At 41.6% G+C, this 565341-nt stretch overlaps 7 protein-coding genes and 2 long non-coding RNA genes across 25 annotated transcripts; 5 read left to right on the top strand and 4 right to left on the bottom strand.

Moving 5' to 3' along the window:
- Window positions 1-89489: 89489 nt before the first annotated feature.
- Window positions 89490-94554, bottom strand: LOC148684380 (uncharacterized). 2 transcript variants are annotated; one of them, XR_015945991.1, is made up of 3 exons: window positions 94482-94554; window positions 92820-92914; window positions 89490-89625 (listed from the first exon to the last, which is right to left on the bottom strand). It is a non-coding gene; the product is annotated as an uncharacterized LOC148684380 (long non-coding RNA). The 2 variants fall into 2 exon arrangements; XR_015945992.1 differs by lacking the exon at window positions 94482-94554 and adding an exon at window positions 93381-93498.
- Window positions 94163-124263, top strand: SNX2 (sorting nexin 2). Of its 2 annotated transcripts, XM_035099883.3 has the most exons (15): window positions 94163-94289; window positions 100988-101105; window positions 103800-103963; window positions 105501-105567; window positions 105720-105763; window positions 105857-105998; window positions 107667-107745; window positions 110991-111066; window positions 112517-112630; window positions 112889-112982; window positions 115689-115894; window positions 116630-116773; window positions 122787-122867; window positions 122974-123045; window positions 123793-124263. In XM_035099883.3, exons 1-15 carry the CDS (start codon window positions 94182-94184, stop codon window positions 123841-123843), a joined length of 1560 nt encoding a protein of 519 aa, XP_034955774.1. In that variant the 5' UTR covers window positions 94163-94181; the 3' UTR covers window positions 123844-124263. The 2 variants fall into 2 exon arrangements, with proteins under 2 accessions (XP_034955774.1, XP_088508837.1); XM_088652711.1 differs by lacking the exon at window positions 123793-124263 and having other exon boundaries at window positions 122974-123123.
- A 3352-nt stretch (window positions 124264-127615) lies between these two features.
- Window positions 127616-128142, top strand: LOC148684379 (uncharacterized). Its single transcript, XM_088652713.1, has one exon. The coding sequence runs from the start codon at window positions 127754-127756 to the stop codon at window positions 128018-128020; it is 267 nt and encodes an 88-aa protein (XP_088508839.1). The 5' UTR covers window positions 127616-127753; the 3' UTR covers window positions 128021-128142.
- Window positions 128143-128871: 729 nt separating this feature from the next.
- On the top strand, window positions 128872-204342 carry SNX24 (sorting nexin 24). Of its 3 annotated transcripts, none has more exons than XM_035099535.3 (7): window positions 128872-129175; window positions 168948-169031; window positions 172441-172545; window positions 197894-197988; window positions 198751-198783; window positions 199459-199523; window positions 203962-204342. In XM_035099535.3, exons 1-7 carry the CDS (start codon window positions 129116-129118, stop codon window positions 204030-204032), a joined length of 513 nt encoding a protein of 170 aa, XP_034955426.1. In that variant the 5' UTR covers window positions 128872-129115; the 3' UTR covers window positions 204033-204342. The 3 variants fall into 3 exon arrangements, with proteins under 3 accessions (XP_034955426.1, XP_060136121.1, XP_088508838.1); XM_060280138.2 differs by lacking the exon at window positions 128872-129175 and adding an exon at window positions 129233-129472; XM_088652712.1 differs by lacking the exon at window positions 128872-129175 and adding an exon at window positions 129237-129451.
- Window positions 204343-205238: 896 nt separating this feature from the next.
- Window positions 205239-215411, bottom strand: PPIC (peptidylprolyl isomerase C). The gene is made up of 5 exons (XM_035099534.3): window positions 215233-215411; window positions 211174-211287; window positions 209453-209546; window positions 207281-207465; window positions 205239-206048 (listed from the first exon to the last, which is right to left on the bottom strand). The coding sequence occupies exons 1-5, from the start codon at window positions 215347-215349 to the stop codon at window positions 205914-205916; spliced, it is 645 nt and encodes a 214-aa protein (XP_034955425.3). The 5' UTR covers window positions 215350-215411; the 3' UTR covers window positions 205239-205913.
- A 31332-nt stretch (window positions 215412-246743) lies between these two features.
- Window positions 246744-347117, top strand: PRDM6 (PR/SET domain 6). 3 transcript variants are annotated; one of them, XM_035099522.3, is made up of 9 exons: window positions 246744-247019; window positions 247613-248175; window positions 270632-270939; window positions 312741-312868; window positions 319331-319455; window positions 324592-324934; window positions 329095-329133; window positions 339783-339959; window positions 345620-347117. In XM_035099522.3, exons 2-9 carry the CDS (start codon window positions 247623-247625, stop codon window positions 345732-345734), a joined length of 1788 nt encoding a protein of 595 aa, XP_034955413.3. In that variant the 5' UTR covers window positions 246744-247019; window positions 247613-247622; the 3' UTR covers window positions 345735-347117. The 3 variants fall into 3 exon arrangements, with proteins under 3 accessions (XP_034955413.3, XP_034955414.3, XP_060136118.2); XM_035099523.3 differs by lacking the exon at window positions 329095-329133 and having other exon boundaries at window positions 246884-247019; XM_060280135.2 differs by lacking the exons at window positions 329095-329133; window positions 339783-339959 and having other exon boundaries at window positions 246884-247019; window positions 345620-346289.
- On the bottom strand, window positions 313768-407431 carry LOC148684378 (uncharacterized). 2 transcript variants are annotated; one of them, XR_015945989.1, is made up of 3 exons: window positions 407352-407431; window positions 322510-322567; window positions 313768-313893 (listed from the first exon to the last, which is right to left on the bottom strand). It is a non-coding gene; the product is annotated as an uncharacterized LOC148684378 (long non-coding RNA). The 2 variants fall into 2 exon arrangements; XR_015945990.1 differs by lacking the exon at window positions 313768-313893 and adding an exon at window positions 318011-318135 and having other exon boundaries at window positions 407352-407430.
- Window positions 407432-409706: 2275 nt separating this feature from the next.
- CEP120 (centrosomal protein 120) lies at window positions 409707-484455 on the bottom strand. Of its 2 annotated transcripts, XM_088652707.1 has the most exons (21): window positions 484311-484455; window positions 462152-462221; window positions 442387-442543; window positions 441775-441889; window positions 439689-439830; window positions 437662-437810; window positions 437063-437260; window positions 435715-435942; window positions 435350-435548; window positions 433839-434007; window positions 432037-432186; window positions 430583-430765; window positions 428732-428828; window positions 428501-428653; window positions 427102-427191; window positions 426496-426588; window positions 424682-424843; window positions 423154-423276; window positions 420918-421016; window positions 411114-411259; window positions 409707-410479 (listed from the first exon to the last, which is right to left on the bottom strand). In XM_088652707.1, the coding sequence occupies exons 3-21, from the start codon at window positions 442512-442514 to the stop codon at window positions 410221-410223; spliced, it is 2883 nt and encodes a 960-aa protein (XP_088508833.1). In that variant the 5' UTR covers window positions 442515-442543; window positions 462152-462221; window positions 484311-484455; the 3' UTR covers window positions 409707-410220. The 2 variants fall into 2 exon arrangements, with proteins under 2 accessions (XP_088508833.1, XP_034955411.1); XM_035099520.3 differs by lacking the exons at window positions 462152-462221; window positions 484311-484455 and adding an exon at window positions 445098-445434.
- On the top strand, window positions 484432-535903 carry CSNK1G3 (casein kinase 1 gamma 3). Of its 9 annotated transcripts, XM_035099621.3 has the most exons (16): window positions 484432-484705; window positions 485443-485559; window positions 490220-490292; window positions 493425-493856; window positions 500555-500595; window positions 502752-502821; window positions 508513-508661; window positions 510283-510517; window positions 512484-512569; window positions 512663-512747; window positions 513578-513726; window positions 515198-515293; window positions 517330-517425; window positions 523573-523679; window positions 524632-524655; window positions 533615-535903. In XM_035099621.3, exons 4-16 carry the CDS (start codon window positions 493679-493681, stop codon window positions 533667-533669), a joined length of 1371 nt encoding a protein of 456 aa, XP_034955512.1. In that variant the 5' UTR covers window positions 484432-484705; window positions 485443-485559; window positions 490220-490292; window positions 493425-493678; the 3' UTR covers window positions 533670-535903. The 9 variants fall into 9 exon arrangements, with proteins under 9 accessions (XP_034955512.1, XP_088508835.1, XP_034955511.1 ...); XM_088652709.1 differs by lacking the exon at window positions 485443-485559 and having other exon boundaries at window positions 517330-517419; XM_035099620.3 differs by lacking the exon at window positions 485443-485559.
- The last annotated feature ends 29438 nt before the right edge of the window (window positions 535904-565341 follow it).

Below are 565341 nucleotides of genomic sequence, written 5' to 3'. Positions count from 1 at the left end.
CCATTTTTAAGTTTGGAATAGAGTAGTTGCTTTGGAAGATGGTAATCAGGCCACAACATGACCAGTCCAACCAAGTTGATGTTGAAGAATCATTGCTTCGACACAGGTGATCTTTGCTTCTTCCAGTACATTGGCATTACTTTGCCTGTCTTCCCAAGTGATGTGTAAAAAAAATTGGAGACACCATTGATGGAATCTTCCTAGGAGTTGGAGATGGAGTTTATAAGTTTATAAGTTTGCGGGTTCAGACCCAGAGACCTCCCCCCTAAATGAATTCACACTTGACTCAAATTTTAGTTTTGGTTTTTGGCAGAGTTTAGGCCACAGCTTTATTGATTACAGAAAGTGAGTGGTTGCATAGGCTCTGCTTTGACCTTGCAGGTAGCGCTGACCCAGGGCACCACCATAGGTCAGCCAAGGGTGAACACCTGGATAGGCAAAAGCCGGGAACAGACTATGTCTGCCACCCAGATGTCCCCCTGGACTCAGGCACGGGCACAACCACCTCTCAGGGGTTGACCAAACCATTTGAGTCCCTGGATTCCAGGTCTCACTGCAACACGTGCCCTCTTTTAGGGAAGACACGATTTATAAGCATAAAGTAAGAACTAAGCTTTCAGCTTTCAAACTTGAAAGCACGTCAAAATGCAAGTAGATAAATAGGAACCGCTACAGCGGGAAGGTAAACGGCGTTTCCGTGTGCTGCTCTGGTTTGCCAGAAGCGGCTTTGTGATGCTGGCCACATGACCTGGAAGCTATACGCCGGCTCCCTTGGCCAATAATGCGAGGTGAGCGCGCAACCCCAGAGTCGGTCACGACTGGACCTAATGGTCAGGGGTGCCTTTACCTTTACCTTTTTAAGCTTTCAGCATGGCAGGCTCTGCATATGAAACTCCCTGCTTGTAGAGGTTTGTCCTGAACGATCCCTGTAGATGTCTTCTGAAAACTATACTCTTTAGTTTTTATTTTAACCAACCAGAATTTACTTTTTTTAAAAAATGTTTATCATTATGTTGTATAGATATACACAGACTGCATTTTATATGCTGTAAACTGCCTTGAAATATTTTGTGAAAATGTGGATTATAAAATATTCAATTAAATAAACACTCGCCCTTTCTCTGGCCAGTACTCAAGTACTGCTCCGAATTCTCCTAAAGCTGATGTGTGGGTAGTGGGGGCAGCCGATCGATCCCATTTTCTGAAACCTCAGAACAGTCTCCTCTAGTCTCCCCCTCTCATTCTCTTCTCCCCATATGGGCTATTAATAGAGAGGTTGGCTTTGTTGATGTAACAGATGGCAAGACCTAGATTCAGACACACAAACATAGCCTGGCACTTATTGGAAAAGGAGAACTCTTTTTATATTACCGACAGTGGTTAGTTGCATCATATTTTAGAACAGTTGCCTACGCTGGTGAAAGAGAGGCAAATATTGGGCAGGTGATGTCAAAGAAATGGCTAGATATGTAACAGAATCATAGAATTGTAGAGTTGGAAGGGATCCCAATGGTCATCTAGTCCAGACCCCTGCAATGCAGGAATCTCAGCTAAAGCATCCACCCAACCTCTGCTTGAAAACCTCCAATGAAGGAGAGGCCACCACCTTCCAAGAAAGTGTGTTCCACTCTTGAACAGCTCTTACCATCAGAAAGCTATTCCCGATGTTTAGTCAAAATCTCCTTCCTTGTAACTTGAAGCCATTGGTTCGAGTCCTGCCCTCCAGAGCAGGAGTAAACAAGCTCGCTCCAATAGAATCACAAAATGTGTGCTTCAAAATCAATTGCTTCAGATCAGTTAGAAGCAATGAGAAACTTTCTATGTTTAACAGGAGGACATTCTTTGTTGTTGTTGTTGTTTAGTTGTGTCTGACTCTTCATGACCCCATGGACCAGAGCACGCCAGGCACTCCTGTCTTCCACTGCCTCCTGCAGTTTGGTCAGACTCATGTTGGTGGCTTCGAGAACACTGTCCAACCATCTCGTCCTCTGTCGTCCCCTTCTCCTTGTGCCCTCCATCTTTCCCAACATCAGGGTCATTTCTAGGGAGACTTCTCTTCTCATGAAGTGGCCAAAGTATTGGGAGCTTCAGCTTCACAATCTGTCCTTCCAGTGAGCACTCGGCGCTGATTTCCTTAACAATGGAAAGGTTTGATCTTCTTGCAGTCCATGGGACTCTCAGAGGACAAAGGCCACCAAGAAGCTGCATCTTCCAGGAAGAACATCATGGCAAGAGGAAGACCAACCTGGACCCATCTGTCAGCAGAAAGAGAGATGCTGCAGAGTGTTTGCTTCTCCCAGAGCTGCCAGAAAGAACACCCAGCTCTACCTGCAAGGGAAAGAACCCTTTGACTCCATCCCTCCACTAACGTAGGGTGAGGAGCGGCCTCCAGATATTGTTGGATTCCAGCTTCCATCAACCTCATCCAACATGGCCAAGTGGTTAGGGACCATGGAAGTTGGAGTGCAATATCTGGAGGGTAACATGTTGACTACTCCTAGTGAAGAAACAAGAGCCACTGCTTGCTACCAAAGCAAAAACCCAGGCAGGGCGGAAATCAGGTCATCTCCAAATGGAAATGACAGGTTGTTTTGGATCTCCCTTTGAATAGCAAAAAACAAAAACAAATAAAATATATATTTTAAAGAAATTGATGTGAACTGCTTCAGGAGAGAATATAGGAAATAACTAATAGAATCGATGCTCTAAAAGGGTCTCTCCAACAAAGCTGAGGATAGGTAGGGTTTCAAACACCGTCGCCCATTATTCAGCCCGGACACTGAGGTCCTCCTCCAAGGGTCTTCTGCTGGTTCGCTCACTGCGAGAAGCAAGGTTACAAGGAACCAGGCAGAGGGCCTTCTTGGTAGTGGCGCCCTCCCTGTGAAATGCCCTCCCTTCAGATGTCAAGGAGATAAAGAATTGACCAACTTTTAGAAGACACATGAAGGCAGCCCTGTATTGGGAAGTTTTAATGTTTGATGTTTTAGTATGTTATGTTATATGCAGTGAGCCGCACAGAGTGGCTGGGGAAACCCAGCCAGATGGGTGGGGGTATAAAAATTATTATTATTATTACGTCGGAGGGTATGAGATAGGCTGGGGTGGGGAATCCCGCAAGGAACTTTACAGGGGAGTCGAGTCAATGGGGAAAGTGTGAAGAGCGATGGATGTGATCCTTACCTTTGTAAAACAGGCTACATTCTAATCCCACAAATATTAGTAAAATCCAAAGCTTGCATGAATCTGTTTGTAGGTTGTGGTGGCTCCTAACTCCCAGCTGCACTTTCTGGTTGGGTGGGAAGAAGAACACTCTCTGGTTTAGTAAGGCCATCCTCAGTATAGCTTGAACAGACTTGCTATTGAGGTTTCCATTTTAATGGTGCTATAAAAGCCTCCCCCCCCCCCAAAAAAAAGTGACCCTGCTAATACACCTAGGCAAACACCTGCCACTCAGGCTGTTTTTTCTGGCCCTTAGCAAAGAGAATGAAAACAGTTCCCATCACTTCCTAAAATCAGGATGGGTTTTCATCCACAAAGTCCTGCCACCTTTAGCATTTGCATATTTGTACTACCCAAGCATAGTGGCTATGAGTGAGTGGAGCTAAACAGACTGTTCCAAAATAAACATGAATAGACCACATGAGTGTTTCCTGAAGTTACCACATTCTCGGAAACTTCGCCCAGTCCAAAAAGGAACAGCAGCCAGATTTCTGGCTGGGGTTCCGTATAGAAATCAGGTTACCTCTGTTTTAAAACAGCAATATTCTTTGCCAGTTGATTCCTGGGCGCTCACCTTAGCATTCAAAACTCTGAGCAACCTAGACCCCAAATATCCAAAAGACTGCCTCCTTCACTGAAGACCCTTTCGGGTGTTATGTTAAGATCAGCAGAAGGAGCCATCCAGGTAGTTCCATCACCCTCAAAAGTTTTGGGTATAGAAGCCCAGGAGAGGGCATTCCCTGCAACAACACCCAAGTTGTGGCATTCCTTCCCCAAAGAGTTGCACCTGGCACCTTCCTTCAATAGTTTCTATCATATGCTGAAGATTCACTTCTCATATCTTCCAAGTGCCCCTATTCTCCAGGGACCCCCCAAAGCCATCCCAGCTTCTGATTTGATCCCGGAATGTCCCTTTCCCCCCTGCCAGGGCTGCTTCTGCCGAGCTCCAGGAGGATGAGCCGGCACCTGTCCTGAGCGGCGGCAGCAATAGTGGTGGGGAGGAAAAATCCCGTGGCCTCTCCATGGCCGCCACTGCAGCCTACTCCCTTGGGCAGCTTGTAGCGGCTGCTGGAAGGCAGGCAAGGAGGAGGAGGAGAACCTGCTGCCACGCCAGCTCTGAGGTGCAGGCAGAGGGCAGGCCCACCCTGGGTGGGAAGAAAGAGGGAGCGGAGCAGAGTGCAAGGAGTCTTAATTTTTTTATTTTTAAAAAAATGATTTGTGTGTCTGCGCCTAATCTTGCCCCTTTCTAAAATGTATTTATTGGTGCGCGTTTTCCTTTTTGTAAATCTATCGAAGAATAAAATGAAATTGGGATGAAGGGTTTTTCTCAGGATGGTGTTGTGTCTCGTTGGCATCGTGGTGGCGGCACCCGCCCTTTTTCTGACAGGAAATGCTCTGCAGGGCGGGGAGAGAAAATGGAGGGGGGGCCAAGGAGGGTCAGTTGGAGAGGAGTGAGAAATGTCCAGCTGAGGAATGTTGGAGGGTATGATCTCTTTACCCTGACCTCTCTCTCTCTCTCTCTCTCTCTCGCTCTCTCTCTCTCTCTCTCTCTCTCTCTCTGTGTGTGTGTGTGTCACATAAGTGCATTAAAAAAAACTTGCTTTAATATTGGAGTTTTAAATTGCGGTAACCCTCTGGTACCTTGTGAAGGAAGGGTAAAAACCACCACCAACAACAACAACAACAACAACATTATTATTATTATTATTATTATTATTATTATTATTATTATTATTATTCAGATTCTGTGTGTATGAAGGAGAATGCAAGAAAGAAGGAACTGTGGCTCTCCAAGTGTTGCTGAACTACAACACCCATCATTCCTAGCTGTTGACCATGCATGCTTTAGCAGACGGGCACTGGAGTCCCTCAAAACATCTGCAGCAGGGTCACAGATAAGAGATTGCTCAGTGTTTATTGTGTCCACAGCGTTTAGCAATAAAAGAACTTGGTATGAAGAGGAAAATGTGTCTGGAGCACCTTTGGCTTGTGGTCTTTCGTCAGGATGTGGGAAAAGGCAACGTGCTGTTAACTGAAAGTGGCTCCCCAACACAAATGTGTTCCTGCCCCTATTTTATGGCATCCTAGTTTGGTTGTAGACCAGTAAAAATGCTCATCACTCACTGCTCCATGCACCAAAGGTTTATGAACCATTTGTTTTACATGACTCTCTATAAATTCTTTCCCTCTACAGTAATACTTATTTTCCTGCCAACAACATGATATATCAAGGCTTCCCCCCCCCTCCCCGCTTCTCCTTTGCTTCAAAAAAGAGAACCTGAGGCCATACAGAAAGGCTTTGTGTTACAAAATCAGTTCAAACCTAAAAAGCAAATTAAACAAATGTTTATTACGGCTGAGATATTTGGTGAATGCCGTGGTGTGGGGTTTTTTTAAAAAAATGAATGGTCAGTAATTTATAGCAAAATCAAAACAGATGCTTTGTTGGCTAATAAACAGTAGCAGCTGTGGCTGCAAGGAAGAGATGTGGGGAATGCACTGCCTTTTGTCCTCGGCTGCTTCCCCTTCATTCCTTGCCTTCTCTCCACCGTTATGTCCTGTATTGTCCCTGGACTGATATATACATTCAGTGGGCCTTCACTGGGAAGGAGTGTGTGTGTGTGTGTGTGTGTGTGTGTGTGTGTGTGTGTGTGTGTTGCGTGAAACTTTCTTTCAGCTCCCTCCTCACAGAAGCATCTGCAAGGACCTAACATCGTGTGGCACTGCTGTGTTTCTACCAGTGCCACACAATCAGGACATTTATTTTTATTCTTATTTTTTAAAAAGTTAAGTACCAGGTACAGAAAGGCCAAAGTCACTGGCCCCACAGCACATGGGAAGGTTTAATGCTTCCAGCCAAGGCCTCAGTAAAAACCCTCCCATTCCCACCATGTGCCAATTAGCATTGGGAAAGCCGTCCCATTGGCATTCACTATTCTCCTAATGCTAATTGCGGCACGAGATGGTTTTTAACTGAGATCGCAGCTGGGGAGAGAAGGCTTAACCCCCTACCCCGCTGCCAGCATTTAATCTTTGCTAATCACGTCGTTTGTAATTTGTGCAGTTAAGTTCTTATACATAACCTTGGAGTAAATTACGGTTCAGTCCTCCAGCTTTGTGTTCTTTTAAATATGTTAAATTAAAACCCTTTCATGCCAAAACGTACAATCCCACTGTTGTTTTGAATGCATTGAATCTCAGTACGGTCGTATCTTGGATCCTGAACGCTTTGAGTGTCGAACATTTTGTCTCCCGAACGCTGCAAATCCGGAAGTGAGTGTTACGGTTTGTGAGTGTTCTTTGAAACCCACTTCCTGCAGCCAATCAAAAGCCGCACCTTGGTTTCTGCACGTTTTGGAAGTCAAATGGATTTCCAAAACAGATTCCATTTGACTTCCAAGGTACCACTGTATTTTGGTGAAAACCCAGGGCATATTTGCCCTGAAATGCGGGGCAAATTGTTTTACTTATGTATCACTCCCTCTAATCGGTACTGCAGGTGGTGAGTGCCAACAAAATGGAGCATAAATAGAGTCATCAATACTATGTACACACCATATCTTTATGGCCCTCCCAAGAATCCTGGGATGTAATTTGTTAGGGGTGCTGGGAATTGTAGCTCCCTGGGGAGTCAATTACAGCTCTCAGGGTTCTTTGGGGTGGTGATATAATTTAAAGGTATGGAGCAGTATTAAACTTGGCCATCTGTTCAAAGATTACTGGTGCAACAAGATTTATTATTATTATTATTATTATTATTATTATTATTATTATTATTATTATACCCCGCCCATCTGGCTGGGTTTTCCCAGCCACTCTGGGTGGCTTCCAACAAAATATTAAAATACAATAGTCCGTCAAACATTAAAAGCTTCCCTAAACAGGGCTGCCTTCAGATGTCTTCTAAAAGTCTGGTAGTTGTTTTTCTCTTTGACATCTGGTGGGAGGGCGTTCCACAGGGCGGCTGCCACTGATGAGAAGGCCCTCTGCCTGGTTCCCTGCAACTTGGCTTCTTGCAATGAGGGGACTGCAAGAAGGCCCTCGAAGCTGGACCTCAGTGTCCGGGCAGAACGATGGGGGTGGAGAAAAACGGAAACGTACTGGGAGCCAATGTAGGTCTTTTAGGACAGGTGTTATATAGTCTCGGCGGCCGCTCCTAGTCACCAGTCCAGCTGCCGCATTCTGGATTAGTTGTAGTTTCTCGGTCACCTTCAAAGGTAGCCTCATCTCCACGCATGCCTTGTCACCCTTCCCATATCTGCTCCAGAGGATTGTGGGAACCCCTAAGACAGATTTAGGGGATGCAACAGGGTGACAGAGGGAAGTTCCATTGCTGGGTACAATGGGCATAGCCATTGGGGCTGATCCCCCCAAAAAAAATCAAGTAAATAAAAATATTTAACTAAAAGTAGAATTAATTAGAGTATTTGAAATTGAAATGCTCACTGAGATCACTCAGATGATGCTGTGAAAGGTTTTCAGCAAATCCAAGGAAACTTGTTTTAGTTTAGATTTTTTTAAAAAAAAGACGAAGAAAAGTGTGTTCTTTGTAATTTTGCAAAACATAATCATTAAAAGCATGGAAGGTACTCCCTGATTTATTATTATTATTATTATTATTATTATTATTATTATTAAACTTTCTAGTTTTCAAATGACTGAAGATTTTGACAGATTTTACTGAGCACATGCGGTCCAAAAAAGAATGCGAGAAGGGGAGTGAATTGGTGGTTCGAAGAAAGGGGAAAGGGAGATTATGAAACATAAATAATACCAATTAGTACTGATTTTTGTAAGCTGCTCTAGAGCCTTTTTAGGTAAAGGGTAGAGTATAAATGCCTCCCATTTGAACAACAGCCTCCCTCCCACTCCTAATTCGTATAGTAAAAGCAAACGGGAGGAACTGAAAAAGGAGTTGAGATATGGTGGCACAGGGAGAGGGAAAAGTAAGAAGGGGAATTCCAGGCAAAAGGAGAGTAATGTCTCAAGTCTGTCTGCACAGTCTTCATGGCAAGACACAGCATCTAGTCCCATCTTCAGAAGAAATCACTATTGTGTAACTGCAGATCACTGTTTACCTGGGTGCCGTCATAGTGAAGCTAATATTGTCAGGAAATCCTTGGCCAATGTTGTATCACAGAAGAACCTTGTGTAGCCCAAATGTTAAAAACAAAAGATTGCTGGGGATATAAACTTAGGCGGTTTGTTGCTGTTGTTTGTCTCTTGCCTTCAGATGTGTTTCTAAATGCACCCACCTCTTTTGGGTGATATGGGGATATCAGATCTTCCACTGAAATATTTCCTTCTCTCTTGCATCATGTCTGAGAGTATGTTCCTTGCTGGGGAACTAGATGAATTTTACAAGAAATGTACAAGGGTGGCCTCCTTCCCATGGTGGTAGAATAGGAGATCCATGAGACCTTTGGAAGTTTAATTCATAATCAGGAAGTAAATCAAAAATTTCATGCAATTAAGAAGACAACAAAAGTTGTGGGGTACCCATGTTCTCAGCTCTCTGATAGCCCAACCATTTGTATATTGTTTTGGCAAGAGTGTTTCTCCAAGTCTGAGGGTTTTTCACGCAGAACCATGTTATCAACCTGCAGGACTCATTAAGCATTTGTGTTGGAATCATCTACCTTTACTCTTGTGCCAGCCTCACTGCAACTTCTCCCAGATGGTGGTTTATCATATCCACCATATTCTTCAATGCATTCGCTTTTTTTTTAATCTTCTGACATTGGGGTGCATTAAATGTAAGTACTCCTTTGAGTTAGACGCATTGAAATGAATTCCTCTTTTTCTTCTTTGGTGATCACTCATAGCCAAGTGAGATTGTCTTCCATAAACACAGTTTTAACAGTGAGTCCGTAAGTGACTGTGGAGGCCAATTCTGGATCCACACATCCTTCCACAGTGGGGACATAGGTTTCCAGGCAGGAGTTGATCACGAAGAGGGTTTGCCAAACATGCCTTCCTCTTAGCATGTTTCTTTCTTTCATCCTGAGTTTGAGCATCTTCAAAGTCCATGACACCTTTGCTAAAGGCTGTTCTCCAATTGGAGCGCTCGCAGGCCAGTGTTTCCCAGTTGTTGGTGTTTATACATTTTTTAAGATTTGCCTTGAGTCTTTAAACCTTTTTTTGTTGACCACCAGGATTACGCTTTCCATTTTTAAGTTCGGAAGAGAGTAGTTGCTTTGGAAGACAGTAATCAGGCATCTGAACAAAATGACCAGTACAACGATGTTGAAGAATAGGGATGACTTACTTAGAACCCTTAATTTCAGCCGGTCTGTTCTGAGTAAAATTTAGTTCAATGCAACCCATTGCTTTTAATAGTGGAAGTATAATTCTCCTCAGCTGCATCTGAGGACAAATCACACTGCAGGTTGCTTGGTCCTGGCGTGGAGGAGGCCTCAGGCCCTTGAGGAGCTGCAGAATTCCAACTCATTAGCACAATTAATGAGGGAGCTGGAAATGGCAACCCTCTGCCTTCCATTGGTGTCAAACAGATTCCTGAGAGGTTCTTTTTACCCTTAGGCACTCTGAAGCACAGCTTGAAATGTGGAAGCTCATCAAAACATGCTTGGTCCCTCAGCTGTCTTATCACGGAAATCAGCCAATTAGGACTTTAAAGTTTTTCTTAAGTACAGCCATATTAAACTGCCTGGTGGGAGGCCTTGCTCTCTGGCCCATCTCTAGAGATTTTTTTGGTAATTCCACATCCAAGACCTTATTTGCGGTATAGAATACTTCCTCCAGGGAGATCAGACCAGTTCTTCGTGTTTAGATGGATGTCGAAACTCATTTTAAAATATTCCAGAATGCGCTTAATCCTTGATTTCTGCTGTTTTAAAGGTTTCCCCTGCTTTCACTGGTTTTAATGCTGCTATGTTTTCATATTTGAAAACAAGCTTTGTTTAGAAGCGCCTTGCTATGCCTTACAATGTGCAATTTTTCTTGTATGTTTGTAGCTGATTTTTATGTGTAATGTTTACTTTAGTAGTACATCTTTTATTTAAGATGTATTAACCTATGATGTAAACCACATACAGTAAATATGTGTTTAAATATATAAGTGGTATCTAAATTGTCCAAATAAAATCATTAATAAAGTCAAACTGTGTGGGGTTTTTTAACTGTCACATTATTATTATTATTATTATTATTATTATTATTATTATTATTATTGAAAATGCTTCTAGACTGGGACCATGACATACAGGAAGGAATTTCCAGTAAAATACACTTTCAGGAAAATTAGAAACTGTGGTGAGGGGTGACTTTTGGTAGGAGACAATGTGGCCAGTACAAAGCATGATTTTAGAATACAGTAGTAATGTGCTTAGTATAATGTGGAATTTGAGCCTGAATGTGATTCAAGTGCTAATTCTGAGAAAAGAGGAGGAATTCAATGTAGCACTAAGCAGATAATTCCATCAGCTCCAGCATTTCTGCCTGCCTAATGGAACAATCTGCCCTCTTCTGCCCCTGCACATTGTTCTGGGGAGTCTTCCAATTCCCTTGTACCAATTTGGGGTTGTGCAGGGGGAGGGGGAGGAAAGCCCTTTGCACATCTGTAAGTGCCTCAGCTGGTGGGTTTCCATAGCTGAACCCCACCCATAATGATCATGTTTATTATTATACCCTGCCCATCTGAATGGGTTGCCCCAGCCATTCTGGGCGGCTTCTAACATATATAAAAACATAATAAAACATTAAACATTAAAAAAAAACTCCCCTATACAGTGGTACCTCTACTTATGAATAACTCTACTTACGAATGGCCGAAGAATTGATGCTTTTGAATTATGGTGCTGGGGGAGACTCTTGAGAGTCCCATGGACTGCAAGAAGATCAAACCTATCCATTCTTAAGGAAATCAGCCCTGAGTGCTCACTGGAAGGACAGATCGTGAAGCTGAGGCTCCAATACTTTGGCCACCTCATGAGAAGAGAAGACTCCCTGGGAAAAACTCTGATGTTGGGAAAGATTGAGGGCACAAGGATAAGGGGATGACAGAGGACGAGATGGTTGGACAGTGTTCTCGAAGCTACGAACATGAGTTTGACCAAACTGCGGGAGGCAGTGGAAGACAGGAGTGCCTGGCGTGCTCTGGTCCATGGGGTCACGAAGAGTCGGACACGACTAAACGACTAAACAACAACTTACAAATGGAGCTCCGTCCGCCATCTTGGATGCGGTTTAGATAGGATTTTTTCTACTTACGAATTTTTAGATAGGGTTGCTTCGACTTACGAATTTTTTCTCCCAATGCATTCCTATGGGATTCGACTTACAATTTTTTTCGACTTACGAATGTGCGTTCGGAACGCATTAAATTCGTAAGTAGAGGTACCACTGTACAGGGCTGCCTTTAGATGGCTCGGCAGGAGGGTCAGAGAACTCCATACCCTCCAACATTTCTCCGATGAAAATAGGGACACCCTAAGGGACATTCTTCAGATACATTTGGGGGAGTAATATCTTCTCTCCAACTTCCTCAGGATGTTGGCTGGACTCAAAGAAAGAGTGCAAGTGAAATATTTAATTTGTCCACATTTTACTGAACAACTGAGCTCTGACAAAGACATGACTTCACCCTCTAACCCGCCTGCATTACAGGTCCGGAGAATCCTGGTGGGTTTGGTGCATTCTGCTCATAGTTCTCATGAGATTCCTTTAATGATTAGGGGAGGTAACTTAAAAATAAAATAAAAAATCTCCATGCAGAATCAAGCATATGGTATATTTATTGGCAAACGCACAGCCCCTCAGGAGAAAGCTCTGTCGTAACAAATGATGAATTATGTGGCTTCATAAGCACACATGTCATCAAACGCACCATTGACCTTTTTACATTTTCAGGGGGATTTTCTGCTTTGTGCAGTTTCTCTGGCTTGGAAGTGAAGCAGTTTAACAATGTGTCCCGGAGGAAACAGGTAATCAATAATTTCAGTTTTTGTTTCTGTAAAAGGTAAATGAGGCCTTTATATATCTCAAGCAAGTAAGCAAGCAAGCAAGCCGGTGTTTAGTGAAGCTTTAATAAGAGGCTAATAAAGCACGCAAATGCTTCCTCACTACCGCGAGAGGGGGAATAAGAGTCACTCAAACAGATGGGACGGTGCCAAGGAAGAAATTGTTTGTAATTAAAATGTGTGCTTGTCTTGCAAGTATCAAACATTCTGGAAAATGTCAGACTCCCCTGAGCAAATCCCTTGTGACTTGTAATAAAAGACATGCCCGCAACTTGTCTCCAGGAGGTTTGTATCTAGTTTAATAAGCCACTGAGAGGCGATGGGAACCCATATTGAGAGTTCCCTGCAGATTTAAGAGGGTTTCTCAGTGAATCATACGGTCTGACTGAGCTTTCGCTGCAGCGGGGAAGGTACTAGTTCATTTTGCACCAGTGTTGCGCCTAGCAAAGCATCCAAGTCATAGCACAGATAGTGCAAAGTTAATTACAAGGACTGCGTCTCTCCAAATGAACCTAACTGGACCCCGAGGTCATCCTCTGAGGCCCTTCTTCATGTGTTTCCTCCACAAGAGGTCCGGAGGTTGGCAACATGAGAATGGGCCTTTTCTACAGTGGCTCCCCATTTGTGGAATGCTCTCCTCAGGGAGACCCACCTGGTGCCTTCATTATACATGTTTAGGCGCCAGGCCAAAACATTCCTCTTCAACCAGGTCTTCTAGCTGATTGATATCCTGGCGCTGTGGCCTAAGCCATTGAGCCTCTTGGGCTTCCTATCAGAAGGTCAGCGGTTTGAATCCCCACAATGGGGTGAGCTCCCGTTGCTCTGTCCCAGCTCCTGCCAACCTAGCAGTTCAAAAACACGCCAGGGCAAGTAAATAAATAGGTATCGCTGCGGCGGGAAGGTAAACAGCATTTCCATGCACTCTGGTTTCCGTCACGGTGTTCCATTGTGCCAGAAGCGGTTTAGTCATGAGCTGGCCACATGACCCGGAAAGCTGTTTGTGGACAAATGTCGGCTCTCTTGGCCTGAAAGCAAGAAGAGTGTTGCAACCCCATAGTCACCTTTGACTGGACTTAACTGTCTAGGAGTCCTTTACCTTTTATCTTTAGTCATAGTGTGCAGGTTATTCTTTTTTCATTTCATTTCCAAACCACTTTATTATTATTATTTGATTTTTTTTGGGGGGGGGGGTCCTCAAAGCGGCTTGCAACCAACATTAAAACATCAAGTATACAATTACTGAAGAAAGTTAAGTAGACATTCAATGCAACATAATTAACAGGGACAGCTTCCAACAGAATATTAAAATTCAATAGTCCTTCAAACATTAAAAGCTTCCCTAAACAGGCCTGCCTTCAGATGTCTTCTAAAGGTCTGGTAGTTGTTTTTCTCTTTGACATCTGGTGGGAGGGTGTTCCACAGGGCGGGCGCCACTACTGATAAGGCCCTCTGCCTGGTTTCCTGTAACTTGGCTTCTCACAGTGAGGGAACTGCCAGAAGGCCCTCAGAGCTGGACCTCAGTATCCGGGCAGAACGATGGGGATGGAAACGCTCCTTCAGGTATACTGGACCGAGGCCGTTTAGGGCTTTAAAGGTCAGCAGCAACACTTTGAATTGTGCTCAGAAATGTACTGGGAGCCAATGAAGGTCTTTCAAGACTGTTGTTATGTGGTCTCAGCAGCCACTCCCAGTCTAGCTGCTGCATTCTGGATTAGTTGTCGTTTCCGGGTCACCTTCAAAGGTAGCCCCACATACAGCGCATTGCAGTAGTCCAAGCGACAGATAACTAGAGCGTGCACCACTCTGGCAAGACAGTCCACGCGCAGATAGGGTCTCAGCCTGCGTACCAGATGGAGCTGGTAAACAGTTGCCTTGGACACATAATAATAATAATAATAATGTAGCTCATTCGTTTGACATGGCGTACTGTCCCCTGGTGCAACATATCATCTACAGAACAAAAATAATATGTAGCTATGCGTTGGTAAGAAAGGGCTACCAGCAACCCTCTCCCTGATCTGTCTCCATCCCATAGAAGCAGATTTCCAGGGGCAACCCATGGATATGGGCCACTCCATTAGTACAGATGCCAGTATCTCACTGCCCACCATTGGTGCCAACTCCCTGGGGCCTTGGGTGCCCGAGCACCCACAAAATTCCCCATGAAGTGGCAGGGCACCCACAAATTTCGGTGCCAGGGCCATGCATGCTGCATGGCACCCACAGCCCTGGGAATTCACAGTCGCGGGACCAAGCTGGCTCTCCTGCTGCCCACTCCTCTAAAGTGCTGCTGCATCAAAGGCCCCATGGGGTCATTAGCTGGATTCCAGACTGCTAGCATCCCTTATTTATAAAGGACCAGTCAACACATACAGTGCCTTGTAAAACAAATAGCAAGGGTTTGCATCGTGAGCGAGGATAGGCACGGTTGATCTTCTCCCATAATATGAACATGAATAATGCAATGTGTCATCTAACATCTAGTAACCAGCAAAATGTTAGAATAGACAGGGTGTGTGGCTCCAGTGATTGCAGTCACTGAAGCTCAGGCTGGCTTTTATTTGCTTCTGTTTTCCAGACTATGATTTTAGACTACGATGGGAAATTGGCCATTGCTTCTGTATCTAGATAGACAGGTGTCAGATAGACAGATGTTAATAACACTCTGATGGGGTGAGGAAGCATTCCGGTTGTTCTTTGCATTAGTAAACACTACAAGAGAACATGCTCAGTCTTTTCAGGAAACAGGCTAAATATGATTAAATGACAAAACCAATTCCATCCAATCCATTTAATCTAATCAGGAGATGGGCTAAATATCAGGGCAACAAATGACCCTTAAACTGCAATGCTACGGTGGAGAATCTCAGGGAAAATTGCCAGATCCAGACCCGGAGAGGATTTCTCTAAGTGTTGCACAGAAGATAAAATTCCTCCTGTGAAGGGATACATCTTTCCTCATCACAGCGTTGCCGTGACACCAGAAGATACATGTGGTGGGGTTTTGCTTTCTTGGTATTTTTTACAGATATAAGAAAGAGACTTGCTGCCACTTGCACAAATAAGGAATTCAATATGGCACACGCTTTTGTGGCTTAGTGTGAGATATGGGCAACCCCGTGGAAGTTCTTCTTGATGCTGTAGTTCTCTCAGGGTCTGGACCAGCTCTCCCTAAATATCAGCACTACCAGGGTCCTCCATACAGCCTGGGTTCAATCCCCAATTTCTCCAGGTAGGGTTGAGAGAGAGATCCTGTCTGGAAGCCTGGAGAGCAGCAATGAGTCAGTAGGGATGGCGCTGAGCATATATGTAATGACTCATAAACTGAGGTGGGCTGAGGTCTATCTATCCCAGTGTTGTCACCACTGGTTGGCAGCTACCTTCCAGGGTCTTCCCACAATTTTTCAAAAGTGGGGGAATTGAGGGCATTGTGCATGTTGCTACATGCATGTTGCCGAGTTTATTTATCTGGGCTTTCAGTGCCATATGCTGGAACTTCTGAGAAAGAGCTGCTCTTCCCCACCCCATCTTTGTCTTTGGAGACTCCAGCAAATCTCTCCATCCCCTTTTCCTCAAAACCTGCAGCCATGGATCTGTTAGCAATGCCTAGTTCGGCTAGCAATGCCCAGTGCAATGAGCAGTTCGGTGTACAAATATCCCAACAGGATCACTGTTCTTGAACAGGCAGCTCGGCAGCTCCTAGCGATAGGGATTAAACAGGGGCAGCCCTACCATTGGGCAGTGTGAGGTGACCGCCTCAGGCATCACACACTGGGGAGTAAGGGAGAAGTTCCAAGATGTGAGAGGAACATGGGGCTCTGCCTTGTACTGAAGCAGATGGATAGTCCATCTGGCTTGATATTGTCTATTCTACGCTCTCTCCCAGCCCTAATGGGAAATGTCAGGGATTGAATATGGGACCTTCTGAAGATGTTCTGCTGCAGAGCTATGGAGCTGTGTGTGTCATGTCCTCTACCCTGTCCCCACAAATCTAGCCTGCTTCCTTTAAGTATGACAGGAGACACTGCTCCATCACCAGCAATTGCCAATACAATTTGTACTCCACCCTTCCTCCTGAAATAAGGCAAGGATAGCCAATATGGTGCCCTCCAGGTGCTTTGGACTGCAACTCCCATCAGCCCCAGCCACCATTGTCATTGGCCATGGATCGTGGGAGTTGTAGTACATAACATCTGGAAGGCACCATGGCGGCTATCCCTGCCTTAAGGGGTTACAACTGCATTACGAGGTGTTGTTTATCAAAACGGCAACCCATAATTCAAGCCTCCTAGCAGAAGATACCATGCTTGAAGGAAGGGGGGGAAGCACTTCCATATAAACAGCTGGTTTCCCCTTTCAGAATTGGTGTTATGTGCTCTCCCAAGCACTCACAAACTCATTTGTATATAAAGTCCCTATAAAAAGGTAAAGGGACCCCTGACCATTAGGACAAGTCGTGACTGACTCTGGGGTTGCGCGCTCATCTCGCATTATTGGCCGAGGGAGCCGGCGTATAGCTTCCAGGTCATGGGGCCAGCATGACAAAGCTGCTTCTGGCAAACCAGAGCAGCACATGGAAACGCCGTTTACCTTCCCGCTGTAGCGGTTCCTATTTATCTACTTGCATTTTGACGTGCTTTCGAACTGCTAGGTTGGCAGGAGCTGGGACCAAGCAACGGGAGCTCACCCCATCACAGGGATTCGAACCGCTGACCTTCTGATCATCAAGCCCTAGGCTCAGTGGTTTAACCACAGCGCCACCTGGGTCCCATAAAGTCCCTATATACGATGGCAAAGAAACAGAGACTGGCTTGGTTAGAGTGCCTTCCTCTGTCTGTCTCTCCCCTTTGCATCTTGGAGTACAGAACTGGCTTCACGCTGTACAACAGCAGCGGGGTATATCCACTCTGACCAAACCATCTTACAATCTAGAAAGAAAATCTTATTAATAATACCAATGCCTGGGTGAGGTTGACAGCCAGCAACCTGTTTCTGAAAGGCAATCCCTTAATTTCTATTTCTTTCCATTTCCCCAGAGGATATGATAAATGGTTCCACTTGTTTACATCTAAGTTAACTAAAATCAGACCGGGTTTTCCTTACAATAGTACTCTCCATTTGGAAGGAGATCTTTTCAGGACTGCAGCTGAGCTCTGAGGCAGTCCACTTGCTTGATGGAGAAGACCAAACAAATTACAACTGTGTTCCACAAACGGCATTGTTTCCCCATCTCTCTTCAGAAGCAATCAATGTGTTGGCTCTAATACGTGCTATTTAACACCTGGCTACCTTGGGGACTAGTTTCTTGGTCTCCAACCTCTGACTACAATCAGCTAATTAGCTGGAGCGTTGCAATATGTAATACCAGAGCAATGAGCAACTCAAAGATTAGCTTAATAACAAGAGAAGACTGTCACATCCTGTTTTCACAGCAAAGGAAATTCAAGAATAATAGTTCTGACTGGAATTTGGCCATTAGATTACTTGGGAACAGTGTAGAAAAAAAAAACACAAATGTTTCTATACACCAAGTCATTTTAAGTTGCTTCATGACATCCAGAATCTGGCAACTCTTACGGCACAATACATTGCAAGTACTGTGGTAAAAATTGATTTGGAAATAAGAGGCATTCACAAAAATCATTTAGTATGGATTAGTTACTTCTTCCAACAAGCTGAGCCCTTTATTGTTCTCTTAAGTGGACGCTCTGTTTAATGCTAAAGAATAATAAAAGGAGGGGTCCATAATTACAATAGTCGTGGATTGCTTAATCTAGAATAAAATTTATTATAATAAATCAGTAGAATACACACAGAGACAGACATTGCAGAGGATGGATAACAACAACAACAACAACAACAACAACAACAACAACAACAACAACAACAACAATTTATTATTTATACCCCACCCATCTGGCTGGGTTTCCCCAGCCACTCTGGGAGGCTTCCAACAGAAAAATAAAACACAATAATCTATTAAACATTAAAAGCCTCCCTGAACAGGGCTGCCTTCAGATGTCTTCTAAAAGTCTGGTAGTTGTTTTCCTCTTTGACATCTGTTGGGAGGGCATTCCACAGGGCAGGCGCCACCACCGAGAAGGCCCTCTGCCTAGTTCCCTGCAACTTGGCTTCTCGCAACGAGGGAACCATGCTAGCCATGGAAGAATTTCTGGGGATAAAACTGGGAGGAGAAGGAAAAAGTTACACCACCTTGAGCTCCTTAGAGGGAAGGTGCAGATATAAATGTGATACTGAATGAATGAATATAAAATAGCATACCTTCCAACATTTCTCTGATGAAAATAGGGATGTCCTAAGAATCAGAAACCAGGACATCTTCTCTAAATCCGGGGCTGTTCCTTGAAAATAGGGACACTTGGAAGGTCTGAAATGAGGCATGTTTAAATGCGAGTCTGTCAAGACGATGAGTTACATTTTGTTATCTTTACATAGTGTGGAGGCAAAAGATCAGGAGAAGTTGGGCATCTCTCGCCACGCATTTGAAGCACATCCGATTCACATTTAAAGTGTATGACTGTCCTCAAAGAATGATGGGAACTGTAGTTTTCCCCTCACAGAAGAGGGAAGCACATTTATCTAGTGTGATCGGGGTTTACATCAGACCACAGCGGCCATCATTATAATAGTACTGAAATGTTAGCATCCAGGATATCCATCCTATAATAACATTGCTGAAATGAAGCTTTGGAGCCCAAGGCTTCAAAATGGCCGAACGTGGATTCTCGGGGGTCTTTCGTAAAGCATCCTGCACAACTGCAACTACAACCGTTTTAAAATAAAACCCACAACAGAGCTTACTGAGGAGAATGGGAAGTCTGCATTGTACAAAACATCCACACAGTCCCTTCCCACATGAAGCAAAGCACGCCCCATTGACTCATGCAGACAGTTTTGAAAACCAGAATAATGTGAGTGGATGAAAAAAGACTTACAACTCAGTCTGCCAAGAGAAATTTCTGGACCCTGAGGAGATTTGTAACCCCCAGACACTGTTTTCTTCCTTCTATGCAGTCATGACTAATATTTCTAATTGTTAGGAACTGCCAAGGACTGGTTGCCAAAGAGAATATATAATTTATACAGAAAACCTGTTCATATTTATATGCTGGCAAAAATAATGCTCATTGTCCAAAACGGAGGACTCAGAATGCCAAAAAAGGAAAGAGTTTGGCAAATAAGGGTTTCTGCATTTCACAAACATCAGCATTTCCCTACATATAAATTACAAATAATCATCTTGAATTACTACTGGGATAATTACTAATTTGTACTCATTAAGCAAGAGGAGGCATACAATTCTCTTGACAAAAATCCCATTGAAATTGATGGGAATATACATCACTTTGGGCATCTGTGCCCCTTTCAATATTTGGGGTGCTTTTCTCCTCCTCCTCCAGCCTTCAAAGCACTAACGTTATGTTCTGAAGCATGCATATAAAGCAATATACGCATGATCTGTCTTCCAATACACACCGGCAAGGAGACTCACAAAGGACCCTTTCTCTTGCTCTCTCTTTCCTTTTCCTGTCAGCACTCAAGCCAGATAAACTAAGGGCTCATCCACACTTTCCCCTGGGAAAACTGGCTCTTTACCGCTCAATCAGAGCATACGTCCACCAGGTTTTCTGCAGATGGAAGTTTGCTCCAATTCCATGGTAAAGAGCAGGTTTTCCCAGGGCAAATGGAAAACCGCTCAGACCTGTGCTTAAGACAAGTGAAGGGTGGACAAGCCCACAGGTGGTGGTTGTTGTTGTTGTTAATTAATTAATTGCCCACCCACCTCAACTCTAAGCTACCAGGGTTACAACAATTAAAACACCATGTTCAAAACAGTTTTAAACAACTTACAGTCACAGAAATAGGGTGCTCCTTGAAATATACATCTCAGTTGTCAAAAGCCACAATGGGAGGCCTACATACACCTCAGACCAGGTGTTGCACAATCTGAAATCCCTACCCTGGCTTCCTGTCTGCTCCCTGATCCTGCACAAGCTTCTTTTCCTTACCACCAAAACCCTTCCTGCCCTTTTCTCTCTGATCTTACATCTGTGACTTTCATTCTTTCTGCTGTAGCACCTTTCACTGTCTAAAGCAGGCATAGCCAAACTCCAGCCCTCCAGATGTTTGGGACTACAATTCCCATCATCCCTGACCACTGGTCCTGTTAGCTAGGGATGATGGGAATTGTAGTCCCAAACATCTGGAAGGCCAGTTTGCCTATGCCTGGTCTAAAGGTCTTCTGCTGCCTTGAAACAGCTCTATCCTTTCCCTCTTGTTGCTACTTAGGAATGGAGCTGCTTCCCAGAATATCTGTGTCTCCTGCTTGCTTTAAATCCCTCCTCAAAGCCCACAATTTCCATGACGCCATTGCAACCTTCATGGCCTACTGCAGGTACAGGGAATCTGTAGCCCTCCAGATGTTGTTGGACTACAACTCGGAGGCCACAGGTTCCCCAACCCTGCTCTAGCATCTAAACACACAGAATTGCAACAAAAAGATATTCTTCCGTTCCCTATACCTCTATTTCTCACCCTTTCTTCTTTTGGCTCTCTTTAGTCTATTTTCTATATTGAAGATCACTTGGGGGCAGGTGGGCATTCTTTGTAAACTGCCATATACGCTGTTGGTGGTGCTGCTGCTGTTGATAATGGTCTGAAGGTTCATGGGGCCACCACTAAGCAGGTCGTTCCTGGATGAGTAACTGCTTAGGAGCCACATGCACACTACCTTGGGCAGTGGGTGCGCCGCCAGGGTACAAAGATCCGCCCAGCACCCCCAGATTTAGTTTAGCCCCCAAATTAACTTTAAGTATGATGTAAGAGTTAATTTCACGTGCATGGCACCGTTGAGAATGACAAGCACCATCATTGAGTCAAGCACCGCCATTGTAAATGGCAAGCGCCGCTGCTGGCGTGGCATGTCTTTGGTAAATGAGCGCACAAAGTCGAAAGTCCTTTAGTAAAACAGTAGGTATACATTTCGGTAATACCTATGTATTTTGTTTTTCTAGCTTGATCAAAATTATTTATTATTTCATAACAGGTAGATAGTTAAGAGCTTAGGCGGGTTTAGCGGCGGGCGCCTGGCGCCCCCCAGAATTCAGCACCCAGGTGCACCGCACCCCTTGCACCCCCAGGTAAGGGCAGCCCTGACCTTGGGTTTCCTAATGGAAGAAATAAGGGATATAAATATAAGAAAGCTAATAATAGTAATTAGTGCTTTTCTTCGGGGGGGGGAGGTGTCAGTACTGTGTACCTTGAATACCCCCGGGGGGGGGAGAGGAAGCACTGATAGTAATTTAAACTGCTGTACCTCTCCAAATCCAGAAATACAGGTGACAAATTCTATTTTCTCTCTCTGAACCTGCACATATTAGAGTTATGCAATCTAGAAACAGGAGCCTAACAGGATTCCTAATGCAGGAATCTCATCAAATTGGGCTTACACCTTGCAGCCTATGATAATGAACTTCTTGGTTCCATGATGATGATGGAGGTAACATGCACAGTCCTCTTTGCAAACAACACCGAGGCTACAGTCTATGTACTTTCTGGTTCTCTACAAATGCATAGAAATGCATGGATAGTTCTGTTGCTGGTCAATGTCAGTTTTGCACTTGTTCCTTCATAACTCTGCTCTTTCCCATTTCTATATCAATTTGCTATTTAAACAACAACAACTGCCTGAAAATTCACAGGTTTTGTATACCTTTCTTCACAAAACAGACACATTTTTAATATACATTTTTGTTCAATCAAGACAAAGTTTGGGGAGAGATTTAATTCAGTCTGCATTTTGAAGTGACGATGACCTGACCCGATTTCTATTTCCTAAAATAACATGCCAGACAGAGGGCCTTCTCAGTAGTGGCACCCGCCCTGTGGAACACCCTCCCATCAGATGTCAAGGAAATAAACAACTATCTGACTTTTAGAAGACATCTGAAGGTAGACCTATTTAGGGAAGTTTTTAATGTCTGATGTTTTATTGTATTTTTTATATTTTGTTGGAAGCCGCCCAGAGTGCAGATAGGTGGGGTATAAATAAGTTGTTGTTGTTGTTGATGATGATGATGATGATGATGATGATGATAAGGCAGATTTGGTCTTGATTCTAATCTATTTCAGCTCCCTGTTGCATATTCCCTTTTTGCATACAGAACACTACCCCTGTCAGGCACTGAAGTGTCTTATCATCCAGACTCAGCTTAGTTGGAGGTCAACAGACTTCTTTGGCTATCATTCGTAGCCAAGTATGATTGTTTTCCATGAAAGGTCAACAGTAATGGAACCAGCAGAGAACTCCATTGTTCTGGGAAGGAAATCCCTTGCAGCAAGATTCTTTTTGATTGGGGTAGCGTAGCATTTTCCTTTAATCAGATCTTGTAGGACTAGCTTGCAAAGGGTAAAAAGCAATGTTCATGGGCCTAAATGAACAAGTCTTAAGGAATTAAGTTAATCCAAGCATTTGTTTACTTATCCATTCAATCACATAGTTCAAGTTTCAAATGAGGGACTCTCCGACCATCCCAAATGCCTTGGCTTTTTTTGCACAATGAAAAACCCTTGTACTGTATGAACTTACCCTAGAAAAAGCAGTAGAGGGAGCTGTTGTCATGCATTCAGAAAAGGTTTTGTCTTTAATTCCCCATCTGAAGCGGAATTAGCAAAAGCCTCTCTCTTTTTTGCAGTGATAAACTAGTCTTAGAAATCCTTTAGTTCCAACACCTGGAATCATCATCACTGCGACAATTTAGATTTCTATTTTTCTATGGCATTCGTGATTTCAGTTGAGACTTACTGTTCTGTATGAGAAATAATCTATAAAAGTGAAACTGTTGCATATTACTACTTCTGCTACTACTATTAAAACAGAGAACAGAGGAAGAAACAAACTTTACTATTCAGCTGATTTAAAATATTTCAGCTAGCACAGTGGACCATCATTCATGGCTCACTGGGGGGGGGAATGTTAACCCATTAAAAAAAACTTAACCCATTAAAAAAAATTAACCCATTAAAAATTAATATTCTAAATTGTTTTAGCAAGCTATTTTTTAAAAAAATCACCTTACCCCAAACACATGAAAAGCTACGGTTAGGTTTGTAATATTAAACATTTGAAATGGTGATGAGTAATCTATGCTCCTCCAGCAGGAGTGCGAGCTTGTCCCTGTGACCGTGACTGTGGGCACCCAATTCTAGCAGCCAATTCTAGCAGCCAATTCGCAGGGATTCCGGACAGGCCATGTGGCAAGAGAAAGAAGGCAGAAGGTGGGGAGCTCAGGAGAAAGAGTGCTGGTGCTGTGCTACCTGATACCTGCTGCTGGAAGGAACCAGGGTAATGGGATTTCGTTGGGAGGGGAGGGTTAAAAGCCTTTCTCCTGGAAAGGATTCCCCTTCTTCCAGTTAGGAAGGCAGGACGGTATTCAGCTAAACTTTACTCAGAGTAGGTTCATTGAAATTAATAGGCCTTAGTCGTGGTCATTCATTTCAATAGGTCAGCTCTGAGTAAAGTTTAGTTGACACTCCTGAGCCAAATCATTGGCCCATCTAACTTACCGTGTTTCCCCCTTTTTAAGACACCGTCTTATTCTTTTTTTACTCAAAAAACACACGGTGTCTTATTTTCAGGGGATGTCTTGTACCTTAAGGCCTCCTCAGAGGGGCCAGGCAGCTGGCTGGGGTGCTGCTGGGCGCTCTGTGTGGTGCTGCAGCAGCAGCTGGTTCCAGGCACCAAGGCAGCAGGCCGCTGGCTCAGTGCTTCGTCCGGCGCTGCGGAGCGCTCCTCTCTGCAGCTGCCGGTTCTGGTGGCGGGGCGGCAGGCAAAAAAGAAAAAAAAGAGGCCAGGCCGCTGCGCTCCGCCTGGCGCTGCGGAGCGCTCCGCTCTGCAGCCACCAGTTCCGGTGGCGGGGCGGCAGGCCGCCTCGGGCAGGCAATAAAAGAGAGGCCAGGCTGCTGGCTTGGGCGCGCGGAGCACCCCGAGCCTCTGAGAGCCAGCAGGACGAGGAGGAGGCTTGCCGGGTAGTCGCCCAGCAGCGCGCGCGGAGCGCCCCGAGCCTCCACCAGCCAGCAGCAGCAACAACAATCCCAGAGGCTCAGGGCGCTCCGCGCGCGCTGCTGGACGATGACCCGGCAAGCCGCCTCCTCATCCTGCTGGCTCTCAGAGGCTCGGGGTGCTCCGCGCGCACTGCTGGATGCCGACCTGGCAAGCCGCCTCCTTCTCTTGCCGTCTCCCAGAGGCTCGGGGCACTGCACCATGCCTCAGCCCCCACAGCACTGAGCGCACCTCCTTCGCCTCCTCTTCCCCAGCCTGCGCTCGAGGCCACGGTGCGTGCAGCCGCCTGCTGCCCAGACTTTTTGTTCTCCGCCCCTCCGTCTCGCCCACCTCGAGCCTCACATTGTTCGCCTCTTCGCCCGCAACTCCCTCCCAAGACGCGGAAAGCTGCTTCGCGCGGCAGCATCTGCTGAAAAGCAGTCGACTCTCACACCCCCTCGCCTCCCCCCCCCTCAGGAGTCCAGCGCAAGGTCCGGCACTGAGCTCTGCCTGTGGGGCCCCGAGGATCCGCGCACACCCTTGCCTCCCCCTCGGCGGCCCTGCTCGGCGGCAGCCCACGCCGCTTGCCGGACACCCCTCTTCGCTGTGACTTCTTTCTCTGCTCTACTTCTTATTTCTATACTCTTGCCGCGGCCAGCGTGCTGGGTCCCTCTGGCTGGCTGGGGCACTCAGCAGTCTCGCTCCTCGGAGGTATGGCTTATTTTCGGGGTATGGCTTATATTTCCTAAATGCTTAAAATCCTGCTATGGCTTATATAATGACTACGTCTTAAAATAGGGGAAACACGGTAGTATGGGCTACAATGATGGGCAGCAGCTCTCCAGAATTTCAAGTGGGGTTCTCTTCCAACCCTACCTGGAGAAGCTGGGGACTGAACATGAGATTTTTGAGGTGCAAAGCAGTTGCATTGTCATTGAGCTTTGACCCTTCTTAGTCGTTTCAGAACAAATTGTTAGGAGATGTACTGGCCTGTTGTATATTTATTTGAGAGTAACCCCATCAAATGCAGTGGAACGTACTTTTGAGTAGGATTTTAGTCTGAGGTAGTCATGATGAAAACTGAAATGGGGCAGTCTTTATTCTGGGTTATTTAATCCATAACTTTTCTTTTCTCTCTGGCTCTGCCCATCATCAATCCTGGCTCCGCTCGCTTCTGGTATAGGATCGCAGACATATGATCCACTATGGAACGCAGGCCTTGACAGAAGAAATGTTGTTAACCCCTGTTTAAAAGAGCACTGTAATGAGCATCTTGAGTGTTTGCAGGAGCCAGGCCCTGAGTGCTGTGAGGATTTGCAGGGACCAGGCCCTGGTCATGCTTGCCTTGGGGGAAGTAGGTGCAGGCCGGCAGGCGTGGTCAGATGAGGTGATGTTGTGCTGGAGGCAACTCAGGTAGACTATATAAGGCCCATAGGTGCCAACTCCCAGATTGAAAAATCCGGGATCGGTACTGGAAGTCACGCTGTGGCCATTTTGGAACTGGGCAGAGCAGCACTGGAAGTCGCTTCTACGCGTGCTCTGCCCATTTCCAAAATGGCCACAGAGCCAGAAATCGCTTCGGCGCATGTCCAGAGACTCCAGACATGCGCAGAAGGAGCTTCCCCGGGCCCCATAAATCTGGGGGATTTATGGGGTTTTTTTAAATCCGGGCTGCCAGCAGGAAACAGCTGGAAAAACGGGGGTTTCCCGGGGAATACGGGAGACTTGGCAGCTATGATAAGGCCTATGTTTCAGCCTTTGTCTTTGCCACAGCAACATGGTTTCATCCTGTTCCTGCTTTGCTTCCTGTGTTCCAGTTATCCTGCATCTGGCCTCCTCTGGCCCCTGACCTTCACTGGACTATGGATCCACCATTTGAACTGTTACCAGTACAACCACCTATGCCCCAGTCCCAGTGTGTCATTTCTGGACTCTTGGCACCCATGCTCCAGATCATGACAAACACTAGCTGAGTGAGGTAGAATCAACAGGCCTAGCATTTTATATTTGTGAAAGAGTCAACAGTTAAAAAGAAAGAAAAAGAATGCCATGTGTTGGCATTCCTAGTCAATATAAACCAAAGTCTTCCTTCTAATCCTTTAGTAATCCTTACTTCTCTGTTCTTCGGAAACAAAGATACAGGCCCAATGCAGATGTTCCAATTTAGCAGAGTTGTGTCATTTTCAAGAGCAAACCTATTCAAAGCACCAGTAATGGTCAAAATATGTTTTGGTTTTCATCTTCCCTTTTCAGTTGTTAAGCAACAGACCCAAAATATACATCCTTCTACATTACACGAAGTTCTTCCCCATTTGAAGTTAATTAACGGGTGTTTTGAGATTGCGAAGCTGGCTGACTTTCTCCAGTTTAAATATTTTTATTTTATATTTTGTATCAAACTCCTCAAAGCAGCAGGAATTCTGGATAGCCCTTCACAGGGTCAGTTTCCTCAGAAAGGAGAAGGGAGCAAGGGAGACTTCTTGTGCTTTTGTAATAATCTGCTTATTTACAAATGTACAGAATGAGCAGGTATTTTGGAGACATACGAGCCGAGAACACCCGGGCAGGCCGTGTTAGATAACAACAGCAATTCCAAAGCAACAGCAGGGATCCTGATACCCACAAACTCTTTCTCAGCCAGGAATCCTTTAGCCTAAACACAAACTGGCCCCACACTGAGACTTGGCAAAATAACCATCGTGTACTATATAGAGTGGAAGCTGCCCATCCAAATTGCCAGAATGATCGGCTTCACCATTTGATTGAAAGTGGACAATTTTAATAAAATTGTGGCTAGCATTATATTCACTATCTGAACATACTGCACATGTACATACGCAGAGAGGATAGAAAACACAAACAAGCAATGCCACAAGCACATGAATATGCAGGTAAAGTAAAAGGTAAAGGACCCCTGGACGGTTAAGTCCAGTCAAAGGCGGCTATGGGGTTGCGGCGCTCATATTGCTTTCAGGCCAAGGGAACCGGCGTTTGTCCACAGACAGCTTTCCGCGTCATGTGGCCAGATTGACTAAACCACTTCTGGCGCAATGGAACACCGTGACAGAAACCAGAGCGCACAGAAATGCCGTTTACCTTCCCGCCACCTATTTATCTACTGCCACTGGCATGCTTTCGAACTGCTAGGTTGGCAGGAGCTGGGACAGAGCAACGGGAGCTCACTCCGTTGCAGGGATTCGAACCGCCAACCTTCCGATCGGCAAGCCCAAGAGGCTCAGTGGCATGGTTCCGCTTTCGTTTTTTCAATACCTACTTGACTGGAACATCCTACTAAGGTGGGATCCGCTTCAGCGAAAAGAGAACCTTTCAGAACTGATGGAAACTTTCTTGAACTGAGTCATGTTCATCATTTTTAGGGTCTGCATTATACAAGGGGTGGGTGGGTGTTTGTGGGTGTGTTTGTTCTTCCAGAATAAACCCTTCTAGAAACATTTGGTTTACATACTTTTGCTCTGAATATAAACCAAAGACCTCTTTTCACCTTAGCCTGTGCTGCATCATTCAAAATTTAGAATACCAAGGCATATTTGAATGGCTATACATATTAGAAGGATTAGCATGTCATCAACCAAGTATCTGTGAAGTTAATATTGCTATATTCGTCAGAAACCCAGGCTACTGTGAGTTACAAGGCATTTATCTGTGGACTAGGGTAGAGAAAAGCTAAAGGCCTGTTGTTTTCTTAAACTGCTTAAACCTGGGCTAAATAGCAAAAAGCATGTTTAATATAACTAATTTCCAGATGAATGTGGTGCCAAGCACGAATACATTAACAAGGTAAGGCTGTAAGGTCTATAGGTAAGATAATGTATTGCTTTCATTAAAAAGCAATCTGCATGGACCATATCCACTAACAATGGACAGTCTGCAGCTGTCACCTTTATCAGGGGAACAAGACCAAGCCACTACATTTTAATCACTGGAGTTTGTCAGGAACGAAAAACAGCCAGCTTCCCACAAATCAACAGACATGTATCCTGATAAGGAGAGTGAATTGGAAGAGGACAGCTGAACCCTATGCAGTACACCACCTATTCTGGTGTGATCAAAGCGCAGTAATTGTAGACGATAAATCTATTCAAATAGGCCCCAGGACAAAACCACGTATCTTTCGGAAGACCGGCTCATGCTTACAGGAGGCATCTGTCGTGCTGTAATAACCTTGTACGAAATTTTGGAGTTTCCCAACAGTTTCTTAAAACCACAAGGGAGAAAGGAGGAGGTAGCTGCTAGGGTCAACCTCTTGTCTTCCTGATATTCTTTGACTTGCCTCAGCTTATCAGGATTCTGAGAAGCCCAAGCAGACCTAGAAGACATGGTGAACTCCGTCCGCATTGTACTTACCATTACATTTTCCTTTGCCATTTCGTTCCTAACAGGTCTGAAATTAATGGGCTCGTGCATTAGATTTCTCGCCTGCCGCATCACAAGTTGAGCTCTGTGCGTGCGGCTAAGAATGCTAAATAAAAGCATCCAAACAAAATGACCTTTAAAATATAAAATACTTCACATGAAAACATGTGAATTGTTTTAAGTCTGGCTGGTGAAGCGAAAACGGTTTGTGGTGCTTTTAGAAGATAAGACACATTTTTCTGGAAAGGAAGCTCCCTAGCTGTGGTAAGACACTGAGCATATTTGCATGACACACACATATTCGAGATCACTCTACCGATCAGTGTCCTCTGCTTGCACGGCAACACCTCTGGCACCCTCTATGGGCATCTACTTCTCCATGGGAACAGGTAGGTCCCTTGGTCATCATCCATTTCCTAAGCAAGAGCTGTTAGGGTGGGAGGAAGGGATGTAGGAAGACATGAGTGGGGGAAATGTAGGGCACTTTTAGAATCCCCAGTACACAGCACTCAGGTGCCCACTACCCTGGTTCCCTGCCCCATTCCAGAGGGCCCCTTTTCAGGGAGTCTGTGCCAGTGCCACACACAACCTCCTGGAACATGATCAGGGTGGGCACCTTTCATCCAGTATGATGGCCTTGCCCAATGCCTCCTCAAAGGGCATAACTTTGTGGAACAACAAGGGATGCCAACAAGATTTCCTGGGCATGGTATATGGACTGGGCCAGTACCAAAAGGTGGCAGAATTCCCAATGGATCTGTCAGTGGATCTCGCCCAGCTCACAATCAATTGGCAAGAACTGCTGTTTATGTACACATAAAACCTAGCCTACCTCCTAGGGCTGCTGAAAATATTAAAGGGGCGGAGAGGATAACATATACAACTTTATGATCCTGGGTAGAAGTGCAAAGTACAAATATATTCATTTTTAAAATATATTCATTTTTAAAATGAAAACTACGAGTCTAGGGCTCCTGCTAGCCACCCCAGGAATTATTATAGAAGGGTTTCCCCAGCTACTTTGTGCAGTTTCCAACGAATTTAGACATTAAGCACAGTAAAACATCGAACACTAAAAACCCCTACACATGGCTCCCTATACAAATCCCATGCATGCTTGTGGATGGGTCAACACGCATCCCCATATCTGAGCCCCCTTCCACCCATTGTCCTCCACCCTCCTGGTGTAAGACTCTCACCAGTTTGCTTGTTTGGGCCCTGAGAGGGGAATGGAGAGGCCAAACCCTGGTGATATTCCATTCTCATAAGCCCCCTTGGAAAAGGTAGGTGGACATGGCATATTTATGGGAAATGGTTCACAATGTGAAAAATTGCCCCATGAACACTTAAGGGACAGTCCGCAGCAATCAAACACATGCTCTGCTCCATCTAATGTGGGGAAAATATTTCAGTTGCCAGTCATCAGACAGATTTGAACAGTCTAAACTCTGCAGATGGTTATGTCAAATGTATCAGTCTCACTGTTTACATATTTTCATAGCCTGCCAGAAGAAAATCTTTAAGAAAATAGTTCATTAGTATCCATATTTGCTTTTGAGCTGAACAAATGCTGTGGGAATAAGTAACATAATCATTCTGCTGCATAAATGGAAGAACATGAGCAGAAAAGAGCGTAAACCAATTTAACATTATTGTCACCAGGCAGCCATAGGTAGATAATATCTGGGACAGATGATGTTTACATTGATGTTTCCAAAATTGATTAATCAAATAAAAATCATTTTAAAGGTTAGTGAAATAAAAATTTTCACAGCAGCTTAATTTGCTACTAGAATAAGCATGTGACAAAGCATGACTGTGTACAAATTGGGATCTCTCCCGTGTAATTATCTGGGAGCAGCTTTTAGCATCACAGGAAACTAGGGTTGCCATATTTCAAGTAAAAACCAGGACACCATAAAAGCTGTTGAGCTTTTTTTAAAACAAAAACAAAAAAAAATGGGATTTTTCAATTGACTTGCCTAAGATCAAGGACAATGCATTGCCTTTCGGAAATTCCCCCTGGGCATATGAAATCCTGGTAATGTCCAGGAAAATGACTCCCCTAAGGAAACATTCTGACATTATTCAGATGAGGAAGAGGTCGCTACAATATATAACAGAAGATAGACTGGCATCCACTGGTAGATCTCTGGGTGAACTGCGGTAGATCAGCCACAGTTTGTGATTCCTGATTGTTTAACAATAGCAAACAACCAAATGACCCCCCTCCCCGGTAACTTAGATAGCTGAAATAAGGAATGCTAACCAGGAATGGACTTTTGCATGGAACTGCAAACAAATCCCTAGGCTCAAGTGTGCTCAGAGGTACCATGTTCTATCATTCTAACTAAATGACTTTTGTACCTGGCTCTGGCTGGTAGATCCTGGGTTACAGTAAAAGATACAAATCGAGTACACAAAGTGGTTCAAAACAAGTCTGATGTTTCCCCACCCTCTAGTATAGCATCTTTCCAAACTGCTGAGAAACCGCAGAAGTGCATAGAACAATTCTGGTCCCCTGCTCATACTGGCCTTCCCCAAACTGGTACAATACTCCACCTCTCGTGGAGCCTAAACCTTCTGCTCTGTGGTCTCCATAACCACTCAGTTGACATCAAAATAGGTCTTCAGAGTCCTTATGAACAGAACATGATAGTTCCCTTAATTACCCAAGAAGACATCAGTAGGTAGCAGATAACAAGTCTCTGTGAAGGGAGTGTCTCCTAATCTTGTCAGGCTTCTTTGAAATTCCCCAGAACCCAGGAGAGGGCAGCTATTCCTGTAGCCCACACCCAAGAACACTGTATCACAGTAAACACAGGCGAGGTGTCTAACAAAAAGCCCCACCTTTTACCCAGGGGAGATCCAGTGAGATCCCAACCTTAGCTCCAAACAGAAGACATGCTATAACCAGGCACTTTGGAAAGCTCATCACCCCACAGTGGAAAGAGATCGCCCACTCAAGAAAGCCAAGAAAGGGCTCTTCATCTTCACAGGCACACCATTCCTGGTTGACTCTAGGCAGCAGAACACCACAAGAAGCAAGATAGAGAAAACCGCCCCATTTAAAGTCCTCATTAAAGGATATTTATTCATTTTTTAAACTGGTATACCGCCATAGATCTCAGGGTGGTTCACAACGAAAAGTTACAATATAAAAAACACACAAAATGCACGATAAAAACAAAAACAAAGACAACCCAATTATCCCCTCTTCCACAATACATTGGAAAGGGCATTAGATGTCAATCAGCCAAATGCCTGGTTATCGAGCAACATTTTTGCTTGGTGCCTCTAGGTGTTCAATGAAGGAGCCAGGCGAGCCTCTCCGGGGAGAGCATTCCACAAGCAGGGAGCCACTACAGAAAAGGCCTGTCTCATGTTGCCACCTTCTGGACATCTCCGGATGTACGGTTGACTTCATCAACTTTGTAGATAGTTTGGACTACAGCTCCCATCAGCCAGCACAACAACTTGCACACAACGAAAGCTGTTTCAAGGCTTTTCTGAGCCCAAATGCAGCATGGTGTGGGGTTGAGTTTTCATTGTGATTGTGACAGTGAGTGGCATTGGAAAGGTTAGCCCTCAACTATTGCTTCAATGTGTTCCCAGCTAAAATTTCCTCTATAACTGAATTTCAAAGACCACGACGTGATTGGGAGCAATGCAATTAGTATCATGTGCCAAATTACAAAATTCCTTCCAGTAGCACCTTAAAGGTAAAGGTAAAGGTAAAGGGACCCTTGACCATTAGGTCCAGTCGTGACCGACTCTGGGGTTGCGGCGCTCATCTCGCGTTATTGGCCAAGGGAGCCAGCGTACAGCTTCCAGGTCATGTGGCCAGCATGACAAAGCTGCTTCTGGCGAACCAGAGCAGCACATGGAAACGCCGTTTACCTTCCCACTGTAGCAGTACTTCAGATGTGTATCTGAAGAAGTGTGCATGCACACGAAAGCTCATACCAATGACCAACGTAGTTGGTCTCTAAGGTGCTACTGGAAGGAATTTTTTTATTTTGTTTCGACTATGGCAGACCAACACGGCTACTTACCTGTAACAAGTATCGTGTGTGTGTGTGTGTGTGTGTAGATATAGATATAGATATAGATATAGATATAGATATAGATATAGATATAGATATAGATATATGCTGTAACTGTTTGTTTTATTGTGTTTATGCTTTGGATGTTAATTTTTGTAAGCCTCCTTGATAACCATTTTCAGCAAAAGGCAGGATATACACTTCCTGAATAAACAGATATTCTTGAGACCACAGAATAAATGCCATCATCAGGAGTGCAAATGGATTTTGTCTTGGAACAGTGCTCAAAATTAAAACAATTTAATACTGGCATGCAACGATCACTCTTACAACTGATTCTTTTCCTGAGCTCTTTCTGTTGCACACCACTAATTTTAATTGTTAATTTTTTGTAGGTTTTCAAATAGTTTTCTTTTGTGCAGGAGGGATGTTTGCTGCAGTAGAAAATCAAATGTTAGAACCAACTGATTATTATGTATTACAGAATCTATATATTTATATCTTCTGTGTTTAAACAGCTATTTTAATAATATTACAGTATTCTGAATCGGAAAGTACATGGAACTCATCCACTTGGCTATCATTCTCCCTTGGAATAAAAATTCATATAATCCATCTTCCAGAAAACTACTTAAACAAAATCACCAATACTTTGTCAGCGCAGCTAAGAAAGCCCAGGCCGTTGTTTGGCTTGTCTCTGTTTTCCAGGAAAGGATCTGAGTATTTCATGTTGATTGCTTGATTGGCTGCAGTGGGACTCTTTAAAAATACTTTAAAAAATCAGGAATCCAGTAGAAATCAAACATAAGCTGCTATCAATCATGCGCTTGGGGTATTTGGTGAGGTTTTTACTCAGGAAGATGTCGTTAAAAGTTGCAGAAATTAATTGGTGCCATTGAACATAATGGCCTTTCCTGACACAGTTCTTCAAATGTAAAGAAAAATTATGGATAAGGCAAATTCCTCGTGGGATTTTTATGGATGTCTGCTTTGTTCTGTTATTGTTTATTGTAAATGTTATTACTGTGATCTATTGTCCTATCATGCTTTGTCTATAGCAGTGATGCCATTTTGCTCCTTCTAACAATGGAGGGTTTCCATCACTGGCCAAAATAGCATTTATTTTTAATTTCCTTGTCTCTTATATATATATTCCTGAAACAATGTCCAGGCATGATTGTTATGTGTTTAAAATTTCATACCTGAAGACATTTCGCTTTGAAGGGGTGAATTTTATCTCACACATTTTCAAACAATTCGGAACACTAAGCCCTGCTGTGATAGAACAACTTGAGGTAATTTTAGTGGGGCTTCTGCACCAAACCCTACACAAGTCCCAATGAAAGGCGTGAAGGGGGCATACTATCAGCTCAAAGGATTACAACCGTTGTATATTTATCAAGTTTATTTTTTAACTTGGTTATTCTTATGCACTCAGCATGCAGCCCCACTAAAACTGCAACCCTATAAAGCCTGCATGTGAGTACGTTGGAACTTACTTCTGAGTAGACATCTATAAGATTGCACTGTTAAACTGGAACCTCTATTTCGTTACCTGGAAGGAAGTCCAACTGAAGTTTATTGCTAAGCAGACAAGTGTAGAATTCTGCTGTTAGGCTGCAGTCCTAAACACACATGCTCGAGAGCAATCCCATTCATATTAGTGAGACTTCCTTCCAAGCCGAAATGCCTAGGTGTGTAGTATTCAATTGCAAATGCATGTAACGAAGCCCCAGGTGAACTTGTTGCCATTTCTATTTTCAGAAAAAGAGTTATAGGAAAAGGTACAGAAGCAAAAAAGAGAGGGTGCTTAAACTTTTCCCTAGCCTCCATTTCTCTGCTTCAAAAATGGCAGGTCTAGCCATTAGCAGGGGCAAGTTTGCTCCACCCCCTTTTACCTGGAAGAGACTTGGATTGGAATCTCCAAAAGGAGGGCGAGAGGAGGTCATCAGGTGGGAGATAACTGCAAGGTTCACACATGCGCTTCCCCAATAAATATATATTTGAAATGTTGTAGAGAGGAAACCACTGGAGGAAATGATTTGGTGGGTTGGGAGAAGGTTAAGCATATCCTCCCCTCGCTGCTTCTCCACCCTAAATTCCACCCCACCCCTGAAGTTACTTTTCTTTAAAAATGTAGCAACAGTCCCAGGCTATGTTTTTTGGTGTTTAAGGTTGAATGAGCCCCTTTCTCCCAGGTAAGTAAACATAGAATTGCAGTTACAGGTAGGTAACCGTGTTGGTCTGACGTAGTTGAAACAAAATTTAAAAAATCCTTCCAGTAGCACCTTAAAAGGTAAAGGTAAAGGGGCCCCTGACCATTAGGTCCAGTCGTGACCGACTCTGGGGTTGCGCGCTCATCTCGCATTATTGGCCGAGGGAGCCGGCGTATAGCTTCCAGGTCATGTGGCCAGCATGACAAAGCCGCTTCTGGCAAACCAGAGCAGCACATGGAAACGCCGTTTACCTTCCCGCTGTAGCGGTTCCTATTTATCTACTTGCATTTTGACGTGCTTTCGAACTGCTACGGTAGGTTGGCAGGAGCTGGGACCAAGCAACGGGAGCTCACCCCGTCACAGGGATTCGAACCGCCGACCTTCTGATCAGCAAGCCCTAGGCTCAGTGGTTTAACCACAGCGCCACCACCTTAGAGACCAACTAAGTTTGTCATTGGTATGAGCTTTCGTGTACCAATGATAAACTTAGTTGGTCTCTAAGGAGCAGCCGGAAGGAATTTTTCTTATTTTGATAGAATTGCAGTGTCCATGCATCTGTCTATGCAGCTAAAGAGATGGTTTGCGTAAGCCATTCTCGTTACTTATTATTATGATGATTTCTTACCTGCCAATTGCCATAAGGTCCCAGGGCAGGAATACAGTACTGAAATCAGCCAAAACAAATACGAATGAACTGCATAATGTATACAAATTAACTTACACTTTGAATTAAGCTTTCGGAAATCCATGAATCTTTTTTTCTTTAAAGATTATGTTCCAAATGACAATAGAAGCAATATATCCTTCTTCCGCCTTTACGATGCATAAGAAAATTCTGCTACAATTAGCTTGCCACAGTGTTGGATTAATTTGCCACACCCTTAAGGTTAAAATAAAACTAAAATTAAAGGAAAAAATATTATGGAAAATGCTGAAGAAAAAGCAAATAGGGTTTTTTTAAATTTAAAAAAGAGCTAGGCATCTTCAGATGGTCTTTATACAATTCATATATACTAGGAAAATTTCAATAGAATGTAAGAAAAAAGATTTCATTCATTCATTCATTCCACCCAGATATAAGACTGGGTAGAATCTTCAATATGTAAAAAACAATGTTCTATAAGCAGGCTCAACCTTAATGATAAACTTGTTAGGTGCTTCCCGCATCTTTATCTCTTTTGTAGTATTTAAATTGAGTTAAGAAAGCTTTTTCGCAGCTTGTTGTATACCACTAAATCCAGTGATTTAGACGACTTCCAGTTAGTAGCAATGACAAGCCTAACTGCTGATATTAGTTCCAGCTTTTCATCATTAATTATTTTGGAAATCTAAGCATCTTTAATAAAAGAAATGTTTTACAATGTATTTGTTACAATGTGTGGGTGTCACAATTGTGGCAATAATGGAATTACAGAAATTAGGTTTCCTTCTCAAGGATGGTTCGGCTTGAAATTTTTATTAATACAGCCCTGCTCGCCTGGTAATCCTTTTACACTTCTTTGCATCCTCCTTTCTGGGTCATGAGAAATCCATTTAGAGGCTTTGGGGAGCAGAAGTCTTGCTTTGAAAAATGGCAGTGAATTAAACTTTAAAGCATACTTTTCTTCATTAAGCCTCTTCTGGCCAGGATCTGTGCAGTTTATTGAGGTTTTACATTAAACTGCTCAAGATGTTTTCTGTGAGAAGCAATAGACTGGGGATGGTGTTCTCTTGGCAGTGTAAGTAAAAAAAGAAAGGAAAGGAAAATCTATTACCATAATACAATAACTGAGGCTGAGCTTGAAACACAGCTGGGTTGTTCTTATTCTGAGTTTGGATCAGAGCTGTTTTGCGGGCAGATGCATCGAATCACAGCATTTCACAGGAAATGGCAAGACAGATACAGGAAAGGATATGGATTTTAGCTAATGTTGCATCTACATTGCTTCCCAAACCAACATTAGGAGCACACTGGATGCAGATTAAACAAGAGTTTGGATGTCTTTTTTTGTTTGGGTTTGTTTTGGGCCTCATGGTTGCCTCATTGTTTCATACAGATATGTGTGGGGGGGGGAATCAGGGCATTTAAACATTGTTTGTTTGTTTGTTTGTTTGTTTGTTTGTTTGTTTGTTTGTTACAATTTGTGTACTGCCCTATATCCGTAGATCTCAGGCTGGTTCACAACATAAAATTACAATAAAAATAAAAATAAAATTAAGAACAAAGACAACCTAATAATCCCCCATCTATCTATGGTTAATGAGATAAAGCAATGCAATTTAATGCATACTGGGTTTTGTTTTAATTTGTTTCCTCTGCCATAAAATGTCTAGTGGATTCAAAGCTGCAGGTTTGCAGTTTCAGTTCACTAGCATCCAACCGACTTCACCTGTCTTCAAATGACTGCGGCTGGCTAATTTGATTTTATTATTTACATGGATTTTCCTTGGCAAAAATTGTACAGGCTTCAGATGACTGGAAATAAACACAAAGTTTAGTAGGTTTTTGTGATGTCATGGTCTTTAATGATAGACATTTCACTTTATACTATCCACATGTTTTATAATGAGATCTTTTTTAAATGGCCAGATGTACTCTTTCCCTCCAAACCCGCACCGTATTGTAAGAGTTACCATTCACATAGCCTGGTCTTGTCCATGGGAGCATAGAAATCTGCCTCATACTGGGTCCATCGAATGGCCAGTGGCTCCTCCTCTGCCGCCTCCTGGCACTGCCACCGGAGGGAGACTGCTTCAACCCTCCTTCCCCTCCACGGGAGGAAGAAGAGGAAAATGAGTCCACCGCTGGAGCCACAGCACGGTCGGGTCCGTGCTTCGCCTCTGTGCTTTCTGGACATGGGGGAGGGGGGACTCAGCCCCCACCCCCAAAATAAGGAGGGGGCCAAAAGGGTTCGACACCCTGGAACTGGCACCCCTGCCTGCGTTTATTTCTCCTAGGACTCAGCCACACAGCCGCAAATATAATGCTTTAAGTGTGTTTTAAGTGTATTATACAAATGTGACACTAGGTGGCGATGGTGAGCTTGTGGAAAATTCAATTTATTTTTAAAAAGTTTTTTGTTTTGTTTTTAAAAAGCATTTTCACAGCATTTTTATATGTGTCTAGATTCCACCCTAGTCTCTTACAAAGCATCTTGCCTCTCCCAAAATTAGGAATGTGTCCTTCCCTACAGTGTCCTTGTGCTTTCCGAATGTGTCCATTAACTTGACTCATTTTAGTCTTATATTGATATGCACCAATGCAAAAGCAAAATGAGATTGTGTTGAATCCAAATTAATTTCCAAGTAGTAGATACCCCAAGGATGAACCGTGTGCCTGGAAGTTGCGCACTGTTCTTCAAGCCTTTTCATTTCAACGAGAGAAGGGGGGCACCTATTGCTCTCCCCATGTTGCTGGAATTGAGGTCCCCTCAGTTGCAGCCAGCATGACTAATGGTCATGGATAACTGGATTTGTAGTCCATCAGCACCTGAGAGACACAGGTCCCCCACACCTGCTTTAACCAAATATACATGTGGACTCAAATATAAAGGGAATGCACTCTGCGCACAATCATGGCAATTGGCTTCTTTGAAGAAGATTGGTTTCAGAGGCTGTGAAAATGAAGCGTTTGTCACGCCCTTAAGATTGGCAAAGGACACCCCAAGTGCTGCCATTTTCAGTTTGCAGTGAACCCAGAAAGAGCGCCTTGCTCAAAGCACATCAGAATTGTGGAGTTAAATGTTCTAGGCTTAAGCTCTGGCACTGATGATCAGAATGAAACGTGGTGAGTTTTGCATTCGACTTCTAAGACTTCTGAAATCAATGGGGAGCAATGCAGTTTGTTAAGGGTGCCGGGAATGCATAGTTAAGGGGTAAACTACAGTTCCCATGACTGTGTGCAGGAACATCACATGCTTTAAATGTGTGTTGCATGTCCTTCAAATGTATGGTGTGGATCTGACCCTGGTTCCTTTCCACATTCTGCTGCTGTCTTTAATTTGTACCATTTTAATCATGCGCAGGACAACCGAAGGAGCATTTGTTGGATTCTGAAACCTTTTGAAAGGTCAGCCACAAAGTCATTCCTTCTGAGAGGTCTTGCGGCCATTGGTTCCTTTTGATGTTTGAGCCATCATGCAGGCCTGATAAGTAGATGAATGACCGTGATAGATGTGCATAATGAGCAAGTGATAAGAATTCCGGCACCTGGCGTGAGTTATGTGCCTGTCGTTCAGGAGTGGGGATGCTCAGACTTTTATCTCCCCTCTCTAATTTCTTAATTACAAAGAAAGCATATTTTCTGCTCTCTGCATATGCATTTGGCAAAGAGCTCGTCTAATTGTCATCCAAGAACTGAGCTTATGTTACAATCTTACAATGACTGCAAGTCACTGTTAGAAGTGTGCTTTTTTTTTTTCAAGAAAGGGGAAGCAGCCACCGGCTGAAAAAGGTTCATGGTAGGTGGAGGGCAGGAGGAAAATAGTACCTTCAAATCCTCAATGGCAATTACACATCAGAAACGTGGTATAGCAGCATCTGTTTAATGCACGCAGATCTTTACTGAGAAATAATTTCCACTGAGTTTAACGGAGCCCACTGCCTGACAAATCTGTGCACAAGACGCAGCCTTAAGTATGTCTTTCTCTGGAATGCTCTCTGTGCTCTATAAATTTCCATTAGACGGTGGGAAGGGCATCCAGCCCAACTCCCTTTATCCTTCGTTCTATATTCTCTGAAAGAAGTAGTCCACCAAGAACTTCTATTCTGCAACATTCAAAGCCCTATTGAAGTGAACAGAAGTTGGGCACCATTACTAGATAGCCCAGACAATAATATTATACATTATTGAGATGGAAGGAAGAAATAACCCCAACCAGAGAAACATGGCAAACTTGGCCCTCCAGATGTTGTTGGCCTACAACTCCCATCATCCCTAGCTAACAGGACCAATGGTCAGGGATGGTGAGAATCGTAGTCCCAAAACATCTGGAGGGCCGAGTTTGGCCATGCCTGACATTGCTGAAATGGCAAAAATAAATGGGAAGCTTAGAAATCAAGAGGACAAGAACTTAAAATATTAAAAAAAAGAATGGGGAAAGTTTACAATCTATTTACGAGAACATTGTAAGCAGGTTAAAACATTAGCAGGATTTCTAACCACACTTGTAAATTAATGGAAAGTATGGAAAATTTGGAAGGATAAAACTTGGATAGTATTGATATGCAGTTGTAAATATTACCATTAGAACCCATGGAAGGGATGAGGGGAAGTCAGGTGATTTAGAGCAATCACAATTCAGTATCTGGATTTTGAATTTGTCGTTTGTTGTATGTTTACGCTTTTTAAAATCAAATAAAAAACTATTTTAAAAAATAATATTATATATTATTATAACCCATTTTACTTGGGACTAATCCCCACTGAATTCAATAGGACTTATTTGCAAGTACACATAGGGTTGAATCCAATGCTGCTGTTTTGCTATTCTGCTCACACAGCAGACTTCTACTTGTGCACGTGAAACGGACTTTTCCTCTCCTCCCCCCTGCAGCCCCCAGACCCACAGCTTCTGGGTCAGATTTTGAGGGTGCTTGGGAATGAGAAGTCCCATCGTGTGAGTGGACTTCTGCACATGCAGCACTGAATACAACCCCTCTTTCGGATTGTGCCATTAATCTATAGTATTTAACTGTTCTTAACCAGAATGAATACGATGCTCTCGTTCTGCAAGTGATATAACACGGCATGCTACTCTCCTGGAACATCAAATTGTTGTATCATTACAGCGAGAAAATTTAGTGCAAAATTCACTTTCTTAATAAAAAAATTTTTTAAAGTGCCCCGCAATAGAGGGCAAAACATTTTGTATCTTTCCCCCTCCCTTCATTTAGATTTTCTCAGTCCTTTTCAAGCTACGATTTGTTTACTAGAGGCATTACAATTTAGTGAGACAAATTAGGCTAAACTTTTTATCTCTGGTGGTTTGCACATGCACTGATTGAACTAGTATTTCTTCTAAAGATTGCCTAGGAAGATAAATGAACAGGAGGAGCAATTAGAGTAAGGAAAAACTAAAGATTGGCTGACATGATTTAAGTTTACTGCAAAGGCAGTTTGTCATTTTGTCTCTATAATCTCTATCAGAATTGACTAAAACCGTAAACATAAATCATTATACTAATTTATTTCTCCACACTATGGACTGGGAGACAAAGATTTCATTTTTCCCCCTTCCCTAAAGGCATTGGAGATTAAAGCATTCACTTTGAATTTTTTTTTAATACATAAAAACACAAAACGCAATGAGCCATTGATTGGTATTTCAGCTCTCTCAGATAAGACTTTTGCTAGTTAGCCTACAAATATTCCCCATTCTCTTTCTCATTTAGACGTTGTATACAAAAGATAGAATGCATAAATTTCATTCATTTTTTAAAAAGAAATGAAAGTGTGTAGTGCTATCACAATAACTAAATTAAGATCCCATAGGTTAGCTCTTCATGCAGAACCATTTAGCAAAAAATCCCTCATAAGGAAAACCTCTGGGACTTGGGAGATATTATGATGAAAAACCCAGCAGAATGCGTAAGAACATTTCAAGCATAAATATCCATATAGACCCTCAGAAGCACTGGTGTTTTGTGTGCAAGCTATAGGAACTGGACAACATTAGTAAAAAGCATCTGCAGAATCTGCAGTTGGGAAATGATTACAAAAAAACTCTCTTTTGCAATTAAAACATTCCTGGCATTTACTCCCTCCTGATCTGTGTTCAATGCATACAGTAGTTCAGCTCCATTATAGGTGATCATTCTTATATTTACTGAGATATGTTGGGGCCTGAAATAAATGCTGCAATTTGTGATTTTCTACGAAGCTTAGCAGAGGATTCAGTGAAGGGCAAATTAAAATGTGTGATTCATTCCCAGGGCTTCCTCTTAGGTAAGTGGGTATAGGATTACAGCACAACACTGCAATCCAAACCCCCCCCCAAAAAACACAACATTTTGTGCTAGCCTGGAGGGGGGTTTGCCAACTTTTGTCATTGCCAACTGTCAGAGGTTATTGTGACTACTCCTGAGTAACGACCTTCCACATGCTTGTCTTTCAGAAGTCTTTATTAGTGCACATTACTTACAGTATAGCGAGCAGTCAGTTTCATGTCTCCTCATTCCGAATCAGAATCCGGCACTGGCCCCTTCCACGATTTGGACCAACATAAAAGCCTCGGGACAGTGAATCTCCTCCCCTTTCTCCTCCTCCTCAATTCCGGAGTCGGGGGGGAAGGGTCTGCGTTCTGCCTGATTCCTCTCCTCTTTTTCCCTCTCCCTCTCTTCCTGCCTGTGGAGCAGGGTCTCTTGGATGTTGCCAGAGGTCTGGCACTCCCTTTCCGTCTCCTGACTTTCCTCATCCGTCCCTTCGCTTTCATGACTGCTTGGAGATGGGCTGCTTCTGATGAGGGGGGGCTGTTCTCTATAAGCCCTTCCCCTTACACCAACTTTTGCCTATGGAGTGAATCTGGTGGCACTTTGCTGGCATGGACCTCCCTATTCTGCCTCATGAAACCTCTGGTGGAAGGCAATCTGGAGGACACAGAAGTTCTCAGTTAGCCCAGAATTTGCTGCATTAGAAGCCAGCCCCACTGCCTTCACATGATGGGATAGGGCCCAATCTGGGCCTGACCATTGTGGTAGCTCTAGGCTGGGACAGCATGTCGTCGTCCCCATCTTCTGCCCCAACTAACATAAATGGCAGGACTGCAGGTACCATACCCCTCCAACATTTCTCCAATGAAATAGGCATGTCCTATTCCATTCTGCAGCTGATGATGATGTTGATTTTATACCCCACCCATCTGACTGGGTTGCCCCAGTTATTCTAAGCAGTTTCCAACATATTAGTATATAAAAACATAATGAAACGTTAAACATTTTTTAAAAAAACCCCTTCCCTATTCAGCGCTGCCTTCAGTTGTCTTCTAAAGGTTGTATAGTTGCTTATCCCCTTGGCTCGGGGATCGCATAACCCCCTACCCTACAATATTTCTCCAATGAAAATGGGGACGTCCTAAGGGAAAGTGGGACATTCCGGGATCAAATCAGAAACTGGGACAGCTTCTGTAAATCCAGGACTGTCCCTGGAAAATAGGGACACTTGGAAGGTCTGAGATACAGCAATGGTCCCACCACTCCACGAAGCCCTAGCTAGGATTTGAACTACACGCTACACAAAGTAACAAATGCAGCAGGACTTTTTTACCCTTGGGAAGAGTAACAATTCAAAGATTCCCTGTTTTAGTATAGGAAGAACCTTACAGACCTCTGGTTCTATGATCATAGATTTAAAAGGCTCTTATGGAGCAGAAAACCACCCAGCCTGACCCCTTCTCAAAATAATACCTTTCACTTAGTAGCATCCTCTCTTGACTAACTTACTGATCACAGTCAACACAAACAAGGCGGGACTGAGAAGAAGGAGCACTACTCAAATTCCTTTGGCCTAATTTGCACATAATGCTAAGCCGTGGTTTACTAACTTATGGATAATTAAACTATAGTTTAGCAAACCGGGAACATGCACCAGGCCTGTACTTTCGCCATTGTCTCCTCCATTCACATGCCAGCTTCTGTGCACCAATCCTGGTAAACTTAAACTGCAGTTTCCTTTTGTATATGAAAACAGGGAACTGTGGTTTAATGCTGGTTCACCTACCAGGGCCGTAAGATATAGTCTGAATGTGATTTAAGATTCTGGTCAATAAACTAGTTTAACAAGTCAGCTATGGGTTTGCTAGCCAGTAATATTACAGTATATCTGAACTGCCTAATAATTATGAGTTTTTTGCAAAATTGCATATTTGCAAATATTCTCACATATACAGTTTGTTTTACAAGTATATGGCCTGTTTATTTAGCCAACAGCATCCCATGCTTTACATTGTATTGAGAGTTTAGAGCTACTATTTTTGAGGCAGAATCTCTCTGCAAATGCTTAAATCCCAAATAAACAGTAAATCTCTCAGCTCTGGGAGCCTTATACCCATTTGTTGTATCTACAGTCTGTGTCTAAGCATTTGAATCAATTTACTCTTTGATTGGACTTTGCCAGCAGCACTGAAGGATCATTGCCGGTGGATTGTGATTTTTACCAATTAGGACGCTGCCATAAGTTTGATTTTCCCCTCTTTATACTTCCATCATATTGATGTATTGTGTTTTGACTGTCCTGTGACATTTTTGTGCTGTTATATTTTGTATGGGTGTGCTACATACAATAAAAGGTATTGGATTTAATGGTCTTGTCACATAGTCATTTTTCTGCTTTTCCAGTTGGGGTGATTCTTTAATGTCACAACTATTTGTCTATCTCATAACATTGTTGAACAAGTAAAAAAAAACATGGTTCTACTTTAGGACCAGTTTATACTTAAGACAAAATGAAGTTTATCTGGATCTCAGACATTTCCTGGGATTAAGCAGCTGGTTGAAAGGAATAAGTTACACTCCGAGATTAAAGAAGGAAAGCAAGGAAATGGCATCAGATGCAAGTTACTTGCTTCCCATCAGCCTAATTCCCAACTCTGGCACCTTATTTCTGCACATTGCTATTTTTTTTAATTAAAAAAATGTTTTCAATGAAGATTTTCTTGTGTTATGAAATGAACAAATAAACAAGGATCTCCACTTTCTTTTTTTCCTTCTTTAAAAATATTTTTATTTTCCTTTTTTTTAAAAAAATAACAACAGTTTTACATTCAATTATACACCAAATTCATCTTGTTTGACTTCCTCCCCTTCCCCCTGGCTTCCAGATTCAATCATTCATCATCTTGCATGTCATTATTTTTCCTCTGTAATTTTCAAATCTTTATTATAAATATGTTGTCCAACATCATGAATGTTACAACAACCCTGTTCATGAAGGCTCTCCACTTTCAATTCATAGAGTTTTTCTCAGAGTTTGTGAAACGTCCCGGACATCTTGCAGTTGGAGGGAAAGAAAGAGGGGCAGGTGGGGGTATTGCATAGTGTTAGTGTGGGGATTTGTGCGAGCATCATATGGGTGGGTTCTTTATATATTTATCTTTATTAACATTGCAAGGGGTTAGAGGCTTCAAAGCTTGGTTGATTGTGCTCAGTTGGTTGCAGTGTGTGTGTGTGTGCGCGCGCCAAAGTTCAGTGCTTTTGGATATCAAGCTGGAGTGTGTGCAAAGGAGGGCAACCAAGACGATCAGGGGTCTAGAAACTGAGTCTTATAAGGACCGGTTGAAGGAGCTGGGTATGTTTAGCCTAGAAAAGAGGAGACTGAGAGGAGATATGACAGCCATCTTCAAATATCTCAAGGGCTGTTACATGGAAGATGGTTGATAGATGGATCCAGGTTGGTCTTCCTCTTGCCATGATGTTCTTCCTGGTCTTTGCCCTCTGGTAAGAATGTCCTCCTATTAAACATAGAAAGTCTCTCATTGCTTCTAACTGATCTGAAATAAACAGTAAATTGCAAGAACTCGGGCCAGGAGGAAGATGAATTTCAAGTAAGTCTTCAAAAGGTTTTATTTATGTAATGATAGGATGAATTCAAATAGGAATCAATTCCAGTATGATAGCGAGGCAAATAAAAATTAATTCCAGTGAAAAAAATCCCAGGACAAGGCCCTGTTTCGCTAATTCTTCATCAGCAATGTTTTAATGGTCAGAGTGTACCAAGTATGTTTGCCTCCTAACTGATCTGAAGCAATTGATCTTGAAACACACATTTTGTGATTCTAGTAGAGTGAGCTAGTTTTCTCCTGCTCTGGAGGGCAGGACTTCAAACCAATGGCTTCAAGTTACAAAGAAGGAGATTCCGACTAAACAGCAGGAAAAACTTTCTAACAGTAAGAGCTGTTCAACAGTGGAACAATCTCCCTCGGGAGGTGGTGGACTCTCCTTCCTTGGAGGTTTTTAAGCAGATGTTGGATGGCCATCTTTCATGAATGGTTTAGCTGAGATTCATGTACTGCGGGGGGTTGGACTAGATTGCCCTTGGGGTCCCTTGCAACTCTATGATTCGATTATTCTATGACATGCATCTTTTGCTCCATAGCATCTGAATCTGGAGTGACTGTACAATCTACGGTCAAGGCTACATTGACATAACAAAGCCCTGAACAACTTGGGCCCACCAGAGTCTATATATTCCAGCCCAATCACTGTAACCCCATGTTACAGAGGCCTGAACAGCCCCCACTAAAAGTTGGGCATTTATTGTTGCCGGTCACGTGGTGTAGAGCATTCTTCCAGCAGAGCAGAGAGGTATCCTCACTGCTAATTTTCAGGCATCTGTTATAGACTTTCCCCCCCAACAGACCTATTCAGCTACTTAAACATTTTTAGATGCACCAGTCATTTTTATGATTATTCCATATTGCTTTAATGATGTTTTATGCTTTCTGTGTTTGTGGAGCATGTGGTATACCACCCTGGCATTTGGTATGCAGAACAGTCTATAAATCTTAATAAAAAATAAATAGAGGAATCCCTTTAATATGCATTTATATAAGCTTATCCCATTTGGAGTGCGTTCTATCAGGAAAAAATGACTGACCACTTGTGCCTTTTCCTAAATAATAAAAGACCATTATTTATTCCATGGCTTGTGCTATTTCCTAAACCAGAGACAGTCATTATCCTCATGCAAATTAAATTCTTCTGTTTTGTATTGCTGGAGTGTTTTTCTGGTGTGTTGGATTACGCATTCCACTCATGTATTCTGCTTTATTTCACCTTGTTCTGTTGTGATGTTTTTAACTTGACATGTCGCCCCCCCCCCCAGCTTTCGCTTTATGCTAAATGCATGCCTCCATAGTCTTTATTTCTTTATCTTTTTTTTCATTTACTCACTAATGCCTACTGCAGAAATATTTTGTACCTGCAGTTCCTCACTTGAATTGGAAGAACAATTAATAGAAGAATGTGGGAATGAGAAAGCACTGATGCCCATAAGTGCTAATGACTTCTCGGAGTATTTGAAATAGTCCTAAGGTCAAGATAAGCATTAGCAGAGTAATGGACTGAGATTAGCTCCATTTCTGGCTCAGTCCCAGTGCAGAAATTGCTGTGTTAGACTTAAAGGACTCCAGTGTTTGTTCTATAGAGGGCTAAAGAAGGGCAATCTATGTTGAAGGGGGGGTGGGAATCCCTGCTCATTTATAGGATCAAAGTAGGTGGAGAAAGGGTTGGAAGAGCGCCAAGAGCCCTGGTTTTCTCTGCAAGCAGAAAAGTACGCTCAAATTCAGAGGAAGGAAATGAGCTTTGCTTTTGAATAAGCAAGCTTGTCTCGGGGCTCTAGAGGGCAGTAGCCCACAACAGGACAAAGGGCCCAAAAGGTTTTGTGAAAAATTACCGGTATCTACTGTTTCTTTCCAGTGGTATTTTAAGATGCATGTGCACACATTAAGAGGGACTTTGGAATCCCAGCACATCCCAGCACTGGCAGATGGGTAAGAAGTGTGTTCTTCAAAAAATTTAAATAGAGTGTAAATAGAGAGGATCAGATGTAGGCCAAAGGGAAAGCACGAATGCAGCTGGATTGGTTTAGTTATTGAAGGTAATTATTAATTGTTAAAGTTATTTTCCAATTGAAAGGAGAGGGGAATGCAGCCAAGAATTAAAGGTCTTAAAGCCCAGGAAAGGAGAGGAAGGATTGTAGAAGGTGGGGGGAAATCAAAGGCAGGTCAAGTAAAAAAAAAATGTTTTAAGAACAAGGAAGAGTAGAGAGAACAGAAAAGCAGGTGAAGGAAAAAAATAGGAAGGGGGGAGAAATTTGATGCAGGTCACTTTTTAATGCAAACCTACTTAATTTGCAATTTCTGAGAAAACATCAGCTAAGACACAGGTTTCTTGTGAAACTCACACTTCTCTGAATTTTGCAATGCAGTTCTTTCCAATCAATAAATCTATACTAAATTTTTATATTAGGTGAAAGTGTGCATGAAAATTCATAGGTTAGTGAAAATAATTTATGCAAATGCATATTGGATAACATTGTTTGCTACATATATATGTATACACACACACACACACACACACACACACACACACACACACATTCTGGCAAATTTTCAGGGACGCTTTTTACAAAATTGTAAACTGATTCAGAAATGTGGTGAACTGAATCTTTTTTGGGGGGAGGGGGAATAGAAACTGAAAGTAGCCAAAATCAAAAGATTTGGCCATCTCTCATAATGGTTGAACTATGTGAGATGGTGACAATTGTACTGTGCTGAACTTCTCATTTTGTTATTACATCCAGTTATGTGTATCACTTGTACTGCTGAACCATGAAGTGTAAACAGAGTTCTTGTAAACTCTTGTTATCATATTGTTGATCAGACAAGTCTTTTCATCAATGTGATAAGAGTTGTAAATATTGCACTATGTGAACCACCCTGAGCTCCATGGGTAAAGAGTGGTATACAAATTCATGTGACGATGATGATGATGATGATGATGATGAAATTAATATTCATCTGTAGACTTTTCCTCCTGTCCCACCAACCACCACCACTTGGAATTCAGTATTATTTATTCAATCTCCAGCATATCCAGGTAGGGCTGGAGCAAAAAAACTCTTACCTGAAATAATGGAGAGTCATTGCCCATCAGTATAGATGATGGTGAGCAAGATGGTCCAATGATCTAACTCCACATAAGGAATCTTCCTATGATCTGTGTTTTATTTGGCTTCAACAAAGAGGAGAAAAGCACACATCAGAAAACACTCTGGCAGCAGCATTGTACACCAGTTTGCTGCTCAAGGGCAGCCACACAGAGAGTGTGTAGTCTAAATGATAAGGCATGGCTTATAGTGGTCAGATCTGCCTTCTCGAGGAAGTGGTGTAGCAGGTACAATAGTCCAAGCTGGGCAAAAGCATTCCTGGCCACGCTTGGCCCTCCAGGACCAATGCTGGGTCCAAAAGCATTGCCATGCTATTAGCCTGGTTCCTCTCCAGAACAGGCTATACTCTCAATCCGAGTTTAGTTTGTCTGATGACCACCAGACTGTTTGTCTTGTCTGAATCAAGCACCCGCTCATTAGGCTGCATCTGGTCTTTCATTGCAGCCAGGCAAAAGTTCAGGACTTCCACAATTTTATTAAGCATATACAATGCATGGACTGATGGCACTGATAACCATAGCTGCCAAGTTCTTCCTTTTTTAAAGGGAAATTCCATTATGCTGAATAAGCTTCCTCGCGAGAAAAGGGAAAACTTGGCAGCTATGCTGATAACAGAGTTTAGGCTATATCTCGATGCAAATATCCACACACAAACAAACACTGCTCGAGCCCAGTGCCATTAAAATCATGTGTTCCAAAGACAGCACAAGCCTGCAGTAATTCACATTTGTTTTTTATTTATCCGCTTTCTGCCTGAAGGCTTCTGTAGGACCCAATGATGTATAACTATGAGCTGCATGAGTATATTTTATTCAGATCCATCGTTCAACAAGAGGAGAAAAGGCGTGACAGACCAAAAAAATGTATCACTGTTAACAAGAGCTTCTTCTAACTTTCAAAACACGCCATGGCAGGCATCCCTTCACTTTCTGGGCAAATAGCACATGGTACCGTGAGACATTAGGTTTTTAAAAGTGAAGTTAAACTGATAAATTAGACCTCATTTATTGAACAGCAGTTACAGCCAATTGCCCAGGGAGTCGTTTGACACCTCTGAAGACCCTGCTAACTTAATTGGTGATAGTTTGGGGGCTGAAGGAAACATTTAAGCCCATAGCAGCAGGACACCGTGCAGCATGAAAATGGAGAAGACAAGCATTCGCGCTGACAAGGGGAGTCATATATAGATTTTTGTGTCCATTGTTTTCGCTTATTTGTGTGTGTGCTTTACTCAGTCAATCAAATATAATTGACACCACTGGGTTCTGTTGTTTTGTGGATGACAGGAGCTAATGCAAGGCGAAAAATCTGGAACTAAACTTCCCCCTGAAAGGCTGCGGAAAGGTTTTTCCACCGGGCCTGTGACATTTTTTGCTCAATTGTATTAATTGATGTAGTGACAAGACAGTTGGAAAGATGATGGATACTGATCACTACACCCTTTTTTATATAAAAAATATAAGACTGGGGGATGATAGCTCAGTATTAACATAAACTCTGGTTATGTGGAAGTATGGGAAATGTATTCAGGGAGAACCGAGGCCAGGGAAGAATGAAGACAGAATTTTTAAACACATATCTGAGGAAGTAAGGCCCACGGAGTTGCATAGAGCTTTTACTCCCCTGTAAGTGACCACAGGATTGCAATGTAAAACAGCACTCCCAAACACATGGGAGTCCCACTGAATTCAAAGGTTGGAATCAGAGCTTGCTCATGCTCATAGGAGCATCCCTTGTCAGGGACCGTGCTGAGGAGGGCTGCACTGAGGAAGAATGGTGGGAGCCACCCCCACCCCCACCCCCTGATCCTGATCCTGAATCTTCCCAGGAGCGGGAGGACAGTATAGATTTGGAACAGTGGTTTGCAGAGGGACATAGTTCAGAAGGCAGAAGCTGGGAAACACTGGGTGGGGAACAGCTAGCAGAAAAAACACTAGAAGAGGGAGAGTTAATAGATTCACAGTCTCTGGACAGTATTCACCCCCCTTCTCCAAAGACATAGAGAGCTCAGAAAGTGTTAGAACAGAAAGCTCAGAGCGTACAAAGCTCAGATTACAAGATGTAGGAGTGACATAGATTAACAGGGACGGAAGGGGGGGAGTGAGCCTTAACTGGGAGCACCGCCATTTCTAGGGAGACGTGTTCTGTGATTATTAAAGAATCTAACTGGTAAGACATTCCTTTCGTTTGATCTTATTATTTACTGCCATGGGGAGGAAGCTGATTCCCCAAAGCCTGACATCCCTTGAGCAGAATTGTGCTTGGGGGTGGAGGAGGATGCTTTTGCCAAGGGCTCCAGCATCAGCTCCTACACCATTCCAAAGTGTTGAGGAATGTCACGGCCCCCCTCCCACAGAGTGGAAGGTGACACTAGGGTCTGCAGTGTCAGGGACTAGCTAGATTAGGAGGAGTGGTGGAAGCCACCTGACCAAGATCCCCCCCCCCCAGGTAAAGTGTAGAGGAAGAAGATTTGGAGCTGGGCTCTTGGTGGTAGACAACCAGACACACCTCAGAGGAAAGGAAGAGCTGGGAGGTACTGGAGACTGGGAACTTGGAGGGTGAGGAAAACAGAGAAACTAGCATTTGCCCCACCATGGAGCAAACACAGGAGTCAGACTTAGCAGCTTCACCACAAGCCCTGCCTAGACAGTGTGTCTGTCGAAAGCCTGCCAGCTCCTCCTGCCACCCCCAGAACAAGGTATTCACTCCACATAACAGAACAGAGAGCAAAGCAGAGACGGAGAGGGTCTCTTGGGACTCGCTGTAGACAGAGGGAGGGGCCTGACAAAGAGGGAATAGAATGAAGTAGGAGGTGCAAAACAAGTCTGGGCAATGGCTTGCTATAAGGGAACATACCTCATGAGTCGCCGTATGTTTCCTGTTTTGATTCCTTAATAAAACTACTAACTGCAAGTAAGCTGCTGTGTCTTTTTCCAAATCTGTGCTGAACTGTGCTACATGTCAGTGCTCTGTGACATGCAATGGGAGGGGGAAACTGACACAAGTCCCACTCTTGATCAGCAGGATCCCTCTACAGCAGAGGTTTGAGTCCATGGCTCCCTTGGCCAACTACCGTGTTTCTCCTAAAATAAGACGTGCCTATAAAATAAGCCATGGCACGATTTTCTCGAGGCAATAAAATATAAGACATACCCCGAAAATAAGCCATACTGATAGGCGCAGTTTTGGAGGGCGCCAAGGAAGAGGCTAGGCTGGACGCGGCACCTCCCTTAAGACGGCCCTGGCTAGAGCTCCTGAGGGTCCCCCCCCCGCCACCATTGCCACCCCGCAAGCTCTTCGTCCCTCTGTTTAGTTACCGGCAGTTTAGTTTTTGCGCGCCTGCCGCGTTCGAAGAGCACAAGAGTTTTTATCTCCACCGAAGCAGGACCTCCCGCCCCCGCTCCCTCTTCCAAAACCTCCGAGCTGGGTCCGCAGCATGGTGGTAGCGGCGGAGACAGTGAGTGAACCACCGCCATCGCCCTCCGCCCCCTTGTCAGGAGGCTGCAAAGGGAGGGTGCAAAGGCAGAGGGAACCGGAAGCCCCCAGTGCCGCCCCCAGTCCCGCTGCCGGGCCGGGCATTTGCGGCGCCCCAGGAACATGGCGGAGGCGGCGTGAATGAATCCAAGCAATGGGGGCAGCAGCCGTGCAGCTGACAGGCACGCAAGCCACGTTGCCAGCGCGCCGAGGGGGCGCGGGTCCTTTCCCTTTGGTGAGTGCCGGCCGGCGGCTCCTGAGCCCGAGGTTCTGCCTCATGCCCAGGCTTCCGAGGAGCCTTGCAAAGGGAGGAGGCCATCGCCTCCTCCTCCTCTTCCCCCTTTGCTGCCACTGCCTCCTCTCCTCGCTGCGGCGTCTACCGGGTCCCGCACGCTGAAGCGCAGACAGTGCAAGAGGAAGTGGCGGCCATGGCGTAGCAGTTGCCGCCCGCCTTTCGGAGAGCGCGTATGTGCAGACAGGGACGTGGTTGGCTGTCCGGTGGGTGCCGGCAGCTTGCTCGACCAGAAACCCGCTCTGTTCTGCAAGCCGGGTTTGGCTCAGGAGGGAAGCAGCTCTCCCATCCTGCTGGCTCCAGTTGTGTCCCTCCCACCGCACCGCACCGTCCCTCTTCGTGCAGTTTGGTGATGAGCGCGCTCGCGCTCCGTCCCCCCTGTTATTTTCGTTTTTGCGCGCCTGCCACATTCAGAGAGTGTGAGAGAGTTTTTATCTCCACCGAAGCAAGACCCCCCTCCCTCTTCCGAAACCTTTCATGTCCACGTTCCTTGCGATCAACGGGCCGAGGGAAGGGGGAAATGCTTCTGGTGACAAGAATTGAGATGGATCCTATGAATGTTTACTGTGAGCTTGAAGTAAGTAAGGTATGTTTAGGACTGCTACCAATTAGGGAATAAACAAACACACAATTATAATTGAATAAATGTAGATCGCTGTACCATACTTAATTTTTTAAAAAATAAGACATCCCCTGAAAATAAGCCGTGGTGTGTTTTTTTGGAGGAAAAATAAATATAAGACGTGTCTTATTTTAGGAGAAACACGGTACGTTCTTTCTGTGGCATCCCTGTGGGGCTCAGGAGCCCAGTTATATCACCCCTTGCCTGCAGAGCTGGCAGCTCTTTTGGAGTGTTCCCCACAGGGGCCTGGGAAGCACCCCTGGCCAGCCCCAGAGGCACTATTCACCTGGGGAACTTTTAGCCAGGGCTGCTGCAACAAATAGCTGTGCAAGCCTTTGGGAGGCAGAGGTGCAAGAGGTCATCAGAAGAGGGAGGGAAGGAAAGAGTGACAGATGCCAGTGTTGCCCACGGCATCCCTGACCATCATTCAAGGTGCCCCAGAGTGCTACAGCACACTGGTTGAAACACTGCTCTACAGGATCAAAAGTCTCTGAATCGAAGTCTGGATCCAGCCTATGAATACTAACTTATGAATACAAAGCTTTAAGACTGTACTACACACTACTGAAGGTAGAGTCTAGAAAATGTATTAGTGGTGATCTTGACCTCAGATCTTCCTCTTTCAACTCTTCCCCTAACATTATCCACCCATTGCTTCTCTGGCATATTTCCATGAACACTTAGTTGGTGGCTGAATTATATCCAATGAGATGTCTCTGCCTCATTTATAGAAGACTGGAGAACCATAAAACTTGGAGGGCCTTCTATTGGGGCGCTGGATGAGGGTGAGCAAATGAGGAAGGGATAGAGAGTGCAAGCACAGCTCTGGTCAGGAAGAAGAGCTTATGATAGTCCCAAGTGTCCTAATATGAAGGATGGACTGAATTAAGTCCCACCCTGGTTTCTGAAACCATGAGGTCTTGCTACTTTGGGGGCTATCCTGTGAATCATCCTTCAGGTGAATCAGGCAATTTTGGTCGCTCACATTCCTTGGACTTGTTCAAGGGAAGGAAGGAAGTAAAATGGTGCCCTGCGATAAAAGAATTTCCAGAACAATCATGCAATGCAAGGATGAAGAAGCTTGGCCTTCCAGATGTTGCTGCATTTCCTGTTTTGTTTTCATTTTGTGTGTTCACAAGAGCATTTCCAAATCGCCTTTTGGTCCTTAAAAAGGGCTCCAAAATGTTTTACAATGCTCGGAAACAGATGGGAAGCCTGTGACCCTCTAGATGTTCCCAGACTGCCAGTCACACCATCCCTAATTACTCCCATTGTTGACTTGGACTGATGGGAGCTGGAGTCCAAGAACATCTGGAAGGCCAGAGGGCCTCCATCCCTATTCTAATGTGTTAACTTAGCAAGAATAGCAGAGAAAAATATGGCGCATATGTGCCCCACAGTTGTGGAATTCTGTGCCTCTGGGGACCTTGCAGGACTCATCCATTGTAATGTCTATGAGAACTTTGAAGATCAAACATTCCTTTTTAACCAGGCCTCTGTTAAGTTTCCTCCTAATGAGTAATTTAGTTAGCTCATTAGGGGCTTTGCCAAACATCACAACAGTCCATTGATTTGATAGACATCCTATGCCCTTTTAAACTGTAAGGGGGGGGGGGTTATTGGGTTGTTTTTATTTTGATTATATATTCTGTGGCGTTATATTTTGATTTTGTTCTGTGAACCGCCCTGAGACCTCCGGGTATAGCACGGTATATAAATTCAATAAATAATAACAATCTCTTTTCTGTAGCTTTTAGTGGGTAGTGAGTGCACAGTGAGGATTTTATGCTGTGGGTCCTTGGATTTGAGAAGCTGCCCTGCTCTTTTTATTCATTGGATTAATTTATGGAATGTGTTGCTTTTTCTTATTTTATATATTGCAATGTTTGTAAAACAATGGATGCCTCTCTGTGAACAATATTTCTCAAAAAGCAGGGTATAAATTAATAAATAATAATAAAATTTAAAACATTGGTTAAGTTGTGCTGTTATATTTTTAGTGGTCGTTTCCATGATATTGGCAAGTGATTAACTGCACATTCATGGTGATCCTTCATCTCACCTGACCACAGCTACATTGAACCAAATTTTATGATCCCTTAACCGGTGAAACCACTAAAAATGAGGTAAAATAATATTGCCATCCTTACGAACATCCTTACAGATTCTGATCCCATGAAAATCATGTTTCCTTTTCTAACTAAACACTAACTACGTTTTAGAATGAACATTTGTTATGATTTCTTTTAGATGGGTAATGGAGAATGTAATGTGGAAAAAAATGTGTTTTAATGGCTGATTAGGTTTATATTAAGAATTAGATTGGTACATCTGATATCTTATGGAGCTTTTATTATATTAGTCAAGTTATCCCAGAGTGTATATTCAAAAGTAGTAACTTGAAAATATCCCACAAGGGTATTAATATAAATAATCTGGTGTCACACTCGCCCCACACGCGGAATGTGTTATCTCATTTCTGATTGATTATCTACTATTAACACAATACTGTCTGCAGACCTAGCTCCACCGGAACCCTCTGAGAGTAATTCACAAACTTGATACTGTACTTGCCTAACAAAATCTTATTAGGTACGATGCTGGAGCCCTAATCATGAGTCGTTTTATGCTATAATAAACGCAAAGCCTGTAAAACACTTTGTACTGTGTAAAGTATTATAAAAACAAGAACAATCTAGAAGTAGCTTACAATACCTTATACTGAATCCATCTTCATCGTCCAGTTACAGGCAAAATACTTTCCTAGTACAGTGGTACCTCTACTTACGAATTTAATGCGTTCCGAACGCACATTCGTAAGTCGAAAAAATTTGTAAGTCGAATCCCATAGGAATACATTGGGAGAAAAAATTCGTAAGTAGATGCAACCCTATCTAAAAATTCGTAAGTAGAAAAAATCTAAATCGCATCCAAGATGGCGGACGGAGCTCCATTCGTAAGTAGAAACATTCGTAAGTAAGAGTTATTCGTAAGTAGAGGTACCACTGTAGTTGCAGCCACCTTCTGTAACACTCTCTCTCTGGATGTCAAAGAGATAACCAATTACAATATGACTTTTTTTTATAGGCAAACGAAGGCAGCCCCGTTTTGCGAAGCATTTGACATACTGCTGTGCTCCTTTATATTTTGTTGGAACCTTCCCAGAGCTGCCCAGGGAATAAACTTCCCTAACCGCCCCACAGCTGGGGGTGCTTCTTTTTGCCACTGAAAAATTCATCTGGTCGAGGGCGGTAGTAAAAAATGCTTTGAGGGGCAGGCTGGTGGGTTAGCATCCCCAGCTTACTGCATTCAACACTTTAGAGCATTCTATGGGAGGAAATTGCTTTAATTTTTATCTTGCTTGCCTCCCTTCAACACGTTCAAGGCAGATAACAAGGCTTCTGGCAATGAGTGGTCCAGCTGCCCTAGAATTAAGAATGTGAAAATATTCGTTGGAGGAGATAGCATGTGAGGGTTCTTTCATGTCATTGGGGGGGGGGGGAATGGCATCCCATTACATCTTAACTGCCTCTACAAAGAATCCAAAGGACAGGACCTGTCTCATTCAGCAGGGATCCCAGACTTGGGGGGAGCACTTTGTTGGAAGCATCCATCTCCCGACAGGCCAGGTCAGGGTAACCAGTAGCAACCTGCAGGCAACGTTGGGCCCATCAAAAGTTGGAGGAGCTTGTTTCTACCATTCCCCTTTGCATGTGTCCAGTAGAAAAGCTTTGTTGGGCAGTTCCTGCTGGTTTTATATCAGAGATCTTGAAGCTAGCACAGCCTTCCTCAGTCCAGATGTTTTAGACTACAGTTCCCCTCATCCCCCACCAGCATCACCAATGATCAGTGATGATGGGAGTTGTAGCCCAAAATATCTCTAGGCTACCAGGTTGGGAAAGCTCGGCTAGCCTAAAGTGCTCTAATATAGGCATAGGCAAACTCGGCCCTCCGGATGTTTTGGGACTACAACTCCCATCATCCCTAGATAACAGGACCAGTGGTGGGAATTGTAGTCTCAAAACATCTGGAGGGCCGAGTTTGCCTATGCCTGCTCTAATACACCACCAGTAGGAACTGACCCAACAAAGCCTTTCTACTAGACACACAGCTTTTTAAGGGTGCTGATCACATTGCCGCCTTAGAGGGCAGTGAAGTTGTTTCCTCCCCATTGTATTTCACAGCTCTCCCTCCCAGCTGTTCACACCAGCACGGCTTCCATTAGTTTCTGTTTGTGTGTACGTTCTCAGAGCCATTGACAGGCAGGAATGTCTTTGCCAAGGTGCACATGTTGGCTGAAGGCAAACTAGGAATGGCTCCGAGAATCTGATTGTTGTGAAGCTGGTTTGAGAAACGGAGCATCAGACAGCAGCATCTTATAATAAAATACAGGGTGAATATGCATTTTGGATTAGGTCGTGGAAATATGGATTAGAGACCAGCACTGGTAAAATGTGGCGAATGCACAATAAATGGGAATGTGAACACAGCTCAAGGAAGGGAAATGTATCTGTTTTCCTTCAAATACCCATATTTGTGCACATGATGACACTACAGTATTTCCTTCTGCACACAGATGATCTTTGTATAGAAGAAATATCATAAGTGCCTTCATTTTCATACATCCCCATTGGTGAATGGAACGGAACACAACTTACAGAACAATGCACTCTTTGAGGTCATTTAGTGCACAGCTCAGCTGGCTTCATAAATATTATGGGCACGCCAGTGTTCACGTGATGCCCTGCAACAACAGCTCTTGACACTTTGCCTTCTCAGATCAAGCTTGATTGTGATTACATGTTTGTGTGAGACTGACAGCACACTCCCAGGTTCTCTTGGGGCCAGTGGTTTTACTTTGCATAGTAATAGATGGACAAAACGAGCTCCGAACACGAGGTCTGATGCTGCGGTTATTTAGACTTAGGAAGGGGTATAGCCATACAATTGCTACTTTAACCACTCTATTGAGCTGAAGTGGGTGTTTGTGGCTAGGTTTTGGTCACTGTCCGAAGGGACTCAAATAAACAACCTTAGCCAAGGGATTGGGGTGGGGGGTGGGGGAAGCCCTGCAGATTGAGAAGCTTGTCTGGGCCTCTAGTGGATTCGTTCTTACACCAGAGCATCATTTATGTCTATGTTCTTCCATCTACCTTGTTTGCAGTAAATAGCTGCCCATTATGTCAGGTCAGGCAAGCAACTGTGGCGTCACAGCTCAGCAACCGTGATCAGCTTGCCAAGCATGGAGGTGAGGGCCTCTGGGGAGCAGCCGTGTGTCAAGCTCTTGTCTGTCAAGGTTCTAAGCGACAGTTTATCTTGAGGGTTTAAAACATCCCTTGCAAACCTTTCCCTCCTCCCCTCTCCTTGTTGACAATCCACTTGAAACAAGACAGATGTTGGGCCAGTTTTCTTTACGGTTGCTCTAATTCCACAAGGTGCAATACACAAAATACAATTCTGCCCTTCTTTAAAGGTTGAAATCAAGTCGGAGACAACTCTCTCTCTCTCTCTCTCTCCCCCCCCCCCACATACCACCTCACCCCAAACTCTGATGCTGTCAATTTACTATCCTTATGTACAAGTCTTAAAGGAAAGCCTGATCAGGATGGACTTTTTTAGTGAAGTGATAATGAAATAAGGCTTGCCTCCAATTGTGTGCTGCTTTCATACCGTATGATAATTCCCAACCCACTTTTGCATATCTGAGACTGATAGGAAGGGGCAGGAGTACAGAATATATTGCTCAGAGGCAGGTTGTGGGCTATGTCTTTTCTCTTAGAAATTATACATCACCTTCCATTGACTCTCACTAAGCAATCTACGCCACAGTCCTTAAAAAAAGAAAAAGAATCGTGATTGAGGTAATGTCTTTCACGTACAGTCATACCTTGGTTGCCGAAGGCCTTTGAGCTCGTACATTTAGGCTCCCGGACAATCGAAAACCGGAATTGAGTGTTCCAGTTTTCAAACGATTTTCTGAAGCCGAATGTCCAGCGTGGCTTCCACAGCTTCCGATTGGCTGGAGGATGCTCCTGCAGCCAATCTGAAGCCGCAACTTGGTTTCTGAACAGTTCCGGAAGTCGAACGGACTCCCAGAACGCATTCTGTTCAAGAAACAAGCTACAGCTGTATTTGCTATGGCACATCTGATGTCATACGGTGAGAGGAGGCCCTCTGCACCCTCTGAAAGGCCTGACAGGGGCCCAATTGGGCCCTCCCAGAATATTGAGGGGGTCTGTTCCCCTCAGTGAAAAATGGGGGGGGGAGCTTGGCCCCCACAGCCCCGCACAGACGGTGCACCTGTTGGTGACTGTAAGATTACTTTTCGTTACAGTGGTACCTCAAGTTACAAACACCTCGGGTTACAAACACTTCGGGTTACAGACTCCGCTAACCCAAAAGTAGTACCTCGGGTTAAGAACTTTACCTCAGGATGAGAACAGAAATCGCGCGCCGGCGGTGGGAGGCCCCATTAGCTAAAGTGGTACCTCAGGTTAAGAACGGTTTCAGGTTAAGAATTAAGTTCGTAACCAGAGGTGCCATTGTACTTCAGGTCTGGTGTTGCAGCAAGTGTGCAGAGACTTACTGAAGTGTAGGGCCTGGAACAAGTGGTAGGTGGGACCAAAGATAAAAGTGAGGGGAACACTCCTTTCTCTCATTCCCCTCCACTTTGCACATACTCACCCACATCCACCCATACACAGGTGCACAGTTTGCGCACATCAATTCATCATGCTATCCTGCAGCCCGCAAATTTTAGAATTCACAGGTTGTGGCACAAAGATTGCCATTGCTGTCCTAGTTCTTACATGCCAGTCTGTGTACTTATTAGCCCTTCCTTTAGGATTCCAAGCCCTTATCCATTTTGGAGACAGAGTTATAACAAGGGAGCACTTCAGCCCATAAAAAACAGCAGTAAGAAAGAAAAAGGAAATTTATCACAATGAAATCCTTTCATTACCTTTCGAAGGTACCATAAAAGATGGATGCGGATATATGACAGAACCGGCTCATAGGCATTTAAAGAAATTTCCATCAAGTAATTAGGAAATGCCATTATATCTAAACCGATTGACTAAAAATAATAATAATTTGTTCTTAAAATCATTCTTTGCTCTGGTAAAATGTGTTGACCTAACGGATATTCCTCAAAGGTAAGTCAAAGTATTATGTGATGTTCTTTTATTGATTGTTGATTCTAGGTTTGCCTCTGGGAACAAGAACAGCAAAGAATTGTTCTGAAAGAAAAAATGAGTGACCTTTTCCGCAGAGGCATTTTAAACCTGTGTGATGCTCTTGTAGCCAACCAAGAATATAATAAAGAGAAAAAAGATAGTGTAACTGTAAGTAAACCAGGGAGAGATGGGTATTTGTAAAGTAATTTTTACAGGAAGAATGTAGAATTAGCATGCTACTTGGTAGCAATAATGAAGAAACAGTTTCCTCATGCAAAGCAATAGTCTTTCATTTTCAGTTAACTTTATGTACATTATCTTTTTTTTTACAGCCACTGGTAGCAGGTGCACTAATCTGTGGAAAATGTCTTGTAATGGCAGGAACATAAAAACATTATCCGCTCATTAATGGTGGTGATGGAGATGATAAGACTTATCCCCCACTCCCCTTTGTTTTACTTAGAAGTATAAATTTCAATCAAAAATTATTATGGCTTTTCCACTACAGTAATGTGTTTTGTACAAAACTCTATTTTCTCATTCCCTGAAACAAGGAGATATTTATACCCTACTTTTCTCCTGTCATGCAACCCAAGGCACTGTACGTGTGGTGCCCAAGTTTTCTAATTGACAATTATAAAAGTCTAAAACCACTTTTATAATGTGCAGGAAATATGCTCTGTTCTATTTTCTTACAGGTTTCTAAATGATCTTTTATATCATTTCAAATATATCTATGGCCCTGAAATTGGAAATATTGAATAAAACATATTTTTACACCTTAAAAGGGTATCTTGGTTAATAAAAGGAGAAAGGGGAAAGAAAAGGTATCAATTTTATGCAGTAATAGTAATCATTCCATAATTTTAGGAAGGGCTTATAACAGTGCACAAATGAAACATGTGGGCTGAGCCCTCACCTAGCTGCTTCTTGTAAATTTATTTGCTCCTTTCCCTAAGCCATCACATATTGAGCAGGCAGGATTTATTTGTAACTTTAAAGAGACTCAAACAACGCATCTTTAATATGGTTTATTAAAAACCACCCTTATATTCTGTAGAGAATGCCCTTGTATTGCAAAGAGAATGCAGTATACCAGTATGTAGCTGACATTTTCTTAAACGTTGCAACCTTACATAGACATTTATTATTATTATTATTATTATTATTATTATTATTATTATTATTTAAAATTTTAATATTAATAATCCTATGTAACATGGCAAAAATTTGAGAACATTTCAGTTATGTGCACTGCATTCTCTTTGGAATGGATCTGCAATTGAATCCTAGGCCTTGACATAACCACAAGAGCATAAGCAGATGCAACCGAGACAAAGGGGGGAAATGAATGACCAAAGCAAGTTCTTGCTCATCTTTGAATTGTGACCTCTAGCTTGTTCAGCACTAAGGCCAGGCTTGAGGAAACCATGGTCTTTCCAGAGGTTGTTGGCCTACAACTGCCAAGATCATTGACCTTGCTTGCTGGAGCTGAAATCCAACCATATATTTATGGCCATACCTTGCTTAGGCTAACAGGGCTGTTGTATTATACTGCTGTAGCAGCTGCTGCCCTTCCCTTTTATTTCAGTGGCCGTTGTGCCCACCAGCATGAAAAGCCTGTTGTTTAAACGAGAGGTACAATATGTTTCTGATGCTCTAGGACAGTGGTTCCCAACAGGTGGTCCGCGGACCCCCAGGGGTCCGCGAGCTATGCCAGAGGGGTCCGCAAGATGCTATTAGAATAAAAAATATATTAAATATATTTCGTATGATAACAGATTTTTTTGTTTTGGCCGCTTCCTGCATGAGCAGAGTCTAGCGCAAAACTAGAATTAGATAGAGGCAGTAGTTCTGCTGTATGCCGTTAGGTGGCACTTTACAAACACTACTGTTTTGCAAAGAGGCAGCGTGCACATTCTACTAACGCTCACCTCCCTAAGATGCTTTGCGCGCGTCGGCTTCATTTGTGCGGTACTGCGCAGGTACCCTGTCTTCTCCATTCCCAAATTAAGACTCTTGATTTGGCTCTCGCTTTTTAATTTTAGGATTAGGAATTAATGGGGGTCCTTGTCACAATAGCGGCTCGATGAGGGGTCCTCGAGAAAATTTTGTTGGGAACCCCTGCTCTAGGAACGACCCCACTGTTATAACAGGTAGAGCTCAGCTCCGTAACAGAAACAGTGGGACTGGTAAGGACAATGAAACATACACTCTACCTCTTGAAAGATAAGCACAGTTTAGTGCTGCTTTATGGCTTTAAAAAAAGAAAAGAAAAGAAAGAGCCATGTAACTAATGTTTGTGTCCATCTCCTGCCTGATAACATCTCTGCTATGTAGGCTTCTGATTGAACAAGATCAGAGCATTTTTCAGAGTCACATTTTACTTTGCCTTACAACAAAATGCTGATAAAATCGAGTCTGGTTAGATTACAAGAGATCACAATTTTTAAAAGTCGAGGTACATATTAATACAATAAATCTAGTACCTGCAATATCAAATAACAGGCTGGATAAAATCTTATTTTCTTTTTATTTGGTTGCAAAAATTGCAGGACAATTTTCAGAAGTTTGTTCAGCTCTATTGTTGTAGATACAGCTACTGAACGTGTGTGGAATAAAATTAACAGAAAAGAAATGTTCCTTTCTAGAAACATTTCTGTCATGATGGAGGGTCTTAAATGCAATATGAGTCACTTTGACTTACGATGAACCTGAAATTGTCCTGAAATTTTCAGGTAGCTCAAGTAGATATATACATTTAGGAACAAATGTTATCTTTGGGCACAAAAAATATCTTTGTCTCATAGCTAAAATTAAGTGCTTACACATGGATAACTTGGGGGGGGAATCTCTTTTTGTGTACAGGTGCAGATCTAATATATATTTGATGGTGATCTGTTTGTGCCACATCACTTTCAAAGCAATCAAAGTGCCTTTTCTATTGAAAGTGATATGTTGTTGTTGTTTAGTCGTTTAGTCATGTCCGACTCTTTGTGACCCCATGGACCAGAGCACGCCAGGCACTCCTGTCTTGCACTGCCTCCCGCAGTTTGGTCAAACTCATGTTCGTAGCTTCGAGAACACTGTCCAACCATCTCATCCTCTGTCGTCCCCTTCTCCTAGTGCCCTCAATCTTTCCCAACATCAAGGTCTTTTCCAGGGAGACTTCTCTTCTCATGAGGTGGCCAAAGTATTGGCACCTCAGCTTCACGATCTGTCCTTCCAGTGAGCACTCAGGGCTGATTTCCTTCAGAATGGATAGGTTTGATCTTCTTGCAGTCCATGGGACTCTCAAGAGTCTCCTCCAGCACCATAATTCAAAAGCATCAATTCTTCGGCGATCAGCCTTCTTTATGGTCCAGCTCTCAATTCCATACATCGCTACTGGGAAAAACATAGCTTTAACTATATGGACCTTTGTTGGCAAGGTGATTCTCTGCTTTTTAAGATGCTGTCTAGGTTTGTCATTGCTTTTCTCCCAAGAAGCAGGCGTCTTTTAATTTCGTGACTGCTGTCACCATCTGCAGTGAGCATGGAACCCAAGAAAGTAAAATCTCTCACTTCCTCCATTTCTTCCCCTTCAGCTCTCTATATTGGACAAACAGGCCAAACCCTACACCAAAGGATAAATGGACATAAATCTGACATCAGGAATCACAAGACAGAGTAACCAGTAGGAGAACACTTCAATCTCCCAGGACATTCTATACAAGATCTCAAAGTAGCTGTTTTATTACAGAAAAAATTCAGAAACAGACTGGAAAGAGAAGTTGCTGAATTGCAACTCATTACCAAGTTTAAAACCATGGAGAGACCTGTTCTGAATAAGGACACTGGATTCTTATCTCATGATACATGATCAAGCTTTCTTTAGCACCTCAGCCCTTGCTTTTTCCTGTAAGACCAGTTGCAGTCGTTAACAGTCACCAACAGGTTTACCACTCCTATCAGCCAATCACCCATTCCCACCACCCTTCTGAGTAATACCCCTCCCCACCCTCTGACTATACATAAGGGTCTGGTGACTTCTGTTTCAGTGTATCTGAAGAAGTGTGCATGGCACACGAAAGCTCGTGCCTATGACAAACTTAGTTCTTCCCCTGCAGTCAATTCAGCTACGTCCCTGACAGGTGGAGCCCTCTCTGTTGGTGGAGGGAAACTTCTGTCAAATCCTAACCTCCAGCAGCAACCTGGATCGGCAGTTGGAATTGTTCTGCCCAGTGGTTTTAAAATATTGGACAAATTCATGGCTACATGGAATCTCCACTGAATACCAGTCACTGAAGAGCAATGGCATGGGAGAGCCATTGGCCTGATTGCCTCCTTGTGGACTTGTCTGAGACACCACTGTTGGATGCTGAACTTGGTAGAACATTGACCTTATCCAGCAAGACTTTCCTTATGTTCAGATGATTGTGATGCCAACATCACAGCTGCCCCTTCTCATGCAGAGCACCACCAAGAAGCAGCGCCTGTCACCAGCTCATATGCTTGCACCATTATCTTCATGGCTGCATCCAGGGGACTACAGTAATATTTTTAGACCATATGAGCCAGCACTGTGTGCAACCCATTTGCAATATGAGGATCTCTTCAGGACTCTGTGAAATGCACGAGATAGGTAGGAATGAATGCAATGAATAATGCAAATAGTTGTGTATCTCTAAAGATCACACAAGCGGAAAATCCCATTTGCACATATTCTGCAAACAACTACTGAAGAAATAACTCCTGCCCTATAACATATAATGAGATTTAACTATTGCATATACTGCAGTTTGCAACTGTTCTTGGGGTACGCAAACCAAGCTGTGTTCATTTGCTTTGCAAACGTTCCTGCTGAGGTTCATATTTTAAAACTTTATTTTATTCCACATATTAACAATGATGCCACAAAGAGTAAACATTCTGCTATTGCATCCTGATTGCCAGGAGAAAGAAAGTACTGTAGAACAATTTCATTCCTCCTAAGCCGGTGTATACTGATTGATTCAAATAAAGGACCCTTTGGGGAAAACAAGAACATTCTCAACTAATTACACAGTTTTGCATGTTTTGTTAATTTGTGAAATTCAGGATACACCTTACTGGCTTACAGATATTGTTTTGACAAACCAAAGACTATGCTGATGAGCAAACTGTTGCAGAAGACTAAAGTAAGCATACCTAACATCTGGTGTTACAAATATAAAGATATGTTATCTGGAAATTGCAGAGCTAAACGATTCAAAATTTGCTAATAACCTAGATTCAAGTGTAACAGCATTGCGCTTGTCAAGTCTGGATGTTAAAGTATTTCTGTTCTTGAGTAGCTTAAATCCCATCCATGCCTATATTTCTGTACTTCATTTGTATGTAAAATTCAGTGAGATTTGATATGAAAAGCCCAGTTCCCTTTCTTGCCTCAACGGCTGCCTATTATCAGCATAGAAGTCAATGGAAAGTTAACTAGCTACATAAGGAATCCATGACTCCCCTGAAGATGAAAGTGACAAGCATAGTGTAAATCTATTTCATAACAGCAATCATTCACTTCACTTCCTATAACATATACAAGTATAATTAATAACACAAAGCCCTTAGAAAATCAGGCTCAGAGAAAAATCAGGACTAATGCAAACATTCTAATGGTCATTTCAAAGCTTCCCATGGCCAATGAGAGCCGCTGTCTGTTGTCATCAGAACATGGCAGCTGTTTATGAAGGCCTCGTTCTGTGATCCCAGCTAGTATGCATAAATATCTAGAATAGTTCCTGGATTTGGGCACACAGGGAAATAATCAGCACCATTAGTTTTCCTGGTGAGTGGTAAGATGAAATTTAACTTTATGTTTTAATATGTAAAGCAGTGCTGCTGGCAGGGGCTGATGGGAGTTGTAGTTCAAAACATCTAGAGGACACCAGATGGGTGAGGGCTGATGTAAAGACGTAACCTCCTTGGCAGCAGAACACATCCTTGAATTTCCACTGAAAGCAACAGGACTTATTTTGTACATCTTCATGTTAATCTTTCATTCATCCCACACATTACAGTGCATTCAGTGCATTTTCCTGTTACATTGCTAACAGCAAACGGTCCATATGTGTGTTTTTAAATAGTGGATTTGGCGCGCTAGGGCTACTGTGGTTTACTTTGATCTGCTTTCATTTCCAGTATGTGCTGGAAATTCCATTTGTAAAATATGGACAATCTTTTCGAATCATGATATGGGTCTCTAATTTCCAAGATTCTCTACACATCGCTAGAGAAGGCAGATGCACCCCCATCCTCATGTTTAAATGTAGATAAATGTTAGCCAACCTAAAAGTTAATGTGGTGTTAGCATTTATGAAGTATCTTGAAACGATTTCGAACCTTATTCTGCTGGAGAGCAGAGGCAAACTTGTCCTCACGCATTTTCTTCCTCTGCTGCGAATGCTCGTACTTCTCCATAAGCTACCTGACTTCTGTATAATGCACCTAATTAATGATATTGGCAACGGTGAATTTTGAAATCAAAATGAATGATTAGCAAGCCTTCCCTGGGTTGTCTCTCAGAAAGATAGAACTTCCTCCAGGCCCGAAGGAAAACGATAACTCTTGCCATGTCGCTCTTTTCGGGAATGTAATTCATGATCTGCTTGGAAAGATTAACACACCGTATGGATGAAACAGCTTTTTCTTTTTGTCTTGATTCCTGATCTGAGGCTGTTTTAAGTTAACTACCAATGCAGTTAATAAGTACAGTGGCAGCTGCTGAGCAGAGGACATGAGCCAGCCTAGCAGTCAGAGGAGGATGCTTTGACAGAAAACGGACAGGTACAGATCATGTTTTGTAAAGCATCTTATATGGAGGCTCTGCCATGGCATGGACTCGGTGGCCATCAATCCCTGTAATAGCTTGCATCCAACTAAGTTACCTTCAGAATAGACCCATTTAAGTTAATGGACCTAACTTAGTCACGTCCATTAATTTCACTGAGTCTGCTCCAAGTATAGCTAACATTAGTGCAGCCCATCACCTGCAACTTCACATTGTCTGTTCATTACATTGGTAATGCCAGGATTGGCAGAGTAGATATAATTAACCAGCATGAATGAATAAGGTGGTACTTGCTGAATGATATGTTTTAGCCCCATTCTCAGCAATCTCATTACAGTCAACTTGCGATGGGGCGTTAGGGTAGTGCCACTGCATTCCTGCTCGGGTCTCCATGTGTTTGCCTTACTCTGTATCTGTGTAGACCAGTGGTCACCAAGGCTTACCTTGCCTGGGCCGGTTCACTGCTGTGGAGCCCCCTCCGTGGGCTGGATCATGAGTGCTCATGACCGTGCGCACCCGCGATTTCCGGCGTCTCTGTCTGCGCAGACACGATTTCCAGTGCCGCAAAAGCAATTACCTGCCCCGCGCTGCACAGGTTTAGCACAGCGTGCAGGGACTTGCTGAGCGGGCGGCTCGGTTCAGGGGTGGCTCGTGGGCCAGTAAAACAAACCCCGTGAGCTGCTTGTGGCTCATGGGCTTTAGGTTGCTGACCCCTGGTGTAGACACTGTGCATGTGAAATGCCTCCTCCTGTGACAGGGACTGGCAGGGCTCCAAAAGTGTGTGGAGGAAGCAGGGGACCAGGGGAATGACCCAGAAGAGGGGGCCAGTAATTTTTGAGGTGTCACACCATCCTCAAGGCAGGAGCCAGGGGAGGTATGTAACAAAAAAAAATGGTAAAGGACCCCTGGACAGTTAAGTCCAGTCAAAGGTGACTATGGGGTTGCAGCGCTCATCTCGCTTCAGGCTGAGGGAGACGGTGTTTGTCCACAGACAGCTTTCCGGGTCACGTGCCCAGCTAGACTAAACTGCTTCTGGCGCAACGGAACACCGTGATGGAAGCCAGAGTGCATGGAAATGCCGTTTACCTTCCTATTCATCTACTCACACTGGGATGCTTTCGAACTGCTAGGCTGGCAGGAGCTGGGGCAGAGCAACGGGAGCTCACCCCATCTCACGGATTTGAACCGCTGACCTTCCAATCGGCAAGCCCAAGAGACTCAGTGGTTTAGACCACAGCGCCACTCGCTCCAGAGCAGGAGGGAGAGTCAGGGCAGTCCAAGGCAGAGGAAGGCGAGCAGAATATGGCGGAAGGTGAAGGGATGGGTCAGGTGAGGGACAGGCCAGTAGATTCCATACCTTCCCCCAGACTACTGTCTCCTAGAACCAGGAGGGGCTATGGAAGCTGCTGTGATTCTCATGCCATCATGTGTTAATTATCAGACACGTGCCTTCCTTCTCTGGGATGGGCCACAACACCCTGCTTTTTATGAGTAAAGATCAGACTTTCGATCCGATGTGTAGAGGTTACAGCAAACATTTGGAAATCAGGGCAGGATGGGCACAGGATGGGCAAATGTGATCCTGATCTGCACTTACTGTACCCATGTGTAATCATCTCACTGCATCTCTGCTCCTTTGGGACTGGAATGGCGTTATGGCCAAAAGCATATGGGAATGTTCAAAAGAGGACTGGCATCGTACATGCATAGTGCTGGCAACACCAACATGCATAGCGCTGCTGCTTAATTATGTCTCAGTTACTGCCAACAAACCACAATAAGCCATGGTTTGTGAACGTTGGTTTGTTTCAGCTATGGCCTAGTGCTTTGGGCAAACCCAGCATCCTTCCTTAACCATGGTTTGTTTGGCCACATTCACACCAGATCCTTGTTAAGCTACAAAGGCCGCAAGGCAATAACAGCTGCACAGAGCCAGCTCAAGAAATTCTGCTGCCTTGGGCAATGGACAAGATGGCATCCTCCCTTAAGGCACACACAGAAGCCAATTGGATTGGTGGTCGAATCTTGCTCCAATACTGGCGAAAGCACAGTCTCTTCCACTGCCTTTGAAGGCAGCAAGCTAGGGTGGGGGTACAGAGTAGGTCACATGGCACTTGCAGCTCCGGCCATTCCCCACAACCTCAGCATTTGCTGCCTCCCTCTGCCTCATCATGGCTGGTCCTGTAGCTGGAAAACAAGCAAAGCTTTCTAAAAATAAGGTACAACCTGTGCATAATATGCACATAATGTGGGCCGGTACAATGTCTTTGAAAATGTTAGGAATACGGAAAGCAAGAACTGTGTCTTGCAAAGAGTGGCCTTAGGCAGATTGGAACTAGCAATGGTCCCTAGGAACCAGCCTGCTCTGTCAGTGTCCCAGGTCTCACAATAGTCTCTCTTTCAAAGCTTCAGTCCTGCGAACTGTCAGCGAGAGGATTCTGAGCTAGATGCGCCGTCGCTTCTGTGTTCTTATTAATCTCAGCGCAGTAGTAATGAAAAACGTCCGAGGCTCATTCTCATTCATGGTGGGCAGCTGTACAACAATTTGTTTCACAACCAAAAGTTGACAGAACAAATCCAAAACAACTCTGTGTACATGTTTACATGAGAGGCTATTGGCATCGACAGAGCATTTGAAGGTGTGCTGGAAGTCCCTTATGCTTTTTGTAACATTTTCAAATTCATTGCTGTCTTCAGGATGACAGGAAATTCAGGTCTGCCTCCCTCCTGGGAGATCTTTATTCACAGACAAGTCAAAAACCCTTGACAAAAGGCAACCAAGGGGACTTGTTGACCTTTTAGCTGCCTGTCTAACATCAGTGCAAGTATTGCTCTCTGATAAAATGAGAAATTCAATTTAAGGGGAAATTTAGCAGGCATTTGAGTAGGCTCTCATATTATTTTGCTTCTCTGCCTGTCTTTCAAAACAGAAAATAAATGTAAATAAATAGGACTGTGTGTCATCCATTCTCGGCCCTGGAGAGCAAAACAAGCAGAGCTACACTGAGTGGTAATTCCTTTGCTACAACTTCTCACACCTATTTATCTTCTATTCCATCCTACTCCAGACTACCATTTTATTTAAACAAGTTGCATGTTCTTTTCTCACCAACGTTACTTCTTTAATTTGTGTTAGTGCCTTACAGCTGATTACAAAACCCACAAATTTAACTTGCAGAACACATTGTGGTGAAGGTATGTTTATTGCAGACCATTTTCTCATGCATACATAGTAAGTTACACACCTTGAATGCATTCTAGCCCATTTGCTTTCAGCATAGCTGCCAAGTTTTCCCTTTTCTCGCGAGGAAGCCTATTCAGCATAAGGGAAAATCCCTTAAAAAAAGGGATAACTAGGCAGCTATGGCTTTCAGGCTCTCTAGCTCGAGAGAACCTTTTCCAAATCAACATCTGTCAAAGAAGTCCTGCATGACTGCAAATAAGAAACCTATGCATTGCAGAAGTTTCTAGAGAATGTTCATGCTGGGTGTTGTTCTCCTCACAAACTGGGAGTCACATTTAGGTCACATCCAGGATGGGCCCAAAAATTTTTGCTGCCTGAGGCAGAGAGAAATGTCACCATCTCATGCCCAGTTGAGATGCATAATATAGAAGGCCACACACGTTCTTTTAAGTCTGAGAAAGAAAATCCCACAAATGCCTCTCTCCCTGCATGTAATGAAACTACAAATGAATAAATACAAATTTGCTGACCTTTCATGACACCTCAAATCAGCCGCCTCACTGTGCCCAACTGATTACATCCAACACTTCCCTCATTGGGAGTAGGGAAGTTATCAGAGAAACTTGTCCACCATTACTTTTCGTTTCACTGAAGAAACCCATGATCAATTTCCATGAAATCCCAGTGTTCACCAGGCCAAGGTCTGAAACCCACATTGGATTGTCGCCACCATCCTTTCCCGCCGGGTTAGGGATATCACAGAAGTTCATTCCAGTCCCGTTTTTGCTGAGAACCCTCATTTGCCTCATTGAACCAGTCCTTGGAACAAACCATCGATCTGCCATTTAGCCTGCGGAGCTACAAAACTTTTTGAGGGATATCAGATATTGATTTTAGCGTAGTGCCTAAATTTTTAATCATAATCTTAAACTTTTCTTTTTGAATTGTTAATATTTGTCCTTGTGAGCTGTGAATATTGTTATATTATTTGTGGCTTGTACGAGTCTGCTGTTTTATTTGATTTATTTTGTTGTGTTGTGTTTTATGATGGGCGTCAAGCCAAATAAACATCTTTTGTTTGTTTGTTTTCGAGGGGTGGTTCAGTCATTGCATTTTTAGAATACTTGATCGTGCTGGTTTCGGATTTTTCCCGTCAGCATCGCCAGTTCTGCAAAGTCCACCATCTTCACTAGCCACTCTTCTTTCGTTGGTACTTCTTGTTGTTTCCATTTTTGGGCTAAAAGGATTATTGTCGCTAAACAGTCTTTTATCTGTTTTTGGAATCTCTTCGCCTACTATACCCAGTAAAAAGGCTTCTGGGTTTTTTTAACAAAAGTGTTTTTAAACATTTTCTTTAACTCATTAATTCCATAAATCGCTGCTCAGTCTCCGGCCCCCATGCCTCAGACACACACTCATCAGATTCCTGTCAGTCCTGACACAAAGTGAACTGAAGGCTTGTTTTCTCTGCTTTCTTTATTTTTCTTGTTTTAACAGCATCTCTACCATGCAGGGTATAAACGCTCTTAAAATGGCTCAGGACCGCACATTGCGTTCTGTGTAGTTTTATGCACAAATGGCCATGTACAACAAAATGGCTGCCCCTTACAATATCACAGTCCTCACAAAACATGCATCCGTGTGAGGTGATAAATTTACAGTATAATGGTGCAGTAAATGCCTATAGATGGTGCTCATAAATGCCTATAGGGTGAACACACAATATTGCCAAGTTTAAATTCTAGCGTCTTACGCCAAATGACATCAGTTACTTACAATCTCCTCCTTCATTCTCCTTGGGAACGGTTAGGCTTATCTGCTTCCCTGGCAAACTTGAAAGAAATCTATCTATTTGGATTAAAAGGGAAAGTTCCTGAGGTAAATGTAAATGATTGCTGCTATCAGTGTTATATTTATTGATTTCTCTGGAACTTATAACGAAGAGAGACAGCTCTCATCAAAACAGGTGCATCTTATGATATTTCTCTGGCTTTGGAATGATTCATTGGGTGAATGAGCTACCAAAAGGAAAATCAACGTAAATAATTCTACATGGAAGAGAAAAATAGCAAATAGGGTGGAGCTTGGAAAGATACACTGGGCTGAAGCCATATCCTTTCACTGCCTTGTACAAAGGAAACTTTTGGTGGGGGGGGGGGTCCCCCACTCGAAAACATTGACATCATACTGAAACATGAGGGAGGGATTTAAAATAATGATTTAGCTTTTTTCTTCCCAACTGCATTGTAGTATTTTTATTTCAGAAACCCCAAAGAGATTGGCAATGGGATATAAGAGGATTGTAAATATTCTCAGTGTCGTGCTCTGTTAGAATCTTCTGCCAGCTAGAGCCATGAACCTGGAGCAGATCAGTGGCAATCATTCTATTCTATAAATCCTATACTGTTTGGCAGTGAAATCTATATAAGTGCTTCAACTGATAGTGGGGGGGGGGTGGGATTGTGCACAAACACTTGGAACCAGCCAGGCACTTTGCATAAAATTCTGTGAAAGAAAAATCAAAATTATACAGCCAAGATCTGTTTGTTACAGGAGTATTAGGCAAATAATAATAATAATCTTAATTTATGCAGTCATGGTTGTCGATATTTCATTATTGGAAGGAGTACATTGGTAGAGTATAGTTTATCGTTTGCTTTAGCTGCCATACACACAAAATCAAACTCCATTCATGTTCTCCATATTATGCTTTAGGCTACAGCTTTATAATCTATAATCTACTACAGTAGGCAATCATTCTGAAAGGTGAGACATAGCTTAATCCTCCCTACAGCTCATCCTTTCACTCTTTATACGGTTCAGTAATTTTAGATGTTACAGATAATGTCCAAAATCTGGTGAATATTGACCATCTTCCCAACTGAATTTCACAAGGACCTGAGAGCTCAGCAATACACTAGTGAATGTTGACAGTCATCCAAATGGGATTGTCAGCATTCATTGGTGTAAGACGCCCCAAACAGGAAATATATGTATTTGGACATCCCTGAAAATTCATCTGTTTTTATTGTGAATGCAGGTTTGTAGGTTAGTAGTGATCCACATGTTTTGCATGGGAAAAACTATCTCCCTGCCCCCATATCACCCCAAAATCTCGTGAGCTGCTGCCAGTCAGTGTAGACTAGGGCTCGGCAATATATCAATATATTGTCCAAAACCGGTTTGATGTGTATATCGTGATATTGGTTTCATAGTTTTTGACCTGGCAATGTATCACAAATCATGATGTATGTTAGGGCTGGGAGATATATTGTCCAAAACTGGCTTCAAGTCTATATCATTATATTGGTTTCATCATTTTTGACTTGGCAATACAGTATATTGTGAATCATAATATATGGGGGGGGGGCTATGCAAAAAATCACAATGTGGGGAAAAACCATGAAGCCAGTCAATGCCTACCAGCAGGGACAGATTGTATGGATCTCTGGGATAATAATAATAATAATAATAATAATAATAATAATAATAATAATAATAATTTATTTATTTATACCCCACCCATCTGGCCGGGTTCCCCCAGCCACTCTGGGCGGCTTCCAACAAAACATTAAAATCCAGAAATCAAACATTAAAAGCTTCCCTAAACAGGGCTGCCTTGGGAAGAGCAATCACTTCCAGAACACCTTTGAGATGCTCTCAGATGCTCACCCCAGTGTCTGCAATACTGGGCTAGATGTACCAATGGCCTGATTAGGTATAAGGCAGCTTCCTGTGTTCTTAAATATGTGCACATTCCACTTGAAATATTTAATTAACTGTGACTTCAATGTACTAAATATGTGGCTTGGAGGAAGATTGCTTTGTTTAGTGAACTGCAGAGAGCTGTGTCTAGGAATACACACACACACACACACACACACACACACACACCTCAACACACAAACATTCTCTCTCTCTTTTGCTCTTTCTCCTTTACATGAAAACCTCTCTCTTTGAGATGAAATCATTGGAAAGTTCCCTGAGCTGAAGTGAGCATCCTCAGGAGACCATGCAAGAGACCTAGACTTGCAGCGCGCTATTGATCAGAGAGATGAACAAGCTCCAGTAACAAATCCTACGGAAAGCTCACCACTTTTTCTGAAGACCTTTTCAAACCCCACTCTAATCACTGGGTAGAAAGCAGTAAATTAAAGCAGCAGGTTCAAGCTTTGGAAAGCTTTAACAGGCAGGGTGCAGCAGGAAAACACACAGGAGGTTGAGTTATTGTATTTTGTAACCTTCCACGTTTCCCTGCAAGCAATAAATTATGGAGGTGAACGTAAATAAGAATTAAATATCAGAAGTGTCTTTCTTCTTCTGTCCTTTTGATTATACCACTATTTTATTTATGGCTCCCATAAGAAAACCAAACTTCCATTATGTGCTATTTCTTCTGTAAATTGTTAAAAGAATCACAAAAATGAAATACTTCACAGCAGGTTTTTCCTCTATTGCTGTTTTGCCCACAATACTGCTTCTCCCTCCCCTTTTTGGAAGCTTGTAATTCCCCCCCTCTGATGATAGAGAAGACAATATCTTATTATGGTTTACCTTGCTGTCAAAAAGCTTGCCGTTGTCCTCTTAAAAATCAAAAGTCAAAGCTGCAATCTCTTGACTGAGGCATTTGACTGTGGCGGAAACATAATAAAATGTTCTTGTTCCTCCAGGAACTCAAAGAAACATTTTCAGAGCCTCAGTATATAGAACATTACCTTTTAAAAGAGGAGGGTTTTTTTGGGGGGGTGACACTGACTGCTTTCAGTTGACCAGAGGAACAATAAAGTCTACCATCATTTGTATAATGCTTATACGCCTGAATTTATTCTGATGAAATTGCTATAAGGGTCCATCCGGACTTCAGTCACTTTAGAAAAGGAAACAAGGATGCTGGCTCCCCACTCTGATTTTACTGCGAATTGGAGAGCCTCAATGGAGGCTGGCAAGGGATTTGATCGGCTTCCATTGGGGAGGCTGAATAGGCAGTGGCAGTGACGGGAAAGCAGCCTGAGCAGGAGGGTGCAGTTTTGTTCCCTGGAACCAGGCGTCACCATCACAGATGGAAGAAGACCCAGCCTCCCCAACAAAGCATGTGTTTGCAATGTTGATACAGTATTCTCACACAAGGTGAGAGAATCTCTTGAGTAAACATGGTGGTGCATTGTCTTTAAAAACATGGCTGGATGGTGGGATAACTTGTTGGGACATGTTCATGTCTTCTGCCCAGTTCTGAACCTCATGCCCTGCTCCTGAACTCCTGAATTGTGACCCCTGAGCATTATGTTTGCTGCTGAGCCTGTACTATTACTTGTCTGAATAAAGATCTTTCTTGCTTCCAAGCAAGAACCTCTATCTGTGTGTGATGGGTGGAAGACTATACAGTCGTACCTTGGTTGTCGAACGCCTTGCGACTCAAACATTTTGGCTCCCAAACGCCACAAAGCTGGAAGTCAATGTTCTAGTTTGCAAACATTTTTTGGAACCCGAATGTCTGACGCTTCTTCTGCGGCTTCCAACTAAGTGCAGGAAGCTCCTGCAGCCAATCAGAAGCTGTGTCTTGGTTTTCAAATGTTTTCAGAAGTCGAATGGACTTCTGGAATGGATTCTGTTCAAGAACCAAGGCATAATTGATGGGTACAGCCACACTAAAGGATCACTTTCTTGCAAGTTCAGAAAAAACATTAAGTAGCACTTGTAAATGATTACTGTATTTATTTCATTTGTGAATTGCTTCCTATGAAGCATCTCAGAGTGATTTCATAATATAGTACCAAAAAATTAAGCACAATTCCCAACAAATTCTTTCCTCTTCTGATATTATCAAATACTGTAATTGTGTCTGCCCTTGAAGCATATAGACTCTGCCTTTCTACTTTTTGCAGTTGTTCCGGGCTTCTCTTTCTAATTACCAAATCCCTGCCTCCACCTGATTCCCAACACCAGGCATCCCCAAACTGCAGCCCTCCAGATGTTTTGGCCTACAACTCCCATGATCCCTAGCTAACAGGACCACTGGTCAGGGAAGATGGGAATTGTAGTCCAAAACATCTGGAGGGCTGAAGTTTGGGGATGCTTGGTGTAGTGGTTAAGAGCGGTAGTCTCATAATCTGGTGACCCGGGTTCGAGTCTCCACTCCTCCACATGCAGCTGCTGGGTGATCTTGGGCTAGTCACAGTTCTCTGAAGCCTCTCAGCCCCACTCACCTCACAGAGTGTTTGTTGTGGGGGAGGAAGGGAAAGGAGAATGTTAGCTGCTTTGAGACTCCTGCGGGTAGGGATAAAGCAGGATATCAAATCCAAACTCTTCTTAAATCTGTAGGTGCAATATGTTACTATTAAATCTGTAGGTGCAACATGTTGGGGGCAGAAGGTGAGAATGAAAAGGAAAAAGCAAAAATTCTGTTCTCTGGTCAAAAATTTCAAATAATATTATCTCTTGGCATCTAAGTCAAGCAGAGCACGTCGACATACTTTTTCCAAGAGTGAACTGCGATCAGAAAGTGAGTGTTAAGTAATGCCCGTGTTTTCATTTTTGCCATCACTTTGAGTTTGGTCTTAAATATTACTTGTTCAGATGTCACATATTGATACAGAGTATATATGTCAGCATTTGGACAGGAACTAATTGGATTCATATCTCTGATATGTTTTCAAATTGCTGGGTCACATCTGGGTCTCCTGCTATAAATTCTTCACCACTGGTCTAAGTAAAAGGAATGTGACAGATTTAATACCTGGAATAAGTTATTAACTGCAAGAATGCATAAAACAGCATCCTGTTGAAAACGGAGAAGTCTGTGTTGCCTCATTTTTAATTTTAGGAAGAATTTCTTTGAGGATATTAGTGCTTGGATCAAGCTATGGTGGATTTAAAGCCAAGAATGGTGAATTATATGAACTCACAGCATTTTGTATTGGGTTATATACAGTACTTTTACCATTTAAGCACAACACTAAGGTGGAGGGCACTCGCACAGTGTTCAGAGGAGAATAAAGATCAGGAACAATCCACTTATATATTCCATTAGGCAAAGAGAAGAAATATCTATTGGAGGTTTAAACATTCTAGAAACATGTGAACTTCACATGAGCACCCGTGACCTCAACAGAATTTAAATCACGCTTAAATCCCATTTGATTCTGGGTTGGACTGTTTTTCCTGTGTTCTGTATAGATTTTGTGTTGACTGTATTTATGGCCTTGTTTCCTTTCTGGTGAAATTTATGGGGGTGCTTCTCATCTATAAAGCACTCAATGACTCAGGTGCTGGAGGTGCAATTTAAGGATGCCCTCCCTACAATTAGAATCACGTAAGATTGTTCTTGAGGGGAACCTTAATTTCCGGCCAGTTCATTGTTTGTAAGCACTGAACAACTATTGTTTAAAAACGCTTGAAGCTGAAATACTAAGTGCACACTTATCTGGGAAGAAGTAGATATACCTAGGATTAAAGCTGGTGTCAAGATTGGATGGCCAGGCATCTGCTGAGGTCTCAGACTCATTGTGGGATAGTATCTTGTCCCCAAACGGAAGGTGATAAAAAACAAAAGAACTTTAAAAATATTGTAAACCATTCCAATACAGATGCAGACTGGGAAAGATCTCAACTTAAAAGGCTTGTTGAATGAAAATGATGTAGGGGGATTGATGCACCAACAATATCACTAAAACGTGTCTATGCATGTGTGAGTATGACAGTTGCGACCGCGCCGTCCACCAGTTCGCAGTTGGCGTTTGACAAGAGTAGGTGTGTTTTTAGCGCAGCCAACAACAAAAAATTACACGAAATGTAAAAGTGTTCCAACGCTGTTTTATGTCGTTTAGTTAAGATTTTAAAAGACCAAAGGATTACATGAAATTTTTAAATAAGTTCAGTGGTTTTATTAGTTTTCTGAAAATGTCAGTTGGGGTACTTTGATACACTAAGACACATTGATACGTATGAAAGTGCCCCGCTAGTGTACAATAGTGCCCCAATATACATGTTTGCATGAAATCTCTAAACTGATTTCCTACTCATGGAATTTGAAAAGAAAAAAACTGTTGATTACTACGTGGCCAAAGTCATTTCTAAATATAATATGACCGCTTATCAAGTGTCATATCTCAGGGAAAAAACCAGGATCTTGAATGTTTGTCTTCCCCATTGTAGAAGAATGATACAAAAAAACCCTTTTTTTTTACTTAAGTCATTATATTCTCATTATCCTCTAACTTTAATGGTTCTTTTGATTGCTATTATAATATTGATTAGTTGTGCCATGCATAAAGCATATATATATATATATATATTGACTCATTTTGGTACATAAAAAATGAGATTGAATTTTTCTGCATCAATCTGTCCCACGTCCCCCTATAAGAACAGGTACAAATATCTGTTGGAAATGTAAAGAAAAAGAAGGCACCTTTTATCATATGTGGTGGACATGTAAGGTAATAAAAGCATTCTGGGAAATGATATATAATGAACTGAAAAAAATGTTTGAAATAACTTTTAAAAAACCCTAGAGACTTTTTTATTAGGAATTGTAGGTGCTGATATTCCAAGGGAGCAGAAAAGACTTTTTATGTATATGAGGACAGCTGTACAGATGTTGTTAGCCCAGAGATGGATGGCAAATTAAGTTGATGGACTATGCCGAAATGGCAAAATTGATCGGAAAGATCAGGAACGAGGAAGACCAAAACTTTAATAAGTAATGGGGGAAATTTATAATTTACCTTGAAGACCACTGTAAGCAGTTGAAAACATTGGCAGGATTGCAATAACACTTGTAATGTAACGAGAACTATGTATACAATGGAGTTATAAAAACTTGGATTAATAAAACAAAGTTGCAGTAGAAAGGGTTTAACAACAGAACCCACAGAGAGAGGGTGGGAAGTCCAGAGATTCATGGGAATCTTGTAAATTCAGATGTGTTGTGGTATGATTTATAAATTCAAATATGTAAAACCAAATAATTTTTAAAAATAAAAATAAAAGACTTGTTGAAGGTCTTCAGACAGCACTGAACTATATAACGTCATCAATACAAGAAGCTAATTTGGCTGAAGCTCAGAGTAGAGCATATGTTGTTGTGGTTGTGGTTGTGGTTGTGGTTGTTGTGGTTGTGATTCTATGGCACCATTTCGTAGCTAAGCACTATCTAAAGCCAAGCTATTTTTATAGCTGATAAACCTATGGTGCTTTTCAACAGTGATGTTCTCTCTGACACTTAACAGAAACAACTGTTAAGCCAAAGATAAAAAAAGGTCAGAACAAGAGCACAGTAATTATATTTCCAGTGAAAACAGTTATTTGCAGTCATAGACCCAAAGCAGCAACTTTTTTTAAAAAAAAAAAGTTGAAATTTGTTGGCCCACAAAATGCATATCCTATATAATAATGTCCATGTTGTCCCTGCGTCCAGTTGTCCCGTGTGTCCCTGGGGTACTGCGCATGTACCCCAGAGACACGGGGATTGGACGGAGGGACAACGGCCAACCGCCGCTCCGCCAACCGCCGCTCCGAAGCCCAGTCTCATGCTGGAGGTGCGCGGCGAGGCGGCGGGGGAAAGAAGCGCTCCCCCCGGCAGCCTTGCCGCGCACCTCCGGCATGGGACGGCGCTTCCTCGGCCGAAGCGGCAGCGGGCGCCGAGGGAAGCCGGCTTTGGCTTGGCGGCGGCGGGAAGAAGAGGAGGAATTCCTCCTCTTTTTCCCGCCGCCGCCAAGCCAGTCCCCAAGCCGAAGTGCGGCGCGGCGGGGGCTTTTCGCCGTTTGACTTCCCGGAGTGAAGGGGGAGGCAAACGGCGAAAAGCACCCGCCGCGCCGCACTTCGGCCCCTTCTTCCCGCCACCGCCAAGCCAGTCCCGGAGCCGAAGTATGGCGTGGCGGGGTTTTTCGCCGTTTGCCTCCCCCTGGGAGAAAGGGCTGCTTTCTCTCCGTTCGTTCCTCTCCCCTCACCACCAACAGAAAGGGCTGGCGGCGGCGGAGGGAGAGGAAGGAAGGAGGAGAAAGGGCTGCTTTCTCCTCCTTTGTTCCTGTCCCTCTGCCGCCGACAGCAAGGACAGGTCCGCGGCGAGGCGGGGGGGGGGTGAGAAGCGGGGGGGTGCTTTGGAGACCTCCGAAGCTCCGGCGCTGCACGAGAGCAGCGTTCTAGCGCCCGTTTCTAAACGGGCTGAATTCCACTAGTTGTTAATAAACAGGTAAATGTTCCTGTTAGAGAAGTTTTAGAGCAACTTTGAAATGGACCCAGAATGATGATACAGAATGTGCGAGTAAGGCATACATTCCCTTGCTTTGCTTCTTGCAAGAAAAGGCAAACAATTTCAAGCAAAAATTCTTATTTTTGCCCTACAATGGAAGAATGCATATTTGGCCCTTAGAGAGAGGTCACCTGACTTCCTGCTTCACATGAAACCAGAAGATGGACATAATAATGGTGAAATTCTCTGTCACCATTAAATGGAAACACACCAGGGTCACCCAAAATAATTAAGACCCAGCTTCCTCCAAACAAAAAGATCTATGTTAGGCTATAAAAGGGTTGGTTTAACACTTAATATTGTCTAGACTACCACCTTTGGTTTGTGTTTGGGAGGCTGAATTTGAAAGGTTGTGTTTTTCAAAACTGTAGGGAATAAGGTATTACTAGCAAACAAAAAGCAGAGTAGAAAATGTATACTAAGCTAACTAACTATGAATGGAAAGCCTAAATTTTAATCTTTAAAATAGCATAGCTTTGAGGCAGATGGAATCTGGATTTCTTTTCATATCCATTTGATGTATTGGAGGTGATTTTCATGATGTCATTCTGAAAGCTAAATAAACTGTGTAGAAAGTTAACAAGCTGTGGTGGCAAGCAGTCTGTGTGGGATTATAGACGAGCTAATTTGATCAATTACTTTTCTTACCAGAAGTCTGTGGATGAGACAGAAGCCAGGGTATCCACTTTGGCAGATGAAGAATCAGCAGAGTCAACACATACCAAGAAGGTAATGAACGGTCTTTCAAACTTCATTTTTCACCCAGGGAGGAGAAGACAAGTCATCCAAGTTATGGTTGCTCAGAACAGCCGGAAAGATAACTATAAATAAATAAATAGACGAGTGCTAATTGTTTAAAAACCAAGAGAAATCATCAAGTTTATCCCCAATCTCCTCTCTTCATACTGTGCTGAAATTTCATTATGGTGTCAAATACGCTCAAAATTTTAAAATCCCAAACAACTTCTTCCTTTGTAATTTACAGTAAATTTAAAAAAATGCCATTTTAATTGCCACCAATGCCTCCTCAACAGCAGCCTCTTGGCCAGGCAACCCCAAACTCGGCCCTCCAGATGTTTTGGGACTACAGTTCCCATCATCCCTGACCACTGGTCCTGTTAGCTAGGGATGATGGGAGTTGTAGTCCCAAAACATCTGGAGGGCCGGGTTTGGGGGTGCCTGCTCTTGGCAAATAAGAGGCATTGCTTGTCTCCCCCACCCCATCCTTGTTTCCTATGATCACTAATCCCTTCTTCCCTGGCCAGGGGTGTCGCCATTTTATAGTTCGACTCTGGGACCAAAATGTCCTGATCCCAGAGACTGACATTCAGAGGTAAGCTGCCTCTGATCCTGAGAGTAGCATACAGTACAGTCATCCTGACTCATGGCCATTCCTTTGGATTTGGGCTGGTTAGGATGCTCTCTAGGCTGGGTCAAATAGTGGGATTGGGTGGATTTTGGTACCTTTATATTACCCTGGATCTAGCAAAATGTTAGCTTGGCCTGGCCCAAAGTCCTTTCGGGGCTGGCATATGTGGTTGTGGTTGTGATTCTGTGGCACCATTTCGTAGCTAAGCACTATCTAAAGCCGAGCTATTTTTATAGCTGATAAACCTGTGGTTTATCAAATTCCCATTTTCAAATTCCCATGTGACTGGACGCCCACATGAGAGAATACTTCATGTAAAAACACGATGTCCAAGCAGTTTAAGACTAATGTCCCCCTTTTATGTGTGATGCACTTCGTGAAGCATTAGTCATAGAATCATAGAGTTGGAAGGAACTCTGGAATCATCTAGTTCAACCCCCTGGAATGCGGGAATATGCAGCTGTCCCTTACAGGGATCAATCCTGCAACCTTGGCGTCATCAATCAGCACCACACTCTAACCAATTGACCTATCAATGTACGTTCAAAGCAGAGAGACTCTTAAATGAGCCAACCATTCTAACATTCAAAGTTCGGGCCAATCTCGTACCCAAATTCTTTAGCCAGAGATTTTTTGGGGGGGGCAGTTCTTGAATTAACATCACGCCCACATGGTGTCCTGGAAGAATTTTAACTTCAACAAAAGCAGGCCTCGGTTGCATCATGCAGCTTTCATAGTGTTTTGCGCCCAGTTGCCATCACATCATGCCGTTTCTGAAGGGAGTTTTGTTCTGTACAGCAAATCCTTCAGTTCAGCAACCACATTGATTGGTGTTGTATAGGTTTTAATCTGCATTTGAGAAATAAAGGTGGTCTTGTTAGACACCCTATTATTCTTCCCTTCTTCGTTCACATCACCTGCTGTTGCTTTGGCTAGGTGAAATGTAGCTCAAATAAGTGCCTTTTCATGCCTTCAGCCTTCAGCAAGTAGGCTGCCACATGGAATTCCTCACAATAGGTGGCCATCAGGTACGCAGCAGAGCTTATTAAGATACTGCTGAGTTTATCCCCTGTTGTCAGAACAAGGAACAGCTCAGCATCAGAATCAGCCCCTCAGTAATGAGCCATTTCTGGGTTGTCACAGACTTTGAAGCATTGAATTCTAACTTGAAGCTATTCACCATAGGCACGCAGGCAGGCAGGCAGGCAGGAGCTTTCTGCCAGTACTCTCATATCATCCATCGTGTGGATTCTTTCATAAAAAGGTTTTAATTGTATCAGCACCATCTACCTGCATGGAAAAGGGGTGATAATGGTGTCAGCTTCTCCTTGACAGGGAAGAGAAAATTCAATAAATACAGATACCATTCTCAGAATTCACTGAACGGTGCTACTGTGGATAGCTTTGGGGGGGGGGGGTTCCTCCTGAATATAAGAACTGAAAAAATGCTAATAGTCAGCTGTAGCTGAGGGTGATACTTATCATAATTATAATCATTACTATTATTTAAAAGGATAAGCATCAGAGTGGTGAAGTTCCTACTACTGCATGCTTTGCCATGCCCATAGTAAAGGTAAAGGGACCCTTGACCATTAGGTCCAGTCACAGACGACTCTGGGGTTGCGGCGCTCATCTTGCTTTACTGGCTGAGGGAGCCGGCGTACAGCTTCGGGTCATGTGGCCAGCATGACTAAGCCGCTTCTGGCGAACCAGAGCAGCGCATGGAAACGCCGTTTACCTTCCCGCCGGAGCGCTACCTATTTATCTATTTGCACTTTGACGTGCTTTCGAACTGCTAGATTGGCAGGAGCTGGGACCGAACAACGGGAGCTCACCCCGTCGCGGGGATTTGAACTGCCAACCTTCTGATCAGCAAGCCCAAGAGGCTCAGTGGTTTAACCCACAGCGCCACCCATGTCCCTTTTTCTTTTAAGTTGTGTTGCTACAAAATTTGGGGTGTGTTTATCTGTTCAGGGTAGTCCAGCAGTAAGCCAGCATCAATCCTTTCTAATAAGAGTAGTTCAGTAACAGGTGAGAAAATATAAATTTGGTCTTCCATTTGTTCCAGCCATAAAAGAAAATTTTAATAGTCATGATAGGGTTTCTAAGGAGGCAAGAGGTAACTGAAAAGGATAACTTTGGGTAATAATGAGGAGTTCCACTGAGTTCCACTCCCATTTCCAGCTGCCTCCTCACCTCTCCAAAGCATCTATAGAAAGGGCATTGCGGGGAGAAACTGGGAACAACCATCTCCTCTGCTTCTAGTGGAACATCATGGAACTTCCCCAAGAGCAAATAAGCAACCAACCCACGGTCATCACCCCATTGTAAAATCAAAAGCAAATAAAGGATGTGAAAACCAAGAGATTGTTGGTGCCCAATATCCATTTATTTTATTTTATATTCCTTACTGAAAAATAAAAAGTACAAAATTACAAGTGCACAGAGTAAGATAACAAGAAATAGTACCCATGTACAACAACAACAACAGATATTGTGAACATTACAAAAAATGGGGTTGTTATTGTAGTTAACCAGACCTTAACCTAACCTAATATGGTATTTTAAAAAATGAATTCGAATTTGCCCATGACAAGTCTACGTAATCTCCCATGTTTTCAGTGGGACTTGGGATCCCATCCCTCTTGAAGAAAATGGAGGTTGCCCAGGAGCAATGCTTGCCAGTCGGCATTCAGCATTGCTTGTTGATTCTCACGCCTGCTTTTTCTGTCCAGAAAAGATGGCAACATGAGGTCCTCATGCAAATTAAATGATGCAACTAGCTGCTGCTACCTCTCACATAATTACTGTGCTGTGACAAGATACATTCCGGACATGGCTACTTTCAACCAGGTTTATTCTGTTCCCAGTGCATAGAAAACAAGAGAATGCCTTACTTGGCTCAAAGCCATTGCACTCATGTTCAGAAGAGAAAGGGGTGTGTGGGCAGGGGCAGAGATCCTGCTTGCCAACACCAACCCCCGAAATTCTAACTGCTTACTATAATCACACATCATTTATTGCATATGAAGGCAGACCAAAACAGGCAGGAGGCAATGACCTGGCAATTTATTTCACTCTGCCGTGACTCCAGGTACTTGAGGTCAGAAAGCTCAAGTTCTTATCTGCATTCAGACTAGCATAGACTTATTTCTATGGATTTTATAAAGACTAATTAGGGGAAATTCCTCAACTGAATAAGGGGTCTATGTACTGCATAAGGAATTGTAATGGTACCATTTAGAGGCTGTAGTTTGAATCTGGAGTGGACCCCAGAAAGATTTATTTATCTATTTCATTATCTACTCCTTTGTCAATCACTCATAGCCAAGTAAGATTGTCTTCCATAAACACGGTCTTAACAGTGAGTCCACAAGTGACTGTGGAGGCCAATTCTGGATCCACACGTCCTTCCACAGTGGGGACATAGGTTTCCGGGTGGAAGTTGATCACAGTGAGGATTTGCCAAATGTGCCTTCCTCTTAGCTCGTTTCTCCTTTTCATCCTGAGTTTGAGTGTCTTCAAGGCCCATGACACCTTTGGTAAAGGCTGTTCTCCAATTGGAGTGCTTGCAGGCAAGGGTTTCCCTGTTGTTGGTGTTTATACTACATTTTTTTAGATTTTAGGAGTGTTGGCACTCCTTCTGGTCACTCAGTCACTCATTGCTCAGAAGTCTATAAACTAACAATATAAGACGGTGTCTTATTTTTGGAGAAACACGTAACTTCTCATAAAAATATTCCCTATTGGCATTTGTTCGAAGCCCACAATAATGTGTGAAAAGGTTCCTGCTTACTTCTGTCTGATGTAAAATGCATTACGGTGGCTACTGCAGGCCAGATGTTTAAGCAGCAAATGTCTCTTGCAGGTTGTCCAGTGTTTCCCTATTTCAGCTTTCCCCAACCTGGTGCCCTTGGGATGTAACTCCCATCAGCCCAAGTCGGCTCTGCTGGCGTGAACTTCTGGGATCTGTAGTCTGGAATGTGCCAAGTTGCTGGTGCCTGCTCTTCTTGTTCTTTAAAGGTCGTTGAGAGATGCAGCCAGAAATATTTAGCCACGATACGATGAAATATTTTGACTTTTTCAATTCACAAAGGGTGAGATGTTAAATCCTGCAAGTTCCTGAGCACCATTAAAAACAAAAATAAAAAAGGAGTTGCAACGATGCAGTCGTCCTCCCTCAGACAGGCAAGCTAAAAAATAATTCCATCCCCACTAATTGCTAACATGTAATCAAATACGTGAAGGGTGCTGTTGAGAGCATGGAGGGGAGTAAAGGGAGGCTGCTGCTTCTAATAATCCCTCCTCGCTTTTTCTGTAAGATGTAGATGAACACTCCTAAGGAGCCTTGCTGATTAAGAATGATGAAGGTCCATCTGCTTTAGGGCATAACCAGATAGGAAATATAAGCACAGGAGAACACAGATATGTAACTGACACATACTCACTCCCACCCACCCCTACACAATATTTGCCGATCCTTTCCATGAAAAAAGTCCCTAGCCCATTTCCCCTTGAATGTTGGGGTGCATGGTCATTGTCAAACTACTGAATACTACAACACTGAGACTGAGGGGGGAGCTGACAGACAATGCACTGGGCTGGATGTAAGTAATAAGGAAAGCAGGAGCAGGGCGAACTAAGATTGGTGGGACATTGGTATATTAATATTTACACAAAAGGAACAACCTTCACTGATCCCTACATTGAAGCTGGGTGTGGTTATATATAGCTGGGAATGGAGGAGATTTTCTTTTTCTTTTTGGAATTAATATACATATATATATATAGTTTTTATTAAGTTTTCAATTTTACATCTCAAAAGAAACATCTTTCATTACGCCATACATCCAGTGACTTCGCTCCTTCCCCTTCCATGGTTCATTTACACTAGCAGCCAAAATTGTGGAAACCTTTTGGGGAAAGTGTATTTTCGAGGTTTGATGGCTCATAACACCTGGCTGGTTCTCTAAACGCTCATGCTCACTGGTTATATGCAAATGAAGGAAAGCTACTGCATAGCAACCTAAGCAAGTTGTGCTTCCTTTTTCTGGTTATTTGGCTATAACTTTTGACAGAATATAGATAATTGAACAAACTTTGTTGCATTACATTCTTTATTAAATGATCCTTCCATTGATATATAATTTTATGGCATTACTCCAAGAAAGTGATGTTAGGAGCCATCAAACGTCAGAAATACACTTTTTCCCCCAAAAGGTTTACACAATGTTGGCCACTAGTGTAGTTTATCCACCATTCCTGCATATTTTGCTATAAGAATCTAATTCAGTTCTCCTAGCTTACATCACTCAAATATTTATTATACTGTTGATTTACGTTAATGCTGCCAGCATTTTCAGCTGTGATTTACCATATACTCAGCGAAAGTTTTCCACTCCTCTTTAAATACCTGTTCTTGTTGCTCTCTTATTCTATTCATTAGACTAGCTAGTTCTGCATAGTTTATCATCTTAAATTGTCAATCTTCCTTTCTTGGGACTTCTCTCACTTTCCATTTTTGAGCTAACCAAAGCTGAGCCACTTTCTTGCGAACATAAATAAGTTTTTCTGGCACCTGGGGACCTCTGTCTGAACAATTACTAAGAGAAATACCTCTGGTCTTTTTTTTAAACATTTTTTCATCTCATTATAAATCATTCCCAATATTATTTAACCTTTTTACATGCCCACCACATGTGAAAAAAAGTTCTTTCCATTTCTTTACATTTCCAACACTTTATACATTTTAGCCAATCTACTCGGGGTTGAATACCATCTATGAATCATTTTCATTTAATTCTCTTTCAGTGTGTGGCAGGCAGTGAATTTCAAGCCATTCTTCCAAAGTTTCTCCCAAAGGTTTTGTTCTATATTGTGCCCTTTGTCCATTGCCTAGTGTATCATTGAAGCTTTAACCAGCTCATCCTTTCCCATTTTTCTTATCTAGTTTAAATATATGTAGTTGGTGATACTGTAACCAATCCGTAAGTTGGCTCCTTAATTCTTCCATTGCTTTCAATCTAGGTTTACTCCCCGAAAAGTTCAACAGATCTCTATAAGTTGCCCACTGGGAAATGGGGGAGATTTTCAGCTCAGTGCTCATTTAAAGGTAAACCTACCAAATCCACATTTTCCAAAACAATCAAAGTGAAACACAGGTATGCTCCAAAATTTGTACATCTCTGAATTTTGCAATGCAGTTCTTTGGTAAAATAATGTGTATTGAAATCAAATACAAGGTAAGATTCATATACTAGGATAAAGTGTGGAAATGTGTGTGTGTGTAACTGAGTGAGATCCCTAATTATGAGTTTGCCGTAAGAGCACTCTTACACATATGGTCCTTTCCCCTAGGCTGTGTACACACATTTTATTCTATAATCAGTGAAGACTGAATATTTGCTTTTCCCTATGTAGTCTACACACATTCTAGAGCAGAGGTCTGCAAACCTTTTCAGCAGGGTCCACTGTCCCTCAAACCTTGTGGGGGGGCGTACTATATTTTGGGGAGGGGGGGGAATGAACGAATTCCTATGCTCCACAAATAACCCAGAGATGCATTTTAAATAAAAGGCGCACATTCTACTCATGTAAAAACATGCTGATTCCCGGACCGTCTGCGGGCCAGATTTAGAAGGCGATTGGGCTGGATCAAGCCCCCGGGCCTTAGTTGCCTGCCCATGATCTAGATCTACCACATTTTGGGGGGAGCCTTGAAAAGTGCTTCTTGAAAAACTGGTTTGCTTCCAAAAAAAGAAAAGCTCATTACAGACTGATTACATTTGAAAGCAGATTAAAACAGATGCAGGAAGTCCTGGTAAAGAGGGTGTGTATCCTAATGGCATTGTGGGTGTGCATTTACCAAGATTGCAATTAGCACTTCCTTCTTCATTCACCTGGGGATGTGTGCAGGGAGGAAAATGGGTGGGTAATTTAATCACAGGGAGGGGTTTTCAAATGGTATCAAGTAGCCACACCCATCTTTGTAGGGGGCAGGGTCTAGAATAAATCTAATTTGAAAGCAGCATGTTGGTGGGTGAACATGAATGATTCCAGGTTGAGAAAAACAACATTTTTTTTGGCTCCAATGGGTTAGTGTGTACACAGCCCAAGACAGAACTCAGAGGAAAACCTGCTCTGTTTTTTTTAGCAGAAAGTAGATTTACTTGGCTACTACTACTGGAAACTGGCCTGTGTACTGATTGAAAGACACTTGGGTGGAAAATACACACATATAAAAAAAACCTGTTCTGAACAAAAAAATGCACTGAATTTTCCATAAGGCTCACCACCGCCATCTAGTGTCACATTGTATATTGCACTTAAAACACACTAAAAACGTTTTATTTGCAGCTGTATAGCTGAGGCCATATATCACTCTAGAAGCCACCTCCCCTCCACACAACCTTTTTGGAGGAAAGTGGCTGTTAAAGTGTGAAACAAGGTGTACAATTCCTAAAAGCGCAAAGCAGACATTTTAGCAGGGGGGGGGGAACATGCAGGATTCTTGGGAAAGAAAATAATGAAGAAGGAAGCGTGACTGAATGATGGTATGAGAGGAGTGGAAAGGGAAAGGAAAGTATTGGAATAACAGGCTGGAACAAAGGAAGCAGAGGTATCTGAAATGGCTCTTTTTGTTATCATTATCTAAAGTCAAATAAACCTATTACATACATTCAAAGCATCCGACAGAACAGGGACCAAACTTACAACTGCAGGGAGTTTACAAAGTTGAAGCAAATATTTTATTGGCATTAACAAAAGCTGCTGTGAAAGCTTGACATAGATATTATTAAAATACAGCAAATGTTGAAAAAAATCTAGATTTTAGAGCTCTTTTATAGAGTTGTTGCCAAGAGTCTCAGGTTGTGTGATACATCTTCTTTCCTGGTTTTTTTACATTGGTTATTCCGATTCTTTTGTTATGTAAAGAAAAAAAATTGGATCAATAAATACATTTTTTAAAAAAAGAAATAACATTTTTGGCTGCACTTGCTTATTGATATTTTGATGTTATTCCAAGATAGAAATTGATCCTAATAGCACAAGATTCCTGTAGCTGGAACGTCTAGAGGAAGTACCAGTCCACAGGGTATTGTGCTGCCTAAAACAAAGCACAAATAGTACCTCCTCTCGCCCATCCAGTACTTTATGAAAATGTATTTTATTTTTCTTTGGGTTTTTTCCCTTGCTTGCTTTAAAGCAGGCATCCCCAAACTTCAGCCCTCCAGATGTTTTGGACTACAATTCCCATCATTCCTAACCACTGGTCCTCTTAGCTAGGGATCATGGGAGTTGTAGGCCAAAACATCTGGAAGGCCTCAGTTTGGGGGTGCCTGCTTTAAAGTCTTTTTGCACCATTTGGACACTGATCCACCTCTTCCCCACCTGAAGTTAGCCACTTCACCTACTTCATGAAAGGACTAGCCTTGACTGGGGAAGGCACATTGTTTACATTTTTAAAAAATAAAATAAAATCTAATCTGTTGGATTAGAGCAGCATACAATTAGCAATGTGGTAACAAATTTTTAGAGGTACTGAAAGGAGACCAGTTTTGAAGGTATGGTAATGGAAAAAGAATTCCTCCTGCATATTTCTCTTCTTCAATCCATGTTTTTGAGAAGGGCTGATTCACAGGAAAACCAAATTGGGGACCACAGAAATTGGTGGGTAGTGCTGGAACCATGGATAGATGGAACCAGTGCTTTTTTTCTATAAAAAAAATGTTTGGGGTACTCTCTTTTTGACTCAAGAAAAACCACCATTCAATAGTTCAAATGGGGAAAAATAAATACAATAAATGGACAAAAGAACACAGAACATGCATTGCTCATATTTAAATATTGCCCCTCAATGAGGCCAAACTTTCATCAGTAAGACACCCCACATCCACATTCCACACTGCTTCAAACATTAAGTGCTCGCTTCCATCTCAGACTCAGGAAACACCGGGAATAGGAAATGAGGCCACCATCGGTGGTAGCAACTGAACTGACGATTCACCATGCTATTCAACAGAACTGGTGATTCACCGTGCTAGAGAAGAAACTATTTTTTTTTTAGTTTCTTCTCCTGTTAGATTCCCAAAATGTTTAGGGGTATGCATACCCCTGCGTACCCCCAGAAAATAACACTGGATGCAACCACCTCTTTTCTTACTCGTCTACCTGTGCAACACCTTCTTTCTCCACCTGCTTCCTTTCCTCCTCTCCCCACCCCTCAAAGCTGGTGCCTGGGTGGGGTGGACAATGGCATGGAAGCACTTGCTCTGAGCCAGGTTTTGGAAGATGGGAGGATGTGTGGTCAACGGTGCATTTATCTCCAATCGTTACCACTCTTTCCTCTTCAGGTACAGAGTCCTAATTCTGGTGGGGTGACTTCTTGCAAATAAACCTTCCCTGACGGGGCAGTAGAACAAAGATGCTGCCCTCTTCTCCCCTGAAACTTCCCAAACCACCACACAGCCCCCCTTTTATGAACAAGTCCAGATTTCCTTTCATTGCATCTGAATGCAGCAAAAAAGCTTGGCTGTTTGATTTCCAGCTGATACACAAGGAGCAGGTCCTGTTCCATTAAAAAAAGTCGAGGACACATATATTCTAATTTTGAGGCAGTTTTAGCCTGAGCCAAGTCGCAGTGGTTTCAAGATACAAAAAAGACATAGCAATACTATGAGATACACCTATCCCTCGCTTTCTGAGGTTTTACCGCCTAAACATTTCCCATGAAAAGGATTGGCCTTAGTGGCTAATAAAAGGCATTTTTATTAATTGGACTGCAGCCCAATAAGGAGCCTGAGGTCTGCAAGCAAAAAATTCCAGCTTCAATCCCTGTAAACATGGTGCTAGTGAAAAACCCTGCCTGAAACCTCAGAGAGCTGCTGCCAGTCAGTGGAGACCAGTGTTTCCTAAACTTGGGTCTCTGGCTGTTTTCGAACTACAGTCCCATCATCATCATTATTATTATTTATTGAATTAGTAGTACAGTTATCCCAAGTATTACTATTATTATTATTTATTGAATTTATATACCGCCCTATAACCACAGGTCTCAGGGCAGTTCACAGAATAAAATCAGAATATAAAACCACAAAATACATAAACAAAATAAAAACAACAACCCAATAACACACACACACACCCAAAAATCCACCACAGTTTAAAAGAGCATAGGATGTCAAACAAATAAACCAAAGGCCTGGTTAAAAAGGAACGTTTTTGCCCGGTGCCTAAAAGAGTATAATGAAGGCGCCAGGAAAACTTTCCTGGGGAGAGCATTCCACAGACGAGGAGCCACTGCATAGAAGGCCCCGTTCTCATGTTGCCACATTCAGACCTATCAAGGAGGAGGCACACGAAGGAGGGACTCAGAAGATAATCTCAGGGTTCAGGTAGGTTCATATAACACAGGGGGGAGACACTATGTAAAAATCGCTTAGAACATTTCTTTGCTCTCTGGCACCATCTGGTGTTGCATGTTTATAACAAATTCAAAACGTTGTTTTTTGACTAACGTAGCTGAGTCCAGAGTCTTATCTGCCTTTGCATCCTAGCAGGAAGCATAAGTTCAGAATCAGTTTCCTTTCTGGTCCTGCCTCACTGCTCCCAATTTTTCCTGGACTTCTAATCACAGTCAAGGGAAGAGGTCATGACTCAGGGTTTTGTGGGCAATTGGTCTGAATACTGCAGAAAGGAGAGTGGTGCCCCTGAATAAGAAGCCGATCAAATTGCAGATAAACAGGTCCAGGGATGTTTGCACCAGGCACCTTTAAAGCTGCTTTGGGGGTGGGAAGAACTAAAAGGGATCGGGTTTTTTTACTGTCTGGATTACCAACTGGACTGCACTTCCTGTCTTCGCAGTAAATGGCTTTGCTATCCCTTCAGTTGAAAGAAACGAGCTATATAGAATCTGTTGTGAAATGTTAAAATGCAACAAACTGTGACAGCACAAATTTTGAGACCACCGCAGAACCTGTAAATCTTTACCTAGACAGACCATTTTTACGATCTGCAGTAATTTAATTCAGCATTTTAACAAGCAAGAAAGTAGCGAAAACAAATGTGTGATTCATTGACGTACTGTCAAAAAAAAAATCTTCTAACAACTCACCCCTCTCTCATAAAGCATGTGGTACAATTGATTAAGAAATTACTATAGCCCTTCGCACTTCCACTGGGACCAGCCTGAGGCCTGGTATACTTCATCTGAAATGAGCAAGATCGGATAGAAGAGATTTTAGAAAGAAAAGAAACACTTCGCCAGACCTGAAAGTGTCACACATGTCCTGCACTAAAGTTTGTTAATTAGCACCCTGCTGTCTGTTAGAATCCTGTGCATTGTTTAGCCTTGGCCCTCAATAGCAATTTCTGAAAATATACTGTATAACGCTCCTGTTTTGTGAGCATGGTGTTGCAGGAAGCACGGGTGATATCTTTGATTCTTTCTTGTGAGAGATTTTGGGGTGACCTGGGCCCTGTTTGAAAGCCAGGGTGGACTCCTCGGCAAGAGCTAGGAAGCTGAGTATTAAAATGAGAAGTACAATATCATTAGTGCTGTATTGATGATTTTATTGTATCTTCATGTTTTTAGTCTGCTGTACACTGCTTGGATAAATTTTATATACAAAACAGTATGGATATGGTCATAAATAAATAAAAAGATGCACTTAACCTTATTAGATGGCTATAGTTTTCCTGCCTTTTAAACAAAAGTCTCTCCACAGCTTCCTGCTGGCAACACTTCCCAGTGAGAAACGGAAATCACCTCCTGAAAATTTCAGAGAAGTTCATCTCCCCCTATCCATAAAGCAGCAGAAAATCACACAGCGCCTTTTTTTTTTTACAAAGGAAAAATATTTCGGGGAAATGGAGTATTTGTCACAGAACCTCCCAACTCCTGTTATAACAGTTCACAATGGGTCTCATTGCCTTTCAGAGAGAAGTTGGAGGGAGGGAGGGACAACACATAACTATGTATAAGATTTATCACATTGCCATCCTAAACATACTCCTATTATTTATTATTTCATAATAAGCATACACCATTTTAATTGTGAAAAGAAAATAAGAACCTCAATGCGGTTTATAAAGAGAATGAAGCAATGAAATCAACAATAACAGCAACTACTTGAAACATTAAAAAAAAGAGCAATAAAGTAAAAACAGATCAACACTTCTCTCTCCCGTCCTCCCTCCTCTCCTCTCTCCCCCTCCCTCCCCCTCCCCGCCGCTCCTCCGCCTGTCTCCCCGCCCACCAGCCCCTGACTCCGCCCACGGAGGAGGGGAGACTGACGGAAGGACCGCCTGGTTTCTCTGCCGTCACGTGACACCGGGCGGGGAGAATGAGGGAAGGGAGGCCAGGATAAAAGGGGCGGGGCAGGCAGGCAGGCCGTCACGTGACCGTCGGCAGCTGCCGGAAATCTCGCGCCTCTGCTCGCACAGGGCGGCGGGGACAGGAGGGGGGTGGGCAAAGATGGCGGCGGAAAGGGAGCCCCCTCCTCTCGGGGACGGCCGGCAGACCGAGTTCGAGGAGCTGGAGGACGGCGAGGACCTCTTCACCAGCACCGTCTCCACCCTGGAGGTAAGGCGCGCCCTTCGGAGGGAGCTGGCGGCCGCCGCTTCCTCGCCCTCGGCCAGCCCGGTAGGCATTGCTGTTGCTGCCCAGCCCCTCTGCGCCTTCCTCGCCCTCCCGCTCCGTCCCCTCAGGACAGGTGCAGCGGCCCCCCAAGGCCACCTTGACCCGGGTCCTCGCGAGCGAGGCGCTTCCGCCCACCTGCCTCCCCAAGCGCCAGGATGCTTCCTTCCACCTGCGCTTGACGTTGCGCGGGCCGCTCCCCTTCCCCATCTGGCCCTGCGCTCCTGCCCCTCCAGAGTCATCCGCACCTTCCTCTTTCTCTGCCCAGTGAAGTCTTGTCACGTCAGCTCTGAAGGCTGCGTCCCCCCCCCCCCTTGCATTTTCTGCTCTATAAAGACCAGGGTTTCCCAAAACTTGGGTTTCCAGCTGCTTTTGGGGCTGCAACTCCCATCATTCCCCAGCTTTGCAGGACCCCCAAGGGTCAGGGATGATGGGAATGGTAGTCCCAAATACAAACCCAAGTTTGGAAAACCCTGTTAGACTGAAACCACTCACTTTAAATATGGTCATAACTCTTCCTCCCAAGAAGCTTTCATTTCACTGGTTAATAGTCAATAGTGTTGTTGGGTGGTATATATGGGCAAGGCTCCCCCCCCCCCCAAGCCAGAACTCGCAGCAACTTCCGGCACCTCTCAGGTGGGCACCATTGCCATTCTAAGAGAATGAGGGAGGCGTTCATGGTGAGTTCTAGAACCTCTTTTTCTAGAAAAAAAAGCACTGTGAATGGACTTTGCAAAGTGTGAATGCCTGAGGCTGCAATCCTGCCCACACTTAACTGGGGTCCCACTGGCTTAAATGGCGCTTACTTCTGAGTAGACATTTATAGAACTGTACTGAAAGACCATGTTGGTACACAATAGCTAGTAGGTGGTGAGTACCATATATGCTTATAAGCCTGTAGCCTTGTGCAGCACACTTGACTTCTGTCTTCAGAGCACCTTTATTTTGATAACTAGCCTATGAAGTCTGTATCTAATATTCCTCGGGAGTTGAAACCTCTGCATAGGTACAGTTCAGCTTGTTAATGTTTGTAAAGCAACGTGCTTCCTTTGATTTGTCAGCAGTAAGGGATTTCTCATTCCAGTCCTGGCCCTGTTTCCACTGTGCACTTGGTGAAAAACATACGGGGAACAATCTGTCACAAAATGAAGTGTTGCTGTTTTGTTGGACAATGCTTCCTGTCCCTGAACTTTAAGAAGGCCAGGGACAGTAAGTTTGTTTCCAGCTTATCGTGCTGTGTCAGTGATATACTGTGAGGTTGTTTTTAAAATAGCAGAGAGGCTGCTTTTGGAGAGCAGCCGAATGCTTTTAAATGTAGTATGAAAGAAATAGTTTTCAAAACTAATTATTTGTGAACCGTTTTAATCTGCACCTCAGTTACTAAGTGCTTCTCACAGCAGTTAAAGAGAGTTCTCTGTAGCATAAAACCCAACCATAAACCACAGCAGTTCAGGCACTGGTAACTTCAGTATTGGATTATTCCCATGAACTCTCTGTGGGACTTCCCTTGCTTTTGTCCTGGAAATGGAAATGGCAGATAGTGAGAGATGCCACAGTATGGCTGCTGACATGAGTAAGTCACTTTCAACATATCACACCTTCAGAGATCTGCACCGGTTTCTAATTTGTTACCAGGCCAAGTTCAATTAGTATGGGAATATACTGTAAAGCTTTTAATAGCTTGGGGCCAGTTTACTTGTTGGATCACCTTATCCCACATGTGCCCACTTGACCACTTTTATCTGCAGAACTGGCACTCTTACAGGTGTCACATAATACTCATTTTGTAGTTGGAAGAAATTGATCTTTTAATATGGTGGCACCTTGCCTGTACTGTTTCGCTTAAAACATTTTTGTTTAGGCAAGCCTATCCAAACTTGCAATTCTTGTAAACCATTTAGAGATTTTACTAGAACTAAGTGGTGTATAAATTTAGTTAAATAAACACTGAAATATGAAAGGCAGCAAAAACCAGAAACCATTTTGATAGCTAGTGCTAGTTGTCTAGAAGAGTAAATGTGCACATTTCCACATGTGTGGAAGTTCTGCCTTTGGAACCTACTCTCTTGTTCTAGATGAATCATCTAGAAGTAGCTTTTTATTGGAGCAACGCTACAAACTGAGAGTGAAACAGCTGGAATTGAGGCTAATGTCGATCTCTGCAATGGAATATAATCAATGCACTCCTGGTGCTGATAAAAGGCTCTGACTTAGAGGGCATTAAGATGAAAGTACTATTAATATGTGGTCGATTTCATATCTGGCAGTCTTGATTTTGGAACTAACTTATGCCCTGATGCTTATTGCTGGGAGAGGTGATGTTGTTGTTGCTAAGATATATAGCTGAGAGGGGACCAGGTCACTTACACTGTACAAGATAGATAATTTATTATGGTCGGAGACCAGCATATAAAACACACTTGGGGGTACAGTCCCAAAAGGAACACAAACATTTAAAACATTGAACAACAGTAAATTTAAAATTTATAAATGCGATAAGCGTATAGACACTAAAAACTTTGAGATAAGCTACTGCAGAGACGTGACCCAGAATCACCCGAGGGACCGAGTTTGGGGAATTTCTTGATGAACTAGTTTGGATCGGGGGATGGTCTGCGCCTACAGATCTGTACACAGAATCTGGGTTGTCTTTTGATCTTTGCCTAACAGGAGAAGATCGAATTTTTGCTTTTCCGGGAGGTCGGCAAGCCTCACCAGCAGGGGGTCAATGGTCTCACTATGTGCCTCTTCATAAAAAGGACATCTAAAAAATCAGTGCTTTGGACTTCCTGTCTCCCCCAATGAACAGGCACAAATTCTCTGAGGATATGGGACTTTTTTAAAGGATCCTTCCAGGACGGTGAGGGCAAAGCCAAGGTTCTGGCGAGAGTAAAAGCCCTCCTTGCATTTTTGGATACTAGAAAGAAGAGATATGCTGCCAGTGCGGCTATCTCTCTCTCGATTTCTCCAGTTTTATAGTTGGGCACCTTGAGCAATCCTGTTGTCTCTCTGTGTCTATGATTCTTTGCCTAACCATAGCTTTTGCTTGGTCAACCCCAGACTTAGAAGGGCTTGAGGGGCAAAACCCAGTTTCTGAAGGGTGTTCAGGACTGCTGTCTGCCAGCCTGACTGGAACTGGTCGCAGAGGATCCATGGGGCTGTTCCTCGGGGGAGCAGATTCAATAACAGCCATTTGTAGATTGATGTTAGGCAGATACAAGCCTCCACTCTCATCATCCCTGTTTCTAGTCTGACCCATGCGTTTGAAACACATCTGGGGGCTTTTAGGAGAGCTCTAAGAAGTTTGGATTGAACTCTCTCAAGGGGGGAGAAAGCAGAGGAAAGCGGGCCCAGAAAGGATACATAGGGGAGTTGTGCCAATGTTTTGGCTTTGTATAATTTTAGGGCCGCGGGGACGAAGAAGCCCCCTTGGGCTCTAAAGAATTTAAGAATACAGTTTGCGGGGTTTTCCGCAGAGCTCCCAATGGAGTTTATGTGAAGTGTGTTGGTTCCTGAAGCCTGTACCACCATTCCTTGGTACTTATAATTTGTGACTTGTTCTAATTTATGGCCTTGAAGTTCCCAGCTTCTAAGCCAGGCGTCCCCAAACTGCGGCCCTCCAGATGTTTTGGCCTACAACTCCCATGATCCCTAGCTAACAGGACCAGTGGTCGGGGAAGATGGGAATTGTAGTCCAAAACATCTGGAGGGCCGAAGTTTGGGGATGCCTGTTCTAAGCTTTGGTTTTCCCCAAAAGCGAGTATCTTAGTTTTTTGATAATTAATTTTGAGACATTCAATTTCACAGTATGCTGTGAGCTTTCTTAATGCTCTTTTGAGTCCAATAGGGGTTCGAGATAGGATTGCCGCGTCATCGGCATATAACAGAACCGAAATATGCCGATTTGTGAGCTTCAGGGGGTGGAATTCTAAGTCACTGAGTGTAGATACTAAGTTATTTAAATAAAAATTGAATAGTAGAGAGGCCAAAAGGCACCCTTGCCTGGCTCCCTTGAAGGTTTTAATGGGTTCTGTTAGGTGTCCTAGGCTCTGAGAGTCCTGTTTGCATGCAGAGCCTGAATTAAGAACAGAAGCCTTCTATCTATAGTAGTACCCTGTAGTCTGTCCCAGAGTCTGGTTCTGGAGACTGTTTCGAAGGCTGCTTTTAGATCTACAAAGTTGGCGTATAGTGAGGCCTGCCCTCCTCACCTATACAGTTACTGCCCCCATCTCACATACTAGGCCTTGGAATTCTGCTGTGCGAAAGACTAAATAGCGCTGTGACAGTGTTGACTTGGTCGGGCAGGTACTTCCTTAGGATTACTGAAATAATGGAAATTTAAAAAAAATTGAATGATAAATGTCAGTTTCTCTTTTGCTTTGTATAAAAAGTTGGCACTTTGTTATGAGAGGCTCGATCCCTGATAAAGTTTCTGTGAGGAGTTCATCAGGAGTAGCTGTGCTTTGCAGTTTTACATGTTTGTGTGCAAAAAGGCATTGCTTGTGATGTTACATAGAGTTCTGTCTTTCTTGTCTACAAAGCCACTTTAGGATTTCTTTCAAAGTACCTTACTGGTACAAAGTAACTTACTGGTACTGACCAATTTCTTCATGAAGAGTTTACAGACACAACACTGCCTACTACAGTGACTAAGCACTGTGCAAATATTTTCTACAAAGAAAAAGAACCTCCCAGGAACAGTTCATTCATCATGCTGGTGGTGTGATTTTTCTCCCTGGGAGGCTGAATTGTGCGGGCACCAAGATGCACACTTAACTACTTATATGAAGTGCCTTTTATATGACTTGGGTCAACAGTAGCTACTCCAAAGAAATGGCACAGTAATGTGTTGCTTCTGTTACTTGTTTACAGTTGTCTTAAGTCCTGTGGTGGCCTTTTAATGCAAATGCTAATTGTGAATCTGGTACCCACATGCCTTGCCTTCCTGAATAAATTATACACTTCTACTTAACTCATCTTTTGTCCTGCACACTTAACTTACTAACTGCTCCACGTGTCCATTGCCTCTTCTGGGTGCTAGGTGCTTCTGGGTGACTGCTATTTAAGAGTTAGCAATGAAACATTTTTTGTTCTTGTGCAGCTTACCTGGAGGTGAATGATGGGGCCTCTCTTTAGCTTGGCAAGTGTGCAAAATGTCCTACACGCTAGCTAGAAGAATGTGCTGCTTCCTGCTGCACCCCGTGCATTCTGTCTTGTTCATTCTGTGCTGGGCCTCTTGAAATCTGATGTACACTCTCGTGGTCCCTTCCAAATCTGTGATTCTATTGAGTACATGTAGCATCTCTCAACATGGCCAGAAAGATCCCATCTAAGTGCTAGAACTTGGAGTAACCCAATAAAACGGAGGGACAGATTGGAATACTACTTCAGGCAGTGCATACTGATAGTTTGTTTCCTTTCCACAATAGATTATTATGATCGCTAGTTTTAGTAGCTTGAAAATGGGATTAGTCATTGATAGGCAAAGTCATTGCAGATGGGTCTATTCATGTAGCCAAGGGGGGCAGCTCCTCCTCCTAACTAAATAACAATCAATACAAATCTGAGGTTCTGGTCCCTCTAACAAAAGCCTCCCCCCTCTAACAAAAATCCTGGCTACGCCCATTGTCTATTGCCACCGACCTGTCTGACTAGCCTGTTCCTCCTTAGTCTCTAGCAACAGCCAACCACTCCAAATGGGAATGAATAAGGAGAAGCCCTTCCACTTCTCTGTTTTGACCTATTTCTGCTCCATATTAATTTGTTAGCAGTTTTGAAAAATTGGACTATAAATAAATGATAGATATATGGAACCTCTGTTTTCAGATGTAGCATGACAAGTTTTTGGAGGGTGGGTCAGATGTAATATGTCAGGTGTTATGCATTGCTTTTGTAGGTATCAGGCTAGCCACTGTTGGAAATAGGATGCTGAACTTAATGGAACTGGGTCTTGATCCATTTGAGACAACTTAAAATGTTAGACTACAAAGTAGCAGTAGTAATAGTAGTGGCATCTGTAAATGAGACATTAGCCATACAGCGGGGTCCTCACATTTGTAAAATGGTTTGAAAACCTGTAGGGTCACTTTGAACCTTGCTTTGGAATATTTTTGTACCGCAAGCTTTTTGTACCATAATTAGCAGTAGCTTAATAGATGGACAGTTTGCAGCCAGATATGTGCTGATATACTTGAAGGTTGTACTCTTTCGATGATGCTTTTTCCAAATAAGTCTTCATATAATTACAGCCTTGGAAGGCTTTATGCCAGGACATGCTAGTTCTAAAGTTCGGGTATTTTGCCCCTTGGGAATTGGGCCCAAGGAGGAGCTTTCAGAAAACAGTCATTTTATAAATATTAGTAAACTTAAGTTATATTCAAAACAGTAAGTGAATATTTATGTTCCAGGCGTATTTAACATGGGGTTATCGTGAAGAGGAAACAGTTGTTGAGAGATCCCCTGAAAGGTTAATGTTTCCTTAGTACATTGTTATCCTATAACTGCTAGGAAATGGAAATTGCTGGCATGGTTGCTTCTACATGCTGGTTTTTTTTCATGTTATGTGCTTGCAAATGATAGCATGTGCTGTGATTGCTTCATAAGTACTGATGCTGTTCTTCTCAACTGTTTGCTTCTTTCAACAGTCAAGCCCTTCATCTCCAGAGCCAGCCAGTCTTCCTGCAGAAGACATCAGTACAAATTCTAATGGCCCAAAGCCTGCAGAAATCATACTAGATGATGACAGGGAAGACCTTTTTGCTGGTAATGTTCTCCCTCATATTTTTTTTAAATTTTAAAATGATATTTCAGATAGCTTTTAATGAAAAACATAATTTTGGAAGTCATTACAATGTACAATTTCTAGAGAACTGGGATTTGGAGCTTTGTCATAGGAAAGAAATTGAATTACATTTTTAGAACTGCTTTGAATCAAAGACTCAGGCTTGTGAACAGTTTCATACTTGCCTTCGAGCAAAAGAAGGGATTGAAACACTTGAAATCAGTTTGATCTCAATATATATTCTAACATGATGGACATCAGCTAACAAGCAGATAACATTCAGGAGAGAGTTGTATAGCCTTGAAGGGTAACAGTAAACTTTGGCAGGCTTGGTTCATACTCAACAACAAATCACGGTTCTTCGCTGCAAGATTGAGCCTGCTTGAGCCTCAGGCTTGTTTGCTTTAAGAAGTCCTTTATGTGTACAAAGTGGGTATTGAAAGCATTTGCTTACCTCTTTGAACTATCCACTGTTTTGTCCAAACCTTGGGAACCACAGTTGAATCTTGGTTTGTTCTCTGAGTTCAGACATGCTTTCAGAAATGAAAATCGAAGCTTCTGATATCTTGTCATGACTGAAGAAGTGGTGAGAGGATGTGCATGAGCATAGTTCTCCTCATGCAAACTGTTCTTCAAAATGGCAAACCATGGTTTATTGTGTCTTGCTCATAGTTTTACTCTATAAATATTTCAATCTGAAATGTCCTGTGCTGGCCTACCTGAAACTGTAGGTTAATTAAACTGAGTTAGTCAGTTAAATGAGCTTTACTTGCACATAGTCAATGATACAAATTACACTTTATGGGATTATCACCTGCTTTAGACATTCCTTTCACCCCACTTAAAGCTTGAAGGCATAGAGAAAGAGAGAGCAGACCTGCTTCTCCAAAGCTATGATGCTAATTTTCATTTTTCTCTCTATGCTAAACTAATAGAGGGAGAAAATGCAGCCAAATGCCCAAGAGTATTGCATTATGAGTGCTCCAGGAACAGCTATAGCCAGGAACAAATGCTCTACTATGCGCCTGCCTCTCTAGATTTACTTCTGCCTTAAAGTCTGGAGCCCTTAAAGCCAAGATGCAGCCCATCATAATAGATGTGCTTGGCCAATAACAAATACACCTTGAGTAATTTCCTCTTCAGTTGCTTGCTGGGGGAGTTTGTCATTCATCTTGGTCAAGGCAAAACACAAGAAATCACACTGCTTAATACATGTGTGTACACACACACACACACACACACACACACAATCAAAATCACATATTTAGCTAAACTTTGTTTCTAGAACAAGCCTAAGTAAAACTTTAAAAGCTCAGGTACTCAGATGTATGAAAAAGTTATGTTTGTTTTGAAGTAGTTTCTTGCTATCCCTGTTTACTTGATCTTTGTGCTATTCTGCATAACTCCCTGTCATTTTTGTGTTCGAAATCTTTTGGGTAAGTGGTTATTTGACTGAATTGCCAGTAATCCAGCTTGGTAGAACTAGTGTTTCAGATACACTATAACACGAGAAAACTGTTGTTATTCCTAAAGGAGTTAAAATTCAAAATTGTATTTTAATCGGGAATAAGTGGTCTTTTCCCACAATCCCCATGAAACATAATGTTCAGTCACTTAGCTTAACAGCCGGAAGAAGCTGCATGGTACGTAAAAGTACTTGGTACATTTGCCCACTACAGTGCATCACATTGAGAAGTGAGCTAACCCTTGCTTGATGGCTGTTACCTCCTTGATGTTAATGGTATCCAAAGTACAGGTTGTAACTGGCCAGAATTAGCACTAGTGGGAAACTTGTAACTTTCTTTTAACTAATGGAAACATTTAATGGAGTTCCTAGTCAAGCATTTGCCTGAATATGTGTTGGCTAAAAGGAGGGAGGGGGCAGAGCTGTGCAGCCACTGCAGTCAGGCTAGGATTGGTGTTGTATTCTCAAACCATCTTGCCCCGGTGAGCAACCCGACCGCTTCACCAGCTGATGTTTCCAAACCATCTTCAGAGACAGCCCCACACATAATGCACCGCAGTAATCTGACCTAGAGCATAGACAACAGAAGTTAGGCCATCCCTGTCCAGATGGGAATGCAGCCGGGCCACCAGCCGAAGCTGATGGAAGGCACTCTGTGCCACTGAGACCACCTGAGCCCAAGCAACAGCAGTTAATCCAGACGCACCCGCTCGGTCTTATCCGGGTTGAGCTTTGGTTTGCTGGCTGTCATCCAGTCAGTTACTTAGGCGACACAACGGTCCAGCACATCTGCTGTCCCACCTGCAGATGTAAAGCAGAAGTGGAGCTGTGTGTCATCAACTTACTCCAAAACTTCTTAGAATTCCTCTTCAACATCTAAAGGCCTAAAGCAGAGCTAGCAGTTGTGGGGGCACTGTGGATGGGGCTTATGCGCAGCAACCTCCTGTGCCCTACTTCTATCCCAAACACATTCAGGCAAATTCCTAAAGGCGCTTTGACACTAACTACAACCCTGATGTTCTCTGGAAAATGTATTTTTTGCCTAATACTGCCTTGAGATCAGGTGTTACACAGCATAGCATAAATGAGAGAGATGGCACAATCAATAAAGGGGATTGTGAATCTCTCTTGCTGACCACAATAGTCTCAAAACTCTCTGGGGTGTGTGCTCCTGAGATGCATGAACATTTCTCATTCTTTTTTTATCTAGAAGCAACAGAGGAAGTTTCTCTGGACAGCCCGGAAAGAGAACCGATACTTTCATCCGATTCTACTCCAGCTGTTACACCTGTTACACCAACCACACTAATAACACCCAGAATGGAGTCAAAAATAGTGGTGGCTCCAGTGGACTTTGACAGATCCAGGGAAGAGGTAATGAATAACTTAGTGAAACACTTCTATTAAGCTGATGAACATTCTGTGTCCTTTAAAACATGGGGTGGGGGAAGGGCGTTGTTGATTTGCTTTTGTTCCTGTTTAATATTTTATTTTCAGTTTTTATTATGTATTTTTATGTTGCAAACTGCCCTGAGATCTTTGGGTGAAGGGCAGTACACACCTCTATGTGTGTGTGTGTGTGTGTGTGTGTGTGTGTGTGTGTGTGTGTGTGTAGTCTCCTATGTGTGTATTATATAAAATATAATTTGTAACTGGCTTAACTGATATTGGTAACTACTGTTACAAATAGAAATAGTTCTTGCCGATTAAGGCAGCTCCAGCAGCTGTCAAAATGATTCTTGCATTTAACAAGCCTTGTGCTCATGCACTCTATTCTTACATCATTCCTTCTCTCCGCCTTCACATTGTGTGCACTAGAGTTAGCGTTAATTGAAACTCTGTTTCTTCTGAAGACTATCCGCTAACTATGGTCTGCTAATGAGACAAAGGATGGTGGCTTATTAAATCATGTGCATCCAAACCCAGGCCTCAAGGGAAAATGAACAGCCGCATCATGGTCACAGGACAAGTCTGGGACCGAGAAGCATTGGAAGTTGGAAAGGATTGCATTGCTGTGTAATAGTCAGAATAGTTCAGTCCAAATTGTTTGCAATTTTAGCAATATTTATTTGCTTGAACAATGAAAGCAGGCACCCCTTAAACTCTCACAATGGTGCTTCGGTGTAGAAGGGGTTGCTGCAATGTTTATATCAAAATCAAAGTCTCCTCAACTCCCCCCCCCCCCCGAAGTGTTTTTGAACTGAGTGACCTAATTACAACACTTAAAGGTAAAGGGACCCCTAACCATTAGGTCCAGTCTCTGGGATACCAACAACGACTCTGGGGTTCCGCCTCTGGGATACCAACAACGACTCTGGGGTTTACTGGCCGAGGGAGCACCGTACAGCTTCCGAGTCATGTGGCCAGCATGACTAAGCCGCTTCTGGTGAACCAGAGCAGCACACAGAAAAGCCCTTTCCCTTCCCACCAGAGCGGTACCTATTTATCTACTTGCACTTCATGCTTTCGAACTGCTAGGTTGGCAGTAGCTGGGACAGAGCAACGGGATCTCACCCCATCGTGGGGATTCAAACCACCGACCTTCTAATCAGCAAGCCCTAGGCTCTGTGGTTTAACCCACAGCACCATCTATCCCTTTAATTACACTTGCTTAGGTTCATATGAGCAATAACTGTGTTGAGCAATTATAACTGTTCAGATGAATCTTCCAAATCTCCTGATTTCGTCTTCTTTTTTCCTTCTTTTATGTTGGAATATGTGGCAATACGCTTAATTTTGTTCTATAGTATCGACTGTTCTAATAACTTTCTTATGGCATATTAACTAGCTACGGTTACTAGCTAGCATTGGGTTATTGGCTCAACCATGAATTCGAAAATTAGTGTTTAGGCTTCCAGAGTTTGTGACTAGACAGTAGTTTGATCAAAACCTTGTTTTTCTTTCTTTCTAGATTGAGGAAGAAGCTAATGGCGACTTGTTTGATATTGAAATCAATGTGTCAGATCCAGAGAAAGTTGGTGAGTGAAAACACTATACATTGCAGAAAAACGGAATCAACTTTTTGTGGATCCTCTTTTTATATAGCCCATCTTAGAATAAATGTTCATCGCATAAAGAGTGAAATGCTGAAAGAGATACTGAAGGGCTGATTTGTGTGTTTGTTTTACAGGCGATGGTATGAATGCATATATGGCATACAGAGTAACAACAAAGGTAACCTGTTGTAATGGCAACAGTGCAGAATTTTGGCTGTCATGGAATACATAAATGCCGAATGTTTTAAAATGACCTCTTCTGTGTTTTTAGACATCTCTGTCCATGTTTCACAAAAACGAATTCGCTGTTAAAAGAAGATTCAGTGACTTTCTTGGCTTACATGCCAAATTAACATCCAAATATCTGCATGTTGGGTATATTGTGCCTCCAGCTCCAGAAAAAAGTATTGTAGGTAAGTATAGGCGTGGTTATTTTGCAGGCAGCACAGGGAATGTGTTACTTATACTTGAATGAGTCTTGGGGGGTTATATACTGCTCTGATGGTTGAATTAGATTTTGAGCTTGCAGAAAACCTACCCATTTTTTGTGCACAGGAATTGTTAGCCCAGTGTTCTCCAAACAGCCCCTGCCATTTAAACTTGATGAATAAAGTAAATCAAGGGCATTGTTCCATCTAATAGTGAACTTACCGTGTTTCTCATATTATAAGACACGTCTTATATTTATTTTTTCCTCAAAAAAACACACTATGGCTTATTTTCAAGGGATGTCTTATTTTTTTCCTCCTCCTCCTGCCGCGGCCGGCATTGCTGCTGCTCCTATCACTATGTCTTATTTTCGGGGTATGGCTTATATTCCTTGAATGCTTAAAAATCCTGCTATGGCTTATTTTATGGGGATGCCTTAAAATATGAGAAACAGGTAGTGCCTATGAGTCAACAGCAGTGGTTTGCAAACGGAATCGTAGAATTGAAAACGACCACAAGGGTCATTGAGTCCAAACCCCTGCAATGCAGGAATATTTTGCCCAACATCTTGAACCCATGACCCTGAGATTAAGAGTCTTATGCGCTACTGGGCTCTGAACAAGGCCACTAAGGGAAAAAAAGAGGGGTACTAGGGGAATCTCAAGATTGTGTTTGTATCCGGCATAAATTGGTGTGCGTCCTGTTGGCTACATTTCTAAATTTCTTTAAGACGTCCTTCCAGTCCCTAAGAGTTCTTCTTAAGCACCTCTTGTCATCAACATAGTCTTTTCTTTATGTAGGAATCTAATTCTGGTGTGTGTATTTATTTGTTTAGTATATTATGTTCTCTCTTTCTGTATGTTTATGTTGTGAACCACCCTGTGATCTTTGGGTGAAGGGGGTGGTATACAAATAAATAATAAAGTAATAACAAAATTGAAAGCAATAACCCTTCCCAACACAGCCCAGTGACTGAGCATGCTCATTCTTCACCAAGAGTTACTGGTGTCAGTAGGAAAAGAAAAGCAGTGGAGGGAGAATAGATTGGCTTGTTTGAGCCTCTTACGGTATCTGAGAGGAAAGGAAAGGCTGGCACTCTTAACAGGAGTGCTCCTGCTAAAGTGTTAGATTTATCTCAGCATTTTGTTTCAGGACCTACTTCTTGCCTACAATAGAAAAGCACCTTTTAGTGATGTTATGAATGGCCCTGGACTTTTCCAAACTCAAACAAATATTCACTACGTCTTATAACCTCAGTTATAAGTCATAATCCCCTCCATTTTTTTAATGCAATAAAGATTAATCTGGAAGGTGATCTGAAGAAGAGCTGCCCCAGTGAAGTCTATATGCCACGTTCTTTAGGAAATGTAAAACCGCATATATTTGCTAAGCAGAGTGGCATCCAATACTTGCTGTCTGTCAGCAGAATGGACTTGGGCAAAACTGTAAAGGTTTTAACATGAGATAGATAAATGGTAAACCGTGGACTGGGTTTTACAGATGTGATGCCAAACTCACAGCAGCTTTTCAAATGTATTTTTGGGGGGTAACTTTTAATAGTTTCATTTACCTTTTGTGACTGAGAAATAAGTCATGAAGTTCAGTTAATGAGCTACATCAAAGTGTAAAGTCTTTTGTCGCTTTCTTCAAAGGCATGACTAAGGTAAAAGTAGGCAAGGAAGATTCGTCATCTACAGAATTTGTAGAAAAAAGAAGAGCATCACTAGAAAGGTAATTTATACTTTCAGCTAAATTAAGTGGGAATCTATGTAAATTTTAAGAGACACATGCTAAAATTAAAACTTCTAAATGCTGCTGTGAACATGTAGAAATATAATATTCTTCAGGTGATAAATACTGCAGCCAGAGATATCTTGATATAGATTTTATTGGATAGACTTCAAGTACGCTATCTACTTTTCACAGGAGTGCTCCAAGTATAGGCCATGGGTACATGCAATAACTTTTTTTAAAAGCTTGGTACATCATCCCCTCATGCTAGTAGACCATTTTTTCACTGCAGTGAATGAAAAATTGCAATATGTAAACATTTTCTTGTGTATCCATTGTTTAATGGTGGCTTCTTGCCTTCCAAGGTTTATCTAGCATTCTGGGACTGTCCTTTTTCTGTATGGGGAGATCACCAATGTTTTACTCCTAAGGAAGACGTGTCCATTCAGCTTTTCAGTCGTTTCAAGTCTAATCCTCCATAGCAGGCAATTCTATTGGGATTCTCAATTAAAAGTTATTCTTTAATGTTGCTGTGATGATGCATCTTATGGAATTTGTTTTTGGAACCCATAAGGTCATAAAGTTTGACGTTTTCCTGCGAAGGAAGAAGCGGGTCGGCACTCTTCTGTATCTGAAGAATTTTCACATACCTGGTCCTGTTGTAGACAAAAGCTATTAATGTTCAGTGGCACTGTACCTCCCTCCCCCCCCAAAAAAAACCCAACCTAAGGTGCAATTTTCCTGCTATTTGGAAAACCAGGCTATCTCTATGGGACTCTTTTTTGGACACTTGCTGTAACTATTTGAAACCTCGCACTCATTTTGCAGTTAATATAACTGTGACACAATGGCTGGAGTCTTCCTGCGTATGTATTCTGCTATGTGATGAGCTGCAATGTTTATCCATTGATCAAAATTTGCCCCTTTTTGCTTTCCGTAAATGGTTTTTAAAATTACTGTTCTTACCATTCTCACAGGCAAACTGCACTTCTAAGCTAGAGTATGTAAATTAACCATGTCATATCATGTATGTATGTATGTATGTATGTATTATTATTTATATATTTATGTATATCCTACCCTTTCCCCTTAGAGGACTCAAGGTGGCTTACATATAACAATAAGAACCACATTTTGATGACAGAAATTGATTCCCCCCCCCATATGTTACATTTTATGGTCCCCTGATTTAGTTGCCATTGAGGAATCAACTCATAGTTGGGATGGTAATCTGAATAATTTTCAGCACCTTCCAATCGTACAGTTCTGTAATCACAGAGATCTACTTGACTGGACTGTTCTGCCGCAGGAAGCATCCTTTATGTCCTAAACAGTCATTTAGAAGGATGGTGAAATGCAAATTGTCCATGGGGCGGGATTGAACAAATGTTCCATTTCCCTCCTTTGATGATATAAAATTCCCCTGTGCCCTGTTGAGAATCTTGATCATCTTAGTAGGAAAAGTATGCAGAGCTGTTGTGGAAGCTATTAAAGCCAAACAGGCTACTAGATATCAAAGCAGCAATGGCATAGGACTCTTATGTATAAATAATATGCAGCTGTGCCTGCCCTATCATAAAAAGGATGTAATAGCCTGGTTAGCACAACACTGTGCAGAAGCCCAATGTGTGGGCTTCTGGAGAGGACCCCACAGCTCATTTGATCTTCCCTAGTCATTTTGTCCCATGCTAAGCCAAGGTTTGGTGTGACATGGTGGCTGTCCCCAGGCTTGACATTTAAGCTCTCTCCTTGCTACCCACAAGCTGCTGCCAAAGATTGGTTAATGCTTTCTTGGAAATGAAAATATAATTTGGTGGATAGGACAAGCATAGATTCACTAAGGGAGATGGGGAGCCAAACTCCTGCATCTTGCTCCTTGTTGAGGACCGCTTAAGGAGGTGGGCTTAAGTGTAGCAGGAGACAGTATAGGCTTCCTGGAGAGAACAGGCTAGACTGGCTGTCCTTGGCTTTCATGCAAGCAGAGAAGGTGGCTTTGGTTTGTGCTAGTGAGAAGAGTTTTAATTCAATTGACAAGAATGTGTGACCCTTCATTCCCCCAAACCAGGCTTCCTCAACCTCGCCCCTCCAGATGTTTAGAGACTACAGTTCCCATAATCCCTGACCACGGGTCCTGCTAGCTAGGGATCATGGGAGTTGTAGGCCAAAAACATCTGGAGGGCCGAGGTTGAGGAAGCCTGCCCCAAACCAACCTAAATTGCCCCCGAGCTCTTGAGAGTCCTGAGCAGTACAATGTACAAATCAGGTTAGTGCTGGTGAGCGGAATACCCTCTCATAGAACTCACTGAAAGTCTACAGCCCATTTTGGTGTTTGGCTTTGAAGTTAGCTGCCCTCACTGTTGGTTAAATGAAATGGGGTCAGAACTAATGCCCTCACTGTTGGGGTATCCTCTGATTTCAGAGACTGGGGATCTATATTTTTTCGCCAAAAAATAGATGTTCTTTCCTAAGAAAGCCTTTTTTCTGACCACCCTGTCTTATTTATTTATAAAAGCATTTTACATTGCTGCTTCATATTCCTACAAATGAACCAGAAGAAAGGCAAATAGATGCACCAAGAATAATCTACCCTAACATTTAGGGTGTGCTTTATGAAGAATGGCATGGAGAGGGTATTCTGAAGCTTCTGGAACTGACTTCTGTGGAAGGCTATCTGAATCACTTTTAACTCTGAAAAGCAGAATTCTTCCTGTTGCAGCTCCTTTCATATCATTTCCAGGAACACTGGATGCCTTAAGAGTTGATATTCAAAGATAATGTTACTTAGAGGAAGAAAGCTATTTTGCATGCTCCTGTTGTGCATTCTGTGTTGCGCAAACCTGGCTTACAGTGTTAGTTTTTAAGTCATATAGATACACAATACTATGAACATGACATTGCTTAAATCATCCTTCTCTTTTCTGTTTAGTGCTCTGACCTTTTGTTGGGGGGCAGATGGGTGGGAAGCAGGCAGGCTATTTGCGTCTATTAATTGCTTGCTGGCAAACTTGATATTTTAGGCAAATGCTCATCCTTAATTGGTAGTCTCCGCAGAGAGGCAAAGGATTGAAGGGGCATTGAGACTGAACTATCCTCTAAACATTAGAGGTAACCATCTTAATGCACACTTAAAGCACATTGTCTGCCTGCTAAAGAATGGCACTGCTGCCGGCATGCTTTCTGTGCATGGCAAACATTTTTCAGTATTGTCAGGAACATTAAATGTTATCTAATTTTTAAAACCATAGGTATCTACAACGAACAGTAAAACACCCAACCTTGTTACAGGATCCTGATTTAAGGCAGTTCTTGGAAAGTTCTGAGGTATTTAAATTATCCTATTTTTCTTTCAACCTACAAAGATGCTTTGCACAAAGGAAACATTCTCATCATATATGGAAATCTGGTCCTCCTATTCATAAATTTCAGTTGTGCCCTCAAAATAGGAATTGAATGACTTCAAGCTACAAAAAAAATAAGTTGCCAGACATTTGATCTAGTGCAAGGCAAGCGAGAGCATCAATTCTCTCTGGCTTTTATGAGATTTAACTTGACTGATCTCTCTGTAAAATAGGGGCATTATCTCAAAACTCACTAGTTTGAGACATGGAAGCTAAATAGACTGGATCCTTCTACCACAACCATATAAATATTTTGCAGTCCGCTATGTACGGTAATAATTAGTTCATGGATAGAGGACTTCAGTCACCAGTGCTGTCAATCTGGCACCTTTCATGTGCAAATGGAAATCTCTCTTAAAATCCACCCAACTCTATGAGAATGTTACACTGTACCGGATACTTCAGTAACCTTTTTTTTTTTTGCATACCAGTTTGTTTATATTGGTAATAAGTTAGAATTTTGCAACTACTTTTAAAAACTACACTTTGAGCGTGTCCTGGGGAGATGCCATGCATTAGGGCTAACAAGTTTAAATTTCACCTATTTAAAAAGCTGCAGCTTTCGCTTCCTACAGGTAGGACCATGTTAATTCCTGTGTCCCTGGTGCATCAATCACTTGTAGCTTTCCAAAACTTACCTATCGACCACCACATCCGCAACAAGCAGATAATTGGCAGAAGAGCATAGCTAAACCCTTAAATCTCAATGTGTGGCAAAGGTTTTTGTAAGGTTGCCAGTAGTAGGCATAAGTCCTTGAATTGGTACTCACTCGATAATGCAGCTATAGGCAGAGGATCTTTGTAATCCTGTAGCGACATTGGCGGGGTGGGATTTGAAAGAAGTCCATCGTGCACAGAAATCTGCTTTACCATATTTCTGGGCTACAACGGCTAGTGAAAAGAATGTTATGGCTAATATTTGTGTGTGTTTTCAGGAAAGTATAGATAACAGTTCATTATCTTTGAGGAACTTTTATATTTGTATAGCAAGATAGACACAGTGTTTATTTTGACACAGATTGTTGCTGCACCTGTAACTTGGAAACAGCAGCAGAGGACCCCTTAAAAGCCGCTGCTGCGGTTGGTATACAGGTGACTAGTTAAGGCACTTGGCGGCATTGTAACAACTTTTGACAAATGGTCTCTGTGTTCCATCTAAATGTAAAGGTGCAGGAGAAAAGCAAATTGAAAGTCTATTTTTTTAAGTTTTCCTCTGAGAATGTAAAAGTAGTAAATTTAAGAAATTAGGTTCCACTATATTGAAATGTACGAGGGGGAAGAAAACACTACATCCTTTTCAGTCCCTTTGGTGCCCAGTTAAACCTCCAGCCTTTTAACCGGTTTGTTTGCCCTTATTTGTCATTCAATTCCAGCTGCCGAGAGCAGTTAACACTCAGGCTCTGAGTGGAGCAGGAATATTGAGGATGGTGAACAAGGCTGCCGACGCTGTCAACAAAATGACGATCAAGATGAATGAATCGGATGCAGTAAGAGCTGATTTTTCGACTTGAATAATGAGATGAATTAATGAGCCTCAACAGTTGCATTTTAAGACTGTAGGAGTAGAAAATGGGATATTAATTTACTTATTGGCTTGGGTTCTCAACTGAATCAGTTGGCTACCATGTTTGGACCCAGTTAATTTGTTTCCTGCTTTGGGGGGATGTTGTGTGGGGGTTTTTTTGGGGGGGTGTATTTTGCAATGGTAACGTAAATTGTAATGGCTGAATTTCACTTCTTGCCAGTGGTTTGAAGAAAAACAGCAACAATTTGAAAATTTGGATCAGCAGCTCCGGAAACTTCACGGTAGCGTAGAAGCCTTGGTCTGTCATAGAAAAGGTAGATGTTTTATTCAGGTTTTCACAAAGTGAGCCCTTGCTGAATCAGTTTCTTGTCAAACATTTCCTGATTAATAATAAATATTTTCAGCACCAGAAGCTAAATACAAAGTCATACAAAGTGTATAATACCTCTCATACAAAACATAATAGGGTCTTTCAGCAATAATCCTAACAGCACATATATTTTTAAAATAGGAAGGAACTTAGCAGGTGCTTACACCCCCACTCAACAGTTTAAGCAGAAAGATGTAAATTGGGGATTGGACAACATGGCAATTGTACGCCTTGCATCACATCAGATGTTCCAAGTTTTCTTACTTCAGACTAGATTACTGTTTTGTATCTGCATGTACTGTAGTATGAATTCATTATAACACATACATTGTTTTCTTCCTCCCCAGATATAATAAGTATCTCATCCAACTCCTGTACGTTTTGCACAGCAACACAAGGCTTTCCAATGAAATTTGTTGACAGATTAGTATACCTAGATGCGTAGTCAATGAGGCACTTCTGCACGATATCTGGTTACAGCTGATTTGCCTGAGATTTTAGGAACACCTACCCCTTCTTAGTGCACATATACCCGGAGGTCTCAGGGCAGTTCACAGAACAAAATCAGAATATAAAACCACAAAATATACAATCAAAATAAAAACAACAACCCAATAACCTCCCCCACCTCAAAAAAAACAACCCACATTTTAAAAGGGCATAGGACAGGCATGGCCAGACTTGGCCCTCCAGATGTTTTGGGACCACAACTCCCATCATCCCTAGCTAACAGGACCAGTGGTCAGGGGTGGTGGGAATTGTAGTCCCAAAACATCTGGAGGGCCAAGTTTAGCCATACCTGGCATAGGATGTCCATCAAATCAACCCAAGGCCTGGTTAAAAAGGAGCGTTTTTTTCCTTTACTTGTGACTTATTTATCAGCTTATGCTGCACAATAAGCAAAGTATTTAGGTAATATACATAAAACATTAATAAACCTGTATAAACATATAGTTCAACATATAGAATAAGCAAAAGTTGAACTGATGGTCTCTGTAAGCTGAAGAGTTTTAAGCAGACATCTGGAACAAAACCCCAACGGTTCTTGCTTAATAGTTCCACAACCGAGGCACAGACACACAAAATGCCCCCTCTGACTGAATTTAAAGATCAGGAAGGTATATATGAGGGAAGGCGGTTTCTCACATAAACTGGTCCCATGCTGTTCTGGGGTTTATATACTAACCGTAGGACCATAAACTGGCACAATCTATTCTAGTGTGCTGAAACTGAACTCTCTTGTAATGGTTGAAGCAGTAGGTGGAGAAACAAGGTTGTTGACTATATGAGACTGCTGTGATGTGGCAAGAGGGAACTGAATTATAGGGACTAGATGGGAAAGGGATTATAGGTCGGGGTGGCACTATTCTGACTAGTTACTTTAGGAAGTATAATGGTTACTTGCTTCTGGATTCACTTATGCATTGGTATCATCTCGTTCAACTTGTTTCACTCAAGACTCCTTTTCCTACTGCAGCCCACCCATTTTCTTATCTAGAATTTAGGGAAGCTTACACACCATAATTTAGGGGGTTTGGGGAAGCTTACACACTGGAGTCCATTTAACTAACAAAATAACTTATTTGTGTCATCAATTTATGCTTTTTTCATTGCCTAATTCACATTTCCTGAACAATGCATGCTCATTTATGGGCGATACGTTACTCACAATCAGAGTAGATGCATTGAATCATACATACATACATTTCAGTGGGTCAAATACATTTCAGTGGGTCAAATCTGAGTATAACTTGGTTGGATATAAACCCTATATAGGTTTATAAAACACAAACATTCCAGTTTGCAACTAAATGGATTTCTATCAGAGTTAAGCATTGGGCTAACTTAAAGTCGGGAGACTTAATTGCATAGCACAAGTTGGATTGTGCACTAAATGTGCATGGTGTCTGGCAGGTATAACTTGTCTTTACATGCTGCAATATAAATGACACAATAGGTCACCTCTCAAGTGTTTGATTTCTAGCAAGATATCTCTCGCCGCTTTCTTCTTGCAAATGAGAAATGGGTTAACCTGGGTTTTTTTAAGGCAAAGTGTTAACTTTAAATTTTTGTATTAGTCAGATATCGTTTTAAGCATGCTTATTCTTAAAGACTATGAAATTTTACACAATGCCAATTATATGAGGTCACAAACTTGCAGAAAGAGGCAGGTTTTTTTTTTAAAAGGACTTCTTTAACAACTGTTGGCAACAGAATTCCTTTATCTTGTCAAAACTATCTTCTAGTTTACAGCAAAGTTAATGAATGTTACAGTGGTACCTCAGTTTACAAACACAATTGGTTCCAGAAGTGTGTACTTAACCTGAAGCGTACTTAACCTGAAGCGAACTTTCCCACTGAAAGTAATGGAAAGTGGATTAATCCATTCCAGACAGGTCCGTGGAGTACTTAAACTGAAAATATTCAAACCGAGGCGTACTTAAACCGAGGTATGACTGTAATTTCTATTAAGCTGAATTACTTTGAAGCAAGCTTTCTCTTTGCTCTGTTGAGCTTTCCCCCCTCAAGCCAATTGTTCTATCTCTGTACACCAAAATGCCATTGTATGCAAAGTAGCATTTAAAGGACTTGCATTTTGTGACTCACATTGCGACAGCTGACATCAACTCTAGACGGATTCTTGTTTCAGAACTTTCAGCCAACACAGCTGCCTTTGCTAAAAGTGCTGCCATGCTAGGGAACTCAGAAGACCACACTGCTTTATCAAGAGCCTTGTCTCAGCTTGCTGAAGTTGAAGAAAAAATTGATCAGCTGCATCAAGAACAAGCTTTTGCTGACTTCTATGTGTTCTCTGAGTTGCTGAGTGACTATGTTCGCCTTATTGGTGCAGTAAAAGTAAGCCCGATTTAAAAACTACTTAATGACCTTGCAAGACAATATTTGCATTGAAGGTTATAGTGCTTACAGTATAAACGTGTGCAGGATGGCATGCTGTAACAGAAAGTAATGTCTGTAGCTGGAATGGGTAACCTATGGCCCTCTGCTGTAGATCAGGCTTTCTCAACCTCAGCCCTCCAGATGTTTTTGACCTACAACTCCCATGATCCCTAGCTAGCAGGGATGGTGGGAATTGCAGTCTCTAAACATCTGGAGGGCCGAGGTTGAGGAAGCCTGCTCTAGATTATGCAGGACTGCAACTCTTATCATCCTTTATCGTCGGGCACACTGGCTGAGACTGATGAGAACTATGGTCCAGCAACATCTGGAAGGTCAAAAGTTTCCCACCTGTAGTTAGAAATGTTCTGTGGATTTGACTAGCTTGTGCTCATTCTCAGCCAGTGTTTCCCATACTTGGGTCTCCAGCTGTTTTTGGACTACAGTTCCCATCATTTCTGACCACTGGTCTCATACTGTTTAAATGGTCTCATACTGTTTAAAAACTAATGTGGCATGTGGTCAGAATCAAACTTTTACCCGTTGAGATTCTTGAGATTTTTGCCATAGTGATGGCTTTAATACGAGAGGTAGATGGCCAAAGCACAGTTTAATATTGACAGGGTGTTTACCTGTTTAAGTCTTAGATTTTACGTGGACTCATCACTTTTTAATTGTTAACTCTATTGCTTACAGGGAGTGTTTGATCATCGAATGAAATGCTGGCAGAAATGGCAGGATGCTCAGGTCATGTTACAGAAAAAACGGGAGGCTGAAGCTAAACTTCAGCTCGCCAACAAGCCTGACAAATTGCAGCAAGCGAAAGATGAAATCAAAGAGGTAAATTTTGGAATGCAGTGCTTTTCCTATGTAAGGCTGCGGTTCTCCCCTCCATTCATTGGCTTTAAGTGCATTATTATTTTATTAATTTTAATCATTGCTTGTGTGTTCCATTATAAGAGCAGCAAATGGTTCAGTAGTTTCATGCTTCAGTTAGGCCTCTATGGATTCTGAAACATGCCTTCATTCTGATGTTTTACAAAGTAAGTGGGAGACTTCCATTTATTTGAAATAAATATATATATTGAGACAAAGGTCAGTTGCTTCTCTGCTATGCAGTCAAGTACGTACTTCCAAAACAAATTGCACATAAATCTGCAAAATGACGGTGAATAGTGAATGTTTCTACTTACTGATGGAACACTTCCTTCCATATATATACCTTTTATATATGTATGGTATAACTTCAGTAAAACTGTCAAAGCATTTTGAAGTTATCATAATCTCTGCACTTTTTCTGTTATGCTTCACTAAGGAAATCGAAGAGGTAGGATAACTTATTTCCATGCTGCTTTTTTCCTGTTCTGGCTGCTTCATAAATTGCATAAGGAATGCAACTTAAATCACAGTATAAGAATATGCAAGTTCTCCATTTATGAAACAGCAAAATAGTTCATTCTCTTCAGCTGAGAGCCCTGTGGGTCAGAATGGTATCTTTCCCAACTGTGCAGTAGTGCTGTATAGACAAGGATAGTTACAGCATTCCTGATTGTTTACCAATGGCTACATAATTGAGAATGGGCTCTTTGATCATGCCTGCTTTCTGCTATCTTAATTGCAACTAAGTATAACGTTGATACAAAGTTTGGCAGTTAACACTTGTCTCCCTTCCCACTGAAGGGAGAGTTTGAAACAGTTTGCGAATTATGGTTAATCAGGGGCAATGGTTTAACAGAGTTTGATGTTAATACTAATATAGATTTAAAAGTATTTACGTGTTTCTATAGTAGCTTTCGTTTGAAATAGCAAGGTGATAAACAGTAAGGAATATAAATATAAAATAAAATATGCAGTACAAGATAAAACAGCAGCTAGTAGATCAGAACACTCTTACAAGCAATGAAAACAACACACTGGTACTCTTGCCTTAGACCAAAAGGGAGGCATTTCCATAGAAAGGAGCCACAACTGAAAAGGTCCTTCCCTCATTGCCATGACACAAATCTCTGAAGGTTGTGGCATTGCCAGGAGGGCCTCATCAGACATTCCTACTTATTGGTCAGGGTAGTGTGGTTGGTGCTCCTGTGGATAGCTGGGCTCAAGTTATTTAGGGCTTTGACTAAAACCTTAAATCTTAAACCTGGTCAGGTAACCAGGGCAGCTCTTTAAGAGTCGTGTAATGTTTGTGTAATAGTGTGCCCTAGTTAGCAACATAGCAGTTGCTATATTCTGTACTATCTGCAGCTTTCTGACCAGCCCCACATAAATAACACTACAGCAGCCCATTCTTGAGGTTAGTAGTGCATAAGTTGCAGTGGCAGAGCTATCTGGGTCAAGGAATGGTTGTAGCTGATGTATAAGCAGAAGCTGGCACAAGGCAGTCCAAGCCACTGGGGTTACTGGGGCCTCCGATGACAAAGAGGACCATTTCTAGACTATGTCCTTGCTCCTTTCAGGATAGTGCAACTCAGTGTAGAACAGCCACAGTTCCCAGTTCTAGGAAACACTCACAGGACTTCTGCCTTACATGGATTCAAGCACGGCTTATTGGCCCCAGAGGTGGTTTTATGGGAGTGTGACCAGTTTGGCTGCCCTAGGCGCAGTGCTTCAGGGGGTGCCATAAAAATGCTCTAGAATGCAGTGCAAGAGGTATTGGGGTGGGGGTGGGGAAGAGATTTTAATGTTCCATAGAGCACCACTGAAATTTGAGAGCCCAAATTCTGCCCCTTCCATTAGCTGTATTTAAGCTAGGGATGAGGAAGGGAGCACAAACTCCTGATTGTTTAGTAGGGCGAATGCCCACAAAATCCCCCTATATATATATATTTAGACTCTGTTCCCATAAAAGGAGATTTGGGATATAAGCACCCTCTAGCCACATAGGGTGAAAATCAAATACGAGCATGGCTTTGAACTCTTGGTAAGCACTCTTATACTGGCTGCGGTTTGCACTAGCAGTTTGTTGCATGCCATTGCAATCCTACATAACAGATTATGTACATGGCTGCTGCTTGGAGCACTAGGAGCTTAAACCTGAAGTGAACTTGACATGCTAATGACTTGTGAATTGGTGCCTAATCTCCCTTTTAATGCTAAAGATTATTTCTAATTGTGCAGAACCAAAATGCTAAGTCTGATCACAGTTAAGTTCTCTTCTAAAGGTCTTGGTGGTAAAAGTTGCATTCATGTTGTGAGTTCCTTGTATAAAGTTGCTATCACACTGCTGTTGCCTGCATGTGTTTGGAAAGCCTTCCATTATGGCTTTTGTGATGGAAGCTTTGTATGGCCAGTTTGACATGCTCATTGCAATATCCACATAGCTCAGTCCATCTTTATTCTTCTGGTGGAATTCTCTCTGTTGAAAATGACTCTTTGTAGGGTGGACGATGACCCCTTCTGCATGTAACACTAAACAATGCCATGTCTTAATGCACATGGACTAAGAAACATGGCTTAGTGAATGAATGAATTTATTAATACGGTCGCAGACGAGCATCAACACGCACAATATCAGATCATAAAACATATCAAAAATACAAAGGACAGTGTGAATATAACAAGGATTTAAATATAAAAATTAAAAATAATTATTAGCGTACCCCCTGTAGTTAGCATTTAGGGGTTTGATCATTATGGGATACCACTTGCTTCCTGTGATTGATTGCAGACACACAGAATTTGGCTACATTTAATGTAGTCTTGGGATTCTTGCCCTCTAGCAGTAGTTTTAAACTATGGTGTTCGGATTAACATGGCTTAGTGGGAATGTGTGGGCTCCCAGAGAGGAATTCATGGCTGCTTTGCTCCTCAAGTTGTTCTGCTTTGCTTAGCTATGGTTTGGCTTAGTGTGCCATCTGAACCAAGGCTTATGGTTTAGCTCTGAAAACCATGGTTACAGCTTTAAGTTTGCTTCTGTCTAGAGAACTAAACCATGGACCCAAGTTTGGACAGCATGCAAGTAGAACCATGGGTTAGTGCAGTGCAGTGCAGTGCAGTGCAGCAGCCAGTGTTAGAAACTGAGATATGAAAGCTAGGAGCTAAATGGCACCTTAAACCTAGGTTATGGGCACAACAACAGAATGTCTAGGCATACTTTTTTGTAACAAGACTACAGAGCTGAAAATGAATGAACTGCAGCTAAAATATTATGTATACTTTTCACATGATCTAGTAGTCCTTCCCCTGCCCACCCCCTAATATTCTTAAGACGGTCTCTTCTGCCGCCTTCAGAGAAGAGCTGGAAGTGAGGAGGCAGGAAAAGGTCCTCTTTTTCTTTCACTCTGCAGTTCTAATCAGAAATCTTAGGCGCAGTACTGTGCCCAGAGCTCAGAAACTGCTCATGCTAATGAAATTTCCTGTCGCAAAATACGCATAGAACAATGGGAGTTATGAACACTGGCAGCAGCAAAATGTCAGCAGGAGAAGCAAAGCAGCCCACAGTCTTTTCTCCAGTAGCCCACACGCTTGCTGGTGTGCACTAAACCATAGTTTCCCTTACCGTTACATGCAAAGTGGCCCACTGCCAAATATATTTGTGTGTAAAGTGAAAAAAATGGAAGTATTAAATATGGGTGTTTAATATTAAAAGGCAGCTTCATGGAACCACTAATACATCATAAACCTTAAGCTAGCTGTGTCCAGTCTGAACTGCAATTCAGAACATCTGAAGGGCACCAGGTTGTGGGAGACCAACATCTTAGGACAGCATCCCGCAACCTGGTGCCTTTTTGCAGTTCTGAATGGCAATTCACATCAGACTCAGCCAGCATGGCCAATGCTCAGAGTATATGAGCTGTAGGCAGCAGGTTGAGGATTGCAGGTTCCAGGACAGGGTTTCCCAAACTTGGGTCTTTTGGACTACAACTCCCATCACTCCTAGCTAGGAGGACCAGTGGTCAGGGATGATGGGAATTGTAGTCCAGAAGCAACTGGAGACAGGAGTGCCAACTTGAATAAAATATTGGGGGGGGCACATAATTGATCACATGGAGTGGTGCATGAACACTATTTGAATGGCCATGCCCATCAACTTGGGGGGGGGGGCAGTCGCCTCAAATATTTTATGGGGGGGAGATCCCTTGGCCCATAGAAGCTGGCTTCTATGGCTGGAGACCCAAGTTTGGGAAACCCTGGCCTAGGGTGTCTGCCACCAGATTAATTCTATTTCTGTGACTCTACACATTTGTGCTTGGTGTAACTTAGATCTTACAGGGGTAAAGAGTTTTGAAAGTTAAATCTTCTTACATTTTGGGGTTATGCCCACCCAAGTTACTATTGGTTGCTTCACAATTAATCCTTTTTAATTTCCATTAGTAATTTACCGCTCAGCATATTTTGTGCTGTAACCTTATTTCTGCTCATTGGTGCCTTTTCTAAGGACCTTTGAAGAAAGGCACAGTTTTCCTTTGCTCCTCACACCGTAATAGATATTTCTGAACTGATGCTGTGTACTCTTGGCTTGTTTTCATAGGGAAGCAATTGGATCTGACAGCTGATTCCTGGGCTTCAGTTAGTGTCTTAAAATAAAACCTGTTACAGTTCACTTTTAAGTGTTCTTAAGACCCAAAGCTTCTAACAATAGCCAACAGCATTATGAGAGAAGCATTATAAAGGCGGCCAACTTTCTCCAGCCTATAGACACTACAGTTCAGTACATACACACGCCTCCTTCAATTAGTATTGTCATGTGTACAGCTTATCCTGAACTTCAAGGATTGGGACCAAATGGTACTATTAGTCTTGAGCTTAGGATACGTGGTGAATAAGCAGTAGCAGTGTATTGTCTGTTAGTCTACAGACTCAAATGAACAATAGTGGATTTATCATTAGAGGGCATATCTGTTGGCAATCCTCGCAGTAGACTCTTGTGGCATTTATTAAATGTTTAATTGTGAACAAAATTGCTTCATGTGTAATCCTTAAACAACCCTGTAAAGCAGGGGTAGGCAAACTAAGGCTCGGTTGCCGGATCTGGCCTAATCACCTTCTAAATCCGGCCCACGGACGGTCCGGGAATCAGCATGTTTTTACATGAGTAGAATGTGTCCTTCTATTTAAAATGCATCTCTGGGTTATTTGTGGGGCCTGCCTGGTGTTTTTACATGAGTAGAAATTGTGTTTTATTTTAAATGCATCTCTGGGTTATTTGTGGGATGTAGGAATTCGTTCATTAACCCCCCCCCCAAACTAGATAGATAGATAGATATAGATATAGATAGTTTGGCCCCCCACAAGGTCTGAGGGAGAGTGGACCGGCCCCCTGCTGAAAAAGTTTGCTGCAAAGGATGGGTGGCTAACACACAGCCTGCATCTGACCCGCCAAACCACAGGAAGTGGCCTGCCAGTGCTTAAGAGATTTTGTTGTTGTTGTTAATCTCCTGGTTGGTCCTACCTGCTCCTTAGAGAGCCTCTGATCCTTTATCCTGATATTAGTGCTAAGAACCACAGGGCCATAATAAAGCCCTCTGCCTGCTTTTTAGAGTAAAAGGCTGCATTTTCACCCAGCCCACCCCAACATTGGAGTGGTGATGGGGAGAAATGCTACCTCTTGCTTTGCACAGAACACAGTGGATCTTGAGCACAAAGGAAAATGCAGCATTTCCGAATGCATCCAGCGCTGGTATCAGGAGAGGTGGAAATATTGTGAGTGTGAGAGAGAGAGACAGATTGCCATGTGCCTGCATGTTTGCTGAGTGTGTATAATGCATATATTGGGCACACCCATTGATGGCATGTGACCCTTGGGCAGAAGAAAGTTAGCCACCCCTGCTGTAAAAGGCTGGGCCAATGTTCTCACGCAGGGAGGTTTTGGATGCTTCGTATTTAAGCTTTGTTTGTGCGTGTTCTCTTTCAGTGGGAAACGAAAGTTCTACAAGGAGAAAGGGATTTTGAACAAATCTCCAAGACAATACGCAAAGAAGTAGGAAGATTTGAGGCACGTATATGTTTTCAGTAAACAATGTAAACATTCAGAAAATCACGACGGAGCGAAATTTTTGGCTAACTTGTGCTATATGTAATTTTGTTTTGTGTGCTAACAGAAAGAACGCGTGAGAGACTTCAAAACTGTTATAATCAAGTATTTGGAATCATTAGTGCAAACACAACAACAGGTAAACTTGATATCGGTGTTTGTAATTCATTTGGTGGGGTTTTCATTCCTAACTCTGGATTAGTAAATTAAAAGAACTTCACACACACACACACACACACACACACCCTGCTGCTCAGGAGCTTCTCTTTAAGTCTGTCTCTTCTAGTCTTTCTTACTTGGTTGATTAAACATTACTAATTCAGCAGGGAGCTGGCAGAGAAATTCAATGTGTTCTGTGTGACTTACTTTGTAGAGGCAAATATCACATTGCACTTGTTTCTTTAATAAGTTTACATAATGTAAATATTCTACAACTCTGAACAATAAAGCTGGTCATAGCATTTCTATTTTAGAGGGAAAGACATTTTCTAAAAAAAACAAACAAACCATCTTTCCTAATGTCAGTGGAGCACAGCACAGTTGGATAAAAAGTAGGCTTGGATCATACGAGTAATGCATAAATTGCATATCTCTTAAAATGAAAGTCAGTGTGTACATTTTTCAAGCAAACTTAGTTTCAGATTTGTTTGTACCATAACCCTTAAGAACTCGTTTTTCTATAGGTGTAGAAGGGAGCAGCCTAGTTCAGACTTTTATTTACATAATAGTTGCATGAAAAGAAAAGAGTCTAAGCTTCCGAAAGTGATACTGTAGTATTGAAGGGCTTTCTTGCCACTTGAGATGCAGAAAAGCATCTGGTGATGATAGGAAGATATCTGAATTGTAAGTAATTGAAATGTTTACTCCTTTCTCCTCTTTTCCCAAGCTGATAAAATACTGGGAGGCATTCCTACCTGAAGCCAAAGCCATTGCCTAAGAAGAAGACTCTTCCAAAATATGAAGACTCTTTGGATGTTTGTCCCAACTGAGCTAAATTCCATAGTGAAAATCACTTTAAAATTATCCAAATAAACCACTATATATTTTGAATTTAACATGTGGCTTTTTATATACTACAGCATTTTATTAACAGCTGCATGTCCTGACCCTCCTTGAAGTGGACTGTGGGCATGACATTCTGCAATACTTGCTGAATTGAACACTATTGTGTCTTAATACTTGCACTAAAATGTGCGATGCAAGGCCAGAAAGTTATTTTTGTTCTTTACTATATGTTCTGTCTACCTGATCTTTATGAAACAAATTGCATTTATTAATGTTCACATAACACATTCCTGTACATAATCAAGATTTTGTGATTTCAGTAATAAAAGGGATGTACCTTGTGAAACATTAATCCTTAACTTTGTTCTTCATTTCCTAGCTCATTTAAGTGTGTTTGGCACTCAGTAGTTGTAGCAGCTATACAGATTTAGGCTGAGAGGAATTTGGGTTGGTTTTGCTAACAAGGAACACTTTTTTACATGGTCTAACTCTAGCTTCTTTAAAAAGTGGATTTCTTAAACAACTGCACTTGAATAGAAGCTTTTTGTTTTTAGAAAAGTGGTCATACCAAAGACTCATTAAATCTTATTGCTAACCCATGGACTTGTCATATTAGAAATGTATGCAAAGTAGCGGTACTCCATTAGTCTTTAGTAAATTGCTATATAATTTACTAATGATAAACTGCTATATAGAATGGGAAGGATGTAGGAATTCAAGATCTTGTGTTTCATTCCTCACAGAAATCAGCTTAGAGTTTGACTTTCCGTAAGCAAACTCTTCTTACAAGGATGTGTCTTCTAGTGGGAGGTAGGAAGAGGCATCTTTTACCATTTCTCCTGTGCACTCAGAAAACCAGCTGCAGGGGACTGTGGGATCCACCAGAACAGATACTGCTTTGGGGAATTGATAAAAAAATATACCTTCCAACAACTCATTCCAAGTAATCACAGTTAGCAATGGGAAAATCCACCGGGGGGAGAGGGATGTAAACTGCTTTAAAATAAATAAATAAAATAACTTCATATTTCCAACAGGGCATGGCACATCTTTGAAAAAATCCAGTAGCTGTGATGCAGATGGGCATAGTTGCTGGGGTGTTTTTCAGGGCCAGCTCTAGGGGTAGGCTGGGTGGCGCGGAAACCACGCTGCGCCCGCCCACCAGCCGCGGGAAGAAACGGGGCGGGGCGGGGGCGCCGGAGCGATCCAGGCGCCAGGGCGCCCAACCCGCTTAAGACGGCCCTGGGTGTTTTTTTTAAAACAACCTCTGCCTCATTCCACAAGTCATGACATGAATGCACAATGTTAGTGTGAAACATACCTTGCATGTGAACGATTGCGGTCCTGTGGCTACATAGGGAATGTAGCGTGATTTGTGTATTGGGGGCAATACTGCTGAGTTCTGTCGAGCTAATCTACACCAAGCTGATCCTTTTTTGAATAGCATTTCCCAAAGATCTGCCATGGTGCCAAGGACACAAGCTTGCAGGCTCTCAATAGGACTCCACTGTAGCAGTGGGGATCAGTACAATAGTTGTGTTTAAACTGCAGTTTTTACCAGATCAGATCCCTAGCAGTTCTTTTCGTTATCTAGTAGGGTACATATTTGGAGGGGAGTGTTATTGGTGAATTTTATAAGCTGATTGATTAAGAGGCATGGCCCAACTTGGCCCTCCAGATGTTTTGGGACTACAATTCCCATCATCCATGACCACTGGTCCTGTTAGCTAGGGATGATGGGAGTTGTAGTCCCAAGACATTTGGAGGGCCAAGTTTGGCCATGCCTGATTTACAAGAACACCACACCTATAATTTTTTTTACAGTAAATGGAGAAAAAATGCTTGAGTGTACTATTCTGGCTCGTGAGGAAAGTATAGACTTTAGGTATACTTTGTGATGAGTGAACAGTACTAAATCTACTGGCTTTGACTTAAATGTAACAAATGTTTCACTCTTAAAATGGAACCTGCAAACCAACATCTAGTAACAGAGTTTCCGTTCTGGTTGAATTGTGTGCTTGCAAAAGAACCTACCGTAAGAACATAGTTACACTAACAAATTGTTGGTAAAGTAACATTTGAGGATGTTAAGATTTTTCTACTCAGCAGGAAGTGGTGTTTCCTTTTGGGGGGGGGGATGCTGGGTTTTATCCAACTGAGTTCTTGTTGGAGTAGATCTATTGAAATCCATGCACCTAACTTTAAGTCATGCCCATTAATTTAATGGATCTGTTGTGGGGTATGGTCAGCTTTGCATACAACCCTTTGTATGTTACTTTCCAGTTTGCAGAGATCACAATTATCTATATCCTAACAACACCAGAAAACAACAACAACAAATACACTTCAATTGGGCTTAGTTTCTTAACAAAACCAGGAACTGAAATTATAACAATTCTATTTTATTTTATTAAAACACGTAAAGTATTCATAGCATTATATTGGCGGGGGGGGGGTAATGCTGAATTTCTGCAGCTCTTTTAAATTGCTTGTTTAAAAACTGGATGATTTCAAATCTTCCCCACCCCACCCTGCACACAACTCTCATGAAGCTATGTCAATAATATGCATATATGTATTTGATACCCATCTACTCGATTTTGGACACTGAATGTGCAGTGCAACATCTGAAACAGATTCCTGAACTAATTTAGTTTTGAGCTGAATTTTTTTGAAGAGCAGCAACTTCCAAACCGCCATCCACACAGTACTGCTCAGTACTTACTACTATAATTTCCCCTGTGATTTTGCCCTCCACTTCTGATTTTCCACTGTACCGAAAATGTTTGCTTTTTGGAAGGCCTTTGTGGGGTTTTTTTATGGCTTTCTTTTGCTCTTGCAGGATACAAAATAGTAAGTTCTGCTCAATCCCGTCCTTCAATATACTGAGGGCATATAGCAAGACATGCATCTAGTTTCCAAGAACAAAGCACTGTCTACTATGGTTCCTTGGAGTCCAAGCAGGGAAAAAGTAACAGGAACACATGTACACCTTTTCAACAGCATCACAGTTATGTGATTATGAACAAGAGCAACTTGTACTATCGGGTGGTAGTCAATTGCAGCACCTCTGTCTGAGCTGTCCATTAATGAGACTTTCCTCATACAGGTCAAAGTACAGGAGAATGAGGAAGATGAATGGTGGAGAAAATAATCTGCAAGTTGTGAGCCCACATATCATAGATATAGGTGGAAATGTTGGCCTACGGGGGAGGGGGATCCACAGCAAGGCCATTTTTTTTAGTTTGCAGTTTTAAAGGTGTGTTACCTAGAATTGCCCTTCAAGGTGAAAGTTAACCCAAGTGGAGAGGGAATGAGAGAAAAGTAGGGCACATTTCAAAAAGCCAAGCAGTTTGAAAGTATTAAGGAGGAATGCAAATTAAAATGTGTTTACGTCTAGCATTCCACTTGGCATGCTGCCACCACCTAACTTGTATCTTATCTGCAAACTGCTCAGCTTTACTATGTTCCCAGCTTCCCCTGACTCCTCGCTTCTCTGCTTTAGCTGCCCCCTTTCTCATTTTGCTTAAAATTCACCCAGAAGAAGAATTGGGGACAATTCAGGAACACTACTTGTGGGACATCTACAGTGGTACCTCGACTTACGAATGACTCTACTTACGAAATATTCAACTTATGAAAGAATGTGCTAGGGGCTTTTTTCTAGGCTCCGGGACGAATTAATCCGTTTCCAATGCATTCCTATGAGAAACCGCAATTCGACTTACAAATTTTTCTACATACGAATGTGCATTCGGAATGGATTAAATTCGTAAGTCGAGGTACCACTGTATAGGCAACACCAATAAAGGCTCGTTCCACTTATAACTTCAGGCTTATACATGAATGAACCCTCCACAAATGCCACTAGCACAGTACTCTTTATTGGTAAGGTTGGTCTGAAGACGAAGGTCATCTTATCCAGAACTCTGCAGTGCAGCAATCTTTTCCCCAACATGGGGCTTGAACCCAGGGTTGCTGTGTGTCTGCCTCTTAACCCAAAGCCCTTCCTAAATGGGCTGACTGGGAAGCCAGTGATGGTGAAGCTGAAGCGGGGAATGGAATACAAAGGCTACCTCGTCTCCGTCAATGGCTACATGAACATGTAGTTTGTAAATACAGAATAATATATTGATGGGCATCATTGATTTTCTTTGGTGATCACTTGTAGCAGAGAGTAAGATTGTCTTCCATAAACATGGTTTTAACAGTGAGTCCGAAAGTGACTGTGGATTCCAATTCAGGATCCACACGTCCTTCCACAGTGGGGACATAGGTTTCCTGGTGAGAGTTGATCAAAGTGAGGGTTTGCCAAGCGTGCCTTCCTCTTAGCATGTTTCCTCCTGAGTTTGAGCGTCTTCAAAGCCCATGACACCTTTTGTAAAGGCTGTTCTCCAATTGGAGCACTCCCAGGTCAGCGTTTCCCAATTGTCAGTGTTCATACTACATTTTATAAGGTTTGCCTTAAGAGTCTTTGAACCTCTCTTGTTGACCACCAGGATTATGCTTTCCATTTTTAAGTTCAGAATAGAGTAGTTGCTTTGGAAGACAATCATCAGGCATCCGCACAACATGACCAGTCCAACGAAGCTGATGTTGAATAATAAATCTCTGTATATGGCATTTATTGACCTAAGGATGTCGACACTAAATCGTAATGCCTGTGGACTGTCCTCCTGAAAGCTGGCTGCCCAGACAAACTTGTGAACATCATTCGGCTCCTCCATGGTAATATGACAGCAACAGTCGCAGATAACAATAGCTCTCAAATTGAACCATTCACAGTGGGATCAGTTGTGTTATGCCCCAACTCTATTATTTTCGTTCCCATGATCCTACACTTTGTTGAAGGGAAACTCCCCTCGGGTGTAGAAATCATCACTGTATATCACCCTCCGTGGCCCCCTCCCCTTTCCCGGGCCATCTTGCACCAGGAATCACGTGGGGAGCATCGGCGGTTCCCATAGAAATAGGAAAAGGCTGTCCCTGCCAGTCACATGATTGGCGCTGGCCGACGGCGCCTTCCGCCAGGCTTTGCGCTACTCGGGGCCGTAGAGGGTCTCCTGCTCCCCCGCCGCCCCGCCCCTTTTCCAGGGCCGCTCTCTCTCCCGCGCACGCCCCGCCCCTTTTCCCATGCCCCCGCCCCCGTCCCGGAGGCGCTTCCATAACCGGAGCCTGCGCTCTTGCGCACCACCGATCGCACCATGGAGGTTTTCATCCCGTCGTTCCGCTATGAGGAGAGCGAGTTGGAGAGGGGCTATACGGTGAGTGGTGGGCGGGGAAAGGCGAGGTTAAACTCTCTCTCCTCTTCCTTTACCCCCCCCCCCTTTTAAGGAGCGGCTTGGTACAGCTCGGGCCACGATGAGGCTTTCATGGCGCGTTCCATTCGCCCTAGGGGGTTGGTGCGGGAAAAGCTGTGAGACGCACCTCTAAACACCAGCGAAATTCCCTCAGTTTTGCGTCCTGCGCTACAGGGCGGTACAAAGCCCCGCAATAGTAAGGCGAGAGCTCTTCGTGACGAGGTTCCCCCTGTGCCGTTGGTAAGAGAGAAAACAAGTCAGGTGCGTTGGCTACCGTTTCATCCAGGGTTTCCCAAACTTGAGTCGCTGGCTGTTTTGGAACTACAATTCCCATCATCCCTGAGCACTGGTCCTGCTAGCTGGGGGATGATGGGAGCTGTAGTCCAAAACAACTACAACTGGAGACCCAAGTTTGGGGAAACCTGGTTTAATGGAGTTTGCTCGCAGGGAACTGGACATTTAATGGACGGGCCAATTCTGTAGACTGGTAGAATTGGCATCAACCAGGGCAGAAGCAAAGCACCTGGGACCATTTCCTAGGCTTGGTTGCGTTGCCACTTTTTCTTTGCCAAATCTCTGGCCCCTAGGGCTGACCTCTGAGAAACAATAGTGTCCCCTTGAGCATACACAGAGGGCTTATGTGAAGTTGAGGGCTTCTGCCCAGGTATGCTAAACTAAAATGCTTAGTGGCTCTGTGTTTGGGAAGAATACATCTCTGTGACTTGGGATGGTTTTTCAACTTACGTTTAAGTTCTTTTAAGTGAGGCGAGATCAAAACCCGCTGTGACACAACAGTTTGTGAGTACCAGATTCTCCACTTGCGAAAAGTGTCAGAGCTCTCCCAACTGCTTTCACATTCGGAGTTTTCAAAGAAGGATGGCATCAACTAAGTTGCACAGAGATCATTGTCAATTGTAGGTGAAGCTGCTGGGGTGGGGTGGCAATTGCATGCTAATTTTTTTTTAAAGCTGGTTTGACTGTCTGACCTTCTGCTATTTTATCTCAAGAAAATAAACCTGATATTATTTGCTTATTGGTTTAGCTGGAATAATATTCAAAAATGATACTGGCTACTGCAGTGAGCAAGAAAGAAACTGTCTTAAGGAAGAGCTAGCATATTTCCCAAAAGTGCTGCCTAAGATATAGCAGAGAAAACAAAACCACATCTGACACTTGTAAAGCCAGGATAAGCATTTTTCATAGTCAGTTCCTTGAGTTCCCAGTGACCGTTGACCTTACTACAAGTGTCATGCTCAAGTCCCATTTCACACATTATAGCAGGAAGCAAGAGTTTCTTGTGCTTAACTGTATTCCATATTGCTTCATATAATCTGTGATCTTGACACTGGGGTCTAGTTACCAATGGGTGTAAACCAATGGTTCTTGTCTGGAGGGGGTAGGGCTATCTACAAATCTGGGGTGATCCAGAGCTTTGGGGAAGGCAAAGGTGAGCATTAGGTATTTTTTGACAGATCCTTCACTGCCATTTGAAATTCAGCAGAAGAAAGTTTTGACCTACTACTCACCCCCTGCCCTGAGGATAACATGCCAGACACCTCTCTATCCCCCATATACATAAAGTGGCACTTGACAATGGGGGTTAAATGCTAAATACTCTACTCAAGCAAACGTACATGCACAGAATCTGCTTCTGCCATTCCCCTCATTATATTTAGTCAAATGTGCCTTCAGCACAGTCATAGAATCATAGAATCGTAGAGTTGGAAGGGACCTTGAGGATCATCTAGTCCAGTGTTTCCCAAACTTGGGTCTCCAGCTGTTTTTGAACTACAATTCCTATCATCTCTGGCCACTGTTCCTGCCAGCTAGGGATGATGGGACTTGTAGACCCAAATTTGGCAAACACTGATCAAGTCTAACCACCTGCAATGCAGGCATATGCAGCTGTCCCATATAGGGATCAAACCGACAACCTTGGCATTACAAGCACCACATTCTGATCAGCTGAGCTATCCGCTCATCTACTTGGCAAGAAATGGCTGCTTGAATACTGCAGGTCTACTAATACCAAACTTAATATCGGCCACAAGGGTCTCGGGCTCAGCGGACATTTGATGCTAATGTTGTATACTTGGTGGACAGTAGTGGATTTAATGTTAAGAACCATTGGGTTAGAACTGCTCTTCAGTGGGGACTCACATGAGTGAATGTTTCTCCATAAGGAAAGAAAAATCCCTCCGAATGCAAAACTGGCATGTTGGGGAGAAAGTAAAATTTAGGGATGTAGCTCAGTGGCAGACTTGTATGCAAATAGTGCTAGTTCCAATTTCCAGTTTCTCCGTGTAGGGCCAAAAAAGACTGCTGCTGAAATTCTGGAAAAGCTGCAGCCTATCAATGTAGATTGTGCTAAGTTAAATGGACCAATGGCAGCTTCCCATGTTCCTAAGCTGGACCTATCCTTCTTGGTGCCCAGTTATACAGCACCAATTTTGACCTTCTCTCATTGGTTATGTTGGGAGCCAGCAACATGACTTCCATAGCTTACCATTTGACAGTGGGAACGTCTTGTACGTTTTTGCTTTTATGCAAGTCAAATTGAGACTGTGCTTGACAAGATGTTGGTGATATTGGTTTTCCTCAGTTAATACCAGTCAACAGTTAAACTTTTTATTGCCACTTTAAATTGATGAGTGGGTCTCCAAACTATTGAACCTCTACTTAAAAATGCAACAGTTGTTCATAATTTGGCAGTGAATGACCTTTAAATGTAGACGTTTTGTAAAGATATCCTTGGGGAACAATTTAACTTCAAAATGACACCCATGAGCACTTGTTATCATTTAAATATGCCTCCTTTGTCAATAACAGAATAGCAAGTACTAGTTAGATTTCTAATGTTGATTCAGATACTTGGACACACTGGCCGAATAAATTAGTGTGTACTTGATTTATATTGACCAAAAATGTTGCATTGGTGTGTTGCAGGTCAAGGTGACATGTGTTTAAGTGGACCGAGGTGCAAAGGGCACACTTGACTGACATGCTTGCAGTGTTTTTAATTAACTTTTTTAATGCTATCCCTTAATTGCTTTTTTGAGGTATAGTAGTTGAATTATGGAGCTGGGATATGATGTCAGATATTCTCATTTTTAAGTTATTAATCTCTCTCTTGCCTATAAAATCATTAAAGATTTATTCTTTATTTTAGTTTATATAGTTTCCCACTTCCTTTTAAATCTGCTCTAGCTGTGGATTGTGCACCATAGCAGTGAAAGGAATCTCCTATTGCAAGTCAGGAAGAAACACTGTAACTTCCTGATGCTAATATTCCAAATCTGTTGATCCCATGATAAGCAGATGACGTCAAACTAGCTAGTTCTCCCCAGCTTTACCACAAAATGACTTTAAATACAGTACAAGTACAGAGCTACGTCAGTTTTGCTTCTGGGCTTTACCTTACCCTTACGCTTGGTTTTCCTGTGCAGCAACGCTATGCAGTGTCCTGAGGTAGAAAGCAGTGCCGCCCTGAAAACATGATTTGTGTCCTTCCTCCATTTCTAAGGCTCTTATTCCAAGTCCTTTAATGCTGCTCTGTCAATTCAGTTCAGCAGTATGTAGGAGCATGGTTTAAAATAGTCTGACAGCTGGATGGGAAGTTGAACAGGAGAATATAAGGAGAAGGTAAAGGTACCCCTGATCATCAGGTCCAGTCGTGGATGACTCTGGGGTTGAGCTCATCTTGCTCTATATGCCGAGGGAGCCGGCGTTTGTCCGCAGCTTCCGGGTCATGTGGCCAGCATGACTAAGCCGCTTCTGGCAAAACCAGAGCAGCGCACGGAAATGCCGTTTACCTTCCCGCCAGAGCGGTACCTATTTATCTACTTGCACTTGACGTGCTTTCGAACTGCCAGGTGGGCAGGAGCTGGGACCGAGCAACGGGAGCTCACCCTGTCGCGGAGATTCGAACCACCGACCTTCTGATCGGCAAGCCCTAAGCTCTGTGGTTTAGACCACAGCGCCACCCGCGTGGGTGAAGGTAATTCTTTACAAATTGGAATACCAGTCACATCTCACTTTCTTGAATGGAAACTTGCTCTTGAAGTCTTAGGTTTCAGTCATTAAAAAGACTGCTAATAATCCCTGCTTCATTTTTTAAGCATATCAATAATAGATTCTTTAGTGATGCTTTATCCTACTCCTGGCTTTTGCAGCCAGACTTTTTTCGATCCTTGTCCTTCTGGGCATCAACCTTTGGTAATACTTCAGTTCCAAAACCAAGATCCTTGGTTTAATATGGACCTCTGTCCTTTTCAACTGCTTGGTCCACTTTAAACAACTATGTGGTCCACTTTAAACAACTATGTGCCCTTTTCTTTTAAAAAATCCTCACTTGGCCGTCTCTACTCAACCGTGTTGGTTCCTCCTTGCTGTCTGTGCTGTTCCCTGTCAGTGATAGGGAATCAGAATGCTTTGCATCAACAGGGGCAATTTCTGATAGTTCTGTGAAAGCTATAACTTTTAAAGAATTTCTGCAGCATGTTGATAATAGAACTTTAATACAATTCTATTAAAACGTATTGAGGATGGAGATGTGTGATTGTGTACTAAGTCCAGTATTAGGCTGGAATTCTACAATGAATACGCATGCTGTAAGGATGTTTTTAAAAAGTTACACATTCCTAAAGTAGAGTTGAGATAAATAATATATTGAAATATGCAGCTGTTGCATGTATATCTTGGTCTCCTCTCCTTCAGTTAGACCACACTAGATATTCGTGCTAAAGTCCGGTTTCACTTATTATTAGTGCCATATAAGCAGACATGTCTATCCTGCTTTGAACTGGGGTAGGTGGGAATAATGAAATGTTGTAGTACAAAATGTCATGATTCTGGAATCTTGGAAGCTCTTCCCTTAATGTGCCATGAAAATTCTAACATAAAAATTTAATGAAACACATTTCATTTTTGTTTGAAATAAGTTTAGTTTTTTTAAACCGAAGTGAATCATACACAGCAGTGTCTTCATACAAGAGAATAATGGAATCCAACATCACCTCATAATCCCTTACATAAACACAAATTAAGAATCTTGATTGTGTGGTGAAACAATCGATAGGGTAGCAGTGAGTATGTATTGATTAGGAAAATTGCTTTTATAAAAAGTAATCAGATTCATTTCAGCTGACTTGCCTTCTCTCATGGCCCGATCCTATGAACTGCAGTACTGAGATGACAGTTCATATGATCTAGAATAGCACACATAATAGAATGCACTAAGATCAATGGAATTTGCTTTTAACAATGTCTAGCACCAGATGTGTAACACTACATCTTTACACAGTGCTCAAGCATCTCACATATGACATTCTTAGCTGTGGCACCGTCTTTGTGTCTGTACTCTGTATCATATAACCATACCTCAAAGGACAGCCATTCATTTATTTTTGTTCCACTCTATGCAATGCACTCAGAATGGTTTGCAGGACTATTCTATCTCCACTCTTAAGACACATTTCACATACCTTTGTAAGACAATTAACACTGCATTAAATGTGTGTGTGTTCTCTTTCTCCTCTCCCCCCCCCAAAAAAAAGTATGGATAGAAATTGTAACATACCGTAACCCCTTCTTCCAGAGGACTCATAACTAAACTTACTCATACAGCATTAGTTACAGGTGAGTAACTTTAAGTATCAATAGCCAGAGTGCTGATTGAAAGACAATTATTCTTCCTTGTAAAATGCTGTACTACTATTTATAGGTTATTTGTAAATGTCTGCACTGTCCTTTAATGTAAATATTCTTAGGGTAAGGTAAAGGTAAAGGGACTCCTGACCATTAGGTCTAGTCATGACCGACTCTGGGGTTGCGGTGCTTATCTCACATTATTGGCTGAGGGAGCCAGCGTACAGCTTCCAGGTCATGTGGCCAGCATGACAAAGCCGCTTCTGGCGAACCAGAGCAGTGCACAGAAATGCCGTTTACCTTCCCGCCGGAGCGGTACCTATTTATCTACTTGCACAGTGACGTGCTTTTGAACTGCTAGGTTGGCAGGAGCAGGGACTGAGCAACGGGAGCTCACCCCATCACGGGGATTCAAACCACCGACCTTCTGATCGGCAAGCCCTAGGCTCTGTGGTTTAACCCACAGCGCCACCCGCGTCCCTAAAAATAGGAAGTGGCTATGACATGGTATGACAAGGGACGCGGGTGGCGCTGTGATCTAAACCACTGAGCCTAGGGCTTGCCAGTCAGGAGATCGGCAGTTCAAATCTCCACAACAGGGTGAGCTCCCGTTGCTTGGTCCCAGCTCCTGCCCACCTAGCAGTTCGAAAGCACATCAAAGTGCAAGTAGATAAATAGGTACTGCTCTGGCGGGAAGGTAAATGGCGTTTGCGTGTGCTGCTCTGGTTCACCCAGAAGCAGCTTAGTCATGCTGGCCACATGACCTGGAAGCTGTCTGTGGACAAACGCCGGATCCCTCAGCCTATAGAGTGAGATGAGTGCTGCAACCCCAGAGTCGTTCGCAACTGGACCTAATGGTCAGGGGTACCTTTACCTATGACATGGTATGTTTGCAGACAAATCCGAAAGGGCAGGGGGATATTTCATTACTTATTTTATTAACAATCCCAACTTCTACTCCATTGGTTTTCCCTAACCTGTACCACTGTCAACATTTGATGTCACTTAAGGAAGTTAGCACACTTAATTTACCAATAACTCGGGTAACTGGGATATTCCATATTCCAAACTGCCTCTTCCTACTACTACTCAACTCTGTAGGCAGGATTTTCCCTAAGCCAAGTGGTTTGACTACCCCATCAAGTACTTGGCCACCAAACTACTCTGGCTTCTTTTCAAGTCTCCTTGCTTCCTGCTTCCTGGTCCTCTTCCTTTACTGACTTCATCTTCTAGCTGCCCATGACCACCAAGCACCAGCCAACACTCCAAGCAGCAGCTCACAACTAACTAACTAATTACTGCTTCTCAGGGTTTAATGGCAAAACAATGCCAATGAAAGTCCCTATTACTGCCTCCTACTGGCAAAAGTGTGGTCACATTTCTGTGTATACACAGCAAAATTTTAAATTACATTTTGTTTGAAATATGTGGCCAACTGTTGCCATTCTGTAGTTAATACAGGTTCCAAACCTGCATTTTATCCAGATGAAAATGTGTGCATGTGCCTTGCAAGTGTGGGCCAGGGTCTAGACAGCAAGGGTCTTTGGTTCTTTATAAGCATGGATCTCCATGTCACATGACAAATGGCTTAGGAACTCATCCATTTTGGAAGTGGTTTGCTATGGTAGCTGCTGCTTGAGATGCATAGCTATGCAAAGTCGTTTTAACTCGGCACAAACCACTAGTCCTGATTCATTTTGTAATCTAAAACACTTCTGTTCAAAATGACACGATGGAAAGAATACATTGTTTGTTTTAGATTCATTCAAATACAGTGGTACCTCGGGTTACAAACACCTCAGGTTACAAACACTTTGGGTTACAAACTGAGCTAACCTGGAAGTAGTACCTCGGGTTAAGAACTTTGCCCCAGGATGAGAACGGAAATCACGCGCCGGCAGCACAGTGGCAGTGGGAGGCCCCATTAGCAAAAGTGCGCCTCAGGTTAAGAACAATTTTGGGTTAAAAACAGACTTCCAAAACGAATTAGGTTCGTAACCCGAGGTACCACTGTAGATACTTATTGATCTAATACTTACATCCATTCCATTCATACAGAAAATGAAACTAAAGCATCCCATAATGATACATGTGCACCAATCTTTAAAAAGAGTTATGTGCATTAGTATTTTTATCAATGTCTGTAGGCTTACATATTAGTTGATAACATTTTCCTTTATTTGTTTTGAGTAAAGACTTGGATTTAATAATATACACTGGTCTTTAAAAATATTGATTTTGGTTTAAAAGAGAACAAAAATAATCCTCTTCCTGCGGAGCCAACAAATTTTAAATAAATATGGCACACGAAGGATAAGTCAGAATACATTATGTGGATCCAAAATAAGCAATGCTTCAAAAACAATTACCAGGAAACAGAATGTGATAGGGTGAGGAAATATTTTATATAAGATTTCCCATGAAATGAGAGGCTGATTTCATATTCATATACAATGGGTTGTATCCAACTCTGACGTTCCAATTCCACAGCAGACTTGCACTTATGCAGCAGGATTTCCCCCTCCTCTTCTCTGCAGCCTCTTGTGCACCCTTAAAATCTGCTCCAGAGGGTTGGGAGACCCTTTGAAGCAGATTTTGGGAGCATGTGGGGAGTAGAAAGGAAGGGGAAGAAAGTTCTGTTGCATGAGTGGGATACTATTCCTACAGTGGTGGATACAAAAATCTAACACTGTAGGAATACAGTATATGTATTCCTATATACAGTGGTACCTCAAGTTACAAACGCCTCAGGTTACAAACTCCGCTAACCTGGAAGAGTTACCTCAAGTTGAGAACTTTACCTCAGGATGAGAACAGAAATTGTGTGCTGGCAGCGCAGTGGCAGCAAGAAGCCCCATTAGTTAAATGACGCCTCCAGTGAAGAACAGTTTCAGGTTAAGAACAGACTTCCAGAACGAATTAAGTTCATAACTAGAGGTACCACTACACACACACACACACACACACACACACACACACACACACACACACATTCCCCCCCTCTCTCTCTCTGTGTGTGTGTGTGTGTGTGTGTGTGTGTGTGTGTGTATATATCCATCTATCTATATCTATCTATATCGGTGTAGGCAACCTAAGGCCCATGGGCTGGATGCGGCCCAACTGCCTTCTCAATCCAGCCCACGGACGGTCTGGGAATCAGCGTGTTTTTACATTAGTAGAATGTGTCCTTTTATTTAAAATGCATCTCTGGGTTATTTGTGGGGCATAAGAATTCGTTCATTTTTTTTTCTCAAAATATAGTCCGGCCCACCACATTGTCTGAGGGATGGTGGACCGACCCACGGCTGAAAAAGTTTGCTGACTCCTGATCTATCTCTGTCTCTGTCTCTGTCTCTGTCTCTGTCTCTGTCTCTGTCTCTATCTCTATCTCTATCTCTATCTCTATCATCTCTATCTCTATCTCTATCTCTATCTCTATCTCTATCATCTCTATCTCTCTATCTATCTATACTGAAGGATAACGGAGAAAAAGAGCAGTTTAGGTAGGCTGATTTTGTGAGAGAATATAGGAGCAATGAGATTCTCATCACACTTGTTTAAGCTGTTCCTATCAGTTGGAGCTGGAACAAATTTTATTTTAGAACCTGCTGTATTATTAATTTCAGTGTAGTGTATGCAAACTGAGCTGGGTTGTTTTTTTTTTTTACTATTGTTTATTCGTATTTTTCCTTGTATAGACTGGAGGGAAGACAAGAGACGAAACAATAAAGGCATTGATTCAAAACCACAGATCCATCTTCCTGTTAACAGGCTCTTTGTTCATTTTCTTTCTTTTCCTTTTGAAATGAGCCAATCGTATATAATAGGATTACATGTTCATGACACACTTTCTCTATGAATTATGAGAAATTTAAGTTTCACAATGCCCAGTGGACATATTCCTTATTTCTTGAAAGAAACTAGCAAGAAGAAGAGGTTTCAACCTTTTTTCTTTCTTTCTGCTAGTTGTAGACTAAATTGTCAAAACTCTCTCATTTGAAAGGAGAGAGGGCTCTTCTAAAAGAATCCACAGATAACTTTATCTGTCAGGGTCTACGAACTTAATGCCCTGTTTCTAAAATCACTCTTCTTCTCTGTTAACTTGATAACTACATAACCCTCTTAAGAGCTCATGAACCTGCTTCTGTTGGTATTTCTAACCCAACTCTTCTAATGAGCTCAACAGGAAAGTTGTTTTTGCTTATAAAAGTAGAAAATAGATTTGATAAAATGGTTAGTCCCTTGGTCCTTGTTTTATTTATCATATCAGAAAAGAACAATGTTTTGCTGTGTTGTGGTCAAAATAAGAGGCGACCTTGCTTGTTCACAAGTGTTCAAAGTCTAGAGATAAGAGGGGCAAAATAATAGAGTACAATGGAAAGAGTGCAGTGTAATTATTTGTGACTTGTCAAGTGACGCCCTTTCAGGCCCCTAGTGATTCAAATCTGGGAACTCTGCACAATTCTCTAAGCTAAGCATGGCCAGCATCAGAGAAATCTCGCCCAGCTTCTCCGACAGTGCTGAAATTGCATCAGTTTGTCATGCACTGAGAATGCCAGCTCTACACAATATCATTTGCTTGCAAATGGGCCTGGCCCCAAAGCCCTGATACACATTCTTTGGTATCTGACTCTTGGCCTGTGATTTGTCATGTCTCTGGTGCTATCAGTTTAAGGTAATTTTAATAGATTCTGATGGTTTGCTTGTGGGAGCAAAGAATGCACTGTAGCCTGTGTCATATCGTGCTTCTTTCTGTAGTGTGTAACATGGGAGAGGACCTCGTGCTGGTGAAACCCAGCCAGAAGGACTACAGAGGAAGCGAGGCTGTCTTGTGTGGTTTTTGCTAAAAGCTTGCATTGACAAATCTTCAAAGGAAATTGCAAAATTTGCTTAATCATTATCCCCGTTTTTAAAGCACAGCATTTCTTTTCTTATAAATCATTTTGTCATCTTCGGTTAAAATGCAGATATGAATGTGTGAGGTTCCTTAGACTTCCCCAGCAGTGAACCTAATGCTATACTTCATACATTTTTTAAAAAATACTGAAGTTGTAAATGTTGATGCTTTAAATCCTATAACACTTTCCTGAGTTTAGATCCCACTGAACACGACGGAGTTCTAAGTAGAGATGTATAGGGTTGCACCAATAGTATTATTAACTGAGGGGGGAAATACCAAACATTTTGGGCTAAAGTACATACCCTTTAATAACTGGGTTTTAATATTTGAGTTCCTCTTATTAGTGTAACTGATGTATATCATTGTCATTTTTTTTCATCTTCTGATCTGTGCTGCACGGAGCAGGTGCTTCTAACTTTCTGAACTACTGAGAAGATGAAATCAATAATTGAATAGTTAGAAAATTAGGACATTGGGAAATTGTTCAGGAAAGTGAGTGTTTAGTTGTCTGAGAGTGTTATGAAACAAATGGCATATTTTATTCTGATTTTGACACTACTGGATGAGATTATTTTACCATTGACAACTCTGATCTTTACATCATTTTTTTAACTGACTCTTTTAATTGATCGCTTCTGTGATATCAGAGCATAGCTCTCTAGATGTCTGTTGACACTCATCGATTACCGTAAAGGTGTTAATGTTGGTGGTTTCATCCAAGAAACGTTGAAAGCTCTGTAGCTAAAAGCTAGCAAACTTCTTGTTTTGAGCTACTGTTGAATAACATGGACATGTCTAGAGAAGTATGAGTTGAGTTCTTGAAAAATAGCTAGTTGTTATTTTGTATTAAGTGTGGAATACAAACGCATTAATGTTTAGATTCCACTGTTTTAAAAAAGGTATCTATTAACATTCATTATTTTCTCTCCATGGAATTCACGCAAGATGTGTTCAGACACAGACCATTTCTTTTGACTTTTCCTTTGGGAATGTCTGACAGCAGAGTAACTTGGAGCATCCCTGAAGCTAGTCTGAGCTCTTGTCAGTTTCTTTTCCCTACACACACATGCACACATTGGTTTAGCTTTCTTGCTTTCTTTTTTTATGCAGAGAAGAATTTTTCAGCCATTATTTGCAGTATTTACAATCTATGTGAGTCTGTGAGAATATGCTGATTAACATCGTTGAGAGGGCAGTTCAGCATCCTATTTCATTCTCTCCCCACCCACTCCTGAACATGTTTCTCTGTGGACAGGAGTAGGGGCTGGAGCTCTGTGGATAGGGTGGAGGCTAGAGCTTAGTGGTTAGAGCAACAAGCCAAAGGTTCCACCTCAAATCTTCAGTATCTCCAGGTCAGGTTGGAGAAAGACTCCTGAAACCTTAGAGCAGGCATACCCAAACTTCGGCCCTCCAGATGTTTTGGACTACAATTCCCATCTTCCCCGACCACTGGTCTTGTTAGCAAGGGATCATGGGAGTTTTAGGCCAAAACATCTGGAGGGCCACAGGAGACATTGCAGATGTTGTGGACTACAGCTGCAATCGGTTTATAATTTTGAAGGAACATTCACGTGTGCAGATATTAATTTGTACAGATTAGAATTCCAGGGTGCTTTCCCATCTATGTCCTCTATACAAATATTTCAATCATTTCCCCTTGTCCTGATTAATGGCATAGAATCATAAAATCGTAGAACTGTAGAGATGAAAGGGACCCTGAATGTCATATAGTTCAACCAGCTGATACAAGGCCTCTACTTCTATGTTCTATATTGATTTTGGACAGTTCATTAGAAATTGGTTAGAAGTCCAGTACAGTCATACCTTGGAAGTCGAACGGAATCCGTTCTAGAAGTCCATTCGACTTCCAAAATGTTCGGAAACCAAACGCAGCTTCTGATTGGCTGCAGGAAGCTCCAGCAGCCAATCAGAAGCTGTGGAAGCCCCATCAGACGTTCGGGTTCCAAAGAATGATCGCAAACCAGAACACTCACTTCTGGGTTTGTGGCATTCGGGAGCCAAAATGTCCGAGTACCAAGGCGTTCAGGATCTAAGGTGCGACTGTAGTATGTGTTGGCCGACTTTGATCTGTCAGTAAATGTTTAAATTAATGAACCTGTAGCCAGTTAATTCCAGGGTCCCTCACCTTCCAAGGTAAGTTGTTCTATAGATATAGGATTATGATTCATGCAAAAATATCAAAACCTGAAAATATTTGTCTTTCTTTCTAGTGCTTTATAAGGCTTCATAGTGTTGCTCTACGAGGCTAAGCATAGATACCGTATTTTGAAACCTTTTAAAAATACTTTTTACGGATGACTCAAGTCACCTGTTTCTGTAAATTATGAGCTGCCATTTTTCCCCGTCACTGTCTGTGTAATGGAGGCTAATTTATTCTTCAAAGCAGGTAATAGCAACCCAAGCAGTTAGTCATTTAGGCGTATTAGAGGGGGCAGAATCCAAACAGATTAATATCTTCATTGGGACCTATGAAAGCATACTGAGCAAGCTTTCCACCAAAACTGTTCTTTAAGCTGGATGTTAAGCAGAAAAAGAAAAGGGGGAGGTAGTGGTGGAAGAATGTTGCAGGAAATAATCAAAAGCCTAAGCCAGAAGCTTGCCCCAGCTTAAGATGGAATGGAGGAAATGTTAAGTAGAGCTAATTGGGTTAGATTTTTCCTGTGTGCACAGATTTCCAGTCGGCAGCAAGGTAAGCAGAGCTTGAAGAAGTAGTGCTTGTTCTCTCTCTCTCTTTAAAATGCTGGTAAGTTCAGAGAACCAGCAACATCTCTCTACCTCACCCCACCAAGAGTTCTTGCTCACTAGTTTTAAAGCACCAACAACCAAATCACAAATGTATTATGCTACATATGCTATTTAGTCTATTCTTGTCCTTCCACCAAAATTAATCCAGGGATGTCAAGTCAGTGGAGTATAATAAATCTTTTGCTGATCCTGAACTTCTTGTCACATTAAGATGCTGAACGTACACCCTGCTCACCTTAAGTCATGTTGGCCTATCTGATCTCTGGGAGAATTTAGCAACAGCTGTTAAGGGTATGGGAAAAATTATTAGATGAAAGCAGTGAGCAGTGAGCATACACAGGAACTTTTCTTCTGGGCATGTGTTCATGGACAGTTACTTTATTTTATCATTGTTTTTATTGTTATGGTTGCTTACATGAATAATCTCTAAGCAACTTACTGATTTTTTTTAAGGATTAAAAAGGATAAGTTAAATAATTATATTTTTGTCCTTATTCTTTTTTAAAAAAATTATTTAGAAACTTGTATAAGCTGCTTAATCAGTATTTTCAGTATTTATTATTATTTATTTCATAAACTTTATATACCACTTGATTGTTGTTGGGTTTTTTTAAAAAAAAAATTCCTTACCCTCAAGGTGGTTCACCTGTTCCTTAGCATTGAGAATATACTTCTTACTTTGATGTTTGCTCATTCCAACCTTGGGCAGATTGTATGAGTGGGTTGTAGAACATGAGGGAAACTATCATGAAACATGTGTCCTGGTTCCTTCCCAACACACACACACACACACACAGGCTCTTACTTGGAAGTAAGCAAGAAATCTTTAGTCAGGCAAAGAACAGGACATATTGGCAGCAGACACCATGCGCAGGAATCACAGTTTGGGAGTTTGGGAGCAAAGCAAAGAAGTTCAGAACTGATGAACATGTCTCCCAACAACTTTTCCCCAACAAGCTTTTAAAGATGAGGTATGGCACATTCGCAAGCTGCTCTTGCCTTGTAGGAAAGTTGGGTTTGCAAGCGCAATGGCCATCGGGTGAGTGGGTCTACTCCCATCCGTGAAGCTGGCACCTATTTCTAGGTGACAAGACTGCACCCTGCTTTTCAGGCTCCTGTTCAGCCACTACCGCCTTGTGTTCAGCCTCTCCCCTTAGCAGTTCAAAGCACTCCACAGCCTTCACAGAGGTGTCCCACCTTACAGGAAGGTTGGAGGGGAGAGCCAGCACCCCTGCTCCCTCTTCCAAAGGGAAAGAATTTGGAGTGGAAATGGGAGATTCCCTCCATCACCAACCCAGGTTCCCACACAACTACCCCTTCCCCCATTTCATGACAGCATGTATCAACCATCTCTTTTGGCAACATGCCCATAAGAATTAAGCCCCGTGTAGCCAAGCATCCTGTTCTCATATGGCCAGCCATATGCCTATAGGAAACCCATAAACTGAGCAATCCATGGGTGCTTTTTCCCACACACTGGGCATGCCTCTTTGAAAAGTTATCTCTGCTTGTCATCACTACATCATAAACCTTTCAGTTTCTAGGGGGTGGGAATTCACTCTCTATATGTTTTTGAGTAAATGAGCTACTACTGGAAACTGCTGACCACTCCAGTGCGTTGGAAATAGAAGAGAGATCCTTGGTTTTGGATTTGTTTGTCGTCAAGTTGCTTTCTGTTTTGTTTATAATAAACATTTAATTTCTGCCTTTCCATGAACCATGCCTAAGGTGGCTAACAAAAGTAGTTCTGATCCATTGGAGATTCATGCTAGAAGAGATCAGGGGGATCGTTTTTGTTTATTCTTCCTTGCTCCCCCCCCCCCTTGCAAGTCCAGTGTCACCTGCCACACTCTTATGGAGAGTTATTTCACAGTGTACAGGAGCAGCTCTGGAGAAAGGTGTATAGGGGAATCATAAAGAATCGCCTTTCCTCTCCTTTAACCAGAGGCAGCCTCTGCAAGTTTAGACCCAACCAAAAATACAAGAATAATAAGAAAATTAAATAATTTGAAACAGCAAAATATCAAATTAAAAAGTTATTTGTCTAGAACTCTTTATTTTCTAGGGTCCATGCATCTACCTTTCCCATGAATTAACAAAGTGCATTCTAAAAAGTGTTGTATTGATGATTTTGTATCTTGTACAGATATCAGAGTCCTTCCAGTAGCACCTTAGAGACGAACTAAGTTTGTCATAGGTATGAGCTTTTGTGTGCATGCACACTTGAAAGCTCATACCTATGACAAACTTAGTTCGTCTCTAAGGTGCTCCTGGAAGGATTTTTTAAATTTTGTTTTGACTGTGTCAGACCAACATGGCTACATACCTGTAACTAGATATCAGAGTGAAGATCTTGAAATAAAGTTTTAGAATTGAAATGAGCAAACTGTTAAAGTTTTGTATAATAATATATATCCAAAGGTTTATCTTCACTGGCAAAAACATTACATAGTCGAAGAGCTGAGTAATTACTGATCTGTTCTATGGACTAGAAATAAGGATGATACGTGAACTGTATCATCAGTTCACACTAAAGGAAAGACAATTAGTTATATTTTAACAAAGACTTAAGAAACATTGTTGGGAAATGACTGTACCCATAAGCTTTGCACGACAATGAATCATTTACCAGGTTGGGTTGTCATTGCTTTTCCTTGGATATCCAACTTGAGTAACAGTAGGGGTCACTGTGTACATTGAATTTGACATGACATCTGAAAATTATCTTAAAAGACTTGCATGCTCAAGCAAAGTTTAAGGGAGGAGACACATAAACTTGCCCCCTAACAACCCTCTCTTTTGAAAAGAAGAAAATTAGATGTGCACACGCTGTTCTGAAATGAATAAAAGTTGTTTTAAGTGTGTTTCTCATGTGACCTTGTTAACATTTGAGCCCTGTGTCTGATTCCATGAATAATGAGTGACTTACTAGATCGAGAATTTCTAAAGAAATGTGGATTGCCATTGAATACGTTAAGTACGCAGAGATACCAGTCTGAGGATACATTGAATGAATGAAAAAGGCCAAATTCTACAATACAGGAAGCTGTATTTCCCCACCCCCTTAACTAAATGCTAAAGATATGACGAAGCAGTCGATGCTTCATGCAATGCTGACAGTGTCTTTTAGCTCTGGAAATATTTTTATGTGCACTTGGTAATATTTGTTTTCAGTGTGGTGATTGCTCCCTTCATGCTTTGCTTCCTAATTTTGTTTTCCTTCAAATGGCAAGTGGTGATTTTTTGACAGGAACACAATTGTAACTCTGACATGTCTAACCAGATGTTCTCATTTTACAAATGATCTTGACATTAGTTAACAAGTATCTTAAAGTGTCGCACTAGTATCTCTTGATGCTCTGCGTGGCGTCTGCATCTATTGTGGATTCTCAGTAGTTTAGCTGAATCATAGTTTTTTTCCACTTTCTTTTTTCCTCAGGGTCTTCTGGCTTCTTTTGTTACTGTCTGTTGAAAAATTTAAATCTTCCCTTTTCTTGACACTGTTGCATTAATCTCCTTGACAGCCTACTTCAAAATGAAAAAAGTGTTCATATCTTTTACCATGATGCTTGTAAACTCAAGTCTCTGTAAATGCCGCAATACATACAGCTAGTAGTAAGTACCGTATGAGGGTAGATACTATTGATATAGGCAAAAATCTGCCTTTATTCCCTTATTGGGTTCTCCATCGGTTGGAGAATATAACAGAGGCCAACCAGAGAAGTTTGAGAAGCAAAGCCTTTATTTTCGCTGTTGCAACAGGGTCCTTCCCCTCACGCAGGAGAACAAGGAAGGAACCCCAAACAAAGGTGTCTTGCCCTTAAAAAGAAATTTGAAATTGGTTTCAGCCCACCCCCCAGAAGCATCATCCATATGTCACAGAAGGGGTGTAGCCCAAGACCCCCCTCCCTAGATTCATCATAGGTACATCATGAAAGGGGAGGTCTGGTGGCAGTAATCTGAGCATCCTGGACCCTGCCCCCTGCCCCCCAAACCTAATCAACAAAAGAGAGAGATATTTACATTTCCCTGTTTCCCAGCCAAGTTAATCACACCCTTTTGTCTGGCACCCAGGTATCAGGATGCCAGGGATTATCACTTTAATTCCTGAGACAATGAGAAGGTCCCCCCCCCTTCTTCCTTGCAGAGGAACGCCAGGTCTGAGAGAGTCAAAATGGTGTCAGCCAGGCCCGTCCTCCTGTGCTGCCCCAGACATGCTCCTGTACATTCATGTACATGCTCCATGAACAATTATTATATATATATATATATATATATATATATATATATATATATATATATGACCTCAAAATTCTTATAACACTATATTTAATGTCTGTTTATTGGTAAACTAATACCTCTCACTAGCACAACTAAATGGCATGTTTCCCACCTGCCTCTTTTGTTGTTGTTGTTGTTTGTTTGTTTGTTTGTTTTGCTGGCTTGGGCCATTTGTATGATGTAATCTTATCATGAAATATCAAGACAGGATACAACAAAAGGAGGCAAGGAGAGCCCTTCCAGATCAAACCATCTGGTCTTGCATTTCTCACCAGGTGCTTATTTGAATAATCTATCTCTATGGTGCTGGAGGAGACTCTTGAGAGTCCCATGGACTGCAAGAAGATCAAACCTATCCATTCTGAAGGAAATCAGCCCTGAGTGCTCACTGGAAGGACAGGTCGTGAAGCTGAGGCTCCAATACTTTGGCCACCTCATGAGAAGAGAAGACTCCCTGGAAAAGACCCTGATGTTGGGAAAGATTGAGGGCACAAGGAGAAGGGGACGAGATGGTTGGACAGTGTTCTCAAAGCTACGAACATGAGTTTGACCAAACTGCGGGAGGCAGTGCAAGACAGGAGTGCCTGGCGTGCTATGGTCCATGGGGTCACGAAGAGTCGGGCACGACTAAACGACTAAACAACAACAACAACAACAACAATCTCTCTGACTTCTCAGGAACAGATAATTCTAATTCCAGAAATAGTGTGTGGGGCACGGGAGCTTGGAAAATCCAAAATGAGTGGAACCCATGGATCAAGCATTGCTTTCTAGGGGATTGGGAACATGATACGCAAGCTTGGAAACTTCTTCCATGAAGCATTATCTGAACAGGGTCCCAGTGGCTTTCTTAGACTCAGTGATGGGTAACTCTGGCTATGGAATGATTATGAAACCTTCATATGGAACTGTTCAATAGCCTGCCTGAAGCATAGTGGGAGTGACAAAATCAGTATAGTGTACACCTGCCCTTTAAATAGTGAAACCGGGCTTACATCAAAGCTAGATAATTTTCTGTGAGCTCTATTTTCATAATGTGTGTGTTGACATCTGATTTTTTGGGACTGGGTGTGGGAATTGGTCTCTAGTTGGTTTTGCTTCTAGAAGAGGCATTAAAGCAATGCACGGTGCCTCTGAAAAATGCAAAGATGCAAATCAGACCTGTAAGTAAATCATACCACCAACTAGTCAATGGGTTGGATACGGAGCTGCCATTCGTATGAAAGGAAGAGCTCAATCTCTTTGTGGAACTGAAATCTTGTGCAGGAACTTCTTCCGGCCAGCTCTTAGGTTCTTAGGATGCACTATTTAGAAACAAAACAATTTAAAAACAGAATGTCACACTGTTTAGGAAGTGCATGTTTCCAAACAGTACATCATTTTTAAAAGTGTTGTTCGCTTTAAGAAAATATTGTTTTGATTCCTTTGAGTTTAACTAAAAAAACAGTAAAAGTCATTGCTCCAGTTACGTTGCTTTTTTTGAAAATAAGTAAGGATACCGCTGCAGGCATGCTTAGAGCAGTGGCGCAGGTATTTACCCAGTTCACATATCCCTGTCACAAAGAGTCAGTTTATGCCCTTTTGAAGTCTTAGGCAGTGATGTGAGCATCTTGCAAACCTCTGTACAGTAGAATTCTTTCTCACCAACAAAACGAATATTGTTTATTAGTGCTATAAAACTAGTCAGGGGTGGCGCTAAACGCAAGCAACTCATTTGGGTCACCTTTCAATGATGTTTATTTCGGTAGAATTACAAATTCATTGAAGAGAACACAATAAGGCACCTAAGCATGCAGCAGCAAATCTTTCTTTTCTATTGCAGAAAGACGTTAGGTAAAGGCACGATTTTAAAGTGTCTGAAAGTGGCTGGAAATTAAAGGCATTGTTTCTCAGTTTGAGGCAGGTCCTAGTTGTGCATAGTTTAGTGCCTTACACATTGGATGCATAGTTTTACTATGGAGGAACAACTAATTCATTTTCTAGCTTATTTCCCCTTTTTTACTTAACAAGGCCATATGAGAAGCCACTGCCCTTCATCATCCTTATCTGTTTTCATTATGAGTGTCAAAGTTGCTAAGTTATAAACATATAGAATGGCTGAGAATTTCTTGTTTTCTCTATAAATACTGAGTACAGGGGGAAGTGGCTTAATATTTTTCCATTAAGTCAAACGTCATTTATAAAGCAAACAAGCTGGTGAAAGGTTTGGTTGCGAAATGTTTCTAGATATCTATTTATATTTTACTAGAAGAAGATTTTCAATAGAGGTTGAAAAAGAAGAAGAGGAGTTTGGATTTGATATCCCGCTTTATCACTACCCGAAGGAGTCTCAAAGCGGCTAACATTCTCCTTTCCTTTCCTCCCCCACAACAAACACTCTGTGAGGTGAGTGAGGCTGAGAGACTTCAAAGAAGTGTGACTAGCCCAAGGTCACCCAGCAGCTGCATGTGGAGGAGCGGGGAAGCGAACCCGGTTCACCAGATTACGAGTCCACCGCTCTTAACCACTACACCACACTGGCTATTCACTCCTCATCATGTGTAGTGAGGTCCTTTTGTAGTCACATAAATTCCAGGTGGGTGTGCAGGGGGGTGCTTCTCTGTCTCTGTCTGTCTGTCTCTCTCTGCCTCTCTCACAAACTTCCCATTTTTATTTCACTGTTAGCATTTGGGGTAATTGGGACTACAGTGGAACCTCGGTTTTTGAGCGTCTTGGAAGCCGAACATTTCGGTTTTTGAACGCCGAAAATCCGGAAGTGAATGCTTCTGTTTTTGAATGTGCCTCGGAAGTCGAACGGCTTCCAAGGCACGTTTCTCCATTTTCTCAACGGAATTTGCCGACCACCCATTACGCCCTTGTTGTCAAATGTTTTGGAAGTTGAACCATCTTCTGGAACAGATTACATTCGGCAACCAAGGTACCACTGTATATAGAGAGTGCCAGGTATAATTCCCGCATAATGTGCTGCTTAAGAGTACTTGGGAAAAGAACCAGTGGCTATAGAGGCTTGTATTAATAATTTGATAAATAATAATACTTCATAGGTGAGGCTCTGGCAGAAGTCACATCTGGTCATTTAAAATTTTGTATATGTTAGTTGTGGGAATGGAAGTTTATATACAGTAAATACCATAAAATATTTCCCTAGTTTGTGGAGCATTTTATGAAATGTTCTCCAGAGGGCATGGGAAATCAACTGGGCAGTAGTCAATGTCAGTCATACTCTGAGTAGACATATTCAGTTCAATGGAATTAAGTACACTGATTTTAGTGGGTCTAATCTAACTACCCTATTTGGGTTACTCAATATCACATTAGAAAGAACATTTGGAAATCAAAGTTTTTTTCCTGACAGTTTACTTTTTCAAGTGTGCATTTTTTACCATGTGTATTTTTTTACGCATTTTTCCCCTCATTGTAATTTTCTCCATTGGACAGTTCCACCATTTCCCAGCTGTAAACTAGTCTAAGCTTTTCATCCATTTGTGCTTGGGAAATCTTGCAAGAGCTAAACACGTTCTTTTTTTCCATTTTTCATCTCTGCAATCTCTTCCAGCTCTGTGTATTGTAAAATAAGTCTGTGTAAACACACACTCAGAACTTTTTTAAAAACTTGCCATTAAAATGTTGACACTGGCAAATATTATATCTCAAGATACAACCACTATTATTAAGAACTGTTATTTCCTGTTATTTGTAATTGCGTATAGCTTTGCCAGCTTTCATCTATTGGGAATTTTCATACCAGGTCTTTGCCTCAGGCTGATTCCCCCCCCCCACCAAACCCCCCAAAAATCCCTCAAGGTTTCAGTAAAAACAATTCCTCTGTTTGTTTTTTAAAAATAAGGTCAGGCAAAAATATGTGCATTTGACAATACTGTAGGCATTTCAAGCAAGGGATCTGAATTTTAGTGATGGAAGGCAGTGTTGCAAATTTAGCAGTGTTAATAAAAGTATGGTGGGATATTGATTTCATTTTGTTAAAATTTGTTAAATTTTTGTTAAAAGCATGTTTATACTGCCTTTTGTTATAAATTGCCTTTCATTATAAAAAATCTCAGGGTGGTGTACAGGATATTTCAAAACAACAAATTGGAACCCAAAATTATGTAGCATTTTAAAAAAAAGTAGACCATTGTTCCTGCCTCCTCTCCTTTTTACTTCCTTTTTTATTGTGTTGTGGCTTTTATATTGCAGTGTGTTGCTTTAAATTTTTAACCATCTGGCTGAACCCAACGATAGTACTTAGGTGCCTGTATCCTATGAACAAATTCTACTTTCAGAACAGGATATGGACTGTTATTTAAAAATATGGGGGGAGTGGAGAGCCTGTAATATGGCTGTATTCACTAGACAGGGGAGGGTCCCTTCTATTTGAATGTTCACATTGTATCACAGTTCACCAACTAATGATAAAATTGATATAATTAGCACACGTGCGTGAAGTGCTTACCAGTAACTTTATTTTTGCCTACAATTGGTTAGATTCATCAAGTACAGGGATGTTTCTAACAATGTGACTGTGGTTCCTATTAATTATTTCCTAGTATCTAACATGTTTGTTATATGCACTCCCTGGTATGCTTTTCAACAAATACCAATATGACTTAAAGCAGTATTTTTATAAAAAAATTCCTTCAGTAGCACCTTAAAGACCAACTAAGTTTATATTTTGGTATGAGCTTTCGTGTGCATGCACACTTCTTCAGATACACGTGAGGTTGATGGACTTCCATTTCATGCGGCTCAATGTGGTGCCTTCCATAGTTCTAGTTACAGGTAGGTAGCCGTGTTGGTCTGAGTCGAAGCAAAATAAAAAAATTCCTTCAGTAGCACCTTAAAGACCAACTAAGTTTATATTTTGGTATGAGCTTTCATGTGCATGCACACTTCTTCAGATACACTTGAAACAGAAGTAGTGTGCATGCACACGAAAGCTCATACCAAAATATAAACTTAGTTGGTCTTTAAGGTGCTACTGAAGGAATTTTTTTATTTTGCTTCGACTCAGACCAACACGGCTACCTACCTGTAAGCAGTATTTTTACTTATTTATTTCCTGTACAGTCCTTCATACAAGGATCACATGGGCAGTTTACCGTATAAAAACACAAAAAAATACATAATGAAGTAATGAACAAAAATGATTTTTTCTGAGCTTCGCTGTTTAAACTTTTGGCTACATACTTGCATGTATGGTAAAGGTAAAGGTGCCCCTGACCATCAGGTCCAGTCGTGTCCGACTCTGGGGTTGCAGCGCTCATCTCGCTCTATAGGCCGAGGGAGCCGCCGTTTGTCCACAGACAGCTTCCAGGTCATGTGACCAGCATGACAAAGCTGCTTCTTTCGAACCAGAGCAGCGCACGGACACGCCGTTTACCTTCCCGCTGGAGCGGTCCCTATTTATCTACTTGCACTTTGATGTGCTTTCGAACTGCTGGGTGGGCAGGAGCTGGGACCGAGCAACGGGAGCTCACCCCGTTGCAGGGATTCGAACCGCCGACCTTCTGATCAGCAAGCCCTAGACTCTGTGGTTTAACCCACAGCGCCACCTGGGTTCCCCCCCCCGCGCGTGTATGGTAGCATGTATAATTAAGGATGAACTTTCAACTTTCCAGAATTTTCCTTTTCTCCAGTATTAAACCTATGATAGCTTAGCTACCACAGCACTTTAAAAATGGGCTTGTACTCATAGCTTTGGGGGAAAGTGCTGAGCAGGTCTTTAGGTCAAAACCTGGCAAATAAACAAAAAGTGACTTGAATCCAAAAAACTGTGGGATGGGTTGCACTTACACAATTTCATGTGTTCCTTCCCTCATGGCCTCTCACGCTCTCTGAGGGAACAGGCTTCATCTGGAAAGTTGTGAAATGTAATGTCATGGCTGAAACGGGGAAAAGAAATTGGCAGAAATGTTCCCCACCACCACCTTGTATGAGCAAAAGTGCCTTTCAGCTTCACAGAGTCTCTTCAAATAATGGGTTTAGATCCAAAAGTTCTGTTCCATAAACAGAAGGAGATTCTACTCATGGAAAAACGTATTCCTTTAATGAAATGAGTCCTTCCATGTGCCAAATGAAATATTATAAAGAAGGTGGATTTCCCTCCTTTCTGTTAAAAGCAGGTGTGCACTTACCTCTCTGCATGGTAAAGAAAGATTAAAATTTATGTTAACAACATTCTGGGGGTAGGGTATTCTAGTCTGTAGTAGCAATTGAATTACCAGTAACTTTTATTCATGGGTTAGATCCAGAAATTATCCATGCTTGGAATAATCCCATTGAAACCAATGGGTCTACTCAACGCATCATTAATTCTAGAGCCTACCCAATTTAGTTATTTTTTAAAGCGGTTTGATAGCACTACAGGTTTTTTGTGCTTATGATCTAATTATCAGTGCTGTAGTCAATATTGATTTATTTTGTAGCTTTTTATATTCTTTTGAACACTTACCAGTACTCTTTTGTGTTGTGCCGAACACGAGCAATTCTGCATTGCATGAATGTGTGTGGGGTGTGTGTGTGTGTGTGCTTTATCTGCACAGACTATGTTGTGGTGCAGATAGCCAGCCCTCCCAAGTTATGTGAGTTCCCAGTACTGATAGGCATTTGGGGGAGTAAATGATAAAAGAGAAGGAGCAATGCACCATATATGCATTTCTTTCTGTACCTCTTTTGGAAGGGGAGGAATAAATACCACACAAAACTGAAAACACTTTAATTTGTATGTTTCAATAAGTGAAATGAAGTTGTGCCTTCTCTAGTTTCAGTCCAGCATTGGATGCATTGCCTAGTGGTGCTAATTCTGTGCAGTATCTGTCAGGAGGAAAAGATTGGATATTGATGATGGAGTTGGCTTTCATCTTGGTCCCAAAGCAAGACAGCTGTTCAACTCAGCAGTGAACATCTTCTAAGAGCTGAATTTCACATAGCGGAAGGCTTTGGACACTGCATGAAAATATGACAATCTGATCTTCCATATCTTTCCTGTAATCACCTCTTCTCTTTACCTTTAATGATGTCTCTTTCCACGCGCCTAACTCAGGATTCTAGGGACCCAGGTGGCGCAGTGGTTAAACCACTGAGCCTAGGGCTTGCCGATCAGAAGGTCGGCGGTTCGAATCCCTGTGACGGGGTGAGCTCCCGTTGCTTGGTCCCAGCTCCTGCCAACCTAGCAGTTCGAAAGCACGTCAAAAAAAGTAGATAAATAGGTACCGCTACAGTGGGAAGGTAAACTGCTCTGGTTCACCAGAAGTGGCTTTGTCAGGCTGGCCACATGACCTAGAAGCTATACGCCGGCTCCCTCGGCCAATAATGCGAGATGAGCGCGCAACCCCAGAGTCGGTCACGACTGGACCTAATGGTCAGGGGTCCCTTTACCTTTACCTTTAACTCAGGATTCTATGAGACTTTTTAGATCTTAGTCACTGGCAAAGTCATCAGTTCCAAACATTTAAAAAGCCATATAAGCATGTACACTGAGAGGTGGGGAAGTTTTAAAAGTGTTGAAACCCAAGCCATTGTTCCCTGCTAAATGGTAACACTGGGTTAAAAAACAAAAAAGGTCAGCTCAATTAGGATTTTGCAAGATTGCGACTTCAGTGCCTGTCTGGTATATTCATCTTGGCAAGTTGGCTAGTAGTTTGCAAGTGTTTATGAGCACATACGGTGAGCAGCACATTGATACAGGTGCAAATAGATTGTCTTCATCACTACGTACACAAAAGCAGTCATGAAATCTGTGCAATGTTTTAAGCGCTAGTGGCATGATATAATGAAGTTGTATTCCATTAAGCACTTGTATACAGGGGAACAAAATGTCATCACCTGAGTGTAGCCGCAATTCAGTAATACAGCCTCATCTGTTCCATCAACTAGTTTTGCTCTGATCAATAAGCAGTTTTCTGTGGCCTTTCACTACTGTCAAGTATCATTGAGTGTTGTAAATACACATCAGAAACTAGAAACTTGACAGCTCACCCAGACTAAGGAGGAAAGGAAGGAGGGAGGGCAGACTAGTGGAATTGACAAAGATGACAGCTGACATCTGCTGTGTATAAATTATTTGGTATCGCTACACACACAACTTCTTTTCTATTGTCTGTGAACATACCACTAAATTACCATTAACTGATGGAAGCCCAAATTTTAGGTCCAGTTTTGCAGAATTACAATCATATTTTAAAAAGCTTCAAAAATGTACATCCCTGAATATGATCAATCTTGGTAACTACTTCAGAGAAACAAAACCGTTCATATTTTCATTAAAAGTATCTAGTTTAAAAATATTGGGTTGTATCCAGCAAAATTTGACTCAGAACAGACCAAGTAAAATTTGTGTGACTAAGTTTTGTAATGTCCATTAATTTCATTGGGTGTGCTCTGTATATGACTACTGTTGGATGCAATCTATTGATTTTAATACACAGGTAATTATTCAGGATTTAAACATATAGCGCAGGATTTACCTAACAAGCCCTGCATAGCAGTGCATAAGGGCTTCTGTTTGTGCAATGGAACTTCCCCCTTTACCTGCACCCTAAAAAAATTAGCTCAGGGGGTCAAGAAAATTCCTGGGGAAAAGAGAGGGAGGATCATTCTACCTGGCAAGCTGAAATGCTTTCACATATGGAAGTTTTTTTTAAAAAAAATGCTACAGTTTGCTTTGTGCAAGCCCTGTTAAATCAAAGATTATGCAGTAACAGTAGTTGGTGCATTTAGCCTAGTATAAAAATAAGACATGGAAAGCTCTCAGAGCATTGTTCATACAGTTGTTGTTTTCTTTTTTAAAAAGTTGCAATATGTTATACGTATTTCCATTGCTTAATCATGATTCCTTTTCCTCTTTCTCCCACAAATTTTATCCTCGTTTCCGTTTTCAGCATTCACCATGGTTTGACTGTGACCTGGTTTGCACAATCAAATCCCGCCTTAATAAAACAGGTTATGTGTAATAGCTTGCAAGCAAACCAGGATTCATAAGCCAGCTTTAGACTTCTACTTTGTATCCTGGCTTCTGGTCAAACCATTAGCCATAGTTTCATTTTTGCGTGTAACAGGAAACTGTGGTTAACTCTGAGTTTCTGACTTGTTTCCCCATTCCCGTTCATAGAGGAGTGATGGAGCTATGTGCTAAGGCAGGATTTAATTAATCCCAGGGCAGCCATAATATCAGTTTGTATCTAATACTGCCCATAGTAAGCTTTAAACTAGAGTTTGAAAATGTGCTTTGAAGCTATGCCATGTTTAACAATGTGCTCCTGAAGGTTACTCCCAGTTGCTTAATGGTTAAGAAATTTGAAAGTGTCGTATCTCCACTAAGCCAAGGACATGCATATATAGAAAACAGAACATCTGTTTAATTGGAAGTACTTGTATAATTATTGTTCTTCTAAGACCTCACCTCACTTACTTATTTTTAACTTTATAAACCATGTAGCTGGAGTTGAGGAATGCTGTTTGCTTCTCAATATTTAGAAAAGTAGGGTGAATACTTAAAGCTATTTTCTGCGCAGTTAACCATATGGATCAATACACTGTGCCTCTAGGCCATTCTGTCATGCTTTTACAAAGCACTGCAGAACTCTTCTATTAAATAATTAACCTTGTTATAAAATGAATGAGTGGAGTTTTTAAACCCTTTAAATGGTATTTTTACAACAGGTTTATGTCATCAACCTCCCATATGGTAGAGGAGGTGAAAATCTCTGCTTGCTTAAGCTTGAATGTAACAGTTATCTCACTAAAGATGAGCATGGAATGATGTTTGATCTTTCAAGGTGTTCCCAGCTTTGATATACCACTGGTATTGCCGGTGTTCTCATTCTCAGCCATTCCATTGTTGAAGGAGCTATCCTGGCTGTTTAATCGAGCTATTCAGTTTTCTTTAAATCATTATTTATTTTCAAAATTAGTACTGCAGCTTTCAAATAAGATCCAGAAGTTCACCCCAAATTATGAACCTGCTGCTTTGAAACAAGTATAAAGCTGCCCAGAACAGTTTGCATACTTATTTCTGGTTCCCTGGAATCTTTCACCAACAGGTGCATCTGCCTTGTCTGTCTTAAACTTCTAGAGTTTAGATTCTCATCCCAACCCAAGGATGGCGTTCAGGAGAAGACGTTATATTTAAATTCTGGCTTTTGAAGATGGATACATTGGTTTATTTGCTGTAATGACCGTCTTTGTTTCTGATATTTAATTTGTTTCATAGCTCTAATTTTATTGGTATATTCCATTTTCATACCCCTCGACTGTTCCACTTTGAGCAGCATATTCCTTGTATTATAAAAGCCACCCTGGCTTCTGATTGGATCCCTTGCACATTGCACATGTGCCAATGTTTCATAGCACATAGCACATGTGCAAGGGAGCTCTTATACTCCTTCCGGTTCAAGATTTCTCTGTCAAATTTCAGGTGATTTCCTCTCACGTACAGCACAAACATCAGAAGGGAGGGTACAGATTTCCATATTATCTGGAACTCTGAGTGATGCCAGGGAAAGGAGGTACTCAGCACACCCGACTTCCCACTTGCATGTACAACTCAACCATTGCAATGTCCAAACAGGACTAGATTAAAGCCCCAATCCAAAGGACTGGATGGCAGGGCTCCCCGACACACCCCTTTCCCTTGAAGTAGCAAGCCCTGCTGTCCAACAAGACTGCTCCTGAAAAAGGAGAGAGTTTCAAAAGCAGACTGTTAAGCACAATGCAACAAGCAGCTGTAGCTGGGTGATGGAAAGGTAAAACAGACCTGAATCAGATCACAGCCCTAAGCCTTTACTTGCTGTCGTTCTGTGAAGTGTCATGTCATCTCTGCAATCACTTACATTATTATTTTTATTATTAATTATTTTTAACCATTCCTGGCATTTCCACTTCGCGCTGCTTATTAAGACTTCAGAGATACAAACCAGTAGCTCAGTAATTGCTTTCTTGAATCTGCCTTTAATAATTACATTTAGTAAAGCTGTATTGAAAATTAGAAAGGCAGAGACTAATGGAAAACTAGATTTTTCACTGAATTAGAAAGCAAGACAATCCATATATTGACAACATTTCAAGTTGAAACAGATCAGGAAAACTGTTTTGGACTGTCTGTTCAAAGAGCCAAACAGAGGCCTGATGTGCAGTGGCATCTACATTTTATACCGACAGAGAAACTATAAGAGATTTCATGTAAATAGCTGTCTTGAGAGGATAATGCAATTCCAATTTGAATGCAAGTCTTTTGAATTTGGGGTGGAGGGGCACTGAATTTCCTCTTTTGGCATGCAGCGAAACAAGGAAACTGAGCTATTCTGCTAATGGAGTGAAACTATCTTTAAATTAGAAAGGAAAAATGTTTCATTGGAAAATGTAGCAAATATCAATAGTACAAAGATGTTTATCCGAATACTTGGCTCATAGGTGACATACAATTTGAGGTTTTAAAAAAGCTATCCTCACTGGCCTCTCCTTTTCTACCAGACTAGCTGTGCTAGCTATTACTTGGTACTAACTAATCAAAAGTACTTTGTAGACCAGTAGTATTATGCAAACAGCAGAAATGTTACCAAATGGGTGCGGTCCTAATACCTGCTTACCTGGGAAAAAGCCCCAGTGAACTAAATGGGGTTTACTTTTGAGGAGACATTTCTAGGCTTGTGGTATTAATGCAGAATCTAGAGTGCCTTCTAATGTATACTAGTTACAGGTAGGCAGCCGTGTTGGTCTGACGTAGTCGAAACAATTTTTTTTAAAAAAAATTCCTTCCAGTAGCACCTTAGAGACCAACTAAATTTGTCATATGTATGAGCTTTCGTGTGCATGCACATGAAATTCTTGAGAGTATCTGAAGAAGTGTGCATGCACACGAAAGCTCATACCTATGACAAACTTAGTTGGTCTCTAAGGTGCTACTGGAAGGAATTTTTGTTTGTTTGTTTCTAATGTATACGTCATCATGCTGAGTTGTGTAATTCCTGAATATATACTCACTGTTTTGTCCAAAATGGCAGCTATGTCTGAGGACTGTGGGAGACTTGTGAACACCTTTCTTTCCCCTCCTTCCCAAATGTGGGGGTGTTGTATTCTCAGGCAGGAAACTAAATACAACATGTAGAGTTTTCAAAGGTGAAGTGAGAAGATTACATTGGGTATTTTACATTTTTGTAGAGCTAGGTCTGGACATCTGGTATCACCAGTGTTGGAGCTGTATAGAGTGGTATACCTTGATTCCCGAATGGTTTAGTTTTCAAACAAATCAGCTCCCAAATGCCACAAACCCGGAAGTGAGTGTTCTGGTTTGCAAACGTTTTTCAGAAGCTGAACGTCCGACGTGGCTTCCGCTTGAGTGCAGGAAGCTCCTGCGGCCAATTGGAAGCTGTGTATTGGTTTTCCAACAGTTTCGGAAGTAAAATGTACTCCTGGAATAGATTAAGTTCAAAAACCAAGATACCACTGTAGTCGGAAACTCATTTGCTTCTGGGCAGGGGCCAGGTCCCTTGGAGATAGTTCAAAATAAATTTCAATTATCATTACCGTTGCTTCCCCAGCCCCCATCTGTACCTTTTGGTTTATGCAGAGCTGAACTGGCTATATAGCAATACTAACAGTGGTTTACAAAATGATGTTAAACTTTTGGCTAAAATTTACCCTTTTTTTGTCCCATTTTGAGGAAATGAACAATCACTCTTGCAAGGGGGTCATTTCATCCCTGGTAGTGAATTTGGGCTTTTTCTTTAACTATATGCGAAGAGTTTGGGTGTGGAGTTCGTTAAAAAGCTTTTGAAGCAGGGATTGACTGATGTGACCTTTCAGATGGGCAGAGCAACTGTATCTGTTTCTAAAATAGCACGACTGCATAAGAATTTCCCTTGCATTCCTCATGTATTACCTTGTTCTTTTGAGAATTTGCAGAGACTGAGAGATAGGATGGTCTTTACTAAAGCCCAGTTAAATCTGATGCCCTCAGATGATTTAAAAGCAAGTTTCCAAAACATGCCATATTCTGAACGTATCTGTCCTTGTAACTTAAACTGTGTTGTGAGGACCTTGTGCGTATTATTATATGTTGTCTTTTGTATAATGCATTAGGGAAACAACACTTGGGACAAATTTTAGGGAGAAATGAAGAGAGGTCTGACCTCGAGTCTGTAATTTATCTGCTAGGCAGACAAGATAAATATACAACTGTAAAGACCACGTTTTCTATCCGCAGTAGCTGATGAGAGGGGAGAATTCTTGAGAGAGACTCCTGTGTCTTGTCTGGGAGATTCAGAATCTGCAAAGTTTGTTTTATCCTTTTAATCGTTTGCTTGCTTTTATTCATAGTTGTGTAAGCTCATTTCATTTTAGTATTTATTGAAAGAGGCACAATTTTATTTTATTTATAAGGGCACATGATCTGCCAGGGAGATTCGGCATTTTAAGCTTTTTGCGTTTTATTTGGGTCTGAGGAATAGAATAGATTAGCTCAGATCAAATTCATTTCTTTCTAAACACCTTTCCTCTCTCCCTGTGGCCTCTTGCACCTGGAACCAGAAACTGTGATAAACAGCAGCAGCAGCCCAAATGAAGAAGCCTTGCCCCGTGAGGGACTCAAACTTAATTAACTAATGTGGCCACTTAAAATAAAAGTGAAAACTTTCTATTTTCTCTTTGCATCTGCACTAGAGGAGAGAGGAGGTGAAAGCACACAAACCAGAGGTTTCCCTAATACAGTGTTTCCCAAACTTGGGTCTCCAGCTGTGTTTGGACTACTGTACAGTTCCCATCATCCCTGACCACTGGTTCTGCTAGCTAGGGATGATGGGAGTTGTAGTTCAAAAACAGCTGGAGACCCAAGTTTGGGAAACGCTGCCCTAATACTAATCCAGAGGTGGGGAACCATCAGAATGCCAGGCCTTCAACAAGGCCATTTTGTCAAAGTCGTGCCCACTTGTCTTACACCTGAATTCATCTATGCCACCATGCCTGGTGCAGGGAAGGATGTGGCTGGGGAGAATGGGAATTTGTGAGTGCTTCAAAAGTCATGAGTGTGGAGCTTTGCAAGCCCCACTTATCGGCTAATACTTGCAAAGTATTGTGCCTTTGCCCTTGCAGCCTGATTTTAGGCGAAGGAAAATGGGTCACCTGGTGTCCTTGCGACATCAGGCAGTTGACAGGTGAGTGACCCCACCCACCTGCCAAACTAGGCCCAGGGATGGGTAAAGGGATACAGTATAAGGATCCAGTCCAATTAAATTCCCATCCCTGCACTAAACCAATTGATTCACTTTTAAGAGTCTATATGTATGGTTTTAATGTGCATATATTCAACTATAATTTTAACCTGGCTATTTTAAAAGAAACATGCACAGCACTCTTAACATTTGGAATATTTGATTAAGAAGTTCAGTTTTTAATTAGGCGGGGGCCCAACCACCTTCCTTCTCAAAGTGGACTATTGATAAATTCCCATCTGCAATTGTTTCACTTTCACAGTATTTCTCCTTCCTGGTTTTTCTGGCAAAGGGAATGGAAGGAGCCGTATAGGAATTACTGGGTACAGACTGAGCAGATTCATTCTCCATTGCTCCAAATGGCAGAAGGTATCATGTTGTTAGTGTAAACTTGTTGTATTTACAGTACTGAAACGTTGGTTGTTCTGTATGTTGTTACATTTGTTATTACGTTGCTGCTTCATTATGTTACTATGAAATTGTTCTTGCAAGGGTTGATTTTGAGATGTTTTCCAGTTTTTGTTGTTGTTATTCTAACATGATTCTTGGTGGTCCACTGAGACTGTCAGGGATACTGCAGTTATGTCCTGCAGAAAGCTGGACTAGATAATAATTAAGTTCTGTGAATGTCTTTCAGAGCTTGAAGGGTGGTATGAGCTGGCCTATTCATATCCCACTATGGTTTTGCTGTTTTTGTTGTACTTCCCTAAGTTCTTCTGTCTTTCTTTGAACTTTTTAAAAATACGAAACCTGATGAATTGTTTTGTTAGTCTTCGTTTGGTACCAAATCACTGATGAATCAGAAAACATTCTTTTAGAGATCCTGTCAGCTGAAACAATGCTCAGTTACAAGTTTTCCTTTCCCGTTCCTCCATGCCCTTTGAGCTTTCCTCATTTGTATTATAATGGATTCAATAATGCATTGAGTTCTGCATATCCTTGAATATTCTAGAAAGCTTAAAGCTTCTTGCTTTTTATAACTTCCATTAAAATATAACTTGACTGTACAGTGTGCATCCTTTCTGTTTTTGTATTACTGGATCCTTCTGGTGCTTTAAGAGTTCCAGTAATCACATATTAGAATAACAAAATAACCAATAAGATTTCCCCTCTCGGTTGCATCTGGTTCTTTATGGTCAGAACAGCTATTTCTTTTTGTTCTTGTATAGCTACGTTCAACATACTTAGAAGGGATAGCTTGCTTTTTAGTCAGTGAACTATACTCAGATCTGTTTCATCTGTTTTGTAAAATTGGTTCTGAAATTGGTTGAATGCTCTCTAGGTTGCCTATGAGAAATCTTGACCTGAGTCGAATTAGTTGTGATGATGTTCAAGGGATACAAGTGGCCAATAAAAATCAGCATTCAACCAGGATTTGTAAAGTTGACTAATGTTAGTTCGAAGCAGGTGACCTCTTACGTTTTTATTTCCTTATGTTGTTTTTAGTTAGGCTATGTTTGTGTTTTGGGACCCAGGTGGCGCTGTGGTTAAAACACTGAGCCTAGGGCTTGCTGCTCAGAAGGTCGGCGGTTCGAATCCCTGTGACGGGGTGAGCTCCCGTTGCTCGGTCCCAGCTCCTGCCAACCTAGCAGTTCGAAAGCACGTCAAAATGCAAGTAGATAAATAGGAACCGCTACAGCGGGAAGGTAAACGGCGTTTCCATGTGCTGCTCTGGTTTGCCAGAAGCGGCTTTGTCATGCTGACCACATGACCTGGAAGCTATACGCCGGCTCCCTCAGCCAATAATGCGAGATGAGCGCGCAACCCCAGAGTCGGTCACGACTGGACCTAATGGTCAGGAGTGCCTTTACCTTTACCTTTATGTTTGTGTTTAATCAGATTACAGTATGCATTAAAGGGTATATTTGTGGACCTACAGTAAATATGCATTTCATTCATTGCATCATATTATTATTAAAATGCTAGTGCTACAGAAGATGCACTCTGTATTTGCTGTCACTAGTGATTCCAGAAATGATTGAAAAGATGGTTTCAAAAAGAGGTAAGGAAAGTTCATATTAAATGGAGTGAGGATGAGCTGATTGACACATGTCAGAAAACAGTTGTCATTCCTTGAATTATCTATATAGATTTTCCCTCTCAAGATTCACTTCCTGACACTTAGGCATTCCCGAAATTCTTTGTAAGATCATGCCTCCAGCACATGCACCTATCCTGTCCTAGCAGCTTTTATTTTTTTTAATTCCCAGGAAAGCTTCCTGCATCCAGTAGCTGGAACTGGAGGAGCTTAAAGAGTCAGTATCCAGATTTCAGTATGTTCTTCTTCTCGTTAGAATTACTTTGAAATCATTACATCATTGCTATTTCATTAAAATGTACATATATATATATATATATATATATATAGAGAGAGAGAGAGAGAGAGAGAGAGAGAGAGAGAGAGAGAGAGAGAGAGAATAGTTCTAAAAACCAAAGCATTCTTTTGAATGGTTTGTTGACTCATCCAAAATCATTTTTTTAGGAACCAGAAGTGAATTATATTACTGTGCATAACCTCTTACTACAATTCTTGAGTATATGAGTCATTAACAGAAAGCAATTATTTTCTTTTTTAAAAAGAAACTTTATACATGCTGAAGCAGACCATTCTTGGGTCACATTCAAATGCTTGCTGAAAGGTAAACAGATGAGAGAGAAGTGATTAGGGTATTTAAAATAGAGAAAGCATGATTTTAAACTTTAACCAACATAGGAGAAAAATAAAAATGCAATTGTTTGCATTTGGAACGAGACAAACTCAACTTAGACATCAGACCTTATTTTCACGAACCTTTTATTTTCTTTGTAAAAACCTTTCCTCTGAAGGATTTGGATGGCCAAATTTTGGACCTCTTCCTTGTTCTGACAGAATCAGCCATCTGTGGAGTGTTTTCTGTTCTTCACTGAGGAACCTCCACAAGCTTCCAGAGAATCCTAGGGGCCTTAGGAACAAAGTTTGAAAACCAGAGCTATAGTGGATTGAATGTTCAGTTTGAAACTGACTAAGTTACCATTAAATGCAGGGCCTAAAACAGGCATCCCCAAACTGCGGCCCTCCAGATGTTTTGTCCTACAACTCCCATGATCCCTAGTTAACAGGACCAGTGGTCGGGGAAGATGGGAATTGTAGTCCAAAACATCTGGAGGGCCGAAGTTTGGGGGTGCCTGGTCTAAAATCACCTGGCTTCACCACTGCCTGTAGCTTACTACACTGCCAGCCAACAGCTTTGCAGGGTTTGGGGCAGGAATCTTTTTGAACCCTACCTGAAGCTGCCCTGGATTGAACCTAGGACCTTCTGCATCCAAAGCATTGTTCAGAATTCCCCAGGTGCTAGGAATCTTTGCAACTGCGCGGGTCCAATTGCGACCACATAGGGATCTCCATCTGGCAGGGCACACCAGTTCTCTTAAGCAGGTAAGCAGATGAGATTATATATTGCATTTATCTCCCACCTTTATCTCCAAAGAGTACAGTGGTATCTCGGTTTTCGAACGTTATCCGTTCCAGAAGACTGTTCGAGTTCCAAAACGTTCAAAGACCTAGGCGCAAAGGGCAGCCTGCAAATTCAATAGAGAAAATGGGGGGGGGGGCTCAGCAGAAGCCGTTCCACTTTTGAGGCGCGTTTGAAAACTCAAGCATTTACTTCTGGGTTTTCTGCATTCGAAAACCAAACCATTCGACTTCTGGAACGTTCGGAATTTTAACCCAGATCTCCCAGGTCCTAGTCCAACACTCTAACCACTATGCCACACTCACTTCCTAGAGTACTGCTGCTATGGGGCAGCTATTTAAATTAAGTAGGTAAATAAATATAGGGAAAGGAAAACGTCACTTAAAGAAGGATCTGAAACATTTTCCTTGAAGCTTGAATTTGTTTTATTTGATGTTTTAATGCGTTTTAAACAGCTTTGAGATATATACAGTATATATGGGACGCGGGTGGTGCTGTGGGTTAAACCACAGAGCCTGGGCTTGCCAATCAGAAGGTCGGCGGTTCGAATCCCTGCGACAGGGTGAGCTCCCGTTGCTCAGGCCCTGCTCCTGCCAACCTAGCAGTTCGAAAGCACGTCGAAGTGCAAGTAGATAAATAGGTACCGCTACAGCGGGATGGTAAACGGCGTTTCCGTGTGCTGCTCTGGTTCACCAGAAGCGGCTTTGTCATGCTGGCCACATGACCCGGAAGCTGTACGCCGGATCCCTTGGCCAATAACGCGGGATGAGCGCTGCAACCCCCCGAGTCGGTCACAACTGGACCTAATGGTCAGGGGTCCCTTTACCTTTATTTATACACACACACACACACACACACACACACACACACACACATATATATATATATATATATATATGAAATGATGATGATGATAATTTTATTTTAAAATATATTGGCACCTAGAGATTCTGTTGTGGCAACAATAATCTAGGTTTAGGGTGCCATTTGGCAATTAGCTTATATATCTGAGTTTCTGACCCTGATCCAAAGCATATATTCTACACTGAGCTATAGCCCTTCCCATTATGTCACTGTCTCTCAGTTACAAGGCTTAAAACTGGAATGCAGACAGAAAAAGAATATGGTTCTGGTTCTGGAAATTGGGGTGGATATGCTTTTTTGCTGTAGTAAGATGGGAGATAGTCTCCCCAACTTACAACTGTCTTTCATATTTTTATTATAACTGGTAATCAGATGATGACTTACTTGTCTATGTTAAAAAATAATTTTAAATAAAGACAGCTGTTATGCAGATTGATCCAAGAACCTTGAAAGACTTTGTTATGGCTTCCTAAAAAGAATTCTTAAAACAGGACTTTGATTTAATAGGCCCCAGTTCTTCCTCTCGAGCCTTTTGATGGTTATAAAATAAAATGTCATCTACTTGGCATGATGGTCAGAGAGAAAAAATATGAGTTTCCACACGTACTTCAAACCAAAAGCTATTCCTCCTATTTTTGGTTTATATGGCAGACATTTTAAATGTCTGATTGTTATCCCTATTAGGTATTGTCTCCATGCAGAAAAAAATACTTGCTAAGGATTGAGCATGGATTTTATTGTGGTAATGGTGAGAAATTAAGATTATTTGGCTGACAAATCGTTGTAGATCTTATCGGTTCTATTTACAGTAATGCACTTACTCATTCTGCAGTTAAAAGGTAATGTATAGCACATTTATGTTTGCCAGTTGCTAAATGGATCAAACCAGATAAATGAACAATACACATTTAACCTATTAACGAGTTTTCTGTTTACTTAAAAAGTTACAGCCAATCGAAAGAGGGATTTGTTCACAACTGAGGCCATGTCTTGCAGGAAGTGTTCTTAACTCTGAATCCTGTGTCCTAGTGAAAATTGTCCCTCTACTTGCTCCCCCAAAGCCTGCCATTTTCCTTGAAAGGGAAGCTGCCACTTCTCCCAATGGCTACTTCTGTCCTAGGGCAGAGATGGGGGAAGGATCAAACAGTAGCAGGGAAGGCAATGGTTAACCTCTTCCCAGAATGGGATATGAATATGTTTTTGGATGGTTAGACATTGAGGAGGCAGGAGGCTGTCAGGGATTCCTAGTCCTTATGGAAAGTCCCATTATTCTCTCAATATAAGATAAGAATATGGTATGGTAAATGCATGAATATTTTATATTGGGATTCTTCATGTCATGTAAACACAATTAAAATGTAAAGGAACCCCTGACAGTTAAGTCCAGTTGCGAATGACTCTGGGGTTACTGGCTGAGGGAGCCGACATTTGTCCGCATACAGTTTTTCCGGGTCATGTGGCCAGCATGACTAAGCCGCTTCTGGTGAACCAGAGCAGTGCACGGAAATGCTGTTTACCTTCCCGCCAGAGCGGTACCTATTTATCTACTTGCACTTTTGACGTACTTTCGAACTGCTAGGTTGGCAGGAGCAGGGACTGAGCACCAAGAGCTTACCCCATCGCGGGGATTCGAACCGCTGACCTTCCGATCGGCAAGCCCTATCGGAAGTTAGGGTTTAAATTGCTAGAAACTCATTACTTGTTGCTTGGTTAGATTTTTTTTATAGATGACCTTTACTGCTTATTATGAAAATTTATACATGCATGTCCATATTTAATAAAACCTCAAAATGTTTAACTGTTAGGAAAGTTTCCCTTTCTTTTATGCACAAATCTGTATTGCTTCAGAATCCACCTATGTTCCACATTAGGCTGGCCATAGTACTCATGCTGAGATTCTAAACAGTGATCAGATGATCACAGTAGGACTAATTGAAATTAAATTAATAATATGGATGATAAATACGCTATTATGAGGGGTGCAAAATGCCCTTTCTCATACTGACATGTGAATGCATAACCAAAAGAATAGCAATCCTCAGCTATTTTCTGAATGTGGAAGGAGCAGAGACAGAGTTCTCTACTACAGTACTCGCTTCCCCATTTACTTTCAGCATAATGTCTGAAAGAGCCTGTGTGAGTATAAGCCCTTTCCGACATTACCATTCTCATTGGCTGCTAGTCCTTTGGATCACCGCAAACCTGGCTCGGTGGAGCATTGTTGTCATGCGTGCCAGAGCATTTAATTTGAAGCATTAGTACTCACAGCCATTGGCACCAATGGCTTAAGCGTCTACAATAAGGTTAAGAAAAGAGAGAGAAAAGGTGAAGGCGACCAAAAGTGTGCTGTGTACACAGAATCCAGTACACGATCTGATTTGCTGACTCTTATAACTATCTCCCCTCTCCGTGTAATGTGAACAGATTACATTAGAGTGATAAAAGTATCCTCGTGACAATGTAGAGAACAGGTTCAGGGGTCTTCAGGCATACTGGCCACGTTTACATGTAATGCTAAGCCAAACCATGGCTTCTTGCAAGCATGCTGGTTCAGGCTGAAGGCCTGTTTGGTTCAGTGTCTTGTTCTCACAGTGACCAGCCAGAAATCTGAGTGCAACAGCACTCTGCCAACTTTCGATGTCCGGCAACCCGGCAAATTGCATCCAATTTGCTCCTCCTCTGCCCTTTTAGTTTAGCACAGCACAGCAGCTAAGCCAAGGTTCCCTATCCAAAATCCTTTCTCAAGTTAATTTTTAAAAAATCAGTAGTTTCTGGTCTAGAATTGGGTTCTAATATTGGTGCCCTGACTTCATCTAATCCAAGGATCTCCTAATAGAATAAATCCCGACAGTAGGCACATTTGGTTGCAGTAGTGATGGCCTCTCCTTATTATGCTTTTCTGCTGGCCTTGGTTTTGCTAGGTTATGTTTTCATGAGCATTTTGAGATACTTCTTGTCACCTGCCCTCAGATCTGACCCAGTGACCTGAAAATCAAGAAAATGTCATGTTAGTGGCTACTAATTAGTGGAACTAGAGATCATCTTCAGCTGGCCTTTCAACCTTCCACAGGAGGAAGCAAAAGCTGTCATACACATCATGCAAAGAAAATGAGCCCAAACCATTTTTTTAATGGTGTAAACACTAGAGCAAGCCCAGCTGAGACTAGAGATGAATATATAGGTTAGGTGGAAATTAACCTGCAGTATAGTCTTTGCATTTATATTTTATGTGTTCCACAAGACAAGCTACCACTGAACTGTATGTGTGTAAGGTTGTTGATGTACTATATAGCACATCACTGAAAGACCCAGGTATTCTTGAGTTGTTTTGCTTTTTTTTTTAAAAAAAAAAAAGGGTGCACTTCTAATAGGTTGATTGTATAGTGGAAGTTTTTTAAGCCTCACAAATCTTAATTCTCCTTGGATGTATTGTGGAGCCCACTGGTTAGCAGGGGATTTAGCCAGCATACTCATTAATCAGTGGCTACACCTCAGTATCTCCTGAGTATCTTGTGTTTTGGGGGAGGGAACGAATCAGCTTCAGTAATTCTTTCCTTTAAACACATCACAAAGCAAACAGGGTTTTGAACAGGTAAAGTAATCTCTTGAATTGGTTTTTACAGGTCTTTAAGATAGAGGTACTAATGAATGGACGAAAGCACTTTGTTGAAAAGCGGTATAGTGAATTTCATGCTCTTCATAAAAAGGTAAATATTGTACGTAAGTTGTTAAAGTGATTCTGCTTGAACCTTCCCTCCACTTTTTCCAAAGTGATTTCTCTGGTTTCTGAAACTTTTGTATTTCATTTCTTTTGTCTTTCTTGCCCTGTGAGGAAATGATACAATATTTAGGGCTCTTTAGGGGAAAAGGCAAGTAAAGATAGAGGGGCATAAAATTTCCCATGATGTTTTTCTTCCTTTTGCACAATACTAGAATCCCAGGGTTATCTGGTGAAGCTGAATTTTGGAAGATTTGAGACAAGCGAAAGAGAGTAGTTCTGCACACCGTGCATAAGTAAATGATAGAATTCACTCCCACAACATGTAGTAATGGCCACCAGCTTGGATGGCTTAAAAACAGGATTAGAAGAATGGCGGATAATGGCTACAAGTCATGATAATAACAATTATTATTTATTTATTTATTTATTTATTTATTTATTTATTTATTTATACCCCGCCCATCTGGCTGGGTTTCCCCAGCCACTCTGGGCGGCTTCCAACAGAAAAATAAAATAAAATAATCGATTAAACATTAAAGGCCTCCCTAAACAGGGCTGCCTTCAGATGTCTTCTAAAAATCTGGTAGCTGTTTTTCTCTTTGACATCTGATGGGAGGGCATTCCACAGGGCGGGCACCCCTACCGAAAAGGCCCTCTGCCTGGTTCCCTGCAACTTGGCTTCTCGCAACAAGGGAACCACAAGAAGGCCCTCAGTACTGGACCTCAGAGCGATGGGGGTGGAGACGCTCCTTCAGGATGGCTTTGTCCTATGTCCTCTGCTTTATCTTACCTCCTCTGTTTGAAGCAGATGTGAGGATGGGCTGTTTTAAAGCCCTTTGTACACATCCACAGAGCAGGGCTGGGATGTTTACAAAGGGTTTTCATACCCCTCCTCTCCTCCCAGTTTGTCTTTTAAACCTCAGCAGTTTGAAGGAGAAGTGGGAGAGGGAGAGGGGATGTGCTCTGATCTGCCCATCAGAGAATAATGGAGAATAGGAGTATACCTTTGAAGGCCCTACCTTTAAGGGGACTGAAGGTGCACTGTGATGCGTCCATCGGCTGATGGAGGGTAGGCAGAGAGTAGCATGCTTTGCTGGATCCATCGAACAACTGGGGAGGTTTAAGCTCCCAATTGCTCCATTGAAATCCTCCTCTCACCCATGTGGCTTGCTGAAAATGGCCTGCCAGGCCAAATGAGGAGACCTAGAGGGCTCCTTTTAGTTTGGAGGCTCCTCACCCCTGCAGTAATGTTTCTGTGATGCAACCATACTTATAAAAAAAAAGTGTGCTCAACTCACATAGCATTTTATCAGGAAGTGGAGATGTGTTGTAAGAGGAAGAAGTTGTGTGCCTTAATTCTCCCAAACTAGAAATACTACGAAAAAAAATCACTTATAAGAGGTCAGTGGAATTTCAGTGGAATTTTTGGGTTTTCCCTTTCTGCCTTACTGGTTTTCTTATTAAAGACCTCTCCTAGAACAATTGTGTGAGTGTATGAGCAATTATATTGTATAGTCTTCCTTGAGCAATGGTTTTGGATGTTCAAACTTTTTATCAGCAGAGACTTTTGTTGACACAGCTTTCCATAGGGTGACATCTCCTCAGGCTCAAAGATGAAATGTAAATTTCTCAACTCCTGTGGGTGTGCACGTCAAAGTCAGTTTTGAGTTTCTGTCTTTGCAATTCCGCACACACATCCATCACATTCATTTAGAGGTGAGAGAATACCTATGTCGCCTTGTATCAAATATAGGAAATCCACTCTTTCTCTTTCTTTCTTTCTCTCTCTCTCTTTTGAATCGTAGAGGGGCTTCTGCTTGGAACCTTGTTAATCATTCATTCAGCTTTACAAATATTTCTCTGGCTCATCTTTATAGCAGTCCTATTGTTACTACACACGAGAGAGACCTAAGGATAAGAGAGGGTGGCTTGATAAAGGCCACACAGATGTCTCCCAGTAGTTAGTTGTTTAAGACATATGTATCCTGGCCTTCCATCATAAAATAATCCAAAGGGTGGCTAGCAACATAAAGAAAATCCATATGCATATCATAAAAGCAGCACAATGGAAGATAAGCACAACAAATTAAACAGGGTGGCTGACTAGCAGACCAGATATGGAGCTCTTCCATCCTTGACAATCCATTTTTGGTAAATCACCTAATGTCACAGAACCTCAGGTGATTCAATTTCAGATGAAGAACTGGGAGCACGCTGGAGAGTGCAGTCCTGATTATTCCTTTCTTCCTATACAGGTGTGGCTTGTGCCATTCCTACAAAGGAAGACTTCCAATCCATTGCGTGGAATCCAGCACAGTGCTAAGACCATTGTTCCATCAGCACGAGGATTTCTGTTCATTCAACAGAACATTCTCCCCCACTTGTGTGGGCTCCCTAAATATGGCCTTGGAGTTTACCCAACCACCTGGAGCAGATTAGGGCATGGGGGGAGGGGAGAAAAAGTATTGATGTGAATCCTTGCACTGATGGAATGTATTAGGAGAAGACGGTTAATGCACAGTAGTGCAAGCCCATGTTTTGTATGTCCTTGTCAAGCAACTTTACCTACCCAACCACTTCTTAAAGTCCTCCAAATTTAAAAGGTGGTTTGGGGGGCTGGAAGGAAGGCATGATAAAAAAAACCTATGTATGCAATCCTATAAATTTAGCTACCACAAGGAAAGTACAGTTGCACTTATTCCATTGGAACCATTTTCCGGTGCCTGGAATAGGTCGCTGATATAGCAGAATATACATCCAAGTTAAGATTTACTGAACTTCCATTTTTCTGTTGTGTTTTTTGTTGTGATTTCAATTGAATTCCCTTGGTTCTTTGCTTTCTGTTTCTTCAAATATCTGTGAAATATGGGTGGTTCAGTATTGCACAGCTTATTTGTTGTTTTCTAAATGCCTAATCCTGGAAAGGGACTAAAGTCAATTGTATTTTGAGCAAGTGATACTGTTTTTAAGGTTTGTTTATACACGTAATACACAAGAGTGCAGCTAAAATCTGTGTTAAACTAAATTCTTTAGATTTTATTAGGTGTGTAGATTGGCCAGTTCATGTAGTAATATTTAGCTGACATAACAGAATGCTTAGTTCTTGCTTTAAGAAATTGCCTAGCATGTTGCCTGTTAATAGTATTTATTTCAAATTCACTTCACCATCTTGTATACAATAACATTTGTAATGGAATAAAGTCAGTTTATTTGTAGACTGTTCAAGTTTTTGATAACAAAATTCATTTTGCTGTCTTTCTGTCTCCCCAACACCCCCCCTTCCTGTTTCTTTCTAGTTTTGTGTTCCCTGTTTTCACTTCTCTTTGAATGCTTTCCTTTTAATGTCTAAAGAGACTTTATTGGGGAGAAATGTATTTGTCTGTTCATATTTGTAGCTTAAGAAATGCATAAGAACACCAGAAATCCCTTCGAAGCATGTAAGGAACTGGGTGCCCAAAGTTCTGGAACAGCGTCGGCAAGGCCTGGAAGCTTATTTGCAGGTGAGCTGCTTATAACAATGCCTTTTTCCTCGAACTATGGGTTGGATCCAGACTTAGTCATGGTTTGAGCAGAAATCCATCAATGCTCATCCATTGTTTCAGAATATTGACACAGTCAAGAATCATAAGGTAAAAAGGTAAAGGACCCCTGGATGGTTAAGTCCAGTTAAAGGTGACTATGGGCTTGCGGCGCTCATCTCGCTCTATAGGCCGAGGGAGCCTAAGCTTTCCGGGTCATGTGGTCAGCAGGACTAAACAGCTTCTGGCGCAACAGAACACTGTGACGGAAACCAGAGCTCACAGAAACATCATTTACCTTCCTGCTACCTATTCATCTACTTGCACTGGCGGGCTTTCAAACTGCTAGGTTGGCAGGAGCTGGGACAGAGCAACGGGAGCTCACCCCATTGCGGGGATTCTGATCGGCAAGCCCAAGAGGCTTAGTAGTTTAGACCACAGTGCCGCCAGTAGTAGTAGTAGTAGTAGTAGTAATAATAATAATAATAATAATAATAATACCCTGCCCATCAGGCTGGGTTTCCCCAGCCACAGTGAACAACTTGCTATTTCAAACTTGTGTATTCTAGCAACCATTTTATCTCTTCTATATTTATTTGTTTAAGTCATTTATAAACTACCCTTTTAGTGTAGTAGCTAACTGCTTCTGTACTATCTGGGATATAGTTGTCATGCTGTTGCACTATATTTGAGCTTGGTAAAGTTCTGCGATGAAATTAAATTGATTCAAAGATGGGCAGTCGAGAACCAGCATAGTGTAATGATTAGAGTGCCAGACTGGGACTAAGGAGACTCTGGCTCAATCTCTGCTTGGTCATGAAGCTCACTGGGTAACGTGGTTCCAGGCACAATCTTTGACCCTAAACTAGCTGGATTATTGTTTTGGATTTATGGATGGGGTTGTTGATAATTATTGCTATTTAATTGCTATTTAAATTGTATAATTATTGCTATTTAAATTGTATCATATTTTTATATGTTGTAACACTGCTCCCCTCAGCCCCCGTAGATCTACTAGTGAAGTGCAGGCAAGAACTATAATAATCTCTCCTTTAATAACACAGTATTTATGAAGATTGTCACTTGCATTTGACACAAAAAATGAACGGTTTGTTACATTAAGTCATAGGTAGAACCTCTTCAAAATGTTCTGCTTTACTCTGAACACACAAAATACATGTCAAATACTCATCAAATTACATATCTCTTAGAACAAGCATGTCCAAAGTCTGTTTCGGGGGCCTAATCCGGCCTGCTGGTCGATTTAATCTGCCCCCATGGCAATATATGTCCTGGGGTAAAATCCTAAAAAAAGCTCAGCAAAAAAAAAAAGCTCAACAGCCTTGGGGTTAAACCCTTAAAAAAGCTCATCAACTTTGGTAGGTCCTCACACATTATTCACTTCATCAAATCTGGCCCTCTTTGAAAAAAGTTTGGGCACCCCTGTTTTAGAATAAAATATGCAAATGCATTTATGGCACTAAAAACTGGTCTCATTTTGTTGGTATCCAACAATATACCCATATAATGAGAGAAAATGAGTCTAATACCAGTTATTTGACTAACTTTTGTGGTAATGAAGTGAGACTATATAGTAACTTATTTGTTATTTCATTATGAATCTTTAACAATTAGTATATTTCTCTCTGCTGCTCACGCATTCACATCTGTGTTGTAGCCCTAGTGTAAACCACGTTGTGATAGTCTCAGCAGTAAAAAAAAGCCATTGACTTAAAGCAGTACTATGCTGATACAAAAATTTATATGATTCAGCCCTAAGTATACAGTGTCTTGAACATGAAATATTTAGCTCTGCAGCAGCTATAGGATGGCAAGGCAAGATAAATTACAAAGCAGTTGTGTCATATATAAATGACTTGTATATTGGAACTTTTTAAATGTATGAAATTCTTTTATCGTGTTGCCAGCCTTCTAGGAATTTGGGTTCTAGGAGATGCAGTAGTTCTATAGTGAAGTGAACATGTTGTTGTTTTGTTTCTCTGAATGCTTGTTGTATAGTCTGTTGATATTCTGAGTACTGGCATAATAGATCATATCTCAGTTCTTTCAGCAGAAGAATCTCATTGCTAATGGTTTCTGTCTTGGTTTAAGATAAGGTGTAGCTATCAGAGGCTGTGATAAAACAGTACTAGCTTAGAATAAAAAGTGTCTGCTGTAGGAGTAAACAGTTTGCCTCTGCTAAGCTTCTAGATACTAATTGGCATAATGAGCACACACTTAGGATTTCTGCGGTCTATGTAGAAGGAATGTTATTGGTCAAAGCTGTTGTCTTTGGATTTGAAGAAAATATGACAGTTTCCAATATCTTCTCAGTCATCTTCCTCATACAGAATTAAAACCAAAAACCAAAAATAAAGCATGCCTGTTGGTATGTATTGCAAGAATAACTTTGTATGACTTGATTGACCTACTTAACTTAGGGAAGAAAGAATTAAATGTCAAAAATATAGCTGCAGCCAGGGAAATAATTCATTGGTGCAGTTAATGCTGTGCAAGCTGAGTTTAAAGCTCTGTAATCTAATCTACATTGGTGACCAACAATCTTCATTTTCAAGTCTAACAATATTAGAAGAAAAAATAATTGGTGTTAATACCGTTCATTGTAGAGTTACATAGGCAAATTGCTGTTCTCAAGTAGCTTCTAACAATCTAAAATAAACAGTTGGAATTCAAGTTCAATAAACTTTATTGTTTGTAGCTGATGGCCATCACAATACAGTATGAGCACAAATTAAGGTAAAGGTAAAGGGACCCCTGACCATTAGGTCCAGTCGTGACAGAGTCTGGGGTTGCGGCGCTCATCTCGCGTTATTGGCCAAGGGAGCTGGTGTACAGCTTCCAGGTCATGTGGCCAGCATGACAAAGCTGCTTCTGGCGAACCAGAGCAGCACACGGAAACACCGTTTACCTACCCGCTGTAGTGGTACCTATTTATCTACTTGTACTTGGATGTGCTTTTGAAATGCTAGGTTGGCAGGAGCTGGGACCGAGCAATGGGAGCTCAGCCCGTCATGAGCACAAATTACACAGCTACAAAACAAAAGACATTGCATTGTTGGAGTTTGTTATAGGAAGAGAAGAATACGAGTAAATGTCATTATACAGCATGTACCTGAAGTTTGATTACCATAATTATTAAGAAAGGTCAAATATCTGTTATTTTACATATAAAGATAACCTGGATATGGAGATTACCAATGAAATGTATTGGAAGGATTGAAAAAGCTGCTACTGAAAGAACTTATCTTAGCTTGCCATCCACATTCCCATTGAATCCCAAAATAAAGGTAAAGGTACCCCTGACTGTTAGGTCCAGTCACAGACGACTCTGGGGTTGCAGGGCTCATCTCGCTCTATAGACCGAGGGAGCCAGTGTTTGTCCGCAGACAGCTTCCGGAGGTCATGTGGCCAGCATGACTAAGCCGCTTCTGGCGAACCAGAGAAGCACACAGAAATGCCATTTACCTTCCTGCTGGAGCAGTACCCATTTATCTACTTGCACTTTGATGTGCTTTTGAACTGCTAGGTGGGCAGGAGCTGGGACCAAGCAACGGGAGCTCACCCCGTTGCGGGGATTCGAACCACCGACCTTCTGATCGGCAAGCCCTAGGCTCTGTGGTTTAGACCACAGCGCCACCCAAGAACAGCAATTAGCAAATAGGCATCCCTGAGCCTAACGCCCAAGGCTGTGTCTCATTGTGCCTTCCAGTATCCTTGAGAAGATGTGCAGCAGCTTTTTGCATTAGCTGAAGTGTCCAAGTTAGTGCCAAGGGCAGCCCCACAGAATGTGTTTATAGTAGACAAGGGTAAGGGTGCAAAATAGTATATCAGTATATATGTTGATCTCAGAAAAGTGGCACAGAAAAATGCAACAAAAATAATTGATAAAACAACTCCTAGTTACTACAGCCCCTTGTTTATCAAAAAGTAAGGACAGATTGTACAGTCTTCCAGTCTCCATACCTGTACTGATGGGGGGAAATGTTACCCCATCAGTCACTGTCAAAGCTTAGGAGATCTGACATGTATTTCCTCTTGTTTGTCTAGATATTGTTCATCCACTTTAGTAGAAGGAGCTGTTTTAAGTTCTAGCAAGTTTAAGAGAAATAGTTGTAATCAACTGTTGGGGCAGCCCTTTCCTTCAGTTGCCATCAACCAACTCCCCATGATTTTTGTGTTTTTTAACATGTACAATCAGGTCAGCAGTTCGAATCCCCACGGTGGGGATGAGCTCCCGTTTCTCGGTCCCAGCTCCTGCCAACCTAGCAGTTCAAAATCACGTCCAAAAGTGCAAGTAGATAAATAGGTACCGCTCCAGCGGGAAGGTAAATGGCGTTTCCATGCACTGCTCTGGCTTCGGTGTTCCGTTGCACCAGAAGCAGCTTAGTCATGCTGGCCACATGACTCAGAAAAACTCTGCAGAGCGGACAAACGCCAGCTCCCTCGGCCTGTAAAGCAAGATGAGTGCCCTGAACCCAGAGTCATTTGTGACTGGATTTAACTGTCAGGGGTCCTTTACCTTTACCTTTCTAAACAAATAGCAATAGCACTCACTAAACATGGTATGTCACCGCATCCAGGATCTACCGTAAGAATATCTGAAATCATAATTTTGTATTTATTAATTCATTTTTTGTTAAGACTTGCTACTTCTTTCTGTTTGCATTTCTGGTTTTTTTCTGGTAGAATTGCCTTGTTTTTACACTCCATATGTGGTAGTAAAAAGCATTTTAATTCATGGTTTCATCACCTTAGTAGGTAAATGTGCATGAACTGTGAAGCTAGGTTTCTTGAGGGGTAGAAATGAACGGACATTCATCCTGGGAATCATGAATGCAAATTTTATTTAACTTCATTTTTATCTATTTTAAAAGCAAACCACTGAATACATCTATTAATCAAACAGAAAACCTACAAGACATTATTCAGTATCCTTCGTCCTTTGAAACCCCGATTAGTTTTGAATAATCACTGTTGTGCTGTGTTTATAAGGATCTCTAGAAAGGGCAGTATGATAAGTGTAAAGAGACAAAATGTTCTTTATCCTCATTAAAGATTGTGAACAGTGTGTTAAATAATATTAATGGCTAGGATTGTCAGTGTTTAACAGTACTTTCCTAGTACAAGTGATTTTATTGATCAATGCAGACTCAATGTAACGGGGCAGATTATGCTACTGATTTTATCGAAACCTTAACTAAGTTTGTTAGTGCACCACATATCTTTAAATAGATCTAGATGATGATGTAGATTAAGAAAAGCAGAACACCATCCATCTTTTTTTGATCTGTTAATAACTTAAATCCATCATTGTTGCTACGAGCTGTTTTTAGATTCTGTAGAGAGAACACACATTTCTTTGGTATTTGATATAGAATGCATCAATAAAAGTTTTTACCAGTGTTTATTCTCCCGTCCCAGTGCATTTAACTGTATCTCTTCTAGACATGGGAGAATCTCTTTTACTAATTATAGAAAACATCAATGATTGTTATTTGTCTCACAGCACAGACATTTTAGAGTCTGATGCAAGCCTTTGCTTGCAGTTTTTTTAAAAAAAAATATGCCTAGTTTACTGTTTATCAGATTGCAGATATTTCCATGCATTGTCCAATTTGTATCCCGTATTGCTAAATACTTTTTAGAAATTATTGTAACATTTTAATGCAATATTTCTAAAGCCTTCTGATATACAGTATCTGAGTTCTCAGCTAGATCCTTCTGGAAATGGAAGGGCTCATTCTCTAGTGGAAAGGACCAAAACCTAATAGAAGCTCCCTGCTAGAAGAAGCGGAAAAGTTGATTTCCCACCAATTCTCCTTCTGCAGCCCTAATGTTACCTCCCATTCTCTTCCAGAGGACCCCGCCCCTCTCCAAAACATCTAGAGTAGCTTTTTGGGGAATGTGTGTTTCCTGTGTGAACAAAATTGAATAGATACCTGCACTAAGGAGGCAATTAAATGCCCCTTGGAATCTGCAGTACTGCATGGCTATTTAGAAAAAAGTTAATAAATAAGACTTGACTTAGAAAGAGCAAGAGACATTCTCTTTTTCTTTTTAGAGTTTGGTTACAGCTACATTTAAATTTTGGATTTCCCAATTGATTTCTATGGACAGCTCTCCCGTCAGTCCCTGGGGACATTTAAGAATAGATTCTATGTATGAAACAGGAAATGTCCTATATGACAATGAAATAGCTTCTCTGTACTTTTTATATGTGTCTCTTCTTGTATCGCTTTTTACTCAATGTGTCTCTCTCTGCGGCATCCACTGGGTGAAGGAAGGGAAAGGAAGGATTGAAAAAGGACAATGTAGGAAGAGATGCACAGAGATAACAGCTCAACTTCCACATGCCTCCTTGTCTTCTCTCTCAGCCAGCTTCTCCTTTCTGCCTCCCAGCTGTCTCCCCTTCAGTTTCCCATACATCACCAAGCCTAGCAAAGTCCGGGTAAAGAAGTTCATGGTAGTGAGGAACTGAAGAAAAAATTCCAAACAGCAGGGAAGTGAGGGAGAAAAGTATTGGTTTTGCCAGCTGGCTTCTTAACTTCTTGCATTCAGCCTCTCCAGCCAAGTATTCATCTTGTGCGTAGAATACTCTGTTTTAGACCCCACTCCCCAGTTTGCTTTTTTGACTGCTCCCCCAAAGGTCTATGACTACTGAGCATGCTCAGCCCTCATTGGGTTGTTTTAGGTTCACTTCCCCCCAACCCCATGTGATTCACCTGAACATGCACTTACGTCCCTCTTGTTTTGGCTGGTCTTGTTTTGGCTACAGAGCCGCCAGCATGCTCAAACTGAGTCCAGCATTAAAAGGAGTGATATTACCAAAGCATGGAGATAGGCATGGATAGTGTCAAGGTTATCTTTGTCCAGGAAGGGACCCTAGCTATAACCATTGCTGAAACTGGTGCTATGCCAAAGCACTGGATCTGAACAACATCTGCAAGCTATGAACTTGCTCTTTTAAGAGTAAGATTGTTTTGTGCTGGTGGTGGTGGTTCTCACTGAAACATCAGTTTGTCACTTCCATTGCTACATCTGGTTCTTACATAAAGGGAACAGCATCACTCGTTCAAATCCATGGTATGCCAGCAGTTTCATGTAGATGTTAAGTAGCACTGAAAACAAAACACAAGCTCTGTAATTCTGTAGAGCAAGTTACACAGAATTTCCCATCACCATTCCAACCTACCAGCCTAGTGAAAATGAAACAACTGCAGAATGATGCCCCCACCCCCAAATTCACCTTCACCGATGAAATCAAAAGCTGCTCAGGTGTCCAGGAAAAGCATCAGTTAAATGCCTTCGGTGTTGTTCCTAGCAGAAGTTGTCCACTCAGGACACCCAAGCTGCTCTGATGGGAAACAGATCCAAGAAATCAGTTTTATTTGGTTAGCACTTAGGGCTGGAGAATGATGAACTTTACACTTTAGTAGTGTAAAACAGCTACCGGTACAGTGGTACCTTGACTTACAAACGACTCAACTTACGAATGGGACAAATGGCTGCACGCTTACGAATTTATCGACATCCGAACGGAAACCGCGGCGGTTTTAGATAGGGTTTTTTCGACTTACGAATTTTTAGATGGGGTTGCTTCGACTTATGAATTTTCCCATTTCCAATGCATTCCTATGGGAAATCGCGTTTCTAATGGCACTTTTCGACTCACGAAGGTGCCTTCGGAACGGATTAAATTCGTAAGTCGAGGCACCACTGTACTTGGTGGGAAATAAGCCCTAAGAATTCAAAAGCAGAAGAAATGTCCTTCTAATTTAAAATAAAATGATTCCCTTGAATAAGTCTTACACTGACCAGTGTCTGCTGAAAGTTTCTGTGAATCTCATTTGCTCTCTAAGAATGATCTAGGTATACCATAGATTTGTTAATTCATTGTATGAATCTGCAGTCCCAAACTGTGACCAACCCGCAAACCCTTTCACACTTGTTGAAACTATGTTCAGGGTATTGATGCACCCAGGTCCTATTCTTGACAGGAGTAGAGCAACAGGAAAAAGAGCACTGCCCCTTTTCTTTCTCTTTTACATGCCCAATCCCCAATGCCTCTTTTGCACCTGGTTCCTGATCTACAGGTGAAACTCTTAAAGTTTGCATAAACTAAAACAAGCATGAAGTAGACCCAGTGCTTTAATTTCATTAAACACCTTGTAACTGTTGAAGATTAATGTATATATCTCTTGCTAATTCTTTCCAATTACTTAGTTCATATAAATTCCCAGGCCTTGTTAATTATGCTGAAGTCAAGAGGTAATTTTTAACAGTATTTCCACAACAGGGGAATTTTCCCAGCATAACCTTGCCCTCTAGTAGAAACTCTCAGCAGATTAGGCTCTCTGACTAGAGTCCATTCATTTTCAGCTCAAGCCTAATTGCTGCCGACTGGCTGCCCACAGGTACCTGCTATTGTACACATAAAGAATGCAGGTCCTTCCGAGAACAAATAAGGAAAGATTAATTGTTCCTTTTGTTTCATCCCAAGAGAAATGTGGGCCCTTAATCAAGAAAAATAATTTCTCCTGTTGATTTGGCTTATTTGGAGGGACACATAATTGTGGAAAAGAACAGGGTAGACATGCATTTTGCAAGGAATGTAGCCCTTGCTTTGTACAGGAGGCAAAGATAAAATGAAATAAATGTAAGACGATGCTGGAATTGACGGAGATGGCTCACATTTCTCATAGTAAGTAATTTGGCTGTTGGGCTTTTATTTGAACCAATATTGCTAGGTAGTATTGTCATTTGTTTTGTCTGCTGCTTTGGAAATCTAATCAAGGAGACAATAGTGGGGGGGGGGAAACACTTCTCCAAATTGTCCTTAATTGCTAGAACACAAAGTGAGCTAAACACTCTGGTGTTTCCAATTAAAGAATCTGTTTCAAGCAAGCACCATTAAATCTATCTTTCCCTGTCTGATAAATAAGCTATCAAAGACTGGAACAGATTAATTGAGAGCAATTAATTCAAGGCTTAGTAGAAAAGTCAGACAAAGCCAATGCTGTCAATGGCTACAAATTTGACATAAAATAAATTATTTCTTGGATTAGAAGCATTTTAGCCCTTGCCATCTCATTACCCTAGTCGGCAAAATACTCGAGAGACCTGGGTTCAATTTTCTGCTTCTCCAGAGTGCGTTTTGCACGAGCTTTGGGCAAACCTCTTTGTTGACCATCCTCAGCCCACTTAGTAACAGTCTTCAGTGGCAGTGTTACAGCAGAGGTAGTTTGAGGATTTCAAGCTTTATATGCTTGCTTTGATAATATAGGACAGCCTCTCCCCACCTGGGTCCCTCCAGATGTTTGGAACGACAGTCCTTATCATCCCTGACCATTGGCCATGCTGGCTGCGCCTGATGGGAATTGTAGTTCAAAACCTCTGAGGGGCATCTTGTTAGGGGAGGTTGTCCTCCTTACCATACATATCACAGGAGTTATTTAGATATGCTGACAGAAAATGGAAACGAATGTCTCGGACAAGAAATCACCAAAGGTTATCTCGCCCCCCCTTTCTTTTCCAATATGCATAGGGAGCCATGCTGATTTTAGTATATTATATGTCAGGGGTGGGGGACTCATTGCACTCCAGATGTCTTTGTACTACAAACAGGGGTACCAACTTGTATAAAATATTTTTGGGGGAGGAGGTAAGCTCCACCCTACATAATCGATCACAAGGTGGGGCACGCACACCCCATTTGAATGGCAATGCTCATCAACTTTGGGGGCGGTCCCCTCAAATATTTTATTGGGGGGCTGAAGGGACCCCTCAACCCCTAGGAGTTGGCTCCTATGACTACAAATCCTATCATTCTTATTCTACGCTGACAAGGGCTAATGGGGAGTTGCAGTAATAATCTGGAGGGCTACAGGTTTTCCATCTCTGTTATATGTGGGCATTCAGTGTAGCTCTAATATTTATTTTGGATACCATATATATTATGGTGTGTTTTTATGTGTGCGTTTAATTGGATGAAATTATAGAGTATAGGTCCATGAATAAGTATTGGCCATAATATCTAAATAAAGCACCCATGCTCATGATATCTACATGGCATTAGCTGGGGGAAAGTAACTGAGGCAGGTTGTCCTCAGCGAGCTCCCAGCCAGCAACATCTGACTGACTATTGCTGAAATCATATTGTTAGACTAAAAGAGCCCTTTGTGCAATTGATGAAGGTGAGCCAGCTTGGATATACCAAGGCAGAAAAAATATTACTCGATTATTTCATCTCTGAGATCAAATTCCATGCACATGATGCAGCAGATAAGTGCCAACCGAAAGCATCTAACTACTCTGATAATGAAGTCCAGAGCCATAAATCATAAATCAGTGATCTCACATTACTTTTCTAGTGTGAGTTGAGTGGCAGTGGCTTCACAGCTTTCTCAATAAGTGAGAAGCTTATTAAAATCTCAGTAATGACACATTACGGTTCTACAGGCGGCTTTTTATCAGGCCTGGGGTTAAACTGTTGGAATCTAGTGGTTACTCCTCAGCTCAAAGGCAATGAACTTGGACTCGGCCTGTGGGAAGCTGGACCACACCTGAGGTGATCAACTGCAGTTAGAATGATGGCGTGTTACACATAGCCATGTACTATGGACAAACTGTCCAATGATGTAGCATGGCATTTGTAGCAAATAAATTAACAGAATACTTAACTTATATATGCCCAAAGTAACCAGTGAACTCTGGGCTGCAATTGGGGGGGGCACGTGTTTACAAGATTTTATGGTAACAAATGACAACATAGTACATCTGTCAATCACCCACTCCCTCCACCCTTCTGAGTAATACCTCCCCCACACCATCTGACTATATATAAGCGTCTGGGGACTTCTGCTTCAGTGTATCTGAAGAAGTGTGCATGCACACGAAAGCTCATACCTATGACAAACTTAGTTGGTCTCTAAGTTGCTGCTGGAATGAATTTTTTTATTTTGTTTCGACTACATCAGACCAACACGGCTACCTACCTGTAAAGAAAAAGTATATTATTGCCGATTTTACATGCACAATTCTTTGTGTTTTTAGAAGCATATGTCACACAAATTAGCTAGTGAAGCATTCTGTTCAAGAAGTTCAACTAATAGACATACAAATGCTTAAAATTAGACAACTCCAAAAACTAGTAGCTGGGTTTTTTTAAAAACTGGTTTTTTCCTCCTGTTTGCCTTTATAAAACAGTAAGGCTCAGCTTACTTAAACGTTTTTGCTTTGAACTGTATCTACTGGCCTGCTTTTCAACAAAATTTGTTGCATTTCTGCTTACAACAGTAATAGTTGTAATAGTTATTATAGTGGTAATAGTTATTATCAACTGTGAAATTCTATTGATTATTATTATCAACTGTGAGATTCTATTGATTTTCAAGTATTCCCTTCTTGGGATATGAAAATGTCCTGTTCAACTTATGCCATGATACAGTAGCTCAGCTCAAATGATTGCAAGCCATGGTGAAGGAAGCTTAAATATGATTTATCATTATGTCTGAATTAACAAACCATGGTTTTCAATTAGCTAGTTAATTGAAAACCATGGTTTGAACTGGCAGTACATGGTTTATGCTAACTATGGTTTGGCATAAGATGAGATGAGGCCATCCAGGGCAGTCTCGAGCAGGTCGCGCGCCCTGGCGCTGAGGGGCAGAGATCGCTCCGGCGCCCCCGCCCTTGCAGGGCGCAGCATGGCTTCCGCACAGCCCTGGCGCCCCGCGCCACCAGGACTCTACCTAGAGCCAGCCCTGAGACCATCCACTATGCCTCCAGAATCTGCTACAGCAGAGTGAACTTATGAAGCTGAGTGCTTCAGACAAGCATTTCTAAACCACTTGCTGTTTCATGTTTGAAAACTCATAACTGTGGTTTGGCAGAGGGATAGAGAAAGTGGTGCCTTTCAGGTGCTGTTGGACTGAGCTCATTATCCCTGAATACTGCTCATGCTAGCAACCAGATGAATGCTACATTGAAGAACAATAAATCATAATTACTGAACAAAACTAGTATTGGCCTTCTAATTTCAACTCCAGTGAAACAGGAAAAGAAAGTGTCCAGATCATATGTATGCTTAGCATATACCAACCATGGAGCAGAAGACTGTTATAATCTGTCTAGTTTTCAACTTTTAAACTGTTCTTCATCCGTAGGCAGAAAATATTCAGTATGCGAAACTAGTTTTAATGTAAGAGGTTGGCTCAATTAATCGTTAATTCCTCAATCAATTTTATGAAGCATATAAATACACAGTTTCCTTTCATTTATTTTGTTGAGCGCACACAGCAGCTATATAATGAAGACTGGAATGATGTCAGAATAAAGCTGCAAGTCTCTGTAATACGCAGTAGTTGTCAGGCTTCTACCATTTGTCCTCAGTGCAGAAAAGGTTAGTAAGTGTTTAATGTCTGCCTTGTGTTGGCCTTTTAAATTGCCAATTTCATTTTCCCTGCCTTTATTAAAAGAAATCCCACACACGTGAGTTTGGGAGGGACAAGTGTCAGGAAACAGGCACTACAGTACAATGAAGTACCTTTGATTGAGCAAGGATTACATTGCTCAGTTCCTTCTATAAAAACGTGTCATGTTTGCCACCCAAATAAATGCCTAGAGCGCATAAAACATGGAGCCAAGTGACCCCTAGGAGAAAAATCAATTGCAATTCATATTTCATATGCCTATAATTGCTAGTGAAGGCAGAGAAGCAATTCTTTATGGCGAAGGCTTCTCCATTGTTAGATGTTTCCTGTTTGATGACCAGGGTGAGGGTGGCGGTGGGGGAGTTTTCTGTGTCTGGTGTTTGAAGTGTTCATTCCTTTCACATGGACTGAATTACTCCAATCTGTAACAACAGAAGTCAAGCTTTCTTATTATTGCTCACTGTTTGGTGTTTGAGCTGGAACACTGAACTGTAGACAAAAATACTTCATGCACAGCTATTCTCCTGGAGATGCCTGGAGCTTTCACAAGCAAGCCAACAACAAAAAGAGACCCAAGTTCTGTAATCTGTGAAGTTATCAATTTGCTAGCATTTAAACCCTCAAACTGAGTCTTATTTCTGAGTTTCTTTTCCTCGAGCAGGCAAAGAATCCTGTTTCTTTAAAAGCAGAATTTTGAAAGTGTCCTCCTTATTTCTTTTTTCTCCCTCCTTCCTTATTTCAGTCTGATTTTCTTTTTACAAGGCTGCTGTAGGATTCCTATCCCACTGTGGACTGAGATGTCATATGGATAGAGAAAATGCTGCTCACTTTATGGATTACTGTTAGGTCAACAAAACTTTGGCAGCATTGATTAACTTGACAGTGAGTACAGCAGTACATTTATCACTTATGGCTGTGCTGTAGAAAATCTAATAAGAGGCAAACAATTCCCTTTAGAGTAGTAACAGGTTCACTGTGGCTAACGGTGCATGCACTGGAAATTTCTGCCTTTAAATTATACTCTTGCTGCTAGTTGGATCATTGACTCAAAGCTACTACTGCACTTCTCCATGACCATGTTCTATATTATTCATTTGATCAAAATCGTATGGTTAAACTGAAGCTTGCGCTTGAGTCTATTTAAAACGAGGTGGCCTGTAGTTAAAAAGCATTAGATTAAGGTTCATGTTTTATGCGATCAAATGAAAGCAGGCTGCTGCAATTTGTAAGGCATGAGTGGTTCCCAAATGACTACATTCATGTGGAAGTATTGCAACTGATTATTAACCAACATTTCCTATAAATTAAATAAAGATTTCAGGAAGTCTGTTTTGCTAGTAAGTAGATTTCATCAGAAGACGAAGTGCACAAGCAGCACATTTATATGTCTAAATATTATATATTATTTTGGATTGAATTGGATTTTCAAGACCAAGTGTGCAAAAGCCTCGTTGAAGGCTTGTTTGAGGAGTTTAAAAAGTAGGGCATTGTGCCATAAAGAAAAAACAGTGTGATTAACTCTGTTCACCTTGATTTTATACTAGTTAATTTACCCTCCAAAGTGTGGCTTGTATTACTATCATAGAATTCAACCCCCCCCCCAAAAAAAGAACCTACACAACTGCCATTAACTCCAATAGGTTTTGTCTCTGAACATCACTTGGACCTTCTATTGTTCTGCCTCATGTTACACATTCTCCTTTGGGAAGTTTGCTGTGACTAGACATGGACAATCTTTTTACACGCGATGAACACAAATGCAAATGCTGATCAGTGTTAGCACTGCAAAAGCCCTAGTCTGACAAGCAGTTTATGTTTATTCATGTTAATTAGCCATTTTTAGATTGATACATAAAGGTAAAGGGACCCCTGACCATTAGGTCTAGTCGCAGGCGACTCTGGGGTTGCGGCGCTCATCTCGCTTTACTGGCCGAGGGAGCCGGCGTACAGCTTCCGGGTCATGTGGCCAGCATGACTAAGCCGCTTCTGGTGAACCAGAGCAGCCCACAGAAATCCCATTTACCTTCCAGCTTGGAGTGGTACCTATTTATCTACTTGCACTTTTTTGGCGTGCTTTTGCACTGCTAGGTTGGCAGGAGCTGGGACCGAGCAACAGGAGCTCACCCCGTCACGGGGATTCAAACCGCCAACCTTCTGATTGGCAAGCCCTAGGCTCTGTGGTTTAGACCACAGTGCCACCCGTGCCCCTAGATTGATACATAATTACTGGTAAAAGCACGAGAAGATTTTTATTTATTGTACTACATTCTTGAATTCATAACATTTCCCAGTAGGCATTTGTATATATTGAAATATGTGCTGCAAGTCCAAAGAAATATTGGAAATCTAGGAGCATGCATTATAAATTTATCATATAGCTTCTAGTAGATGGTTGAACATTTTTTGTTTCGTAATATAATCATGAATATAATTTGTTTCGTGATATAAACTCACTTTACTGTAACTGAATGCCATTGAAATCAATAGGAACTTTTCCCCAAGCAGACTTATTTAGGTTTCAGGTGCTCATGCTTAACTGAGTTTAGTTTAGCATGAGAACATAATGCTAGGTGGGTTGGGGTATGACAGGGAAAGGTTGCTTTGAAAAAAAGTTCTAGCATCCCTAGCTTTACTTGAAGAAGCAGTTTTATTCCAAGACCTCTATCAAGCAGTGCAGTTTTCACTGTTGGACAAGAATAATTTTACTTGAATCAATTGCCAGGAGGCCTAATGCAATAAGGCAGCTTGTAGTCTGACTAGAAGAGCACACTGTAAAGGAAAATCCCATCACAGCTTGATTTTTAGTAGAAAAACTGTATCTACCTGAAACTTTATTGTACTTAAGGAAATGTGTGGTTAGAACAGTGGCTCCTCATTACTAATCCCTCTGTTTTGCATGTTTGGTTTTCTAAGCAAGCTTGTTTTTAGAAACAGCAAAAGGCACTTCCTTAAATTTGTGGATTTGTATAAAGGCAAGTGCTCTCTCCACTCGCCTTCTTAAGAGTGGAGACCTGAATATTGATTAGCTATCACACTGGCATCAGAACTACTCTTAGGATTCAATTTTTTTGTTGTTTTGCATATTTTATTGATCAAAAGTGGTAAATGAGCATCAAGCGTGCAAGAAGACGATGAATTGTTTACTTGCATAAAATAACCTTTCAATAAGGGAAGATGCATTGCTCACACTTTTGGTGCTGTTCTGCTGCCCGAAGCAGATGGCATTCAGCTGCTATTGATTTGCTCCTATAGTTACAGAGCAGCACGTAACTAGGCATGCTCATTGCTGGTGGGTTTTGGTGTGGTCTTGATTTCCCCCCTCCCTTCTTTGCATGTGTGCAAAAGAGAAGAAAACTGTGCTCATTTTACAAAAGGAAATATTACGTTGTAGCCTAATATACTGGTGGGAGCAGGGGGAAATGGAGTAAATATACAAAAGAGGGGGGTGTCATATCCTATGCCTTAAGCTTCTTGTTTCATTTAGCTTCATGATAGGACTGGCTCTGGTGGCGATTCTCCCCAAACCCCAAAATTTCCAAGGCTAGTAATTACACCCTACATCAGGGATGTCCAACTTCCAATAGACTCTGATCTACTCACAGTATTTTAAAAAAACTGTCAGTGATCTACCCAAAGTTGTTGAACTTTTTTTAGGAAGCCCAAACTTGTTGAGCTTTTTTGGAAAAGGCAAAGTTGTTGAGCTTTTTTTAGGAAGCCACAGTGATTTACAAGTAGATCACGATCTATCTGTTGAACATGCCTGCCCTACATGGATGAAAATAATGGTATTTCTTGAGAATAGTGTTCAGCATTCCAGGCGGTCCAATCTGACTTATTTTGTTGGGACTTACCTTCTCCAAAGAAGGGGGTGGAGACGCTCCTTCAGGTAAACAGGACCGAGGCCATTTAGAGCCAATCCCAAATCAGAATCAGACTATTTCATATGGTGGGCACCATAAAAAGAATTCTACTGTACTCAACTGGAATTCTGCACATCAGTTCTGAAACTGTGAACTATCTTATCACCGAAGACAAAGCAAAGGATTATTGTTGCTACAGGAGTGGTTTTATCATTAATGAAATGACACCCCATGCATTTAAGACAGAGGGAACTCCATTGAGGGTAGGTTGGAATATCCTAAGTTTTGATGAATCGGCTTCTCCAACAGCAAATCACATATCTCCTGTAAGTCAACCCTGCGATCGCTAGATGTTATTGCAGAAACAATGAAAAGATCTCTCCAAACAGCTGTAATGCAAAACTACATCAATGTGACATTAATTTGACCCTTGCAAAATGTACAATATAAGCAGATGGAAGTTCTATGTTTGGCAAGCTATTGTTCAGAATGCTTGGTGTATTTCACTTCTTGATATTGACATTGGGAAAGTTTGTTGAGGACTCTGGAGGCAGAAGTGGGGGTGCTTGCAAAGGATCGCTGAAGAGCTTCATAGCACATAGCCACCACAGGAGATGTTAAAGGGTACACATTCTCTTAGCTGAGGCTGTGATAATTTTACACTTCAAAAAAATCTGAGCCAGTTGTGACATCTCTTCTAAAATAGTTGAGGAGCTTCATTTTCTCTGTGACATGCCCTTGACCTTCAGAAATGAAGATTTGACTTATGAAATGAGAAGTTAGTGCATATGTGGAATTCTCAGGGAAAACTGAATCAGGTGAGAGCATGGGGAAATGGCACACTGCAGGTTTTCCTGCAGAATACACAATGGCAACCACAAGTTGTTTGCTTTGGTTGGATGTCCAGGTTACTTCAGTCAGCAGAATTATGCATATCCAACTGCAGGACAACATGCTGAAAGGGGAGGGGACTCATCCTGAAATTTAAAATGACTTCAGACAAGGGGCTCTGTCCATAGGTGGAACATGAAAGCAACTATCTGGCAACTATCTGAATTTTAGAAGACATCTGAAGGCAGCCCTGTTTAGGGAAGTTTTTAATGTTTGATGTTCTATTGTATTTTTAATATTTTGTTGGAAGCCGCCCAGAGTGGCTGGGGAAACCAGATGGGCAGGGTATATTATTATTATTATTATTATTATTATTATTATTATTATTATTATTATATTTATTATATTTATTTATTTTACAAGATCTGCCTTTTGACACTTAACATAAATAAATATTTATGGAATTTCTAACCCACCCTTGTCTAACTGGTCCCAAGGTAGGAATACGGGGGGGGGGGGTTATAAAACAATGTACATCAATTAAAATCTCATCAAAGATCCTAAGTGGCTTGCTACAGTTCTTCCTCCCTTGGCATAAGTGAACAGGAGTATCTTCACAAACCAAAGAAAAGTAATTTGAAAGCAGAACACTTGAAAGCAGACTTATAGACTGCACATTGGTTGATTAACTATTCCTTCTCCATACTCTAGGTGAGTTTCTCGTGTGTGTGTGTGTGTGTGTGTGTGTGTGTGTGTGTGTGTGTGTGTGATTCCTTATGTATTTTGTTACATGAATCAGTGTCATAGAGCTGACGGGCAGAGTAGGTTATTCACAGGTCCGGTATAGAGAGAGACGCAAGGCTAACTTGCAGTTGGTTTCTTTATTAAGGGGGGGGGGAATACAAGGAGGCTCATAAAGGCAAACTCCTCTAATGAAGCAGTTGTTTGAACTGGCGTGCAGCCCCTCACTCGCTCTCTAGCCTTCTGAGTCAGGGCCCCTCCCTCTGTGACCATCGTCTGCTATGGTGAGCCTCTGTGCCTGCCTGGCTTGTTGATCGGCAGCATGTAACATTTGTCATGTTCTAGTAGTCAGTGGGGCCAGGGAGCCGTCTGCAGAGAAGCTGTCAAGAGTGAATCTGTGGGAGAGCTGCGGGGTCTGGCTCCCCTCTGTCATCTCTGTCGGCGCCTGTATCCAAATTGGAAATCACATCACCCTGTTGCCCTGTGCTGGGCCACCTGCCCACTTCTGCCTCTTCGTGATCCCTCACGCTCCCTGCTTCTAGTACCTCTCGGTGTGTCCCCTCCTATAAGGTGTGGCTGGTGTCCCTCTACCAGGCTCCAGGATCTAAGTCATCTCCTTCTGTGCCTTCCCAGGGGGGGCTCTTGGGTGGGTTACTTCCACCACTCTTCCTCATCCAGCCAGTCCCTGACAATCATTTGATATGGTTTTATTGCACTTGTGTGTGTAAACAGCTTCATGATCTTTTGGACCGTAAAGTGGTCTATAATTGGAAATAATAAAGAAAGCCTGGCTGTAGTTTCTTTGCACAACCATTGGATGCAACCCATTGTGTTAGGAGCTGGACTCATGCTAACGTCTGTAAGATGAGAAATATGATTGGTGTATTGGCTGGTCATAGCAGAAATGCAGCACATGATGTTCCTCTTACAAGCTTTCTCCCATCCAAGCCACTGAACGGGTTCAAGAGAAGAAGACACAGAGAAACATGCACACCCTAATTCAACTTTTTAGCTTCAGTCCACATGGTTTTCCATGTGCCGTTCAATTTGACCATTGACATTTAAATGTAGTAGTTTTATATCTGTTATATTCATATTTTGGCTAAGAAGCATTTCATTAACCTATGGGCATTCTGGCTCACTTCCTAAATTGTGACCTATGCAGGTATGAATGTGACCACTGTTGACTCCTAACGGCATCCTTTAATGCTCTTTTTTGAACACATACTTTGCATTACTGTAACAATGTTGTAGAGGGGAAATGAGATATGAATTAGCAAGTCCTATTCCTTTTGTTAAAAAAAACACCAAAACATTGGAACCTACTTGGGATCCTTCTTAGTTTCCCCCTGTCCCCCACCAGTATATAATGTTCTTTTGCCAACTTTTTATCATTGTTAGTGCTCTTTAAGCGACTGTTGGAGACAAGGCAAACAGAGGAATATATACTACAAAGTGTTCTATAAAGACCGTGGGTTTAAGTCCCAGTGAAGGCAGACACTCCAGTCTACTTACTGTAGCTAGGATTTATTGATTTTTTTTTTGCTTCCCCCATTTTTAGCTGCACCACTGAATTAGATATTGCAAAGCATCTCTCCCTGTGAAGAGAGGAAAAACTGTCATGAACTTTTTCACCCTAACAATAGGGCATTTCAGACTGGAATCTTGCACAAAGGATTTAAACCTACAGGAACACAGCCTCTTACCGTATACTATGCTGAGTCTTCTGGCCAGAAGATGGTTGTGGTCTTGAAGAACTAGGTTGGGTGATTGGTGGTTTGTGGGGTGGGGAGTGTCCTGAATTTTTAGAGCTGTTTTGTGTGTTAAAAGGGGGGAATCAATATTTGAAAACAATGCAGTCCTCCAGTGCGCTCTCGGAAGGTTAGCGAAATGGTCTTGTCCAAATTTCTAGCAAACTGTTCAGTTACTGTTATAATTGGCTGATGAGTAGGTCTGGACCTAACTAGAATGCCAGGGTTCGATTTCAAAGTGTCCTCTGTGAAGATGTGTCACCATTTATGCTGGCTTTAGTGACAATTTTTTAAAAAGGAAACTCATGGGAAATCATTATGCTGTTTATATGTCTCCCATCCTGGAAAGCAATATCCTGTGATATTTTAGCGCTGTTTTCTACTGCGTGATGGCATCTACCTAAGGTTAAGGCAGAACAAGTCCCTGTGCAATTTTGTGACTATATTTTACTTACCAGAGGAGAGAAGATAACTGACAATTAAGAATTGGGGATGTCACCGAGAGAACAGGAGCAACTAGCCAATAACATCCTCTGGGAGAATGCTTTTTTTATGAGGCTGAGAAGGTAGAAGAACTAGCGTTTCAGGGGTTTTGTTACATAATATACCAAAAAAACCAACACTTCTGGTAAACATTTCTAGAAGAAAACTTCTTAAATATCCTTCAAAATGGTTAGTGAAATGTGGCAATGATTAGTACACTCTTTTAAAACAGACGGTGAAAACATAGCACTTAAATTTTCAGCTCAGCTACAATTTGATCTCCTAGGATCACTTTATACCTGTACCCCAGGTAATGGAAGAAATGTTTCTATGTCACGAAACTTTATCTGGATTATTTTACCCCTTTACTCCGACTACAGGAAGTGGAATTTAGATGCTATTTTGGGGATATAATTTCAGACACGACATACGGCAGGAAACATAGCTGCCAAGTTTTCCCTTTTCTCGCGAGGAAGCCTATTCTGCATAAGGGAAAATCCCTTTAAAAAAGGGAGAACTTGGCAGCTATGGCAGGAAAAGCAGTTCAGAACATCAGATGGGCAGAGCTCATTGCAGTAATTTCCACACTAGTGTGTTGGATATATCTGCCACACTAAGTTTATCAGAGTGGGGAAGCCGATGCAGTATGGACCGTCCCGTCCCTTCTCTTCAACTAAACAGACACATCATTCTTTGGAGTGGAATAAGAATGCACCAGATTCCCTTGCCAAACCCACAGTCCATATTTGAGTCCTTACTGGGCAGAGGGCAGGGTGAAAACGCAAGAAGTCTTTTTCTAAAGCATCCTAAATTACTTGTTCCTGGTTTAAGATTCTGGTTAACCGACTGACATTATGTCAGATTTCTCCATTTGGAATTTATGGGGAAATCTCATTCAAACAAATGAGATTGCAGGATGGGGAGGGGGGCAAGGAATATGTGGGCCCAGCACCCATTCCTGGCTTGCTAAAGCATAGTTGTGCAAGCCAGGACTGTTATGTGTGGGTCATCTCTCAATATATACCACAGTCGCAAGGAGGTTTTAACCAAGTATCAACAGCTTGGGGAAAACTAGGTTTCCCATGTTACAGGTGGCATACAGATTGTGAGTGAAATGTCTGTAGCCAATTTCTCTTGCTCATAATCCCTCTAGGTCATGCCATGCAAATTGCATTAAACTGCCATGAATAGACATACAGTTGAAACTCTGAAAATTAGAATATCGTCGAAAAGTGCATTTATTTCAGTAATGCAACTTATTATTTATTATTTTTCTTTTAATTTTTACAAATGCTTTCTTTTGGAAATTCCACAGTAATAAAACAAATAGTTACAATAATACAAAAATAAACATCGCTATTACATTTCATTAATTACATTCCATTTATAATTGACCCGCCTAATGACAAATAATTACAATTACAACAAATAAAGGCTTGACATATCTTGCTTTGCATGTCATGCATCTATCTCATATATTGGTTTCACCTTTTAAGTTGAGTTACTGAAGTAAATGCACTTTTCGATAATATTCTAATTTTCGGAGTTTCACCTGTAGTTTATGGTAATTCTATACCAAACTGTGAGTTGTACACATATAAACTTAGATAGACCTTTAATGAAAAATCTTGGGTGCAAATGTGCAAAAGTATGCTCTTTGGAACTTAGAACAGCAACTAACGTTTTTGGACAGTTGGCATGTTCCTGCTTGGGCCACCATCTGATACCGGGCCGGGGGCGGGGGGGGGCGGATTTGACTGCTTGCTGTCATGTGACTAAAACTGGCTCTGAGCTGATGGTATATGGATGCAATGCCCTGAAACATTCCCAGCCTTCTCAGACTCGTCAGGAAATGACAGAAACATTTACATTTGATTTATCTTCATAGAGAGCTAATGTCTGTATTCAGACATAACACGAAACTATGGATTAGCCTTGCATAACCAAGCATTGGGCTCGTGAGCTCACTCCTCTCTCCTGTTTCAGCAGAGCCATAAGAAAAACTACAATGTTTGTTTCCCTTTCCACTGGACTGGCCCTATCATGAGCCCTGTGGTTCAGGTGGCAGGTAGGGGAGGGGTAGTAGATTGTGCCCCATCTTTCCATTTGCCACCTGCAGAGCAGGTGCCCCTATTCACTGCTGGCATTCCTTCCTGCTTGCCCACTGCCGCTGCTTCTTCCTTCCGCACGCCTGCCTTTACTCCGAGGAAGGGGTCCAGCCCTTTAAAAGTATTTAAATAAATAAATAAATAATTTATACCACTCCCATCTGGCTGGGTTTCCCCAGCCACTCTGGGCAGCTCCCAATAGAATATTAAAAACATGATAAAACATCAAACATTAAAAACTTCCCTAAGCGGGACTGCCTTCAGATGTCCTCTAAAAGTCAGATAGTTGTTTATTTCCTTGACATCTGATGGGAGGGCATTCCACAGGGCGGGCGCCACTACTGAGAAGGCCCTCTGCCTGCTTCCCTGTAACCTCACTTCTCGCAGTGCGGGAACCGCCAGAAGGCCCTCGGAGCTGGACCTCAGTGTCCGGGCTGAACGATAGGGGTGGAGATGCTCTTTCAGGTATAAACTATTCCCTTACAACTAGTGATGGGAGAGGGAAGAGGAAGAGGGTAGGAAGAGAGGCTGAGCTCATCTCAAGTTTTGCAACATCTTGCACCAGCCCTGGTTTTCAACTAATCTCTGATTTCAGCTAATTAACCTCTGGCTTCAGACTGGTTCCCCCTACTAAACCATAGTTAAGATGAACCTTTGTCCAAGGTCTATAGAAAGCAATGGGATCAACTTTGTATCCCACATGGGTTCCAGCAGACTTAAATGGCATACAGCAGTTTCCCCAACCTGGCGCCTCGCGAATGTTTTGAGCTACAACTCCCATCACCCCTGGTCACACTGACAGTCTAAAACAGGCATCCCCAAACTTCGGCCCTCCAGATGTTTTGGACTACAATTCCCATCTTCCCTGACCACTGGACCTGTTAACTAGGGATCATGGGAGTTGTAGGCCAAAACATCTGGAGGGCCACAGTTTGGGGGTGCCTGGTCTAAAACATCTGCAGCACATCTGGCTTGAAATGCTGCTGTAGGCCATTAAAGTATACTGTAGGCTGAGTCTAAGCTAGACTAAGCTTTATTTGCCTGCATTAAAAATTGGATTTTGTTGCCTGCAAAGCTTTCAATACTTTCTCTCGGTATCTAGATCAGTGACTATTAGCAGTTTGTTTTCTTTGTGATAACGTGTATTGTTATGCAGTTCACATACCCTTTGACTTGCATCTCCCTTCACCTCTCCTCCCATGCTGAGCAAGATGAATTTTGTAGCAGCAGAGTGCTGATTTTACAAAATGCAAATGAAAGACACATTTAATGCAGAATTCTCATTTAAAGATGAACTGGAAGGTTTTTCACCTGCCAGAATTCCAAGGTTTATGTCTTATCTGTTAAAAAAACAAAAAAAAACACCTTATGTAACCATGGAGATCTGCTTCAATGTTGTCTACCTCCTTCACAGTGGTTGGTTGCTGACAGACTTCCATGTGGCTAAAAGCCCCAGATTGCCCGCATAGTGGTGGTTCAGTTTTATGACATGTGTCTTTAGTGACCAGTTGGCAGTCAAGTGGTGAACCACTGTAGAGTTCCTGAAGAATGCTCATCTATAGCTTCCATCTCCCTCACTTCCCGCCATCTTGATGTAATAAATGCTCACATCCTCGATATTATCTGTTCCTCCTGGAAATATCCTGGGCTTAAAGGAGATGGCTGAGGTCATAAATCAAACTACAGTAGTGTGGATTTTAGCTTGGATATACCTTTCTCCTCTTCCTTTGTGGTATACTGTGAACTAAATAATGCCAAGAGAAATTAGCAAATGTTAAAGAGGCTCATTTGCTGTGGGGTTGGAACAAATGATCTTATGGCCCTTCTGCGTTCTTATTATGCACTACTCTGTGAGCAGTCACATTAAGTATATTACACAATACTGGCTTCTGCCTTTGTCAGCCAAGATCAATGTGAGGCATTTTTTTTTAATATGAAAACTTTTTTAAAAAATCTGGTTTCCTTTTCATTACCTTGGATAAATGGGATTAACTGCTTTTATTTATTTATTTAAGGCTTCAAGGAACGGATCTTTTCTCCTATGGAAATATGCTTTTCATTATGTAGGCGTTTGTGTGTAATCTTACCTAGAATACACAATAAACTCATCCTCTAGGGTGATGGATGTTTTATGGTGGTGGTGGTGGTGAAAGTAGGAGGAGTATTATACTATATTTCTTCCAACAAGCTATTGGAGGTTTTCCATTTTATCTGCATAGCCCTAAAAGGGATCACCTTGTGTGCTTCTTCACCAAGCAGGATTTGAACGCAGGTCTATCTGATCAAAATCTAGCCCTCAATCCACTACAATTTATTTCTTCTTTCTCTTGGCTTGTCATAGGAGCCAGCTTCTAGGAGCCATGGGAACTTTGCCGCCGTCGTTCCCCATAAAATATTTGAGAGGGCCAGCCCCCTTCCCCTAAATTTATGGATATTGCCATTCAAATGGTGTGCATGGACCGCATCATGTGATCGATTAGACGGGGCTTACCTGCCCCGCCCCCATATTTTATTTAAGTTGGCACCCTGTGGCTTGTTTTATGTTGGAAGGAGAGGCTAACTTTTCATTACATCATTAGGATTCCTGACTCTGAATTACGTATTGTTTTCATAGTAGGACTCTTTAATAGATGGGTGCTCCGATAAAAGCTTCCTATTTTGTATTAAGTCTCTTGAAAAATAAGTTTTCTAATAAATTATAGATCATCCCTTCAGTGAATGGTTGTTTGTCGTAAAAGATAAGCATTTCTCCTCCAGTACTCTTGAGTGTCACACACTCAGTGTCCCCCCCCCCCCCGGTTACAAAACTTTTGCCAGATCACGATCATTGTACCAATGAACCAGTGCATTGTAAGCTGATCTGTCAAGCCAAACACTTGCCTTAGCTTGTTAACATGCTCTAAATCTTTCATTAATGAAATCAGCTAAACCTCCAGACACTCAGAAGACTTTCTCTCCTCTGCTACCATGATGGATGAGATGTTAGAAATTGAGTGGCTGTAGCTCTTGGAGGTGTCATTTCAAAGGAGGAAGAAAACAATATTTATTTCTATGAAAGTAATAGAAAGATTCTATTATCTTGATTGGAATTTTCTTTATTACAGAGTATTATTTTAGAAAATGAAGAGCTTCCCAAAATTTTCCTTGACTTCCTCAGCATCCGTCATTTTCCTTCTCTCCCAAAAGCGGAAAGCTGTGGGTAAGGCTTTTTCTTAGAAATCTCAAAATGCAGTGTACAAGTCCCCACTGTAGAACTAGTTCTACACTCTGGTACAACTCCGCTGTCTGAAAATAGACACTGCTAATTTACAAAATGAGTTTCATGTTATGGTTGCATTTGCATTTGATTAAATACAAAACAAAACAATTCAGCACTCCAGTGGCTGTTTCATAGATGAAGCATGGAAACAAGTGGAACTTGTATTTGTTTATTGTCTTGCCTGTGGCAGAGCATTTGACTTACCAGTAATAGAAGAGAATAAGTAAGAAGCTCTTAACATCAGAGTTTGGATTACCCCAAATAGCATTTTGTCCTAGGCACAGGAGTTTTTCCTGAGTACGTAGCTCTCCTGATTAAAAGAGTTTTTAAGTGGAAGGAGTATTCTGCTGTTTAAAATGGGACCACTACACAAGCCAGAGTGCATGATCTCTGCAGAATTTTGGACAACCAGCTGCTGGGGAGCTTTATTGTTAAGATAGCATAAAAGACCATTAGCATTATAATGGCATTGCTTTGTATCCTCAAAGAAGATTCATTGAAATGAATGGGTTTGATCAACTTAGGTCCATTAATTTAAATGGTTCTACTCTGGGTATAGCTTAGTTGCATGCAACCCACTGACTACCTTGTTTATTACTTTTGCCTTTTTAAAAAAATGAGGATCTTTTCTTAAGAATGTAATGTTTGGGGGTTTCAGGTGTGTCCGGCATAACGTATTTTGTATGTATTATAATATTTCAGCTCTTTTGAAGAAATAGAATCTGAAGAATCAAGGTAAGCTGTTGCCACTTCAGTTTCCAATTGAGAAATATATTGTTCATATTTTAAAATGTGAGATCAATAGAATAATTGAGCATGTTTTTAAAACCATATTTTAACACCCATTGAAAAGCTTTCTGTGGGTACATACAGTATATAGACATTTAAATAACAGCTGTGAAGTTATCTGCTGTTTCTTGCATTAATAAAACTTTTAACTGGTCCAATGTGATTAAAAGTAAAAGTATGCAATCTTAGACTGACCGAATACTCAAAGGCAATCTAGCAGGTAAAACAAATTAATGCTGAAGTGTTAAAAAAATAAAAAGACATTGTGAGTTGTTGACATCTACAGTATTCAACTCCTCGCTTTAAAATTGGATCATTCCAGCATGTGTGTGGTTTTAGGACAGGATTACTAGATTCAATTTCTGGGGAGTAAGTCCCATTGAACTCTGTTTGATTTGCTTCTGAATAAATATGCTTAGTGCTGAGTAAAATGTGACCTACAGTAATCTATAATGAGCTTCATTCCTTGAAGATGTTTTTTTTCCTTTTACAATAAAATTGGTTTATATAAGCAAACATTCTACCTAACCAGCTACATCAGCTCACTTTATCAAAGCTAGTTTGTAGTGCATTCAGTTTACTGTCCCTTGATGCTGACATTCCTGTTCTTGACCTTTCTAGCAAACTGTCCCACCAGCCTGTGCTGCTGTTCCTAAGGGATCCATATGTCTTGCCTGCAGCCAATGGTAATCAAAGCTGTCATCTGTTAACAGCTCTTTACTGATCTGACCCTACACCACACAAACCACCTTGTTATTAATACATGCTGAGCCCCAGTTCCAATGAATTTGCAATATATCAGGAGTTCTAAAGCTATTTAAAATCATAGTTGGGAACCAAGGCTTTTGTGAAAAGAAAAGAGAAACAACACCCTTAACAACTGAAAATGAGAGAATTAAATTTTTAAAATGCTAACATCTTAATCCTAAATTATATCTATCCTGCATCAATTTTGAAGTATAATGTGTTGTTGTTGTTGTTGTTGTTGTTTAGTCGTTTAGTCGTGTCTGACTCTTTGCGACCCCATGGACCAGAGCACGCCAGGCACTCCTGCGTTCTAATGTGTTAGGTGATGTTTAATAGATATTTCAGTAGGTATCATGCCAAGAATTAGCATTCCCCAACCTGATACCTTCCAAATGTTTCAGAGTACAAGACCTTTGTAGTCGGTTGCCACTACCGAGAAGGCCCTCTGCCTTGTTTCCCGTAACCTCACTTCTCACAGTGAGGGAACCGCCAGAAGGCCCTCGGAGCTGGACCTCAGTGTCCGGGCAGAATGATTGGGGTAGAGACCCTCCTTCAGATATGCAGGGCCAAAGCCATTAAAGGTCAGCGCCAACACTTTGAATTTTGCTCGGAATTGATGCAAGAGTTCTGTGACTGGAAATTCTGACGTCTTCGAATTAAAAAAAATATTTAAAAAATCACATGCAGCAGAGCCTAATCTGGATCACAGTATGATCTAGAAGAAGGGGATGTTTATTCTATAAGGATGTGAATTCTATTGCCACCCAGATATTATTGGACTACAGCTCCCATCATTCCTGGCCATTGGCCTTGTTGGGGTTGAAGGGTGTTGGCGTCAAACAACATCTGGAGGACCATAGGTTCTCCACCTCTGCTTTAGGCTCACACTGATCCCCAGTGACTTTGCTTCTAAAAGCTGCTATTATTTGTGGAGGCTTAAGCCCCTTGCAGTTCCTTCTCTCTGGCTAATAGCAGCTTTGGTGAGCAGGGGCTTGCAGACATCTTGGTTCAGGGCTGCAGCATGGGAATAAAAGAGGTCTACCATGGGAGAGATGGGAAGGTCAAGTCAGTCTCTCTCGCTTTTTGTAAAATAAAAAGATACGAACAGTTCCATTGTCTCAACTCCTGCATCCGATATCATTATAGGATATAATGATATATAGAATCAGCACAAACAACCCAAGAGCAATGAATATATGAGGCAAAAATATATATAATTGCAATAGTTCTTCATTGGTTTTGTGGTGGGGGAAATATCAGTGAGGCAGGATGTTGGTTGGATTATATCTTCTGACATTCTTAACAACTTCTCGTTAGTATCACATTGTGATGAAGCTAATTTGTGAGATTGTACGAAGTAGAACATAATTTTCCTTGGGAGAAATCAAGTACATCTATCCTGTATTGGAAAAGGTCAGTGTCACCGTATGTCTAATTCTTCACAGAAGCAGCCTTTTGTAACTAATTGCTTCCAGTTTTGCTTCTCTTATTTATACACAGCCCAAATGTTTTGCTAACTCTTAACATGGTTCAATCTATGTTACACTTCAACTGTGATGGACAACTCTTGCGTTTTTGTTGCTAAGCCAAGGGTGGTCCAATGGTCAGTGCTGCTAACATGGTCATGCAAATTACCTACCAGCTTGGTTAGCTGGGACACACCCCAACCCCCATAGTCAATGAAAGCTGGGGTGTCCCTATATTCTTAAGCTACAGCTTTTCAAAGTAGCAATGTAAGGTGTGCAGAGCACTGCTGCTGGGTGCAGCCTTGGTACTCATAAGCTTAAGCAGTTTTCTTTGTTTGATAAAAATGTAAGAATGTTGTCACATAGCCCCCACTAGATGATTTGCAGTACCGTATCACAATCCTGGATTTGTAAAAAGTGAGGGTAAAATAGAGGAGCAAAAGTGAAGGCACAACAGCAGGGCCCCTGACATGGATTGAGAGGGGAAAGACACTGAGAGAGGAAAAGTGGTTTAAAAAACGCCACGGTTTGAGTAGAGCAGAGATGGAGGAAACTGAGAACATGACATTTTTAGACTATGGCAGAGGTTTGAGAGAGGTGGGGGGAAGTCAGCGTTTAAAACAAGCTGTGAGTGCAGAGGGAATGGAGTTTGGAGGGCAGTTGTGTTAGCTTTTTGATGTTAGTTTCTGTTTTGTACCCATCTCTGCTGTTTCTCCTTCTTAAAATTGGTGTGTGGTTTTTTAAAGTATTCCACCATACCAGCTTTACTCAGATTTCTGCTCTTGTTTATAACCACCACTTTCCTCTCAGGGTCTCTCCACTCCTGCTTTACTGAAACTTCCGTCATTTAAAACAGCTACTTTTTCCCTTTCCACATTCCTCCCTTCTTGCTGTACTCAAACTTCTCTCTCCTATTCCTCAGCTGCTTCATGTGAGAGAGAGATAAAGGATTTGGAGCCCTCAAATATTCCAAAGTACCTTCACAGAATGTATTTCACTCCTGGAACCATGTGTTGTCTGAAGTTCCAGATTCAATGTAGTAATTTAGAGCAGGGTTTTTTTTAACAAGTAAACACTCATCTATATACAACAGGCATGTCCAGTAGGTAGATCGTGATCTACCAGTAGATCACTGGACGTCTGTGGTAGATCACTGGTAGATCATTGGCTCCCCCCAAAGAAGCTGAACAACTGTGGCTCCCCTAAAAAAACGTTTTACCTCCTCCCTGAAAAACTCAACAACTTTGACCCACCCACCCCCAAATGGGCCTTCCTCCTTTCTAAAAAAAGCTCAACCAAAAAGGTAGATCACTGCCAGTTTTAAACTCTGTGAGTAGATCGCAGTCTCTTGGGAGTTGACCACCCCTGATATACAACAACATCTGACCACTGAACTTTACCTTTTCTAACTGAACAAGCTAACTGACAGGCTTGCTATTAAGGCTGTAGTTATCCTAAAGATAGAGTAACATATATCATCATGGGATATGCACCCAAAGAGGGCTGCAGAATTAGACAAGAAGGGAAGGAATGGAAATGGGGGTGATCTGTGTGCAAGGGTTGAGAAAAGTAAGGAGGGGTGTAGGAAAATGTATGAAAGTGTAAAGGGGGGTGCCAAAGGGAAAGCACAGGAGGCATGGAAATGGGAGTGAAGATGGAAGCAAGGACACAAAAGGAGTAGGAGACAATGGTGACTTCAAAACTGAGCGGAAGGTGAAAAAGGGTGCTTAGTAGCTGCAATGTGTGGGAGAAGGAAAATGCAGGAAGTTACCCAGAAAGTGGTTTATGTGCAGCGGGAGGTTTGCACAAGAGGAGGAAGCATGGACATGGCAGTGAAGGTGAAAACGAATGCAAAGCAGGGCTGTCAAATAGAAGAAAAGGCTTCAGAAACAGTTTCAAAAGTGATCTTAGCAGTTTCATGGTGTGGGAATAAATTCTAAGGGGTAAATGTAGGGAGGAATGGCAAGGGGGCTGGCAAGCAGGGGGCAGCCCCTAGTTTTTCAGGTCATACAAGTGTTTGTGAAATTCAAGAGCTGATTTTAAAAGCTGCTGAATTTATGTTGTGAACTGCCCTGAGATCTACAGATGAAGGGTACAACAACAAACAACAACAACAACAACAACAACAACACAAAAGTTTGGCTTATGTTGAACATTTATAGCAGTCAAAACGCCTGAACAGTAATAATGGATCAGCATTTGTTAAATAAATTACTTAAGTCTTACTATATTTAGTGTGTCTGCTTAGAGTTAACACAAAACTGGAGAAAATGCTATGAACGTAGAATAAATGTGCTTTAATCACATTTATGCATTTCTTCTCTTCTCTGCAAGTCTCACATTAGCTTATCTTATTATGATGATTAGCATCCTTTGTTTTTAGGAATACTATTCCTTTGGGACTTATTGCAAGAATCTGTCCCTTTACGTTGACTAGATGCTTTAAGGATGCTTATGTGATGGCATCAGCCTCTTCCAGTCAACTTGGACTAAACAGTGTTGTAAACTACAATGGAAAAACTGCTGTGAAGTATTCCCAGTAGAAATCTTGGAATTCCTTCAAGTGTATTGAGATTTTGTTAGAAATTGAATTGCCAGTGTAATCCATCTTCCTTGTGAGAAAAGATTCAGATAAAGAGCTGGAGCCTAGCAGCATTAAGTATTAGAACATCCCTTTAAATCAATAAGCTACAAATCTGGCAGTGCATTCAGGCAATGCCCAGTGCTATACTAAAGTGGGTTTAGTGCTGAAACAGCATTACTAATAGCACAATCCTGAGCATGGATAAACATGGTGGTGATGCAATATCCTAAATTACACTGGGCCTTGCCTTGTTAAGTTCTACAAAAACATTTATATTGTATTGACATATGTAAGAAAGCAGTTTTTCTTCCTTCCTTTTTTTTCCAGATGACTTTCCAAACGTAGTTATTGAAGGTGTTCTCCGCGGATTGTTTTATCCTCATCTACAGCCCAGGTAGAAAATGGGTTTGGATGGATAGTAACTGAAATAAACTCGACCTCTTCCTGGAACTGCACATTTTTAGTAAAACTCCTAAGACAACAGAATGTGGTCACAGTGGAGATGATATTTAATGATGGAACATTTCCCCTTTTAAAATTTATTTAGTGTATCACTAATATTGCTGCTTTAAAAATTATGGAGAAAACGCTACTGTTGAATCTGTCTACCCAACTCCAAATGTTTAAAAAGCTGACATTCATAAGCTGAATTACACTAACCACTTTTATCATGTATTGATTTTTTAAAATAATAAATTACTACACTAAGCCTTTTGTCTCCATGTAGTATCCACTGCTGGCAGTGGGTACACAGGGCAACTTATAACACAGGCAAGACCGAAAAAAATGTTAAGAGAATTACTGCCAAAACTTGAAATGCAATCTAAGCTTATCATTATCAGTATTTCTGATGTGATTATATCATATCTATATTATCTTAAGTATGACTTAAATTTACTTCAGAACCCTGGCAACAAACCTTGTGCTTCCAGCCAATACACTGTGTTTGGTGAGCATAACTCACCCATGTTAATTAACTTGTACCATTATGTAACAGGAAGCAGACAGAACATGATGGGTAAAAATAATCAACTAATAAATATTCAGAGGTCAGTTGTCTAAGTGAACCATATGCATATATGCTTCACAAGATGTCAGAACCCAAAATAAAACATTGGCATTACATTGCATATGTTAGCGTTTTACGTGCATCTATTTCCGGTCTAATTCTAGTGTTTGTTAATAGCAACCTACTCAGTTGGATTCTTTTGTCAGTGCTTGCTGCTTTATTAGTTGGGTGGTTGTGTTTTAAGGGTTATGAAGGAATCACAGCATGTGGTCAGTTTCTAAACAGGACAGCCTCAAGCCATGGATTATGCCCCAGAGTGTATACCAAACCAGATTTTAAACTATTATATCTGACTCATAACTAATACTAAACCACGTCTTTAAAAGTGAAAGTAACCCTGCAGCAGGAGTCCCAATGCTCTGCAGAGCAAGGGAGCACCACACAAGCCCAGCATTTTTCTCAAGAGCTCTTCTGCTTCATCCCCAAAGTAGCTAATCAAGGTTCAACATTCCATGCAAATGCAGCGAATGAAAATACTTTTACATCTTTATACTGTTGCGTGGCAAACAAGGCAATATGTTTCAGAAAACAAGAATAGCTTTTTAGCAGAAGTTTAATGTATGTATAAAATATCAGTACACAACAGTGGGTATATACTTATTTGCAACAGTAATACGCTCACATTCTGCATATATTGAATTTGGACAAATTTAAATTCATCATACATGCCATAGCACCTGCACATGTGTCCATCATTGATGAAGGAAACCCCTGTTATAAAAAGGAATGGAAAGAAGAATTCCAAATATTCTTTATATGAAAAGAGAACTGTGTCAGATGCTTGAAGCAGAGAACATGTTTTAGAGGAGCAGGCTGAAGGAGTGTGTTTTCCATTCACCACAAACTACTAAATACTTAAGTGTTTCCAGGATGAAATATTTTATAAAACCCTATAAGCAGATCTATCCATAAGGTGGAAGACTCACATGTCCAAAGAATGAGGGTGAGCTGTTAATAAAAGTAGCATATGAATAATCAAAGAGCAGGAAAAATACTGCCTTCAACCACTTAAGTCAATACATTCCTAATTCCCCCCCCCCCATAAAACTACTTCCTGGAAAGGCAATCAAATAGTCATCTGGATTTAGCACCTAGATATTTCAATGCTACCTGTGAGGTTACCACGTTCTCTTGCAAAAGAATCTTCAGATACCCTTGCCTGCATTTAGCCAGAGGAGAAGCCATTGCAGTTCCTTTGCTCATGTTGCCGTCAACTTCTCCAGTCATCTACTTCAACCACAAATGGTTCTTTTACATCTATTTTTCCACTGTTAACAATCACACAGTCTTGAAGAGGGCGGTCGTCGTCATCTACCGGCTCATGTTCTATGGCGTGCACCACTAACTAAAAGAAGAAGAAAAACTGACCTCTGATGTCAAACACGATATAGATGTGAAATGTACTGCTGAGTTTACATTTTGTGGGATTTGTCTTAACTCCTGTTTATTTATTTATTTTTGCTCTGTATCTCCCCACTAAGGTGACAATCAGTCTGCTTCTGTGCTTCTGATAGAAAATAGTAGGCTGCTTTGAAACCTAATTGTGGCATGGGGATGTTTTTGAAATGGGAAGTCACAGCTGGAGATAGTTGTAGACACCACCCCACAAAGTGCCCCATACACCACAATTAGGCTTGGAAAAAAGCCTTCTATTGGCTATAGTAGAAAGCCATATTGCAGGCTTTATTTCAGCCAAGGGAGGAAACAGATGATAATGATGATGATGATGATGATGATGATGATGATGATGATGATAATAATAATAATAATGTCATTCCCCACTTTAGTGATGTGTACATATATCATAATTAAGAATAGTTAGATAATTGCTAAGGGCCTATAAAGCTACACCAGAACTCATGAAAACCATTCTAGCAAAGATAGCTAACCAGCCCCCAGATAGCTAACCAGCCAGGGGTCACGTAGACCAGGGGTCAACAACCTTTTTCAGCTGTGGGCTGGTCCACCGTCCCTCAGACCATGTGGGGGGCCGGACTATATTTTGAAAAAAAATATGAACGAATTCCTATGCCACACAAATAACCCAGAGATGCATTTTAAATAAAAGGACACGTTCTACTCATGTAAAAACACATTGATTTCTGGACCGTCCGCAGGCCAGATTTAGAAGGTGATTGGGCCGCATCCGGCCCACGGGCCTTAGGTTGCCTACCCCTGACGTAGACCCATGATCAAATCTCTGGAGGACTCATGTCAAAGTGAGCCTGGCCATTTAAAAAAAATAAAGGACACATTTTTGGGGAACGTCACAAAAATGTTGTGGCATCACAGTCACTGCAGGGTACCCATGGGAGTGGTCAATCAGAAACATTTCAAATGGACTGGTTTTACGAGTCCTTGCAGGGTCACAAAAAATCATTTTGGCATCACAGTGGGGGACCTATGGGAGCAATCATTTTAAAAAATGTTTATTTAAAAAATAATTATTATAAGTGGGGGCACAAAAAAACCTATTGTGGGGGAGGATGTGTCCCACAGGCCACAGGTCAGGCACTCTCTGCTATACTCACTGCTTCCAACTAATGAACAAAGCTGGTATAATTATTTTTTACCTACCATTCCATCAATGACTTTCCCAAACACTACATGCTTTCCATCTAGCCAGCGAGGCCTTGTCACAGAAATGAAGAACTGGGAACCATTGGTATCTGGGCCAGAATTAGCCATACTGACCCATCCAATACCATAATGCCTCAGTTTAAAGTTTTCATCAGGAAATGTCTCTCCATAGATGCTCTTTCCTGGGAAACAAGACATCAGGTTCAGAAGAAACAATATTTTATTTAATACATTTTTTTTCCTAAAAGGGTTTAAGATACTGTATAGGCCAACACCTGACTCTCCAGAACACCTTCAACTGCCTTAACCTCACCAATCCACCTAAATGGAACTCTCTAGATAGTCTGCTGAATCAGCTACCAGGGATCATGCTAACTGCAACAGTAAGAACAATCCCAGCATGCAATGTAATTAGGCACCGGCCGCGTCCATGCATTCCCCTTCCTCAGCACCATAAAAATGGTTTTCAGAGGGCGGCGGGGCACTGTTCCCTAAGGTGATATAATACCACCCTGGCCAAGATCAAGAGTATGCATCTGCAAGCTGATGCATAGCTGATCATGTATAAGATGGGGAAGAACAGGAATGGATTCACCATACTTGCCAAACAGGTAACTAACATGGTAAAGCTGACAGAAGCAAGGCCTGGCCCTAACATTTGGCAGAGGAAGGCAGCTGCTCCAGGAAGCAACAGCTGGGGGTGGGAAGCAAACACTGTCTAACTTGCACCCCCTATGCTAGGCTGCTGTCCATAGATGCATCATAGGACTCACAAATGTTGAAGTAAGGGTCAACTAGCAGTTTGGTTTGCTTTTGTACATGTAAATGAATGAGGCACCATTTTTCCTTTACCTTGAGTGGCAAAATGTCTTGGGCCAGCATTACCAGAACTTCTCCTGCACTACATACATCCTCTTGAAAAGTGCTGGAAGCCAGTGCAACAGGCAACTGCAGGCGGTTTTACAGCAGATTCTTGAACTGCTAAATTTCCCCAGACACTTCAGACTAGAAAAGGGGGGAGGGAGCAAAATAAAGCATGCTTTGCCCCTTGCTTATACTCACATCCCATATCAGTGGTAGTTTCTCCACAGTAGTTAGTCATCTAATATCTACTATGCAGCGATTATTCATTTATGGATCTGTCTTAGTTCAATAATTAGCAGGCACAAAAAATTGAGTACTTTAAGGATATTTACTGTTTAAGGCTTTACCTTAAATAGTAGTGAAGAGAAGATTTTGGCAAAAAAAAGTGTGGCTTTAGGTTTGGACAGTGTAAAGTAGTATATTCTATCCCTGTATTTTCTGTACAAGCTGTCCTGACATTGCTAGTCATGCAAGTGCTTAATAAACATATACGTGTGATGTGTCTAATTTCTTGTTCCGTCCAACAGCACACAAAAAGATCCCTTGCCCAACTTGACACTCATTTCAAGCTCTGAACAGGAATGTGTATGCAGATGTCTGCTTCTACATTTAAGTCACCTCTGCAAGAACAGGACAAATGAAATTAATTCTTGCTTCTTGTACTAAATTAGTCTTTAAATGTGTTCTGAAAGCTTTATTTGCTGAATCAGAATATGACAATTCTCTGCCTCACTTTGTATTTTTACATTCAAATTCAACACTATCAAGGCAATGATTGTAGATCTGCAGTAAGCAGCAGTAAGACCTAGTCAATTTGATTTATTCCCACTGAAGTGTGGTGAGAATTGAACACAGTGGGACCTAGTTCCAAATACCGATGCTGAACTTATCTATTTACAGGGGAAATTGTTTTGGGAAGGAAAAAGAGAACTGCTTCTTTGAAGCTGCATCAAGATAGAAATATTTTCTCATATTAAATCCCAGATCAATTGTGTTTTCTTCTGTAAATTAACCTTAACCATGCTTATATCACAATAAAATTATCTATTTACATATGCCACTGGAAGGTTGTTTATTGATCAGTCAGTGACATAGAACCCAGTATGTAAATAGCAGTTAGTTTGGCCAAAGGCATACCAATTTTGGTTTTTCTAAATTTCAGGACATTATAATTATTTTATATTCTAGATTTGTTTGATTGTTGTACATCATTCCTGGACTTTGCCACTGGCATCAGTTGGACTACATAGTTCTATATCTTTTATATTTATGTATAAAATTCATTTAAAAAGAAAGCAACTTTACCCCCAGTGCCGTCTCCAGCTGTGAAGTCACCTCCTTGAATCATGAAATCTTTGATTACACGATGAAATTTGCTTCCTTTATAGCCAAAACCTTTCTATGAGACAAAATTCAGAATGGCATGATTCAGCAAAATACTATAGACTATGATGAAATAAGCGATTAAATAAAGATTAACAAGATGCCTGCCACCCTGAACTTTTGAGATAAAATAGATGGCGGATGGGATTGTGTCAATTAATTATTATTTTATTACTTATTAAATTTCTACCCCACCCTTCATCCAAGGATCATAAAAATACACATCATAGTAACAAACCAAAACAATAACCCCTGCCCTACAGTATAATTAATAAATAATTTATTAATTTTATTATTTATTATATTGAGGATGTGTCACACAACAAAAAGGTAAAGGTAAAGGACATGGGTAGCGCTGTGGTCTAAACTACTGAGCCTCTTGGGCTTACTGATCAGAAGGTCAGCTGTTCAAATCCCTGTGACGGGGTGAGCTCCCATTGCTCTGTCCCAGCTTCTGCCAACCTAGCAGTTTGAAAGCACGCCAGTGCGAGTAGATAAATAGTTACTGCTGTGGCAGGAAGGTAAACGGCGTTTCTGTGTGTTCTGGCTTCCGTGATGGTGTCCCATTGCACCAGAAGCGGTTCAGTCATGCTGGCCACATGACCCGGAAAGCTATCTATGGACAAACGCTGGCTTCCTCAACCTGAAAGTGAAATGAGTGCCACAACCCCATAGTCACCTTTGACTGGACTAAACCGTCCAGGGGTCCTTTAACTTTACATTACTTTTACCCAACAAAAAGTAGAGAAACCACTAGAACAGGGTTTGACAGATTTTGGCTGGTCATTGTCACCAAGCCAACACTTCCAGTCTTCAGGACTCTACCCTTCCCTTAATCCAACTTTGCATAAGGTTACAGATAGCCATTAACTCTCCTCCCATAGAGCTAGAGAAGTGGGGTAGTGATTATCCCCACAGCTGTTTTGGACATCTGAGCTCAGCACGAAATGCTGGGATTTGCTTCCACAAGATATAGTGACAGCCACCAACTTTAAAAGAGGATTAGACAAATTCTTGGAAGACAGGGCTATCAAGGGCTAATAACCATGATGTCATGCCCTGTTGTTGGAGGCAGTATGCCTCTGTATAGCAGCTGTTGGAAATCAAGAGCCTTCCTGCACACAGGTTCTGCATAAGCACCTGGTTGGCCACTGTGAGACCAAGAATGCTGACCTCTGGTCTGATTCAGCAGAGTTCTTATGTTCCTATGAGCACTTCTGACATGCAGTGCAAAGCAGCCTCTGACTTTATCTCCATAAAGTTGAAGTTGTTTTAGTGTTGAGCAAAAAGGTATTCCAAACGCCTCCTATCACTCAGAGCCAAAGCAGCCAGGCATAGGCAGTGCAGACATTCACAGTTTTAACTGTGCTGGTTGCAGCAGAACTTGGAGGACAATTCCTGCCCCAGCTCCAAACTGAAGAGGAGGGCCGAAGCTGCTGATTTCAACCTCACTAGAATGTGATGGAGCATTTGCCATGCTGCACCACGTGAATATGTACACACACACACACACACACACACACACACACAGAGAGAGAGAGAGAGAGAGAGAGAGAGAGAGAGAGAGAGAGAGAGAGAGAGAACACAATGCATTTGTCTTTTCACTAAAATGCATGTACAAAACATTTTTAAAAAGTTCTTACTTCTCCAGTTGCTAGTTTAACAAAGTTTTCCACCGTCTTTGGTACTACTTTTCCAAACAATCCAATTACAATTCTGCCAGCATCTTTGCCGCCTATCTGTATATCAAAGAATACCTACAAATTTCCAAAAAATGAAAGCAATCATTGAAAACCACAGAATATCATTAATGAGGAAATAAGTCTGGTAGGATCCAAAGGTGCCCTTCCATTCATGGGAGGAGTTCTGCCTGTGCACACAAGGACCTGTGATGCAGTGGAGGCTCTCAGGCATGGAAGTGGGAAGGGACTTTTTTCCAATTCCACCTTGCCCCCATAGCCCATGCTGATCCCCTAACTCTGTGGAGCAATTTGGGGGGGGGGGGAAGCATCAGCAAAGTATCACCTTCCTCATTCTGATCACGTGAGCTTCTGCTGGATCAAAGGTCTTTTTTTCTTTCAAATGATATAATAATCAATTGAACAATATACATAGCATTTTTAAAAAAATACATTTCGGCATATTAATTCTTCACTTTCACTATTTTCAATATTGCATTTAAAAAGCTACAATATTATCAGGCAGGCAACTTCTGAGAGCTTCATCTGCCTCTAAAAGTTCAACAAATGGAATGCAACCTGTTACATTGGTGGCACCAATTCTGACAAATAGGAAGTGAAGGCCTAATTTATACATGCAAGCCATATGCTTTCTTCCATATAATCATTTCAACCTTCTCTGGATATAGAAGAAACATCAGCTAAGGTATGAAATATCAAGCTATATCCAGAAAACTTATTTTATTCAGCTGGTTTTGGAGATATTCAAATCTCTCATAGGAGGTAAGTGAAAGGAAATGTCAGATGGAATTGAGAATTCAGAAATACAAGTGTTTAAGTAGGACCTTAAACAAAGGGTTGCAGTATATCCCTATTCAGGTTTCCAGCTTTGTGATAAGTTATAAGGAGCTCAATTAGGCCATTCCTCCCTCCATGTTTTTTTATCTTTTTATTATCCAGCATTCAACATTTTGTGGATTTGGAGCATGGTCAATCCTTTTTGAGCTCTTCCCAGTGTCCCAGTGTTGATTCAACACTCAACCATCTCAGTTTGCAATTAGAGGGAGTGATTGTGGTAATATTAGGCCAGGTGGATGTGATTTTTCACTTGACGTACAGAATGCATAAAGTGTCATATTTCCGAAAGGGATAAAAGCTTAAGAAAACACACAATACTAATGAGATTTTTTAAAAAATGAAATAAAAAATTCAGGTTTTCTTTCGTGTTATCAATAGGCTGCAGAAGCTCTTCAAGTTGCTGAATTTTGCACTGCTTTTAGCAATGGTGGAAAAATTAAAGACACAATAGCAAGTGATACATTAAGCATCATACCTAGTTTAGCCCTAAAGCCTTTTCAACCAACCCAACACAGGTAAAAAGAAGAAGACCTAGTGCCTGTTCAAAAGAGGGTTTTTTTTACTGTATTCATTTTATTGTGTTCAGTTGTCTTCATATCTCCTTCTCTTTCCTGTTTATCTGACCCCCACTGTGTTATTGATCTTATTACTAAAGAAATTTTAATGAGACAGCCATTCATTATGAAAGGGGAGGGGAAGCAACCAGTTTCAAAAGTATTGTGAGTGTCCCATGAGGTCTATTTAACTCCTCCTCAAATTCTTCCTTTTGCCTCATCCAGGGATGGAAACCTGTGATTCTCCAGATACTGCTGGACTCCAATTCCCATCAGCTCATTGTTAGTACAGTCAATGGTCAGAGGTAATGGGAGTTGTATGCCAACATCTGGAGGGTTACAAGTTCTCCACCCACTGACCAAATCCATTTTATCCATTTCTAAGAATGTTTTATTATTACTTATAAAATGATGCACAGATCTGGATTCAAGCTTCAATGACTATCCATTGCCTTGGAAGCAAAACACAGAGGAATATTAAATTGAGATGAATTATCTGTGTTAATTGATACCAGAATGTCAATCTTTTACTTCTTTTAAGGCACAATTTATACTAGGCTGATGTCATAGTACCTGTTCTCTAATGCACATCTTCAAGAATAGAACATGTCAGGAAAACAACACAAGGGAGAGGTGGCAAAGCAGTGAGATGATCCAGCTTTCAGGAGAAAAACATCTTTCAAAAATAAGGGGTCAGAGGTAGGGGCCCCTGAGCTCACTACCGCAGATGGTTAAATACTGCCAAATTGATTGCATATGCTGCCGAACAGGCATACACATTAAGTTATATTAGAAGGAAGTATAAAAATACCCATTAATCTTTCCTTGCTTTCCTCTTAAACGATCATTTAAAAGCAAAAATCTGGGTTTCTCATCAATTGGTGCTGATCGGGATATCTGCTGAAACTCGCCATATCTTGTAATGACTACTTCTATGAAGGAATTAAAGCCCTCACCAAGGTCTGTAGATTGTCAAATGCTAGAATGCACTTGCCTTTTGCTCTCTTTTGCTCACTAATTGAGGAGCAGCTGCAGACCAGGATTTTTCTACAAAATCCAATGTATATTCCAGTTGCCTAAAGTACATACACCTACCGTACCTTACAAGAGATGTACATCTACTGAATTTTCTTTAAAAAACAAACAAACAAACCTCACCATGATCCCCCCACCATTTCTGCCCTCTGCAGGCTCTTCTGGGGATGCTCCAGATATCGCCACCCCAAGACAATTTTTGCAGATGCAAAGGGTATGGAGGGGGATTGGGAGAACCCTCACTGTGAAAGTTGAAGTCCTTACACCAACAATACACAGTTGCTCTGTGCATTTCACCACCTCACCTCACTAGGAATCAGTAGTAGCAATGGGGAAATCACAGAGCAGTTGCATCCAATAGAAGAGGGATGAGGAACCTGCAGCCATTCAGATATGGTTGGTCTCCAACTCCCTTCAGCCCTAGCCAGCAATGCCAATAGTCAGGGTGGATCAGAGCTGTCACCCAGCAACATCTGGAGGGACACAAAGTCCCCATCCCATCTCAGTATTTGAATGCCACAATAGCTCCCTGTTTCTTTTTGATGCCTAGCTCTACCTTAAGAGTTGTACAAGGAAAAGTCTGCTGAAGAAGAATATATCGGCCACACTGTGGATTAAACAAAGATGTCAAAGAGAAAAACAACTACCAGACTTTTAGAAGACATCTGAAGGCAGCCCTGTTTAGGGAAGCTTTTAATGTTTAACAGACTATTGTATTTTAATATTTTGTTGGAAGCTGCCCAGAGTGGCTGGGGAAACCCAGCCAGATGGGGAGGGTATAAATAATAAAATTATTATTATTATTATTATTATTATTATTATTATTATTATTATTATTATTATTATTATGTGTAGGGAACAAGATATGTGCAAACAATACATTCACCTTGGAAAGTGGTCTACTGTGGGTGGGTGATTACCTACAGTAAATTACATGGGCCTGAATGCTGAATGTGCACAAGTTACACGTGCATAAGATGCAAGTTTACTGAACGGTCATAGGCTCATGTCCAGCCTGTGGCTCTCATACAATATGCAGGAACTATTAAGCATGTAAAATATAAATTTCACCCAGCATGGGAGCATCTGATTTTATCCTGTGAACTGCCCTGAGACCTGCGGGTATATAAATTCAATTAATAATAACAGTAACAACGACAAGAATAATAATGGCCTCACTCGCCTCCAGCCCTGCCCTGCCCTGCCCTGCCGCCCCAAAAGCTTGGTTATTCATCAAGCACACACCCGGAAAATGAAGAGGAAAAGCAATTCCCTGGCATTATTACAAGCACACCTGCATGCCTAGGTGGTGGCCAGCATTTGCTCCTTGCGCCACAGCAACCCTTTGGCTCTCCAGCTGCTTTTTTTTTTAACTACAACTCCCATCATCCCTAGCTAGCAAGACCAGCAATCAGGGATGACGGGAGTTGTAGTAAAAAAAAAAAAACATCTGGAGAGAAAAGTTTGGGAAACCCTGAGGAGGCCAGCGTGGAAAGACGCTGACCCTCAAGCCAAGGAAAGTGTGGGTGGGGGGGAAAGAGAGAGGGGCGGCAGGACGGCACCCAGCCATAGTCACCTTGGCGGTCACGGCGGGTCCTCTCTTCTTGAAGCCCTCGGCCCCCCAGAGGAACGCCAGCAGAAGGAGGCACGCGGCCGCGACCAGCCAGGGCGAAAAGGCGCCGAGGCGGCCCATCTCCTCTTCCCCTCAGCGGCCGCGACTGGAGACCGCGGTTGGCCTTGAGAGCGGGGCGCGCTGCCGCCTCCCGGCGCCTGCGCGTCTCGGCTCTGTAGGCCCGGCAGCCCAGCCCCCCCCCCCCCCAATAACGGACACCGTGGCAGGAGGCGGAGCGAGCCGGAGACCGCGTAGTTTCAGGGCTGAGGAAGCGGAGCGGAGGGGTCGCTGGCGCGCCCACTCCGGACTCGGAAACGGGCTTTCTTCTGTTCTGTCAAGCAGGGAAGCTGCCTCAGTAAGGGCAAGCGGCCTCCGCTCCGCGCTGCTTTCTGCCTCAGAAGCCCTGAAGGCCCGTTGTTTGTTTGTTTGTTTGTTTGGCTGTGTCGTCTGAGGTAAATTTAGGCCTCCTTCTGCGCCTCTTTAGGCCCCAGATGAATTGAATCACGAATGGTAAAAAGTAATTTCCCAGAACGCTACAAAAACAAAACCCCAAAAAGGGTTTGGGGACACTGCCGCTGGTTTCTTCAAATCGCTGCTCCTGGCAGTGCCGGATTTACGTGTATAACTAAACAAGCTATAGCTTAGGACCCCACTCTCTTGGGGGGGGGCAAAAAAAATGTAAAGGAGGAAAAACAACTGGATGTATATTTCCAAAATACAAGATTAAAAAAATAATAAAATAAAACCTACATACAGCAACAGTGTTTTGTGTTGTGTAGGCTCCCTATGATGTAATGCTCCCTAAAATATCACTGGTTTGCTCATTTCTGTATATAGGGTGCCTACATTCTGCATGGACTGGTTGCATGGCAACATGTGCAAATGGCTTTAGATACCTATTAGATCCATAAATTCCCATATAGCATATATTCAACACAAAAACAGCGACCATTTGTTGTTGACAAAGGTTACCCCATTACCTTCAGTAGCTTTGGGCCTCATCAAACCTAAATCCGGCCCTGCTCGTGGGGCATGCTGCCACCCCACCCCCCCAATAAATAAAAATCAATAAAAAGGCATAGCAAACAGGTTCTGCTCCACCCCATCCCCTAACAAAAGGCATGCAGCCTCTAACACAAATCCTGTCTGTGCCCATGTCCTGTGGCACGGTTGGAAAAAGTCTGGTCCTTCTGAACTTTTCCGCCTCTAAAAGCAAGATTTGGGTCTCCACTTGTTGGGTTTTTTGGACTACAACTCCCATCATCCCTAGCTAGCAGGACCAGGGGTCAGGAGTGTTGGGAATTGTAGTCCCCAAACAACACCCGGAGACGCAAGTTTTGGGAAACCCTGCACAAGCCAAAGGGGCGCATCTGGGATAGATAGTGTTCAGTGCTCTATAGTTCAGCCTTCACCAGCCTGATGCCTTCCAGGGGTTTGGTGCTGCAAGTTGGGACTGTTGGGAGTTGTGGTCCAAAACGTCTGGAAGATGGCAGGTCGATGAAGGCTGTTCTAGCATCTTGAGATGGAGCAACTATGGAGTGACATCTCGTTCTAGGGAAGTTCAGTGGAAGGAGGACCACAGCGCCAGCCGCATCCAAACCACTGAGCCTTGCCTATTGGAAGGTCGGCAGTTCGAATCCCCGCAACGGGGTGAGCGCCCGTTGCGCCATCCTGGCTTCTGCCAACCTAGCACTTCAAAAGCATACCAGTGCCAGTAGATAAATAGGTACCACTGTGGCAGGAAGGTAAATGGCGTTTCCGTTCGCTCTGGCTTCCGTGGCGGTGTCCTGTTGCACCAGAAGCGGTTCAGTCATGCTGGCCACATGACCCAGAAAGCTGCCTGTGGACAAACGTCAACTCCCTTGGCCTGAAAAGCAAGATGAGTGGCGCAACCCCTTAGTCGCCTTTTTATTTTAAAATATAATATGGTAGAATCTGTTTTAAATTTACTTTGGCAGTGTGTAAGCAATGATACTTAAAGTATCTTTGGAATAAGATTAATTGATAAGTCATATAAAAGGGGGGCTGTAAAGATGGCAAAACCCATTTGATGTCACTAACTCCACACATGCACTGAAGGGGGAATTTATTGCAAGATTACGTTTATGTTATGAAGAGGCAGTGTTGCCAGGAATTTTAGATCATCACAATCAAATTGGTGCATGGGGGTAAGGGAGTTTATGGTAAGTAAGTTCTTTGAAGGCAAAGGCAAAAGCAAGCTTTAAATATGTTGTAATGGACAAATTGACCAAGTTTCACTTAGTCATTCTTTTTAAAAGGTTCAAATGATGGATTCAAAAGTGGGACGTACAACAAAATGTTATTGTTCTGGTTTAGCATTCCAGCCAGATATGCCCTATTTCAGAATGCTCCTTTTCATTCCCCTTCTACCACTATCCAGCCACACCAGTATATTCTGTGACCACTGATCAGGCTCACTCTTCATTGTGCTGCTTCATTTCCAAAAGGAGTCAGTTTTTATACATCCAGTTGTTTCAAACTGCACAGTATTAATATCTGCAATATGTTGCACACAGAAGTATTTGCACTAACTGGTCAACTTCATTGAATAGAACCCACAAAGTAACCTATATCAGGTAGTAAATTTCTCAAAATCACTGGTTAGTAGAATAACCACAAAATAAATGTGCCACAAATACCTGTGCTTTCCATTGCCCTGAATCTGAGCACAAAAACCTGGCTCCCTGCTCTAAAGATTATATATGTTTGACACACCATTCAAATAACCTTTAATGTCCAAACACTGTGGTTTGTCTATATTTACTGTACGGCATTCCTTCCAACATTGTAAATGTTTACTCTTTATGCACTGTTACAAGCCATGTTTTATACTACTGTTACTTGTTCCTGTGTTGCTTTAAAATGAAGCACTAAAAGACAGTAAGAAACAGGATATTTACAACAGGCTTTCATCTTCTGTACAATGAAGAACTCAAGAGGTACAGTAGATGATGTAGCTTCCCTTTTGCTTTACTCTTTCACGTAGATATAAAGCTACATTTAATACAGCTTGAAGCGAATCAAGTTTCAGTCCATAAACAACTTACTTTGTAATTATGTGCATTGGCTTCATTACAATTGCTAGAGAGGTAGGGATTTATAGGCTGCAACTACTTGAGTTCTAGCATGCTTTACTAGATACCTTGTTGAAAAATAGTTTCAGAGAATGGAAGACAAAATAACTTTAAAAGCATGCTAGACTTCATGTGGTTGTAATTCTCAAGTCTCTTCCTCTCAGTCAAGGAATTATATCAAAATATAGCAATGAATTATAACAAATTAAAGGTTTTGCAGGCATGTTTTAATGTTAGGAAATCATACCTACATTATCAAATCTGCTTAGATGAATTAATGTCAGTGTTCTGTTACATCTTAGATGTCTTCTTCCCCCTTCAAAACTTACAGCTTTGGGGATTCAAACACAGGTTTTAAAACGTCTATCTGCTGATGATTTACTCCAAAGTCCATTTTTGCATATGTCTGAATACGTCCCTGGTTTCTAGCAGCAGCAATAGCAGCCTGGAAGCAGTGCAGATGTTTCTTTGATTGTATCTAGGGACATGTCAATGGTATTCTTAGAAGCAGAAAGATTTTGGCTTGGCAAGACAACTGGTGGCATTTTTCTCCTCATTAAAACATCAGCTTGATAAAGTCCATATTCCACTGCGTTCCAAAATGTTCAAGCTTTTTTAAACATTAGCATTCTAATCATTACATCGGACCCATTACATGCACAGGCTTCTAGCAAATTAGCTTTTTAGAGAGCTCTTCTTTTAAGGTCTTTCCTTCCATCAAGTTGACAAGTGAGAAAAAAGTCATTCTTAAGATTGCCAGTCCTGGATGCTTGTCGAGACAAGGAGGTTATAGTGAACAGTTAAATAAACTTGCCAATAACCCCCGTCCCCCAGGCCCAAGTCTTGTCTCACTCTGAGTTGGAAGAAAATTCAGTGCCTTCTAAGTCTTAGCAATGTTCTTTGTCAACATCCACTAACTTCAGACAGCATGAGCTGCCCAATGACAGTTTTATATGTGTCTTTTGGTAGGAGAGCTTAGTACTATTGTAAATCCCGTCTATATTCACAACTGTTGTGAGAAGAGAGAGCCATAAAATAAGACTGAAGCAAGAGATGAAGTGCAAACTACTTCATTTCATACTTTTCATCCGATCTGAATCTGTAGATTCAGGCTGGTAAACCTTTTTTAATTCAAAGTTCTAATTGGCAGTTATTTTATAAACATCCTGGCAATGTGTTTATGTCTTAAGCAACCAGTGTTCCCAGGGAAGGTAAACAATGTCATTTTCTTCAAAAGTGTTGTCTTTTAATAACATGAGGAATAAATTATACTGTCATTAATTAGGAAATGAGACTCAAAACAATGGTGAGAACAGAACGGGGGGGGGGGAATGCTTCACCTTTGCCAGCTCCTTATAAGACCATTTCATTGAAAAATATTTGCAGTAGTGTTGCTGTTGGATGTGGCCCATTGTGGATTGCACACCATATAGCCTTTTGTGTTTTCAAAACTGCTGTGACCATGGGGTGGGGATGGGGGTATAGGGGGCTAGGCCATTCCTTGATGTACTTTTATTTATTTCAGCCATTTAAAAACAACAAACCTACTTGATGCTCCTCCCCCCTAGGACATCCCATTTACCCTGAAACCTAAGCATCATATAGGTAAAGGTAAAGGGACCCCTGACCATTAGGTCCAGTTGTGACCGACTCTGGGGTTGCGCGTTCATCTCGTATTATTGGCCGAGGGAGCCGGCGTATAGCTTCCAGGTCATGTGGCCAGCATGACAAAGCCACTTCTGGTGAACCAGAGCAGCACACGGAAACGCCGTTTACCTTCCCGCTGTAGCGGTTCCAATTTATCTACTTGCATTTTGATGTGCTTTCGAACTGCTAGGTTGGCAGGAGCTGGGACCAAGCAACAGGAGCTCACCCCATCACAGGGATTCGAACCGCCGACCTTCTGATCAGCAAGCCCTAGGCTCAGTGGTTTAACCCGCAGCGCCACCTGGGTCCCTAAGCATCATATACTTACTGTTAAATCACCTTGAGATGTTTCATAAGGAGCAATTCATACATGAAAAGAAGAAAACAAACAAATTGATTTTGTATCTTTGTTGGTAAGTTAGCTTTGATTAGTAGGTTGCTTGGCACAGCCAATGGATTGGGTTGCATGCAGGCAGGAGTTCACAGTTCACACCTTTTTGGAGCTAGAAAATGACGTAATCATCGTGTTACAAAAAAGGATGTCCAGCTTTTTCCTGATGGGCATGAAGATCCCTCAACAGAAGGCTCAGATTGTGATCTGTGAAGTAGTGTGAATCACATGGCTTGCACACTTAGAAGTAATGGATGATACCACAGAGGTGTCTGATGGCATCATGGTGCCCACGGGGGTCACACTGGAGACTCATAGAATCATAGAACTTTAGAGTTGCAAGGGATCCCATGGGTCAACTGGTCCAACCCCCTGCAATGCAGGGATCTCAGCTAAAGCATCCATGACAGATGGCTATCCAACTTCTGCTTATAAACTTCCAAGGAAGGAGAGTCAACAACCTCCTAAGGGAGACCAGAAAGTTTTTTCCTGATGCTTAGTCAGAAACTCCTTTCTTGTAATTTGAAGATATTAGTTCGAGTCCCACCCTCCAGAGGAGACAAAAACAAGCTTGTTCCCTCTTCCATGTGACAGTCCGTGAGATATTTGAAGATAGATATCATATCCCCTCTCTCCTCTTTTCCAGGCTAAACATACCCAGCTCTTTCAACCATTCCTCAGAAGGCTTGATTCCCAGACCCTTGATCATCTTAGTCACCCTCCTCTGCACATGTTGCACATGGCTGCCTGTTCTTTCGCTCTGGATAACATGAGATTAGACTTTACATTTCCCTGGAAGAATGACCATTTTGCCCATTTCTCCTCCCCACTGCAGCTCCCTGTGCTCCATGAAAAGATGGGTGGGGAGGCCTTCCAAAACAGCGTGGGATCTGCAGCAAAGTCAGCTTCTGCTCTTCCTCTAGTCTCCACTGGATCTCAGTTCCTTCTGCAAATGGAAGGAGTCAATTTGTGGAAGGTACACGCAAGATAACTCATTTTCTCTTACATGGTTTGCACAACAACAATGCCTTTTAGTCCAAGTTAACTTGAAGAATTCAGTAAGGAAAACTCCTGCTTAAGTGTAGGTATTAATGACTAGTAAGAAATGAGGACTTTGCAAAACCAGTGAAATAAGTAAGATGGGACAGTTTCATAAGCTGAGCTACATTCAGCATATTCCTCATAGTGAGGGATACTTGAGACCTATGGACCTACATTTCCTGAGGAAATAGAGCACATGTTTCATAGGCAGCTATGGAACATATACTTTGCATGCCAATGGTTGACAGATTTCACCTCAGGTATCTTAAAATGATTTTGGGCAGCAGACTGGGGGAAACCCTCGACCTGGGACCTTGAAGCACTGCCAGCTAGAGTAGGCAATATGGCTATAGTTGTTTGCAAGTGTGGAAATGTAAATGAAATTGAGCTGTCGTTGTTAGGCTCCAGTATTTCAGTCTTAATCATCTAGTTGAAATGCTAACTTTTGTATCACTTTAAAATATTGCTTCATGAAAGAATAATCAATAAAGAAGTAATATCCTTTAGGGCAGGCATCCCCAAACTGCAGCCCTCCAGATGTTTTGGACTACAATTCCCATCATCCCTGACCACTGGTCCTCTTAGCTAGGGATCATGGGAGTTGTAGGCCAAAACATCTGGAGGGCCGCAGTTTGGGGTGCCTGCTTTAGGGCACATATGTTTCTAACCAGGGAACTGACCATGGTACTGTATGCACAGTCAGTTTCTCTGATGTGACAACAGATGTGAGGAAAGAGCCCCTGATTATCCAGGAACTCTTTTCATCTGATTTCCTAGATTCAGTGATGGAGGGCGGGCAAAGAGCAGGTGGGGGCATGGCTGGCGCATGTCCCGGGGGCGTGGGGCGTGTCCTGGGGACATGGCATGCTGCCCGCAGGGCACGCAGCGCAGGGGGGCAGCCATGATGGCACCCCACTGGGATCATGCCGCCAGGGGCGGTGCGCTTCCCCTGCACCCCTATTCCTCTGCCAGTGCCTAGATTTGGTCAGATGGACCTTAGAATTGAGAGAAGAGTTCTTTCAAAATAAACGATCTTGTAAACTCATTCTAAGGGATCCAGAAGTTGTAATCATTGTGTAAATCTTTCCACAGGAAAGAAAATGTAACCACTTGGTTTAATAATAATAATAGCAGCAGCAGCAGCAAACAACTCAAAGGGGAAATGCATATTTAAATAAATAAATAAATCCCCAGACTTCTGGTTTGAAAAACTATTAGCTGGAAATAGAAAGTTGTAACCTGACACGGTATGTTTAATAGCAATCACTTGGAGAAAAAAATCTAGTTGAATATTTATATCAACTGAATATATTATATCATCAAACTAAAGCCTCATTGCAAAACAAATGAATGGGAAAATAAAGTAGTATTATTGGACCAAGCCACTTGCATGAGTAATCCCCCTTGAAGCCAATGGGGTTGTTATGAATAATGTATGTAAAATGAGCTCAATTTCAGTCAATCTCCTTTGCTATTTTGTGATATCGATAGATAATGGTAAACATGTGTAGTTACTTGTATTGTTCTCTCCTGTATTAGTCCCTACAGCCACTGCAGGTGCTGTAACTTTCCAACAGTTTGACTTCAACCCCCAAATCCAAATCCAACCCAAACTCCTCCATTGTCTCCCAAGACAGATGGATGCCAACAGAAATGTCTTGTTCTTTTACAAGCCAGTCCTAAAACCTGGGAGATACGATTTTCATACTGAATGACAGTAGGGTATTACAATCTGGTGTAAACTCTCTAGACATTTGATGTTATACTTACTCCAGGATGTCAAAGGAGATATTTATGCAGATGTTTTTTGTTCACTTGGCCTTGTACACCTGGCTTCTGCAAAGCCTATGAGCTCCATAAACTAGTAAGTTTCAGCCATAAGTATCTTCTGTTAGCTTTGAGGTGATTCAGAAGAAGGAACAGGTAGGACTCACAGAAAAGAAGACATATTAAACAATGAGTCTTAACTAGGTTTCCCAACTGTCAGAAATCCCTTTGACATGGACATGAAACATATTGGGATGTAAATCTCAGAGGTTGTGGAAGCTGTTCTAGTTCTCATGCAAAATCTTGGCAATAGAACAGAAAACTTGGAGATACTGCGTATTTGCTTCTAAAATGAAATGTAGAAACCCAGGAGATTAAAATGGGAAATTCATCTGCTGAAACAAAGAAAAGGGAAGCCAAAGGCAATGGCATGAAGTTCAGATAGATACCAAGAGCCCCTCAGCTGATGTCTTCTGGCACCAAGGGAAACATTTCTCATTGGTATTAATGAACCTGAGGGCATGATGGCAGATGGAGGACAGATTAAAACACACACACACACACACACACACACACACACACACACACACACAACCAAAATCACTACATGTTTCATAGGGGCAATTCAAAAGAAGGTAAAGATTTGCTGTGCAGCATTGGCAGCAAAGAAAGAGTCACGTAAAATATTTCTTATGAGTTGAGTGTTCAACCATATAATCACAGTGAAAATGAACATATAGAATCAGTTGCTATCAGATTTAGGGCATAGTAAAAAGAAATTGATTAATTTCTGGACTAGATTAACTTTCTACAGTATAAAATGGAGAAAAGTCTGAATAGCCCAATTCTATGCCTATTCACTAAGGAGTGAAAAACTAAGTTTTAACTCCTGTTTCTCATCTCTGAATGCCATACTGTATATCACTATTTTACTATTTCGGACATAGGGAGGGTATAAGAGGCTGAACAGGTTGGATAGCGTATGGTTCTGAGAGAGAAAAGTTGTGGAGTCGATAATCTCGTCTCCATTCAAACATAAACCTACCATTCTTTGCTTTCCTTCCAACTCACACTAGCCTGCAATTATTCTGGGTACTCTGGAATTCTGCTGGGGTCCTGGATTGGGCCTGTTATGAAGCAACCTGTAAGCTGAATGCAAAGCTTCTTTTGAGCATGACCTCAGCTGGTGAAAGGATAGTGATCAGTCCCCATTATGCAAACATAGGTTGGACTTTTCACTACTAATCAAAGTTCACCCATTACTCCACTTATTGGCAGTTACTCCTGTATTCTAATCTTGATATATGGAGAACATTAAATAAGGCTATACACCATAAGTTAAATGCGCTTTGAGGGCTTCTTGACTTCGTGTACATTGAGAGGTTTGAGACATATAAATGTGTGCAGGCACATTTGAAACAAGCCAGATCTGCTTACTTTTCCAACTTAATTGCAGAACGGGCAGACTGCCCTGCTCTCCTGCAACTTTTTAATGTAGGGAAACTGTCAGACCTGGCTCTTCCTCTTTCAGCAGAAATGTGTGAGCTGCTCCCATCCACTTTTAGGACAAAATTAAGATTACTGGTGCATTTTTTAAAAATCTGGTACACAATGATTATATAAACATTATCTGCAGTTTTTAAAATGCGGGCACATCATGAGATGCTGCTTTTAGGACACCCTTGAAAAACCAAAGATGCTCTTCTGTTCATGATAGGGTTTCTTCTGACCATGCAGAAGAGCACTGGGTGGAAACGTGGCCCTGAATCCAAAAAAGTTGTTCCATTTGCACAAGATCCTGCATAACACATTGCACAAGCCTTTTCTGAAGACCTTTTTATGGCTCACTGGAGTTTATATGTTGCAGCCTATGTCATTTCACAGGCCCAAAGCCTTCCTTTTCTTACACTCCCTGCAAAAAAGGGGAAGGAAAATATGCTACTGTCATGGATGCTTTATTTGAGATTTCTGCATTACAGAGGGTTGGACTAAATGACCCTTGGAAGTAACTTCCAATTCTACAATTTTATGATTCTATGATTGCTCAGCCCAGAAAAGTAATTGGTTCAAATAATAATAATAATAATAATAATAATAATAATAATAATAATACACTAGTTTTCTTCAGTAGGACAAAATGAGCTTAAAGCTCAACTGGTGTCTAAATTTTCTTGCTTTCTTTTTCTCTCCTAATCCCTTTCTCCTTTTGTGTCATGTCTTTTAGATTGTTAGCCTGAGGGTAGGTACTGTCTACTTTGAAAGCCACTCCAGGACTCTTTTTGTCAGAGGTAAAAAAAAGAGCTTTTAAGTAAATAAATTGTTTGTGAATATACTTAAAGTTAGGCATGAAATGTTACATTTACACCCACAGGTATGTGAAATATTTGTAGAGCAAAGTGAACAAATGTAAAGATACAATAAATCAGATATTACAGGACTGCTTTTAGAACCCAAATGTTTTAAGATTGATAATCCTGTTTAGCTCTCCAAATCCCATTGGTTCATTTACCATGCTATTAATAGACCAAGTGATTGCCATCATTAATATCTCCCACTTATGTTATCCATAAATATCCAGACCCATTTAAAGAAGTTTATAGCCCCAGGAGCAGAAATTAAAAGCATAGGTTCAGAAAAATATATAAGGTTCAGAAATAATATACAGTATATATAAAATTCAGAAAAATATAGAAAGAAACACCTGTTGAGAGGAGGAATAAGTTCAATCAATCAATATAAGTTTATCGTTCTAGCCAAAGGCCATGACAGACCTTCAGCAACAGTACCAATAAAACAATATAGATCATACAACAAATAAGACTAAAACTATGTAAGGATGAGAAGCATGGACAAAAAATATTTTGAAATATGGTGTTGAATAATAATGTGCAAAGTGGGTTGGCAAGAAGGGTAACAATAAAATAACTGCATAGAATTTAAAAGGGATTAGGCCTGAAGTAAAGTGGGAAGAAGAATTACCAAGTCATATAAGGAAAATTGTAACCACCTACATAAAGCAAAATGAATAAGACAAAATGGCATGCAAAAGATAAAGAGAAGGGTGTAGAGTTGTTGGAAACCACCAAGCTGTGGATTTTTAAATTCATATATTTTATAGTAGACATCCAGGCAGCTAAACAAAGAACAAATAGGTGCATATATTAGAACAAGAAGCAAAATCACACTGTCACCTTTCTGAAACCTGTAAGAATGAACTATTAATTTCAGTGGAGTTGGGACTATACTTCATACTGATTCTCACAGCCATGTTGAACTAAAGGTAATTCAGTTTCTTCCCCAATGGTTTTGTTTGACTCCTTCCCAAATCCAGGGATTCATCCCACTGAAAAGTAACATTTTGACATACATAAAAATTGTCATATTTGGAGGTCTCCCATTTCAGCTGTGCTGATAATCATATTGAGCTTTAACATACCTGTGTTCTGCTTTTAGATTTCACAGATTTGCAAAACCAACTGACCCAGTTTGGCACACCCATTCAATATATGTCCAAATATTTCCCCCAAATTCTCCCTTCCACTTAGGGAGCCTCCACTGAATAAAACTGTATGCAATAAGAAAAAAGGCATTTTGGATTCTCCTTGTTAAGCATCCAGCAGTGCAATCGTGCACATCTTTACTCAGGAGTGAGTTTCACAGTATTCATTGGGACTTACTCTATAGTAAATGTGTTTCGAAGTTCTTCAACCTTGTTTTCAAGTTCTTTACTGCCAGGTCATCTCATGCTGCAGTTCTGAAGGAATCCCTCTCTCTTCCCATGAATTCTTTCTCTTGGTGTATTGCATTTACCTTCACTACAACTTGTTCCTTCACCCCTGTCTTGGTTATCTATTTTGCATTTTCTTTATTCTCTTCTCACAACTGCATGTTCCTGTGTGTTTCATTGTACATAAGTTTCCATTCCTTTCCACAGAGGCAGCAAATCTGTCTGCACATGGATCAGATGTCTAAGTTGAAATAAATGTGAAAAACCATTTTGTGGCCTGGGGGAAGTTACACATACACCAGAGTTCTTGCACCGGTAGGAAATGTGCAAAAATCCAGGTCTATCTACGTGTAGGGTTTTACCATTTGTCAATCTCATACATTGGAATCCTATACATAAACGGAGAAGTAAGTTCAGTGGGACATTCTCCAGCAAGTGTGTTTAGGATTGCAGCCATTAAAAGCTAATTTCCTTATTTGCATTCTTCCTAGATGATTTTGGATTGACCCTGAAAAGAGAGTGCAATTTTTTTGGGGGGGGGAAATCATTGTGCTACAGACATTGAATAGGTAAGAGATTTAGATTTTCTCTTCCCCCCACCCCTAAACTTTTGGAATTGGTTTGTACTGTGTGTGTTTTTTAAAGAGCTGCCAAAATGCTGATTCATTCCACTTTGTAGATTAGATTATTTTAAATGTCTTATAGAGTCAAGCCCTCTTTATGTCTTCCTCAATTTGCCACAATATTTTGAAATTGTCCGGGACATTCCTATAAGTGATCTGAGTTTCATCAAGCTGAAAATGAAGTCACCAAAGCAAAGCCATTTCAGTGTTCTTTGGGGTTTTAGGTTTTGCCTTTCTTTTCCTTTTTTTAATCAAATCACAGTTCCAGCCAGGTTGTTTCATTCTTTCCCATACATACCACAAAGGATACACAAAGTTAATCAAGTGTGGCCAGATGAAAAGCTGCTTATGTTGTGTGTAGGAACTGACATCAAGCATTATTTCAGTGACATCATGAGAGATTTTTAGAATTGGCAATTAAAAGGGGAGAAAGTGGTTCTAAATAATTCTGGAAAAACGACATGTGATGTCGTTCTTTTTTTAAAAAAAAAAAGTTGGTGCTTCTAGGTCAAATTTACCAGATCTAAAATTACACAGGCAATTTCATTGCACCCCCTTTTCACCTCAGCCAATCCCAAACTTGATATTTGAAAGCTAAACTCTGCCTTCATTAGGCACTAAGCAAAATCCAAAGAAAGCTAAATCAGATTAAGGGTGCTTCTAAGTGGGAAACCGCTTAGGTAGGTATACTGACTTAGCACACTTGATACATGCAAGTCATTCATGCAGACCAAAGAATTAGCAGCAGGACTGTACCAGTGGCACGGCACTGCATGGGGGAAAGTGTGTATAAGGTCCAGTGTGATAACTGGTAGGGTAGCATTTTCCTTGTACTTTCAAAGAGGTAATAAAACATGGAGCTGGAGGTCCTGAAGAACAGTATGTAGCTGCATTTTGAATGCCCATGAAGCCAATAGCTTCAATCTTAAATTGCTCCCTTTCATGTAAGGAGAGCACCTATTCCACAAACACCCACTCCATCTGCATCCCCTGTCCCGCAACATAACCCAAGCATTTGGAGGGGCAGAGGGAGCTGGTGAGTGCGGTGCAGAAAGCTGTATCCTGAAAAAATGAACCCAGTAATATTCATGGGAAATGTTAAGATCAAAGCCACTTAATTTCCTCATTCAAACTTAACTTTACCTGTATTGTATCCACCCTCTATAAAATGTAATAATCGTTTAGTAACATCAACTTAGTTTTAAAATACATTTTTTGTGCTCATACTTGGAGGATACATCCTTTTTGCTCTTCCTCATGTACATGAAAATGTTTGCAGATCTTCCCTTGGGCCAATTGAAGAAGTTTGAAATGATTTGCTAGGGAGACCGCTTTGTAGAAAGACACTCTCAAGTAGAATATATATCCTCATTTTGTGATATAATCAAGTGAATGTTGACAATGACTTTTAGGCGACTGATCCTGGTCACTGGTAAATCTCTGACTTTTCAGAGAGTTACAGTACATTTGTTTGGGAGATATTCACACAACATTTACAAGAAACTGTGAACATTAGCATGTGAATAATCAAATTTGGACATTCACTGTATATATGTATGTGTGTGTGTGTGTGTGTGTGCGCGCACACACACACACACACATCTGTAGCTGCCAACTAATGCAAGAATGGGTTATATTTACATGACTCCATTAGTTTAACTATAAACAGCTGCTTTAATTCATACCATATTCTCTTCAATTCAGAATTGCATTAGTTTTAAGGAGATTAAATGGTCGCAATCCAGAGAATCAGCTCTTCACAGACAAACAGGTGTCTGCCAACGAGTTCATGAGATGTAAGAAGGGAAATCTGCAGTGCTTCAGACACCCAGTAATGTTTGTGGTGTTCAAGTTGTGCCTGCTTATAAGTACATATTGTCCAAATATTTTCTCCTTTTAAGTTTCTAGGCTACAAAATCATTTATTCTGGAGCAGTACCAGTCCACTAATAACCCAGTCCTTGTGACACCACTTCAGAAGTACTTAGGTATATTATTAATAAGTTTTTGATAGATGCACAACTTCCCAAAGATGACATTATGCTGGCATTATCTGCATCAAGGCAGATAAATTTAACTGCAGTGCCATATTTTCCAGTCTGAATTTAATGCGACTGCCCTTTAAAATGTTATTGAGCTAATTGACATGATTCTGTGGTTTTAGGGCAAGAAGAAGCAAAGCAGATGTGTATTATTAATCCTAATCTAAAACATTGGTTTTCAAATGTTTTCTTACTTGTAAACACCAAAATATCTCAGAACATATAATAAAACAACAAGAAAACAGAAATCTGAGATGGGAGAATGGAGTTGCTGGAAACAGACCTTTTAGCAGAGCAATTTTCCTATACATTAACCACATTTTAGTGATAGATAATGTTAAACAGGCACAATTGTGGAGGGAAAGTACAAAACAATGGATTTTAATAGATTCCCTCCCACAAGCAAACTGATAGGTGAGTTAATTTAAAATCATGCTGCTCATAGAATTTCTATAGTGGTTCTGGCTACATTTCTCTGACCAATGAACTTCTGGGAAGGCTGTCTATGGGGCTTCCCAGATTATCAGGGTTAGTTCAGTAAGGGCATGATTTACGCATGTCCCTGATGCATGGGCCATTTTCTATCTAGTTTTCACAAGTGAGCCCTGGCAAGGCCCAGACTTACCTGAACTCCAAGCAAATGCTCTCTTTCTGCAAAAGTGGCTATAACTACCGGTAGTAGAAAGAACCATGATAGCCTCTGGCTGGATACTGGAAATCTGAATAGAGAAATGCTTCACAGGCTCCAGCTTCTATATTGTAACATACTAGCACAGCCTTCACCAATCTGTTGCACTCTATATGTTTTCGATTACAGCTGCCATCAGCTGATAGGGTGTATAGTTGAAAGTAGCTGGAGGGCACCATTGGTGAAGGCTGCATTAACATGCGATCTTTCAGCAATCATTTCGTTAAAGTGGTCCGCTCCAGCGTGGTTACTCTCACAAACTTGCAGCAATGCACCACTGTTTTGTGGGATATTAAACTCATGTTTAATATCCCACAAAGGTCCGTATAGTTAAAGCTATGGTTCTCCCAGTAGTGATGTATGGAAGTGAGAGCTGGACCATAAAGAAGGCTGATCGCCGAAGAATTGATGCTTTTGAATTATGGTGCTGGAGGAGACTCTTGAGAGTCCCATGGACTGAAAGAAGATCAAACCTATCCATTCTGAAGGAAATCAGCCCTGAGTGCTCACTGGAAGGACAGATCCTGAAGCTGAGGCTCCAATACTTTAGCCACCTCATGAGAAGAGAAGACTCCCTGGAAATGACCCTGATGTTGGGAAATATTGAGGGCACTAGGAGAAGGGGACGACAGAGGACAAGATGGTTGGACAGTGTTCTTGAAGCTACGAACATGAGTTTGACCAAACTGTGGGAGGCAGTGCAAGACAGGAGTGCCTGGCGTGCTATGGTCCATGGGGTCAAGAAGAGTCGGACACGACTAAACGACTAAACAACAACAACAAAACTCATGTTTTGCCAGACAGGTGCATGAAGGGGCTGAGGCTCACAGAGCTTTGCTGGTGGTGCCTCCTGCTGCTGCCACCTCCAAAAGTGGGAGAGTGCTTTGACCCCCTCTGCAGGAGGAGGAGGAGGAGCTGGCCACGGAAGCTGTGCCGCACTCAGCTCCGCATTTGGCATCTTCCTCCTCCCCCTGGTCTTTTGGGATATGGGGGGGGGCTGGCCCCTCAAAAAATATGGGGGGGATACCAAAAGGGCTCAGCCCCCAGGAGTTGGCAGCCCTGCTTGAGGCACAGGTAGTATTGGTGGCTAGTAGTCCCTTTTACCAGCTTCAGTTGGTAAGACAACTACAGCCATTCCTGAACCAAAAGATTCAGCCAATATTTTTGATGTGGATAACCTCAAGATTGGATTACTACAAAGTTCTCTATTTATAGCTTCCTTTGGGCTTAACCTGGAAGGTGCAACTGGTGCAGAATGCAGCAGTGAGATTGTTGACTGGGGTAGCCCACCACACCATATAACCATATAACACCCCTGCTGAAGGAACTGAACTGGCTGCCAATGGCACAGTTAAAGGCCCTGCTTTTAGCATTTGAAGCCTTAAATGACTTGGAACCAGGATATCTAAGGGGCCACCTTGTATACTATATCCCTGCCCGACAACTGCTCTTCTCGGATTGAGCATGGCTGAGAGCATCATATGCCCCAGAGGTGCACTTAGCCTGCACTAGAAACCAGACTTTTAGTGTTGCAGCTCCAGTTATCTGCAATAAATCATCAGCTGAAATCGGACAGGTGCCTAGTGCAATGATGTTTAGGTGCCTACTGAAGACATTTTTGTTTAGGAAGGCGTTCCTTGAGGTGCAACCCAGTCATTTATAGACGATCAATTTTATATCTGATGAAATGGTTTTGCTGTTTTTAGAGTCTGTATGGATGGTTTTATTGTTTTAGAGTTTGCGGAATTGATGTTCTTGTTCTTGGAGGCACTTGTGTTTCAGTATTTGATTCTCTTGTTTTCTTTTTCTTTTACTGTGTCCACTGCTTTACACAAGCAAATGTGTGCAGGATTGGGGGCAGCAACTGCTTTGACAGCAGAACATCACAATCTGTGGCTTTGCCAAGCAAAGATAAACCTGTATTTGGCAACAGTGCATAGCTGATAGCCCTTATTTCAATATACTGTAGTATTGCAGTATCAGGATTGCCATGAGAGTACAGAAATGGGAAGAGGTGGCAAGCCTATAAGGTAAAAGGTAAAAAGGACCCCTGGACAGCTAACTCCAGTCAAAGGTGACTATGGGGTGCAGTGCTCATCTTGCTTTTCAGGCATTTGATCACAGACAGCTTTCCGGGTCATGTGCCCAGCATTACTAAACTGCTGCTGATGCAACGGGACACCGTGACGGAAGTCAGGGTGCACAGAAATGCCAAATACCTTCCCACCACAGTGGTACCTATTTATCTACTTGCACTGGTGTGCTTTCTAACTACTAGGTTGGCAAAAGCTGGGACAGAGCAACAGAAGCTCACCCCATCTTGTGGATTCAAACTGGCAACCTTCCGATTGGCAAGCTGAAGAGGCTCAGTGATTTAGACCACAATGCCACCTGCGTCCCTGGAAACCTATACCTATACTCAGAACTAAGTCCCACTATCTCCAATAGTGGGATTAACCCCCAGTGAACATGTGAACATGTGAAAAAGGCTGTGTACACATAAGTGGCTTAAAACACAGATCATTCTTTTTCTCAACTTGGAATACTGTGTTTTGATATGGTTTTCCCCGAATCAGCATCAATACAAATTGAGAAAAAGAATACCCTAGCTGGGTTTTAAGCCATTAATGTGTACACAGCCACTGTATTTCATGAGAACCTGCCGGTTAGATACAGGATAGATAGGGATTATAGCTAACATTGTGTGTACACTTCTTTCCAAACCAGTAGTGGGAGTGCACTGAATGCAAATTAAATGACAATGTGTGCACAGCCAAAGTCCCAAGGGCTTAACACTGAAGTAAACATGCATAGAATTGTCCTGTGCAAGTCTTTTGGCCTTCTCCCCCCATGCAAGTCAGTTATGTCAGTGAAACACTTCACACCTGATATATCGTTGTAACCTTTTTAAAAAATGGATTGCCACTAGAGAGCTGCATAACGAGATGTGCGTCTCTGAATTTGGAGACACACCATTTCCCAAAGAATTAAGGTGGTTCAATAGAGCCTACATTGCTCATAGTGCACACACTGTGATTTATTTTGCCATGCCATAAGCTCTGGTTGAACAGTTTGCTTTTCTTTCAAGTACTGCAAGAATGTGGAAAACCTGTTTGATCAGGGATGGTTATGGGACAGAAAGAGAAATGAGTGCATGTATATGCTACAAGCAACAGTGAACATCAGAAGAGACAGCTAGATCACGCCAATGGCCCATCGAGTTCAGTATCCTGTTCTCACAGTGGCCAACTCATACCTCTGTCTCACACCATCTCTCGCCAGCCTCAATTGCCTTACATAAGATGTTACTGAAATTAAGCAAGCGAACTCAATGGATACCAAGAGGACTAAGCAGCAGCTGTAGATTCTCAGTGCAATTAGTTCTGGCCAAGTTTCCTTTAACTCCAGAGCCTGCAGTTAACTTGCTCATATCCTGAGCCCCTGCTCATTTGCATTGTCCCTTTGCCAACTGAAGCAACGAAGAGGACGAGAGAGAGAGAGAGAGAGAGAGAGAGAGAGAGAGAGAGAGAGAGAGAGAGAGAGAGAGAGAGAGAGAGAGAGACCTTTGCAAGTTGCAAGGATTATGCCCTTAAGACGTGCATGTCTGATCCCCTCTTTGCCCACTTTTAAGACTGCTTTATCTGTTGTCATCTTTTATACAATGTGCTTTTTACTGCTATTTGTTTAATGCATTGTATTGCTGTGCATTTTTATATCCTAGATTTTGATTATGTCTCAGAAGGATGGTGTATAAATGTTGGAATCTAATAAAAAATTATTTGAAGATAGTTTTCACTGAATTTAGAGCCCTGGTTCACACATCCATTTTTGTCTCTTGATGACTACAAACATGTGAAACAGCCATCATAGATGAATCAAACCAAAAGGAGGGGTTTTGTATTGACTACCGTACTTCAACTCAATACTTTGCAGTGGAAGCAGTTCATACATTCAGGTTTGTGTCACTGAGTTGTGAGCTACCAAGTGATGAACATGCATTGTGTGAATAAGCCCTTAAGAGTCCTGATTCTTTGAATTACGTGTTTAGGAACATCATGCTGGCCATTATTTATAAATTCAACTACTGTTCCTCATGGTTTCCACAGAAACTGAGTCAGATGACCAAATTCAACACATTTTCATCAGGCCAGTAAACCTAGTGAATGGTGAAATACTTTTTCCCCCTTCTGTGAATCAAAATAAAACAAAATGTGTTATCAGTGTGTGGTTGCTATTCCTCTTTTGTGGGCAATTATACTATGGGGAAAAGGTGTATATAAAAAGTAATGATGATTCTGTCATTTCTTTAGGCCATTTTGTTTCAGCTAAGGAGTCATTTCCCTCCTATTAAATTGCTATTTTAGGGAATTACACTAGTCCCCAGGCATGACTTAAGTCTCTATTAAAATGATTTCACGGTGCTTGTGTTTAACTGTCTGATACGTGCTTTTCAAGTCTACAGTTCTCTTGTGATTCCCAGTTAACGACAAAAAGAGAGGAAAAATATATGCTTCATTAACCTATTAAGAAGGCAGGGTTTTTATTTTATTTTTTATTGTCTTCATGAATACTGGGCAGGATCAGCAATATGTTGCTTTGGCATTCATTGGATAGGATCAAAACCAGCCATCAATATATGTGCTGTTAGTCAAGAGAGAACTATAATAAAGTGTATCGTGCAGGAAAAAGGAGAGACAATTACACAGCAATTGGCTCTTGGAGTGACAGTGGGGGCATGCAGTGCTAACTGAACAAAGATATAGGATCAGTCTTTGCCAGCCTAGATGCTGTGGACAACAACTCCAAGGCTGATGAGTGTTATGGTCAAAAAAATCTGGAGGGCACTAGGTTGGTGAAGGCGAAGGCTGCCAGTTTCCAAACCCATACTAGCATTTTTTCCCTTTTACTTCCAGGTACCTACCTGTTCCACCCTAAAATAATCCAGTTGTAAACCCTAGGTATGGGCATAAGGAATAATTTTGGATATGGGGAGAAACTGAAATGATAGATGGGCAGAAGTGTGTTTAAGATAAAGTGCAAGGTTCTCTGTTCTTCCTTTTCAGGTGCTGTGCTATTGTTAATGCCTAATGTGTCATTTTTAATGACATCACCAGAGCCCACCCATGACATCGCCGGGGCCTGCTCCCAGGTCTTAGGTTTGCACCTTGAAATATCAGGATCTGGGATGCTCCTGACCAGAAGGGCTGTGAATCGCAGCACAGCCAGGTCAAGCAGGTGAGGGCCCCTTCCAAGCCACTAGGGCACAAGTTAAACCGTATTGTCAGTTAGATAGATTTTCTAGTAATCCAAATAGGTCTGGACAGAGGGAAGGAATTAATCTAGTTTTTCCAGATAAAGCACTGAATATTCCTCCCACAAAGTTCTGTTACTTTTCCTTCCTGACATCAGCTTCCTCTGATACCTCTCCTTTCCAGGCCAGCAAGTGGTTTCAGAAGGGGGGGGAAATACAATTATGAATGTGGAACAATATATAAAAGATTAGTTCTACTATTTTATCATTTAAAGACATGCCCTAGTTACAGCAGTCATCAATTTCCTGTTACTGGCTGCTCCCTTATCACATAAAACCAGCCATTTCAGAATTAAAACAATATTTGATGCACTGTCACAGAATCAAGAACTATAACATGACAGAATCCAGTCTCCACAAAGCATATTAATAGATAAACACCCCAAAAACTGCTCTTCTCATTTGAACTCAGTCAACCTTATTTTTTTAAAGTAACCTTTTCCAAATTCTTCAAGATGTACTTAACAGAGGGACACCAGATACCTCCTGCTGCTGTCAGTAAAATTCCTTTTGCATGGCTTTTTGAATATTCTCTGGCCTTCATTTTAAAGGTGGTACTCTCTTGAGTGTGTACAGATGCTCTCCCTCTCTGGTGCTTAAAGAGATGCTAGCAATTCTTTTGATCATGCACGCACAGAATATCTGCAACAGGGTTAAAATGTTTGCCGGACATTATTCTGTACCAGAACCGTCCATGGTATTCCTGGATATTTTGCAGTCCAGAATCTCTCCAGAGAGAAATGTTGCATTAATGTTACTTGCCCTGTCTAATTTAAGTGCAATATTTTGAAAGGCAGTCCCCTGAGGGAAGCCTGGAACAGAATCTTTCTCCCTTTTTTGCTACTGTTGGGGTTGTTTTCACATGAAGATTTGTGAGGAGATTCTGGAAGACAGAATCCGTGAGAAAATTCAGACAAGGAGAACTGAATATTAGGGAAAGAAGAAGAGCCACTGGAAGAGATTGCAACAGCAGTAGCCTTCTGCCCTCACAGAGCATTCATCCTCCAACAGCTCCACAGCCAGAGAGTGACAGAGGCCCAAAGGTGCATTCCTGTCCCACACTGTGTCACAGCAGACAGCTAATTGGTCACTTGCAACTCCTCCCCCCCCAAAAAAAACCCTATTTGATTCTTTCCACTTCTAATTTTGTTGCATTTTAAAACTTTTCTTAAATGCCACATTTATCTGAAATGCTCCTCTTCTTTCTTTGCTTCCCCTTTATTTAACAACAATTCCTCGTTGTTTTCGCACTTTATCAAATTGCATCCTGTCCTTGCTTTCAGGAAACATGGAGGCTGATTGGTTGGAAGCACTACACACTATTTGGGAGACAATATTACCCCCTGTCTCCTAAGATCTCTCAAATGTCTATAAGTGTTCAGCTTCCTGACACTAGATTGCCCACACCCAGCTATGAAACAGAAACAGCTAAGCAAATGGCAGTCAGAAGAGACATGCCTCCTCTGTCTACACAGAGCATATCAACCACCCCATTGGATGACAACCACGTGTTATTTATTATGTCACTAATAGAACATGGTGATTTTTACCAAAAGATAGAAGGTTTACCATTAGGTTTGATTTGCACAGCGCTTAAAGCTTGCTTTTGCTCTCACTCTCAGAGATTACTTTCAATGCATCTCTGTTTATGCCAATAAATCTTCTTAAAATGATAGTTTGAAGTGAGTAACTCTACTTGGGGAAAAGAATACTGAAGAAAGCTGGAATGAAATATTGAAAGTCAGTGCTTCAAATCCAAAATAATCTTGATTGCCAAAAACTCATTGGATAAAGTTCCTGTGTCTTTAAAAAACAAAAACCCTCAAATATATTGTTCAAACATCGCAGGGTTATCAGATTAGATGGCTTAACATTTACTGCATATTAATTGTATTCATCACTTAGATTTAAGCTGATAGTTTTCCTTGTTGGGATCCATGAGTCAGATTATTAAATTTATCGTAATGATAAACACTGATATTTGAATCTGGTAAGTGGTGGCCAAGGGACTTGGTAATAAGATACATGACCTTTCACCCCTTGGGTCACTGGATCACATCCGTATTAGGTCAATAGTGGCAGAAAGTCATTACTTGACTGGCATCTGTTTGGTGGCCTTTGTGGAATCAGTTGACAGATTCAGACCAGTACCAAGTGAACAGGTGCTCTTCGCATAGAGGCTGTACAAGGCATCCTGCAACTCTTTGCAAAACTTCAGAGTCCTTGCTTTGCTAACCCATTGTAACAAGGCATAGCATATTTATGCTGAGAAGATACACAACGCAATCATTTCGTGATTGTACTGCATGAGATTGGATTGCCTCTACATTACTATACAGTACAGGCAAAGAGGATGAAGCAGCTAAACTACTGTTGCCTGGTTCTCACAAACAGTATTGTACTTGATAAGCCTGTTTCTTGACTGTACCACTTAGTGAGAATTACACCTGAGACATGAGAAAGATAAATCTTGTGGTCTGATGTGGAATATTTCCTTTTGGTTTGAGTTGGGATGAGGAACCCTAGAGTTATATGCACACCCAACAAATCTTGTTTTGCTTCCAAATGTGAATTCTGAAAATGTTGCATGATCTCTAATGTTTAATTCCAAGGACTATGCATCAGTCATGTAAAGAGTTGGGCAGCTGTCCCTCTATTAGCAGACAACATAGCGGGAGTCCATTATCCGATCACACATCATTAGAAAGGATATGGAAGAAAAATGAAAGACTGCTTCCAAAACTGGAACCAAATACCTGATATTAAAAAGAGCAGCTCCATGAGGCTAGCTTGTGCCATTATTGTAAGGAATCATAGTCAAATATGTGAAAATAAATCCTACTGCATGCTTTCTCCTCCCAATTCAGTTGTTGCTATGTGCCTGACCTAGAGACGGAATGCTGGATCCATAAATGTGTCTGCAAATGCATTTTACAGATCATTTAACACACTTCTCAGCTAGCAAACAGTAACCAGATTTTCATTAGAGCAGAATGATTAAAGTGTGCTTTAAAAGAGGCAAGTTTACCTCTCCTTGCAAAGTGCCTTTCATGGGACTTTGCAGTCTCGACAATCACGTGATTGCATCACCTGGTGTAATTGTGACATCAGGTGATCAACAGGTGGGTGGCCCTGCCCACCTGTCAAATCTGGCCCAGCAGTGATGGACTCTGGGCTTTCAAATTTCAGTGGCGCCCTGTACAATGCCAAAATTTGGTGCCCTCTTGCCTCTCACCTTACGTTTTAAATCATTACGGCACCCCTGCAATACATGTACTCTCTTGGCTCGGCACCTAATATGGGCAAACCGGTCATGCTCCCCTAAATCCACCTCTGGGCCCAGGGGTGTAGGGGAGATAAGAAGCTAGCCTACCAGCCAGATCCAGTTCCCCACCCTTCTCCAAGCTAATGGAGCTGATAGAATCATACAGTTGGAAGGGACCCTGAGGATCATCTAGTCCAACCCCCTGCATTGCAGGAATATGCAGCTGTTCCTTGTGGGGATTAAACCTGCACCAAGGACAGCACCAGGAATTACCAGTATGTACTGTGATCTTGTGTATATCCCCTGAACTGCTGTATTCTAGCACAATCCTAAACATGTTTACTCAGAAATAAGTACCAATGTTTTTAAGAACTTGCTTCCTAGTAAAAATGTACAGCATCACAGACCAGCAGTGCAGTCCTCTACATGTCTACTCAGAAATAAGCCCCACTGAGTTCAGTGGGATTTACTTTCAGGTGTGTACAGAATCCTGTGTTCATTTATTTGTACACCTTGTTAGGTAAAAAGGTACAGTAAAGGTAAAGGACCCTTGATGGTTAAGTCCAGTCAAAGGTGACTATGGGGTTTGGCGCTCATCTCACTTTTCAGCCCAAGGGAGCTGGTGTTTGTCCACAGATAGATTTATCATGGCTAAACTGCTTCAGGCACAAGGGGACACTGTGGCAAGTACCAGAGCGCACAGAAATGCTGTTTACCTTCCTATCACAACGGTACCTACCTATTTATCTACTTGCACTGGTATGCTTTCAAACTGCTAGGTTGGCAGACCTTGTTAACCTTATGAGGAAAGGACTTGTTAAAAGTTGCTTTTTCACATGGCATTAAATGAGCTTTTTAACACAAATGTAAAACACTCTGCTTAGAGACAGTCAAACACCATTTAGAGATTATTCTAAGTAAGTGGTATTTAATTATCCAAATAAATAAATAAATAATATAGATTAGGTAGAATGCATTGATTGGTTTTAAAAAGTCTTCATTCCACATAATAATACAGATCATGTCATGAGAAAAGCTTGTAAGAACTTAGCATATTGTCTGAAAAAATTAATTGTAATGTCGCTTTTAAAGGTGTTTTTTTTTACTCTTTGGGCCATGTGTGTATTTGAGAAGTGTTAAATATCCAAGATAACCTGATCAAACCTCGTTATTAAGTATAATATACAACTTATTCAGAACAAGACATTCAAACTGTATTTTCTCATTTGTTCCAAGCCAATGTTGCTGTGATTGTTGCTGCTTAGCTGACAATACTGTCAACTGCAATGGGAGTGGTCCATGCAAAATACTCTCTGGGTAAGAAGTCTTATGTAGAACAATTTCTGTGTTCTGTAAAGCATCTAAATTGATGCCTAATATGTAGTTGTTGTAGCAGCAAAAGAAAAAGAAAAACCAATAGTTGTAAGTACAGTAATAAAAAGAGTAGTAAAGCAGTGATAAGTTGTCCTTAACTTCTGGTTATGACAAACACTTTGGAATCAGAAATGTCATCTATCTAAAATTCGCGCGCACGCCCCAGCCTCTCATGCTTCTCTCTTGCGGTGTTTTTTTGTGCCCCCTGCAGCGCAGTGCCCACTGGTCACGCTACCCTAAAACAGCCTCTGCTGTTGGTATTACCAGCCTGCTGCTACCACATGACAAACTTTATTCGGTTACCCTGTGCCCTTAAGTCTGCATAGACAACCCAGCTGTTGCTATGAATGTTGTTAACCCTGAGAATAACAAACTGAATTTGTCCAAGCCTCACTGCATAAGCAGCCATGTATTTGAAAGCAGACAATTTGGTGGGACAGCACCCCTGTAGCCTTAAAGGACTAGCCTCCACTGTGTTGTGGCTCACAGATAATCAAGATGGTGGGGGTCAGGTTCACGCTGCTTGTTCATCCCTTGATGACAACATCGAGTGATAACTGGACTGTCACAGATATAGCACCACAAGCTGCATTTGTTTCACCACTGATGGAAGTTTCATATGAGGTGACATCAACAACTCAAATGCAGTGCTGTTTAACAGAGTAGGCTGCCACATTCAGCTGTCAGTCATCACGTGTCCAGTAATTAAGCAATACATATTTATATGCATGTGTGAACCAGTCAGTGTTAGAAACTGAGATATGAAAGCTAGGAGCTAAATGGCACCTTAAACCGAGGTTATGGGTGCAACAACAGAATGTCTAGGTGCACTTTTTATAACAAGAATACAAAGCTGAAAATGAATGAACTGCAGCTAAAATGTTATGTTCATTTTTCACATGGTCAAGTCCTTCCACTTCCCACCCCCCTAGTATTCTTAAGAGGGTCTCTTCTCCAGTCTTGAGAGAGTAGCTGGCCTGGAAGTGGGGAGGCAGAAAAAGGTCCTCCTTTCCTTCCACTCTGCAGTTTCAGTCTGAAATCTTAGGTGCAGTACTGCGCCCAGAGCTCAGAAACTTCTCGCGCTGATGAAATTCCCTGCTGCAAAATGCGCCTAGAATAGTGGGAGTTTCGAACACTGGAACCAGTCTACAGGTTAACCTTTGAATTAGATTCCACAAAGGATTGGAGCAGATTAGCAGTCTGGTTTGGACCAAGGAGGACACTCCCATGATCCTAATATACAATACAAGATACAATGGTACCTTGGTTTAAGTACACAATTGGTTCCGGAAGTCTGTACTTAACCTGAAGCGTACTTAACCTGAAGTGAATTTTCCCATTGAAAGTAATGGAAAGTGGATTAATCTGTTGCAGACGGGTCCAAGGCGTACTTAAACTGAAAGTACTCAAACCAAAGCGTACTTAAACCGAGGTATGACTGTACACCCTTATAAGGTTTTCACTCCTTTTTAAAAGAGTGAGAACGGAAAGGGGAAAAGTGTTCCTGTATCTGAACAGTTGTGTCAAATAGGAGATTTTTGGAGTGTGCAGTCGGATGAACATGTAGCGGCAGAATTTCCCTCTTTTCCTTAACTCAATTTTTGGGTTACTCTCCTCTATGTAACCTTTTCCTGTTGCAGAATTGTGCACTATTTCATTGATGGTGGCGACTCCACTGTTACTAGAAGACTTATATGCCTGGATAGCTCGGTTGGCAACAGCGTAGGGCTGATAACGCCAAGGTTGCAGGTTCGATCCCTGTATGGGATCCTCAGTATGGGACAGCTATATATTCCTGCATTGCAGGGGGTTGGGCTAGATCCTCAGGGTCCCTTCCATTCTGTGATCAGGACGTGCCACATTAGAGGGTCCCCGTCCTCCTAACCCACCAGTTGAAGACAAGGGAAGTTCGATCTCTCCGTGGCCATTTAAAGTACGGTGCCTGCGAGGGAATGAGGCAAGCGATCCTAGATGTGCGCCAGCCAGAGAGGGAGCGGGGCTGGCTTTAAAGCTGGGTCGACGGTCACGTCTGTATGGGGTGCTGAGAAGGACCCGGCATCTTTTGGGGGGCGGGAGTTCTTATCTCCCCACATACACACACACTCCAGGTCCTGGGAGTGCAAGAAGAGTTTCTCTCCCCTAACAGCCGCCTCCTCGTCCCTTCCCTCGAAGAAAACTACCTCTCGGCAACGCTGCGCAGGGGCGCGCGGAATGGGTCGTGAATCGCTTCTGAATAAATGTCTCTATTAATGAATTATTAGCTCGGCTCTCCTGACCTTAAAAGTGGGATGAAGAGGCGCCCAGGGCAAGAAAGAAAAGCTGTTGGAGCCTTTATCGGTCTCCTGTCAGAGGCGCCCGACCATTTGTCTTCCCCCTCAGATTGCAAGAATTAATTAATATGAAAGGAAACTTTTTTAATTGTGTGTCAAACGAAATCAGATAGGGTCTCCGCCCCTCCCAGATTCAATATATATTCTTTAGGATCTTCGCTTCTTTCAGCTTATTTTTTCCCTTTTCTTTCACAAGGAGAAAGTGTAAGAGGCAAAAAAGGGGTAATGTTGGGGGCGGGGGGGGCGGTATGTATGTAATATTCCCAAGGAGGAAAAAATGATGAATTTGGGGGTAGATAATTTATCGATCCTGGCTCCTCTTCCCACTTGTTTTATTTTAGAGGTCATTAATCAATGAAGAAAAACACACCACCGCGTCTCACCTTTTTGCATGTAATACAAACACTTTCCCCTTCCTTATTTATTTCTCTGGGAATGGATTCCTAACAAATATTCGCCGATCGATCCGGTGGAGGGGGCGATGGATTTTTATCAAAGTTTGACCGCTCGCGAAACCGATCGATTTGATTTGTTTCCAGCGTTCGTCCTATAAATAATAATCTTTTTCTTTCTTTTAGGGGGAAAAAAATCAGATGAGGAAGACAGCGCGAGGAGGCCAGGTGCGTGCGTTCGTGTGCGTGTTGTGGGCGGGTGTTTATAGGATATAAGCTTTTGCTGCCTCTTTAAACGCAGGAACTAGCGAGAAAGTAATAGCACGCACTGAGAAGAGGCGCATAAAGGAAATCAAGAAGAGGAAAGCGAGGCACAAGGCGCGCACAAAACAGTCTGGCGAGGCAGATGCAGAGCGAAAAGGGTCAAGCTCTGCTCGCGCGCCTGTAGCTGAGCATCCGGACGCAGAACCGGCCTCCTGTTAAAATGCGCGTGCGCCGCCAGGCACTCTCGCTTCAGCGCTGACCCTAACAATCCTAAGCAGCAGTGTGTCTGTGTGTGTTTCGCGTTGTCTCCCCAATTCTTGGGGTGGAAATTCTTGGGGATCTTATTTGGGTAATTATATTCCATAGCTATCCCTTGCCCACTTTTAAGGAGCGTGGATCACCACACCGATTGAATTATGGACCTCTCTGTGCAAAGTAAGAGGGAAAACAATCCCCTGGGCAAAGCTGAATCGATCTCCTTGTCCCTCGCTACATGAATGACAGCGGGAAAGTAGGGAAGGTTGGCTCGGGAACCGGGAGACGTCATCGGGGTCCTGGAAGGGACACACGTGGCCGGTGCAGGACAGATCCAAAGCCGCCGCAAACTTTCACCAGAGAGAGCGGAAAGACCTACACGAATAATTGTAAGCGCCGTCGGTTCCGCAACGTCCGAGGCCTTAATTCTTAGGGAAATTGGGAGGAGGAGCGAAGGGTAGATTTGCACTAATCCGTAATAAACCCCTGTTTAAAGTTCGGGTTGAATGGTGCAGGATCCCCGAGGGAACCCTGATCACCGGCTAGGAGAGCGGATTGCATCCCGAAAGGATGATTCGTTTGATTCGTTCTCGCAAACTGCCTCTCTGCCTCCTGCAAACAGCCTGTAAGACAAATGCAGCTATTGACAATGCATTTAAGCACAAGGAAGGGCGATGAGCAATCCTGCTAGTAACTTGGTGGGTTTTTTTTTTCTCCACTCCCTCCTCCCGCTTCTTTTTCTCGCATATGAAGGGTTATTAGCCAAATTAAAAATAAAATAAAAATTACGTGTATTTATGGAAGGAGAAGGCCAATAGTTGGGATCAGAGTGAGAACTGGACCCGGACCTAGAGACCACCTATGGGCCTGCCGTCATTCTTAACGCGTTAAATTATAAGTGATTAAAAGTGATAGTTACAAAGGAAATGCAGGCAAAAGAAAAGTTGCTGATAGTTCGAATTTGCGCCTGAGTAGGCTACTGGGCAGGAAGTCCCATTCTGCTTCTTCAGTCACTATGCCTAGGATCGTTGCCTAAAAGCGGCTACAGAGTTTAGATCAACGCAGTAATTTTGCGGGAGCTCTTCGAATTATTCCTGGTTTTGTAGCTTCATCGACTATTTCACACTCGAGTTTTAGAAAACTTGTTTTCGTGGGTCCCCTCTCCCTTTCCTCCACCCGCGTGCTTAAAAGAGCAACAGATCAGAACTTTTTCTTTTTAGAAAATGACGACTTAGAAGGGTAGTAGGAGTGGAAATTCGTAATATTCGAGGCGATCGAATTGATCAACGGCAGCGAAAGGACTTTGACAATCAGCCAGTTTAAAATTTCAGAAAATCAGAGACGCTGGTTCCTTCTCGCATCCTTCTCCCTCCCTCCGTCCGCCGCCCCTCTTTAGTTGCGTGTTTGCCTTTAACTTAGGTGTTATCAATCTGTTCCGAAAAATGACGAATGACCTTGTCACAGTGACGCCAGTCAAAACATTCTCTCGCTCTGCCCCGCCGCCGCCTTTTGTCCTAGCAGTTCTGTTCAGATTTGTGTGAAAGTGTATTGCCTTGGACACAGACGAAAACTAAACAGCATCGGCGTTTCCCAGGCTCTCTAAAAAAAAGCAAGGAGTGTGGAGCAGTGGGAAGGGGGGGGCGGGCAGGAAGAGACACGGGTTCCGCAAACGCTTGCGTGGGTTATTATTCATTGCTAAACGAGGAGCGTGGAACATGTGTCCTCGGACACGCGTGGCGCAGGGAAGCGGGTCTAGAAGCGGAACCATTCATTTCTGTCTGAGCAGAAGCGCTTTTTGACAGGCTGTGCACACTAAAGCCGATCAATGCCCCGCGCAATATATCCGCCTTGCAAAGGAAGCACAGCAGAAGTTGGTTGGAGAAAGTTTGTCATGTGTTTTATTTTTTTCCTGGGTTAGGTTTACACGCTACACGCAGTGTCCTCATGCTCCGAATTATGAACAACCAAAGGAAAGCGCAGGCTGGTTGGGGTAGAGGAAAATACGTTGACCTCGCCTGAAATCCCATCGTGTTTAACTTAGCCAATGAGATTTTAAGGGGGCAGAAGCGTGTTCGTCGGTGCACACGACCGCCAGTTCCTAACTGCTAGGCGTATATGTGTTGTTTTGAGCAAAGGCCCGGCGACTGCACTTCAAACGCTTAGCACGTTGCTGCATGAGTTATTCTGTAAAAACTGTTTCATCCTGGAGACAAGAGGAATGGATGAATAGATTAGCACCTTCCCTTCGGAGCTGGTCTTGGCCAAGTGATAGAATAATAGAATTTCAGAGTTGGAAAGGACCCTGAGGATCATCTAGTCCAGCCCCCTGCAACGTCAACATAATGGCGGAGTTCACAAAGCGCTTTCTTAGGTCTTGATGCGGCTCGGTGCAGGTTCTCCTGGCACCGACCCAAATGGCTTGTGAATCGCAAAAAAGGGTTTGGTTTTGAAAGAGACCGTGTTTAATTCCCTTTTTCCAACAAGGGGAAAGTTATGAGCCAATGGTTTTATTCGGCAGCTAAGACCTGGGGGATGGGGGTGGAAGAAGGGGAAAGGTGGGACGGGGCGTGGGGAAGTGTCGAAAACCAAGCACTGGAATACCTTTGAGCCGACAGTGACGTCCAGAGGCCAGCAAGGCCGATCTGTCTGGAGGGTGGTGGGGCGGACTCCGAAGCGTTTTGCTCAATGGAGGCTGGGCTCTGGGAAGGGGCTCGCCCTGGGAGACTTTCATTTTTTGTTGTTACGCACCAGGGGTACCAATTTGAATCAAATACGGAGGGAGCATAGCTGTCGAGTTTTCCCTTTTCTCGCGAGGAAGCCTATTCAGCATAAGGGAGTTTCCCTTTAAAAAAGGGAAATAATTCATCACATAATTCATCACAAGACACGGCACACCTTTTGAATGGCCATCCACGGGGGGGGGGGGGGCGAAGGGACCTCGACCCCTAGCAGTTGGCTCCTGGGGACGTTTCACCCTCTTCCGGAACCCAGAACCCTGCCCCTACCGCAGATCTTTCCCTTCCCTCCAGCCGTCCGGCAAACGACGGAGGAAGCAGCAGCAGCGTTCTCGCCCTGTTCAGAACCAGACTGCTCTGAACTTAACCTACGCGAGGTTGCGCGCGGCGGGGAGGGCTGGGGGTGGTGCGAGTTTAACCAGCGCTCAGATCCGCCGCTCTTTCCCCCTCCCTCTCCTCCCTCTCCCTCCTGCCTCCCTCACACGCTTGTGTTTAGTGCTGTCGTAAAACCCACGTGTCTCGCCCGAAGGCTGCCAGAGCGCCGAGCGCAGCGGAGCCCCGCCGCTCCTGCCGTAGAGCGCCGAGGCGAGAGCCAGCGAGGAAGACGCCGGAGATCTCCACGCGGGACAGCCTCCCCACGTCCGAACCCCGCTCGGGCGCCTCTCCCGCTGCTTAAACTTAGCTTTTCTGGAACATCATCTATCCAGCCGCCCCCACTTTCCTTCCCCTCAACGACCCTGGATCTCCTCGGGGCGAGAAGAGCCCTGTCCGCCTTCAGATCCGGGTAGCCCAGAAAGAGATCCAGGTAAAGGAGAGGCGGCCGGGCGGGCGGGTAGATGGCTGGGGGATCAGGGTATGAGATCTGGCGGGCTCCTTCGTCTTCTTGCTCAAGTTACCTCGCCGCTCGCCAACTTCTCTCCGGGACGCCGGGGAGAAAAAGTGGCCTGGCGCGTTTCCCCTTTCGCTGTGCGCTCTTCGGTCCTTGGAAGTCCGTGGGACTTCCCTCGTCCCAGAACTTGGCAGTATGGGGTGGTCCGGGGTGGGGCGGCGGAAGAAGGTGGGTAGTTCAAACGCGATCCAGAATATTACTGGCCTGGGAGCAATTTGGGAATGGGGTGGGGATGCCAGATCCCTGGCAAGAGGGGCCCTGGGTGCCCCGGGGTCGCTTTCCTCTCCACTCCCCCTCCCCAAACGCTGAGCCGTCGGCGGGCACCAAATGCGTGTCCTCTTCCTCGCGGAGTGGCTGCTGAGAGGGTCGAAATCCGTCGGGAGTCGCATCCTTGGCTGTCTTCAGACTCTGAGCCACTCACCGCCGGATGCCTTGCGGAGCGCAAAGTCTCGACTGCACCTCTCACGCTCTTTCTCTCCCCTCTCCCTCTCCTCCTCTCTCTCCTCCAGGCTCGCAAAGATGCTGAAGCCCGGCGATCCCGGTGGATCGGCTTTCCTCAAGGTGGATCCCGCGTACCTCCAGCACTGGCAGCAGCTGTTCCCGCACAGCAGCCAGCAGCTCAAAGGCGGCGCCGGGCTGCTAGGTCACCTCCAGGCGCCCGAAAGAGCCGTCGAGCCCCAGGCTGACAGCCTCCGCCCGCTGCCGGCCTCCCTCTCGTCGGCGGCGTCCTCGTCCTCTTCCTTGTCCTCTTCGTCGTCGTCTTCCTCCTCCTCCTCCACGCCGTCGTCCGCCCCGTCTTCGTGCGCCGTCGCCTCCCTGGCCAGCTTGACTGCGCTGCCGGTGGCGCAGATCCCCGTCTTTGGACCGATCCAGAGCTCCGAGTCCCCGACGGGAGCCCCGGTCGCCCTTCTGCAGACCAAGGACCTGAGCGGAGGCAGCGGGGTGGCCAAGGGCGGCGAGAGGGCGCCCGCCAGGTTTCGCTGCACCGCCGAGGAGTTGGACTATTACCTGTATGGGCAGCAGCGCATGGAGATCATTCCGCTCAACCAGCACACCGGGGACCCCAACAACCGTATGTACTCCCCACTCAACCTTCCCGACGCGCGGCAGGGCACGGCTACTTTGGCTAACGTTTGGGGTGTAAATGTTTACTAGGGGGGCGGGGAGAGAAAGAAGGACCCGCGCTCAAAAGTGAGAGAGCCACTGAACTCAAGAGAGCTTATGGAAGGAGCTTACGCCAAGGAGATGAGTAACTATATAACCCTTAGAAGGCAGCCCTATGGGGAAGCTTTTAATGCGCAATGTTATGTTTTTATATATGCTGGAAACCGCCCAGAGTGCCTGGGGCAACCCAGTCACATGAGCGTGGTACTACTACTACTACTACTACTACTACTATTAATAATAATATTAATATTAAGTCCTTGACTCAAAACTAAGCCCTGCTTAGTCACAGAGATTTTGTGTGCATGAGATTGCAGCCTAAATTAAGGGCACCCCAAGCAGAATTGGTCATCCAACACACGCAGACTCTCCTAGAATTACCGGTAATAATTGGAACTAAATAAAACACTTCAAGATGCGGCCTTTAGGCGCCTTCTCGTTGCAGAATGTCCCCCAGTGATCGCTGGGAAACTTTGAAACTTCCCCCAAAGTCTGAAGAGCACACACTCCGAAATAAGTCCCACTCCCAACAACGGGGCATTGCCAAGGCAGGACTTTGTGGTCGTCTGAAGGACTTTGCGCTAGAGCAGGATTGGAGAGTGACCGGCTGCATACCAAATGTTTTCTAGAACTTTACTGAAAATAGGGTGGTTGTTGTTGTCTTTAAAAATTGAACATCTTTTATTTTAATATTGTGTGAAAAGCTAAAATGCGTGGAATATGTTTTTCCTACATTGAGGGGGGGGGGAGTTTTGCTTTTTATAAGGGAACTGCTTTCTTTGCCCCTTTAGAAATACCGTACCCTTTCCCCTTCGGCCCTTGTGCATATCAGTAGCACAACGCCACTGGGTTTGCCTTCCCAGCGTCAAAGGCGAGGCACGTTCGTTCCATAGGAAGTTTGTTTTCAAAAGTATAAATGTCAAAAGCCTAATTGGGTGTCAAAACCAATATGCTATGGGGGATTTCAGAATTACTGAAACCGCCACAGTGACCTTAAAATAAAACAAAACAGGGGAGTCGAAAAGCCCACCTTCGTGAGATTTAGGCTGCAACCTCATGCACACTTACCCTGGTGTAAGTTTAAACGGAGTAGGGCTTATTTTTCAGTAGACACATCTAGGATTGCCCTGTTACTTTTCTTTCTTGAAGTGTGGATTTGACCAAATACCCTTTCCCCAATGACAGCATGTTCCTTTACTTGTACGCCTTTGGAATTGCTTAGAATCTTTTCTGCTGTCTTAAATAACATTCATAGCTGCCAAGTTTTCCCTTTTCTCGCGAGGAAGCCTATTCAGCATAAGGGAAAATCCCTGTAAAAAAGGGATAACTTGGCAGCTATGATAACATTATGTATTATTATTGGCATAGTTACCAGCAATCAACCTTATCAATAGCACATGTGTAGCTTATAAACACTATTTCTCCTGGTGAAATAAGTTTTTTTTAGAAAGTATTTTTGTAGTTTCACGAAATATGGTTAAACATTAATATTTGCACTTGAATGAACTTACAACCGATCCTCACACTATTTGTATGAAAACAAATGCTATGAAAACGAGGAGATTTGGAGTAAATGTGCTTTGGGATGAAAGAGGCAAGCGCAGAGACTTTGCAAGGACTGGCGGAAAGAAAACCGCAACTTGTTTAAGCAGAAGTGCTTGCATTCTAAACCTTGCTGAACCTGGACGTAAATGGGCTGGAAATCGGTTTAAACATAAATAGTCCGGTTTAACTTGTCAGTGCATGGAGCAGGAAAAATGCAATTTCAATGTAATTTAGAAAGTTTTTATATATTTTTTCCAACGAGTTGAGGAAACTTCCCAGTGCTAATAGTAACGCGGGTGGTTCTTTTTAATTGAAACAATGTCACGAAACACAGAGTTCCTTAGCAATAAGCCGCACTGAATTTACTTCTGTGTATTTTGAATCTGGCGAGGATCCGTCGGATCCTATGCACTTTTACTCGGAAGTAAGGACCACTGGTTTCAGCGCGGATTAAGCCCAGGTGAGTATTCATAGGACCAGAGCCCTGCATCAACATCCTCCTGCTTACTCGGCCTCAGAAACCCTAAACGATGCTACCAAGATCTGGCAGGTATAGGATTGCAGCCTTACAGCGCAATCCTATATGCATGTTTCCCCAGATGTGAGCCCCATGGAGTTCAATGGGGCTTACTCTCCAGTTGCAAGCGTGTTTAGGATTGCAGCCGGAACCTTTCACATTAAATGTGACATTTAACAGCAAAGTGGGTTTTCGGTTCGCCCCGGTGTCGCAAAGCGCAAAGGTTTCGCGATCCCGCTCATGGACTGTGGGATACCTGAGCGATTCAACGCATCGTTTGCCTCCAGAGCCGACGCAGCCCGTGTTTTCTCGGGCGGAGAGAGAGAGAAAATCTGCTCCCATAAATTACAGACTCATAAATTAATGGGCTCTGAAACGCGCTTTTAATGGCCTACAGTACGCGGCTTACTTTTCAGAGACAGAGCTCGGTAAATCTAGAAGATAAAGGGCTTGCAAAAGCGCAGGAAAGGTAAAACAAAGGGTGACCTCAGAAAGGGCAGGGCTGCTGAGCCAATTCGTGCTTCCCTCCCCAGCACTTAGAGAAAGAGCTTTGTAAAGGCCAGCGGTAAATTACTCCACGTGGTCCACGCGGGATCGCGACGCTGCGAGGAACTGTCGGATTTGCTGGCGACCGCAGCTCCACGCGGGTTCAAGCCCTGTCGTGCCAAGGAACTGGAGCGCGCCTAGTTCTAGGCTGGGCTCCTAATCTGCTCCACAACCCCAATGAGCCCGTCCCGATTTCTTTGGAAGCAGCGCCGAACTGAGTTCCTTCCCAGTTTCAAACGCACAACCTCAGGGTTTGCCCAGACCATCTCGCCCGAGCTCCAAGGGCTCGGGGCTGTGTCGAGGGGTGGTGGGTCGAGCCTATTGTTAGTGAGCCCGCCTGTTTCTCCTCTCCCCCCCCCACCCCTCCACCCCCTGGATGTGCCACAAAACCCTCTTCCCACGCGTCTTGTGGTCTGGTATCTCTCGTTTCTGTCTGAGAACTGAAGTGGTGCCTTTCCAGAGTTCACAAATAAGGAGAGGAGGATCCTTTTCAGAGGATATGGGGACGGTCAAAAGATAAAAGGATTCGGCACGGGAAAGTGAAGATCCTTGGCCAGAGAGTGGTTTGGGACTAGTTTTGATTTGCAGCGGAGATCGCTGGGCTATGGAAGCAGTTATTTGGCCAGGGATGACTGCAGCAGAGGCTAAAGAGAATCATAGAACTGTAGTCCAGCTCACATTAATGCGCCTTTGGAGTTCTTTTCACAGGCTGCTGGTTGTGGAGAGTTGGTTTTGCTTTGCAATTTCGCGCGCCTCCTGTTTTGAATGTGCCCATTGGCTAGCTGTACACGCGACGTGCCCGCCGTAACAGCATGCACAAGTGACGCATTCTACACTAAAGCGAGCTCTCAGCCCTCATCTTGTGAAAGCGCGCTGGTTTTTGGAACGGGTTCCCGAAATTCTGAAGTTCTGCGCCAGAAACATAGCAGATCTGGAAGGGTGGGGGTGGGAAGTACGGAACACGATGACCTGTTGGAGTTGATTTTAGCTCCATTTGTCCGACCTCGCCTCCCATTAATTTCATGTTGATTGACCAGAAACTCTCTCACATTATTTAAAAAGTGGAGAGTCCAGTAAATTAAAAATGCACAGTTTGCCCTTGTAATCGAACTACGGCAAGTTATTGGATTTTGCACTCTTATCTGAAGCACATATACACATTTCCATGGGTCTCTTGTCCACTGAAGGTTCCAAGTAACGATAGCAGACTCAGCCTCACTGGGCCCAAGTCGTTTGGCTTAACTGGGACACCTAACTCGATGCTGGTAAACCTTGTTCAGTCCAGATGCCCTGTGGTCCGAATATGTACCATAATTTTAAAGGATAATGAAGTTTGTGTCGGAGACATATAGCTTGCTGCACTGTATCTCACATAACCAGATTCCGTCAACCTTTGACTATCATTATGACTAATATCGACATATGCTAATTGCAAATGGAATAATGCAGAAGACTATTAGTTTCCCCTGAATATCTTTTATTGTATAGTACTGTTTTAAAAGTCATAAAGTAGAGATGATGAGCATCCTAGTGTGAGAATACCTGTGGACATTCCGATATGTACCACGAATGGCTATTTTTTTCTGAATTCATATTGTGCCTAAATGTAAAGCAAAATATTCTACTTTTTCACTGTGTGTTCTGTTTGGGTAGAGTAGGTTTTAACTAATTTAGGACTCCTCAATCACAGATATAGATTATTTGAAAGAATATTCAATAGGTACTAGCCAGGAGTCAATTTTCAAAGAGGATCTGTTTGAGGGTATTTTTTTTAAGGGGAAAAAAAGGAAAAGTGATTTATGTTATTGTTTCAAGTGGAGACATTTCTAGCTAATAAATTGTCACAGTCTGACTCATTAGGATTGGAAATCAAATGGGATTTTGCTTAAATAAAGCGGCAGTTGTGCATTTTAATGGCTAGATTCACGCCTATGAGACCAAGTTAGGGCGTTTTCACGCCTGAAGCTTGTATTGGTCTTAAAGGCGACTGCCAAATAAATCTGTCTTCGCCAGAATGCGCCTTCCACTTTAAACCTCTTTTCAAGCTTCTATCTTGTATGAACAAACTTCACACGAGGCACAAAAAGAGGCTCAAATGCTTTTTGTGGTCATGTGTGATATGCCAGATTTTTTTTTTTTACTGAAGGCTGACATTCAAATCAAATAACTCCAGCTGGGATTTGACGTCAAAGTCTTTGAAATGTCTCGCTCCTACTCACTTTAGGGGGTAAATGTTTCGATTCTTACCTATTTTTAATTCATTTTTAAATCTCGTGACGTGAAGAATAAAGGATGAAACCTACTCCGCATTAATTAATTCGGAATGGAACTATGACAGTGATTTTGGGTTTGAGGCGACATGATCTTTAGGATCGCAACAGAGACCAGTGTTTTATGTCCTTACGCTGCATCTTTCGGAACTGGAGGTGGCGCGCCTCTTCTTCCTCCCTTGCATTGAAACGCCGACAACAAAGAAAAGGATCTTTCTGACCCCAGCTGCTCTGAATCGTGTCAAACTAATGCAAGAGAGCAGTTGTATTGTCCGTCCTATTGGATCGAACGACAGGAGCGTTTGCCCGCAGCAACGCTCTGCGAAATGTGGACCGTCCCCTGCCTTTTACGTTTTAAATCCGCATTTTCCCAAATTGCTACTAACGCCTCTGATTTAGCTACTTTCCATCATTCGTTTCGCCGGCGGCGGCAGCAGCAGCACCCTTAAAGAGAGCAGCTCGCGGCCCATATATTAGATTGAGGTTAGAAAAGGTGGTGACTGTTTATTTAAGGTGATAAAATGGTCCATCAGCAGTAATCTCCATCGATATGTGCCACAAGGAGATGAAGGATGAGGGGACAAGGCACAATTAATTGCCCTATAGTTTTGTAGGAGAGAGTGGAGGCAATGCGGCCCTCGCTTCGATCTCCTCTCCCAAAGCCCATTCATCATCTGCACATTGTATATGGGGCTCCCCCAGGGCCAAGGGGGTGGCAAGGTTTATCTACACACAATATTCTCGTAACCTTCTGATACCTGACACCGAAATTTAATTCATTCATACGCGCGATCGAAGGAGGCGAGATACACACACAAAATACACACGCGCTCTATCCACACGCATTTCCCCAGCATATCACATGGCTTCGCACAAAAGCCGCTTGAATCGTGGTCTCTCCTCTTCTCATTCATTTCCCTTCCCTTATCCCCCCCCCCCGCCCCAGTAAAACAACTACGGTAAGAAACTAATCAGATGGTTCCTACTACAGTATATATGCACACACTTAAACGGAGGCAGTGGCGTGGCAAGCGCGCAATGGACCCCCCCACCCCCACCCCCGTTAAGCATACTGTAATGATTTAATTTCCTGAAATGGGAAGGCTCACTTATGTTAAAATTGCTTCTCTACATTGCAAATCATCAGCATTTATTTTGATATGCATAACAGTGCCCACCAAAACTTCTCTTACAAAACTTCTCTTGTGTGAGCTACAGTACTCGGATTTGGAGAGAACCCGTCTAATCAACCGCACCTGATGGGCAGCCCGATCAGTCGGTACGGCGGAGGAGGCTCATAATAAAACAGGGCAGATAACTCCCCGCTAGATAACCGACCTTTTCAGCCCAGGGGTGCTGACTTGAATAAAATATTGGGTGGTGGTGGTAATAATCACATAATCAAATATTAGGGGAGAGGTGATAATCGCTCCGCATAATCGATCACAAGAGGCGGCGCGCGCGCACTATTTTTTTTGGGGGGGGGCTCACATATTTCATGGGGGGCCTCCTATGGATCTCTTTATTCTTTCCTGGGAAAACGTGAATTTTGCATCGCCCATGAGATTCAGGGATCTCTTTAGGATTAGATCTACACCACCTGCGCTCTCCCCCTTCCCTGCCTGCGCGCTGCTTCCGCGGCAGGCCACGAAGCGGGGAAGCACCTGGGGCTCAGGTGGCCAAGAGCAGCTTGACCTATAAGGACCACGTGGCGCCGCCTCCGCCTCCAACGCGCATTCGGCGCGCTCCTCGCGCGGAGTGACTGAGGGAGAAGCCGAGCCGCCTTTCCGGGGTCCCTTCTTCGCCCCTGGGCCGCTGAGCCGGGCGACAGAGTTTCCCCTCTGAGGGCGTTTCTTCGGGCGGCGCACAGAAGGGCACGAGGGCGTCCCCAAGAGGAGCCCAAAGGAAGGCCTGTTTCCCTCGAAAAAGCAGGCCTTGCTTGCGTTTGGGCCTCCGAAGAGGCCTAGTGACTCGGCTTTCCTGACTCTCTTTCAGGTAATGGGACTCCTCCTCAGGTTTCCCAGAACGGGCCTCCCTTTCCCGGCTATGTGGGGCGACACACTGGGGTGCCTCTTTGCCGCCACCCCCAATCTTTTTATTATTTTTATTTCCCCTCGCCCTCTTTTTCACATCAGTACAACAGCACGAGGCGCAAAATGGAGAAGACTTTTTAAACCACAGGTAAAGCGGCAAGCCGTAGGCTCTGTGTTTTAACCCACAACGCCACCTGCGTACCAAAACCACAGGTACATAATAATAATAATAATAATAATAATAATAATAATAATAATAATAAATTAATTTATTATTTATACCCCGCCCATCTGGCTGGGTTTCCCCAGCCACTCTGGGCGGCTTCCAACAGAATATTAAAATACAATAGTCCTTCAAACATTAAAAGCTTCCCTAAACAGGGCTGCCTTCAGATGTCTCCTAAAAGTCTGGTAGTTGTTCTTTCCACCACCTACATCTGGTGGGAGGGTTGACCTGTTATAAGGTTTGTGTAGGTGTAGGATAATTGCTTTTTTTAGATGTTCAGGGGATGTTGGCCAACCTTGGGCCCCTTCAGACGTAACTTGAATATCAAATTATAAATAAATATCAAACACCCGCAAGTGCAAAATATCAAAGAATAAGAAAATGTTGGGTTCCTGTAGTTATTAGCTGGTAATGCGTTATTACATTGCCGTCCGATGGTACCTGAAAACTTTGGGTGGTTTGTAATTGCAAAAAACAATATTGTTGTATGTAGTTGTTAGTCAAGTCATGTATAGGAAAAAGGAAAAACCCATCCCAGATCACAAAGTCCTTTTGAAACTTCCTCAGTTTCAGAAGTTGGTTGGTGATAATGATATTCAGGGTGGGGACTCCTGTTTGAGAAATAATAATTAAAAAAAAAAGCGTCCTTGAAGGCTTGGGTTTTTTTTTCATTTACAAGTGATTTATTGTGATTTTTGGAGTCATAGTTTTTCAACGAAATATTAGCAAGTGAAAATACCCTAGAGGTATGAATTGCAAATTAAATCTCTATAATTATCTTGCCATTTTTTGACTACAAGACACATTTCTGGAGATAATCTTGAGTTAACACAGCTAGTACAGAAAACTTATTTGTTAATAAATTGAAAGGCAGGCTAGCCTCAAAGTTTACCTCTTACATAGGGCAGGACTTTGGGAGAGAGGGAAGTTGTTCGGTTTAAGAATTGGACAGTTTGTGGCAAATTGTTTTCAACTTGGCTGTTCAGAAAAGTTGTACAGTACATACAATCAGGAGTATGTGTTTGAAGTTGGGGAGCGCTGAGTACAATTCATAAAAAATAAATGAACTCATGACACTCTTTGGCTGCTATTTTTGGGTGGGATTCAATCACATTCAGGTTGTGAAGTTATAGTTGATGGTTATAGTCTTGGCAACAAATCTGCTTCCCCAAAAGATCAGACTTTTAGGAATAAGGAAATTGACACCAAGGTTACAGGTTCGATCCCCGTATAGGACAGCTGCATATTCCTGCATTGCAGGGGGTCAGACTAGATGATGCTCAGCATCCCTTCCAACTCTACAATTCTATGACAAGTAAAGGCACTGGAGTAATACTTTTTGATTGCAGCATCAGTTAACTGCGCTGCAAACAAGTCAGAATATATTCTCAATTAACAAGTTCTCTCATGAATATGAAGTGCTAGGTATTTGCTTTCTGTGACTAGTGAATAGCAACTTCTTTATCATCACGTTTTAGCAAAATTATCCAGGGTAAAGGAATATGCATGCATACTATCAACAAGGGGGAAATGCACAAAGAATACATTAGTGGCCGTAGGTCAAAGATTTACAGTATCCTGGACCTAAGGGCACCTATGCATTTCTTACTTTTTAAAGACAAATTCAGATTTCTTTTGAGCAGCATGGCACATTATCAAGAGGTAACTGGAACACTCTTTTCTTGTTTTCATTTTTTATGGCTTTCACTTTGCTTTCACTCCTTAGTATTGTATTTATGTTTAGTACAGTGGTACCTCGGTTTATGAACACAATTGGTTCTGGAAGTCTGTTCATAAACTGAAGCGTTCATAAACTGAAGTGAACTTTCCCATTGAAAGTAATTGAAAGTGGATTAATCCGTTCCAGACGGTCCGTGGAGTAACCGTTCATAAACTGAAGCGAACTTTCCCATTGAAAGTAATGGAAAGTGGATTAATCCGTTCCAGACGGGTCCGCGGAGTACTTAAACTGAAGCGTTCATAAACTGAAACATGGGTGTAATTGGTTCCGGAAGTCTGTTCATAAACTGAAGCGTTCATAAACTGAAGCGAACTTTCCCATTAAAAGTAATGGAAAGTGAATTAATCCGTTCCAGATGGGTCCGTGGCGTTCATAAACCGAAAATTCATAAACCGAGGTGTTCATAAACCGAGGTTCCACTGTACCGTGTTAAAGTTCAGCTAGTGAAAATCAGATTGCCCAATTCGGGCAGAGCTAGATGATACTTGAAACGTGTGGTTGCATTTCATATCTTGGGGGTTTTTTTTTGTTAGCTTGTTTTAAAAAAGAAAGAATAGACACAGGGGCAGATCAGCTGAAAAACTGTAGGAAGACAGGTCACCAGAAACAGCTCAAGTGAGAAGGTCTAAATCTGGCATGGGGAACCTATGGGTCCTTCAGATATTGTTGATCTCCAACTCGCAGCAGCCCAGCCAGGATGGCCAATGGTGAGGGATGATTGGAGTAGAAATCCAGTAATATCTAGTTGGGGGGAGGTTCTCCACCCTTACTCTATAGCAGGCATAGGCAAACTCGACCCTCCAGATGTTTTGGGACTACAACTCCCATCATCCCTAGCTAACAGGACCGGTGGTCAGGGATGATGGGAATTGTAGTCCCAAAACATCTGGAGGGCCGAGTTTGCCTATGCCTGCTCTATAGCTATGTCAAGAACAGACACTTCTTGTCTAACACAGTTCCCATGCAGTTTTGTCTTACAAAAATGCATACTTGTGAAAACTAAAGGAGGAATCGCTGATCATCTGATCCTATTGATGCTTTATATAAAAATACCAAGGTTGTTTTGGGAGGCATGATTGAAGGTTTCATTTTGTTTCAGAAGCCGTCTTGCCCCAGATGTCTGACCCTGAATGTTTCCAAAAAGTTGTGTACCCAGTTTTATTAAAAGTAGGAATTGTTCGTGCCCCAAGATGTGATATTGTTTTGTATATTTTGTTTAGTTTTAGCTTCATATTTTATGTACGTTTAAGATAACCTGGCTTTTTGTGTTGAAAAAACTCAACCATCTTTTGCTCAAGGTTTGTGTGAGTTAGAAATGAAGTAAATATATAGATTTCAACCAACTCTTTAGTGTTGAGCAGTTATACAAACTGTTCCAGTGTCTATTAAAAATTTACCCATAAAATTCATTTAAACTTCACAGATGGGACTGAATTGAATTTGCTTTAGTTAATACATAATGTACCGTATAAGACACCCCCTACTTTTGAGGACCCCAAATTTAGAAAATGGGCATATGCACTATCCGTGTATAAGACACCCCCAGATTTTTAACCTTATTTTAAAGTAAAAAAACCTAGTCTTACACACGGAAAAGTATGGTTAATATAAAATACACACTGAGTAAAAATGTGTGTTTGATTTTGCTTTCTTTCTTACCCTGACAACATTCACACATGGTATGAAAGAAACTCAAAAATGTAATTTTTTTTTGAAATTTTTGTGTAGTATGTGAAAATGCTTGATTGTGTATGTTGCCATAGATTAGCTGACTTTTGTATAACACAACTTTAGATGCCAAACGCTTTAAGATTTAGTGAGTGGTTGGCTCGTTGCATAGCAGTATCACAAGTATTTTCCAAAGGCAGATTGGGTGCTGGTTTCCCTGCACTGAGCTGAGGGGTGACTGCAGGGCATCACAACTATGATGTAATGCACATGCAGAACAGAAGGTGAGAGGTTGGGGGGGGCGCGCCAAAGTTTGACCTCACACAGGGAGCTGCTGAAATTCAAGACCAAAGGCCGCCCGTATATTTAGATGTTTTTATTTTTATTGGATGATGGTCTTTATGTACTGTATTGTTGAAAATTGACTGTTGGATTTGAGACTATTTACTGCTATTTATTTGTGCAGGTATGTTCGAATAGTTAAATAACAGATAACACAAGGCATTCCTTGTTTGTGAAATTGGGACGGTAGAGAAACACATTTTAAGACGGAAGGGATAAAACTATTAATGGATAAGAGAAGTTAACATATTTTAAAGGTAAAGGTACCCCTGACCGTTAGGTCCAGTTCAGGTCATGTGGTCAGCATGACTAAGCCGCTTCTGGCGAACCAGAGCAGTGCACGGAAACGCCGTTTACCTTCCTGCCGGAGTGGTACCTATTTATCTACTTGCACTTTGACATGCTTTTGAACTGCTGGGTGGGCAGAAGCTGGGACCGAACAATGGGAGCTCACCTCGTCGCGGGGATTCGAACCACCAACCTTCTGATCGGCAAGCCCTAGGATCAGGGGGTTAGACCACAGCGCCGGCCGCTTTATTAGTTTTATTAGTAGCCAATTCAATGACTTCTAGTGTTGTTGGGTTGTTTTTAAACAAAAAGCACTGGCCAACAATAATGACTTCTATATATATTCTTATTGTAAAACCTTGCCGGTGGGAAGCTCAGTGGAGAGCACCTGCCTTGCGTGCAGAAGGTCTCAGCTTCAATTCCCAGTATCTCTAGGTAAGGCTGGAAGAGAACCCTGCCTGAAACCCTGGAGAGCTACTGGCAGTTGGTGAAACAGCACTGAGCTAGATGGACCGAATGGGTCTGACTCAAATTATGTGGGGTCCAATCCACCTATTGTTTTTAATTCTGACATAGTTGTTATGCTGCGTTTCTAAGCAGTAAAGTATGTAGCACAAAAGTTTGTATGTTTACTGAGAAGTAACTTACACTGAGTTCAGTCAGACTTGAGTTTGGTGGATTGCAGCAGTCCTTTCTTGGAAGTAAAGCCTGCTGAACTCCATGGGATTTACTTCTGAGTAAGCATGCTCGGAATCATTGTGCATATCAAGAACAATTTTTTATTGTCATTAACTGCTATGATCTCTGTTGAGGAAGTGTAATGTTTACTGCATCCAGTTAATTAATTGATTAATTGGTAAAAAAACACGACAGTTAATCGACTAAAAACCTCTAATTCACTGACAACCCTAATGTATTTGGGTTTTTGTTTTGATTTGTTTACAACTGATTCTTCCTAAGAGGATCATGTAAGAAACCTTTGTTAACAGTTCCCCCAGGAAATGATAAATTTTCTCTCTCTTTTCATTCTCCTATTGACACAATGTGGGGATTTAAGGAAGAATAATGTGAATTCCTTTTAAACATTTTGGGATATTCCCCACCACCACCAAGTGATCTTCGATCAAAATCCCCATTTGTTTATGCCAGTAATGCCAATTCACACCAGCAAAATTACTCTTGAAATAAATATATAGTGGTTCAAGGCTGCAATTCTATACACACTTACTTGGGAGTAAGCTCTATTGACCTCAGTGGGACTTACTTTTGAGTAGATATGAATAGGACTGTGCTGTAAGTGTAAATTCTTGCATGAGACTTTTGCAGTGCAATTCTGTCTACTCAGAAGTGAGTCTCATTCAGTTTAATGGGAACTTATCCCTAGGAAAGTGTGTGTATAGGATCGCAGCCTTAAAATGTACCATGAACCCCATTCAAATGCTTGAACTGCAACTTATTTCTTAATTTACAGAGTAATTTCCCCCCCGAAATAAAAGTTGCCACTATTTTATTGTCTATCCAATATATTGTGACAATCTTCTACCATTTCCTCTAGCTGATTAGGAGCCTGTTCAAAAAGCCTACTGAAGTAAACAGAACAGCTCCTTCTAGTTTCAAGAGTTAGTTCTGTAGTCAAGATACAGTGGTACCTCGGGTTAAGAACTTAATTTGTTCTGGCTGTCCGTTCTTAACCTGAAACTGTTCTTAACCTGAAGTACCACTTTAGCTAATGGGGCCTCCTGCTGCCGCTGCACTGCCACCGCACGATTTCTGTTCTCATCCTGAAGCAAAGTTCTTAACCCAAGTCTTGCCCATAGAGGCAAGTGGCGGGGGCACCAGGGCGCAAAGTTCTAGACGAGTTCTGGAGGGCGCCTGGGAAGAGGCGGAGGCTGGACACAGTGCCTCCTGGCATCAGCTCACTGCTCTCACCTGCCGTGCCGAAGCAGTGCCATGCCTGGAGCCTCTACCTGCCGTGGCCACCGCGGCATGGGCACCAGGGAAGAGGCGGAGGCTCCAGGCACGGTGCTGCTTCAGTGGGCGAGGGTGCCGTGCCCAGAGCCTCCGCTTCCCTGCGGTCAGCAACCCTGGGAAATGGGGGGGGGGAGCGCCAGAGGGATCTTTGAACCACGGCGCCAGATAGGCTTAAGATGGTCCTGAACCCAAGGTACTATTTCTGGGTTAGTGGAGTCTGTAACCTGAAGCGTCTGTAACCCGAGGTACCACTGTACAGGGAAGAAGCAGTTCCACATGTCTCTGACTCTTTGTTGCCCTTCATGACAGATCTTCTGAAAATATCAGACTTGTTCTGTTATTTATGTCAAAGTCACGGTAGCAATTTCACATGCACCTTAAGGAACCTCAATACAAATATTCTGGTTTCAAGATTCTTGGATTTCTCTACATCTAATTGCAAGTTTGGACTATTATAATTTTCTCTTGATAAATGCAGTTAATCAAATTGTGGCCTGTGTTGCAGTTTTCTCTTTATAAATGATTATTCATACAAACAGATAGATTGTTGATCTCTTCCTTTGTATCACTTTGTTTGCTTTGAAATGTAGCCCCCCCCCATTTCTATTTCCTTGGAAATGAGTCGTTTCTCCCTTTTCTTTTTTTAAAGGGAAATACTAATCTCTGTCCTGAGCAGTGTATAACATGTGTAGATTCTAGTTTCTTGTAAATGGACCAGGGAGCAGATAAATTGCACATCTTTCTGATCTGTATAGCTGTAGCCAAAAGGCTAATTGCACCATTTACACCAAATGTATTTTGTTTTTTTATTTTTTAAAAAAATCACATTGCAAAAAACAGTCTTTATACATCAGGTAAGGAGGCTGATTTCAGTGGAACAGACTTATACACTGTGCATGTTAGATTTAGATGTACATCTGTATAGTTTCTTAGTGCACACTGCTTAGAAGTAGTGTTAACTAAAATTAATACAATTTTTATCCATGCTATGAATTGTGTGATGCAAATTCTACTGAAGATAATAGGAGCTGCTACTTTACAGTGAGTGGGACTAGGCCACCTTACATTTAGTTTTCAATTAATCTGAATGAAATGTATGCATAAACTCATTTAGAGGTAGGCTTGATTCCTAAATACTTGAGCAGAACTATTTCAGTTACTTCCAAATAATGAATTTAGGATTTGAATGGTATGCTTTTTTAAAAAAATGGAACATGGTGGTCAGCATTTAAACAGCATTATAAATACTGGGGACACAATTAAAAATACTGTAAAATTCAGTTTTACAAACCTACTCTGAAATCAAGGCAAACATCTATTCAGAAGATAATTATGTACTCAGATAATCTTGGAATGCCTTTTGGAATATAGTAGAATTCAGCAAATTGTAAAGTTGGGTTTATATTACATCATGAGTAATGCTTGTTGCTTAGATAGTGTTCAGAGTAAATAGCCAAGACATTTATAATAATTTTATGACTATATATGCTAGCAATTCTGGCTACAGAAACCATGTCAGTCTTTCTGGATATGCAGTTTCAGTATAAATAAGGAAAATGCTTAAAGCAAGCACATTCTTTACATAAGTCAAGCAGATCACTCGTTTATTTGTTTATTTAACGTCTATTAGCATAGTTTCCACAGGTGGAATCTACTCTTAGAGCTGTGAAACAATTGGCATTTATGTAGTTACAGCCCCCCCCCAATTGTAATACAGTACTCATCTTTATTGTACAGGAAAGGAGCAAAGAGTCCCCCCAAAAGCTATTGATTCCAGCATGTATACCTATCTCATATTTTAATGTTTTATCAGAGGTTCTAAAACCCTCATGTATGTGTAAAAGTGAATGATGTTACATATCTCGTGGCAGAGTGCAGAAGTTTCAGCTTAAAGCTGCCTGGCTGGAGTAAAAAAGATGCTTTGGCTTCATTTAATTGAAGCTGTTCAGTAGACATGGTGTCTCCAAGAGAGCCATTAATAATCAGGAAGCTGGGAGGAGGTTACACATCTAAAAGATTGTCAGCAGGGAACAAATTATTCGAGAATCAAGGGTCTGCTCTGAAAAGTAACTGAAATCTTGATCAGTCATTTCCTAAATCTTAAGACTTTCCAACAAGGACCCCCCCCCCAGATTCATACAGTAAAGGAAATCCTAAACAGGCTATAATGAAAGGTTAGAGGGAGGGTTTTTTTGGGGGGGGAGAGAATGGTTACAAGTTTAGTTTTGGGGCTAGCCAGCATGAGTTCATTCTTTATAAGGAACAATCAATTGGGTTTATTATTGATTTTGCTTAAAGACGATTAGTATAAATCAAATGATAGTGCCAAGCTTTCCCTGACCCATGAAACCAGGCTCTGTTTTTATTTGTTTGAATTCTCTGAAACTCTGTTTATATGCTTTTATTCTATTCTTTTACTGGTTTTATGTTATATTTTTGTTTTAATGATATTGTTTATTGCTCTTATGTTGTATACTGATTAGAGATTTTTAAAACTATTAAGTGGTTCATAAATGCTTTCAAACAAATACTGTAAAATTGCATCCCCCCTCCCCATGGGGTAGGCTTACTTGAATTTCCACCCCTTTGTAGTGGAAAACATGTTATTGAGCTATTTTCCTATCTAGGATGGTGTCCACTCTGGGCTGCATCTTTCTCATCTCACATTTCAATTACAGTGCAGTCCACAAAACACTTAATTTTTTGCATGTGCTCCTCTGTCTTACACATACTTACTCAAAAGCAAATCGTATTGCTTTCAGAGGTGTAAGGATTGATGTAACCAAGTGGTATAGTTTATAGAAGGTAATGGAACTAAACCAGGGTTCAAGGATCCTGGTTTAATTGATTTCAGGATTGTAGTCTGGCATGTAGTAATGATACCACTAGCAAACAATTGTTCTTGGAACCAGGGCGGGTGTTATCATTAGGCCAACTAGGCAGCTGTGTAGAGTACAGACCTCAGAGGAGCGCAGTACTGACCTGGGGGGCACAGTTTTATACAGATTATTTTTTGTTATACTGTATAACAAAAAAAGGCTAACTTCAATTTCCAAAAAACGCATGTTTTGTAAAAATTATTCAATATATAATAATAAAATATCAGAAATTTATATTTTGAATAATGTTATCATTTCTACATGACATCAGTTTTTGAAAATCGAAGTTAGCAATTTTTTTTTGGTGGTGTAAGGCTTGCCTAGGGTGCAAAATAGCCTGATACCAGCACTGCTTGGAACATTTCTATGTCTGTGTGCTTTTTCAAATATATTTGTGTCATACCTGAAACAGGGTTTAACAAAAACAATGCATATATGTAGTGTTTATATGATATTTTCCAAACCACATCCTATGTAATATGCTTCCAAAATAAAAGGAATGGTCCATAGTTTGAATGTGTAGCGGATATTCAGTAGTGAGAAATTTTAGTTTTACACCTGTAAAACCATATCTACTACTCTATGAAATGAAAGGAAAAGGTTATGAGGGAAATAGGAAGAAAGTGTAGACAACAGCCTATCTCTTCTTCAGAAAACATTAAATAAATGCATGGAGCATTAATGCCACTTTTATCAGCGTTAGCTTCTGTGGTTTTCTACAGCACTAGGGAATATATCTGCCTGTATTAACAGGAATTATTATCTTGATCCAAAATAATTTCTAGGTACAAATAAAAGGATTTAAGTAAGCTTAAATTGCATTGAAGCCAACAGAATTAAAGTGATTTCAAGTAGTTCATCTGAGGATGGGATAGGATTGTATATAGGATTTATAATCCTTTTGACCACAGCCAAATGGCTTGTATCTCTGTGGGTTGGTTCATACATAATGTTTCTAGTCCAACAGATTATAGTTAGAGTGGGAGGAAAGCAATGAGTCTGAACGCTCTTTTTATGTTCTTTCATACACCTGGCTGCAGAAGTGACTTCATGATTTGTTAAATCACAGTTCGCTCAGGGTGTCTTGACCAGGAATTGTGTTTAAGTGCTGCCTGCAATCCAAGATTGCAGAACAATTTCAGTTGTAGGCAGTGCTTAAACTAGAGTTTGTCAGTTTGGATGCCTTGGGGAAATGATTTTTTCACAAACCAGAAAGTCTCCTCAGCTGGACATGTAAAGAAAGGAGGAAAGGAGGGAACACTCTCATCACTCATTCCTTCTTCAACTGACAATAGTTTGTTGGGCCAGCAATATTACACCTGAACCTGGCTTTTAGCTGGAATCCCTAACATACTCACTTGAAAGTATGTACCACTCCAAGTAGACCTAATACAGTACCAAGTGATTGTCCTGAATCTAAATAACTATGTCATAGAATCTTAGAATTGGAAGGTAACTAGTTGTTTGTGCCCAAGAATCATAGAATTGTAGAGTTGGAAGGGAACACAAGGGTGATCTAGTTAGTGTATCCTCTGCAATGCAGGAATCCTTTGCCCAATGTGGGGCTCAAACCCACAACCCTGAGATTAAGAGTCTTGTGCTCTATTAGCTGAGCTGTCCCAGCTTTGGGTTCACGTTTCTTGAACACTAGCACCCAGTGTCTCATGGCAAACTGCTGTTGAAACCTAGCACCTTAAAAAAGTAATATGTATAGAGATCTGCTGTTCAAAGAAAAAGTCAAAAATCCCATTTTGTATGCTGCAGTATACTTCAATCAGCTTTTTGGCCAAGGTGCTTAACAGCTGGAGGATAACTGTTTTACTTTGCTGCTTAATGCTGTATTCCTTGCATTTCAAAGGAATCTTCAAATTAACTGTAATATGTATATTCTGATTTACTGTTCATCTAGATGGTTGTAAAAAAAGCATGTAATTAATTATGAGCCTTTGAACAGTGATAAATTAACTTGAGCAGTGATAAATTGCACCTAGGTGCCATAATATACGTGTGTAAGTTATCAACTGCAGAAATAGACTCATAATCACATTGAATAGGTAGAAACTTTTTGTAGTTCTCTGAAAGATTCTTACACAATATACTGTATTGAAGTTTATCTAACATAGGAGGCAAGAAGGCCGTGACAGTCCTGCTGGGTTTATAACCTGTGGTTTTAGGCTGCTTACTTATTCCAGATTTGTGGTTTAGACCACCAAATCCCTAACCAACTGGTGAATATTTTTGTTTTATTTTTAGCTGCTGGATGTGTATGATGGAGAATTATCAGGGGGAAAGTAATTGCTGTGTAAATAATGTAGAACAAGTACTACTTTTTGAAAATATTTCTGGAAAAGAGTTGTCTGAAACCTTTAATTGTGTTATAATGTACAAAATGTGCCAGGAACTGTAATTGATTCAAAGGGATTCATTTTTATTTTAGTTGCAAAACATATTTCTGAGCATGAACTGTTCTCTTGAAAGTCCAGAACCTTCATGTAAAGAATATGTAAACCATTAACATGAAACGGAATAAAATGAAAACTTCTGTAGTCCTTTTTATTCATATAAGAAAAAAGTAAATTTTTAATGTATCATAGGGATGCTATGCATTAGTTACTGTATGTACACAACATTTTCTGGTGTCAGTAAAGATTAGAAACTTATTATAATACTGAACTGATATTGAAGGGGCTGATAATGGCACTATACTGTAAGTGGGGCATGCACATGGGGAACGAGCTCTGCTTGTACTTCAAGGCTTGTCCCTCACTCTCCTCCCCATGTGTGCCCCCTAAACCTGTTATAGGGGTTCCCCGAGCCTTCCAGGGCATGTTTAGGGAGTGCAGGAAGAAACTCCTATTGCATGAGCAGGTCTCATTCCGTGTGCACAGCTTAGTAGAATCCTACCCTGAAATAAGAACGGTCAAAGGTGTAGTTTCATGAATAGCTTGCCACTCATAATGTTGGCATAAACATAACATGCATTTATATTTTACTGTGGTCATGAGTAAACATTTATTCTGAAGTAATTGTGTGAAAATTATTTGACTAAAAGCCTTAAGTGAAATCATGGCTAGCGAAAACTTGGAGATTCGTATTTCTGTACCTTACCACAGTCACTACACATCTTATTTTCATGATAATTTCAATTAGTCACCATTGGTTTTGTCAGGGGGATTCCTTACAGGGACCCTCCCCCAGTCATCCTGACTAGCACTTCGCCCAGTGACAGCACTAGCAGCGGGTCAGGAGGAGGGAATGAGGAATGGAGCAGGGTGAAGAGAGGGCTCTCAGACCCAGCTGGCCAGAGGGGGAAGGACAGCGCAGCGAGGTGCCTGAGCCTCTGCAACGCTCCAGCCGAAGGACGGGAGAAGGAACGTAGCCCCTTCCGGTGCCTGAATTGAGGCGCGCGCCCACACACAGGGCTAAGGGGAGGCTTGGGGTGCCCAGGCTTTCATGCTGGCCGAAGAGCCGGAAGCAGCCGTTGCCGGGTTCTGAATCGGACTAGGCAGTCATGTTTTCCGATATCTCTGCACTGTAAATAATATGCACAATAAAACTCTGAAAGACAGAGCGGACTGGAGCGTCTTTACTCGAGAGTAGCCGCAACAATCCCCTGACAGGTTTACTTTGTGCACTACTTTTCCCACAGAAGACTGTGCCCAAAGTATCTTACTTAGAATACACGAGAAGCAAACAAATAATGAAAACAGAAGCAGTTAGTAAAATATAAATGTTGGCATATCAAGACAGTTTACTGTGTCTCATATCAGGACAAGAGTATAGCAACAACATATCAAACATATTAACAAATGCAATAATGCCTTCCATATCAATAACATATTTAAATATTTATGTGAAAGGATGCAGTGTAATCCAACACCCCCACAATATGGATTGATGGAGGGGGGATGTGTTGAATGGCATGTCGTTGCTTTCTCACAAGCCTTCATTGGTGGCAGGATTGGCACCAGGTAGAGTGGTGGAGGCACCAGCAGTGCCTGTTCAGGTGAAAGCTACAATTTGTGGTTTCGTAAATGGCAGTAGCCAGTAGAAAACCCTGAAATGACACGTTTCAGAGTAGTGGCAGGGCACCAGTGGGTTTAGATCTGCTGGATCCAAAGTCATCGGGATCCCTCAAGGGGCTGGGTCCTCAGCACCCTCAGGTACACCAGCCTGGAGCTGGTGTAGCAAAATATGAAGAAAATAAACAAATGTCCTCTAACCTCCTGCTTTTGTTGGTGTGGTCCAGCATGCATTTGAATGTGGTGGTGGGTCCACTGTTTGCCCCAGTCAGGATTGCTCTGTCCATGAACTGATAATAACAATAAGACAACAAAACATAGCAAACCCTAACAAATGTTTGAAAACATGTAAAAATAATGCATTTAAAGCATTATTAACTAACTAGTATCTTGAAGCCCGTTAAATTAACGGGTGCTAGAACATGCAATTCCCCCCGCCCATTCCCCCCTCTCCCCCTCCCTTCTTTTCTCCACCCACACGTGCCGGGACTCTCCTGGGCTGCCACCGTCCCTGCTCCTCTGTCGCTGCTCCGCCTCCTCCTCCTCTGCTGCTGCGGTCCATGCCTAGGCAGGGGAGGGGGGACGGTAGGGGCAGCCAGGGCCCTCTTTCCTTCCTGCCCTCCCCCTGGGCTTGAGCCTGCTTTTGCGAAGGGTTAGCGGGGAAGAATGAGCAGCATCCCTCCGCTGCCACCGGCTTCTTGCTGAACGCAGCGGAGGCACGGGGTAGCAGAGGAGATGCTTTCCCAACCCACTCAGACGCCACACGCCAGGTGGGGGGAGGGGTTGGGATGCGGCAGTGGGGTGGGGGTGGGGAACGGCGGCGGCGGGGACATGAATGCCCCGGCGGCGGCAGCGGGGAACGCGCGCTCGCATCTCAATCCCTCACAGTCCCTTCCCCTCTTCCCCTCGCGCCATTAATCGGGAGGCGAGGCGCGGAACGGCAGTTTGGAGGGGAAGCCGTTGAGGGAGAGAGAACCGCATTCCGCTCCCCCCCCCCGGCTCTGTGTGCGTCCAGTCTCTGCGTCCAATCCCTGTGTCCGTGGGGCACATGCTCAGTAGCGCGGAAAACGGGACACACGGAATCTGGATGCAGAGACACAGGGACTTTATTATATAGGATTTTAACTGATAATTCGTTTATTTTTTAAAAAGGATAAAAATAAAGTTTCAAACATAAATGGATGAATACATAGCCTATAAAAATGCAATGCTTATGTCATTGAAGACATCTGTAGAAAATGTAGCTAGAAATTGCCAAGCTGAAGGACAGTCCATTGACTTCAGGATAATGCAGTTTAGGCAGATAAAGGGAAATAGAAGATGTGTGTTAGATATGGAAGCAGTAATGAAGCAAAGTAAAATAGGGTGCTTTAAACAATAGTAGTAAAAAGTGGCACAAAATACTGCCATCACCAGAGAGCCAGTCCACAAGTATGAGAATGGCAGTGGGAGGGAAGATCAGGAGGAACAACTGCTGGAGGAAGCCAGAGGATGCTTCAACTTGGTATCCATGGCCTGACTCATCTACCTCCTTTTGCCTAATGGCAGGGCTGGCCCTGTGTAGATTGAAGTCTTGCTCATTGTGAGCAACGGAATAGAACGGAAAAGTACCTTAAAGTGGCCAGAATGTGAACCTAAGCCAGGGGTCCCCAGACTACAGCCCCCGGGCCGGATGCGGCCCAATTAGCCTCCCAATCCGGCCCGCGACGACCCCCGCCGCCCGCTCTTACGGCGCGCGGCACGGCGGCGATCTTCAAAATCGGCAAAAAATCGCCGAAAATCCTTTGTGCGCATGCGTATGGGCCTCTCCCGACCCAGAAGAGGTCATTTCCGATGCACTTCCGGGTCGGGGGAGGCCCATACGCATGCGCACAAGCGATTTTCGGCGATTTTTTTCCGACCGTGTGCGTGTGCGCATGCGCACGGGCGCGCACTCCCCCGCCCTCCGGCCCGCTGCGCGCGCACTCCCCTGCTCTCCGGCCCGAAGCCCGGTAAGTCTGGGGACTGCTGACCTAAGCCAATAATAGTTTTAAAAGCCTATGAATGCATGTGAATGTGTTCAGGCTTCACTTGAATGAACCTTCTGTACACCTTCTAATGTCTCAAATAAGTTTTCCTTGGGAACATGATGCTGTTTATGCATATATGTATTATAACGGTGGTTGAGATATGAAAGATAAACACGCAACAAGAGTATGTTTATATGTTCCTATTTTAAAAAATGGTGGATTAATTCACATATCTCGGCCATGAGATCTGATGACAGTAGCCCAGCTGTGAGAAGCTAATTCCTTTTTTTTTGTCTTTGCTCTATAGGATGTGACATGTGTGCAGATAATCGTAATGGAGAGTGCCCCATGCATGGCCCTTTGCACTCTTTACGCCGTCTGGTGGGTACTAGTAGTGCCGCTGCTGCTGCCCCTCCACCTGAGATTCCTGAGTGGCTTCGGGATCTGCCCCGGGAAGTGTGTCTGTGCACCAGCACTGTGCCTGGTTTGGCCTATGGCATCTGTGCTGCTCAAAGGATTCAGCAGGGCACCTGGATCGGGCCTTTCCAGGGAGTTCTCCTTCTGCCAGAAAAGGTGCAAGCAGGAGCAACCAGGAATACCCAACACCTCTGGGAAGTAAGTCACAGTTCAAAACATTTTGGTTTTTAATGTCTGATAATGCATTCAATATTTGTTTCATGAGATTTTTATCAAAAGCTCCCACTATAGCTTTGAATATATAGCAATGCAGGCATATAAATGTTCCTCACATCTTTTCTGTTTGGATATGTCATTAGTAGCAAGAAGCTGCAACTTCCAGTATATATATTTTTAATAAAACAGATTCTTACAGATGTTAAGAAAGATGTACAATAATATTGTTTTTAGTTCTGCAGAACAACTGGAAGTAGGTTTAGTTGAAATTAGTAGGACTCCAAAGCAAACACGATTATAGGGATAACAATCCCTTAAATCTTAAAAGTCATAATTTTTATAGAGTTTTACAAATCATTTTGTTATTAGGCTGTTTTTTTACTATCTCTTCTGACATACCGTAGTGTGAACCATCTGCAGCTAATTCAAAAAGTGAAAAAAGAGTAATTTTTCTATTAGCTTCTGTTTTAGCTGCCAAATGAGGTACTAGTCCTCTGTTGTTCGCTGAAAGAAAAATCAGCTTAGTTCATAAGCCTGTTTTAAATAACAAAGGGTTTTACAGAGCCTTTTTTAAATGTAACATTTCTAGCTTTGTAAACTATAAAGCTGAGAATCAGGCCCACTCTTTCTTCCCCACCTCTCTAATATGCTGATTATGCTGATACTCAGCCCATGCTGATTATGATACTGGATTCCTGGGCTTTTAAAACCACAGTTTCCTGCTTAATGTTGGTTTATTAAGCAGCACAGGATCTTAAACGATGTTTTTATCCTGATTAGTAAACCAACATAAAACCACAGATCCCCTATTACTTTGGAAATGGAGAACCATGGTTCTTGGAAAGCATACACTTAGCACCCTAATCAGTTGACTGGTGCAGAAAGCATGTCTTCAAAGAAAATTGCTGTAACCATTGATCAGCTGATTGGCTGTTACAGCAACTGCCTTTGAACTTTCACCTGTGTCAGACAAACACCTGATGTTGTTATCCCATCTGTTGATTGACAGGTCAGTGATCTGCTCACCTGTTAAGTTGACCCACAAGGAGTGGGGAAGGATCTGGTGATCCGTCTAAATCGAGTTCCCCACTTCTGCTGTAGCTGATCTGAAAGCTACTCAGGTGCTCACTAAGTGACAGAAAGTGTAGGGCCATGGATTCCCAACTTTGGGCACCCCCCCCCACAGGGGGGCAATTTGATTTTTAATGAGGCAATTCGAGAATGAGTTATTAACAGTTAAGCCTTTTAGGCTTCCTCCATGTGAATAGGAGTTCACTTTTTGAATAATAAGAATTATATGTCACGGGGGGGGGGGTGGATCAGGATTTTTGAGTTGCTTAGGTGGAGCATGGCCAAAAAAAGGTTGGGAATCACTGGTGTAGGGGGAAAGACCCATGCACAGGGAACACTCCTGATTATAGTTGTCTTCAAACATGTCACATCCTATGAAGTGCTAAATACAGAAGCAAATAGGGAAGCAAATAGGAAGCCATTGTAGCGATTAAAGGATGAGAGCCTTGTGATCTGAATTAAAAGAGTTGAGTTTGTTAAACGGAGAAGGCTGAGGTGTGACAACAAAATTAGAGACACAATTGCAATACTAAAGGCCAGGCAGTTTACCAAGGGGGAGGGGGTATAAGAGGCAGTGGCGAAGGAAGCCGCTCAGGCACCTGGAGTGGCACCCAGGGGCGTGCACCCGGGGGCGGGGCGTCACTATGCAGCGCGCATGTGTGGCATCACCACGCACGACGCATGCGTGCTACGCACATGCATGCTATGCAGTGCCGCTGCCGGCAAACCGCTCCAGTCCCGCATGGGGACAGCACCGAGACCCTCTGCCCACGGCTGCAACTGCGAGCAGAGGACCCCAGCACCATACGCTGCTTGGCTTGGGAGTTGCGGGGGGCGCCGCCGAGTGTCATCCCCTCCACGGTGGTACCCTGGACTAATCGCCCCCATCGCACCCCTTGTTACACCAGTGATAAGAGGAACAGCTGTATTTTCACAATGTGGTATAGAAAGAATCACATGACTTCAAAATGGACTATACATAGCAAAGAAGAGGAGAAAACCAAAGATAAATCCAAAGCTTTGTGCCTGATTTACAAGATGGATTTTGAAGCTGCCAATTAATGTAGAGAGCAAGGGAAGAGAGGAATAATTGGGGGAAATGAAGAGTTTGTTCTTAAGTGTGCTAAGTTTGAGGTGCCAATGTAATAAATATTAGACAGGCAGTTGATGTATTGGATGGAAAGAGAATGTTCTTAGTCAGAGAAATGGAACTAGATACCATCAGCATAAAGCACAAGATTTTTGTGTGTAGAGAGAATAGCAAAGAGCCAAGAATAGGTCCCTGAAGCCCCACAACAGAGAGGAGGAAAGCAGAGGGAAAAGGTGCCCTGGGTTGAAATACTGAATGAGTGATGTTGGAAAAGCAGTAGATGAGAAGAGAATCGTGGACACCAAGGTATAAAGGTAGTTAGCCAGGATAGAATAATTCAAATGCAGCAGAAGGTAGTCAAGCAGGATGAATATCATTTCAGTGCAGTGCAGATGATGGAAGCCAGATTGTAGTGGGTCTAAAGAGGATTTTGAAAAAATACAGGTGAAGCAGTCGGAGTTTGTGGCAGTGGTTTGGAGGCAAATGGTAGGAGTGAAATTCTAGAGTAATGTATATGGAGGGACAGAATAAGTCAAAGGCTATATTTTTAAAATGAGGGTCATTGTTGCAATACAGTACATGTATAAGAGAGCAGAAAATGGCAGCCCAGTTGTATTTATGCTATACAAACTGGTCTGTTAAGATTCTCAGCAAAATCTGTTAAGATTCTCAGAATGAGGATGTTCAACATAATTGGTGCACTAAAGGAGCATCCAGCTTCCTAATCATAGTGCTGTTTATGCACTCTGAAAATGCTGATTCTGAATGGTCCCATAGTAATTTCCAGCATGAATAAAAAACATTGAAGGACCATTGCAAATACAATTAAACACCAGTCCAGATGTGGTGCTCTTTTATTTGCTTTGCTTTGGCAAACATCTGGATTATTGCATTTGATGTATAGTTGGACACTTTGGACATATTTTTTGGCATGCCTGTGTTAGAGCTCCTGCCACACATTCAGTGTTTGCTTTGTATGTAATCCATACAGTTCAATGTACAGCAGTTTGAAGTAAATTAAACACCATTCCATTACCTCACGACATGGCCTGACACCTATGGGTGTTCATTGGGAAATTATACAGTTCTTTATCAATCAGCCAAGTCCTTTTTATAGCTTACAGAAAAGATCATCTCTTTTGAAAGCCAAAAATATGAATCATTTTACTTGTGACTCCTTTAATTTTTCCTTTCGCCATTTTTTTAACCAATGCAGAATTTGCTTGTGTGTTATGAAAATACAATAAACACTGATTTATTTAAAGCAAAAAAATATTGCTGGGTTTAGCAAGTAAACACTGTTCTTTCTAAGACATAAATTGATTCCATCCGAATTCAATAATATTTCTAGAGTTTGTTCATTCCAAGTTAATGAAAACAATTCTTTCCTCACCTTGTTGCAAAGAAAGCAACCCTTTTAAAAAAGAAATTGGGGCTTATTGATGAGAATGAGATAATTTTCTCTTAATGTGTTTTCTAATAAAGAAGTGAAACTGCACTCGCTTCCAACATATATGAAAAGATTATCTCAGTTATTAATGTGTCTTTATTCCCAAGAGAAAAATTAATCTAGTTGCGTAAGGTTTCCACTTTCTGTTTAACATCAAATTGTAATAAGACTAGACTTAAGGAATGCATAGAGGCCACACTTTAAATTCCATTGGAATATAATGCAGACATTTTAAAAGCTTGAATGTTCTTGTTACTGAAGTTTTTCAGACTTTAAGGTTTTAGTAAAATAAAGATCTGGAAAGCTGTGAACGGCAATTTACCCCCCCCCCCCCAAACATTGAGGTAGAGAATTGTAATTGTTTAGAGCACAGAGATGAAAACGTTTGCTGAAGTTCCATTGACAGGTCTATGGAAGCATAAGATTCTATTGACTCTCAATTTTTATGGTCATAAATTGTTCACCTAAGTCTTTGTGCACCAGAAATGAGTTAACGCTTTCCCTCTCTGTGAGATATTTAAGAATCTCTTGTAATGTGTGGCATTTTATTAGATTGCAAGTTTGCAATCAAGGTCTACGTTATATTTAGTCTTTGTACAGCTCCCAGGAAACTTGTTATAGTAATAGTAGTTTTAGTAATTAATAATTTAGTAATTAATAATTTAGTAATAATTTAGTAATTATAACAACATCAGCAACAATTCAGAATGTTGGAAGTGTTTATTTTCCAGTACAGTATGTTCTTTAAAAAGATTATATAGTATGTTTTGTCACCTAAAAAAAGTAAAGATGCCTTTACATGGCTGTCTAGATTTTATAGCTTGGATCCACAGATAACTTGACTTGTGTGAAAGTACACCTCCGCTTGTGTAAGGAAGCTTCACTGAATTATCCCAGTTTCTTAGTTGCACTTCATTCCCATGTGTCCCATTAAATGTAAGGATCCCTTAACTCTCAGGAGGTGGGTGGGGCAGCCAGGAAAGCTCTGCTGTGTGAGTAGAGTTCCGCTTGTCTGTCTCTGGGTCCAACCGAATGGAAATTAAATCAATGGAATTGTGTTTAAGATCTTAACCTGGCACTTGGAATCTAAAATTCAGAGGGAGCGCTCGTTATTTCTGAGATGATTAGTTGTGCTTAATCCCTACTGAAATCCGTGAAGCTAGTTTTCACAACTAACAAATCTTTTCAATTTCAAAGGCACTTAAATACTATTAAAGGCGGACCCTTGTAGTCCCATCCAACTATGGGGGGAAAAGAGACACAGAGGACATTTAAAGCATATTAGTAGTAGCATGAACACAAATTTGTGTTCTCATTATCTCCACTACACTTAAAATATATGCATATTTTATTTTTTATGTATTACATTAATTTCCTACCTTTCTCTTTCTCCCTATGTTATCCTCACACCAACCCGGTGGGGTAGGTTGGGCTGAGAGACTATGACAGGCCCAGGGTCGCCCACTTAGCTTCATGGCTGAGCAGCTTTTTCATCTACATTCTATACATGTGAATATTAAGAAAAGGTGCCTTATTTTGATCAGGGTGCATCTCTCACTTATTGAGTGAAAGCAGTTGAATACAATAGAAATAAAATCAGCTGAGGCAGGGGTCATAAAAATACATTTAAATCCTAGGGAGCCTACACGTTTGACTGTACTGTATGGTCATACCTCGTGTTGCGTCCATTGCGGGTTGCATTCTTTCCTGTTGCGAACGCGGCGGAACCGGAAGTTTACTTCTGGGTTCCGCCGCATGCACAGAAGCGTGCTTGTATTCTGCGTGCTTCGCGCAAGCTTCGCTCAGATTGCAGACTTTTTGGGGTGCGAACGGCACCCCGGAACGGATTGGGTCTGCAACCCGAGGTACCACTGTAATTAAATTGGCCAAGGGTCCATTTACACGAAACATTTTCAAACTGCTTACTCTATAGGAAATTTGAGGGTACATTTCTCATGGATACAAAAAAAGAGCTGCAATCTTTACCTTTACCCCCTAGTAAGGAGCAAGTTCCAGGTGTACTGATAGATTTGCCTCAAGATTCCCTAAGCTACATTTAAGTCTAGGTTTTTTATGCAGGAAAGCACAAGGGGATAAAATTATGTGCAAACCATAGCTTTATTAAGATGAAAATTATGTTTCTCAGCAATCCATCATCTAGAATTCTAGACTGCTTGTCAGCTCTGTTTCAAATATGTCATGTTCATGAAATTCAAATAATTTTGCCCTGAAAATAAACCTTAGTAATGTTATCATTACATTTCTCAATATGGAGAGTAAAAGAGCTATACTTTATGCCTAATATAGTGGGAAAATATAGTCTTACATGAGACTCCTCTTTTATTACATTTTTTAAAAAAATGTCTGAGTATTTTGGACTTTTATGTAGATTGTAAAACTGATTCTGCTAGAAACATTTCTGTTCTCTAAGCTGTTGGGAAATTAGTTAGAGTTGGGATGCAAATTTGGTTCAATCTATAGTCTAACACTGTCTACTCAGAAGTAAGTCTCACTGAATTCAGCAGGGTTTATTCCCAAAAAATGCATATGATTTCAGCTAAAGTACCATTTCCGTTTCAACATCTCTGCAGGAAAGTAAGTAGTATAGAAGTAATTTTTTGTAATGCAGTTTGCTCCACAACCATTTTAGGGATGGTTGGAATTCTGTTGACCAGCTACCATGAGTATTTTAGTTCTCTTGCTTATCTGCAACAAATGAACCCTATCTTATTAATAGTGCAATTTTATGCACATTTACTCAGAAGTAACTCTTACTGGCTTGGATCCTAAGTTGTTGCTTGGTTCATGTAAAGGAGGATGTGATTTTTACCAACAACCCTCCATTGTCAGTCCTGCGTCCCATATTCCACATCAATTTTCATTGATCTGTATCACTAAGAAGCAGATTTTTAGGGGCAGAAGGGACTGCAAAGGGGAGGGGGAAGGTCCTGCTCCATCTATGTAAACAGTTCAATCTGTGTAGGGAAAGCTAGACTGCAAGGCAATGTGTTGAATGGGACTTGCAGTTCCCAAGTAAGCATGTAAAGGATTGCCTGCTTCACTTGTTTGTGTATGTTTGTTGTTAGGCTAGCATGCAGTTTGAAGGTCCTAGTCCAGAAATATACATGTTTCCATGATCAGTGCATTGCTTTGTGCAAACACTTGCGCACACCCAGTTACTTAAAAGATGCTTGACACTGTCAACTGTACCAACAATGGTCACTCATTTCAGAGGAATGGGCCTGCCCCACTCCTGTTACCAGAGATCAGCTTTGATAAGTTTACTACACCAGCCATATGCTCAATACTCCATGTGCAAGGTCCAGTCCAGTTTGCTGCAACATATGGACCACATTTGTTTGGATAAAATGTGTGTATAGGAGAATTCGATTTAATTAAGCTTAATGTTGAATTTAAAGGGAAAAAACATTGATACTTAAATTTATATTTGTGTTTTCAGATATTAATGTGATTTAAAACCTAAGGTATTTTATTTGAAATAAGTAAAGTTATTTTCAGAGACAACGCACTGCCTCTGTATCTGAAAGAGACAGTACTAATTTATATTCACTTTATTTTTACTTCAGTTGGCTTAGGTGCACTCTTCTAACAGTTGAAATATATAACACAACAGTGGATCCCTTTGTTTTCTTTCTAACAAATGGGTGATCTTGCATCAGTCATGTAAACAGAAGCAAGATTGAGTCTCCCTAAAATCTATTTCCAAAATAAATAATTTACTTCTCCATTGAAATCCCATTTTCGAACAAGCATGTTTTACTTACATGGGTACTGCAGTGCTAATATACGATTCTGTATGTTATATAGGTGAACGGTCATCCCAGAACTATAACCAGTATTTCAGCAGCCCATGACTCCTCTCATTTATTTACGATTCTCCTTTTGGCATATCTCTTTTAAAGCCTTGAAACAATGTTGTTCTGCAATATATTATTGCTCATAAATAGGAGTCTTGATACTGAATAAAACCTGGCTTCAAAAGCTTAGAATTATTCCCCACCCCCAAATACTACATTGAATTATTTTGATTTCATCTGAAAGACTAAAGGCGGCACTTTAATAAGATGTATTAATGCCTAAAATAGAGTGCACATCTGATGTCAGTATGCTTTTGATGCGATATGCTGATAAAAACCTGATTATTGTGCTGAAATGCCATATAAAACCTGCCATGCTGAAAACATTTCAGAGAGTTTCCTTGCTCCTTCATTATCCACTTTTACATCGTGGGATTTTATGGCCTGCAGATATTCCTTGCGTGGTGAATTTGAATGTACTGTATATGCTCTTGAAGAACAACTTGCACACGCGCACACAGAGAAATATAGTCCAATATTTGCTTTGCTTCTAAGCCAATGCCATCTCCCATCCCCCCACCCCATAAGTTACAGAATTCCATTATCCAAATTGTTACACATGTGTGACAGAGGTTGACCTTTAGTCATGTCAATCCTTTTTGTGTAGGCCTCAGGCTCCAGCTTAATAGCTCAAAGCCTGATTTACTCACTGTAATAGGGGCAGAAGGTCGAGCAATTGTCAGCCTGCCTCCTCATACCCTTCTCAGAGCCTGGTTGAAGGCTGTTAACACAAAGCTTTTCAAAGTGAATTTACAACCACCACCACTGACAGAGGCCAATCAGTACACCATAAATGTCAGGTTAGTGAGATTGAGCAGTAAGTAAAGTACTGACAGCCCACCATTGGCTGAAATCAATTGCTTAAGATTTAACTGAGAATAGCAATCTACGTATAACCATGTCTAAATATGTAGTGAGAGTTCCATAGCAGATTTACGTATTGGCAATACAAATCTGCTGTAACCTACTTTAAAGTATTTCTCTTATTTCAAGGGAAATCTTCTCATTCCATGGTATTGCAGCTTTGCAGAACATAAAATGTGGGTGCCAGAATATATCAGATCCATAGGACAAATGCCATAGTGTAGCTCCACGGTGCCTCTTAGATTTTTGCATTTTTATCAAGAAACCCTGTTTACTGCACTGAGCTTTTATAATAGCACCATCACCTGTTTGTGATGGGGAAACAGTTCATAGTTTGGCTGTTATATTTCCTCCCTGTACTTCTTCCACTTTTTCTTCTCCTCCTAATTTAGTACATAGCTGAAGAAGGGTGAAGGAAAACAGATACAGCACTGCCAGAGAAAATATATGATGGTTTTTTATCTTGCATCAGTAAAGCTTAATAATTTTCATCTATTAAGTGATACACTCAAAGCCTGTAATTTGATTCACTGATTTGGTCTAAGCTTCATTTGGAAGGAAACTGTGACTCTTCATCCTGCTATTCTGTAATGGAAGACTATCATGAAAGTCGAAAGTCACTAGTGAGTGATTACATTCTGAGGGTTTGAATATCCATGAGATGTAGTAACTAACAAGACTGAATGTTTTTATCATTTTGTGCAATGACAGCTTGGACAACAATTCATTTAGCTTTGATGGCATCAGCATTAAAATGTAAGAATCCATTAAAATGCTGTATGCAAGGATTTATAAATTAGGCAATTTCCTTGATTATTGCAACCATTTACAAAATTGATTGTCCCAGTGTGGCATAGGCAGATTCCAACAATGATCATTGACAAGAGGCATGTACTTGAATATCTATATTCATTGTTCACTAAAATAGGATGCCTCTCTACTATTGCACTTCTCTCCATCTCAAGGTCAATCATGCTCTGAAATAAGTCTCTTAATGTAAGAGATCACACATCTTTAAAGAAGGCTCACATGCTATTTATAGACTAGTCAAGATAGCTAGAAAGCTTTTTTTCTTTCACCCTTAATTTGCTTGCTTACAGTCTTAGACATTCGATACCATCTGTACTGAATATTCTCTTTACAGCCTGTTATTGAGAGGTAAATAATTTTTGTAAATTGCAGTAGTAAATATTTATTTGATTAAAGATATAAAAGTCAATAAAGTGTTTTATTTGTTTCTTCTTAAAGTTCTAATTAACCAATAGATATACTGTATGGTAACTTGATCTCAGTCAATTTTTTCCAAGAAGACATAATAAGGATATTATGTCACAAAGTGAATATGTTCATGAGTTAAGTTCCCTATTTTAGAACCAGTAAAATAAATCTTCTAACTACATAGGCATTAACCACAAAACCACAATTTTCCTTCAAATATGAAAAAGCAGATGTGTGCATAATAATATTTTTTTGGGAAAAAACAGTTTAAAAATATCAAACAAAGTCAGGTTTTTCCCCAGACACATGTTGCAGGCAGTAAATGAATATGAGCCAGACTCCATTCACCTTATGGTCATGATATGGACCACTGTTGCAGCTGTGGTTTACGCAAAATTCTTGTACAGGATGGTGCTACGATCTGGAATGGGCGCTTACCCAGTCTCCAGGTGAGCATCAGTTGTGGCCTGTTGTGGCAGTCCCTGGGCTCCACAGAGCAGGAGGCCTTCCCATCATGAGACCAGCATTTGGGGAATCCCCCCAGCTGGCCACAAGGGAGGGTAGGATAGCCCACTATCTGCTTGATTGCAAACTAGCTTATTAAGTGGCTAGAGGGCCCAGCTATAAAAGGACAGCTGCACCCAAACTAATAACAGGTCAGGGTGAAATGGTTCATCACCCCTATCTTAAACAGGTACGATCACAAGGTGCCCCATTAGAGGGATCTAGTGGGAAGACTCTGTCCAGAAGCCAAGTGTGAGGGCCGACGGGCCATAGAATTTCTGGCAGTGGCTTCAGGGGGCCACCGAGGCAGACCTGTGTCTTGAGGAGGTCCCCTAATCCCTTGAGATGTTCCTGAACTCCTGACTCCCATTGTGCCGGACCATTGTCCCTGCTTTGCTGTGGCTGATGGGAGTTGTAGTCAATTAACATTGGAAGGGTCACAGGTTCCCCACTCTTGATCTAGAGAGATATCCTTTCAGAATATGGAGATGAATTTTTCTGCACTGCTTGAGCTACCTTACCCGGTTCTCTTAACACTTCTCATGTGCTTAATTTTCAAAATCTGTGACTTGCTGGTGAAATTGGTAGAGCATTGAGATTTAGTACTCTATCTTTTTACAAGTTTCACATTGCTTAATCAATGCATTGCTCTTGAAAACACTGTATCTAAGGAGGCTTAAATATATTGCAAAAAAAATGTTTCACTAAAGTTTGTGGATACAAATAGTGTATTTCCAAGGAAACACGTTATTTTGCCCAAATTTTACTTTTAAACATCCCCCTTCTCTCACTGATGCTGATGAAATATTTAACAAATGTCATGACAGCACATAACATAAGGCCTCAATTTTTTAAAAAAGTTCATCATTTTAGCAGTTAATTCAATTTGAATTAAGTCACCTTCAGAAGAATGACTCATGCAGGTATTATCAAATTTGTATTTTAAAGAATGATGGATGAGAGCTAATTCTCTAAACATGGTTTTGATAATGTTGAAAAGTTTTCATAACAGGAAGGTTGTTTTATATCTTGGCCACATCTTGTGTTCATCTCTAACAAACCAGGTTCAGAATAGCAGATGATATTTAATTAGCCACTTAGAATGTTTGCTAAGATATTGTGCCCTCTAAAGTGATTTTTTTAAAGATGGAAATGCATATAAAATGCTCCACCTATGTGTAAATGGTAATTAAAAATCACTGCACAATAAAGAAGACTAATTTGTATTTCAGCTCCTTTTTTTGAAAACAGAAATGGTATACAAAAGAGGCAATTCTGATCTGAGTACATAACTTCTGATCTAAGAAGTTCCACTTAGTTGTCTCAGTCCTGAATATTTCATACAGGTGAAGCTCCTGTGTTCACATGGAATAACCCCATCAGATTTTAATGGAGAAACCAATTCCAGGTTTACATTCTTTAGGGAGGTCATGCACAGAAGTCTGTGACTGGTGTTTAGAATCAGGCTGTGAAGCTGCAAGCTTCTGGAAGCCTAAAAACTCTATGTGTGCTTTTCTACCCGTGACTCTCTTTCTGTAAGCGCCATCCACATGAGTGTCACAAAAAGATATACACTGTCTGTGAGGGACAGGGGATACCAGGAAGTCCCTCCCCTCTTAATTTCCAGCCCATCCCCAAGCGCTGGGGAGAGCAGGGAGAGCTCTGCCTCCAGCGGAGAATCAGGAAGTGGTGCCCGAGGCTCAGGCAAGGTTGCGGAGCCACTGACCCAGGTGGGACAGGAAAGGGGGAGCCCGGGGGGGAAGGCCAATTCCCCCGACGCCGGAATTGCGCAGAAAACGTAGGGGGAAGAGGATGGGTCTCCCAAAGCTTCTTTGCTGGAAGAAAACGCGCCAATCTCCATTCGGAGGTTCTGACACCTGACCAAAAGCATGTATATAGATCGCTCTGAGCACTGTAAATAATCAGCACTTAATAAAAGTCTAAAAGGACTATGCTGCGAGGAGTCGTTACTCTAGAGTAGCCGCATCAGCGCCTCTGACACTGTCATATCAGATAGAAATTGAGTAACTTACCGTAAGTTCTGTTATCAGATAAGGGTTGACACTATTGCTCTCTTGCTTTCCAGTCTTAAATGTATTGCCCAAACCTGATCCAGAGATATTGTGTGTTTTTCTGAATATATGGTCCTGTAGTATGGTATGTATGCTTCTGTGGCTTTCATGTACCTTGTTCAGTCTAAGAGCAATTCCATGTGCACATTCTTCCTCCATTAGAGTGAATGGAGAAGCTGTTGTGACCAAAGGAGCTATCCTAAAGTTTGTCCTACTCCTCTTCATATGAATCATTTGCAGACCATGGAGATAATTACATTTGGGATAGAGATTTCATGTTGCAGTTTGTTGAATATATTTGAGCATAGATTGTTCCTGCCATTAAACTTGATCTTTTTTTAACACAAAGTTTAGGGGTAGAACTTTTTTTAACTGGGATTTATTGGCATACATAATGCACCCCAAACACATTGCTCACCAATATAGAGTCCCCCTCCCCTGTTCTTCAGTCTTTCTATTTCCATTTCCTGAAACTTGGGAACAGTTCAGTTGAAACCAATGAGATTTGCTTCAAATAACATAGTAGAGACTTGGGGAATTTTAATGATCCTCTCTTAATTTTTGTTTTCCATTTTGTACCTCTTTATTTTCCAACCATTGCTTTTAAAGCAAGCAATTATGCCCCCATTATTATGTTAATTCTACTGTTGTAGCTGTAAATTGGGTTGCAATTTAGTACCATAGTTTGAGTGGTACTAGGAATAGTTGACTTCTTTAACATTTGCACACGCAGTCATAAAAGTGTCTGCTTCTTCTTCACCCATGCAGGTATGGCTATAAGACTAATTATGGCACCAGGCCAGGTGGAATTACATTTGCTGCATGGCAGATCCACCAAAGTCAGTGGGAGTTTTAGTATACAGCAGGTGATTGACTTGTTCAATAACCATAAGAGAGTTCATGGTTATCCAATACGCAACACAGTTTTGTATTTTGTCCAATAGATGGCAGTGACCCGTGTGCACATATGCCTGAACTCACTCACATATGGTCAAGTTGCCATTTAAATTTGATAAATCCATATGATTAATGAATGTTGGAAATTGGATACTGTGTCAAGAAATTGATTTCCAAAGTCCTAGTAACCACACTGTTTAAAACAATCAATGGCAGTACCAGCTTCTGATCAATAGGATTATCTTTCTCCGCTGCACATGAAAGATATAAATAGTATATGGATATGGCCTGATCTTATATAGAACCAGTGCCCCTTTCCCTGTGCTGAGCCTTTAGCTATTTCCATTGACTTCTGCTAGGCACTTCATAGTAACTTACATACATTGTGCAGTCCTTAAGATGTAGATATTAATTCAGATTCTCTCAGAGCCTTATATTGCCACTGAAAAGCAGAAGTGCATTCCATTGAACAGTGCATCTATTGGGAAACAATAAAACCAAAAACTCTGCAAGGTCTGCATAGGCTGCCATTCTGTATCCACTTCCCTGTGAGTAAGCACCATTGAATTCACTGGGTCTTACTTCTGAGTAGGCATGTATAGGCTTGTGCTGTTAAGTGGGGAAGGGCCATGGCTCAGAGGCAGAACATCTACTTTGCATGCAGAAGACTCCAGGTTCAATGTCCAAATAGGGCTGAGAGAGACGCCTGCCTAAAATCTGGGGAAACTGCTGCCCGTCAGAGTCAGCCATACTGAGCTAGGTGGCCTGTCAGCTATGCAAGAGCACATTCATCAACTGTGCCATCTCCGCTGCACCTCCAGCTCTTGCGAGCCAGAGGAACAGAAGGACTTGGTTGACCAGGTGTTCCCCATTTTCGGGTACCTGGCACACGCAAATGTGGTGTTGCCTGTTAATTTTTTGTGTGATTTTCTAAGACTTTATTCAAAAGATAACATGCCCATCCACACATTTATGTTGCATTTGACACTAGTAATTTACAGCAGCTAATTAGGAAAAATACTATTTTGTTCTTAGTTCCTTCAAAACAGAGGCAACATATTTTGATATGTGAACAACTCACTGTATTATGTACAAATCTGAATAATGTCTCACTTGTGGTTTACTTGGCAGAGCACTGAGAAAGAAAGACAAGACTTGGAAGCCTGTTTTGGCTTCAGTTTTGTTTTGACTTAACTGTGTCAGTTTCCCAGTATCCTAATTGTATTTTACTGAGACGGAGCTTACAGTTTTATGAAGAGCTTTACTGTAGGGTAGTAATCATAATAAAAAAAATGACTTGATTACATTTCTTGAAGTTTGGTGTTGACTGTTTTTTGTTGATCATGCTTTAAGAACAATTAACACATTGGAATGTCACTATCGCTTTTGATAATTGAAAGCTCACTTTTGATCACAATTTAAATGAAAAATGTGAAATACTTTAGAATGTGGAATCAGTTAGAGTATAGCAAAAATTATTTTATAAACAAGTCTGGGCAGATCTTTCTTATCCAATCTTCAGGTATTTGTAGCTCTGTAATAGAATTCACAGCATGTATCTTAACAATCTGGATAAATTTTTAGCATTAACTAGAATTTATTTATTTATTTATCCACTTAAGAATTCTATCTTGCTCTAATTGCCTCCTTATGGTAAAGAACATGTAATTTGATTTCGTTTTATCACATTATTTTAAAGACTAGTTGATGCAATAATATATAACATTCCACCACTCCATGTCTCGTTATATGTAAATAACATTCTAATCTCATCAAACTTTAAAACGGGGAATAGTATATAAATAATGGTAGAGTTGTAAATTTAAATGTGTGTAACTCTCTTAATAGCCTAGAGATAAGATAGTTCTGCAGCTATCTGGTAAAGGGATTACTCCTTAGTTTAAGTGATAAAGGTCCATGATTTTGGGATCAGTCTCTATGGATAATACATATGTACCCTTTAGAACATATTTAAGTTGTGTTACATCAAAATAATAGAGGAATTCTGGGAACCATAAGTCAATATGGCAAAGTTGATGTGTATTAAAATCAATAATATTGCAATTAAAATGTTAAAAAGCAAATTCTCCAAAACTCTACCAGTGCAACCCAAATGGTAACAAATCACCTTGAAGAAATTTTGAGGGGTGGATCTTGTATTTCTGTACCTACAAATTCCTTTATGTAACATCACATTTGGATTGGTGGGGGGGATAAATTAATTGATCAGTTTGAGTCCAAAGATTTCTACCTAGAATTAAGTTCCCTGTTAATGTTGTGTGTAAATACATATTTGGCTAGTAATAGTTGACCCTTGGTACCAGTATCAGAATAAAAAATTGCAATGCATTTTTAGAGCAGTAGTAAATTGTTCTTTTTATTACTATATTTCCATTGAAATAACAGTGTGAATGAACTGTGCAGCTATTATTCAGCAGCTGCCACAGCTGTCACTTTGGTGAACCACTTGATAAATTGGATCCTGATATTTACAAAATCTATTAAAATATGACCCATCATGTGTTTGTTTATATGTTGACAAGATGATGTACACACTGCAGGTCAAGGGTGAGGTGAATTGTTATGGTGTACTTGTCAAGGCAGCTTTTAAAATAAAGAGCATTTAAATAATTTGTGGAGAATAGCAGCTCAGAAAACAGTTGAATGGCAACCTACTGAATACTTATTTAGAAAACAAAACACCTCTGTGGATCTGACACAAAAACCTGTGATAGTTATCAATCAAAATACTTCTATAATATGTTTGGCAATTGGCATTTCAGATAGAGAAAATAAACAGCAATATTAAACAGAAGGTTATTGATTTAACTACTTGGGTGGTTTCCCCAGGACCACAAATAACTTTCCATTCTGCCTGGTCACTTGCATACCTTCCCTTATCTTTCTTTCTCCAAACCTTTATTAGGCATTACAGATATAGACCATCTTAAAACATCCGTATACAAAAAGTTTAAAACATATACAAAGAAACAGCCATATAAGATATATAGTAGCAGAAATTTTCATTGGAGTGTCTTCCCGCTAAACAGTGCCATTCACCAATGTAAGAGATAAAATTGTTAGAAACTCAGCCTCCCTTGCCGCTACCTCCAGGTTGATGTCAGACAGGTAGAATCTGATATTTTCATTGTGCCATGATGTTAAACTATAGCACATTCAAATAACACCCGCAATGTCTAACATTTCTAGGGAAGTTTAAATATCTGCCCTTAACAGAAGCCGGGCTAACATAAATGCACTGCACTTTACACCTTCCCTTATCAACTAGGCTTGTCAACTATACAAGTTTGAGATTAGTCTGCAATAGCAGCATCTAATTCAGAGTCGGTCTATCTGCTTATAAAATAGACTGGGTGGATGGGAGGTTGTGTGCTCTTGATGGGCTTACCCTCACTCAGAAGGAGTGGGTATGTAGGAGGACTTCTGGATCCTTTGCTGTCACTTGAGGATTTGGTGGCCTCAGTGCTGCAGTGTCTTTCATCCGTTTCAGCTGGTGGCCCAGCTGTGTCCCTATTTGGACAGGGATATGGGTGTAGTTTAACTTCCAGGGGCGTACCCAGGATCAAAACTAGGGGGGGGGCAAGGGGTGGGCCCAAGGCATGGGAGGGGAGGGGCAAGGGGCGGGGCCAAGGCACAGGAGGGGAGGTGCCACAAAGTGGGGACGTGGGTGGGGCTACAGAGCCCAGGTGAAACTGACTCCAGTCTAATAACACCAAAAGGGGGGAAATCCAGGGAAATAATAAGGAGGATCAGAGAAAGGTCAGGACAAGCAGCTATAAAAAGGGACATTCTCAATGAGCCTGCTGAGGACCAGCTGTGGTTACGCAAGAGCAAGGACAAGGCATATCCCATACTACGCACATGGGCACTCATATTATGAATGAACAGCATCCTTTGACAGCCTGGCACCTTCCACGTGTTTTGGACCACAACTGCGCTGCCAGAGGCAGATGGGAGTTGTAGTCCAAAGCACACGGAGGGGAATCAGCTTAGCAAAGCCTGCTGTACAGAAATAAATTAAAGTTTGCCTGCTTTTGCCTTATCCCATCTTTTGCCTTATCCCATTCTGGGCTGCATCAATAGGAGTATAGCATCTAGATCAAGGGAAGTAATAGTACCACTGTATTCTGCCCTGGTCAGACCTCACCTGGAGTACTGTGATTCTATGATTATATGAAAAGTATTGAGGGAATGGAGGAGGGGGGGGGGCAAACTGCAAGTTTTAATATTGTTCCATGCCACCCCAATATCCACAACAGTGAGATTCCAGGGGCCCAGGCACTTACCCAGGGTTCATATTTCCACAGTGGAGATAGTGGTGTCTTTATGATGTATTGCTTATTTACACATATTTATAAGCTGAGCCTACAATACAGGCGCTACATAATTATACTTTGTCCATAATAATTTTCACACAACCATCTTAAGAAATCAATCTATGCCTAGGTAAGCCTGTATAGGATAGCAGCCTGAAGCACCGAAACTATCTACAGCCGCTCCTTTCACTTGAACCCCTCACAGAAATCCTGTAGAGCTGGCCTGAAAGGGACCCCCAGGGTCATCTAGTCCAACCCCCCGGTAATGCAGGAATCCTGCCCACAGCAAGACCGACCCCTTTCATACGTCCGGATTCCTGTAAGCCTAGCAAGCTGAATACACCAAGGTCCGGACTCTTCTGCCCTGCGAAATGCAACCCAATTGTCTGAATGGTGGACAATGTCAGCAAAACAAATAGGCAAGTTTGAAGACATGGCAAACAGTGGCAAAGTTCATTATGAGAAGGAGATGGAAAGTTATATCCCTCCTAAAGGAGAGAAGAAGAAGTAAAAGGACTCCAATTCCCCCAAAAGTCCACCACCTGCTTTCTTCCTGTTTTGTTCTGAGCATCGCCCAAAGATAAAAAGCGACTGTTAGGGCAAAATTCTGGGTGCGAGAATGCTCAGCCACCCAGCTCATCAGGCAAGGGCCTGTGGTCGTTGCAGAGTATAAAAGGAAGGAGTCCAGCCACGATCCGGAGCAAACAGCAAGGTTTATTACTGCGCAGCAGGTTCAATGCCAGACTGAACACCATGAACAGGGCTGCAAGAACTTTTAAAAGTTCCCACCACCATCCCATAATGTACATCGAAAGCATCATACATACATCACTTGTGACAGGGTAAAACGTCAGAAAAGGGGAAGGGGCAAGGGGCATTAGCATACAGGTAAACAGGAGGTAAACAGGATTAACATACGGTAACAATGCACGATGTCCCAGAACATTGTTAAGCAAGTACCAGTAAGTATCTGGGAGGGGATCCTTGAGTACCTGGCGGGGGGGGGGGACAATGGGTCCAGGTGTGAGTATTGCCTCTGGCTTCGGAGGGTTGGGAATGGCAGGAGATGGTACCTGAATGGATTATGGATATGCAGAGGAGCACCACCCTGGCTACCTGACCTCTTGCTTAAAGGATTATGGCTGTTCCCTGCATCCCTGAGAGCCCTTGGCCAGAGTAGCAAAAGGGGGGTTCATTTAGAAATAAAGATACACTGTATTCATTCATAAAGAGGTATGGTTACATAGAGTCTCAGGCAACAGAGAAAGGGTAGGAAAGGGAGCCTTTATTACACAGGGCTTGATCTTGAGGGGGTTCGTGTTGGTGCGATACTAGAGTGGTGTTGTAGGATCAAATGGGGTCCCCTTGAGGGCATTTGTGCCAATCTTGATTCCCAAATGAAGCCTCGTTTGGGTGCCCCCCCATAAAATTCCCTAACAGTGACCACCCAGGTTTTTCTATTGGTGAGACAGCAAAGAAACTAAAAACCGTAATACATAACAACATAAAAAATATCTGTTGTCAATGCCAACATACCATCGCTTCCAATGAAGCTACATGCAGACTCTTTATAGCAGGGGTGGCCAACTTCCAAGAGTTAAAAACTAGCAGTGATTGATCTACCCCCTTTTGGGGGTTCAGGTTGAGGTTGTTGAGCTTTTTTTTAGGAAGGAAAGCCATCCATGTTTTAGCGGGTTCAGGTCAAAGTTTAGCTTTATTTAGGAAGGAAAGCCCTGTTTTGGGGGCTTCAGGGCAAAGATGTAGAGCTTTTTTTAGGGGAGCCAAAGTTGCTGAGCTTCTTTGGGGGGAGCCAGTGATCTACCACAGACGTCCAGTGATCTATTAGTAGATCATGATCTACCTGTTGGACATGCCTGCTTTATAGCAATAAAGGGGTGCTGGCCCTTTAAGGCTGAAAGAGAAAACTGAGACATCCATGCCCACCCTTTCTAACACACATCTTTTAAGATCACATCACACAGTGGCTGCCCAAACAGCTTGGATGATAAAAGACACAAAGGAGGGAGGACAATTGGGAAAGATATAACACCATTGCATTCCCATGCCTTCCAAGCCTCCTTATGCAAAACCACCCAGTTAAAACGGAACTCCTTTCACACCTCATTATCGCTGGAGGTTTCATTAAACTGATAAAGATCCCCCCTCCCCAAGGACAAGAGTAAAAGCTGTGGTGCCGACCATTTGCTACCTGAAACAAGGAAACAAATTGTATCTTAAATACTGGCACAGGAGCTTTGGAAGGCTCGCCCTGTCCAGCCTCCTCTCTTTGCGCGCGCACGCGAGAGAGAGACTTCAATCCTTCAGCAGCCAGCTTCAAGTTCTCTCTCTCTCTCTCTCTCTCTCTCTCTCTCTCTCTCTCTCTCTCTCTCTCTCTTCCCCCCTCCCTCCCACCGCGATCCCTGGGAGGAACATCAGAGTGAGTGTGGTGTTTTACGTACAGTGTTTTAATCCACACCCCAGCTCTTCCAATTCTGGTTCTCCATTCCCCCCTCCTTGTTTGCTCTAGTAAGAGCAGCGGCAGAATGAGCTGAACGAGCGAAGGCTGTGGGGAGGCAGCCCGGGCGAGCTCCAGCAGGAGGGTGTTGCGCTCTCTCCCCTCCTCTCCCTCGCTGCGTCCTTTTGCTTCTAGAGAGGGGCAGCTGCCAGCTGGCTTCTAGAGTAGGGCAGCTGCCCTAACTTGCCCCATGGTGGGTACGCCCTTGTTAACTTCTGTCGTCTGTATTCTGGTAAACTCTGGGTTAAATTACTGCAATGTATTATATGTAGAGCTGCCCCTGAAGACAATTTGGAAACTTCAGCTGCTGCAGAATTCAGTGGACAGGCTGCTTTTGGGGGCTAGATGGTTTGAGCATTTTACATGACTCCTGGCCCAACTGCACTGACTGCCAGTTGGTTTCCAGGCCCAATTCAAAGAGCTGGTTTTGAGCTATAAATCCTTAAATGGCTGTATTACATCAAGGGCTGCCTCTCCTCATATGAACCAACCATGGACCATGCGATCATCATCTGAGGCCCTTCTTCATGTGCCGCCTCCACAAGAGGTCCAGAAGGCGGTGACATAAGAACAGGCCTTTTAAATGTGTTTGTAGTGGGGGTTTATTGGTTTATTTTTGTTTTATTATGTATTGTGAGTTCTCATTTTGTATTTTTATGTTCTGAACAGCCCTGTGATCTTTGGATGAAGGGTGGTGTACAAATCTAATAAATCTAATAAATAATAAATAAAATGTATTTATATATGTCTTATCTATTTGTGTGTGTGTTTGGTTTTAGTCTCCTTTAAACAAGGAGCAAAACTGAGAGATTTATATGTTAATGCACCAACTAGTTAACAATCAGTTAAGAGTCTTAATTGCTCATGAAGTTCTGTAGGATTTATACTGAGGTATATACACCACAGAACAAAGAGCACATTTTAAGTAAAATGTCCTTGTTGGCACCAAATTCTTAGGGAATAGCACATGGTTAGAAGAAAACAACAAGGCAGAAGGACTAGTATAGCGGGTGTTAACCTTCTCCAATTGTATATGCTTTTTATATTAAATGAAGAATACTTAGATAATGCATTTTGAATGGCAACAAAGCACTAGTCCTATATTTTGAAAAATGGATATTTAATCAAGCTAGGAATATGATTTTACTCAAGAGGGAAAAAAAATTTCATGTATAAACCAAACAGAAAACTAATTTTAGAAAAAAACCAAAGTTCCACAAAAGTTTTTAACAAAGGGAAAGAAGGTTTGGAAAATCTCATGTTATCTGTGCCTAATTTTGCTGTTTTACTTTAGAAGCTAATCCCATTATCCTGAATACGAATTGGACGGGATACAAACAAAGTGAGAAATAATGTTTATAAAAGTTTTCTGGACTCTGCGTAAGAAGATGTGTTGTGGGCAGGGATAAGGGAGAAATTTCTTTACATTTAAAGGTGAAACTATGAAATCCACACTCTCCAAACAAATACGCAAACTAGAATACCAATATCCTTTAAAATTTGCATTTTTCTTAATAATTTGATGCAGTTTCTTAAGCAAGAATTGTATACAGAAATATTAGGGTAAAGTGTGCATAAGAATGTGTATATTAGTGAAAATAACACAAGCTGGAACTTATTAAGGAAAATGTGTAAATCAGTCACATTAAAATGTGTATATTGGGAAAAATTCACATTAAAATGTGGAATTTTCATGAGGATTCCTTTTAAAAAAAATGGCAGTGGAAATGTGGAGAACTCAATTTAAGACTGAAGAAATGAGAAACAGAACCCAACTTGACAGATGCATTCATCCTTAGTTGTAAGTCAGGGTATTATGTTCCTAAAACTTTATTCTGCGTCCAGTCTCACGGTAGAATCACAGCACTTCATAAATGAACTTATAGTGAATACTGTGAATCTCATAGATCCAGAAAATTCAAAGTGGAGTTTTGGAGTGAAACATGACAGGAGGAGATCTCCATTACCTTATTTAAATGGAAAATATTGTTCCAATTCTGCTATAATGTCAGGAAACTGAGTTCACACACCAGATTTCACTCCTTCCTTAACAATTTCTCCCATGACTTTCTCATACTTTGACTGTTTCTTGGACTTTGTATTTTGTGGTTTGGTAATAAATTATTATAATATGATACCGTGAGCAAGGCTTTGAATGTATTTTTTGGCAGGGGCAGTGCATTGTACAGAACTTTACAGCTCTGAAAGAAAAGAATACATGAATTTGATCTGTTGTTTAAAAAGTAACTTAAATAAAAAATTCAAGCTTCTTACATAAAAGTTTGGATGAAAAGGTGCTTTGCAGCAGGGGCAGGACATTTAGGCTCATGCAAGGTGTGGGCTATATTCTCCCTATTTCTCCCTTCCACTGTAGCTTTCCCTGACCATCAAGACTAGATTAGAATATTAAGTCCAAACCATTGCGGGATAATGGCTGTTTCCCCCTTTCCCGAGTGGGTGGCAGTTGACGCCCCTTGCAGTCAGTCGCCATTCCCAGCAGCTGGAGCACACAGGCTCAGCTGGCCATTGAGAATCTTTTCAGGTGGCTGTGCTGCGGGACGGGGTTACCTGCCAAAAGATCTCCCATATCATTTTCTATAACCATAGCAGGCACTTTACCTCTTCCATTGTCTCCTGAGACAGACGGATGCAACCCAACTGTCAGTTAAACATATTTAAGGCTGGTGTGTGATGGATCAATTATAATCACAAGTACTTGGAAGTAAGTTTGACAACTTTGAGAGGAACTTATTTCCAAGGCAAGAGTACTTAGAAATGCAGATCCCTTTTTGTAACTTTTAACGTTTTAAGTATTGGTTGAGCAATTGTCAGCAAGTTCTAAAAAGTCTCAGTATCTCACTGCTTACACTTGATGGGTCATAACTGAAATTAAAATATACATAGTATACATTTTAGGTTTTATTTGTGGTTTAAATAAAAGCACATGGCTAATGAATACATTTTCCAGCACATATGCTCTTGTGAAGTGTATGTTTGTGTTATTTGAGATTACACTGCTGGAGTCTGTGTTGGCTTATTGAAGCAAAAACATCACTTTGGCACTTTGACTAACACATTAATTGTGGTGTGAGGTGGCAGACCTTGGCTACATTTTTTAAAATGTGACACATGATCCTTTTAAGTTTGTACGGGCAATGAATTCCTGGGAGCTGTCTCAGTCTAGTATATACGTGTATTTTATTAAAATAATTTGTATACTTTCATTTTGAAAAGGCATACAAAGGTGATTCACAAATAAATAAAACACTGTCACAAAAACAGATCAATAAAATTATTTTTTTTGTATGTAATCAGATTTATATCCTGTATTTCAGCCAAAATTGATTGAGGTTATACCATGAAAAATTTCATGAGCTTGTTTGAAGGTTCTAGCTATCATATAGTTTGACCAAAGAACAGTACCCTCCTTCTGTCTCCAGTGTCATCATCCTTCACTGAGCAGACAGTTTCATGAGGGATGCAAATGGAGTGGGGAAGCATATCTGCCGAATCAACCCCAGTGATAAATGGGGTAAACCAGCTTTCTAAACTTTTCATGTTGGTGACACACGTTTTAGACATGCATCATTTTGCAACACAGTAATTCAGTTTTACCAGCAAACCAGAGGTTAAACTAACCCATTTCCAGCCCAGGGAGGAGTGTTGAGAGCGTTAGCATGACACACCTACACACTGCAGCTGACGCACTTAACGTGTCACGACACACAGCTTTGAAAGCTCTGGGGTAAACAATGTCTCAGCTAGATGATACTGACATCTGCCAGTTAAAATCCAACACAAAGATATAAGATGTTAGAATCAGATTGGATATAATATGGGGTCAGGGTGGAGGAGGACAGATACTTACATGAACTACACAGCTCTTTGTATTAACAGAATTGTGTTTTGTTACTTTGAAAGCGCTGGACAAGCAAGGTTTTGAAATGAGTATTTCTGTTATATCAGAATCATCAGCGAATATGATAGCAAAATGGCTACCACAGTCTCTGAATCTTGCTGCCGTCTAAATTTGAAGTGATGGCCTATGGTTATTCAGAGTTAAACTAAAGTGCAAATAGCATTTTATGTTTTCTGAGATTGCAGTGCTATCATTGATGTGAGCCATACGCTCGCATCAGTTTGTACTGGTAAAAATAAAGCGTATTAATGTAAAGCAACACTTAAAGTTGGTTTTACAGCAGCATACACAAGAGTAGAATGAGGTCTGATATCTACCTTTGATGATGCATACAACATGTCCACTAGAATAAATTTGTATAATTTAAACAGTCTCTGTTTTACAAATCTGAAGTCACAAATATTTTCCTTACAAAACATTTGTTCCCAATTTTAGCCTTTTTTTATGCAATAAGGTCAGAAAAAGTTCAAAATGACATGATGTAGTATTTCTGCCTATTTGGAAAAGCGATCTCACCCATAATATAGGAAAGACACACTAAACTCTTTTTGCCTATAGCAATTTTTTTATTATTGGAATTCTTAAGGCAGCTACAGAATACTTCAACTTTGATTTCCATTTTACAAGTCATGGGCTCTTCCTGATTTAAGTGTGCATATGGGGTTGGCACAAGTTGATTTTTCACATCAGTCCCCTACAAACATTCCTCCAAAGGTCAGGAACTCTGCTGAATGGAGTGGGCTGTGGCATGGGAACTGGGCAGGGGGATGGGGGAGAAGGGGAGACCCCTGTAAATTGGGTAGAGGCAACTTCCAGCTTCACTTATGGAAGATGCTGCTGCAGATTTTTTGTATTCTCCCTCAATACCCATGCCACACCTTCTCTATTCAGCAGGGTCCCCTGACCCTTGGTAGTGTGTTTGCGGAGGACTGATGTGGGAAGGTAGGAGAAGGAAAGTCAACTTGTACCAGCCCTACTATGTACACTTACTTTTGGACCTAGCATATGAATTGTAAAATGAAAACGTCTGTCATTCAGTGGAGTATTGGGGGACTATTTTTCCATGGAAATAAAGAGCAAGGAAGGAAGCTTGCACCTCTCACCTTATGCACTAAACTCTGGATCCAACCCTATGTCGTTGTAGATTTTCATTTGATGTACCAGCACATATTTAGTTGACTTTTTTAAGCTGAAAAAGTAGGAATAGATGGACTGTTCTCACAAAGCAGTGTATACCACCAAGCTGTATAAGAAGTGGGATCCTCCAAGGATCTGTAATAGGGCTAGAGCTTCTTAACGTGTTCATAAATGGCCTAGAATCAGGGGTGAGCAGGGGTGGCCAAGTTTAGTGGCAGCAGGGAATTATTTAGAATGATGAAAACAAATAGTGAAGGAGCTCCAAAGGGATCTGTACTAAATGAATGGAAAATAACATGGAAAATGTGGTTCAGTGTAAGTAACTATATAGTGATATACATTGTGCAAAAAATCCTCACATATATTCTACATGGATGGGATCTGAGCTGATGGTGACTGATTGTAGCATGTGGATAACAGGATGCTGAAATTCATAAGTTTTTTTTTTTGTGGGGACGGGGACGAGAGTTCCTTATTTGTGTCCTTCCTCTACACAAATGAAAAACGAGTCATTGTATTTTTGTCATGAAATGTGAGGTACATAAAATAAGGTTGTGGGGAAAAGTAATCAATACTGTAAATATTACTAAAAGCAAATGTAGCTTTGTTAGTCCATAAGAAAAAGACCCACAAGTCACAGCTGAGAAATACCTTTATTGGAATTATCCAAAATCTCACAAAATCGGGGTAGGTTTTTGAGATGTTAGGCAATATGTTAACTCTTGGAATCACCTTTTAGGGGTTCTTGCTTTCGTCCTGTTTGTTCCACAAATCAATACGATTGTTTTGCAAAGGTTTAATTATTATTATTTCATTTTATAATTTACATGAAACAGAGAGTGCAATTATAACAACAGACAAACCGCAAAAGATGAAAAAAAATCTAATAAAATAGGCATGCAGAATGAGTAGTTGCACATGAGTTAAAATAAGAAAGTCCAAGTAAAGCAGGGGTCCCCAAACTACGGCCCCCGGGCCGGATGCGGCCCAATCGGCCTTCCAATCCGGCCCGCGACGACCCCCGCCGCCCGCTGCCGCCGCCCGCTCTCACGGCGCGCGGCGCAGCGGCGATCTGAAAAATCGGCAAAAAAATCGCCGAAAATCCTTTGTGCGCATGCGTACGGGCCTCTCCCGACCCGGAAGAGGTCATTTCTGGTGCACTTCCGGGTCGGGGGAGGCCCATACGCATGCGCACAAGCGATTTTCGCCGATTTTTTTTCCGCCCGTGTGCGTGTGCGCATGCGCACGGGCGCGCACTCCCCCGCCCTCCGGCCCGCTGCGCGCGCACTCCCCTGCAGTCCGGCCCACCGCACGGTCGGCGCGGCGGGCACCGGCCCGCCGCTCGGTAAGTCTGGGGACCCCTGAAGTAAAGACTATGAACATTCTCAGATCAAGTACAGTTCCAGATTGCCAAGCTTGTGATGAGGGTTGTCTTGAAAATGGTGGTTCCAATGCGTATGTCACAAAAGAATTCAAAATGTTATAAAAAGTGTCTGGAGTTTCTAGTCCTTGTTGAAATCTCAAATTATGTGTCATTTTCTCTGTTCTTGCAAGATTCCAGGGTGAGTCGTAATAAGCACCCACAGTGTTAGATTTTGGGCTGTTTTCCATTGAGTTGCAATCACTATTTGGGCTGCCAAGATCATATTTAAGACCAATTGTTTTGACGATATATTTACATTGATATCATCAAAAATATTCAGTAACATTAATTTTCTTTTGTAATATTTATTATTTCTATCAATATTAAATTCCAAAAATATTGCACCAATTGACATTCCTACATTAAATGATAATATGTACAAATTTTATTCTCTAATCCTTAGGAAGAATTTATGTGCCAATATCTAGTTCCCATATCTTTTTAAGGGGTTCCATAAATCCATAAGCTACATCAAGCAAAATAGAGTAAAATTTAGAAACTAATCCTTCTGTTCCCTTACCCATGAATTTCAAATTGTGTTAAGGGTCTCAAAGCTTGTACTTTTACAATAAAACAATGAATTTGATTAAAATGGATCCAGTTTGTGTTAAGATTTGACAAGGTCCATTTTATTTGGTTAATAGATATAGGTTGCTTATTGGTATAGAAATCTCATAATGGATTCCTGATGTTCAAAATGCTTCTATCTTTCTTGCTGGAAAAAAAATCTGGGTGATATGATCTTACCTCACCCATCAACATTGATGCAGGGTGGGTGGGGGGAAACTAGGATTGCTACTTCAGGATTTGTAACCCCATGAAAAAATTGGGATGTGCTTTAGTCTTCTAGACCACATTGGCTTTAAATGGAGAGCGATTTTTCACATGATTATTGGAGTCTAGCACCATGCTTAATGTGAATTGCACTTGTAAACAAGTTGTAGCTCTGAGACAAAATAGGAAGAAGCAATAGGAGCCCTCCTACTATAATTGGTTTAATTTCTGCATGTTCATAAGTTGAGCTAAAATGGTGGATATACAGTGGTACCTCTACTTACGAATCACTCTACTTACGAATAACTCTACTTACGAACGGAGCTCCGTCTGCCATCTTGGATGCGGTTTAGATAGGATTTTCTCTACTTACGAATTTTTAGATAGGGTTGCTTCTACTTACGAATTTTTTCTCCCAATGCATTCCTATGGGATTTGACTTGCAATTTTTTTCGACTTACGAATGTGTGTTCGGAACGCATTAAATTCGTAAGTAGAGGTACCACTGTACTGTTAAAACGTAGATGAATTGCTAGTAAAGCAGGCTAGGGTTTTTACAAGTAGCTAATGGGTTAATATCCCTAAATATTCATTTGAATAAAACAAAAACAAAAACAGAAAAATGCTACCCTGTTAATAAGTTGATTTTCCCATCACATTTTTGTGCTCTTATTTTGGATAATTGTATTTTTGTTGGGGGGGGGGGAGATACAAAACGTATTCCTGATATTTATTTAGCAACATTAAAACTCCTTGCATCTATGTGTTATTGTATGGTTAGTTGTTTTGGCAAAATAATTTACAGTGTACCAATATGCATCCTCTTTTACGTCATTTTGTTGTCATTTGATCAATGCATAAAACAAGCGAAGAGGATGAAGGGTTTGTTAATTTTTGTGGTAACAGTATAATGTATTACAATACTTTATATAAAATTGAATGGTAAGGAGAGATGTATTGCTACAAGATCACATAATACAGTCGTACCTTGGAAGTCAAATGGAATCCATTCTGGAAGTCTGTTTGACTCAAAGTGCAGCTTTGGACGTTCGGGTTCCAAAGAACGTTTGCAAACAGGAACACTCACTATTGGGTTTGCGGCGTTCGGGAGCCAAAACGTCTGTGTACCAAGGCATTTGGGATTGAAGGTAAGACTGTATTCAGCTACACAGAATACTACAGATATTAATTAATTTGATGCATTAATATTCAAGCAATGATAAAACTTTCTAGTAAAGGAACAAAGTGATTTCTATTGCGAAATGAAGTCATCTCTACTCGAAATAGGGCGAACAATGACATGTTGATCTATTTGTTCATTAGCACCCAAGTCTCTTAGACTGTGATTAAACAAGTTTTAGCTGTCCAAAAGGATAGACTGGGGGGGGGGGCAGAAGCTGCAGCTGTTGCAGTGGGCTGCTGTTCCAACAGTATCTTATCTAAGCTGGCTATGACTCTTGTAATAATCAGGGACTCCCTGAGACTGGGACTTCTTCATAGTATCCTCTCACCTTCTCTTGAGACCCTGACAGCTGTCTTTAGGTTTATTCTTGCTGGATGGAGTAAGCTGAAAAGGCTACCAAAAATAAAGTTTACAAGCGTTTCTAGAATAACTTTCAAATGTTAAATTTATGCTATTCATAACCTAATGGAGGTCAGTTTGCCCCAGATACAACCAAATGTGCTTTGTAGGGGGTTAGAAAGAGAATGTAGTAGACTTTTGAAAACATCATAATTTTAAAAGTGACACATTTCAACAACGAAATAAAACTGTAGGCAGTACAGAAAAGAAGTAAGATCCTTGAAAACCATTACTTCATTAGGGCAAATGTTTAATGTGTGGTGGTGTGCCCCCCCTCCATTTTTTTAAACAACTCCTTATTGAAAAAAGTTCCAGGACATTTCTCTAGGCTTCCTCCCCACTTTTTGAAGCTATAAAAATGTTACTTAAGAACTAGAGGTGGCACATTATTTATGACCAGAATGATTTCTGCTTTGTTGGTCTTTGAAAAAAAAAGAGATGGAGGGAGGGAGAGAGAGAGTAGTAGACTTGTAAAAGGGGACCTTCTTCCATATTTGTTTATGAATCTGATTTGAAAGGATGGGTCTCATATCTATCCAGTGGTATTGAAAAAAGGTCTGAGCGATGTCTTCATATTATTATTGATGAGAATAATTTTGGAACATACATTCGTGGAAATGATTAAAGCCAGTCATGTAGCCTGTATTGCATGGTTGACACAGATGAGAAAACAAGTCAAATGCTGATTTGTCAACATACATTTAATGAAATTTTTACATTTCTAATTTTTAATATATATGTATATTTAAACAGATTTGGTACACAAATCTGGTACAGACTCACATTCAACATGAAGGAGAAGTTATTTCCTACTTCTGAAACTAAAATTCAAAAGGAATGTAAATACAATTTGTATATCTAGTTGTTGCAAGTGAGCTCCCTACTATGTTGTGTAGGCTTGCTGATCAGAAAGTCGGCAGTTCGAATCCCTGTGACGGGGTGAGCTCCCGTTGCTTGGTCCCAGCTCCTGCCAACCTAGCAGTTCGAAAGCACGTCAAAATGCTAGTAGATAAATAGGAACTGCTACAGCGGGAAGGTAAACAGCGTTTCCATGAGCTGCTCTGGTTTGCCAGAAGCGGCTTTGTCATGCTGGCCACATGACCTGGAAGCTATACGCCGGCTCCCTCGGCCAATAATGCGAGATGAGCGCGCAACCCCAGAGTCGGTCACGATTGGACCTAATGGTCAGGGGTCCCTTTACCTTACCTCCCAGTCACGCACGCTTCTGACAAACAGAAGAACAGTGTTTTCCTCCTACCCTTCTTTATGCTTTCCAGAGATATTTAGTTGATCACAGCTGGAAACAGAGTTCTAGACTAAATTGGAACCAGTCATTTATCCAAGACCACAAACTTAAGTATAAGGCAGAGGTGGGGCTCTGAATTGTGGGAGTCTTTTAACAAATAAAAGGAAGCACTTATCCACACAGGGTGAAATTTGTTCCTGAAGATGGCCACCACCAGCTTAGATACCGGTAGTTTTAAAGTGAATCAGACAAATTATTCCTGCATTGCAGGGGATTGAACTAGATTACCCTTGGGGTACCTTCCAACTCTACAGTTGTATAAAATTCATGGAGGATAAAGTGACCAGTGACTACCAATCATGATGGTTATACTAACTCCAGCATCAGAGATGATATAGCTCCAAATACTAGTTGTCAAATATCCAGGCCACCCCTTATTCCATTTTTGTTTTTTGCATTGTATTAGAAGGATGAGTATGAGAGAATTTATTCTGAATTGTTCTCATTATTCTTAAGATAAATTACAGGACAGAAATAAAGTGAGTATTTCAGGGCCTATGAAGCAGTGATCAATATGAGTAAACCTCGAAGCAAGAGGGAAGAGAGACAAATAAAAGTTGAAAAAGAAATTGGAACCTGTTGTGTCTTCTCCACCTCAATAGATGGGAAAACACTAATGATGTGGCCTATCCTTAATTTACAGTATACACAACTTGTGACAGGAGTTTTTATAACTCTAAAAATTGCACTTAATAAATATGAGAAGATACAGGTTTTCTTGATTACTTAAACCTAAATGTTTACTCAAGCTTTCATGAGAAGTTCATCTTAATTTAAACAGAACTGGGTCCTGCTGAACTAGAGCCATTTTTTTGATGTGGACTCAAGTGCACATGAAACAGTCTTAATAACATCCAAACGCGTTTCATTTGTAAACGAAGTCTGCACAGGCTTCACTTTGTGGTTTGGGTACTGTAATCAGAACTAAAGTGTAGTTCATTTTTCTTAGGTAGATTTTTTTTTAAAAAAAACTCCTTATATTTCATTTCATGTACCATGAAATGTTCAAAACAGTTTCTGGTTTAGATATTTTCTAACAGCCTAACACACACATTCACACAAGAGGAACATGTGTAAATATTTGTAGTACAGTCCATGGATATAAAAAGTATTACTTGTATTTTCCTTTTGGTGTTGATGTTATATAGTGATGTTGGACACATTGTGGGCATCATTGCTGAGAAGAAGGGAAAAAGATAGATTTGAAACACAGCCTGAAAGGTGGCACTTAGCCAGGATACTGAAAAATGGCAAACATGTCACATTTTAACAGCTGGATGCAGAAATATTTCTCTTTAATTTGGACGGATAACATTTTTTTCACAGTAGGGCACTCTCAAAAGACTACAAGATCAAAGAGGGTGGGTCTCTCCAGTCAAACATCATCTGGTTCCAGGATGGAGCAAAATGAATGAACTGTCAGACCTTTTTTCCTGGTGTATACACTTTGGCCAAGTAAAAAGTAAAATGTTGAGTGACTTATTCTAATAACAGACCAAATTCTAATAATGGAAAGTGAATCTCCCAAAGTCTTACTCTGATGTCTGAAGAAGACTCTGGATTGATTGATGGTTTGCATTGTATTGATGCCCTCTGCCACTTTTAGAGATTAGATAGGCCAAATGTTGAAAAACTCCTTAGGACTGCTGCAGTTTGAGCATGGACTAATCTAACATTCTTCAGAAAAAAAACAAAACCACCAGTCTTTATAAACTTTGCATGATGCTTAGCAATATGTAACCTAAATATACATTGATAAGGGATGGAGGGCGAGAAATCCTTTCATAGGTAAACGCCATTAAGGGAATATGGACTTCTTTATTAATGACAACTTTGGTTCTAAAAAAACCCTAGGAAGCATATTTAAGGGTTAGCTGTATATGGAAACATTAGCATGCTGATTTTCTAGTCCTAAAATCTAATGAATGTGAACTGTAGGAACACTATGGCCATTTATCAGTATGAAAACATGGCTCTAGCTTTTACAATCATTACTCATTTGTTTTATGGAGAATCTCAAGCATAGTTTGTCATACACTTTATTACTTGAACTTTTAATCATCAACTGGGGAACTTGGCATTTCACCCATTTCAAAATATTCAAAATGGTTTTTTTTATGTGTTTCATTTTGGAACACTTGCATAAAGAAAGAAATATAATTCAATTCGTTGATGACTTAGCAGTTGATGCAGTGATACGATTAGGTAATTTTAGCTTCTTGAACTTTTAAATTCAAAGGGTGGTAAGCCAACTGTTCTGTGTTTGGAGGCCCTCCAACTCATTCTTGACTTCTCTCCCAAAGTTCTGTCTTGATGGCACACCGCTTGGATGACTAGAAACATGAATACCCCCTTCAAAATTATTGCCTAAAAGAGGCGTAAAATATTGAGTGATATCCAATGTTTGTTAGAGTTGTGGGCATCTTATCTGTCTTGAGAGACAATGGAAAAGTGCACCATTGGGGGATAAAGTCTATCTGTTGGAGAGTTGCAGCACCTGCTGTGGCGCCCAATACAGAAGAGACATGTTTGATTGCAGCTGGGTCAGATGAAGGTGTCCGATTTTGCTGCTACAGTTGCACCATGGTGTTTCTTCTCTCTGAGCCTCTCCCAGCGGTCATTTCTCCTCTGGTCACAGCTGTGGATACACAGCCTGTCAGTTAGTTAGAGTAGACCCATTGAAAACAGTGGACTTAGTCCATTGGATGTCACCCATGAATTATTAGAGTAAAGCAAAAGAAATCTAGGCTTCACTAGGCTGAATACTTCATATAATTTACTCCATAGAACAATTTACAGGCCAAATAATATCATTTAAGATTTCAGATTAAATTATTTCAAGATGTAGTGTATTCTGAAGGAGTTCAGAAAGTCTGTTCAGAAAGTCTGCAGGCTGTTCATAGTTGACACTAGTCCCCATTTGAGTGCTTTGGATTTGTGTGTGGACCATGGGCAGTGCTCACTCACATAGAGATCCATTAGTGTGATCTGGTACTCTGTATGTAGACTGTGTGTGAGCTGCTGAAATTTGCATGATGATCCCAACTTGAATAAGCTCTACAACAATACAGGCTCCAAATGGAAGGGTCAGTACACACCAGTGTACTGCATTGTAGTGCTTATAAACATGAGTCATTGGATGGAAAGTTCTTAAATCTCAAATTTCTGGGATGTCACAGGCAAGCTTCTCTCATCTTAGCCTACCTACTGCACCACAGTGATAAATACTGTTGGCTTAACTTTATTGTTAACTGTTTTACTATTTTATTGTTTAACTGTTTTACTCATTTTGAGCACTATGTAAATATTGAGTATTATTATAGTAGCAATAATGCAAAATTCAGATCAAGTTAAAGGCCCTCCTTCCCCAGTGATATGTTGGTGGCAAAGGAAAGATGAGCCACTCAGTCTTCATCTACTCCTAAAATGGCACTAGGGGATGGATTGGGCTTCAAGGAAGTGCTTCCTTTGAGGCTGAACAAAACTGGTGAACTGATAAAGGGACCAAGCATGGGTGAGCATGCTCTGATTATCTCTGTCCTCCTCCAGTCAGATGACGTTTGTAGTAGTCATAGGGGAAGCATATTCTCTAGCAGTGGAAGGGCAAGATGGAGGCATAAACATGTCACATGTGCAATGGATCAGAATCAGTGTTGACCACAGCTAGTTCACAACCGTCAGAAGTTGTAAATTTTCCTCAGGAGGTTTACAACTGCTACCCTCTTTGTATTGAAACGTCTTAGACAGGGGTGCCTCAGGAAATACAAGTTACCTTTGGGCCAAGGTGGAAGCAATTGAGAGCTGGAATTCCTTCTTCACCATAGGTGAACCTTGTCCTGGCTCCTCTTCCTTGGCCTTTGTTTAAGTATTCCTCATGAAGGGTGATCCGGCATGTGGAGCCAACAACCCTTGGACTGTCAAGCACTCCCCTGCTGTGTAAAAGTAAAATAAAAGCAGTGCTCATGTAGTCTTTAAGGTCCTCTCTCTCCTCACCCCTACCTGAAGACACACAGCAGTGCCTCACTTTCGAGTTCCCAGGATTCTTTTGGGAATCCATCTGCTTTAAATGTATGGTGTATGCAGTCAGATATATATTCCATACTTACATGCAGAGAATGCATGGGCCATTTTAAAAAAAAACGATTGTTTTTCAGAGTCTTGAAATCTTGAATTTGGAAGTGATGAGTTAGAAATTTGGAAGGAAGAAGCACGAAAGAGCTTACTGTCCAGGAGAAGGGAATCTTTCTATAGTCTGGCTGGTGGCACTACCTTTGGGGGCACAGCTTTGACACCTGTAGTTGAACCTGCTCTGTGCTTATATACCCTTTACATATGGAAAATTATCAGTTGGCACCTTCCAAGTATCAAGGAAGGTGGGAATTAAATGTTGCTTTGTTTTCCTTCTGGTTTACAGATCAATTGGGAGGGAGGTTTCTGTCTGTATGGGGCAGAAAGTGTGCCTGTATTGTGTACATGCTTAAGACAAGAAGGAAGACTGGAGCAAACAGGACATCTGACAGGAAAATGGAAATTCTTAAATAGGCAGGCTCTGAGGCCAAGACGTTTTCTGTACATCTCAGACTTTAGTGGGTTTGCGAATATTTTTTGTGGGGGGTAGGGATGGGCATTTTGACAGTGGATCAGTCTTACTCTTCCTGATCTCTGGTTTGCAACCTTGCATGTCCACATCTGAACATGCAGTTTCTTCCTGACATCAATAGATTTTAAATGGTGTTTGTAGGTAGCATCTTCACATGTAGTATAGCAGTTGAATGACAGGTAGAGAAGGGGCCTAGACATATAAATGTGTCCTAATTAAACCCAAATATGTACAGACTGGAGAGAGAGAAATCAGATTATTATGTCTCTCTGCTGGAAGTCCTTGTCATTGGGAATTACTTGAGATATATTATTTGAAAAAGTCAGATGTAAGTAGTTATGGGATTTCTGAACCTCCTTGCTGTTGCAGTTGGCATCAATCACTAGTGAGAATATTTGTAAACTATCAGAGAAGGATTACTCAGTAAGAAGCTGTTAAATAACCTCTGTCCTTCTCTTAAAGAGATGCGCAGCAAAAGACTGCCATCGTTTCACTTGTTTAAAAAGACTTACCAGTAGTTGAAGACAAGTCTGAAATCAGTTGTGTTTCTAATGAATGAATGTATAATGAATTGGTATAGTATAACTTATTTGTGTCAATAGAGAATAGCTAATTATCAGATGCATGATTATGCTGAAATAGAGAAAGATGGAAAATTTTCAGTAAAGGCAGAAACTGGTATTAAATCATTTCCTGATGCAAGGGCCGTGCTTATAAAAATATGCATGTGTTGTTGTTTTTAAAAGTTAGGGAGCTGACTTTGGCCTATTTGTCTTCCTGTTGTGATTCTACTTATTTTAGAATCTCTGAACCATCCAGTTGTTAGCCCTCTTCACACATTTGCTAAATATGCGGAGGGTTCATGCATGCTCTTGCTCTTCCTAATCTTTTATTGGATGATGTGAACAGGCTATCTACAAGCAGTTAGGAACCCTGCTTTTTTCGGGTTCCTGCTAACTCAGAGCAAACCCTATATACTGCATCTTTATGTACAAACATGCGCTATTCTGCTGCCATGATCTCACAGTCTCCAGTCTGCAGGCCAGGATGGGGAAGCCTTAGAGTCCTAGAGCAAATGTGGCCCTCCAGGCCTCTCTGTCTGGTTCCAGCCACACCTCTTTCCCCAGGCCATACCCTCCATCACCCCTGCTTTGCATCCTGCTGGTGTGTTTTTGCCTGGCTGGAATGTGTGTTTGAACTCTGATAATGGCTCTTGCTTGCCTAGAGTATTTAGATGGGCATGTGGGTGTGTGTAAAACTGGCTTGCAAAGGGGAGTAAAAATAGCTCAGTTGGTTAGAGCAAGATGCTGATAATGCCATGGTTTCAGGTTCAATCCCGGTATGGGACAGCTGCGTATTCCTGCATTGCAGGGGGTTGGACTAGATGATCCTCAGGGTCCCTTCCAACTCTACAATTCTATGATTCTAAAGCTAAAATCCACATTAATTGGTTCTGCTTACTTTTGCCTCTAGGCCTGTCCACCACTGGAATGTGGCCCCCAGAAGGCTGGCTACATGTTAGAATAAGAACTTTCGGAATACGTTTTCTGGTAGGATTTGGTGTGCAGCATTCTTGATATATTCTGGAACCTGGCTTTTCTACCTGGCTTCTCTTGGTAGTATTTCTGGATAGTTCATCTACTGTGTATCATCCTATTTTAGTATATTCAATTCCCCTGGAGACGGTGAACTTAATTTATATTTTTTCTATGTCGTGCACAGTTAACCTCTAGAACTCTTCAACAGAAGTAGCAATTGCCAATTGCTTAAGTTCAAAAAAGCACTAGAAAATTTCTTAGACGACTGAAAGAATATCAACAGCTATTGCACAAGATGCTAAGGGCATCCATCGTAATACTTAAGGTGCTCCTAATACTATAATACTTTAAACAAAGTGACTTGTAACATACTACAGGGACTCTATTAACAGCCGATGTGGTTAAAAGCATCTGCATCTGGCCATCAGTGGAGACAGAATACTGGGCTAGATGGTCATTAGTTTGACCCAGAATAGCTGTATTTATATTCTCATTTAGTGTAGCTTAATATTTGCAGTGTGCAATGGTTTAGATAAATGAAAGTGGAAAACAGCTTCCACAAGGATGTAACTGCCTCATCATACTCCATCCAAGCGCTCTTGTGACTGGTATGTAGGGTACATTACCATCTTCAAATAAATAAACTAAACTAGCAGCATCTTTCACTGCTCAAGGATTGGAATTACTGAATCAGTGAACCACAAAGCCTGTTAAACCTATGGAAAAAAGGAAAACAGGCAGATGCAACAACCTTGCATTTGTTAGCCATTAAATAAAGACAAAAACAATTCCCACCAACAGATCCTATGGCTTGAGCAGCTTAGAAAATTCAGTAAATCCACCACGGCCAGGTGTTTTTGTTGGTACCGTAGTAAGCCCCCAGAGAAGTTGTTTTGAGTGAGAGTGGGGTGAATCAGAGGAGGCCTAGTATCTGAGGCCCAAGCCCCTCCATTTCTCTGATAGATCCTAGAATCAGCCCTGTTAGGTATACCAGCCTGGAGCTGATACGTTGTTGTCGTTTAGTTATCCAACTCTTCGTGACCCCATGGACTAGAGCACGCCAGGCACTCCTGTCTTCCACTGCCTCCCGCAGTTTGGTCAGACTCATGTTGGTAGCTTCGAGAACACTGTCCAACCATCTCGTCCTCTGTCGTCCCCTTCTCCTTGTGCCCTCCATCATTCCCAGCATCAGTTAGGATCTTTTCCAGGGAGTCTTCTCTTCTCATGAGGTGGCCAAAGTATTGGAGCCTCAGCTTCAGGATCTGTTCAGTCTTCAACTGAAAAAGTCAACTTAATGCACAAACAGTGATGATTCAGGAGACTGATAATCCTTTCCCTGTGTGCTGTTTCCCTGCCAACCCCCAACCCCCACTTCTGTTATCAGCCCCATTAGGAGGGGAAAACCAGGTACCTGCTTGGTTTATGTCAGATAGGAGACACAGCAGGGGTGGGAGAATTAAACACCTCCTTCTCCATAGTTGCTTTACTGAGCAAACTAGAAGCTCCACAAAGCTGTTCAAAGTAAAGAGAAAGATGTGGAAAGATCTGTTTTGATCTCTATACTGGAAAGAAGGGTTGTGTGAACTCACTGTAAATGAAAAACAAAGCATTTCTGAAAAACAAATATTTGTAGTGGTTAGCAATTTGTTATGGGTGGTGAGGTTCAGATATATACTCTGAAAGTGTTGCCCCATTTGTTCCAGTTCAGCTGACAACCATGCAGCTCTTTGAGCTGTAATGGATTGGTCAGCTTACACAATCAAACCACGAAGAGTGTCTTGGTGGCTTTTAATCTATGATTTCGAGATGATAACAAATCCATTACATTTTATTTTCTAGCACAAAAAGTAAGAAATTAAGAGTGCAATTGCATGCAGAATTATAATAACATAGTTTGTTTTCTATTTATTTATTAAAATTCTATACTGCCCTACATCTGATGATCACAGGGTGGTTTACAATATAAAAACACAAAAATACATAACATGTAACAAACAAAAACAGTAACCCCCTCCTCAGTTTAAAAGACCATTCGCATTTTCCAAAAACAAAAAGCCCTTATAAAATTCATCATCATGTTAGTATGAATTTCTCCTAATATATACACATTTTTTGGAATACAGTTTCCCCTAACCATGATTTAACAAGTTTTTTCACTAATATATACATTTTTTTGCACACTTCCAGTACAAGCATTTTTGTGTTTATTGCTTGGTTGGAGAACATCATTAAATTCATCAACGTAATTCATCAACGTGGTTTTTGAAGAATAGTTGTGTTTTGGTTCATATATATTTTTTGAACAGTGAATTATGTCGGTTTGCACTAAAATCCAAATTGAACTGAATTTCTGTTCTATCCCTAGTTATAAGTGATTTCCTATTATAAAACTGAGTTCTCTAAATTTTCAAGTGGAATAGCATCTGATGTGCTCTAAGAAACGTTAAAGGATTATTCAGTATAAAAGGCTTTTTCATTCCAACAATGCTCATTATTTAAGTCATTGTGGCCTGTCATGTTTACATAAAATAGTAATTAAAATATTTTAAACATATTTTTTAAATGTTTGGAAATATTTGAAGTACACTATTAACAACAGGTTTTACTTAGCAGTGTAGCAAAACTTTTAATATAGTTGGAACCCACAATATTTATTCAAAAAGCATTAAACCTTAAAAGTGTTGAAATTAAGGAGTCCAGTACTCATGAAAGCACCAGGCCTGTGTTCAGTTGCACACAGTTAATTTAAAAGGGTTATAAGCACATGTAATTGGAGATAGAATTTAAGCCTAAGCATTTAAATTACATCTGTCAACCAATTACAGTTTGATGTTTGCTTTTATTGTTAGTTCTTCAATATTTATGCATGATCTGATTAAAATAATTATACTAGCACTAGATTCTCTACACGAAAGGAACATTTTCTGTGAATAAGCTGTGGTCCAATTCACATGTGATGTAGAAGTTCCATGACTAGATCTCTTTTTTTAAAAATACTCCAAAACAGGCATTGGGGGCTTCAATGCGGTCAAAGCAACGGCACTGATTAAAGTAATACTCAATTTTTCCCTCCCTATATGAGTTTCCTGATTTACCAGTGCTTTGATCAAAAGTTGATAGATCTGTTGATGGATCTACCATGTCATATATGGTTTGGCTAAAGATTTATAATATCTGGAAATTTTGAAGCCATGGGCGGGGTTGGGGAAGGAAATTTACCATTGGAGGTAAATGGAATTTTGGGGGAGAAATTGAAATACATCCCAAACTTATACTACAGTATTTGTCATGTTTAATTGACATATTTAAAGAGCACCCTGTTTCCTGAGAAATAAGACCTTACCCTGAGGTGGGGGGCGGGGCGGGGACCAGACAGTTGGGAACACTGAAACAACCATGAGATATCTCATACATTTTATGTTGTTAAAGTAAGATAACTTTAGGTTTGATAAAAAATTAAATATTTCACATATTTCTTCCCCCCCTTACATAATAAGGATAGCACACATTTTGAGAGAGTAAAAAGTTATTTCTTTCATTCCAAAAGGAGGTTTTTTCCAGTATTTCCCAAAAATTTTAGTTTTTCCATTGGAAAAATAGGGTAAGGGGAGTCCTTGTGGAAACATTGGGTCCTCTCCCAATTTGCCCCCGCCCCTGGGCCTTCACATCTCTTTGTCTCATATTGCTGGACTAAAATTCCTGCCATCCTGCCCATTGGCTAAGCTGGCTGGGGCTGTTAGTCCAAAAACATATGGAGGCCACAAGCTCCTCATCCCTGCTTCATATGAGTATGAAGTTAAGCTTGCTTACTGATGACGCAATAATATCAAGGTATTTTATATCAGGAAAATAACAGAAGAGAATAACTGAGAGCTGTGTAGTTTCATTTTGTTGAACGCTCTAGATACCAGTATTTTTCAGCTGAATATCACAGGGCTTCACCGTGTTCATTTGCTTTTTGAGTTAACTGGTTACCCAAAGGCACCACAAGTAGCTTTTTAATGAGCATGCATGGTGTGGTCAGTTCTGAACAGGTTTGGGAACTTTACTTTCTCTTATTTAAGGGATAAGTGCATTTTCAGCTTTTTCCAAACTGGAACAATGAGCCCTAAAGAATACTTTTGTTTTGTTTTTTGTTTAGCTCTTGTTTCTAATTCCCTAGAGAACCAAAAGCACATGAAATAATCATGAAAGTCACAAAAAGAAAGTATTAAACATTCACAACCCTCATAAAGATTTGATTCTTTGACCTTGGTAAAAGAGCAAGGCTCAAAAGAAAAGGTGTTAGTTAAAAATATAGTAACCTTTAAACTGTGGTTCTCTTATCCCCATAAAGAATGTCATATTTTAAAAAGTACACTTACTGTTAAATAGACTGTTCATTCTTCATTTGAAGAAAAATAAAGAAACCCCTGTACAGATGAAGGATCTAAAAATAGTTGTTTTTCTTCCATTATAATTAACTTAGAAGTATGGATTTGCTCCCCACACACCACAATCATGGGAACATGGTTCAGTGTAATATCACATGTTTTGCATGCAGAAAACCTCTGGGTTCTCTAGATAGAAGTGAGAAAGGCTTTTGCCTGAAACTCCGGTTGGTGTGTAGATAGACTAACGGACTGGTTTGGTATAAGACAACTTCCTATGTTAGTAATGCTTACTCCATCACAGAGGTTGCCATACCTTTTGTCAAGTTCATTTCTACAGATTGATCTTTGTATGAGTGGCTTTGCCACCAGATAGTTGGGCTGAAAACCCAGTACAGTGGTACCTCGGTTCACGAACTTAATCCGTTCCGGAAGTCTGTTCTTAAACCAAAACTGTTCTTAAACCAAGGCTCACTTTCCCTAATAAGGCCTCCCACCGCCGGTGCCCTTCCACTGTTCAGATTCCGTTCTTAGACTGAGGTAAAGTTCTCAAACCAAGACACTATTTCCAGTTTTGCGGAGTTTGTAAACCAAACCGTTTTTAAACCGTACTGTTCTTAAACCAAGGTACCACTGTATAGTATTCAGCATTTCCTGCACAGATTGACATTTGATTTTTAAGTTGTCTGTTTTATTTACATGTTCAATTAGGTTTGCAGTTCTGCACAAAATGGCAAACATTTCTTCCAGCATGGTTGTTCCTTACATTCCTTTCCCATTTAGCATTATGCAAATAACTTTTTTGGGAAGTATTTGGTCAGTGAGAGGTTTTGGTGCAACAGCAACAACAAAAGAATCCTTGCTTTGAAAATGTTGATCCTTGTTCCACTGTAGTTCTTACATCCCGATTTCTTGATGTTTGTTTATCTCACAGTTCATTATTTAAGGTTGGTCTGTCAAAGTCGGTTAAATATTCTTTGGGAAACATGGTTACCTCTTTGATATACCAACAGTCTGTTAAAAATAGGAAAGATTGGCCTGATAAGAGAGACATGATAAACTTCCATCACTAAAAATATTTTGTTATTTGTTCCACTTGGGTTTCTAAAAGCATCAATAAGCTGTGAAATCTCATTGCTATAAATTTCTAGAACAGGCGCACAGAAACACTGGCAAAGCAGTGAAAATGATTGCTGATGATTCATTCTAACTACTTGACCTTCTGACCTCTTTTACAGATATATGACCAAGATGGGACACTACAGCACTTTATTGATGGTGGGGAACCCAGTAAGTCAAGCTGGATGAGGTATATTCGATGCGCAAGGCACTGTGGGGAGCAGAACTTAACCGTAGTCCAGTACAGGTAAAGTGTGCTTCAGTTTATTCTCTGAATATCTGTTTACGGTATTTTGCTGTGATAAAAGCATTGCCAAAGAAATGTGTGTTAGAAAACTGTAAGGAGCTGAAAATGGGAGGGCTTTATCTGATGTAGCACAAGATGGTTTTGTGAGAACAGGCAACTGAATCCCAGGGATGCGCTTCTGTTCGTAGAACACATTACAATATCTACAACCACAAGGGTTTGCACAACATTTCAAAATGGGTACTTCTGCTAAGTTGTGCAAAGTCTTCTGCTATTTTGCAGAACAGTACCCCTGCAATAAATTTCTTCTCTTGGCATATCTCTGGCATATGTCCACTGTCCATTTTACATAAAAAGGTCTGGCCTGGTCTTATTTAGACAGAGGAATTCACATTTAAGCCACGAGCATAACAACACAAAATGACCTAAAGTTCATTTAATCTAACTTCCTGTTTCTACTGCGGCCCACTATATACGGTATTTCCAGGAAGCCCATAAGTCTGAAGGCAACTGATTTGCTCCTCACTAACTTTCTCCAAAACTGGAGCTAGCATTTAGCTATCATGGCTAATCCTTACTAAAGGATTTGTACCCCCAAATGTGTCCCATTCCCTTTTATAGTCCTTTGTAAGAGTAACTCCTTGCCATCAGCTAACTGGCTTCACATAATATGTTTTTCCTACTTGCTTTCTCAAAATGAATATAGTGAAGTGGCCAGAAAACCACATGTGTGAATTCTGAGACACGTGTTGCTGAGCTCTCTTATTACAAACTGACACCACACCCTCCTGAGTGCTGTGGTCGTTGGAGGACTGACACCTGCAATATACACCTTCTGTACAGCTTTTAAAGGCATAGTACCACTCACCTGGCTGCCAAAGTTTACCTTGAAATTGGGAGCCAAAAGCACAGTTTTCCAAAAACAGTACATGCTGCTTATTCATCTTTCAAATGTTTGGTCTGAAAATATTGGAGCAGTCAACTTTATCCACAGATAATCAGATATTTTGTGGGATAGCACCTGCCTGAAAAGAAGACCAGAGTCTATAGTCAGCTAAGGAACCAACATGAGAAGTTGATTTTGGATATATAAGGTGACAATGAGCTTACATTTACAGTCAAAGCTGCTTATTAAACGTGCTGCGTAAATATATGGACTCTCAATGATAAATAACTGTTTGGTCCTAGCAGTATGAAGGAATGGCCAATTTGGAAACTGCTACATTAGCTTATTATTCTGAAAAAATAGCCTCAAACTTTAATCTTTTTAGTGTTTATTTATTTAAAAAATCACATATGAAAAGGGGGGCATTGTAGTTTTTGTATTATACACCCAGTTTCATAACTAGACAATCATCAAATTATATTTCTTTGGGTTAACCATCAAAATAGACAAAAGCAGTTCAAAGAGAGGGGGAAACACTTGTCAATTTGTGTCACTAATCCAAGTGCAACAGCAGAGACTTTGATTTTTAAAAGAAGTCAACAACAATTCTTCTGAACGTCAGCAAAACAGTATTAAATTGGGAAATCAAAGAATTGTTTCTGAGATCATAAAGAACACTTTGACTAGTAGTCAATGATTTTTTTTTAATGTCATGGGCATTTATGTAAAGTATTCATACTTAGATTTTGCTCTGATGCAGATTTTTGAAGGCCTTTGTATGTATATCCAAGAGGCCTGTATATGCTCATCCATGCGACACCTCTGCCTACCAAAAAGGATGCATGTGTAAAGTTGTCCTTCCATTAAAGGAACCACCAGGGGCGTAGGAAGGGGGGACGATAGGGGCGCTCCGCCCCGGGCAGCACGATCCCGAGGGTGCCATTGCGGCTGCCCCCCCCCACGCTGGGCACCCCACCCCTGTAGGCGGCAGCCCCCGCCCCCAGAGCGTGCACCGCACCCTTATGGGCAGTGCGCCACGCCCCCAGAACGCACGTCAGTCCCACCCCCAACTGCTCTCCACCCTCGGTGCCGGAGCATGAAGCTCTACCACTGGGAACCACAGGTAGTCCTTGCAGACAAGGGAGGTATTTACACCCATTTACACCACTATGTCTGCAGCAAATCACTGGATCACTATGTGTGTGCATATTTGGGTACATGCAGGTTAAAATCTCAAGCAAAATGAGACCATGAGAAAGTCATTACACATCTGTCAATATTAAGTGGATTTTACAATTCTCCTTTCATGATGGAGCTGTTCCTTAGAGTTCCCTCTGTTGATCTGTTTTCGATTACTTTAGATCTTTTAAAAATGAACTACAAAAACACAATTAAAAAAACAACAATTGGCATCTATCACCAGGGACCACGTCCAAGTGTAAGAAAATAGAAAAGTTGGACACTGAAAAACCGTCTTAATTTTTTATTGTACATGGACGTCTTCCTCACTGAAAGTCAGCTGTTTCAAATTCATTCTGTTATGATTTGTAATATCTAAATGGAATTTTCTTCAAAGCACTCTTGATTGATTGACCCTTAGCTGAACGTTTTGTTTTTATTTTGAAGCTGACAATAATGTTTGTTGGCATGTGTTCTGCTTCAACTGCGTTGGGACGCCACAAAGCTATCTTTATGAGTCATCCAACCACAATACTAAATACATGTCAGCAAAGGAAATATTATCCGAAAGAGGAAAAATCCCTTTGATGTACTTCAGCATGCAGAGATTTCTGCAAGTTTTGGAAGCTCTATATGCTTGTAAGGAATCGTGTATGCTTACACTCCCCCCCCCTTTTTTTGGCCTACTCCAAGCCTTAGAGACCACCCATTGCTTGAAAACAGTTCAGCTCTTTCAGCAGCAAAGTGTGTCATTGGGTTTTAGCACATTCATTTGCTGGGCTGCTATGTTTATGTTAGGTGAAGCCAAACAGAGAGATGAAAAGTTACAAGGGTGAAGTACAAAGTAGACTTTTTTTTTGAAAGTCAGGAGATGCGGGTGATTTATAGCACTGCCCTGATTTTGATTTTTATGTAATGGTGGAAAGAATTAATAAAATGTACAGCTTGGGTGGAAATAGATGGAGGGGTAGGGAGAGAGGGCAGGAAAGAGACGAAGGCAGGAGTTTTTGTCAGATATTCATAGAATGTTGGGAAAAAGCATTATGCTTAGCCAGCAGTGCCCTCCTGAGACAGGGTGGCAGTAAGCGAGGAAAATAACAAGATAAATGAAATTTTTGCAGCTGCTTGTAAAATATTGAGAATCTGCACTTTTTTATTGATCTTTATGATCCTGTTGCCAAGAGCCACTTTGCGGTGACAAAATATGTTGACAAGTGCATATCTCACTGCCATGAAAAATGTGGTTAAGGATTCTCCTTATGTCGGCAGTGTTATACAAGAAACAAATTGCACCGCTACAGCCAATTCTTCATAGAGAGGCTAAATTTAAGGCCTACCAACCCTGCACACTTTTATCTCAAACTTCAGGCTAATATTTGTAGCAATTCTTCATTGCAGAAACCAGTGGAGATTCAACTTTTTTAAAAGTCCATTTATGTCTCCATACTTTACACAAGATAATGTAAAAAATTGTCATTTCTTACTACAATGACTGTATAATTCTGGTAGGCAATATTTCAGCCAGAATGGAAAGCTTGTCTTGTATTTATTGAATTACTATCCATCTCATATAAGTATGTTTTACTTTACTATAACTGGCTTCAGCGACAGCCACTCCACAATTATTTTTGTTTTTATTATTTTATCTCTTAAAAGCCTGGTTTCACATTGGTTTTACCAGCATGTGGGGTTTCATATAATTGTTAACCAATTTTAATGTATCTGCTTCAACAAATTTTGAATCTCAGCTCCATGATAAGATATTAGCTAAACAGAAATATGGATTTACTGGTGAATAGATAAATGGGTAACTGTTACTACAACCATAGGTTTAGTGGTGAGCCATGCATAAGCCAAGTACAGACCTTTGGTGATAATGCTAGGGAAATCTACCCAGGAGTAAGCCCCACTGAAATCAGTGGGAATTTATTCTCAGTAAATATAGACAGGATTGTACTGCATGTTGTTTTTATTGTGGAGATGCAGCACTTCAAAAGGATTCACAGAAATTTTGGCATCTGGTCGCCCAAGGTACAAATGGGCTGGGCTACTCGCTAGAAGCACCAGTCCAAGGAAAGGATTGGGTTACATATTTTACAGGAATATATGGCCCCTGATCCAACTCACCCTCACAAGTTGACCACATTCAGTTATCAGAACTGCCAGAATGGCCAGACGTCACGCCCAACCAAATTAAGAGGCTAATCATAAGCCAACTAGCCAATAAAGCTCCAGGAGAAGACATGATCCCAGCAGAGATTTATAAGATAAGACCGGATTTCTGGTCACCCATTTTTGCAAAACTGTTCTCATATATTAACAGTTCAGGTCGCATACCAGAAGGGTGGAAGCTGAGCATAATTGCCCCAATATATAAAAAGGGTGATAAGAAAAATCCCGCTAATTATAGACCTATTAGTTTGCTAGATGTAGCCTCTAAATTATATGCCAGACTCCTCCTTGGGAGACTGGAAGAATGGGCAGATACAAATAAGGTGTTTTTATTGTGTTTATTATTTTTCATGAAGGTGTATCAAAAGCAAAATAAGATTCCTATATATTTTTTCCTTCTTTGGTCTTTGTTGGTTGTCATTCATGTTCACTCAATATTTGTGATTCCTATGAAATAGCAATGATTCCCCTATTCGTACTCTGGGGGTTGGGTGGGAAGAGGTCGTGTTCTTTCATTCTTTTATTTCCAAAATTTCTATACCACCTTTCATCCAAAGATCTTAGGGCATGGAGCAGTAAATCTTCGATAAAGAACAATAAATGCCAATAAAAAACAGGATACATAAGCCAGCAGTAAAACAGCCATAATAAAATCAATCACAGTTTCCAAACACCTATCTAAAAATAACATCAACATAGATGCCTGTTGAATTTTGGGGCAGAAGGAACTCCAAAGCTGGTGTGTCACCAAGGAGAAGGCCTGACCGGTGTATCTGCATATTAATTTATTAAAGTTATATACCACCTTTCAAACTTAAAAGGTTCGTAAAAATTCACAGTAACCACAAATATCACAAAGGATGCAATCCTATGCATACTTACAGAAAAGAAAGTCTTATTGAAGTAAGCCCCACTTTGGAGCTTCTTTTGAGGAAACATTCTTAGAGTGGAATGCCATTTTCTATAGAAATGTATGTTCATATTCAGCAGAGGTTAGCTAAAGCTTTGAGAAATGTACTGTATTTCTGTTCTAGGATAAAAGCAGTGTAAAGAAATGTCAGGTTATTAGTAACATTTTTATTTTAGACCTAAATCATTTGTTTACTGTGTTAGGAACAAAGAAAACTAGCTTCTCTATGCCAGAAGTAGACTTCAGGCTTGTGGGATCTACTTTAGGTTTGGGGCTGTTTTTTTAGGGGTGTTGGTGCTGGTTTTATTACCAGAACCCCAAGGTCCCCCAGGCATTTAAACATTTCATGGAAATTTGAAATATTCTTCCATCATGGCAATGATTTTCTCTACAAGCATATTTTAAGGATGCTGGACCCAGGTGGCGCTGTGGTTAAACCACTGAGCCTAGGGCTTGCTGACCAGAAGGTCGGCGGTTCAAATCCCTGTGACGGGGTGAGCTCCCGTTGCTTGGTCCCAGCTCCTGCCAACCTAGCAGTTCGAAAGCACGTCAAAATGCAAGTAGATAAATAGGAACCGCTACAGCGGGAAGGTAAACGGCGTTTCCATGTGCTGCTCTGGTTTGCCAGAAGCGGCTTTGTCATGCTGGCCACATGACCTGGAAGCTATACGCCGGCTCCCTCGGCCAATAATGTGAGATGAGCGCGCAACCCCAGAGTCGGTCACGACTGGACCTAATGGTCAGGGGTCCCTTTACCTTTACCTATGCCAAAATTATATATTTGTATTCATCTATATATTCAGAGTTCAGATGACTTTGGCTTTGAAATACAATGTACTTTGTTCTTCTGCTTTACATGGGCACCACTTAGAATTCTTTCATCCATCTGTCCATTTATTCATTGTATTTGTGCATTGTCTTCTAACAAAAACAAACCAGAGCAAACTCTGCCTATGTAAAAAAACAACAACAATACCAATAATACATATTAGGGTTTTAAAAAATGATTTGTAGCAGCTACCTTCCTCGCTTATCACAGGCTAGCTGCTTATACCAGCTCTTTTCATACTCCTAGCTACAGTTAGAATGGTTTGTGCCTTTTCTCTTCTTCCGCTCAGGGCAAGTTAGTTCTTCCTTAAGTAATCTTGAGATAGCAAGTGGGGTATAGATAGGGGCCAGCTCTGTTAGAACCACTAGGATCTGTATGGAGGGCAGCTTTCACTAGGCTTTTCTATTTCTTCCACTGATGAGTGGATGCTCCTGAAGAATTATTGCCCATCCATTAATTCTTTCTCCCTTTGCTTCTTATGACCAGGTCAAATATATTCTACAGAGCTTGCATGGATATTCCCAGGGGCACAGAGTTGTTGGTGTGGTATAATGACAGCTACACATCTTTCTTTGGAATCCCGTTACAGTGCATTGCACAAGATGAGAACTGTAAGTATCTTATTTCATCTCCGTATATGTTGGTTTCACATTTTGTTACTACAATTAGTTCTTTGTTCCTCTTAAAATATGTGTAAATTTAAATATGTGGACACTCAGTTTGCATTAAATTATTGTGAATTTTTCCAATTTAGTGATTTTAAGATACTAAGAAAAAACATTTGACTTGATAGGGACAGAATTGAATTAAACATAGAATCCAGGAATGAAGCTTGGGCTGTTACTCAAAATGGCACTGCTCTGAAATTGAGTCTGTAGATTGAAATAATAGGCAAAACAATGAAAATGGCTACAGAAAAACATTTAATGAAAATGTTTTGGAACCATGTTATGAGGGATAATCCACATCAAGCACAGTACTCGAGTCCAGAGCACAATGAAGGTTGTTAGCCAGCACCAGTTTTCCATGCCGTTGTTGAGAGCAGTGATCAGCAGAGGGTGCAGAATTTATGTCTTGGTCCAATTGCAGTATGACACATACTTCACCCTCCATATAACATTAAAATATATGACTTTCCCCCTGTATTTCATGTAGAGTTATCACTGTCAGCATCTTTAAACCACCACCATATGATTAGATAATTCACAGAGAATTTTTAAAATATTTGATACTGCTTATGGACCCACCTGTAGAGCCGCTGCCCTCAGAGGGTGAAACCCAGGCAGCAACAGGTGCAAAACAAAACAGACAGCAAAATGTTGTAGGATTAAAATTGGCTACAACTTTTATTGCTTTCAGATATAGGCTTTGACTCATGCATTGGGTATATATCCATTTTCAGCTTCCAGATGGGCTGGTGGTCATGCCTGAGATGGAGAACCATTCAAGATGCAGGTCTACTAAGGTGGCCCTCACTAGGCTGCCCATCTGCCCCATGCTTAGCTTCTGGTAACCTCTGAACTAGGGCTGGGCAATATATCAGCATCTAAATACTATGATATGCTGATATATATTATGATGTCTGGAATGTATTTTGGCCGTTCCTTCCTCCCTACCTTAGTGGTGGAAGAAGCAGCCAAGATACATCAGCTAGCCCTACACAGTGTGCAAGCCCCAATGCCTCTATGGCTTGTGCTCAGCTGGGGGGAAGGAACTCCACCCCAGCCAAGCGGTTCAAGAAGGCTCTGATGAGGCATTAGGGTACCCTCAAAGCAGGCCTGAGTTATCACTCAGGAGATCAGGAGCAGCTTCGCTCATTGGTACATCGCTGGTGAAATTCCCACCGCTCTTGAGTTCCAGTGTCCAGCAGGTTGAGGGCGAAACAAGCTACTGGAGGCAGAGGAACTCGGGAGCGGTGGCAGTTTCACCTGCGATATAGCACTGATGAGACCGCCATCGAACTCTGCAGAGGGAGAAACAAGCGGCATCAGTGAGGTGCCGATACAGCTTGTTCCTCCCTCCACTTCTTTAAACTGCTTGGCTGAGAAGCGTGCTGCTGCCCTTGCCTCAGCCAAGCAGTTTTATGGAGCCCTCGACCTGCCAGTGATGGGGGTTCCGTTAAAGTGCTCCCCTTCCCCAGCTGAGAGAGCCCTGACCCACTAGCACGCAAGTACGGTAGGAGTGGGAACGGGACTGCTCTGTTACACTTCTCCATTGAGGGGGCACAGATGCACACCCCTCAATGGAGAAGTTTAAAGGAGCTCCCACGAGCCAGAGGTGAGGCATGGGCTCCGGTGAAGGCAGCCTTGCTTGGCTACCACCTGGCTGCCTTTGTCTGGGAGGGTGGGCTGGCTTAGGAGCCGACTCTCCTGGTGGAAGGCAGCCAGGTGGTGCAGGGACTCCTTGATGCTGCCTTGATGCTAAAGGGACAAATTAGAACATCAAATAATAAAAGCTTCCCGAAACAGGCCTGCCTTCAGCTGTCTACGAAAGGTCGTATAATTGTTTCACTCTTTGACATCTGATGGTAGGGTGTTCCACAGTGTGGGTGCAGCTTCCAAGAAGGCCCTCTGCATGGTTCCCTGCCAGAAGGCCCTTAGAGCTGGACCTCAGTGTCTGGGCTGAACGCTGGGGGTGGAGACGCTCCTTCAGGTATATAGAAAAGATTGCCACCTAAGTTCTGGCTAAGGAAGTGTGAAAGGAACATTGATATTACCGTATTTTCCGCTCCATAAGATGCACTGGACCATAAGACGCGCGTAGTTTTTAGAGGAGGAAAACAAGAAAAAAAATATTCTGCTGGTCCCGCCGCAGCCTCTCGCTGGGGCGGGCACAGGAGCCGCAGTTGAGAGAGGCGCTGCGCTACGCCTCTCCCAACGGCGGTTCCTCTGCCTGCTCTTGCAAGTGGGAGGGACGAGCGGTGAGAAAGAGCTCCTTTCTCGCCGATCTTTCCCCCTGCGCCTCTCGCATGGGTAGGCAGAGGAGCCGCCATTGGGGAAGGCGCTGCGCTGTGCCTCTCCCAATGGCGGCGGCTCTGCTTGCTCTTGCGAGCAGGAGGGATGAGTAGTGAGAAAGGGCTCCTTTCTCACCGCTGGTCCCGCTGCCGCCTCTTGCAGGGGCAGGCTTGGTAGCCGCGGTTGAGGGAGGCGCTGTGCCTCTCCCAACGGCTGCTACCAAGCCTGCTATTGTGAGCGAGAGGGACCATCGGCCCAAAAGGGCTCCTTTCGGGCTGCTCCTCCCTCCGACCTGCCGTTGGCGGGGGCTGCAGAGGGGGCGGGAACAGCCTGATTTCGGGCTGCTCCTCACCCCCACCTCCTGCTGCTGGGGGGGGCACGGAGGTGGCGGGTACAGCCTGATTTCGGGCTGCTCCTCTCTCCCCCACCACTGGGAGCCATGGCTCTGGCGACAGAGGCATCCCTCCACTCGAGGGATCCCGCTGCCATCCGTGCTTTCGCTCCATAAGACGCACAGACTTCCCCTGTCGTTTTTAGGAGGGAAAAAGTGCGTCTTATGGAGCAAAAAATACTGTATTTACAGGAACTGATTTTATATCACTTCCCCTCTTTTGACAGATTACATTTGAAGGCACAGAGCAGATTAAGCCTGCCAAATAAGGTTTTGTGCGGGAACTAAAAGATTAATTTACCTCCAGAATCCATTCTTACCTTCATCAGGCCAACTAAAACTCCAAAATCCATGTTAATGTCTCTTGTTCTTCCTTTCCTAAATAAATAAAATAATTAACAAATGGTCAATGTGTGTTCTTGCTTGTACATTTTCTTTACACATTTGCAGCTTCACACTGGCCTTGTTATGCTGGCAGGTGATGTCATCCAGATAGGCATTACAAAATGAGGCTGTCCTTAATACTGCCTGTGAAGTGCTGAAGATTCCCCCCCCCCTTCCAAGCAGAGCAGTGGACATTTTTTTAAAACAAATAAGTGTTTTAATTTTTGGAAAAGAAATCCCTGCTTTGCTTTAACTAATAATAATAAACCAGAGCTCTTCAGTGAGCTGCAAGTAGCCTCACTTCTTGCAAAGCCTGGAGTAGAGAAACATAGAGACATACAGAAAAAAACAGTGACAGAGCAACACAAGGCTTTGTGGTGTCTATGATCCAACTTGGCAGGTTTTATTGACACTGTAGTTCAGGGAGTAGTAAAATTACCCCAAGTCACATTATTTGGCCATAGCACAAAGTGGTTGCACAACCCTAATGTATGGCAATTAAAAAATGACAACTCTAAGAACTGCAGCAAACAGCTGTAAAACTGGAGACTATGTCTGACTCCTGAGAAATCATTGTTGCTATTCACTGTTCTCTAGTCTATACCTTATTTAGTACATTGCAAAGATGGGAAACTAAGTGCAATAACATTTTGTATGGAATACAAATATTATTTATTTGTATAGTGTATATTTGTATAGTGAATATAAATTTGCAAAAGAAGAAATAATGAAAGATGTAAGGGGTTTCCCACTTCAAAGTAACTCTTTAAGCTAAATTTTAATGATCTTAGGGCCAAACTGGACATCACAATTGTTACGTGAGTGAATATTTATTTAAGTAACAACAGTCATGAAATAACCGGATCTGGACTGGGACTGCTTCTAAATGGAGGGGCTTTTTAACCCTTTGCCCCTGCTGTGGTCCCAGTCTGAAACAACACCCTCGTGTACCTGCTACTTGCTTCCTGTTCTAGCAATGCAAAATTGAATCTCCCATCTGCTGTCAGGAAGTACACCTTAGAATTATGTCACCTCATTCAGCTGCATGAGTAGACCAGGCCTGAGATCATTACAGTACCTTGGATCTCAAATGCCTTGGTACTTAAACAACTTGGAACCCAAACACTGCAAACCTGGAAGTAAGTGTTCCGGTTTGCGAACCTTTTTCAGAAGCCGAACGTGCTCCGTTTTGAGCAGGGGTCAGCAAACTTTTTCAGCAAGGGGCTGGTCCACTGTCCCTCAGACCTTGTGGGGGGCCAGACTATATTTTTTGGGGGAAATATGAACGAATTCCTATGCCCCACAAATAACCCAGAGATGCATTTTAAATAAAAGGACACATTCTACTCATGTAAAAACACCAGACAGGCCCCACAAATAACCCAGAGATGGATTTTAAATTAAAGGGCACATTCTACTCATGTGAAAACATGCTGATTCCCGGACCGTCCGTGGGCCGGATTTAGAAGGCGACCGGGCCTTAGTTTGGTAGTTTGGGGTTTTCAGTGTTACACTTCCTATTTGAGTGTTATGCTGAGGTCTGTCTGTTTTTGCTGTTATGTTTTTTGTTTTGTTTTTGTGACTGTGTGGAACCCAGTCCAGCTACTGATGGATTGATTGTGTGACTGCAGTACATTGTTTATTGCTTTCATTTTATGGATCAATGGTCTCATTAGATAGTAAAAATCATGTTCAATTGCTGTTTTAGGGGTTGTTTTTAAGTCTGGAACAGGTTAATCCATTTTGCATTACTTTCTATGGGAAAGTGTGGCTTGGTTTTGGAACGCTTTGGTTTTGGAACTGACTTCCGGAATGGATTAAGTTTGAGAACCAGTGTACCACTGTACTAGGTTGGCCCATTTAATGTGCATCTTTAGTAATAAACACTTGCTCTAGTCAGTAGGCGGAAGGCAGATGGCATGTTTCTTTAATGTTTATTCAAATTGTTTTGTTTTTTTCCTATCTCTGAATACTTCATTATAAGAAAAACTTTCTCTTCCCCCACCCTCTTCTCTTAGTGAATGTCCCTTCAACTGTAATGGAAGCCATGTCAAGACAAGATACCGTGCAGGCATTTAACAAAAGTAGCAAACTACCCTCTGCCACTCCACAGCGGTCCATTGTATTTCCACAGACTCCGTGTAACAGGAATTTCTCTCTTCTGGATAAATCAGGCTCTATTGAATCAGGATTTAACCAGATCAGTGTAAAAAACCAGCGAGTCCTTGCGAGCCCTACATCAACAAGCCAACTAAATTCAGAGTTCAGTGACTGGCATCTTTGGAAATGTGGGCAATGCTTTAAGACTTTCACCCAAAGGATCCTCTTACAGATGCATGTGTGCACACAGAACCCTGACAGGTAAAACATGGGCACTCTTTATTTCTATATCTTCTGATAGTAAGATCCATTTCTTTTTGCTTTATCAGGCTGTTACCCTTTCCACCACCAGACCATTATTAGGAGGAACCTGCACAATGCAATTCATCTGCTGCTGTACAAAACACATAGATAATGGTGGACATAGCTTGGCTTTATAATTTGGAAAAAAACACGGGGTACCTAAACACAGAGATAAGAGAAAATGACTAAGAATATAATCTCGGCTTGGTACATCTGTTAGAAAGGGGGAACAAAGTAGAAGGGAAATGTATGGATATCACAGATGGAAAAAAGAGGTCAAGATAATTAAAAGTCATTCTATCTCTGAAAGATAATATAACTTGCTGCTCAGCAGCTGTCATAGTCATCTCAGGGTTCACCTATAGTGTGCAATGTGTATGAACTTAATTAAGTACTAAGAGGTAATGAATTGGAATTTTTTGCTTAGTACTATTTTTCTTCGGAGCATGCAAAGCCATAAATCGTGCAAAGCTGTCAAAAGGAAATACCTACCCCACCAGTGATGTGGAGGAAAACAGATGCCACTTATTCAATAAACTAATATCCACACAGAAGAAAAATGTTGACTAGATACCTCAGAGTCAAAGTTGGTTTGAAAGTTTGTCAATACGGAATTTTATGGCCATGAACTGAGGATGAAATTTAGCTGAACAAGTGAATTAAAATTTCAGGTACTCTGACCAGTGCCCCAGTAGAGATAATGGAACTATTATTTATAAATCAAATCTAGTTTATTTGACAATCTTGATAGCTGGCAGCACAAAAGACAAAAATCAGATTAATTCAATAAAAAGACTGCTTCTGTTTTTGTCTTTTCCTTTAGCAGCAAAGAGATGCTTTAATAAAACAACTAACACTCTCGGAATAATCATTCAGGCTGCAATCCACGAAGTATTGCTGCTGCAGGATCTCAGTGATGAAAGCGGACATTAATGGACTAGAATGGAGCTCTGGAAAATATAAGAGTTGTGCCAAAACTCTTCAATCATGTTCACGGATAAACTCAGAGCTCTACTACAACATTCCAGGAACTGTGGAAAACATGTAACCCACTTTCATCACTTTGCATCCTTAGTACATTTCAGTGCAAATTTCATGTTGGTCTTGTATCACATCGCTTGCTGGTCTTTTTTATTTTTTACTAGAATCCCGAGCTTCTTCAGCCAAGGCCAGGTGGAAAATAGTGGTTGAGCCATGCAGACTTACACTAAAAATTAAGGACTCTGGTGCTTCTGAACACATGCCTCAGCTCTAGATCTGGTAACCACTACCAGAACTGGTAATTTATATCAGTAATCAGCATCAGAACTAAGCTCTTAAACATTTTCATGCAAAAATCTAGTCCTGGTTTTCTGCCAAGCATCCCTCCCCATCCCCAGTCTCATTGTTTTGGCATGGGGCAGGGGAGAGGCTTTATAGTTGGGAGTCAGAAACCCTTGCAGATCACCCAGAGATCTATGAGTAGATACCAAACTATTTTTTGTTCATCCCTGCTGCATAAGATTAGTTGAAATGAATGGGGTTGCAGAGTAGACCCATTGAAATCTATGTGACAGATTAGTAATGGCTAACTTAAGTCAACTGATTTCAGTGGCTGTAAGCGTTAAGTTTGACAGCACACTACAAGTTGGATGCAATCTCACTGCACTGAAAGATTCAAAATGCTAGAACACATCTAAAGGAATCCACAAAATTCCCAAAGATGAAAGATAGTAAGGTTTTAAGAGATGAAATGATGTCATATGTATTTCTCATCCTTTGGGGTTAATGTTGGTGGCTAGCAGGTTCCATTGTTGTTTACTATTCTCATACTACAATTTAAAAAGTACAATAGTGCTTCCTATATTTTCATGGCAAAAACTTGTAACAGCATTCTCACCAATAAATGTGCCAATAAAATGCAAGCTCTCAAAGTTCTCAAAACATGTATAGGATCTTAATCACAAGAGCCCCAGTGCTGTGACTCATGAACTAGACATTCAGGCAACAATAAATGAAAGTGTGAGGGTGAAAAACCAGGCTTGGTTTTCTGACTGAATCTGAATTAGAAAGATCTGCTTAATTGAAAAAAAAAAATCAAACCAAGTTATCCAGCCTTGACATAGCACAGATTATTCATTGTGTTGGGCATAATATGAAATGACACGTGTACAAAAGTTCCTCTTTGTTTTGTTTGTGTACGTGGGGATTCCACATATACTGAACATCTTACCCTCCTGCTCTCATTCATAGGAAGGAATGAGGAAACTCTGTGATTCTCATAGTTCACTGGCATTAGCTGCAATCTGGCACAGCTATTTATATTCTATTTCTGACCCCCTCCAATGTAGATGCCATTTTGAAGCACTGGCTGGTGCTCTAGGTATGTGGGTGAGGTTTCAAATGAAAGTTCAAAGTCCTTCCATTTGCCAAAAATAAAATGGAACATTTGTAGGTAAGGAAATGGGACGTCTGAAAAATCTGAATTGCGTGAAGATTATCAGAAAGCAGAATTCTTATCAGCAGCTGGTAGTTATGTCACACTCACAACTCTGCATTTTTCAGGGTCATGATAGTGTGTATCATCTGTGATCAAGTGGAAGGATATGCCCTGCAAAAAATCCCTTAGCCTAAAAGATGACTACGCTATCTGTTATAGGGAGGTTGTGCCTTCTTTCAGTTAGATGCCTCCTCCACCCAACATATTGGTGCTAGGAATGGTTTTTTTTGGTGCTTTCAGATGCGTGTTTCTCGCTGTGCCCACCCGATCTCATTAAGAGAACAGCTGAGTGTAGATAGTATTGATCTAGATCAGGCACCCCCAAACTGCGGCCCTCCAGATGTTTTGGCCTACAACTCCCATGATCCCTAGTTAACAGGACCAGTGGACAGGGATGATGGGAATTGTAGTCCAAAACTTCTGGAGGGCTGAAGTTTGGGGATGCCTGATCTAGATGATCTACCGTAGATTGATCTAGAACAGCATACTGTGTTGTATCTGAAAACAGAACCTAGAGACCCTCTCTTTCTGAGTGCCTCATTACCATTGTCTATGTAATTACAGTGGTACCTTGCAAGACGAATGCCCTGCAAGACTAATTTTCCGCAAGACGAATGCATTTTGCGATTTCAGTGGAGACTCGCAAGACGAAGTTTCCTCTGGCGTGCTTCGCAAGACGAATTTTTCGCTATACGAAGCGACTCGCGGAACGAATTAAATTCGTCTAGCGAGGCACCATTGTATCACAATGCTGGTCTCTTGGGAAAAGGGAACAAGTAGGATGTAGCTGGGTCTTAGGTCCCATCCTTCTTCTACATAGATAGGAATATACCGTAGGTAGTATTTTTCTCTCATGCTGCTTGGGGAAAAACAGGATCTCAGCCACCTCTCTTTTGTGATATGGCATGTGCATAATTTCATGACTATACACTGTGCTGTATGCATTTTTCAATTGAGTTAGTCTTGCGCACATAAATGAAGCATCTTTCCTGGATTCCCAGGAAGATCTGTTTTTTTATGCAAAGTCTCTTATGGCGAAGGACATGTAGTAGATTTTTAATAGGGCTGCTGCTTCTGTTCGAAAATTGGGGCTTCTGGAGTCATGGAGCTGAAAACTAGATTTTGGGGCAGTTTGACAGTTTCTCCTCTGGTAGGTCACAAGGCCTGAGTCAACACATGTAGAATGATCCATGTTCATATAGGCATGGTGTAGACCAGGCACCCCAAAATGTATAGTATTTTAATTGAAGCTATGGCAGTAATATTTAATACAATATAAAAGAGTCAGCCAGCTACACTAATATTAACTAATCCATCTGGATTAGGAATTGAGTACATGCAGGTTTGTATGCACATTTTGTTTGAATTTGAAATTAATTAGGGTTTTTAAAAAACCACTTTTGATCATTTGGGTTACATTTCCTCTTACCCTTCAATGTGTTTTTTTGTTTGTTAAATCATTTCATGTTTTTCCTGGAGACAATCAAAGGATGAATATAACTCATCCAAAATTAATTGGCCAAAGGATGTTCCAAGTTTTTTTGTTTGCTTGTTTTTTGCCCAGCCATTTACAAACTGACCCACTATTCCTTGAACCAGGAGTCAGAAATCCCTTTTCTCTTCTGTTTTTCTGCTGCAGAAATACCCAACAATCCCATTTGGGGGGCTCCAGAAAGGGGTAAGCGGAAGCCTTCAATAACAGTGAATCATTAAAAAAACTATTTCATTATTTTTGAACTCAAAGCCAATTCTCATAAAGGACAATTTGTTTACATTTATTTTTCTTTCTTTCCTTAATTGTCATGTGCAGTATGCAATGTTTAATAAATAGTATGTGTTTTGAGTTTCATGAATATTTCCCCTGACAGTTTCATATGCAGTTTTTTTTTTTTCATTTTTAGCTTAGTTGTAAATAGTCATGTGCATAAGATGTTGTGAGGTGGTAGACATGGCACATGGGAGCATACCTAGAAGATATGCTAATCAGTGCTTAATCTTTCTATTTCCATGCTATATATGAATGTAGAAATAGTGATTTGATGTGCAGTTTAAGCAGTTATTTAGTACTGTAGTTTGGGACTTTTTTATTAGTCTGTTGACTTGCTTAAATCTGTGCTTTTCTTAAAACACTTTAATCTTCCTCAATCTAATTTATAACCTGCAAACCTTTAATCGTAAATTTTCACATCACACAACATACCAAAAAATAGCTTAAGTATTGTATTGAGTTTTGTTTTCTCTCTATTTATACAATAACTCTGGAATATTGAAACCAAATCAAAACAGTAAACTGTATGCAGAAAATTATTCTTGCATAAAAAATTTCAATAGTTTGCAGATTAATTGTTTTGTAGTTCAATTTGCTACTCATCATAAATCAAGTACTTTTAAAGCAGTGTCTTCAAGACTTATGCAATTTTGCAGTGTTTGTATCTTTTAGCAGTATTTACTGATGCTTACATTTCTGTTGTGATACTAGCATGAGTGACTAAGCATAAAAGACCTGCAAAATCACTTAAGTAAATACAACATCTGTGTTCTATATCTAAATGATGTGCAGGCAGCATTAATTGCATTGGGTTCAATGGAGCGTAGGATAGATTAGAGCTAATGTACCGGTAGCTGTGAATGAATAAGGTCCCTGCCTTAAATCTTATCTCTGCCATGGGCTCACTAGGTGGTCCCATCTGCAGTAGAGGGTTAATAAAATGAAGATACCTTACTATGCCAGTATATATGATGTACTTTAAATGTTCCAGTATTTAGAACATTCAAAAAGTGCTACATAAGTACTTATTATAAATGTTCAACTAACATCCTGGTGCAATCCTTGTTTCAGACCACCAGCTCCAATTCTGAATGAATTAATGTTAACTGTCCAGAACCTTAATTTCTGCCATGTGCTACCACAGAAATCTGTTTCATGGCCATTCCCTCATCTGTTGACCTTAAATTAACCCACTTGGGCACAAACCAGAGAAAGAAGGAACAAGCTTCATGGGATTTAAGCGATTAACTGAGTAGGAATTGAAAAGCATTCGGCACTCTTATCTTTCTCTGAATTGCACTGATTGTACAGGAAAGAAAATGTAGGAAGACACTAATTGCAGGGAAAAGGAAGTGGGATATCCTGAGGTGCACAATATATATTTGTTACTGATTCCCATGTGTTCCGACCTCTGTTCTTCTTCAGAGTGTTGCATGGGGCCTCCAATAATAATTTACTGTCACAACACAATTATGCCAACAGATTGTGAAAACTGGAAAATTTCAAGTTTGCAGATCTACTTTGTTCTTACTAGAACCCTGAGATCCATCAATTGGATCCAGGTTACAAAAGGTGTCATCCACTTGGAATTAAACAATTTTGAGCCCAGAAATTTGTTCCGAGTACCAGAATGAAATTAAATTCACGTTCCTTCACAAAAATCTACTTCTGGGGAGTCCTCTCCCCCCTCCCCCCTTCATTTCAACAGTATAATTTAGATGAAGTAGCAGAATTGATGTCATTGTTTAAAACTGAGAGCCAGAAATCCCTGCCAATCTACTTCAAATCACCCAGAGATCTACCACTGAATCCCAATCTATTTTCTGCCCGCCCCAGTATATTGTATGATGGTTGGTGTATGGTGTGTGAGAGACAAGACAGACAGAAGCAAGGGGGGGGGATACCTGCCACATACTTAGCACTTGACTCAATTTCTACAAGGAACAGTTTTTCTGTGAGTCTGTTAGGCCTTGGAATCAACACTATGTCTTGTACTTCAGGATTTTTGAGCTCTATATACTTCCTCAGATTGTCTCCAGCTCTTACAAGAAACATTTACATGCCTCTTGCTTGCTTATGCATCTGCTTAGGGGCATGTCTTGAAACATTTGCTATGTTCTGTCTCTTCTTCTTCAACCTCTACTGACTGTGTGCTAGCAGTCTGGTTTTGACTCCAGTTTCCCTGTAGTAATTAGGTTTCAAACTAGCCCTATTAAATATCTTCCAGGATAACACACACACACACACACACACACACACACACACACACACACACGAGAAAGAACTCATAAGTCACTTACTTACAGCAGCTAGAAATATCGTAACTAGACAGTGGAAGGACCTATCAGGAATGAACAAAATGTATGGGAAACCGCACTACTAGAGAAGTTAACCAACAAACTCAAAACTATGGTAGCACGAGGACGCCTTCACCCCAGTATGGTTTCCCTGTATCACATCACAGCACAACAAGACAATGACCTACCCCGCCAAACAAACAAGCCACACTGCAATCAACAGAATGCAACCAACCAAGCCCAGGACCCCCTAACCTCTCGCTTCATCACTATAAATAAATAAATAAATAAATAAATAAATAAATAAATAAATAAATAAATAAATAATCCACAGGATGATGACACAAACCCCATCACTAGAACAAAAGAACAATACTCCATCTCCCCCCCCCTCTTTCCGCCAAATGCAAGATGTCTATGACAAAAATGTCTCTCACTAAATGCTATTGAACTGAGGAAAGTGGAACTGAAAGTGGAGACAACAGATAGATGTACCTTTTCCCGTATATCTGTTTTTATTGCAACAGAAAAACCCCTCTAATAAAAACCAATTAAAAAACCTTGCTAATTGGGAACCACTGCCATGCATAAAGCCTATGAGGTACCAACTCACAAAAGACCTGCAACAGGCATTCCTTTTTCTGATGCCACAAAGGCAAATCGTGCCATTACACATCAGTGGAGGGGTTGCCAATTTCTTTAGGCCCATGAGCATAATTTGATTTTTTGAATAAATGCTGCAGGTACCACCAGCTCTTTCAATTGATACACAGAACAGGAGTAGATAAAAAGTGCACATGCACAGACTTAATTTTTCCAAGAGATCTGGATAAATGTCATCCCATGGAACTGATCTGAGCCTTAGAAAAAGCACATAGAGGTGGGAGACAAAGTGGGGGAAAGTGTCACACTTCAGCTCTATGTACGGTATTTTTCTAGAGAGAAAAGGGTAATTACCCTCACCATGTCATGATCCAAGGAGGGCGAGTGCGCAGATGCTTTATGGGCACCAAGAAAAGACTTCAAGGTTGCTGTGTTTTATGCCCATGTATCTGAGATTGAGCCCCATTGTATCTACTAGCCCTGTGTAGAAAAGTATACTTATTTATTCATTACTTTTATTGAGCAAAATGTATACTGTATACTGCTTGTTTGTTTAAGAAAAACCTCTAAGTGGTTTACAAAAATTAAAGATAAAACATTACAATTATTGATAAAATACTAAAAAAAATTCAAAGGGCAATTAAAATCAAGTGTCACTAAAAAGAAACTAAACACGTGGAACTTTTACGTCTGAATAGGTTTCCATGAACAGAAATGCTTTATGCAGGTGTTGAAAAGAGTGCCTTGAAGATGTCTTCCTGATGTCGATAGCAGAGTCCCACAGTGTAGGTACTCCCACACTGATCTCTTGCAAATGCAAAATGAGTTATTATGTGGCACATGTTCCACAGATTGAAGCGGTTGCATGGGGCACATATGGGGTAATGCAATCTTGCTGCTAAACTGCTTCCAAGCTGTTTGATTATACTATATTATTAGTATAATTTATATAATTTATATACTAATAACAACACCTTGAACTTGGCCCGGTAGTAAACCAGTGCAGACCTCTGAGCATAGGTATTATTCCTGTTAGCAACCATGCTACAACTGCAGCTTCCAGGACAAGTGCAAGGAAGCCCCACCTAGAATATATTGCAGTAACCCAATCTCGGGGTCACCAGTGCCTGAACTACTGTGGTCAAAGCTCTCCTAGTTTTAAGAAATTTCCTATGTTGTCCTCAAGCATCAGATCATTCTGCAATATTTCTGCATCATTAAGTACGATTGCTACATCTGTGGGCTCACTCGCAGTGGTGCCATTAGGTCCAGGAGCAATAATGGCTCTGTTTGATACGGGTGCAAACAAAGGCCACAATTTTATTTGGTTGCAGAGCTTAAGTTTGGTGAAGCATAGGGCAAGACCTTCCATTGAGCTGCCTGAAGACCACTGAACTGATGAGGTGGTCAGGGGGTAGCCCATGCTTAAGCCCTGGGAATGGAGCAGACTGAAGCCTCTAATGCAGGCATCCTCAAACTGCGGCCCTCCAGATGTTTTGGCCTACAACTCCCATGATCCTTCGCTAACAGGACCAGTGTTCGGGGAAGATGGGAGTTGTAGTCCAAAACATCAGGAGGGCCGAAGTTTGGGGATGCCTGCTCTAATGTGTCTGGTCCACCCCGGTCCCACCTCCTAGAGCAATGTTTCCCAACCTTGTGCCTCCAGCTGTTTTCGGACTACAATTCCCATCATCCCTAGCTAGCAAGACCAGTGGTCAGGAATGATGGGAATTGTAGTCCGAAAACAGCTGGAGGCACAAGGTTGGGAAACACTGTCCTAGAGAGCCGAGGAAAACCTCCTGTTGGCTCCCTTCCCTATGTACAGCCTGCAACGTGCTATAGTTGTGATGATGCATGCTCCAAAAGCCTCTGCTCGCTGCCCCATCCCATGTGGGACACAAATCCAGGACCTTGGTTAGTTATTCCACCCGCTCTCCGTCCCAAAGGTTTCTCCAAGTTTGAAATTTATTTTGAGATGAAATCCTAGAATCAGGCTGTTCCTAACAACGGGAAGAGGTGAAATTACTCTTTATAATTACAGGTGGTAAACATTTTGCATGGGGGTTCTGTTCCTGGCCCCCGTATGTGTTGGTGGAGCATGCATAAGCTCCGTCATTACGCTCCTGCTTTGTCGGGCCCTCTTTCGGGTCCAAAAGGACTCTCACATCAATTGGACACAAGCAAAATGGTCGCTACCTGTACTATTTTATTTTGTCCAATTTGAAGATGGAGGAACTGCATGCTCATCACCCCTAATGTAACAAGCTCTAGGAAGTAGATGCCCATGACATGCATATTCTTACCAAAAAGAATTATAGTTTGAATGATAAGAAAATACTACTTTTATTATTATCATCACAATTATTACCACAACTTAAGTACTACTGCAGGAAAACGCAACTGTGCATTTCTTCTACTTTAAAAATGAAGCCTTGGAAAGGGTTGTATTAATTTGCCATTTTCATTGTAGGTTTTAATTATTTGTTCGTATTTTGTTCCACATATTTCAGTTTGGTAACTATTTGCAAACAAAGAATAGCATTATTTTGCCGAATAAAAAATTAATCATGATGACCTGTCTTTTTTAAAAAAGAAAAAGATTAATTGGTTTTATTTAGTGTCGTATTTGTTTGTTGTGGGAGCTGTTAAAATAGATAACCAGGGGCTAATAAATGTTAATGATCCCACTCACTCTTAGAAAATCAATTGGTCATGATTACAGCACATCTCAGTGTATTGTTTTTGACTGAAATAATTAAATTCTTAAGAATATTTTGAGAAGAAACTGTCCTTACTCATCTTTGTTTTATCATTGCCAGAATTTTCATGTCAGTTTGATGAATGATTTCTGCGTAAGTGAACAATTCCTTTGAATGAAGAATAAAGCTGAAAAGCATATCCCTCTTGTCCCACAGTAATGACAGTAGTTATAGAGTAATTATTAGTGTGTGCCTTTGAGGTATAGGATTTCACATGCGCTCACATTTTATAGGAAATATGTGGTCCCAAACTCTGCATGCTTTGAGCTCTGTGTTAAACTGGGGTTCTCCCCAATTCATTCAAGGCTTTGGAACATGCTCTATATGTGCAATGATGCAGAATCCCCATTGTGAGTCTGGTAGAATATTTTTGGTTCACAGGACGATGCTTCGTCTGCAGCTGTATATGGCAGGTTCCCCACATGCACACTGCAGCTGCTTTGGATAGAGTGAAAGATCAAATGGAGAAAAAAGTGTTTACACACATACACACACACACAAAATACTTCTATTGTGCAAGCAATCCAGTCATTACAGTGGTACCTCTACTTACGAATAACTCTACTTACGAATGTTTCTACTTATGAATGGAGCTCCATACGCCATCTTGGATGCGGTTTAGATAGGATTTTTTCTACTTACGAATTTTTAGATAGGGTTGCTTTGACTTACGAATTTTTTCTCCCAATGCATTCCTATGGGATTCGACTTACAAATTTTTTCTACTTACGAATGTGCATTCAGAACGCATTAAATTCGTAAGTAGAAGTACCACTGTATTTATTTAATTTATTGAGGCTATGGATGTCCATTGCAGAGAAGTATATAAGTTTAGCATATGCTCCTCCTCCTCAGGAGGACGACAAAGCTCTCGGCATCTTCAGATCTACATAGATACTCCACAGTTATCAATGCAGATCCAAGGGCTTACCTCATACCTCTCCTATACCAGTGTAAATATACCAGTGTAAGCAGTAATGCACATGGGCAGGAGGAAGGCAAGTGAACTAGAGTGGAAAACCTACGTTACAGGAAGATGAGAACTTTCGTTCATTCATTTTAAACCGTATAATCTACATCTTCAGATACTAAGACATCGATACTAAAATGATCCAATCCAATGATTTCAGTAAAACCTTAATATCACAATTAATTGTTCATCTTACCAGCCTTAAGAATCTTATCAATCACCTTCACCATAATCCTTTCAAGGGATGTCACAGTGACTCCCATTTTACATGCTGGTGGTGGTGGTTGGAGCTCACTAGGAATTTGGGGGATCAGACAAATTCAGGTAGAATAAGGCTATAAATGGTCACTAGCCATGTCGTCTATGTTCTGCCTACACCATAGGTTGCTTCTGAATACTAGTTATTGAATACTGCAAGAGGGGGGAGTGTGGTTGCACTTAGTTCCTTTCTTGTGTGCTTCCTGTAGGCGTCTTGTGGTAATAGGATGTTGGCCCAGATGGGCCATTGGCCTGATCCAGCAGGCTCTTACGTTCTTTTGAAAATTCAAGGTCAATGCCTGGAGCTTAATCAAGGCTCCATAAAGGGCTCCGTTGTATTGGCATATCACAGCTTTAGAACTTTCTCTTTGAAACTTGTTGGGAAACACTAATCAAATATTTTATAATGTGAGTAATTAAAATAATATAATATTGAACTATTGACCAACATAAGGCCATTAGTCAAGCTAAAAAATTCTACGATCATTGCTCTGAAGCACTGTGAAATAATAGTATTGGTGATCAGCGATGCAAGTAGTCACAATTAAGCAGTTCAGTTGACGAATGAGGGAATACACTTTATTTTATGCTTAATTGAATTGCTGTACATGCTTGGTCACCATTGTCTCCTTTCCTTTAGAGCTTTGGATTCTAGCTATTTAGAGGCGCACATTTGTAAAAGAGAGAAAGCAATTAAGACTGCATTGTCGTATCGGCTCTAAAAATGCAGACAACGTGAGCTGTGCCTTGGGCTGCTCCTCGCTATTAAAATCATTAATATGCCTAAAGATACAATCTTAATTTCCTTAAAACACTAATAGGAAACTAAAAACGCATCTCCCTGCATTAAAAATATCCAGATGGGTGAAGAGGCTTGAGAGCCTTAGAATATTTATAGTGCAATCCTGCTTATGTCTACTCATAAGTAAGTCCCATTGAGTTCAATAGGAGTTGCTTCCAGGAAAGTGGGTATAAAATTGCAGCCATCTGCAAAGCATAACGCTGTATGTGGAAAATCTGAAACATACAAGGGGGGAAGTCTATGATCATAAACCTCTAAGCATAAGTCTGTGATCGACAAGCATATGTTGGGGCCAGGGCTAGGAGATAACATCTTTTTCTTTGTTTGCATAATATCTGACAAGAGCATTAAGCAACAGCAGTAAATGTTCTGATTCTTTCCATAGTAGTTTAGCCCAACATATTTAGGTGTCCCAGACAGAGTCCCTGTCTTGCAACTGTCATCACTGTGCTTACAGTGGGGGCCTGGTAGTGGGAACAGTCCTGCTCTTTGCATTAGCTTACCATACTTAATAGATAAAATAGATTTCTTGAATACATTGTTATGCTTTCCCATTCTATCACTTTTTCATAATTAGTGTCTTTTGTGTTTTCCTTCCCTTCGTTTTAATGTTCACACATTACATTGGTTGTTGGGGCTTACAACATTATGAGCTGTTTCTAACAAACGGTAACATCGTGCAAAATGGGGTGGGTGGTGGTGTAGGATTTTAGAATTAGACTATGTGAACCACTTAGGGATAGTGTTACTAATGGAAAGCAAGCAAGCATAATTGAAGTATCTTATGTTTAAGATTATCTTCATAGCAAAAAAAAATCTATTGCAAGGAGTTTGTCAAGTTTGTCATTTATGTCCTGGCTTTGCTATGTCACCAGTGTCTTTTTATGCAAACTAACAGAGTGCTTGGGAAAGTTACAGGCAGAATTTGGTGTCCATTGATATAAAAACTAGTCCCACTGAGAATACATCTCCATGAGAACTGAGAGGATGAACATCACATTTCAGAAGTAGCTACGATTAGGCCTTCTGCAAACAGCTGTGTTGTCTTATATTTAATTATGGTTTGGTTTGGACCAAATTTGGTTTGAGATATTAGTCTTGTGGTATTGGATTTTGCATGTGTACCCTTTATTTTAAATATCGACACCCACACATTGGGTGCCTCATAAGTGGATAACCTTGCTGTCCTGCCAAGCATAGGACATATATTAGGGAGACTGTAGTCTGATATGGACCACTGAAGACCTTGACTAGCCTCAGTTTATGCAAGACACCGTTCAGCTGTTGGACACATAGTATAGAAATGATTATCCAATAATCACATGAAAGAGAAAAGCTCACTATAAGGGCAAAGTTCACTAGACTTACTCTTGTATATCAAGCTCTTTCTTTGCTGCTGGTTATAGAAAGCATTTATTTGCTGTGGGTGGAAAAATAAAAGCATTATCTAGTGGCAGTCTTTAACATGCACTTACTACATACAAAACAGCGGTTTGTTTTGTGTTTTGGTTTGTGTGTGTGGTTTGGTATCAGCCATGCATAGGTATTTCCAAAATGTAATTACGGTACTGTACATTAAGTTAATGTGTGTTTTTAAAAATTAAATAACGTGCAAGAGTGTAGGATTGTTTTAAGATCACAGTGCATAGGAAGGGGAGGGTTTTTAGCCTTCCTACCCCAGCCACAACCTCCATGAAATCACAGAGAGAGAGAGAGAGAGAGAGAGAGAGAGAGAGAGAGAGAGAGAGAGAGAGCGAGAGCGCAATTAGCATTAGAAAACAAGCTCCTATTGCTGGGGGGGGGGTTTACATATATTGTAGCTGGGAATCATGGGTGCAATTATCCCCCCCCCGGTATTTAATTCTTAAAATCATGTTAATATGCTTACTGAGGCCCTGAGTCCTTACCATGCTGAAAGGCAACACATCACTAAAGGGGAGCTCAAGTAGGCACTCACATGCACACCACGTAACAATAAAAAAAAACCACCACAGCTCATAACATGTTAAATACATGCCCCATGTTATCCCAAGAGTGCTCTTAAATTAGTGAATAATAGAATTCAAAACTGTTAATCTAAATCTGCATTCCATCTGAAGTTCTCCTTTTCAGTATAGAAATGATATTGTGTTTTAGACATTGACAAAACTCAGCCAAAAAGCACAAATGAGGCCATCTCCCAAACCCTGATTTATCTGGAATGAGCTGCCTTGGGTACTCAAAAGAAAAGAGGAAACACTGGGTGTGCCATCTTGGATTCTTTTGGGTACGTGCACAGCCTTAGAAGAATTAAAGACAGCCACGCTCATGTCGCTCATTTTAGCAAAGACCTCCCCAACTGGTCTTGCTAACCTGTAATCTGTAAAACAGGATATGCTGGAGATTCGGAGATGGTTACAATTTGACTCTGTTACCTTTTATCTTAATAAGCTGCTACCGTAGTGCAGGCATCCCCAACCTTTGGCCCTCCAGATGTTTTGGACTACAATTCCCATCATCCCTGACTACTGGTCCTGTTAGCTACAGATCATGGGAGTTGTAGGCCAAAACATCTGGAGGGCCGCAGGTTGGGGATGCCTGTAGTAGTGTATGAGAGAGTGGGGAGTGTTCTCCAAAAGAGCCCTTTATGATATACTTCTTTTAAAGGATTGGACTTTACAGAATATAGTACAGCATCTTTATATGTTCATTTTTATTATTATTATTATTTTTTCAAACGACGAGAGAAACACAACAACTTAAGAAAGTCCACTAGTACATTCCCTTGCGGAAATTAGCATTCCAAAGCTCAGCTGCACCACCCAAATTATTTTCCATTTGCTTCAGTAAAAATAAGTAGTGATCACATTGGGTGTTTCTATTTTCTGCAGGCCCTATCAGTGTGGACACTGCTCCCAATCCTTCTCCCAACCTTCAGAGCTACGGAACCACGTAGTCACCCATTCCAGTGACAGACCTTTCAAGTGTGGCTATTGCGGTCGTGCCTTTGCTGGTGCTACTACACTCAACAATCATATCCGGACACATACAGGGGAGAAGCCCTTTAAGTAAGTAATCAAAGGACCAGAGGAACAGGAAGGCAATTTAGACAAAAATCAGTAAATATCCTAGCCCTTGGAATAGGTCTGTTTGGAATTGAAGTTCAGAATACCCCACAGTCCTCTAGGCACCGCTCTTGAGCGAGACCAATTCGTTTCAATAGCATTTGTGCAGAATCAGATCTTTGTTGGTTGCAACCAACCCATTAAATGTCTCCTTAAAATCGTAAGATGAGGATCATGCTCATATATATAGTGAACGTATGTCAAATATCTGTAAGCAGTTCACTAGGGAGAGCTTGTTGTTAATGGGAAAGCAGTTTTCAACAGCAGCCTTTCCAGTAATTTTATCTGAAAGTATCAAAGGATGGCTTTATCTGAAATTTTAAGCGTAGGACATCTAGATTGTTGAACGTCAAAAGTAGGGAGACGCCAATACAACAATTGTAGTGCATGTGCTGATTACAAAGAGGAATATTTCCGATAGAGAAGATGTGGCATGGGCAAAAAGTCATCATTTTACATTGCTTTAATAAGCAAAATTTCTGAGTGCTGGATAAGGACCAACAAACTGAAATTGAATCCTAACAAGATTGAGGCACTGGGGATGGATGGTTCTTGGATACAGGAAGTGCATGTTTTAGGCAGGGTTGTGTTCTTTCTAAAAGGGCACATGTGCAGTTTCAAGATGCTTATATTGTCTCTAGAGAACAGGTGGCCTCAATGGAATGAAATGCCTTTTATCAGCTTTGCTTCATTCACCAATGAACGAAGGGATAGTCTGGCCATGGTAATCTATGCCCTGGTAACTTCATTAGATTATTGCAATGTGTTATATGTGCTGCTCTTGAAGCACCACTGTTCCTTTTAGCTAGGGATCATGGAAGTTGTAGGCCAAAACATCTGGAGGCCCGCAGTTTGGGGATGCCTGGTCTAGACCTCAACACTTGATCCTTAAATCCCATTTTCTACTGCACATTCTTAGTGGGCAATGTGGAATTCCATACTAAATTATAAGTGGTTTAACATTATAGTTACCTTGCAAGATTTGGTGATGGAATCTTTAATGCACTTCTCAGGCTAATATGAGGATGTAAACAAGGCAGTTTATTACCTATATTTAAAACTAGTTCAGGTAAATCAAGTAATTTTAAAAGATCACCAGTTTTCTAAACCCATGTGACCACAAGTTAGTATCATATTCTGTTCCTATTTGGGGGGGGGGGGTGTAGAGCAAAGAAGTCACTTAAACAGGTTTATGTTAGAGGTAACAGCATCAGATCATATTTTGCAGTAGAAGTCAGGTTCAGAATCTGGCTTCAGACCCCACTTCTAGAAAGGGCTTGCTCTATGGCTTTGGGTAAGAAATTATCTGTGGCGCTCAAGTCCCAGTCAGTCTATAAAATACTAATGGTATTACCCCCTATAGACACATACACACAAGGTTACAGAAGAACAAAACACCATAAATCCAGTAATAGCAGTTGCAGATCATAAGAATATAAATGTCTGGCAGCTGTCAAAATCTGTCCCATGTTTAAAAAAGATAAAAGTCTAACATTAAACACTGCATATGCATCTCAATCCTGTGCAAAATGATTTTCATTTAAGTAAAGCTAATCTGAGCTTTTTTAAAAATTACTTATTTCTCTGCTGTGGTTGGGGCACAGGAAGACGCCATTTAAAATGGTGTGTTCCATAACAATCATCAACTTCTTACTGAACTTGATTTTATTTACCAGGTATTTTAAATTTGGCAAATGTAAGAGGATATCTGTCACTGTGAACTATCAGAGACATTATGAACGAGCTGTTTATGCAAGAGATAACCACAATGGTTGCCTAGCCTCCATTCAGGACGTGTCTGGGCACCATGCTTGTAAGTGTAAGATAAAGCGTGGAGGTGGGGAAGAGGAGCCCAAACTTCGCAAAGGCCAGCACAGTCAGAATTCAAATAAGGACTGCCTGAAATGATACAGTTCTACTGTGTCCACTAATGGTGCCCACAGAGCCATTATGTTGGATTAATAGAGCCAATGGAAAGCAGAGCCAAAACCAGTGCCAGCAATCAGATTGATTTTATGTAGTTGCTGTGTAAATAGATTTTAGTAATTAATTGTGGAGGTTTCCGGGTCAAAATGGAAAATAGATTTCTTTTAATGTTAAGGTGTTACTTATGTGTAACCTTGTTGACTCCACTTACATTCCCCCCTTAACATCCTGTTTTTGTCGTGTTTCCAATAAAGCTGCAGTTTGCCCCATTTAGAGGCATTACTACTCCCCCCTTTTTTGTATTGTTCTTTTTCTTTCTTCTTTTGTCTCTTTTTTCCAAAAGTCTAGTGTAGTTACAACACAATTCCATTCAGAAAATAGAGCTATATCAAACGGTTGGCATGTTAGCTACATATGAATCAAATTGATATTGGTGTGATCTATGGTCCATGGGGTCACGAAGAGTCGGACACGACTAAATGACTAAACAACAACAACAATGCATATTCACTGAATATATAGGATTATTACCTATAACATAGAATTGTCCAATACCTAATGTCTGTATTGTAGCTTGTGCAAATACAGTGGTACCTTGGTTTACAAACTTAATCCATTCCGGAAGTCCGTTCTTAAACCAAAGGGTTCTTAAACCATAGCTTTCCCATAGCAGCGGGGGACTCAATTTAGTAATGGAACACACTCAACAGGAAACAGAACATGTTCTGTTTCCAAAGCAAAGTTCACAAACCAAAGCACCTACTTCCGGGTTTGCAGCGTTCTTAATCCAAGTTGTTCATAAACGAAGCTGTTCTTAAACCAAGGTATCACTGTAAGAAGCAACTGTGAAGGATTGAAATATAAACTATAGTTATAATACGGAATTTAGAATAGTTTGGTGTGAGACAAAGACTTTGAGTAAACCAGTGAACAGTGAATTTGTTTTATGAGAAATGTGGGATTTGTTTTAATACAGGTGTGAACCGTGCATAGATAGGAGTGTATATTTCATAAGATCGTCACTGTGTTACAGAACAATCCTAACTCTCTACTGGGGAGCAGCAGCAGCAGAACAGAGTGGCAGAGTCACCACTGCCTTTGAAGTCATGCGGCTTATGGCAGCCAGGGCACAGAAGGGCATGCAGTTACTTTGAGTAGCTCCAGAATAGTGAGGCATGGGGGCCCAAACTAGGCCCCTCACCTGGCCGGTGGGCTAGATTTGGATCATACACTGTTTGCAGTGGTTATTCTGGTCACTGCCTGGGGGAACTCTGCGAGCGGTGTCTTTTACAGTCACAGTGGGGGCTTCCACAACCGTGGAGCCCTACTACCACCACCGCCACCGAAAGAGCAGTGGAACCTCATCCTAATCTTAGCCTTAATATAATCACAATAGCCAATTACTATCCCTTCTCCGAAGTGACACCAACCTAAGATATATGCAGTAATATTTGTGTTTCCCTACAAAATGTTTCTGTTGCCTGCAAGACTACAGGGCAGACCAGAAGGGCAGCGTGGGCACTTATATGGTCCATGTAACTTTGTTCCCTGGGTACCACTTCTTCAATAAGTTCTGAAATGTCTGACTAGCAACAGAGGAAGCTCTTTTATGGGCATCCCCTTAACTCTGATCTCTATGTTGTTATGAGTATTTAATGGAAGCTTCTTGAAACACATTCCTTATAACTCATAGACAAGCCCTTTCTCATTACCATCCATTTTTTGGTGGCTCAGGGGTCCCTATGATGTAAACAAATTAAGTAATAATACTACCCTGTCTGTTCAGGCAGTGATGGTTAGGTACTTCTTGGATTTGAAATATATGTTTAGGATGCACAAATGGAATGTATTGGACATCTTTAGCTATATATGTAGGGAAAGGAAATTTCAACTCCAAGGATAGCTCAGTGCCTTACATTGTATAAGCTAATCCAAGAATTGAATTGATTTCAAGGCCTTCATGATAAAAAAAATATCATAATTTGCAAGTTTGTCAAGCAATGAAAGGTAGTATATTTTGACACACTAATCCAGTAACTAACAGTAATCAGTTTTCTAATAAACAATCAGCAATACACTAATGTGTCATCAGCATTTCAGGAACTCTGGTGAGAGGAAGATCTGCACATAGATGTTAATGAATACACCAAAAATCATTAGGTGATCAATACTTCTGAGTTATTTTCATTGAGCTGATAGGTCTGATACATTAGAGCTGACATTTTACATTTGTCAAGATCACAGTGCAGTTTTTAACAGTAGAGCAGGCTGCTAAAATATTCCAACAGAGACGATCAAAGAAACACAACTTAAAGATGTTGACATCCTAGGCAAGAACTAGAGGTGAGATGAATGAGTATGTAACATTCAGGTCATGGGTTCCTCAAACCATAATTTCCCTTAAAAATAATTAACAGGCACTTTATAACATTCTGTAAATGTGTATGCATGTTTGTGAAGGGTTGTTCTTTTCCAATGCAATGATTACAATTGAAGAAGCAGGGGTACAGAGAGGGTTAGAACCTCTTATTTTTCATAGGGATACTTTTTTTCCATAGGGATCTTCTCAGATGTTACTAGGCATTACACAGCACCATTTAAAATCCAGATTATTCCTATGAGCATTACATTAAAGCTCTGCATAGTCTACAAGACTCTTCTTTGCTACGGGACCTTTGCAAGATGGGGGTGGGGTGCTATTGTTCAGCTTTTACTCATTTCAGTGGGCCCTATCCAGGGCATATTTCCTGTCACTTCCCTGGCTGACTTATATCCTATAAACTTGTCAGGCATCAGTGTCACGCATTCGAAATGATTATGAAGAAGTCACCTTCTGTTAAAGCACTAGAATTTGGTAGAGTACATTCTTATCTGGAATAGGCGCAGATTACACTCTCTGAACTACACATGCCCTGTGTCAGTCCCTGCAGAAGCCCTACATCTTAATGCATTCATTATCTTGCCATGCCATTTAAATCAATGGAGGGAAGGAGGGGTAGAGGGAAGCCTTTATATGACAATGAAAATGCACTGGTGAGTGTTTGACTTTTCCAACCAGCCATTTCTACTCAATATCAAATCCTGGGTAACATTTTTTTTATTTTTTTTTAAAAAGCTTAAAACTATTATGAGTAGTAACTACAGCCTCCTTAACTCAACTGCTTAGTGATCTCAGACAAGTATGGGGGTTTATTCTGTTGCTGCAAAACAAAGTGATCATTGTTCCATGGCTTCACAATTGCTCCAGTAGGTAGGACTCCTGATTTTAAATTAGCAGGAGGTGAAATTCTATTTGTCATCAATTTCTCCGAGGGATTACAGAGCAGAAAACTGCAGACAAGCTGCTTCTTTGATGGCTCACTCCTAAAAATCTCTTTTTGTTCTTTATCTATTTGAACTGACAGTGATCAGAGCTGCAGCAGGACAGGCCTCTCTGGAGAAATCACCTTCCCCCTGTCTATTGACAGATTCCTCTGTTCTGAATCAGACAGGCCTTGTCCCATCATAGGCATCAAGGCCTTGGAAGTAGCCACCAATTAAACCTCTTGAGCCAGTAAAATCTGAAGCCACTTTTGAGTGTCTGTTCTGATTAGGCAGGATAAGACGAAGCTTGCCGCCCGCTCCCCCTTCCCCCAGAGCAGCTCCCCACTCTCAATTTTCTCTCTTGCCTTCTCCAGGTGCGAGAGGTGTGAGAGGAGCTTCACACAAGCCACCCAGCTGAGTCGACACCAGAGGATGCCCAATGAGTGCAAGCCAATAACAGAGAGCACAGAATCAATTGAAGTGGATTAACTGATTGACTGGTTGGAATTAAACTGCAAGGAAAGTCATGATTAAATGTCACGGACACTTAAGCAAAACCAAAGATTTCCTCTGAGCAACTTTCAATCAGTCCCAGAAAACCAAGAGCAGTAATAAAATAAGTAAGATGTTAAGAGATATTGATCCTGGCGTGGAAGTGAAACCAGGAAAGAGATTATTTATTTATGACTAGGAATGAGACTGATTTCCATGGACAAGGAACCCGGGCCTGCTAGCATCCTAGCCTCCCACGCCACCATGTATTGCTTTATTTCTAAAAGCTTTTATAATTGTTATTTAATACCAAAGCCACAAAGATCAAGGGTTCTTCAGCCCATAGCTATGGCTATGAATGCACATGGACTTGTTTATGATTGCACCTTTTCCTCTAGCATGACTCAGTGGACCCAGAGATAATATTGTTTCCTTGGTCCCGTTGGGTTGCATTGCTCTTGACTTGGCTGTTATTTTTATTTTTAAAAAAGTGGTCTCCGAATGACAAGAGAATGAAGAAGATCCAGAACCATCTTTGTGTTGGTGTCAGAAGTCCCAGGGGCGTACCCAGGATCAAAACTAGGGGGGGGCAAGGGGCGGGGCCAAGGCACGGGAGGGGAGGGGCCACAAAGTGGGAATGTGGGCGGGGCTACAGAGCCCAGGTGAAATCAAAATAAACCTGAAGCGACGGCGGCGAAGGGGAGAAAACCAGCGGCCGCCTAGAGGAGAAGAGGGAAGTCTGGGGGTGGGCGGGGGGGGGGAGAGAAGGGAACCAGGCTTGGATCGGGGCCTCCGCGGAGGTCTGGAGCAAAGCCCCGGCCTCCGCGAAGCTATCCGAGGCTCCGTTGCTGCAGCGGTCTCAGGCGCTGAACGACTCCCGACGTTCGGGAGACCTTTGAGCACAGCCGCGCTGTGCGCATGCGCCCTGCACGGCGGCCGCCGGAGTCCACAGCCGCGCTGTGCGCATGCGCCCCGCTTTGCGCATGCGCAAAGGTCTCCCGAACGTCGGGAGCGTCAGCCCTTGCCCCCTCCCACACAGCGCGGCTGTGTGGACTCCGCACGGCTCGGGCGCAAGAGACTGCTGCGGGCGCCGAACTCGCGCTCCGCTGGGCTGTCCTCCGCCTCTGCCCACCAGCCCCGCCGGCAGCGCCACTCTTGCCCGCAGCTGCCCGACCGGCCCTGCCTCTAGAGTAGGGCAGCGGCCCCTCCCTGCCCCGCGGTGGGTACGCCCTTGAGAAGTCCTCTGACTAATGGACATTTTCATTCCCATGATTTCAGAACTCACATTTCGTGCACTTTTTTTGTATAAATGTTTTCATTAGCCAGTGTTGCATTGGCCCAGGAGATCCCAGAAATGTTAAATAAACTTTGTCCTATATACATATATGTATAGATATATCTGTAGATGTATATGCTGTTAAAACAAAACAAAACCCTCCAATGCTGTAAGGAAAGCATTTGAAATATGTAGAATTTTCAACTACTATACCTCTTTTATGAACGGCATATTATTCATAGGTAATGAATAATAGTTTCAGTGAAACATTAACACTTATCTAAAGGTATCATGCTTGAAAACATAAATGTTAAAATGGGATAGCAAGAGACGGAGTCTTCAGTTTGATGGTAAAAGTTAGAAACCTTTAAAAAGAAAATGAAAAATCAACAGAAATCATCCAGGTTTAAAATGTGTCCAGGCATTCACACAACATAGAAGAAACTTCACATAATAGGGGTACGTCACATGAGTAACTGTTCCTATTTCATAATGTGCAATATCCTTTAAGAAAGGCAAACTAGATAGCTGTAATGTGCTATATAGCAATAATATAGTTCCTGATTTTCTAAAATGAACTCAGTAATTTGATCCCCCCCCAATTATCTCTTAACCAACACACTGGGCCTGGGAGCCAAAGCACTGTACTGATCAAAGACTCACCAGATCTAATGTATACACAGCGCTTTCAAGTAATTTCCCAGTTTTCTGCAATGCAGAGCACAACTCTGAGCCCCTTGGGAGTGTTGCAGCAGTGATGTGCAGCCAATTCTATGCATATTTACTCAAAATAAAGTTTTGTGCTCAGTGGGACTTGCTTCTGGGTATGCATGCATAGGATTGCAACTTTTAGGTATACCAATTTTCAGTTGACCATGAAACAGGGAGTGTGGCGACACCACTTAAATATAATTTAAAACGCACACTCTGAAATTAAAATTGGAGGTAGTATTTTAAGCACCAGTTCCTCCTATTTTTCTTCCTTGTCCTGTGTTTCTGTATCTTTAGGACTCGTACGATATTAAAGCTTTGATCTGCAATGCTGACTTATAAAAAACAACAACTTGTAACAACCACCTGGTGTCCTTATGGGCTACTTCTTAATTTTTTTACCTTTACCTTCTTAATGAACCTTAAAGTGACATTGGGCAGGACTCTGAGTCCCGTCAGTGGAAGCGCTGTGCAAGGATTACTCTTGTGCAACGGGGCTTCTTCCCTCTCTCCTACCCCCTCCCATGCCCCCCAACATTGAGATAGAGTAATTCTAATATCTAATCAAAATAAAATTGGTCAAAAACCAAGCACTTGAGACGGAATTCAATGTAGCGCTAAGGAGGTTGCTCTGCTTGTCTGCTGGAACAATCTCTGTTCTGGTGGTTCTTCTGATCCCCCCCCCAGCCAATTGGAGGGCATGTATGGGGACAGGAGCGGAGAGAATCCCCACTTTGTTATTGGATGTTCTTCCATGGGCTTCCAATTAGTTGAATGCAACCCTTTGAGCTTTTTAACGGCTTTGTAGAGGGTGACCTTGGTGCTTCAGCAAAAGCCCCCCATCCACTTCAGCTGCATCACCTTCACTTGAGGATAAGACAACTTGATAGTTTGTTGTAAAGCCTCTCAGTGGCTATTCGGTACAAACCAATTATGACGACGTCATTGGGACTGTATTGCGTTAAATCCTAACTCGCTGGCATAAGTAGTCTGTCCATTGGGTAGTTTGTGCCATTTTTGCCTTTGAAAAACCTACCTCATTGCTTCTCTATTGGAAACTGATTGTAGCATTCATAGAACCATTCAAGCTGATGTACTTTTTGACTAGGCACCTATGGGCCATTAAATGCGTGGGATGACACAGTCAAAACCCTTTTATTTCTTCATCATTTCTGCCTATATGAAATGCACTTGAAGCAGTGTACAGAAACATAAATATTCCAATAACAAGAATAATTTAGGGCAGGGGCCATAACTGAGTGGTAGAACATTTGCTTTGCATTCAGAAGGTTCTAGGTTCAATCCCTGACATCTCCAGGTAGGTCGAACTGAGAAGGTCCATCTGAAACCCTGGAGAGCTACCCCAAGACCATGTCGACAGTGCTGAGCTAGATGAACCAATATGCTGACTCAGTATCCATGCATCATTCTTATGTTCCTATGTTATAAAATGCCACCGCTAAAACAATAATGCAGTAACAAAATGTAAGCTTGAAACAGCAAAAGCAGTTTTATGGTTTGGCTTTGCCTGCAGCGAAAGGAGGACACAGTCTGATGGCTCTGATCTGACTCTCCTCTTGTGGTCTTGTCACTGCGGGCCCAAGGAACCTTGCTCAGTCCTACACATTTTGAGAATGCGAGGGAAACTGCCCAATGCCTGGTTTTGCTATATTGAGGCCAGCCTCTTACACTTCTGTACTTCTGAACAGTGATGACAAGGAAGCCTCACAGTGTTAACAGGCTGTTTCCCAGGTAAGTGTCTTGCATCCAAAGTGGGCCTAAGAAAGGTCTCAAGAGAGCGCTTGCATGAAGCATTCCACAAACAGGTAAACTTCTCTGGGTTTGGGATCACTTTTCTCCAACAGCGGTCTTCTGCTAGTTTAAAGACAACTTTGGATCCAAGCCCAGGTAATGCAAGTTAAATGCACACATGGAAGGAAGCAAACCGAAATGCTTTTGGTGCATTTCCCCCTAAACAGTTGTTTAAAGTTAAATCCTGTTGATTTCAACCAAACTGGTATTGGAAAGAAAGGAAGGAAGCCACATTCCTTTATGGAAGTTGTTTGCTGTATGAATGACAGCAGCGTAAATCAAACTCACTTATTAACAATGCTGCTTGAATTGTTCCAAGTTACCTAAAATTAGGCAGACTTTGCTTGCAGATTTTAGGGAAACTTCCTGTAAATGAATGAATGAATGAAATGTTGCAGCACCGGAGACACAAGACAAAGAATTCAAAATAACTGGCATTTAAGAAATGTGAGTGATTAATTAAAGGGATAAAATCAACTGATATCCTAGTGGTTCTGCTTTGCTGATAATGCCTCAAAAAGTAGCCTGCTAGTTCACATCTGGTGGAGTAAAATTCAGTTGACTAGTCATCTTCTGTATGTGGAATGGGGAGAGGTGCCATCTTGTCCACTTCAAGCAGTGTAACAGAAGGTAAGGAAGCTATAATTTCCTCCAAATCAGCTTGGTTCATGTTGCAGTGTAAAGGCACAGGTAAATGGGCAACTCTCTGCACTGCCAATTTATTCCTAGGGTGTTAAACCATATGCAGGTGGGTCATGCAAGAAAAGTATATATGGTAAGCAGTTTCCTTATTTTAACAATGCTCCCCAATGTGGAATTACCATAATGTGCCCTGTAGGGTTTAAAGCAGGGGTCAGCAAACTTTTTCAGCAGGGGGCCGGTCCACTGTCCCTCAGAGCTTGTGGGGGGCCGGACTATATTTTGAAAAAAATAGTAATGAATGAATTCCTATGCCTCACAAACAACCCAGAGATGCATTTTAAATAAAAGGACACATTCTACTCATGTAAAAACACGCTGATTCCCGGACTGTCCACGAGTTGGATTTAGAAGGCGATTGGGCTGGATCCGGTCCCCGGGCCTTAGTTTGCCTACTGATGGTTTAAAGTAAACTGAATGTACTTCTGAACCCATTAATACCAATTTGTGTCCTACAAGATGGGGAAAACTCTCTGTGATATAGCACTGCCCAACAACATTACAGTGGTACCTCGGGTTAAGTACTTAATTGGTTCCGGAAGTCCGTACTTAACCTGAAGCGAACTTTCCCACTGAAAGTAATGGAAAGTGGATGAATCCATTCCAGACGGGTCCGCGGAGTACTTAAATTGAAAGTACTCAACCTGAAGCGTACTTAACCCAAAGTATGACTGTAGTTGAAATTATTACATATGATGCCATGGGACTTTTCACATTACTTGGAGAATTGGCCTACCTACATTTCCCAGCAATCCAGGAATGAGTTAAGAAATACAATTTTTAAAGAGTCAATTATATAGGCTGCATATTTTCCAAGTGTTTGTGTGTGTATTTATATCATGAAGGGGGAATGACAGTATCTCCATTTTGATAACAGCACTACTTGTTTTTGGGATTTTTTAAAAACAAATGCATTAAAAGCAACTGCTTGTCACTTAATAGCCATGTGCCCTTCATATCTTATCATAGTACTTGACAGTACATAGTACAGTTACTGAGGAAGTCAGTTTCTGTTTTTTCATTCACTGTGGCAGCACTGTTAGTTTGGATCTTGGAGGGGAAAGCTCATTAAAGATCTGCAACAACTTAGGAAAGTCTTTAATTTTCAGAACCCTGACCATTTTTCTGCATGAGGCAAGATGCAATCACATCCCATTAAAATGTGCTACGTGGGATCCTGAAACTTCTATACTGAGCTCAGGATCAAGACCAGTGTATTCCCATCTTCCCCAACCACTGTTACTGTTAGCTAGGGATCATGGGAGTTGTAGGCCAAAACATCTGGAGGGCCGCAGTTTGGGGATGCCTGATCAAGATTCTCAGTGCCCTTATTCACTGAAGTACCCCCTGCCCTAAATCTGTGGCATAGGAGGCTTGGGGTATTTTTAGAGGGAAAGGAGAAGACTCATAGCTGCCACTGCCCTTTTGCAACCTCGTTTAATGAGATGAGTCAACGGCTTCTACCTCTGGTGCTGCAACATGTAGTATTCAATTAAGCTCCATTGCACACTTTGTCATCATGCCGTGGCATCTCCATGCCAGGGCTAGCCCTCTTGTTGGCATGGCGATGATGATGAGAGCTTACATAATCCACTTAGATAGATAGATAGATAGATAGATAGATAGATAGATAGATAGATACTTTATTGTCATTGTACATAGTACAGTGTTACCTCGACTTACGAAGATGATCCGTTCTGCGGCTGTCTTGGTAAGTCGAGGTTTTCGGATGTCGAAGCGCCGCTACTGGCGCATGTGCGAAGCATTATTTTGCGCATGCGCAGAACGCGCTCGCCGTGCGCGCGGGGCAAAAGGACTTCTAGGGGTTGTCGACTTCAGAAGTCGAAACCTTTGGAAGTTGAAGCAAAGGATGTTGAGGTATGACTGTACAACGAAATTGAATGCCATTCCATAAAAACAAAAACACAATTTCAGCCACAAACACACATACATACAGACCCATCACAACTCCCCAAGATAATATTATTTAGTTACAGCATTTAAGATGGTTATAGCTCTTGGATAGAAACTGTTTTTTAATCTATTCATTCTTGATTTGATTGTTCTGTATCTCTTGCCCGAAGCCAATATCCAGGATGAGATGAATCCTGTAAAATATTATTTGCTTTTTTAAGGCAACGGGAACTGTATAGTTCTTCCAGAGATGGGAGAGGATGACCGATAATGTGGTTATGACCTTCTGGAGCACTTTCCTACTCATGACTGTGCAGCTGGAAAACCCATGCACAGATACAGTATGTAAGAATGCTCTCTATGGAGCCTCAGTAGAAGGACACCAGCAGTCTCTCACTCAGCTTGTTCTTTTTTAAAAGCCTGAGGAAATAAATTATCTGCTGGGCCTTCTTTACCAGAGCAGTGGTATTAGCGCTCCAGGTCATACCCTGCTCGATGGTAACACCCAAGAACTTAAATAAAGCCACCCTCTCCATCCGGTCCCCGCCAATATACAGGGGCTGAATGAGGTGCTCCCCAATGTGCTAGTGCTAGATTCATAGACTACAGTGGTACCTTGGTTCTCAAACTTAATCCGTTCCGGAAGTCCATTCCAAAACCCAAGCGTTCCAAAACCAAGGTGAGCTTTCCCATAGAAAGTAATGCAAAACGGATTAATCCGTTCCAGACTTTTAAAAACAACCATTAAAAAAAAAAGATTCCTTCAGTAGCACCTTAAAGACCAACTAAGTTTTTATTTTGGTATGAGCTTTCGTGTGCATGCACACTTCTTCAGATACCTGAAGAAGTGTGCATGCACACGAAAGCTCATACCAAAATAAAAACTTAGTTGGTCTTTAAGGTGCTACTGAAGGAATTTTTTTATTTTACTTCGACCCAGACCAACACGGCTACCTACCTGTAACCCCTAAAACAGCAATTGAACATGAATTTTACTATCTAATGAGACCATTGATCCATAAAATGAATGCATTAATCAATGTACTGTACTATAAAATAAATAAGACAGTATTGAAGATGATAAAAATAATAAAAAAAAATTTTCCTTATCTGCACTGATGCTAGTCATTGTTTGGATGGGGGAGGGGGACTTTTATCCATTTCCGCAGTCGCACAATCAATCAATCAGTAGCTGAACTGAGTTCCACACTGTCACAAAAACAAATGAACCGAAAAAGCCTCAAAAACAAAATCACAAAATAGAGCAAAAACAAAAGCGCCATACTTAATCCGTTTGACTTCCAGAATATTCAAAAACCAAGGCTCAGCTTCTGTTTGGTGCAGGCGCCCCCGAAACAATAGCTGACAGCCGCATGGGATGTTCGGCTTTCAAAAATCGTTGAAAAACCAGAACACTTACTTCTGGATTTTTGGCGTTTGGGAACCAAGGCGTTTGGGAACCAAGGTATGACTGTACTAGAATTGTAGCGTTGGAAGGGACCCCAAGTGCCATCTAGTCCAGCCCCCTACAATGGTTCCCACAAGATACACATAATGTGCAGATCAGTGCTCAAGAGACTCCGCTGCATGTTTGTCTGAAGGCAGCCCTGTTTAGGGAGGCTTTTAATGTTTAGTAGATTACTGTATTTTATTTTTCTGTTGGAAGCCGCCCAGAGTGGCTGGGGAAACCCAGCCAGATGGGCGGGGTATAAATAACACCAGTAAATAATAATAATAATAATAATAATAATAATAATAATAATAATAATAATTGTCTGTTTCACATATGGAAGCTGCTGCTTTGGGTTACAGTCATTTGATTACACAATCATGTTTTATTCAGCGCTGAAATCCCAGTTTATTTCTATTGTCATGCCATTGCCCAGCCTCAGTATGTGAACTTGTTAGGCTTAAACCTTGCATTTATGTTGGTAATTGGTAAAGTTACTGTGAGGTTTCTGCTGGGAACTTGGTAGCGGGAACTACCGTACTAGAGAGGTTTCCAATAAAAAATACAGCACAGCACCCCATAGGCAAAATCAAGGTACATCGGCATCATTTGATTCAGCCTGTTTTTGTGTGTATATAAAACTGAATAAAACCGGCTAAGTGAGATTATCCTGCAAACAAACATCACATGGAACTATTCAGAAATGTTAAGTTATGAGATTCATTCTCAGCAGTGAAAATTGGAAAGATTTTTCTTCTAGTAACTATTTATATAAAAAACAAACACGTTTACAACATCTCATTGTGTAGAGAATTCCCTGCAGTCAAATATCACGATGGCTTGTTCCATTGATTAAAGTGATATTTTTATGATGGGCTCAACACTTCTAGTAACTTCTTCCACATTCCAAATAAAATGGGAAGCATCCAAGACTGGCTGTGGACAAATCCATGCAGCTGGTGAGCAGCCCTACGCCTGCTTAAAGAAAGCAGGACACGCCCTCTGGCCGACCCGATTGACCGGCCCTCCAATGATGCAGGCAGGAACCCTCCAATCGCTCAAGGGGCTGAGCTCTCAGCCCCTGCGCGCGTGTTCGGGTCGTGACACCCACAACTCCACCTCCGACACAGGCGCGGAAATGGTTTTCTTGCAGATAATCTGAGTGCTACTACAAACAGAATTGAATTAACTTGTTTTATGTGTTGGCAACCCCAGCACCCAACCTTTTAGTATTATGAGCACGTGTACTTGGATCATGGCCATTGTGCGTTTTACTTACATACAGAATTTGTATAATACAAAGTGAGACCTCTAAAATACAACTGAGTGTGATGAATACAAGTTATTTTTCTTAAACCATCACACCTTCCATTATAATATGGCACAGATGGAACAATCTTAGAAAGGACCTGCTGAACCAAAGCCTGAAATTCCTGCTCAGAATAATGAGTGAGCTTCTTTTTGAGCACAGACGGAGTAATTCTACCTGCTTTTAACTCACTATACTGAAGTCATAAATAAGGTGTGGTTTCTTCATCATTTTGTTGGCTTTCTATGATGCTATTGTCTCACTCACCCCAATTCTCTGAGCTGTAGGAACTTCATATTTGCATTTATTTATAAATATACTGGCTTATCATAGGTAGAGGCACCACTTTAACACTCCAAGAGATGGCAGGTGTCCACTGTTATCGCAAAAGATCTTCAGTCTACGGTGGTGACTTTTAACCTTTTTGGGGTCACAAACCTATTGAGACTCTGATGAAAATTATGGACTTCAAACTCCCCCCACCCCAACACTTGGCCAAATGCACATAAACACATACACAATTTTTTACTGCATTGGGGCAAGGGAAAATGTCTTTTGCACCTGTCTCAAGGACCCCCTAAAGCCAATAAATGGGTTTTCTTGGCCATTTGGAGCGCCAATTACAAAGAGCTGTCTGTCAACCACTAACAAAAGGAACTTGTTACAGGTAGGTAGCCGTGTTGGTCTGAGTCGAAGCGAAATAAAAAAATTCCTTCAGTAGCACCGTAAAGACCAACTAAGTTTTTATCTGAAGAAGTGTGCATGCACACGAAAGCTCATACCGAAATAAAAACTTAGTTGGTCTTTAAGGTGCTACTGAAGGAATTTTTTTATTTAAAAGGAACTTGGCAATTGTGGATGCTTATATATTATACCTTAACGACATATTCAAAGCACATCCTTTCCCTGAAAGAATTCTAGGCGCTGGATTTTACCACTCAAAGAGTTACAATTCCCAGCAAACCTTAACAAACCCAGAATTATTTGAGGGAAATAATGTATTTTAAAGGTATCATGGGCACAAACTCAAGCACCAGGACTATTTAGGCAGTCCCATGACACCCACACACTTGCCAAACCCATCTAACAGATACTGGGATCTTGGTTAGCAATATGTTTGGAGAATATATATGTTTTATAAAGGTAAAGGGGCCCCTGACCATCAGGTCCAGTCGTGTCCGACTCTGGGGTTGCGGCACTCATCTCACTCTATAGGCTGAGGGAGCCAGTGTTTGTCTGCAGACAGCTTCCGGGTCATGTGGCCAGCATGACAAAGCTGTTTCTGGCGAACCAGATCAGTGCACAGAAACGCCGTTTACCTTCCCGCTGGAGCGGTCCCTATTTATCTACTTGCACTTTGATGTGCTTTCGAACTGCTGGGTGGGCAGGAGCTGGGACCGAGCAACGGGAGCTCACCCCGTTGCAGGGATTTGAACCGCCGACCTTCTGATCAGCAAGCCCTAGACTCTGTGGTTTAACCCACAGCGCCACCTGGGTCCCTATATGTTTTATAGTGCAGCAGAAAAGGATATGCATTGGTATTTCCTCTTAGCAAACACACAAACAGATATATATAGGAGGGGAGAAGAAGCACCAGCATTCACTTGCCGAAGGGCTGAGGCCTATACTTCAGAAATGCACCAAAATGGTAGTGGCGACTTGAGGTGAGATGGTGAACTGCACCACTCCAGGTTGGGCAGGGGAGGGAGAGAATGGCAACTTTTTAAAAAAAGAATCTACCCCTGTAAAATTAAAATAAAATAAAATAAAATTCAGGGGGAAGAGCTTTAGCCCAGCCTGCTCTCTGTTGTTTGTTTAAAAGAAAAGCATTCAGAAATGTGATCCTTCACATACAGCGTACCCTCCAACATCTCTCCGGTGAAAATAGGGACGTCCCATTCCATAATGATAATTTTTACTATTTATACACCACACATCTTAATGGGTTGCCCCAGCCACTCTGGGAAGCCTCCAACAAATAAAAAATGTAAATAAACATTTTTTAAAAGCTCACTTCCCTATACAGGAATGCCTTCAGATGGCTCGGATGTTGGATAACTCCATATCCTCCAACATCTGTCCAAAGCGGGACATTCTGGGATCAAATCAGAAACCGGGACGGCTTCTCTCAATCAGGGACATCCCTGGAAAATAGGGATGCTTGGAGGGTCTGCTGCAGTTAGAAGTGGTCGTACTGCACGTTCTATAATTTCATTACCATCTGTTGCCTATGTAGTTTTGGTGCCTTCTGAACTGCTCCTTATCAATACTCTGATTGCCCAACACTGTAATGGCTCTTGTTTAAAAGCAGCAGCTCTCTTCCTCCAGTTAAGGTACTTTAGACTCTGCTTTGGGGGTGTGTGCATGTGATCACACTCTACACAACAAACGTGTTTTCCCGACGTGGACTGCAATGAAGGGGAATGTGTGGCTGTTACCTGCTGGACACTGACATGGACTGAAATGATGGCATTTGCTGTGTGGACATGGTGAAACTTAACTGCATCCAACACGAAGGAGCCCGGAGATGTGCTATGCAACCCTTCACATTTCTATTCAGAAGTAAAGGTCACGTCTGCACCATACATTTAAAGCACTCCTATGTCACTTTAACGGTCATGGCTTCTCCCAAAGAATCCTGGGAACTAGAGGCTCCGAGTTCCACCCAACATTTTTTGGGGGGGTGCCTTGTCTCGTGTATGATGTCATATGTGATGGAGATGAGGTCATGGAGATGAGGTCACAAGGCCCACTGCTACTGAAGGGAAGCCTGACGGGGTCCACCGCTGCATGGAGGCCCAGCCCATCAATATTGGCGGGGGAGTCAGCCCTGTTCCCACATACATTGGGGGTGCTCTGCCCCATAGAGTTGACCTCCATGCTGGGAACTGTAATTCCCTTAATGGTGCCAAGGAGAGCCTTATTCTCCCTGGCAGGAGGAAATGATCGATAAAACTATTCTGATATGTTCAGCTCTGTGAGGGGAACAGGGGACTCCCCTAACAACTCTCAGCACCCTTAAGAAACTACAGATTTCAAGATTCGTTGGGAGAAGCCATGACTGTTAACGTGGTAATGGATTAAAAAGTTTGGTGTGGATGTGACCTAAGTCCCATTGAATTAAATGAGGATTACTCCCAAGTTAGTGTGCATAGAAATGCAGTCTCTAGCTGACAGTCTCTTCCGAACTTGGCTTTGGGTTTTGCTGCTCTTTGCTGACATTTGTAACTTATCCATTCTAAGGATATCCTTCGTTTATTTAATAGGAATCCCTGGGAAGGCTTTTCAAATAATAAAGCAAGATGTACTCACTAGAATATTGAAACAATGTGCAAATATAACACCGTACAAGGGAGATGCAGCTGTTTTATCTTGAGCTTGATTCATGGCTCCTGTTCCTTTCAACGGGACATCTGCCTGGTAGTTTGTGTGTTTTGTGTTTGAGTTCTTCTTTAAACATATACATGCACACAATACAAGAAATCTTTCTTGCTCATAGCCATAAAGGTAAAGATAAAGGGGCCCCTGACCATCAGATCCAGTCGTGTCCGACTCTGGGGTTGCGGCGCTCATCTCGCTCTATAGGCCGAGGGAGCCGGCGTTTGTCCGCAGACAGCTTCCGGGTCATGTGGCCAGCATGACAAAGCTGCTTCTGGCGAACCAGAGCAGCACACGGAAACACTGTTTACCTTCCCGCCGGAGCGGTCCCTATTTATCTACTTGCACTTTGATGTGCTTTCGAACTGCTAGGTTGGCAGGAGCAGGGACCGAACAACGGCCATAGGCCATTGCAAATAATGCATATAAAATAGTCGGTTGACTCAAGCACAAAGCATGGGCAAAAATATACTTCCTCTTTAGGATAAGAACAAAAGAAATTCTGGAAATATCGCGGAGTTACACTTCCTTTTCACTTTCTGGAATTAATGAATCATCTTTACAATCCACTGCCATTTGAGTCAAAGTACTCACTTGAACTTTCTTTGCTGCAATTACAAATAATTTGACTGGGTAAGCCATATTCATCACATAATGAAAAAGCCCACATTGCAACAAGGAGTAGGGTTATTTCTCTCTAGGACTGGCACAGCAGTACATAGCAGGCTAAACCCTTTATACAGCCATTTCGACAGGTCCATAAGCTACATCTGCACATGAATTCAATGGTAAATTGCCTCCCCTCAATTCTGCATAGTTTCATCAGATTGTACATAAATGAGCACTGGACCAGAACAAACCCCTTGGGCCAAACAATGTTTGTCAGCCAACCTACCTACCTCACAGGGTTGTTGTGAGAATAATGTGGAGAGAGGAATCTCACATTGAGGGAAAAGGTGGGATACAGATATAAAACAAGAATAAGATCAAACATTCATGCAGTAGTTGAATAAAATTCCAACAGGCATAAACTGTTGTACTAAGACTAACGGCATTGTGATTAGAACGGTAACATGGATCTTTAAAATGTGTTCTTTTTTATTATTGCAAATGGCCAATTAACATCATGCATGTTGTAATAATCTTGTGCTTTAAGGTGTAAGATCACAATGAATTTTAACTAATGGGGGCACACTTTAAAAGGGAAAATACGATGTGTCGATATATTAGATTAATAAAATATTTCAATTATTACGGTTCATGGTTTCCTTCTTATTTATCATAAATGATTGTCTAAAATTCACAAGTTTCAGGGGGAGAAATAAGATGGCTATAGGAACAAGTATTAAATTCAAAGTATACCAGTAAATTACCGTACTTTTCTGTGTATAAGACTAGGGTGTTGTTGTTTTTTACTAAAAAATAATGTTAAAAGGGGAGGAGTCTTATATACGGGGGGCAATCTCCCCCCGTTTTCTTAATTTTGAGTCCCCCAAAATAGGAGGTGACTTATACACGGGGGCATGTTATACATGGAAAAATATGGTAATCAATGGTATATGTGCAGAGGTGCATTTATTTTTTGGTCCTGCATCATTTCTTCTGGAGAAATGCAGCTGTTCGGGTAGCTATCTATAGCATTATCTTTTAGCTAAGAAGAAGTTCTGCTAAATTTTGCATCTGGTTAACTAGAGTCAAAGCAAATGTGTATAAATGGGAAAGAGGGATCACTTCCAAAATTGAACATGGAAAGTTCCCTTATGGTCCCTTGGTCCACCTCACTAAATATTGTCTGCACTAGGAATGGGTAACTATTTTGAGCTGATGACGAGGCAGGGAACAAACCTGCTTTTTGCAGGCAGAGTGCCAAGCATCGGACTAGGGACCAGCAAAGTCTTCTTTCTCCCGTCAGCTGATTGGAAAGGGAAAGGAGTCTGCCTTTTGCAAGCATCAGGTTTGCAAGGAACCCCCTCTTGCAGTTGAAGCCCATGAAAGAACAAGATTCCTTGCTCTGGCTGCACATGCCTGTTTCCAGCAGTGAAAAAAGCACAGAGCCAAACTGAGCCGGATTAAAACTACTCTGCTGATTTGGGGAGGGTAGAGTTTGAAGCCTGCTGCTTGGGCTGCTGGGAACAGATGTGCAGAGCCAATGCAGAATTGAACCCCATCCTCTTGCCCATCACGAGTGATGACAGCTGGCTGGCAGTTGAGCATGGGTTGGGGAAAGTGGCCTCATGAACCAAACCAGATTCCTCGGCAGGCAAAGATGAGCATAGAATCATATAGTTGGAAAGGATATTGAGGATCATCTAGTCCAACCCCCTGCAAGGCAGGAATATGCAACTGTCCCATACGGGGATTGAACCTGCAACCTTGGCATAATCAGCACCGTGCTCTGACCTAGTGTTTCTCAACCTTTTCCTGACCAGGGCCCCTTTCCGACCTTGTTTCCTTCCTGTGGCCCTCCTGTCCTAATGGTAGGAAGGTAGCTATTTTGTTCGTAAACAGAACATGTTTTATTCATAATTTTGGGGGCGGCTACCAAGACCACATAACACCGGTCCTGAAAGACCTACATTGGCTCCCAGTATGTTTCCAAGCACAATTCAAAGTGGTGTTGACCTTTAAAGCCCTAAACGGCCTCAGCCCAGGATACCTGAAGAAGCGTCTCCACCCCCATTGTTCAGCCCAGGAACCAAGCAGAGGGCCTTCTCGGTAGTGGTGCCCACCCTGTGGAACGCCCTCCCATCACATGTCAAGGAAATAAACAACTATCTGACTTTTAGAAGACATCTGAAGGCAGCCCTGCTTAGGGAATGTTTTAATGTTGTATTGTGTTCTGTTGGGAGCTGCCCAGTGTGGGTGGGAAAACCCAGTCAGATGGGCAGGGTATAAATAAATAAATAAATAAATATTATTTCACCTGTGGCCCTCTTGGAATATCTGGGGGGTGGCCAGGGGGCCATATGGCCCCCAGTTGAGAAACACTGCTCTAACCAACTGAGCTGTTTCAAGAGTTTCCTGGGCTTCAAGAGGCAGGGGTTTCTCCCAGCTCTACCCAGAGATGCCAGGCACTGAACTTTAAATGCACAGCTTTGCATTCTGTAATTTTTTTTTTCAAATCTATATTCAGCCTCTTACAGCTCTTTAACCTGTCTGATGGACCCTAACTTACAAGGTTCCCCACCTAGTGGCCCAAGGCAGAATTTCACACAAAGCTGTGTTTGATATCTGATCTCAGACATTTAAAACAAAACAAAACCCTGAAACCAAATCTGAAAGCTCTAGCCATGCTCCCGCGAGGGACCTTTGCCGCCTTACAGAACCTCATTTCACTGCAGCCATATATGTCAAGAAACAATGATTACCGCATTAACTCACCTCTTATTCCACTTGAAAAAACACCACTTTAGCCTGTGAAAATTTTGTCACCCCCCCACCCCCGTTTTGTTTCTCATGTTATATGACCTTTTGTATAAGCACCCGAATCACTGTGGTAGAGTAATTGCGTAAAACTACTGTACTTGAGAAAATACCCAGGTAATTGGCCAACAGACTGCCTGCTGCTTTACAAGTAGCCTGGATAGTCAATCATCCCAAGGAAGGCAAGCTTCCATTATGCCAGGAAAGTTCTTTAAAGCAAGAAAACGCATGGAGTCCGGCTGCATGAGATTATACCTCTCTCCCGCCAACCTGTGTAATCTGTCATGAACTAATGAGACACAAATGTTTCCAATAGGAAGAAAGAATCGAATCCTTTCGGGTCAGGAGCCTCGGGAGAACGGTGAAAAACGTAGATTCTTGACTTCACCTTCTCACCTTTTTAAAAGCAGGAAGGGGAATGGACCTCTTAATAGCAGTCGGCTAGCCACAGATCTTTGGGCTGAGGTCCACAGGTAGCTAATGTGCAACATGTGGATCTAAACTTGTTTAGGGTGAAATCTTCGAGTGGCATTTTCCAGCGTACCCATGGGGCTATTAAAAAGGAAACAGTTTAAGTATTGCAACTTTAGCTTCATTGCTGAAGGTGGTTCGAATAGTACTTCTGCTGTGACTTATAAGTGTGCGCGAACTCTTCTCTTCCTTTGCACCTAGGCAACTTAGTGCTTAATATTATAGCAAATATTATAGTTTAAATATTTAATATTTCTCTATTCCACTTAGCACAGCTTTTGCTTAGTTACCATGGCACCACTAAATCTTCCCATTTACTTTCTATTCTGTGCAGTGATGTGCATGTTTAATTATTTTTTTTATCTTTGCAATTAGAGGAATGCTTCATTTCTTTGCAGTCAGGAATTTATTCCTTATTTATTGAAATTTAGCTGTGGAATAGGGATTCATTTAGTTTCTGTTTTTTTTAAAAAAATATCGAAGCTGATATATCAGCTTTGTTTTTTCACCTCCTTCATGTTGCATTAAAGCATAAATCTGACACTTTAACCATTAGGAAAATTCCAAACAAAAGTTCCCCTACTGCTAGAAAATTCTTATTTTTGCACTGTAAGCTACAAGCAGAATGGCAATGGACTTTTCACACATAAAGAAGCATAGCTTTTTTGCAAGTGGATCAGGAAATGGACAGGGAAAGGACACAAGTGTTTGTATCAACAGGAACTTAATAAATGTTAACAACAACATATTAATATTATTATTGTAAGGATTATAATAATGATGATATAAACATTACAGATAAATTTTGCCACAACTGGTCTTTTGACAGTCCTGAAAGTAACTACAGTATTCATTTTCCATTTCACTACAAAGTAATTATTTCTAAAGCAAATCTATCACAAAATTAACACATATTTCAGAAATAAATGACAGCGTGGTAATGGTTGCAGCAAAAACAATGCAAAGGAACCGATAAGCCCTATATGTTGTGGCTTTTACTGGCCAGAGTCCCTAATCCTGCACATGCTTAAGTAGAAATAAATTTCATTGGGTCCAGCAGGATTTACCCTGAGGTAAGTAAGCATCCATAGGATCGCAGCCTTAGACGCAATTTATGAATCAGAGAGGGGAAAGAATGCACAAAGTTTACATTTCAGGGATACAAGGTCTGCTTCAGTGATGCAAGAATTTTAAGATTATTTGTGCTTGGCTTTTATTGTATCTTCTCTTGGGACTCATTATCAGAATGTTGTGGCCCTGAAGGTCTTGGTAGCGTTATGAGTCAGTCTGCGTTCTCAGGTTCCAATTTTCCCTGCCTTAAGTTCTGTCTTCCCCATTTCAGTACTCATGAAAAGTCATCAGCATTTTGGTGCAAATTTCTCCTAATGTACATATTTGTATGCAATTTTGTCCAATATACACATTTCTGCAAAGCAATTTCCCCCGAATCAATGCCCTCTGGGGCCTATTTCCACATATATTTTGATGGACAGTTTTCCCCAATATATGCAGTTCACTAAACATTACTTGGCTGCAAAACACTGTTGCAAAATTCAGAGCAGTGCAGAATTGGAAAGGTAGCCCTGTTTCAATTCACATACTGTTTTTGGACTGTTTAAGTGTGAACTGAATAGAATTTCTCCTCTATCCCTTGCTGCTGTGCTGCCTGTTCCTAGACCCATTGCTCAGCATCCCCATGCAATGCTAAGAGAGATTTTGAGCCACACCTCTCAAGATTGCAAACGAATCAGGGGTGCCAACTTGAATAAAACTTTGGGAGGGGGAGGCGCAGGTAAGCTCTGCCCCACATGATCAATCACATGACATGGTGCACACACACACACACACCATTTGAATGGCAATGCCCATCAACTTGGGGGGGGCTGACCCCCTCAAATATTTTGGGAGGGCCAAAGGTAACTTGGCATCTAGCAGTTGGCTCCTGTGCTAGGAATCCTAAATATATCAATGCTCCAAGAAACTGCTTTTGCACCACTCTGCTGGTTGCCTGTACATTGAAGTTGGCTCTAGCAGCTGTAGAGCAAGGGTTGTTAACATGGTGTCCTCTCAGTGCTGCTGGACTACAACTACCAATAATGCCTTAGACATAGGTGGCGCTGTGGTCTAAACCACTGAGCCTCTTGGGCTTGCCGATCAGCAGGTCGGCGGTTCAAATCCCCGTGATGGAGTGAGCTCCCATTGCTCTGTCCCAGCTCCTTGCCAACCTAGCAGTTCGGAAGCATGCCAGGGCAAGTACCAGTAGATAAATAGGTACCGCTGCAGCAGGAAGGTAAACGCCATTTCCATGCGCTCTGGTTTCCATCATGGCATTCTGTTGCACCAGAAGCGGTTTAGTCCTGCTGGCCACATGACCCGGAAAGCTGTCCATGGACAAACGCTTGGCCTGAAAGTGATATGAGCGTCACAACCCCAGAGTCGCCTTTGACTGGACTTAACCGTCCAGAGGTCCTTCACATACTGTTTCACATACCTTACCATCCTTTACAATTGGCCACAGCAGGAGTTGGGATCATATAAAATATGGATATAAAATTTACAGCATGTTATGGGCTAAGAGAAAATTACATGAAATTGTTATATTGATGGTACCTAACACTGAGTAAAGTGGCAAAAATGTATAAATCAAAATCAAATAAGTTTGGGAAATGTAAAGAGAAAGAAGGTTCTTTTTATCATATGTGGTAGTCTTGTAGGAAGGTTAAAGCTTACTGGGAAATGATATATAATGAATTGAAATAGATGCTTAAAATAACGTTTGTAAAACAAACAAACAAACCAGAATCTTTCCTTTGGGAATTATAGGGACAGAACTACCCAAACTATATAGAAATTTATTCATGTATGCTACTACAGCGGCAAGAATGTTACTTGCCCAAAAATGGAAAGAAGATGTAGTCCCGGTGAAAGAAGAATGGATACAAAAACTTATGGAATATGTATGCAGAAATGGTGAATTTTAAAGGAAAAATAAGAAATCAAGATAATAAACTTTTTTTAAAAAGAATGGAAATGGTTTATTGAATATTTACAAATAAATGGTAAACAGATAAGAACATTGGCACGATTATTGTAATAACCTGCAGTTTTATAAGAGTATATATTTAAAGTAGATGAATAAATGAGTAAATTAAGTTAATTTGGAATATGCAGGAAATATATAAAAACAAATTTAAGGAACCGCAGAAAGAGGAGGAAAGAAGTCGAGTTTTGAAATGTTAAAATGATTGTAAAATTATTGAAATGTATAAAACTGAAAAATCATAAATAAAATAATAAAAAAGGAGTTGGAATCAGGCTGATAGAAGTTGGGATCACACATAAATGAAGGGTGCCACATTGACTACCCCTGCTGGAGAGTATTAGCCCTTTGCTTGACTCCTCCTGCAACCTACCCACCCTTTACTCTCACCACTGCCACCCATTATATTTTGATTTTCCCCTTCATCCCTCCCATGTCTCTCCCGGGCCTTCACTACTTTGCACAATATCCCTCCCCATTTAGTTACATCAAATGAACTTTCCAAGAAAAGAATTCTCTTTTGTTTGCATTGGCACAGGAAGTGAGCTGAATAAATTTTCCTCTCCAAAATCTAGGCATTGATGGCCATGACTCATGCTATAATAGTCAACTAAAACCCGAACCTGGGTCTTTTTTCTTTTTCTTCCTTCCAGGGAGCACAGTATGATTTGGCCACCTTGGGTTAACAAAGTGATGGAGCTGTCATGTTGAATCTATTAAACAGTGTTCTTCTCCTGAATAAGTGGAAATTATTTGCAGGGGGTTTTGTGGGGGGGGGGGGTTGAGGGGAAAAAGAAGAAGCCATGAGCCACTAGAAAGACAGGAAATTCAAAGTTAATGTTCCACTTAGAAAGTATAATGAAAGGAAAGAGAACACACAGCTATAGTCACTGAGCAACCTTTGCTGTGGCTTCTGTCCACCTTCAATGTTTTATTTCCATCACTCATCTTATATAAAGATGAAAGCGCTAAGCCAGATGCAGACAGTATGAAACTAAATAGCTCCACTGAGATCAAATAGTGGCCACCAAGCTAAATCCACTGCAATATGTTCCACAGTATGGGTTCCAGGACCTTACAATATTTCGTCAAATTAGTTACTCCAGAACAATCTTGCTGACTTGGACGAGATCCAGTGCTATGACAGTAAAGACCTGCATAACTGGTAGTTTCAGGACGTAGTATCTGATATCTCCCTGCTTCTTGGGAGAAAAGCAATGACAAACCTAGACAGCATCTTAAAAAGCAGAGACCTCACCTTGCCAACAAAGGTCCGTATAGCTAAAGCTATGGTTTTCCCAGTAGTGATGTATGGAAGTGAGAGCTGGACAATAAAGAAGGCTGATCGCCAAAGAATTGATGCTTTTGAATTATGGTGCTGGAGGAGACTCTTGAGAGTCCCATGGACTGCAAGAAGATCAAACCTATCCATTCTTAAATCAGCCCTGAGTGCTCACTGGAAGGACAGATCGTGAAGCTGAGGCTCCAATACTTTGGCCACATCATGAGAAGAGAAGACTCCCTGGAAAAGACCCTGATGTTGGGAAAGATTGAGGGCACTAGGAGAAGGGGACAACAGAGGATGAGATGGCTGGACAGTGTTCTCGAAGCTACGAACATGAGTTTGACCAAACTGTGGGAGGCAGTGGAAGACAGGAGTGCCTGGCGTGCTCTGGTCCATGGGGTCACGAAGAGTCGGACACGACTAAATGATTAAACAACAACAACAACAACAACATCTGATATCTATATATTTCCAGATATAAGTATATTTATTGATGAGAAGCATGCCCCTTTCTGGTGACAGGTGGAGTCTTAAAGGTAGGTAAACTGCTCTTGTACAAGTTCTTTTTTTGCACATCTACCCAGAGATACAAGACACCATTTTTGGGCTTCAATGGCCTGTAGATAATCCCCTCTTGGTTCCACACTCATTTGTTCATTCCTATTGCATGTTTCCTTGTGCCCTCTTTATCCAGCCATTGTGCCTCCCTGATTGAACAGCAGAAGCTGTGTGCCCCTTGCAACATCACCAATCATTTGGGTCTCACAAAGTCTCTGGGCTGAGATCCCAACTGGAAGCCTTGTGAGACCTCCTCCTAGCAGCAGCTTGATGAAAACTTTCAGCTGGACACAAGGCAACCCTCGTGTTCTCCTGCCAGAGATGCGCACATATGTTACTGGCCAATGCAATGATGCAGTCCTTTGTTTCAAGCAAATCATGTTAGCATACAAATGAATAACCTAATGAAAACAACGTAGAAAGACGCATCATATTAGGAGGAAATGTTTTCATATATGTGTACATTTGTGAAAAATGCATACAATCGTGTGCTTACTGGGATAATTTTGCACTAAAATGCTGAATAATTTTCACGAGGACTTTCAAAGAAAATTGACAAATTGCTGGAGAGCTGAATATGAGATTGGAGAAATGGAGAGAACCAAAATGGACAGATGCTTCCATCCTAGTATCTCCAGAGTAGAGGTCTGCTAAGAATTATCCTCTTGGTGGAAATGGGGGGTGGGGTTGTCAATTTCTCTTTGCCGCTGAAGCCTCCAGAGCAGATTCTTTGTTGAAGGGGAGGGGTAATAGAGGAGAAACAATAAAAATAGCCTCTTCCCCTATTCTCCACTGCATCAGAAGGCTTCTGCAGATAGAATGGGCCCTTCCATGCACTGGAGGCAAAATCTGGATTCAACCCATTGTCTGGGTTGGTTTTTTTTTTTAAAAAAAGTTTTATCTCAGGCAATTAAGAACTGGCTGCCTACAGGGAGTCACTAATCTTGTTTGAAGATAGGCTGGTCCATGTTTATTTTCTCGAGCATGGTAGCGCTGAAAGATTTTTACAGTAATTGTGCAGTGCAAGTATTTACTTACACTATTTAACTTCCAAATATTGTTTCAGGCAGAGCCAAATTCAATAAGCCCAGAATTTAAAGTCTGCTCAATAAAAAAAACAAACTGGGGGTCAGGGCCTGTTTTCTCCTCCCCTGATTGTTCTCTCAATCAGCGTTTGCCTAGAAAAATCAGTTTTATAAACCTATAAATGCATCTCTCCTATTGTGTCCCCACCCCCCACTTGCTGACGATGTAATCCCAAACGGCTGAGATTTAATATTTGCCCTTTAGAACCCAGCAAGCTTTTGCTGTAACAATCATTTGAAAAATAAAATGGTAAACTTATATATAGCTCATTCATAGTTTTGGATAACCATGTGTTTAGTATAATTCAAAAAAATTGTTTATGATGGGGATCAGTAGGATGACTAAAATTATAATATTACCAAACCAATGCCATCCATGAAGCTATGTCACACTGAGCATCAAAACTCACACAGGATTTAATAGATCAAGTCATTACTGGAGTCAATCCTGACCGAAAGGTTTGCGCTGTAAGAGAGCTGGACTGTGCAATAAGATCTAATGTTCCTTTCCAAGGGTCTGCATCCCGGCTTAAAGCAACGTTTTGCAGAAAACACCAAACCCATCTTAGCAGCCAAGAGGGTGTCTATTTCCCCAGAACTGGTCTCAGAGAGCAGCTTAGTCATTTAAAATAACCAGCCCAATCACCCGTCTTGATTGTTTGATGTACTTCCTTGCTTTATAGTTTTGATTAAGAGGCTCGGCAAAGAGGTGAAGTTGCAAAATAGCATAGGGTTCTTTGACCTAAAGAACTTGAAGCCAGCAGGTCAGTTATAGTGACTGTGATTTATTGATCAATAAACGCAAGCCTCTCTTTTTCTTGTCACGCCAGCCTTATTTCTGCAGGCACCGTGCTCTCCTTCAAAGGATATGTGCATTGAACTTTGAGGGGACTTTCAGCACCACCTCTGAAACAACCAGTAGCCATGCCTGAAATTTTTAATCCTAATTACACTGTGTTAAAAACAAAACAAAAAACCCACCGAATAACATCTAAGCTATGTATTGTGGCTTCTAAAGGAGAACAATAATATAACTAAGACTTCAATCGTACAATACTTCACAAACCAGCATCACTTGGAGCATTTAATATGCATATTTGGGGAGGGGTTCTTTCCACGGTACTGCATTGTAGAGAAATACTGAATTGGGATAACTAAGGACAGAGTCAGATAAGCCTTTCTTTACATTGTTACTCTAATAGCATATATTTCTACATAGTTTAATGCCTAATTTCTCTTTCCTACACTGTTGCTAAATGTTGCAACCAGGAGTGCTATTTATAGAGGATAGGGTTGGAATCACCTCCCAAACTATAATATAGACAACATGTGATGATTTCTCAGGACCCAACCCCCCTATATTTCTGGCTGTTATGAAATATCCAAAAGCAATCTCAACAAAGGGTGTTAAAATACACTGCTGTTCCCCCCCCCCATTTAATCTTAGAACATACTGGAGAGAAAATCTTTGGTTATCTGCTGTGAATGTTGCCTCCCGACACCTGAAATGATGACCATGATGATTTACTTTACAATTGTTTTTCTGATTAGTTCAAATTAAGTGGTCCTTTTATTTTCCATTTCTCAGTTTCATAGCCCCAAAGCCCAGGGCACCTGCCTTCTCCTTCCTGACCACTTCATCCCAGCCAATCAAGATCTCATTGTCTGACAATGACAACACCATATAGCAAATCACATCTGGCTGCTGACAGAGTAACAAAGCTAATATAAGCAAAAGGCAAATTATTGTGTCTGATAACACAACGTAACTGCATGAGTTTTTGTTATGTCGTGATGTCACAAAGTCAGTTCAGAGTGATGGCAAGAAGCAACAATACTTCCCTCTAAATAAAGTGTTTAATCAACAGCAATCAATATGCTTTGGCTGCCCTCTCTTTTAGATTCTACTGGGTTCTTCTGCTTTTTAATTTGCATTGTCTTTATTGTATGGTGCCATGGAAATTTTCATAGAAACCCAGGATAAAATAAAGCTATCAGAGCATAACTCAAAACAAATCAAAACAACGTCTTACAGCAATGTGTGTTCAGAGACATTTGACACGATTCATATTTGAGGTATTACCAAGAAATCAAAGAAGTGTTGCAAGTCCAAAGTATTCACTTGAAACAAGATACATTTTAGCACTGATGGCTGAAGAATGCAGATCGACATGATTTACATTAGGAAGCTTTTTTTTTTTTGTGACTTGTACTTTGTTCTGACCCGAGTTGGATAATGGCTGAGGAAGGGGGGGAAAGGAACTATAAAGATGAGAGTGTTTGTATATTGCACTCCCATGCCAAACCAAGCCACATAAAAATAGACCATTTATAGTTAGAACAAAAAAGCCAGATAGCCCTCCAAACGCTCTTCGTACAATGAAAAACTGTGTGTTCAAGTTGGCAAATATGGCTTTCAGATGTCAAACCTCTCCTGTTATTGTTTATAATGAGAGAAAGGCACGGCAGCGGAGGAAGCTGGCTGTGTTCCACTCCTCCTTTTCTAAGTGTTATTTGGATACTTTGCCACCCATGTCCCAATTGAAAAGAGAGGCAAAAGCATAGCTATTCACTGCCAGCCTGAGTCCATATCAATTACATAAATTATGTCCTTAATATTCTAGCATGGTACTCTCAAGCCTCTAAATGCTCAAAGCCCCATGAGTAAATTATTTCTCTCTGCTGTGGCTCACAGTGCCAGAAGGCAGGAAAAATTTAAACACAACTAAGATCAACATTGTGAGTTTACTTGGCCTCCACGTCTAACAGTGCTGCCATAAATTCTTAGACTTCTTATTTGGGAATTTAAGAAGGCCCTATAGACTTAGCTTTTTTATGTTTTATTTTACATAAAAAGGTCTCTTCTATAGAGATGATAAACTCTGGAAACCTTGAGCAATGTGTTTTGGTACTACATACAGCCCCACGGCCTGCTATGCCATCCAGCAGCTTTTCAGAGAAGACTACTGCTGGGGAGAATGTCCACGATGATAGAGTCCAGATGTGGTTTCATCTACATTTTTCATTTCAGTCCTAAACAGATCCCTGTGCGGGGCAGCTGAAGCAATGCTGAACTCCCCTCTTGGAATCTGCAATCTCATTACCACTGTTCATTTCAACGAATCAGGTGCTGAAGATTGCGTCCACTAGATAATGTATGGAACAGCAGTTGCCAGCATGGCACCTATGGGCACCAGAATGCCTGCAAGTACCTCTTACGGCACCTTCAAAATATCTTTGTAAATAACCCCTCAAAAACCCACAACGCACAGGTTTTCCCCCCTCAGCTTCTATTTGCACTGGCTCAGCCTTACCTACATTGATAAAGGTAAAGGTAAAGGTAAAGGGACCCCTGACCATTAGGTCCAGTTGTGACCGATTCTGGGGTTGTGGTGCTCATCTCGCATTATTGGCCAAGGGAGCCGGCGTACAGCTTCCAGGTCATGTGGCCAACATGACAAAGCCGCTTCTGGTGAACCAGAGCAGTGCACGGAAATGCCGTTTACCTTCCCGCCGGAAGGCATTTATCTACTTGCACTTTGACGTGCTTTCGAACTGCTAGGTTGGCAGGAGCAGGGACTGAGTAACAGGAACTCACCCCGTTGCGGAGATTCGAACCGCCGACCTTCTGATTGGCAAGCCCTAGGCTCTGTGGTTTAACCCACAGCGCCACCCGCATCCCCTACATTGTTCCTACATTGAACACCCCCCTTAAACATGCCCATGTTTCATTGGATGCCAGGATTGGACAACTACCCTTTCTTCCACTTCCTTGCTGCCTCTACTCTCAGCATTGCTTTTGAAATGCTTAGCGGTAGCTTGTAAATGGAGGCCATTTCTTAAATAAGAACCAAACCACAAGCTCCCCGCATTCCATCTCATCATTTCAGCTTGTATGAGCGGAGAGCAAATCAAATCTGAATTTATTCCAGTAATTAAGCAACAGACCAACAAGACTTTACACAATCAAATCCACTCATATTTATATTCAGAAGTATTAATTTTCCCTGTAAAATTCTCTTGCTAGTTCAGTGGTTTTCAAGCTGTGAGTTTGCCTTTAAGCTCGCATGGCACTGAATTTTACTTTTGAAAAATCGCATGCACCCACCCACATTTAGGCTTCCTTCACATGCTTTTTCTTTCATGTACTTGCACCTTGAGTTTCTCTTCTCTGTCACCTTCTTTTAAACCCCCCATTACCGGTTACATCACTGCTATAACCCATTTTAGGGCAGGACCAAGGTCATTTAACATCCCTGCCCACTCAACAGCCATGGGCAGCACCAGATTATATATATATATATATATATATATATATATAGAGAGAGAGAGAGAGAGAGAGAGAGACAGGAAACAGAAGGTGAAAACTTATTGGGTGCAGGCTGACCTAAATGAAAAGTGCCTTATGTTCAAGTAACTATAGGGACCCAGAAATTGGGGGAGAGACGGGGGCAAGCAACCTCTTTTGGTGGGTGTCTGTCTCCCACCCCTGCCTGACCCCTCTATTGCTCTCTCAGCACCCTGATCCAGAACTTAAAGCCTGTTGGTTTTGCCCTCATTCAGTTCAGGAATCACAAAATATCTCATTCTGTCATATCAAAAATCCCAGGAACTTGTCTTCCTGCATCTACAGCTGCTGCAGGCTAGGGCTGACCAATCTTTAGTCCAAGGAAAATATATCCCCTGACTTTTCATGGGGAAATGTAACTTTGCAAGATTTCTGTCCCGCAATCAGTTTAACAGGGCTTCAGCACATCCATCTAAGCGTGAATCATTTCTCATTTCTGCAATGAAGCTGAGCCTCAAAATGTAAATAAACAAATCTGATTGAGAATCAGTTAATATAATTATTTGCTTTTTCCCCACTTCTCAAGTTGTCCTTCCCAGTCAATTGACAAGCAAAACAATCTAGTTTCAGACACTTTGCTACAAACACCAAATCACTCAACCCTGAAACCCAGAATGGTTTGTGTGGATCCCAGCAGAGCACTTCATCTCTGTCAGGAACATTGTTCTCAGCCTGACTCCTTAAGGAGGTTATTCTTATCTTGTTGCTAAAATTTTACAGTTGGTGAGAACCAACCAACTGCCTTATTGATATTGTTAATACAGTTTTACATCAGGATTTCTCATGCTCAATCAACCGTTCAGAAAACAACGGTTTGTGTGTTTTCTGGTGAAAACCAAGAGGTATATAGGTATGTAAACTCTTGAATTCTCAGCCCATTAGAGAAATTCAAGAATTCAGAACTTGAAAAAGCCATTGGTTTTTGCCTATCATAGGCAGAGAGAGGGTGGGAAAAACAAATTGCAAATTCAACTAAACTAAAGGCCAACTAGCACACAGATAAATAAATGTTTGGCATACAGAGAACTGAGACCCGACACAATGACCGTCTCAAACCATAATCTAGCTAACATGAAGCAGCAAATATGAATGGATCAATTAAACTACCTTAATCAAAATTCTCAGATTTAATGTAATTCCCCCCCTTAAGGAATAGAACTGTAAAGTTGGAAGGGACCCTGAGGGTCATCTAGTCCAAGCCCCTGCAATGCAGGAATCTCAACTAAAGCATCCATGACAGATGGCCACCCAACCTCCAACTTAAAACCTCCCAAGAAGGAGAGTCCACCACCTTCTGAGAAATGTGTTCCGTTGTTGAACAGCTCTTACCATTAAAAAGTTATTCCTGGTGTTTAGTTAAAATTTATTGTAACTTGAAGCCATTGGTTTGGGTCCTACCCTCCGGAGCGGGAGACTGCTTCATCCTCCATGTGACAGCTCTTCAGATAGATGAAGATGGCTATTCTATCTCCTCTCGTTCTTCTCTTCTCCATGCTAAACATACCAAACTCTCTCAACTGTTCCTCATCAGGCTTGTTTTCCAGTGGTCATTCTCCTCTACACACATTCCAGCTTGTCAATATCTTTCTTAAATTGTGGTGCCCAGAACTGGATACAGGACTCCAGTTGGGATCTGACCAAGGCAGAATAGATCAGCGCTATGATTTCCCTTGATTCTGTCTTCTATGGCATTAGCTACTCCTCAAAGGTTGGTGTCACTTTTTTTTCAGGATGAGCACTCTTTGGATTGGAATAATAATAATAAAAACTGTCCAGTAGCACCTTAGAGACCAACTAAGTTTGCTCCGCTGCCGTGCCTTTCTATCATTATAAACAATAACAGGAGAGGTTTGACATCTGAAAACCATATACCTCGACAACTGAACGCTTCGACTTCTGAAGGTTTCGACTTCTGAAGTCGACAACCCCGGAAGTCTTTTCGCCGCACGCACGGTCGGCGCATGCGCAGAAGCGTGAAATCACACTTCGCGCATGCGCCGACAGCACGCTTCGACAACCGAACACCTCAACTTACGAAGACGGCCGCGGAATGGATCGTCTTCGTAAGTTGAGGTACCACTGTATAAGCTTTTGTGTGCATGCACACTTCTTCAGATACTATGTATATGTATATGTACATATATATGTATATGATATCAACTGCGTCAGACCAACATGGCTACCTGCCTGAATCTATAATCTTTGGATTGGGTCAGTCAACCAGCTACAAATCCACCTAACAGTTACTGTGTCCAATCTCCACAAGAATATCATGGATGACTTTGTCAAAAAGCCTTACTGAAATCAAGATACAAGCTTGCAACTCTTTCAAAAAGAAAAGAAAAGGAGATTTATCTAGCATGACTTTTTTTTGAGAAACCCACAATGGGTCTCAGTAGCCACACAATCCTTCTCTAAGTGCTCACAGACTGTTTAGTTATCTGTTCTAGGGCCTTTCCTGGTATCAATCTCAATTAATGGTCAGTTATTACCTGGGTTTTCCATTTCTTACACCTGCCTTTCTTAAATCCCAGCTCATCTGTCAGCTCCTTATGCAGCTATACTGGTTTCTTTAGATGCCTCCCACTTTTCTTTCCTATTTGAATTGTCTGGATTTGTGCCTTCAATATTTCACCTTTATGAAACTCCCATCCATCTTGGAATCCTTTGTCTTTTTTAAAAGCAGCCTTCTTAAAGGCCAGAGTGCATGTTCAACTACACTCAGCTTTCCCTCTGTATCACATGATCACTTCCTCCCAAGGTTCCTAGTAACTGCACTTCATCAATGAGTACTGGTTCAAGGTACAGTACAGTCTTTGACCCTTAAAACTCTTCTGCCTGGGATCGGAATAGCTCAAAAACAGCCTTCCTTTACATGACCCTACCAGGTAACTTATGTTTCCTTTTCTGAGGGGCCATTTTGAGTCCTCCCCCCAATATAAGAAACTGTGGGGTGGGGCACCTGAGACAGGCCCTTTTTCTGTTCTGGACCTCAATATTTAGAGCCTCTTCCATTTCCCATACAGTCTGAGCAATGTCTATCCCTGTCTCCTTTCCCTCCTTGCATTACGTTGTATGTTTAGATCTGTGACTCTAAAAGCAAAACAATAAAGTTTTTTTTTAAAAAAAGTATTTCCCTCTATGTTTAAACAAAGAAGTAATCTGGCAAAATATGCTTCATTTGGTTCTTCAGAAAAGAAAATGGCTCAGCTATGCAAAAGATTAAGTGGTACCAGATGCGATGAAGAAATTAATACTAGCTGCTACTGACATTTTTTATACTCTATTTCCTTTCAAGGCAGCCATAAACAGATAAGTGTTGGAAATGGATTTAGGTTGCCAAAGGAGCAAAGCTAATCAGGATAGAGTTAAACCTCTTGTTAAGGAGGCAGGACGGCGACCGAGTTCACGAGCACATTTGGAAATCAGAAACGTTTTTAATTTCTTGTGCATGAGAAATCCTAGTTCACCACTTTGACCTGACAAATTGGAAGCTTATTGGAAATATCTGGCTTCGTTGTGGCAGGTATGCAAGCAATAATATATTATCTGTAATCTGCTTTGAGTTTGTTTTACAAATTTATTTAGATTTTTAAATAAATAAAACAGCTGAATTAAAATGTTGAAATGAAAGAAGCAATTCCCATGATTACTGGCAAGTAAAAAAACATAGCGGAAATGTTTCCAGTGTTGGGTAGCTCATGTAACACACTTCTATAAAATGATTCTTGCCCCTGGGAATTCCGTATTTGGAAGGAATTGTGTGAAGATGGTTAATGCGAATGTTTGCCACTGGAATGGTGGCAAGTTCTGGTGGGGGCTCTGAACCAGCCTATCTCAACCTTGGGTCCCCAGATGTTTTGGGCCTACAACTTCCATCATTCCTAGCTAGCAATGCCAATGGTCAGGGATGATGGGAGTTGCAGTTCAACAACATCTGGGGACCCATGGTTGAGAAAGGCTGCTCTAAATAATTCAAAATTAACCACACTAGGATCCTCTAGAGCAGATTTGGGGGTTAGCCATGGTGGCTACATTGGGATTAGTCATTTAAATGACTGTTTTGCATTATGATTATGGTATCTATATTGGTTGTTGTACACCGTCTTGATATTTTAGATGAGTTGCCTTTATATAAATATTTTTAAATACAGAAAAGAAATAGCTGAATATTGCCTCCATCCCTGTTCGGCTGATTGATGTCTTCAGTGCCGTGACACCAACTATATTCCACTAGTCTATAGTCTGGGGGAAAATAAATTTCTAATACATGTATGGGAAGTTTAGAATCTCAAATTCCTGATATATATTCCTGTGACTTTGTTTATTTTAATCTGTGTTTTAAATGGTTTTAGCATGCCCTGGGACCTTGTGGTGAAGGGCAGACAATAAACTGAATTAATAATTGTCAGAACTGCACTCATTCTAAAGTCATCCTTAGCTGTCTGTTGTTCGTATGTTGCTTACTTCCCATAACAAAGCAAATATATGAATGTCAAACATGGATGTGCAAAGAATCTGGGACCAACTCAGCATTGCCCATAGTGTCAGTAAACTAGACACTATGGATGTGATTTCTAGTAACACTCTTGTACAGAAACAAGAGCACTGAAAACTGGTGTGAATTTGCTCCATTTTTGCTTTATTTTGGGGTAGCTCAATATAAAAGGCCCTTCCATTTATCCAAAGTCCTGGTTATGTACCGTAAATATTTTCAACATATTTGCTACCCTATGAACACCAATGATTCCCAGATTCACCTAATGATTCGCAGATTCTGGGTCAGGATCCAATAGGGCATATTGTGTCTCCAGGTTGACGGTTTAGGATACATAGCAGAACATCTCAACACTTCCCAAGAAATTTCAATTCCAACTCCGAGTTTGGAAATGTCAGGATGCAGGAAGCAAGTTCCATTAGTGGGAACATTTAGGGGTGGGGGGAAGCATTTCAGAATCTCTAAAACAAACAGATAAAGATCTGTCAGTGTTTTTATTACTATTCCATTGCCCAAACTGCAGCCTTCCCCAATATGGTTCCCTCTGGACTACAATTCCCATCCACCTCAGCTATCATGGCCAATGGTCAAGGATTATGGTAGTTGAAATATACTCGGAGTCGAGAGTGAATTTCATGCTCTTTATTCAGCTCATAGTCATCAAGGAGAAGAAGAGAAGACTGGCTCTTTTCCCAAAACCATCTGCTTATATACATTATTTACACAATGGGCCTTGCGTGATTGGCTACTTCAGGGCTACACCTGTGGGCCAATCAGGTTGTGGATTGACTTTTGCCTGCAGCCTTATTGGCTGCTCCTACAGGCCAATCAGGTTGCAGATTCACTTCTGCCAGCCGCCTGATTGGCTGCTCCTGCAGGCCAATCAGGTTGCGGATTCACTTCCACCTGGAGTTGGATTGGGTAGCTCCTGTGGATCAATCAGACTGCTGATTCTGAATCCTATTGTTCTAGGATCCAGCTCAGTACATAACAGTAGTTGTAGTCCAAAACATCCAGTTGTAGCCAAACACATTTGGAGTTCAACTTTAAGAAAGTATTGATTTATCCCTCCAGGAAGTTCCAAGGGACAATTCTGCACAGCCATGATGATGGGCTAAAATGAAATAAGCAAGACTGTGCCAGCAATCTGTTCAGCATGGCCAGAAATAGCCACATTCTTCCTTTGGACAGATCAGCTCAGGAAAGAAAGCCAAGACACAACCTCTTATGAGAGCTCCGTAAGATTGGTTTTCCTGTTTTACTTTATAAACTCTGCTGCTGCTTATCCTGCCTCGGTCTTGGTTGCCAACATCACTGCTCAAATTAGTAACCAATTCCATGAACCCCAGTTTTAGTTTTTATACAGCTTGAAGTCTGCGGTTGTTCCTTGGAAGGGACAATGGCATGGAACTTACAGTCTGTTCCTGCAACAAAGAACATATTTTGTAGCTGTGGGATTAGTTGGGGTCTAGAGTTGCACGCTATTAAGACCCAAATGATGTGATCAGAATAAGTTATGCAAATCAAGCCATCTTGCTGAATTTATTTAACATGCATAATTCGATGTGCTGGGTTTAAAAGGCTTGTGGGTGGAAGTGGGGCAGTGAATAGAAAAGAGAGATGCCTAGAATAGTGGAAAGATAATTGGTGATAAGAAGCCAGAGGGAGGAACAAAATATACCGTAATGCGGACTAAACTAGGTACCTCCAGCCAGCCCACCCACCTTCTGGATTGACTCTTTAGCATCCCATTTAGCCATATAGGTCACCTGACCCAAACAGAGTTGGATAGAACACTGATATATAATAGTACAGTCAGGGCATTTTTTCAGCCACAACTCAGTTCCGGCACCTCTCAGATGGGCATCATTACCATTATAAGAGAATAAGGGAGAGTAAGGGTGAGGTCCAGCACCTCTTTTTCTAGAAAAATAGCACTGAACACAGGTTTTGTTTTTCAAGGACAGGGGCTTTAACTTCAAAAATGGTGCACAGGAGATAGAAGAAGTACCCCTTTACACCCTCATCACATCTCTCTATGCTTCACAATTTTAAGATGTTTACTCTCAGCTTGGTTACAAGTGGTCTACACCAATTAAAATGCAATAATGCAACACAAAAAATTAAATAATTTCCATTTAAAAAAATAATAACATGCTTTTTTATTTATGCTTTTCAAATTTATACATTTCATTAGTTTTACAATCAATTTGACTTCCTTCCCTCTCTTTCTGAGGTTTCTTAAATTTATTTCTAAGTATTTTCTGCATATCCAAGTTCATTTAACTTACTCATTTAATTATCTGCTGTAAATATATACTCTTATAAAAGCAGATTACACTAATCCTGCTAATGTTTTTATCTGTTTGCAATTTATCTGTAATTTTCAACAAACCATTTCCATTATTTTATAAAAAGTTTGTTATCTTGATTTTTTTATTCTTCCTGTAAGTTCGAAATTTTAACCAGATGTCTAGCTGTTATGGAAAATGTTTTTCTTAGTTGTCTGCATGATCCTGGCAACGACAAAGGCTTCTTCAGGAAGCATTTGACAGTTAATATGATGGAATGCACCTGCAGAATCTCCATTGGAAGAGCATCCCATAAGAGAAGAGTCTTCCTACTCCTGCTGTATAGAGTCAGACAAACCAATGAACATGAGTTTAATAAATGGATACACGCCCAATTGGGCGCTAACGAGGCCCTCTTCAGGTGTCACAATCCAGTGTAAGGAAAGCATGTGCCGGGAGATGCAGCCTCTCCATCATTATTCCATCACCCTCAATTAGAGAAGGTATAGGGAAAATCTATCCGGAAGACAATTGTATTTTGAGGAGTTTAGTGATCTGACATGGTCATTTCTTCCTGCCTCTGTTTACTTCCCCTCTATCTCTTGTTCTGCTCTTTGATGGCTGAGGCAGCCTTTAATGCAGGCATAGGCAACCTTCGGCCCTCCAGATGTTTTGGCCTACAACTCCCATGATCCCTAGGTAACAGGACCAGTGGTCAGGGATGATGGGAATTGTAGTCCAAAACTTCTGGAGGGCCGAAGGTTGCCTATGCCTGCTTTGATGTATAATCTGGTGGAAGGAAGAAGTGATAATGTTGGGTGTCTTCTGATCTTCTTTGACGTAGAAGCATTGGGAAGAGGGTAACTAATGAATGACCGGCACATAGCCCTACAGGCTAGCTATCAATAATCTATAAATCAGATTATTTGGGGCCATAGCTCTGTGAAGCTCATGTACGAACTCATGGCTGGAGGGTTGTGCAACCTAAAGCTACCTGGGGGCCACTTCGCCAACTTTGCCACTTCTTGAGGACTTCCCAGTGGCAGATTGACGTGCTTGCTTGGTAATGTATATAATGCTTGCTGTTTAAGAATAGAATCTTCAATCTTCTCACTCACTTGGGTTTGTATTGCTTCTGAATCTCATTAAAAGAACCACTTGCATTTGGCAATACAGAAGGGCAACTGTCTGAAGCAAAGAGCTAATTGAACCTGGGGTGGGGGGGAGTTACTCACATATTTCAGACCCCTGATTTTCCAGGGTTCCCAAACAGGCAGGGAGCCTCCACAGATACAAGATACTCAGTTGCCCTTCCATGTGTTGAGGACAATGGAGATGATTATGATTATGATGATGGAAGGGGGAAGAGCTGGTGTTCCTGTCTCTACCGACCCCATCACGGTGGATCATAATGCCTGAAGAGGGCATAAGGAACTTTGAGGACCAGCCAAGGCCAATAACATGCAACACACTCCTGTGCACATTTACTCAGAAATAAGTCCCCCTGTGTTCAAGGAAACATTGAATACAGACATTTTGACCTTGACAACAACTGCATAAATATTGTATCTAAAGCTACAATCAAGAAAGGTATTTCATAGTAAGAAACACTGTATTTTCATACTGTTGCTGTGGGTCGTGAGTGCAGCTAAATACTGTTATTTTACTGAATGTAATGAATTAGAGTCATCCAAGTATATAGGTATGAATTTGTGTGGTCCTGTTCTGAAATAAAGCCCCATTTGTTCACACAGTCCTCCTCCCAGACACGGCTTGTTTACTCACTGCCATTTCCTAATATATTGCACACACTATATTTTCTTTGCTATCCATTCATTATTTGGACACCCTCTTGGTGTAAAACAAAATGTATGTATAGTTTTTTTTGTGTGTGTGATTAGTTTAGTCCAAATTATGAGCTATCAATGATTGTTCCTAGAAAATGCAAGATCTAAAGACCTTTCAGCTGTGAATGTAACTCCTTGTTCAGTCTGTATTCTGGCACAACTCCTCTTGAAGCCCCAATGGGCACTTAGCCCGAGTAAAGACTAAACGCTATAGGACATGATCCATGGGCTATAATAAGTGGAGGTGAACAAAATGAATTTAGATGAAATCAGAAGGGGAACCCCCCCCCCAAACATAACACTCAAAAACCTAACTAAACAAATTGCAACGAGTTTAGGCAATCAGTGTGTGGTGTCGATTTAATGTTGTTGGCAGTCCTTTTGGCTTCAGCACCAGAAAAGGGTACGAGCAGCCCAGAACAGTCCTTCATACATAATAGGTAAGTATTATGTTTTGGATCTGCAGCAAAATGTTGCAGACTCCAGCTCCCATCAACCACATCCAGCATGACCAAAGGTCAAGGATGATGGGTGTTTCACCATGTTTGCTACCCCTGTCTTAAAGGGTCTGGGAAGCAAGTCATGCCCTCCTCCTGGTTGCTATAAGCAAGGGAGGGGGGAACCCTTGCTTCAGATGATGGGCAGCCCATATGTGAATTTCTGCAGGGACCAACTGCACCAACGCGTTACCCACAGGGGACTTGCTCATGCAGTCGAACCAAGCAGAAGTGAAGCCCACCCCCCACCCATTGGGGATGTCACCTGAATGACAGGTGGCTGTGGATTCAGAAAAACAGCATGGCGGGCCATATTGGAATCCCTGGCAGGAGAAGATTCGTCCTGCTGCAAGTAGCCCAAACAATTTGCTTTGGTTTTTCTGCTTTCCTTTCCTTGGCATTGAAATGCTGGCAGAAGCTGAACCGCGTACTGAATTCCCTACTGGAGGAATACACCTGGATAAAACCACAGCGAGAAAGTTGTGTTTACTGCAGGAAATGTATACTTGATAAGAAAGATCCTAGTTCTAAGTTTACAGAGGAAGATGTGCAACAAGCCATGCTTGCTCTTGTATCTCAGATGTCTCCTTTCACAAGGGAGGCACGGAAAAGAAATAGGAAGAGAAGCCAGCAACCTTAAGAGTGTCAATCTCCTTAAGAGGAAAGGTCAGCACAGGAAAAAGGACAGTCTAGGAAGCTCCAAGCTTCCCCTCTCTAGCGATTCTACAACAGGCTTCAGAGCAAGTTGAGCTGCATCCCAACACTTCCAACATCTTTTCCAGGTGAAAGTCAACAATTCTTTTTAGCTCTTTTATACTACTTGATGAATATCTAATTTGTGTGCAGTTCCGTTTTCTTTTTAAACTCAACCACCAGACTTCACTATTAGTATATACAAGTGCAGGCATAGGCAAACTCGGCCCTCCAGATGTTTTGGACTACAGCTCCCACCATCCCTGACCACTGGTTCTGTTAGCTAGGGATGATGGGAGTTGTAATCCCAAAACATCTGGAGGGCCAAATTTGCCTATGCCTGTACAAGTAGGACCTCCAACGAAAGGTTGCAGCATGAAATGCTCCTGTTCTATGTATGCCATGCTTCAGCCCACCAGCCAGCCAATCCTTGTAGGATACCTTCTCTCTGGTTTTTGTTATTATTTATGCTCACTGGAGACGTTCAGTCCTCATTGGGCTGTTTGATCCCCACCTGTTTTGTCCCCCTCCCCCAATATTTTGTGTATTGTGGGCCTCTTCATCATGCTGAAAACTTTCCTTTGTTTATCACAGAAATTATTTGGACTGCAATCCTATTAGCACTCACCACCTGAGTTTGCTATTAGGAATGATAATTGTTCTCACAGCATGGACAACTGAGCTCGAGGCATGTAAACAGTTCTGCTCAAGCTTGAGAATGTTGCTTGAGAAGAGAAGAGAAGGTTAAGGGGAGATATGGTGGCTATGTTCAAATATATAAATATATAAAAGGATGCCATATAGAGGAGGGAGAAGGGTTGTTTTCTGCTGCTCCAGAGAAGCGGACACGGAGCAATGGATTCAAACTGCAAGAAAGAAGATTCCACCTAAACATTAGGAAGAACTTCTTGACAGTAAGAGCTGTTCGACAGTGGAATTTGCTGCCAAGGAGTGTGGTGGTAGTGGAGTCTCCTCCTCTGGAGGTCTTTAAGCAGAGGCTTGACAGCCATCTGTCAGGAATGCTTTGATGGTGTTTCCTGCTTGGCGGGGGGTTGGACTGGATGGCCCTTGTGCTCTTTTCCAACTCTATGATTCTATGATTACTTGAAATAAGGCAGGAATGGATTATTTTATGTTCACAGTGCATGCCTGAGACATGCTTGCTTAACTAGGCATTTCCAGAGTCATGGTGTTGGCTGCAGACGCTGCTCATCTTTGTGCATTGGATCTGGTGCCCAAATGATTTTTGTGGTGAATAGGGGGAAAATTCAGTTTTAATGCAAACACACCTTATTTGCAGTTTCCAAGCCAAAATACTGATATCCTCCCAAATTTGCACTTCTTGGAATTTCTTGATTCAGGTCTCCAACCTAACAAATTGTCCCCACATGTGTACATTAGTGGAAATGTGCATAGAAATGCATATGTTGATGTCAATAACATAAAATGCTTCGTATTAAGCGAACTGCAGGTATAGGGCAATTCAATAAATAACAACAAAAAATTATTTGCAAAAAAATGTATATTGGGCAAAATTACACCTAGAAATCTGTATATTAAGAGGAATGCACACTATGAGACCGACAATTTTCACGAGCCTTTTAAATAAAACACAGACTGATGTGGAGAACTGAAATTACAACTGGAAGAATGAGAAACAGAGAAACCAAAATGGGCAGATCCCAACCTATGCATATATGTAGCAGAAAATAGAGTCTGACTCAGGTAAATAGGGACAATTGAGTGTAAAGGTAAAGGGACCCCTGACCATCTCGCTTTATTGGCCGAGGGAGCCGGCTTACAGCTTCCAGGTCATGTGGCCAGCCAGAACAGCGCATGGAAACTCCGTTTACCTTCCCGCTGGAGCAGTACCTATTTATCTACTTGCAGTCTGAAGTGCTTTCAAACTGCTAGGTTGGCAGGAGCTGGGACCAAGCAATGGGAGCTCACCCCGTCACAGGGATTCAAACCGCAGCCTTCTGATCGGCAAGCCGTAGGCTCTGTGGTTTAACCCACAGCCCCACCCGTGTCCCGCAACAAGGATGTGTACAAGGATGGAAATGGTCCTTGAAGCCAATCTCAGAAGGGCTCTCTTTCTTGTGTGGTATAGAACTAATTTCCAGAAAAAGGAAGAAGTTGCGGACAAAGCGACACACACCTGGATATTTAGATGAAATACGCTTTTGAGATTTCGGATGTCATTAAAAATTGCCAGGGGGGAATATCTGTCTTAGAGAGAAGACATTTGTTGGCCCAGATGCAGCGAGCCCACTACTGGGAAGAGATACAATAAGCATCGAACACCCGCTTTGGGATTAAAGAGGCCACAATCTTATTGATTACATGTGCCAGTAAGTTTTGGCACAGGCATTAAGTGTGCATCTTAAATCATCCAGTCTAACTGCTGGTTGATAATTTGGCAGGGCTGATCCTGGCTTAAGGATCTCCCTATGATGTGACCCTTGCAGGATCGCCCTCTGAGGGCATGCTATGACCCACCGGCCCTAAAAATGGGTATGCAGCCAGTGGCGCCCCCACCTGGACCCCTTTAAAAGGGTGCCCTGTTTTTCTTGAGGGGGGCTGGGCCTTCCCTGCCTCGACTAAGGATCCAACAACAAGTTGTGACAATTGCTGTGAGGTAGACAAAACCTCCAGACACGCTCAATACATCTGGAGGGAAAATTCCTGCCTGGCTCCCAATGCAGCAACTGAATATTTCCAAAACAAGATTACATGCTTGCTCACCTTCGGGAAGGGTTGTAATACGCTGTAGAGGTTGGGAGGTTGGGCCAGGCATAGCCTCCTTAAATGTCTGGGGACTGGACCACACTGGACATGGGGGGAGGGGAATTCTCTCATCTGGTCCCCTCCCCAAGTCCTGTCTACTGGCCCACCCATTCTTGGTGACACCAGGGTGGGCTCTAGCAATGTCCCCCCGCCCCCCAGGGTGTGAAAAAGGCCCCAACCCAGTGGTGAGCAATCCTGGATTAAGGTCGAGTGGTACTTGCTGTTAGCTTTATGCACATTTGACATCTTTTTAGCCTCTTGCAAACTTCACGCATAACCCAGAAAATTGTTCCGGCAAGTTTCTCTCTTCTGCTTTTTTTGAACAAAGAAGATTATTTATTTACATAACACAGTTAAGTTCTTAACCATTTTATTTACTGTAGGACTTATTGAAAAGTATTCATTATTATTATTATTATTACATCATCATCATTATTATTAAATGTAATGAGTTTTATATTTGACTGCTGAGATTTCTTTAAAAAAGAAGACGAGTTAAAATAATACCCTCCTTCCAGATTACTCAGGTTTCAAAGGAAAGTTGTACCTGCTATACATTAAAATTGTCAGCTGCCAAAGCCCTACAGTGAATTTTTAATGTGTTTCTTCAAAACACTTAAAGGCACTTTTTATAATATATGAACCACTAAATATAAAAACAGGGAACGTAATCTTCAAGGCACACTGATTAATGCAAAATTGACTCAAATAAATGCAGTTTATGGCCCTATTCCAGTGAGCTCTCGGTGCTAAAGACTTCCATACAATAGTTTTCCATTTTCAAAATCCCATCAATTTTTACTTACAACATTTTTGAAAACAGGTACAGCAACTTCCAATCAGCCACTCAGCAATAATTTAAGGTTCCATTTCCATTACAGTATAAACGTTTCAGTCATGGCCAGAGGACAATACTTTTGAGGGTTGATCATCGAGCTGTCACCATTGTCTGAAATGTCAGCCGCTTAACCGTACATGGCTGGATGTACATAGGAAATGTCCTGGCTGTTTTATTCATTGCAAATAAGTTATTAGATAATTTGATTTTTTTTAAAAAAAAACCTTTACTCTTTTGCAGGCCTATTCAAAGTCCTCTAAATATATTCTTATTTAAACATATCCCATGAATAGATTATGCAGAAGCACCAGTTCAAACAGAGATAATTCCGAAAGGGAGCCACGAGTTCTAAGCCTAAGTTTAAAATGAATGAGATAATCAACATTTGATTCTTCACAGGACCCTGATGATAGTATTTAAATTCACCTGGTGCTCAGCCCTAACCCAGAGCCCCAGGTATGTTCTACACATACAGGTCACATTATAGACTTCCGGTAGGTAGCTGTGTTGGTCTGACGCAGTTGAAATACATAAATTAAAATTGTCCAGTAGCACCTTAGAGACCTACTAAGTATGTTCTGGGTATAAGCTCCCCAAGGGGAGCATTGAAGCATTAGGTAAATAACTAAGGAGTAGTAAGATGAGTACTTGGATTAGGAAGCTGATGCACACATATGGCCCCATCAATGGCTTATGCTTATGAATCCCCATTCAATACATGGTACATCCCCATTCACTTCAGTGGAAAGGGCAGGTTTGTGCTTAGATCAATTTGTATGTGCAAAGCTGCCCTCCCTTCATAGATCACACCAGAGAGGAGGCAACTTGCTGGAAACCTCAGTTTCTCATTATTGTTCACTAAAAACATTTCTGCCAGTACAATAAATGATAGCAGAATAATAAACTAGAAATCCAAATAAGGCTGCAAACTTAAGCATGCATACCTAATTGTTCATCAAAATAAAATTAGTTCACTTCAAACGCAATATGCCTAAAATGAGGGTGTTGCATATGGATATGTTCTCAGGACAGATCCTGAAAACACCATGTTCCTGCCATCCAAGTCACCTTAGAGCAAGCATCCCTAAAATGATCCCTAGCTAACAGGACCAGTGGTCAGGGAAGATGGGAATTGTAGTCCAAAACATCTGGAGGGCTGAAGTTTGGGGATGCCTGCCTTAGAGGCTACTGGATTCTATACCAGCTGTAGCCTCCAAAAAGTCTTCCAGTCTAGCCATATATAAAGTGAATTATGGATATCTTTACTCAATGACATTGATGCATGAGTGATGAGTTAGCTAGTTTGCCTACCCATGCTATAGGAGCTCATCAGCAGAGCCTGTGTGCATTGACAAGCTCTTCTGACTTTTTTTTTTAACTTTCCCCCTTTGTGCACTACCGGGAAAATGCCAGTCGAAATCTGATTCATACAGTCTTTGCTGCAAAAACCAGACAGCTGCAAATCCTGCATTCTAGATTGTCCAGCATTAAAAGTAACAGATTTCATTTGGGTGGGTGTACTATGCAAAGATTCTTCAAGATATGCATTTGTAGAGTCATACTACTCAGAGCCGATGAGAATTTTGGAGTTCTCCCTTTCAATTTGGCTTCCGTTAATACAATGTCTTTCATTTCAGTAACTGGGGTGGGGGGCGATTTTGACCCAGTTAAACACAAGGTATGTTTTCTTTCCTATTCTTTTCCATCCTGCCAAACTTTGCATTCTTTGGCCTTCTTCAAGTTTCCTACTGCTTTGTGTGAGAATTCAGGAGTATCATGCTCTGCGAACAATTGTTATGTCAGCTGATGTTAACACAGCAAATACTTTGAATATTTTTTCCAACATATACATCAAGTCAAAACATTCCTTCTTATTACTTTGCAGTGCAATTTCTGATTTTTGTCAAAATCCTAGCACGGAGAGCCTCTGTGTGGGGTCACCTCGCACATCTGTCAAAACCACAAAGCTTAGAAGAGCTGGCAATCGCCGAGATCCAAACGCTCACAGCAGCCGTGGCACACAGAAAGCCACGAAGGAACAGATCTGCACTAGCGATCATTGCAGCGTGAGGCAATACGGGGCTGATACAGCTGCAGCTACATCAAATTGGTAAGCATGCACAAAACTCATGCAGCCTGGAGCGTGGGGCAAACAGCGTCAGGAGAGCAGCAAAGTGGCACCCACCCCCGTGCCCACTCCCCGGACGGGGAGAGAACGAGGAAGGGAAAAGGCCATTGGCAACGCAGTGTGCCCCCCCCCAGCACACAGAGTGTAACAAGGACTGAGAGATTGGGGGAGGGGGGCTCGTTTAATCTCACTGTAAACAAGTGGTACACTGACAATTTGTTGTTGTTTAGTCATTTAGTCGTGTCCGACTCTTCGTGACCAGAGCACGCCAGGCACTCCTGTCTTCCACTGCCTCCCGCAGTTTGGTCAGACTCATGTTGGTGGCTTCGAGAACACTGCCCAACCATCTCATCCTCTGTCGTCCCCTTCTCCTTGTGCCCTCAATCTTTCCCAACATCAGGGTCTTTTCCAGGGAGTCTTCTCTTCTCATGAGGTGGCCAAAGTATTGGAGCCTCAGCTTCAGGATCTGTCCTTCTAGTGAGCACTCAGGGCTGATTTCCTTAAGAATGGATAGGTTTGACCTCCTTGCAGTCCATGGGACTCTCAAGAGTCTCCTCCAGCACCATGACAACAGCAGTGACAATAAAGTATTTCTATTTATATGCAGCCAGGAGTAGCGAGGAATGGAGCTGCTTTTATTTGAGTATTTTTATTTCCCCCCCTCCAATTTTAAAGGTGCGGCTTGTATTTGGGTGCAGCTTATATTCGGGCCAATACAGTATTATGAATGAATGAATGAATGAATGCATGAATGAGTATGTTCCCCCCAAAAGCTACTTTAACTGAAGATGGTTTACAGTTACAGGTAGGTAGCCATGTTGGTCTGACGTAGTTGAAACAAACAAACAAACAAAAATCCTTCCAGTAGCACCTTAGAGACCAACTAAGTTTGTCATAGGTATGAGCTTTTGTGTGCATGCACAAAACTGAAGAAGTTGGTCTCTAAGGTGCTACTGGAAGGAATGGTTTACAGTGTTTATAAATGGGGGCAACCCAGCCAGATGGGTGGGGTACAATTTTTAAAAATTACTATTATTATGAAACTGCATTATCTTGTTTGCAAAAGATTCTGCAGAAAAGTAACAGCAGAGTGGCTCCATTGTGAATCCAGGTAGATATACTGAAAGGAACAGCGTTAAAATAAATAAATAAAATGAACAATGGCAGTTAACTGAAGCCATTAGCATTCACTATGTCTGGCTACATGCAAGTCCTTTTCTATAATTATAACACAAGAGGTCATTGCAATGGAATTAGCCGCCTTCAAACGGTATAAGACAATTCTTCTCAAGGGAGTCAAACAAATTTGTAAAACAAATACTGTTGAAATTTCAGGCATTAATCTCTTTTTTACATGCTATGGGAACAAGAGAGCTCTGAAATGAAATTTTACCCTAAGGCCCCCAAAGTGACATTAATATTTTTAAACAAGCTTTTTACATGTAGAGAGTTAACGTAGTGCTTCGCTTTTATAAACAGAGAATTTGTGGCTGTTCACACTGGGGCCATGCTCAGAACAACTCTCCTCTCTTTTTCCAGTAGAGAGCAAACACTCAGGGGAGGCTATTGCATTCATATCTAGGTATTGCCTGCAGAAGCCCAGCACACAGACCTGGGCTGGATTCCGACATGGGGTTTATTGCAATAGTTTTAATGACTGTAAGGCTAGTGATTCTGCCCCAGTTTCTAACATTCCAAAACAATACCTTGCTTTGTTATGGAATTGTGGCTTTCCCCCTCAACTAGCCAGGTTCAAATGGGCCATTCAGGGTCCAGGGCTTAGGGAATTGCTTTGCTGACCAGCCAGCCATTGATCACAGCCATGACCGGTGGGGTTGCCATACATCCGAAACTTTCCTGACATAGCCCCCTTAAGCAGCGTCCGGGCAAATATTGCTGAAATGTCCGGGAAAATCTGGATGAAACTCATTCTTTTCAGTTGAAAATTCATAAAGCTCAAAATCTTTGGCCAACAACCTTGGCTGACAAAAAAAGCTCAACATTTGTGTTCGGATTTTCACTTCCTCAAGGAAAATCTTCAAAAAAAGTAGTATAAACACCAACAACTGGGAAACACAGGCCTGTGAGCACTCTGATTGGAGAACAGCCTTTACCAAAGGTGTCATGAGCTTTGAAGACATTCAAACTCAGGACGCAAGGGAGAAATGTGCTAAGAGGAGGGCACGTTTGGCAAACCCTCACCGTGATCAACTCCTGCCCGGAAACTTATGTCCCCACTGTGGAAGGACATGTGGATCCAGATTTGGCCTCCACAGTCACTTATAGGGCTCACTGTTAAAACTGTGTTCATGGAAGACAATCTTACTCAGCTATGAGTGATCGCCAAAGAAGAAGATGATATTAGTGTGGTAATCTGGGTTGCTAATGCACCCACCAATTCAGATGTAAACTGAGGACAGTACAGTACTTGGAGATACCGGTACACCACCATTTGAGCATAGTTTGTAGAAGTGGTGGCAACACACTCTGCTTGTGTGCTAGTAGTTTCCATGGAGATAGGGCTGCAAAGGGCTAGATGGCATGTGCTCGTATAACTCCGTATAAATCTTCTTTAGCTTCCGCTTCTACTCCTGTCACCCATGACACTTACTGTCAACAGCTGACTAAATAGTCTCATTAGATACAGTCTGTGAAAATATTTTGGTTTACCTTCTGACTTTCACTGATTAAACAAGAATGTCTCTAAAATAGAAGCTGACAAATTAATGAGAAATGCAAACACACCACCCTGTGTATAAATTGCTGAACAACAGCGTAATGGCTGCCTGTCTGAGAGATGAAGATGATCGACTGACAATGACCACACACTGAACTCCCTGGGCACTAGCGGCGATAACAGTGGTTGAAACGCCAGTTACCCTTTTCGGCTTCCCAATCTCCAATGTTTTGTATGGCGCAGAGAGTTTCCCCAGAGAATTGTTCTGTCCTTAAACTGACACACATTGGTATGCACAGGTCAGGAGAAAGGTAGAACAGGACGAAGAATTTAAACTGTTTTTGGTACCCATTCCCCACCCCTCTTACAAAACATAAATAAATGGAGCGTTCCTTTATTATCACATTCTTGGCCCTATATGCTCTATAGTCTTTTTAATTTTTATATGTATGGCCTGATAACTGACCCATAAAGTGTGATAAAATTAAATAAACACAAATGCAAGCTCCCCAGTAGATCGCTCATTCGCCTACCAGGTGAAGGAGAACCACTTGGCTTACATGAACGTTCTACTGATCTTTATCAAAACAGGGTTTTTTTGGGGGGGGATTAATGGCACTGTTTTCAAACCCAGGACACATTTAATGATTTCTTATACTAACGTTAACTCCAAAACAATGACGATGGAAGAAGTAATATCCAACTGGATATGCTGAAAAGTGTGTTTCCTTGAACAATGTTTTATTAAAGTGATAATAGTTGACATTAACATCCATTGTTACATTTCTTATCCTGTCTCTCTGCCTACCTACAGTATATAGATCTCTGTTATGTTGTGTTATGTTTAAGGAAGTAAAGCTTAGTGGTAGTCGCTCTATAAATACATAAGAAAAATCCATTTTTAAAGGAAGAATCATTCTCTCTGGGCTTCTCATAATCTTAAGTCTCATATATTGTACAAAAACTATACCACTTTCACTATTGCAAAATGCTAAGGAAAACTTTAGCCTCCTCAGTTCATCACACATTTTTATCGTTTCATGGTCCTGGCAAGATTTTTGTCCCTTTAGTTTTCTTCCATGATATACCATCCATCTGATGAATGACAGACACCAGCCATATCAGACTCATTGTTTACAGCTGGAGAGGATGAGAATTACAGCCCCCCAATTAAAATGTTTAGGAAAAGGTCTTCCCCTTCCTCAATTTGCTAGTTTTGCATGTGCACATTCAGAGATGCACTCGCTATCCTTTCTGAAGCAGGACATTCCTATCAGGACTCTATCCAATGCCTTTGTAAAAGCCCCTTCGGATTTGCCTTTGAAAACCTGAAAGCTTGCACAAGTTTTTGCTTGGATATCAATTCCTGACACCAGTTACTACAGGTTACAGAGGCCTTGATTAAGGGTAAGCTTAAGATAAAAATTACTTTTAAAAGGGACTTGCCCAGAAGACGCATTGTGAAATAAAAATTGGGTTAATGGAAAACTCAAGAGCCATGTTACTTTTAAGCAAAACATTTGCAGGTGGCTTTGAAAGGCCCTTGAGAATTGCCCAGGCTTCACAACAGTTGCATCTCTCCCCTGTGTACATTTGACAAGTAAATTGCAAGATTTAAATCTATAAAGGCAATTAGAAAACAGCTGATGTGTCATATTTATACCTGGCCCACATTTAGGGGGTTAAGTTGCTTCAAATGTTAAGGGAATCACTGGCACTTACTTCCTCTCAATGTTCAGCTGCAAAAGGGCCCCAAAGCAGCATATTAATCTAATTTATTTTAGATGCTGCCTTCCTGCCTGGCGTTGCATATTATGAATATATTAGTCTGATGTCATCTTGACTTGACTCGCATGAATTGCTGGCGGTCCCTTTAGGCTTTCCTGAAAGTGAGCTACATATTGTAAGGTGAGCAAATGGAAGGAAACCACCATAGGCGGAGAAAGCTTCATTTTCCAGATCATCAGCTAATGGGTGGTATTTGACAAGGCCATATTCAGACTAACTTCATGGATGCCAAACAGATTTACCTGGAGCACAACTTCATCAGTTACTACTCTTTAATTTTGTTACTTAACTACCTTCTTTTGTGGTCATCTTCCAAAAGAGGATATTTTCCCTGCAGAGAAAAAGACTCATGCCCAGCTGACCAGAGGCAGGGCAAATCTGAAGGGTCGAGATGCAGTGTGCACACACCATTTGAATGGCAATGCCCATCAACTTAGGGGGGCTTGCCCCCTCAAATATTCTATTGGGAGGGCTGAAGACCTGGTCCCTAGGAGCTGGTACCTATGCCGAGATGGGTAACATCCAGACATCAGCCAGGACAGCCAGGGTTGCACTGCAGGTTTAGAAGGGTGATAGACAGAACTGTAATATAAACACAACCATTCTTAGATTTCACTGATCAGTTCATGATGATTTTTCTATTAAAAAAATAATGATCACAGAGATGGAAGGTGTAGAAGCACAAAAAATCACATGTTCTGCAGCAGAAGCAATCTATCACTGTATCCTTGAACTAACACAATGCTAAACTCCTGTTTCATTTTATCCACAAAGCCAATCAGCTGTCTTCTACCTTACACAGAAGATTCAGTATATTTACCTGTGTCCTCTAGTTTTTAATTGATTTCCCACCCTTAAAGGGTATTTTTCATCCTCCTGCTTTTTCTTTCACTCTGATTAACAATCATAGCATGATCTCATCAGGCATAGACAGGTATTGATGGGTTACAGTATCATGAGGCTAATAAAGAGTGTATTCCAGTATTTCCAAGTGACACATAAAAACTCCCTTAAGAAAGATACAGGAGACGGAGGATAATATAAATGCCATTCCAGTAGCTTTGGCATTACTGGATACACACAGCCAAACATTAGGACATTCATTAATGTGTTTAAGGAAGGCTAACAGTTTTCGGTGGGGAGGATGAGAAGAGGAGGCAAAGTAGCAGACTCTTGGCAGAGTCTTCTGTGGTACAATTATTATTATTATTATTTTCCCAAATAAGCAGCTACTGGTGGATTTAACAAGGAAATAAAGCGAGATTTAATAAAGTTCTTGCTGACACTTGTAAGGTTTATTTTGCATCCTTAGGCATATTTCAGAAACTGTGGAAGTTAGAAGGAATCTTAGAGGAGCTCCACACTAATGCACATTTAGTCTTCTTAATGCTAGGTCACTGAAGTAATTATCTCCCAAGTTGAAGTGGTGTTATCTGCACAATATCATCATGGGCGATATCCAACAGTAGGTCTATGCCATGGCCCGGCAAACTAAGGCCCGGGGGCCGGATCTGACCCAATCGCCTTTGAAATCCAGCCCACGGACGGTCCAGGAATCAGTTTTTACATGAGTAGAATGTGTGCTTTTATTTAAAATGCATCTCTAGGTTATTTGTGGGGCATAGGAATTCATTCATTCCCCCCAAATATAGTCCGGCCCCTCACAAGGTCTGAGGGATAGTGGACCGGCCCCCTGCTGAAAAAGTTTGCTGATCCCTGGTCTATGCAGAGTATAACTTAGCTGAAGCAGTGTGTGTGTGTGTGTGTGTGTGTGTGTGTGTGTGTGTGTGTGTGATGTAATATTGGTGATATCTGGCCACAAATCAGCACCAACTCACCTGGAATCACCACCAATGCTCCACCAACAATGTTGGCTCTTCCTGTTTTACCTTAAGCAGCAAAAAGGGATTCCCTGCTCCAGGCCCATTCTGCTCTCTCATCATCATTGTTGATAGTGAGATATTGCAATCCGCCCAGATAATTTTGTTATTGGGCAGCAACATATAAATCCTGTTAATAAATGAACAAATGGTTTAGGCTGCCATCATTCAAGAAAGATAGCAGTCAACTTGGGAAGGATCTACAGACCAGAGCTATGATGAGGATAAAGAGTGCTAGAGGAACTGGACTTACTCCACCTAGAAGTCAATGAAGCATAGATGGCTTTCAAATATTGAAAAAAGTCAGAGATCAGAGGGACACAGCTTAGTCTACGCAACAAAAGAAAGCACTACAATCAATACTTTTACAGGGAAGCATGCTTATTTAGGATAGAATGATGAATAACATTTCCTAACTTAGTTCCTCAGGGCAAACACTGCCTAAAATTTTGGAACCTCTTTTTCTTGATTATTTTCAAGGGAAGATTAGATCAATATTCACAGAATGCAGGAAATGAACAAATTAATGTGGATTTGGAGCTGGAGGTGGCATAGGTGATGCAGTGGCTCTCTTCAGATTCCCGTTGTGGATAGCCTAGGTCAGGGGTCCCCAAGCTTTGGGCTGGTGCCCGCAGTGCTGATCGCGCGGTGGGCCGGAGGGCGGGGGAGCGTGCAGGCCATGCACATGCGCACACGCTATTTCCGGCGCACTTCCGGGTCGGAAAAGCAACGGAAATAGCTTGTGCGCATGCGCACGGGCCTCCTCCGACCCGGAAGTGCGCGGAAAATGATGCTTGCACATAAGCTATTTCTGGCAGTTTTCCGACCTGGAAGTGGGCAGCTACGCCACACCGGTAAGAGCGGGCGGCGGCAGCAGGCGATGGGGGTCATCGTGGGGCGCATAAATGAGCCTCGCGGGCCACACCCGGCCCCCGGGCCATAATTTGGGGAACCCTGGCCTAGGTAGGTAAAGGTAAAGGACCCCTGGACGGTTAAGTCCAGTCAAAGGCAACTATGGGGTTGCGGCGCTCATCTCGCTTTCAGGCCAAGGGAGCCGGTGTTTGTCCACAGACAGCTTTCCGGGTCATGTGGCCACCAGGGCTAAACTACTTCTGGAGCATGGGTACAGCAGGACGGAAACCAGAGCACATGGAAATTTACCTTCCAGCCACTTACCTTCCAGCCACAGCGATACCTTTTTATCTACTTGCACTGGTGTGCTTTTGAACTGCTAGGTTGGAAGGAGCTGGGACAGAGCAACAGGAGCTCACCCCATCGCGGGGATTCGAACCGCCGTCTGATTGACAAGCCCAAGAGGCTCAGTGGTTTAGACCACAGTGCTACCCATGTCCTAGGTGCCTAGGTAGACAATGCAGGCACAATAATACCAGAGAGTTTTTCCACTCTAGAACGGACCTGCACAGGCAGCAGTGCTCAGGGGTGGTGACTTCTCTAACTGTGGATACTGGAAAGTTGTTTGCATAAAATGGCTCTCCGGTGCTATTCAGCAAAGCAGCCCTTACTCCCTTCGTATATGGGCTGCGACAGCATGCATGGTTGAAATTTGATCAACTGCATGGGAAGCCAGTTCACACAGAGAGCCACGCAAAAGGTGCTCCATACATGCAGTTGCCAGGCTAACGGCCCACTGGTCACTGCTTCTGGGAACTGGGCCCTGTGCTGTTTATTTCGGGCAATGTGGCACTTCACCCAATTACACTGCTTTCTTATACATGCCTAATTAGAAGTACCATAGAATTCAGGTAAGTGGGCACAAGATTCCACCCTATGCGACATGCCCTCTAAATGCATGCCAGAGGGCCAATATGCAATATGCACACCAGAGCATGCCAATATCTTGTGAGATATTCCTAGCTGTGCTTTCTGGCACTGTCCAGAAGAAGAGAGCTGAGGTAAAATTAATAACACCATGGATGCCCTGTTCATGTAAAACCTGCGGAAACTCCCAGCTACCGAGAAAGCCCCTTCCGCCGTAGGAGGAGGGGTGGTGGTGGTGGGTGCCACGAGGCCCTCACGTGCTGGGGGATGGTTGCCATCCCCCCTAACTCATTGGCTAGCCCCCGGACGGGCGCTCCCTTGGCGCGTCCAATCCGGACGTTCCAATGGGGCATGGCTCGCTGATTTAAGCGAGCACGGCCGGGAGTCTGCCTCTCTTTCCTGGACCCCTAACCTAGTTGATGTGCATCGCAGGGCTCACCCAACGGTGGTTAACCCTTCACAGACTGCCAGCAGAACGGGCTGGAGTCGGATATAGACGGTTAGATCCAATGCCTAAGCCAATACCTCTCTACATCCGTAATCAATAAAGTTGTGGCCTTTTACACCCATTACCCTTATGCAATGTGTCCTGTGTATTTATTCTGGGAGGGATCGGGGTATCACCACACAATAAAAGCCACCTGGTCTTTGGGCAAACTGCTTTTGCATCACCCAACAAATCTAGGGATACCGTTGGAATATAAACGTGCTTCACTCAGACACTTATCTTTTCAGATCATAAAATTTAAAGCCTCCCGAGAGTGCTTTTATGAGGAGTCTAAGGTGTGATGAAGCTGTCCAAACTCTGAGGCAAATAATACATTCACTTAAGAATTGATCTCTCTCTCTGTGACACACACACACACACACACACACACACACACACACACACACAGGGAGGAAGACATTCCAGCCCTTGTATACATTAGTAACAAAGCTGTCTGTGATGAGCTGTCCTCTCTGTAGCTAAACATTTCAATGCCTATCACAAATAACTTCTTAAGTGATTAACATGAGTTGGTGCATACTGTTTCTCCCTGGGACTGCCCTGGGTGCCGTGTGGGAAGCCTCACCAGAATACTATTTGTGGTCTTGGTTGCACACAAGAAACATTATGAAGAATAAATAGATCGGCAACCAGCCTTTTTGATTGGTTATTTCTGGTATTTATTTGGTTAATTCTGATATTAATTTGAGGATAGCAGAACATCCTGCCAGAGTCCTCAACCTTTAGCTAAGGTTGCAGTGATGAAAACTGAGATTATATGAAAGGGCCCTATAGCTTAATGAACTGCTTTCTCTTCCGACTACATCCTTATAAGCGCAAGTTTTCACAAATAACTCTGTAAATAAATTAGATGCACCCCTAATGAGGATTACAAGTTGTGCTCATGCTGCCATTTTCATTCTAATTTAACACAGGAATTGCTCTTAAACAGAAAGATTGGGTGAAGGGACAAACACCAACTAAATAAATTTGAAAATTGGTCCTCATGAGACTTTAATCCATACACAGGGAGCATGATTCATAGACAACTGTTTGCTCGTGGGTTTGATGATGGGGAGAAACAATGGCAGGAAACTCCTGTGTGCAGCAGAGAGGATGTAAAGGCTCTCTGGGGTGCTAAATCCCCCCCGAAAATCACTTTTGGGGTACAGCAAATACCAAAAGGGGTATTAGAAGTAACTCCAGAACTGGTCCTATTAAATATCTTCCAAGACAACAAGGCATACTCACACTGCAAAGAACTCATAAGCCACTTACTCTCAGCAGCTAGGAACGTCATAACTAAACACTGGAGGGACCTGCCAGGAGTGAACGCAGACCACTGGGACCAAACTGTATGGCAAACAGCCCTACTAGAAAAGCTAACCTACAGATTGAAACTAGCACAGGGTCAAACAGAAGTTACGAATACTTTATTACGGTCGAAGATCAGCTCTTATAAATATTCCTTTGGAAGAACAATTCCAAAGAACATATCAAACAGAAGAGGATGCCTTCATCCCGGTGTGGCTTTCCTTTATTACCTATACATCCCAACGAGACAACAACCTCCCTGTGCCCGACAGCATATGAACTGATCTGGCTAATTTGACGCAAACTACTCCCCTCCGCTCGCCAATACACGAGAACAAAACTCGATGCAATTCACTGAATGCAACTAACCAAGCTCTGGGCTCTCCAACCTCTCGTACCACCAATAAAAACAAACAAACAAATATAAGCTTCACACATACACCATGCAAAAGAATGAAAGATGATTATTCACTCTTTTTCCCTCCTCTCTCTCTCAACTACTTTCTCTCGCAACCTCACATTGCCTATGACAGCAACATCTCACACTGAACGTAACTGACCTGTAGAAAGGAGATGTTATATGCACGCTTGTTATCTATGAAAATCTCTCAATAAAAACCAATTAAGTAACAACAACAAAGCCTGGGTACCTTACATTCTTGACTTTGAAACCTTGCCTAGGAAATGATTCAAACTACAGTATGCAGACGTTTAAGTGGGTTAGGACTATGTTAACTCATCTTTGCTCATGTGAACCTACCGAAGCCTTAGAGATTGTCATCATTTGGGCCCATCCTTAGCTGAGATCTGACCGACAATGTCAGGGACATTTTTGCTAGTGGCACCACAGCTATGTCCCGAGAAGCTCCCTCATCATTTTCAAGCAGATGCAAAAAACATTTTATTATTATTCTAAGAAGCATGTTAGGATAAATATCTGCTGTTTTATATATACATTTATGTGCGCCGTTGCATTTATGTTTACTACATTTTATTTTCCTGAAAGCTGGTTTGAAAATTGCTTGTAAAGCAGGATATAAATGCATTAAGCCCATAAATAAATTCAGGAGAGTCAGTTGCGGTCAGAAGGCTTTCCCTTGCAGATTTCATACCACAGCTTTGTCCCTAATTTGCAAGGTTATTATTTTTTTAAAAAAAGCTGGCTAAATAAAATGCTTATAGAAAGCTTTCCTTGCTTTGAAAAGGAAAGAAAACAGACCACCCCTCAACAATAAGAAAGACTACAAATAAAACCTCTTCATTCTAAATTCCTGACTGGGCAATAAATTCCTTGTAGGCTGACCAAAACAGAAACCATCCTACATATGACCCAAACAGGCACCTTGCTCCTGTACATAATACAACCCCATCCCCCATGTGTTTCAGTGGTGTTACATAGCAGGGAGTTCAAATAGAAGGACCATTAGGCTGCGTTGCGAGCAAAACGGATCAAAATAGTTCTCGTATCTCTGCAACCTCCTTAAATGTTGTTCCTTAGAAGAAAAACCCGAACAGTAATGAGATTAGCATTCCCTGAAGCTTGCCAGACACTACTGTTAACTCCACTGATAGTAGTGTGTCTGCTCTCCCTGGCTCCTCCAGCAAATGCCACTATCAATACTGTTATTTCCCATTCCTAGCTGAAAATGTGATTCTTGGAGCAAGTCCTCAACCAGGAAGCATTTAAAGCTCGGGCTGAAACGAAACAAACATCAAAACGCTCTCGGTGAGACTGGATTGAAGGTCAGGTGCTCAGATCCGATAGAGAGGACCAGATTTCCATATTGAAATATAAATACCAGTTGCGCCAGAAGGAACTGAATTCTAGCTTCTTCTTTTGATCTTATCTGCGCTTGAATTTTGGCTCTAAATCATCTGGGAGAAATGCTATCTACATCACTCAGTGCAAGACAAACCCTGACCTCAGTGGACTCCGGGTATCAGAAGTCATAATGCAATTAGAACGAGCATATATTCCACCATACATTTCAAACCCATACCATCTAAGGAGCAGTGCCCTGACTTTATACAGCTAATTTCCCATTTGGTTGGTCTTCACTTTTAGTACACCTGTAGTGGCAAAGTATAATAAGTTTGGGGTAATTACAGCAAAGAAAAGGGTCTTAGTACGCTGGGAAATGATAGGAAGTCCAATTTCATTTTTAAATTTACTCTATGTTATTAATCAGGCAAGACACTTAATTTATGTTAGGAATTAGATAAGAATACAAGAGATACTATAAATATAATTTACGTTTAAGTTTGGTAAATATGTGGAATATTATTTGTATATGGATTTTGTTTATACTTTTGCTTTTTTTGTATACTCAAGAAGATGTATATTATATATGCCATATATATTATATGAGTTCTTCAATAAAGCAAAAAGAAAAAAGAAAAGATTAGAAGCACAATAAAACGTCAAACATTAAAAAAATCCCTAAAAAAGAAAAGAAAGAGTCTTACTAATGTTCCTACAGAACCACCAAGAGGCAAGAAAAAAAGAGTAATTAGTGGTGCGGCCCGGTGAATAAAATGGTTGAACTGGGGTTGGTTGAACATGAATGCATTACACAACATTGAACAAGCCTATCCTCCAGTCAGACTTTTTATTTCAGCAATTCATCTGTAAACTGGGAATACAACAGAACTACTTGGCAAGAATTCTGAGAGACAATCACAAAGGCTGGTTTATTTCATTTAAGGTTTCTGTCCTGCCCTAATAGAGAATCAAGGCAGCTAACAAATCAATAATAAAAAGGAGTAAAATAAAATTACCCCCCAAATTTAACACTAAAAAGTAATGCAGCGGTACCTCTGGTTATGAACGCAATACGTTCCGGAGGTCCAATCTTAACCTGAAACTGTTCTTAACCTGAGGTGCCACTTTAGCTAATGGGGCCTCCTGCTGCCGCCACACGACTTCTGTTCTCATCCTGAGGCAAAGTTCTTAACCCGAGGTACTACTTCTGGGTTAGCAAAGTCTGTAACCCGAAGTGTTGGTAACCCAAGGTGTTTGTAACCCGAGGTACCACTGTAACAGGAATTGTTAAAAGGTACTCCATAGGAAGGAGAGTCACGGCAGTGTAGCAGTTATGGGGTTGAATGAGACCACCGCATAGGGTTGTTGTCAAGATAAAAATGAGGGCACTATTTCAAGCTTCCAGGAGGAAAGCTAGAATATACCGTATTTTTCTGTATAAGATTAGGTTCCCCCCCCTAAAAAATAATGTCCAAAATTTGGGAGCATCTTATACACGGATAGAGCTCCCCCCCATTTTCTTAAATCTGAGTCCCCCCAAATAGGGGGCGTCTTATACATGGGGGCACCTCATAGATGGAAAAATACAGTAAATTAATATAGGGGATAAATTTATATATAGGGGATAAATCAATAAATATATAAAATGATAAATAATAGTGGTACATTTAACTTAAAAAAGAAAAAGTCTCCACCCAGGATTGCCAATTAAAACATTATTTTCAAAAAAGCAAAAAAACCAAAAACTTCAACTTTTGGAAAGCAGAAATAATCATACTCTAGCCCAGGCATCCCCAAACTGCGGCCCTCCAGATGTTTTGGCCTACAACTCCCATGATCCCTAGCTAACAGGACCAGTGGTCAGAGATGATGGGAATTGTAGTCCAAAACATCTGGAGGGCCGAAGTTTGGGGATGTCTGCTATAGCCTATATTGCTGCCTCTTAGAAAAATGTCATAATAATAGGTCCTTATAATATAACTGCAGTATTTTGAAGTGAAACAGGAAGAAGGTTTTACAGACAGGTTATTGCTGCATTATTTCACTGTTTGACTCAAGGGCTACAGCTACGCAATGCTCTTTTACTTTTCCTCATGAGCAAATTTTGCTGGAAGACCATCATTCTCAGTTGTGTCTCAATCATTACTTGCCCCATTGCCTCATAACAGCACAGTCCTTTTTTTCTTTTCTTTTTTCTGAAACCGAGCTATAGCCCAGATAAACGACTGTATAAAGTTTTAAATAAACATACATTTATGCTATGTTGTTTCGTCAGAATGATTTATAGTCATTTCCGTCTTCCAGTTCTGAGCTCTGGACATAAAAGACATTGGGCTCTCTGCTGTTTATCCAAGCTAAATCCTCTGTTTGTTCTACATAAGCATTTTTGATTCTATAATATATTGCAGGCTTTAGTTTCAGGTTTATTCCCTCCGGGAATGGTGGAATTAGATACATTAACTGACAAAGATAAGGTACGAACATTGTAGCTTATGAGCCATTAAATAGATAGGATAACCAAAGAAGAAGAAGGAGGAGGAGGAGGAGAAAGAAATTAAAAGAAGTCAGCTTTTTAAAATGAATGAATGAATGAATGAATAAGGATTATTAAATCCGTCCCAGTCTCCCCTCCCAATACCCTTCACAAATTTTTGAAAAGGGGGAGAATTTTAATTCACAAATGCTTCAGATATTCCCCAGGAAACTTGGGCAAGCCATTTTATTGAAAATGTAAGTGGAACTGTTGTATAGTGAAACACTGTTAAGTTGATGAAAACAGGAAGGGCTATAGGTTTTGCTACCAAAAAGGAATCTTCAGATAGAGGTGGAGAAAGTCTGCCCAAAACATAGAACGACCGCCATAGCCAACAATACCCAGTTAGATGGACCAATGGTAAGTCAGGTTTCCTGTGTGCCTAAAACACCACAATTTGAAAGGATAATGGCCAACAATACTCCACCTCCAGCAGCTACTTTTAGCAGAGAGCTAAACATAATAATGAAGGCCCTGGTACCTCAGAGCCTCTCAGCGAAAACGAACCAAACACATTCAGCATCCTACAAATAAACAAGTCATCCTTTGGTTGTTTGGAGGCATCAAATATATATATATATATATATATATATATATATATATATATATATATATACACACACACACACACACACACACACACACACACACACACAGTGGTACCTCTACTTACGAATAACTCTACTTACAAATGTTTCTACTTACGAATGGAGCTCCGTCCGCCATCTTGGATGCAGTTTAGATAGGATTTTTTCTACTTACGAATTTTTAGATAGGGTTGCTTCGACTTTCGAATTTTTTCTCCCAATGCATTCCTATGGGATTCGACTTACAATTTTTTTCAACTTACAAATGTGTGTTCGGAACGCATTAAATTTTTAAGTAGAGGTACCACTGTATATTATTTCACAAAAATCAGTTACATACTAGGAAAAGTTCAGGTTTCTGTGACCAGCATTCTTTGCTTGCATTCTTTGCAGCAGAACTGTAGGGGATCCCCCTGCCATGCTTCTTTCTCTGTGGTCCAGCGGATCTTTTCTGTGTTTATGCTAACTTCCAGGCCCATTTAAGATAATTCTGCCTGCAAGAGGCTGCAAATTATCTTGTTAAACTATCTTGGGTGGGGAAAGAGGAAGGCAAAGAGACACAAGTCAGCCTTCATACAATGGTGAGTAAACTATTATAAAGTACTGTTTGATTCCCACCCAACTCCTCTTCATCTTCTGTAATTTCTTTTCTTCCAGCAGGAATCATGGATTGCGGGGGTGGGGGAGGCAGGGGTCCTTGCGCCGGCTGCCACAAACAGAACCAAGTAGCTCAGGCATGGCTAAACTACAACTCACATCATCCCCAGCTAACAGGACCAATGGTCAGGGATGATGGGAATTGCAGTCCCAAAACAGCTGGAGGGCCAAGTTTGGCCATGCCTGAAGTAGCTGGTTAAAGGCACCTATCCAGATGTGGCAACAAAGGAAGTGACACAACAGCAACACCCCACCAATTCAGAGAAGTTGTTACTGGTTGATGTTTTATTGCGTTTTAAATATTTTGTTGGGAACCGCCGAGAGTGGCTGGGGCAACCCAGTCAGATCGGTAGCATATAAATAAAATAATAATAACAGCAGCTTCCTCTCTCTCACACACAGCACACAATATACAAGTTATATGCATGTCCATAGCCATAAACTATGTACAATCAGGATTCAATTCTGGACAAAGGTACATTTTTTTTTTTAAAAAAAAGTGTTTATAGCCTCCCTTTCTTCCAGAAATATTTGTATCATGAGAATTCAGACCACTGTCTACTTAGGCGAAAAAACATGTTAATATCCTCCCCCTTTATAGTCCCGAGGGACTCACAAAGGGGCTTACAAAAATAATAATCACACTATGAAAGTGATAATCCATTTTGCGACACAGAATTTCACAAACACAAAAACGGTCAGGCAACCGTTAGAATTTTCTCAAATGTAAAGGGTAAAACAAAAATGCTAGGAAAATATAAAATATAAGAGTTTTTGTTATTCTAGGAGTACTGACGATCTTACACGCTGTCTAGTAGAAATAACTCCGAAAAGCCACTCAAATGGACATTCTCACAGCTTTCTTTCAAAATCAAGCCATCTTTCTCATTAGGCTGAAGCTGAACAAGTCCATCTTACACATTTCAAGACAGAACTTGATTTCAACAGGGCTCACTCTCTAGGCAAGTGGGCATAGGATTGCAGGCCTTCTACTTTAAAATAGTATATAAGGAAATTTGTGGTCCTCCAGATGTTGCAGCACTGCAATTCCTATCATCTCTGACGACTGTCATGCTGGATGCAGCTGATGGGAGATAGGAATCCAGCAACATCTTTGAGAGCCACAGGTTCCCCATCCCCAAGTTAAGACACAGTTTCCCCCAATTTGTTATGACTGAATTACCATAACAGTATTACTTCGAAAGGACGTGTGAACCATCTCTTGTATCAGTTAGGAAAAGTAGAAGTGTGCTTTGAATAACAATTACCTACCATGTTTCAAAAGCACAAAAGAGCAAACTGAAGACACAAAGGAGTTCAAAATTACGGCGCTTTAAAAATGCCGTCTTATTGTTGCTCATCCATATTTTAAACTTATTTTAGAGCAGTCTTGAATGGCATTATAAACTTACAAAGAAAACTAAGCTTGAGAGATTTTTCTGCACTTTGATTATTCATTAAGATTTTTTTTAAAAAAAAAATCACCAGAGTCAAAGCAATCCCTATATAGAAAATAAATAAAAGTACTTCTGGGCTCAAACGCTTTAAACACTTGTACGTCATCACCTTGGTGGGGCATGGGTTCAAAACATTGCGTACTATTAGAAATATGGACATTAATATAGGTATTTCAAATGAAAAAGAAAATATTTATATATAAATTAGCGGGTACAACTTTTCTAAACGTGTTATTTATGGGTGCTTTTTTAGTCCTTTATCATGATGAATGACAGATTTCTTCCAAAAAGACGAATAGCAAACATCACTATATTATTAGCTGGAATTCAATTACTCTATCTTAAAGCCTCTGTAGAGTCACTATACATTTATATATCATAAAGACAGTAAATTATTTTTCTATACATTAGGCTTTCAGAGCAGATTTCTTTCTTTTTTGTTCTGGATGCCAAACTCCTGACCGCCTCTCCACCACAGAGAGTTCGTATCTGGAGAGCCAACATCTGTAAAAACATTTCTAATGAAAACACTAATACAACCCGCCAGAGAAGTAAATGGAATGAGATCTAAGTTTATGGCTGCCGTCATTCTCCAGTATTCTCTCTTTAACAATAGCAAGTTTTGGGGACTTCTCATTCAAGAGCAGAGACAGGTCATGATCACAGAGGAATAGCGGTAGCTAAATAAAATAAAGGACAGTGCGATCATGCATACAAACAGGTCACAGTAAGTTTAACCTCATTAGATGAGGATCTGATCCCTGATCATCATACAACAACTTATGGTTCTTTGATGCCAGCAGAACAAGAATAAAGTTGAGACAAGTATTCTGAAAATAGCACACCTAAGTACAATGCCAACATTGCTTGGAACACTGTTAGAGATGGAAGATACTATTATGACCATTAATAGTATCTTTAATAATCATTAAAGAAAATCAGGGTTTAATTAAGTTTTGGTACACAATTTCAAGTAGTACTGATGGTTTATTTGGTGCCATGATTGTCTCAAAGGGAAATCTCTCTAACCAACCACAGGTCTGGAAACAAACCTTAATGCCACCGACTTTTAGACGTGAAAACTATTGTAGTACTATTAAAGCTCTCGTTTGTTCGTTCTTGGTTCCCACAGTACCAAAAGCAGGCTTTTTTTAAAAAAATCTCCCCATCTTTCTACATCTCTCTACCAATCTTTCTCTACTTTCCTGGCGTTAGGGAGAGATGAATGCCTAAACTGTGTATCAGATATTCAGAGCAAAAGCCCCAGACCTCCTGTGATGGCCATTCAACTCTTTCATGTGATGAAGTCAGTAGGACTTGGGCAGGAAAAAAATGGAAGGCCGAAAGCATGAGCCAATGTGAGGCCCTAGTCTGACCGCAATTTCTCCCTAACGGCAATCCTGGCAGCAAGGCGGGGAGCAACATATTAAGAGAAGCTGACCTAAAGGTTCACAATCAAACAATGGAAAATGAGAAAAAAAAGGAAAGGAAACATTAATGTAAAACAGCCTGCTTCTCTCTTACGGGATCTCACAAATTTCACTTCCACCCAAATTATCCTTCTAGTTTTCCTCTGAAACTATCCCTTCATCTCAGCAGTCACAACCCCTATTTTTTTTCTTTCCTAGCAAAATACTAAGCATAAAAGAAACCCCAGGATAATGGTAGAAACTGTTTTAAGAAAAAGTACAGTACAGATGTTACTAAAACAAATAAAAATTAAACCCAAGGCAGAAACTACTCAGACCTCTCCCCAGAGCCATCACAAATATACATGCTGTAAGATAGTCTTGTTTACCAGAGCAACATTTTTTCTGCAACTTATTCCCCGTTCCAATGTCTTGAAATACAATTTATTTGCTAAAATAAATAGATTCTGTTGCTCCTGTTTATACAACAAGCATTTTTCTTGGCCTGCTTCTCATCTTCATGCATGTATGAGTTTGGTTGCTTGCAATGGAGATAAAAATCAAAATGTGCATGTGTGTGTGTTTGTGTATCACGACAAAAACATTTCCTCCATTTCGATGCTGTTTGGTTGCCCAGAATGTAACAGGTATAGCCAACATATTTCCAACAATGTAGAAGTCATAACAACAATATCTACTTTTGGGATAACACAAAGGAAGAAAACAGCCATGGTTACGAATGCTAGCAGTCAATACTGCTACTGGGTCAAAACTCTCCACTATTAGCAGAAGCATGCCAGCAATTGCCAAACATTTTCACCCAAAATACTGTACAAAGTGATTCCCCGTCCCCTGGATAAGACCAGTTCACGTCCCCTAAGAGGATCAGTTTTTAAAATCATTATTATTTAAATCATTTAAATTAAAGATTTTCTTTATGCCTCACCTGTTGCAGGGAAGAGGCAGAGAAGATAGGCTGGTCCCAGCTTCCGATCCTTCTCATATAGTGACTGGCTTCATCAACAGTTGATCCAAGTAAGAGAGGTCAAAGTTTGGAACTGGGTGCTGGATGTGTTTGGAAGATACACAGGTGGATATATTTAGAAGTAGGAGAATGGACACAGCTGCCAATGATTGCTTGCAGTTTAGAAGCATTGCATTTTGTCTTAAAAGCACAGAAGAGAAGTTGACCATAACTGACTTTTGTAAACAAAGCAAAGGGGATAATTTTTAAAAAATAAATATACACTACCTATTTTACCTTTGAATATGAATTTAATTAAAACACCTTCGGGCTTTTAAACAACTGCTGTTATTTAATGTTAAGGCCCCCTCTAGTGTTTGAAAGGCAACAGCAAACGGAGTTTATGACCAGCTCTTTTGGCTTGGCAGAATTTAACACTCTTGTAAAGGAATATTCCAGATTTATCGGGCTTTTCCTCTGATCACGTTAGTGAAACCCTAAAGCAGCCATAATTAATATTTGCAAGTTATTTTCTGCTTTAGCAGACATTAATTATTCCCAGTGCTAGAATTTAATTTTTAAAAAGGCATGCATAAGACTTGCTGTAACAAAAATCTGCGTTACTTTTACTTTTTTGGGGGGGGGGGAGAATCAGTTTGGAACAACTTCTCTTCTGTGCCTTTAAGATAAAATGCAATGCTCCTGAACTACAACTCAGAATCCATAGCTGTGTCCATTCTCCAACTTCTAAAGATCTTCACCTGTGCATCTTCCAAAATTGCCTCTGCTTTAGAGGTGTTGCTGCAGCCAGAAGATGTAGCTTGGCTGCAGGTGTTAAAGGTCACACTGTGGTTCTCAGCAGCTGGGGCTTATTTGCCTGATGGTGAGAAACTCAGCAGATGCGAAGCTGGCAGGAGGGAGGCGGTAGCTGTAAATAGTGAGAGGATTGAAGTCTCTCCTGTTTGCCTTCCTGCAACAAACCAAGCATACTTGGTTTCTAGTATGCATTTTAATAAACATACAAATAATATTGAATAATGTCTAGGGAAGTTTTTAATGACTGTTTTAATGTATTTTTAATCTTTTGTTGGAAGCCGCCCAGAGTGGCTGGGGGAACCCAGCCAGATGGGTGGAGTATAAATTAAATAATAATAATAATAATAATAATAATAATAATAATAATAATAATAATAATAATTCAAATCAACAAACCTCCCACCCATTAAGTTAGTAAGGAAATTTGCTTCACATTAATTACTTTGCACTTGTTGCATAGCTACAAACCTTATAAAGTCCTGCATTAGAGACAAGGTCAATATATAGTCTCTAATACAGATACAAACAACTGAGAAGTGGAGAGAATTTTCCCAATAGAAGAACTGTGTTGCTGGTTTTTGTTTGTTTGTTTGTTTGTTGTCAGATATGGGCACTTCAACAAGCAAAATCTGAATAGCTTATTACATACACTAATCTTGAATCAATGTCAAAGCCGCTTTCCACGAGTCATTTCTCATATGCTGAATTGGAGCAATTAAGTATGTTTCACAGAATATACTTTTTTTTTGAGCTTAACTCGATTTACTGTCATCACATGATAAAAAAAATATTAACACTTAATAATTGCTCTATTTTGATGTATCACTTGTTTTCAGATTTAGAGCTGGCAGAAAGCTATCTATTTCTTGAAGAAATACAAATGTTTATGCACATCACTTTTAAGGTGCTTTTTAAAAAGGGGGGGGGAAATATCTCAAATGATTCATCAATATATTTATGGATTGATGCATACACTTTTCTTTCACGAATCAAGTAGAATCTCCATACTGATAGATGTCCAATTCTTCAATGGCTCAGTTGGTTAAGAGCAGGGTGCTGATAATTCCAAGGTTGCAAGTTCGATTCCCGTATGGAACAGTTGCACAGATTCCTGCATTGTAGGAGGTTGGACTAGATGATCCTCAGGGTCCCTTCCAACAATTCTCTGATTCTATGTCTGGATAATAACCTCCTAATGGCAGGGTGTTTCTTTCTTACTGGAGGTACATGGATTAGAAAACCTGTAAATACAGCAGCAGCAGCAGCCTTCCAATCACAAACTGCCCACACAACCCTTTGTGCAAATTTTCCTACATCGATATAATATTGATGGAGATAAATATTACATTATCAAAGGGGTAAAATGTCTGTTAACTGTGTCCTCTGTTATTTGACAGTAGAGTTTGCTTTGATACTCCTGTGTCATTAATAAGCATCGTGCATTTCAACTGAAAATACCGGTATGTACTCAGAAAGAGTTTCATCATACATAATACGGTTAAATATTTGACCAAATGAACGGCAATTTTAGTGGTTTATTTAAAATAATTTATAGGATGTTGAACATAGTTTCCAAATTGACACAGCGCAATGAAAGTTAGAAAGTTAAAATAACACATGTAAATTTTTGCAGGCCCTTTTTCCTTGTGCAATTTGGTGAAATTGTGCTTTGATATAATTCTATTAAAAAGCAAGCAGGCAAGATACCTATTAAACGCATAATCAAAAATGCTATACAGAAACGCAGAACTGGAGTTAAAAATGATTCTATAAATAAAACAAGTTAGACAACTTTGGGGGGGGGAAGAGACACAGAATGTTCAATTGGCTATTAAAAAATGAAATATTTAAATATATACAAACACATGTAAATGGTCAATAATTCAACTGATGCTCCTCTCTCAAAGACCTCAAACAGTAGAATGGGGCTGCAGTTAAGTCTTGGAAGACAAAGCAGAGCATACACACAAGTCCTTCAGGATCAGGGTCTCTGCAGAGACCCGAGCCATGCTTTACTTTACTGAAAAATAAAAAATCAGTTCTGCAAGTTTGGGTACTTGCTTCTACTTCTTTTGGTGAGCACCTCGCTGATCTGGCGATCGAGCTCATTCACAATGTGGTCTTCGTGGCTATACACTCCTGTCCTCAGCAAGGTATCCCTCTCCTCTATCAGGCGTGCAAGGTAGTCATCTAAACTCTCATCTACTTGCCGCGTAGGAGAATTTTGCATCTGCAACCCCAAAACCTCTTGGGAATCTGGCGACTGCTTTTTGTCTTCTTCTTCCTGTTTTAATCTAAGGAGAAAAGTCAAAGCAAATTCAGCAGATGTGTTTTGCATCCCGATCACCTGTATTTGAGAGCCAAATGGCCCACTAAAATTAACAGAAATGAAAAGCAAACTGAACAGAAAAGAAACAGATCCGATTATCCAACGGGAAGAGCCATCGTGCTTACTTTGTTGCTTAAGCCTACTGCTGGAAGACAAGAATGTTTTTTGACCCAGTGCCTATGTTTCTGAGTGATTTTTAACAAGAATTAAACTGTTTGAAAACACATAGAAGACACAAGGTCAAAAGGTACAGGAAGTGCCGGGCCATTTAAAATATAAAGTGTTATGCTCGCTAGGGAGCTGACAGCAGGCACCATTAATGTGTCTTTTTATGCAGCAAACAGGTTTGCTTAGAACAAGAGGTAAAAAAGAAAAGCTTGCTGTAATAGCTACAGTCAAGATAAAAAACTGGGTCTGGTGGCCTTTGGCATAGATTTCCTATAATACAAGACTGTTATATTTTATAAATGGGCAAATATTACCTAAGGGACAGAAAGCTGTGTTCCTTTACTGGACTGACAGCCAATTAAATTTGACTTAGCTGAACCTTCACCTATTCAGCAGCAGAAGTAAAAAAAATCCAACAAATGGTACAATACCTGTTCAGTTCATTTCTGATATCCTCTAGCTCTTGCCGCTGCGTCTTCCCCAATTCGTTGTTTTCTGCTGCCAGATACCGAAGTCTCATGTGTTCAAGCTCTTGCTGTTGTTTTTTAAGGCGGGCCATGGCATTCTCTTGCTCACGCTAAGGAAAAGCCAAGCCATCTACATTTAATCCCCCACAGATGTACACATTTAATTTATTTTTTACAGTTTACCTAGTTTATGTGGATTGAGATCTCTTTGTCTTCCTCTCAAACATACAAACACAGGGAAAATATTGCAGCGGGCTAACTTTCCCATAAAGGTAGTTTACAGGCATTAGACAAAGATCAAATTGAGTACATAAATGCATTGCAACTCAATATATGACACTTCCAGTTTGGAAACAGCATAGAAATAATATGCATCAAGGAAGCATCGGCAAATCTTGCTCAATAAGTAGGGAAATGCAGTAGGTTATTACGAATGACTGAAGCACTGAAGCAGTTTTACTGAAGGGTCAACTAAGTTGTATCCACTAAGACTGACAACGGTGAGGAATAAAATAAATACCAAATTTAAGCAACAATATGCGAACTTCCACACTCTGTGCATGATGCAGCTCTGCTGATAGCCCACAAATATAATGAAACTTTTAAAACTAGGACAGATATACATAAGATAATACTCAGTACAGTACTTTCTTTTAAAAGAGGAGACAGAAAATATTGAAAGCAAGCTGGATCATCTTGACTATACACAGAGGCTTATGCCATATTTTCAAATGGTCTCTCGTCGCTATCAAAACTGGAAAGTGATTACAAGTGCCTTCTGGACTTTCCAACAATGACACAGTCTGATAGTTGGAGAGAAATTTAAGATTATGGTAACACACATTAATAGCGGTGGGGGCAGGGACATCCAGTAGACTACGCTGTACTCCTTTACATAAGACCCCTATCACTGCCTCTCCATAGGAGCACACTCAACACAGTTTCAGTTGTACTAAGTGTGTATATTAAACACCATTAAGTTAGAAGAACGCTTTGACTTATATCCTGTCCCCTATCAACGTAAGTCCTAAATGAGAAAAGAAAAAAATCATATGGTCTGTGCATGCATTTCCCCATCCATATGCAAAGAGAGAGACATTTGGATGTCTCATGTTGAGGTCATAGAAAACAACGTGGCTACTCAGCTTCTCCAATCAGTGATCTGATGGCACAAGGGTGCATAAGAGGGAGGGGGGAATATGCCAGCCCTTGAGGAACTAATGAGAGGAAAACTGAAAAACAACAATGAAACAAGAGCACTGGTATTATTGAAGGAGAAGCCCCCTTTCACCTTCTTCTAGCCAACTCAAGTCCAGCAAGGCTTAGATATGGCATTTACTTCGTCACAGATTCTCGCCTCCCCATCAAAGCAGAATCGCTCTGTAAATCTATTATTTTGTCCTATCAAAAGCCAATTTGATAAGATTACTGACTCAAGCTTTGGTGAGTAGTTGAAGGGTGCTATTATGGTGCCGAGTTGAGGCAAAGATGGCAAACCTAAAGGAGATGTTTCGATAAAATGTAGGAAGTAGCTTCATATAGGCTAGTTTTCTGTAAATCAATTAGAGAAGGTGTCTTTTTTGGGAAAAACATGGATCACTAGACTCCAGTTCCTATGTTTTCTTTAAAGATACCTCGCCGTCAGGAAACAATGGGTGAGTGAGCTTTTGGGGTGAAGTCAAACCATTGGAAGGTTACAGTGCCTGACCGAATTCCAGCTTGAATGAGGATCATATTGGGTAGCTGAATATATGAGACTACTCCACCTTATAATTCCAATTTTACTATTGTTACAGGGCTAAGCACGGAACTATTGTTTGAGTTAGTGAACTGCATTTTATGATGTTTAATAACTTTGATACTAAAAGGTGGTTAAACAAAATCTTAATTCTCCACAACCAAGACAACTAGAAACTTGTTTTCTGTACCAGTTTCTATGCACATGTCAAACACTAATGAGAAAAATAGAGCATTTACTATGCTGTATAATGCCTAAGGTAATTTTCACAGAACCCAATGAAAGATACCTGTAGAAATCATGACAGGTGTCCAAGCCACGACACAAGGTGCATATAAACATTCTTGTGAGAGCACCAAGTAATTTTTTGTTTTAAATATTTTACATGCTTCATAGTTTGAGAATGATTCTCATACTACAGTCCTATGTCTAACGCACAAGATTTATGATGATCTGAAACACATGATTTATGATGATTAGCTCAGAGGCTTGTAAAAAAAAAGAGAACTGTTTGCCAGTCAGATTTTGGGTAGAAAAGATTCTTTATCCATGTTTGGTATTGAAATGGGAGCTGCTTCATTCAAACTTCTTTCAGATACCTCAGCCTCATACAATGGACTTCCATGGAATGTAGCACCAGTGTTTTGCTGTAATGGTTATGTAAGAATACTGAAAAGCATGCCATCTGAAATTAATCTTTAAACATTCTTGTCTGCTTCATGCAAGTTGCAGAGTTCTCCTTGCCCTCAAGTATCTTTGATCATTTTTAATGATTTCATTGCTCGGTTTGATGTTTTATATTGTCGTAATCCGCTGTGATGTAACCTTATGATACAGCGGTATATAAATATTTGCATAATTTGAATGAATACATCAAATAAAACTGCTTGGGATCCATGTACCCTAAGGACTGCCTTCTTCTACATGAAAATGTCCAAGTTATAGGATAATTCACAGAGGTCCTTCACTCTGTGGAACACTTTTTCCAGAAAGGCTATTTTCATTTGCCCAGGCCTTTCAGTATAAACTAATAGATGTCTTTTTATGTTGTGAATTTCCTGTCTTTTTTAAAAGAAAAATTAAATAAACATAATTTTATTAATCTAGGTTTTCAAGATAGCCTACAAAAGAGAACCATAAAACCAATATATAACAGATCAAAAATGTCAGAAACAAAAGCAATTATCTTTGATCTTTCTAGCCATACTTGGCCTCATTTAGTGGCAACTAGCTAGCCTGAATGTCTATGAAGCACCACTGTTTTTAGGGTACCAGAAAAGTAGTAAACAGTTAAGAAGGGGAATCCTGGCATCACCTGCAACATATTATTGAGCTGATCTTCAGATCACCTAAGCTTCAAGCAGCAGAGTATATTTGACTGCTTGGATTTCACAAGTCTAGACAACTACAATAATCAAGTCATCCTTCAGCAACCTCATATTTAGAGCTAAAGGTGAAGGTGCTTTCGAACTGCTAGGTTGGCAGGAGCTGGGACCAAAAAATGGGAGCTCACTCTGTCTTGGGGATTCGATCCGATGACCTTCCAATCGGCAAGCCCTAGGCTCAGTGGCTTAGACCACAGCGCCACCCACATTTAGAGCTACAGAAATACAAAAAGTGGGTTGTAATAGTTTACTTCCATGCAGTCCCAGCACAGAGAGTGTGTGTCTAATGACCCCTTGAGAGCAATTTCAATGATCCCATTAGAAAGTAATTACCTTGATTATGTTAACCACATATTGATAGGAAATATTTATCTACTGCTCTGGGTTCTCTGGAGTCTGTTATATCTGAATAGCAAGGGTTCATTGCTGTTCACAAACCAAACACCTATATAGTCTAAGTATACTTATCTAGATTCTTTGGAGAGGCACATAAAATCCTTCATTGAGAATCTTTTTCCTTACTAATATCCAACTCATTAAGAGCTGAAATTTATGATCTTTTCTCCTGTTTTCAGATGCAAAGGCTAAAAATTACTCTCGTCATTTTATAGCAGTTCTGAAGAGTGGGAAGAACTGTTGGCATGCGAAGAAGTTGAGTTCTGTGTCTGCATTTCCCAGGAGGAAGGCACAACCAAGATACTTGAGTTGTTGATCACAACTCTCTCATGTCCAGCGCAGAAGAAAATCTCAGAGAGCAAGGAATTATTTCCCATTAGCAGCCACTGACAACAGATACTGAACCTAGAAAGGGAACTTTATAATCCCTAACGTCAAATTACGAGGAGACGCCATATGAACATAGTGAGAGCTGTTCAACAGTGGAATGGACTACCTTGGAAGCTGATGGACTCTCCTTCATTGGATGTTTTTAAGCAGAGTTTGAATGGCCATCTATCAGGTGTTTTGTTTTTTTAAATCTGTGATTTCTTCAGTGCAGGGCAGTGGATCAGATAGGGATTCCTTCTAACTCTACAAATCCATGATTCTATGCTACTCCCAATAAACAAATCAATACTATCTAAACTCTTGGCCTCCAAGTTCTACAACAGCAACAAATGTAAAAAAGAAAAGAAAAAGTAAATCACCAATATTAAAAAATTAGTAAATCACTAATTTTTTAAAAAATCAATCTACAAAATAACCCTTGCATTCTGGCCAGGTGCTATAGCTAAGAGGCTCCTCAATCAAAGGAGAACAATCTTTATTTTGTCATAGCAGCTTATAAATCCAGAGGGAAGATGTAGACATACACACAGTAGACTAAACAATGGCTAAATAGCGGCTACAATTCACTCTCCCACTTGTACATACCAAGCAAGTCTGTGGGAAAAAACGTACGACTGAAGCAAAGGAACTCAACTCCAGTTTTCTGAAAATAACCCAGAGCTGACAACCTAGTAGGAGGGTCTGGATGGTTTCAAGACACAGTTTTTAACCGAGGCTCGGACTTCTAACTGTTTTTTAAAGCAAAGATTTACATCCTCTCCTTGGCTAAATTACTTGTAAATTAATCACATTAATTACCTTGAGAGGATAAGCAGGAGGCTGGACAAGATAGAGGCAGTGTCAGCCAATAAAGTCTGTGTTTGTTTAAAACAAATGCACTAGTTTTGCTGTGAACAAATCCACACAGAGTAAAAGAATGGTAAGACTTAAACTCTCTAATAACCACTTATCTCAAATGCACATACTTTTGAGTTTTTACAGAAACATTCGAAATCCAGACAGATCCCTTTGTAATCACCAAAAGCTGAATTGCAACATTCTTTCTAGTTACAACTGCATTGCAACATTGCTACAGTTCTCCAATTTTGGACTTCTCAGATTTACAAGCGTTGGAAATCTTATTGTAAAAAATTCAAGCTAAAATATAAATCAGTACTGTATATCAAAATATGTATTTGCTCTTTTTCAACTTCTGAAATTCCCTCATAAAGTTTTGACTTTGGGCAGACTTTGGCAAAGCCGGTTTTATCATTAGGCGAACTACACAGCTGCCTATGGAGGCAAAAAATTTAGGGTGCTTGGAGGTTGCAGGGAAACAAGGTGGGTGTCTTTCAGAGGACGTGTCACAGAGGTGCCACAGGGGCGTCTCCTGCCTGGGTCTACCCCACCTTGGCTTAATTTGGGGTAGCCCTCAGCTCCTGGAGGAAGCGGGGCAAACAGAAAACACACTTCCCCTGAGAATGTGCAGAGTGAAGAGGGGGAAACGACTCAAGAGTTTGCCTAGGGCACTAAATACCCTCACTGTAGCAGTGGAGTTTGGTGCTCATCTAAGGATGCACATTACAGTTTCATTAGTCTGTTGCAGCAAAGAAAGCAATGAGTCTTGTGGCACCTTAGCCGCAAACGAAGTTATTATTCGGCTTAAGTTTTTGCAAGTATGTCCACCTCACATATACAATTCCTCCACTTCTGTGCAGTAACATGTATGTAGGTCATGGGGGGGGGGGCACAGGTTCCCCTACAATGATGTAGGATCAACAAGGTGCAATCTGACAAATGTGAAACACTTGTGGAAGGAAATCATCTTAATTCCTACATGGAAGGAAAGAGTTTTATATTATGGCAAGAGGCCATCATTCAACTTTTATTCCTTGTCAAAGCAAGAGTGAATCACGTGTGCCTATTTCACGGAACATTTTATCTTACTACCCTTAGGTAGATTGTACCAATACAGTTTTGGTACTTTAAAATATGATGGAAACTGATGGGAGGTGGCGGATGAGAAAGCTACAGTGGTGCCTCGCTAGACAAATTTAATTCGTTCCACGGGTCTTTTCTTATAACGAAAAATTCGTCTAGCAAATCCCATAGGAATGCATTGAATTTTTTTGAATTTTTTTTTTTGCCCATAGGAACGCATTAATTGAATTTCAATGCATTCCTATGGGAAACCGCGATTTGCTAGACGAATTTTTCATAAAACGAATTCGTCTAGCGAGGCAACCTACACTAGAAAAAACCTTTCGTTAAGCGGAAATTTCGTTAAGCAGGGCATTCGTTAAGCGAGGCACCACTGTATTGCTTTTGGAAACGTTTTAGGGGGGGGAAATAAACATATAGATGCAGAGTCAGAATTGAGTATTAATCAACAATTCATGTCTTTCACATGAAGTGGTAGGATTACACAAATAGGTTTTCAAAAGTTTTGGTAAGCTTTCCATGCCTATGCCCCCCCCCAAAACACCCTATCACACCCTTCCTTGAAGCCCAGTTCTCTAGGAAAGTCCTCCCTGAAGCCACCCGATCTCACATTACCTATGTCCCAGCCTCTGGTTTAGTGGAGGAGTTAGCAGTCTGAGACTGCTTAACTGCCTGGAGAATCAGACCAGGCTCCGAATGGTGGTGTTTCAGAGTAGAGGTCAAGACTGGTGGATTAGAGCCCGAGCTGGGACCCTTAGAGACCCCATCTTCTTAGCCCTTCTCTGAGGAATCAACTGCTTTGTGGGCCACTACACTTGCCCAATGGCACAGGGAACGTGCCAGGCAAGAGGCCAAGAAAAGGCAGAATGCTTGTCTGCAGCCCAATGATCTGGCCCATTAAGAGCCATAGTCTTCTGGCTAAGGTATTAGAACTTGGGCAACGGGGGGCTGGAGGAAGGGATGCAAACACCAGCCTGCCTTCCTATTTTGTCCCTGTCAGTAACTTTCACATGTGGGTCAGAATATCCTGCATTCCAGTGCCCTATGGCCAGCTTCCATCCATTCCCCAGCTCTGGGGTTAATGCAGAATAGAGCAGCTGCATTGCTTCTATGCAACTGTCAGGGATTATGTATTAAGGCAGGACATGCTAAGAAAGCGCCAGGTCTCTGATCAGATGGAAGAGAATGGCAACAACAAACAGATCTCCTTGCCATGAGACTCCTCCCTCCATGTGTAACAGTTCTCTTACTGGCTGTGCTTTCTTCCTCCAGACCGAGGACCATGGGGAGCATGGGTTGTACACAACAGAGCACTAAGGTGAATGTTCTGTTAGCATAAGGATTTATCCTTGTGCATTGCAACATCCTCTCCCTGTCCTCCCCTGTATTCTCCTAAATCTGTTCCGTGGGTTCTTCTAACACTCTGGAGAAGATCTGGGAACAGCGAGATTAGGAGCATAGGGAAATCCCCTTGTTTTAGCACAAAAAATATTGGGGCAATATTTTTGCCCCCAGATATTTTGAGGTCCTTATCATCTTCATTCTTACTGCTCTTACGTAGCACAGTGTATGAGTCTTACCCATCACCACAAAAAAGAAAAGAAAAGCCTTTCTCTATCGCATATTTAGTTGACCACCATTTTTATTAATCACTAGGTGATTCCAGAAATAACACACTGATACTATATTGTGTTTTAATAGCTAACTTCAGAGTATACAGATTGTAGTTGTGTATTTCTATATTTTATATTTTAGTTTTTGCATTGAAAGAGGACTGTTACCTACTCTGAGGGCTAATATTTAAACTAAGATCGCATGGAATAAAGGGGCACTATGCTAAATACTTGAATGCTTTACATGATTCTATAATTCACAGCTTGACTATACTTTCTATTTTTGATTAATGGAAATCTGTTTAAACACTTCTCTGGCAATGGCCACAAAGCATTTGATCGCCTTTCCAAAAGCTTGCCAGCTGGGTTTTGTCATTAACATTTATTAACAATCCAAGATATGGCTTTTTGCGTCTAATTCTCACAACATAAATGTTTTGTATAGTTCTCCAGAGAGCTCTGGTATGACAAGTTTCTGGCACAAATTACAACCCCATAGCTATTCACCAGAACCGATGTGAAATTAACATGGTATTAATCCAACTTAAACAAAAAATAACACAAATCATCAGAACTTAAGCAGACTTAACATTCCTCAAGGCCTCTAAATTTGTAATTTTATAGTCAAAACACAATGGAGGATTCTTTTGACCAGTTCATTTAAAAGGGTTTTGGTTTAACTTTAGCACAGATGCACAAAGGAAAGGTTAAATGTTTGACGGGTTCTAAACAAGCTTTAACAGTCTTATTTCAAAGGGGAAAGCACTGAGAAGTATAATCTAAGTTTTCATTCAGGCATCTGTTTACTTTTGGAAATGGCCTCATCGCGTTTTTCAGGAAACCTTTTTATTTTATTTTCAAGAAACAGGGGTGGGGAACCTCCAGCCCACGGGTCACTCTTGGCCTGCTAGGCTTTCTCATTTGGCATATGAGGACGGTTTGGGCAAATGACACCTGCCCACTCTACTCCAGATGTCATATGAATAAGGGGGGTGCTAGGCCAAAAGGACAAGGCTTTGCTAACGCCCCCTAGCGCGGCTTCCAAAATGCCTGACAACCAGCTGGTTGAAGCACTGCATAAAGCAGAAATCCAGTGCTAAACAGGATTGCCCATTCCCCAATAAGGGGGATCCTGCTTGGTCTAGGTCTGGCATCCCCAAACTGCGGCCCTCCAGATGTTTTGGCCTACAACTCCCATGACCCCTAGCTAACAGGACCAGTGGTCAGGGATGATGGGAACTGTAGTCCAAAACATCTGGAGGGCCGAAGTTTGGGGATGCCTGGTCTAGGTGCATGCGAAAGGTACCAGTACCTGCAAGAAAACATCACACATACTCAAACCCAGCACTAAGCAAGATTTCTCTCACCTCACATCAGCAAAAGGAGGGCAATCCTGCTTGGTCCAGGTGTGTGGAACAGCACCCAAATCTGCTCAGTTTGACTATACTTCCAAAGCACATAGCAAGCAGCAAGGTGCTTTTTTTAAAAACAACAACACTACATTTGAATGGTTGGCTTTCTTGTTGTCTGCTATGTGCTTTGAAATTCCAACTTAGGGGACTTCAAAGGAGCCTCCCAAATCATTTCTGAAGTCAGGTGATTGACAGGTAGACAGCCCCGGCCCAGCTGTCAAATATGCCCCACTCCTGAGCCAATCACAGAACATCAAAAACAGCAACACAGCCCCTGACCATGATCCAGAGAACCTGCTCCATATCTGAAGGCAGGCTGTGGGTGCTTCAAATAATGCAGGGATTTGTAGGGAAATCATCAAATAAGATGCAGCATCAATTAATGCCAATTCTGACCCACTGGACTTTGGTTTAGGAGACCGTGAACTGGCCCAACTCATTATCTCTTAATCTCAAATTAAAATATACAGTGTGGAAATACTGATGTCATTGAGCAATGATGTTGAGCAATGAATGTGGCAATGTATGCGATGTACTTTGTACTCAAGAGAAACTACTTTCTCCAGGCAAAATGCAAAACCTAGGCCACAATTTTCCAAGTATGTAAATATCACAGTATCCTCTCTGGTTTTTGTGGGCTGCAAAAGTTGCCAGCATGTGAGACAGCTATTGTTTTTCTCTCAAACGGTAAAAGATCTCTACAAGGATCCTTGATAAACACTAATATCTCCAGTTAGTTCTCCTACTAAGTAGGCACACTGCAGCAAGGCAGATTTGGCTTCACTAATGTATATAGAAGGAACTTCCTCTTGCCAATCTCGCAAGAGTTTCAAGGGCCAGAGAAGATTGGAGGGCCACATTCTGGCCCTGGGGTTTAGGTTCCCCACCCCTGATTTATCTTATATGTTACACACCTGTTTTAGTCTTGCTAGTTCCTTCAGCGCTCGCGCCCATTGTTGCTTGTAGTGTAGTTTTGCCTTGGTCGCCGATTCCAACTTCCTTTCAAGGTCCCCCTAATAAAGAGCAGAGTTCTATCAACAAACACTATAACCGTAGGAATAATCTTTATGCAACTGAATACACAGAACTTGTATTACAAAAATAGTTTAGTGTAGCATGTAACTTCTAAAGCAGTAACGCAATTTGATGTAAATACTGAGGTGCACAAGAATATCCTCGTTTAAGCATTAGCCTTATTTTTATTGTCCAACAAAGCGAAACTGGATTAGTCTGCAGTCCGAGACAGTTCATCTAAACAGTTCATGTAAACCATTTTTAAACATCTTCAAAGGACTCAAAGATAGCATTTATTTTTATATAATAATCACTCGCTGTTCATATTTCAGCTTAATTGATGATGCAAGACTTGGCATGCCTGATCCTTGAAATTCTAGCTAATGTGCGCCTCTTAGTTTGGTTAGATTGCACCTTTTAAGTCTTCAGTTTGAAAGACCATGTCTCTGCATTAAATAACTCACGCTCCCTCAAAAGCAGCATAAAATGTTTCCCCTTTAACTGCTCTTCTTACGCATTGCCAGGCCAGGAGGACTTGAAAACTGCTTCTACTTCAGCTATGAAAAATAAAACTATTCTGTTGGGGGCTTCTGGATCCTGTAGGATCTGGAAGTATGACTTGAGGAGTAATATTCAGGCCAACTCCATGTCCCTGGTTATAATTGGATGTCTGAAGCTGCAAGCTCTGTACAGAGGCTCGAGGAAAAGTAGAAACTTCTTCTAGATCAGTGATTCCCAAACTTGAGTCTGCAACTGTAGAGCTGAGACTATAATTCCCATCATCCCTGACCACTGAACTTGCTAGCTAGAGATGATGGTAGTCCAAAAACAGTTGGAGACCCAAGTTTGGGAAACACTGTTCTAGATGTAGGAGTGAGGAACTGTGGCTCATCAGATGTTACTGAACTACAACTCCCATGGTCTCTGACCTTTGGCTACAATGGCACAGTTTCACTAACCCTGTTAGTGAGTGAGTGAGTGAGTGAGCAAGCAAGGACATATGTATGGGCATCCTAATGCATGGTTTCCCAAACTTGGGTCTCCAGATGTTGTTGGACTACAATTCCCATCATCCCTAGCAAGCAGGACCAGTAGTCAGGGATGATGGGAATTACAGTCCAAAAACAGCAGGAGGCTCAAGTTTGGGAAACTCTGTCCTAATGGTTAACGGCTAGTGAACAAAGAGTCCTCATTTCTTTAGTTGTTGTTCTATCACATCGTAGCACAGTTTTTGAAAAAAAAAAGGCAGCATCTCATACATGCATTGAAAATATATGACTGTTCAAGTCTATGTTTGTGGGAACCAGATCTGGGGCAATAAAATGAAGTCTGAAGCTATTGCCCGGGGATTTGAGACAGTAGCTTAAAATCTGTATTCTTTTCCAAGAGTGGCTGGGGCAACCCAGCTAGAAAGGTGGGGCATAAATAATAAAATTATTATTAAGAGTCCTTTCCTAAACCTTCCCAACTCTACACCCCAAGAGAGATAAAGAACTGCTTATCAGGAAAATCCCCTCTTCTGTTACCTCTTCTGAGTCAAAGCATAGATTAGAATTTTGAAAACTACATACATTCGCAGTGCTGTCAAACATGCACCATTTATAAATAACAAGCTCAAGCTATCAAAAGTAAGAAGAGTCTAAATGAAGCTACTGATACAACGAGATGGGTCTCTAGAGTTCATGTGCATCTAATGACAGGTGCCTGCCATGAATTAAGAACAATTTGCAAACAGGTAACTTTGCTTACCATGATTTTTTCCTATGCAAGCATGGTAGTACCTCGATAACCAATGGTCTATGAATATTTATTACAATTTATCCTGGATCAAAAACTCATTTTAGGTGTCATCTGCTTGAGTTATCAGTAACAATGAAATTTGGAAAATACTGTCACAGATGAACTGTAAAGGAATGTGAAACTCCTATCCCTGGCAAGCTCTTAAAAGCTACAACATCTTCCAGAAGGATTCTTTTGTTTTGTTTATATTTATGATGCAAATTTTGTGGCTGGGTTAAATTTGGAGTTTATTCCATGGATTTTTTTTCTTGTTCATCCTGTCTACATTTAATCTGTTGTAAAATGCTGCTATTCTTTCTGAGCCTTCAGCAATGTACAATAAATTTGTAGACATACCTTTTCTAAAGTTAGAATACTTATTTCTGATTGCAGCCGGATTTCTGGCTTGCTGCTTTGCTGTTCCTTGTATTGCTGAAACTCTTTCTCCAGAGCTTTATACTTGTTTTCCCAGTCATAAAGCTGTTGAAGAAGAAAAAGAAGAAGTTGGGTGAGTTTATGCCTAGATGATAACACAACAAAGAGCTGGAAGGAACATTTTGCCCAACAGATTACTGGTTTTCAACTGGTTCTCCAAAGAGCATCACAACAGGAGCACTACTACCATACAAATAGCTGGTCAAAGATTAAGAAATGGTTCCCCCAAAATTACATTGCTTTATAATTTACACACACACACACACACACACACACACGCACACACACACACACACACGAGAGAGAGAGAGAGAGAGAGAGAGAGAGAGAGAGAGAGAGAGAGAGACGCACATCAAATATTAAAAAGGGGAAAAAACTTCTTTGTGATGGCAGCCACTATTCCTCCTTGGGAAATCTGCTAGATTTCTCTTAATGATTTAGAAGGGCACTTGAGATTTATTTTTTTGTTCCAACAGGCCTTTCTGAGTTACCCACTGCTGATTTTACGCAGTTTCCTCCTGTGCCTTGCACAGTACTAGCAATAATGCAAGGAATGAACATTATTCTTACTCTTAACTGATTTTTAGAACATTATTAACCACTTAGACCAGTCAAAAGAGTCAACACATAAATGAGGAAAAAATAAGTATTTTGTTCAGGCAAATTATTTATAAAGCTAAAGCTATTATGTTAATGCTTAAAGTTATTGTGGTAAGTAAATTATTCCTTAACAACATAGCAAGAGAGATGTAGAAAATAAAAGATACGGAGAAAATCCAAGACACTTGGATTTCTTGGAGGAAAGCCAATAAACAGTGGATCAAAATCAAAAATGGCCTTCTAAAAAATGGGAGGGCCTTTGGTCCTGAGGAGATTCTCACAAATCTGTCAATGAACATTTTAGAAGCACCAAGAATACACTGCGCACGTAGTTTGGTCCTTAGCATTAAAGAGAGAGAGGTGCCCTCAGGAAGCACCACCGACTTAATCTCATTAATTAGCTGTAATTAACTGTTTTTAAAATGTATTTATTCAAAAGTTACAATACAATACCCTTTCAATCAATATATCCCCTCTACAGACACCTCTCGGATGCTGGTGGCATTAAAATATCTGGTCTCCCCTTTTCGCTTTTATTGAAGGAGAACAGGATATTTTAAAGCTTTAATTAACTTGGCCGTAAGATCACCCTTGGCTTTTTTTTTTAATGTCCATTTCTAGCATTAAATAAAGTTGTATCCAGTGCTTTTTCTGGGGGGACTCAGGGGTACGCATAGCCCTAAACATTTTCTGAATCTTTGTACTTTTGTCCATTTACTGTTTTTATTTTTCCCGATTTGAACTATAAAATGGTGATTTTCTTCAGTCACAATGAGAGTACCCCTAAACATTTTTTTTAAGAAGAAAAGCACTGGTTGTATCTAACTTGGAAAAGTTAAGTTCCACTCACTTGTTGTTGCAAGCGGATCTTGTCCTCTTCCAATTGTCTGAACCTAGATTTTTCCAGCTCCACCTGATGCATGCATTCTTCTTTGACTCGCCGCATTGCATCTTGAAGCTCCTGGCGGTTTCGTTCATGCTCTGCTTGGAGCTCTTTCTTTGCTCTTTGGAGCTTAAAATTTAAAGCACATACACACACAGAGAGAGAGAGATTGATTTCAGCACCAGAGGTTGTCCAGATGTAAACCTGTGCTGCCTCATTTAGAAAGCATGCTCGATTGACATTACTCTCACGAGTCACTCGTGCATTTCTTTGACCAACTATATATACATATATATAATAATAATAATAATAATAATAATAATAATAATAAATTTTTATTTATACCCCGCCCTCCCCAGTCAAAAACCGGGCTCAGGGCGGCTCACACCAACAGAATTGCAATAAAACATAAAAACAATTAATTAAAATACAGATTAAAATACAGTATTAAAATTTAAAGTGCAGCCTCATTTCAAGTAGTCCATAGATCCAAGCCATGAGGGAGGAAAACACAGGGGTCAGGCTGAGTCTAACCCAATACATATATATAAAACACAATACAGAATGCGGCAGCTAGACTGGTGACTGGGACTGGGAGCAGCCGTCAAGACCACATAACACTGGTCTTGAAAGACCTACATTGGCTCCCAGTACGTTTCCGAGCACAATTCAAAGTGTTGCTGCTGACCTTTAAAGCCCTAAACGGCCTCGGCCCAGTATACCTAAAGGAGCGTCTCCACCCCCCATCATTCAGCCCGGACGCTAAAGTCCAGTGCCGAGGGTCTTCTGGCGGTTCCCTCACTACAATAAGCCAAGTTACAGGGAACCAGGCAGAGGGCCTTCTTGGTAGTGGCACCTGCCCTGTGGAATGCCCTCTCACCAGGTGTCAAAGAGAAAAACAACTACCAGACTTTTAGAGGACATCTGAAGGCAGCCCTGTTTAGGGAAGCTTTTAATGTTTAATAAATTATTGTATTTTAATATTTCTGTTGGAAGCTGCCCAGAGTGGCTGGGGAAACCCAGCCAGATGGTCGGGGTATAAATAATAAATTATTATTATTATTATTATTATTATTATTATTATTAAAATGTTGCACAACATCCATGGAGTCACGAGGGCAAAAAGCCATGGCTCCTAGCCAGTGCTGGATTTACGTATAAGCTAAACAAGCTATAGCTTAGGGCTCCACTCTCTTGGGGGCCCAAAAAGATTGTAAAGGAAAAAACAACAACTGGATGTACATTTCCAAAATATAAGATAAAAAACAAATAAAATGGCATTAGATACCTATTAGGTCCATAAATTACCATATAGCATATATTCAACACAAAAAACAGCGACAAATTCTTGCTGACAAAGGACAGCTGGACATATAAAGGGCGCCATTACCTTCAGTAGCTTATGGCCTTATCAAACATAAATCCGGCCCTGCTCCTAGCTATGTAGCAGCGATTTCTCTGCCAAATCTGATGGCTTTGCAGCTTTAAGTACAGGAATACTTGACGGCTACAAGATGCACCTTGCTTATTTTTAGGTATTTCCACATATAAAGATTTATGCTCCTCTTTCCTTTCCCATCCACACCAACCTGCCAATGAACTAAAGCAAGCACACAAAAGCCCCAAAACTATGCACCAGAAAAAGCCAAGTTCCATAGCGTGCAAGAATTCCAATCCGAGCACAAGTCTAAGATGAACTGGAACGGTTCTTTCGAGTTTTTTAAAAAATGGTTTCTGTATGTGCACAGTACAAGATATAACATTGTGTTGCATATGTTTACCTCGGTTTCAGCACCAACAAGTTGCTTTTCACGCTTCTCTAAGTCAGTCAGTGTTTTTTGAAGTTTTTCTTCCAAAACTGTATATTCTGCAACCTAGAATGTATACAGTTAAAATAATAATAATTCTTTCTAAATTGAACATAGCATTTGTTCTTGGATGACACTATATCCTTGCAAAAGAAACCAGATTTAAAATGAGCTTGAAATCCCACAAAACAAGTGACAACTTGACTTTTATGCATACGGTGGACTTCAAAATATTATGCATCAGAGCCTACACTGCTAATAGACTTCAACAAGACTTAGGCAACAATCCTATACACATTTACCTGAGAGTAAAACTCAGTGGGGAATATTACAGTGTAGGACTGCTCTGCAAGACTAGCAGTATTATATCTTTATTTTAACTCAAGCGAAAGGAAAAAATATTGCAACTTAATTCATAAACAATTCCAGGGTACCTCTAAGGTGTGTTACCTAAAGTATTTTTCTGTAGGTTTTATGGGCTGTGTGTCTGGGTCTTCCTAAGGCAACTAACTAAATACATCACTCTTTACCAATGCCAGCTATCAAATGTGAAGCATTTCAAAGGGGAAAGGGTCTTACTTTTTTCTTCACCAATGCCTCCCTCTCTCTGTCCCTTTTTCTCCACTCTTCTGCAACAGCCTGCATATGAGCTAGCTCCTTCTTCTTCAGCTGTGAAAAGCAAACACAATTTCAAAATGTCATCCTTCAAAAACCATAAAATTTACATAACTCAGTCAGAACTATTGTGGAAGTCTTTCCTCAAGAAACCCAACACCGCGTGCAAATTAAATATTCAGGACATTGGGGAAAATTCAAGATCAAATACACAGACAGCTCCCATTATCAGTCCTGAAAATTGATTACAGGTCTATTAATTTTTTAAAAAAATGATAGCTGGTAGGAGGCAATAGTTATGCATAGCCATGTAAAGCTCGATTATATCTAAAGAAGTATATAACCAGAAGTAAAATGGAGAACTTTACACCACATTTGCAAATTTATTTAAGCAGTCATAAAATACTACCCTAAGTCATAGGCTAATAAGAGCAGAACCATGTGTTACAAAACATAATGGAAGTAGAAAGCCTTAAAAGTGACTGGGAAAAGAGAGGTAAGCTTCCACTTGAATTCAATTTAAGCAGGAGAGATGGGGGGGGGGGGGAAACAACTGAAGTGGAATGAATTTTTAAAAGTCACTAGGGTAGAATAGAATCATAGAATTTTAGAGTTGGAAAGGACCACAAGGGTCATCTAGTCCAACCCCCCTACAATGCAGGAATATTTTGTCCAATGTGGGGCTCGAACCCATGACCCTGAGATTAAGAGTTTCATGCTCTCACTGAGCTACCCTGGACACTTTCCAGGTTGTGCCCACAGAAAGTGAACATGCCAGTACACTGCAAGACCCCTGTGAATAAAATCACTCCTACTCTTAGTTCAGTATTGTAAATATTTGGACTTCTCTCCCCTCCCTTACAAGGTGCTCTGTAAAATCCAAAAGTGGTACAGTCTCATGACTGATTTATTATAATGACTGAAGGATGGGGCAGCAGGCCAAAAGTGTTCCTGTATCGGTAAGGACGAACCTTTGAGCTCAAGACTGTAAATAGGTAAGATTCCTCTTGAATATAAATAATCTTTCCAAAACACAGATCAGTTTTAGCCTGCTGTCAACATCCTGGGCACATCTTGAAGGATATACCAAACTACCTTTTTGTCCAGGAACAATTTGAGACTGGGGTGATTACCCTGTGAGACATGCCTAAAAATGTATTTGAACATTACAAAGCCATCTATGATGAATCTGCCAGGTATACAATGCTGTTGTACAATCAGCTAAAGGACTGATTCCAATATAAAAACCTCTCTCCCATGCTTGTTTCCACCTGAACTGCATCCTAGCTTTAAGATCTGCCACATTAGCCTTTTTTTAAGAGTGGACCTGTAGTTCTGGGTTAAAAAAAATGTATAAAGAAACCTGGTTTTCAAAAAGATCTTCTTGTAGTTCCTTCCACATTTCCAATTCAAGTGCTGCTTTGTATTCTAGAGTTTCTCTTGGTTCTGGCTGGATTTCAGGAACATTACGTGGCTGAGATGAAGGAACCAGCGGTGGCTCATTGGCACCTAAACCCTAAACATGAAAATGCTATTAGATAACTTTCAATGGAGTTGCGTCTTTCCAAACATGAAAGGGTGCATTTCTGTTTACCTGAGAAGAATCGGACACCACAACTTCATGCATTTTCACAAGCCCATAATCTTCTAGAGTCACCGTATATGAAAGCTCAGCTATCCTGTTGCTTGTCCTATAAACAAGAACAAGAACATTTTGTTTCTTCTCTCATTTGAGATTAATCTTGCTCTCTACTGTCACTTGTTTACAATGGAACAAGCATGAGAAAAGTTGACTTATTTCTACAGCAGTCTTTCCTCCCAAAAAAGGTCTCAGGAGCTAAACAAGTTTTATATAAAGAAGTCAAACAATCCTGACTATCAGACGACTGATCAAAACATGTTCATTGTAAAGGCCTTTGGCTATACACAATAAATTGACTGATTGATTGACAGACCCAGACATGACACCAATTCTTTTAGGAATAGGGAACACAGAGAGTTGAAAAAGGAATAGCTGCCCTATTAGAGAAGTACAGAGCATTTATTCCTATTCATGAATAAAGAGGCTGGAGACCGACATTGTGATTCTTAGATACTGGTTACCAGCTAGTCTCTGGTCTGCCTGAATTTTCTCTCTTTGTTCCTCCTTTGTTGTGGCACTGGATAGCAGGTTTGACTGAACACTTTATTTTTCTGCATATCTGCAAACAGTTTTGTTTCAAAGCTCAGAATTAAATATTTGCTGTCTTACTTCAATATGCACACTCACAACCTGGCAAGTGTGGACCTAAAGGAAACACATTAAGGTCAACTATCCACAAAATAAATGTTCCAGACTCTTTTCAGATGATTGTCTTGTTACTAAAAAGTCAAAAAGTATCACTAAATAAACAAAAACATGAAACCCAAGCTGCGTACAGGAATAGTTTTACAGTTTACATTCGTTTGCCAAACTTCCTTTGACCCATTTTCATCATCATCATTCTTTATTCGACCGTCAGTCAGAATTTTTTTACCCATTTTTAGTAAAGTTTAAATAGTTCTCTATGCAAATACACTGAAAAGTTGTGTAAACTTATCGAGTTACAGGAAATAAACATCTGACATTTGAAACCAATCAGTACAAAGGAGTACAGTCACTTTCACATCAGTGAGTTGACTTTGACATCAAATGCTAAAGTCAATTAGGTTTGGAGGGCTGCCATCTAGTGGCTACTAGGTTTGGGTACACTCATGCTTTTCAGAAAGAATCTTCTACATAACACACCGGAAAGTTTGATTGTGCAAACATATACAGTCATACCTTGGTTCTTGAAGAGAATCCATTCTGAAAGTCCGATCGACTCCCAAAAACGTTCGAAAACCAAAGTGCGGCTTCTGATTGGCTGCAGGAGCTTCCTGCACTCAATCGGAAGCCACATTGGACGTTTGGGTTCCAAAGAACGTTTGCAAACCGGAACACTCACTTCTGGGTTTGCGGCGTTTAGGAGCCAAAACGTTCAAGTGACAAGGCGTTCGAGAACCAAGGTACAACTGTATTTTGAAATTCAATATATATTCACCATTAGAAAGTTACATAAATTAAGAAATCCAAGCTCCACATTGTAATCAAATCTTTACGAAGCCAGCAGACAATGCTTGCATGACTGCTAAAGAAAGTCACATTTGGAATCTTTTGTGTACACTTCTACAAGTACAAATTGGTATCACTTTTCAAATTCAACCGAGTGTATTCTTTCAGAAGCTCTGCAGCATCACAAGAGGATGGAAGTGATGTGGTCTCCCACACTATTGTTCCACTGAACCCTTTTGTCCACCAAAATTAAGACTTATGCAAGCATAAGTATTAAGAGTTTTACTAAATGCAACCCCCCCAAAGGCCTATCGGAGTGTTAAACAGAACCAGCTTTAACAGAGGAACCTCATTTTTCAAAGCTCATTGTACCCTTGTGCTGCTGTAACAGGGATTGTTTCACTGAAGGTCTGACGCCAGCACTGTTCCCCGCTAGCACCTAGAAAGCGGGTTTTTTCCATGGACAAAATATTTGAAAGCTGGAGTCTTGCAACTCCCAGCAGTAAGTCTTTGGCTGTTTTATCTTTATGCCACAGCTCCACCAGCAATGGTATCCTGAAATACAGAGAGAGAGAAATACACATAGCACACAGGAGTTTGCATTTTGTTCTCATAGATGGGTTGCTGTAGGCTGGGATGGGTAGAAGAGATGTATTTATTTTACATCTTTTGTGATGTTGGCATAGATGCACTGGCAGACATCAACGCTACCCTGTGACACAATAGTACAACCACTTGAAGGAGTTCAAGGATGCTCAGTTTTGCAAGAACATTTCACACCCATCACATTAATTTGTCATCCTAGAAATATACAATTGAGCGATATACTTTGACTTCCTGCATTTCTGAAAATAGGTCCCAAGGGAAGAACTATGGTGACGTTATTATCTCAAAGTTTCTCCATTCCTACAGGTTAGCCATTAACCACAGTGAAAACCCATCCTAACCTGTGTCACATCACATTAGGAGTTAAAATTCAACAGCGTCCACAAGCAAGAAGTATTTGTTCTGAATACAATCTGTTTGAATGAGCTGCTCTGAAGTACATTCAGTTTAGAATAGGTTTGCAGGTTTCAAACTGAGTCAATGAATGATATAGGGCAGATTCCAGGCCCTACCAGGTGCACACAGAGAGCAAAGTGCACTCATACGAAGGGTTAGATGACCAAATGTGCTTGGCGGGACCTAATCCATCACTTAGAAAACAACACACACAGAGAGAACCATATCCCCCTTTGTCACCTGCCACCCCCTACTGTGCTGGGCAAGTACCTGGTTCTTCAAAGCAGGAACCCAGATCTCTGGTATTCGGCAATCCGAGTCCCTACCAGCCCTTGCATTCAGGCTATACCTGGTTGCAAGGACCACTAGAACCCAGTCTACTCTCCCCTGTCCATTACCCCTACAGATGTGGGAGCAAATGAGACCTAACCCACACATTGCAAGTGCCACATCTCTGCATTCTGCCCTTTGTGAAGATGACAGGATCAAGCCCACACTGCTGGAAAAAAGGAAACTGATAAGCAAAGCAGGGACGAATATTTAAATGGAACTTATTAGCAGATGCTGACACAAAACGTGCCACCTGAACTAAATAACCAAATCTATAGGGTTGTATTTAATGTAGTGCTAAGGGGAATGCTCCCTAAACCCTCCAGATCAGATCTAGAGAAAGTGTGGGGTGTGGGAGGATGGGGAGAGGGGACAAAGTTATGTTGCGCTAGTGCTAACTTGCAATTTCAAAATGTAAGTATGGTTAACTAGTCGTGAAGGAAAAATAAATGTGCAAATGCATAGATTGTTAAAATGGTACCCTTGTGACATACCTGAAGAAGGTATCCTGCAGCTGATGGGGCATAGTTGCAAAATCAAATGCACAATACGACTGGGGAAGGAACACTTCCATGTTCTTCCTGACTTCCACGGGAGGGTTTGTCATAATGGGTGCAGCGCTTCCAAAAAACGGATACGAATACCTATTGAGGTAAAAAAGTAAAGGTAAAGGACCCCTGGATGGTTCAGTCCAGTCAAAGGAGACTATGGGTTTGCGGCGCTCATCTCGCTTTCAGGCCGAGGGAGCTGGCATTTGTCCACAGACAGATTTCCGGGTCATGTGGCCAGCATGACTGACTAAACCGCTTCTGGCACAACGGAACACAGTGACAGAAACCAGAGTGCACAGAAACACCGTTTACCTTCCCGCTGTAGCGGTCCCTATTTATCTACTTGCATTTTGACGTGCTTTCGAGCTGCTAGGTTGGCAGGAGCTGGGACCAAGCAACAGGAGCTCACCCTGTCATGGGGTTTCAAACCGCCAACCTTCTGTTGGCAAGCCTTAGAGGCTCAGTGGTTTAGACCACAGCGCCACCTGCGTCCCATTTAGATAGATAGATGACAGATAGATAAATAAATATATTAATATTATATCAAATTCAGTGCTAATAGCTTACGACTTCAAGACCTTTAAGTAAATGAACTTCAAGCTAACTAATGGTTTAATGGCATGTCTTAACATGCAGTGGTATTCAACTGAGTTTATTCGGAGTACTCCTATTGAAATTAACAAACATGACTATGTTAGGTCCATTAATTTCCGTGGGTATTCCATGAAAAAACTTAGGTGAATGCCACACCACTGTTTCTAGCAAATAGTACAACCGGTATGGGGAACTTGTGGTGTTCCAGACAGTATCTCCTATTGCCTCTTACTATTGGCCATGCTGGTTGAAGTTGATGGGCATTAGAGGCCAACATCATTTTGAAGGGATCCCCATCCGTCCGGAGAGGCAAGACTGACTTGCACCCTTTGTTTGTTTTTTCTAAAGGAAGGGAGCAGAGTGTGTGACAGTGATCCTGCGCCCAGCAACAAGATGCAGTTGGGCATCGTTATGACTATTGCTAGGGTGTGTGTGTGTGTGTGTGTGTGTGTGTGTGTGTGTGTGTGTGTTAATGTGTTGCTGCAGATTTTCCCTGGTGCTCCTCAGAATTACATTTTGGGAGCTGAAACATAGAATTCTTCCTGGACTTCATATACAAAGTTTCATTCAATGGACACATCGCATTCCATAAAACAGAAGGCCAAGTGGGCCAGTTAAACAACAAAAATTACTCAGGCCAAAAGTGATATGCTTGTGCCCAATCTCCATGAAGTTACTCCTTTCAATATTTCCCCAGCTTTTTAAAAAATGTAAAAACTTTCTAACTTAGCATGTATACTGGGGTCTTCAATCCAGAAACATAGCTAAAAACCTACAAGTTGCCACGGCAGCATTGTGAGTTTATAAAGAAATGTGCCGGTTAAAGAAAAGGGAATATTTGGGCAAGACATGCTCGTCCATGAATGGAAGTTACAAAACCTGCACATAGTTGGAGATTACCCTCTTACCGTACAGTGCACAGCACCTGTGTCCTATCCTCAGAATTATAGGGATAAGACTCTCCTAGAAAGATTCAATTACCCATAGTTTTAGATCAAGTTCATGACGAGCAAGAAGTTTGTTATTTACAAGGAAAAATAGAAGTGATCATGGTGACACTGTGTACCTAGACTTTCAGATCCTCTCATGGACCAGTGCCTAGTTAAGGGGCAGGAAGCAATGGGAAAATAATGATCTAACACATGCTTTACCTTAACATACAATTGACAGGAAACCCAGTATCCAGATTATGGAGAGTTCTTAAGTCTATTGAGAAACAGAAGTGATGGGATGCGGCTGGAACAGCAATTTTTTGACCTGTGGTAGATTCAGAGGTACCGGCCTGCTGAGTCTGAGAAGCAGGTGCTCGGGCATTCGAGGCTGAAGAGAAAGCAGACCACACATTTTCTTTTAAGACAGATGCTGACACATTCCGTACTTGAGAGCCCCTGCTATACAAGTTCTAATACTTGAAAGTAAGAAGCTTTTGGATTTTTTTCTGGACAAAAATTAGTTTTCTTTCTTTCTTTTTTTTATTGGGTTTTATAAACAAGAATGTTATACAAAAAAGTATACCAAGTTTTCTCATGTCATTTGCGTATCACAAAAATAGCATAATAAATGTGGAAAATTATCTACAACATATGTTTCATTAGTGGTCAATGTACAGGTTCTTGGTTCATGAATTGGTTTAAACAGTTAAGAAGCGAGCGAGAGAGAGAGAGAGAGAGAGAGAGAGAGAGAGAGAGAGAAAGAAAGAAAGAAAGAAAGAAAGAAAGAAAGAAAGAAAGAGGGGGAGTGGGTGGGGTTGGGTGGTTATGCTATTATTCTACTTAGTGTGTGTGAAGGGTTGTGTCAGTGTTACTTGCATGGCTTCTCTTACTATTCACTTGTTGTATTTCCTTGGTGGCGAGAGAGGTTGGGGGTGGGTTAGGGTGTGGTTGGTTGGCTCTACAGGAATGAGAATTTGTTTGCCACGTGGGCCAGCCTGCACCATGTGGCTTACCTTCAAATTGTCATCAGCCGTGTTTGGCCACAGGCTATGATGCTGTACAGCTAGTTCAACATTTAGGTTTAGAAAGGGGGTGGAACTTAGTATGGGAAACAGCCTTATTAGAAAAACTAACCAATAAACTGAAACTGACACGGGGAAAAATAGAAGAAGACGCCTTCACCCTGGCTTGGTTCCCTTTTATCACATACACAGCCCAACAAGACAACAAGAAGAATCCCCTGACAGCATACAAATCAATCTGGCTAACCTGATTAAAAAATACCGTACGCACTCACACCCCGCTCTCACACAAAAACAAAAATAGCATACCAAAAATGGGTGTTCATATTTCAAGCAGCCTTCACACATTGGCCCTATCATGCAAAGCGGCCACCGGCTGGAGGCTAAGCTCCTGCATTCTGTTCACAAGGAAAGGGGGCAGTGCTTAGACCCCAGCAATTTGCTTGAAGACGAATATCTGCCCAGTTCTTCAACTGCAGAGCTAAACCACACATCATGTTCACAAATTTAAAACGTTACATCGCCCGCAGTTCACTGGTGGACCACAGATAACTCTCTCCCTCTTACTGAAGTCTTCAGAATATTTTATGTTGCATTACTGCATAGTGAATGATCACCCATTTCCTTGCATCAGTTTACCATAAAGAAAACAGGATTTTGTGGTAGATATGACAGCTGTAAATTTATAAACATTTGCTTGCTGCCTACCTTTTTTCTGCGCCTTTGGGTTCTTGTCAAACTGAAGACTTTCCACTTCACTGTCTGTCGCGTCATCTTTTATGGGAGGAGAATGGCTAACCCGGGGTAATACATTTTGAGAACTAGGCTCAGGACTCCTTTTTTGATCACGCATTGGAGATGACACTCTTTTCACATTTTCAGGCTCAACCTTAGAAGATAACTGAGGCTGAACGAAACAATAGTGCCTAGTTTAAACATGTGATCCTCAGATGAGGGGCAGTGTAGAAATTTAATAAATAATAATATCAATAACTTCATTTCATAACAATCATATTTTCTATTTTTATTTGCATTTTTGAAAGTATATAAAAAGGAGAACATTTGAGTTGTACCTGAGAAACTCTGCTATCTTTCTGGAGAGATACTGATACCCCAACAGTGGGAGCCATATCCAAAGGGACGGGTGGCAGCTTTTGCCGGGCTCTGTTAGGTGGAACAAGAATATATGCTCCTTCAATTGCTACTGGATGTTGAAGGATTTCCACGCTTCCTTTCTTCAACAGCCCGGTTAGAAGTATTTCCGTGCTTCCAAGAGACTGGTCCCCACAGCAAAGATGGATCTATGTTTCAAAAGGGTATCGTGAAAGTGACTATAATGAGCATTAAGTACATACACGGTTACTTACACCCAGGCAATGACATACAAATGGAAAAATTATGTTCTTTAAAAATAATTATGTATTTGTAATGGATGCTGGAATAAAATAAGCCAAAGAGCCTTCTTTAGAAGGTTATCTAGACTGCCTAATCTTCCCAGACTGTATTATCCTCCAAAACCTTGTATTCTTCAGGTCAAAACATAGCAAGAGGCTCCAAGCGGTCCTGTTTCAGTACACGATAAGCCACAATTCAGAAGCTGTAAGGGTAAGGAAGAAGGAAAGGCCAAGATGGAGTATTTTCGTAAGCTTGAGGGTGCTCCTTAATCCATCTTTGTCACTAGAGGCACAACTGTGGCAAGAAATGCCTTCTCCCAGCTTTGGCTGGTACTGTACATCAGCTGTGAGCATGATAACCTGACCACAGTGGTCCATGCAATGGTAATCGTAAGAGTTGATTACTGTAGCATGCTTTATATGGGCTGCCCTTATATCTATCTGGTCCAGAAGCTGCAACTAGGGCAGAATGCGGCAGGTTACTGGTAACAATGTTAATTTGCTGAGAGAACTGCATTGGTTGTCGATTTCCTACCAGGACAGGCTCAAGGCTCCTGTGTTAATTCACAGAGCCATAAACAATTTGGGTACAATGTACTTTAAGGACTAGCCTGATTCTTTATGCTGTACCTCAATTACCAAGATCCCCTGGTGGGGTACTTTTGGTGTCTCTCTGCCATGCCCTTAAGGTTTGGTTGTCCTTTACCAGTCTAGCAAGCTTTCTAAAAACTGAGTCCAGATTTATTTATTTTTAACCAAGCAGTTTATAATGATATTGCTGTAGTATTAGGTTCTTACACTGCCCGCTGCCTTGTTTTTCTATTTTTATGAAGGTGCAGCTCATAAGTAATAAAATTAACAACATATCGAAATAGCATAAACAGTTAGAGTCCTTAAATTTGATCCGCCATAACACACTAAATTCTTATGGTCTCTTAGCAATTTGGACTGAAGAGGAGTCACACACTTTGAAACAAGATGCAACAGCTAAATCTTTGTTTACCAGAGAACAGAAATGGCTGCTTACCTTCAACTTTGAGTGAGCCAAAAAATAAGCTCTTAGAACTTCAATGCTGCTGCGTATTCTAACAGATGCTCTTTCTGGCTCAAAGTTTGGATTGATCAAATCAGTGAATGGTTCATTGGTAACATCATTGCCCAGGAGTGAATAGTAGAAGAAGAACGCAGGCTGTCGTTCTGGAAGTTTCATTGTGGTAGGTATTAGCTGTTACAAAAAAGAGGGGAAAAAACGCAAACAACAGGTCCTCAACACTGCTCATAAGAAGTTGCGAATGTTCATCTCTATTATCAGAAGAAGATGTATTCCAACATCTATTCAAGTTTTAAATATTTAACATTTAACATGGGTAACATCAGAAGCCAAGTTGTTCCTTCTCACTCTCCCAAGTTCCTCCCATTATTAGGGCAACACTGTAACTCTGAGGTTTATTTAGATTTTTAACAGCAATAAAGGGAACAATCATTCTTATACAGAATCATGGGGTTATGGAGACCCACCAAGTCATGCTGCAATGAGACATGATTTTTCACATGTTAACCACCCAGAGTCTGAAAGCTCCACCATAGGCGAAACCAGATAGTGGTACCATGGATCAGCATTTTTACCTGTTCTAACTGTGTAGCAAATGCAACAGTGACAGACAGAACAAAGTAGTCTCTGCAATATTCTGCTGGTCCAATTTGATGGTATCCTTCCTCTTCGTTAAGCACTGCTGCAAGATTTTTGGGATCCAACCCAAGTAGCTGAAGAGGTACTTTAAAAAGAAAACAAATGCCTTCAGTTGTATTCGGGACAAAATAAAATCTATTGGGAGCTGAAAATATACAGAGATGAAATTCAGAGAGGACAGTGTCTTTAAGAAATCCTATTAATTACTGGGCTAGTAAGGGGCTGGATAAACCCAGTTACAACAAGGATGGGGGATGTGCTGGATTACAGATGTTGCTGGATTACAATTCCCATCATCCCAGACCTGATGGAAGTTGGAGTCCAACATCTGGAGGACCACAGTTTCTACATCCCTGACCTACATGGATTTCATCTCAAAGCAGATGAAAGGACAGAAAACAGCTATATAAACCCTAACGCTCCAATTTTTAATACAGTGGTACCTCTACTTATGAATAACTCTACTTACGAATGTTTCTACTTACGAATGGAGCTCCGTCTGCCATCTTGGATGTGGTTTAGATAGGATTTTTTCTACTTACGAATTTTTAGATAGGGTTGCTTCGACTTACGAATTTTTTCTCCCAATGCATTCCTATGGGATTCGACTTACAATTTTTTTCAACTTACGAATGTGCATTCGGAACGCATTAAATTCGTAAGTAGAGGTACCACTGTACTTTATTTGTCTGGCCTGCTGGCATTGATAGTCTATGTTTAAGGATAAGGATTCACTTTCCTGCTTATAATATCAGTTTCATGAAGACCAGAGAATAACCATATGTACAACCTGAAGTTATACCACACATACCCAACACCTGTGTTTTATTTGTCTTATGCTTTTTACACAAACTTGCCCAGAAGTGATGGACACAGCTAGTAAAAGAATAAGTTAACAAAACAGAGACAGAAACAAGGAAATTTACTGTTTACAATATTCCACTGAGGTTGTACTTTACTAATCTTCACAACAGAATTTAAACAAGCTTTAGGACAGAGATTCATATGAAAAATAAGGGGGAAAGATGAAAGCTTAATACAGAGTAAAGATGAAAGCTTAACGTAGAATAAAGATGAAAGGTGAAAACATAATATAGACCACAGCTTTAAAATAGGATAACTGAATACATTGCTTTTCTGTCTTTAATTAATTACTATTTTTTATTTAGAAAAACAGAAAAAATATAATCAAATATATAGAGAGAAAATAAAATAACAAAATATAACATAAAATTCATGAGCAGTTAAGATATAAAAATAATTCTTTATGTAATAAAGTAGGAATGGAGAACATGTAGCTCCCTTGATGTTGTGGGGACTCCAGGTCCAGACAGCATGGCCAATCATCAGGGATGATGGGAAGTGTAGTCCTACAGCATCTTGACATTGACAGATTGTCCACCTTTGCCACAAAGGAATGGAACAGAACCCTTGAAAACCACTCTGATACAGGACGGGCCATTAAGATTTTTAACGTGAATATTCAATTGTTCTTAGCCCTGAAACTTTGTTAACGTTAAGAAATAACACAGAAACATCCAAAAATATAAGTTTATCTTACGTCTTACAAAATTAAAACTAACTGCACAAAGATGTCATATCTTAAAATGAGCAAAGATGACATCACTTTAACGGTCAGGAATCAGCTATCAAATCTCTCAGACTTCAGGTTTATAGGATCAAGTTTTTCCACCCAACGGAACTCCAAAACCCACCATCTGGAGCCAGGTGCAAAGTAGCACCATGAGGGTGGGTATGAATTTAGAATTAAGTAAGAGAATACTGCTGAGCAGATGCTCAGCCCAAGGATTTGTAAACAAAGCAGAATACAGAGGATTTGTACACTGAATTTGCCAATACTAACCGGATATTTTAGGATCTCTATCGACTTGATGTAACTGCAGAATTCCCTAAATTTTCAGAATATAATAGTGTTTGGTGAAGTGTTCATTATTCTACTAACCTGTTACATCTCTGGGAGGTGCGTCCTTCGCTTTAAAGCCATCTGTGGATGCCTTAGTATCAGTTTCTAGCATTAGGCTGAGTTGTAGCTCAGATTTAAATTTTGTGTATCTATTGCTCAGTAATGGATACCATTTTGGCGGCTGCAGAGATTTGATTAAAACAAAAAGTTGGGTGAAAGCACACTTACAAAATTATATATACACAGCATTGTCGTCAGATAAAATTTATTTCCAATTTGGCTACGTTTTACAAGATCTTACATTTAAAGTCAAGCCTAAGACAAAGAATAGTTGTGCTCATATGATACTGTTACAGCAGAAGTGAAATTATATCACGTGTACATAGACAGTTCTCACCTCAATTTTCAATTAATTTTTTTAAAAGGGTGGGGAAAGAGGACAAGACTTCGGCCCTAATCCAGAGATCTGAGAACAGAAGTAATACCCTCTTTCCCTAGTAGACAGATGATTGCCAGAGATAATCTGTTTAGATGCAGGGGGCATAACTGCACTGGCTTTAGGCTACCCTAATACCGGGTATGGGGATGGAGGGCTCCAAGAGTACGTAATATGTTTATCACCTACAGCTGAACTTTCTAGATCCAGAATAATTCTGCACTTGACTCTGCTGCCATCTGTTCATTTTAACTTCCTCCATGAAAAAAAATGTTTAGAAAAGCTAGTCATCCCCCACCCCCACCAAAAAAAAGTTCATAGCAACTATTTAGGTTATTATTTGCATTTAGCCTGCTATGGTGGACAAAGGCATATCCATTAAATCCCTTTAGTAAATAACAGCAAGAAATTTATCTGCTACAAACCTTCACTGCGGCAGATAATCATGTTAATGGGCAGATCATTGACGTGAGTTTTGTTATCAGGTTATATAAATAAATATGCAGTTGCTTAATTTTTTCTTGAGTACCCAGTCATTTTAATGATTGTTCTGTAGTGTTTTTAATTTGTTTAAAATGTTGTTATAGTTTCATACACTGTCCTGGTATTTTATGCAAGCACTAGATTTAAACGCTTCCATAATACTGGCCTGCCTACAGAGACAGGGGGGGAACAGTCTGGTTGCCAAAAGGGAAGGGGAACGAACAACACAGTGGAGATTTCAGAGTGGGCACAACAGGAGCAGCATTGGATTGACTCTGCTACAGGGTGGATTTGATTTAAACCAAATTGATTTAAATCACTAGTCAGTAAGAATTGATTAAAATCTCTCTCTTTTTTTACAGAAAGACTCACTCCTGCTGGTATAATCTTAATATTTAAAACCAGATGAAGGTTTCATTTTTGGAATAATAAATTTTCAGAGTAGTTTTTACAGTTATATCAAAAATTACTGATTTGGTTATACTATTAGAAATGCATAGACACATAATTATAAAATTATGGTGAGGTTTAATAAGCTGTTTATATTTGGGCAACTTTTCTGCTGTACTTTATTGGAAGGAGAAAAACAAATATTTCCTTAATAACCATTTAAACAATTTATTTAACTAAAACAATAACATTATAGCATATGTATCCATGTTTGTTACCTGATGTGGTTCAATTTTTTTTAAAAAAAAAACTTAGACTGAGTTTTAGCACACATGAAAAATTTAAAACAAATCCTTATTTCCTGATGAAAAGCCTTTGGAGTATAATGTAACTTAAACTGAAGACTATATTTAGAAATATTTTTCCTCCAAAAGCATTTTATTTTAAAAATCGGATATAAATTTTAAAAATCTGATTTAAATAAACAATCGATTTTTTGATATTTTTTTTAAAATCAATGATTTTTATCCACCCTACTCTGCTACTGCACCCGACCTGTCCCAAGCTCTCTGCTGCCTTGCCCCTCCATGTAACCAGCAGCGGTGCATAGCTTTGGGAAACCAGGTGAACAACACTGACCGACCAGCTGATATTTGGTACAGCTCAGATACAGATTTACCACCCCAATAAGCAAATATGTCTAGAACCTGCCATTTAATAAGAGAATGAAAATCAAAACCATTTAATCTGGCCTATCTGATAAGGGAGCACACATTCATTTTTTGTGACATGTTTCAGCCGAGTTCTATACAATACCTGTTTCTTCTCTTGAGCAACTCTCAAATCTAGTATAATGTAACCTACAGGCTCTTTGGCGGAAGAGAGAGAATCCACAGAAAAGCATTGTAACTTGATAGGTGTACGCTGTAATCTGCAAGGAAATAAATGTGCAATACCATTAAGAATTAGGCATTGGAAGCTGTTATATAAGCTTTTGGCTCCCCAATGGTACACGCAACATCTTTACTGATAAAACCACCTAGATATGATCAGAAACAGTAGTAAATATTTTAATATATATTATATTGCAAGTATTTCTTCTCAAAAATGAGGAAACTTTAGCAATTAACAAACTAAGACATATAAAATTTTCCAACCTATCAAATAGGTTCCAGGTATATGGCAACAGTTAAATATAGGAAAGCTGGTTACTTTTTTTGGAGGTGAAAACACAAGAGTTTAAGACTGCTCTTTTTAGTAACTATCTGTTCTTTCTAGCCAAATGCTATAAAGAAAAGGGGAATGGAATACACCCATAAGCTTTCCAGTACAGTTCAGGCGAAGTTATTATAGCCATTCTTTACAAGATTCTAAATACATGCAGCAAGCACACACTCAAGCAATTCAGAAATCTTTTGAGAGAATAACCTGTGTTGGTGAAGCGCTTTCCTGTCAAGTTCCCAAGCTAACTCTGTGGCAAATTCAGGTTGATCAATATGTTCTACAGGGTCTGTAGCTAGAGTTTCACCATCAAACTTTGCTTCTACCACAAGCATATGTTTTGGACGTTTTGGAAAGTAACGCCCTGGAAAAGGGGGGGAAAGCACATTTATTAGATAGCTCCTTCATAAACAGCTAATAGTGTACTATTTAAGACATGATGTAGTTGCTTAATAATCACAAACTCCTGGGCACATTGCAGAATCTGATATATAATCAAAGGCTGTTCCTTGGTTACCTGTACAAACACATCTTTCAAAGAGCTAGCTCAATTTGGCATTCAAACACAAGAGCACATAAAGAAACGGGAAGTAGATCGCAACTAAAACTGCTTTTGTGCACAGTCTGCAGAGCACAAGAACTACACAGAGTAAGAACTACACCAAGAAAGTGACTGGGTTGTAACTGGCAGTCACTTGTGTGATAGCTTGGTTCATAGGAAGAGATTTTGATTTTCTGACAGCCAGCATGCTGACCCTCCAGCTTTCCACCTGGAGGGAATCATTAAAACAGTGTTTCCCAACCAGTGTGCCTCCAGATGTTTTGGGACTACAACTCCCATCATCCCTAGCTAGCAAGACCAGTGGTCAGGAATGATGGGAGTTGTAGTCCCAAAACATCTGGAGGCACACTGGTTGGGAAACACTGCATTTAAAGGTAAGGAAGAAAGGCTTAGGATAACTCATAGTGTTTAGTTCAATTCTGGTACACAAAACCAATTCCTGGGCTCAGAATTCTGTGTATGCCAATTACTGAATCTCCTGAGTTTAGTAAAAAAATGAGGCAGATCTTGCAAACTTTAAGTCTATGAACTTATTTAAGTTACACTGTGTTATATACACATACCACAGCTGCAATTCCTTATACCTGATCGCTTTGTTCACAAATTCCTCCCTTTCCTTTGCCAGCTTTTATGTTGTAAACACCAGAACTCTGCCACCTAAACGAGAAACTGAAGCCTGCAGAGAATTTACAACCTTGGACCTGAAAGCCTTAGTTGTTAGCTCAAGGACATGATGGTAAAGTGGGATGGTTAGCAATAGTTGTAGAAATGCTCGGACATGCTCTCACCCGTTTCCATTGCTTAATGAGTTGAAGATGCAACGCTGGTACTCTATATTTTCAAAAGAAGAAGCAGGAGCTCTTTCACCTGGTGTCAAGAACATGCAAAAACCTTTCCGCTTACAGAGGTGCCTAATCAGACCCTTCCAAATATAAAATCACCCGGCTGTCTCCACAGTCATTATTTACACAACCAACCACCACATGGTAAGAGATATTTTGGGCAGACTTAGGATACAATCCTATACATACAGACCTACCTAGGAGCTCAGTCGGTTAGAGGGTGGTGCTCACCATGCCAAGATTGCAGGCTCCATCCCTGTATGGGGCAGCTGAATATTCCTGCATTGCAGAGGCTTGGATCTAATAATCCTTGGGGTCCTCTAACAATGCTACATCTTGCTGAATTCAAGAGGGACTTATTTCTGAGCAGAGAATCACACTGTTAGGGGGCTCAACTCTCCCAAAATTGAAGTCCACCCTACAAGCATGGGTGTACCCAGGGAGCTGGCAGCTGTCCCCCTAAATCAAGCAAATAAATAAAAATACTTAACTGACCAATTGCATCACAGATAACTTGGTTCTGCCCACTCCTACCGGAGTGTGTGTGTGTGTGTGTCATAGCTGTCAAGTTCTTCCTTTTTTAAAGGGTCATTCCCTTATGCTGAATAGGCTTCCTCGCGAGAAAATGGAAAAATAGACAGCTATGGGGTGTGTGTGTGCTATTTGGTGGTTGTTTTTAGTTTGATTCCAAATACTGTGCTTTTATATTTTGATTTTGTTCTGTGAACTGCCCTGAGACCTCTGGGTATATAGGGCGGTAGCAACTACTCTACTCCAAACTTAAAAATGGAAAGCGTAATGCTGGTGGTCAACAAAAGAGGTTTAAAGACTCTCTCAAGGCAAATCTTTAAAAATGTAGGATAAACACCGACAACTGGGAAACACTGGCCTGTGAGCGCTCCAATTGGAGAACAGCCTTTACCAAAGGTGTCATGGGCTTTGAAGACGCTCGAACTCAGGACAAAAGGGAGAAACACACTAAGAGGAAGGCACATTTGGCAAACCCTAACCCTGATCAATTCCCACCCGGAAACCTATGTCCCCACTGTGGAAGGATGCGTGGATCCAGAACTGGCCTCCACAGTCACTTACGGACTCACTGTTAAGACCGTATTTATGGAAGACAATCTTGCTTGGCTACAAGTGACCACCAAAGAAGAAGAAAATATAATAATAAAGCCTGTCCCTCCCCCCTTAAACAAATCCTGGCTATGCCCATGCCCACAAGTAAAGGAGTAAAGGAGGATAAAACAGCCACCTTACATGGGGGCTCACAGCTTGAACCACGTCGCCCAGGTTCAATCCCCGATTTCCCAGTAGAAGCGGGAGAGACCCCCCTGCCTTAAAAACCCTTGGGAGCCGCTGCCAGTCAGTGTAGGCGACACTGCTCTCAATGGATGAGCGATCCAACTCACTTTAAGACAGCTCCCTAAATTATGGGTGGGATGGAGGCATCCATAGATGGGTCTCTGATCTTTTGACTTTTCTTTTTAACACCCCCCCCCCCGCTTTACCTTCCAGGATAGAAACCACAATCAGGAGCTGGTCGGCCCTTGTGCCCATTCTCCTCCAGGCGGGCTCTCGGCTCTGGCAGGCAGGGCGCAAGGCTCTCGCAAAGCTGCCCTCTCCGCGCCGGGTCCCCACATCCAAGCCGGTGACGAGGCCGGGCCCCAACGTCCTCCTCCTCCTCCTTTTTTATGGTCCCGCCGGCAGGCTCCCCTTTGGCGCCTCGGCCGCGCTTTCAAATCAGCCGCCGCCGCTGCTTAGCAACCGGGAGGCAGAAAGGCAAGGATCCGAGGCACAGAAAGACGGGGCGGGGAAGCAGATAGAGCGGCGCTTCCGGGATGCCGCGACAACTTCCGGACGCAGCTGCCTCGTCGTTTCTCCGGGCGCCGAAGCGCGCGTGCTGCAGCGCCACCTATGGGAGCGGCGGTGGGAAACGGGAGGAAATTTTCGAGGGCGGTCGTGGGGAAACGGGAGGCGAAGAGCGCAGGCTACGCGTTTGGGGCGGACGATGCCGAGGGAGGGAGGGGGATTGCAAGGGGAGCAGCTCAGCTTCACGTGCCAGCTGCTGATCTCAGTCCCCGGGCCCCGTGTCATACCCTCCAACAATTTATTGAATTTATATACCGCCCTATACCCGCGGTTCGCAGAATAAAATCAAGCTATAGAACCACAAAATATGTGATAAAAATAAGAACAACCCAATAACCCCCCGTCCCCCAAAACCCCCACATTTCTCCTATGAAAATAGGGACATCCTGTTCCAGCATGAGCATCATCATCATTTTATTATTTATACCTCACCCGTCTGACAAATGCTCCATCTGATGTAGAAAAATAAGGGTGGTTGGCTTTTGCTGCCCGACTCCCCAAGGGACCGAGCCCCCTAAGTCCATGATCGGTCAGAGATGAATGGATGACGGTAGGATGCAGTGAAAGCAAGGCAAATCTTTGTTTTTTCTGTTGCAACGGAGTCCCCTCCACTCCTTGCAAGGAGGCAAGAGAGACCCAGAACCTAGAAGGAACGTCTCTTTTAAGGGTTTGCCTTTTAGCGTGGAAAAGAAGAATTATTTCCATATCATTTATGTTTCGCTATATGAATGGTAATTTCCAGGATACATGGAACAATCAGTTTCTTTGGAACCCGAAAAAGAAAACAGAGAAAATTTTATTACGGCATATTCCTCATAAATATATTCCGTTTGAGCTAGTTTACATTTATATGAACACTATTGTTATTCAATTTATATTTAATTAATAATAGTGGAGGGAGGGGATATTTGAACCTCCCAGGATACTGGGAATGCAGGAACACAGGAACTTCAATATGAGACTGCAACCATTGACTTATAACTACTATTAGAATTTCACTTGTGGCATTTCAAAATATCATGCTACGGGTATTACCGGTAATTGGCTTGCCAATGCCAGGATTTTTGTGTTATCAACTGTTATGTACTGAGCTGAATCCTAGAACAATAGGATTCAGAAACAGCGGGAGCTACCCAATCCAACTCCAGGTGGAAGTGAATCCGCAACCTGATTGGCCTGCTGGAGCAGCCAATCAGGCGGCGGGCAGAAGTGAATCTGCTACCTGATTGGCCTGTAGGAGCAGCCAATCAGGCTGCAGGCAGAAGTCAATCCACAATATAATTGGCCCACAGGTGTAGCCCTGAAGTAGCCAATCACGCAAGGCCCATTGTGTAAATAATGTATATAAGCAGATGGTTTTGGGAAAAGAGCCATTCTTCTTCTCCTCTTCTCCTTGATGACTATGAGCTGAATAAAGAGCATGAAATTCACTCTTGACTCCGAGTACATTTCATCAACATACATGGTTTATTGTTTTGTTTTTGGGAGGGAATCACTACTGTTAGTAATCCGATTTCCACTCAATGCTTTTGCTGCAAGAAACTAATATGGCTGTCCCTCTAGAAAATTTATACCTTTTGGCTCTTTAGAATGGGTACATGTTAACAACCAACCCCCCCCCCCTTTATGTAACTACTGCTCTAAGATGGTTACCACTTTCATCTCCTCTGTCTCACAGTGGGTGGATCTACACACAGGAAAAGAAACCTTATAAATAAGTCAAATTAAATCATTATAACAAAATTTAAAAAACGCTATGGGAAATCACTTAGATTTTTTTGCTCTCTGGCGCCATCTGGTGTTGCATGTTTATAACACATTCAAAACGCTGTTTCTTGAGTAACGTAGCTGAGTCCAGTGTCTCTGTTTTCCCCACTCAGTTGGGTTGCCATCACTTTTCATACGTTTGTGATGGCATAGGAATATCACGTTGGCATGCATGGTCGCCCCGCCCTACCCCCATGTTCTCTTAACAATCCTTTGAGGTAGATTAGACTGAGACTTGCTGATGGCCTCTAAGGTGACCCACTGTGCTTCATAGCCAATTTCCTCCCTATTTCCACTTCTGCTGACTTGTTTCAATGCTGCAAGAAGAACAGTGGATTTGATTTGCAGTCCATTAAACAACACCCACCCCAGATCCTACCTTTCTCATGCAATTTAAGTCCACAGTTCTGGAGTCATCTACCTGTGAAGAGCTGCATTTGTTTCTTAGGGGAAGCAGGATTCATATATATATCCATACATTTATTTCCTGCATTTTTGTCCATTCATCATCCACAAATATCCGCAGTGCACACTTAAGTGATATTGGGACAATTGCCCACTGGTTTCGGATAATGAATATTTTAAATATATAAATAATAGATAATAATGCTAGTGCTGTTTAGCCAAGAATGTCCACGTGCTGCTGTTTCATTGCTCATAACAAGACATCTTGATTTTACAGGGAAACAGAAACGTAAGGTTTTATTTGAATATTTTCATGTTAGGGCCTGATAGTTACTGCCGACTGAGTGTGAAGGAGCCCCTGTTAATTCACAGCAGACAATTTGCTTTCATTTCCACAATTAATTATGCCATGCTCCCCCCCCCTAAACATTGTTATATGAGAAGCAATTGGACTGTCTACTCCAGGCGTGTTTCTAATTGTAGCTCTATATAAACAGTATTAATAGTGGGATCATTTGTGACCAACACTGGCAGAGGAACAGGGGGTGGGGGGAGTGCACTGCCCCCGCCACCATCGGGGAGGGGGGTGCCATCGTGGCCGCCCCCGGACACGCGCTGTGCAGCCCCCACCGCGCCGGGTGCCACGCCCCCAGGACGCACATCACGTCCCCAGGACTCATGCCATGCCCCGGCAGGTGGCATGTCACGCCCCCGGGGCGCATGTCACGCCCCCAGGAGGTGCGTCATGCCCCTGGGACACACGCCAGCCACGTCCCTGCCTGTTCTCCGCCCCCGGTGCCAGAGCATGCACCCCAATATCGGCATGAAGACATGAATGCGCAATAAAAAGCCTGTTAGGAGAGGCCCTTTGGAGTTCTCCCACGAATAAAGAGATCTGAGTATTTTTGGCCAAATTAAAAATCATCTTTAGGTTAGGGATGTACACAGACCGTCATTAGATGAGGGCAGGTTACTTTGAAAGCCAGAAATCCAAACATGTCCTGGCCTTCCTCAGATTCCAGTATACCACAGTCTCTAGAGTGGGTTCTATCCTCCAAATTCAACAGCCTCAGTTCGAAGCCATTTCTGATATTAAATCCTGAAATCTAAGACGTCACTCCAGTTCCTACTACAGAGGTACCTTGCTTCCCGGACGGCTTAGTTGACAAACAAATCGGCTCCCGAACGCCGCAAACCCAGAAGCAAGTGTTCTGGTTTGCGAACGTTTTTCGGAAGCCGAACATCTGCTTTGGCTGTCGGCATTGTTTCCGGGGCCAATTGGCCAATCAGAAGCTGTGCCTTGGTTTTTGAACGTTTCGGAAGTTGAATGGACTTCCAGAACGGATTGAGTTCGAGAATCAAGGTACCACTGTACTTCTTTCAATTTACTGGTCATTTTTGAGATATCACTCTATAATGGCTGAAGCCCATTCTGGTGCCAGATCCATGTGAAGTTGTTTTAACAGTTCTCCCCCAATAAATCTAAAGTTATTTTTGCGGGAGGAGCTTAGGGAGCTTGCAGACCCTCCAAGTGATCCTTTTTTCCAGGGACAGTCCCAGATTCACAGAAACTGTCCCACTTTCTGATCTGGTGCCCAAATGTCCCGCTTTTCCGCTTAGGACACCCCTATTTTTATTAGAGAAATGTTGGAGGGTATAGGGATATGTGACCCTCGAGCCAAGGAGCAACTCAGTCAGATGAATGGGGTATAAATAAATGCAACAACAACAACAACAACAACAACAACAACAACAACAACAACAACAACAACAACAACAGTGTAATGGAATAGGACACCCCTATTTTCATTGGAGAAATGTTGAAGGGTATGTACTTGAAGTCATATTGGTACCTTCCACACACACACACCCATCCAGCCCATCAGGGTTTAGCACAGCTCCTGACTTTAGATGCCATTCATGCAGTTGAAAAACCCCTGCTACATACTTTAGTTGGGATTATATTTCTAAACACCCCTCCCCTCCAAGTACATGGTATGGATCCAGCTGGTTTTCAAGTGAGGAGTAGAAGAGTTCTCAGATTAAGTAACCATCACTGTCTGATGGTGCCTCTTCTTTAGTAAAGAATTGCAGATAAACTCTAATACACATTTCCCTAAGGATAGCAAAGGTTGGTATTTTTTTGTACAAACAATGAATCAATTTCAATCCAATTTCACTTGTCTCTCTTCTTCTCCTCCAAAGCACCATCATGTCTGCAACACCACATTAAAATCTTTCTACTTAATTGACAATTCTTTTTAGTGCATACTCTGTACAAATTAATAACACTATGTTACCCATTTAGCAGTGGAATTAGAATCACAGCAGTTTCTTTCTGCATCTATCATGTAAAAATCAAATTTGCCAGTAGCATCTAATATTACTCATCCACTGCCCTAAGCTTCATTTCCCTTCAACTCACCACATAATCCTAAAAGGAAGGGCTTTTAAAATTTTCATATATACAAATTATCACTTGCATTTTAAAGAACATATTCAATAGTAGATGCTAAGTGAAATATTTACAACCTGTCCTTTACCTCGAACACATCATGTATTCCTTTGTGGAATTAATTATCCCATAAATATGCAAACTACAACTGACATGTTATTAAAGACGTTAATTCACTGGGTGGTTGTTGTTTTTCCATGTTAAAATTCCTGCATTAATTAGGAATCTTTTTCTTGGTGTGTGCCCCCCCCCATTTTCCACGATTTCTTTTTTTGCAGAAGTCTTCCATGTGCTTAAAATCCAGTTCTTGTGTGAAAAGATTCCATCACTCAACTTTGTTTGTCCATATTCCAAGACAATAATGCCCACTCACATTATAAAGAGCTCATAACCCATCTACTCTCAGCAGCCAGAAGCATCATAGCCAGATACTGGAGAGACCTGCCAGAAGTAAGCATAGACCAGTGATGGCCAAACTTGGCCCTCCAGCTATTTTGTGACTATAATTCCCATCATCCCTGACCACTGGTCCTGTTAGCTAGGGATGATGGGAGCTGTAGTCCCAAAACAGCTGGAGGGCCAAGTTTGGCCATCACGGGCAAGGACTAATGGTATCAGATAGTATGGGAAACAGCCTTATTAGAAAAGCTAACCAACAAACTAAATCTGACATGGGGACAAATAGAAGAAGACGCCTTCACCCTGATATTGCTCCCCTTTTTCACATACACAGCCCAACAAGACAACAACAAGAACCCGCCAACAGCATTGAATCAATCTTGCTAATTTGATCCAAACACACACACACCGTAGCTGTCAACGTATGGACTGGAAAATGAGGGATCAGCCCGATAAAACGCCTCACTCAGTGGCTGGCTGCTCGCTCACTTGCCGATTGCTGCTGGCGCTGCTCATGTCCGGGGCACTGGAAATCGCTTCTGAGCATGTCTGGACATGCGCAGAAGCGATTTCCGGTGCCCAGACATGGGCAGAGCGGCACCAGAAATCAGTTCTGTGTATGCCCGGGCATGCACAGAGGTGATTTCCAGCAGCAATCGGCAAGTGAGCGAGCAGCCAGCCGCGGAGTGAGGCATTTTATCGGGCGGCGGCTGGCTGCTCGCTCGTGGGGGGAGGCGCCGAGTGGAGCCTCCCTGGCCAGCAGGGAGAGAGAGGAGCTGCTTTGAAACCTGGGGAATTTACGGGATATCTACAATCCAGGATAGCGGCGGGAAACGGATTGAAATAAGCCATCTTCTCCTCTCTCCCACCTCAGAGTCAAGTATGGCACTCTGCTTCCAGGATTGCTGGAATAACTGACCCAGCCCGTGCAGAGATTGTCTGAGAAGTGGGGCAGGAGTCTTGTTAGAATGAAGTTATAAACTCAAACAGAAAAGCAGCTGGTACTTGTTGGGGCCCCCCTAACCAGTTTAGCCCTCTGAGGCCTGGGGCAAGTGTACCCAACTGCCCCCCACCTGTGTATGGACCTGCCCACCATCTCGCAAGTTATCTTGAATTGCTCTTTTCCATACTATCCAAGACATCCCATAACTTCCAACAATTCTCCGATGAAAATAGGGATGTCCTATTCAATAATAATACCCTGCCCATCTGACTGGGTTACCCCAGCCACTCTGGGTGGCTTCCAACATATATAAAAACAAAATAAAACATTAAACATTAAAAAAAAACCTTCCCTTTACAGGGCTGCCTTCAGATGTCTTCTAAAGGTTGTCTAGTTACTTATCTCCTTGGGCTCGGGGGTCACATAACTCCACCCCCTCCAACACGTTTCTAATGAAAATAGGGGTGTCCTAAGGAAAAGAGGGGAAATGGTGCTGGAGGAGACTCTTGAGAGTCCCATGGACTGCAAGAAGATCAAACCTATCCATTCTGAAGGAAATCAGCCCTGAGTGCTCACTGGAAGGACAGATCGTGAAGCTGAGGCTCCAATACTTTGGCCACCTCATGAGAAGAGAAGAATCCTTGGAAAAGACCCTGATGTTGGGAAAGATGGAGGGCACTAGGAGAAGGGGACGACAGAGGATGAGATGGTTGGACAGTGTTCTTGAAGCTACAAACATGAGTTTGACCAAACTGCGGGAGGCAGTGGAAGACAGGAGTGCCTGTCGTGCTATGGTCCATGGGGTCACGAAGAGTCGGACACGACTAAATGACTAAACAACAACAAAGCTGAGAAGTAGCTTGCACAATAAAGACGGAAAGTAAAGGACTTTCATCACACCTTGTTAATGCAAAATGCCTTTACTTGCAGAACTAACGAAGGGTGCAAAGTATTTACATTTACATGCTTATCCAAGCATGGGCTTCATTTTTTCTAGTTGAAGATTACAGCTTCTTCCTTTAACATTCAAATGGTCTCGTTCTCTCTTTCTAGTACGTACTTGCACTCAGCCTTCTGTATGTGACCCATCTAGGCCATGTGGTTCCTTCTGAGAGGTTTCCACTTCCTCCTTTCAGCAGACTTCTCCTTACTGCTTCTTTGGGAGAACATCAACTTCTGTACTTCTTTCTGCTACATCCGTTCACAAAGATGCATTAGCTTTCCTCTCCTCTGTTGTGCTTGAGAGAGAGAGAGAGTTATCTAACACGGAAAAGACCCTGATGTTGGGAAAGATTGAGGGCACTAGGAGAAGGGGACGACAGAGGACAAGATGGTTGGACAGTGTTCTTGAAGCTACGAACATGAGTTTGACCAAACCGCGGGAGGCAGTGGAAGACAGGAGTGCCTGGCGTGCTCTTGTCCATGGGGTCACGAAGGTCGGACACGACTAAACAACAACAACAACAAGGAAAAGTGGGACATTCTGGGATCAAATCAGAAACTGGGACTGTAAATCCAGGACTGTCCTTGGAAAATAGGGACACTTGGATGTTCTGACATCCAGATTTGTTTGAGGGTGGATGAGAAAAAGTTGTGACCTATTAAATGCTATTAAGTGGAACAGTGTAGCATAAAATCATGAAGAGTTCTGAGGCTCGTGTATTATACTGTGGTATGAACATTCTTTGGGATAAAGCCCACTTTGACAAATGCACGAGGCCATTTGCTGCACGTTTTTGAGCATTTCATTTTGCTGAGAAATACCAAGCAGAACGTGGCTCTCTGGCTTCCTTCCTACCATTGCATTGGAACAGCCCCTTGGTCTGCTGTGCTAGGCGCATTTCTATCACCATGTTCCTGATAAAATAATTACTGTTTCACTAGTGCATATGTGTTCCATACCGCAACCTTGATCTTTTCCCCAGCTGATCTTATAATAATTACCATCTAAGAAAATCGCCTTTGTGAGACATTTGTGTACAGAATGTCAAAGGACTGCATTTCAGCACTTTAGCTAATGACATTATGTTCCCATTTAGGATGTGATCCAACCCTTGCGGAAGTCAATAACTTGCTAAAGCAGTGTTCCTTGGTCTTTATGAAATCCATTTCTCTCTTTCTCACATTCACTCTCACACCTGTAAACTTATTAAATCTTCCATATACTCCCAGTGTAGAAACCTAATCGGTTAAAGGTGCCCAGATACTGTCCCCTGTGCAACTCAATTCTCTACTCTCATCTGGAAAATATGTCCCTTTTTAATGAAATATTACCTTTCACTGGGGAGGGGTGTATATAAATCAGGGAATGGGTACTAATCCAGGACAACCAGTCATGGGTATATAACAGAATATGATGTGGTTTGCTAGTGGCAACTGCAGGTGCAGAGGGGCAAGGAAAAGAGTGGAAATATATAGTGTTAGACCTTTGAAATATCCATTTCTAAGTTCCTTCCAAAGTTCCTCTATTCTCCTAGCACAGAAAAAGACTACACATTTGGATTACTTACAAACTCTTCAAAGGTCAGGTTCATGTTCTTTTCCATACATCAGTCAGAAAACATAGGCAGTATAACTCGGCTTAGTTACAGTGGTGAAAGTTCCTAAATTATTGGTGCAGGAACTCAAGAGTCGCTTGTAAGAGCCATTCAGTCTCAGAGCCTGCATGTCGAGCTTCTCTGGTAGACTGGGGTATAACAATAGGCTTGATTACCTTCCTGTCAAGGTCAGGGGGAGTTGCCTAACTAAGCCTGGCAGGACAGCTTACTCTATGGCATTAACCCCTTCATGCATTAATTAGATTTAAGCATGTTGGCTATAGGAGGCTGGTAATCCCAGAGTGTTCCTATGTAAACTAGACAGAGCATGATGCAGTCCAACCCTGCACAGCACCTTCAAGATGGTTAAGGGCAGATGACTGCTCCTACCAGCTCCTGGTATGCTTTGGCATGCACAAACCCTTATCTCAGTGCTGGTTACAAGGAACCAGGTCATTTCCAGAGGCTGGCGCACCCAGTAGAAGCTGCTCTGTTAGAGTGAACAGGGCACTGCCCCACCAACCTCAGCCTGCCTTTGCCTGTTTGTCTTCTTACTTAACAATCAGAGCAGGAAATGGTGCTGCCTGTCAGCTTCCTCCTCCTGAGTCTCAGTGTTGTCCTTCTAGGCCTCAGCAGGGAAGAAGATAGAGACAAAAGTCGAGTTAGTTGGTGCCATCTACTGTTTGGCTCCCTGCCTTCTGCCCTGTCAGTACTAATGAGTGCCAGCTGCCATTGGGAATGCCCAACCTGTGGCCTTCCAGATGTTGTCTCTCATTAGCGCCAGCCATGGCCAGCGCTCAGAGACGATGAGATTGATGGCCCAACAATACCTTGAGGGTCACAGGTTCCCCACCCCTGCTCTGGATAAACCAATTCTACCAAAAAAGAAGAAGAAAAGTGGGAGGGTGAGAAGGAACAGGTTCTTGTGCTGTATAATAAAATTTCTGACTGCTACATTCAAGGAAAGGAACAAAGTAATTAACATTTAGACTGGGAGGGTGTGGGCGGCTCATAAATTTACACTCAGCCCATAACCCTATTGATTTTGAAACTGACAAAGTGCACTCGAGTTCATGATAAATAGTTGAGCAGTATGAGATCTTAATAAACTTGATTAGAAAAGTCCTTAGAATGATCAGAGTTTCTTTAGGAGTCACAGTGCTTAGAAAGCCTTTCACAGCTGGTTAGAGGAACTTGTAGAAGTTTATAGAATAAGGTACAGCAGCTAAACACACAAGATAATATCAAGCCAATCTCCTTTATTGGTCTCAGCAGCCCGGGGCAGTTGGCTCTGGCTGGCTTCAGGAGCTGCTCGGAAGTCCCCATCTGATGGTGGTGCAGGGGCTCTAAGATGCAGCTTCCGGGCTGCCTCCACCTTCCCTAGCCCCAGCAACTAAGCTGTGAAGGGAGGCTTCATGCTGCCTATTGGAGCAGCCTCCCAACTCCTACTTGCTTTCATGCAGGAATGGGGCGGGGATCTCTCCCTTCCCAGTTGAGGGATCCCCACTCCCTCCTGCTTGCATGCAAGTAGGAATGGGATTGGGGCTGCTCCAATGGGAAGGGAGGCATTGCGCTGCCTGAGCCTCGCCACCGCTCTTGGCCCTCCTTCTTCACTTTCCATGCCTGACCCACTGCGCACCACTTCACCACCACCACCACCGAAGAACCAACAACTCAGGGGCTGCCCAGGCTCATGGAGAAAGGAGATAGAAGCCTAGGGGGAAGGGGAAACGTGGCGGTTGACGTCAAGGCAGCAGCCGCCCCTCTGCCACCGCCATCGCTGCAGCATCAACATCCCAAACGTGTAGTATTTATTTATTTAAAGTGTCCCCGGATTCATTGAAAAAAAAATCTAGTAACCTTACTTTAGGTCCAGACATCGTGTGGTATGAAAATGGCTCTTAGGACCTATGGTGATGTAACTTCATAGTGTCACTCAAAAATCTTGCCACATTCTCCACAATGTCATTCCTACAATTATTCAGCAGATAAGACACCCTGGAAGAGTCAGTGCAATAAACCCCCTCTTTCAATAAGGGGGCTGAATACTTATCATATATTTTTGAATAAAATGGGCAATAAAATAAAACGTGTGTGATGGATTCAACCTGTTTTGTGTGACAAGGGCAGTATAGGATTTTCGAGAATCTACCTTGCAAAACAGCAGGCAGGTAGACATTAAATCTTGCGTGGGAAAGAGCTCTGCGTAGGTGTAAATATGGAGTGTCCTGGCCAAACGAGGGTGGAATTCCCAAATTCGCAATGGGGAACAGGTTTCATTGGCTGTGCTGCTAAGGGTTTGGAATTCAGTCTCTAGGATTCTGCACTTGATTGGAATGATTCCAATTGTGGGAAACATGGGATGTGGGTGGTGCTGTGGTCTAAACCACTGAGCCTAGGGCATGCCAATAAGAAGGTTGGCGGTTCGAATCCCCGCGACAGGGTGAGCTCCCGTTGCTCGGTCCCTGCTCCTGCCCACCTAGCAGTTCAAAAGCACATCAAAGTGCAAGTAGATAAGTAGGTACCGCTCTGGCTGGAAGGTAAACGGCATTTCCATGCATTGCTCTGGTTCGCCAGAAGTGGCTTAGTCATGACCCGGAAGCAGTCTGCGGCCTATAGAGCGAGATGAGCACCGCAACCCCAGAGTCGTCCACGACTGGACCTAACGGTCAGGGGTACCTTTACCTTTAAGCAGCGGCTCGAGTGACAGGCCACAGGTTCTGATTTTGCTCTCAATGCATGCTAGCCATTCGAAGTGGTGGGATTCTGATTAGAAAAGTGGTGGGATTCTGCCAGCATGTGGAAAGTTAAAGAGGATGGATACATGAAATGTAAGCAGAACCAGAATTTTATAGTGGTAAGCCACGTTTTGGTTTCCAGCTGCCCTTGTCCAGTTTCCAGACGCATGGCACACAATTTCGCAGCCCCAGGATTTTGCGCAGAAATTTGGATTGGCTGCGTTCCAGAGCTTTGTTAACTGCACCAACCCATAAGGGAATGCCGTACAGGAGTTTTTGGGCTGCTTTGGCATTAAAGACCTTTAGTGGGGCTGGGACGAACGGATTCCCTCTGTTAAAGAAGAAACGGGTAATAGCCAGAGGCAAGATAATATGAACAACGGCATTCAGATAGTACTTGGTGTATTAGGGTAACACTTTGGGGCTGCAATGCTTTTTGCACTTCTGTATCGGGGTCCATTTAGACCACATGGTGGATGCGTAAATACTGACCTAGATCCTAACTAACCATTCAAAGCGGGAACTGGGGACAGGGCCGTAGCTGGGTGGTGGTGAGGTGGGCCCCCACCAGGGGCGCAGGTGACTGGGAGTGCCAAATCGGCTAAAAATATGTCCATAAATACAGTATAAATATTGATTATTGTCTTATAAAAATGGTTTTAAATAGAGGGTGAGTTGAATGGGGGGGGTTGGAGGAGAGGTGGAAATAAGAGCTAATTTGTCTGTTTACAGGTAGGTAGCTGTGTTGGTCTGAGACAAAGCAAAATAAAAAAATTCCTTCAGTAGCACCTTAAAGACCAACTAAGTTTTTATTTTGGTATGAGCTTTCATGTGCATGCACACTTCTTCAGATACACTTGAAACAGAAGTAACCAGACCCTTATGTATATACAGAGGGTGGTGGGGGTGGGTGGGAATGGGTGATGGGCTGATAGGAGTGGTAGACCTGTTAATGGCTGTTAACGACTGCTGATGACTGCAATTGCCCTTCAGCTCTCTATACTGGACAAACAGGCCAAACCCTACGCCAAAGGATAAATGGACATAAATCTGACATCAGGAACCACAAGACAGAGAAACCAGTAGGAGAACACTTCAATCTCCCAGGACATTCTATACAAGATCTCAAAGCAGCTGTCTTACTACAAAAGAATTTCAGAAATAGACTGGAAAGAGAAGTTGCTGAATTGCAACTTATCACCAAGCTTAAAACCATGGTTTGAATAGATGTTGGATTCTTAACTCATTATACATGATAAAGCGATCTTCAGCCATCTCACCCCTTGCTTTTCCCCCGCAGGACCAATTGCAGTTTAATTTGTCTGTGGTTAGGGGGCGCAACCTGGACGGTTCTGTCAGGGGCGCCAGATCACCTAGCTACGGCTCTGACTAGGAACCAGTGGGGCCTCCCAATGGAATAAGGGGGTGTGGCATTTTAAAAAATAGGATCTCCCCTTCCCTGCAGAACCCCTGCTCCCCTTCTCATGTGGCTCTAGAGGCTCCCTCGTCCCCAAATTCTCCAGAACCGACTTTTGGGGTGCAAAAGACTTTTTTGGGGGGGAAAGGGGAGATTGGTGAAAGCACCAGCCCTGGAACGAATCAAAATTTTAATTCCTGAATAGCAAACTGCAGGTGAGCCCTGTTTACGAATCCTACCTGTATTTTTGAATGGCAAATGACCTTGTAGAATTCACCTGTCACATGCAGTTGAACTGCAAAGGAAAAATTGTGGTGACTCGACGCTGATTTCATTGTACCTATGTATGCCAAACACATTTGACATGGATATTAGATTTGCAGGGAATAGAGCACTCTTAGCTCCACTGCTGTCAACCCTTATTTATAATAACTAGTCTGTTAGCTGTAGGAATAAAAGCTGGATGCCGGCTCTTCAGAGCTCATTATTCAGTGGGCTAGACAGCTTTCACTTACGGTAACTGGACACAATCTGACTGCTAACTACCATTGTCCCACACGCACAGGCAATTATATTAGCGAATGTTGCCTTTTAAGAGATATTAAACTGTTATTATCATGTATACGCTTCAAATACATTACCTGCTCCTGAGCTTATCTGCAAGGTTATTATGTGTGAATTAGGTACAAATAACATCCACATCCATGAAGGAAAAAATTAAAAAGTTGCCATAGGATGGAATGATTTGTCTCCTTTTTATCCTCCAAGGATTTTGTCTCTTTCTGCCTTCTGCTCTCTCACCATTAATTCCCAGAAGATCCATTTTGAACTAGATAGATAGAATCAATTGTCATGACTTTGCAGAACCAGCCCCGAGAATATGATTCAAGGGCAGCGTAAAAATACTTACAATAAATAAATAAATAAAAACCCAGTAGAAAAGCTTTGCTTTGTTTATTGTTACTTGGTTAAATTTATGTTTTGTGACTTGTACCCAGTTCAGACCCTCCAAATGTCCATAGCTGCCAAGTTATCCCTTTTTTAAGGGATTTTCCCTTATGCTGAATAGGCTTCCTCGCGAGAAAAGGGAAAACTTGGCAGCTATGCAAATGTCCCTATTTTCCAGGAACAGTCCCAGATTTAAAGATTTACAGAAGCCGTCCCACTTTTCCTTAAGACATCCCTGTTTTCATCAGAGAAATGTTGGAGGGTATGGAGTTATCTGACCCCCAAGCTGTCTGAAGGCAGCCCTGTATAAGGAAGGTTTTTTTAAAAATCTTTCATGTTTTATTCCGTTTTTATATAGGTTGTAAGCCACCCAGAGTGGCTGGGGAAACCCAGTCAGATGGGTGGGGTATAAACAATAAAATTATTTATCATCATCATCACCGAATGCCAGTTAACTTTGGTTAGTTGTGAATGTAGGTTAGTCATATTAATATGGCAATAACACAAAAACATAATGATCTGCTTTGTGCCAAGTCAGACCATTGGTTCATTTAGCTCAGTATTGTCACTCTGCTCATCTGTCACACTGGTCATCCTCATTTGGCTTGTAAGGCCATTTTGGCCTAGCAATGCCCACCAGCCCCGATGTCATGACATATACCATGCCAACCTGCAAAGCACTGTGCACAAAGTTCCATGAGACCCAACAAGCAGCTTGCAAACGTGGCCCGCAGCAGGTGGGGAGATATCAGTTTGGCCTGTCAGCTGGATCCAGTTGCCCACCTGTCATGAAAGAGCCAGCTCCCAGTGAAGGGCTGCAACCAGCTGAAGAAAGCAGCCAGGAACAGAGAGGGTTAACTGCCAGGCAGGATGAGCATTGGCTAGTGCCAACTCCCCCGCTCCTTGGAATGCCGGTTGATAAGGGAATGGCTGACAGTGGGCAGGAACCCAGCCCACGTTCTTGAGAAGTACAAACTGGCGCGGACAGAGAAGGAAGCAGTTTGTCGGAATGGGAAGAGATTGGAGCTGAGCCAATCCCTCTTAAGAGTAGGCTAAGTGGAGGGTTGTAAGACCAGAAACAAGAGGCGTAAGATGCGAAAGTTCTCTATCTTCTCCAGAACCTGGAAGGGGTCTTCAGAAGGGTCATCTTGATTGATGATGGTGGAGGCTGTGTTAGAGCCGTCTGGCGTTATCTGTTTGTTTTGAGAATAAAGCATCCTTTTTTTATTAACTACGCTCACTCTGTTATCAAGCCACAGAGTCAGGCCAGGGCCAAGGAATGGAGAGACAGGGCGGAGGCCTCGGTTCACATTTAAATACTAGCCCAAGCCAACAGTCTGTTGCTACGGGGCTGTGGGGCTTCGCTATTTGACCCCCCCCCCCCCCGTCGGGATTTTTAAAGTAGTTCTCTGGGTCCCAGGGCACATCATCACCCTGATCCTTAATCTAAATATATAGAAATGTTCACGATGCGTGTGCAGGGGCCAATGTATGGAGATACAGGGGGGAGGGGACAACAGAGGGCTGAGTCAAAAGTAAATACTGGGAAATGGAACCCAGAAACTGACAGCTCCTTCTCCAAGGGTGGGGGCCAATGTAGGAAGATACTGGGGGTAGGGGCCAACACTCCCCAGGGACAACAGAGGGCTCAGACAAAAGTGCATGCTGGGAAATAGAACCCAGAACCTAACAGTTCCTTCTCCAAGGGTGGGGGCCAAGGTATGGAGATACATGGGGGAGGGGCCAACACTCCCCAGGGACAACAGAAGGCTCAAACAAAAGTGCATGCTGGGAAATAGAACCTAGAAGCTGATAGTTCATTTTCGAGGGGGGCCAAGGTATGGAGATACAGGGGGGAAGGGCCAACACTCCCCAGGGACAACAGAGGGAAGGGTATCCTACCGAAACACAGGGATGAGCTGGGGTGGAGGGAGGAGGGGCAGGATACGTCATGGATCAGGACAGGGTGGGAGGGATCACAGGAAAGAACCACAGCAACGCGTGGCCGGGTCAGCTAGTGTAGGATAAATGCAAAAAATTGCTTTTATACATATACTGTAATTTGCTTTTACAATATCAGGAAGACATTCCGAAAACAAATTAAACACCCCAGAACCCATCAGAGAAAGCCCAGTTGCTCATTGGAAGAAAGAAGACCTTCTTCCATTCCTGCTGAGAATAAACCTGGCTTGCCAAGTATTCCCAGGAAGGGCACCCTGTCTATAAGCTGGAAATGGATTGCTCTGACTTTCCCATTTCGCAGACCTGATGCTGTCTTTTCCTGGATCTTTGCCCAGCAATGTTCTCTCTCAAAAGCTTTTCAGTTGTATCTGAATGTGATATCCGACAACAGATGACAACCCTTGACAGGAATTACAGGAAGAATTTGCTTGGGAAATCTCATCTGTTAAATTCCTTCTACGATTAGTTCTGCCACTGCGTATTAGTATTCCATCATGTAGTTTTCAAGGATGGTCCTTCATGAAACTAAGAGCACAAAGATAAGGTTTTCCTGTTTTTAACTGGGTTTGAACAATATGAATCCAGTTAGAAGCTCAAGTAGCTATATCCTGTTTCTGAACTCTCATTTTTCTATGTGCATGCTGTCTGGTGGTAATTTAACGGGTTGCATAAATATAAATAAGGCAACAAGTTAGCTTAACAAATTAACAAATTAAAGCACAAGATTCTAGATCCCTTCTACAAATGCCTCTTTTTTGACATTTTGACTGCAGAGTCACTTGGGAAAGAGGAAAACTTTACCATGCAGAGCAGATGCTCTAACACTAAGCCACTGCTCCAATCAGCTTACCAGGTGTGACCATTCCATACCCTGCATCACTTCTCCAATGAAAATATTAGGACTCCCTATAATAGCAATAGTAATAATAATAGTAATAGTAATAGTAATAATAATAATATTTATAGCCCGCCCATTTGACCGGCTTGCCCCAGCCATTCTGGGCGGATTCCAACATATATGGTATAAAAACATAATAAAACATTAAATATTTTTTAAAACTTCCCTATATGGGGCTGTCTTCAGATGTATTCTAAGGGTTATATAGAGGGTTGCATAGTTACCTTGCTTCTTGGCTCAGAGGTCGCATAACCCCATACCATCCATCGTTTCTCCGATGAAAATAGGGACATCCTAAGGAAAAGTAGGACATTCCGAGATTGAATTAGAAACCATTAGAAACTTCTGTAAATCTGTAAATTAGAAACTTCTGTAAATCTGGGACTGCCCCCGGAAAATAGGGACCTTCCCTCCTTGTCTCCCTCTCACACACAGACATACATACCTCTCTTGCAGGTCATTTTTATCCAATTCCAAACAGCAGGAACAAAGCAAGTCTATTTGGAATTGGGCATGATGGGGGAGTGGGGGAAAAGACGTAAAACTCCCTCTGTGTGTTGGTTTTTTAAAACAAAAAACAGCTACACAAGGACAAATTTTGTCCCTTTATACGTCAGTGCCTGATTTCAAAGTTGAGAAATGCAGTTTTATTAGTCCAAAGTTAGATATGTTTCTTTGTGGTTCTCTGCCCATGGATCATTCTGATGAAAAGGTGGGCTAAAGATACTACAAGCAAGCAGTATTAAACTCATGGCTACTAATTTCTCATTGTATAAGGGCTAATTGTATAAGTGTCTTAATAACTGCATTAATTCCAATACTGCATTACTAAACAGAGTCTTCATTGAAAAGGAAGCATTCTTTTGGCAAATTCTTCATTGCCACTATTTCATTCTTCCTGTTAATACCAAATGCAATGGGAAAATCATATTCTTTCCCCTGTCAGCTTTCATTTCCAGAAATGCAAGTCAATTGCCTATCTGTTCTGGGTATCGTTCAGTCATCATTGCCTTTCCTCTTTAAGAATCACGTGTTTCTCATTGTTGCTATTCTTATCCTCACCCTTGTAAAACATTTATAGAGCCTTGTAAATCTGCATTGTGCTTTATGGAAGATAGATAAGGCATCTTTCATGCTCCAGGTTTTGCCTTGTAAACTGAGAGGGAAACCTTTGCATAATGTGTCCTATGCCTACTGGGTAGCCTTACAATAGCCTCATGCAACAAAAGCAGAGTTTGACCTAATGAAATGCATAGCAGGGTTCACAATAGTGACCATCTAATTTCCTGTTGATGCCACAAAGATAATGTTCCTCTCCATATGGCTTTTGTATTTCAGGAAGGGATCTCCGAATACTTCTCTGAACATCAAGTACCTATTGCACTACTGCTATGAAATGCAAAAAGAAATTAAAATGAGAATCATAAAAATTTTTATTTTTAGGGGACTTGTCCAAATGAATGTTTTAAACTACAACCACCACAATTCCATGCTGGCTGGGACCAGTGGGAGTTGTAGCCCCAAACATAGCTCAGTTGGTAGACCACGAGACACTTAATCTGAGGGTCATGGGTTCAGGCGCATAGCTGTCAACCCTCCCTTTTTTTGCGGGAAACTCCCTTATTCCAGCGCCATTCCCATTGCTATCCTGGATTGTTAGATATACAGTGGTACCTCGAGTTACGAATGACTCGACTTACAAAATATCCGACTTACGAACTAAAATAATTGGCGAGCACTTACGATTTTTTTCGACATCCGAAGGCCAAATCGGGGCCTCCCGCCGGACTGCTCCCGGCACCTCGCTGACCAGCCTCCGGCCGGATCGACCCCTATCCGCCGCTGCACAGCCTCAGGCCGGATCGCTGCCGGCGCTGCCAGCTCCCGCCTGGCCGGATCAGGCCCTCTCTGCCACCGCACGGCCTCAGGCCAGATCGCTGCCGGCACTGCCGGCTCCCACCCAGCCGGATCAAGCCCTCTCCGCTGCCGCACGGCCTCAGGCCGGATCGCTGCTGGCACTGCTGGCTCCCGGCCGGCCAGATTGGGCCCTCTCCGCCGCCGCATGGCCCCAGGCCGGATCACTGCCGGCACTGCTGGCTCCCGCCCGGCCGGATCGGGCCCTCTCCGCCACCACACGGCCTCGGGCCGGATTGCTGCCGGCACTCCCGCTCGGCTGGATCGGGGCCTTGCCGTGCCGCCGGCCTCCTGCCTGATTGCCACCGCCCGCGCTCCCTGCACTGAAAAGGTAATGTTGCTGTGCAGTTTGCATGCCTTTAAAGTTTTTTGCAGAAAAAACTGGGTGTCTGGGTCTTTTTTCTAGGCTCCAGAAGGAATTAATCCATTTCCAATGCATTCCTATGGTAAACTGCGATTCGACTTACAGATTTTTCGACTTACGAATGTGCATTTGGAACGAATTAAATTCGTAAGTCGAGGTACCACTGTACCATAGACTGTCCCCAGGACAGGTGAGACTGCTGATCCCTTATTTTCAAGTCCGAAAGTTGACAGCTATGTTCAGGTGTCTTCTAAAAATTGTACAGTTATTTATTTCCTTGACATCTGATGAGAGGGCATTCCACAGGGCAGGCGTGGCTACCGAGAAGGCCCTCTGCCTGGTTCCCTGTCTATAATTATTTAAAGTTACATGATATTCATTATCCTCTATAAGGCTGCTGTCGTGCATGCGGTAAAATTCACCGATGCTGTTAGAGGAAGAAAGAAAAAATTGAAGCCTGACATTTCATCAAAACAAAGAATGTCGGGATTGAGCATCGTAAAATGTTACATGTAGTTGCAAACAGGACGTTTTCTCCATAGGGGGTCTTCTTAAGCATTAGCAGTACTGAAAATGGCAGGTGCAAAGTCACACAAGGATACAAACATTTCATTTCTAGGAAGGAAATGCACTAGCAAGTGCTTTGAAGATGGCCTGTCTCGTAGTGATTTATGGAGCATATGGTCTCCTGTGGTAATGTGAGCATTGGACTCATTCTTTTCAAAAAAACAAAGTAGACACTTCAAAACCATGCAGTGTTATTTGGCAAAACACAGCAGTGACATATGGAAAAACAGAAATTATATAGGTGGACAGATGGGCAATTTGCACTCACTGCCTTGGTTTGATTGTAAAAGAGTAAAGACCATCCACTTTCAGTGAAATATCAATGGAGTGGTGTGGAATGAAATAAGAGCTGTTTCTTGCGTACCAACTATAGCAACATTAATAGAGCAAGTTCAATGAGCCCTACTCCCAGGTAAGGAGGCATAGGAACAGCCTAATAAAAAGGATAGGGTTATATTTTCTAAAGATATCTGCATTTTCAGTACTAACTGCTTGGTCTGATCAGTCCTGCATAACTGCTGGATATGACATGAGTTTCAGGTAGATAAATCAAATGTATTGATGGCAGGAACTGCAGACATCCATCAACAGACATGCTTCAAAGATACGCTTTACAGCAGAGTGCAAAGTATATGCAAGATCAGCAACAACGCTGAGTTGTTCAGTTGTGGAATTAAATCATAGCAAACAAAGAAGTGGATATTTAAAAGCAAAATATAAAGTTTGGAAACTCGTGCCTGTTAAACCAAGTTGACTGAACACAGCAAGATCCACGTGCATTGACAATATATGTGTCCATAAGTTCATTGCAGATTCAAGGTGTTACAGGCAGTGCGTTGTGACTACTCTAGAGTAACGACTCTGCACGTTCTTGCCTTTTCATGCTTTTATTATGTGCAGTCTATTTACAGTGATAGAGCTATACAGGATACATCCTTCTAGTCTGAACCAGAACCCTGGAATGGCGCGCTCCGCGTCTTCTTCCAGCATAAGAGTCTGGGCACGCCAAATCGCCTCCCGCGTTTTCTCCTGCGTAATTCCGGAACCGGAGGGAAAAAGGGCCTCCTTTCCCTGTTTTCCTTCTCCCCCTTTTCCCCCTCGCTCTCTTCCTCTCCCACATGTAGCAGGGGCTCTCCTATGCTGCCAGAGCCCCGTCTCCTCCTTTCTCTTTCCTCACTTGACTCTTCCCCCTCCCCGCTGGCACTACTGCTGGTGGAGGAGCTGCTCCTCAGGATGGGAGGGGGCTCTCTGTATGCTTTGCCCCTTACACAAGGTAAGATATAACCATGGTTAAATATACCCACTGCCACCTGCATTATAGTAATGTGATCCATGCATCTCAATTCCAAGCGATTTGAAGTTCCAGGGTGCAGCATTCAGTTTCCTTTGCAGTGTTTTTGCTATAGTTGGTTTATTTACAGAGAGATATAGGCCCAACAAAAGAGGAAAGTCTACATCACTAACACTCAGGGCTTATCCACACTTCCTCTTGTACCACACTGCTTTCCCCCCAGAGAAAACTGCTCTTTAGCGCACAATCGGAGCAAACAGCAATTTGGGCTTCCTCTGGATTGACATTTGCACTGATTTAGCACTAAAGAGCAGGTTTTCCAGGGGGAAGTCATGGGGCAAAGGTAAAACTGCTTGGACCCATGCCTAGAAAGCACAGGATCAGACCCATGATTTTTAGGTACAGGGCAAGTCTGGATAGAGCCCTCAAACTGACAATACTCCCACGTTAGGTTTCTAGTGGGGCACCAGTAGCAAAAGATTCTTCCACAGAAGCACCTCAGTTTTCTATGTCTGCCTTCTCAGTCTGACTCAGTTTGAATTCAAGGGTGCTTCCAGACTGTGGCTATTTTGGGATGGATTCAGTCATATATGGGCAAATTCAGATTGCACAGGAAAGCTGATTTGGTGCTCTTGCATGATGATGTACTTTTTGTAGTAAGGATAGTTATACAGTCATACCTCATGTTACGTCCGCTGTGGGTTATGTCTTTTCAGGTTGCGTCCTGTGCCGAACCCGGAAGTCCCAGAACAGGTTACTTCTAGGTTCAGCGTGTGCGCATGTGCAAAAGCGCCAAATTGCATCACGCGCGTGCGCAGATTCGGTGCTTCAGGATGCGGCCTTTTCATGTTGCGAACGAGCCTCCGGAACGGATCCCATTCACAACCAGAGGTACCACTGTAGTTAAAACCACTGGAAAGTGTGGGAGAACAGTTGCTTGCTGCAATGCCATATAATTGGTGTGCCAACTTTAGGGAGCAGAGGTGTTGTCAGTCTTCTCAATACGCCTTAGCAGGGAGCTCAGCCTCCCAAATATTGAGGGGGAAGAGGAGGCTGAAATGCTGAGAGAGGTCAGACCTGCCTGTGCACCATCTTCCAACACTCCAGAAGGCAGTGAAACCTTGTGCGAGGCCTCACACCAGGCCTCACCAGTGTCTCCCGACACTGTGGGGCATGGCCTAGCAGAAGGCTGTATTGGCCTGTGCGGCATTTCCTGACATGGGACAGGCTGGTGCAACCATTTGCTAGGCCGCGCTTGTCCGGCTTGCACGCCGTTGGAAGATGTGTGTGGCATCATGTGTCACTTGTGTGATGTCACAGGCGTGCCGCCCTGCTCCCCGACCTTGGGGGCACCCCAGTGCCTGTGCCATATAACCTCTCCACAAACAATTCAGAATGCTCAGTAGATAGCTGACACTGTCTAACCTCCCTGCAAATGTTGTGGAAACAAATCGGGATGAACGCTCAAGATCACTTGAAAGCAACCTGAAACTCTTGGCTGAGCCTACTGCCTCCCCACGGTTAGGCAGATGACAGAAGTGTGAGTCACTTCCCACGCCTCTCCTGCCGGCTGCCTTTCTTGCCCATTTACAAAGACAGCAGCTGAGCTGATGGCCAGCAGCTAACACAGACATACCCGGACAAAGTCTTACCCAAATCACTTCCCATTACGCTTACTAATCCTGGATCTTTTACAATCAGAGTCACTGAGTTTGAAGAGATTCTGTGCGGAACCGCCCCCAAACTATAAAAGTAGTGATCCCATCAACGACATATGTGTTGGCTGAATGCCTCTTTTGATTCATCCAAGAGCATCATTATGAGTAACTATATGGCTGCAACTGCTGCTTGGATGACGTTTGCATCTTCAGTTTCTCCTTCAAGAAGGTACAACATCTTAAAATGATGAACTAAGAAAGCTGGTTCTTTACTGGGCTGATTTCAGTGCTCATAGGCAGCATTTCGGGGGGAGGGGGCATGGGTACCTAGGCACGCACAATTTTTTTTACTGTGGATGCTGAAGTGTAGGTGGGTTCCCACGAGGCAAGACACAGTGATAACAGCAAGAACCTTTATTGAACTAACAGAACTAAACAACAGAGGCAAAGCAACAGCTTATATACCTTTCTGAAGCCCTGGGCCACTCCCACTCCCACTGTGATTGGCTGTCTAAACTTCCAAGCTGCAAATCGTAAGTCAGAGTTTAAGGGCCAATGGCAGAGGCCCAAATCCTGAAATGTTCTGTGATTGGATATCATGTATTGAATCAGAACACATGGGCTCAGAATCCTTAGTACAGACTCAAGGTTCAGGCAAACACAGACCACTGAATACGCAACAGATGCCCGGTTGGGCGACCAACACGTTGCATGCTGCGGTGGGACACTCCGTTGGGCCCTTCTGCCATGTCAGAGACACTCCATCGGGCCCTCCTCCTGCTGCAACGTATAATGTCACATGCACGCATGACATCACACACATGCGCCGGGCACCCACAATGTTGGGTGGAACCTAGCACGCCTATCAGTGGTTCACATCTGTCAACCAAGCATCAGATTCCTTTTAGCTGCAGCTGTAGCCAGCTGAATTGGAAAGCTCAGAAGACGTGTCACTATCATGTTAGCCAGTTTACAATAAAACAAATAAAAGCCCCCAAAATGTAAGGCTTTACTTAGCTATAAGGCATATTTTAATGTGCTCATTCTTTATCTGCAGAATAAACTTAAGGAGGAATTTCCCTCTGATGGCTGTGTGCAACGTTTCTTGCTTCTCCCGCCCCCAGTCTGGAGATCTCTTTGGACACCTAATTTAGAACATGTGCACCAACATCTGTTTTCAGTCATTTTAGTTTGACTTTGTAGTAGCTTTCCCAACTGACATTCTGTTGAGTGGGAAATGATAGAGCACAGAACCACTGAGACATGGAACCTTCCCCTGTTTGGTGGACCCGTGGGAATTATTCTTTTAAGGTCTAGGCTGCAGCTTTCTGGTTTTCTTCTTGCTTGGTCCTGAGAAAGCTACAACAGGTAGAGCTTCTCTTTACATCTTCTTTGGCAAGTAGAGACAGAGAACACACCACAGATTCAGAGGCCTCCTTTGTGGTTTCATTAATAAAATATGAAAGGAATACCAATTTTATTAAAGCAAGTCTCTCTATCTATGTATTTGTGTGTGTACTTTTTGATCTATCTATCATCTATCTATCTATCTATCTATCTATCTATCTATCTATCTATCTATCTATCTATCTATCTATCTATCATCTTCTATGACTTATCTATCATCTATTCCCTTCCTAGAGGGGTTATGTCAGTTGGCTGTTAAGCACCTGTCCAGTGCCATTTCTGATAAACTGTTGGGATTTTTTTTTAAAGTATGATGAATTTGTATTGAACTACATTTGATTTCATTGTTTGTTTTTTTATTTATGTATATGCTATTGTGTGTTTTTGAAGATGATTGCACTGATGGAAATGCTGTTTGCTAATATTTAATGCTTTGCTGTTATTGTGAGCTGCTTTAAACTCTGCACTGTTGGAACAAAGATATTGTTTGTGTGTGTAAATTCATCACTTTGAATATACCGTATGTTTGCAACACAATACAAGAGCAGATGTTAAGGCGCACATCACCAAGAAATAATTAAATGGAGCCTTAAGCAGCAGAACAAAGGGAAGTGACAGCTGTCTGGATAGGCCTCCTAGGATTAATATGACTATTGTGATCTAGGTCAGACTCTGGTTCCATAGAGGTAGCTTTGAGATGTGTAGCTCTATCAGTGACTGTGAGTCTGTTTTCTCCTTCAGTGACACAAAGCTAATCAGAAGTTTGAAATGCATGCCCATTTTGTTTGAGGCATCAGCATGAAACAAGACTGTGTAATAGGATTCCTGCTCAATTAGATTTGATATGACGTAAAGCGGCGCCTTGGCTGTTTTTCTAGCCATCTCACTGCTGATGTTATTATGATTTGATATTATTATTTTGTTATTATTTGATATTGTTTGTTTATTATATGTTATCAGTGTTTGTTTTGTTTGTTTGTTTTTGTACTTTATGTATATATTTTTAACGAAATAAAGTATTTTTGTAAAAAAAAGAACAATTCCAAATTCACAATACCTTTATAATGTCACAACAAATAAACATATTAACCGTACTATGAGTTTTTGAATACCATATAGTGGAATGGGACAAAGAGATTTCGCGTAATAGCCACAGACATTTCTGGTCTAAGCATTGTAGTTGGGGCGAACAACAGCAGGGCAAAGTGTCAAGTCACCAAACATCCCTCCCATTTTCAAGTTTTCCTACTCTGTTCTGAATAGCAGGACTATTGATCCATGCTACTTAGCACAGAGGAGAGAAATCCGGAAATATTAAAAAAAATAGAGAAAAATACCAGCATTTAATGGCACAGACTGCAAACAAGAGTTCCACGTCAGCAATGGCAGTAGCGCATAGGGCTTTTCTACAGGATAATGCTCTGTAGCAAGAATGAACATATATAAACCTTGACTGACTGTCAACCACATAACCATGAAACCTGCCGTGATCGCTTGATTGTTGGTTCCCACCACAGGCAAACCAAGTAAGCTGTTACTGACGACTATGATCCATGTTTGGAAATAGGCACAGGCAAGAATAAAGATAATGAGATTGATTAATACCTTATCTTGTGGAGCAGGAAAGAAGCTAGGGCCAGACACTAAATTTCTAGCACAGGAAACCTCGACCCTTGTGTAACGAAACAACCCTAGGATGATGTATTTGGTCACAACCTGGATGTGTAAGGGTTAATGCACCTCCTACCCTGAGTTACATCACATGCTTGTGGGGGCGGGGTTACAAACATTCTATGAGGAGAAAAGGGCAGTTAGGACCGTTGGGGGAGAGAGGGAGATGAAGCAGGAGAGTGTGAGCTTGGGTGAGGGTGGAATAGGTTTATAGAGTAGTGTTAGGTGAGGAATTGGTGAGGTTTGAAATTATATGTTTAACAAGAACAGTTCCATTGAAGCCACATGCTTGTACACATGAACCTTGAATGCAACCGTTAAGATCTTGAGACATTAAATGTTAAGTTAAAGTTCCATCTGAACTATCGTCTGTGTGACCTTTCCAGCAGAGGTATCTAGTGCTCATCTGGTGGGGATACTCATTAAAAGGACAAAACCCCTTATCTACGGCAGAAAGTATAGGTTGTTGTCCCTGGAGTGCACCGGGAGGAGGAGGAAAGGGGAGACTGGTTCGAGGGTGACACAAAGTTTCCTCAGGTGGGAGGAAAGCTTCGAGTGAAGAGAACCCCTTACTGTTGTGTACACTAAGAATAGTCTCATATTCCCCTCAGAGCTTAAAAGGCCACGTTTGGGGCTGGAAGAGCACTCTCCTTGTATCTTTAAACCCCAAGCGTTAGAAGGGGGTTTATAAGGAGAATAACTGGGATAGTGGGAGGTGAGCTTTACCTCAGGATATCCCCATTAAATCCTTTTATAAGCTGAGAAGTAGCTTGTACAATAAAGACGGAAAGTAAAGGACTTTCGTCACACCTTGTTAATGCAAAATGCCTTTACTTGCAGAACTAACGAAGGGTGCAAAGTATTTACATGCTTATCCAAGAATGGGCTTCATTTTTTCTAGTTGAAGATTACAGCTTCTTCCTTTAACATTCAAATGGTCTCGTTCTCTCTTTCTAGTATGTACTTGCACTCAGCCTTCTGTATGTGACCCATCTAGGCCATGTGGTTCCTTCTGAGAGGTTTCCACTCCCTCCTTTCAGCAGACTTCTCCTTACTGCTTCTTTGGGGGAACATCAACTTCTGTACTTCTTTCTGTCACATACGTTCACAAAGATGCATTCGCTTTCCTCTCCTCTGTTGTGCGAGAGAGAGAGAGAGAGAGTGTTCATGGAGATGCAGCTATTACAGGCAAGTCACTCACACACAAAACAAAAGAAAGAATGAAATAGGATACCCATGTGACCAAAGTTACATGAGAGTTACCGGGAAACATTCCAGAATTAAACACAGAGCTTTCCAAACTGTGTGTCACGACACGTTCGTGTGTCGGCTGCAGTGTGTCACACAAAGGCTCCCCACACTCCTAGGAACGAAAGGGTTTAGTCTAACCTCTGATGTGACGTGAAAATAATGCATGTCCAAAATGGGTCACCAACATGGAAAGTTTGGAAAGCTCCGATTCAAGCACCCTCAATTTCAGCCAGGTGGATCATTGCTGGGAGCATATCTGAATTTGTTCTGCATTGTAGGCAAGTGCAACAATTTTGGGGGGTCTTCCTAAAAAAAAGCTCAGCAACCTTTGGGGTGTCCTGGTATTTACTTTTTGAAATAACTGACTGAGGTCCAGCGCTGAGGGCCTTCTGGTGGTTCCCTCACTGCGAGAAGTGAAGCTACAGGGAACCAGGCAGAGGGCCTTCTCGGTAGTGGCGCCCGCCCCGTGGAACGCCCTCCCACCAGATGTCAATGACATAAACAACTATCTGACTTTTAGAAGATATCTGAAGGCAGCCCTGTTTAGGGAAGTTTTTAATGTTTGATGTTTTATTGTGTTTTTAATATCCTGTTGGAAGCTGCCCAGAGTGGCTGGGGAAGCCCGGCCAGATGGGCAGGGTATAAGTTTTAATTAATTAAGTTGTTATTGTTGTTGTTGTTGTTGTTGTTATTGTTATTGGTGGCACACAGAACATGGCTTCTTCATAGGATGTCAAAGTATTTCATGTTGGTTATTCCATTAGGTATGATGGACCTAGTTTATACAGAGGTAAGAACTAACAGTCTTAACTGCTTTCAGAGACTTATCAGCAACTAGTCAAGATTAGATAAAATTGACATAATATACTATCCATACCTAACATCAGCAGAAGGCAGGCTGCAGGATTCTGCCTTCAGAGGAAGCCCCACACAGACTCAATTGCAGTATAAGGATGGCAATGACTCCTGGTGTTTCACTAATTTGGGGTGTGTAGCCTGGATGAAACTTTTTTTTAAAAAATAAGTAAAATAACCTATAAACTGAGTCTGTCTATTTATAGCACTATGTGAAAACAGTATGGATTTAAAATTTAAATCACAAAACATCTAAAAATGGAACATATTTACACACTCAAAATGAAGAGTATCTGTTACTCCGCTGGATAAATAAATAAGACTTGGAAAGACTATTGCTGTATCACATGTAAACGAGACAAATCTGATTAGGCTCCCTGGAGTAACACTTACCAAATTACCTTTCTTACCAAAAGAGGAGCTCTTTTTTGTTTGTGTGTAAATTCTGGAACATGGACACAGATGAAAATAGGATTTATACCCCAAATCTTTCAAGCAGCAATATATATATTGGGTCAGACTCACAATGAGGAACGCAGTAGAAATCGTCAAACAGGAGTTCTCTAACAGTCTTTTCAACACAGCTCACATTACAAACGAAGAACGATTTGAGCGGCTTGATGCTCACAGGAATATAGAGGGATTCTTGTAAAACCTTGTAAAGCTATGGAAAGTACACTGCATGGATCTTCTACACAGAGCCCTCACTGATGGCAACCTCATCAATAGTGCAGATCTTCGTGTTGAGCTGGGCCCCCTCCGTCACATCCTACCTTCTGGAAATGGATCGCCACAAAATCTGCTGCGTGCATTCGCAAAATGACTGACGTCTTCCCAAATGCCTGGATGGCACCATGCCTTCTCAAGACGCTGCCAGTTTAGTTGCCAGCGTAGCTTCTCATAACGGGATCGCGTCAAAACACACTTGCAATCTAGCATGACGAATGAGAGGCTCCCATCACTTGCTATCCTATCCATCGAGAACGACATTACTCAAAAAAACCTTGATCTCTCAGCCACCGTGCAGTTTGCACAAGACAAAAAGCCACATTATGAGCAATGGCAGTGCACTGAAGAGGGCCGTGTCTTCAAGGGCATGTATGTGGTCCCCTAAACCATCCTTTCACAACCTGATGCCCTACAGGTATTTTGGACTACAACCTCACCAGCCCCATGCTGGCTGGAAGTGATGGGCATTATAGTTTAGAACACCCGGAGGGCACGAGGTTGGGGAATGCAGCCCTGTTCAATGGCTTTTTAAGTAGACATTGACTATTTTGGTGATTTTTCTTCTTCAAAAAATGTTTTTTTTTAGCTAAGGCTCAGCTCAGCGCCTGGAGGCCCCAGTCCTGCCACTCACCACCTGGCCTGGGCGGGGCCTGATGGGCTTTATAAAGGACTGTTGCCACCGCTACTGCTGGGCAGAGAGGGCTCCATTTTGTTTTGTTTTTTGTTTAAATTCCTGTTATATTTTACCTATGTTATTTTAAACTGTATTAAGGATGTATTCTTAGTTTTAGATTTTGATTTATGTCAAAATTGTTTTCTATTCGGTTGTGTATTTTTTGATGTGGTTTATGTATTGTTTGTGACTTTTGTAATTGTACTATTGCTGTATTGTTTTGATATTCGACTGGAAGCCGCCCAGAGTGGCTGGGGAGACTCAGCCAGATGGGCGGGGTAGAAATAAAACATTATTACTATTATTATTATTATTATTATTATTAGGCCTTTGTTTATGTTTCTTCCAGGGGTGCCAAATATGGGGGCAGAAGGGGCTTCAGCCCACCAGGGTGAAGACGGGACGGGTCATGTGACACCGAGTCCCCTCAATGTGGGGGGCAAGTCAGCGCCCCTGGTTTCTTCTGTTGCTTTTACTGTTATTTTCTGCAGTTCAATGGTGTTTTAAATTGAAAGCTACCTCGCATTAGGTCTTTCCTCAAATAACTGGATATATTAGCAAAAAAACCGCATTGATTTTTCTTCATCAGAGACAACTAACATGCACATTCTCCCAGCATCTTGTTTTAAACCCTATTTATCTGTTTAATCTACAAGAATTTATTCCAAACCCCCCTCCCCCCGGCAAGATAAATGATTCATAATAAATGTCCTTGGCTGTGCTATAGTGCTTATAATCCCCACAGTATTACATTAAAATGTCTTGTTCTTCCTTGTAGAGAATGAAGATGCATATGAACCTAACTTCTGTGACAATAAATGAAGCTGCAGTTCACAAATCACTAGCTTTCCATGACCAATTTAGATCACATAAGCCAGGGTGATCAAAAGGCACGTTGCTGTTCGAGGTATCTATAAAGTAAAGAGATCTCTCATTATTTGTGCTGTTTTATAATCTGAACGGAGTTGGTTATTGTGTTTTCTTGAATAGGATCCAGGATGAGGCATTGGCAGCAATCCAGTGCACAATTAAGCATGCTTAAGTCCCACGGAAAGAAAAGGGGCACAATGGGAGTTAAACATGCTTAACTGTGCACTGGATTGTGGCCATTTCCCATTCATCCTAGGACAAAGTAGGTTCTGACGTTCCTGAGCATGTAAAGTGATTAGTGGTACCAACGTGGAAATATTGTCTTTAAAAAGTAAAGTATGGCCATGCACTTGTCAGAAAGAGTTCGCTTAACTAGAACGGTTTCTAATAGTTAGCTGTAAAGGCAGTGGCGGAAGGAATGCCCAAACGGATTGCTGTTTCAACAACTATCCCCTGGTAAGAGGATGTCAATCATTCTTCCATCACTCATTCCAGAAGACAGCAGCTTGCAAGGTACGGTAAGTTTAATTAGCTCTCCAAGTTGCATCAGTGGGTACTGTCTCAACATCCCTCCTCAGGCCCAATCCTGGCAACTGAGACGTCTAATCAGAGGCTGATTACTACCCCTCCCCAAAGGTAATTCCTTAAGGATTCAGTTTTAATTTTCTTCTCTTCTGATTCCTGTTTGGGGTTTTCCTGATAAGTGGGAAGCGGGTTGTCATCTCAGGCCCTCCTGTTGCTTGTACCATGGAAGAGCAATTATAGTAGTCATAAGAGGTTAAGGCTCTCATCTCCATAAAGCCAATGGGTCCCAAGACATTGAGTTTGGGGGGCAGACACAGGTTTGCTTAAACCAGAGAGGATGCTGGCTGCTTATAAGTGCCTCCCACCTGACTGGAATAGCTATAGATTCCTCCTCCAGACTTCATTCGACTCCCCTATCCTATTCTTGGAGTGGCGACTTTGCCTGTGTACACATTACCATTTACTCCAGCTTCACTGCGCTCCCATCACTGGTATATGAAGCCAAGTACACATTGACACCAGCCACAATCCATATGTATCCTGTAGATTCTTGAGAAACACCCTTGTTTGATGCATTTCCCCTCAAACTAGCTTCTATCCAATATGAAAACATAGGTTGCGGTTCAGCTGGGGGGGCGGGTCTACATTCAGACGTGTTGTGTATGCGCAGGTGACAACATTGTTGGACAGGAGTTTGCAAGCACGGGGAAACAAATAAGGCAATGTGCCTTGAGTGAAGATATCCCTGTCCCCTTCCTTTTCTGTACAGCAATGCAAAAATGCAACTTGAAATGCAATGGGGGGAAATGGCCTTGCTGTGTTTTGAGTCAGTAATGTGCACAAGGACATGGCTATGCAGGCTTACCAGTATGTGGTTTCTGCCACAAACCTGTCAGTGCCACCACTTTGCTGATTATCTGCCCCCTTTCGCCTTGCATCTATGCCATCCCTCTTCCCCTCTCCTGTCTGCCCAAGGGATTTAAAGTTGCCCAAGGCTTCCTATAGGCCACATTTCCCACTTGGTCTTCTGTTGTAGCTGGAGGAGACAGGGTTGGCGTATGTGGGTGGTTCTCCACAGCGGTCCTAATCTTTTAATTCTTATCTTTTAAAAAAAACATCATTTCTATCAAAGGATTACTGGAAATAATAGCAGGGCTTTACCTCAGTGCTGCTTGATAACTGCACGTTAAGCTCCATGTTTAGGAAAAAGGTGGCCTGCTGTTTTCAAGAGGCTTTGGTTGTACAGTTAGACTGCACACCTTGGCACTCTTGTACAGCACATCCAGTTCCCCCCAAAAGAAAAAGAGAAATCAGGATTTGTGTGATAACGTAAGTGACCAGAAAATGGACTAGAAGGTGTGGCTTAACATTTTCTTGATGCAATGCCAGATATCCTCTGCACAAACAAATTGGAATGCATGTGCAGGTGAGCATCATATAGCCTTTGTGCAAAGAAATCAGGATGAACGGTCAATAAATAGGCCTGGAAGCGACCTTCATTTCCACAGAATTCACCAGTTTACTGCTGTTTTTCTGTCTCAGGAGCTTTTGCTCAAATCAACCAGAATGTAAGGAAGACTTGAAAAGCATATCCAGAGGTACCAAACTGGTGCCTTTAAAAATTATATGGGCATGATTAATTAAGCAGTTTTGGGTTCCACTGATTCCAGTGAAATAGACGCAAGGATGTGTTGAACTCTTAAATCAATAGAACTGAAAAATGCCCAACTTTGGCTGTATACATTTTGGCTGCCAAACCAAGACCAGAGACCCACAGAAATAATATGAGCATAAGAGGCAGAAAGTTACCATCTTCCGTATTTATTATTTTTTTTCCAAAAAAAGGGGAGAGTTGATTAATATTTACCCAGCTGTATTTGCTCTTCCAGCCTGGGTACTTCCATGTTTCTGAATTATTTCAAAAGCAGTCACACACACCTGACAATGAGACACTCCACTGAAAGGTACACCGATTTAATCAGCACGTACACGAATATGGAATGTATTAACAGGTAGGTAGCCGTGTTGGTCTGACGTAGTCAAAACAAAATTTAAAAAATTCCTTCCAGTAGCACCTTAGAGACCAACTAAGTTTGTCATTGGTATGAGCTTTCATATGCATGCACACTTCTTCAGATACACTGAAACAGAAGTCACCAGATATGACTTCTGTTTCAGTGTATCTGATATAGTGAGATATATACGTATAGTGGACTATATTTGTAGCTGTTCTTTCATTTGCAGTTATTATCTCCTGCCTACAGGTTTGAACTTTCCGATTACTTACATGCATTTGTTGCTGCTCCTGCCTAATATGCACTTTTGAGCTTTATGTATCAATGTTTCACATTACTTGCGCTGCCCTGATATTGGCCACAATCCAAGAAAATGATACGCATGAGCAGTAGAAAGCTATTCCTACAGCGGGCAGCTGCTTTGAAGCTTGCTTTGCAGCTGCTTATACCCCAGAAGAAAAGCAAGCTACATACACTTCAGAAGAAAAAGTGATTTTTCTCTGAAGCTGTACAAGTGAATCCAGCGGATGCTTCTGAGTAACTTCATGGCAAGTTCAAAGTATTATCTCAATTATTTTATTGTTATGAGTTGGCGGTGGGGAGTAGGCTGTATGCTGAGACCCTTCTAATGCCTGGGCTCCCTTCTAATTATCAGAATAGCCAGGTTAGCTTCCTGGGGTGGTGATCGCCTAGGTGATGGGCCATTAAGGGGAACAAAGGAAGTAGATCTGTGTGAGGCAGCAAATGGATCAACTCATGGATCATTAGAAGGACAAAGCCAGAATTAAGAACAGATATTTGAGAGTGGTGTGAGCTAAAAGAAAAGCAGCAAGCTGGGGAGAGTGAGAGACAGAGTGATGGTTGATTTCTATTTGAATCCAAGGCTGCAGGAATGGGGGAAAACAAGACCTTCTTGAGGTGTTAATGCTGTGAACGCCTCCATCTTAGGCTCAGGATGTGTGTGTATTGCTATTTTTCTAGAAAAAGAGTGCCCAGAACCCCCCTGATGCTCTGGACTTTAGTACTCTCATTATAGGCTGTACCATTGCTCCAGAGCTAGCAAGATAAGTCTTGCTTAACAATAAACCATGTTTATCTGCTCCCTGTCTATTTTCTGCCTCTCTTGGGAGAATTTCAGATACCCAAAGATTGGACACCTGTCTCCATGAAGGAAGGTCTCCTTCCATTTGGAGACTGTGCAAAGGACTGTTATGGGCGTAGCCATAGGGGGGCTAGAGGGGCAGCTCCCCCCCCCAAGATCAAGTAAAACAATAAAAATACTTAACTAACTGACAATCACGTCGGTTCTGCCCCCCACTACCAAAAGTCCTGTCCCCCCCCAACAAAGTCCTGTCCCCCCAACAGAAACCCTGGCTACGCTCATGGCCCCTGTCAGCTAATTAGACGCCCCCACCTGCAAAAGGATGGGTCAGTAGTGATTTTGGCAGCCCCCTCTTCTTCTGGCAGTTCTCTCTATCACAACCAGAATGGATTTTGGGCAGAGGAATAGGGGAAGAAGCAATGGTTGAAAACCATCTCTTCCTCGTAATGGAGCATCTAGGTAGTAGAGCTCTATTAAACACAGCTCTGGATCCAACCCAAGAGCATTAAAAAAGTTTGGGATCTGCCTCTTGCCAAGCATTTAACAAAAAAAAAAGGGGAAAGCAGTTGTTAGAAGCCAAACTAAACACAATCCTATATCAGCTATGCAAACAGAAGTGATGTTAATGTGAATCCTCCAGCTATCAATGTTTACTTATGGAGATGCTATGTCATGGATAGTTGAGGCCTTGGCAATGTAGTCAATGATTCAGTTATTTGACAATTTCCTTGCTCCGTTTTTTTCTTTTATGTGACCAATATAAGCATGTAACACACTGTGAGTTTTGTTGGAACTGATTGATGTTGCCTTACTATAACATTAATGAAACACTCTTTTTTAAAAAAGAAAAACTTTTTTTTTAATATGCACTAATATCGATCCTATCCTTTGAGTCCTCTGATGTCAATAAAGTGTTAAACTGCACATCACCCGCTTTGTGCACATATAGTTGTTAGGGAATTTATTTTATTTTCCAATAAACAGATCTGCAATTCATTTGTGCATGTCCTGGAGGTGGCGAAAAAAGGTTCCATCGAACATGCTCCCTTCAATAGGTAAGAGCCGTTTCCATGAAGACAGGGTTAGAGGTGAAGATATTAATGATAAATAAGGGGGAGATGGACACAGAAGATCCGGGTTTTAAAAATAGTCCGTACACAAACCACTTGGTTCTGGGCAGTGTGAGGACAAAGCGATGATTGAAAATCTGGATTTTCTAAGCGAGTATGGATGAGCTCTTGGTTTTGGTGAACCGTTGCTAAAAAGGATATCATGTTCATAAACCACAAACTTTAGATTAAATGCAATATTTCTTTATATAAAGGTAAAGGGACCCCTGACCATTAGGTCCAGTCGTGACTGACTCTGGGGTTGCACGCACATCTCGCATTATTGGCCGAGGGAGCCAGCTTATAGCTTCCAGGTCATGTGGCCAGCATGACAAAGCTGCTTCTGGAGAACCAGAGCAGCACATGGAAACACCGTTTACCTTCCCGCTGTTTACCTTCCTATTTATCTACTTGCATTTTGACGTGCTTTCGAACTGCTAGGTTGGCAGGAGCTGGGACCAAGCAATGGGAGCTCACCCCGTCACAGGGATTCGAACCGCCGACCTTCTGATTAGCAAGCCCTAGGCTCAGTGGTTTAACCACAGCGCCACCTGGGTCCCATTTCTTTATATAAAGGTATACAAAATTTTAAAAGGGAATCCCCCAGCAAGAATGAGGCAGATGATTTTTAAAACAAGTGATGATGCTTATAAGGAAGGGTATGTGAAGTTTTCAGGAATGGCAAAGTGAGATGGGAATTGATAACAGAGATAGCAAAACACTCTGCAGGAAATCATGGAAACAAGTTAGAAATCACAGCAAAATAAAAAAGTTGTTTTGAAGGAACCACAATTTGGACATTTTTGTTTATGAACAAAAGACTGGTTTCCATATACCAGTATTATCACTTTTTTTTAAAAAACAACACCAAACTAGCTCACTAATAAGGTAGAAGTGACTGAGATAAATGCCAAAAACACAAATGTGATTGAAGGAACTAGCATAAGCATAAACTGGAAAGAGATGGAATGAAAATGCCCTCACTGGAAAAACTAATGGAAAGTGGCTCCGGACTGCTGGTGAGTATGGATTTATGGAGAGGAAAGTGTGAGACAGTCCTTTAAGAAGGATGCTGCATGGCGCATGGCTTCCCTCATAGAATCCCAGGAACTCCAATTTCTCTCCCACAGATTAACAATACCCAGCACCCTTAACAAACTACAGTTTGTTCCCTCGATTCTTTGGAGGAAGCCATGTGCTTTAAACGTGTGTTGAGTGTGCTTTAAATGTATGGTGTGTATTTGACCATAGGTGCCAGACTATGGAGTGGAGAAAGAGTAAGCGGAAAGTTGCAATTTAGACAGATTTCTGCTATGCATAAAAAACTCAAACTACGGAGCACCATCAGAAAAAAAGGGCATTTGAGAGAATGGTTTAAAAAGAAAAACTCCACAGTTAACATTGTAAGAGTTTGTGCTCAGCATAAAAATGTGGCAGTCTTTAGTAAAAATTTGAAGGGTGGTCCTGAAAGAACCTTGAGTTGAGCACTCCTGAATTATATCCTTCCGATACTGACTTTTTCTTCTCTTGATACACTGCAAGGCCAAAATGCGATGAGTAAGCAGAAGCAGGCAGGAGCAAAACTGCCTGCTGAATATTGACTGTTATGAAGACAAATAGCTTAACACCCTGAAATATATGTGGAGCTTGTGATAAATGTAATTTGCATGTTATATTCATATCTAGACTGTATTCAACCAGTCTACAAGGAAATAATTAATTTAAGAAAACCCCCAGATGGAGTATTAAAGAGATTTCTACTAAAATTGTTTTCTAGACAAAAGAGCTTAATTTATTTTGCAGTTGGTATGTAGGCAATGCCGCCAAAACATAATAAAACAACCAGCAAAATTGCTGTATAAATATGGAAATTTCTATTGTTTTTATTCTCGTTATTTTACTGTTGGGTATTTAGCAGTATTTTACACGCTTTGGGGAACAGAAAAGCAGCCTATTTGTTTTTCAAAATCAAGAAACAAAATGTCCTTGCTGTGAAACCAAAGAACTGAATGGTTTGTAGTCTTGCATTAAAAAGAAGATGATGTATTTTGGGTCCTGCAGGATGTTCTTTAAGGTAATACTTGTAAATTGAACAGGCTGAAAACAACCAATAAAAACTTCTCAGATAAAATATGACGCTGTTTTGTACAGAAACTTTTATCCAATAGTACTAGAAGATCACCCATCTTCAGAAGGTCGGCGGTTCGAATCCCTGTGACGGGGTGAGCTCCCGTTGCTTGGTCCCAGCTCCTGCCAACCTAGCAGTTCGAAAGCACGTCAAAATGCAAGTAGATAAATAGGAACTGCTACAGCGGGAAGGTAAACGGCGTTTCCATGTGCTGCTCTGGTTTGCCAGAAGCGGCTTTGTCATGCTGGCCACATGACCTGGAAGCTATACGCCGGCTCCCTCGGCCAATAATGCGAGGTGAGTGCGCAACCCCAGAGTCAGTCACGACTGGACCTAATGGTCAGGGGTCCCTTTACCTTTATAGTTAAGTGTAATAACATGGTATACAGTATATACTTTCAGCAGCAAAAAAAGACCTAACACCACTGTCAGTCACCATGCTCAATTATTACTGGTAAGTCCACTGCCATTTGCAACAGAGTTCCCATAACATTAGTTGGTTTATTTAAACACATATATACAACCCGAGCCAATATAACCCTACAGGGTCTTATTTCTCCTATAACTGCAGCCTTGGATTCAAACAGAAATCAGCCATTGCTCTGCTTCTCTTCCTTCCCAGCCTGCAGCTTTTGCATCTAGGGTCACACCCTAAAACTCTGGCTTGATCTGTTGAGGGAAGCGGCCCCTACTCATTTGCCATCTTGCATAATAAGCCCTTGATCCTTGGTTCCCTTAATGGCCCATCACCCAGGACGCTAACCGGGCTTGAGCTTTTAACACTTGCTGGATTTAGAAGTCTGGCGCCCAACTTAACACCTCAAGCTTTGATTAAATTTTATCACAATTGGTTACAGAACAGGAAGCCAAGTAGGACAAGAGAATTCTCCCAACAGAAGGGTGTAGAAAGTGGAGTCCCCAAAGGACTGGTACTGGGACCTGTGGCTTTTAACTTGTTTATAGATCACCTAGAGTTAGGGGTGAGCAGTAGGGTGCCTGAATTGTTCAGGATGGTTACATAAAAAAGGGGATTGTCAGATGCTCCAAAAAGAGATCTTTAAACTGGGTGAATGAGCAGTAAAAGGCAAATGCAATTCAATGTAAGCAAGTGTAAAGTGGTGTACATAGGGGTAAAAAATATATCCTAATTTCACATGTATGCTAATGTGGTCTCAACTGATGGCGACTGTTTAGGAATGAAACACCGTAGCGAAAAAGTTGAATTCAGTGTTAGGGATCATTAGGAAAGGGAATGAAAACGAAACTGGCAATATCATAATACTATGGCACAACCACACTTGGAATACTGTGCTCAGTTCTGTTCATCTCAAAAAAGGATATCGGTAGTAGATCTGGAAAAGGTTCGGAAAAGGGCTCCCAAAATGATCGAGGGATTGGAGCAACTCCCCAATGAGGAAAGCTTTAAAAAATTGGGAGCTTTTTAGGTAACGATGAACATGATAAAGAGTTGATAGAGAACTTTCCGCCCTCTCTCCAGAACTTCAGTGGGGCTACCCTTGAGTAGGAATTGGCTGACCAACCATAGGAAGGTTGTTTACTTGCGACACTTCCAAACAAACAAACAAGCGGCGCAAACAGAGCCAGATGCATCTGCACTGCCGTGTAAAGGTCAGCGCAGCCACTGCACGCCTCCCACGGAACCGACACGGACTCCCGCGCCGAAAACACCCTTCCGCGCCCACTCCTCGTTTCCCACCGCTTCTCTCGTAACGTAGCACCTTGCCTACGTACTCCTTACGCGCTCGCTGATTGGCCGCGAAGCCCATCCTTCAAGGCGAGGAGAGAGAGGCGGCTCCGGGAGAAGAGACTCCACACAATCCGCTCGTGTGCCCTTTTCCTGCCCCCGCCGCAGATTCTCTCACGGCCCTGCCCGCCCCAGAAGCCCCTCCCCCTTTGCGTCACTCATCTCCCCCGCCCCCGCGGCCTCGGCACCTCCCACTTTGCCTACGAATTCGAGGTTGGCAGGGGAGGGTGGATTTTTTTTTGAGGGGGAGGGGTGGGGGTTGAAGAGAGAACAACACAAAAAAGCCCTCCTCATGGCCGGCTGGCTCGTGGGCGAGTCTCCGCCCACTTCGGCGTAGCCCCTCCCCTCCCCTCCCTCTCCTAGGCCGCCGGCCGGCGCTGCTTACTGCGGCCGTTGCCTGCGAGGCGGGGCGACGGGAGCGAGGCGGGAGGCCGCCTCCGCTTGCCGCCGCCGCAGCCACAGGGGAGACTTCCGCCGCTGGTCCCTCACCTCCCGGCAGTCTTTCGCCCTCTCTCTCCCATATTTCCCTCAGGAGAGGCGGCGAGGCGGGCGGCTCCGTGGCGCCTCGCGGCTGTTGTCGACCCCGCGAAAGCACCGTCCGCCCTCTTTTATTTCCCTGCGCCGGCCAGGAGCCGCGGAGACTCCTCCCCTTCCCTCTTCTCTCTCTGCCTTACTCTCCTCCCTTCGCCCGCTCGCCGCCTCAGCAGCAGCAGCAGCAGCGCCACCTTCCTTCCTCCTCCCTTCCCTCCCGGTTCCTGCTGCCCCCGCGAGGCACCTGCGCCCCTCCCCCTCCTCCTCAGCCGCCGCCACAGCGAGAGAGAAGGACAAGGCCGGAGTCGGCCGCGACCTCACCCCGCGCGCGAGACCTCCCTCCCTCCCTACAGGTACGGTCGCCTCACGAGAGCCAGGCGCCCACGGGTGTGTGATGGGGCAGGCTTGGCGATTAGCGGCGCGGGGTTCCTGTGGAGGTGTGTGTGTGGGGTCTCCTTGAACGGTACACAATGGGAGGTGGAGAAGGTGGTGGTGGCAGAAATATGGCCGTGGCGGGATTGGGGCCCTGCCTCGCCTGTGGATTGTGAGGCATGTTGCTTTTGTGAGGAGAAGGGTGGAGTGTTGTGTGTGTGTGTGGTTTTTTTTTTTTTAGGGGATGATTTGGAAGGGAAGGGGGAATCTCGTCCCTTGAGGGTGGCTGGGACTCCCGGAGCCTGTTTTGTGTTTCCACAAGGGAGGTTCGCTTCGAAACCCCCGTGTCCCAACTGGAGCTTATAAGGGTGGGGACAACGAGCGCTATCTATATACGTGGGTTTCATCGCCGTGAGTCAGTCTGTTGTTGTGCTGTGAATGGGAGTGTGGCGTGATTTCCACCCCCCCCCCGGTCACTGTGCGTATTTTTGTGTGTGTGCATGTGGGGGTGGAATTGTATGTATGTGCATAATACATGAGGGTAGCAGTGGTACGTACACACACTCACACACACACAGGCTGGCGCATCTGCCCATCTCCTTGCGGAGGAGTGTTAATGGGGGTGGGAGGCAGGGGCGACGAGGCCGAAGGCTAGCGGGGTTGCCTGCTCCTCCAACCAGAAAGCAGAAGGGAATTAACAACCTAATCTCTTCCCTAGGAGGGACCAGCCCTTAACAGACGGGATTTATTACCATGATGCCGCATGTGTGCGGTGTGTGTTGCTGTGTGGTGGTGGTTGTTGCCTTTCACTTCCCCACCTCCCCAATATACAAAGGTAGGGTGGTCCGTTTGGATGCAATGCCCATTTCCTGTAAGGCCCATATTTACTCTTTCTCGACTGCTGGGCATTTTCCGTAGCTGCAAATAATTGATTGCAGCCTTGTAAACAATACTTAAGAGGTCTCTTTTCTGTAGGCCTGCTCCTATGCCTCTGCTTGGAAGATTGGTTAATTAAGCTACTGTACTGTGCTGGCTACTGGATAGCCAGTAAGAGCGGATGGCATATACTATAGTATTTTATTTCTCTCTCAAAAGTTTATACGCTTTAAATGCAGTATGCGTTCAACTGAAGGTCTGTCCTATTAAAAATTTCTACCTGTGATTTTTGCATGTCATATACCTCAGAGCATAAAAACTTCTTTGTGTGAAATGTTAAGCTGGCTTAGACTACTTCTTTGTCTTTTGAAAAAGCTTCAGTCCTCAGTAATTTACTTGCTGTATGTGGGATCTCAAGAAATACCAGAAAAATAAGAAATCAAAATAATACATTCTTATCAAGCAATTATACAAATAAATATCAATTATGGATTTTCCTTTTGCTTAGTGGTAGGGCTTCTTTGTACATATCATTTTTTGCTCTTACAAGTTATGGAACTTCCTTGCATATTTTCTGAAACTGATGCTTTAAAAAATTGAGGGTATTCTGGTGAAAGTGTAGCATGAAGTAATCCTGAAAAGTAATGCTTGAGTGAACTTTTACAGAACAGATACTAGCACTAGTCTTGGAATAATGAAACTTTGGCCTGTTGTTCTCACATAAAACCAAGCTATAGTTTATTAAACCATTATTAAAACTATAGTTTATTAAACTATGGTGTAGCATTATGTGTTAATCCTGCCCAACAGCTTAATTATGGTTTGTTTGTTGCCAACAAACCACAGTCAGAATCTATGGTTGGCTTGTGAACTTTGGTTTGATTTAACTATGCCTGGGTGTTACATTCGAACCCATCACTCTACTCTAACTTTGGCTTGTTTCATAACCTCATCTCAAATGCTCACCAAACTACAAAGGCATGAAGCAAGTGCAGCTGAAAAACAATATGAACTTTGTAGAAACTAGACAGTTGGACAGTATAGTCTTGGTGACGCTTTCCCCATAATTGTTATTGGCATAAGAAACTAGTAGTATTTTAAGAAAACAACTTCTAGGGACTACCTGATCTCAGATGAATCCTCCATAGGAAAGACTCATCCTGGTTGCTAAGGGAAAAGGAAGGGTAAACGAGATTCTGAGGACTAGGAAGGGTAAACAAGATTCTGAGGACTAGGAATTAAGACAGAAGCCTCAAAAGTGCACCCAATGGGAAGTGAAAACAACATCTCTTTAGCACGCCCCCCCCCAATTTTTGTTGCCTTGGAGTAAAATACAGTGGTACCTCATGTTGCGAACAGGATCCGTTCTGGCGGCCCGTTCGCAACATGAAAAGGCCGCAACATGAAGCGCCACATCTGCGCACGCGTGTGACGCAATGTAGCACTTCTGCGCATGCGTAAAGCACGACGTGTCCATAACCTGAAAAGACACAAGATGAAGTGGACATATCATGAGGTATGACTGTAACTCACTTATCATCACAACTCTGACTTCTCATTGGCTAAAAACATCAGGCGGGAGCAGTCAGGCTGGTTCATCTCACAGTAATTGCTTAAAAGAATACTTGCACATTTTGCTGCATAACTTAATTTTTCTACAAAGGGGTTCAAGCAAAACTTTGCTGTTGCCTATCATTCAGTGTGTATAAGTAAAATGTCATAGTTGGGTTTTTTTGTCCAGCTCTCGTCCATAGTGATGATTGATCTCTTTGTCTTAACCCCCACCCCCAAGTTATGATTTAGTTCTAGAATTCTATACATAACATTCACCTTGGAGTAAGTACGATTGAACTCATTAGGACTTCTCAGTAGACATGCATAAGATTGTTAGCTTATTAACATTTCCAGAAACTATCTCTGGATACTGCTGACTTTTGGTAGGCATGCTAATCTTATTTATACAGTATAGCTAAATGAGTGAGAGCTTCAGATCTACACATCCAGACATATACATCATAAGAACTCACTTGAACCATTGACTTGTATTCTATTGTATTGTAAATATGGACTCTGTAGAGTGCCAGAAATGCTAAAGTGCCAATGCATATTATTAAATACTGTACTTTATATTGTCTCTGCATGCATTTATATCCACATAATATTGCTATGATGATAGTTCTGAATCACAATTTTATATAAGAGTTAACTTGTGATTTATTTATTCTTAGAAAAGCTTTTCTGTTACCATTCTAAATAATGTTTTTATATTTGCCCATTGTTTGACCACTGCATAGGCAGACCAATGATGGACAGAGTGCTAGGATTAAATGTGGCAAATTAACTGAAATCACTTGACAATTGGGTGCCTGAACCAAATCAGAAAGCTGTTGAGACAGAATTGCCATTGTGCTCCTTATGTAAAAAGACAATATTTACATTCCGTAAACACATTCCACATACCGTACACCATGATACAGTTGAAAAAATAGGCTACTTAAAAAAGGCATGCCTTGCCTAATGGAAAGTTCAATGGTTGATAAGTGTTTCACCCGGAAGAGTGTGCCACACTGGCTTGCTTAAAGTGGCACGACGCTAAGTGATGGTAAAAGGCCCATGTCTTCCAAATATATGATCTGTTCTCTAACTACATTTAAATACTTCATTTAGTCTGTTCACATTCTCTGTCTAGTCAGTTTCGTTGTATGGCTCCTGAGCTCTAGAGTCTAGTATACCAGTATTATGAGGGAGAAACATCCTTTTTATCCACACATGATTTTATGAATTTCTGCATATCCTTCCCGTTTTCATTTTCCTCATGTAGCCTTATAGGGCTGTTGATTCAGCCCTCAGACACTTTTGGTTGGCCTTTTCTATACTTTTTCTACTTTTACAATACAGTGGTGCCTCGACTTCCGAAGGTTTCGACTTACGAAGTCGGCAAACCCGGAAGTCTTTTCGCCGTGCGTGCGTTGTGCGCCTGCACAGAAGCGGTGTGCACGGTCTGCGCAGACGTGCAAAATTGCGCTTCACGCATGCGCAAAATGGACGCTTCAACAACCGAAGGTTTCGACTTACGAAGAGCGCCACGGAACGGATCGCCTTTGTAAGTTGAGGTACCACTGTATCTTTTCTGAGATGTGGTGACCCAAACTGTATATTATTTTCCCAAGTTATGGCCACATTATAACTTTGTATAAAGGGTTTTTGTTTCTAGCAGTTTTGTTTATAATCTCTTCCTAATAGCTTACATAGAGTTTGCATTTTTCGCAGCTGACATACACACACACACACAGGCAACATTTTCATTGAGCTATGTGTCATAACCCAAAGAGCTCTTCTATGATAAACCACTGCAAATTCAGACCCTATATGTGAAGTTAGGATCTCTGCAATTTGTATCACTGTACTCTTTCTTATAACTGTATTTGACTTGTTTTGGTTCTGTTCATTTCATATAGTTCAGAGAGATCCTTTTTGAGCTCTTCTTAGTTAACCAGATTGTGGGTGACACCACATTATTTGGAGAAACAAAAGCTAAGTCACTACTCATTTATAACTCCAGTTTGTTTATGAACAAATTTAAAATAAAAACTTAGTTGGTCTTTAAGGTGCTACTGAAGGAATTTTTTTATTTAAATTTAAAAGCACTATTCCCAATACAGGTAATTGAGTCACTCCACTAATTACATCATTTCACTGTGAATACTGTCCATTTATTACTACTCTTTGGTTTCTGTTCTTCAGCCAATTCCTAGTCCATACTGGTGAATTTAGTCAGGAGCCGTTGGTGAGAAACCTGGTCAGAAGTTTTCTAAAAATTCCAATATGCAATGTGTACTGGATCATACTTCTCAACAAGCTTTTTGACACACTCCAAAGAACCATAACAGATTAGAGAGACAGTACTTAGTAGAAACCTTGGTGATTGTTTTTCAACAGGACTTTTTCGTTTATATGCTTGATCATTTAAAATGTTTTCCATCAGTTTATCTGAAACTGGTGTTAATCTGACTAGCCTGTAATTTCCTGGCTCTCTGTTTAAATATTATACGTAGTTGTATTGATTCCCTTCTAGACCTATGAAATGGAAGCTGATTTTTAGTGACAGTAGGTGGAATTCAGTTGTGCCCTTCCCTTTGCAGAAGAGCTTTTGATCCATTGGACACCTCTGGTAACAGGGTGGGGGTGAGTCAATTTTTGTCAATACCTTCTTGCTCCTAGAATCCCCTCCATCCCCTTGGGGCACCCTTTCATAACAACATAGAATATGTTGCAGCAGGTTGCATGAGAAAGTGGGAATTGGTAAAATTTGCCTCCTCTTTTCCAAGAGCCTTCCACTCATAGAAGGACACAGTTGAAAATATGCATCTCCAAATGCAACTAGGCAAGTGGCTAAATGTACTATGTATTTGAAATTTTTGTGGAGAAATAGGCAAATAGAAGCAAGTCAAGGTATATAGGGAGTCCAAAGAATGACTGTTTAATAATCCATACTTCCTGTGGAAAATATATTTATTGTTGGTGTGTTTTTCAGTATCTGGCCACATGGATTTAAGTAGTCACAGCATCAAAATTGCTTTGGATTGATTGCTTATGTTAAATTCATTCTTTTTTTTCAGAATTCATCTATGAATAAAACAATGTGTGAATTGTGATGGGGGGAAATGTATCAATATTGGAACATTATATTGGGTAAGTGTGACTCATAAATTCTGTCTTTTTATAAGCAGTTATGGTCAGGTGTAAAAATTAGTGATTGCTTTCGATCACATGTGTGCAGGCCTTAAGTGTGATCCACTGTGGGTGATCAAGCTGCCCCCCCCCATACTGAATTTTGCTATTAAGGGGGAGTGTACCAAACAGAAGACACTTGGGGATGTCACTTGTCTTCCTCCGCATCACAATCTAGCTCCAGATACACCCACTAGCATGAGGCCTCCAGCTGCCTTTAGGAGCAAAGTAGTTTACCTCCCTTTTTATAGCTCTGTTATTATTTTCTTTGTATATTTTTATTTTCCTCTTTTTAAATTTCTTTTAAAATCTTAGTTCATTTCTCCACCACATTTCCCCTTTTTCTTGTTAAATTTGGAAGAAGATCTGAATCATGTGTCTAGCCCAACCTTTCTCAGCCTTGGGGTCTCCATGTTGTTGGACTACAGCTCCCATCATCCCTCACCACTGGTCCTGCTAGGGTGATCGAAGCTGTAGTCCAACATTATTTGGGGATCCAGGGTTGAGAAAGTCTGGTGTAGGGTCTGGAGAATATGTATTAGGAGTTTCAGGGAGGGGAGTGAAAACGAACAGCCAAGCAAAGTGAATTGATTGGAAAGAGGAGACACATTATTGTGTAATAGCTATGCAATTTGATGTTGGTTCTCCTAGCTTTCAGGTAGAAAGGTGAACTTTAACAAGCAATGCTTTGAAATGATGAAAAATTCAGAGACAAATTTACTATGGAAAAAACTACATGATACTATAGTAATACTAGGAGAAATCCTAGGTGCCTCTAAAAAAAAATCTGGCGCTGCCTAGAAATTTGAAATCTAGTTCCAACTCTAAACTAGTTTTTTAAATTTATATTGGCAATGAAATTAAAGTAATGATAAGCATCTGAAAATAGCATCATAGTACTTCTATGGTGGTGGTGTTTTTCTTCCTCTTTTTCATATTTATTCTTTTAAAACAAGTGTTGATGTCAGTTGTTGATAAGAAATAGGTTATTTAACATTTAAAACTTGGAAACTCCTTTCCTTTCTTTTGGAATTATTGGTCTCTGCTTGTTACATTTTGATGACTCATTACTTCACATATCAGAATTCACTTTCCTTTCATCAAATGCCTGCTGCTTAGTTATTCAGCTTGTGGGTTTCATTCTAGTGGGGATATGGCACTTTATAAACAGCACACTTTCCAGTGACAACAGGATAGAATTAGGGCTGTGGAAAAAATTGTAAGTTGTGCTCTACGTTTTTAGGCATTAAGGATTTATCCAGCTTGCTGTCAAGATGCTTCTCTAAATTCACCTTCCTTTCTCCAGAGGGATTTGGGACACTGAGTTTGGCCTGGAGATTGATTTAAAGAGGCGACAAAGAGTATTGTTCAGGGGCTGGAGGTTCCTCATTCCCATTCTGGAGGACTCGTCTAGAAGATAGATGTTCTGTAATTAGTATTTTGTTTTGTCTTGATTTAAATTATTGTTGGCACCTACCTGTCTTGACAGTGGAGTGCACCCAGTGGGTGAGGGAGTCAAACCATTGTTTTGGCAGCATCAAAGTGACCTTGCCAGAGCTCAAGCCTGGGGACTCTGCATGGAGGTCCTGGGCTGCCCAGCAGCCTTGCTTACGTGGTCCAAAGCAGAGCAATATGTTTGGTACCAGCTTGGCTGCAGAAGTTGCTGGAAGGAGCAGTATAACACCAGCCAACAGTCTTAGGGACTCCATTCTGGATTTGTGTAGGGTCTATCCTGCAAGGCAGCAGGTTTAGGATCAGTTTTCCTTCTAGATGGGCTCCCTTCCCAGGTTGAGGAGCCCCATCTGCCCCTCACTTCCCTCTATAGCATATGCAGAAACTGCCTTCTTGACTGTTGGACCCACTATTGGTCTCATCCTCTCGGCATTTCTTTTCATGTAGGGGAAGTACTGTTAAATTAGTGTTTTAAATATTCAACTTTTTGGCAGTTTTTGACCCAAAAAGTCACTTGATCCAAGGGTATTTTTGTTTGTACGAATTTTCTTTGTTTGTACTAATTGGTACTGCAGAATTTATGTACTGTATGTCCAACATATTTTGTAATGTGAACATAAAGAATCCTTCTAAAATTATATTTTACAACATCCCAGACACCTTTTAGGAAAGGAAAAAAAATTAGTCCACAATAGAAAGCTTTGCACAAAGTTGGATAGAGGAGGGCATTGAAATAATATATTAAAGTGGTACCTTCGGTTGCGGACGGGATCCGTTCCGGAGCTCCGGTCGGATCCCGAGGTTTCTGCAACTGGAGGGACCGTTTCTGTGCGTGTGGCAGTAGAACACTTCTGCGCATGCACACACGGCGAAACCCGGAAAAATACTTCCGGGTTTGCCGCGTTCACAACCTGAAGGATACGCAACCGGAGGTGTGCGTATCCAGAGGTACTACTGTACTTTGTTGCATGCTATTGATGCTATTATTTAAAGCAGGCAACCCCAAAGTTGGCCCTCCAGATGTTTTGGGGCTACGATTCCCATCATCCCTGACCACTGGTCCTGTTAGCTAGGGATGATGGGAGTTTTAGTCCTAAAACATCTGGAGGGCCGAGTTTGGGGATGCCTGATTTAAAGCCTGTTCTTGCTGGTTCTTGAAAATGTATTATTGCAACTTAAAGTGAAATATAGTTCGCCTGTAGGCATTTTTATATAATGGCTCCATCAGTAAACAATTTTAGCAGGTTTTTGCAACTTAGCCACGGGGAGCTTTAGCTGCTCTTGGGATGTGCTATGGCATGTGGTATGTCTACTTACCGGAATTTGATGTGCACTAATGTTGGAGCTCAGCACATTTCTAGAGAGCAGTTTGAATTTCATGACTTGTGTGTTTCAGACTTTACAAAGATTTACTAATTGGTTGTTCGCACCTGTGTATTTTTGTTTGCAGATTATTGTAATGCGTAGGTGATACATTTAACAACATGCACACAACTCTGATATTTTGTGAATTTATTGTTGAACCAATAAACAGTTAGTAAACTTCTAATCATTTGCTGTATGTAATTTATACCTTTACCTGTATTCCTTTGTCCTTACATGCTTGATTAATAAACATTGTTGTTCTTGTTGTTGTTACAGAAGCACTTTAAAAACCAGTAAATGGTGCTGATAGAAGATCTACAGAGATTATATTTTCCTGTAACAACTACGAAGGAAAAATACTTTGCGAATGGGATGAATACAAAAGCAGTGACTGCCAGCAGCAGCTTGCTGACTCACAGTAACTAGCTGGAGCACTCAACTAGTGATGTTTCCATTTCTACTTTACCGCATTTGAGCTTGACTGTCTTGAAAGGGGAAAGAAGTTCAAAGTGGAGTACCGTAAACTTGATATGGATAGCAAAAAGAAAGACAAGGACAAACTGGATGATAGAATGGCAAGGCCTAGTGGACGATCAAGTCACAATCCACGAGGCAGCAGCTCTTCAAACTCTGGAGTGTTAATGGTTGGACCTAACTTTAGAGTCGGGAAAAAAATTGGATGTGGCAATTTTGGAGAGCTACGATTAGGTAAGATTCTGCTCATTTAAATTAAGATACACATGCCTTTGAAACATTCAAGGCTGTACTGTATGATAACTTTGTTTCATTTCAAAATAATGAGGTCTGTTCATTTAGACTATAATACAAAATTATGAATGCTGGTAGTTACTGTAGATTTGTCAGCATAGTGTAAAGGCAGTACATTTCTGATATTTTGGGAATGTAATTTTAGACCCTTGAATGAATCTATGCCCTATGCTGTGGTAGGAATGTTCATTTGAGTGCATAGATTGCAGGTTGGCTCTTTGGGTACAATAGATTACCGAATATTGAACTTTGGATCTTCCGTCACCGTTGGTCTTGATTTGTGTTGAATTCCAGGAGTGGAAGTGGCATTCTATCTTTTTTTTACACTTTGGCCCTTATTTTCATGGCTATGCGTTTTATTTAAAGAATGGGTAGGTTTGGATTTAACAGTATTGGATTAATAAATAATTTATTCATTATTATTTTAAATAATAAGTTTATTAAGCCTTGAATGAGCATTGACGCCATATGCATCCCACTGCTTTCTTGGCCTGACCCCAGTATTTCTATTATGGTTTCTTTAAATCACTTTCCCCATTATGTTTGAAAAGGGGAACTGTAGCTCAGAGGTTTCCAATCTGTGGGCTGTGGATCCCTAGTGGGCCATGGAATTAATCACAAGTGGTTTGCAAAAGCCTGTGAAGACTGGGCATAAACTGAGCATCAGGCTCTTATCAAAAAATGGGGAGGAGAGAGAGGGTGGCTGTACTGGCACCTGCCCTGCTGCTGCAGCCATGGCAACTTGTAACACATAGAGAGTCCTGGGTCCCTTGCAGTGGTGGCTGTGCAGGGCTGGGGAAGGGACTGGGCACTGTTCACACCCATTTATTTATTTATTTATTTATTTACTCCTTCCTTCTCTCTGCCCTTCTCATTCTGTCTCTCCTTTTTCTTCCCTCCCATTATCTTTCTACCCCTCCTTGACACCATTGCAGCCACAGTGTCCCCCTCCCTCCAGCATTCTTCATTGAAACAGACTGCCCCTGGAGCCTTCCAAGCAGGCCCCTCTGGAGTGTGAGAGTGCATAGCACAAAAGCATCATACAAGGTGGTTCATGGACACCTATGCGAACCTTACTTCCAAGAATCTTGCCCGAGTGTGCTGGCTTACCACACACTGCATTGGAACCACTTTTGTCTTTTAGACCAGTGACAAGATGGTCTTTAACTTGCTTGCCCTGTTCCAACTTTTGGAACTCAGCACTGGAAAGTCCTCCTACAGGTGCCACCATGTGCTAGCCTCCATCTTCCCCTGGTGAATATTCCTCCCATTTTGCAAGTGGTTTTGAGACACTCTCCCCTCCCTGATTCAGGTAGGGTTGTATCTCTGAATCTCCTGCTGAAGAGGGTATTTTAACCATTTTAGCAACGCCTGGTGAAAGAAAGAAAGAAACTCATTTTAATAGTTCTCTGCCCATGACATCATTGCCCCCCTGGCAGTGGTGCAACCTGTGTCCTTTTGGGAGGCCCTGTGCCCAAGCTCCTTGGGGCAGTCCACCATGTGGGCCTTTGTGCCTGCCAGGCTGACATCACATCCCTACACATGGTGCATATGGTAGGGTTCACCCACTTCCTGCTTTACCCTGCTGCTGCAGAAAGGTACGGTTCAGTGTCCATGAAGTGGCACTCTCCAAGATGGTGGACCTGTGGGACAAGGCCAGAACAATTAGCATACAGGTCCTCATACTTGTAAGGTTGGGAACTAGATTACTTTCCTTTGGGACTCCCTTCAGTTCTATGATTATATGAACCTCTGCTATACCTTAATGTTGAGTTGCTGACTAGGATCTGAAATGAATATCAAATGTTGTTTTAATCCTAGTTAGTAAAGTGATGTTATTACAGTTCCCTGTTTCAGACATAATGGAGAAACTGTTTTAAAGAAATTGTAGAAGCAGCATAGAAGAAGAAAGGCATGCAATCCAATGCCGTTAATTAACTTGTGGTTTATTATGTCAGTATTGTTATGTCTGGACTAGTCAAATAATGTGCTAAATATATGTTAATTGCTACATTTCTAAGTTACTAGCTCAAAATTTTAGAAGCAGAATAATCATCACACTGGTTGTTCGAGCTTTTATTATAAATATAAACAAACACATACAATCAACAAATACAGTCTTTGCGAAGAAGAAAAAGTCCAACACGTATTGTGTACTAATTTCATTTATATAAGCTGTGATCAGTTATCAAACTGGAGGTATGGGGAGAGAATATTGATCATATTTGTACCCTTCTGTTTCTTCTCAATAACTTTGTGGAAGAAGGTATGCTGAAACAGTCACAGGCCAAAGGCCACTGTGTGGCTTCCATGCCTCAGTATGGATTTTAAATTTAGGCACATCAGGTGTTGAGTGTATATACTTCACTATTGCTCTGACACATTTTATTGAAACAAATTTCATTTTGACTTCAGACTAGCAGGCTAATCCCACTTTTTTTTTAGATGGCTGCCAAATTTGTTTCACATACATCAGGCATCCCCAAACTTTGGCCCTCCAGATGTTTTGGACTACAATTCCCATCTTCCCCAACCACTGGTCCTGTTAGCTAGGGATCATGGGAGTTGTAGGCCAAAACATCTGGAGGGCCGCAGTTTGGGGATGCCTGACATACATCTTTAAATTTATCCATGTCTTACAATTGGTAAAGGGAATACTTTCTATAAAGTGGTCTTCTGTAATGAAATGAATAAGAGCAAGCCATACTATCTAAGCACATGTACCAGTGCCATCTGTATTGCACTAGTGCCTAAAAGAACATCTGTCTTGGAAGCTGTCTTCATCATACTCCCAAACTGACTCTCATTTCACCAAATGTAAAATGCAGCCTTCCCAACAAGCCCACAAATTACTAGCCTGCTACTGACATCAGGGGCTGACATCAGAGGGTCATGCTTTATGTGAAAGAAATACGTCAGCACAATACAAATAAAACTACAGGTTTATTTTTTATGCCATGTGTAGATAATAGTGGGGTTCACTCCTCCATGTCCAGCATAGAAGTGCATCCCACGGGATGAGACAAATAGCACATCCCTTGGTTTCTGTACTGGATTTGGAGAAGGGTACTTTTTATATTCCATGCCACATGCAAACACATGCAGGGGGCTACTAGTGAATAGGATAGAGCAGGGGTCCCCAGACTACGGCCCCCAGGCCGGATGCGGCCCAATTGGCCTCCCAATCCGGCCCGCGACAACCCCCGCTGCCGCCGCCCACTCTTGCGGCGCGCTGCGCGGCGGCGCACTTCCAGATCGGGAAAAAAATGCCGAAAATCGTTTCTGCGCATGTGTATGGGCCTCTCCCAACCCAGAAGAGGTCATTTCCGGTGCACTTCTGGGTCGGGGGAGGTGCACTTCCGGGTCGGGGGAGGCCATACGCATGCGCACAAACAATTTTCGGCGATTTTTCCCGGCCTGGAAGCGCGCCACCGCGCCAGTAAATGGGTGTGCACATGCGCACTGGCGCGCACTCCCCCACCCTCCGGCCCACTGTGCGTGCACTCTCCGGCCCGAAGGCGGGTAAGTCTGGGGACCCCTGGGATAGAGTGTTCCATCTTTCTGTCTGGATGCCCTTTTGAACTCTACACTGGATGTAGAGGCAGCAAAGTACTCTCTTCCAGATCTAGCATTGAAACAGAAGAGGCTGATAGAGGGAGGATTGGGTAGAGAGCTTCATCTCTCCGCCTTTAGACCACAGCTCATTCATTCACTTGCATGTTGCCTATGATATGTTTTGTTTTAGTAAATATTTTTGTTCCGCATATAAGACATACAGCAGAAACCTATGCCTATTACGGGGAAGCAAATTCCACTGTGTTCAGTGGAACTTGCTCCCTAGTAAATGTGTTTAGATTTAGAAACTAAAAGCTTTAGTATATTTTTTCTTCAGAGTATGATTAATGATAAAGCTAATGAAAGGGCTCTGCTCCAACTCCTTAAGGAGCTCTAGCTCCACATTTCTCATAACCTTTGAGGCTATGATTGAGCAGCTGCTCATGAAGGCAGGAAACAGCTGGCTCACCTATGCTACTTTCTACCATTTCTTAAAGAAGCCATGAGCCAATAAAATACTCTTTTCTGGTTCACAAAATTTCTCCCATTTTAACTGTAAAATACTTTGTTGACACACCAGTTAGCAAAAAAGAAAAACAGATTCATTACATCACAGCAATAACATACAGATTGTCCCAATCATTTCAGTAGTCAGGATTACATTATTTCTCCCACAGCCGTGCCAGTAGCCCTCAAGGATGAAAGACTCTGATGGTGGATATAACTGTGAGCAAAATATTCACCTGTTACTGACACAAGAATAAGTCCAAGCAGTAGAGGGCCATGTTTATTTTTGGCAGCTACCATGATGTGACAAAATTGTATTACCTGAACCCAATATGACTATCATCTGAGATTATGGTTTATGGGGCAGGTGTCTGGCAGGAAAAATGAGTAACTCTTTTTGGATGATGTCGGCATTTATCTAGCCTCTTGCTTCACGCTAAAAGCGTCATAGTGATTCTAACTATTTGTTGTTATTTATAGATAAAATAGCAAAGTGTCATTGATAGTGGAAGGCTTGATGATTATTTTTGTTGTTGTCATCTTGCCTTTCTATAAACCTCAAATAGCTTTAGGTTTTGACTATATACTGAAACATTGATTAATGGAACATATAGTTAATAAACTAAATTTTGGAAGGGATGAACTTCAGTAGTTCTATCTAACATTAAAATACGGTATATGCTGAACTGGTCACTTATTTAAAATAATTGCCCATCAAAGTTAAGTGCTCCTGCGGATATGTCAATAAGTAGTGTCCCTGAGATTTTTGTTTTTGTACTCATAGATTGCACAGTGGGGATGGACTTGTAATTGTAAAGTTGTGGAGTCTACTCTGTGTAACTGGACTAATGTTTCCTGTTTGAGTTGTTTTGTTGTCATACTGTACTGAAACTACGGTACAAATTATTGGGATAAAAAAGTGCTCCTCATTGGCTTAGAAATATCCACATTTGTTTCAGTTCTAGAAATAGAAAAGTAAATCCAGCTAAAATACAATTTATGATCATTGATAATAATAATAATAATAATAATAATAATAATAATTTATTTATACCCCGCCCATCTGGCCGGGTTCCCCCAGCCACTCTGGGCGGCTTCCAACAAAACAGAAATTCTAAAATACAGAGATCCCATCTTGTCCTTTCAAGTTAAGCTACTCGTGGAGCAGTTAAGTGGCATAAACAGCATTGGGAAAAATAGGCAAAGTCTGTCTTTCTGTTGGAATGCGTAACTTTATGTTAATAAGTGCAATGTTCTGATATTTTTACTTTACATTAGTGAAGAAAAAAGTAACCCCTCCCCTGTTGTTTAGTTAGAACTCTGCAATCCTTTAACTACGGTACATTTTGTAATATCTCTATATAATTTTAATTAAAGGGCAGCAAACATCTTAGGGAAAATTGTGTTGATATGAGTTGTAATTAAACACTTTAATCATGGCTTTACAGTTTAAGAGGGTTATAAGGTCATTAAGAGGGTTATAAGGGACCCAGGTGGCGCTGTGGGTTAATCCACAGAGTCTAGGGCTTGCTGATCAGAAGGTCGGCGGTTCGAATCCCTGCAACGGGGTGAGCTCCCGTTGCTTGGTCCCAGCTCCTGCCCACCTAGCAGTTCGAAAGCACATTAAAGTGCAAGTAGATATATAGGGACCGCTCCGGCGGGAAGGTAAACAGCGTTTCCGTGTGCTGCTCTGGTTTGCCAGAAGCAGCTTTGTCATGCTGGCCACATGACCCGGAAGCTGTCTGCGGACAAACGCTGGCTCCCTCGGTCTATAGAGCGAAATGAGCGCCGCAACCCCAGAGTCGGACACGACTGGACCTGATGCTCAGGGGCCCCCTAAGGTCATTAACTTGTTTAGGTTTGCTTATTGTTCGTACTGGAATGATTTTCAGAAATTGTTTATGGTCGATTAAACAATTAATAAACAGTGTATGTTCAAAATAATCAGTTAAGCTTCTTTAAACTGTATTGTATTTCATTTGTTCATAGTTCATCATTGTGTGTTAATAAAATGTAGATACGATTATACACTTACTATGGCTTGGATCCTAAACTGCCCCTTCATTTATGTAAGGCCAGGGGGGGCACTTGCAACAGATTCCTGTGCATCCCATAAACCATTCCCATTTCTCATCCAATTTCCAAAATAGATTTTATTTCAGCACTGGTGTCTGCAAGGGGGGGAGTGAGAGATCCCCTAAGCGTTGTGATTTTGTGTGTGGTGTGATTTTCTGTGTGTGTAATTGTTAGTTCCCATCCGTATAAACTAAAAGAGGCTATACTTCTTAAAGTAACAATTTTCAATGCTGAAAGATAAACAAATAGATAAAGGAACAAGGGTGTGTCTGAAGCTGCTGCAAATTTGTTTTCCTTAACTAGCTTTATTGTATTTAATACCCAGTATAGCTTGAAATTATAAAATGTTGATTTTTAATGGTCAATAAGAGTTTGACACTTCATATTGAAGCAAACGGGCAAGTTTCATCAACTTTTTATTTAAATGTAGATGTTTTGCCATGTATATATATATATTGCAGAGGTATGAAATCTGACATTCTTGTTTCTTATCTTTCAAGGAAAAAATTTGTATACAAATGAATATGTGGCAATTAAGCTGGTAAGTTGACATTTATTAATAATTACCATAACTACTTTTCACCAAAGCTTTTTGCTAATATGTATAGTTTAATATTTTCAAGCTACTTGTTTCTACTCAGATGACTGGCTCAGCACTCCAATGGGCCCAGCATTTTTCCAAGCAATTTTTGGCAACATGGAACACCAGCACATGCTCATTTCCTCTGCCACAGCCCCACAGAAAATGGCAATTTAACGTCCTGGTGATAAATACTAAAAAAGAAACTTCTTGCTATTACAAAGCTCATACCTAAACAGATTATCTGGGTAGTTTCTCCCTGTGCTTTGAAAAACATGTGCAACCTTTTAAAATGTGTAATGTTTTACAGTATTATGTTTTTAGATACACTGGAAGCCACCCACAGTGGCTGGTAGGGTATAAATATAATAATAATAATTTCTCATTCACTATCATAGCATTGTAGTCTATAAATCTTTAATGGTGAATAAATTACAGAATAATCCCATCCCCCCCCTTTGAGGCTATCCTATTCACCATTATTTGGGAGTAGGCCCTATTGAACTCAATGATACTGACTTGTGAGCATAGGACTGCGTTGTAAGTGGGATTATTAGCAACTGATAATGCTTTTGAGGAAATATCACATTGCATCTCTCATTAGAAAGTGAACCCTTAGCATAATTTCTATGGTTGTATTAGTTACGAGAAAAATCCATAGTTTTTTCCTGCTAATTAAGGTTTCCATTGGGGGGGGGCATTTTGAAATTGCATCCTATTGAAACTATTGTTGTTTCTGACTCCCACCCACCCACCAAACCGCTGCTGGAATTCCAGCCTCCACACTGTTGTGCTAAATACTTTTAAGTAATGCTATGCTTCCTGCATTGCTATAAAACCAGAAACAAACACTTTTTTCCCATTAGGAGAAAAATGCTTCACTGTGCCAGTTGAACAATGGTGAGATTACTATATTTAGGGGTCAAGTTACTAGTCAACAAATCTTTTTGCCTGTGAATATTATGGGGGCAATTCTCCTTTTCCCATTAACATTAGTATAATCAAGTAGAAAACACAAAAATACTGGATCTGAGCAAGAAATTATTTTCTTTCAAGTTCGCTGTCAGGAAGATTTTTGTTAAAGCCTACTTTTTTAAGATTATGAGGCAAGCCTCTGGAGGAGATAGAAAGTTGACAATATGGCCTATGCTTCTGATGACCGTTTCTAGTCAATCTTGTGATTGGGTCAAGAGTGTCAGCATTTCATTGAAGATCTGTGTTCTGCCCCCTTGTAGTATTGGTCCATATTTTCTAAGCTTTCCGGTTGCCTATGATTTGCTCCTGTTAAATACTTTATTTAGAGTTACTGTTCTTTATATTCCATATCTAATGCCTTAAGTTTTGGACACACACATATTTGGGTACTGCAGACCCCCCCCCCCAAATTGTTAATAACCAAAGGGAAAGCACAAACACTTTGATTTGTCCCAATCTCCCTTGGCATTAGATGTGATAAAAATCTGGGGAGTTTGGCTGTGAAAGGAAATAATCTCTGTGTCTCCCTCTTCTTCCACCCTTTTACTGAAGTGGTGTCTGGTGAAAAGGTGGACTAGAAGAAAAGGGGAGGGGAGTGGTTCTCCCTGTTTCAGAGGATCAAGGAAGAGAAAATAAATACTGTCTTCATTGACCTTACGCAAGATTTTTATGTTGGGGGGCACTCAAAACAGTTGCTTGCCTTGGAAGAGGATCACTTGGGGAAGTTACTATTGCAGTAGATGGGAAGGTGCATTTTTGTGCCCATGTTTTTCCTGGCTGCTAGTGGCTTGTGTTCCTTTGAAACTGAGATTTCTACTCCTATAATTGCTAAATTGACAGCACCTCCAGACATTGCATACTGTATATTTTAATTCTGCCTTTTGAGTCCAATGTTTCTTCCTAATCCTAAAGAAACAGTTTTGAAATGACAGTTCTATATGCAGTATGGAGTACAAATTAAATGAGGTGTAAATATTGTATTGTCAGTCTTGCACTGTGATAAACTGATTTAAGAAAGTAAATATTGTCAAAGTCTCTCTTGGAGGAAAGGAAATTGGAAAGTTATTTCTTCAGATAGCAGTCGCATTAACATGTTGAGTTGAGAACTTGACTTTTAAATTCCAAAATCTTGGTCTCTTCAGGAGCCAATGAAGTCAAGAGCACCACAGCTGCACTTGGAATACAGATTCTACAAGCAGTTAGGATCTGGTGGTAAGTATAATTTAGCAAGTTGTAGCATAATGTTAAATACTACAATAATGAGGTTATAGATTGCTTAATAAAAGTCCCACAATTTGGTATATAAATATTTGTGCATTTTGTCACACATAAGTATATTTAATGTCCTTGGTTTATATTAATAGTCACAGGTACAATTTTGGTTTATATTAATAGTCACAGGTACAATTAATAGTCACAGGTACAATTAATAGTCACAGATGACAATTTTCTGTTGAAATCGCTCAGATTTCTTTTACTCTAGCTAGTGTTCAGCATTTGTGTTTACCCTGTGGAAATATATTTTTCAGAGTGCCAGTGAAAGTTAGGTACCTCCATCCTTACAAGGCTGCTTTGGAGAAAGTGTTGCTGAGATTTAATTTCATATTGCAATATATATCATTTATTTTCACCTTATGTGAGTAGTATAAAATGTAGCTCAAAAGACCAAAGTGCAATATTTTGGAGAGGCACCTGTGTTCAGCATGCTTCTGTTGTTGTCCATGACCAGAACTGGGTGCAAACCTTACTGGCTGTCTTCCAAGCGTGTATTTTATACCTATCATTATGGAAAAGTCATAGGACAAGGTGCTACACAGTAGCTTATAATAAATTTAGACAGTACTTCTCTTTGGATAACTTCTACCCTGCGTACCATAAGAAAATGCAACCCCCCCCCCCGTAGAAATGACAGGAACCAAGAAGCCAGAAATGTAGGGAATAGAAAGTGTTTGCCTCATACATTTGTCGAGTCTGAAGTTCTTAAAAATCCACCTGGAATCCACTGAAATAAAGATGTCAAAACTAGTGTTCTGGAAGCAGTAGGAATTGGTTGTTCACTCATTTCTATTTAGTTATGTCTCACCAAATCTCTTGTCACTTCTTTCAGTACTGCTTAGTCCTCATTGTCTTTAATAATAGTGGTAACCCCTGAAGTAGTAGGTTTGATTATATTGAAATTATATTGCAAATCCAATATGCTGCTATAATTTATGTAAGAAATAGTATGCCGAAGAGCATTCTTAGAGGTTTTGCATCAATTCCATGTTCTGCTTGCTGATGTTGCATGTTCTCCAAAACCCAAGATGACCAACATATATCATAGCATGTATGAAAATGAAGTTTCCAGTCCCAGATTGCAGTAGATGAATGCCTGGCTTGCCAATCATATAAAACTGGAGTTAAAATAAAATGTGGTTTAACAAGAGCAAGCAGAATGCTGGTATACTATCCTGAAATAGTATACCTTCTCTCTCCACTCCTGCCGTGCTAGATAAGAAACAAGTCATAGCTTGACTTGTTGTTTTGGCAGAACCTGGTTTCATGGTTTATTCACATGCTCTTTACTCATGGTTTCAGGGTGGCTAACACTAAATATAAAACAACTGATTAAAATACAACTTAAGAACAAGATTAAATACATTAAAATTAAAATGCAGCCTCATATGGAAGGGAAAGGAAAATGGGGGAGGGGATCAGGCCAAATGCCAGGTGGAACAACTCTGTCTTACAGGCCCTGTGGAAAGAAATCAGGTCCCGCAGGGCCCTGGTCTCAGGAGACAGAGCGTTCCACTAGGTCGGAGCCAGTGTTGAGAAGGCCCTGGTTCTAGTTGAGGCTAATCTGATTTCCTTCGGGCCCGGGACCTCTAAGGTGTTACTATTTATGGGCCTTAAGGTCCTCTGCGGGGCATACTGGGAGAGACGGTCCCTAGGACGAGGGTCCTAGGCCGTAAAGGGCTTTAAAGGTCAAAACCAGCACCTTAAATCTGACCCTGTACTCCACCGGGAGCCAGTGCAGCTGGAAAAGCACTGGATGAATATGCTCTCATGGCAGGGACTCCGTGAGGAGCCTCGCTGCAGCATTCTGCATCTGCTGGAGTTTCTGGGACAGCTTCAAGGGCAGCCCTGTGTAGAGCGAATTACAGTAGTCAAGCCTGGAGGTGACCATCGCATGGATCACTGTGGCCAGGTCGGGGTGGGAAAGGTAAGGGACCAACTGCTTGATGCGGTGAAGGTGAAAAAATGTTGCCTCATGGCTTGGATTTATGGCCTACTTGAAATGAGGCTGCACTTTAAATTTTAATACTGTATTTTAATCTGTATTTTAACTAATTGTTTTTATGTTTTATTGTGGTTCTGTTGGTGTCAGCCACTTATGGCCTACTTGAAATGAGGCTGCACTTTAAATTTTAATACTGTATTTTAATCTGTATTTTAATTAATTGTTTTTATGTTTTATTGTGGTTCTGTTGGTGTCAGCCGCCCTGAGCCCGGTTTTTGACTGGGGAGGGCGGGGTATAAATAAAAATTTATTATTATTATTATTATTATGAGAACCAGACTAATGAAACTTAGGTTGCTAATATTTTTAATCTAGAACAAGAACTGAGCTTAGCGTACGTACATGACAAAACCATTTATGATTATATCTTCTATACTGCTATTACAAAAGAAGATGTCTATTAAACCTGGTTACATTCATGTCAGAGTTTTAGTTGAGATTGTAGGAGAATTGTTGGCCGCCTAAATTTGAACCACAGCAGTGAAGCATCAGAGGACATTGTTGTATTTTCTACTGTATTTTGATGATGTTTAGTTCATAGTTCTGTGAACAAGAAACTAGATGTTAACTTTGACAACAAAACAGCTTAATATGATGAAGTACTTTATATATATTATTCAGTAGAAATGTTTTGCATGTTGGTCATTAGCAGCATCCTCTATCTGTATGTATCAGGTAGATAGATTTCAGACACTTTCCTAAACTACCTGGTGTTACTGAGGGGGTCTGTTCTACAAGTCTAGCCCCCATAAAGTCAGCTATTGGTTTCAACAAGAAGTTTTTTTTCAGCCTAAAACCTGCTGGTGGGGGTGGCACAAAGAGTGGGTGTTGTGGGCTGGAAGGGGAGGATCCATGGGCTGCATCCAGCCCACTAGTTCCCCAACTTTATTGTGTTGGGATGAAAGGAGCATAGTGATACTGGTGCATGATGGGTAGCTACATTTGAGGATTCAACTATAACATCAAAAATATCCAGTGTAGGGCATGTGACTGAAACTGTCTTCAGCTACTAGATCTATAGAATTAGATTTGAAAGGGTTCTCGGAGGTTATCTAGTATAGTACCCTGTTCAATGCAAGGTCTGCAATGCAGCATACAACTACAGCCATTTAGCTGTGTGGCCATTTAGCCTCTGCTTAAATACCTCCAGTGAAGAAGTGTTTTTGTTTGTTTTATGTACCTGGTATCTGATCTTATCAAGATCTGTTTCTTGATGTCATTAGGTTTTGGCCAGCATCAGTAACAAGTACAGTGTTGGATTCTCATGAGCAAATGTGACTTGGCTCCCAGCTGCCTGCCTTAATGCATGGGGAAACTCACCTGATTTGGAAGGGATTTTCTGCCAACAGGGCCTGCCTTTCTGTGAAGTGTCCTGTGTCTGCAGAAGACATTGCTGCTGCTTGCTGACTAATGGAGCATTGTTAAGCCAGCACACACTTTCCACCTATTGCAAGATAGATGAAAATGCCCCATATGACAATAGGTTTAGGCTTGTTCTTGATTTTTCAGTTCTGCTTGATGTAGAAGTTTGTATATGTTCTGTAGCTATCTGGGGAAAGGTTGAATGGGAAAAGCAGGCAACCTCTGGTATCTCTGCACAAGCTGTTTCCATTACTGTGCTTCAGTATTTTCTCTCAATACTGACAGAGGGATCAGAGAGAAAGGAAGGGGAGGGATAGCGTGCCGACGCAGCAAGAGACCCTATTAGCAAAAGCACGCCTCTAGTTAAGTACAATTTCAGGTTAAGAACGGACCTCCGGAACGAATTAAGTTCGTAACTAGAGGTACCACTGTATACCATAGCTGCCAAGTTATCCCTTTTTTTAAGGGATTTTCCCTTATGCTGAATAGGCTTCCTCGCGAGAAAAGTGAAAATTTGGCAGCTATGCTGTATACCACTCCCACTGATTCCCTCCCCCCCAAAGGCACTGCCTACTTTTGATTATGGCACTTGATTGTTTTCCATGGGTCACAGGCTCTTCACAGAAAACATGTTCTCCGAAACATGCTTTGAATAAAACACACCACAAATCATTTGTAGCTTTTTCTTTGCCCAATGAAAACTGGTATACTAGGTTAATGAGCATTAGGAAGCACTATAGCTTTGTATATCTGCTGTTGGAAAATATAGTTTATTTGGGGTCTTACAGCATTTTTTATATAAACACAGGCATACAGCTTTTAGTCCAGATTTTGAACCACTATTGATAGTAATAACAGATAGATGATGATGATGATGATGATGATGATAGTAAGAGATGCCCAGGCATATCTTGTTGATGTACCCCTGAGAATGAACAATACAGTGGTACTTCGGTTTATGAACACAATTGGTTCCGGAAGTCTGTTCATAAACTGAAGTGTTCATAAACTGAAGCGAACTTTCCCATTGAAAGTAATGGAAAGTAGATTAATCCGTTCCAGACGGGTCCACGGAATACGCAACCGGAAGCGTACTTAACCCGAAGCATGGGTGTAATTGGTTCCGGAAGTCTGTTCATAAACTGAAGCGTTCATAAACTGAAGCGGACTTTCCCATTGAAAGTAATGGAAAGTGAATTAATCCGTTCCAGATGGGTCTGCGGCGTTTGTAAACCGAAAATTCGTAAACCGAGGTGTTCATAAACCGAGTTAGAATAATCTGCCTATATCCATATGGTGATAGCCAACTTAGATTCATTTATTTCAGTGGGTCTGCTCTGAGGATTACCTAAGGCTGTAACTGCAACACCATTTACTTCCACACAAGTGCCATTGAATTCAGTTGAACTTATTTCTGAGTAGACACAGTTAGCTGCATAACAGTGCAGGCCTATCACCAATACACTATTTCATGCTCTTCTAGATAATGTTTCATAAAATTGCCACTGGGATCGTTTACTTTTCAGAGTCGCTGGCCCAAACCAGATAAATGTTTTAGGTCTGAACTACACGTTCTGAAAGAGCAATGTATTATTAGATTCAGGGTAGCTTGATTGATCTCATGCACTGTGAAGTGCTTATTCTTGAGCTCCATAGATACAGTTTGTGGGATTTAGAAATCTGCAGAACCTTGGTTCTGTTGTAGCAAACAGAAGACGATGGACAATGTTCAGTATAAACATGGGCAAAATGCTGGAAATTCTAGCATCTTCTGGTAAAAATACTAAAATTCATTGGTTGTAACTTTATATTTTATCTTGATGGCAGTGGTGCACGACAACCGTGAAGTAGACAATGTGCTAGACTTTGCAAGATACCGTAAGATTGGGCTTCATAAAGTTCATTGTGTACCTTGTGTGTGGATGTTTATCTTGTAATTAAGTTATTGTGCACAATTACTGGCAACCTGTCATAGCAAATAATTAAATACCAACATTTAAGTCTACACATTCCTAGGATTACAAAACCAAGTATTTCAGTATAGTATTTCAAGTACAGCCCAGACTACAATGAAAAGGGAGAACTTAAGAATTATTTAGTGAATCAAATATTTCCTGAAACAGGAAACTTAATAGTGATAAGTAGCTTAAAGTCTGTGGAAATTTTTGTGTAAGATAGCCTTAATTATTCTCCAGTTGAAATGTGAGATGGTTCTTAGGACAAAAGTGTGTTGAAATGACTGTTACATTTCATTTTCCCAGATGGAATACCTCAGGTTTACTATTTTGGCCCTTGTGGCAAGTATAATGCTATGGTGCTGGAACTACTGGGACCTAGTTTGGAAGATTTATTTGACTTGTGTGATAGGACTTTTTCTCTAAAAACTGTTCTTATGATAGCCATACAGTTGGTGAGTATACTTCTATTTTCTTTTTAAAATAATCATTCAGTCAGTATTAGCTGGATATTCTTTGAGCAAATGCAGAAAGAATGTGTCACCTGGTTGCTTAAAACTTATTATGGTTGTTTTCCACTGTATTTCTCTGTGAAAGTAGTGTTCGATGTCATGAAGACAAAGGGTTGGCTATGGAGGTCCTATGAGCAGAGTTCTAGTCACTGAAGGGAGGGCAAATGATTCACATAGATTCCACTAAAAACCTGCTTCAAAGAGTTGGAATAACCTCTGGAACATTGTGGAAGACAGCTGGAGGGGGGAGGGGGAATCAGCAAATATTGCCTCCCATCCCCCTTTTACTAGAGACGACCTCTGCTTTTCACTAATTGCCCTTTTGTTTGTAGAGGGGCTACTCTGGATCCAAGCCACATCTTTATACTTAACTAAACACATTAATAAACAAACCATTACCTTTAGATCTAACATGAAATATAATTGAGGATGCTGTATGCTCAGTGATGAAAACCATTTGAACGTAGAAAATCTGAACTTTGTGAATTGTATTGCTCTGTCTCTGTTATTCATGGAAAGGACCAAACAGCAATGCAACTCCCCCCCCCCCCCCGGGCAAACTCTTCTTCCACAGGAGTCCTCTCTTGGACCTTACCCTGTCTGGGTTTCTGAAATGTCACTTAGTCCACTTAGTCTTCATATTTCAGGCTCATTTTAATTGTTGTACTACCTAGAAACTGATTTTCAGCATACTACATTCAGTACCTGTTTCTGCACTATGTAATTCAAGTGCAGATTTTCATAATCTTTTGAGGTCTGTCCATTCAGCACCCATTTAATTTACAAGGCAGTGCTGGGGTTTTATTAAAGAGGTTTGAATTATTATCACAAATCCATTTTCTTCACAATAAATTTTGCAGCCTTTCCCTAAAAACCAAGTTTCTTTTTTCTGAGAAGTGTTATACACTGTCATCTTGGCCAGTTTTTCCTTAGGTGCATTAAAGTTTAAAAGTGGTTGCCTAATAATCTTAATGGACAGACTGCAAGCACTACTTAGTTTAACAAAGAGTAATTGAAACACACACACTGACTCAGCACTAAAAAGCAAACGTGTGTACTCCTGCAGAAGCGAACATTGTTGCTTTGCTTCTCAGGTGTTTTGCTGCTGTGTTGTAGTTTGGCTTAACGTGTTATCAGAACATTGACTCGTGGTTTAGGTCTCCCTAGGCAAACCATCAATCATAGATCATGGGGCAAAGTTTTGTTACAGTTTGTAGCTTGTCTGGAGAGAGCCTGGGTGCAGATGATGTGTAAACCAAACCATGGCTTAAGTTCAGTGTAGAGCAGCAGCAAAATGACTGGGAAGCAGCAAAGAGGCTTGGGAGTCCATGTGTTTTATTGTTCGTGCTAGGCCATTTAGCTGCTCACTAGTCATAAAAGAGTGCCTGCTGTTGCAACCTCAACCAAAGCTAGAAGTTTCAGTGAAAGAAGAGCTTCCATTTTTATTTTGACCCATGAAGAAACATGTTCTTTCAAGACAGAAAAGATACAGCAATTTTTGTTTTTATTTGTTCTGTTACTATAGTTGTGGTAAAAACAAACTTTCTTTCATTCTGTTTAATAGATTTCTCGAATGGAATATGTTCATTCAAAGAACTTAATATACAGAGATGTAAAACCTGAAAACTTCTTAATAGGACGACCAGGAAACAAAACTCAACAAATTATTCATATTATAGATTTTGGTTTGGCAAAAGAATATATAGATCCAGAGACAAAGAAGCACATACCATACCGAGAACACAAAAGCCTTACAGGAACTGCTAGATACATGAGTATAAATACACATTTAGGAAAAGGTATGTATTTATTTTTAGAACACAAACTTAGCCAATTCACTAGAATTCTGACCATATCTGTGCATATTAATCACTTTTGCAAATGACTTGTTTTTGTAGCTCAGATAGGCTTTGTTGTTTTATCGAAGGGTACTTGTGTGCATGTTGAGCATAAAAATACTTGCTTTTGTATTTAAGTAGTGGACTTGAGCAGCTCTCGTATGAGGAAATGTTACAATGTATGGGGCTTTTCACTTGAAATAAAAGATAAGTAAGGTGGACTTAACTGTCCAGAGGTGCTTTACCTTTACCTATAGAAATGTGTAAAATTGAGTAGAGAAATAGAGATATTATTTTTCTTTCTTGCATCATATTAGAAACCAGAGTCAGCCAATGAACTTGCATGGTGGAAGATTCAAAAGAGGCAAAAAAAGTAATTCTTCACACAGTGCATATTGTTAAACTACGGAATTCACTGACATAAAATGCAGTGATAGCCACCTATTTGGATGGCTTTTAAAGGGGATTGATGGAGCACATAGATGGGCTATAGATGGCTGCTAGTCCAGTATGCCTCTAAATACTAGTTGCTGTGGAACACTAGTGAGTGCGTTGTGCTCGTTTCTTGCTTGTGGGCTCTCCATTGGCATCTGGTTGGCCACTGTGAGAACAGATACTACATGGTCCTTTGGACCATACCTCCATACCATCTGTACCTTTTCATTTTGAGTTATCTCTTTACTTCTTTCCCATTCCAACCATGATGGCTGTGATTCATCATACAACCCAATGCTAATAGCAACTGTTTTGTAACTTTGTGTCCAAGGTAGCTCACGCTACAAAATTCAAAACAGATAAATATAACAATAGAAATGAAACAATAAAAATAAACAAACCACTATCAATGCTACATAAAAAGAAGCAGCAGTAAAGACCCAGTTAAGTAAAAGCCCCGGATAATTAGTGTGTCCAAGAATATAAACTTGTGTGCCTCATAGAGCCTTGTGGAATGAGTTCCAAAAATGAAAGGCTACCACAGAAAAGTGTCTTATCCACTCTTTGCAATTGCCTAAACTGAGGGCAGGGACACCTATAGCAGGACCTTGGAAGAGTTCAAGTGAACAGGCAGCCTCTCATATGGTTAAATGTGTTTTAAAGGTTGTGTTCTGGAGGACGTGGCTTGCTATTTATTCTTTTGCAGAAAGAGAATAAACCTCCCGGATCAAAACAACTCAAAAGTGTTTTGAGAACTGCAGATGGTGCTTTCTCTTTGACTTGCTCTAGAATTTGTATAAGATTAGAATCATGGCAGTTTCACAAGTGCTTTCAGAAGCCAATGTATGAAATTCTCTGCTTTTTCAGAAGGGAGAACAGCGTGTTTTAGGCACCTTTCATAATACAGCATAAAACTGGGGGGAACTTAAAAGTGGTGCTCATAGCTATTATTCTCCCCCCCCCCACTCCCCGGTCCTGAAAGGGTGCTGTGAGAAGTTTTGCATGCAGCCTTTGGAAACTCTCCACACTTCCCTAAAAGAAAAAAAGGTGGCGGGTGCAGGGGAAGAGAAGCACGTGTTTCTGAAATCAATAGGCAGAGTTCATTTTTTGCATTCAAGAATATGGAGAGCTGGAATAGTGTGTCTTGGTTTTCTAGAACACAACTCTTGCAGGTTTAAGCCTCCAACATCTTGTTGCTATAACATGGCAAAAACACAGTCCATTTTCAAAGGAGCTCTTTTTTTACTTAAATATATAATTTAATTAGAGGAGTAGCAGTTAAATTTATACTCCATATTTCCACACTTTTAAAGGCTTGATAAGTAAAGAATAATTTGTTATCTTACCAAGATTTTTTAAACCTAAAATTATACTTGAGAAAAAGCTGTAGAACATAGCAAATATATTTTTGTAGCTGTGCATCTTGTATAATTCCTTTCTTATGAATAAGTTCAGAACTTGGAGTCTTAACATTTTAACTTTACTTTTCCAGAGCAAAGTAGAAGAGATGATTTGGAAGCTTTAGGTCATATGTTCATGTATTTTTTAAGAGGCAGTCTTCCATGGCAAGGCTTAAAGGTAGTGTGCCAATTATTTGAATTTTGTTTGCTCAAGTATTGTCATAATTTCATAAAATATTTCTGAAGCAACTCAATATCTTTTCAAATTTAGGCAGATACACTGAAAGAACGGTATCAGAAAATTGGAGACACAAAGCGAGCAACCCCCATAGAAGTACTGTGTGAGAACTTTCCAGGTAATCATTGCTTCTGTAAAAGAACTGTCTGTATAGAGATGACACTGCCAAATTTAAGTTGCTCACTAAATTAAGTTGCTACATCATGCTCATATTTGTGATGTCCGTCGTGCATATTTTCTCTTGCCTCGTACCTTTACCATTTTGGTTTAATTAATGTTTAGCATATTGGTGAGGAAACAGGTTTCAGTGTTTGTTGTGCTTCCCCACATTTTTCATTTGCCTACTATGTAAGAGGAACTGTTGTTTCTAATAGATTTTATGAAGCTGACCATGGAATTGGTGGCTGGTAGACATGTAGTGAATTCATGAGGGAGATGTCAGAAATCAACTATGTAGCTGCCAAAAGGGCTTTCATCGCTAAGAGTCCAATATCCCATATTGAGAACGATCTCACAATTGGCAAAATATTTGGCTATGGAACATCTTACAAAACTTGTGGTGTCTCCAAAGCTGATAACCTTAATAAGCATCTGATAGGGTATTTTGGGAATGCACCTCCCTGAAAAGTTAATACCAGCCCTTTGAAGTGTGCCTGGAAACAGACTGAAAGGTAGTGAAAATGACAAGGAACAATATGATCACATATTCCTGTCTTGGTCAACAGTCTTGTTGACTTACTTGGGACAAGCTGAGGTTTCTGGGCCATTTTCAAAGGCGCTTCCCACATATAGTGCATTGTGTTTGGTTAAGTCAATTGCCAAAACTTAGTCCCCTTTTCTGCACTAAATTCCAGTTTGTAAAAATACTTAAGGATTAGAGTAGTTGGTAATTAGAGTAGCAGTTCTCTGTTTTTACTGATATTTAAAATTATTTGTTTATTCATGTAGAGGAAATGGCTACATATCTTCGTTACGTGAGAAGACTAGATTTTTTTGAAAAACCAGACTATGACTACTTAAGAAAGCTCTTTACAGACTTGTTTGATCGGAAGGGCTATATGTTTGATTATGAATATGACTGGATTGGTAAACAGCTGGTAAGTGTACAATTTAACAAGTACTCTTCTAATGTCCCTGAAACAGAATATCTGCTAGCATATAATATACTTTTCTGCAATATAGCAAATACATAGATACTATAGAAGAGACTCCATTGTATCCTCTATTACCTTAATTTGTTTTCCTGAAGCCGTAGGCAGATATTTCATAGGACCTTTCTCTCTTTGAAAAGAATACTTGGGTTATATTTGTCTTGCCTTTTGAGTGTGTAGAGGACACTGTTTACTCTGTAAGCAGGACTTTAGCAGTAGGAACTACAAAAGCTATATCCTGTTTCACATTCCTTTGTATATATCTACCACTCTGTTATGTTTGGTTGGCCTAATCAAAGGAGCCTAATGAGGTCTTGTTTACAGAAACTAGCACTGAAATCAATGTTCTTTAAGTTTGACAATATGGTGGCCTATAAAACATGTATGTTTAATCATATCAGGGCAACTTGTGTGTTCTCATAAGCCACAGTGTTCACAATACAGTGGTACCTCTAGTTACAAACGCCTCAGGTTACAAACACTTAAGGTTACAAACTCCGCTAACCTGGAAGAGTTACCTCTAGTTGAGAACTTTGCCCCAGGATGAGAACGGAAATCCGTGTGCTGGTGGCGCAGCGGCAGCAAGAGGCCCCATTAGCAAAAGCATGCCTCTAGTTAACAACTGTTTCAGGTTAAGAACGAATTAAGTTCGTAACTAGAGGTACCACTGTATATTAAATCCACAAAATTCAGATAGGGTTAAATGGCAAGTGTAACTTCCTAGTTGTTAGATGCCTCTTACTACACTTGCTACATTTACTGATGTAGGACATTAACTGAAGCACAACTATCAAGATAGCCTGCATTTAGCCTTCCAGTAAAATGTTGTGTTTTACTTCCTGGTAATAAGTTTAAACTGTGTAATGGAAGTGTACTTCTGATGTTTTGAAAACCTGCTCTAGTTGGACTGCCCCCCTTCTCCCACTCCTTGCCATCTTCCATTAATTGCCCTGTAGGAACGATTCCAGAAAAAAAGAAAAAGACACCAGGAGCTTTTCTGTTGCAGTTGGACTGTCTGTTTCCCCCCACTTCTCAGCTGCCCCATGGGGTAGAACCTGGAGAGATGCTGAGATTGCTTATTGTGCCCCCCTCTTCTCCAAGTGTGCATTTCTGTTGGCTTGGAAGGATATGTGTCCTGAAAGTGTAAAAAAGGATACTTTAACCTCAAGTTAGTCTTGCAGGTGGGTCCACAAAGTAACTAGCCTTCTTACTCACATATATCAATGTCAGTAGCTTACAAAACCTCTGTGTGATAGTAGTTCTTTCTTGCCAAAGGCTTCAAGGCTTGTGACTGACTTAATATTTAACTTATGTAAACTTAAGGTGCCCTTTCAGCCAGTTTTCCAAAATATATGCTGGTAACTTTGAAACCTACTATGTTATATTGCCAGTATTCAACATAATGTATTGTTTGTAGCCTACTCCAGTGGGTTCAATCCATTCGGATCCTGCAATATCTTCCAACAGAGAAGCACATCCTCACAGAGATAAGATGCAACAGTCGAAAAATCAGGTATGCTGTCTGTCAACGTGCATTTGTACTGTCATAGTTTTGCTTTAGTTCATGCTTCCAGTAAAACAGATGTTGCTTTCTTAGTACAGTTTTTATTGATACAATGCTTTTGATTCTTTAAATAAATATACTCTGTGTATGTAATTCTATATGTACTGTTCAATGCTTTATTATGTAGTTAGGTTTATGTGTCAGCATGAGGAAGGGAGAGAAAAGAAGTGTGAGAGAGACTTCCTGGATCAGAGGAGGCATATTGAAGAGCTACTTCAAAGATAGTGCATATTGGATCATCCCTCCACACCAGTCTCTTTTTCAGACTGAATTTTCCTACCTGCTTTCACCATGGTTAATCATTACATCAGCGCTGACTTAAACTATTGCTATGGTTAACAAGGCTTCCTATTAAAATAGGATTTGAAGCCAGCATCAAACTCAGTTTTTAAATTTGATTTAGCAGGAACTCTGGTTAGTCTTCTGTGGTTACTGTTATTTACCTGTGTAATGATAACCATGTTTTAAATCCAGGGGCGAGGAGAATTTTGCCTCGAGGGCCTGGAAGGAGGGCACACATTGCCTTTCACCTGTCCCTGATCCATTTACTGTTGTTGAAGGTTGTTTTCTTGCCAGTCTACAGAATGTAGCTTCTTGTTAAGAATGATATGAAGTCTTTAGACACAGCTTGAACTTCAGGTGTGAGCAAAGGTTTTGGAATGCCTAGATTTCCCTGTGCTGTCATTGCTAGCTATCTTTTCTTAGCAAGAGCTCTGTAGAAGATGGGGAATGGTACTAGCTCAGGAATAATACTTGCTTCTTGTTGGTAAAAATTCTAATTGAGATTGGAGTTGCTGCTGTGACCAAAAGCATCCAATTGTTGAGGTGTATAGTATAATTTTATAGCTGTTCCTGAAACAATTAGTTCAGTGTTTGCTCATAGTTCATGGAGCTCTCTAGAGTTCGTGGGTGGGATTCAGCTAACAAACCCTGCTAGGGGAAGCCCATGCTAGCTAACTCAATGGGGCATCCACCTCCCCCTAAAGAAATCTTGGAACAGTGCATGTGGGGAAGAGAGGGCAGATTGTTCCATCAGGCGAGCAGAAGTGCTTGCTCTGATGGAGCAATCTGCTTAGCCTTGCGCTGAATTTGTCCCCACATATTTTGTATTTCTTGAAGTGGTTCTGTCATTTTTATTTGAATTATATGATTATGTTTACAACAAGGGCTGATTAAGAATTACATATGCTATCAAATATTAACTGTAGCTCAAAGTTGCCAGTATTTTTTTGAACCAAAGCTAGTGGTAGCAGCCTGGCCTGGTTACATCTATTCTGTGATTTCCCTCAGCAGTTCCCCCCCTCCCCCCAAGCCTAAGGATAAAAGTAAACTGAGAGTAACTTGTGGCTATAAAATGAGTAGGTTTGTGCAGCCTGGCTCAAGACTCAGTGTACTTAATAGACTTGATGCACAAGTAAAAATGTGGATCTGTCAAAATAATTTCATTTTATTCTTACATTTTGTATAGAAAAATTAAATAGTACCTTAGTGTAAACCACCACATTAAGTTTCTCATGCTAACTTCTGCTTTAAGCTTTGGATTAAACAGTTTTGGCAGGTTTGAATTTTAGCTTTCAAATATTCAATGTATCTATGACAATCTGTATTGTATTGAGTATGCATGCTATGGAAGTACTGTAGATCTCAGTTTCTAAGAACACCTCATTCAAGTGAGCTTTTTAGAAAGCAAAGTTTATCCTGCCCCTAATGTCCCCAAGTATTCCTATTCTGCATGGGGTTTCATGTTTGAAGTTTTTGTTGAACAATTTCAATTACTTTTATATTTAAAAAAACTTTAAACATGTGTCTTTCTGTATTCAAATACATATGTATGCATAATGCTACATGTGCATAGATGCCCTTGTGTTCCTGTAATTTTTTTAAAAATGTAGAATACAGCTGATTAGCCGCATGATGTGTTTAATATGTTCTGGGTTCTTATTCCTCCTCTTCCATGCATGCTTAATGCATTGTATAACTGGCAGTCGACAGACCACAGGGCAGCTTGGGACCCCCATCAGGCCAATCCCCATCACTTGAGAGCTCACCTAGCAGCTGACAGACATGGTGGCTCGGTACAGGTATTTTCTGTTATTTGCATGAATATTTCCACATCTTTATATCCTTGGACACATGTGCCACGTGTGTAATTTTCTGCTGAAAATTCTACTTCATAACCAAGTTTGTAACCACGCTCCTTTTGTGATACTATCCTTACTGAAAAAGATCACACAAAATTTCACTTCATTTCTACAAATGCTTGTAGAAAAATACTCATCTGGATTTTTATTTATTTATTTATTTGGGAGGGAAGGGTTTGGTATAGTTGACTGAGTTGATAAGTCTTCCTGCTTGGCAGGGGGTTGGACTGGATGGCCCTTGTGGTCTCTTCCAACTCTATGATTCTTTGATAGACGGAATGACACTCAGTGTTAGTGATAGAAATAACATTGGGGCCAAATGAATTTGGACTGTAGAATATCTGCAAAATATTATGCTACTGGAATATATGTAAAGAAGCTTTATGCCACCAAGAATAAGGTTTGGTATAGTAGGCTATTATATATCTAATATGCTTGTGCAGATGTCCTTCCACCCCAAACAGATTATCAGCGCTGTTGGTTCCTTTAGAGGTGATTTTTGTTAAACAGCCAGGAAATGGGATGCCTGGCCGCTGCATTTTCCATTTCCTCATGTATCTGATATGTTAATGCCACAAGAGCAACTGAACTCTTAAGTGGTACATGGGTTGTGCAGGAGTGACCTTGTTCTCTCAGGGTCTGGATGTAAGATATTTCAGTGCTGAGGTTTGAACGCATGCATCTCCTTCACATCTTCCACTTGGAAGGTTTTCACTGAATTGGAGTGCATGTTCAGAAGTAGCTTGTGATTCTATACTCTGCTTGCTTTTTCTCATTGCAAGTGTATCTATAGCTCCATCATATCAGAGGGGATTGAATTTGTATTAGCGGTATTGATGACAAAATTGAGCAATCTTCTCACAGTAAATACAGAATGTGTATGCATAAAAGCTAATCATTGAAATCTGCTGACCCTTTTCGATGGGCTTCCAATTCCTCATGAAAATTGAGTGGCAAATGGGAAGTTCTCTTAAGATTCTGCTCTCCCTTTCCTCCATCTAAAATAAGGACCCAAGTAGCTCTTGCTTCTTTAATTGCAATCATATTGGTCCACTGGTTAATCTTGCTGTTCCCATAATCCTAGCAACACTTGTACTTTGTTTCACTAATGCTTATACAAGGATAATTGAGGGTCTTCCTTTTTATTACTGAATGACACTGATAATTACAAATCACTGATACAAAAAGGTTTCTGACATATTTTTGTCCAGCCATAGTCATGATTAGCTAAAGCATGCTGTTGTCTCAAGTACTAGACAACAATAGAAGCGAAATGCTTTCCTCATACTGAGCGATTTTAATGGCGGCTGAGATAGAACTGGGATTCAATAGTTCACAGTGAGCAGGCAGAGACTATTTAAGAAAATTTATTTGCCATTTAATCATCAAAATCTCCAAGCAGTTTGCATAAAATATAAAATATGCATTAAAATGAATGATAAAAGCAGTTTTTAAAATACACATTTTAAAACAAAACAACAGATTAAAATATTTGTTGCATTTACATCTTTTGGTAGACTTAGTTAAACAAAAAATATTTCAGCAGTTGCTGAAAACATTAAAGTGTGGGTACCTGCCTAATGCCAATGGGCAAGGAGCTCCAAAGTGAATGATTATTTGCAAGTGCAAAATGAACATTATTTGGTGCTTGTAAAAGTGTTACAGCCGGTGTGTCTGTAATCTCCAGACCATGCAAGATAGTTCAACTTGCTGCCCACTGATGCAATGCAGGCTGTGAAATGTGACTTCTTTGCTGTTTGCACTGCCACATGGTATGCATGATTATGGGAGTTTGGTTGGCTTCATGGTGAGACTTGTACCTCTTGCACTCTAATTGTCCAGCTTGCTTCATATCCCATAGCTCCTCAGAATACCAAGGAGCCACTTGGGCTGCACAATGCCAGAGAAGAAGCTCAGAAGGAATAGTTTCCATCAGTCTCTAAGGGTTGCCCATCCAAATGGATCCACTTCCCTTGCAGGGGGGAATTTTAGCTATCAGTCCAAAATACCTACTATCGTATCCAGTACTATAATAATAATCTCCCAAAGCTGGCTTGTTGAGAGAATAGATTGATTTTTTTAAAAAAAACCCCTGAGTTGAACATCCATGTAAAGGAAAGGAATGTCTGTTGTAATTTACAAGTGCTCTCATGAGTATTTTTCTGATACTGGTAAACTTCAGGCACTGCTGATCTTCATGAAGGACATTGTAAAACACAAAATGTCACCGTTTATTTTTGCTGTTAATTTTGGTGAGAGCATTCTCACTCCTCACAGTAGTACAAATGAATCATTTTGACTTTGCATTTATATAGAGATCTCATTGCTTTTGTTCAGTAGACTCTGTTAAGTGGTTCTCTGCTATAGCCATAGTGACAAAGGTGGGAACTAAGCTAGTGTTGTAATGGTGATTATAGGAAATGAGATGACTGTCACTGTTGTCTGACACCTCCATGACCTGCTTTAATGGAAAAGGAACAAATTGCAAGTTGCTAATCTTGAAGTTTCTGCAGTATTTTGTGGCAGATCTTCCTATAAAATGATTTGGTAATATAAATGTGTTATAAGCATTATTCGTTTGGTCAGGATTTTGTGTGCTTGTGCAGCGAATTGGTGAGTTTTCCCATACATGCTTGGAGTCTTATAGCAGTTGATTATAGAAATTAGTGCAGTCACAATTGTGCCACGACTGATATGTGACTACATCAGAATCATTTGTAGGTGCAATGTAATAAGTCTGGGTTTAAGTTCCTATTGTGTTTTCAGTTCTAGCTGCCATGGACACTTTTTTATGGCAAGCTGGAATATAAATCTAACAAATAATTAAAAACATATCCCATTCACTCATTATTCCATGTTGAATCATGATGGTTTGTATTTTTCAGGGCATCTCAAATTAAGTAGCAAATTACAAAATGAGATGTCCATGGATATGACTTATTGAAATATTTTAAGTCCTGTTCTGTTGCTGTGAGCTTTGAAGAAGGTTCCTGAAAATTATTGCCTACATGATGTGTGTGTGTAATACACACACAGGTTTCTAGCTATTCTATGAGGCCCTGTCCTCCTGGCATGGATTGGTGTATAAGGTTCCTGGATAATAAATAAATTTACCTTCACAGGAACTCAACCATTTTAGGTTTGAGCTTGGAGTTATGTAACATCTGAAATGAGTGGTTGGGTTTGGTTTCCAAAAAAAATGTGCACAGCCAAAATTGGAGTTTAAGGTTGTGAATAGCTATTATGAATCATAATATTGAAATAAAAATGTCCAACTTGTGGGAGATCTCAAATACAAGTTTTCTGTAAAGTAAGAAAAACTGTTTTAAGTAAACCAGTTCAGTAGTCACACCTGAAACTTTAATCTTGACTTCTTTCCAATAGCATGCAGCCTATGTACTTCTGGTTTAACTTCAGCACAGGAGAGGCTTGTGCCATTTGCAGCTTAAAAAATAGCCTATTCCAGCAAATAGAGTATAGCTATGCAGTTCTTTCCACTTGATTTCAATAACACTTTAATAGTGTTGTGTTTTTGCTTGTTCAACATGCTAACATTAAGATCCTACATAAGAGGTTGTTAGCAAATCCATTATTTATCATCTCCTTTGCAGCACAGATGAATCGGGCACAGAGCATTGTTTACTGGCACAGCAGTACTGATTGCTGCCAGTGCTAAACAAACACAAGAGTTGGAATAGGAGGGTCAGGTCCCAGTACCAGAGCAATGAGATAGGTTGTCTCTTTAAACTGTTAATGGGAGCCTAGTGCTGCTTTCATGAAAGTGTACACTTCTAAACAGAACACATCCCTTCTCCTATGACCTGAGGACCTGCCATCATCACTAGCAAGTCAGCCTTGTGTGGCAAAATGTTCTTTGTGTTCACTCTTGTAAATGGGTGGACCATATGTACTGTTGCCTCAAAAATACTTTTATAGTGTTGGAAGATATTGGCCTACATTATTAACTTCGGCGGTTATAAAGCACCTGAAAGCATCTTAAAATGGAAAGCTTTAGCCTTGACCTTATGCATTCAAAATAGTTCACTGATCTCATTTACCTATCATTTTAGTAAGTACAGAATAGCAAAGCATCTGTTGGTAGTGATTAGGGTTTTTTGAAAGTCTCAAACATGTGGTTATGGTGCTTTGGGAAATCTGTCTTCAGTTTTATTCTGTCTATTCAGCTTCCATTAAAGCACATGAATGATTCAAGTTGTGGAGAGAAATTTGTTGGTTGTCTAACAGTATTTGACTTGTCAATGTGAGACATAAAAAAGAAAATTCTTCTGACTGTCCATTTTTCTCACTTGCTTTGATTTCTGGAAGAAACATACCGTTCATTGTTAGTGCTTCACTAGCTAGCCTCCTACATTCCTGTTTTCAAAAGTTTGCCTTAGTTCCTGAAAATGTCAGCTGAATAGCTCTGATGAATTGTCTCTTTCACAGTTCTTGTGTTGCAGGAACTTGAAACACTTATAAAAGGTCTTTTAAAAACTGGTCCCCCCCCCATCAAATTATCCAGACATCTTATTTATTGTGAGAGGCAGATTTCACTTGGTTTTTTTTCTAAATATTTTAGACATGCCTATAGGTTCCCAGTTTGCTGTTGCTTTAGGGCTGGTCCACAGACCAATCTTGACCTGCCATTTTCCTATCCATCAGCTAGGTCAGGCTTCCTCAACCTCGGTCCTCCAGATGTTTTGAGACTACAATTCCCATCATCCCTAACCACTGGTCCTGCTAGCTAGGGATCATGGGAGTTGTAGGCCAAAAACATCTGGAGGGCTGAGGTTGAGGAAGCCTGAGCTAGGTGATGTCTAATGATGAGCAGGGTGGTGAGGTTCATCAGAGCATTCCCTCAACAAAATGTGTTGGTGAAACAGACCCCAGTAGCCAGCAGGACTGAAAACTGGCTGATGCTTTGTGGTTTTTGTAAGGAACAAGTCAGGCTTATATTAATTTGATTTCTTGAAATACACCCCCCCTCTTCCCCCCAAAAGATATTTTCATATCTTTGGTAGTACCATGAGCCATGTAACAAGCAAAGCAGATGCTTGGATATTATGGATGGGATTAAGACAATGTTCCCTGTCAGTGGAAGCCCTGTGCAAGGACTTCTGCTTTCACAGTGGGGCTCTCCCCATTGCTGCACCCTAGAAATTGGCTATGGCGAGGTGGGAGAATGGCACACAGAAAGGGAGAGAGGAGATCATTCCATCTGGCATGCGAAATTCTTGCACACATAGGAAGTTTGTATAGTGCGATGTTTAATTCCACCCTGTGGTAGAAATTGTACCTCTTGTTTATTAGAGTGAAAGTATACTCAGAAGCAGAAAAGGCTTGAAGAGTGTTTGGTATCATATTCATTATGTTTTTGTGGGCATGTACCTTCATTGAAATGGCCCTTCACAGGACATTCATAGGACAAACCTTCCTTCTCCCTTTTGTAGAATTTATTTTATTTATAAAAAAATTTATATACTGCTGTATCACAAAAGTATATCAGAGTAGTTTACAACAGTAAAAACAATAATACATAAAAACACACAAAGTTTAAAACAAGTTAAAAAACAAAAAAGTTCAAAACAAAGACCAGGAAACCATTGCCTGCATAGGCCTGGCAGAATAGAAAAGTTTTCAGCTGGCATTTACAAGTTGCCACAGGAGGCGCCACTGAATGTTGCCAATGCTTGAAGTTAAAGCTAAACTTCATAGTAATCCTGTTCTTCATTATTATACCATACAGCTGAAAATGTGCTGTTTGTGAATACCTGTCTTTACATATTACAATATAGTTCTCTTTTTAATAGTAGCTGTTGCCATTTACGGAAAATCCTTTATTGCTAATTATAGTAGTTCTTCATTTTTTCTCCTTTAACTAGTCATTTTTTTTGGGTAGATGGCTTTTTCTACAAGCAGTTGGAGAAGGTTTAGTAAAAATATGCATGAGGCTTGAATGGAAAAATAGTTATAACCTAGAAGTAACACATTAATATACTAATTTCAGCTCCTTATGCTATGAAACAAATACTACACAAATGTGGGCATTTACTAGTGTATGAATTTTGGAAATGCTTGTAATTACAGGTTGTAAGCTCAACAAATGGAGAGCTCAACACAGATGATCCTACTGCAGGACGTTCAAATGCACCCATCACAGCCCCTACAGAAGTGGAAGTAATGGACGAAACAAAGTACGTACAGTATTGTCTTATACAAAATAATCACTATGTTACCATCACATGTTATGGCACTGAATGTGTGAGTTAGTCTGTCTTTCCAAGTGTAATTTCCATGATTTTTAGTTCATAACTTAAACTAGCAAATCACAAACTGCTACAGTAGTTTTGCATTTAAACTTGTTAAAAATTGAGGTTTTCTTATTTCCACACAATGCAAAACCTCCCAGGGTATAGGAGCCTTTTAGTTTTTCAGTACCTGGTTCTCAAGATAGGACAGATTGGAGGGAACAAATGCTTGACATGGGAGGGATTTCTGTTGCTTAAAATGGGCAGTGTCATAGTACTACCCAGTAGGGGCATTCATGCTGCGCTTTAGATGCAGCTTTGCAAATCACAGGGGCCCCCAAGGTACATGTGGCCATGCGAGTTGAGTTGAAGTGCTTCAATTCCAATCGCTGCTTGTATTTGTCACTTTTTAACTTAGAAAGCTCTCAAAACTACTTACCCAAAAGAATGCAAATGAGTGCAGCTATTCTCTAGGGAAGGCTGCAGCTTGAGTCCCTTTCTAGGGACTCAACAGAGTATATTTCTTCCCTCCTCCACCTGATTAGTACAGTAAATTGGAGGTGGGTGCATCTTTTCATAAACCCATGTAAGTACCCTTTTCTCTTAACTCCAAATAACTCAATACCCTCATACACCAGTGATGTGGTAGTGGTAAAAGGAATAGGGCTTTATTGACACCTAAAAGAACCCCTCTGCATGCAGGCATGGGACTCCCCCATTGAAAATTATGCAAAACAAATTGCATAGCAAAGAAGCAAAGTTTGTGCATTTGTTGTACTGTAAAATATAGTTTTGGTTTCTTGATAACTTCAGTGTTATGTTATATATGCAAAATGCAGCACTTTTACAATGGATAGCATTCTGATTCTCTTTCCCCCTTGTATTTTCTTTGTATTAGCTGCCAGAAAGTGTTGAACATGTGGTGAGTTCTAAAGTGCAGGCAGGCAGAAAAGGCTCCAGAGCATTTTAAAAACAAAAGAGCTCTCAAGAGCAAAGTAAAATTGGAAAACCATTTCAAATGAATTCTAATGGCTTTTGCTATTGGTCTTTTTTAACATGAGAAACCTACTACCTTATCGCGGAGCACTTTTGCCTGCTTCTGTTCCTGCTTGTTTTTCAAATCTTGGTGTACTTTTATCTAATACTTCTAAATTTTTGTTTTAATGTCAATGATTATATGCAGTAGTTTACCTATTGGTATGCCATTATAGAGGGCAGGCTATTTTTTCAGGTCCTAACATCATAAACAATTAAAGCACTATTGCCACTAGGTTATAGCAGATGTCAGTACACCTATATTTATGAAAGTTTAGTCATTGGTAATTATTTGCTAACTGATAGCTTAATCTGTGTACATTTGCATTTCTCAAATTCATACTTTTGCGTGTTCCCTGACTTCATTGCTGAACGCAATCTGCACAAAGCTAATTTTTATCATACTGATTTACTACCATATATTCCAGCGTATAAGACGACTGGGCGTAAAAGACGACCCCCAACTTTTCCAGTTAAAATATAGAGTTTGGAATATACCCGCCATATAATACTACCCCTCTTCCTACGATCATCCGTGGGCCGGACATGCCCACGCTGCCCATATCCAAAATGTCCGCAGCACCAGAAATCGCTTCTGCGCATGTCCGGAAGCCAAAAATCGCATCTGGACAGGCGCAGAAGTGATTTCCAGCACCGTGCTGCCAATATCCAAAATGTCCACAGCGCCAGAAATCGCTTCTGCGGCTGCATATAAGATGACCCAGCATATAAGATGACCCCCGACTTTTGAGAAGATTTTCCTGGGTTAAAAAAGTTGTCTTATATGCCGGAAAATTCAGTAATTCTGTAACTAAATGGCAGATTTTCTAAAGTGGTGGAAGAGCTTGTCAAACTTCTGTTGTTTAGTATTTGCACCAGACAATTGGAAGACATAGGGACATTTTCTCGAAGCATGTTAAGGTTAAAATAACAAAATCCAGTGTATTTGTTTAAACATAGGCTATAATAATATACAAGCTAACATAAATATATTGGTAGAGGTCACAGCCTAAGATACCTTGATGAAAGCTGTGTAAACCTGTCTTAGTAAAGCTACAGAACAAGCATGGTGTCAGGTACACAATAGTCATGGCAAATAAAACAAATAATTAAAGTGAAAATACTGCTTTGTTCATCTCATTCAGAGAAGAAAACTCTTTGGGGGATGGACCAATAATATATCCTATCTAGAACTGGAAATGATAATCAGACTTCCTGCAAAATCTTGTCACAAAAATAGTGTGCCTCTGGCTATAATTTGAAGTGAAAGTTTTGCACCTGCCTAGGAAAAATTTCCATGCACTGCAGAACGAGCAGGCAAAGATGCATTTCAAAAGAAGCATTACCGCACTGACTGAAAATATTTTTTCACTGATGACATCCTTACATGCATCACGTATGGTATCGCAGTCATCCCTTTTCAGTACAAATGAGCTCTCAGCTAGCTTTATCTTTGCACAAACCTGGGATGAATGTGGGAAGTTCTTTCGTGCTGGCTCTTGCTCATGTTGATGCCAACAGTAGTGGGAAGTGCAAATGACTAGAGAACATTTCTTCTTGAACTGTGTATATGTCAAGTCTATGTGAACTATTGTGTACATGTGGAAATTGTTCATGTGCAGTTCCACAACTTTTGCTTTACCTTATTTGTTTATTTAGTATACTTTTATTCAGTCCTATAGCAAGATTTTAGGGCATGTTACTAATCAATTAAAGTACAGATGACCTAAGAGCTGTGCAGAACAGATAAAACAAACTTAATGGCAGCACAATCATAAAAAATACATTATGGAGTCAGCAGGACTCCTTAAAACAACAAACTAATGCTAGCATTTTTTTAATGCCTGTGCAAATAGGTGTTGCAATGCCAGCAGAGTCAGTGGCAGGTATAGCCCTTCCATAACCTTGGATATTGTTTATGATTATGTCCTAGAGTTAGATTGGAAGACATCAGTGGAACCAGCTGGTGAAAAAATCAACTTCTCACATTGTTCCAAAACCCCCACCAACACTGAGGAGCTAGGGGGGGGGGAAAACCCTCCCAAACTGCAAAGGGTAGTTCCTTGAGTGACAGGCTATTTACTGCCTAAGTGCAATAGGGAGAAATGCCCTTTTTGGAGGGGAAAATTTGACATTTCTACATAAATAAAAACCCATTGGATAATTTCTCAAAAGATGACCATATTGATCTGCCTACCAACCATATCCATTTCATTTTAATCTTGATTAACATAAATTGCTCTGGTCCATCCAGTAGCTATCTTACATTACTTCAACCTGTGATGGAGTCATGCAAACTATGCTTGCTGAAATTCCTCTGCTGAAATGTAACAGTTAAAACTGCAGTACTCTGTTCTCTTTTTTCACCTTCCCACCCTACCTATTTCATTTATTTCATATTTTTTTATGCTGCTTGATTGTACAAAGAAACCCTACCTAGCAGCCATGAACACGTCATTTGAATTTACTATTGCTTTTTTTTTAGAGTAGGACTGGGCCAAGGCACTGAAGCAGAATTAAGCAACATTGGAAAGAAGTGAATATAAAACAGCTGAATGTGCATGTCACTATATTCCAGGGGTAATCTATGTTGCCCTCAAGATGTTGGGCTACAAGTCCCATCATCACTGACCAGCATGACCAGTGGTCAGGGATAATGGGAGTTGCAGTCCAACAACTTCGACCACTTGAAATATCCCCAAATTTAGGCTGTAGTCATATCCACTTGCCTAGGAGTAAGCCCACTGAACTCAGTGGCACTTACTTCTGAGTGGATCTGCATGGGATTGCACTGTTAAACAAGAATATTTTAAAAGCATTTCCGTCTCCAGGCTAAACAAAGAAAACCTATGCAATGCATATATTGTGTGGCAAAGGGATGCAAAGTCTAGTGGTAAGAATGAAAAGTGTAAAAGTACTAACTGTAAAATAACATGGTTTAGTAGTCAGATTTACACCATTGTTTTGATGCAGAATCAGTGGCAAGCTTCATCTTCATACTTTCTTCTTCTTCTTCTTCTTCTTCTTCTTCTTCTTCTTCTTCTTCTTCTTCCTCTTCTTCTTCTTCTTCTTCTTCTTCTTCTTCTTCTTCTTCTTCTTCTTCTTCTTCTTCTTCTTCTTCTTCTTCTTCTTCTTCTTCTTCTTCTTCTTCTTCTTCTTCTTCTTCTTCTTCTTCCTGATTCAAATCATGAGTTAAATTGCCTTGATTTCATTCAGACACCCTGATTCAAAGCCTCAGCCTAAGCCACCAGTTTTATTTTCACTAATGAAAGTAGCTCCCTCCTCCCAGGCAATTTCCCTGTATCTTATAGAAGCATTGATCCAGTTTAGAGATTAACTGAAGGCCAGAAAGGAGCATAGGAGTCAGGTCATTGGTCCATCTAACTCAATATTGTCTACCTTGACTGCCAGTGACTCCTCATAGTTTCAGACAGGAATCTCTCCCAGCCCTACCTAGTGTTGCAGAGCATTGAACCCAGGTTGTTTTGCATGCAAAACAGCTGCTCTGAGCTATAGTCCGTCATCTTTATTCTCTCCGAGACAGCAGTGAGGTGGAGTTTATTTGAGATGCTGGAGAAATGCACTTGTTCTGTGTTCCTTCCCCACGCTGTAGCCCTTTTCCTTGAAGTGGTGAATGATATTACACTACTAAGAAGCATACCTTCCTGACAGCTTCATTTCTCAGTACTGAGAAGAGTGGGGAAGGGGAGGGAGTTGGGTAGGTGGGTTAGATGCTTTTTCTATTAAGATGGAGATGTTGGCAAATCTTTACATCTGTTAGCTCAATCCAACCTTTTCTTGGCAGTTTGATTGGTAGCTGATTTGAGTCACCTGCTCTGTTTGTCTGTCACCATACCTTTCCACCACCCATTAGTAATTACATGAGATAAATGGGAGGAAACGTGGGAAATAGGAGATTCGTAGGTGTGTGGCTCTGCATGTGAGGAGGAGGAAATGACAAAAGACCAAATGTTGCTCTTTATGCTCTCACTTCATCCTCTCAGGTCCCCCCCTTCTTAAAATTCTGCTCCCTAAATCTGTCTCTCTTTGTTTTCTTTCTTTGAATGCCTTCTAGTATTCTGTATGTTTGTCCTTCATTTGTTGTAGGTGGACATATAAGCTTACTAACAACCCACTGTTATCCCTGTGATCATAGCCTCTATAGTATTTCAGTATTCACACTTGGAATCCTTTGGAAAATATAAATAATTGTTAACTGGCTTTCTTAGCTCTAAATCACATTTGGCTACCATAGTTTACAATCGGTATCTAAGCTTCTATTCACCTAGAAAGGAAGTCACCTTGAAACATAACATATGTTTCAGGTGGAATTCTAAATTCTTCGGAGTTTTTCATGAGATTCCCTTTGTTTTTTGTTTTTGTTTTAAATTTGGTTGTAGGCCTGGCAACAGGATTCAGCCTGGCTGGGCATTTCTTGGTGTTCATGCATTGTCAGAAGGTCGGTCCCTTGGCAGCTGCTGACAACAAGCCTGGTAAAAGAGCATCAGTAGCTGCCACCAAGAGTCCATCTGGGGTCTGCTTCCCCCTTCAGCCTGAGCTATGCTGTCTGTTTTTGTTGCTCTCTACAAATATTGCCTCCTTGTTGGGAATTGGCCTGGACCAGCCCTTCGAGGCATAGGAAACGGAGTGGAATTTTTGCTGCTTGCTATTTAATGGTGTGGGAAATAACAAATTGAATATCAGAGACAGAAGGAGCATGTGAAACCAATAAAATGTTGCAGTGTGCAGTGCTCCTATTCATGTTTATAGTCAGCCATGCTCTCTTCCAGAATATTTCATTCTCCCTGCCCCATGTTTTTAGGGCCACCTTCTTTACAACAGGCAGTGTGTTCTGTACCCACTGAGCAGGCACCATTCTCATTGAGCTCTTTTTGTACTCCTGCAAACTTATGGGTTTCCAGTACTTTGAGGCTGTCTCATCTAGATAAGCCTGGCTTGTGGCTTTATTTTGCAGCTCTTTGATGCACATTTGTATCTCCACAACCCCATCATTTGGCTGTAACAATCGTGTTTTCCAGGAATATAGAAAACCAGTTGTTGTTGTTTAAAAGGTTAGTATGCTTTCCAAGAAACAGATTAGTTTCCCCAGCAGAACTTGAAGAGAGGAGGAAAAACTCCTGAAAACAATTGGACAGCCAAAGCCAAAGTTGCTGTAAGCCACGAGAAATTAAAAACCTATAAAATAGAGCTGGAAAATCCTGAAGTGCAGGCACATTTTAAAAGTAAATGATGGGAAAGGTCACATATACAGATGTTAAGGGAAAAGGAGATTTCCTTTCCCATGCCTTGGCTCTCAGCCTGGACAAGATTTGACACTTTACTTTGTAGGTGGGGAGCAGAGAAGTTGTTAAATCAACTATATTATAGACCTATGACATTGCACAGGGCAGCTTAGTTTTGCTTGCATTTGCCTAACTCTGAGAAGCTGCAGTGAGAACAAAGGTCCTGAAAATAGTTAACTACTGTTTGCACAAAGCAATTAAGTCCTAAATCATTTTATAGCTTTTAGTACCAGGGCAGTATAAGTTCATGTAGACTATAAATGCCTTCTTCTGTGTTACAGGTCATGAGTATGTATCCACTTTTCTCTCAGACTTGGAATTTCTGCCTCAAAGGGGATAGATAGTAGAAACATCTCAGAATAGTAACTGTATGTTATAAAATGGGAAAGTGAGGCCCTCTAGTGACCATTTATAGTTAAGAGCATATCATTGGCTGCAACTGGTATTCTACAGTTGTGTGGATATCTTTTTAATGCAAACATAGCAGTTGCAACATTTTATGAAATATGTATTTGTCCAAATAAACAGGGTGATGTTGAGGATAGTGTTATGCATGTATTAGCATCAATTTATTCAACTCTTATCGTAATGTGTTTTAATAATTGTTTACATCAGCCTTCCCAAACCTGGTGTGCCCTCCTTGTTCCTCATATTTTTTTATTTCACTAGATTATTTTTAGGTCACCTAATAACAAAGGTGGTCTAGCAAATAAAATAAAATAAAAATGCACACAAAGTCACAAATAAAACTGTAGAACAAAACACAGAAAACAGGAATAAAAAACACAGTACTAAACCATTTAAAGTAGAGAGCAGATTAGTCAAATCCACTGAGGTTAAATAATGTTTGAATTTACAATACTTAGAATTATGCTTCTCAGAATCACCCAGATTTTATTAAGCCTCTTTGATATGGTTGGGGTTGAGCCTATTTTCAATTGGCTACAATCAGAAATTGGGCTACTATTAATATATCCAAAGTTAATCACTTTTGGATTTGCATAATATCTTCATTCAAGCAAGCCTTCCAAAATTGACTGTCATTTTAGCATGACAAGACTGAGACACTGTTAATGGGTGGTTCCCTAAATTGGATGGATGGGATTATACTCCCTCTGAAGGAGCTGGTACTCAGTTTGGGGGTACTCCTAGATCGATTGCTGTTGTGTGAAGCTCAAGTGCTCTTGGTGGCACAGAGTGCCTTCCATCAGCTTTGCCTAGTGCCCCAGCTACACCTCTATCTGGACACAGGGATAGCTTAATTTCTGTTAACCTTTAGGTTAGATTACTGCAATGTGTTATACATGGAGCTGCCTCTGAAGACAGTTCAGAAACTTTAGTTGGTGCAGAATTCAGCAGCCAGGTTGCTGATACGACTGCACTACCAATTAGTTTCCAGGCCCAATTCAAAGTGCTGGTTTGACCTAGAAAGCCTTAAACAGCTGAGGAACACAATACCTCTAGGACCGCTTCTCCTCATATGAACCATCCTGGATCCTGCAACCATCATATAAGGCCCATCTTTGTGTGCCTTCTCCGCAGGAGCTCTGGATGGCAGCAACAGGAGAATGGGCCTTTTCTGTGGTGGCTCCCCCTTTTAAAGGTTTTCTTGGTTTACAAAGATAGCAGCTTTTCTTGAGTGAATTTGCCTCCCACTTTCTCTCTGCTGGCCTCACTGGGGTTAGCATGACCCCTGATAAATGGTGGTGCCAAGTTTAAGTGAACAGAGGGAATTCACACTCAGTAAGGGAGAGTGTGGTCAGTTGTACGACCTGTGTCTCTTAAGACCATACTGTGTTTTCAGTGGCCTTTTCTCTAATACTTAGAACTGGGTCTCATGTTCTGTAGCATAGTCCATATAGGCTGTTGAAAGGGGAAAAGGGGATTTCTGCTTGTCATCCTGGGACTTATTTTGCAGCATACTGCAGGGTTCTGTATTACTCACCATATTCAGTATCTGTATTAAAAATTAGGGAGAAATTAACTGTGAGCTTTTGCGCTTTTGCAGTATTATCAGTCAGTTGATGACATGGAGCTCTGGCTTATGTTTTCATGTAATCCAGAAGAATTGCTTCTTGGTTAACAGGATGGGCACTAGACGTTTTTGACCAAATCCAGAAAAGCTAATATTATGATTGCTCCAGGTCCTTGAATTTCTGAGGGAAAAGTGGGATTCATCTTTGGTATTTCTGTCCTGGTGGCTGATGTCAAATAACCTAGATACTCTCCTGAACTTGTTCTTGGAGTTTAACTGTCCATGCTGTGGTTCACAGTGCTTTTTACCAGCATCTCCAAGTGCAACAGCATCAACATTTTATTTAGGATAGATATTCAGTAACCACCATGCAAACTTTTGGTAACCTTGAATATGCCATTCAGTGTTGAATACAGTGTTAAATCCATAAGAAAATTTGGAATATTTAGCTTGTGGAGCATATAAGAATCAGCTTCTGAAAGCTTAGCGGCGGGAAGAATGTATTAGATCTGTCCTGAAACAGCTACTATAGGTACCTACGGATTAGGTGCTTAACTTTAAAAAAAAAAACCTTAAGTGCTTTGGGATTGCATGTTTAGTGAAAACTTCTTATGGAGCAGGTGGATTTCTGCAGAGATGCAGTTATAGTTCTACCTTGACGTTAAATAATACTGAACAGACATGGGGCAGAGATCCCCCCAGCTTTGCAATGTTTTAGAAGTAAGCAGTGTCATTTTTACTCAAGACATTCAGGATTTTGCTGTAGTGTTCATCTTTTGACATTTCACACTTTAATGCCTAAGCTGCTTGGTTGCTTTCACAAAGGGAGGAATACATTCTTGCTAGAGCAGGGACATAGCCTGCTCCATTTCCTGTATAAAGACCTGAGAGCAGTTGGGTGGAATGTTATGACACCAGTAAATAAACTGGTACAAACATCCACCACCTCTCTTTCCTGTTTGGCTACACACAATGCTATAGTGTAACTGTCAACATTTATCACTTACTGATGGCATTAACACTATCGAATGGTAAAAGAGGTCATATAAGTAATTCTTCACTATATAAACAAAACCTTAAAAAGTGAAAGCCATTCCTACAAGCCATGCTCTTGATTCAGACACATATTGCTTGTGTCAAAACCAAAAGATTCAACTCCATCACATTCTTTAAAAATAACAACAGATAAACCAGCCCCCAAAGCCACACAAAATATGCCTACAGATTTATGTTCAAACATTGCCATGCCTAGTTCATCTACTGTTTGTTAGTAGCTAATGAAACCAATGTACAGGGATCTGTTGCCTTGTGTTGTGCTTATTTTCCCCCTCATAGATATTAATTCCACATAACTTTACTATCTACATTGCACCATCTGCATAGATATCAGATGATGAAATGTTTTAGAAGTCTGCTTTATTATACCTATTTCCCTATAAGTCGATGTGACTTGTCTTTAACCTGCTTTGAACTGGCTTAATTTTCTTAACTGTATTTATATTAGCATGGTATTTATATCAGAGATGCCTTGTTCTGCATATAAGACCGTTTTCATTTCACAATTGCAGGTGCTGCTGTTTTTTCAAGCGAAGGAAAAGGAAAACCATTCAGCGTCACAAATGACTTTGGAAGAAGGCAGACCATGGGGAATTACTTACTTGCTCATCTGCTATATCGTGATTAGTGACCACACGTTTTTCTGGCACCCCTATTTCAATGAGAAGGTCCTCATACTTGCTTTGATTTGGTGGTTCAACATATTTAGTTTGGATCATCTCTTCTGGAAGCTTTAAGTCTGTGTCCACATGAGTATATATTTGACCACTAAGATACTGGACCAATGGGGAAAAATGCTGCTCTTTCCTCCAGCAAAACTAAACTGTCATAGAAAACATTAGCAGTGATTAGCTGAAGACCAGATATTTCATAAACCTGGCTTGTGCTGAGGTTTTTCTGATGCCATACCGAAAGCAGGTGATTTTTCAGAGAACAATGGACATGAAAGCATAACTACCCAAACATTTGAAATACATCTTGCTTTAAGATTTCTTTTGTCAGTAACACTTGCATTGATTTCCCCTTCCCCCATTGCTTTGAAGGTACTGCATTTGCAAAATTGTTACCATTAAATCCTACCAGAAAACATGGTACAGTCACTGCCTAGTGGTACTGAGACAGAAGCAAGAAAAGGAGTCCTCTGATGCCAAAAGTCTGTGCTGTGGTTTCTAGGGGAGCGGGTGAATCACTGTTGGTAAAATCTGGATTTAAAACTCAGCTTTTGTTGTGCCTCTAATTGAAATGCAGTGTAGTAGAAGTGGCAATAGTGCTTGTACAGAAATAATGTTTGTATAATGCAAGTTGTGCTTCCAGTTATGTCCGACACAAAGGCTGAAACTTCAACAGAAAAATGCTTAGGAGTTCTGAAAAAACACACTACAAAGAAATAACTGTGAACATGAATCGGGGAATACATTCAAAAAAAATTAATCAAAAGCTAGTGCTGAATAACAAGTTTCAAAGTGAAGGTCTGGATGTGCCATGTAACAAAATTTAGGTCTGTTTGTAAATTATTTTGCTATTTGATTTAAGAAAAGAAATGGATTGGATGTAATACTGCCTTTAATGAATGCTAGCCCTTAGTTCCTGATCACAGCCGGAGGTTCCTGGAACTTTCTTACGCTTTGGTGAAATATTGCGACACTAAGAAACAGTTAACAGCCTTGGTCAGGTACTTTCCTCAGAGCTCCTTGAAGTGCCTGTATTATGAACAAGTGAACTGTTCAGTAGAAAAGGCAGCCCCCCCCATTGTTTCATTTAAAGCCATAATGACAGAGGTGTGCTTTTGTCATGTTTAGCTGCCAGCATCATGTGGAGATGGAGCAAAGGAAGTAAAATGGCTAGACGGATTTGTTGACCAAAACTCAAATGGTTTGTTTTCTTTTAAAAAGAGCCTCCTAGAGCTAACTTTTAATAACTTTGTCTATCAGTGCATGCCTTTGGGCATACTTATTTATTTTTAATATCTTGTGGTAACATTCAAAATGTGTATTAAAATCGATAAATGCACACCTTTGGATTCATTATTGCATTTACAGGGATTGTTTTGTAATTTATTTTTTCCCCTTAACAGCCAAAAGTGCAGTGCATTGTCTTGAATTAGGTGCACATAAGAACACATTGTGCAGATCTGGTCATTGTTTGTCACTGTTGCTGTTAATGACTTTAGTAAATCCTTGGTATACAAGCTTGAACCTGGCCTATTAAAACATAGACTATATTACTTGGTCGAAAGTTTTCACTCTACCTGTTTGTATTATTGATAATGTCTTAAACTCCCAATGAGAGTTTTTAATTTTTATTTGAGCTGAGAAGGTAGCCATCCTAATGTGAACACTTTCTTTGCAGTATTTGACCAAATTTTTCTTCATAATATTTGTAAATATGTGCAGTATCCTATCATACACCTGTTCAATTTCATCTTCAAGGGTTTCTTTGGCCTGTACAGTGTTTATATGATCTGAACTCCTTACACATAATCCAATTATGGACTTGAAGATTTAAAAAAATATAAAACCTGTTTGTTTACTGCAAAGACCAGAATCTAGTCATGGCTATTTAGCAATATTTTTACATACTCCACTTTAATGCTAAGGAAGACCTTGTCCTCGCAACACACAACTGGTCAGTAGTAAGTTATGCAGTTATGTTCAGGTTAAGCCAACAATGTTTGCATTTATATGCTTTTTCCCTGTCTAAACTAATGAAATCAACATTGCCTGAATGTCTGAATAATAAAACACATCCCTGTTTAAAAATATGTAACAGATGAAGAAGAAAAAATAAAGGTAGTTTTTTTACTTGTCTCTTCCATCTTTTCCACAGCATTGAAACTGTGAAGATAAAGGACTACAAGGGACAACTGGCCTATTTCCACTACCACTAAAAAGTTTTAATTTAAAGTCTGTACACACCTATGAAAAGAATCAATAGGCATATTTCATGACTCCATTGCAAATACAGGCTTGCAGTGGCATTGCTGCTACTTCAAATACCAAGCTGAAAGTAATTACTGATGGTACTCTAGTTTTTATGGGGCGCGGGTGGCGCTGTGGTCTAAACCACAGAGCCCAGGGCTTGCTGATCAGAAGGTTGGCGGTTCGAATCCCCGCAACGGGGTGAGCTCCCGTTGTTCGGTCCCAGCTTCTGCCCACCCAGCAGTTCAAAAGCACGTCAAAGTGCAAGTAGATAAATAGGTACTGCTCTGGCGGGAAGGTAAACAGCATTTCTGTGCGCTGCTCTGGTTCGCCAGAAGCGGCTTAGTCATGCTGGCCACATGATCTGGAAATCTGTCTGTGGACAAACGCCGGCTCCCTTGGCCAGTAAAGCGAGATGAGTGCTGCAACCCCAGATTCATCTGTGACTGGACCTAACAGTCAGGGGTCCCTATACCTTTACTCTAGTTTTTAACAACTTCAGATATGGAGTAATGTATCTAACCTAGGCTTTCAAAATTTATTTCTTACTAAGGTGAAGGTATGCCATTGCCCATGCATTATGGCCTTCCAGTGTTTTTCTATCTCCGATTCTGTTTAGCTTGGTGGCGCACTTGTTTAGACCTAGTCTAATCTGTACTAGTTTGACAAAGTACATAAAACTCATAGCTAATATATAGTGATGTAAAAAATAATTGATAAAGGCAGTCTTTTTGTTTAATAGTGATTAATTGATTTAACTGGCAAATAGCAGTGATTGAACTAAGGATAGCTAGTATATATCTGGATGATATCCAACATTAGGCATAGAGTAGACCCACTGAAACCAAGCTGCGCCCTGTGAGGGCGGGGGCGCCGGAGCGATCTCCGCCCCTCAGCGCCAGGGCGGCCGACCTGCTTGAGACTGCCCTGATTACTACTACTGCTACTACTCTGAGTATGCCCAATGCTGGATATCTCTAACTTGTCTGGTTTGCACATAATGCTAAACCATGTTTTATCAAACTATAGCTTAGTGTTATGTATGAACCCTGCCCATCAGTTCAACTCTGATTTGTTTACTGCAAACAAACCAATATCTGAAACCTTGGTATGTTGTCTTACAACAGGTGGCTGATCTACTCACAGAGTTAAAAACTGGCAGTGAGCTACCCCCTCCTTTGGGTTTCAGGTCAAAGTTGTTGAGCTTTTTTTTAGGAAGGAGGAAGGCCCATTTTTTTGGGGGGGGGGTCAGGTCATGATCTACCTGTTGGATGTGCCTGTTTAGAACATTGTTTTGTTTTGTTGGCTTGTCATTACATATCACCATGGTTTATTTGACCCCACCACAGAAGCTCACCAAACTACAAAGGCATGAGGCAAAAGCAGATGAAAAGGAACCACACTTCATAGAAATAAGCCATGGCTTGATTATCTGTAGAGCAACTCATGGTTAACTTGTGATTTGTTAAACATCATGGTTTTACATTGCATGTGGCTGTTTTTTCTGTTGGATGGGGTGATTCATCTGGTGATTCATCTGGTGAAGGGTGGGTAGTAACAACGACAACAACATTTTAGGGGTCTAAAAGGTATTTCAAGAAAATAGATTTAGAGTCATGCAGGTCTTCTGTAATTTATTCTATATTATAAAATAAGATTACTTTGCTCTAATACAAAAAGTAAGACTGAATAGGGAAAGCTGTGTTCTTGAGGCTTTTAAAAAAGCATTTAAAAGAACTTCAAATATATATTTTGAAGACACAAGTAGGGCTTGGTTTGTGCCTAGGTTAAAACATAACATATTGCATCACTATTGTGCATTGTTTTAATAACAATTGTATAATAATAATAATAATAATAATAATAATAATAATAATAATACCCAGTAAAGGGAAGAGGTCTACCTGGTGCCAAAATGTATCTCCAGGACATTCTCTCTTGTGCATGGATGGTGGCATTTTGACTTTATAAGGATACACTCTAGGACAATAAGTTTGCTCTTGGTATACAGGATTCAAAGCATAAATACCCGGTAACAGCCAAAGAGAAAGAGTGCAAAGGGTTAGTAGAACACACAAAGCCCTAGACCTACAATAAGAAAGAAATAAGGGTCAAGATTTATAGAAAGAGAGATGCAATTGAGGAACATAATCAAACAGTTAAGAGAATTGGAAAAGGACGGGCTTAAAACAGGTACAAGATAATAGGATATTAATAATAAAGTGCATAATGTATCTTCCCCCTGCCCCTCCCTGCTTTGTTATGACCTGCCTGGTATGAAGACAGCGGGCCAAGTTGCCATGGCAGCTAATTACTGGTGTTGATGCAGAGAAAATACCCACCAATCTGAAGAATCACAAAGCTGAAAAATAAATTAGTTAATAGGCTTGGCCTTTTTTTAAAACGCTCTCAAAACTGGCTGGATCCTAAATCCAGTTGTGCCACAGAGCCAACTGTGTTTAATGCTAACCCAGAGTCCCTGCTGTGATATGATTCTTCCCTGCGGGAATCTTCCTATAGAGAGAGAGAGGCAGGTTGTCAACCACATTAAGGTGTCGTCCCACACTTTTCTAGGCACAAATCTGCACTCTCCCCCACCCACTCTTTACTGATTTTTTTTATCAGAGCAAATGGCAATTCTATTCACAGGCAAAGCGCCAGGGCAAAAAGGGGGGCTCAAACATGGTCCTGGAAACCTTTGCCTAGAAATGCAGAGCAAAAGTAAGTGTTGATGAGCCCTAAGGTGGGATAGCTCAGTCGGTAGAGCATGAGACTCTCAATCTCAGAGTCGCAGGTTTGAGCCTCACGTGGGGCAAAATATGCCTGCATTGCAAGATTCCTGCATTGCAGGGGGTTGGACAACACAGGGTATCTTCCAACTTGTATTCTATGATTCTTAAAAAAAAAAAAAGGTTCCTCTTTCCTTGTGTTTCCCTTACTGGTGCCAGATAATAATTTCTACTGTTTCCAAAAGGCTTATACAGTATTGTTTTCTGTGCTGGTGAAATATTGCAAGTCTCTCTCTCCCCCCCCCCCTGACATAAAAATAACAATTTTGTCTTCAACACACAGCACTGCTACATCATGAGTAGGTGTTGTAGCAAGGGAAGAAGCACTCAATATTCCACTTTTTGCAGAACTAGCACAAACTGGTGCATAGCCGGGTGATTTATTTTAAATATACACGCCTGGGAATAGTTAGAGGTACTCTTGAAATGCTGATAAATTTGCATTTTCTGAAATTTGCTAGTTAATGAAAAATTATACAGGCAAGTCACTGGAAATACTAAACAGGGAAATGGACATGGCAGCGATGAAGAAATTGACAATTTTTACACATTTGGAAAATAGAGCTAGGGAAGAAATTAAGAGTGTGTGAGTTTGAACAAGTTTAACCCACTGGAATAACGATTATTAACTATCTTGTATATTTCCTTTGCACTGTCATCTCCCCCCACCTTTTGGGAGGCAATAAATAGATTTTGTTAGAAATGCATAAATGTTGCCAGTTTGGAATCTAGAGATGGTAAAGAACCAATCCAAAACTCAAGGGGTTTACAAGTAAATAGCAAAATAAACATAAAATACTCTTGGGCTACTGACCCTGAAGCTGATCATACACTGTGATTGGAATTCTTCAAGGCGTGAGAGGTAAATAAACAATGGGAAAGAACCACAAGGGACAAATATTTTAATAAAATTGATAATTTTGTATACTTTCCCCTGGATTTCACTTGCTGGCTCTTGTTCTGAATAATAATCACCAAAACTTGTTTTTTGTCAAATGAATACTGTATTTGAGGGGTTAATAGCAAATTTCACATATTTTACACTTATGTATATGATGCATCACTGAACATAAGTGTATTAGTTTCTAGCTGTCTAGCTTTTCAGTGTCCTAGGAGAGCTCAGTTGCGGTTGCCTATACATACAAAATAAGCATTATATATATTGAAGCTGTCGTTCAAAAAACAATGCAACAATATTGCAGTAAAGGTAAAGGGTAAAGGGACCCCTGACCATTAGGTCCAGTCGTGACCGACTCTGGGGTTGCGCACTCATCTCGCGTTATTGGCCGAGGGAGCCGGCATACAGCTTCCGGGTCATGTGGCCAGCATGACTAAGCCGCTTCTGGCGAGCCAGAGCAGCACACGGAAACGCTGTTTACCTTACCTATTTATCTACTTGCACTTTGACGTGCTTTCAAACTGCTAGGTTGGCAGGAGCTGGGACCGAGCAACGGAAGCTCACCCTGTCGTGGGGATTCAAACCGCCGACTTTCTGATCGGCAAGCCCTAGGCTCTGTGGTTTAACCCACAGCGCCACCTGCGTCAGTTGTGGTTGCTTATACGTGCAAAATAAATTAAGCATATATATTGAATCTGTCATCCGAAAAACAATGCAACAATATTGTTGTACCCTTCATATATTTTGGAAATGTGATAACAAATGGTTAATTTAAATTTCAGTTTGTTATCTGTCCATAGGATTGTATGAACTGGTAGATAGATATATAGATATATAATATCAAGAGCGACGGTCTTGACTTTGAATCAATATATAGAATAGTTAAGGAAATGAAAGATAGCCAAAGAATTGTTTAAAATTTAACGTAACTGCAATAATTATCAAGAGATATGCAGCTGACAGGCTCAGGATTAGTTTAGCAGCTGAAATACAGCAGAATGGTAATCTGATGAATTAAGGCAATGATAGAATTGAATTGGAAATAGACCATAGCTTTTTCATCAAAACCTCCAGTTTCCTATTGATCAGTTTCTACGGGAACGTTTGAATATATAGCAGAAATGATGATGCTTTTTTCCATTTCAGTACCAAGGTTTAGAAAGAGAAAAACTATTAAGGGACTGAATACATTTGATGGAACATAGATGCTATTTAAAATTCTTGGCATCATTCCAATGGTCTTTTTATTGTTTGGAACATTCTGAACATTGCTTGGAGTAAGACTGCCTCCCATGGATGATGAAATAATCACCAGAACATGTAGATTGCCAAATGAACCAGGTGTGAAAAGACTCAGGAAAACATTATGTCAGTAATGTATTGAATTTAGATGAGACAGTTAGAAAACATGAAGCTTACAGTTCGTTTCACAGGCAGGGCTGTGTGTGTGATTTTTCTGGTTTTGAAATAATAGCTCTCAAGCAGTTGTAATATGCCAAGCCATCTCGCTTTACTGGCCAAGGGAGCCGGCGTACAGCTTCTGGGTCATGTGGCCAGCATGACTAAGCCACTTCTGGTGAACCAGAGCAGCGCATGGAAATGCCGTTCACCTTCCTGCCGGAGTGGTACCTATTTATCTACTTGCACTTTGACGTGCTTTCAAACTGCTAGGTTGGCAGGAGCTGGGACTGAACAAAGGGAGCTCACCCCGTTGTGGGGAATTGAACCACCGACTTTCTGATCGGCAAGCCCTAGGCTCAGTGGTTTAGATGAAACCTTGGCATGAATAAAATGCACTGTGATATTGTCAGGTCATATTTCTGAAATACTTTGCATTAAGCATTAATGTAAGAGCTGACGGTGAAATGAAATGAAATGTGTATCCTAAAGGTCAGGCCTCGTCTATATAAGGCACTTTAAGGGATGCTTTTATGTATCGAAGTGATTAGTCCAATTTTGCTGTAATGTAACGTATTACAACTACTAACGTGTTGCATATGTAGCTAACAAACTTGTTTCCATGGGGGCTTAGAATATGATGCGCAAGCTACTCAACCCGAACTCCTTCCAACTTGCCCCTGTGTCATTTGCCTTCCCATAAGTGCATTTAATGCTCTCTCAATTAGTTTTTATTATTGACAATATCAAATTTCAGTGGCGTCATTCAAATGTAAAATACCTTACAGACACAATTCCTAGACCTGCCAAGCATATGGATGAATGCTAATGTCATTCTTGCTCCATTGACTCCATCTGAAAATCATATAATTGCAGCCATTAGTATTTTGTTTATAGGGTACACCCCAATCACAATCTGCAAAAAGATTGCTCTCTTATTTTGCCACACACTCCGTTGAATAATTTGCTAATGCCCTGCGTAGGCAGTCTATTTAGACCGTGTAGTCTTATCTCTTGTTCCAAGATCAGGTCACTTACACCTAAAACAGCTGAATGTACGTTTCAGCGCTGATATATGACTCACAGGCACCCCTCGTGATACAGCTATTGCTGGACTGTTTAATCTCAGACTGTAAATGGGATATGGTATGTTTAACCAAGGGTACTTAAGAAGCTTGCGGATCTAATCTCAGATCCTCTGTCTATAATCTCTGAGAATTCTTGGAGAACAGGTGAGGTCCCTGCAGACTGGAGGCAGGCAAATGTTGTCCCCATCTTCAAAAAGGAGGGGAGAAAGACCCAGGTAACTCCCAACTGGTGAGCTTGAATTTGTTACCAGGAAAGGTTAGAATAGATATTTAAACAGTTGTTCTTTGAGCTGTGATAGAAAAGGATACTTAGGCACAGCATGGGTTTCTCAAAAACTAGTCATGCCAGACAAATGTCTCTCAGATAGAATACCTTTATAAATAAAATGAAACGGGTCAGAAATTCCAAAAAACCAACAACTCTAAGGCCCTTAGGAAAAGGACACCCAGACCAGGTGAGCGTGACCAGGTGACCAGGTGAGGACTGCTTGAAAACTTCTATTGGAATGGGAGTTCCATAGCTGGGCAGGGGTCACTGCCAAGAAGGCACTGCCTTTAGTGCATGTCAATCTTATTGGTGGTGATAGAAGCTGAGGCCTCCAAAGCTGATCTTAACATACAGGTAAAGGCACTTCTCTACAGATAACCTAGTTCCAATTGTTCAGGGCTCTAAAGTTAGTTGTGGGGAACAACGGTAGAAAAGGTTTATTCCCTTCAAATCCCACCTGTGCACTTCCTGAAGACACCAGGAACCTTAACCACCATTTTATGCAGCTAAGAACCTGCATGATTCTAGTTTAAACTAAGCAAATAATTTGGTAGTTTAAATCCGTGTGTGAGTAGCTACACATACTTCTGTGTCCCCCAGCATGGTTCTGAGGTTTTTACTTCTGCAGAAGGGCACATTTGCAGGTATTGCGAGCACACACATTGAACCCTGTCCGTGGAGCCTACCCACCTCCCCAAGCATGAGACAAAAGACAAGGTATGGGTTCAAACTGGCCACAACTTTATTGAACTTCAGATGTAGGAAAACTTGGCATAGGCCCTGGCAGGTAACCCTCTCAGCCCAACGGTCTGAGGAGGTGCAGTGCAATGAGGTGCAGTGAGAGGGAACTAAAGCACAAACTTGCACAGCGTGCCCTCCCACTTCAACAAGCCAGGAGTTTGACCTACATGCCGCCGCTGCCAACCCTCCCGTTTTCTTTTGCGGGAAACCCTCTTATTTAAATCCGTTTCTCCCTGTTACCCCGGATTGTAAAATATCCCGTAAATCTCCCGGATTTTAAAGGAAGCAGCTCCTCTCCATCCCTGCCGGCCGGGGAGGTTTCACTCTGCCCCCCCCCCGGTGAGTGAGCAGTCAGCCGCTGCCCGGTAAAACGCCTTGCTTGGTGGCTGGCTGTTCGCTCACTTGCCGAGTGCTGCCGGAAATTGCCTCTGTGCATGCCCGGGAATGTGCAGAACCAATTTTCGGTGCTGCTCTGCCCATGTCTGGATACCAGAAATCGCTTCTGTGCATATCCATGCATGCACAGAAGCGATTTCCGGTGCCCAGACATGTGGACACGGGCAGCCTGGCACCGGAAATCGCTTCTGCGCATGCGCAGAGGCGATTTCCGGCAGCACTCAGCAAGTGATCCCTTATTTTTAAATCCAAAAGTTGACAGCTATGCTCTAGGCCCAGTGACTCCCACCATCAACCCTTTATCGGGCCTTGCAAACGCTGCCACGTGGGGGGGGGGGGCGCATGAAATGCTTCCCTCCCCCGACTCGAAGATAGAATGAAAGGATACCTTGACAGGGCCTAAAAACCCTGTGATAAAAATGCTACAGGGAAGGCGAAACCTGCCAATGCAGGGAAAATTCATTCCCGATTCTGAATACAGCAACCATCTTATGACCATAACAGCACCCACTGACCTGGAAGGCAAAATATTAACCTGTAAGAAATATCAATTAGGGAGGGTTGGGTGGGTGAACCTGGAAAAGGAAGAAACGAAGTGAGGTTTGGCCGAAGGAGTCGGTCTCCTTTCCCTTGGCCATTGGCCCTGCCCCCAGCCAGGGGCGGGACGGTGGCCATCCTAACCAGGGCCGTTTTAAGCATATCCAGTGCCGTGGTGCAAAGCTCCTCCACATGCAGCTGCTGGGTGACCTTGGGCTAGTCACACTTCTTTGAAGTCTCTCAGCCCCACTCACCTCACAGAGTGTTTGTTGTGGGGGAGGAAGGGAAAGGAGAATGTTAGCCGCTTTGAGACTCCTTTGGGTAGTGATAAAGTGGGATATCAAATCCAAACTCTTCTTTTCCCAGCTCAGCTGGCCGCTTCGTGCCGTGGTGGCCATGGCAGATGGAGGCTCCGGGTGCGGCACTGCTTTGGCACGGCAAGGCGGAGGTGTGCGAGGGCGGCGAGCTGATGCCGGGAGGAGCCGTGTCCAGCCTCCGCCTCTTCCCTGGCACCCTGCAGAACTTGGTGCCCTGGCGCCCTGCACCACTAGACTCTATGGGTAAGATGCCCCGATCCTAACGCAGGTGGGTAGCCCCCAGCCAGGAAAGCCCCGCTTGGTGTCACAAACCCCTCCCACCTGTTGGGAGGGGGTGAGCGGTCATTATCAAATAAACAACAAAACAAATATGGATTTTTTGGGAAATAAGACAACATTTGAGGACACCAGTTATATACACACTGGAGAAAACAGGAACCATTTAATGGTGGACTGGATCTATTCCACAATTACTGCATTCTCTCTAAACATGTCTACTCAGGATTAAGTTTACTCCCTGTTTTACTCCCTGATGAGTGTTTAGGATTACATCCTAACCTGGTTTGTCTTAAACAGACTGCAACTGTTTTAAACAATAAAATAAAAGCCACCCTCCTCGTCTCTAGCCAGCCACTATCCACCAGTACAATGCAAGCTTCTCAAGCTTCCAGAATTGATAATTGCCTTCTCTTGCCTCCAGTCCTCTTGAGCAATAGAAGTGCAAGGAGTTGGACTCTAGCTCCCATCATCCCTGACCGCTGTCCATGATGACTGGGGATGGTGGTTGTCAAGAGTCCAACAACATTTCATTCTTTCCATTCAAGCTGGTCAGCACAAGAATTTTGTAACTAAAAAAATGTGTTTGTTTTTCCCCTTCTCCCACCCTAATCCCCTTCCTTTTATGCTATGTCTGGCTTAACATTGTATGCCTGGCTTAGCATTAGCAATTGTAAGCTGCTGGGGGAGCCTTTTTAAACAGAGAAGTGTGTTGGGGGGATGCTTTAAATAAACATTTGGAGGGTCACAGATTTGCCATCCCTGCCTGAACTGGTCTCAGCGAGCAAATGAATTTTGAATTAATGCATTCTACAGCCTTCACAGACAGGTGAAAGGTAAAGATAAAGGACCCCTGGATGGTTAAAAGTCCAGTCAAAGGCGGCTATGGGGTGCAGCGCTCATCTCGCTTCAGGCCTAGGGAGCTGGCGTTTGTCCACAGGCAGCTTTCCGGGTCATGTAGCTAGCAGGACTAAACCACTTCTGGCACAACGGGGTACTGTGACAAGGGCCAGAGTGCATGGAAATGCTGTTTACCTTCCCGTCACAGCATTACCTATTTATCTACACCCGCTGGTGTGCTTTTGAACTGCTAGGTTGGCAGGAGCTAGGACAAAGCAACGGGAGCTCACCCCGCCATGCAGATTCGAACTGCTGACCTTCTGATCAACAAGCCCAAGAGGCTCACTGACAATGCCACATGCAAGTTATTTCAGTATCCAGCAGGTTTGCTAGAGGATAGACAACCCTCACAGATGAACCATTGGTCCGATTCAGCTGGGCTTTTACGCTCTCCTTCCTTCCCATTTTCCTTGCTTGGGAAATTAACTTAGCTTGTCATTGTTAATGCCAGTAGCTTTATTTGTCAGCAGTTCAACTAATAGTTTTGCCACTTGATGGCAGCATTGCCTATCTATTTGAACCATACAGTCCTTCCCCCCCTTCTTTTCTGCCTAGTTAAACACTCGCCTTGTGTTTTTTAAAAAAAGAAGAAGAAGGGGGGAGAGATTGATAGCAATGCAAATGTATTTATAACCACTAGAGATAGTCACCTTCCACCCCAATTAGCCCCTGAATTGATTTAGTGAGGGAAAAACATCTATTACTGAACAGTCCTACAGATTTGTGTGGCATTATTTCAGTTCATGTGGGGGTGGGGTGGGGTGGGGAGGCTTGTACAAAGGAGGACCTTACATGTATAGTAGATAAGCTTAATATAATAAGGTGGCAAATAATAAGCCACTACTTTATGCAAGGCAGGAGATTTACGTGCTGAATAAAATGCATCGATTAGACAGAATTGCTTATGAGGAATTTACAGGAGCTACTAAAATATTTCCATTTTGTATCTAGTGTTTTTGAGAGAGATTTATTCATGAGGAGTTGCTTGGTATGAAAGCATTGATGTACCAAAAAAAAAGTGTTTTTCTGCAAGCTGGCAGAAATCAATTAAGGTTTTGAAGTGAAGACTGCTTCTTAAACAAGCCCCCCCTTTGCGAGTGCTGAAATATATCTTAGAATATCAGAACGGCGACTTTACTCTTTTTGCAGGAGATGCGTGGGGGAACTCTAACAATCCTATAAACATGCTGGCAAAAACAGCTACTCACGTGAGGGTTCGAGCAAGAGGAGAGCCTCTCTTGAGAGATTTGCTTGATGGGAAGTTAAAGCGTGGTTTATAAGGCAGTGACAGATCAGAACAGGTAGACATGCCCCTGTCCACCCCAGTAGAAACAAGCACGGCAATTTTTTTTTTTAGGGCAGATTCATTTAGCTTTTTATTGCTGGTATAAATGCTGTTTATCTAAGACTGGTCTTCTTTCCCTAACATTGGATCAATATAGAGAAAAGCTGTTTTCTAGCTGTAATGTAAATAAGCTGTCTTGCTCAAGATAAGAAGTTCAGCATGAACAAACAAGAATTGCAAACAATTCAGTTCTGCTGTAGCATAAATCCATGAAGTCACATTACTGTAAAATCCAAATGGCTGATGAGGCTTCAGTCTGTGAAATGTGTGTAATGGAGAAACCTTTCCTCATGTCCTACTTCCCTCATGTTGATCTAAGCGTGCTTCACAAACTGTTCCTGGATGACTTTGATTTTAATAGAATAAGAAATCTATCAACCACCACAAATCAGCAGGTCGAAACAGAGCTGTGCCAATTACTGGATGTTTTAACATTTAGGCATGGAATGTGGTTTTTCGTTCTCATGCTGGTTTCAGTTTTGATGGATTTGGATGAGGAGCAGAACTGGACCTTAGCGGACAGGCCCATTCGCATGTGTGAAACCATTGTAGTTGGAGAATATATGCTTCATGCCAGGGTCACAAAACAGGGCCACAGACTGGGGGTACACATGTATTGGGCCTCAAGCCTGGGCCAGACTCTTAATTTTTATTTTTTTAAAAAAACAACAACTCAATTTGACATGTATAAAGAAAGTTAGAAATCAAAAAATAGAGGCAACATTTTATTAGACAGAAACATAGAAGCTGCTGTGATTAAGGATGCTTAATCACTTCATCACTGTTGCTAAGCAACAAGAGGAAAAAATGGTGACCACACCTGGGAGTCAGGAGGGAGCGGCCTTACATACCTGCACTGCAGAAAAAAAACAGAAGCTTGTTGTTAAGCAACTTCTCCTTCAACTCTGCAGCTCTTTTCATACCCTACCTTTGTCTTCACCCCATTTCTGTGCCTTCTACTCCCTCTCTTTTGCAGAACTCTTTGAACCTCAACCCCCCCTTTCCCTACCTTTCCCTTTTTCAGCTTCTCCCTTGCACACAAACCACCCCCATTTTCATACCTCCTCCTCTCTTTACAATGATCACAAGTAGGTTGCCTAATTCTCAGACATAGAAACAGTCTATTTGCAGCACCTCTGTCTTATGATTCAGTCTCAACTTACTGGCCCTTATCCAGCCCATTGGGGAGGGTTGATAGCTCAGTGGTAGAGCATCTTCTTTGCATGCAGAATAGCCCAGGTTAAATACCCGGGATCTCCGGGAAGGGTCTGAATCCTTAGAGAGCCACTGCCAAGACTATACTGAGTTAGATGGACCAATGGTTTGACAGAGTACAAAGCAGCTTCTCAGATCCCTATGTTCCTATTACCGCCTTCAGAAAATGGTCCAGAACCTAGCAGAGGATAAGCGAATAAAACGATGCCCTTATTGATGGGCTAAACTACAGGTGATACACAGTTGCATGTATTTTTTAGGCTTTCCTAATCCTCATGACAAGGTGAAAGAGAGATGGATGGCATTCACATGTTGATGACAGAGCGCTCCAAATCCTAGGATGACTTTACCGTATGGCGCATGTTGGGGAGGGGCAAGATCAAACCTTGTGGGACCCCCATAGCACAGGGGCCAGGAGATAGAGCTATTACAACTCTCTGGAAATAGCCCTGCAGATAGGAGTGGAAACACACTAACACCATATCTTCAATTCCCAATCCACAGATCCACTCCAGGAGAACACCATGGTTGATGGTATTGAAAGCTGCTGAAACATAAACAATAGTGATACTATTGACTGTCACAAATGCCTGAGACTAGTAAGGGCCTCTTGAAGAGAGGCTGTATCATTCTCCCACAAAGATGCACTCCCTAGACCCACCCAGTCAATCCCAATTATAAGCGATGATGGGTAAAGATTGTGAAAGTGCAATGGCGGAACCCCTTCAATTGTCTTGCTCATATCCTCAGGCCACAAAAACTGGAACTGGTCCCATAGAGCTTGACTAGCTGCTGCTCTGGATTACCCCCCCCCCCCGAATTGTATCTCAGAAGCTGTCAGACTTTAGACAACATTGCATATTGTTTGTTGAATGCTTCCAGGCGCTAAACATCAATAGATGTCAACTAACAATTTCAGTCAGATATATAACACTATTGCATGCCAATCATCATTCTTGAACGCAAAATCACATTTCACATCAGCTGTCAAAGTCCAACTGTTGACTATTAAACATTGAAATCAAATATAATTGGATGTAAGAAACAGGTATCAAGTGAATTTCTGGCACGTATTCTAACTTTCAGACAATATCTGGAGTGTATTCAGTATCAGAATTATCAGAGAATCTTCAGGAGAATTTTGGAAGCAAATTCCTTTTACTGTAGATCTAGTGCTGGTATTGCTAGCTATGAGGCTAAAAACACTAAGGCTGTCTGGGAAATGCATGGTGATCATTTGGCATCTTCAAAGTTTGGCAAATTTCCCTGTATACCAAGCTCAGCCAGGATCAAGAGAACTTATGTGATGGCTCAACTTGAACAGCTAGGATGTTATAATGCAGGGATAAGGAGACAGTGACTCTCCAAATTTTGTGCGCCTTCAGGCTGGAGTCAGTATGATCAGTGGTCAGGGATGATAGAGGTTGTAGACAAGCAACATCTGGAGACCCACATGTTCCCCATCCCTGCTATAGAGGAACAAATTCCACTTTCTTTGAAAGGCACCACAATTGCCACTAACATATCAATAAAGCCTGGGGTGAGAGTATTTGCTGTTGCTGTTGTATTTATTTTTAAGTGGGTGGCGCTGTGGTCTAAACCACAGAGCCTAGGCCTTGCCGATCAGAAAGTCGGTGGTTCGAATCCCTGTGACGGGGTGAGCTCCCGTTGTTGGGTCCCAGCTCCTGCCCACCTAGCAGTTCGAAAGCATGTCAAAGTGTAAGTAGATAAATAGGTACCGCTCCGGTGGGAAGGTAAACAGCGTTTCTGTGTGGTGCTCTGGTTTGCCAGAAGCGGCTTAGTCAATCTGGCCACATGACCCGGAAGCTGTCTGCGGACATACGCCGGCTCCCTCGGCGGCACACAACCCCAGAGTCAGCTGCGACTGGACCTAATGGTCAGGGGTACCTTTACCTTTCTTTTTAATCTTCCAAGGAGCTCAGTATGGTACATGGGCATTATCTCAATCTATTCTCAGAAGCGTAACTGTTCAAAAATTAAGGCTGAATTTTGAATCATGCTGGAGGATGCCGTATGGTCTGAATGTGTCGTGTGTTAATGGGAAACGTTCAAAATTATCCAGCAGTTCTTAACTGGAGTAGCTTGCTGTTAGTTCTGTAGTATGAAAATGTTATGAACCCAAATGTTTTACCGCAGCACATTGTGCATAAATGTATATAAAATACCCGATTCCAGATGGCAGGGAGCTGTGTCTGATGTTTTAAAATAAACCTTTTATATGAGGTTGTAAATTTGCATTAAATATTGGTAGTTTTCACCCTATTCTCCCACAGGAAATCAATGGTGATAGGAACAAAGGGATGACAGTCCAACAAAGGAACACTAGGATGTTGCTGAATGAATCGGAGGATGAATGAAGAAAATAGATAAATGCCCTTATCAAAGGACTCAGCTAGATGTGACACACTATTGTGTGTCTCTTTCTTGCCACAATTTTTTTAAATAAATAAACAACAACAACAACCAAAAACAGTCAAGAGATGCTATAGGTTTGAACCAGGAGAAATGGTTGCTTAAATCTTTCTTTTACTAGTTTTTGTCTGAGAAAAATGGCTACACCCAGTACACAGCTCTCCAGATAAAACATTGGATACTCATATACGGTATTTTCTCCTAAGGGGAAAATGCAGCTGGGGGAGTGCCTTTTAATCTCATGGTTGTGGGTTCAAGCCCTATGTTGGGTTCAGGCTTACAATTCTATGATTCTGTGTGGGAAAATACATGGAAAAGTTTATGCAGCCCCTTCTCCCATCATTCCTCCATTAAAAAATGTAGCCTTCCTATACTGCCACAATAGAAAAAACACACACATTATTGTGTGTCATATCACGTCTAGCTTTGACATGCGAATATCGCTTTTAACACGTTTTGGTTGCAGTACTCCTGGAACTTCACTCTTCTAGGCTCCTCCTTCAGAGTAAAAACCTATGCATCAGAGAGTGAAAGGCCTGATCTCACAAGGTTCCAATTTCTAGGTAAGACGGTGCACATCTGTGTTGGGTTTCAACCATGCTTAACCAACAATTGTCTTCAGAAAGGGTGCTCTATGCTATCACAGAGAAGTGAGTCTGCATTGCTGGCCGTGCCCCCCCCCCCAATAGCTCGTGTGGTTTCCCCAATGCCCACATATTAGGCATAAAAGCTATGCATCAGGTAGGTGCATAGGTTTGCGACCAAACTATAACCAAAGCAACAAGTTGCGTTTTTGTTTTGCACTGTGACAAGAGACTGTTTGCAAGAGTTCCAGTGGGCCAAAGGATGAAGGTGGGTCTTGGGGAAAATCTTGCTGACCTCTTAGCAAGCAGTTGCATGCCCTCTTGATAGCGCCACAGAACTCGCTGTCAAATCAACTCTTAAAACTATCCAAATATCTAGAAGGAAAGTTACTTTGGCAGCAGTGGTTTTGAAATGGTGTCAATAATCATGATATTACATTGAATGACATCTTGAAGGAAAACTGTATGATGCTCCTACTTTTGGTAGATTGCAGACAGTTTTATTCAACATGTAAATGCACTCATCTGGACAAAGTTACAGGTCAGTGCTCTTAACTGTGGAAACAATGAGAATCAGGGGCCCTGTTGGTCCCTAACTTGTCAAAATATTGGAAAGGAGGAAATAGAAGAGTTTAATAGAAGAAGTCTTTTTGATTCCAAGAATGAAGAAGCACTTCAGAATTTTTTTCATTATATATGGAAGGTGGAGATTTACAACTAAAGGTCAGCTATAGTTCTGCGTAGCAAACAGTATCTCACTGCCTTGTGCATAAGAGTTCAGAGTCCAAGATGCAGCTATGAAGGATCTGGTAGTTTGAAACCCAGCTATGAATGTTGTGCTCATATACATGAATCTGGTCACAAGGATCAGTTACATCCTTTCAGCAGTTAGTATTAAGTGGTTTCACTTCAAAGTTTTGGCAATTCTGATTGCCATATCCAAACAATCTCTGGGAAGATCAATTTCAGCAAATTTTGAATGGTCTCTATTCATTTGTTTCGGATTCTCCAGTAACATTGAACCCCAGTGCTCCTGATTAGCTCCCTATTGCAATCAATGAGATTGAAATATTGTGTACCAATTAAAATCAGACAAAGCATTTAGACTATATGAGATTCCTTCAGAATTGTTGGCGACCCTTTTATCTTTGATTTGGCTCAAAGCTTTTATTGTGGTTTGGCTCAAAGCTTTTATTATTCCAGTTTATAAGAAAGGCTCTAAAGATGACCCAAATAACTACCAACCAATAAGTCTGCTATCTATAACTGGGAAGATTTGTGCCAGTTTTTTTATGTCTTAAATGGAAAGCTTGGATTAAGCTTCCTCAGGGAGAAGCAAATAGCACTTAAGTCTGGCTGTTGTAGACCACTGTCTAATACTGGCCCATCCAGCAGATAAATATTCCAAACCAAAAAGAAGTAAGCTAGTGTTTACAGCTTTTATTGACCTAAAATCTGGTTTTGATTCTATATTTTGCATTCATCTGGAATAGATTGGAGCATTACTGCTTTAATGAAAGGCTATTGTTTTTGATGCATGCACTTTCTCAAAATATATCTGCTCAGGCGTACTGGAGTATTTTAACCCATTTCTATCCAATTTGTACCTGGCAGATCACACCTTATTCTGGGGAATGGTATCTTCCCATCCTCTTAAGGTTTGTTCCACAAAGATATTGATCCTTCTATATGCAGATGATGCAGTTCTATTTTTGCAGACAAGGTTGGGCCTTAAGAAGTTACTGGCTGGGTTTACTGATTCTTGTTAGAAAATAAAATAAAAATCTTAATAATCAATGGTTCAACATCTAAAGTCATTGCATTCTCTAAGAAGGTCTGATACTCTTAGGTTTGAACAAGTTGACTCAAATAAAACTTGGGCAAATGGATTCGTGCGTTTTTCAGCTGCAGAGCCCTGGGAGAACTGGCAAGGACCAAAAGTGGGGCAGAGAGGGAGTGTAATGGTTCATTTGGAGTGCCTATTTGGTTTCAGAATTTCTCAAGAAAGAGTTTTTTCTTAGATTTAGATTTAGATCTACGGTAGATGCATTGTTGGTGCTGCTCTTAATTTGTTTGGCTTCTCTGAGCTGCCTGGCTTGGATATAATCCATTTGTTGCTGTCTTTCACTTGCTCTGAATTCCTTTGCGTTACAGGTGACAATGGACTCTTACAAGTCTGCCTGGATAAAAATATCACTGCAAAAAGTTATGTCAGTTGGGCTTTTGCCTTGCTGTTGTCTACAAACAGTGAGCAAGCCAAACATATTGTCAAAGACTAATGGTTATCAACCTACAAGAGCTGTATGGCATGATTCAGGTTCCCTCTTAGCCACTGAGTCTGCCAGGTTCTAGTTCTAAGAATGGGATGTCTCATCTGAAATTACTTAACTGTTCCAAAATACAGGGAAGTCTTTTCCCTGGCAGACTTTCGCCTCAAAACTTTTAGAGGGCATATGTAACATGGAGCATATCAAGATCCAGTAAATATCAGACATTGCCACCAGTTAGCATCAAATGTTCTTTCTAAATGCAATTTAAATAAGAAAGAAACTCTCATATACGCCATCACACTGTGATTTCCAGGATGATCTTCAGAGTTTGTTGACCATTTCATTGGAGGGATCTATTTTTTTAAAAAAAATTAATAAGCAAGTTACAAGATTTCTAAATGTTGCAATTTCACTTAGACAATCTTCCATTGTTTTCTGATTTCCCACCTCTTTTTAACAGTCTCGTGTATTTTATATCCTGTAACTTTTTGTTTGTCATCGTTGGACCATAAATAAATTATATCCATATTCTTAGTTATCATTTATAAGTGGTGCATTTTAAATAATCTATTCTGCTCTAAATCATCGGTTATTCAGTTCTTTGTTCCGTCCTGCTCAGTTAGTGCATGTGGGTCAACAAATACATTCTATGGGAAACGGAAGAGCATTTGCTTTTGTGTCTCAAAGTTAAGAGGTCTTTGATCTGTTCACTGGTCTTGGAAATGATGTCATACTGCCAGATGCAAGATACCCTGAACATGAAAAAATTGTACACTATCTGTACAGGAAAACTTGAAAGAATATTAGTAATGCCTGATACAAGCTTTCTGATTTGTAATATTGTAATTGCTTGAGAAAACCACACCACTGAACTGACCTATTATGGTCTAGACCAAAACCACAAAAAGGGAAGCTTGCAACAGGCTCCAAAAAGAAGTATTCTCTCATTTCTCTGGTTAACAGGAATGCCTGGCATTTAGTAAAAAATGTGTTTGCCATCACCTGGCTGACTAGAAGACCAATCTATGGCATAGCATATTGAAGACATTACCCTGTGGCTACAAGCATATGAGCTGTCAAGATGTTATTGTTACATTGCACAGACTCCGGTAGACGTACGAGAAGTGTAAGAACATGCACAAAAGAACTAGATAACATTGTAATTCCAAGTGAACCGTTTCTCATATAATAGGGTGGTTTGATATTTAGACTGGAAAATTAAACTATGTTTGCTCCTAATGACAATTCAGCAGTTATGACTACCAGTAGGGTGACACCATGATTGCCTTGGATAATTATCCTTGCTCAGTTTGCTTTATTTACCAATATTTACTAATATGCAGATATGATATAGGCACTGTTAGTGCTCTCATCCAAGGCAAACCTAACTCTGTAGCATTGCCTCTGCGCATCTCATTGCCTGAGAAAGCAGCTAGCGCATAGCAGTACTGTTTGCTGAGGTTTACCGGCATGAATTGCTGTAAATTCCAGTGCACCTGATCTAGGGGTGCCCAACCTGGGTTCAATCTGAAATCTGCACAGAACCTAGGGGAGCCTAATACTGTCACCTGCTAATTCCTCCCATATCCCATTTTAAGGCTATGACTTTATGGAGACTCAATGGGTCAGTTTTTATCTTCCCACCTGCTTTGTTTAACCCAGGCATCCCCAAACTGCGGCCCTCCAGATGTTTTGGCCTACAACTCAAATGATCCCTAGCTAACAGGGCCAATGGTCGGGGAAGATGGGAATTGTAGTCCAAAACTTCTGGAGGGCCGAAGTTTGGGGATGCCTGGTTTAACCTCTGGTGAAGAATTCTGGAGAACTCGGAAGCTTTGTGGCTATTTTTTTCTTGGTTAGGCTCAAGCAGTGCTTCCCTTCTAAAAAAAATGTTTAGGGGTACTCTCATTTTGACTGAAGAAAACCACCACTTTATAGTTCAAATCAGGAAAAATAAATACAGTAAAGGGACAGAAGGCCACCATCACGGGTAGCAACAGAAATGACGATTTGCCATGTTAGAGAAGAAACTTTTTTTTTTAGTTTCTTCTCCTGTTAGAGTCACAAACTGTTTAGGGGTATGCATACCCCTGTGCCCCCCCCGAAAAAAAGCACTGCGTCTAATAAAAATACTGCCTTCTTTTAGGTTTTTATTATTTTCCTGATGGACAAACATAGATTATTAGGCATTTGGGTGCTTTAATTTTTTTTAAACTTAGCTGTAGCTAAGCATTGCTGCTGATTTTGTTGCCAATTAACAAGTACCAGTGTGTTAGAGGGCCAGTTATAATAGAATCTAGACTGTTCCCCTGCGATCACTACTGTGAACCATAGTGGATGGTGTGGTGGACTTGGATGAAGAGAGTTCACATGGGTGACCTTAGACTACTCACTTTCTCTATCCTAGATTAAAATGCGGATTAAAATACAATCCAGATATTTTTAATTTTTTTTAATGCAGCCTCATTTTAAAATGGCCCAAATCAAAACCATGAGGGAGGAAAAACATAGTGGTCAGACTGAGTCCAGCCCAAAGGCCAGGCAGAACAGCTCTGTCTTGCAGGCCCTGCGGAAAGATGTCAAATCCCGCAGGGCCCTGGTCTACTGCGAGAGAGCGTCCCACCAAGTCGGGGCCAATACTAAAAAGGCCCTGGCCCTAGTTGAGGCCAATCTAGCCACCTTATGGCTTGGGACCTCCAAAATCATTTATAGTTATTATGGGGCTAAAATGTGACAATCCGATACGTACCAACCCAACTTATTCGAGTAGGGAGCGGATGGCACTGTGGTCTAAACCACTGAACCACTTGGGTTTGCTGATCAGAAGGTTGGCAGTTCGAATCCGCACAACGAGCTGAGCTCCCGTTGCTCTGTCTCACCTTCTGCCAACCTAGCAGTTTGAAAGCACACCAGTGAAAGTAGATAAATAGGTACTGCTGTGGAGGGAAGGTAAACAGTGTTTCTGTGTGCTCTGGCTTCCGTGATGGCGTCCCGTTGCGCCAGTAGCGGTTTAGTCATGCTGGCCACATGACTCAGAAAGCTGTCTGTGGACAAACGCCGGCTCCCTCAGCCTGAAGCGAAATGAGCGCCGCAACCCCATAGTCGCCTTTGACTGGACTTAACCGTCCAGGGGTCCTTTTCTTATACTTTTCTTACCTTAGAGCAGGATATAAATGTTTGTGTTTTTATTGTATTTTTTTCACTTCAGCCTTTCGCTGAGATGTATGTGTGTGTTAATGGATTCTAGCTTTGAACTTTTATCTGCATGAGTAATAGCCACCATAACCTCAAGTGTTTCAAATGCTAGTAAACAGCAGAGTGGAAACGATGCCTATTGTTTGCATGAAGCTAGGGGCAGGGAATCTTGACCACCTCTCCTTCTTGAGTGCGACCCCCCCCCCCGGTTCTCTTGCAGAATATCAACAGTCTTGTAATAAAGACAAGCAGGATGTGGATTTTTTAAATAAAAAATATAGGGTCTTGCATTAAGCTTCGCCTCAACTTGTCCATCAGGTTGCCAACTCCTCAAAGACTGACAGCCCTTCCCCTCCACACACAGTTAGTCACAAAGCACCTCACAAATCTTAATGTACCACTCAAATGTTCTCTTTCAGGAATGGAAGTATAATCATTGTACAAATGGCGAAGCCAAGATATAGAGATTAAGGGACTGACTTGCCCAGAATTAGAAGAACTGATCTGAACCAGTTGGTGTCTTGCTTTCTTAGAGGCTGACAAGTCATTTCCAGACAATTTTATTTTTACAACTCTCTTTGCCACAGCTGTAAAAATAAATTCCTCCCTTTTACATTTTATGTTTGACTCTCCCTCCTCCCTCCTTAATGCTTAATCCTTTTGTAATTCCAGTTGATTTTATATATTGTTTATGAATCTTCCTTAGCCAAGTTACAGTTCCATTCTGATTCTTCCTCTCATGTTTTCTACCGTTTCCTCCTCTAATTTGGCAGAGGTATAATTAGGTATGCATTAATCTTTTGTTTTCAAGCAGCTCATTTGATTGGTGCTTGTGAAGAATTTGTTTCCATGGTAACAAAGCCTCGCAGAAAGAAGATGAGTAAGTGTGTGATTTAGGCTGTTGTTGCTGAGCTTAAAATGTGCTTAAAGTTTGGACAATTTGGAAGGGAAAGATTTTGGAGGGCTGAATAAAACATTGTGCAAATTTTTCTGCTTGAATACTAATGCTTTCTCAACCTTCCATTTTTTAAAAAAACAAACACAATTGAAGCAAAATAAGAGTGTCTGACATTGTGGTATTTAGTTATACAATTTAGAAGCATGCGATACTCATATTAATCAATCCTAATATTGTATGTATGTATACTATTCTCTAGTCCAGGGGTTCCCAACAAAATTTTCTCGAGAACCCCTCATTGAGCCGCTATTGTGACAAGTACCCCCATTAATTCCTAATCCTAAATCTAATTCCTAATTCCTAATCTAATTTTTCCAGTAAGCTTAACACTGATCTTGGAAGGGTTAGGTTCAAGGGACGCCGACGATTTAGGTTCAATGGACACTGACAAGATCGGTTCGAGAGTCACTGACTTACTTGCTTGAACATCAAATGCATTATCTTCCTCTTCATCTGTAGGCCTTTGTCGTTTTAATGAACCACTTTTTAACCAACGGTCCATTTTTAACTACGCGAACTGTAGCTTCCGCGAAAAACAACGCTTTGTTTACAAACACTACTGTTTTGCAAAGAGGCAGCGCGCGCCAGGGAGGAGGGAGGGGAATGGAGAAGACAGGGTACCTGCGCAGTAGCGCACAAATGAAGCCGATGCGCGCAAAGCATCTTGGGGAGGTGAGCGTTAGTAGAATGCGCGCGCTGCCTCTTTGCAAAACAGTAGTGTTTGTAAAGCGCCACCTAACGGCATACAGCAGAACTACTGCCTCTATCTAATTCTAGTTTTGCACTAGACTCTGCTCATGCAGGAAGCGGCCAAAACAAAAAATCTGTTATCATACGAAATATATTTAATATATTTTTTATTCTAATAGCATCTTGCGGACCCCTCTGGCATAGCTCGCGGACCCCTGGGGGTCCCCGGACCACCTGTTGGGAACCACTGCTCTAGTCCAACTTTTTAAATACAGTGGTACCTCTACTTATGAATAACTCTACTTACGAATATTTCTACTTACGAATGGAGCTCCGTCCGCCATCTTGGATGCGGTTTAGATAGGATTTTTTCTACTTACGAATTTTAGGGTTGCTTCGACTTACAATTTTTTTCTCCCAATGCATTCCTATGGGATTCGACTTACAATTTTTTTCTACTTACAAATGTGCATTCGGAACGCATTAAATTCATAAGTAGAGGTACCACTGTAAACATTTTCATAATGCTAATTTGAAGATCACAAGTTCTGAGGGAGCAATGAATAGGTTCTCATGAGTTTCAAGAGATAGGATGTGCACAGCTGCTGGGCAAAACAGGAGAACCCCCCTCACACCTTTCCCTCAGTGGGTCTTCATTTACAACTGAGGGACAGTGCCGATCAATCCTGTGAAGTCAGTCCAACACAGGATATGTAGCATATGATTAAGAAATTAATTCTAGACAGTGTTTATATGTTTGTACAGATAGCATACCCTCCAAATGTCCCGATTCTCCAAGGACACAAAGGTTACAGACGCCATCTTGGCTTCTGATTTGATCCTGGAATGTCCCTAGTTCCCTCGCCACTGCTGCCACTGCTGACCTCAGGGAGGAGGAGGAGCCAGTGCTGGTCCTGAGCGGCAGAGGTGAGGGACCATCCTGTTGCTTCTTCATAGCTTCTCCACGGCTGCTGCTGCTACCGGCATCCTTTCCTGAGCAGCTTGTAGTGGCTGTTGGAGAACAGGTGAGGAGGAGTAGAGGCAGTGATGTGCCGACTCTGAGGGGTATGCAGAGGACAGGGTCATCCTGTGAGGGAAAATAGGGGGAGTGAAAGAAGTCATCTTTTTTTTAAAAAAATGCTTTGTATATCTGCGTCTAATCTTGCCCCTTTCTAAAATTTATTTATTGGCGTGTGTTTTTTCTGTTTTGTAAAAAGAATAAAATGCAATCGAGATTAAGTGGTTTTCCTAGAATGGTGGAGGGTGTGTATGCTGTGTCATGTTGGTGTGGTGGTAGTGGATCTCGCCCTTTATCTGACAGGAAATGCTCTGTAGCGGGAGGGGGGGAAATGGGGGGGGGTCAAAGAGGGTCAGTTGGAGTGGCAAGTGAGCAGTGTCCCTATTTTCATATGAGGAATGTTGAAGGGTACAAGATAGAAAACGCTGAAGAGAAAGTATCCCAATAAAACTACCAGTGCATAGTGGACTGAACTCAAAACCTACACCAAGCAGCAGGGCCTGTCTGTCCATAAGACGGACTGAGGCAGCTGCCTCAGGTGGTGGAATTCCATGGGGCCGTGCTCCCAGGGGCACTCCACCCACCCCTACTGCTTCTCCCGGAGAAGCAGCAGCAGCCGCCGTTTCCAGTGAGATCTCGTGGAGCTGGTGCAAGAGTTTAACCAGCCACCTCCACATGACCCTGGTAAATGAGGCTTCAGCAGTGGGGCAGTGATGGTGATGGCATGTGCGACGCCTTCCTGTTTCACCTCAGCAAAACGGGACCAGGTACCCCTGCCAAGCAGTCACCAAGGAATTGGGAATTGAGTTGGAAGGGATCCCAAGGGTCCTCTCGTCCAACCATGTACTTATACACAAATCCTTCCCTCAAGCAAATTGTTTCTCATATCACACAAACACTTTTCTTTATCCTGGGAACTGGGCTCAGGGGTGATTGTGTCAACAGCCTGAGCCAATTGGAAGCTCCACAAGTTGGCCATGGCTTTGACAGGAGCGCCAGGTATCAGCGGGAACCCCTCCCCACCAGGCCACCTGGGAACCAACTGGATTCATCAGCTTCTGAGCATGGACATGCTTATAAGTCTCCCACCTCTGCAGAGGGGGAAAGGTGCTGAGGGCCTAAGTCTCGGCAGGAAGTGATCTGACCACGATAAAGGATTGATGTCAACAACCCCTATTTTCACATCACCCTCATCTTGCCCAGCCAGGAAACCAAGTCCAGAACGCGACCTGCTACATGCATTGGGCTGATGACATGTTGGGAAAGTCACATGGTTGTCATGGCAGCCACGAAGTCTTGATTATATGTGTGGAAAGGCTTGAGCAGTTCACTTAACAATGAGAGGCTCACGGTGATCATTTTGGAGAAATACTGCTCAGTATAGCAGAATGCCAAAGTCAATGTAGCCAGAGAATATTCGACTGTTTCTGAGTGCCAGCATTTTTTTTTTAGATCCTGCAGTCTAGACCACATGTGAAAAAAGCTACGATCTGGACCACAAAGCAAAATATTAACTCTAAGCTTGGTCTGGATCAACACCATGTCATGCTGGCTCTTGTTGTTTTGAAATGCTATCGTTTGTAAAATTATTGCAGGGATTCTTTGCTAAACACTAATCTGATCGGGCTTGGATAAGATATTTGGATAGTGTTCAAAATTTACTTCTACTGTGTTTTGCTTGGAAGAGAGATGTGAAGCCCGCTGATTTGAAAGTGTGGTGTTCACGGCCCCCCTCCCCATTGTTTTTACAAATACTGCTTTATTGGCTGGACATTAGTAAAATTGCAAGAGTGAACTAAAAATGAGAGCTGTAGCATCAGAGTTGCCAGAGATTCCAAGGTCTGTGCAGTGCAGCCTATTTCAGTGTGAGGTGGGGGAAGGGAACAGGCAAGGACTATGCACCATCTCAACCAACAGCCAAATTTCCTTGGCACAAGATGTGCCACAAAGATGGGTAGGAAACTGCCTTATACCGAGGACTCATCCACACTTCCATTTGTCTCACTGGTTTCCCATGGGATTGCTGTTTGTTCCGATTTATCACTGAAGAGTGGGTTTCTGGGGGAAAGTGGAAGGGCAAATATAAAACTACTTATACCTCTACCTTGAAAGTATGGACCTGTGCCCTCTAGGCATGGGACAAGCCCAACTGTGGACAAGCCCAGAGTCAAACCATTGGCCCATCTAGTTCAGGGATAACCAAGGTGGTGCCCTCCACATATTGTGGACCACAACTCATACCTGGCCATTAGCTGTGCTGGCTGGGGCTGATGGGAATTGGAACCTCCAACATCTGGAGAGCATCGTGTTGACTACCCATGACTACGTACTCTATATACCGTGCTTCCCCTAAAATAAGACACCATCTTATATATTTTTCCTCAAAAAAAAAACCACACTATGGCTTATTTTCAAGCGGTGTCTTTTTTTATTTTTAATTAAGGGACGTTTTATTATTTTATTATGGGATTGGCCGCCACCGTGCCCACTCTGTGCCTTCCCCTTGGCAAAGGCGTGCGTGCGTGCGGTTCTGGCCATGTCGGCACTGCAGCAGCCGCTTCTGGGCACCTGCCTCCTCCTGCCGCGGCCGACGTTGCTGCTGCTGTGTCCCGCTGGCTCAGGGCATGTGGCGCTCCTGGGCGCTTTGTCGGCCCCAACAGCCAGTGGGACCCAGCAGCAGCAATGCCAGCCGCGGCAGGAGGAGGCAGGTGCCCGGAACTGGCTGCTGGTGCTGCTGCCACGGCCGGCGTTACTGCTGCTGAGTCCCGCTGGCTCGGGGCACTTGGCATGGCACTGCTGGGTGCCTTGTTGGAGCAGCAGCAGAAGCCAGTTCCAGGTGCCTGCTTTCTCCTGCCGTGACCAGCATTGCTGCTGCTGGGTCCCGCTGGCTTGGGGCGCTCGGTGTTCTCTTCCGCGCGGCACCTATCACTATGTCTTATTTTCGGGGTATGGCTTATATTTCACAAATGCGTAGAAATCCTGCTACGTCTTATGTTAGGGAAAACACGGTAGTAGCTAGATGGATCATTGCAAATTGCCTCCACCATTTGGCAGAGGGACTCCAAGGTTTCAGATAGAACTTTTTTTTAGCCCTCCCTGGAGTCATGCCAGAGATTGAACCCCCTCTCTCCTAGCTCCCAGAACCAGAAGAGGCATGAAAGGGGTGGAGCAGCGACATGCTGCACACAGGCACAGTCTCTGATTGCTTGGGGAAAGCCCTGGATAGGAGGAGACATAGATGGCTGTGCTCATTAGGCCTGGCACTTAGCCAAGTCTGTGAAGATTGTGGTTTTGCTAATAAAGAGTTAATACCAACTTTGAACTGTGTGATTTACTGACTGGCTCACTCTGTGACAAATGACAGGTTTCCCCATTTATTTAAACGGCAGGACGGCTCATACCTGCCAAGTTCCTGCCAGAAAAATAAGGGATCGGCAGACCGGAAGTCGCGCTGCGGCCATTTTGGAACTGGGCAGAGCAGCATCGAAAGTCGCTTCTGAGCATGCTCCGCCCAGTTCCAAAATGGCCGTTGCGCCAGAAATCGCTTCTGCACATGTCCAGAGACTCCAGACGGCCGGTAAGTAAACTGGGGAAAAACAAAAAAATCCGTTTTTCCAGCTGGAAACGGCTGGAAAAACGGGGGTTTCCTGGGGAATACAGAAGACTTGGCAGCTATGGGACGGCTCTCTTTTGCTTCTGAGGTGGACCAGGCCAGCAAATAGCACTTCCCTCTCCTACATTAAGGTGCATAGTAGCGAAGGTTGGCCAAGTTATTTTGATATCTGAAGCAGAAAATCTCACCAGCATCTCTCTGGTAGAAAATCAAACTCAAGCCATAATAAATAAATAAATAAATGACAATGTTCAGAAGTATGGTGTTAGCCAACCCTTCTCCGAAAACACATTATGTTACTACTCCTTTACAAGTGCAGATGAGGCTAAAAACATGAGGAAAACGGGACAAGTTTAAAGCCTTGCAGGGAAAGGAAATCCCTTGAATATTTTACAGTCAGGTCACACAAAAGAACAGTTGGTGGAGGTTAACTTTGACATGCTGTAATACAAAGTGAAATGTCATTAATGTTTAATAGGTTTATTTTTCTATTTGAGCCAGAAAATCTCAGCTATGTTCATTTCAGCTCAGCTGAAACCTTTTAGAACCAAGATGCAATTATTCTTCTGAATGCCCCCCCCCGGTCTTTTTTTACTGGTCTTAGTAACTTATCAAGGCTTGTTGCACCTGATAGAATAATGTCAGGTTTTTGGTTCTTGTTGTTTATGGAAGGTGCCATATGATGCCCTATGCTACGTTTGTGTTAACCTTTCCAGATGTCTGGGAAAAACAACAACCACACATCTTAATGGAAACGAGGGCTCTAGCAGATTTTTACACCATTTAACTTTAGTATGCCTGCTTAAAGTTTCAAGGAAGCAGAAGACCAATAAATGCAAGTTTTTTTTGTTTTTTTATAACATTTTATTAAATTTTCCAATTAATACACATTTAAACATCCAACCAAACTTACAAATAACAAAATGACACATTAACATGCATTCCTCTGTTTTGACTTCCCTCCCTCCCCTCATTAGGTTTTCTAATTAAAGCTTATCTCGCAGTTTCTTTGTTTCTTCCCCTAAGATTCAGTTCGCAGGATTTATTTCAACCCTGCAAGAGTTTTTAAGCTTCTACAGTTCTTTTCCATATAATCCACATATTTACTCCAGTCTTTTAGGAACTTTGCTTCCCCCTGGTTCCGGATCCCGCTAGTAAGTCTCGCTAGTTCTGCATAGTCCATCATTTTTGTCTGCCACTCTCCAATCATCGGTAAGTCCTGTGTCTTCCATTTTTGGGCTAATAAAGTCCTGGCCGCTGTTGTTGCATACAAAAATAATACATTATCTTCTCTTTTAATTTCTTGACCTATCATTCCTAACAAGAATAATTCAGGTTTTTTGGGAAAAGTGTATTTAAAGATTTTCTTCAATTCATTATATATCATTTCCCAAAATTCTTTAACCTTATCACACTTCCACCACATATGATAAAAACCTCCTTCCCTCTCCTTGCACAATAAATGCAAGTTTAATAAATAGATGAGAGTGCAGCATGGTGAAAAAAAATATATAGCCTGATTTTCTTTCAAAGAAGCTCAAGGTGTTGCAAATGATTCCCTGTCCGGGGAAACAGGGCAATAACATTGAGGGGCATTATACTTCAAACACTATCTATATTAGTATCCCACTATCCTATGTTATGTTACAGGGGAATTCTAAGCCTCAGTGGGAAGGGCTGTAGTTCGGTGGTAGAGAATTTGTTTTAGATAATGCTGAGATAAATAGACCAATGGTCTGACTTGGCATAAGGCAGACAACTATGTTCCTAATGACAATATATGTTGTAGAAGGTGAACCCCAAAGCATGAGCACACAAATATAGGTCATTTTCACACAGGGCACCCAAAGCACCTTTGTGCATTTCCTGCAACTTAAAATGCGTCTACGAGATACATCTAACTTTAAAACATCACACGTCTGCTTCTTGTCCCCCAGTAATCACATAATGTCCCTAACTAGTAGAAAGATACTTCTAACATCATGTGTTGTGGGGAGAAAAACGTTTATAGACGCAACCAGAAATACATTAAAAGTGCAACCCAACTCATGTTTACTCAGAAGTATTTTTTTTAGTTCAATGGGATCTTCTTCCAAGTGAGTGTGTACAGGATTTCACCTTAAGATCATCCACACTGAAGTCCTAGTTTACTCAGAATAAGTCCCGTTAAGTTACATGCGGTGCTTTTTAAATTATTATTATTTTTAAAAAGTTTAGGGTTATTTCATTTTCCTACTCATATTGAAATACTGCCCCTCAACAAGGCCAAACTTAGATTCACAAAACGTTTAGTGCGATGCATACCCCTGCGTCCCCCCAGAAAAAACAAACAAACTACTGGTTACATAGACTTACTCCCCGGAAAGGGAGACTGTAGGGTTGCCATATATAA

The sequence above is a fragment of the Zootoca vivipara genome, chromosome 10 (genome assembly GCF_965207765.1).
Source record: "Zootoca vivipara chromosome 10, rZooViv2.hap1.1, whole genome shotgun sequence".
Lineage (NCBI taxonomy): Eukaryota > Metazoa > Chordata > Lepidosauria > Squamata > Lacertidae > Zootoca > Zootoca vivipara.
This window is presented reverse-complemented; position numbering and strand designations above follow the sequence as displayed.

Coding starts and splice junctions, on each gene's coding strand:
- SNX2 (XM_088652711.1), top strand. CDS start 94,182: ATGGCGGCGGAAAGGGAGCCCCCTCCTCTCGGGGACGGCCGGCAGACC. Junction 105,764..105,856: donor CATACAGAGTAACAACAAAG/GTAACCTGTTGT, acceptor CTGTGTTTTTAG/ACATCTCTGTCCATGTTTCA. Junction 112,631..112,888: donor AGATGAATGAATCGGATGCA/GTAAGAGCTGAT, acceptor ACTTCTTGCCAG/TGGTTTGAAGAAAAACAGCA.
- LOC148684379 (XM_088652713.1), top strand. CDS start 127,754: ATGAATGAACCCTCCACAAATGCCACTAGCACAGTACTCTTTATTGGT.
- SNX24 (XM_035099535.3), top strand. CDS start 129,116: ATGGAGGTTTTCATCCCGTCGTTCCGCTATGAGGAGAGCGAGTTGGAG. Junction 169,032..172,440: donor TTCATGCTCTTCATAAAAAG/GTAAATATTGTA, acceptor TCATATTTGTAG/CTTAAGAAATGCATAAGAAC. Junction 172,546..197,893: donor GCCTGGAAGCTTATTTGCAG/GTGAGCTGCTTA, acceptor TCTTTATTACAG/AGTATTATTTTAGAAAATGA.
- PPIC (XM_035099534.3), bottom strand. CDS start 215,349: ATGGGCCGCCTCGGCGCCTTTTCGCCCTGGCTGGTCGCGGCCGCGTGC. Junction 207,466..209,452: donor AGCTGGAGACGGCACTGGGG/GTAAAGTTGCTT, acceptor CTTGTTTCCCAG/GAAAGAGCATCTATGGAGAG. Junction 206,049..207,280: donor GGAAAGTCATTGATGGAATG/GTAGGTAAAAAA, acceptor TTCTTCTTTTAG/TTAGTGGTGCACGCCATAGA.
- PRDM6 (XM_035099522.3), top strand. CDS start 247,623: ATGCTGAAGCCCGGCGATCCCGGTGGATCGGCTTTCCTCAAGGTGGAT. Junction 248,176..270,631: donor CACCGGGGACCCCAACAACC/GTATGTACTCCC, acceptor TTTGCTCTATAG/GATGTGACATGTGTGCAGAT. Junction 312,869..319,330: donor TTAACCGTAGTCCAGTACAG/GTAAAGTGTGCT, acceptor TCTTATGACCAG/GTCAAATATATTCTACAGAG.
- CEP120 (XM_035099520.3), bottom strand. CDS start 445,146: ATGGGCACAAGGGCCGACCAGCTCCTGATTGTGGTTTCTATCCTGGAA. Junction 426,589..427,101: donor AGGCATTGGTGAAGAAAAAA/GTAAGACCCTTT, acceptor TATACATTCTAG/GTTGCAGAATATACAGTTTT. Junction 411,260..420,917: donor AACTAGCAAGACTAAAACAG/GTGTGTAACATA, acceptor GCTTTTCCTTAG/CGTGAGCAAGAGAATGCCAT.
- CSNK1G3 (XM_035099620.3), top strand. CDS start 493,679: ATGGATAGCAAAAAGAAAGACAAGGACAAACTGGATGATAGAATGGCA. Junction 512,748..513,577: donor ACTGTGTGAGAACTTTCCAG/GTAATCATTGCT, acceptor TTATTCATGTAG/AGGAAATGGCTACATATCTT. Junction 524,656..533,614: donor CAGAAAGTGTTGAACATGTG/GTGAGTTCTAAA, acceptor TCACAATTGCAG/GTGCTGCTGTTTTTTCAAGC.